At 37.3% G+C, this 576,716-nt stretch overlaps 1 protein-coding gene, 2 non-coding genes and 2 pseudogenes across 3 annotated transcripts; 4 read left to right on the top strand and 1 right to left on the bottom strand.

The window, feature by feature from the left end:
* Window positions 1-32,659: 32,659 nt before the first annotated feature.
* TMTC2 (transmembrane O-mannosyltransferase targeting cadherins 2) lies at window positions 32,660-437,660 on the top strand. Its single transcript, XM_043561689.1, has 12 exons — window positions 32,660-33,491; window positions 189,377-189,947; window positions 226,962-227,790; window positions 250,840-250,954; window positions 287,579-287,664; window positions 288,139-288,323; window positions 289,409-289,487; window positions 308,444-308,565; window positions 348,370-348,451; window positions 367,395-367,509; window positions 380,827-380,890; window positions 434,993-437,660. Exons 1-12 carry the CDS (start codon window positions 33,409-33,411, stop codon window positions 435,170-435,172), a joined length of 2,511 nt encoding a protein of 836 aa, XP_043417624.1. The 5' UTR covers window positions 32,660-33,408; the 3' UTR covers window positions 435,173-437,660.
* LOC122472291 lies at window positions 143,767-144,575 on the bottom strand (annotated as a pseudogene).
* On the top strand, window positions 246,721-246,867 carry LOC122474080. Its single transcript, XR_006294781.1, has one exon. It is a non-coding gene; the product is annotated as a U12 minor spliceosomal RNA (small nuclear RNA).
* Window positions 338,414-338,516, top strand: LOC122474131. The gene has a single exon (XR_006294822.1). It is a non-coding gene; the product is annotated as a U6 spliceosomal RNA (small nuclear RNA).
* LOC122472290 lies at window positions 422,034-427,461 on the top strand (annotated as a pseudogene).
* Window positions 437,661-576,716: the final 139,056 nt, after the last annotated feature.

The following is a 576,716-nucleotide window of genomic DNA, read 5'->3' on the forward strand; positions in this document are numbered from 1 at the left end:
TTTGAACATCTCTTTTTCATAGTAAAATAAAAGTCTCCATCTCTAATGGAGATGCTTTCTCCCCCCTCCATGGCATAAATAGAAAATATGTGCCTGTGTCCATACTCTGCCACAGATCCACTCTCTTGTCTGTCATTCACTATTGGCACAAGAGGCTGACACCTGTGACAAATCCCAGGCTTGCTTACATCTGGCTTCTAAATGGGATCAACCAATGGGAGACAAGGGCAAAAAGGGAGTGGGCATGGAGTATTTCTCCTTTACACCCTCCCTACTTTGACACTATATGGCTGAACAACATAGGTTTGAATTGCAAGGGTCCACTTGTATGCAGATTTTTTTTTTTTTGGATAAATACCGTACTATAAATAAATTTGTTCTTCCTTATGTTTTTCTCAATATTTTTTCTCTAGCTTATTATAAGAATATAGTACATAATACATATAACATACAAACTTTGTGTTAATTGGCTGTTTATGTTATCAGTGAGGTTTCAGTCAACAGCAGGGTATTAGAAGTTAAGTTTGGGGGAAGTCAAAAGTTACACATGGATTTTTGACTATGTGAGATTCAGCAGCCCTAACCCCAAATTGTTCAAGGGTCAACTATATTTACATAGGGCCAATTCCACATTTCTCCTTCACCATAACTTCCACTGGGATGTCCCTGGTCTAAAAACTCCAGCTCTCACTGAGTCTTGGTATCACTATTACCTCCCTTTTCCCCTTTGGTAGTAAGGGTAGTGATAGTTTCCCACTGATAGTGGTCTCTGGATCCTCATCATCCCTTGTATGTTCCTTTCATGGTCCCATATTTCTATAAGAAGATTTTCAATAAGTTCCTTCATTTGAAATGAATCCTGTTTTCTGCTGGAACTCTGACACAATATCCCCAAACAAATTATCCTAAAAGAACATTTGTATCTGATTTTAATGGTAAAACAAATAGATCTTCAGCTCGATGGAGCTAAACATTCTCTTTGATGATATGTGAAAATGGCCAAGAAGAAATGAAAGAAGGTAACCAGTGGTCTTCCTTCACACTCTCTCTCTTTATGTGTCTCAGGACTTAACCTCATAATGTATACTTTCCTTATAGAGATCAAAACTACCATTCATTCATTATTCAACATTTACTTGGAACAAAAGAGTGGTTTAATGACACTGATGTGAAAAAGAGACAATATTGGAGCTTATAGCAAAGGAGGGGAAGGTGGTTGGGGACAGTTCTCAAAAAATCACAAAAATATAAAATTACAAGCTGCCTTACCTGTAATAAAAGAAAAAAATAGAAAGGACCATTGAGCAAGGAAGTAGGGGAGCTAACTCACCTGGTGAGAGTGGGGGAGCTTCCTCATAAGATGATGTATATGCTGAGGTTTGAAGGAAGGGAGTGATAACTCAGAGAGGAAGTGGGGATAAGGAAAGCATGTAGTGTGGTTGTACAAAAATCTCAGATAAATCCCAGAAGGCACAAAGGCCTCGAGCAGCCATAGAACTTGACAGTTTTGCAAAATCTAGAAACCAGTGAAACTGGATTACGGAAAACAAGGCAGATGATAAAACAATACATGGGGCACAAGTCAATGGCCACCTTACTCAGAATTTTGCATCCATGTTAAACATTTTGCTTATCACCTTAAGAACTATTAGGGGCTATTTCATGGTTTTAAGCAGATGAGTGATGGCAAGACTTGTGTTTCTTAATAATAACTCTGGTTGCCACAGAGAGGACAGTTTGTAAAGAAGCAACAAGGTATAGAGCTAGGAAGATGGAATATTTATTACTCAGGCAAGTGATGAGTGTAGCCTGAACCAGGATAGAGAGACTAGAAATAGAGAAAGAGCCACCATTTTGAAAAATGTTTAAAATTGGTGAGAATTTGTAAAAAAAAAAAAAAAAAATACAGATGAGGATATGGGGAAGTGTCGAGTGGGTCCCCAAATTTCAGTTTGTGCAATTGGATGAGGCCTTTAATGAGACTGGAACCGCTGGAAGAAATCCAGATTTAGAGGGAAGAGTAGTGTATATTTAGTTTAGGACATACTGCTTTGATATTTTATTTTATTTTATTTTATTTTTTAATTGTAGTAAGAATACCGATTATGAGGTCGACATTCGATAAATTTTTAACTGTCCAATACAGCATTGCTAACTATATGCACTATGATGTACAGAAAAAAAAATCCTAAAATTCACATGGGACTACAAAACACCATGAATAGCCAAAGCAGTCCTGAGAAAGAACAGAGCTGGAAGCATGAATCTTCCTGATCTCAAGATATGTTATAGTAATCAAAAATAGTAAGGTACTGGCATAAAAACAGATATATGGATCAATGGAACAGAATACAGAGCCCAGAAATAAACCCATGTATATATACTTGATTTTCAACAAGTGAGGCAAGAATGCATGTGGGGAAAAGACAGTGTCTCTGACAAATGGTGTGGGGGAAACTGGACATCCACTTCCAGAAGAATATGACTTTCAGACTAGACACCAAACCAGATGAATTGTGAAGTAGAGATGCGCACAGTTCTTGCCTCTCTGAAGAGAGATCTGTGAGGAAGAAATATGAGGACCATTAGAAGACAGATAGTGGTGGACGTCCTGAGTAAGGAAGAGAGAGAATATAAAGAGAATGGAAGATAATTGTCAAGAAGTTTAGAAATTTTTTTTAATGTTTTTTTATTTTTATTTTTATTTTTTTAAATTTTTTACTGTTTATTTATTTTTGAAGGAGAGAGAGAGAGAGAGACAGACAGACAGATAGAATCTGAAGCAGACTCCAGGCTCTGAGCTGTCAGCTTAGAGTCCGATGTGGGGCTCCAGCTCACAAACCGTGAGATCATGACCTGAGCCAAAGTTGGACGCTTAACTGACTGAGCCATCCAGGCGCCCCAGTGGTTTTTGGGTTTTTTTTTTTTTTATGTTTATTTACTTTTGAGAAAGAGGCAGAGAGACAGAGGCGTGAGTGGGGGAGGGGCAGAGAGAGAGAGGGAGACACAGAACCCAAAACAGGCTCCAGGCTCCTAGCTGTCAGTACAGAGCCCGACTCGTGGCTCAAACTCATAGATTGTGAGATCATGACCTCAGCTGAAGTCCAACGCTCAACTGACTGAGCCACCCAAGTGCCCAAGAAGTTTAGAATTTAGGAAAAGTGGGCACTGTGATTAATCCAGGAGGGATTGGAAGAAATATGTCATATGCTTTATGAAAATTTACTGAAGGTTTAAGGATTCTTTGACTCTCTGCCTTTTATTCCTTTATCTAAATTGTAGCTATACTACCCTTTTCTAAGAAGCAATACTCTGTTTTTCTTCTTCTGTTCCTTGTTGAAAGAAAACAAGCCAAAATATAAAACCCCGGATTTTTTTCATATTCTAAAGAAAATAAATATTTAAAATTTCTAGTATTTAACTATCATTTAGTAATTAAGATCAGATTTATATTTTTATTATTTTTTAAATGTTTATTTTTATTTTTGAGAGAGAAAACGTGAGTGGGAGAGGGGCAGGGAGAGAAGGGGGGACAGAGGAGGATCCAAAGCAGGCTGCGTGCTGACAGCAGAGAGCCCAATGCAGGGCTTGAACTCAGGAACCGTGAAATCATGACCTGAGCCGAAGTCAAAACCTTAACCAACTGAGCCACCCAGGCACCCCTAAATTTTTATTTTAAAAACTTTGCTTCCTTTGCAATGGGTCTTAATTTTGAGACCCCCCGAGAATCTGTTCAAATAATGGACCCTTGTCTGGGAAGAAGATGAATAAGCCCACATTTAAAATGTTGTCATTAAATTCACGAGCCCCAAGGAACCCCTGAAGTCTGTCATCCAACCATAGACTCCCTAGAGAGGGCAGATCAAATCCTCCTGCTCTAAAGGAACACAGAAAGAGTGTTTTGCTATTTTTATCTTAATTTTAATGATATAACAGACTGCTTTGATTTGGGATACATTAGGTATTTTTTAAGGACTTGAATTCCTGATATTTTACATATGTTTTGTTTCAGGACTCGTGGCTTTTAATGATTACATATTTTGATACTTTTCATGACATTGAGCTTCTCCACACATGACAAAATGGAAGATCAAAGATGTTTTAAAGGAGAAAAAAAGCAAACCTTGATTTTACAAAAAACTATCTCTAGAGAGTAGCTTTCAACCTGATAAGTTTTCCCTTTGGCAACCAAATTATTTTTTCCTTACACACAAACATATTTATTTGATTTTTCCTTATTATCTTCTCCTGGAGGAGTATACCAAAAATAAGCTGCACACAAAGTATGAGGAATCTTTTCTAGACCTTTATCTAAAACATAACAGATTATAAACACAGTAATATAAGACATGCAAAATTAATGTCTCTGCTTTTCCCATAATATTTTAATAGCAATAATTCTTCCTTCTGACAGTCCCTTACTGAGACGGCAAAGCCACTGGTTTTTGTTGTGGGTTTTAGATTTTGGCATCCAATTTTATATGTTATAAAATTATATTATAAAATATAATGCATATATTTATTTAACGAATGTATGTTAGCTTTCTGGCTGCAATATTACTGTAGATGTAGAAGATTCTTCAAGATATGCATGTAGTCAGAATTGCTTTATTCAGAATTAGTCCTGTTCAGACCACTCATCCCAGGCCCTGACTGAGTAAAGGAGAATTCTATTACCATGACCCACGCCTGGCACACAGCAAGCCTGCAGGAAGTCATCGCTGCCCCTAACCAAGCCAGATGTGACTTAGTGATGGTAGAAAATCTAACTCAGAATCATAGCCTCAGCTCTGTTCTCACGCAGTCTGAAGGGCAGCGCTCTGAAAAGCATCAGGTTGGTGAGACTGGCGTGCGTTGTAGAAACATTTCCTCAGAGAAATAGGCTTGTATTTGAAATGAAAATGAGGACTGCAATATTTACAAGCCTCATCCTGTGCAAAGAGTAAGGCAGAGGCTATCAGAGTTGGCAAGCAGAGAGCTCGTAACAACAGCAACGGAGATAGTGATTCACACAGAGGAGAAAACACGGTAAGCTGAGTTTTGTACTCTTGGCCACATGCAAAAAATGTGCCAGATTTTAAATTTGCCATCTAAATATGATAACCCCAAAGGAGGAAAAGGTAGAAGCTTATCAAATCTCTCCATACTTTCAGTTTTCCTTAAATATATGTTTTTGGAATAATACAAGAGGAGCATAAACATTGTTTGAAACATTTTTAAAAATGTTTCATTTTTTTTTAAGCCTTTGGATTTGTCATCAAGTGCAGTATTAATGCAAATACCTGTGGCGAGAATCCAATACAGATCCAGCAATGTTTGTCAGCGTGGTTAGATCTGAGGGCTATGGCAAGGTGGTACCAAGAAGTTGAATTCTGGGGAATTTTGAGACCAACACAGGGTAGATTAAAGAATAGATATGCCAAGTCCCCGAAAAGCAGTCTCCTGCTTTGTGAGAGAGACATGGAGTGGTGGGAAAGAGGGAATGAGGGATATTTGCAGGGCATACTGACTTTTTTTTTTAGGCTTAAAACAACAGAAACTTATTTTCTCACAGTTCCAGAAGCCAGTTCAAATTCAAGGTGTTGGCAAGATTGGTTCCTTCTTGGGGGCGCAGAGGGAGACCCCATATCATACCTCGCTCCTAGCGTCTGGTGGTTGCTGGTGATCCTTGGCATTCCTTGACTTACAGCTGCATAATTCCAATGTCTTTTCCCATTGTCACATGGCCATCTTTCTTTTGTGCCTCTGTCTTCACATGGCATTCTCCTCTCCGTGTCTGTGTCTCTTCTCATAAGGCAATGACCCTATTTCCAAATAAGGTCACATTCTGAGGTTCTGGGAAGGACATGAATTTTGGTGGGGACACTATTCAGCCCAGTACACCATTACAAATTCTCAATTTAAAGTAGGCTGCATTTGTGGAGCTATACCAATAAACATACTCACACGTTATTTATTACTACCCAAATGGTGAGCCAGACACTTCATTAGATCACATTTCATGCATTGTACTCAATTCTGAATACATCATCCACAAGAGGAAATGGGATTGAACTAGGATGTGAATGGGGTTATGAGGATTTTAGAAATGGTATTCTATGGGGGCGCCTGGGTGGTTCAGTGGGTTAAGTATAAAACTTCGACTCAGTCATGATCTCATGGTTTGTGAGCTTGAGCCTCACGTTGGGCTCTGTGTTGACAGCTCAGAGCCTGGAGCCTACTTTGGATTCTGTGTCTGCCTCTCTCTCTGTCCCTCTTCCTGCTAGCACTCTGTCTCTCTCTCTCAAAAATAAATAAAACATAAAAAAAAAAAAAAGAAGAAGAAAAAAAAGAAAGAAAAAAAAAAGAAATGGTTTTCTATGGATAAGAACTGAGGTCATTCAGTTGGAGAAGATTTGGAAAGTCTGGATGGCCCTCTGCAGGAGGACTGTCCCTTCAGAGGAGAGGTAGTAAAGATGATCAGATTGTAAGTTACATAGATCACAGGTCTGTACGCCTGTAGGTAAGAAACATGGGTTTGCCTTTTTCGGGGGAGGGAGGGTCTCTTTATCTTTTCACATTATACCAGATACCAGCCTGCATCTCTCAGAAGACAGGATAGTGACTTTATTTACTTTTTTTTTTTTTTTTTTAACTTGGGAGACATTTATTTACTTTCCCACATCACCAATCATGGATACGAGTGGCTAAGTCTTATATTCCGTCAGGAAAACAGAGCGCTATCACATCCTAAAAGATCTGTGATATTTGGTCACAGCATCAAGCTCTCCTGGTTTTGGTCCCACAAGCCTTCTTTGAAATGACCTAGGGTTAGTGATTTTAAATACTAACGTGACTCCAAAAGACAGGCAGGCTATGAAGCCATTGATCAGACTCGTAAGAACAGAAAAAGACAGAAACCTATAATTTTAACACCTTAATAGCTACCACATACTGAGCACTTAGTGTATCCAGCCAGGGTACTGTGTATTCGATACATATCTATTTAAGTACCAATTATTCCTATATCATGGATGAGAAGACTGAGGCTTAAGGCAATTAAATAACTTTCCTGGGAACACAACCAGTTGGCATGGTATGAGTTCTAATCCAGACAGTGTGGCTCCAGGCCCATGCAGATACTGGCAGGGCCTCCTGAGACAAGGAGCAATGATATCTGACTGCAAGTGTTGTGTTTTTAATGCATGCCCAGTGTTAGTGTGAGAGATGCATCAGACAGTCTCACCCTGGTGCCGCCAGTATATACTCCACTCTTCATTTTTTATTCACTTCTTTGTCCAATACTATTGACTATCCATTTTATGCAAAACTGTGCAAAGCATCAGGGTACAAAATCACAAGTAAAAACAGACACCATTCTTTCTATCACAGAGCTTATAAATATAAAATAGCAGCAGTGATAAACGCTATGCTGGAGGCAAATGAGGCTATAAAACAGACCAAGGCTATTTGTCCGAGTCAATGAGGCCAGTGTGGGGTTCATTCAGGACATGCCATTTGAATCAGGATTGAAAAGATGCACAGCAGCCAACTCCATGAAGGGATGGGTATTAAAGAGTGCTAGACAGAAGGAACATCAGATGCTAAACTGCCACGGGTAGGGGATGTGCAGCAATCCTGAGAGACTGAAACACCAGTGTGGTTGGAGCTGTGGGGGCAGAGGGATGTGGAGGAAGATGAAATTGACAGGGCCACAGAGACCATGCAGAACCTGAAGAGGCATTAAAGAGATTTGTACTTATTTATCCTAATAGCAGTGGGAGGTCACTGCTAGTAAGGGCCAAGGGTAGGGGTGAATGTTTTAAATAAACCATAGTTACAATATGTAGCATAAACTGGAGAATGGAAACATGGAGATCAGTTGGAGGCTATTATAGTTGGCAAAGTGAGAGATGCGGGTAATTTGAACCCAATTTGTTGATGGTGATGGGTTGAAGTGTAGAGATTGAAGTGTAGTGAGATGTTTTTTAGAAGCCAGAATCAATAGGATTTGGAAATGTATTTGTTTTGAGAGTGGTAAGGGAGAAGGTACTATCAAGATTGACTCTAGGGATTCTGTTTTATCCAGCCAGATGAATGCTGTGCCATTCACTAGGACAGAACAGTAGGACAGGGGAGCTCATGAGTTGGTTTGGGAGATAGGCTTATTTTGAGATGCCTTTGAGACGTTCAAGTGGAAATGTCAAGTAGCAAGTTAGTTATATGGATTGGAACTCAGAGAAGAGGTTGAGACCGGGAACTAGAGATTTGTGACTCATCTGCTTCATCTCAGTGATGTCACTCTGTGTGGGCGAGAAAGCCTGGAGAAAGGATATAGAGTGAGAAGTAAAGTGCCAGGGAGGAAAGCTGGAGAAGGTTCAGCATTTATTCCAAACCCCCATCTCTATGTCCTGCCTTCAAGAAACCATCAGATTAGAAGTGATGTGACTGCAAGAAGAGTGGTCATCCTGGGGATGTCAAGTGTCCCCATTTTTGCACCTGCACTTTCACAAGATAAATTCACAGCTGTTTCTGATAATACTGTAGATTCTCATGTATAGGTGGGCACGAGGAGAGAATGTGCAGGTCATGTGAATTTTGTACTTTAATAATTGCCATTCTGCCGTCATCTCACCTCTGTGCGTTTCAGAAATGGCGAGTCAGTCTCTCAGAACCCCACAGGAGACAGTCTCAGAGCCTTTGTGACGTTCAGAGGGTACATCCAGCGAGAGTCCCTCTTACAGACCCACTTCCAGCCCCCATAGTACTTATTTTTATATCCCAACATTCAATCTCGGTGGAGCTAAAGGTAAGGTCCTGTTATGTAGAGATTCTGGAGACATCTAGACCTTAAGGAAGAGAGAAATGGTTGGGAATAAGCATTATGCGAAATTCTAGGGTATCAACATGATCTAAGTTAATAACTGCCTGGCAGTGAAGACCCCACTTAAGGGAGAGATTCCAAACTTGTAAAACACCTGGACTGCACTGTTACATGACTTTTTTTTTTTTTTTCAAAACCAAGAGGTCAAGCCTTAATTTCTTATTGTATTCTCTCGATGTTCTTTAACTGTGAACTGCTTTTCTCACAAAAACACTTCACAGGGATTCATGTTTAGAATCGGGAAGTATGACTGGCAAATCTATTGTTTTGGGGGTTTATCCTTTTATTGTCAAAGGCATTTTGCTTCAAAAGGTTCTCCCCTAATTTTGGTCTTAAGTAAATGAATGTATGTTCACATCTCTATAATTATGTTCACATTTGACACATTTTACTTTTCAGACCTTTTGTTTAGCTGTCATGTAATCAAATTATGTCTTACAAATAAAAGTATAAATAGAAGCAAATGTAGACAAATTACTTAACCTCTTTGCACCCCGATTTTCTCATCTCTCAAACAAGGACAATAATACCTGCAGAATGGGGAAAACAATTTTCATATTCTCCTCACTTTTCTACCTCAAAATAGAAACTTCTGCCTTTTAGAGACATTGAATTAAAGCTTTTCTGCTCTTTTTCTTTTCACCCTCCTCACTGGCTGTCCCCACAGGATGAGTAGCAATTTATACAACTGGTAAAATGAAGGGAGTGTCACATGTATTACTCCATGTTTCTCTACGGGGCCAAGATAATGTGTTAAAGCTTGGGGTATGCATATGACCTTTCTCTCTCTACACCTCTATTTAAGTTCGAGTAAGACTAAACACAACAACAAAGAGCCCTGAATACGTATTATGGCTCAGATATAGTAAAGATTTGTCTCTCAGGTACAGTCCAAGTCATGTATTTCCTGGTTGGTGAATGGCTTTTCTCCACCCATCATTCAGAGACTGAAATCATTTCTTCTGTGGTTCTGCTGTCTCCTAGCTTGGAGTTATCTGCATCCCACTAGAAAAAGTCAAAGACAGTATGTAGGGACAAAACCTATTTTTAAAAATCTTGTTTCCAAATGGCACTTATCAGGAGCCCCCAGGTGGCTCAGTCCGTTGACCATCCGACTCTTAATTTCGGTTCAGGTCATGATCTGTGGGATCGAGCCCCGCTTTGGGCTCCATGCTGAGCGTGGAGCCTGCTTAAGATTCTCTCTCTCCCTCTGCCCATCTCCCACATGTGCTCTCTCTCTGTCTAAAATAATAATAATAAAATGGCACATATCGAAGACTTGGGGGGAAATCTAGTAGTTTCTCTGGTTTTTGGCCTTTTGGTCTCTCTGTGCTTGACAGAGTTTGTGGCAGGCAAGAATTCCCCATATAATGTTCTGTAAGCTCAAGTTTATCAAGTTTGGATCTGGAGATTCACATTGGGGCTGTTATATTAGGAGTCCTCTCTGGGTTCCGGGCTAAGTTAAATTTTCCAGTCTAGCTGCAGAGTGAACTGGTTGCCACATTCTGACGCTGGACTTAGTTTCAAATACTGGCCTGCCACTTACTACATGTCTCTCTTCCATTATGTCTCATTACCTTTCTCTGTTCATCTCTCTCTCTCTCTCTCTCTCCCTCTCTGTTTCCTCATCCATGAAATGAGGATATTAAAAGAGCATACCTTGGGACGCCTAGGTGGTTCAGTCGGTCAAGTGTCTGACTCCTGCTCAGGTCATGATCTCTCAGTCTGTGAGTTTGAGCCCTGAGTCGGGCTCTGTGCTGACAGCTCAGAGCCTGGAGCCTACTTTCGATTCTGTGTCTCCCTCTCTCTCTGTCCTTCCTCCACTTGCACTTTGTCTCTCTCTCTCTCTCTCTCAAAAAGTAACATTAAAAAAATCTTTTTAAATAAAAAAAGAATAGCATACCTCAAAGCATTAATAGCAGATTAATTTAATTAATTCCTGTAAAGCACTTAGTAAATGCTCAATGAAAATGAACAATTCTTATTACTACTAAAAAAACCAATAAAACCTCTAACTAAACTAATAGTTTAGTCTATTTTTGGCTTCTGTCTATAATTTCTCAATTGGACTGAATGCAAAAGAACTAGAGGCACATTAATGACCATCTAACACTTACCTTCAAGTGTACTGGCACTGTGCCTGGAGCATTCTAGAAATAATAAAAATTTAAAAAAAAAAGAAAATGTTATAGGTTTTCAAGTTATTTCCTCAATTTTGGGCCTTAATTTTTTGTTTGTGTTTTGTTTTGTCTTTAGCCATAGCACACACTTCCATTCTATTCTCATTTGTAGTCTATAACTTGCTCTGTCAAGATGCTTAGGTTTCCAAATTTGAATTTAATGAACATAGGTTCTTCATAGATGCCTCTTCACTTGGTCTCTGTTTATTTATTAATTGACGTTCAGCCATGCTTAGAGACTGTCTCTTGCGTCTTTAGTAGCTGGAGATCACTAAATATCATTTTTTTAAAAAAAATTTTAATGTTCATTTATTTTTGAGAAAGAGACAGAACACAAGCAGGAGAGGGGTAGAGAGAGAGCAACGCGGAATCCAAAGCAGGCTCCAGGCTCCGCGCTGTCAGCACAGAGCCCGACATGGGGCTTGAACTCACGAACCCGTGAGATCATGACCTGAGCTAAAGTCGGATGTTTAACTGACTGAGACACCCAGTCAGAGCCACCGACTGAGCCCCTGAATATGATTTTTAATGCTCTGCGCACTTTGCTAAGAATTAGCCTCAATTTTGATCTTCCAAGGGAGCCTATTACTTCCTTCTGTGTCAACCTAGTCTCTTCCCCACTTAGCATCAGATTCCTATTCTATATAAAGATTCTCCTTTACTGATTTCCTGGATATTTCAACATCTCACGGGTTAACTAATCACCACAACCACTGATCACCTTGGATGTGGACCTTTTGGAGCCATAATGTCATAGAATGCTCTAAGTATCTTATATCTGCACTGTGTTGCCATCTGGTTGATTGTCCATCATTTCATTTACTATCCAAGTATCAAGTAGCTCAATTTCTGGATAAGAAACAAGGGATCTAAGAGGCTGAGCAACTTTGTAAAGATCGCCCACTTTGTAGACCCTTGGGTGACACTGCAGGAGTTCTAGTCCCTCAGTGGACACTTCCCTCCATTTACACAACACTTCCCTTGAAACTGGCAAGCAGCACAAACTGTAGCTCTGGTATTGCATTTATCTTTTCTCCCCTTCAGTTTCTTCAACTCTCACATGGGATTAATAATATTGACCTCTCAGCGTTTCTGTGAGGCTGGCCCCTAGCAAGCATTCAATTCTTGTGTTAAAAGAAAGAAAAAGAAACCAGAAGAAGCAGAGGGGTACGTTCTTAGAGAGAAACAAAATCATTATGAAATATTGTCTTACATGTTGTTTTGTATAATTTCCTATCCCCTCCCTAGATCTAAGAAGTTATCCAGGGCCTTTGGGCTCCCTTGCCCTAAGAGAAGCATAGTTCACCTTTCTGAAGACGACTACTCCTTATGGTCTAACTCATAGATTAAAATATGAGATTAAAAGTTCATGGGATTAGTGGGGATTCTCAGTCTTGTTCAACCCACTCGCTTGCAGTGCCTGAAGGAAGTGACAAGATCTTAAAAAAAAAAAAATGCTTGGCAGACCCTAGAAAATTGAACACTTGGCTCTGAGATTTTGGAATCAATGACATTCTTGGAGCCCCAAGCATGACAGAAAGGTTGCTGCCTTTCACGTACTTATTTGGGGTTAGGTAATGAGAATTATCTGCAGCAACCGTGATAGGCTGAGCACAAAGGAGTCCTCTTCCATTTTAGTCAACCACATAAACCACGGGATTCTCAGGAAAGCCTCAGGAAAGGGAGCGGTTGCTCACAAAAACGCCTGAGCCTGCGTCTCCAAACAACACAGGAAGATAAAACTCCAGTTAGGTATCTTGTTTAAATTAATTAAACAATGTGATGTTCCCTATTCACCTTATTTGGGGGACTAAAATTCAAATCCACTAAAACAGTGTGAGGGAGAGATGAGAGGGAAGAAAGATTTATGCCCAGTGTAATAAACTATTAGAATAGAAAAGAAGTCTGCATAGGAGAAGGGGAGAGAAGGCCAAAATATGACTAAAGAGTAAGAGGACCAAGAGGTTAAATGTCAAAGGGCAAAAGTCATGAATTTCTATTAACTTTGTTAACCCTCCGGAGGAGACTCACCGTAACTTCTGTGCCATAGTCACCTATCGTGCCTTTGTTCTTAGAAGCTTGGCTAAAGCTGTGCCATCCGTGGCAAAATACCTGAGGGGTAATGAGAGCCACCTCTTTTATGTGTTCCTGAATGGTAGGAACTCTGCTCCATCTTCCTTCTCTTTATACTCCCAGCATCTCATAAATATAGAGAACTCAACAAAACTTCCCTAAACACATGGGAGACTGAATCATCTATTTTTTTTTTAATTTTTTTTTTCAACGTTTATTTATTTTTGGGACAGAGAGAGACAGAGCATGAACGGGGGAGGGGCAGAGAGAGAGGGAGACGCAGAATTGGAAACAGGCTCCAGGCTCTGAGCCATCAGCCCAGAGCCTGACGTGGTGCTCAAACTCACGGACCGCGAGATGGTGACCTGGCTGAAGTCGGACGCTTAACCGACTGCGCCACCCAGGCGCCCCGGGAGACTGAATCATCTAAAGAATTCCACTTTATACAAAAACTTTTGGATATCTCGGACAGATACTTCACTATACACTAAGCCGTGGTCTAACTATTTCCACCAAGATTTGTGGAACAGAGCTAAATGGGTTTAATTTCTCAACATCATTTTATATTCATGATAATCATACCTTTCTTCAGGTGCACCTTACTCATTCTAAGTGATCATTGTTTAAGAATCAAAACTTAGAAAATAAAGAGTAACATTTATTTGCTTTAAAAGAGTCAGCAGGACAAGAACCACATAATTACTCTCCATCTGTTTCTTGAGGATCACATATGAAATAACAAATGTCCTCTTTGTGAGCAATACTTCCATTATATGCATCTGGTAGTAGAGAAAAAACAATGTGTTGCCCTCTGGTTTATAGTTCCATTTTAGGAACTGAAAAAATATATAAAAATAGGAACACTGTGTATAATAAGTAACTGTAGCATGTTTTTCTCTGGTGTTGGTACTCATCACTTTCTAATAGAGTTAACAATTCAACATAATATGCTATTAAGTTGGGCTTTATCATAAACCAAATTTCTTAATAAAAAAATCAGTGTTCTAACTGATATTTTATTTTAAATGGTCTCTTGCAGGGATAAATGCAGGGGGAAAAGGTGCAATAATTCAGCCCAGCAAATACTTACTATGCAACAACTGGGTGCCAGCACTATTTCAAGAATTTGCCTTTAACCATAACAAGAGGAGTAAAATTCTTTTTTTTTTTTTTTTCAGTCTCTTTGGACATTTCCAGGCTGTTTGAATTTTTAAAAATATTTGTGCTCAATGTGGAAGTAAAAGAGAAGGTCAAACAATATGCTTAGCTTAACAGTGGGGAGAAGAAAATTCTTGTTTCTTCTCTGCCTAGAAATGGGACAAATAAATAGATCATCTTGTTATTTGTTTTTTCCACTTTTAGATTTTTTTATTTTTTATTTTATTTTATTTTATATTTTATTTTATTTTATTTTATTTTATTTTATTTTATTGAGAGAGAGAGAGAGAGTCGGGGAGAAAGAGAGAGAATCCCAAGCAGACTCCACTCTGTCAGCACAGAGCTTGATGCCCAGGCTTCATCTCATTACCCTGGTATCATGATCTGAGCTGAAATGAAGAGTTGGACGCTTAACTGACTGAGCCACCCAGGCATTCCTCATCGTGTTATGTAAAGGAAAAAAGTAAAGACTGTTTCATAATCAAAATGCCTATTTGGGAGCAAGTTATTGTGTGTTCCTAAGAGCAGGAGCCATGTATTCAGTAAAAGCATCATACTGACAGAGTCCACTGGATGACTGTGGAGGTGCTGTTTTTATTTACACAATACAACTGACTTAAGCAATCAGTCTTTAGTGCAATTAAGTATAACTAGGTTTTCTTTTCTTTTCTCTTTTCTTTTTTTTTTTCTTTCCTTTCCTTTCCTTTCCTTTCCTTTCCTTTCCTTTCCTTTCCTTTCCAAGAGTTTAAGTAATCTCAAGGGGCGCCTGGGTGGCTCAGTCTGTTGGGCGGCCGGCTACAGCTCAGGTCATGATCTTGTGGTCTGTGAGTTCGAGCCCCACATCGGGCTCTGTGCTGACAGTTTGGAACCTGGAGCCTGTTTCCGATTCTGTGTCTCCCTCTCTCTCTGCCCCTTCCCTGCTTGCTCTCTGTCTCTCTGTCTCTCAAAAATAATAAACATTAAAAACAAAATTTTTTTTAAAGGTTAAAGTAATCTCTATACCCAACATGGGCTCGAATTTACAACCCTGAGATCAAGAGTCACATGCTCCACTGACTGAGGCAGATAGGTGCCCCAGTCTTTTGAAAATTAATGAACAAGTTTGGTAGGCTGTAGGAATATATTAAAATAAATGAGGGGCCATTGGGACAACTTCAAATAATGTGATTTCTTTGTGTGTGTGTTTGTTTGCTTGTTTGGTAACTCTGACTTCTACATAGGCAATGTCTAGGAAAACCTCTTTGCTCTCCTGATCACAGCTTCTCACACATCAGATGCAACAGCTGTTTTAACTGGCACGTCCACACAACCGTTCCTGACAGGAAGTGCATTAGAACAGTGAATGTAATTGAAGCTGCCTAATTTAGGGAGGCAGCATACCCTTGACCAACTGGGAATGTGGCCAGAATATTGGAGCTAACACTTCCTCTTAGAGAAAGGGACGTATCCCTGCACCCAGTCATACCATCTGCTCCACCGAAGTCCTTCTCTCCCTGTCCTTGGTCTCTCCTATAATGACTCGCCTTGGTGTAGGATTGCTCAAAAGTGCCCTGTATGATATATGAACACCATCTTCTGAAAATGTATGTTTTGCATATGCCCATTTTTGTAGTTTATAACGCCAGATTTATACAGAATATGCAGGGAAAGGTAGATAACAGGAAGGGTATAATAGTTGGGTGATATGGTGACAGGACGAAATAAGGCATTTTTATCTTACAAATTTAAATTTTAAACCAGATCACTTGAGAATTGGACAACTTACAATCCTACTGGAGTGATGTGCGTTTATGGGGCAGGTGTTATGCAAAAGACTGGAGCTCGAAAGGAATGAAGCTGTCTTTCAACGTTTTTATCTCAAGGGAAATCTTACAGAACAAACGGCATGAATGGATACTGAGCCAACAGATGACAAGAGGACTTGCTCCATTCTCTGGAAAATATGATGATAAGAAACAGATTTCAGCTGTTCCTTCAGTTTTTTCTCTACTGGACAACAAAGCTGCCAAGAAATGAGGATACACAGATTATGACACACACATAACCCCTCCACCTGCATCACATCCTGACAAGCCACAGCGTTTCTTTGCTTCAAGGGTAGGAAACCTACCCATGAAGAGAAATCGTCTTTTCCTACGAAATACTGTATTCTACAGAAAAATCAAGAAAAACAAATGAGTATTCCTGTGATATTGTTTAGAAAGCAGTTGAAAATACCTCTAACATCAATATTCAGAGGCTCACATAAACACTAGTCCAGAAAGTAGAATCCCACTTTTACCTCCCCTGACACAAACAGACAAATAACAACAACTAAAATAAAGAAAAATTAGGGTCAGTGTTCTATTGCTCTGTTTAAGTACACGTTAGCTCTTCGGCCTATCCCTGACATTCTCAGAGCACAAGGCAAGAGCATAAATGGAAACCTACATACCATCTACTTTTTAAATCACGCAAACAGTTCTTTCCTTCTATTCTGACAAATATACTTGCATAATAACAAAATCAGAAAATATGTGTATAGCTAGGTTTTTTCATAAAATTTAATTTGGCAAAAGATCAAAGCTGAATGAATTTAGTTACTATTGCACACGTTGGGTGTTCAGTTGATGGGCTAGTGATGTCCTTTTTTTTTAATGTTTGATTATTTTAAAAGAGAGAGAGAGAAAGAGCACGAGTGAGGGAAGGGCAGAGAGAGAGGAAGAGAGAAAATCCCAGCAGGCTCTGCACTGTCAGCACAGAGCCTGATGCAGGGCTCAAACTCACAAACCATGAGATCATGACCTGAGCCCAAATCAGGAGTTGGATGCTTAACTGACTGAGCCACCCAGGCACCCCAATGTCTTTATATATATATATATTTATTTATTCAGCCTTTATTTATATATATATTTATATATAAATATATATGTTATATATATATATAACATATATATATATAAATATATATGTTATATATACATATATAACATATATATATATATATATGTTTATTTATTTTTGAGAGGCAGTCAGAATACGAGTGAGGGAGGGGCAGAGAGAGAGGGAGACACAGAATCAGAAGCAGGCTCCAGGCTCTGAGCTGTCAGCACAGAGCCCGATGCACGGCTCAAACTCACAAACTGGGAGATCATGACCTGAGCTGAAGTCAGATACTTAACCAACTGAGCCACCCAGATGCCACCCCCCAATGTCTTGATAAATCATAAGAAAATCATAGTACATACATTATTATATGTTTTCTATAAAATTTATTAAAATTTGTTTTTAATATTTATTTTTGAGAGAGAGGGAGAGACAGAGCGTGAACAGAGGAGGAGCAGAGAGATAGGGAGACAGAATCAGAAGCAGGCTCTAGGCTCTGAGCTGTCAGCACAGAGCCCGACGTAGGGCTCAAACTCACAAGCCATGAGATCATGACCTGAGCCAGAGTCGGATGCTTAACTGACTGAGCCATCCAGGCACCACTATAAAATTTATTTTCTTACATTCATCTCAGTAAGCTCCTTGATTATGTTTTCAAAATCAAGATTTTTGTATAGTTTTTTGATAACATCAATGATTTAAATAATTAAGTATGTAATTATATCCAAAGTACAAAATTTGAATATATTTTCATCAAAAATATGAATTTATGTAAAAATCATGAACACAATTTATTTTGTTTTCAAACTAAATTATAATTGTTCCAAAATTTTCATTATAAGGAAAAATACAAATTATAATTTATAAATAAACACACTTTAAATAAAAATTATTTAAATAAATGTTATTAAATAATTTCCTAACATTCAAGGTCCACATAGTTGCCAATGTAAAGAATCAGCATCACGTTTTAATACCAGATCTACAAATACAAATTTAAAAGAAATAAATTGCTTAATATTCCACAATATTCTTCAGCTGCCATGTGCATCAGTTGAGAATACACACTAAATTTGTGAGTATTGATAGAATCATGAATGGGAACATATAAACAGGCAAGGTGCACTGGGACCTAAGTAGCACAAGCTTGAAGGTGGTGAAAGTGGTTACCGTGGAACAAAAAACTACCCCAGCTATTGGGCTATATCATGAGGGGACTCTGCTGTAGTCCAACCTACAGAGTCCAAAGACTTGGTCTTGATTCCAGTAGGTATGGCTATCTGAGGAGATTCAATCTGTTTGATGGGAACACAGCCAAAGGAGTCCACAGGTATCGGGCTATACTAGAAGTCAAGAGATGGATGGAACTGTAGGTTTCAAGTGATATATAGCAGAACCTTCTTGAGTAGCAGGAGGGCCCAGGTAACAGAGCTCAGGCTCCATTGACAAACCTGTCAAAACTAGGCAGGATGTCAGGGTCCCAGCCAAGTGGGCTTGGGTGCAGGGAAAAGCTCTGTATCCAGATGGGTTTTGAAATGATGGGAGAAAACCAAAGCAGATGTCTGGATATAGACATAAATTCAGCCAGCACAACAGGGGTGAGGGAGAAACATTGATTCAGTAGGCAAATGGTGGGAGAGAAACAGAAAGCATGTGGATCCCAGGTCCCTTCTATTTGCTGATGGTGCAGATGTATTTTCTGCCATGGTGAGAATAGTTTCTGTTTGGGTTGAAGTTGAATCTCAGTGAAAAGGGTATTTGTGATTATAGTTGAGTGGAGCCAAGAAGAAGACAAAGGCTGAATAATTTTATGTATTTATTTTTTAATAATTTTTTAATGTTTGTTTTTGAGAGAGAGAGAGAAAGAGAGAGAGAGAGAGAGCACAAGCAGGGGAGGGACAGAGAGAGGGAGACACAGAATCCAAAGTAAGCTCTAGGGTCTGAGCTGTCCGCACAGAGCCTGACATGGGGCTCGAACTCTTGAACTGCGAGATCACGACCTGAGCCGAAGACAGACACTTAACCAACTGAGCCACATAGGCGTCCATAAGTGATTTTAAAATAGTGCCATGGTATGGCATATTTTTAAAGTGCTTTTATGGGATTGTTGGGGAAATTGTTTATTAAGGTTTTAATATATAGGTCCAGTATATTTGTGAGGTTTAATTTAACTTTAACTATGATGACGCTTGACCTGATATTCATGGTAAATTTTGTATTAAAACATTATGCAAGTTTTCATTAACTTATGTTCAGTGGGTTTATATATAAAATAAATTTTGGAAAATCTTTATTACATCTTAAGACTCTTGATACTGGTATTCCCTGAGTCAACCTGGGGCCCTGAGACTCTGCACTTATCTTAAAATAGTTTTTGTGACAGTGCTGAATGGCTGAAATTGTGTACTGCATTTTAGTATCAAGTGTAAAAACAAGTCTCTATTAAGAGACAAAGCTGATTCATGGATCAGCTCTGTCCATGAAAATGCAAATTTCTGAATACAAGATCTTAGCAGGAAGATAAGGTATATTCTTTCCAGTCCTGAAAATCAGTTCTAGATAACTTTTGCTTTCTAAAGATGGTTTTCAATGCTGTTAGGAATACTGACGTGGTATGAAATTTCAAAGAAAAAAGTTTTGGATTTGGAACTTGAGTTTCAAGGGACTGGCAAGGATGGGGTACTGCTTGCCTGTTCTTACTTGATTTTACATTCCAGAGACTTTGCCTTTATATGATACAGGAGAGGCATAATCAAGGAGCCAAGCAGCCACTTAGATTTCAAGACACTACAAGTTAATAATAACTGGCAATCAGGAAGTGGAAATCATTTTTGTTGACTCTTTTCCTAAAAAGGTACTGTCTTTAATATTTTAGCTCCACTGACTGATCTGAACGGGGAAATGACTTCCCCTAAGAAAATGCTTTGGTGCAAAATCTATTTTGTTAATATTCAGGCAAACGTTTTGATTTTAACTATTGTTTCATATTATTTCCTGCTTATATCCATTAAAGAAATAGCCAGCAGATCAATCTTCCTCTAAATACATGCTCCTATTTTGCTGAGATTATTTCACCGATAGCTTACTGAAGTGTCTGTATTAGAGATACACTGTAGTGTGTGTTTCAAAAATATAGGTAGTAAGGTAACTTTAAAAAGACACATAAATGAATAATAATTCTTAATTTGAGTGATACCAGAAAGCCTGAAATGGCATAAGAAAGGGTATTCTGCAAATATTAATTATCACTTAAAGTTGATTTCCCAGAATCGCTTTTTTAAAAAATTATGGTAAAAAACCACATAATATGATATCACCCTCTTAACAATTTTTAAGTATACAGCAGAGTTTTGTTAACTCTATGTACATTCTTTTACAGCCAATCTCTAGAACATTTTCACCTTGTGGGACTGAAACTCTGTACTCACTGAACAGGCATTCCCTACCTACTCTTCCCCCAGCACCTGGCAATCACTCCCAGCATCACTTTTAATGAATAATCCTTTATTTAATATTATATAGTTCTAGAATTCTTCAAAAAGTATCCATACATATTATTAAGGAATTCTTGAGTTGTTTTTATTGAATAATTGTTTCCAGAATCTCTGAACGGCTTTCCAGGGTTGGATAGCCAATTTTTATTTCCTTGCTATCTGGTGTTTCTGTTATAAAACATGATTTTTAAAAGGTATTTTGAATATGATGAAGATATAGGAAATGTCATTTGTATATCTTTGTGTATACATTGTATTCTTTTATCGCTACATCTGGCCTCAAGGTAAAAGGCTAATTTTTCTCTGTCTACAAAATAGTTTTAAAAGGTATTCCTTGATGTCCATCTGTGCAGAGTGGCATCCCCTTGCTTTGCTCTCAATACTGGATTGGGGCATAAAATTTCCAACAGTGGGAATTAGTCCATTCCCCACCTGAATCGTAGCTTATTGGTGTTCTCTGCAGGAATTCACTACCATTAGTGTTTCTATCTTTCACATTCCAAATTCTTTGTATCCTGCCAAAATTCAGTAGCCTTCTGGACTTTGCCTCCATTTTTGCGTATACAGAACCTAAACATGATTTTGTTTTTATGACCCATGAGTCTATCTCTTTTGATTCCATTATCTCACAAAAATCTCACCACAGCAAAAAAACCCAAAAAACAAAAAACAAACAAAAAAAAAAACCCAAAAACAAGCAAACAAAAATGACTTTGAAATCCTCTCAAAAGCTGTTCCTTCATCATTTTACGAAGGGCTTAAAGAAGGAGAGAATCTAAAAAAGTCACTTGATTCTGAAGTAAATTCTCAATATCGTTAATGAGATGGACACTGTATAAGATTTAACATAAGAGGCTTTTGGAACAAGACAGAAATGGTATAGAATCCTGGGTCGTCAGTTACTTGTGCTATCCAGCGCAAGTTACTTAATATTGTTGACCCTTTGTTTTGTCATTTGTGAAAAGATAGTAATATTCATTTGGCCAGACTATTATGAGAATGAAATTACATAGTGTATTCAACATACCTGGCATAGTACCAGTTGGTACATAGCAAGTGCTCAACAAATATAAACACCTTTTTTTTTTTCCCCCTGTCTCTACATCAGAAACCCTACTTATTTGGCTGTGGGTAAGAGAGACAGTAAGGGGGATGGAGAGGGGATTAGCAAAAACATTGTATTCAAACAAGGTACAGGCACACATGTGGGCAGCTATCATGCATGGCTTTTAGTAGAATTACTTGGGCAAAGGACTGACTGCCACCTGTACCCAGAGCCAAGTTAAAGGGTGGGTCAGCCAGGCAGTTGCCCCGCATTCTTATTCACTGGGATTCTGAAATCATAACTGAACTAAATTGGAAATATAGTTCATATTTGGCTCCTTTCATAAATGTAAAGATGACTGATCCCTTGAATTGCAACTCAAAAGTCACTTTGGGTCAGAATCCACCTATCCCCACTGGGTATTTTTGTGGCATATTTCTGTAAGGAGGTGTCACGGTGCAGTAACCGACCAGGCCACTAACCCCGAGATTGAAGTCTGTACTTGCTGTCAGCTGAAATGTTAAAACTGACTACAGCACATGATATATGCTGTTTGCTGAGAGCCGGTGATTTACAACTAAAGTTTAAACACTGTAAGATATTTTCAAAGATGCTGTCATGTCCTGAAACATCACAAAACTAAAACTTATCATAGAACAGGAACCACAGAAGAATGAGAAATGTTTTACTGGCATGAATGCATGAAAGAGAGTGGGGATTGGGGGGGGAGAGAAGAGAAATTGAAAATATCGGAAAGGAGCTTGTAACTGTATTCATTAAAATCACTTATCTTTTGTGAATGTTAATGATTAGCGCTGTCCATGTGACAGTACAGATTTGGGTAATAATTCCAGCTAAGTTGAAGTGTTGTGTTACTTTCAACGCCTATAATTTTCTCATTTTGAACCTAAAGAGAAATCCATGTTGAACAGATATTTTAAGGGTTTTGCTTAGAAGGGATGACACCTGCATACATTAATCCTATCCTACCCATGTTACTAACTAATATCTTAGGCCATAAATGTTCACTCTACTTCTCATACAGAGAACTCACTCAAAGAACAGACACATTTTTTGGATCTAAATGCCCACACACACATAATCACATATTAAATCACATATATTAAATCACATATACATCTACCTAAGAAATAGATATATCTTAGAAATATATCCTATATATATGATATATATATATGATATATATATACGTATATATATATACGTATATATATATGATATATATATCTTAGATATATAAGAAATAGATATATCAAGAAGAGGTGAAAGAAAACAAGAGCCAAATGATAGGGGCTTATAATAGCAAGTGGAAAAAAATGTAATTAAATAGAGGTAGGGAACAACGTTGAAAAAGAAGAACCAATTTGTAAAAATTACAATACTCGACTTTAAGACTTATAAAGCTTCAGTATCAAGACAGTTTCATGTTGTCATAAAAATAGACAAAAGGATTGATGGACAGAATATATGTCCAGAAATAGATCTATGTATATATGTCAGTTGATAAAGATGCAAAGGCATTTCAGCAGAGAAAATAAACTTTTTTAGCAAATCATGGTGGAACAATTAAATATCCAAAGACAAAAAAAAGGAGAGAGGGAGAACTTTAAGCAATATTTTATCCCAAAAACAAAAACTAAATCCTCATGGGTTATATATCTAACTCTAAAATCCCAAAACTGTAACATGTGTAGAGAAAAGTAGGAGAAACTCTTTGTAACCTTGGATTAAGCAAACATGTCTTAGATACAACATCGAAAACATGATTAAAAGTAAAGATCAATTGGACTTACTCAAAATTAAGAAGATCTGCTCTTTGAAAGACACCATTAAGAGACTGAAAATACAAGCCAAATGCTGAGAGAAAATGTTTGCAAATTATATATCTAACAAAAGACTTGCATTTCAAATAAAGAACTCTCAAAATTTGATAAGAAGACAAAGAATGCAATTTTTTAAGATGTCTTTTTGACAAAGAGAGAGATAGAGAGAGAGAGAGAGGGAGAGAGAATGAGTGGGGGAGGGGCAGAGAGAAAGGGGCACAGAAGTACGTTAAGTGCTGTCATTTCCTTCATTCCCATCAAGTGAGACCTTGAGCTGCCCAGATGAGCAATGCTGGACTTCTTTTTTTTTTTTTTTTTTTAATTTTTCAAAAAGTTTAGTTTTGAGAGAGAGAGAGAGAGAGAGAGAAGCATGATTTGGGGAGAGGCAGAGAGAGAGGAGACAGAGAATACCAAGCAGGCTACGCATTGTCAGCACAGAGCCTAATGCGGGCTCGAAAGAACTGGGAGATCATGACCTAAGTCAAAGTCCGATGCTCAACTGACTGAGCCACCTAGGTGCCCCAAAGGATGCAACTTTTTAAATGGACAAAAAATAGATTTGAAGCATGGAAAGGACTTGAAGCACTGTTGCTAATTTGCAAATGGAAAGAGAACTTGTGAGAAGGAAGGCAGGCAGCCTGTAAAATCTGAGGAGAACAAATGGGGACTTTAGTCCTATACCCACAAAGAACTGAGTTCTGCCAACATTTGAATGTGTTTGGAAGTGGATTCTTCTCCAGAGCCTCCACATAAGAGCCTAACTGCTCTAAGCCCTTCATTTGCATCAAGTGAGACCTTGAGCTGAGAACCCAGATGAGCCATGATGTACTTTTTTTTTTTAAGTTTATTTATTTTTGAGAGAGAGACAGAGAGACAGAGACAGAGAGAGTGGGGGAGAGAGCACGAGTCGGGGGGAGGTAGAGAGAGGGACAGAGAATACCAAGTATGCTCCACATTGTCAGCACAGAGCCCGATAAGGGTCTCGATCTCACAAACTGTCAGATCATGACCTGAGCGGAAGTCGAGTTGGGCCCTTAGCTGACTGAGCCATTCATGCATCCCTTTTTTAATTTTAGGAGGACTTTTTAAAGTTTATCTATTTATTGAGAGAGAGAGAGAGAGAGGGAGGGAGTGTGTGTGTGTGTGTGTGTGTGTGTGTGTGTTTGTGCGGGTACACATGGAGTGTGAGTGGGGAGGGGCAGGGAGTGAGGGAGAGAGAATCCCAAGCAGGTTCTGTGATGTCAGTAAGAGCTCAGCTTGGGGCTCAACACAATCCCATGGACTGTGACATCATGACCTGAACTGAAACCAAGAGTGAAATGCTTAACTGATTGAGCCATCTAGTCACCCCCATGCTGGATTTCTGATTATAGAACTGAGAGCTATAAATTTGCTTTAAGCAGTTGTCTTTTGTCAACAAAGACATGGGGCAAATGATTTGAACAGACTTGTCACCAAAGATGTATGGGTTGAAAATAAGCATATGGAAAGATGCTCAACATCGTTAGTGTTAGGGGAATGACAAAAGTAAAATGTATTATTCTTTCACACCTGGTAGCATGTCTAAAATTAAAAAGACTGACTCTACAAGTGTTGGCAAGAATGTGGGGTAAGTGGAACTGTCATAAGCTGATTGCAGGAATGTAAAATGGTATAACCACTGTGGAAAACAGTTTGGCAGTTTCTTAAAATAGCAAACACTATGGGACTGAATGATTCAGCCATCCACTCCTAGGTATTTACCCAAGGGATATGAAAGCACATATCCATGCAATGACTTCTCATGAATGTTCATAGCAGCTTTGTTTGCACTAGCCAAAAGCTGGAAAGAATTCAAATTCTCATCAACAGATACATGGATAAAGAAATTGTAGTACAGCCATACAAATAGAATATTACTCAGAGATAAAAATAAATGAACTATTAATATACACAGACACACTGAAGAATCTCAAAATAATTATGCTGGGTGAAAGAAGCCCCCCTCATAAAAAAAAAGTAGAGTGTAATTTCCATTTATATAAAATTTTAGAAAATGCAAACTCATCTATAGTGACAGGAAGCAGATCAGTGCTTGCCTGTATCACATGTTTGCAATATAAATTATAGGTGACAATTGCCAAAAATCAGCTTGGAGGGGTGCCTAGGTGTGGGCGGCCCAGTGGGTTAAGCAGCCAACTCTTGATTTCAGCTGAGGTCATGATCTCACAGTCCTGAGGTCTAGCCCCACCCCCCACCCTGTGCTGGACATGGACCCCGCCTAGGATTCTCTCTCCCTCTCCCTTTGTCTCTTCCCCACTGGCGTGGGGGTGCTCTCTCTCTCTCTCTCTCTCAAAAAATTCAGCTTGGAATTCATGAATCTAATGTCTTCATTTATCCACTTCAATTAGGGACTGACTTTCCAACTGACTGCTAAGAAAATAAATGTCTTAGCTTCAAATCTACCATTGCAGACAACCTGTTTTCTTAATAGCTGGTCTCTGTCAGGGCAGATTTTCATATGCATAAGGGTGGCTTTGTTGTTTTGTGTATTAAGATTTAAATGCTGGAAGCAAAAACAATATAAAAAAGGGAGGAGGACAAAACACAAGAGACTCTTAAATATAGAGAACAAACTGAGGGTTGCTGGTGGGTTGTTGGGTGGGGAGACGGGTTAAATGGGCAAGAGGCATTAAGGAGGACACTTGCTGGGATGAGCACTGGGTGTTATATGTAGGGGATGAATCACTGGATTCTACCAAAATCCTTCTTGCACTATATGTTAACTAACTTGGATGTAAATTAAAAAGTAAATTAAAGATAAATAAATAAATAAGATTTAAATGTTTTCATAGGAATAAAATATGCAAAAATACAAGAGACTCAAAAGGACAAAAAAGATGAAAGAAAGAGCATTGGGGAAAAAAAGTATAGGGTGGTGGAAATCTACATGCAAAGCTGTAAATGTATCATTCATTTGTAATTATTAAATAATAGTATTACAAATTATAAGATATTTATTCATTTAAATGGACAACTTAATTAAATCTATTGCAAAAGTTTTAAATACAGTGACTTCCTGTCATTTATCATTAGATTAATAGACCAACTCTAAATATACTTTCTAGTCATTTCATAGCAATAATAAATGGATTAAATACGCTATATGAGGTACAAATTTGTAGTGGGGTTTTTAACATAATTATATTAAATCAATTATAAATGCTTTATTTGGTTTTCCAAATTGTAATTTGCATTAATACTTTCATTACTTTGTTGGAGTTTGAGTTACGTTACTTATCCTCGCTATTTTTGTAATATGTGATGTGGATTATGTTAGGAAAAATGCCTATACAGGATTTGAATACATCTATTTTAAAAAATATATGTGGGGTGTGTGTGTATTTTATAGAGGAGGGTTTCTAATATGTAATCTCTGGAGTCTTTGCAGGTTTTGATACGAGATTTGGAGGAAAAATCAGGTAAAAGTAGTTGACAAAGGAAGATAAGTATTTTATCCTTAATCATCTGAGTGAGGGGAGAGGAGGAAGAATATGAATTTAATCAAAACATCCTGGAAGTAGCCAGGAGTTCCTTCTCCTGAAGCAGATCCCAAAGGGGATGTGGTGTTTTGAATGGGAGAAGGAACAACAAGATTGGACTGAGTAGTGCTTAAAGCATAGACTTCTGGAGTTAAAAGACATAAATTCAAATGTCAGCTCCACCACCAGAAGTGGAAGACTATGAACAATTTACTGAACCTCTCCACGCCTCTGCATCCTTACCTGTAAGAGTAATGGTACCTATCTCCCAGGGCACTTGTGAGGATTAAATGAGGTCATAAACATAACATGCTCAGTGAAATGCCTAATTCCTAAAAGGTGTTCAATGGCTGGTGGCTGGTTTTTTTTTTTTTTAAGTCTAAGTTCTTTTTTAAATTTTTTTAATGTTTATTTATTTTGGAGAGAGAGAGAGAGAGAGAGAGAGAGCAAGCAGGGGAAAGGCAGAGAGAGAGGGAGACACAAACCCGAAGCAGGCTCCAGGTTCTGAGCCGTCAGCAGAGAGCCAGATGTGGGGCTCGAACCCATGTGCCTTGAGATCACAACCTGAACTGAAGCTGGTTGCTTAACAGCCCGAGCCACTCAGTGGCCCCAGCTAGTGGCTATTTTATAAAGGAGACAAGCCACATGTGGGTGTGGAGCAGTCCAATGCAAAAGGTTCAGAACTAAAGCTGTTACTGGTGGCAAGAGGAGACAATGGCTTTGATAAGTATCCTCTTGTAAGGCACAGAGACAGGGGTCAGCTGCGAGGCCCTGAGAGCTTAAGCTGTGCTGTCCAATAGAGTAGCCACTAGCCAATGTCCTAATTTAAGTTAAAATTAAAATTCAGTTCCTCAGTCACACTCGCTATATTTTAAGTGCTTAGTAGCCACATTAGCTGACGGCGACTACATTGGACAGTGCAGCTCTTCAACTACCTTTGCAGAAATGTTTGTTGGACAATGCTGGCTTAAAGGGCTCACGTTGGGCTGAATCCCAGGGCAACATTCATGAATAACTGGTTTACTTAATGTCCTCATCAAATCTCATCTTCTCTCTTCTCCTTATCTTTTATTTTACGGAATCTGAGGCTTATCAAAACTGTGACCCAAGAATCTGTGCAATTTTTCAAGCTGTAGGAATATTTTTGATCACTGTTTATATCAGTGCATGTGAATGCATTTGGAGAGATTCTGTGAAGGAGGTTGTCCTTGCTTTTCTTGATTGAGTTTGAATTCTATCATTAGCCTTAACATCTCTGCAATTACCCATATCTGGTTATTAACATGTTACTTCTACACTCCTCCTCCTCCTCCTCTCCTCCCCTACCCCCACATCCTCTGAATTGCAAGCTGGGAGACTGTGAGATTTTTAAAGTGATCATTATTTTAGTAGCAGCTGGTTCTTAACAGCCCCGGGTTTGTGACAGAGGTGACAGGATTTGTTTCTGTGGCTGTATTGTCCTAATTATATTCCTAATGGATCACAAGTTTTGGGACAAAGCGATGTTACATATTGCAGTGTCTGCAGGGCAGGATTTTATGGTGTGCTGGGAACATCTAAATGTAACATGTGTAGCCAATGCATTTACTGTCATTAGTTAACCAAGCAGCTAGTGTGCCTCTTTCAGCTCCCTGACCCACATTTCATCCACGCTCTGCTGTTTTTCTCCTGCAGGGTTATTTCCTGAGTAAAGCCCAGAGCTTATGAGTCCCCCAGCAGAGAGCTCTGTTCTGACCTCCCTAAACAGGCAGTTTCACCTGCTGGGCTAGTGTTTTTCTGCTTCCTAGTCAATCTGTTAAGATTTTAGCAGGAGATTCTTGGATACCTTTTCCACAAAACATATGGGAGATTGTAATTACTTTGGCCTGGTACAATTTTAGAATTGAGAGAGCAAGGAAGAGGTGCAAATCTTCTGTTCATAAATAACCAAATCTGTGGGCACTTTAAAAGGCATTCTGTGCAGCAGGAGAATTTATGTGCCACATTTCACCCTTGGCACACTCTCCAAATGAATTGTTCAAAGAGAAGTTATATTAGGACAAATAGAAATGAAGACCAAGTCCAGATGTGGATTTTTAGTTAATATTTATGCAACACCCAAAGGGAAGACGGTATTGCACAATAAACCAAAAATGTCTTAGGCAAATAAGGAAATCTTTACCCCCAGGACCTGGCACCACAAAGGTATGAATTATACAACAAAGGCCTGGGAATGCAGAACGAATGCAGGGTAGGTCGGGGCGACTATAAAAAAGAATTCATTGAGGAAGTGGTGAGGTAGCAGATGTGTGGAACCTACTTTGGGAAAATAAGGGCTTAGCACTTTTTTGGCCAGTCTTGTGTCTAAGGTAGAAAAGTCAAGCCAACCAGCCTAATTTCCTTCATCTGTGGAGAGCAACAGTAGCTTTAAATAGAATATGTATATCTATATATATATTCATTACCGAGGCAGCAATCTACAATGGGTGGGTATACCTTAATACACTGAAAAGCAATGTCTCCAGATTTGAAATGATCTCCAAGGATAGTGATGACATCTTTGAGACGATAACGCCCTCCCCGCGCCCCACCCCCACCCCCCAATTGGTGTTCAAGGAAGGTAGGAAATGCAGAAAGTGGCTGCTTCTCAGTCCTTGGAGAGTAGTCTGAATGCAACCAATGTTTAATGCGTTGGAAGAATGTTGAGACCTACATTAAATTAAAATAGGAAAATTTGTTAAAATCAGCACAGCTGTTTTTTCAGCCTTCCATTCATCAGGGACAGCAAAATGTGATTTCTCACCATCTCCCAGGCTCCCAATCCTCAGGAGTTGGGAGTAGGGAGAGGAGAAAAGAAGGAGGTGGAGGAGGAGTATAGAAAATATTTAGAACTATTGGAGCCTTGAAGTGGAGACAGCTCTGGAAATGCTTACAAGCTGTTTGCACGCTGGACCCAAACCTCTTTACTACTTTCATGCCTCGGAGTCCTCTTAATTATTGAAGAGAGCTGTTTGTGTGTGACTTACCATAGGCTTTCCTGAAGAACTGATGCTTTCTTCAGAATTTTTAACCTACTTCCTCCCTCTCTCCTTTGTTAATTCTTCACTGTCTCTACCATGGACAACAATTCAGTTTACCTTATTCTCTCATGATGAACATTTGTGAATTTCCAGTTGCTATATTGTTTCTGCTAAGCACATTTATTTGTTCATTGTTGTCAACATTTTGTGTTGTTTTGTTTTAGCTTCTTCTGCTTGTCCAGATGTTACAGGCTCTGGGTGTTATGTGGAAAACCGGGCTGTTAAGATCCTCGCCCTCTTGGAGCTGCTGGCATTCTAGTGGGCATTCCAGATACAACGCATGCTATCAAGAAAATCTTTCGGGTGAAAATGGGACAAAGATGGCTGGGAGTGAGGCTACGGTATAGGGTGGGTGGGGGAATTCTCTCGGGTGGATGGATGACATTTGAATTAAGATTGGCATGCTGAGAAGGAGCTAGGGAAGGTCTGAGAAGGCATCCCAGGCAGAAAGAGGAGAGAGTGGTGTCAGAGGAGAAGGATGCCCGTGTGGCTGGAACACTCGAGCACAATGTGAGGGGAGGGAAGGGATCAGGGCCAAAGGAGTGCCTAGCTGGCCATGGTAAAAATCAAGAGTTTTATTCGATGTGTATCAGGAAGTCATTAAGCATTTTAAAGTAGAGACATTGTAAGTTTTCAAAAGAATCTTCTAATGCCTGAAGTAAGACTGTGGGGAAGGGGGAACTGCAGAAGTAGAAATAAGGGTACTGCTTAAGTCCATGCAGGAAATAAGGGAGTTAGAAATAGGGTTGGGGCCATGTGGGCGCCATGATCTACATTTTGGAGGTATCTAGGTTTTAGTGAACAACTAAAAGGAAAGGAGAAAGTTGGAGATAATAATAATTATAATTATTATTAACACTTCTATTGCACTTAGGTGTTTCACACCTTAATTACTTTAATCTTCATAATAATAGTACCCACAGATATTATTTTCATCACTGCTGTATAGGTGAGACAAAAGGGGCACAAAGAGGTTGAGGGACTGGCCAAAGGTTTCTCATGTAATAATAGCACAGTGAGGACTTCAGTTCCTGGGTGCTCTTCATCCAGTGTGCTAGGATCCAATATCAACATGTAAATACAGTGGAGGGATACAGATATAGAGGAACTTGATGGGTCAATTAACAGGATTTTTTAAACTTTGCAACAGTGAGCAGAGGTTACAGAGTTAAAAAAAGAAAGTTAAAAGATCAGTGTCTGAAAAAAAAAATTAAAAGATCAGTGTCTGCCTTTAAAGATACAACTCCCTTTTTTGTATGTTTTACATACGTTTGTCTCAGGGAACAAAAATGGGTCCATCTTGCATGGCAAAATAAATATAATAAATGTTCACCAGTTCATCCGTGTCTACACAGATTTTTTTGTGAAATCAGGAAAAGACGGAGTTTTGTTTTGCTAACACCCAAACCACAGTATTTACTTCTCAGGCCATGGCCAGACATCCAGAGGATTACATTTGTTGCCCTGGATTTGAGTCCTGGAAAGCTTGCTACTTAGGCGCTTCCCTTGGACGGCGGAGGGGAGGGGGGCGGGGTCAGTCAGCCCTCTCCCGGTCTGTTTTCCAAGCACTGTGGTTGTCATGCAGCAGGGGGCGCTGCAGTAGTGTTCATCTTGGTCCACGGGAGCCCATCGCCCAGCCAGAGAGGGGCCAAGCCAGGAGGAGGTGTGGCAGGCAGCCCACCGTCCTCTATGGTCTTACAACTTTAGTACTCAGAGCTCGTCTACACAGGCCATTCTTTTACACCATCATTTATCAGGTTGGACGCCTTCCATCCAGTCCTGCATCCGGGTGGAAAGGAAAGGGCATTAGCTTCCCGCCTTCCTAGGTTTTGAGGATAGCGGTGTACCGGGCTGCAGAGGCGTCTCTTCTCTGTATTTCCAGAGTCAGCCTGAAAGTCCCCCCTGAAACCACGAAAGGCCCCCGCAGCTGCGGTGTGTGCGTATGTGTTTCTTTCCTCTCCGGGGGTCCTTTCTTTTTAACCTGACTGCGGGAACATTCTCCTTCCCATGCGTCTTTCTACTGACATTCGGGACGACGGTAGGCTCGGAGCTGAAATCTCTCCCTCCTAAGATGCCCCCCAAGCTCTCCAACACCCCCTCCCATTTCGACTCACTCGCTGTGAGCGTGTATGAGAGGTCGCGTGAATGTTTGTGGCCACCGAGCTGCAGCCCTCGCCAAACCTGTTCTTCCTCTCTCGGTCCCCAGAAGTCCCTCCAGCTGACCGGACTTACGCCTGGCAGCGCTTGGCACAGTCAGCGCTGGGGCTGACATCCAGTCGGTGCCAGGCACTGCCAGGCAGCAGCGGCGCGAGCGACCGGGTCCTCCTCGGTGTCGGTTCTCTAACAGCTCCTACTCCCAGGGCGCACTCCAGCTACCCCTCTGGGCTGTCTTCCAGCAGTCGCCCTTGGGTCCCGGGGGCTTTCCGGAGTGAAATCGAAGGTGAAGGAAACAAGAGGAGGGCGGGAGGTGGGTGGGAGGAGCCCCGGGCCGTGGGGAGGTGGGAGGAGCCTCCAGCCAGGGGGTGGTGTGGGAGGAGCCTTAGGGGAGGATCTGGGTGGAGAAAGGGGCCGGGCAAAGCCGGGATGGAGGGTTGGCCACGCAGGCGCGGGGGGCCGCGCCGAGAACCCCACGCGGGAGCTTCTGGAGTCTCCAGCCACCGCTCCTCACTTCACCGGAGAAGGGGCTGAGGCTGGGAGGGAGCTAATAAAGAGTGAATGAGCGGCAGCCGCTGTGGCAGCCGGAGTCAGCCGGAGCAGCACCGGAGCCGTGCGCCCGGGAGGCGGCGAGGGGAGGCGGTTCGCCTCGTCCCTCCCACCCGCCCCTCTTTCTCTCTCTTCCTCCAGCTGGTCTCAGAGTCCGGCTGGGTCCGGTCCCTCTGTCCCCATCCCGCATTCTTCCACCTCCTCCGAGTCCCACTCCTCACCTAGGGCGCCCCGAACTGCCATGGGTTAGGGTGGGGGCCGCGAGCCGTGCGAAGGACCAGCCCTGTACATCCGCCGGGGGGCGCGGAACCCGAAAGCCGCCAGCCGCTCGCGGGCGCCGGGCATGGGGAGCGTGGTGTGAGCCCGCACCCGAAGAGGACGCAGGGGCTGCGGAGACGGGCGCGAGGAGGAGGAGGAGGAGGAGGAGGAGAGCGGCGGATTGCAAGGACCCGAGGGAGGAAGGGAGGGACAGGAGGGTGGGGAGCTAGGAAAAAGTGAAGCTGGGAGGAGAAGGCGGCGGAAGGTGGGGATTGATGCTTCTGTTTTTTGTTGCCGCTGCTGCCCTCGCGCTGGGAGCCGAGCCGGAGGAAAGGCGGTGGAGAGATGATTGCAGAGTTGGTGAGCAGCGCTCTGGGGCTCGCCTTGTATCTCAACACCTTGAGTGCGGATTTCTGCTATGATGACAGGTAAGGGGTCGACGGGCTCCGTGGGGACTCCGCGGTGGCTCAGAAGCTTCCCGCACTTTAAGGCTTGAAGCGCGTCTTACAGGAACTGGTCCAGCACCTGAAGGTTTAGGAGAAGCGTAAACAACACCCAGAGCAAACACCGGGACGCGAGCGCGCTGGGCGGGCTGAAGGAGTTTGGGTTCCTAGTTTGCGGCAGGTTCTTTCTCTTGGTTCTTGGCTGTTGGCGAACGCTTAAGTATCCTAGCGGAAATCACAGCAATTTGGGAAACTGTTTAATCAAGGTATTAAATGGAAAAAAAAAAAGTCTTAGGTATTTCTTGGTGCACATTGAGCGATTTTAGGTCTGGGCTGGAAGGAAACCGCTCCCCTCCTCTGAATAGGTCTTCCCTGTGACGTTTCCTTTTATTGATGGGACACTTTTATTTCCCGAGGAAAAAAAAAAAAAACACACACACACACACACACACCTTTGACAGTTACCAAAATAGTGGAAGGAGAGAATCGTCCTGTGCTCCAACTTTCCCATTTGACGTGTACGGTACTTTACTTTGAGCCAAGATAATGCTGCTGATGGACACTCCGACTCCCCCCTCCTCCCTCACCAATCGATGGAGTAGCACTTTTATAAAAGCCTGCGCTTTCATTTCTGTTTGGGAGTTTTACATTAGACGTTAGCGATTCTTTTGTGCTAATTGAGGAAGAAGACGCCCCTAGAGACTGAAGTTGTCTTCTGCATTTGGGCTAGTTTGGGTGGCTAATGAGACCTGAACTGTGTTGTCAAAGAAACTGCATCGATTTCTGGAAAATGTCACAGTTGTGCTGGTGTCTCTACCTATTTTTTAAACGTTGTTAGTGTTTAGAAACTGGTGAAAAGCTCCGATAGCCATTAGGGAAAATTCCAATTTGTGCCTTTCCGGTGACTTAATCTGATTACAATTAAAACAGATGCATAATTAAAATATATTAGGGAGAACAGCACGCCTGGCTAAACTTATTAACCGTCCTGGGGTGTTTCATGCTCCATTGAAATTAAACCATCCAAAAAGTGAGCACAGATTTACTTTGACAGCTTTTCAGCAGCCTCTCTGGGCTATGGAAAGTGAATGGATCCCCAGGGTCAGGGCAAGGCAGAGAGTGAAGTTAGAGTGGCTGATCGTGAAGGCAGAATCTTTTCTGGGTGGTAATTAGCCATCTCTGGTGTGCCCACTCTACGGGGAAAAGCATGTTCATGGATGTATGCTTGAAATCTGTGAATCTTGATTTACAGCCACATGTCTGCTACGAAATCAAGCAAACTCTTCTTAATGCATTTTATGTAGTTTCTATCAGAGACTGGTTGATAAGGAAGCCACTGTTAGAGGTAAACTTTTCCTCAACTTTTAAGCAATGTATATGTTTAGCAATTATGCTACATGCTCTGAGAAATAAATATTCTTTGTGTAAGACTGGGGTGAGCTGCTTCTGTTCCTTCCAGTTTTTTGTTACCATGCACCTGCTATTTCTAGGGTATTGGAAGAAAAAACTTTTGCTTCCAAAGATGGGTGACTTTTCACTAAAATGAGCTCAGGGATGAATCTGAGCAGTTCCTGTTTCTGTTGGGGACAGTTTGAAAAGTAATCACTTAAGCCAAGAATAAAGAGCTTGGAAAAAAAGCAACTTAACTGTAATGTGCTAAGTATTGTAGAACGCTGTGATAAATCAAGCATTCTCAGTGTATGCTGTCCTTTATTCCTGTCCAGTTCTGTAAAAAATACATGTCAGAAGAACATATCCTGTAAAGATGAAGGCTTGAACTAAACTAAACTTGCACATACATTTTTCTATAGATTTAATGCTTATTTTGTGTTCTTTAATCATCGGTCAGGAGCATTAGGACTTTGTAACTTGGGGAGAATAGTGTGAAGGAGATGATAAATGAGTTGTGCTTTGATGGTGGGCAATCGTCGTAAGTTCTTTACATACTGTAGGTTGGGTGCAATGTCAAAATTCCTGACTTAGCTACGGAGATGAACATAATGTGATGAGTTGTCCATATCATCTAATTGATAGCTTGCTCAATATATGATACATAGATAGACATTATATACTGATATGATGTTGAGAGCCTGTAAATATAAATTATACTTTGCTGTGATTTGGAAGTGTATTTTTAGTCCAGTTTTCTTAGTAGCAGAACTGCATATACAGTCCTATGCTCTTAAAAGAGCATGAAGTCTTAACAGAATCAAACTTGGTTTTCATGTATCCTAGAAATTCTGATACACTTGTTAATAGGAGTGTGGAACTTACTGGATGTCTGTATGGCCTGTGCAGGTGATTCAGTGCCAGAGTGCTCTGTAAATTGTGGCTTTTTGGATATAATTTGTATCTACCTTCTCTAACTCACAGTCCATGTGGAACTGGGGGAGAGCTAAGGAGTCAAGTGGAAACTGTAGGATGATGATAATGTGTTTACTTCTAGTACTGCGTTTCAGACTACAGAGACTCAAGTTTAAAAAATTGTGTAAACTGCATGTGTGCATTCCACTACCCCCCAGGAACTTTGTGAAATACAGTTCTGGAAGGAGAGGCCAGTGCTGGGAGCTTGCGAGAAGGGAGATGGCTCTTACGCTTGACTTGCTTAACTAAATCAAGACTCTGCATTTTAGCTGAAGAATCTGGCATTTGCTAGAGGAGGGCTTTATATTGCTTCAGCTTAAACATTATTGCTGTGGTACTTCTCAAAGTTATCATTTCCTTTAAATATGGTGATCAAGTTTACTTTGTAAACTATATATGTAATTACTTTCACTGTTTGATGTAACTTGGTTGAGATTAAGTGGTAATCTGAAACTTTTTCATAGCAAAATCGATTTCCCTATGGTAAAACTTAATATTTTACAACTGTTTTAATGCTAAACTTAAGAATATGGCTGGGAAGAATAGAGTTCATCATATCTGATGAAAAAGCATATATAGTTTCAGCTTCACCGCCCCCCCCCCCAACTCCATCCCCTTGCGTTCAGTCTAGCCATGATTGTATTGAATCTTAAATTGTGGTTAGAGTACAATTGGAATTATAAATGTGCAGTCTTGGCCAAATTTGAAGTCATGATGAATGATGACTTCTTGAAGGGCTCTCTCATTTTCTGGGGAAATTTGGTGTTTAGGTCACTGGAAAAAAACTTGCTGACCCCAAATTCTGTGTCCTCTTATATGTCTTGTTGAGGATAACATTGCATCATTTTCACTATGTCCTCTTTAAAAATCCTATCTTAGGTTTTGCACAGAGATAACACTCAGAGAGGAGTCTGTGTCCTTCAAAGCAACAGAAGTATGCCAGAACTGTTGTTTTGTAGTCAGATTTCATGTTGCACGTATCATCTAATTGATAGCTAGCCCTTTATGATGTGTAACACGTAAACAAGAAGATAATGCACCTAATACGTATTTTTATTCTTGTGTGAATAAAATCATAAATTACTTAAAAAAAAGATAATTTGAGTATTTGGAAGTGGGAAGTGGGTTTGTGGTACTCTGAAATTTCTTTTCCTTGTTGTCCATTTTGCAGTTTGTTAAAACCAACCTTGATCGTCAACGTGACCGTTAGGTTTCTTAGCTATTCCATTGTGCAACAATCGTGTGAAACTTGGAAGAACAGCTCCACAACTGAAATTTCAACTTTTCAGTCAAAACTACCACAACTCTTAATAGCACTTTCCTGGTTTAGTATTCTTTCAGATGTGAATATAAATCTGTTTTTATAGAAACATGAGTTAATCTAAAGTCATAAAGATTTTGATTAACAGCATTTAAAATGAAGGAATGGAGGAATTAAGATATTACAACTTTTTTTTTTAAATCTTTTTTTTTTTCTAAGGGTATTCAACTATTCCTTCTGCTTGGCCCTTTTAAAGTTATTGTCCATTTGGGTTTTGACCTGGTATGATAAGAATCCCTTATGAAATGATCAGTCACTCTTTTAACTTCCCTCTAAAACATTCTAATAGGCTTGCAGGAGAACAGTCTGGGATTGTTACCTTAGGATTCTAGTATGTTCAACCATATTTAGTGAAAGCATGTTTAGGAAGAATTACTATATAATCAAAATATATAAGGAAGGAGTTTGCTTTGTATCAAAGTTGCCTACTCAGGTTTTTATTGGAAGAAGTCAGTGTGTACAGGGGTGTTACTGTACTCTGATTTTCTCTCCTGAGTTTATGATATACTGAAAAAAATGCAAGTGGATACAGTTTATAGTTTATGAACTATTTTAATGTATTTTATTTTCTAGCTAAGTTTAATCAAATGTATGCAGGACAGGTTCATTTTGCAGTTTGAACAAATACATCTCTTAATAGTAAATTAAAATTAGGTGAAGCCAGTATGGACTACTTTACCTTACTTCCAATGAGCCTGTCACATGCGGTTTATCCTAGCTAATGACCCAAAGACAAGCACTGAATGGCCATGTATAAAGGCGATACGGAGAATTGCCACGTGCCAGCCATGTGTCTCTTAGTTGTGTTTCTCTCTCTATATATTATAATAACAATATTATTATGTGTGTGTGTGTGTGTGTGTATGACGTGGGGGGCTATATTATTATATATTATTGTTTTACATTTTTTGTCATCTGCATTTAGTTTTTTAGTACTAATGTGCCCCTAGGGGAACCCTTAATTCTCTGATGCTATAATTCTGAAACAACTAGAACCTTTTGGATTCCAATTTGAGTTAGGAGGACAATTTGTCTTCCCAATCTCTCTGTTGCTCTTCTGCATGCTAAAAGCACTTCTTTAAAAATGCCCATGGTGTTCCAGCTGTTCATCATAGGCAAAGGGAGCATATCTTCTAAAACAGGCACCTTCATAATGTTAGGAAAGGGCATAGTTTACCCTTGTCACCCTGAAAAATGTGTGGCTGACAAACCTAATAACTTTATCATTCTCACTTACCATGCTTTTAATACAATAACATATACCTTTTAAGTTTTTTGATTATTTTCTTATAAGCTAAATATCACGTAGCTTTGGGTACCTACTTTAATGGCTTCACAAAGTGACATGTGTGGCAGCTTTGATGGAAAGGACAAATGGGTTGTTGAATGTAAACCCTCCTCTTCTGTGAATAGCTGTTCTCATTTGGAGCCTGGTTGAAAAAAAGAGGAGAGACATATGACCAGGAACTGTGTACGTTCTGTTTTTCGTGAAGGCATCATACTTTGAATAATTACAGGTGTAACTGTGCACAATGCTAGATGGTTTCTTTGAAGATTTTATTTGTATGTACTTTTGAGGTATAAATGACTGTGTTCAGCAATTCACTAATTGTGAATACTCCTACACATAGGCTTCTCATATATATGATGCATAATACAAACAGCGGCTGTTCACCCTCGTCAGCAAACATCGTTACCAGTCTGTCCTTTCCTACTGTACTATAGCTGGTATTGTAAACTCTTTGAATCTGGGAGTCTGATGATAAACTTATAAAAATGCTGATACATTGTACTTTAGCAGATTCACTTGCATTTAGTCATGTTTATTTTGATTGATACTCGTATTTTAAAACTTTTATTGGGACTCTGTTGGCTTCTTTCCCAGAACAGCTGTGCTGAGGGTCCATGGTAGGTGGTTTGAACTGGCCTTGTTGTTGGTCTGGTGCTCACTGGCACTGTATTCATACACGTAGAAGCTTTAGAATACCTCTCCCCAAATGTGTTTTTCCTGTTTGTCTGGATCAGTTGTTTTCCATGGAGGGAAACAGTGGTTGAATACTTTGAATTAACTAGATTTGCCTCGACTGGTCATGGGGATTGAAGGCTTTTGCCTCAAAGATTTTTTTTTTTTTTTTGGCTGTAGTTTCTAGGCAGATAATTCCATCAAGATGCAGCACTATCAAATTTCTATTGATCTCCTTTCCTCCTCTCTGACAGTTTAACTTTTCAATCATATTTGTCAGTTTCTCTGGTACTCAAGGTTTCTTGGAGCAAAATGTATAAATGTTTGTTTCAGTCTTTTAGAAACTCTTTGGGATTACAATTTTGGGTTCAACCATGACTTTTTTTTTTTTTTTTTTTTTTCTTACAGGTAAATGGGAAAGAACTGAGTGAGCCTAACTACTCAAAAAAAATTTTGAAAAAGGCAGGAACACTGAAGTGATTGGTTTTCAAGATGCTACATTAAAAGTTGCTATCGTGTTTTTAGAGTAGTTTGTTTTCTTTAAGGGCATTTCATAAGATGCAGTTAATTTGAATGACCAGAATGATTATTTTAAAGATGAGATGAGCAGAGAGATTTTTATTGGCTCAGGTCTAAAAAATTAATATGGAAAAGAGATTAGAATTGAAAATTCTAAATTCACCTTTAGATTTCATTTTATTGTGGAATTAAATGAAATTATATGTACACTTATTTATTCTAAAAGTTCACCTTTAGATTCCATTTTATTGTGGAATTAAATGAAATTATATGTACATTTATTGATTATAAAGGTATGCACATGCCACATTGCTTGAGGGCAGTGCTGCAGTATCTGTTTTAAGAGTACCTTAGTATTTGGCAGAGGAGATACTATTGAGCTTATGATAATTTGATGTAAGCTTTTGTTTCTTGTTTTCTTTGCTGGGGCATCTTGTGATATCAGAGTGAGGCAGGATATGAGGCGTGGCCCAGCATGTAGTTATAGTTCAGGAGATTGACTAAATTACATGATTTGTCAAATGAAACGTACATTAGTGCCCTTCCAATAGCAGCTGTGTGTTAGGTGTTGGGAAAAATGAAATGGTTCTGTCCTATCCCTTTGCCTTTGATGATTGCCCTTCATTTCTGTGGCATTTATTATAATAAATGTGTCATTATTTCACTGAGACATCATGTTTAAAAAAAAACACAAAACCCAGCAAGTTCACTAAAGGCTTGTGATTATGATTTCATTAGCAAACAGTGTATAAAAATTATTGCCATAGGGTAAAAGGAATTTACTGACATTTGAAACTGAAAAATTTCCAAGTTTTGATAACAAACATGCTTTCTTCCTAATTGTGATTCCAGATTATTGATTTCTTCAGAAGTAGAAAGTTTTGACTGTAGAATCCTAGAAATTCTCCCTTGGCATCATTTAGGAGTATTTTAACTTCAAAGGATGTGTTATTTGCTGAAGAGTGGCCACTGGGGCGCAATATGGCTCTTGACATTTTGAACAGTGTTAAATGATGATACTGAAGTATTTCAAACAGCCATGTTTCAGCATTGTTTAAAAATCCAGTGGGAAGAATGGCAATCCATATAACCCTGCATTCTTGGAATTCTTTGGTTATTAATTTTAAATGCAGTTCACAAGTTTGCATTTTATAAAATAAGTTTTTTTTAAAGATGAGTAAGTCTAGTAAAATTTTTTGCAGCTGTGTCTTATGAAATTTTGTTTTCTTTTTTGAATTGCTTGTAACTATTCTATTAAGAGACTGAAAGGATACAGACCATAGCCTTGTTTGTTTTTGCTTTAATCTCTTGGTCGGGTTCTATGTCTATGTTTAGAACATTGTTACAAAGCATATTATTATTAAATTTCTATTATAAACCCTAGATTATAAAACTAGTCTTGGAGAGAGGCAGATAAGTGAAAACACTTTGGGAAAAGTAAACATCTTGTTTTTGTTAATTTCCAATTTGTTCCACAATGAAGGCAGATCTACCCTGCTTTCTTTTCTGTTAGTGGCATCCCTTGGATTAATACTGAAAGTCAGTAGTTTAATTCATTACAATGTCGGTGCATGTTGAAGCGCTATCTCTGCAGATTGTGTCTGCAACAGGGGATAACATAGGTGGTGGCTTTACAGATTACATTGACAGGCTCGACCACTTTTAGTTTGGGGGAAGATGCTTGTCATTACAAAGCCATTTAAGGGAAGTGGTTCTTGAGGTAATGCTGGCAGCTGAAATACTCATCTGGGGACCTTTCTCATTGTTTTGTAAACTGTCTTTTGGCTACTTCTGTCTTCTTATCTTTAGGTTTTAAAAGGTATTGCACATACTGAGCCTACTGCCTTGGCTTATAAAAGATGTCTTAAGTCTTAAGGTAGAATACTTGGGTACAAATATTTTGTCAAGTGTACTTCTTTTAGAAGAGGATGTTCCCCTCCTCCTCCAAATAATTAACTATAGGACTGCTCTCTGAAAGCAATTGAGAAGAGCTCATTTTGACAAAGCAGGCTTCTAATGACAAATTTTCCAACTACAAATTTGCAGAAGAAAAGTTCTCAGATGATGAAGAAGTTTAATCAGGCAAAAAGACATTTTTATTTGCAGAAATAGGCCCTTTAGAGGGAGGCAATTATTTATAGTTGATGTGAAAAACCGGTATACCTGAATTCATTTGGTAAACCTCATTTAAAATAGGAAGGTTATTCTATTGGAAAAAAAAAAAATGGTGCTGAATTGTGTCACTGAATTTATATTAAAGAAATAAGGTTTTATACTTTAACCCATTCCCACAGGGTTATGTACTGATTTAACCAAAGAAAATGAATTTAAGATTTGAAGAAAATCTATGAAAGATACCGGTGTGTAGACTGAAATTACCAAATATACTTTGCCACAAATATCTAGTCTTTCATTTAAAATATCCCATTAGAAAGCATCTCTAGGGTTGCTTCCTTCGCCTTTATATTTAAGAGTCTGTATTTTTTCTTTTAAAAGCAGTGGTGTTTTGGGCATTTGCTTCGCGTTGAACAGAAACTGAAATTTCACTGTTGGAAACCTCCTGTATGTCATTAAGCCATTTCTATGAGAGAGTAGCTAGTAGCTCCTTTGGAACTCATGCCTGATAAGATTGAGATGCCTGTGGCAGACAAGGGGGCTTTCGACCTTGTCCTCTCTCATCATTTGCTCCCTGCCTTCATCCTTTGACATGGATGATTGCCTTTTAGGAACTCTTTTAAAATGCACTTTAAATCTCTAGTTTCTTCAAATCAGAGGGATCCCTCCGTGCTTCTCCTAAAGATACATTTTTGAACTGGGCCTGGGCCTCTTGTTGGGTGCCTCTCTCTCTCTCTCTCTCTCTCTTTTTTAAGAGAGAGAATCCCAGACAGGCTCCATGCTCAGTGCCTGACCTGAGCTGAAATCAGGAGTTGGGCACTCAGCTGACTGAGCCACCCAGGCACCCCCTGAATCTCTTTCCATCCAGGTATATATATATATATTTGTTTAAATCAGTGCTTCCTAAACTCCCTTCTACCTGCAAATCACCTGGGGTGTTACAATGTAGGTTCTGAGACAAATCAAGAAATAAACTCTTAACTATAGAGAACAAACTGATGGTTACCAGAGAGGAGGCAGGTGGGGGCATGGGTGAAACAGGTGCCAGAGATTGAGGAGGGCATGTGTCATGATGAGCACCGGGTGATGTATGGAAGTGTTGCATCACTATATTGTACACCTGAAACCGCTATAACACTATGTTAAACTATACTGGAATCAAAATAAAAACTTGAAGGAAAAAAGAAAGGAAAAATATATTTCAAAAATGCAGGTTCTGGCTGGAGTGGGGCTCAGAGTACATGTCTGTCTCTCACAGGTGCAACAGATGATGCTGGTTCATGGACCGCACCTTGAGTAATAAGGCTCTATTTCATTTAAATGTATTACATCAGCTCAGTCTGTTTCACAGACGTTTGGAAAGATTGCCTAAATTCCTGAATTGAATAAGATTGAAGATAAGGTGCCTGTTCTCTGTGTAGCAGTTTGGCCATTTTATTTCATCTTTATGTTTTGTTTTCACATTTGTTCAATCATGACATCTTTAAATTGATCAGATGGATTTGAGGTATTGTGTAGATTTTGAAAAGGTGGAGAGCCTGTTGAAATTCTAGGAGATGATCTCTACTGAAATATCTGTCACCATCTTGTATTACAATATCATCTCCTTTGTAACATTAGTGTGTAGACAGATGTTGGATTCTGATTTTGACAAACTGATCTGCAATTGCCTTAGGCTTGGACTTGAAAAACACTGATGCTTACACTGAGTCTCTGTAGTCAGTGCCGTTTTTGGTTTGTGCCTCTTTTGAACAATTCCTTGTAAGGAAACTTGACTTACATTACGTGAAGACTTTACAGACTTTAGACAGGCACCACAAAATAGGTGTTTAGGCAGCTGAGAGTAGGAAAGATTTTTATATATTAATGATGTTTAGGGTACTGGGTGATGTGGTCATGTGAAGGTACCTACACAGGATTAGAAATACTTGAACCCATGTAATTTTTTTAACCTGGCACTTATGCCTTAGCCTTTGGGCATTTTGGGGGCTTTCTGAATAGATGAATGTCCTATATATCTGAAGTTTTAACTTCCTACTAATAGACATCTTTTTTTTTTTTAAGCTTATTTATTGATTTTAAGAGAGACAGAGATAGCGTGGGTAGCAGAGAGGGAGAAAGAGAAGGGAGACAAAGAATCCCAAGAAGGCTCTGCACTGTCAGCTTGGAGCCTGATGCAGGGCTCGAACTCATGAAACCGTGAGATCATGACCTGGGCCGAAACCAAAAGTCAGACGCTTAACTGACTGAGCCACCCAGGTGCTCCCTAATAGACATCTTCTTAAAGAACTCATTCTAAAATCGGTAATGATTATTCCTTTTTTTTTTTTTTAAATACTGTGCACTAGAGGCAGTATCATGAATGAACATTGAGCCAAGATCAAAGGCTGGCATTTAAGTCTTGCAATTACTACTGCATTGAGCTACTTTGCTCTCTAAAACTTTGTCTTATAATGGATCAGGAAGTGGAAATAATAACTGCTGACCACAGAGTGAGGATGAAGTGAAATAGTATGACAAATATTCTGTGTGTGTTTTAAAAAGCTGCATGGGTATATACCCTTTGATGTAGAGGGTGTTGGACCTGAAGGTGACTCTTAGTTATCACTGCACATTAGCGTCTGAGAACAGAGCTGTGTCCCGTTCCAAGCTGTTGCTAACTTTTCCACTTCCAGTCAGTGGTTGAGCTCCTGCTGCTGCAGCTGTTGCGCCCCCCACACCCTATCTCTGCTTCTCATCTCTGTCCACCCTCTGTTGGTTAGCAGTCCTTAGTCTGACGGCAGAAGCGGTTTTTTGCTCTGCTGTATTTCTTTTCTGTTGCTTTCCCCATGCTTCTGGTCTCCGTGCACGAAGGGTTATTTTGAATAGACATTCTGGCCAATCTGAGCACTTTTTTTCCTTCTGCAGAGTAAAAGGACCAATTACAGTGCATCGGGTGTAAATAATCTTTGGTACTTTGGTTCTGCTTGGCAGGATGTATTATTACTGGGTACTCATGGTTTCCCTCTTCAATGACAGCCCTTTTTCTTTTGGGAATACATGCAGATTCAGATCAGTTCTGGAGGCTCGGTGATTAGGAAAGCTGTATGTCAGATGAGCCAAAGTTTTCCTGCGTTCAAATGTTTGTGTGAGTCAGTAATGTATTGAGACTTTGCAGTGAGTATGTTTAGTTTATGTACTGGAGAGTAGCACCTAATATCTAAACCCGGTGATTCACTTTTACAACTAATTAGAAAATATTTCCTTCTTTAAACCTTTCCAAACAACGGGGTGGCAATAAGACTATAAAAACTTCAAAGTCAGATAATCTAGGGATTTAATCCCAGAACTATTACTTGTTAGTGGTATAATTTCGATTGTTACTTAAACTCTTTTAGCCTCTGCTCCCTGTTCTATAAAATTGGAGTGGTAATACCTCCTTGATAGAGTTGTGGGGAGAATTTAATGAAATAAGCTACATAATTAGTGCCTGGCACAGTGTCTGGTCTGTCTAGGATACTTAAATATTTCTCTTGAGAAATTATTCATTAACTATTGATTGCTGGTAGTTGAAAATCACTATATAATAACATCTGGAAATATTGTAGAGCATTTAGGGGCATTTCTTTCGAAAGCAAATATTAAACATTTAAACTTGTTTTAGTAATTTTTCACTTAGAATATCAGATAGATGTAGGATAACTGAAAGGGTTCAGTGAACTATATATTATATTAACTATGAATTTTGGAATGTAATTTTCATCTCGAGTTATAAGTTTGGAAAAATGATGCTGAAACTTAACCATTTTATATGCATGGATGCACACATGTAAATTTTGCCAATACAATGTTTGTAGTGTATACTCAAAAGTGCATATGAAGAACAGAACTAGGATTTCTTCCATCTTCTTTGTAATTGATACTCTTCTTTAAATTTGATGATGCTGTGCATAGGAGTATATGCAAAATTATGATTTTTTTAAGCATCTTCTAAGAACTGTCCCACTCTATAATGTGCATCTTAGACAATGAAAAAGCTTAATGAAAATACACAATTGTTTTCGGTTTCATTGTGAAAGGTTATGTTGAGTTAAGAGTTAGCCCGAATCCCAGAAATACTTATATATCTTTTGTTTTATAGTGAGCAAAACTGGACATAAAAGCTTATTATTTTTTGAAACCTTTTCTGGGAAGCTTGTTATGCTTTCTCTTATGAACTTACTCTCTTACCAGGACCTATAACGTGCATTAATTTATTTACAGGTGGTTCTGCATTTAAGAATATTGACCTCTCTCCTGATTAAAATAGATCTTTCTTCACATTTGCTTAACATTTTTCTAGGAATCCCTATATAAAGAGAACACATAATCTTATAACTCTAACATTTCTTGCTTTCCTTTTTTTTTTTTTTTTTTGCCTAGAAAAAGATTGCCCCCCTCTTCCCTGCCCCAAACCATGAGATAAGTTAAGTATATTGAAGGTTTACCATATTGGTAACACAGCTTTCTTTTTAAAGTCAAGGTATGGCGGTAATGATTCCCCAGGTTCCCTTCCAGCTTAAAACAGGTCACAATTCTAGGGTTATGGATTTGGGTTCATTTGCCCAAGAAATATGCTTGAAATTGGCCATTTTGGGGTAATTAATAATATGTTAAGCAAAACGTTGGCCTTATTGTCACATATAGAGTGAAAAATCAGGCACATTAATAAACAGACCGTATCAACCAGAGATGTTTTTACCTCAGCCATAATCATCATTTATTTCCTATGTGTTACCTTATTCGCAGTTGGAATGTTTACTCTGTTCCTATTGATAACTAAATTCTTTTTTTTAAAAAAAAATTTTTTTTTTCAACGTTTATTTATTTTTGGGACAGAGAGAGACAGGGCATGAACAGGGGAGGGGCAGAGAGAGAGAGAGGGAGACACAGAATCGGAAACAGGCTCCAGGCTCTGAGCCATCAGCCCAGAGCCCGACGCGGGGCTCGAACCCACGGACCGCGAGATCGTGACCTGGCTGAAGTCAGACGCTCAACCGACTGCGCCACCCAGGCGCCCCGATAACTAAATTCTAACAGCAAGTGGCAAGCTCCTAAAAAGGAGAACACTTTTGGTTCTTGTTGGATGGCAGCCTAGTTTTCTCTGGTGCACATCTGTTCCTTGGAACATTTTTAGAATATTCAGGTGAAAATTCACTTAGTATTTTAATAAACCAGATTCTGTTACTGATGGGTTAAAAAGAATCAGTCATACTGTTTTAATTTATTAAAGGAAAATAACAAATGGTTTTTGCAGAGTAGCCCTCAACTCTCTGGAATTAATTTAAAATTAGTACAAGAAACCAATAATTCAAGACCTTATTAAACATGCCTCAGCTGCTGATTTTTAGGACTAAACAAAGGACTAGCATTTGGATTTCTGCAGGGTGAGGGTTGGATGGGAAGGTGTGGGTACCTATTATAAGGGAGGATATTATCCTGTTTTGAAGTATGACATCCCTATGAATGAACTTCGGTGGAACTGACAAAGTTGACTTGCAGAGGGTTTTGTCCTTTTCTTGCTTATGATACAGTGCTTTCCTTTATGGTATAGGGGCGGCGTCATTATGGGGAAGTGTGGGTGAACTTTGTTTGTTGGGGGAAAACAGAGACAAGAAAGATGGGTGGTTTTGATTCTGATCTTTGTGAATTGGAACCAGAGTGGCACATAATTGTCAGTTTCTTGAGGTGGAATCAAGACAAGTTGTTAGGAATGGAAATCCTCCAATTTAACTGTTTGTGGAAGTAACCCAATGGTGTTTTCTAAAGATTATATGATATATTTTGATTGCATGCTGAATTTTTGGTGTGTGTTATAAAATAGAAGCTTGTTTATGGTTTTAAAATGCTATTGTTATAAATGAGAAATCTTTGTAAATACCTCATCTTTGTGTATTTGGAATTTGAATTCTGAGAATTTATTATGTGGGGAGGGAGGGAATTAGGTTTATTTTTCAAATGGAAGCCTGAAGGGATTAGTAGACTTACTGTTAAATTGGACAGTTTATTTATATACCGTAAACCGTGTAGATTTAAGGTGGACCATGGATGATATTTAAAGGTTAAAATGGTTTTTAATACTAAGCATCATCTTAAGTTTAAATTTTTACTTTTATTTCTTTTTGTGTCATCATTGTTTATGAAAACTGGTTGAAAATGAAGTTCAAAGATTTCTGTACATCATAAGGTTTGACAAGAAACATTATTTATTCCAAACTTGAATATAAACTTAAACACAAACCAGAACTTAGCCTGAATGTTTTCTCTTGAAGCATCTTTGGAAGTCTATATAAAAATAGAGTAAATGCTTTGCATGCAGCTTACCTACTGCATTTGAAGAAAATCTTTTGTGTATGTCTGCAGGCTATTTGTGTGTTCAGGAAGAGTTTACCAGAACAGACTGAAATTGGTAGAAATAGGTCAGAGTAACACTGCAGCTATAATTCTATTGAAAACTGGAATGGTATTCTCTCTTAAACTCTTGAGTAAATGGAAATTGATGAATGATTTCTTTTGTGAAATATTACTGGTTTTTTTGTTCACTTAAAGAAAATTATTTGTATTTTGCTTTTGAAAATTATTTATATTTTAAGGATTGTTTTCCCCCCAGAAAATCATATTGGTTGCTAACTCCTGGCGCTCTTCACAAACTAACTTCTGTATCAGTGTTGATATCGGAAAAAGAGGGCGAGGAATGGAAATTAAGAAAGCAACAAAAAATGATAAGGAGATAATTGTCTTTGTACCGTAACAACCAAAAGACTTAAGGATGTTTAGTGATGCCTTTGTAAATTGTTTTGTTATATATTTGCTCATGAGCACTTATCTCAGAGGCCAGAAATGGCTCTTGTTACTAGAAGTGAGGGAAAGAAAAGAACGGTAAGGGTATGTTTACCATTTAAGTACTCTGATTTCTGCAAATTATAGTGTAAAATTATGAGAATTGTATTCAAAATTTGGGAGAGAGATTTGAGTGTGGTTTATTTTCAATTCAGGAAATCAGCTCAAATAGGCATTGGCCTTTGGTTTCAAAGTGTTTAGTCATTCTTATGTAGAAATGTGTTGTCTCCCAAGAAAGCATCCTTGTGGGATGCTTTCAGCTTATGTCACCACCCTATTCCTTTAGCTAGTGTTTGCAAATGCCTAGCTGTGTCAGGAACCCTGTTAAATCTTGGGGCACCTACCGAGAAGAAGATGTAATCCATAATCTCCAGTTGCTTAGAGTTTGGTGGACAGACCAGATAAGTAGTTTCTCTCAAATAGAGGCATGCTTACTCTTCTAAGTGAGCACACAAGAGAAGTACTTGACCCAGGCTGCGAGGGAGTAACATGTCAGAACTGTCTGAGGAAGAACCAATCAAATTAGCTTGATAAAGATGATAGAGGGGGAGGACTATCTGGGGAAAAAAATGCACAGGAAGAGAAAGGCACAGTGTCCAAAGAGAGGGCATAGCGCCAGAGGAGAGGGTAGGGAGAGAGAGGAATGGAAAATGAATTGGTGAGAGAGCCACGAGCTGGAACACTCGGGCCTTGAGTTCCATGATAGCATTTTGAGACTTGTCGGAAGTAGGTGAGATCCAAAGCAGAAAGACCGGAATAGTGTCCATTTATAGGATCATACAAGCTATTTAGGATTATATTAGAGGATTTCTGTTCCCAGTGATGCTGAGTGTTAAAATAAGCTGGGGACAGAGGTGAACAAGAAATGTGAGTGTATTAGAAATGGAAAGGTGAAGAGAAATTGGCCTCCCTTGGTGTGAGTAGCAGAATGGGGAGGGAGGGTGAGAGAATTTCTGTCCTGTGCAAGTGGGAAGAAAAGGAAACCCAGGTACATCAGCTTGGGGTGAAGGGAGGTGGAAAGATTAGCCTACTTTCCTCTGTGCAAAAGAGGAGACATGAGATATCAGAGCATCTCTGCTCGCAACATGTTATGGGTGTGGAGGTTTTGGAGTTTGGCAGGCCTGTATTGTGGCTTTGAACTGTTGCTAACACATTGTCACTGGGCCTTTGTTTTTGCTGGCGTATTATGTATTTCAGTAATAAGGACTTTTGGTTGTAAGTGACAAAATGTCTGATTCAGGGAAGGTAGATCCCTTTGCTTGTCTGAACCTGAGGCCTGTTGAAGTTATGAAGACTTGATTTTTTTATCTCATGGTCTGGCCATCATGGTTATCGTGGCCAGTGGCAGCCTAAAGTTCCTTCCTTAGCTCTCCCGGAAATGCTCCAGGGAGGACCTTACTTATCCTAACTTAGATTATAAGCTCATCCAGGAAACACAGTTACTAGCCAATTGGGGTGCTTTTGCCAGGTGTAGGCACCTGTCTGAACCTCTGGTCTGACATATGAGTACAGAGAAAGCTGGTTTTCCCGTCCCACACTACATGTAATAGGTTCACCACAGGAAAAGGGGCTCCATTAGAAGGAAGGGCAAGGTATTCTGGGGGCAGGGGGAGACCATAGACGTCCACTGAACCTGGGATGTCCACTTCCATTCTATCCTTACTGCCCTTTGAGTGGCACTCTTTTGTGCCAACTGGATGCTAAATGCAATCTCAGAAGTCACGTGGCTTACATAGGCATGAGATGGTCACTCTTGGGGTAGAGCATTCATGTGGCTCTACGTGGGCAGATTGGATTTGGATCACCACCTACATCAGGAGTGGGCACCAAGGCCTGTGGGCCAAACCCACCATATAGCATGTTTTTATAAAACAGCCATACCCACTTGTGCATGTATTATCTGTGGCTGGTTTCTCTTTACAGTGGCAGAGTTGAGTAGCTGTGACAGAGACCTTGGGCTTGCAAAGCGTAAAGTATTTACTATCTGGCCCTAAACTGAAAAAGTTTACCAACGCCCAATCTAAAGAGAAACACACATTTAAAATTCTTCTAGCAGTCTTCCTGATCCCCGAGAGCACAGCTGGGCACGCTCAGGGGTTCCCTGACATTAGTCAGGAAACCTAGCCCTAAGAATTGTTGGGAGTTACAGCTCAAGGTCAGACTCACAGATGTAAAATTTTGCCAACTTCTCCTCAGATGACACTAGGGTAAGCACTTTCAGGCGAGTGTTGGAGAACCGTGGCATGGACCCCACATCTCTACGATTGTTCCCGTCTTTGCCTTAACCAGTGCCCTGATCCCGAGCGTGTTGCTGAGCAGTGGGTTTCTTGCAACAGTGGGTCTTTGTGTGCGGGTGCTGTGTGCCCCCGCCACGCGGCCCTGGCAGTCATGTTTGGCCTGCAGGAAGTGCCTGCTGCTTCCTCTCTGAGTGGAGGCCTCTGGGATGCTTGTGTAGCTGTTTGGAAACCTGGCCCCCCTGCATCTGTAGCCCCAAGCCTGTGTTTGCAAGCAGTTGTTGCCCAGCTGTCTGCTGCTTTGTTACATTGTTTCAGTCTCTGCTTCAATGTGCTCTCCAAGTGTTTTTGCTTGACCTCCCCCTGGGTATCTGCCTTGCTTTAGCTCATTGCCGAGCAGCTGTTTGGTATTCTTCTGGTATCCATTTTCCCATGTGGTCTGCCCACTGGTCCTGATTTTCTGTGATTGAGGTTTTGACACCTGCAAAGTGACTCTGCATCATTGCTTGGTTGTCGACAGCCTCGTCTTGATGCTTTTTTCTTCTTTGGGCTCCCCAGGAGGCACCCTTGATAAAATGTGTTCAAGAATGCACTGCCTTGATAGGAGGTTTTTTTTTTTTTTTTTCCTTATTGGCAAAGAAAAAGGCCGTATGTTTTTTGCTTTGAACTGGATTGCCATCTTCCGCACTCTTTGAGAGTCCCCATTTGTAGGATGGTTTCAGTTTGGATATGGTTGTCCTCTGATAGAAAAATTGGTGTCAGGACCAGGATTGCCTACTACAGGATTGTGGCTGATTTCTTCTGCTTTTCAGGAGTATTGTTAACTTATGGGGTTAACTTACAGGGTTAAATGTGAGTTTTACAAAATAGTAGTCCCTGGCTTTTCAAAATTTGTACCTCAAATTCATCTTTATTGAGTGGAAAATTCTGCCTTTGGTATTATTTTTAATAATGAATTTGAAAAACAACTAATTATATATGCATATGAGATGAAGTTATAAGGCCTGATAAATAACTGGAATACGTTTTAACCAACAACTATCTGTTCTACTTAAAAACAATGCCAGAAAAGCACATCTTATTTTGATTTCCAATAAGAGCCTATTACAAATTCTTAATTCATAAACCAGGTGGTAAACATTGTAAAAGCAGACGTTTAGGTAGAAAGGTTTTGACCCAGAGGTAATGTAATTAATTTACAAAAAATGAGCTAGAGGAGACACAGTAAATCAAACATATATTATAATACTTGTTTAAAAGGTATCATGATATTCTGAGTTTGGGGAAAGTTCAATCCTAATGTTAAATTTTATGAGTAGGTATGTAATCTATATGCATTTACATGCAGTTCTTTGCTTGCCAGAAGCCAAAGAAGAAACAATCAATTTACAAATAACACAGAGGCAGTAAATTTGTTGGCGGCACTTCTGGGCCTGTTGTAATTCTGTAGTTCTTTCGATATGCAAGTTGTGAATTGCTGATGTTGCTGTGAGCCAAAGATATGGAGATATGTGAACGTGTCCAGGCAGCACTTACATTATGTAAGGCTTGGAGGTATTTTGATATCAGTGAAATAGTTTATGGGTGTAATAGGAAAATGTATACTGCTGAAATCATAGCCATAAAATCAGTGTTTATATTGAAGTTTCCATTCCAATTCACATTTTAGGTTTAAAGGTTTTGCTTGGTGCTGTGTGATCAATCGAGACACAGTTTGCCTCTGGCAGGGGTTCAGGTCTGAATCTACACATCTTATTGGCTCTGTTCTAATCACATTGATCACTTTGAACTGTCACCTAGGAAAACATGGCTTCCAACATGGATGCCCTGTTTTCTTCTACAGTGGTTCAAAGTACATGACAGTCTCCCTCTAGTAGCTCTCTTAGGTCTGGCTGTCATAGTTGATCTTTTTTGCTTAGTCCAGGATGATTGCTATAAACGAGCTGAGACCTGGGTTCTTGCTTCTGCAAGGATGCTTCTGTCTCTTCCAGGCAGCTCAGGTATTTCCATCTCAAGTCACTTCCAGGTTACCTGTTGTGGACCTAAATCTCAATCTGAATAAATTATGATTATTATGAATGTGATAAATGAGTAATGAACTTAAAACCAGGAACATTTCGAAGGCATATATTTTATTTCTCCAGGGGAAATCAAGTAAGATGGATCATTGACTAACGGATGCCCTTGAGAATATTCTTTAAGTTTTCACTCTGGCCGTATTATAATGGGCCTATCAGTGACTCGTCTGAACCAGGGTTTGCTCACCTCTGAACAAGACTGTAATTCCTGATCTCATAGTGTTGTTATGAGCATGAAATCCACTTCAGCTTCATATGCATTGTTTGCTCTAATATGCCAGGCACTATGTGAGTGGAATGGCATGCAAATGATGAATCATATGTTCTCTGGTCTCAAGGACCTCGAAAACCTGGTCAGTCATCATATATTTTGGTTTCCTACATGAATGAACACTTTGCTGAGGTATGAGAATACCCAGTGGGGGCCTGTAAGAAGAATTAGATTACCTCTGGAGAGACTGGAAAAGGATTCATGGAGGAAATGTCAGGTCGTTAGGTTGGTGGAACTCAAAACTGTGACTGCAGAGTTTTACATGTGTCCTCAGCATGGATGATGGTAGATTGAAAAAAAAAAAATCAGGCTGCTCAGGATGACGATGCTTGGCTTAGCAGATAATGAGGGCAGGAGTGCGGAGAAATAGGTTCTGCTTACATAAATGGGTTAGAAAAAAGCTTAGGGTGAAAAGCTGCCACCACACTGAGATATTGTAATAGGATCATGAGTACTTTCCATCTGATGCCAATATACTATTGTACTTTGATCACAAACTCCATTTGCACTCCAGGCCCTTCTTACACGTACAGGTTAATGATTGCTGTCTGTTTTCTCCATGTTCACGTGTGTAAGGCCTTGTTTTCTTCATGTTTACCATGTGGGTAATATCTTATGAGCTCAATAAATACAGAGACAAAACCCCTGTTTGGGGCTCTTGTCTCTTCTCCGACATTAGCCTCTCTCATATTGAATTCTGCATCTGCTCCCTTGCTGGACAAGAGAGAACCCCAGACTCCTAGTCTGTGACACAGGAGGAAGTGGTATGACTTAATGTGGTGAGGTTCAGAGATGGACTTATTAGTGAGGTTTCTGATGCAGTACTTTGAAGATGGAAGGAAGAACCAGGGAGAGGCTGCTCTGGCTCCCAGCTCAGATCTTCCTGGGCCACGAGTTCATTTGAGAATAAAGTCCGTTCTGAGGAGTTTTAGAAAATGGTAAAACTGTATGAAAATACAAATAGTATCGTGAAAAACCCCACAAAAATAATAATTAGGCATGCAGTAGATTATTGTGTCCTTTTAATAATTATGTGCAAAATACAGTGAGTTCTTTGTGTATTTATTTTCAGCTAATCCTCTCAACCCGGTAAAGCACTTACTTTGAATGAGGACGTGGGCTCTGTGAGGTTAAGTAACTTGCCTTAAGGTCATTGAGCCATTAAATGATGAATTGGATTTGAACCCACACAAGTGTGTCTCTGGAGCTCAGGCTCCTGACCCCACTCCATTAAAGTACCGGAATAGACGAGAGTTCAGGAGATCTGAGTTTGAATCCTGTGTTTTTCCTGGGAACTGTGTGAGCTTGCACCTTTACTTCAGCAAGTATTTACTTGTATTTCCCCATCTTGGTCATTGCAGCACAGACAAGAGATGAATCTGAGGCAATTTTGCTTTTAAAGCAGCTTTCTTTGGGCCATGGATCCCTTTGGCCATCTGGGAAAACCGATGGACTTCTTCCCCCCAAATTGTCTTGAATGCATAAAACAGAACATAGAAGCCAAAAAAGTTGAGATATAATTATCAAAATACTAAAACCCCAGTTAGTTGTAGTAATACACATTCTTCTTTATTAATCGATTTAATAACAATCAAGTGGCCGATCCATTAGCTGCTATAATATCAAAGTAATGATGAGTGTAAATGATTTTTTTTTTTTTTTTGAGAAATTTGTAACAACTGCACTGTGATAGAAAAGTGTCTGTGAATCTGCATGGTGTCACTGCATGGTTTGCTGCCTTTATTCATAATTAAAGGTAATCCTAAATATCTTGAGGACTAGAAAACTAAGCTGTACTTTTTTTTCCCCATCTAAGTTCATGGGCTCCTTAAATTCTTTCTGTGCATCAGGATGAGAGCCCCTGGTAGGACAAGAAGGCATTTATTAAGATGCTACGAAGAAAGAAGGCAAAAAATAAAGGTCATTGGGAGTGTAGAGGTATAATATTTTTTGGACTTTTACCTCTCTAAACTGGAGGAGTTTGGCTGGGGTGAGTAGCTGGAAGCCTAGGAAGGGGCATGGAAGTTCATAGTGAGAGTCCATCATTGACTTCTATTAATGGGGCGCCTGGGTGGCTTAGTCGGTTAAGTGTCCGACTTTGGCTCAGGTCATGATCTCATGGTTCGTGGGTTCAAGCCCCGCATCGAGCTCTGTGCTGACAGCTCAGAGCCTGGAGCCTGCTTCGGATTCTGTGTCTCCCTCCCTCTCTGTTCCTCCCCTGCTCTCACTCTGTCTCTCTCTCACTCTCTCAAAAATACATAAAGATTAAAAAAAAAATTAAAAAACAAAACAAAACCCTGGAGCTCATTCTTTTCCAGTACAGGATCATATAAGCTAACAAAATGTTGAGATTTTGTTTGTTTTGTCTTGGATTTTGATCAATAATTTTATAACCTCAAGGGCAGGACTGGGTAGTTTATGTTCAGAAAATCTGATTATTAGCTTTGACTTTTGATTAGTAAAATGGGAAAATACATTGTGAAAAGACAAAGTTAGGCATAGCAACTTTTGGAAAGCTAGGCTTGGGTTGAGAACAGTGGATACACTTAAAGCAGTGTGTGGAGAAAATGTTGGAAACTGCCGATTTGGATAATCTCTAATACCTCTTTTAGCTCTGATTCTTTCACCCAAATATCCTTGATATTTATGGCATACTGAAATAAGTCTCGTTTTCCATGGATTCTGATGAAAGAAAAGAAAAAAATGAAAACAGATGGAAAACCTGAAAAGTAACTCTTCGTTGATTGACAGTAAATGTGGAGAATGCTTTAGAAAGGAAATGAAATGTTGTCTCCAGCAGATGGAAGTGTGTAAATTTTTCCTCCACATTAGAGCTAGAATCACTGTGAGTGGTAGTGTTTCAGATAAAGAAGAATAGAAAGAAAAATTGTATGATTATCATCACAGGTAGAAGTAAAAGAAAGGGTTCACATTTTTATTAAAGGCTCATGCCCAAAAAGGAAAAGCCTTTCCTGCAAGAGGTGGGTCCTACCCTTTCTTCCTCTTTATTTTTCGTGCTTTGTCCTCAGAGAGCAGCCTTTATCTTCTTCCATTTTTTCTCTTCTCTTCCAGTCCTTTCAGATCCTGTCACTCCTTCCTCTCTGCCATTTCCACTCTCCCCTCTCTTCCCTCCCCAGTTCAGGTGATGCTGAACAGGGGCTCAAGAGGAGGCATCTCATCGAGCCTCACAGAGTTGATGGCACTTTGAGAGCTTCTTTTTGCATATTATCTCATTTAGCTCTGCATAGCAGAGGCACCTCTAAATTCTGCTACGTGGCCCAGGTAATCTGCTAAATAGAGTGATACTCAAGCTACAATTTGGGAAAGGGGAATGGCAGTCATGGAGATGCTGTGGATTGACTCGCTTGCCGGAAGCCCGAAGACTGGCTCACACATTCAGAAAACTACAGGTTGTTCAGAATGACCAGTCTCAAGGATGTATTCTGGAGACCTGCCAGAGATGGAACTTACAGAAGCAAGGAGAAAGGAGTTTGTGATGGGCCCTGGGTGACAAGCTAAGGAGCTAAGCTGAAAGCTAGCGGGGAGCCCTTGAAGGAGAGAAATGATCAGGCTTGGATTTTAAGAGCGAACCCTCTGATGGAAATGGGATGGATAGACCAGAAGAGCCAGTTGAAGGCAGAACAGGTAGGAAGCTTTCGCACTAAATAAGGGGAAACATTGAGAGTTGTAACTAAAGCTGAGGGGATTAGGAGAAGGAAGCAAATTTGACGGAGTAAAGAAGATTCTAGAACATGAAGATTGGAGAGACAATGGGTGAAGAAGTTTAGGAATTTGTTGAATTTCTGAGGATTGTGGATACTTTTAGTATTTCCTGTGTGAAGGGACATAGGAGGAAAGCAGTATTGAAGGGAAGGCTATAGAGTTTGGTTTGGGACGTGTTGAATTTGAGGGTCCACTGGCATAGGAACTGTGGAGGAGTTTCCAGAAAACAGGGGTAGGGTCTTACCTACTTTACAATTAGCGTATTGTGCACTCAATGTGTGCCAGCCAGGGTTCTAAGCACTTCACATAGATGATCTCATTTATTCCTTAGAATAGCTCTGTGAGGTGTAGGTATGATTATTGTGAGAAAAATGAGTCATAGCAAAGTTCAGTGACTTCACTAACGTTACATATTTAGAAAGTGGTGGAGTATCCTGTAATTCCGTTTATATGAAATGCCCAGAAAAGGCAGATTGGTAGAGAAAAGAGAAAGGAGAATAGTGGTTTCCTGAGAGTGGGAATGGGGGTGGATGTAAATACACGTTAGAGATCTTATTAGGGTCATGAAAATACTCTAACACTGATTATGGTGATAGTTGTACCACTCAGTAAATTTACTAAGAATCATTGAATTGTGCACTTGAAACGGGTGAATTTTATGATATAAAACTCTATAAAGTTGTAAAAAATAGTGTTCGGGGTTGGGATCATTATAAATGTTTTATTTTAGCTGTTGTTTTCACTTGGGCTATAATAGAAAAATTCTTTTAAAGATAGCAAGTCATGTTCAAGTGCTTCCTGGCACCCTGAAAATTGTGCCTGTAACTTAAAAAAAAAGTATTTGTTTTTTTATGCCAATCTTTCAGTTTTTGCTTGATTACTACTGTCCGTGAAGCATTTTTCTGTTCCTGCTTGCGCCTTGCTGGTTCGAAGCTCCTTTGGGATACAGGGCAAGATGACTAAGCTGTCTTCTGCCTGCTGCCTGCTCTCGTTTGCTCCTTCTCTTCCTTCTGCATTCAGAAACTGTGTTAGGGATGAGGAATTAAGCAACAACAACAAAAAGAAGATAATTAAAACATTCTCCTGTCACTGGCATTCTAAAATTAGATATTATAAAGAACTCAGTGGGGCTCTGAGTCTTCCCTCATAGACACAAGGGAGGTTCTGTATAGGATTGCTCCTCTGCGTATTGCCTTGGTTTTACATTTTGGTTCATGGGATCTGAATATAGGTCGGGTACAACCTTGTTTAGAAAGTTCCCATTTTGTTATAGGCCATGAAAAGGATTCCTTGTATCCATATTTGCTATGATACCTTTAGAAGCAGATAATGGCAACAGAACCCAAGTCCTTCCTCCTCTCTTCACCTCTTAGTTCTGTCACATTATCATCATTTACTTTTATATTTTTCATTATGAAGTAGTATCTCAAATCATCCAATGTTATATAAAATGTAAAAGAAGAGAGATAATGGTGTTTTGCTTCTTCTGCTTTGTTTTACAAACCTTGGTGTCTAAATCATTTTTTTTTTTCTTTTGGTCAAGTAAATCCAATTTTGAATGCAACAAAGACTTTTCTGGTTAATCTTTGGGAAATCTGGTACATGTTTGGGCAAAATGTCAACTTGATGTTTGAGTTTTCATACTGTGTTCTGAGGAGCAAGCCTTTATTTCTAATCCTCTGTTCTTATTTGTGTCATCAAAGAATGGCACTGATTGCTGGTGGCAGATTAGAAATGATAATGATGCTATTATCAGAATTAGTGGACACTTGTCAAGTATTAGTGGCGCATTCATATTTGGATGCATTGGAATATTTGTAAATTGTTTCTGTGAGTGTCAGTTAAATGTGGGGGCAGATGTGTTGTAGGTACCTGGATTTATCACCAAATCTAAGTAGAATGTCTTTAAGGCTGTGCACTATGGTACCATATGCTGAATGGTTTATTAAATAGAAAACGATAAGGTTGACACATAAAACTGAAACTTTGTGATTGAAATGCCCATATGCCTTTTCTGCTTCTCACATACAAGCATTGCTTTCTACAAGATTTGTTGAGGCAGGGTGGCAGAGGGAAGGAGATATATGTAGAGAGGAGATAGTATTTACCTGGCCCTGCAGAACAGAAATAAATATCTTCACATTTAAAGTCTCACAAATCTGAAGAGGAAGACGAGCGGGAGATTTAGACGGCTGGGCTGTTTGTGTTCATGAGGGAGAAGTGTATCACTTCCAGCCTGGAAGTTGAGGTCCTTCAAGCTGTTAGTGATGGAATTCTTCACCACATTGTGAACCTGCCTGCAAGACAAATTTATTATCTGTTTGCTGTTTTTACTTGCAAGAGTAACAAAGGATCATTTTTATATTGTGTGCTTTAAGAGGCTTATTATTTAGGCACCTAAATTGAACAAATAAAAACCAGCTCTTTAAAAAATTGGAAACAATTCGAAAATGCAAAATAAGAAATGAGCTACACAAAATACTCTGAAATCTTCAGGGGACCTCTATTAATTATTCAGAGGGCATTCATTCAGTAAATTGTTTAGTACTGTCAATGTGTCAGGCATTTCGCTAGGTTTGAAGCTGTAAATCAGGTTTTTATTTATCCCGAATTGTGTGGCAAAAAAATACAAAGCAAAGGAAAACAGAATAAAACAGAAAACAGTTAGTTAGTAGCCAACAACCTAAAAATTAGGACACTTTATTCCTAGATTCACATTTGCAGCTTTCTTAATTTAAAACAAATTAAAAAGAATTTGACAACAGCAGGCTCATATTCCTGCATGGAACCAATTAGCAGGAGCAAAAGAGTGACTGCCCCCTCATTACCAGTTTTATAGATGAGACAACTTAAGAAACACAGTTAGGCAGTGTCCCCAAGGACGCAGACTGTATATTGTGGAGTTAGATTTCAAACCTCATCTCATCCAATTAAAAAACAAAAAAGTTCTTTCTGCTCTCTCATATTGTGGAGGTTGCAAAGCAAGATATAAACTAATATTTCCTACATTTGGCGATGCTTTAAATCTGTGAAACCTGAATTATACTGGTACACTCTAACAACCAACCTGTAAATCTAGGCAGGAGTTTAATTTCCTTTCAGTAAGGGAGCTGTTAGAGGCTCAGAGCATATCTGAAATCTACTAAGTGACAGTGTCCAGATTAGAACACAGGTCCCTGGCCTCAGGTGTTGGAGATTTTGGAATGCTGTGAAGATCACAGTTTGGCTAATAATCTGAATATTAAGCTCAAATTCAGAAAACGTGTTCTTCTTAGGTGTAGGATGAACCATATAACAGTGCTGTTTTGGTCAAGAGTGGTCAGAGATCAGCAATTTCATGTGGTTTAGTGAGTATTTCTGAAGAAGTACACCCAGTCACCAGTATGCTTGCTACATTGTACTTAATGTTTATAGAGATTTAACCTTTCATAGGAAAATGGAAATTGGGAGTTTTGGAGTTTATTAAGCAATTTATTAATATCCAAATTGAAGTTGTGGATTCCAACGAGCAGATTAAGCTTATAGATCTAGGATTTAGACTTGGCAAACACTATACTTTTTGTCCATTGTGGAGAGTTTAATTCTGTTGCTTACAAATATGAAACAGCACCTTTCCATTGTAGCATATATATTCAGGATATTGAGTGCTAGTATATAGCAATTACTACACTTCTATGGCTTTTGTTGCTATGGCTTTTGTTGATTATATTATAAGTAAGTCTGAATTACAAAATATAATAACAAGGTAAATAAGCAAAGACTTAAAATGAACAAAATACTCACTGAAAAAATGTCAACAGCCATCTCTTTACTTTGCGGATTGTAGACTTTCAGGGAATCTCTGTTTAAAGAATGAGTGAAAACCTCATGCAATACAGGTGCCACGACATTGGGTGAGTGCTTTTTCCTACTGTATACCCAAATTACTCATGTGGTAATTGCCGTTGGGCATGGGCCTGGTAGAGAAAATGTGATTCTGTCTCTTTATCACGATGTCATAATGTAGGGGAAAGAGCATAGCTTAGACTTCAGGTAAGCTTGGGTACGTGTTCTGGTTCCATTGGTTTTCTGTATGACCACAAGCAAGTTATGACTTGACTCTTATTTAACTGCATAATGGAAATGGACAATATCTGAAGGCCAGGGGAGTTTGAGATTCAGTGTGCAAAGTTCATGGTAAATAGTACAGGCTAGCTAAATGGTAGTTTTTATTGCTATTTTCATTGTTTGTTGAAATGATGTTTTTAGTAACATTTTAAAGTGATTCCAATTTTAAAATACAGTGATTGATTTACTTGATGTCTAAAATTTCATCTTTTCTGCCCTTCTTGCTCCCCACTTTTTTTTCTTTCTTTCTTTCTTTTTTTTGGTAATAGCTTTACTGAGATATACGATTCATCCCTATCATACAATTCACCCATTTAAGCTTGTACAGTGTACAGCTTTTTTCCATATGTTTACAATATTTTTAATAAAGATTATATATATTTAAGTTGTACAACATGATTTGATATACAGTTGACCTTTGAACAACCCAGGAGCTGGAGGGTCAATTCCCTGCACAGTCAAAAATCCAAGTATAACTTTTGACTCCCCCAAAACTTAACTACTGAGAGCCTGCTATTGATCAGAAGAAACCTTACTGATAAACAGTCTATTAGCACGTATATTTTATGTTATATGTATCACATACTGTATTCTTATAATAAAGTAAGCTAAAGAAAAAATGTTATTTGGAATCATAAGAGAAAATCCATTTACAATACTGTACTGTTTTTAAAAAATCTGCATATAAGTGGATCTGCACAGTTCAAACCCATGTTGCTCAAGGGCCAGCTGTACATATAAAGTGAAACGATTACTGTAGTCAAGCTAATTAACATATCCTCTCCTTACAGAGTTAACACTTTTTTGTGAGCGCACTCGAAATATACTTTTAGCATGTTTCCAGTGTTCAGTACAGTATTAAGCACAGTCATCATGCCTGTATATTTAATCTCGACTTATTTGTCCTGCATAACTGCAGCTCTGGGCCCTTTGACCAACATCTCCCTATTTCCTTCCCTATCCCCTGGTCGCTGCCATTTTACTTTCTCTTTCTGTCATCTGATTTTCTTCTTATTTTAGGTCCCACAAATAAGTGAGATCATACAGTATTTGTCTTTCTCTGTCCGGCTTATTCCACTTAGAATAATATCCTCAGGGTCCATCCGCGTCTTCACAAAAAGCAGGATTTCCTGCTTTCTCATGGCGGAATAATACTCCACTGTGTATCTTCTTTATCCATTTGTCTGTCAAAGCCACTTAGTTATTCTGAATCATACTGCAATAAACATGGGAGTGCAGAGATCTCTTTGAGATCCTGATTTGACTTCCTTTGAGTATCTATACACAGTAGTAGGTTTTTAACGTATTCACAGATCTGTACAACTGTCATCACAATGCTTAGAACATTTTAATAACTTCAAAAAGGAATTCCATATTCTTTTGCTATCATTCCCTATATACTCATTCCCTTCTGTGTGGTGCAACCAGTGATCTTTCTTTTTATGTATATGTTTGCCAGTTCGGGACATATTCACATGCATGTAAATGGAATTATATGTAATGTTTTATGACTGGCTTATTTCACTTAGCAAAATGTTTTCAAGGTTCATCATATGTCATAGCATGCATTGGGACTTCATTCCTTCTTATTGCCAAATATTCCCTTGTATGAATATGCCACATTTTCTTTAGGCATTCATCAGTCGATGGATATTTGGGTTTCTATCTTTTGGCTATTGTGAATAGCGCTGCTATGAACACTCCTATACAAGTTTCTGTTTGAGTCCCTACTTTTAGTTTTTTGGGTATATTCCTAAAGGTGGACTCGCTGGTTTTGTGGTAGTAACACTATGTTTAAACAGTTGAGGGACTGCCAGACTGTTTTACAAAGTGGCTGCACCCATTTACATTCCCAGAAGCAATCTAGGAGTTTCCCATTTTCTCCACACCTCAACACTTGTTACTATCCTTTTCCTTGTCCTCCTAGTATGACAAGAAATGGTGTGTGTAATATGGTATCTCATTGTGGTTTTGATTTACATTTTCTTGACGGCTAGTACTGTCGAACATCTTTTGTATGTCTCCTTGTTATTTTATTGTGACTCTTGAATAAACCAAAAAGCTCTAACTTTTGTCTGATTTGTCTTGTCCAACTCCCAGTGGCCAGGGTTGGGGGTGGGGGGGGGGGGTAGGTGTTGAATGATGAATGTGCATCTAGAAAGCTCAGCAAAAGAAGATTTAATAAATGTTTCTTACTTCTGCTATATTTTAGCTATCAGATCAGGAAAGGAAAACAAGAGTAGAACTAATTGCTCATCAAGAGAGGAGTAACAAATATAAGTGGTTCCGATATGCATTTAAATTAGATTACATTTAATGAGAGGTTTTCTAAATGGAGTTAATTTGAAAGGACACATAAGTCATTGGGTTTAATCTGTGTACCTTTCAGTAAATAGCTACAATCCCTCCTCCCTCCTTAATTTCTGGTAAATAAAACTTACTCTTCAGAAGAGCATTTTACTTTCTTGTTCCTCATGATCTCTCTGAACAGCAGCTGCTGGGTGGGTTCACTAGTGTAATCCATCTGGTTAGAGGACAAAGTCACACTTTCCAGTTCCTTATGGACCAGAGAACATGGGCATTTTGACAAAGGAGCAGGGAAAGTAAAAAGGTTTTGTATTTGCTTTTTCTTGTAATAACTCAATTATGTTTTCATTTTGTTTTTTCTTTGCTGAAATAAATTCTACTTTGGTCACTTTCAATATTAAAATCAACAACAGCAACAACAACAACAACAGCAACAACAACAAGTAGTCATCTTTAGTTAGCTTCCTGCTGGATAGGGACTAGATCTGCAATTATGCATTGAACCTATTGTCTATAAAAAAGACCCTTGCATCCAACATTTGACTGTGAGATAATTTCTAAAAATAGTGGAGTAAGAGGATAACTGACCGATTTAGCACATGCTTTGAAAAAAATTCCAAGTTAATTTTGGTGAGAGAAGACAGAAATAGAGATTAAAATATTCAAGCTATTTAAACATTTATAGAAAAGTTAATGCCTTGCCCGGACAAAATTTCTAAGATTTCTGTAATGATATGTGTGGCCATTTGTATAAAGATGTACTATTTTTTTCAGAGTGCTTTTCCATTCAGTATCATGTTGGCTTCTCACAAGAACTATGTGGTATAAATAGGGCAACAGTAATATCCTCACTTTAGAGCTGAAGAAATTGAGATCTTAAGATGGTAATGACCTATCCAAATCTGTCTTCTGGTTATTGATAGAGTGAGGATTTGAATCTGGCTCTACTGACATCATCAGCACTTTTTCTCCTGCACTCTGTGGCTGTTTCACTTTTGCTGGATTGCTTCTGGAAGAACTCTAAGGTTTTTTTCTTTGTATATTTTGCAAAATGTTCACCAGCTCTCCCACTCCTGCCATTATAAAGACTCTCCTAATGAATTATGCATCAGCGTTTGACTTAAAAAAGAAAAATCAAAGGACTTGGATTTAAGTAGTATTCTCACATGGAAACATACTACTTCTTACATGCTTTTCTTTTCCCCTAAAATTGTTTGTGAAAGAATGATTTAAATACTAATGTGAAGCCTCATATGATGTTGCCACCTCAAGAATATGTGATTTGCTAAGCTGCGGAAAGTAGTTTTAAAGAAAAATTAGCTTCAGTGGCATTAAAAAATTCTTGTTCTTTTCCCCCCAATTTCATCGACTGTCAATAAAATCCATCTTAAGAAGCAAAGTGGATTTTGACAAGCAGTCCTCACTTTCTGCTGCAGGTTGTAATTGTCTGAATTTAACATGCTCCATCCGATTGATCTGTAAGACTGTAGAGCTTTCATGGCAGGTGTCTATTCATCGTGTCTTTGTGGTACCTGTTGTAGACTCTGACACATGGTATGCACTCATCAAATATGTTCTGAATGAATGAATTAGGACTCGGTGGTTCATTATCTGATGTGAAGGAAGATCATAGTCACAGAATTAAAGAGAAATTTATAACTAATCATTATTAGACCTTAGGCCTTATAATTTGGTGCAGGAGAGGGTTTGAGGCTGAGACTAATTGGTGCAGGTAAGTTGCTCAGAGGCAGGGGTTCTCCTTGGCAGAGGAAGGTTGGAGGAGTGGAAGTTTCCATTTGTTTCTATTTAGAAATTCCCACTGTATCCTGAAACCAATATTGCACTCTGTTAACTAACTAGAATTTAAATAAAAACTTGGAAAAAAAAATTCCCACTGTAGTTTTCTGCTTTTGGTGAGCTGTGGTTGTGCAAGGTGTTCTGAGAGATGGGATCCATATGGCCTTTTCGGCATTACCAAACCAACGTACAGGTTAGAGTATATTACAGAGCATCCCAGGATATCTGAAAACACATCTAGTCTGCTCTGTGCATTGAAAGGCAGAGTGTAGGCTTTCTCTAAGTAACCAATTGAGTGTTGTCACTTACATCTTAGAGGCCCTGGATAAGTCACTTAATTTCTCTGAGTTCCAGCTTCCTTATCAGTCAGATGATACAAAGACCTTTGGATTTGTTATAAGAGTTTGCTATTATTATAATTTGTTATGAGAGTGAGTGATAATATAAAAAAAATATTGTCCAGTTTCCTCCTGACATAACTCAGGTTTGAGTGTAGGGCATTGAGACTGTGCAAGGTAGACTGGAAATTCAGAAATAATCCTTTATTAATTTTGGAGTCTTAGAAAGTACCCTGGTGTCCTTTAAGAACCTATCATTACCTTAGGAGGACTGAAGGGAGATTGGCTGTTTAGTCAGAGCCTCTCACCTGTCAGGCTTAAATAGGAGTCACATAACAATATGCTACTTGTTAGACTTGAAGGACATAAAAATGTTGTATGGAAACTTGGAAGGAGACTGCTAATCAGTTGTCAAGGGTATATTCCGTCATAAATCTTTTAGCGATAGATTGGTATGACTCTCTAAGAACATATGGCCATTATTGTGTGATGTTATTATCTCATATTGTGTTTCTCATAGATAGTAGCATCCATTTATACTTCCCTGGGAAAAATATTCAGTAACTTCATGACCTTTGACAATATTCATGTTCAGACAATAAACACCTCTGGGCTGCTAGTGTCCAGGAGATGATACATGCAAACCATAGAGCATCACGAAGTTAGGGAAGATAAAGGCAGTTGTGAGATGATCACCTCACATTTTTGAGACCTCTTACTATTAATTATCCAGAATCTCAGAGTGTTCCTTTCCAGTAGGAGGAGAGCAGGAAGGGGAGTTACAAACTAGATGTAGAGCAAGAGGCCTCTCCTTGTTCAGAAAAAGTGTTAGTAAAGAGTTGGTTGTTATTGTTGTTGTTTTTTAAGTCATCAGTAGAGAATATTTTTGGAAGGCATCCAGATTTGGAAGTGGGGTCAGGGGAGAATATTTTTTCAAGAGATCTTGCTAATCTGGATAATCAAAATAAGTTTTCTTTTCACCACTTTTCCACTTTTTTATTTTCTGTCATCTTTGTAATACCTGGAGGTGTCTCCATTAAGTGTGAATTTATTTGTACTGGATATTAACTTTCTTTTGAACAAGTAGCATTAGAAAATGGAAATTATGATTTATGGATTTTGGGACAAGTAGTTCACAAGATTCTTATTAAGATAACATGTCAAGAAAAATTGTTCTGGATGTCTCTGCTGTTGTTGACTGGAAGTGGTTCCCAGTTGTTAAAAGTGCACACAGATTGAGATGAAAAGCATAGGGGAGGCCCTAGATGACTGAAGATGTGCAGGAAGCATGCCTACCACATGGTAATGGGATGGTAGTGACACTTGTGGTTCTTTTACCTAGCAAAAACAAACGAACAGACGAACAACATTCCTTGAGTGTTTCCTAAGTGCCAGGTATAGACCTAGGTTCTTTATATACAATGCTCCTCATTTCCCAGTGACCCTGATAGGAAAGTTCTGTTGTTACCTGTATTTTACAGATAGAGAAAGTAAAGCTCCCGGATATTATGCAATTTGCCCAGGTCACATAGTTAAAAAGTGACAAAGGCAGAGTTTGGGCTCAGTCAGTTATCCCATATGGCTGAAATGCTGTGTATCCTTGGGAAGCCTCTTTCCTTTCCTGATATGCAATTGAGTGACCTGTTAAATAACGAAAGTCTGTTTTCTTTGTGTCTCTTCTAATTCTGATCTTTTGTGTTGGCTTTCCTGACAACACTTTGTGACATTTATTTTATTTTTCATTATAGAAAATAGAAAATAAAATAGAGGAATTAAATTGTAATTCTAGGGGCGCCTGGGTGGCGCAGTCGGTTAAGCGTCCGACTTCAGCCAGGTCACGATCTCGCGGTCCGTGAGTTCGAGCCCCGCGTCGGGCTCTGGGCTGATGGCTCAGAGCCTGGAGCCTGTTTCCGATTCTGTGTCTCCCTCTCTCTCTGCCCCTCCCCCGTTCATGCTCTGTCTCTCTCTGTCCCAAAAATAAATAAACGTTAAAAAAAAAAAATTAAAAAAAAAATTGTAATTCTAGCACCTCAAGCATATAATCAGTCTTAACCCTTTGTTCTATTTTCTTCTAATCCTTTTCAATGTATGTATTGATTTGTTTCTTCTGCTGAGACTAAACTACACTATTTATTCAAAGCCTTTGCATCCAACTCTTTGGGTCTTCAGATTTTCTATGTTATTCTCTTATATTGGTGTGACATAATCTCCTCCAGAGATGCCTGGCATCTTATTCCCAAGACAGGGGATCCACAACTTAAAAAAAAAATGCTTTTTTTATTTTTAAAAATTTTTTAACATTTATTTATTTTTGAGAGACAGAGATGGAGCATGAGTGGGGGAGGGATAGAGAGAAAGGGAGACACAGAAATGTCACAGAAGAGACATTTGAAGCAAGCTTCATGCTCTGAGCTGTCAGCACAGAGCCTGATGTGGGGGTCAAACCCACAAACCACGAGATCATGACCAGAGCTGAAGTTGGACACTTAACTGACTGAGCCACCCAGGCGCCTGTTAGAAAAAAAACATGTATTTTTGGGACACCTGGGTGGCTCAGTTTGTTTAGTGTCTGACTCGTGGTTTCGGCTCAGGTCGTGATCTCACAGTTCGTGGGTTCAAGCCCCACGTCGGGCTCTGTGTTGACAGTGCAGAGCCTTCTTGGGATTCTTTCTCTCTCCCTCTCTCTCTGCCCCTCCATCCCACGTCTCTCTCACTCTCAGAATAAACAAATCTTTAAAAAAAAAATATGTGTTTTTAATTCAGGCTTCACCCAGAAACCTGAGAAGGAGGGCAAGAAATCACTCCCTAATGCAACTCCACGGTGTCAGGATAGCCAACAAATCAAAACAAACAAACAAACAAACAAAACCCAAAAAGCACCGAAGTAGAAAGTAGAGAAAGAAAGGAAGAAAATGAAATGGCAGAATACTAAGCAGCTGAACAACCTGTAGCTGAGGGTTCAAGCTACAGGCCAAGAGGTTTGCACCTTCATAGGCGCAACCTTTTAACACTCTTGAGACAGAGCTCTGAGAGCCGTGATTAAGGATCTGCTCTGGTCTTCGTCACCTCATTGGCTGTTCCTCCACCGGTCCCTGATGGTCTCTAGCATTTACAACAACACATTGGAGTAGCTGGCAATGGCAGGCCCTCCTGTGCTCCCGTGGCCCCCGGCATCACTTACCTCACTGGAGTGCCTGGTTCTCTGCTGGCCTCCTGGTTGCGCGAGCATTGCTAATAGAGATGAAGTCCTATTCGGTTTTGTCTTTTGTGTACCCCCAGAGCTTATTATACAGTAGGAACTTTATTACTTAAAACTGGCTTGAGATTATTTAACTTTCTTAATTTTTAGGAAAAGTTTGTTTTGATTAAAATAATCCTTCTAATTTGAAAAGTCAAAAGTACTACGAGGCTTTTAATAAAAAACAGACCCTCCTTCATTCACTCCCTGTTTTAGAGCTGCGTTTCCCCAAAACGGCCACTTTTCATCTCTTCGAGCTTTACTTCTGCTGTAAGTATCTGTGCACTGGAATAATAAGAGGGTGGCCCTAAGGCCACTCGTCACTTAGGTGCCTTTCAAAAAGAATTGGTGATGGGTATGCAGCTGGCAACGCTCTGTCCGCTTTGAGCAGCGCTGACTTTAGGGGAGACAGATTTTCAGGTCTCCGGGAGATGCTTGCTACTATTGACCGTTCTCTTTAACCCATGTGCACAGAAGTGAACACCCTTAGCCTACCCTGTTTTGTACAGTTGTGTAGCACATGAATATTCTTCAGTGAAGGTGCTAGTTGAAGAGTGAGGTGGTCAAGTCATCTCAGAATCAGAAGCAGAGGAATGAGAAGATAAATTTAATGGAGCCATCCTGAAAAGAAAGCTGCCTGTACATCAGTCCCCTTTGCATTACTGCAGGCAGCTTCTCTTTTAAAAGTCTAACGCGCACACTTTGCAAAGTGAGATCTACTTGGAAATTGTGGCTCATATTTTCTAGGGAGGTTAAACGAAGAAGTGAGGCATAGAGATAACTATTTTGTCTTTTCAACTATATAAGTTATTCTGATTAATGTGTTGGCACATGGAAAACTGTTGCATTCAGAGTAGCTAGCGGCTTTTTCTAGTAGCTTGTGGAGAAGCAGACATCTTCAATAAGGTAATTATTTTAAGTGCATCTGTAGCTATGTAATGTGCACATGTGTTTGTAATTACAGTTGGCGAATTTAGAATCAAGTGCCAGATTTATCGGTGTTTATATATTCAGCAAATGAAAAAATCTATTTAATATTGGCTGCTACCTTTACAAATGTGCATTGTTTCAGAGTTTGCAAAGCACGCTCCTTGATAGTTGTCACCACTTAAATTTGCTGTGTAATATGTAGCACAGAAGATTGCGTCGGGTAACCTAACAAGCTTATCGCTGAACTGAGCAAATGTTACTTTGTAGGTTGCCAACATGGGGCTCCAGAGTGTCTAGCCGTGTGGTGGTAAGACTTGGCATGTAGGAGTTCAGGGTTTTTTTCTCATCTTTTAAAGAAAGAAAATTATACGTTAGTGAGTACAGTAATATTTTCAGTAAGTAGAAATAACATGCTGTCAGGACATAATTTATGAGAAGTATTTAGTAGGCCATATACAAATTTTAGAACAGTGGGAATTTTTGGCTAGAAATTTATAGCCGTTTGCTCTTAACTAAACTCCAGGCATCAGAGGCCTGCATTTAAATACTTCATATGTACATTAATTTGTTTACTTATCAATTTGTTGAAGTTTTAGGCTTTCGTATAAATAACAGGCCCTTTTTTTGGGCAAAGTCAAGAAAAATAACATGTAGGATTTAGTGCAAGTAATGTCTTACATAAACAGTTTAGTTATGTGTGTGCGCACTGCAGTGAGATTGCTGTGTAATCAGGAACTGGTAAACCAAGGAAGTGTGTAGCTGGCGAGGTCCTGTTTTGTAAGGAGTGGTTTATGTAATAAATGACTAAATGGCTCTGCTTTAGTTCTCGGATCACGCTAATATATGCAGAAACAACATAGAGCCAATTCTTGATTAATAGGAAGTTTACCTAATTTGTAAGTCATGAGAGCTGCCCCTTTTTCTCCTTGTTCCTTGCCTCCTCTGCTTCCCCTCCTCATTTTCATAACTGCTTGGAAAAGGTTTGGGTGGGAGAATGATGAGGATTTATCTGGTCGTGATTTCGGCTGATGTTGTTGGAAACTAGGAATGGTTCAAGTGTCTTGCTGGTGTTAAACTTCAGAATTAGTCCTATATGTATTAAAAAAAAAAAAATTGTTCAGCCTTCTTTACCAAAAGCAATTTCAAATTGACTCTGGTTCTGGAAATTTAAAATTCTGTATCAGGCTTTACTATCAATTTTTATACAGATTCTTGTCAAAGTAAATGTCTCAATGGGGCTTCTCCCCCCCGCCCCCCCCCTCACCCCAGGCTACTGTTTTCTGGAAGAACAGCTATCCTCCCTGCACTTTGGTTCTCATGATCTTTTAAGGCTCAATGAACAATGAACACAGTAGTTACACACAGACAGATGAGGACTAATTCAGATTTCCAGCTGTGTGGAAGCATGGGTTAGCTGTATTTCTATAGGTCACACAATTCACTAATTTTATAGTTCTAATTTGGAATATTCCAGGACCTACGCAAAACACTGTTCGCTGGAGTTTAGAAACTGATAAAACGTAGTTTCCTCTTGGGTGCCATCTGAACAGGGTTAATTGCCCTAACAGGACCCTTTTGGAAGGAGTTCCAAAGCATGGATACTAATATCAGCATCACTGTGAGATGTCAGTGGGCTGTATTCACATAATTAAAGCAATTAAAGGCATCGATTAATATAGAAGAAAACTTTTAAGAATTTTTAAATTTTTATCATTTTTAGAAAGAATCTCTTTATTTTCTTCAAAATACTTTCCCTGTTCATTTTGCTTATATTTATACAGTTAAAGCAAGTTGAATAATGGAAAGTATGCAATTAAGAAAGGATGGATATGGGATAAGATCATTTAAGTCTGTTGAATTGTAAGGAATTCCTTGCTGTGAGGTGAGGGTAGCATGTAGGTTTAAGGATACCAAAAGTCATCACAGATTTTAGTGCTATTTCAGTTCAGTAGACATGTATTGAGTACCTACTGTGTTACTAGGTAATAAAATTCTGATTAATGGGATTCACAGATGAATAAACACACCGTGTGCGTGCCAGCTGCCTCCTTGTGCAGAGTTTAGGGTTACGAAGTCCACAGTTAGCAGCTTGTTCAGTGATTTCAGTTTTCTTCTTTTGTGTGTGTGTGTGTGTGTGTGTGTGTGTGTGTGTGTGTGCGCGCGCGCGCGTGAGGGGGGTTAATATACCTTTCTAGGAACTATTTACAGGCAGTCAATCTAAGTGATTAGTCTTACTTGATATTTTTTCTTCTGGTAAATGACATGCCTTTGAGTATACCCCTCTTAGAAGGTAGAAGTTGTTTTGAGGGAAGTTTTCTAAGAGATTATGATTTTGACTGTTACGCCAATAGCAAAGAAGAAGCTGGAAGACAGGGCAGTTGGAGTCCAGAGAAGTAAGAAACATGGTGACATGAAGGAGATTTTGTCTGTCTTCTTTGTGGAGGATATAATGCCAAAGGCATTCTGTGTGTAAACTTGTGTAGTTCTTTGTAGATTATACAGTGAGGCTGAGCATATATCCAAGGAAATATCTCAAGTTTACATAGTCATGGAACTGGTCTTTAAAACTGTGTGTTCCTTCAGTTGCATACCAGGGTATAAAATGGCAAATTTTAGCCCACGAATATTCACTGAGGCCCAGGTCAGATGCAGGTTGCTTCCTCCTCGTCATTGCTGTCACTGTCTTACAATTTTATTAAAGAACTAGCGTGTGCACTCATTCAGTTCTTCAACATCAGCTGAGTGCGTAGAATGAGTCTGGCCTTGGGCAAGTCACCCCAAGGTGTGTGGGTAAATCCCTAGTCTTTTGATAAGAAGGAGCTCAGATGAACAGATAATTGTGCTTTGTGATATTATGATGTTATGCAGTGGTTGATATGTTTTCTATTGCCATGTAAACAGTTACCATAAGTCTGAGCAGGCTTGGTTGTGTTCTCTGCTTGGGATCTAACAAGGATTAAGTCCAGGTATCAGCTAGGCTTTTACCTGAAGGCTTGGGGAGAGATGTGTTTCCAAGCACATTCAGGTTGTCAGCAGAATCCAGTTCCTTGTGGTTGTAGGTCAGAGACTCTCATTTTCTTGCTGTCAGCTGGCAGTCGGTCACTCTCTGTTCCTAGAGGTCACCCACATTCCTTCAAATGAGGCTCCCTCCATCTTTAAAGCCAGTAGTGGTGTGTCAAGTCCTCTGGTACTTTGAATCTTTCTGACATCCCTTCTATCATCAGCCAGAGAAAACTTCTTGCTTCTGAAGGGCTCATGTGATCCAGTCTACACCCTTTTGCCATAATCACAGGATTCTCCGGGGGCAGAGATCATGAGCGTCATCTTAGAATCTTGCTCACCAGAGTTGTTACTGGAAAATGAAGAGAGGTTTAAAAATGGCTTCTTGGAGTTGGTGATAACTGAGCTGGAGGGACATACAGTTGGGTTAAAGTCCAAGTCTCCACTTACTGGCTTTGTCATTATTATCCAACCAATATTTACTGGGGGCCTGTGTTAGGAGCAAGTCACTGCACTCTCAGAGACTCATTTTCCTCAGTCACAAATTGGGAGACCTATATTTACTTTGAAGGGTTCTTGAGAGAATTAGAGATAATATAATTAAATACCTGACAAAGAGGGGTGCTCATCCATGGAACTATCAAGAGGGTGTATTGCCTTGAGCACAAAATATTACGAGGTGGAGAAGGTTAGTGCCAAAAACTCAGTAGTAAGATAAATTACATGCTAGGCAATATTTTAAAAAATAAAGTTAATGCAAAAAATCCATAATGAACCAAATATCAAAATAAATAACACTCCTTGTGCTGAGCCATACTGTGGTCTAAGGCAAAAGGAAGTCAGTGATACTGATCCTATCTTTATTTAAATATTATTTTGTTCTAACTTGGATTTTTAAAAATAGTGTGTTAATTTCTCTATCTCGATGCTGAGTTTTAAATTTTGCACTCAAGATGAAAGCCATTGTCACCATACCCTAGCCCTGGCCTCGTTCACTTGGTAGAAGGTTTTTCTTTTCCCTTTTGGGACCTTGGAAATCGGCAATAGAGCGTAGAAGTTACATAGATGGTACAAAAAATTTAGTCAGAGTCACACTTCACTTTGAAGACGGTTTTTGACTACATGTAAATATTATTTTAGGTTATCATCCTGTCATTGTTCTCAGTAGTTCTTTCATTTCTTCATGTATTAAAAGAATGACCAACAATTGTCAAGGCGATTGACTTATTTTTTTTTTTTTAATATGTACTATGTGGAAAGTACAGAATTCTTTTTTTATTTTGGAGTTGCTTTAAACATCTTTGAGTATCAATAAAGTCCCATTAGAGTGTTCTAATAACGGATCTGTCAGTTTTGACTTTTTTGTTTAATTCCTCTCTAATTTCAGTGGCTTTGTAATCGTTCTTTTTAGCTCTTGAGCTTTATTATGGGTGCTTTCCAGTAATGTAAGTGGTTAGGGCAACTGACACATAATATCAGAATGACTTTTTTATTGCAAATCTGTGCTCTATTGTGTTTTCCTTCCACAGCCTTGTCAGAAAAGGCTAATATTTTCTATGGTCTGGGCATTATTCCCATGGTGGATATTTAGTCCTGTGATTGCTGTATTATTGCTAGCATTTTAACATTTCTAAGAAGTACGAACCAAGATGCCGCTTGTTATTTTGAATGTATTCCAAACAATAGACTTTACCTAAGAATAGATAGTTGGAAAAGGAAAACATTGCTTCTGACTAATACAAGCTCAAATGAAGTCTTTGACTTTAATGAAGGTTGCAGTTATACAGCTTTTATGACATGCTAGAAAAATTTATTAATCTCCCTTTTAGCTTACAAATGAACAAATGCCCCACATTTACACACTCATACACCCATGATTTCAGACATTCTTAAATCCTGTAAAATGTGAGCAACCCAAAAGCAGTTGGAATTTATGACCATAAAATAAAATGTCCATCAGGGGAGGTCATATTAATTAATCTGAGGGAAATCTGATACTTCCATTTAAAAATTGTTCTGAATGGTTATAAGCATTAAGTGACTAATGCCATGAGTGCTTTCCTTAATAAAATTTTGACTAGAATTGTAAAATTATGATGTTGTTTAATCTCCATCCTTTTGAGAAACTTAAATCACACTGATGTCATGATAAATTTAAATAGCAGTCAATATAATACAACTGAGCCAAATTTCTTTCTATATTTTTGCAACTGAACAGTCTTAACACATGCTTTTTTTTTTTTTTGAATATCACATGTCACTAGTAGGAGAGTAATGTTAATAATTAAAATTGTTATGTGCAGCTCTGTTTAGATATGAATTTGAACCTACACCCAAAACATCCACATTGTGGAACTAGAGGGTTCTGTTTACCGCTTTAAAGCAACCACTCTGTAGGGAACTTTTAAAAATAGCTACATTATTAATATATTTATTTAAAATGGCAGGCAGCTCTCTCTACCCCAGGAAGGGAGCAGGAAGTAGATGCCACTGTAAGCAACATAATAGGCTTGTTTCTTAGTTTTGTTTGTATACATATTGCAAATTGTTCAGGAAATATAAATGGATAAATAGTCGGAAGTGAAAGATGATAAACATGGAAATTTTCAACTACAGCTTTGACTGTAAAGAAATTTGACGTTGCTTTAAATCTGTGATGCTCAAGCTTGCCCATAGCAAGCCATGAACAACCTATTGAGCTATTTTGTATGCTTTTTAAAGGAATATTTTACCTTTCTAATGCCTAACTACCAGAGCCCAACAGGAGATAATTCCCTGATGTTTTTGTGAGGATCACATTCAACAGAAAGTATCTTAGGCAATGACGTAGAATAATAAATATATGTTGGGAGAAAGGAAGAAGGCCCATTGGTGTGCAAAGCAAGCTTTAAATTCTTTCTCAGCTTTGCCAGTAGTAATTTTCTAGGAGTCATCAGGTTACTGTGGTATTTTTATTTTTGCCTTTCTTAGAAATTTCTAATAGTTCCAGTTTAAACAAAGTAGTATAAATCGTTTGATCTAGTATAATTAGGTAATTTTTCTTTCTCTTCATTTTGCAAGTTTGAAAAGGACAAATGGCAGAAATTACTATGTTCTGTTAAAATAGCATCCCAAGGGACAAACCTGTATTATATCTAGTAAACAAATGAAAATGGCTTCATTATTCATAAAACCAGATGCCTTAGGGGAATTTATTTTTATCTTATGGTTTAACTACTTTATCGGAATTCTCTTCCTACCTTTCATTTAGTTTAGGAAAATATTTCTTTTGATTTTGAATAAGAAGACTGATCTGTTGCCTTTTAAATTTTGTAATCACTTACTGAGGGACAGACATTTGCGTTCCAAATGAATGCACAGAATTGTTAATAGTTACTTGTTTTTCTTCTTAAATAGACAGAAACAACAAGTTGGCTCTTATGTTTTAGTTTTATAGTGTTTTTCAAGTTTTAATGCTGTAAGATAAGTTTTAAGAACAGGGAACGTTTTCCTCTGAGTCACTTGGGATAAATTGTCTGTTGACCTAGTAGGAAAACATAATAGTTGAAAATGTGTTCATTCATATGAAGTGAGAATTCCAGATCATTTACCACCAAATATTTAAACACTCTGAGGCTCTTATGGGAAAGAAGAACCAGTTATTATTGTTAATTATTTTAATGTTGGTGGTAGCTGTTTTGATCAGTGATGAAAAAAATTAGTAAAATGATCCTTAGTAAGTCTGCTCCTTAATTAAAAATGGTACATAGAATGGTGTTTGATAAATGCTTGTCCTGTGAATGATTAAGGCAGTGATTATAAGAATCAGAGTGGCCAGTGTGCTAAACAGTGCCAGATATATGCGTTGAACACTAGAATTTGAGTAAGACATATTTCTGCCTTATAAGCGCTCAGATTCCCTAGCCTCTTGGTGGGTAGATGTGGCCATATGATTTCGTTTCGGATGTAAGTAGAAGAGATGTGTGTAACTCGATAGGCATCATTTTCTTTTCTCTTCCTGCTGGCTGGAATATGGGTGTGATGGTGGGATCAAGATGGCCCCAAAGCAGATACCATGAGTTGAATATAGCAGAGCAAGAAGATAGGAGTCTGTCTGGGTCCTAATGTCAGGGACCTGTATTTCTGGCACTAGACTCTGTATTTATGTAGATGGAATGAAATCCCATCTTGTTTATGCTACTGTTATTTTGGAATTTCTACTTATTTTTGCTGAACTTAATCCTATGTTAAGATCTAATGAGACAAATGTAATCATTGGTCAGGAAGCTAGGTAGGCTAAATGAATTGAATAATGGATATAATTATTCCATCTGTTAGGGATAGGTGGATATAATTAAGGCAAGAATCCAGGGTTATCCATCTTTATGTGGATACAAGATGCTAGATAGGAATCCAGAAAGACTGACTTCGAAAACCTTAAAGGAAAACAGTATTGGAAAGAGTACTACAGTTGGCTTTACAAAACCTGTGTCCTACAGCCAGGATTGCTGTTTACTATTTAGTGAGCCCTGGTTCCTCCAACTATGAAACATACTTTTGATGGTTAGAAAGATAAAATGGAACATGGATGGTGAATTGCTTTGTAAACCATATTCTGGGTAATTAGCACATTGAACATGTACAGCTCATAGGATGGAATCATAATGCAAACTTGAATCGTGCTTCCTGCTATCCATTTAAAATATTCAGAGGGTAAAGTTTATTCCCTGTTATTAATGAAAATCCTAGCAAGTCCTTTGACTTTTGTGGTACTAGAAAGCCTTATAATTCCTTTAAATTGCAATTATCGTCTTTTTTGGGAAATAAATCTTTGTCTCTGGTAGACATTGTAGAAGGGAATCTCCATTCTGGAAGGGTAGATGTGATGGGCTTTTCATTCATTTCATTCATTGAACACCTACTATGTAGCAGGCATAGTTCTAGGCTTTGTGGAGTATAGCAAGTGACAAGGCAGAAACTCCTGCTTCTTGGAGCATACTTCTACTGGCTACTACTTTATTCCTTGCTAATTTTTTCTCCATTTACTGGCTGCTGTCATAGACTCTTCTGTGCTATAAGAACAGTATAAAGTGTCCACAGGAAAGTTCTAACTTTAGGTTATGTATTCACACTGGCTTTGCACACTCTGGATTCAGCAGATATCCAGAGCTAACTCATTTTCTTACGGGTGTGTCTGAATCCATCAGAGCCTCCCCTGCTGGGACCCTCTGACCAAAGCTCCCCTGGACTGTTTTGTTTTTCCCCGTGGCTGACATTTTCCCATCAGCCCTTGTTTTTTGGTGACCTGAGTCATTGTCTTTCTCTGTTGGTGACCCTACCTGAGAGCCTTGTTAGAAATGGTTCAGAATGGCTCCAAGCTGGCTCTTCCTTCTGCCAGACCCACGGCTATAATCCATGTCTTTGCCCATCTTTGACCTCCTCTTAGAAAGGGGAACCAGCCAGTGCTTCCCAGATACAGCATTCTTTTGTGTTGCAGCAGGGTGATATTTCTTAGGTTGGGGACACCAGTAAATTGTGGCTTCCAACTATGGGACAATAAAATAAGCTTTCAAGGTGCCCTTGAGGTTTCTTTCTATTGAAGTGAAAGAGGTAGCACTCATTCCTATTCTCCTGTTACCTGATACTTTTGTACCCATTAAATCAGCAAGGGTGCCTACTTCAAAATTTGCATTTTAGTTTACACCTCCCTGTTTATCCGATATTTATCATCTGAGGCCTGAACTAAAACTCTTATTTTAATATCCACTTACACATACTTTTCAAATGTAAAAGTTGTTTATTTGTATTCTGTCTCAAGAGGGCTTTCCTAGGGGTAGCATTGGTGTTTTTGAATTTCAATGCTTGGCTAAATTACTTAATCTTGGCCCAGATGTACAGAGAAAATGGGAGCTTTTTTATTACTCTGTTAACTGATCAGGATTTCCTTGCTTCCTGGATAGTAGGAAAGGGACCACTACAAAGTCAAGGAGAAGAAACAGTCCAACACAATTAGATCGTATCTTTAGGTAAAATGAGGGAGGATCTGAGGTTTTTCTTCCTATCCTCTCTCCTTCAAGTGGTCATGCGAGTGGATGGGGTTGAAAGTGGGACATTGGGTAGAGGCGGAGTTGGGGTCCTTTGGTCTGCATACAGCCCTATGAATTCTCATCAGTTCCTAATGTCTCTGTTAATGTGATCAGGATGAGTGATTACTGAGATGCAAGTAGTTCTGTCTTTCTAATGAGGAGAACCTGGACTAATCCCTTTTTTTTTTTTTTTTTTTTGATCCCAGTACTCTTCTTTCAATTTGTTTGTATTTCTTAGCGTTTATATTTCCCCTCCTGGGTCACATAAAATTGTGGGTTCACTGCGTACCTTATGGAGGCCATCATGAATGTAGTATGGCCAAAGATGATTGTCATTACTCCACATTTTGGGAGGGGATCCTTCTAAAACATATGCCTTCCCCACTGAATGTAGGACCACTGTACTTGACTTTCATGAGCCCTTCTGTCTTCTGCATCCTTATGATAAAAATCCTGCAAGATAGAACCATGCTTTCATTTATTTCTTTTTGGAAACTTCTATGTTGTATTATCTTTCTTCATGTCTTCAGCTTCATGGCTAAGCCTAAATGAGACAGGAGGATCTAATCAGAAGGTCTTTGAAAAATTTTGTGACACGTACGATATTTACATTACATGCTACTGCTGTATGGTAGATTGGAACAAAGGTAACTGGGTAGGATGCAAATGAAAAGAAGTAGGAATTTAGAAATGGCTGTCTTCTACAGAAGACAACTTTCTACTATATCCTCTACATTCTTCATTCCCTTTATCCAATTTATTTTCATTACCATCCCTTCATCATTGATACCCAGACCATCCGATCTCCTTGCCTCTAGTATTCACCTACTCTGGTGCATCGTGATTGCTTCACATGTAGACAGTTACCTTTCTATAACAATTTTGACTGTAGCTACCCCTATTTGCTGTCTTTATTATGAAATTTCTCTTGTAGCTACAATAGTAGCCATGTGATTTTTGGCAGATGATTTATCTTCTGGGCTTTGGCTTACCTATTGGTAAAATAAGGATAATAATACCTGCTTCATACAATTATCGCTAGGATAATAAAAGAGCACCATGCCAGGCAAGGACTATCAGGCATTCAATGAATGGTAGTTTTTATTATTCCTTTTCTTAGTTTCCCAGCACAAGCCTTCCCTTTTAGCCAGGGTGTTGTCACTTTCCTAAATGTTTTACATTCACTTTTGATCTTGGTTCTCAAATTTGGCTTTTATGCTACAATTTTTTGTTGAGTACCCTTTCCCTCCACCTTGCCTGTTTAAGCCCTACCTATCCTTTAGGGTCCATTGCAAGTCTTATTTGTTCTATAGGTGCCTTTATGATAGCTTTATTTCCCATGAATCTGCCCTTTCTTTTAACATCCTTTACACCAATAGATAATACAATTCTCATAACACCTTACAAAACATGAAGCCCTAGGCACAATGCATTATAACTTACCTACTTCATGTATGGATTTTGTATTTTTTCTCATTGTTTCCCATTATTTTTCTGGTTTTTAAAATCATTTCCTTAGCTTCTTCCACTGGAGACTATGCTCTTGGAGAGAAAGTTTTGTCTTTTTTGACCTGTTTTTATAAGTAAACAATCATGTGCCAAGTGCTTGGTAACCAGTTATTACAAAATATAAAACTTTGACTACTGTTGACTAATAATAACTATTAAATTATGTGCATTGGACTTCCATAACCTTTTAGTTATTGAATATCCATCCAATACCTCTCAAAAGTATTTATTGTTTGTGTCTTTGAAAGAAATACTAGTGACTATTTTGGTAAGCTTCTGAAATTTGAACTCTCATCAGAGAGTAGGAGTCAAGTACTATCTCAGTTTGAAGTGTTTTTGTTTGCAAATAACAGGAAACCTGTCTCTGGAGACTTTAAACAAATGAGAGTTTCTTTTTTTCAAATAACAAGAAGTTCGCAGGCTAGGAGTCTGTTGCTGCACAACATCACAGACTAGGGCCTTTCTTTTTCCTCCTCCATCTTGGACATACTGGCCTGGACCTTCACGCATGTCGCTTCATTCTTGCCTAGTGGCTGCTACTCTTGTAAGTGTCTGGTCCATCCATGTTCTGGGCAGAGAGAGTAGGGGAGGCAAAGCATAGGAAGGGCACATCTGCCAAGGCTTTAAAATAGTTTTTATTTATAGAAGCAACATAAAATTTTGCAGAACTCCCAATGGAAAACCTACTTACATCTCCTTGCATAGAAAAGTGCCACATGGTGACCCCTCTCTGCAAGTGGCTGGGAACAGGAGGTAGAGGAAGGTCGGGGCGGACACTGATAGTACCCCACACTAATAGTAAGCAACAGTTCAAATGGCTATTTACCCACCTGAGACTCAACTCTGAAAGTGCCCTCTACTGTATATCAGCAAAAAATCATGCTTCAGGCTAATGACACTAATAATTTAACTTTTCTGAAGGGGGAAGTTTATACTTATTTGAAGTGGATCCTGCTACTCATTGGCTTTTTTTGTTGTGAAAGACTGTATACAAAAAGATAGTATGGTTTCAGGTTTGGATTGAAGAAATACTCAGACTATAAATCTCGTTTTATTTCTGGAAGAAAAAAAAAAGTCACCAGTGAGCATCTTGAAAGCCACAACAGGGATTTATTTTGCCTTCTGTTCATGTGTACGCCCTTTAATTTTTTCATTCTTCAAGCAGAGTTCAGGCAACCCCAAATTAAAGCAGTTCATGGTGTGCGGCACGTGATGATTAAATCTTATCTGGCTGTTCTGGAGATAGGCAGATAACAGTTGTCCTGGAAAACCTTTTGTAGTAGCTGAAAAGACAACTGTCACAAAGAATGCTGTAACTCCCCCGTGTTACAAGATAAAGTTAAATTAGATCAGCTGAGGTCCTTTGCAGGTAGTGATCCCTTTAATAGTATTTGAAATGTGTTGACTGAACAGAAATAGTGTCCTAAGTGAAGTTTCATTATCCATGGGAGCCTGTTGTAAATAGCACAGTGTTGTGATGTATGTTTAGTTAATTTCATGTTCTTTTGAAGCTGCTCTTCAGTAGCTTAAAATGCTTATTACCACTAAGCATTGTACATTAGCACACAAGAGCCTAGAGAAAACACCACTTACCCTTTTGGTAACGGACAAATAGATAATAGCGGAAGATGGAATTAATTATCTTTATGCAGATGTCACATCAGCCTGCAAAAGAATGGGATTATTTATGCTTCGGAAAAAAAATACCATTTTGTTTTTATGAAGATGCAGAACAGGCAAATAGCTGCTGAAGAATAAATTATTTGAATTGATATTAACTCAGTGGCTTATTCAGAGCATCTAGGAATATAGTACACATTTTTTAAGCCTCCCTTCTCCCTTTTAAATTCAAGAAGTAACTGCAAAATGCTGCAGCCTTCTGAATTAGGAACTGTGGCAGAATGATTGGTTTCTTTTGTCCTGCTCTTTACATGGGCAGTCTGTTTGCTTGTCGGCACTATTCAAGGTGCTGATCCTAAATTGTAATACTTATTGGCCCTGGCTGTAGAGAGAGCATTGTTTGCCTGTCTTACTGTGCTCCCGAAAGCATTATGGAATATATATAAGAATTCTTAAATAAGGGTTTTTCGTTTGTATTAGAAGTTTCTTCCAGTGATAAAGAAAGCTTTTGTAGCTGTTAGAAAAAGGTATGGGACGTGAGGGTTTTGAAATAACTAAGAACCATATGTGCATTTTTAAAGTTCTTTTTCCTCACTTGCTCAATTATTCAGCTGTTGATTTGGCTCTGACATTTTTGTGTGGAAACAACTAACATTATCAACATTTTATCCGTCTGTTTAATAAATGCTTTGAGGTAGGTGCATTGCATTTCTACCTCATCTTGAGTTCTAGGACTTAATTGATAGCATTTGGTGCTGTATGTGTTTTTGTCTAATGGGTAGTGTTTTGTTGAATTGAGCAGATACTAGGGGACACATAATTTTTCAGCACTTAGGTGTGTAATGGGGATAGAAAAATGACTATGGCGTCTAGCTTTCTGAAGGGGAGAGAGACACGCGCACGTGAACAGACACCGCGTGTCATAGGCAGACTTCTAAAGATGGCTTCCCTGGGTTTTCATCTCCTGGCTATTCAATCAAACATGAATGAAGGTATTATAGTGAAGGGATTTTGTAGTTGTAATTGAAGCCCCAAATCAGTTGACCTTAAGATACGGAGATTATCCAGATGGGCCAGATCCTAAAAGTTGAGCCCTTTAAAAGCAGAGAATTTTCTTTGACAGTGGCAGAAAAGGAAATTAGAGAGCTTCAAAGCCTGGCAGGGACTCTCCGCACCTGACCATTGCTGATTTGAAGATGGAAGGGACTACGTGAGAAGGATCGTGGAAGGTTCTAGAAACTGTAAGCAGCTCCTTGCTGACAGCCAGCAAGAACATGGTGACATCAATTTTACAGTAAGAAAATAGGATTATTCCAGCAACCTGAATGAGCACGGAAGTGGATTCTTGCCTAGAACCTCTAGGTAAGAGGGCAGTGCAGCCATCACCTTGATTTTGGTTTTGTGTCAGACTCTAAGCAGAGAACCTACCAGATTCATGCTGAACTTCTGACCTACAGAACTGTGAGCTAAACGTTGTCTTGTTGCAGGCCTGTACATTTGTGGTAATTTATTTTGTAACAATAGAAAACTAATACACAAATACAGATAGGGTGGTCACTCTATGCTAAGAGAGGTTAGAGACGGTTCATTAATACCAATTTAAGGACCTCCTTTCTTTCCCCCAGAAGGGGTCAGGATGACATTAACAGAATTTTAGATCACTATTTATGTCCTAATTGTATACTGACAAAATAGAAGTCCAGAAGGGTTAATATTTTTATCCAAGGTTTTGGAACTACGTAGTGGAAGACAGAGCTGGGATAGGAGCTTGTACCCTGATTCAGGTTTCAGTGTTGTTTCCATGTATCTCACGGTGGTGCATAAGGAATTCTAGCTTTAAATAGGAAACAAAGTATAAAGCCAAAAAATGGCAGTTTCTCTGTGATAACGCCAAATATCAGGGAAGAAAGGAATAGAAAAGAAAAGTAATTTCAGGAAAGCATTATGATTTTTTATCTGAAGATTCCAAAGCATGGAGTGCAGTGTGGTATATGTTGCCATGACCGTTTTGATGCCAGTATAAAACCATGGCACGCTCAGTGGAGTGTTAGTCCATTCAGAGGTGACCTATGGCCGAGTTCTGTCAGTGATTCTACTGTTATTTGGAGTATTATTAAAATGGCTTTTTTTTTTTTTAACTTTAGACATCTGGAATTTTCTTTTGAGCATCCGTAGTGATAGCAGCTATTTGACCCACTTTATTTTATTTTATTATTTTATTATTATTTTAATATTTTATTTTTAATTTATATCCAACTTAGCATATAGTGCAATAACGATTTCAGGAGTAGAATCCAGTGATTCATCCCCTACGTATAACACCCAGTGCTCATCCCAACAAGTGTGCTCCTTAATGCCCATTGCCCATTTAGCCTATCCCCCAACCTATGACCCCTCCAGCAACCCTCAGTTTGCTTGAAGAGTCTCTTATATTTTGTCCCCCTCCCTGTTTTTATATTATTTTTGCTTCCCTTCCCTTATGTTCATCTGTTTTCTATCTTAACTTCCACAGATGAGTGAAGTCATATGATATTTGTCTTTCTCTGATTGGCTAATTTCACTTAGCATAATACACTCTAGTTCCATCCATGTAGTTGCAGATGGCAAGATTTCATTCTTTTTGATTGGCGAGTAATATTCCATTGTGTGTGTGTGTGTGTGTGTGTGTGTGTGTGTGTGTGTGTGTGTGTTGTTGATAGTGCTACTATAAACATTGGGGTGCATGTGCCCCTTTGAAACAGCACACCTGTATCCCTTGGATAAATACCTAGTAGTGCAATTGCTGGGTCATAGGGTAGTTCTATTTTTAATTTTTTGAAGAATCTCCATACTGTTTTCCAGAGTGGCTGCACCAGTTTGCATTCCCACCAGCAGTGCAAAAGAGATCCTCTTTCTCCACATCCTCACCAACATCTGTTGTTGCCTGAGTTGTTAATTTTACCCATTCTGACAGGTGTGAGGTAGTATCTTGTTGTGGCTTTGATTTGTATTTCCCTGATGATGAGTGATGTTGAGCATTTTTTCATGTGTCTATTAGCCATCTGGATGTCTTCTTTGGAAAAGTGTCTATTCAAGTCTTTTGCCCATTTTTCACTGGATTATTTATATTTTGGGTGTTGAGTTTGATAAGTTCTTTATAGATTTTGGATACTAACCCTTTATCTGATACATCATTTGCAAGTATCTTCTCCCATTTGGTTGATGCCTTTTAGTTTTTTTGATTGTTTCCTTCACTGTGCAGAAGCTTTTTTATCTTGATGCAGTCCCAATAGTTCATTGTTGCTTTTGTTTCCTTGCCTCCAGAGACATGTTGAGTAAGAAGTTGCTGTGGCCAAGGTCAAAGAGGTTGTTGCCTGCTTTCTCCTCTACTGTTTTGACGGCTTCCTGTCTTATGTTTAGGTCTTTTATCCATTTTGTGTTTATTTTTGTGTATGGTTAAGAAAGTGGTCCAGGTTCATTCTTCTGCATGTCGCTGTCCAGTTTCCCCAACACCGTTTGCTGAAGAGACTGTCTTTTTTCCATTGGATATTCTTTCCTGCTTTGTCAAAGATTAGTTGGCCATTCGTTTGTGGGTCCATTACTAGGTTCTCTATTCTGTTCCATTGATCTGTGTTTCTGTTGTTGTGCCGGTACAATACTGACTTGATGATTACAGCTTGGTAGTAGAGACTGAAGTCCAGAATTGTGATGCCTCCGGCTTTGGTTTTCTTTTTCAGGATTGCTTTGGCTCTTTAGGGTCTTTTCTGGTTCCATACAAATTTTAAGATTGTTTTGGCTCTGTGAAGAATGCTGGTATTATTTTGATAGGGATTGCAAAATTTTTTTTTTGGCATATAAACATGGCATAGTTTGTTCTTAAGCATACTTTTTTTTTTTAAATGTTATTTTTAGTGGTAGTTAACTGATGTGATGAATAAGGGTAGCTTCTTGTTTTATTTGTACCCAAGAAATAGGATTACCCAGTGAATTCCACTCTTTGCTTATTTCATAGTAATTCTGTGTAGAGCCTCTGTAGTGTTGGCCTGGAGTGTGTTGGCTGCGGAGGAGGTGAAGTGAGAGGTTCTCTATTTTCATATCTTCTTTTCCTGCCCAGAGGTCTTGCGTTACCATGGAATCACTTTTGTTTTTCCTGAGTGTGCCAAACTCTTCTTCTTCCTTTTTTTAATAGAGAGATAGATGACTTACAACAATGTGTAAGTTTAAGGTATATGACATTGATTTATGTATTTATGTTGCAGTATGATTGTCACTGTAGCATTAGCTGACACCTCCATCATATCACATAATTGTCATTTCTTCTAGTGTTGGGGATAATTAAGACTGGTCAGACTCTTTCATCTTGGACTTGGCTTCAACTTTAGAAACTATCATTCGTTTGTGTTCACGTAGTGAGAAAACAAAATCCTTGTCCTTCTTGACTTACATTCTAGTAAGAGACAGACAAGCAACTTTTTTTTTTTTTTTTTTTTTTTAAAGCTTAGGACAGTCTACCTGCTTGGCTTCTCAGACATGAGACTAAAAATGTGGGTACAACTCTACCTTGTAGACTTGATGGTTTCTTTGCACAGCAGCTGAGCTCCTGAATTTGAGTCCCAGCCTCAGCACAAAGAACCCAGTATCTCCATTCCTTTTGGTCCCAGGTGGGCTCCATTTCTCTTGATCTCATTCAGCCAAACTTGCTGTGCCTCTTGGAGCAGATATAAGCAGAAGCCAGTCTAGTGCCTCAGGAAAGAAAGTTAAGATTGTGTTAACACATCGAAACTTTATTTAAAGCAGTTTTTAAAGATGGACAGGGGAATGAATAGTTCTCACAAACAAAACTATAATAAGCCAATTCAGATATTTGTGTGATAGCACAACGTGCACTTAGTTTTTTTCCCTTCCCTTCAATTGTATTTAGCTCAAATTATGAAGTGCTTTCTAAGTTTTATATCATTGAGCTCTAAAAGTGAAAACCATGTTATAAACAAAGAATGACTGATGTTCGGTACCTCCTATAATGCTGACCAGTCAGGTGGGCTAACGCTGGAAACCAGCATGCATGGTTGAGATGTAGGGGCAAGATGGGCTTTGATATCTTTTCCTCATTTTTGAGTGGTGACCCGAAACAGCATTGGGTTTACCATTTCCTAAAGGAGTTAAACTTTCTTGGCATTCTTCCCTCCGTTCTCCCCACCTACCACTACCAGTGAATAGGGATTGCATCAGAAATAGTCATAATATTAATTATCTTGTAATAATAGCTGATATATAGAGATTTTTTTAACCTAAGGCTAAATGCTTTGTAAGAATTAGCTCATTTATTTCATACAACAATCCTGTGAGATAATCATAGGTGTCCATCTTCAGTCCTGTGAGATAATAACAATAACTATTATCAATCCTGTGTCTTTGAGTGGATTCTTGTTTCCAACACCTCAGAAAGTGCTTCATAAATATTTTTTTTCTAGTTCCTCACCAGGGCCTCCTGAGGTATTACTCTACCAGCATGTAATCTGTATGAGATCAGTGACTTTATTTATTTTCTTCTTCTGGATGAAATCCTAAGACAGCAGCTATTATAGCACTTGGTAGGTGCTTAGTAAATAGTTGATAATGAATGAACAAATTCCAAGTTTTCTGATGATGAGACTGTTAAACAAAAAGAAGTTAAAATTGCTCAAGGTCAAGTGGTGAAGTTGGAATTTTCACCAATGCAAGTGTGACATAAGAGCCTTTAATCTTTCTTTCTTTCTTTCTTTCTTTCTTTTTTCTTTCTTTCTTTCTTTCATTTAAAGTTTTTATTTAAATTCTAGTTAGTTAACATACAGTGTAATATTAGTTTCAGGTGTAGAATTTAGTGATTTATCACTTAAATACAACACACAGTGCTCATCACAAGTGCCCTTCTTAGTTCCCATCACCCATTTAATCCACCCCCCTGCCCACCTCCCCTCCAGCAACCTCAGTTTGTTCTCTATAGTAAGAGTCTGTTTTCTGGTTTGTCTATCTCTGCCTCCCAGTGTTCATTTGTCTTGTTTCTTAAATTCCACATATGAGTGAAATCATATGGTATTTGCCTTTCTCTGACTTATTTCACTTAGCATATAGTACACTCTAGCTCCATCCACATCATTGCAAATGGCAAGATTTCATTCTTTTTGATGGTTGTGTGATATTCAATTGTGTGTGTGTGTGTGTGTGTGTGTGTGTGTATACATACATGCCACATGGTCTTTATCCATTCATCAGTTGATGGACATACAGGCTCTCACCATAGTTTGGCTATTGTTGATAATGCTGCTATAAACATCGGGTGCCTGGACCCCTTTGGATCAGTATTTTTGTATCCTTTGGATAAATACCTAGTAGTGCAATTGCTGGGTCATTGGGGAGTTCTATTTTTAACTTTTTGAGGAACCTTCATATTTTTTTCCAGAATAGCTGTATCAGTTTGCATTCCCACCAACATTGTAAGAGGATTCCCCTCTCTCTGCATCCTCACCAGCATCTGATATTTCCTGTGTTAATTTTAACCATTCTGACAGGTGTGAGGTGATGTCTCATTGTAGTTTTGATTTGCATTCCCCTGATGATGAGTGATGTTGAGCATCTTTTCATATGTCTGCTAGCCACAGCCTGTAATTTCTATGTGTAAGCTATGAGAGTTATTTTTGTTGTTGTTGTTATCAATTTCTGTAGTAATGTTGAATTTAGAGGCTGAATGATATATACTTGTAGGTTTCTGAAATAATAGGTATAAAGTTATTTTGGAAACTGTTCACAAAGTTATTTTGAAACTATTGTAAATCATCTCTTAGTGGAAAAGCTGTAGGTTAGAGTGCCTAGTCTTGAAGAAATCATGCATAATGTGAGCATTGCTTGTTTATGGGAAAATATGAATGTACACAAATATATATGAATATATTCATATGAGTATATATGAATACATATGAATATATAAAATTCTGTGACACATTCCATCATATTTTTAGTTTTTTTAAAGAAGAAAAAGTTGAAAGTGTAATATTTAGCACATTTGCCAGTGTTTACTATTTTATAAACTATAATACATAATTAAAATATGGATTTCCAAAATGTATTGACACTAAGCTCGTACTGTCAATATTTTGTAATGCTTTTCTCTTTCCCTTTTATAAAAAAGTATCTGGAATTATGAACATGTATGTTGTATGGAGTCTGAACTGTGTTTTTGATACTTACACATTTAGGGCGTTTCTAGTGAAAGTTTTGTGTTAAAAGGGGTGAACAGAATTTCAAGTTATTTCAAAAATGATTGCACCAATTTCCGTTATATCCAGAACATTTTGAACATGTGCTTTGTTCCAACCAATGTTATTGGCTATTAGTTTTCAAAGTTACTGTAATTTTTATAGGAGAAAAAGGGCATTCCATTTTAACTTGAAGTCTGTAGTTTTGGTAAAGTTAAACATTTTACAAGTTGGTATTAACTAAATATACTCCCCCATAAGTTATCCATTCATTTATTGGCAGTTTTTTGTTTGTTTGCTTCTTTTTATTTAGCTCTCTAGTTGGTTACAGGAATCTCATGACTGGTATTATCCTGAGTTACTAATATGCAAGCTGTTTATACTCTGAAGAGCATAAAATTGGGAGCAGCTAGGCATTCTTTGGGTATAGTGGTTTAAAGAATTCATAAAGGCTAACCACTACATCCCGCAAATTTTGAATTGGGAATATATGACTACATAATACCAACATATACCTTAGTAGACATTAGACAACATCCAGAATGTAGAACTTTAAAGAAAATTAAATGCTACAATAGGATTTGGCTTTAAATAGTAGCAATGAACTTTATGCATAATAATCTAAGACTTTCGGGGGTAGTACTAACAATATATTGAGACACATCTTCTGTATCTCCTCTTTATTCCAACTCATGGCTATGCTGTGGTGGGGAGTAACTGGATCTGAAATCTCCCACATCGGGTGTCACTGTCTTGCTGTCATTAGCCACCAGGCTCCAGTCACCCAGATCAATTGTTCCTGCTGTCCTTGAGGGCTGCTTCACTGAGAGTTTCTCTCTTTGGGTCTTTTCATCATCTTTTTGAATGAATACTGTTCTCTTAAGCCAACAAAATAGAAGCATACACCTGTTGACCTTGTGGCTTTTCTTTTCCAGTAAAGAAGCATTCAGGCAGATACCGGATATAGAATTGGTCCTATCTGCTGCTTATCTGGTCTACTCATCACTCTTGCCCTCCTATACTCAGGAGCCAAATAACTCTTCATAGATTAACTGTGTAAAGTTTATTTAAAAACAACAACAACAACAAACGTACAGGGAGGAAATCATTTGTTGCTTCAGTTTTGATATTGTCATGCCAGTTTGCTCGCTGAAAACAAAATAGCTTTTTTTTTTTTAATTTTATGAAGGAAGTTTTGTAAAAACAAAAAGTTTGACCACATGTAAACATCCTTTCAATGATTTCTCATTTGTGGCTTTACTGTGTGGAGGACTGAAGTTTAAAATAAATACAATGTTATGATAATAAGGGTTTACAATGACTTTTTCAAATTGGCCAGTGTTTTATATATTAATTATGTGGCTTAATAATTTTGACTGGAGAAACCTGACTAGGAAAACAGTTATTCATTTCTGTTTGCCAAATTGAGAAGAATTCCTAAAAAAGAAAACTCCAAAAGCTCCTTCCTTTCAGAGAAGGTAAAAAACTTTACACATAACTTCTGAAATTTAGGTCTCTTTTGTGAAATAGCCAAAGGCATAATAAATTCTCTGGGAGACCCAATTGATTAATGTGTAAAGCTGCTTAAAATTTCAAAGATCTTCTAAAATGCATTTCTAGTTTTTTGATGCAAAAGTTAATTGATTTCAAATGTCAGCCCATGTTGTATGGTGATGAAAGTGGTTGGCCCTGTTAGGAAAATACAGGTAAAAATAAATGGTACTGTGTTAATTGGAAGAGCTTGATGGAGTTAGAGCCATCATTGAGCAAATTCTCCAGAGTCTTAGTAGGTCATATTTTGCCATGTATTGGGATGTTCTGGGATCCTAGTTACATCTATCAAGGGACAAATGGAGATGTCACCAGAATCAGGAGATTGAGATTTATGCCTGGGAGTCCACCTCTTTTTCTAGAAGGTACCCCAAGGGAATGACATTTGCTCATACTTCCATTATTCTGCCTTTTGTTTATGAGAAATGAGTTGAGAGAAGATGGAGAAGTTAAGGCATTTCATAGTGAATAATAATCAAGAGTAATTACACTTTTAAATGCACTCTGTTATTAGTGGCTTCTACAAACAAATATTCCATTATTGATTTTTCTCACTCAGTAGTTTAATTCACTGAGTTAGGAAAACAACAAAAGAACTCGGGATGTTCGGCTGTAAGAAGTAGATTGCTCTTAGCTAAAATAATAGACAGGCTCTGCTAATTTATTGGTCGAACAAAACTTTGTAAGTTAAATGCTTAGATTATACTTTTGTAAAAGTTTGTTTATCTTGAGAGAGAGAGAGGGTGAGCAAGCACAAGTGGGGGAGGGTCAGAGATAGAGGGGGACAGAATGCCAAGCAGGCTCTGTGCAATCAGTGCAGAGCCCAGCGAGGGGCTCGAACCCACGAACTGTGAAATCATGACCTGAGTCGAGATCAAGAGTTGGACACTTAACTAGCTGAGCCACCTAGGCACCCCTAGATCATGTTTTTAAAAAGTACTGCAGCAGAGTCAGTTCATGCAATAGCGTTTCATTTTGAAATGTGGCCAAGCACTCCTGAATTTACATGGCCTGGAAATTGGGTTTTCTGATATAAATTTGATATAAAAATCCAGGTCAACTGCACTCATGTCTTTGTGAAAAGGAATGTTTGAGGATAGGTTAAATGAGCTACAGAAAGATTCCTAACAAAGGTGTCATGCAAGCCATAAGTATTTACCAAGTACTATTCTGTGAGCAGCTTTCACAGGTGAAAGCTTCCTTGAAATGGAGCCCACAGGGGCCACTGGGTGGCTCAGTCAGTTAAGCATCCGACTTCAGCTCAGGTCATGATCTCAAGGCTTGTGGGTTCGAGCCCCGCATTGGGCTCTGTGCTGACGGCTCGGAGCCTGGAGCCTGCTTAGGATTCTGTGTCTCCTTCTCTCTCTGCCCCTCCCCTGCTCGTGCTCTATCTCTCTCTCTCAAAAATAAATCAACATTAAAAAAAATTTGAAAACATTGAAATGGAGCCCACAGAGTTCATTGGTATACATACTATTGTATTTGGAGTGCCTGTCAACATTCCAACTTGGCCATCCCTTTGAGTGAAAAATTCTTCAGATTCATCAGTGTTGTAGGCAAATGGCATTTAACTTCTGATTGCTGGGAACCTTATTACAGAGAAGGCACTGGGCAGGTGAGCTGAACTGCTCAGTGTGTCTGTTTTCCCTTTGTTTTTTTAAGGTATTGAGCAGTAGTTGATTGTTGTAGGTGTCTTGTTGGTTGTGCTTCTCCAGTATCATCTCCCCTTTTCTTCTCCGTATAGTATCTGGAATTTCATTTGAGAAACCTTTTCTCCTGTATTCTCAGACTGTGTAGTTCAAAAGGGGCTGCTGTAATGGGCAATGGACCCATCTTCTGCCCACTCAGTAGAGGTCAAGTAACTGATACTGGTCAAATGAGACCAATTATTCAATATTTTGTTGGAATTATTGGAAAAGGAGACTAACCTCCCCCCCTCACTATCCCTTCACCGGAATTTCTTGGCTAGTAGTAAGCAAGATGGCCTGATGTTGGTGGGAGCTCTCATGATTCCTGAGACTGAAGCCAAGCTTGAACTGGAAATATAGAATCCTGACAGCCTAGTTTGAATACATCATCATTTATATGAGGCAATGAATTCTCCTTTTTTGTGTAATGCAGTTTGAGTTGGTTTCTGTCACTTGTAACTTTAACAGACCTGATTGACATACTGGTAATACTTTAATATTGGAAACACCTTCATCCTCAAAGCTAACTTTTGTGTGTGTACCATTGATTTTCTTGTCAGTTTAATTTTTCTTAAAAAATAGAGCATGTTTTTTTTTTACCCAATAAAAATGTACATACTAAATGTAAAATGGTAAAATAGAGCAGAAAGACAGACTTTTACTTTTATGCTCATAAGCGACGTTAGGCAGCCCTTGTCTAGTTTGGGAGTCAAGGTTACAATAGCTCATAAAATGAGTTGCGGGAGCATGTGACATACACTTTAAATATCTTAGAATTTTATGGTTAATTATACCCCAATAGTGCTGAAATTCTTTAAAGAAATTAGTTGAGAGCATTTCCTGGTTTTTTAATTTTTTAATTCTGTGAAAGAATTTGTGTAAGATTAGAATTATCTGTCCTTTCAATGTATGGTGACGTTATCTATAGAATGATCTAGTCAAAGACTGTTACTTCCTTATATTTTCTTTGGGCTTGTTTTGTTTTTCTCATGTCTTAGGTTAGATGCTTCAGTAACTCTAGCCCCCTAGTACTGCTCCCATATATAATGGTTTACAGTTTTCCTGAGCAGGAACGTCAGGACTCTGAGGTATATGAAACACTTCCAAGGACAGATAAGTCCTTGATTAGCAGAATGGCCAGGTTATTTGAGTCAGTGTCAGAGAATTGAGAAGAAAGCATGCATTTTCTTTATAAAAGAGAAGGTTGGGTGTGCTTGGGAGTAATCATCCTGCCAGTAAAGCTGCATGAGGATTTCACCTCACTGATGTGGCTTCGTGGCTTTGGCAGGTATTACTGCTTCCAGATTTGGTCACAGCATGGGACAAAGGAATATACAGACCTCCTTCCTGCCTTTGAATAATTAGCGTCAGCATAGTATCCTGAACAGTGATAGGATATAAACAAAGTAAGCAGATAGAGAACCTGGAGAGATTTGGCTTTGGGGAATTATTTAGCAATAATCACCAGCTCTGTTGAATGTGGAGGCATTTGTGGATTTTGACAGCATTTTCCTTCGGCTCAGCAACATTTACCTTTTTTTCTTTTTCTTTTCTTTCTTTTTTTTTTTTTTTTTAAAGGAATCTACCACATAGTAGAACTGAGTGAGGGCCCTGCTGGTTGTATACACAGATGGGCAACTACCAATCCAAATATCACACAGCTACAGGAGCATTCACCCAAATGGCTCTAACTGAGCCCTTTGCCTCGAGGGCCTTTTTCTTTCTGTGAAGAAAATTCGAATCAGTGCACTAGTGGTGATTATAAAAATACTACTATTTTAAAAGGACTTTCAACTTCTCGTCTTTTGTAGTCCAGCTTCTTTTCCTAAAACAAAAGCCTGATTTCCAGAGATAAAATTTAGAAAATACATGACAAACCCTGAATACTCTCAATGTGGGCATGGTTTATGTATGTAGTCTTAACTGTGTTTATGTTCCTGTAAAGTTGAAGTGAATCCTATTTGCAGCATAGTTGAAGAACTTGCCGTTTACGTAATCCACTGGGACTCTATTAGGAAGCGAAGAAGAGCCTGTCCCACAAAACAAGTGATCTTTGGGACATGATTGGTGAAGTATTCCTTTATTATTTGTCATGATGTGCTGTGTTCATTTGGTTCTAAGTGGAAATAAATATTGCTTCATTTGTGTAATTGCTTTCTCTTGCAATTTGCTCATGAAGAAAGTCTCTTTAAAATATTAACATTTGATTAAATGAACTTGAATGTTTACCAAGTTGTTCATACAAATGGCCTTACCTTCTGTGTGGCAACCTCCAGTGGCCAGCTGCAAATTAATGTTCTCATCGGTCAGTTCATTGAAAAGCAATCTGAGGCTCTGTGTAGGTTAGCAAATGTACCTATTTTAGGAATCCAACTTGTACAGTGCTTATTATCACAATTCATGCAGTTATGAGGTTGCTCTCAAACACAAGAGAATATTTATTACTGATTTGTCCAATCAGTCCTTATTCATGTATCCCTCTCTGCTCAGTCCTACCGGCATCTCTACCCTTTGGCATCAGTTAGATAAGTCTTTGACTGTCTTCTGGAACACATCTCCAAATCACATACAAATGCAGTGCAAAAAACAGTCAAATTGGGCATATCGCAAAGGATGCAAGATTCCACGGAGTGAGTGCAAGTGGCTCAGTAAGATCTGAGTTAACACATAAACCTGTAGTCAAATTGCATTGGATCAGGCAATTATCACCATGATAATGACAAGAGAGGCCCTTCAAAAGAGTATGATTGAAATATCAAAGGATTAGGTGAGACTCTTAGAAAGATCAAAATTTTTGACATTTTGACAGACATGGGTTGTTTTTTTTTAAAGATATTACTATAATGTGCTGGCTTGTATGATGCCATTATCACTTTAAAATACACATTTTACATTATTTTCTACCTACAAAAGAATATTTGTAAAATATAATTATGTAAGTGCTCTTAAATCCTGTATTTCTGCTTTCACTGGGAAAAAAACATTTAGAATTTTGTGTTTATTTTTCCACTGTTTTTTTTTAAAGTAGTTTCACCATGTATTTATCTATTTACATTTATCTGTTTTTGAACTTTCTTGACCTGCATAAAGATTTTTGTTCTTTACTTTACAAAAACTCAATATAATATTTAAAGGTTTCTTCTTGTGATATGTAGCTTATCTTATTATTTATACTTCCGTATACTATTCTACAACAATACTGACATTTCCAAGATTTGATATAGATCCATGGAAATTCTTGCATATTGAGAGTGTGAGTGGAACTCGGTATAAAACTTTGAAAAAGAGTTTGGCATTAACTTATAAAGCTATTTATATAGTTTCCTTCCTAGGCATAGACCCTAGATCTAGAATGATAGCTTAGAATTATAAATTTTATAAAATTGTCTATGACACAGTTTTTTAAGTGTAGTATAGAAGGTCAGATGCATGAAAGTAAATTTACCAATCTGAAAGTAAAGACATAGAATAATTATTTTCCGTTCAAACAGCAACTTAAACTCAAAGCTTGTTATCCCTTAGAGTAAGAATAGGTTTGAACAATATGAAAGCCCTGTATCAGATATCAGAAAGTAATTTGGCTTATTTTAGTATTATTTGGTGTAAGTGTATGTCCAGTAGAGCATCCCATTTCTTAAATATTTAACATGAACTTGAAAATCACTATATCAGACATCACTCGAGGAGGCAGCGTGGCCAAAAGGGAAGAGTCCTGGATTGGGTGTCAAATACTGAGATCTATACAATTAGTGCTCTGCCTCTTGAATCTTGTCTGGTCTTGACCTCTGAGTATCAGTTTCATCACTGGTAAAATAGGATTGATGGTGTTAACTTTGCTTCCATGGCGGTATGTCAATTGAGTGAAATAGAAAATGGGAACCTTCTTTGCAAGTATAAAGTACAGTATAAGCTGAATGTTCACTTTTATTGTTACCATCACTGCTGTTTGGAAGAATCCTGCTTTAATAGACAAATCCAGATCATATCTTTTAAACATTTATATCAAGAGAATATGTCTCATGCCCTGGTGTATATTAAAATAGCCTTTTAAAAGAATGCCTTGGGGACACCTGGGTAGCTCAGTTGGTTAAATGTTAGTGGTGATGCAGAGGCTGCTTGGGATTCTTTGTCTCCCCCCACCCCCCGCCCCTCCCCGCTCTATCTTTCTGTCTCAAAAATAAACTTCAAAAAAAAATAAAAAGAATGCCTTGAACCCTGCTGAATACCTCAACTTTTTATTTTGTTACATAAAATGACCAAGAACTGTTCTAAGAATTTAAAGTAACTTTTCCTCCTTCAAATGGCTTGACCAAAATTTATCATTAAAGAGAGATAAGATTCTAATTGTAAATTTTGAATACTTCTTTTGCTCTTTATGGAAAAATTCCCAAGAATGATATAAAAGCACTTTTAGGTGAAGAGGATAAACTGTAACATTGAGGTCTTGATCCTGTGTGGGTAGCTGTCTGACGTGATTACTGCGTAAGCACCAAATTCTAGCTCAAGTACTGACGAAATTCCAGTACTTGATAGATGTATGTTAAACTTTGTCAATAATTTGAAAACCTTGCTTTGTGAAAGCCTGGAAATGTAAAAAAGTTAAAAAAAAAAGTAATGGGCAATTTTTCTAAGTTCTGGTAACAAATAGAAGCCATGCCCTTTTAGAGATGACAGCCTAAAGGCTAGTTTGTAAACTGTTAATAATTTGTAAATATCATCTCAGATTAATGCTTGGATGAATTAATGCCTGGAGGTTAGACACCTGGGAGTTGATGTATAAAGTGATTTGGATAAATGCGAGTCTCTTTAAACCTTTGGAATTCTTCTAAGCTAAATGCAAAAAAAAATTATCTTAACAGACTGGGTACTTCGATAACCTAAGTTTTAGAGAAGTATATCTAAAGTAACTATGTGATGAATAGTGATGCCACTGGATTATTTTTCTGTATTTTTTTTCCTTTCCTCGTTTTAATTTCTTCATTATTTAAGTCATACTATTTATTACTTTGTACAAAGTCAGGTCTCAGGATTAGGAAAGACAAATAACCAAGTAAATTTGGGAAGTAACTAATTTATTTGAAGAAAATAACTGGGTTGTTTCCTAATTCTTATTTTAAAATATGTAGTCAGCATTTCTGAGGAGCTCCCATTTAGTTGAATCTCTACAAGATATTGGTGGCATTATCTTAGCAAGATTTCTGATACAGTTATTTGGTCATTCCTTTCTAAATCAACCAGTTTAAAACAGGAACAACAACAACCCCCCCCCCCCAAAAAAAAAAAAAAACCAAACAAGACAAAACCAAATGTGTACATATTCTCAGATTTTCACTTGATGACTATATTTTCTTAGCTTTAGGAGAATATTAAGTCATCTAGTAAACCTGTTCTTTCTGAGTGTTAGCTCGTACTTTGGCTAAGGTTTCTTTGGGGAGCCTTCAGTGGCAAACTGGGAGTTAGATGCTAAGCATTCACCTATAGAACGGGATCTCTTGGCTTGAGGATGCAGTAGAGTGATCAGTGAGGGGCATGGGTTTTGTCTCAAGCAGATGAGTTCAGTGTTTATCTTTTCCATTCAGCAGCAGTGTGATCTTAATCAGGTTTGCTAACTTCTCTGAGTCTCCATTTTCATACCTCTTACAGAATGGAACATATTTCGTTGTACTAAATGTTTTACAGAATAGAGTATATTGTCATTGTACTACATGTTAAAGAAAGGAGGTATTGATACAACATGCTTACCTTTCTGCCTGGCATGTCATGTTGCTCAGTAATGGTTAATGGTTTGTGGTTAAAATGAGGCATGAGCTTGATCAAGTAGGAAAAATTGCAGAGTGATGAGGGTTGGGATGAGTATAGTGTTGCTTGAAATGGAGATGGCTCAACAGGGAGACACATGCATTCCAGGCTGTGGCCTCAGAGATTCCAATAAGTATTAGCTTGAATTCCTGTCCCACATGGTGGAATTCTCTGTGACCTTACTGTCTTTAGGGATTCATAGAAAACTCACGTTTCCCTAGGCACTGCCAGTTCTAATTTCTGCTTTTGCCAAGTTCTGGATGAATCTCTGTTACACAATGGATGTGCTTGTGATATCTCTCTTCCACTCCCTGGGACCCTGCTTGGCTAAAGTGGCCTCTTTATTTACCAGAGCCCCACTGATGTTAGTGCTGTGTACCCAGATATTAATGGAGGTTTGATGTAAGCCAGAGGTTTGCAGCACAATACAGCAACAATGTAAAACAGACCCTTAGAAATCTCAGCCTTAAAAATCCCTTCAGTTATTATTGCTCTGGGGAGTATTCATTGATTGCTTGTTTTTGTCTCTACTCAGGTACCAGCCTGCTGCCCCACTGCTGGGTATCTTTTCTCTCTTGTTTACCTCACTCTTCCTCATTCTCCCAAATGCTTATGTAGTTCTGCAAGAGCTGTTAAAGTGTCTTGTCCTGAAGCATCCTGATCTTTACCCCATACATATCGGGGTATGTAGCCTTACCTCCAACTTCTCTTCCTGACAGGAATGCTCTGGTCACTTAACCTCTTGTCCTCTGCTCTGTTCATCAAGGCATTATTTCCTTTGATAAGACTCGAGAGATTGAATGTAAGGGTGAAGAAAAGAGAATCAGTAAGGAGTCCAGGATTGCTAGACTGGGAAACTGGAAGAAGAGGATTGCCGGCAATGCAAATGCAATGATTGGTGAAGGAAATGGACCTGGTGATATAGTGGACATTATCTGAATATTCGAGAGCTCTTTGCCATGTTTGACATTTTCATAAGACTAGTTTTAGGATAATTATCTTTTTAAGAAGTAGGTTAAAAAAATGCAACCGTGGAAGGGAAGATAGCCACAAAACTTATTCCCTGTTAATTGTGGCTCCTCTAAGAAGGAGGAAGTGAAGTACAGGAACTAAGTTGAAACAATAAAACTAGTGATCAGTCACTGGGCAGATGTTTGTCCATTCTTCTGGGCTTAGAGAAGAATCCTCACAGGGGGAGGCACTGAATCAACATCATCTTTCTTTGGGGCATTTAGTTGATGGAAAACAGGAAATTGGGAGAGAGACAGTAACTCGGTTCATTGGGATTCTTCCCAGGAGTGGGAGAGTGTAGTCTTAGATAAGGGTATACGTTTGTTAGGAGGTTCCAGGAAGCCTATAGTGGATAGCATACAGCCCAAAGGCAGAAGGAGGTAGCCAGCTAAAATTGGAAGCATACTCAGCCTTGTGATGTTGGAAATAGGGAGAAGCCTGGAACATTTTTTCAGTATCAGCACTGAAAGCCCAAGCACAGAGAAACTTCTAAGACTTTATGATCCAAAGCAGCAAGAGGCTTTGAACTCTAAAGCTGTAACAGAGTTCTAGGCTAGCAGAGTCTGGGCCAGGACCTGAAGCTGGCTTAGCTTGGCTTACAGTGCCAGTATGCATGCTAAGTAAGTCTCACCCTAAAGCATCCTTGTGCAGTGAGAGCTGAGCAATGTGGATGCACATTGAGTTTTGTTTTTTTTTTTTTCAGTTTATTTATTTTGAGAGGGGGAGTGGTGGGAGGCACAGAGAGAAGGAGAGAGAGAATCCCAGGCAGGCTCCATGCTGTCATCACAGGACCCGACTTGGGGCTCTCACAAACTAAGCTGAAATCAGGAGTTGGATATGTAAGCAACTGAGCCACCCAGGCACTCCTTGAGTTCTTGAATATTTGTATTTTCAATTAAAGATCTTGTTGAGAATCCATTCCTCTTTTTGGGTGCTCTCTTAATAAATAGATTCTTTCTTTTGTTGTCTTCTTTTCATATTTTTTGACAAATACTTTTTGACCCCAAATAATCTGACCAGGGTGATGAGATGGTGAGTATAATGACAGGGAACCTATTTTAGGGAGCTAATAATCTTTCGGGGGGAAGAAGAGAAGTTTAGAATACCTAACATACTGACACAGACTAAATTTTAATACATATTTTTTGAATGCTCAATTAAATACTGTGAAAGAGATGCTATGAGTATTTGGGCAAAGTGTGGGCTTTCAGAAAAGTGCCTTGATTGTTTACATCCCTTGAAAAAAAATATTTTCACTGATGTTTTACTGGGGTTTTGTGAGAAAGCAGAGGTAAATACATGTTTTCGCTCTGCTGCCTTTAACGGACAGCCTCCATTTAAAAAAAATCTAGTTACTCATTTGTTTTTTGCCCTCATGTATTGATGGAAAGAATTACACTAATAATTTTCCTGTAACTAAATAAATATTACACCTGAGAATAAAACCAACATAAGTACAGGGTGATATATTAATATAGTGCTAGAGTCCATTTGCAAGTAGTTTATTTTTGTACTTATTTCATGATTGGGCTGTGGTTTTTGTTTTTTTAAGCTGTATTTGTCATGATTATGCTAGCATCATAGAATCATTTGGGAAGGTTTTATGTTCTCTAAAACATTTTATATGACATGAGTATCTGTCCCTTGGGTTTGTATGACTTTATCTGTGTGACCATATTGTCCTGGCTCTCCTTAGAAGGTATTTCACTGACAGCTTTTTGTTGTGTTGTGGCTATTGATTGGTTCAGTTTTCTTTTTCTTTTTTTTTTTTTTTTTTTTTAATTTTTTTTTTCAATGTTTATTTATTTTTGGGACAGAGAGAGACAGAGCATGAACGGGGGAGGGGCAGAGAGAGAGGGAGACACAGAATCGGAAACAGGCTCCAGGCTCTGAGCCATCAGCCCAGAGCCTGACGCGGGCTCGAACTCCCGGACCGCGAGATCGTGACCTGGCTGAAGTCAGACGCTTAACCGACTGCGCCACCCAGGCGCCCCTCAGTTTTATTTTTCTTATTTATTTTTCTTTCTTTATTTATTTTTCTTATTTATTTTTCTTTCTTTCTTTCTTTCTTTCTTTCTTTCTTTCTTTCTTTCTTTCTTTCTTTCTTTCTTTCTTTCTTTCTTCCTTCCTTCCTTCCTTCCTTCCTTCCTTCCTTCCTTCCTTTCTTTCTTTCTTTCTTTTTTTTTTTTTCCTGGAAAGTAATTTGTATCTCTGAGTGTTTAAAATGTTTTAGGATAAAGTGGTGAATAGTGTTTTCTTATAACTTCAAAAATCTGTGTCATGTTTTTGTGTCCCTTTTTTCTTACTGAGTTCTTTTATCTGTCTGCCTGTCTGTCTTTAATAGACTTGAGCTTGGTATAAAACATTTTTTCAGATTTTCAAAGTGTTGTCCTCAGGCCACAGACATACAGAACCACTGGGGTGCTGGTTTAAAGAGGACAGCCCTGGACATCTTTCCCTGCAGTTGAGTCAATATGTTTTTAATAATTTCCCCAAGTAATCTGTAAGTGTAGTAAATTTTGAGAACTACTGAACCAGTGGGTTCTATTATTCATGTACTTTTATTTTGTAACACTTGGATGTGTTAATTAGTTCTATAATGTTTTTTATGTCTTATAATCAATTTCTGACTTGATCTTTATAGCTTCATTTTTTTCTTATATTTCTAACTTCTGTAGTTAAATGTTTACCTAAGTTTTTCTACTTTATAGTGCTTAGAAATGGAAGCATTTTATTATAAATTTGCCTTTCCTTACTATGCAACAAAGCATAGCTTTTAATTTTACCGTGATTCTCTAATGTTCTCTATTTCTGCTTCAACTTATTTTTGTTTGATGAGTTAATATTTAACTTGCAGATTTTTTATGTATACATTTAAAATTTATTGTTTCAGTTTGCTGTGATAAAAGAAAGGCTTCCTTTTAAAAATATGTTGAAGTTGTAAAAGCATGCTGAAGGATTCATTCTCGAAGTACTCTTTAACAATGAAAGGTGTATCTTTTATGGAGAGTAGAACTTAATATATATTCATTAAAGCAACCGTATCAGTTGTAACATTCAAATTCTCTAAATATCCATTTGTTTTGTCCATTTAAATGGAAAAAGAGTGAGAACAATATTTCCTACCCTGTTATGTTTCTACATTTCTTTTATTACATATATATATATTTAGTACCTTATTTTTTGTTACATGAAACCTCCCTGATTTGCAATTTTTCGTGTACAGTGTAGGGGTAACACCTATTTCACAGATTTTAGTAATGCTCAAATGTCATATAGAGACATTCTTTTCATAGTCCTTACCTTTGTTCATGGATTAGATTGTATATATGTGTGTCTCCCTTCCTCCTTCCTTTCTCCCTTATACTACACCCCTCACTATATTCTATCTCTGTGTGCAAGTGTATATGTATCTTTACTTGTATCTTATCTTTTCATTGTAAGACACCATCTTTAAATATTAGAGGGAGCACCTGGGTGGCTCAGTTTTGGTTAAGCATTGGGTTTTTGATTTCAGCTAAGGTCATGATCTCACAGTCATGAGATTGAGCCCCTCATCAGGCTCTGTGCTGAGTGTGGAGCCTGCTTGGGATTCTCTCACCCTCTTTCTCTGCTCCTCCCCTGCTTGTGCTTTCTCTCTCTCTCTCCTTCTCAAAAGAAATCTAAATAAACATTAAAAAAATATTTAGAGTTTAAGTCACACATACTGTGTTGACTGAAATATCACTTATATCTTTTTCTCTCAAGTTTGATGCTATTGATGGATTTTTTTTTTTTTAAGTTTTATGTATGTATGTATGTATTTTTGAGAGTGGGGGAGGAGGGTCAGAGAAAGGGAGAGAGAGAGTGTGGAGCCTAATGCAGTGCTCAAACCCACAAAACGTGAGATCATGACCTGAGCCCAAGTCAAGAGTTGGATGCTTAACCAATGTGTCACCCAGGTGCCCCTGATCAATTTGTTTTTAAGTGATTTCAAAGGAATACACCTTTTGGGTTCCAATAATATCTGACTTAAGTTTTTATAGAGCATAAACATATTTTCCTATTCCTTAATTTATTAATATAAGAAAAGATACACTGATGTCTTCTTTTAAAACTGACAATATTTACTCAGTTTTACTTCCTTTTACCATTTTTCTTCCCCTATTTCTTTTGGCATATTACTATTGTTTTTAGGTTTTTATATGTTTATATTCTTTAGAAATTACTTCTGTTCTTTGCATTCTCTTTTATGGCAGCATTTACAATAGCTGTTTTTTAATCTTTATATTGGCTCTGTATGTGTCTGAATGCTGCCTTTAGATACAAGTACAGAAGGACCCTTTCCTATCTGTCACTGGTCTCTGTTTTCAGGCACAAATGAACAATGTGTGAGACTATGTTATTCTTGTGTTGCAATATTGCATCCTTGGCTTCTGGGAAAGTTTCAAGCCAGTCTGATATTTTTCTCCTTTGTAGTTTTTACATTTTTCTGCCTTGATGCTTTTAGAATTTTTAAAAAATTCTTACACTTCAAAGATGATCTAGGCTATCATCTTTGACTTTGGTCAGTTTTCATTACTTTGCCTGGTACTGAGTGTTACCTTGTTCCTTCAGCTTTTCATCAGCCTGTGGAAGTTTCTTCTCCACAAATGTTTGGTATTTTCTTCCTTGTCATTTTTTCAGTCCTTTTTAAGGACTTTCTGTTCCTTTCTACTTCATACCATGCTTTTCCTTCTTCATCTGATTTTTTTTTTTTTCCTTTTCCTTGGGATGGAAGAAGTTTGTTTCCTGCTGATTGATTCTGCTGTTTATTTTGTCTTCTGAGGATTTAAACTCTGCTATTGAATTTTCAGCTTTAGTCAGCTGTTTTCTGAAAGAAACGCAGCTACCTTTAAATCCTGCTCCTTCCTGAGCGAGTCCTTCCCTGCTCTTTACAGAATCTCATGCTGTTCTGTCAGATCTCTTATTTCATAGAGGCCATGTTTTCTCAAGTTGTATTAAGAACACAAAGGTGAGGTTAAGTATTTGTTTCCTGAAATCATTAAAAAAATAAGTTTTCTTCATATTTTTTATGTTTTAAAGTTTGTGTGTGTGTGTGTGTGCGCGCACGCCTGCATTTATTTTTTCTGCTACGTCATTTTTTAATGTTTATTTTTTTTTTAAATTAACATTTATTTTTGAGAGAGAGAGGGAGTGTGTGATGGGGGGAGGGGCAGAGAGGGAGACACAGAATCTGAAGCAGGCTCCAGGCTCTGAGCTGTCAGCACACAGAGCCCAGTGCGGGGCTTGAACTCATGAGCTGTGAGATCATGACCTGAGCTGAAGTCGGACGCTTAACCAACTGAGCCATACAGGTGCCCCGAATGTTTGTTTATTTTTGAAAGAGTGTATGAGAGCAGGGGAGGGGCAAAGAGAGAGGGAGACAGAGGATCTGAAGTGGGCTCCACACTGACAGCAGAGATCCCCATGTGGGGCTTGAATTCACAAGCCTGGAGATCATGACCTGAAACGAAGTCGAGTGCTCAACCAGCTGAGCCACCCAGGTGCCCCCTTTGCTAAGTCATCTTTGCAAACAGAGAGGTCTGTTTAGAACTGGCATTTATCTTGCAGGCTTGCAGGATTACCTTGAGGCCTCTTCTCTCAGAACTTGTGCTGGAGAGCTGGTTGATAAAATCAACACTGTAAGTGGAAGGTTCTAGAAGTTAGATGGAGAGGAAGCTGGAGTTCTACAAACTCTGTTAGACAAATTTTGTGTCTACTGCCTTCCCTTCTGCCATTTAATGAATCTGTAAGGACAGAATTCACACTTAGTTTCTGTGTTTTTGCTTTGATCCTGGAGCCAGGTTTGCACTCTGGCTGTGTCCACCCCCTTTCTGGTACTTCAGCATTCTACAGAAGGAAAAGACCCCAGCACACTTGTTTTTTGCATGTTGTAATAGCTTTGTGACTACTCGGCCTTCTAACACAGCTGCTCTGAGTTAAGCTAAATAGTGTGTGCCCAGTATCCCATGGCCTGTCCACACTTCCAGCTCCTAACTTTGCAAATTAAGATGTGTTAGTGGAATTCTGCCAAACACGCTTTGTTTACTTCCCACAACACTGGGTAGTTTTCTGGTGGTGTGGCTGGTCCTTAAGGCCCTTAATGTCTTTTTAATTACGTTCCATATGCAACATATCCAGGATAAATTCCTCAACATTTCTGGCATCTTGAGAGGGATGCTTCCTTAGTTTATAGCGTTGATGCAGGATTTTCTACAGTTGTACGTTTATTGGTCATGAGAGTTGAGATTCTGAGAGCCTATATGTAGTTTTTTGTCTAGCATGTGAACCAGTTGAGAGAGAGTAAGGAATCAAATGGAGATCATACTGCTGAATTACCAATAAAGCTGTTTTGAATGTGGCATAGAGTGTGACAGTTGGTAGTGCTGATACTTTTTTCCAGACAGATCTTCCTCACCCAGCCACAGGCAGAATGGGCCATCAGAGACCTTCTTTTTCAAGGACAAAGAGCGCCTAGCTGTTGTGTGGCGTAGAGAGTATATGAAAACACACAGTCTCGCAGGCAGGTATGTCCCAAAGAGTGCCAAGAAGGGACTGAGACACCATGTCCAGCCTAGTCCCCAGCTCACCATTCAGCAGGTCTCTCCTTTTCTCTCAGGACCAGTTGAGGGGTGTTAGAGTCTGGCAGTGTTACTTGAACAGCAGTGTGAGATGTAGGGGTAAGTGCAGCTACCGAACAATTATTACGATCTAGAATCTGCATGTGTTCAAGCCATCACGTCTCTAGATGTTTTCTGGAGCATAAATGTGAAAAGGGATGTAAGAACACTTATTTTCATGGCCGAGTTTTGTCTTCTTTTAATATAGTTGTATGAAAATCTGAAGAACCAGGATGACTATATTCTGAGTTTTTATTGAAAACTATATGTTACTCTAAGTATAAAATTCTACTGCTAGAGTTTAATTTTGCGTGTAGATGTGAATCCCATTAGATTTTAAGTGTTTTTGAGTAATTTATTATTATACTCTTAATAAAATGCATAATTGCAAGTCAAATTGTGACTTTTACTTGAGTTTGCCTAGGAAATAATAAACCTTCCAGTCTGTGAAATTTATCCCATTTAATATAATATGACTGTAGTAAATGATTAGGCAATTAAATTCCTTAAACATATGCATTTGATGAATTGATTTGCTTCTAGTAGTTCTTGGCTCATTGTTTATAAGGGTATCTGAAAGATTTAGGGTTTCAGATTTTCAGATACATTTTGCTCTATTACAGAATGTTAGAAGAACTGAATGCTCTGTTTTAGTTCAGCAGGATATTCCATCTGTTTGAGGGTTCAGTGGTATACTTCCAGAGTATAGCCTATAAAAGGGATGTGTTAATCCTCAGATCAAGGTAAATAAACACAACCACTGACCTCTAAAATAGCCTAGCTGAGCTTTCCCTTGAGGTAATTTTATCTTTCATTTATATAAGAAAAGCCAAGGGGGAGACTCATTTGCCCGAAGTACTTACTCTGAATGAGCCCATCACTCTCTAATTACTGTGTTCTACTTTAGATATAACCTTTATGATTATCTAAAATTACCTTATTAATTTGTTTTCTTGTTTATTATCTGCCTGACTATCAAAACATAATTGTCCCAGAGCAAGTAACTTAGATGTCTTGTTCACCAAAGTATTCCCAGCTGAGTGCACAGTAAAGAGTTGTTGAATGCCAGAAAGTGAATTTGCGTAGAGCATTTTATCCTTAGGGCAGAGATCAGAAATCCATGGCCTGCCGGAACCATTTGTTTGATACAGTCAGTATCATTTTTTTTAATTGAGTAAGTTAAACATTTATAAATTGAATTGCAAATAAACACCAAAGTTTCTGACTTCCCTTGAAAACTTGAAGGAGCTGATGACACTGGCCTCACATCATTATGTGTCATCACCAGCAGGAACTGGGCAGTGTTTATCACACATCAGACATGACGCCTACCTACATCTATTTATTTGTTTGTTTATTTATTTCCTGCTTGGCCACTGAAGACTTTGAGTTTGGTACCTTTGCTTCCAAACCAGCCCTTAATTTTATTATAAATAAGAACAAATAATGGTGTCACTTAAATTCAGTGCTTTTTGCATTTGACAACAGTACAAATTATATTGACATATGGGTAAGGCAAAAATAAATAATTGAGTAGGACAGAGAGGTTATGTATAAATAACTAATGAACAATAGAAACTGGTAAGTGCTATTTTAATGGAATTCCATTGTACCTACACTTAATTTACATGAATTGAAATATCTACGATAGTTGCAAAGAGATAGGGAGGTCAGAAGTGAAATAGGTAGTTAAAGAAGGAAAGTAGGTTAGCCAGAAAGACTGGAGCAGTGGCTAAGGGAAGAGAAAGGGGTTATAACATTTGTTCTGCTTGTACCACATTCATGTTTGCACCGGAATAAGTGTTACATGGGGCCAGCGAATCTTCTGTTCCCACTGTTGGTTGCATTTACATTGTGCCTCTCTTCCTCTGCTGCTGTCTACTGGATATCTAGATGTGAATATTTCTTACATCATGGACCTTAAGTGCCAATCTACTACTACTATTGGTTGAACTGAACAAACAGGAATTTGCTTCTAACTTGGGAGACTTAATTTAGGGATTATGGTCTTCTTTATAAGGAATTCTTAAGAGTTATTTTGATTCAGTTATGTTTTTGTCTTATGTGCTGACCCAATTCCATGTAAACTTCTCTGTTTGTATTTAATTTTTTTAAAATGTTTTTGAGAGAGAGAGTGTGTGAGCAGGGGAGGGGCAGAGAGAGAGAGGAAGACACAGAATACAAAGCAGATCCAGGCTCTGAGCTGTCAGCACAGAGTCCAGCGTGGGGCTCAGACTCATGGACCATGAGATCATGACCTGAGCCGAAGTCAGACGCTTAACCAACTGAGCCACCCAGGTGCCCTCTCTGTGTGTTTAAATTGTGGTGGTATACTAGAGGGAAGAGGTCAAACCTTCCAGATTGTAGGATGTAGAAGTGTTTCATAGAGGTGATAGCATTTGACTGGAAACTCAAAAGATGGTTGAAGTGGAGCACACCCTAGACCCTTGTTATCCAACATGGTAGCCATTTGCTGCACATGACAATTAAAATTAGTGAAAATAAAATAAATTAAGGAATTCAGTTTACACTTGCGCTAGTCACATTTGTAGAGCTCAGTAAACTCTTGAACTCTTGACTAATGGCTATCAAGTGCAGAACATTTCCTTCATTGCAGAAAGTTCTACTGACAGTTCTGTCTACTGATGGTAGACATAGGAAGTAGTTTGCATCAATTACAGGAAGTAGAACAATTTTGACTTCTGTTACGGTGAACAGTAAATAGTTAACAGAACATTCCCTGTCTCCCCCACACCCAAATAAATTTAATTCTTTTCCCCTTAGAGTCAAAAGTTAAGCCAAATAATGCTAATTCTTCCCCAAGAAATTATGAAATTTTACAACTATTCTAATTCTGTCCTGGGTCCTTGTTTCTGTTATGATCTGTGGAATTATTCAACTCTTGATATAAACTTGGAAGCAATGTTGGGGCAGGCAGAGATATCTCTTTCATATGTATAAAAGAAAGGTTAATTGCTAATTGCTTAGAAAAATGTCCTCATATTTTTTTATTGACAGAGGTTTGAAAGAAATTTTTTTTTTTTTTGGTTTGTTTGCAAATGTGGTTTGGTATTTTGATGTATGTAGCTGATCGTTTTTCTTCACATAACTTACGTGCCATGTTGGTTTTTTGATGGGAAAATGGAGCCCAAGTGAAAATGTTATATGTTGTTTTGGTGCTTCTAAACTTTCTCCCACTTCTCCTCACAGTTACTCCTCAGTTAGTTATATTGGTTGTCACCAGAGACTACCAGCTTCTATGTCTTTTTGGCAGTTTTAGAGTCTTGTTTCAAATTATATACAGTCAAAAGCTTGGCAGTGATTTGTTACTGTTCAACCTAATGTTCTTTTGATTGTATTGCAGTTTGTGATAAAGTATCTGTTGATTTGTGATAAATAATTAATATTGTTCGGACTGTTGGAGTTTCCTAGGTAGTGGTTTATGTACCGAGGACTAAAGAAAATTTGTCTAGCAGGTAATTTATCCACAGCAAAATGAAGAGGGATATTTCTTTAGCCAGGATATTAATGCTTGAGCCCTAAAGTGGCCTCTTGAGGCCTTTTATTTTTTTTCCATTTTCTTAAAGCAGATGTTATTTTTTTTTTCTTGGCAGTTTCAGAGATGAGAATTGTAGGTAAGATTTTTTGTGTGTCAGAATGAAAAGAGTAATCCTTCGTTGTTTGGATGGTTTTTTAGAATTGATATTGCCCTGCCGATGGTTAGGAGGAATACCTCTTTCACCCAGGACATCTTTACCTTTTTTCTCTATTATTTTATCTAAGAGATGAAGAACAATGAAGAAATGAGAAGAAAAAAACCCTGAATAACAGTGGCTTCAGTGGGAGGGAAGTACATTTTTCTCTCAAGTAAAAATTCCCATCTAGAGCTGATAGGGCTCCTTCAATCCGTCTTAAGGTGGCCTTTCATCTCAGGTGTTAGATGGCTGCCACGGCTTCCAGTATTGAGTCTTCATTTGGGCAGTACTGGGGAGGTGGGAGGGGATGGCACCCACTTTCCTTCAAGGGCAGGACCTGGAAGTTGTTCTTGTCACTTCCACCGCATCCCATTGGCTGGAATTTGGTTACATGGCCACAGCTAGCTGCCAGGGAGGCTGAGGAACAGTCGTGGAGTGTTCCCATCCTCAGCCCAGACCGAGTGTTCTGCTCTAAAGGAATAAGGGGGAAGTCTATCAGGGAATGAGATGTTGCTTCTGCCATGAACCAACTACTTGGTATCCATTTAGCATTCAAACAAATTGTGAGCCTTGCCATTGGTAAGACAGACACCGAGTAAACGGTGTGTTATTTTAGAGTTTATTTTGCCGCTAATTAAAAATCTTAATGGCAAGGAAAAAATTAAAGCAGGGGCTGCCTATTTTCTAGGGCCTGCATGAAATGATAGAAACAGGATTGACCATCCCCAGGAGTCATGAAGGCCTATGAGAATATACCATGTGAGGGGTGTGTATAACAGGAATGTTACAAGAGGATGTTTAAAGTAATTATAGCTGATTTTAGGCCTCATGAAGTTCACGGAGTTCTTGATGACTAATAATGGTCACTGAAATTTTTTGCAATCTCAAAAAGAAAAATATTTTTACTGGAGAATAAAAATGTTCTGCTTGAGGCCAGCCTTCATCTCTAGTAGCAATAAAAGCCTGTGATATATAATGATGCTCATATTTCTTCCTTTTTCAATAGCACTGTGGTAGGGAATGTAAATGTACCAAGTTGCATCTAGTGGATGGAGACAAAATTCAGCCCTTTTATGCTTGGTTTGATTTTCCTCTGACATATTTATAATCTTTTAGTTTCTTTAGCCTGTAATTGAGGGCTTGGCAAATTTTCATTCTTTGAGAGGATTGTGTTCTTTCCTTTTGAAAGGAAATATAATTTAGGAAAAAAAAAAACTGGAGATGGGTTGTCCGAGTGTGTTCAAAAAACCCAATTTCTTATTTTTCCAAGAAAATCAAGTATGTATATGAGAGTATCCCATTGAAGTGAACTAACCTTTACTGAGTTTCCAGTGATATATACACAAATGCCAGTATTAGCTAATATATATTAAGAATGCCTTGGCTTATTCATGTTAGCATTTCCAAGAGTGTCTCTTTTAGGTTTAGATTTTTTTTGTTTCTCAAACATGCTTATGTTAAACATAACATAGGATGGAGCCAAGAGATGAAAGGGACCAATGTGGGTCTTCCTCATGGTTCCTAGGGATGCCCAGGTGATATGTTTCTGTCACTGGCCCTCAGGGAGCGTCAGCACAGCACCTTGTTTCCACTCTGGGTGTGTGTTGGCTTTGGGGTCACCTGCATATTTTATTTCTTTTCATTTCCTGATGGGAAGGGGCTTAGTTTGGACACTAAACTCTACTGGACAAATGTGTGCCATGTTAAACAAACTTGAAAAAGTCTGCACTGAAGGTAGGCGCCAGCCAACCCAGTTGATCTCAGTGGTCCCCTGTTCTGTGTTACGTAAGTCCAGGTGGTGCCATATTTTCATAGATTTCAGTGTAAACGGTGCCCCTTGACCATGAAGTCTCTGGTCACAGCTTGGATCCTGGTAGTCGTCATATGTTGTAGCTAGAATGACGTTTTCACCTCTCATTGTCCAAGCCAGAATCTTTTTGAGAGTAAAAGAGAACCTGAGTAATAACTACACCAGAGCAACACATGTGAACTCATGTTCTCCTTGCAAAAGGGACGTTTACGGTTCTCCTACTTATAGCAATCAGTATAGAACCTAGTTGGTAATTGAGGCAGGTTAAATAAGTTATTTCTCTTTAAAATAGTTTTATTGATAGCAAAGCAGTGAAACAAATGAATCAATCAAAACGAAGTACACTAAGAATGACCTCCGCTTTCTATACCATGGGTTTTCTAAGAGAAATCTTTAGAGGATGACTTTATTTTTTGTATTGAATAATCTTTACAGAGGATTCAGCATGTTCTCTCATATGTTTCTCCAACTGCTACAAACTGTTAAACTTACTTTGAATTGTGGTGAGGTTTTCCCAGTAAATGTTCTGGAGAGTATTATTTAAAAATGTCTTTGTAAAATTCTTTAAGTCTGATGTTGCCTTGCTCACAAACTGCCAGTGGCAAACTCTTATATACTATCTCCTTCCAAATGCCTTTCTGGGTTTTGCATCTCTTTACATACCAGGTCTGTTTCCCACTCCCCAGCTGACTTTTTTGCTCTTGCGGATCCATCTCTTAAAAGGCTCCCAAGTACTGTTTCCATGGTTTTTTCATCATGACTTGGCTGTTTTCTCTCCTTCTGCCTGTTCAAATCCTTCCCATTCTTCAAAGTGCGCGTCAAGGCTCCTTTCCTCTGCCTGCTTGTCTGTGGGGGTTGCACCATGTAGGAGAAAGTGATGATGAGTTACATTAGTGTCCTAGACTCATGCCCCAGATCCATCATTAGGAAGAGTATGTAACCTTGTGACTCTGTTTTCAGTAAGTTGATGCTAGTATAAATCACTTTTTCACCCAGATGTAAGGAATACACTTGATAAATATTACTTAGTTTTAAAAAGGAAGGAAACTCTGTTACATGCTACAACATGGAATAACCTTGAGGACATTATGCTAAAGAGAAATAAGCCAGACACAGACAAATACTGCATGATTCCACTTACAGAAGGTATCTAAAGTGGTCAAGTTCATAGAAACAGAAAGTAGAATGGTAGTTACCAGGAGCTGGGGGGAGGGGAGATGGGGAATTGTTAAATGAGTGGAGTTTCAGTCTTGCAAGATAAAAAAGTTCTAGAGATTTATTGCACAGTAATGTGAATAAACTTCATACTACTTGAACTGTATACTTACAAATGGCGAAGATGGTAAATTTTACGTGTTTTTTTTTTCACCATATTTAAAAATAAATTAAAAAACTGGGGGAGGGGAGAAAAGAAAATATAAGTTGTAAAATACTATGTAAATCTTCATTATTATTCCAGTCTCTTGTATTTGGTCAAATTGTATTAATGTCTACTAATTATTTTACGTACAATAGTCTTACTTCCTCACAACATTCTCCATAGCTTAAGAGCAGAGACAGTATCTTAGAATATTTCATTATTACCCAGCCATGCCTACAGAGTTGTGATGGGCACATTATTAAATATCGAGCATTGCAGGTCTGTTCAGAATTTTCTCTCTTCATCAGCTTCACCCTTCTGAAGAGGTTTGAAATAAGGCTTGCTAAGTGCTAAAATGGAGAGTTCCTTTTATTGTGGTTGTCAGTCAATTAAGAATTCTCCCACAGCCTGACACTTCCAAGGCTGAGTAGCATTATGGGCAAAACAATGTGGCAGAGAAGGACGTTCCAGACAGAGAGTGTAACATGAACAAAAGCAAAGAATCTGAACATCACGGCAGAGTAGAAAGTATAAGAAAGTTTGAAATGGTCCCAGTGCAGGAGATGGTGTTGGTAGTGATAGGATCCCTGGGGGGAAAGATTGACAAAGGTCAAATTCTGATGGGTTTTATAGTAACCATGCCCACAGGGAGATATAGAAGGATTTAGGCCAGGGGTATTAAGTATCAATTAGGATCTATTAAATAGATTATTCTACTGTGGTCTCTCATTGAAGATAGCAAATGAGAATGGTTTGTGTGATAAGCCTTTCAGTTTTAACTTACATTTATTATAATTTAGAAACTTGATATTCAAGGTGCAATTAAATGTTATAAAACCTATCAGGATAAGCATATGATTAATGTCTTGGTATTCAGAAAGTATATACTAGTAGATATATATTGAACTGGGATCAGGAATAGTAAAGACCTAAAAAAAGAATAGTAAAGATGTGATAATAGATAATAGATGGATCCTTTTGTTATTTTTTCAATAGCTGGATCTTTTAGCAATTTCGTTTAGCATAGCAGTTAAATAAATAGCCACATTCTCATGATGTTACATGTCATAGTTCTGTAGCATTAATAGAGTCTCAGTGGAGTCAGGGTTGTTCCTTTAAAGATGGATGTTTCTGGGGTGCCTGGGTGGCTCAGTTGCTTAAGCTTCTGATTCTTAATTTCACCTCAGGTCACCTCAGGTTCTGAGTTCGAGCCCTGCCTCTGGCTATGCACTGACAGCGCGGATCCTATTTGGGATTCTTTCTCTCTCTCACTCTCTGCCCCTCCTCCCCACACTCTCTCTCACTCACTCTCTCTCTCTCAAATAAATAAATAAATATTAAAAAAAAATAAAGATGGATGTTTTGTAAGTTCCTCTGTGTGTCATTTATTTGTAAATATTGCATTATGGGAAAAATTATTTTTATTGATTATCTGTTCTTCATCTTTTCTGTTTGCTTTTTAGCACATCCACACCCATTAAGATTGTTGTTAATGAATTGAGCAAAACACAATATAAGCTTTTTGCCAATATTTGCTTTTTAAACCTTTACCTAAAGTATTTAATGCCAAAACTGTTACTTCCTTGTCTGCCTGGCATAATCTTAGAGTGAATGAGAACATTTAGCTCACTTTCATTAATCAAATGGGTTTAACTGGCCATTTTAATGTCTAAGAAGAAAAGTTTTCTCCAGCTTCAAAGAGTAATAATTTATTCCTTTTTTCCCTTTTGTGAGAAATATGGAGTTAGGTGGATTTGAGATAATTTTCTGTAAAATATTGGACTCAGTGCTGATTTTTGACAACAATCACCACCTCCTTTTGGAATGTTTATATTATATAGGTATTATTGAATACATGTTATAAATTCTGTGTATTGTATAGATCCTTGTGATACGAATCTGTAAAAAGCCTCAGTAGCATCACATAAAACAACTTAAGAAGGTTAGCATACACAAATTAACCATCAAAAATGGAATGACCAAAATAATAAGGAAAGGCACTTTTAAAAAGTCTCTTAGAAACATAAACAGGAAAAATAATATTGTTGGCCCCATGAGAAATTGAATTAACACTTTCAGTTTTGTGGTAAAAATGTATTGGTATTTGCAGAGGTCAATGTTAAAAATGCATGGGACACAAAATATATTTGTGTATATAAATAAAAATGTTCTAACTTCCTTTTTTATTGATTTCTCAACATATCAGTATATTTCTTCTTTTTCTTTTTTGTTTTTTAAGTAGAATTAATGGACTTTCTGGCTGCAAACCCTTGTGTTTAAGTCACAGTCTAGTGGAAGTAAGTTTCTTAATAGGGTTATGTTTCTGATCTGTTTTTGTTACAAAGACAATTTTCTGTTTTAGAAAATGGAGCTACGATAATGAATGTGAGATTTTATTTTGAGTTTTCTGAACTTCTGTTCCCTTTTGAGTTATCCTGGAAAAGTTTTGCCTTTGCAATTATAAATATTTTCTGACCTTAAATAACTTGATTGCTGATTTAAAGTCCATTCTCATTCAGAGTAGCTGAAACTTTTCTCGAGTTGAATCTGAACAAAAGTGGGATTTAAAACAAAAACAAAACCAAATCAGAACTGGGCAGGGGATGATGGCTGATGATCAGATCACGTTAATAGGGTTAACATTCAAAATGCTGAAAATATATCTCTCCAACTTTTCCAAATCAAATTTCTGCAGTTATCTTGCAGTAATTTGAAAAAAGAAGGGTTTTCATTGCTAGGAGAATGGAAAAACCAACAGTCCTATAGTACATTTTAAGAAAGGGGTTCTTTGTCACATTTGAATAGAGTATGTGTGTCCAGTTTGCTCTTTATTATTTTTTTCAACAGAAAAAAAATCAACAAGTTGGCACTTGGTTGTACAGATTTTTCTCTTTGTGGTGGAAATACTGGGATGTTGTGGGAGAAAACCGCTGCCCATCTTAACACAGATGCTAATTGTATTCTCTAATTCTTCCTGGTTGCCATTGCGATGTTCTTAGCTGCCTTTTATTCGTTGTGTCTCTAGGACAGAAGTGATTACTAATTATGGATCATGCTGCACTGTAGAAGTGGGCCATTTGGTTTTCTTTTCTTTCGTTTTCTTTCTTTCTTGTTCCCCGTTTTCTTTTATTCTTTTAGGGAGAGGAAACTGAAAAGAGGTTTGGAGGTTTTCATGCTGCTGCTCATCCCCTACATGCCTGGGCCGCTTCCCTAATTTGCATGGGTACCTTGGGCATTGTCCTGTAGGACTGGGATAGCATGACCTCTTCTTTAGTTTAGTGACCCTTGTCATCTTGGTGTTCATTCCTGAGGCCTGTTTAATGCTAATTAGGGCTTCAACCAGTTGCTGTTTACAACTGTGTGCTTTAGAAAGCAGGGCCCTCTCCAAAGACCACACTGGTGGTCTTAAACTGAACTAGTAGTATTGAAGACCCTCGCCTGCCTCCCCAGCTCCAGAGAAAAGCCTCTTAACATTTCTGTTTATTTAGAAATATGTAGCGACCACATCGTTAACATAAACAAATAGTGGAGAACTGAATTTTTGGCCTCAATGCTTCTTAATGACAGGCCAAACACTCCTTAAGGGCTGCTCTAATCCCTAACTCCAGGGTCCCCCCAAAATAGATGTTCTCTGCCTCCCTTCTCACTGCGAACATTGGATAAAGGTATTTTGGAGGGCTGAAAAACAGAGGGCAGGTTCAATGACCCCAAGTTTAGGAATTATTTACAGTATGATTATCTATTTGATGACACTGCTTGAACCAAAAGAAACCATTTTGTGAGCCTCATGCATGATGTATGTTTGACTTTGGTAAATAAAAGTTCCAGAATTTATTACAGGTCTTATCTGATAGTCATTGTATCTGCATTTCAGCTGAGAGCTCTGCCTTCCTGGTGTTTAGCTAATGCAGATAGACTCTTTGACAAATAATGCTTTCGGACACTCTCATCTATGGAAGTTAATGGAAGCCAGTGTTAAGTCAAAGACCTCACCCTGATGATCACTTTGGAGAGCTGGTTACAAAGCCCCATTTTGAGACAGCAGCTCTGAGATCAGTGTTTGCCATAGTCACTGAACCACACTGTCCCTGAAAAGAGGACAATGGCAAGAAATCTGTGTCCTGTGGACATTTATACTCTCTGCCCTTAAACTAAGTGCAGTGTGATAGCTGTTTAAAGCATTGGGATTCAAGGCTTGTGTGATATACAATACCTTTACATTACTTCTGAGTAGCCTCTTTATTCCTAACTTTGATAATGTGGCATATTTATTGCATTGAAGTTAACAAAAATTATTGAGTGTTCCTTTTTGCACAGAAAGGGTATGTGGAGTTTATTGGGGGGAAATGCTTTCATTTGGTCTTTCATGGGCATAATAAATCTCAATCTCATGTTGATAGGCTACTTGGCTTCATAAACTTGTTTATGCAGTTTCTTTTACAATGAAAATAGGGTACAGTAGAATTTTTGATTAGAAATTTTTCAATTAAAGGCAAATGAGCTTAGATGCTAAATGGATTTGAGTAACTTCCTGGATTTGGAGAAAATTAATAGGTGATAAAAAGCAAGTAATGCAGGTCATTTAAAAAAGATAAGCCTTTTTTTCTTGTTGGTCAGGTAATTTTTAAGTAATTTTTTTTGTAGCTCTTTCTATAAAAAGGTGTATGAGTAAGTGTGTGTGTGTGTGTGTGTGTGTGTGTGTGTGTGTATGTGTGTGTGTGTTAGAGAAACAGACAGACACTCTGAGTGGTTAAGGCCAACTTAGAGATCCTCCCTTGCCTCTTGTTCCTCAGCTTTGTTTCCTTCTCAGACACAAACAAGAGGACAATGGATGGAGGCAGACCTTCTCTTTCCTTGGCATCAATTTGACAGTAGGGTATTTGTAGCCAAGGGAGGAGAACCTGTGTTTCACCTGTAGAATTCTGATTGTGTGTTTTTCCATAGTATGTCAGTGATTTTTTTTTTTTTTAATCTAGTAAATTTCATTCTTGTCAGTGGGGAACTGACACTTATGATTTCATCTAGGTTTTTAATCTGGCCAAAAGAGTAGTTATGTGGTGGTGAAAATCTGAGGGACAGGGGCTCACTACCAAATTGTCATTTCATGAAGAGTATATTTATATTGTACTGGTTTCCCAACACCTAAAGGATCCTCAAGGGGGTGATTTTTGTCTCAAGGATACAAGCCTCTGCAGCCAGTGAAGCAAAGGGGTTGAGGGAACAGGCTGGAGAGGAGGACTCAAGCAGCAGTCAACTTCAGATGGTTCTTTCCAGTTCTTGGTCTCCTCAACTGTTAAAACATTGAGATTGTACCACATTCTGCCTGCTCTATAGTAGGGTTGTGGTAGGTCAAGATGAGATGTTTGTAACAGGACTCTGCAAGTTGTAGAGTGGGATGCGCAAAGATGTGAAAATTCTGAGTACAGCCATATTTGCCATTAATTACCCTTAGCAGACATAACTATGTAGAGTAGGCCTCTCTATATGTGGGGGTAGTACAATATACTCTTCATGAAATAACAGTTTGGTAGTGAGCCCCTGTCCCTCAGATTTTCACCACCACATAACCATTCTTTTGGCCAGATTCCCCCCCCCCCCACCTTTTTTTTTCTAATTAACTCTAATCATTCCAAAAAATTTTGAGAACACATATATACTATATAAATATATTAAAAATTTTTTTTTAAATGTTTATGTTTGAGAGAGGCAGACAGACAGAGCATGAGTTGGGGAGGGGAAGAGAGAGAGGAAGACACAGAAACCAAAGCAGGCTCCTGGTTCTGAGCCATCAGCACAGAGCCTGATGCGGGGCTTGAGCCCAGGAACCACGAGATCATGACCTGAGCCAAAGCCAGACACTTACCCAACTGAGCCACCCAGGTGCCCTTCACTATATAAATATTTTAAAAACATATTAAAATATTTATGCATGTGTAATTATACACATATAATACTGTGGTAATATATTTTGTATATTACAAGCCTGTAAAACTGGGAACCAAGATGGAATATTCAGTATATTTCTTCCATACCCTGGTTGATTTTTTTTTTTTTTATATCAACTCTCCTCCAATAGAGTGTGAAAAACCCCCTTTAAGGCATTGGCTGGGAGATTGTATCCTGGAGAAGATGGACTATGTTGTCCGAAGATCTGTGTATTTAGAAAGTAGAAATGCTACATGACATTGACATAAGATGTATTGTTCAATATATGGCCTTGGTGGACGTGAGTGTTAGATCTGGTATAATAGCTATATTTGTATGGTGACAAAATTGGTGTTTTCTCCTACTCTATCAGAAATTAATAGAGGGTGACAATTTGATCCTGGGCCATGGTTTCCTGCTTTACTGGCAGGACCAGGCTGAATCTGTAGGCATTAAAACCCCCTAGCCTCTATCTTTTTCACCCAATTTAAGGCCACCTCACTTCTTTTCTCCCTCTAGCTATAGATGAAGCCTGACTTCCTTTTCACTTCCTTCTGGAAGTCCAGAAATGGTTAGGCAATGTGGAGTTAGCATTTTGTCAGGATAATTCCATGCTTCATTTTTTGGTTTTTGGTTTTTAATTTTCCTGGCATGTATTCAGCTGGAGTTAACAGCATATTAATTTCCTTAGTGGAGAACATCAGCTTTATTATAGAATTCTGCCCTAAAGCTTTCTGAGCAGCATTGATTTCTCTTCTGTGTGTGTGTGTGTGTGTGTGTGTGTGTGTGTAGCATAGATTATAATTTCTGCCTTTTTTTCTCCCCCCAGTTTCCATTTGGGAATGCTAGAAGTGAATGATTGAAGGCTTTTACCTGGCACGGAAGGGAAGGGATTTGCCATACTTTCCTTGTGGTTTTGCTTCTCTTAAAGATACAATGATGTAGGATTCATTAAGATCCAGGGCACTGGGAAATGACTCAGTTTGACTTTGCAGGCTCTCCTTAGGGCTTGAAGCCACTGCGGAATTTGGGGAGCACTCAAACATTAGATGGGAAAGACAGAGGAAACACTCCATTTTGCTTTGATTTTTATCAGAATTGGGAAATGCTACTGGAAAAGGAATTTCCTTATACTGTGCATAATGTTGAGCCCTCTAAGTCTTTTTCTTGGTATCAGCTATTTTAATTTTAATTAAAAAAAAAAAAAACAAACGAAACCAAACCAGAATATATTCTTCCTGTACTGGCATATGAGAATTTAACTTTTTCTTTTCTTTGTGAATATTATTTGGTTTACCAAGTCATTGGCTGTAGAGCTCTTTGTTTTCAGGCAGAAAAATACATTTTGCCGAAAAAGACCATTTGGCTGTGAGTTCCCTCCTCCCCCAAAATTGAATTTCCCCATACTATTGAAAAATACTGTGAATTGAAGGAATCATTTTAATATTTTGAAATGTTACTACTTATATTTTATTAATCCCATTACTAATCAAATCTATGGAGTTTGTCTTTATCAATATCATTTCCTACATGGAAATAAAATCTATTGAGTTTGTCTTTATCAATATCATTTCCTACATGGAATTTTGAAAACCAATTATTAATCTTGTCAATAAATTAGAACTGCAGAAAACTTATTAGTTATTTTTTTGATGGACAGAATTGTCAGTGGGTTTGTTCCCTCTCACTATCTCTTTCTCCCCTATCTTCTTCACTCTCTTCAGTTAGAGGGAAGTTCTCAGATTCAGAATTTAAGTTTTTATAACAGATACACTTCTTGTGATATATATGTATGTATATGCGTGTTTGTGTGTATACACATATACCTGTATCTCTGTCTATGCACTTATTGTTGGACTATGTAATTTAAGCAGACTTCACAAGAAAGAGGAGCAACTCAAGGAATGGTTTCTTACCCAATTAATCAGATGCCCTAAAGTCAATAGTGACCTTGAAGAAAAAAATGGCAGTCTCTCACCATTGAACCTGATTTGGCAGGCCTGAAGCTTGTCTTTCTTACTTTAGGATGGTGTGGTCTTCATGATTCTCGACAGTGGGACTCAGCACTGACCCCTGACCATTGGAGGATTTGGTTCATTTCTGCAGATACCAGTTAAACATCTGATAAGTAGAAGGCAGTTTGTAGGCGTTTCTGTCAGTTTAAGTACATATTAAAATTCTGAGTGAGGCTTTTTATATTACATCCTTTTGGATTTTTAGATTTCTTCCCAAGTTTTGGTCACTGCAGTGATTAGTATTTTTAAGTGATTACTTGATTTTTTTTCTTTTTTCTTTTTGCCTGTAGATCAATACAGAAACTTAAGCTACCCAATAACCTGATGGCTGTTTTGCTGATATTTTTTTCTTTTTCTGATTTCTCTATGTTCTGTTTGGTGAAGTTTTTGTTTTGTTTTGTTTTGTTTTGTTTTTTAAGAAGCAGTAATGAGGCAGTGATCAGCTCATCCAATATGTATATATATACATATGTATTTAAGATGTATATAAGATGTACAATGTATATTATACACACACATACACACATCTTTTTTTATCCATTTATCTGTTGATGGACAGGATACTTGTGCTGGTTCCATATCTTGGCTTTTGCAAACAATGCTGCAGTATACATAGGGGCACATATATCTTTTCAGTGTGGATTATTTTATTCCTTTCTTTGAAGTAATTTAACTCATGTTGATGCAGAGATCAATGGCACTGAATTACTTTCTTCCATTTTGTACTGTGAGAATTTTTTTTGCCAGTTGGTATTTCTGATAGGGAAATAGATCTCTGGTTGCATGTGGGGTGGGGGGAAATGAGCGTCTGACATTATTTTGAAATAGTGCTGATGAGTTAACCTTGAAATGTTGACTTTGCAAGCACTCATTTATTGGGAGTTTTTTGATTTAGAATATTACTTCCTACACTTCTCCCCTTTGTCTCCAGCAGTGACTTGGTCTGGCATCTTTGCGTAAAGTGTCTGAGGTCCTGAAGAGCTCTGAGAAGTTTTCCTCGGGCTTTGCGAGTACCTCAGAGTGAAAACAACCCCAATTCCAAGGGCTCTTGTAGATTTTTTTCTTTCTATAAGCATTTTTACTCTTCAGTTATGCTGTAGTTGCTTGGTGTATATAGCATTTAAAAATGAATTCTTGTTTTATTACAAACTAGAGAAAATGAAAAGTGCTCAATTTGTGTTATCTTTCTCATGCTGTGGAAGCCTGTATAACAATGTGGTTTGCATTGAGCCCCAACACTCTTTTCCATTGCTCAGTGAGCTTCATCAGGCTTTCTTTCTAACAAATGTTGTTTTAGTTGGGCAGTGGGCTTGTACATTTTAATTATCGTACCAATTGAAAACTAGTAAAAGTCTTTTGCATATTTATATTTTCACTATCATTTAGACAGAGCACTTTATCATTTTCTTTCTGTGTGTTTTACATGGGGTGAGTAAAATGACATGGCAAAGGGATATTATTGATGAAATGTCATTGGAACTTATTTTCTGAAGTAAATTTTCATTTTACATGTATTAGCTTGTTTGTATTTTAACTTGCTGAATTGGAAAGGAGATACTATTAAGGAATTGTTTATAATGATGTTTTAGATTCTTACTCTTAAAGGGTTCAAATAATACAGAACCCATCTACATGTAAATGAATTTATGCTTTTCCCTGTAGTGTTAGTATTTGCTAAATCTTCCCAGACTATTGCTTGCTAGATTTGCTTCTTAAAATCTTTATTCCTTACAATTATCTTCGACCTAATTCATTTCATCGTATCAACACAGATTTGTGTTTATATAATTCTCTTCGGTGATTAAAAACAGATAACAGAAATTAAATGTCCTTAGACCAACAGTGGGCTAAAGTTTTCTTTCCTCACTCCATCCCGATAATGTATGTCCCATTGTAAGAAAGTAATGTATGCTTTCCAGAATGGCATTTTGGCGTGAGGTAAGAATAGATTTTCCAGTGTCCCAATAGCATTTCAATGATTTCCTTACAAAAATTCTGTCATGGGTTTCCATAAAGTAAACTTATAAAAGTCAGATCTGTTTCTATAGTTTAAATATAACTTGATTTAAAAAAAAATCTATTCTTATATAACACTTTGGAAACATGCATTTTGGGTAAAGTGCTTTTTATTTTGGGGAGAGTTTATTATAGCAATAGTATTCAAGTGAAAAAGTGACATGACTGTATTTTTTCTGACCCTTTATATAGATATTTGGAATAAGGGAAATAAGTAGTTTCCCACAAATTCAATGGAAATATTCAGAATTCTTACATCATTGCAGCTACCAGTAACTACTGGCAAAATTGAGGTTGGGTGATATATATTTGTCAAGGACTCCGTTATCATGGTTACTTGATTTTTTTTTTTAAAGTTTTATTTATTTATTTTTTTTAATTTTTTTTCAACGTTTATTTATTTTTAGGACAGAGAGAGACAGAGCATGAGCGGGGGAGGGGCAGAGAGAGAGGGAGACACAGAATCGGAAACAGGCTCCAGGCTCTGAGCCATCAGCCCAGAGCCTGACGCGGGGCTCGAACTCACGGACCGAAAGATCGTGACCTGGCTGAAGTCGGACGCTTAACCGACTGCGCCACCCAGGCGCCCCTAAAGTTTTATTTTTTTTTTTTAATTTTTATTTTTTTTAATTTTTTTTTTCAACGTTTATTTATTTTTGGGACAGAGAGAGACAGAGCATGAACGGGGGGAGGGGCAGAGAGAGAAGGAGACACAGATTCGGAAACAGGCTCCAGGCTCCGAGCCATCAGCCCAGAGCCTGACGCGGGGCTCGAACTCCCGGACCGCGAGATCGTGACCTGGTTGAAGTCGGAAGCTTAACCGACTGCGCCACCCAGGCGCCCCTAAAGTTTTATTTTTGAGAGAGTGAGTGAGTACAAGTGGAGAAGGAACAGAGAGAGAGGGAGGGAGAGAATCCCAAGCAGGCTCCATGTTGCCAGTGCAGAGCCCGACGTGGGGCTAGATCTCATGAATGGTGAGATTGTGACCTGAGCCAAAATCAAGAGTTGGATGCTTAACCGACTGAGCCACACAGGAGCCCCTGCCTTTTATTTATTTATTTTTTTAAGCAACATTTGGTAGGCTAGGAACAGTAGTAATGTATGTAGCAGGGTTGTTTGGGTGGGAGGTTGTCAGTGCTGGGATTGTAAATCTGTCCCCTCTCCCTTTTGTGGCCCTCCCCCTCCCCCCATTTATCCCCCTTCTTACATGGTCCTTTGTGTTTTACATATGTGTCTTCACCATTTTATAATTTGTTTAGTTGCTATCTTCCTAGTGTGATGAGTAAAAAAAAAAAAAAAAAAAAAGAGTTACTGACTTATTTTTCTTTGCATTCTTGCTCTGCCAGACCCCTTTTCATGTTCAAGAACTAATGTCCCCATCTTTTCCAGCTGGCACTTTAATGTCCCTGGGAAATCATGTTATAATTATGTCCCTAACATCTTGTCGCACTCACCATAAGCACTTAACTGCTCTTGGGTTTTTGGCCTATTCTCTGTGTCCTTTTCCTAGTGCTCTGAAGTTCCAAACCCCTGCAGCTCTTCCCTTTCACTTTCCAAACCAGGAGTTCTGAACGGACTTTTACAGGAAAGCCTGGCCTGTATTTCTCTCACCAGATGTTCCTAAGTCACTAAGGAATGTTCCTCCCAGGTAGTAAAGAGTTTCCTTTTGCCAGATGGCTTCTAAGAGTCTCCAGGTTCATTCCTTTTGTCTTTTTGAAACCAGCCACTGAAACCTGGACTACACAAAGTAAAATGGGTGTTCAGATCCTGTGAGTGGCAGAGGTAGGAAGCGGGGCTTTGCTGAGCAATCAGGATCATCCAAAATAGTGTCAGGGAAAAAGAACTGCCACCTGTGAGCTATACTTGTGTGTATCCTGAATTCTAGAAGTTGTCAATAAAGAGGGAGAAGGAGTAGGTTTGAGTACACTTTCATGGTCAAGCTACATTTAAAATAAGTAATAAACAGGCACAAAGACTCTGTAAATACATGTATTTTTTAATGTTTATTTATTTTGAGAGAGAGAGTGTGTGTGAGCAGGGGTGATGCATAGAGAGAGAGGGAGACACAGAATCCAAAGCAGGCTCTAGGCTCTGAGCTGTCAGCATGGAGCCAGCCCTATGTGGGGCTTGAACTCATGAACTGCGAGATCATGACTTGAGCCGAAGTTGGATGCTTAACCGACTGAGCCACTCAGGTGCCCCAAGGACTCTGTTAATAAATATAACTATGATGAATAATGGCATTAGCAACATGAGCAACATACAGGTTCACTAAACAAACTTTGTCTTTCCGTCTAGGATGAACCATGTTGACTTGAAATACAATGCCATGCTTAATTTAAAATTATGTAGTGATATTGACTGAGCCAGACTCTTTATTGGGATATGCAAACAACTCACGTTCTTGATGACCTCTGGAAAAACAACAGTGACAAATGATGCCAGGGGATCTAAAGAAATTTGTGCTGTTAATACTACAAAAAGAATCCTGACTAATGGGCATTTGATTCATCTTCTATTCTTTGAATGTAACCTTGAGTCTATTCTAAGAACATGATAGGAATACAAAGAATAAGAGTTTGGGATACCTTATGCTTTCAATTTGCTCTCTACATTCTATTGTATTTGCTTTTCACATTTAACTTGTGAAGCAGGTAAGGCAAGTATTATTAATATTATCCTACATTTTATGGAGGAAGAAACTGCTTGGACAAGATGAGTAAACTTCCCAAGGCCATGATGTCAGGTCCAGAGTCCCATGCTTTCTGCTGCTGAGCCCAGGGCTTTGTCACAATTGTGGAGGGATGGGTTGGGCCAATAGGAGTTGATTTTCTCTCTGGCGGCAGTACACTGTTCCTGTCCGAGAGACTCAAGTTGTGAAATTTCTCTACTATCAGTAGTTTGTTTTGGTTTGGTTTGGAAATGCCATTTGATACCCTCCCCACCCCCACCCCCCCCTTTTTTTTTTCTCTTATGAATTCCTTTTAGAAGAAGGGGATGCTGACTTTGCTGGTGAGAGACAAATCTCTGGATTACATTTAATGTGTTTAAAAGATCCCCTCTTTTCCTTCCTTCTTTGCCTTTGCCTTTCTTTTGTAATATATTTTGAACAAAATATAGTGATTGCTAGGGTACTATCGTGCCACTTAACCCCTGTTCGGGAGAGCCAGTCGAATGAACCCATCCATACCAGTCCAATGACGTGGGTGAGATTGGGTATTATCTCTGGGTTTCTGTCTTATGGGACCAGATGCTTCTCTCTGAAGACTGTAAATTTAGCCAATAAACAAGTCATCTTGAGTATGTTATGCTTCTGTCCCGGAGATGGAAGGAAACTTACTCATATATTTTAACCTTCAGTAATATGGTAGTCTTCTTTCCCAGATTAGCATCCTTCAGTGACAGAGCTAACACATGATTAGATTTTTCTAATGAGAAAGCCCTTTCACTAGGAGACTTATGCCTCTGCTATGGACAGAGGCCATAGTCCTGGAAGTTATCCTGCATGAAGTTACTAAATCCTTCCCTTCGGAAGTTGGTGTTTATCAGGAAGAAAAGCTTTTCACCACTTTTCTTAATGGTAAGGAGCATAGCTCCCACTTGCATTAGTAGCATATCTGATTCTTATACCTGAGTGTAAGTAGCATATCTGATTCTTATACCTGAGTGTAGGTGCCTGCCTTAATTTAATCATTTGCTTTGTAAGTTAGGCTAGAAAGCATGTCATATCTTTGTTCTTTATACATGAATTGTCCATTTCAATAAGAAGTCTGTTCCCATGTTATGTAATTCCAGTTCTTGAGCTTTTGAACTTTCCATGTTGCTAGGGTATTTTATTCTTTGCTAATATAGCCATATCTCTGGAGCATCTTTACTTGTGACCACTTTCATGGTTATCCCAGTTGATGTTTTCATTATTTTTTTTCTTTGTTTCAGTAACTCTTGTCTGTTCTCTGCCAGTAATCTTACATAAAATGTTGCACATATATTTATAAAATCAAATTGCTCTCCTAATTAAAAACCTGTGATTATTCTATAGGCCAGAGGTTCTTAAATTATAGTCACTGGACCAGCAACATTGCCAGCCTTAGGGACTTGTTAGAAATGCAGATTCTCAGACCCCCACCCTAGTCCAAGTGAATCAGAAACCTGTTTTATGAAGCCTTCCAGTGATTCTCATACACCCTATGGTTTGAGAACTACTGTGTCAGCAGTGGGATAAAGTCCATCCTCCTTACCAGGCACATAGGGCCTTTGACAGGCTCATGCCTCAGTAGCTCCTGCTCCAAGCTTTGTCTTCATCACCTACCTGCCCCAACTGTCACTGTTCTAGACTTCTTGTCATTTTCACCACATGACATCTACTTCCATGTCCTGTACTTTGCTGAGCTATTCTGAGTTATCAAGAATGTTCTTTCCCTCCCCCAATCCCCATGCTTGGTGAATTCCCTCAGATGCAAAATATAGTGGAACGAATATGAACAGGCTTGATTTAAAATCTGTCTGCTGTCATTTACTAGATGTGTGTCCAATCTTAGCTTAGTTTTTCTGATCTAAAACTAGTGATAATAATATCTTAGCACAATTTTAAGACTGAATGAGATGTTCTGTATAAAGCACCTATCATAGATTCTCTCAGGGAGGTTCAGTATAATTTTGTTGAGGCAAAATTCACACTACATAAAATCAACCATTTGAAACTATTCAATTAGTGGCTTTCAGTCCCTTTCACAATGTTGAGCAATCACCACCTCTATCAGGTTCCCGAACGTTTCAACACCCCCAGAGAAGACCCTGTACCCGTTAAACAGTCTCTCCCTCTCCCCCTTCTGTCCTCAGTGTTACCTTTACATGTTCTTTTCACATGATAGGTCAGGAGATGAATATTACCGTATGCATCTTTGATTTTCTCAATATACAGAGTGCTTACCATGTAGTATGTATACAATTTGCATTTTAATTATGATAAATTGAAATGTGCTGAGTAGCTAAATCAGACTTCAAAACATGGTTAATATATGTTATACAGTCATTCTAATTCTTATGTGATTTCCTAAGTGTCTGTATTGTTATCTTTACATTAGCAGAGCTCCTCTAACAGAATGGATACACACATGCAGCCATTTCAGTGTTTAATTACATAACAGCAATATGGTTAATTATTCTGAATAGTTTTTACCGTTTCTTCATTATCTAGCTATTTATACAAACCTAACTGTTGTAATGCGATGATGGAACAGTATTACTTTCTTTTTTAGGCCCCCTCTCTTTCACCTTCCAGATCTTAGTTTCTAAACTCTCAAAATAATATTTAACCCTTGTCAAAGACTTTGCATTTTGTGTAGTTTTTGTTTATTTAATCTTTATCCCAAAATAAAACATAGTCCTTTTTTTTGGGGGGGGGTAACATTTAAACACATCTTCAGTTCTAAATTTTCCAAATTTACTTTGAAACTAATAACTTCTAAAAAGCATTATCTAATTAATGTTGCTTTCATTTTCCAGTGACATAAGTCCAATGTATCCTTAATATTTTACATGCAGAAGAACATGCTTTCATTCTAAATGACTAAATTAGTATTACCACCTCAAATGACACTGGATTTCACTTTTGAAGTATTAACTCTCATAAGGAATTAACAGCCTGAGGATTTGAGGAATTTCTACACGTCTTTTTCCTGTGCCAGTTTAGAAATGACTTAGGAGTTAGTAATATGGTGTGGGGGTGGGAATGGGAGTTTTTCAAGTTGGAACCCTGGCGCTCATTAGCATCTTTCAAACTCTAATGCTTTTTGTTTCAGATAGATTTATTACACTGTCTTTCTCCCCAATTCACTGCAGTGTGTGAAGGCTCAGTTGGAACGAACAAAAGATATATAACCCTTGAACCAATTAGCATAGCTTACAATGTTCTTAATAGGCTTATCTACTGTATATGGGACTTGGGAAAATGACTTAACTTTTATGCTTCCTTGATCTCTAGGGAAGTTTTTCAGCATCAGCTGCTTTATACCCACAATGTAAACTTCACGTATTTGATTTTCAGCTTTCTGATAGAAAACCGTCTTTACAATTTGATGGCTCCAGGGTGCCATAGTCACTTGCTTGCAGCTATTCAGTTATTTGCGCAGGGTCTGTTGATGCGTGAGAAGAGGGCACATGTGACTTGGTCCTGGGGCGACTCGTGGCCCTCAGTCCGCGTGGGGGACAGGGCACAGGACTGCAATTTGTTCAGCTAGTGCCGACTCCTGGGGCGCGCCCCTTCTTTCTGACTCCTCCCTTTAGCCTTTGTCCTCGCTCTTTTTCCTGCCTGTCATTGAGCTTTGGTCCCTCTTTTGTCTTTGAGAGGTATAAATGATGCACATTTCCCCTCTTCCACCCCATCCACCCACTCACACACAGAAAGGGCTTGTGTCAGAGGAAATAAATTGCGTATATTGTTAGTGGCTTTTATTTCAGAGAACAGGGCAAACCCTGCCACACTCACCTAGAGAATGTTGATACCACAAATGGGTGGGGGGCTGTACCTCTTGTGAATTCTGCTTTTAAGATTTCAAGGAGAAGTATCTTACAGTTTTATTTTGTCTTAGGTCGAAAGAGGTGGTACTTTCTTTTTTTTTTTTTTTTATGAAATTTATTGACAAATTGGTTTCCATACAACACCCAGTGCTCATCCCAAAAGGTGCCCTCCTTAATACCCATCACCCACCCTCTCCTCCCTCCCACCCCCCATCAACCCTCAGTTTGTTCTCAGTTTTTAACAGTCTCTTATGCTTTGGCTCTCTCCCATTCTAACCTCTTTTTTTTTTTTTTCCTTCCCCTCCCCCATGGGTTCCTGTTAAGTTTCTCAGGATCCACATAAGATTGTGAAACCATATGGTATCTGTCTTTCTCTGTATGGCTTATTTCACTTAGCATCACACTCTCCAGTTCCATCCACGTTGCTACAAAAGGCCATATTTCATTTTTTCTCATTGCCACGTAATATTCCATTGTGTATATAAACCACAATTTCTTTATCCATTCATCAGTTGATGGACATTTAGGCTCTTTCCATAATTTGGCTATTGTTGAGAGTGCTGCTATGAACATTGGGGTACAAGTGGCCCTATGCATCAGTGCTCCTGTATCCCTTGGATAAATTCCTAGCACTGCTATTGCTGGGTCATAGGGTAGGTCTATTTTTAATTTTCTGAGGAACCTCCACACTGCTTTCCAGAGCGGCTGCACCAATTTGCATTCCCACCAACAGTGCAAGAGGGTTCCCGTTTCTCCACATCCTCTCCAGCATCTATAGTCTCCTGATTTGTTCATTTTGGCCACTCTGACTGGCGTGAGGTGATACCTGAGTGTGGTTTTGATTTGTATTTCCCTGATAAGGAGCGACGCTGAACATCTTTTCATGTGCCTGTTGGCCATCCGGATGTCTTCTTTAGAGAAGTGTCTATTCATGTTTTCTGCCCATTTCTTCACTGGGTTATTTGTTTTTCGGGTGTGGAGTTTGGTGAGTTCTTTATAGATTTTGGATACTAGCCCTTTGTCCGATATGTCATTTGCGAATATCTTTTCCCATTCCGTTGGTTGCCTTTTAGTTTTGTTGGTTGTTTCCTTTGCTGTGCAGAAGCTTTTTATCTTCATAAGGTCCCAGTAATTCACTTTTGCTTTTAATTCCCTTGCCTTTGGGGATGTGTCGAGTAAGAGATTGCTACGGCTGAGGTCAGAGAGGTCTTTTCCTGCTTTCTCCTCTAAGGTTTTGATGGTTTCCTGTCTCACATTTAGGTCCTTTATCCATTTTGAGTTTATTTTTGTGAATGGTGTGAGAAAGTGGTCTAGTTTCAACCTTCTGCATGTTGCTGTCCAGTTCTCCCAGCACCATTTGTTAAAGAGGCTGTCTTTTTTCCATTGGATGTTCTTTCCTGCTTTGTCAAAGATGAGTTGGCCATACGTTTGTGGGTCTAGTTCTGGGGTTTCTATTCTTTTCCATTGGTCTATGTGTCTGTTTTTGTGCCAGAGGTGGTACTTTCGTACTTAGGTATGAAAGAGGTGTTTTAGGTGGAAAGAAATCACTGGTACTCCTTCCTTTTATAAAGGCTTTATTATCAAGACAGGAAAATGGTAATCCAATTACTGTATTATATGGTATTCCAATTTGATAAAGTAAATTTAACCACCTCTCAAAAGTATCTTTGTTAAGAGATTAGAGTGGGAAGCTGGAGAGACTTGCCTTGGTTATGGATTGTTGGACTTCAGGCATATTACTTACCTACTCCAAGTTTCAATTTCTCCATCTGCCAAAGAGACAGTAATCACAGGATCCTTGTGAATAGTCCTGCACAAGGCTACTGGTAACAGTCTCTACCTTGTAGAAAACATTCCAGACAGGGAAGGTAGCAGTGATACTGATAGAAACCTTTTAGGAGATACATAAAAGGAGCTTAGGATCCTAAGAAAGGATGCTCTTGAACCAGAAGAAATTGAGAAAATTGTATTTGGTAATTTCTTCCATACATTCCATATAGTGTAGAAAACTCTCAGTGACATCTTTGATATCCTGATGCTGTATTAGCCTCGTATTTGTGTCTGAGGGGTAGAGATTGGGTTGCCTTAAATAAATAGTGGTTTTCAGGGCACCTGGGTGGCCTGGCCAACTTCGGCTCCTGTCATGATCTCACAGTTTGTGGGTTCGAGCCCCGTGTCGGGCTCTGTGCTGACAGCTGGAGCCTGGAGCCTGCTTTAGATTCTGTGTCTCCCTCTCTGCCCCTCCCCTGCTCATGCTCTGTCTCTCAAAAACAAATAAACATTAAAAAAATAAATAAATACTGGTTTCACAGGTTTATAGTTGGAAGCATGATTAAATAATTTACCCTGTTTCCCCTTCTTATGTTGTAGATTTAGGTTTATGTATTATCAACCATTTTGGCCTTTCAGAGGTAATAAGGTGTGTTAGAATACGGGATGTGTTCTGAACACCAGAAACTTAAAATAGTGCTAACCACATAGAAGATATATGTGTGTCTATGAGGTGGATGAGAGCCTCCTTTTGAGTTGCTTGATTTTAGTGAGAGTGGAAGGGAAGTTTTGTTGGGAGGAGACTGTGTTTGTAGCCAAGGTGACTGTCCAGATTCTCTCAGCCCTGAATTTCAGTGAAGGCATTGAGAGCTATGGGGGTGGGGCGGGGGTGGGGAATAGAGCCTGTTACTAAGGTATCTTGAAACAAGGCTGAAGAATGATTTTATTTGCTGTAAAACATAAGTTTTATAATAGACTGACACCAGCTGAAGGCCCTGGTGCTAAATTGAACCCTTTGGCTTCTGGTTTTACTAGAGAAAAAATTTATAGGAAAGCTGGTAGGCTTTACCCTAACATATAATGCACATGTAATGACTAATTATTTCTGGTCCTTTACATGTATTTTAACTTACTCAACAGCCTCCTTTATCTTTTGGTGAAAAGAATTGATAAAAATAACTTCAGCCTACTCCAGCAGTTTAATTTTAGTTGGTCTAAGAATAGCTTTGTTAGGGTGGTGAGTTTAAGGGGAAAAAATACATTTGTGTGTACACACACATTCTGCATAACATATTTAATAAAGTACTATGTGGGAGATATGTTAAATTTAATGTGTTTTTCTAAAGTTAGGCATGATCCTATGTATCCAAAAAAATAATATCTTAAGAAGTTATGTTTGCAACCTTGCAACCACTGGAGAGTAGACTTTAAAAAGGTAGGTGGCAAAGACTTTTAGAAGAGTAGTATACATTTAGTTGATAAGGTAAACTTGATTTTGTGAGGAAAGGTGATGAATCTTCTATTTGTGTTTAATTTTCAGTATACATTAACCACATGATTTAGCTTTCATTCTTTCTTCTTTCTTTAAAGGACCATGTTGATGCAGATTATTGAATAATGCAGCATTGGTTGAAAAATATGCCCATTTCATGAGTTAGAGCCAAGGGGATGGGTATATTTGAAATCTCATAGTCTTCCAGAACTCTTTCTGGAAGTCCTGAAAAGTCACTGTGTTTCTATAGTATGGCCTAGTGGGGTAATGAAACCAAATAGGACTGGGTTTAGATCCTGTGCTTCTTAGTAGCCATGCAACCTTGACAAATGTGATTGACCTCTGAGAACTTCAGTGTTCTTATTTGTTAACTGTCCGTAACAGTCCCTGGCACAAAGAAATCACTGGTGAGTAAAGTTCCCTTTACTTCTCCTTTATTAGTGTATTTGAAAGCACTTTGCACAATATTTAGCATTTAGTGAGTGCTTAACAAATGTAGCTCTATAGATGTATATTGAATTTATTTAGTCTCTTACCTTTTCCTGTCAGTCCCTCCTCCCCATATATACCATTAATGTAGCCAAATACTTGCAACAGCCAAGAATATGCATTTTATTTGATTGTCAAATATTTTGTTACCCAGAAATAGAAAACAGCTCGAAGGCGTGGAATGAATCCTACTCTTGTGGTCTTCTGCCCCGTGGTAGGGGTTCTGTGGCTGACCTCAGGATGATTCCTCCACCAAAATGATGTTGGGGCTGCATCAGGGGTGCCCAAGTCATGCCCAACCTAGATGGGCCACCAGTATAAATTTCAGCATTTCCTTCAAGGGCCTCTTCTGAGGTTGTAAGCATTCTCCTCAGCAGCTTTCTTGGCTGAACCTTGGTTGAAACTTCTGGCTGGCTACCTTTCTTCCCAGGCCGGTTCTGTGAAGAAGCCGAGCAGTCTAAAGACCAAGAGCAGGTCACCTTGGGAGTCTGGGATGTAAGTGCGGGGTCTGCACCTTAGCAGCCACCAGTTATGACCTTGAGCAAGTTATTTAGCTCCTTGAAGCCTCAGTTTCTCGCCTATAAAATGGGGATATGGAGGTTTCTGCCTCATGCTTTTGTGAAATGCTATTTCAGTTATTATACGAGTAGATATGAGCAGCTCAAAATAACAGCCGTAATAATAAATATTTTTGAGGTCATGTCTCTGTAACACAAGGCTAAATGTTGGGTGGTTCATGCTATGATTTATGTCACTGGAGTACCTGAAATAGTAGTTTTTAGTCGTCTTTTGAACTTCTGCTGTTTATACTATAGTATTCATACTTTATAGAGTTCATTACTTTCCCTGCCTTGTTTTCAGCAACACTGATTGCCATTCTTATAACACCGTAGATGTTCTGCAAATGATTTTGGCTTTTTTATATCATTGGAAAATAATTTGATGAACTATTATTTTTTACATGGCCTAGTTGCTGCTGTAAGGTTATGTATTGCTAATTATAATTTCAATAAAAGGGTGGGAGGGCTATCATCTCTGTCAGTTTTTTTAATTCACGAAGGCAGTCCTTACACTTCTATGGTTTAATAAATCAGAGAGTCACTCTTATGTACTTCAGAAGAATAAGCCTTCTTGTTTAAAGTGAATAGATTGGTTGAATTTCTCATAGAAATGACCCCATGGTATCCTGATTTATGGTCTCTTAGGAAGCACTAACTATTTTCTTCAAGTGTCATATATTGGTTGCTGTATGAAATGAGGTCTAGGCAGATAAAAAAAAAAAAAAGCAAAACAGAAGTCATGTCAAAAGCATATGTAAAAACATAGTTCAGTGCCTCTATTTTCTGCATTCTATGAGTTGTATAGTAAATCAGTTCCTAAGATAATAGACTGTAGTTCATCAGCCTTTGAATTATCTGACAATGGTTGCTGGCTTATTCATATATTCATGGCATGTTTTTGAAGGGTTTTAGGTAGAACCAGGAAATATTAAGTCATTTTAGGCTCATGTGAGAAGATTGGATCATGTGATTTGTGTAAAAATGCTGTGAAGCTTATAATTCCTAGGTACCATGGATGTCTCTAAATTTTTGTCTGTAGAGCAGTTTTTTTTTAAAGTAGTTCTTTTTAATATAACTGATCTCATTTTTATTATAAAAGTTGTAAAAGCTTGCTACTTAGAGAAATTATGGCTAAGGAATAGCCAGAGGTAAAGAAAATATGCATTTGAAACAAATCCAAGCCATGACAATATTTGCAGGAAAAAAAAATTGCTTTTAAGGGCAGTTGTCGTACTTGATGCCTTCAGAAAAGCCCATGTTATATTTGTAACTCTGACCAAAAATATCATTCCTCCCTTTTACAAGGTAAGGTAAAGTCATTCCCTTCTGCCTGCCTGTGTATCACTGCAGCTGATATTCTAGTTTATAAACTATTTTCATGGGTGAATTACTACCAAAGAATTATCTGTAGTAGCTATCTACAGCTTTAAAACTTACCTAGAATTATTACACTTTCAATAACACTGATGAAACATATACTCTGTGATGGAAAATGCACTCCATCCTACAAACCAGAGGTCAGATGATTACAGACTGGTGTTGCAAACGCCTTCTTTGATTGGGAATCACTTAGCTTTTTTACTCCCAGACTCCCTATTGCAGCAAGAAAGGCTGTGCCCTGCTATTTCCCAGAGATGAGAAGTGAGCTTTATATACTAAGAAGCATTTTCTAGGGAATAATAAGTGCAGAGGTAGGATATGGTAGAATAGAAATACTTGCTGCCGTGGCCACATGTCTTTTAAGTTTTTGGAAAGAGGTGTATTAATTTGCTAGGGCTGCCATAACAAGTACCAGCAGCTTAGTGGTATAAAAAGCAGAAATGTATTGCTTCCCGTTTTGGAGGTAGATGGCTGAAGTCAAGGTATCAGCAGAGTTGATTTCGTCTGAATGCCGAGGGGAAAGGATGTGTTCATCACTCTCCCCTGGCTTCTGGTGTTTGGGCAGCAGTCTGTGGCATTACTTGGCTTTAGAAACATCACCCTGATCTCCGCCTTCATTTTCCCATGACATTCTTTTTCTGTGTGTGACGGTGTCCAATTTTCCCCTTCTTATAAGGACACCAGTCACATTGGATCAAGGCCTACCACAGTGACCTCATTTGAACTTGATTATCTCTGTAAGGATCCTGTCTTCAAACAAGGTCACATTCGAGAGTACTGGGGATTAGGATACTACATATCTTGGGTGCCTGGATGGCTCAGTCAATTGAGCATCTGACTTGGCTCAGGTCATGATCTCGCGGTCCGTGAGTTCGAGCCCCGCATCAGGCTCTGTGCTGACAGCTCAGAGGCTGGAGCCTGCTTCAGATTCTGTGTCTCCTTCTCTCTCTGCCCAACCCCCATTTGTGCTCTGTCTCTGTCTCTCAAAAATAAATAAATAAATGTAAAAAAAAAAAAAAAAGGATACTACATATCTTTTATGAGAGAACACAGTTTTACCTGAACAAGGGTTTTGCTGCTAAACCCCTGAGAGCTGCTTGCTGGGGCATTGTGCCAATGATGGATATCAAGAAGCATCATGGTGAGTTTTAACCACCACACATGCCAGCCTTAGGCTTGCAGTATTGTTAAGCGTCTTGGGCCCATAGGCATACACCTAACTATTCGACCTCATTGATGAATCTACCAATTGTGATCAGCGCCATTGCTGTGATTAATACTCAGTTCATTGTGCTCAAATGTCTTACTTTCTTGCTTTTATGAGGAAATAAGTGGAATACCTTTTTTTTTAAGTTTATTTATTTTGAGAGAGAGGGAGAGAATGCACGTGCACACGAGCAAGGGAAGGGGTGGAGAGAGAGGGAGAGAGAGAATTCCAAACAGGCTCTGTTCTGTCAGTGTGGAGCCCGACATGGGGCTCGGTCCCATGAACCATGAGGTCATGACCTGGGCCAAAATCAGGAGTCTGCCTCTCAACTGACTAAGCCACCCAGGCACCCCCTAGAATACCTTTTGAACAGTCACATGTCTGCACACAGAATCCCAGGTGAAGTCAAATGTCCTGGCCTTTTGTGAGACACAAATAGAAATAAGTAAGAAAATAATAGTGATAATAAAGCAAGTAAACAGAAATCAGTATATGTTTGTCAGCATAAAGCAGAGGGGTTAAGAATTTAACCTGGTTTCAAGGGGCACCTGGGTGGCTTAGTCAATTAAGCATCTGACTCTTGATTTTGGCTTAGATCACAATTTCATGGTTCATGCGTTTGAGCCCTGCATTGTGCTCTGTGCTGGCAGTGTGGAGCCTGCTTGGGATTCTCTCTCTGTCTCTCTCACCCCTCCCCTGCTTGTGCGCTCTTTCTCTCTTTCTCTCAAAATAAATAAGTAAACATTAAAAATATATATATATAACCTGGTTTCAAACCCTGGCTCTACCAGCTGTGTGATACTGGGTAAACTGCTTAATCTCTTTAGCCTCAACTTCTAAATCTGTAACTGAAGGTGAAATTAATACCTTTCTCATAGAGGATTGCTTGCAGCTTAAATGAGATTATACCCCGAAAACTCTGAAGTTCGTTGCCTAACCCGTCGTACCAGCACACTAGCTGAAGGGAATAAGAAAACCACCAAAAAGGCTGCTGCTCCTGCGGACATTGGGAAGCAGGCACTTCCCAGAGCTTGGGGAGACAGCTGGTTCCTTACCTGGCAGTGCTTCTCGCCTGTGTCTGCTGTGGTCCCTGACCCTGTCAGGGTTTCTACCCCTTTCAGCTTTTGTGTCTGGGTACCAGGATACTTGATCTCAGCGCTTGGCACCCAGCTGGGCATCAAGCCTCTTTCTTCTCTTTTAAGTTTCATTCATTGTTTTTTTTTCAGAGCATTTTTGTCATGAGAGCAGATTATTGGAGGAAAAGGAGGAAAAAAGTATAAACAGAATTTACTTAAGTTCCTAAGTAGTAAATGCTAGTCAATAACCACCCTGCCACCAAAATTCTAGTAGTAGTTTTAGTGTTCTCACACCATGAACTTGGAAATGTATGATTTCTTCTCACTGATGAAATAATAAAAATGTCATGTCCACGCTTTTTGCAGGCATAGGGAGAAACCAGGGTTTGTCCTTGCTGATTTTTAACTGGCAGAGTCCAATCTTCTACAGGCACATTTTTCCCGTTAACATTTACTTGGAAATATGGAAATTGTTTGTGTGTGGCTTAGAGCTGTCCCCGTTGGTTGTAGATCATTTTTAAACAACAAAGAGGGGGTTAAATCAGAAACACACGTTGGCATGCTTAGAAGGAGTGTTAATGGAAGTTCAGGGTACCAGGCTGTATTTTTGTAACTTTTATGTATTTTTTTATCGACTGTGTTTATTTTTAAACTTTTTAAAGGGGAGGCAGGGGTTTTAACAACTTCTAAAATATTTGACCATCATTTTTAAGACTCTTCTATGTATGAGGCCGTATGCATGGGGCAGAGATAAGGAAAGCTTCCAATGTAATAAAGGACATAAGACAAGTAGACAGAAGTCATTTGAATGAAAAGAACTGATTCCCAACTGGAGAACTCAAGGAAACTTTTTTAGTTTTCTTCCTTGAGGGATGAAACTGATTCTGACAAAGAAAACAGGATGAAAAGGAAGAAAATTCTGAGGAAAAGGCATGACATACACAAAGGTGAAGTGCTGGTGGGGAGGCTGGTGCTGTGGTGGGGAGGCTGGTCTGACAGTGTAGAATACCTTGAGAAGATGGTATGGTGATGGGGAGAGCCTCGAAGGAGCTCCTCTAGTATTCCTGGTTTATAGATGTGAGGCCTGAATGTCGTTAATGAAGGCTGGAACGTGGAGAGAATGACAAGGGGTGTGAAATATTGTAAAAGTGTTGTCAATGAGATTTAATGCAGGTTAGATATGAGAGGGGATCAAAGATGGCCCCAGTGGTGTGATCCAGAGTTTCTGGGAAAACTGGGTACCATTAGTAAATGTAAGGAATACAGGAAGAAGATGTTAAAATTTAGATATGTTGAATATGAGTGGGTACTATGAGATCATGACATTCAGTTGGATATAACTAACAAGGCAAGTGGAAATATGAGAGACTTAGTATTGTAGATATTGGACTCATTCTTGACAAGACAAGACAAGACAGTTGAGTTCCATGGGGTCGATGGTATTCTGAAGAAACCGTAGAGTTAAAAGCTTTCTGATGTGGAAGATGAAATGAAAACAGAAGAGAAGAGAAAATAAGCTTCGAGCAGAAAAGAGGAGTGCTGTGTCACAGAGAATGATACAGGGGAGAATTTTAAGAATGCAGGGGTGCCTGGGTGGCTCAGTCCGTTGAGTGTCTGACTCATGATTTTGGCTCAGGTCATGATCCTAGGGCCATGAGATTGAGCCCAAGTCAGGTTGAGCATGGAACCTGCTTAAGATTCTCTCTCTCCCTCTGCCCCCCTTCCTCCTTTCGTATGTGCGTGTGTGCTCTCTTTCTCTCTTTCTAAATAAATAAATAAATAAATAAATAAATAAATAAATAAATGGTGCATTAGTTGACCGTCTTAAATGTTCTTGTGAGATTAAGGAGGTTGGCCACCTTTCAGAAAGCACTTTGACCAAGAGCCATGGGTTCCAGATCAAAGTATATGGAGCTAAGGAGTCTGTAAATGTTAAAAAGTGAGAACTGCTACTTATAACGATGTTTTTCTTGAAATTTTAAAAAATTTCTTTATTTGAAACATCTTGGTAGATTATTTTTGTTGCTTGGAACTGAAGTTTCTGAAAGACAAATCTTGAATTTTATAATTAAGTAATGTTACCTTTTTGCCCCTGGAAACTTTATAAAGCAGTGATAATTAAATTTTGGTTTTAATAATAAAGACAAGCTATGCTTGTGACATAATAGCTGCTTAATTAAATATTTACTTAAATTCCTCTTTTGCCCAGCCTTATCCCTACCTGAGTATAAAAGGGCTATTTACAGAGTAAGGTCTCATTAGATGCCTATTGATCAAATAATATCAAGTTTAAGTTGTAGTTTTAATTTGTGGAAGGAGTAAGTTATTCTGTTTTCCAGAAATTTCTTTAAGTGAAACTCCATATTTTTTATTAATTTTTTTTAATGTTTATTTATTTTGGGGAGAGAGAGAGAGACAGAGCATGAGCAGGGGAGGGGCAGAGAGAGAGAGGGAGACACAGAATCTGAAGCAGGCTCCAGGCTCTGAGCCATCAGCACAGAGCCCCCCTGTGGCTTGAACTCTCACAAGCTGTGAGATCATGACCTGAGCCAAAGTCGGGCACTTAACCAACTGAGCCACCCAGGTGCCTTGATTGGAGCTCCATTTTTATGAGATATCCTGCATTTGAAGACACTGGAAATTGGCATTCTTCAGAGCCATAGATATAGGACAGGTTAACCATAGATATAGAACAGGTTAACCATACAGAACTGGTTAACGAGATCTGTAACTTGACAGGGACCCTGTGTAAACACAGCAAGTTGCCCTTTTGCATATTTGCTTTTCCACTTTTTTTTAAAGCTCTGGTCTTTCATTGCTGCCATCAGTGATGCTACATGAGATTAAAAAAAAAAAAAAGTAACTCACCAGCCCTTTACTGAGGGTCTGTATTGTGCTGCTTTGGGGACTGTAGAGATGAATGATACGGTAGTTATCCTTGAAGTATATGCAGTGTAGTAGGGGAGACAGAAGTAAACAGAGAAATTACAATTCAGCCATTATAGTGTATGAACAAAGTCTGGAGCAGGGCGTGTGGGCATGTAGAGAGAGGTGTAAAATCTAGAGAAATTGAAAGGGAGTCCTTAATTTTGTGCAGTTGAGTTAAAGATTGTCAGATAACAGCAACCTAAGCACTTCACAAATGATAAAGGTTTCAAAAGATTGTTTCCTTTACTATTTCTGCTTTTTTAAAGGAAAGAAGAAAGGACTCAATTAGTCACACAAATACAATAACACTTAAAATTATTTAAGTCAAGGAGTTAGGAGTTAGGATGATTTTTCCATGGCAGCCAAAGTTAAATTTCTCCTCAACTTCCCTACAAGGGCCAAATAAATATTCAAATGATAGTATTTGGCATTTCTATTTATTTTATACTTGGTATTTGGGATTTCTATTTCTTTTCTTTCCCAGGGGGAGAAGAATATAGAATGTGGATATACATACGCCATTCTTAAATATATGGATTGTGTACATGTCTTATCCACTCTTAGAAAATCTACCCATAAGTTTATGATACCTAGCACAGAATCTTGTTCAGTTCCTAACAGGAATTTAGTTTGTATGATTGATTGAGAGCTTGGCAAACAGGAAGGGGATGTAGATCCTCAGATTCTCAATAATTAATAGAAATATTCAGAAATATTCTAGGATACAAATGTGCTGCCTCACTCCATATATGATTTGTAAGCCTATGAAGTAGACAAATAAGGAGGTGATTGTATTCATAGCCAAATGATTTTTCTCTTTATGAAAGGATTCACCTAGGGTTCCTTTAATTAGGTAGTTTACTCAGTGCATTTAAGTGTTAGTTTCCAGACCATTAACTCTTTGACAGAAGAATGGAGGGGCAGAGAAGCTTAAACCAGAGTATTGGGAACAAGCTTCTAGATTGTATTGTTCATAATGGAGCAAAAAGAAGGATGAATGGTTTCCTTCAGTGTTGACTTCTGGGAAAATATAATTTCCTTTTCATATCATATGTGAGTACTATCTCTATAAGATACAGTTGATAGGGAAGTGTAGGTTTCATCTGAGACATAATGCATTAAATGTAGACTTAGGTGTTCCAGAATGGTAATCTTTGAGGCAAGGCATGTTTCTGTAGCTGATGTAAATAATATTCCATAAACCTGTTTTGGGATATTAGATAAATTATACATGGCCTCTGAATGTGTGGCCAAATTGAATACAGGTACATGGATGGATGAGCATCGTATGAGGCCAAATCCACCTTCACTGAAATAACTACTAAATACAAAATATCCAGGTTAATTTATTCTGGGACAGCATAATTAGATCAATAACAGAATATTGGTATAACAAGCGGTAGAGTCATCGTAACAAATACATTTATATTGAGACTTGGGCTAGAAAGCAATTGTCAGCATGTAAGTGGCTATATGAGGGAGTAAAATAAAACTATTTAAAATAAATATGGATGATAAAAAACAGAATTATCCCATTTATATTTGTAACTATCTGAAAGTTATTAGCCCTTTCTTATAATGGGCTTTAAGAAATTTCAAGTCTCACTTGAGACTTGGATAAATTTTAATTGGATGTAGAAGCTGGCATCTCTAGAATCAATCTTTAAAAAATGGTTTATGGGGATTAAATGGTCTCTGGGGATTAAAAAGCAATACAAACTATTATTAGAAATTGAGCTAAAATGTCCTTAAAATTCAACACCACAGAAATTAAGTGACCTAAAAAGTGACATGAACTGTTTTTGAAATGTTTCAGAAGAAGTGGCCGAAGATATAATTAGTGTACTCGTATCCTTTCAAAAAAGAATTTCCCAGGGGCGCCTGGGTGTCTCAGTCGGTTAAGTGTCCAACTTTGGCTCAGGTCACGATCTCGCGGTTTGTGAGTTTGAGCCCCGCATTGGGCTCTGTGCTGACAGCTCGGAGCCTAGAGGCTGCTTTGGATTTGGTGTCCCCTCTCTCTCTGCTCCTTCCCCACTTACTCTCTCTCTCTCTTTCTCTCTCTCTCTCTCTCTCAAAAATAAACATGAAAAAAAAATTTCCCTGATTTTATTATAGTGCTTGCCTGAAAAGTAGTTGCCAATGTAATTTTATTTTTATATATAAGATCATGTTAAGATCACAATAAAATGTGTTTACAATATATTAATAATCAAGCATTATGCACTCTTCTTTCACTTGTCCATTTACTTGTTCAGACATTTACTGATCACGCTCTGTATACTGCTCTAGAGGAGACCCTCTGTAGTGGAAGCAAAACTTGTAGTAGATGTTCCACTTTCCCATCCAGTGTTCTTCCTCACTGCTACTTGCCACATCTGAAATTCAGTTCAAAATTATAATTTACGTAATCTTTTCTTGTCTGTTTTGTTTAGATATTATAATAAGCCTTTTTACTAAGCCTGGTTTGGAGTTAGTGAGTTTTCAGTTTATTTTCTAACATGTATTTTTTCTTTCCTGTTGACATTTTAGTGTATGGGTTTTCCCTAATCAGCTTTTTTTTTTAAATTTTTTTTTTTAACATTTTATATATTTTTGAGACAGAGAGAGAAAGCACATGAACAGGGGAGGGTCAGAGAAAGAGGGAGACACAGAATCCGAAACAGGCTCCAGGCTCTGAGCTATCAGCACAGAGCCTGACGCGGGGCTCGAACCCACGGACCGCGAGATCATGACCTGAGCCGAAGTCAGACGCTCAACTGACTGAGCCACCCAGGCGCCCCCCTAATCAGCTTTTTTTAAAAGTGTAAATCTGTATGAGTTGAAAGTTTTGCCCATTAGTATATCAAGTTACACTTAAACTGCTACATCACCTCTCTTCTTGGTGTTAGCCACCACTTTCAAGATTTCTTACACTCTTTAATCCATTATGCACTGATTTTTTTCTAATGGAAAAAGAAAGAGCTCTCAATCGACTTTATACCCTGAGAGAAGATAATAAGACTCAGAAATTAATTATTTATAAATATACTAGTATTTAGATAGTAGATGAAAGCATCTATTGTATGAAATAATATATATTACAGCTAGTCACCAGTAGTATACATTGGCATAAGGAAGAAAATTCCAAATCCAGCTCAATAAATTGCTTCTTGAGAGTGTACTGAGTATCATGCTGGGTACTTTATAAGATAAACAGAAAGCTTCAGATCTTGCTTTTCATACCATTGTAACCTGGTTGGGAAGAGAGCCATAGTACATTACATGGCAAACATTACAAGGAGGTGGGAAATAACTGCAATAAAATTCCTTGACTGCACAGAAGGCATCATTGCTTAAAGAGAATGTTGCATTGCAAGTCATTTAAGGGGTTGAGATCTCTGAGGAGGAAATGGACATTTTGAGATAGTTCCACATGATGAAGAAAAGCACAGAAATAGTATAAAAATGTAAGATATAGAAGTGGCTAGAAATAGGTTATTATTGTTTTTTATTTTTAAATTTTTTGTTTTTAATGTTTATTTTTGAGAGAGAAAGAGAGAGACAGAGACAGAGAGAGAGAGTGGGAGACACAGAATCTGAAGCAGGCTCTAGGCTCCGAGCTGTCAGCACAGAGCCCAATGTGGGGCTTGAACTCACAAACTGTGAGATCATGACCTGAGCCGAAGTCAGAGACTTAACTGGCTGAGCCACCGAGGAGCCCCAGAAATAGATTACTTTTAAAAGAGTTTTATTGTTTTTATTTTTATTGCTTGTAGTTTTATGGTTTTACTAACACGAATAAGACATGCACAGAGGCTGTCTATTCATTTTCTTCACTGTACAGCCTGACGTTGGGATTGGTGACTCTGATGGCCACGTGGGCTGCCCTTTCCACAATACGTTGAGGTTCTTGGAGGAGACATCATGAGCAATCTCTGTACAGTGAGATTTGTTGCACGTTCACAGCACTTCAGACTCCCTGACGTTGTGGATTAGGGACTTCCGGGAGCCACTGGGCAGTACGTTCTTTGTTTTCATGTTGCTCCCGTAGCCAACGTTGGGCATCAAGAGCTGGTGCTTAAATCGTGTGCACACCCTATTGTCAGTGCCTCTGGGTTTCTGCCAGTTGCACTTAATCGTGACTTGTCGTCCACCTGGTGCCCGATGTACTTCTTAGTCCTCTTTTTAATGATCTTGGGCTTCACCAGAGGTCTGAGCGTGGCTGTGATGCCAAGTGGGGGATGGCTGCCACCTCCACAGGCAGCGCCAAGGAGAAGGGGGCAAGTTTTTTTGCTTCTAGACATTTTCACAAATAATTATTTGCATTTTTTTCTTTGTTTTGAACCTGAAGTCTCTAGGTATAGATAAGGGTTGAAGGCAGGAGTAGATTCTGTGTGTAATCAGTCCTTGACAGTTGCCTGGAGCTTAGTGGTTTTGGGACTGGAGTGTAAAGGTAAGTTGGGGATTCATGTCAGGGATGACTAACATGTAAGAAATAATCTTCTCTTTCAAATTTCCACTGAGAAGAGACATAAGACGACCATGCTAGGAATGCACAGTGTTTGCTGCAGCCATCTTTTGTATTAGATAGAAATACCTGGGGTAGGTGTTTGTATAATTTGAATATTCTCTAAATTAGGCCAGTCCTTGCCATGTATGTCTCCTTAATCTCTGTTCATTTTGGAAGACCTGAAACTCTGAGAATTTATATACAGAGCCTTTTTCTGAAGAAACTGGCAATGTTTTGTTCCTTGTAATGATACTTAGTTTTGTTTTGGATAGGAAGAGCAAATGCCACTCAGCCTAATGAGAGAGAAGACTAAGTATAATCAGTTGTTCTTACGTATTACTTCCTTTAAAAGCATAGTAAAACTGGGTGTTTTCCCCTCTGCTGTGGTCAAAGGAAGCTTAGGCTGCTTGCTGTCAAATATTAGAAGATTATGATTTTTCTGGGGCGCCTGGGTGGCTTAGTCGGTTAAGCGTCTGACTTCGGCTCAGGTCGCGATCTCATGGTTTGTGAGTTCGAGCCCTGCATCAGGCTCTGTGCTGACAGCTCAGAGCCGGGAGCCTGCTTCTGATTCTGTGTCTCCCTCTCTCTCTCTAACCCCTCCCTCGCTCATGCTCTGTCTCTGTCTCAAAAATAAACATTAAAAAAAATTAAAGAGGGGCGCTTGGGTGGCTCAGTCGGTTAAGCGGCCGACTTCAGCTCAGGTCATGATCTTGCGGTCCGTGAGGGCTGTGAGTTCGAGCCCCGCATCGGGCTCTGTGCTGACAGCTCAGAGCCTGGAGCCTGTTTCAGATTCTGTGTCTCCCTCTCTCTCTGCCCCTCCCCTGTTCATGCTCTGTCTCTCTCTGTCTCAAAAATAAATAAATGTTAAAAAAAATTAAAAAAAAATTAAAGAAAAAAGATTATCATTTTCTTTAAAGCATAGTGGATGAGATTTCAATTTGTCTTTCATATCAAAGGCAAGGGTGTCATGTTTATAGAGTTCCATATTTAAAGCTGTTTTAATTTTAAAAAACATAGAAATTAATTATAACTTACACTAATAAAATAACTATTTAGAAAACAACACAAATACTATATACACAAAATATTGAATATCAAATTGAGTCTATAAGATCCTCTTTCAAGCATGGAAAGTTATGTTTTTCAACAAGGTTTTTATGAAACAGAAATCAACTATTTTTTATTTATTTTATGCAGTAAATATTTATTGAGCACCATGTGCTAGGTTTTTCTAGACATGGGGGTGCAGAAAAACCTACTCTTGTAGAGATTACACTGTAATAAATTAACGAGGCTTTGCATTCTCTTATATTTCACAAAAATGGTATTAATTTGGTTGGTTATCATTTTATGTTACTTAAACTAATATTCTGCACAAATTATAATCAGTGTTTTGCCAAAAAAATACAAAAAAATCAGTGTAAATGTGTATGTTATATGGAATATTTTAAGAGAAATTGTTTAGGGGCACCTGGGTGGCTCAGTCGGTTAAGCATCCAACTTCAGCTTCAGGTCATGATCTCATGGTTCGTGAGTTCGAGCCCCACATCGGGCTGTGTGCTGACAGCTCGAGCCTGGAGCCTGCTTCAGATTCTGTATCTGCCTCTCTCTCTCTCTCTCTCTCTCAAAAATAAACATTAAAAAAATTAAAGGAAATTGTTTAAATTATTATTTTTAAACAAAGGACAGATAAGAAATGTCATATATTTGCAAATTTTTTTAGAAGCCCAAAATATAATTCTTCAAATTATAGTGGTAAGAGCTTATATACATCTTTCTGAACGGAACCATTTATAATATGAAAAATATTATTTCATATTAGATTCTTGCTATAGGTAAAATTAGTGCACTTTTGAGGCTTATTTGAAGTTTTCTATACCATTCTCTGCTTTCTAAGATATTTTAACATATTTGCAATTCTAGAAGAACGTTAGTGCCTTATTTTTTTCTTCTTCAGTAGCTTCTACCTCTTACTGACTGAAAGTAAGATCAGTTAGTTATCTTAGACTAGCTGCCCTTGAGTTTTATTTCAACCACATCTCTCTATAATTGTGATTGTATGGAGAAAATTGATTCATGAATCCTTATGTTCCTTGGGAATTAAAAACAAATCCCATAGGAGGTAAGGAATTACTTTAAAGTAATGGAGCAACTGGAAATCTGCATGTAGTACAACTTGTCCATTTAATGGAAACAGACTTAACTAACTCTTTTGAAATGACATGAAATCGATTTGAAATGTGGATAGAACTAAAATCAAGTGGTGTTTTATTAACTTGATCTATTGGTTGTTTTCTGTATCATATGGGACAGCTGTGTCAAAGGCAGTTAAGATAGAATTTTGGAGGCAGCCTTTTACATGTGATAAAAGGTTGTCCCTAGGCTTATTGACATCATTGGCCACATTAAATTATAAACCCTTGACTGGCTTGGTCTGTCTCCCTCTCCTTTCTCTCTTTCTTTCTTTCATTCTTCTTTTATAAATATTTTATAAATATTTCTTTTATAAATATTTTATATTTTATAAGCCACTAGAAAAATATAGAAATTAGGTTTTTCCTTTTATAAATATTTTATTTTATAAATTTTGTAATTTTTTATATTATATATTTTATATATTATATATTATTTTCATAATATTTATAAATTTTATAAATATTTTATAAGCCACTAGAAATATTTTATTTTATAAATTTTATAGATTTTATAAGTTTTTTATATAATATATTTTATATATTATATATATTTTATATATTGTAATTTTTTATAATATTATTTATAAATTTTATAAATATTTTATAAGCCACTAGAAAAATACCGAAATTAGGTTTTTTTCATATAAGAAATTTGACTGATATAAAGCGTGATTTTTTTATGATTAAAGACTGGTTTAAGAAACAGTGAAATCACTTCTAACCTCTGTCCCTAGAATATCAGTTTTCATTTTTGATTATTCGATTTAAGTAGTATATATAATTTGCTTGATTGCAATCATACCGTAGACCTAGTTGTTATCATTCTGTGGAAACTCGGTTTTTAACAAACCTATCAGACCAGTACATTCATATATTCCCTATTCACTTTAATAATGATTACAACCATCTCTTCCTTTCAATGTGTGGGAACTCAGCTACTTAGTACTTAAGACAATATGTATGTTTAAAAATTTCTTAGTATCTATCTAGTTTCTGCTTGAATGTTTATGTTTATCGAGAACTCACTACTGTGTAACAGCAGCCTGATATATTCCTGGGCATCTTTAGTAGTTGCTCTGTTACATTGAGTCAAAATACTCTTTTCTTATACTTTCCCTTATTAAGCCTTGTGAAACAACACAGAAGTCAGCTAATCTCTTTGCCCAGTGACAGCCTTTCAAATGTTTTAAGCCAATGGTTCTATCTACTCTTTAGCTTTTTTTTCTTTTAGTTTGAACATCCCATTTCCTTTGTTCAGAAGTTTATGTGGCTTTATTTCTAAGTCCCTAACTATTCTGGTCACCTTTCTCTTGACATATTCCATTTAATCAGTGTCACATTTAATATCTAGCCCTATACTGAACACTACCATGAAACCACTACCTCCCTTGACCTATCAACTGTATTTCTACAGTTTCATAAGCTTTTCTGGCAGCCAGTTTACACTACTGGGCTTGGTCAATTTTTTCCCCCACCCTTCCTCCTCTTTTAAGCTGTATTTCCTTCTGTTGTCTTTTCTATATGCAGTCATTGTTTTACCATAATTTTCAGACTTCAAGTTTTAAGTCTGCTTTATTGATTTCGTTGGTATATATTCATTCATTTATGTGTGATTTTAACAAATATTTATTGAGCTCCTATATGCCGGGTATTCTAGCGGGTGCCGATAGATCATAATGGTCAAGATGTAGTACCAAAATGTATTTCCTCTGGTGTCTTGTGACCCTGATTATGCCATTAGAGGGGAATGATAATAAAGAAGATGATGATGATGGTTATAGCCAACGATTATCAGGTGCTGCTATATCTAGCTCTAACGACAGTCCTTAAGGTGTAGGTGCTATTATTATTCCCATTGTACAGATGAAGAAACTACAGCTCATAGAGATAAAGTAACTTGTTGATGGCCAGCTGGTGATTGGCAGAGCTCGCATCACAGTCCAGATGATGGCGTGCAAAGTCTGTTGTTTTAACCATTCTGCGAAGATAGGAACAAGGTAGAAGTTTAAGTAAGGGAAAGACTTTGCTTTTCAGCATGAATGGCAAAGACTTCTTTGAAGAAATGGGATTTTGAGGGAGATGTTTCTAGCAGAGAAACTATCACTAGATGGGGGTGGGCACGAGGGTGGAAGAGTACAAAGCATTAAAGAGGAATCCCGTTTGTTCAGTTTAGCTATACTGTGAGATACATATAGGCATGCTGAAATGTAACAGGAAAAGGAATTAGAGACAGATTGTTGAGTACCCTATGTATCATGCCCATATAAGTGTGTTGTGTTGGTAAGAAGAAATCATGAATAGTTTTTGAGCGAGGGTGTTCCGTAGTCATATCATGCCTTAAAAATACGATCTTGTAACATTCAGGAAGGATTACAAAGGATGCATATAGATGATCAGACTGGGAACAAATTCAGGGCTTGAATAAGTAATCAAACTAAGAAGTAATGAGAGCCAGACTTACCAGTTATCAGTGGAGGGAACATAAAGAACAGGTATGAAAAAGACAGGACATTGCTTCAGTTGTTTTGAGTTTGAAACCAAATGACTATTGGAAGAAGCAAGAAGTAATAAATGAAAATGAAGATGCTGCTAACGGAAACAGTCAGATCTGGTTGAGGATTTTTTTTTTTAGGAAGATGAGGAGTAGTTGACCTTTAAAAAATGTTGAATTTGAAGTATTGCTGTGAAATCCGGATGGAATTATCTCACAGGCAATTTGAGAATCAGTGATATGGAAGAAAAGGTAAGAGTGGTAGATGGGAACCACTGTTAGATGTAAAGGGGTAGGTGTAAAACATGGTGCATGAGGGCAAGAGGGCACATTGCAAGTGCTACTTCTAGGCTTGGAGATGACTGAAGGGATTTTCTGAAAGTAGTCTGTGACAGATATCAGCTTGGCTGTTTTCGTAAAGACTTTGTGTATAATTTCAACTTAAGCTCTTTGTTCGTGCATTTCCTGATTTTTTTATGCTACATTCCATGAGTGGGTCAACCTCAAACACTTCATTACTAAGACCAGATGCTAATTCCACTATCTTGGCCAAAGTTTCAGATTTTCCTTTAAATTTAACAGCCAAATCCTTGCCTTATTTTCATTTCTTTCATCACTTGGCTTGAATTCTTCATGGTTCTCTCTTTGAACTCTTTCCTTTTGTAGTCTGCAAATTCTGTCTCTTCTGATTGCATGTTCTTAAGTGTTTCTTACCCGGTTGGCATCTTGTGGCCCGCCATCCTATGCATGCTTCATCACCAGGTAGGCTGCATCTTCTGATTTCATTGAGGTTTCTGTAAAGTATTGCAGTTTACCTGTGTTGCAAAATGTAGCTTGATTTATATTATTTGATAATCATTTCTTTGGGATTTCCTGTGTGGTCTTTAGAGTATTACGAAACCAATGGCCTTCCATGCCTCTGGCAACCAATCAGCTTTGTACTGTTTGTTTAGTGGTAAGATTATTACATTTGAAAATATTTAAAGTCATCCTTTAAAAAAATTTTTTTTAATGTTTTTATTTATTTTTGAGACAGAGAGAGAGCATGAGCAGGGGAGGGGCCGAGAGAGAGGGAGACACAGAATCCGAAGCGGGCTCCAGGCTCTGAGCTGTCAGCACAGAGCCTGACACGGGGCTGGAACCGATGGACTGTGAGATCATGACCTGAGCTGAAGTCAGACGCTTAATCTACTGAGCCACCCAAGCACTCCAAAATCATCCTTTTTTTTTTTTTTTTTTTTTTTTTTTTTTTTTTTTTTTTTTTTTGGAATACTATCCTTTTAATTTTACAGATTTTAAAGAAAGAAGAATTCTCTTGGGGCACATCTGACCTCATATTTAACTTTTGAAGGGAAAGTGTGGCTCCTCTGACAGTTAGGGTCAGGAATTGAATTCTCTATTATCCTTGAATTTTAAAGGGATCATAACAGTCAATCCATTATGGGAAATCTCTCCTTAAGTTTTATTGATGTTGGCAACTGTTCTGCTGAAGATAAATATATTTTTGCTTACTCTGTCCTAGGAAGAAGCAGAAGTGAAAGGTTGTAGGCTAAAGATATTGAATTAACTGCACAGTGAAGGTGTGACCCAGTAAATTTAAGGAGCCCAATATGCTTCAGTTTGACATGTTGAATTCATCTGAAAGATAATGCTGCCCATTCCCAGGAGAGAGTAATGGGCTTCATTAATTCCCATTATATAGGATGATTCTTTACAGGTGCATGGGCTGAGGTTTAGTGAGTGTGGTTTATTGGAAAAAGTCTATTTCTCCCTCTACTTCTGGAGCATTCTAATAGACCTATGTTAGCTTCACACCTCTCCCCTTTATAAGCAGACTCCTCATCTTTGCATTTCCACAACTGAATGTACAAAATTTATATAAAAGGAAGTTTGCTCACTTAAAATTTTTTGTTGAGTTAAATGTGTTAGCTATTCTTTTTCTAATTCTTCACTTTAGAAGTGAGCACTGAAATTTCCATTTAGAGAACATTTTACTTGCTATAAAATGTATGAACCTCAGGACATTAGGAAAACCTAAATCATTTCAAAGTGACCAAACAGCAGTAGCTAATTTCCTTTTAGTGAAGTTAAGCTTCACTTGTAAAGACTTCACTTAAAGTTGAAAGGCACATATGCAGTGCCTTGTTCTCTATTACCATCACCCTAGAATCAGGGGCTACTTTAATATTCGTTAATTTCTTGAGGGCTGCAGAGTTTTTAAGGGATTGCCAAAAAATTTCCAAAAAACTCATGAATAGATGGTACCTTGGTGACGATTTTAAAAGGTTGTGGTCTCTGAAACCTAGTGTGAGTATGTGATAAGATAGAAAGCAGGGCCAATAAAATAGACTTCCATTATCTTCCGGTACATGTATCGAGAATAGCTCTATTACCTCAAAGGACCACCAAAAATCTGTTTTTTTTTTACTTCAAATAACATTAGGCTGAGTTAAGGTTTGTTAAAAAGGGATTAAAGAAGACAATTGGGGTGATACAACCAAACTTTCATCCTTCATGAATGGGATAGTTAGAACTACAAAATAAAGCTGATGGCAGGTAGCTTTCATAAGATTAACAATAAAGAACAAAGGAGGAGAAAAATAGGAAATCTATGATTGGCTGGGGCCACCTAGTCAACCTTGTTTGGGGTCAGAAGGTCCAAATTGGTTTAGCTTTGGGAATTGGCTACCTTGAGAGATGGAGCTTCTACTCATGCTGGGACATTTACAGGAACACATGGGTTATCTAAATTTAAGCTTGCTAATGTGGTATCCTAGGTAGGAACAGCTCACTCTTGGGCCCAGAACTTTGTTTCAAGAGATGAGCAGACTTTTTGACTATAGTTGTTTCTCACAATAAAAAGGGCAGGTTTGTAAGTTAGTAAACTTCCAGTGACTAGAAATGTTCAGTAGAGATTGAAAAATTAGAGAAGATTCTAACTGGAATCTTTTCTGAGAAGAAAGATTGGATAAGGTTTGCTTAGGCAAATAAAATTTTTCTTCTGCTTATTCCAGCCCACACTCTAGAAATAGTTCAGGTTGAATTGTTGAAGCAGAGGTGGCACGATGTATATGAACATGGGAATAAAAGCCAGAAGAGCCAAGAATTTTCCTTCTATAAAACTCTATTTTGTACATTTACCTGGTAGCTAAGACATTTTCTACTTTTCCTAAAACCACTTTTGTGTTTATTTTACTGTTATATAATATTCTTTTAGGAATTGAGCCTATGGTTCAGTAGTTCTGTATAATGCTATTTGGCCCGTATCATGTAATAATTCTTGGATAAGAGTCTTTGTAAGTGGAATGAAAAAAGGTCCTTTGTGCTGTAAAAATCTATTGCCTTTGACAAAGGAAAAAAGAATCACTTTCTGTGTGTCAGTGTTTACTACCGGTGACTTGTTTGCATCAAATTCTTCACTGTTGTTCATCAGATCATTTGCGTCCTTAGTCATTATACTTTGTTTCACTACTCAATGAGAGTAAGCACAGGAGGCCATAAAAGAGGAAATTGACACATCATTTACTCCATAGTATGGACTTCCCTACTTCCGTAAGAACCCAAGTTGATTAGCTGACCCTGATAACTGTTATCTTCTAAAACTCTGGATCAGTTGCCTTTTGTTGTCTGCCATAGACAAGATAGAAATTAGAGTCTAAAATTTTCCATTATCCCAAAGGTCAGCCGGCACATTCGAGAACCACTGATGTGTGCCACCAAGTTTGAGCCTGCCGGTGAGAACCTGCAGAGAGGCAAAAGGCAACTGATCCGGAATTTTAAAAGATAACAGTTATCAGGGTCATCCAATCAATTCAGTTCATTTGGGAGTAGGGAAGGCCACATTATGGAGTAATTCAAGTTCCAGCTTCTTCTTTTATTCACTTGTAAGCTCAAGCTTGGCGGCACATGCTAGTTATTCTTCAGTGTGTAGGTTGACCTTTGTGATAATGGAACATTTCAGGCTCTTATTTCTATCTTCTGTGTCTTTGGTAGCATTTTCTGTATTGTGTCCAGCAACATGCTTTACTTACATTTACACCTTAGAGGAAGAAGGGAGCTGGAGTGATGATATTAAGGAGGGAGTCAAATCGCCTATTTTTCCCTGTGTCTTATCATTCAATGTTTGTATCTCCCCTTTTCTTCATGGAAATAGTTTAGCATTTCTTAGACATGGAGCTTAATTTCTGGACTTCTCGGACCTATGTTTTGTTTTTTACTTTATGCTAGTATTGCCATAGAACTGCTGACTTGCCATGTTTTGGTTTTATATTTTAAGTTAATCAATGAGAAAAATACAATTTCAAATACTTCCAGATGATGTATATTATAAAAAAGTAATTTCTTTTGTCCTTGTTCCTGTTGTGGTCTTTCCCTCAATATATGTTTTCCATAGTAAGTCTTTGCAGAATAAAAATTGTTTCTTACTTATGGGAGGTCTAAAAAAAATGATGGATGGCTTAACTTTAATGTTTCCATCTTTTCAAACAAACATAACAAAATTTTGCCTAACTCTTCCCATGTGCATGGCCACGTGCTATAGACCATGATCCAATAGAAAAGTTAATTGTGAGGTTCTCTAGGTCATTGGTAACAGTGAGCATGGTTGTAGGTGAAGTATTTGTGTTTATTTCTTGTGTAAATATATGCAGAGAATGACATCCCTTGCTTTGATTGTCAGCATTTTTAGGGCTCTGTGAATCTCTGTAATACTTAGTATGACCGTGCCTGCTAAGAGTCGTTTAACAAATACTCTGTGATGTTAAATAGTGTTCTAGCATATTCAGCCATCATTTAATTACTCTCTCATATTCAGCCTGTTAGAATTTTAGGATGGAATGGGGCTTTTCCTGAAAAGAGATCTGTTTGAACCTCATGAACTACAAGCTAATTATTATGAAAATAAAAAAAACTGCATTATTAGTGATTAAATATGCATCTATAAACTTCATCTCCAATCTAAAATAGTTGTAGTGGGTAAACTTTCTTATCACTATCATGTATTTTTATTATTTTTAATCGTGCTGTGTAAAGATAAATTCACAGTAGGCATAAAGTTAAGATCTAACCTTTTCTAAATAATTCCTAAGAATTAGTATAATGGGCACTCTACAGCGTTTCACTTAGTTTTTAGGATTATTTATATTTCTAGATGTGAGGAAAATGCTTAAATTACAGCGTTTACAGTATTGCTTAGAAATGACCATCCAGCTACTGGTGCAATGTTTTCTTTTCAAGGAAGACTGCTGCTTTAGTAGGGCGCCTAGCTAGCTCAGTCAGTGGAGTGTGCGACTCTTGATCTCGGGGTCATGAGTTCAAGGCCCATGTTGTTAAAAAATAAAATCTTAAAAAGTTTCAAAAAAAAAAAAAGACTAGTGATTAAGACACATTTTTTTCCATTCCTAAATTAACTCTAATGATTGGAAATTTTTTATTTTAATTAAAAGTTAATTTTCTTATCACTTTCAACATTAATGGCTCTTTTGTCAGACTTGACATCTCTTATTTTCTAACCATTTAGATAACATGGTTCCTAGATCCTTCATTCTTCTGGTATTCTTGTGGATATTCTCCAGTTTATCATGGTTCCTTTGGAAGTGGGGTATTCTGAACTAGACACTGCTGATGACCTCATTGCTTTCTAAGGAAACTGTATATATTTATTAACTTACCTTATGTTTGTATTAATTATTCTTGCATGCAACTTACAATATTGATTCTTAATGGCCTTATGAATAATTAAAACATTCATTTTGTCTGGTATTAAGCCACAGTTCTCTCATCCTTTACTGGTACAATTGATTTATAGACTTGGAGTCTAGGTTTTTATATTCAAGTATGCTAAATGTAATTTTTCTTGTTTCTCTCTTTTTTTTTTTTTTTTTTTTTTTGGTCTCTTGGAAATGTTTTGAATATTGACACAGTAAATGGAAGAGATGGAAGAGTGACTGTCTCCTTAAATTTTGTGCCTCACTCTAGTTCTGGCCCTGCTCTCTTCCTTCCTTACCATTTCTATTTTCTTGGAACTAAAGGATTCATAGCCTCAACTTGAAAATATTGTTTTAATTAAATAAATTCATAGTAATAGTGATGATAACAGCTCTCTTTTATTTTAATTTTATTTTTATTAAAAAAATTTTTTTTTAACGTTTATTTTTGAGACAGAGAGAGACACAGCATGAACGGGGGAGGGGCAGAGAGAGAGGGAGACACAGAATCGGAAGCAGGCTCCAGGTTCTGAGCCATCAGCCCAGAACCCTATGCGGGGCTTGAACCCGCGGACCGCAAGATCGCCACCTGAGGTGAAGTCGGACGCTTAACCAACTGAGCCACCCAGGAGCCCCAACAGCTCTCTTTTAAAAGAGGGAGAAGTAAGCCTCATTTTACAAGTGAGGGGAATTAAGCTTAGAAGGATTAAGTAACTTCATTTGCATGTTGATTTATTCAATAATATATTCATTCAACAAGTCACTTATTGGATACTTGCTATGTGATAGGAACATGGGAGTTTGTTAAAAAATAGACGTAGCTTCTGCCTTATACCTTTTACAAACTGCTTTATAATTTTCATCAAAAGTACTTTTAATACAATGGGTTATTATTCAGAACTAAAAGGAAATGAGCTGTTGGAGAGCCTCTCTGGCACAGTTGGTAGAACATGCAACTCTTGATCTTGGGTTGTGAGTTCAAGCCCTATGTTGGGGGTAGAGTTTAAACAAAAAAAAAAAAAAGAAAAAAACACACACAAAAAAACACAAAACCCGAAATGAGCTGTCAAGCCATGAAAGGACATGAGGGAATCTCCAATGCATATTACTCACTGAAAGAAACCAATCTGGAAAGGCTCCATACTGTATGATTCCAACAATATGACATTCTGGAAAAGGCAAAACTATAGAGACAATAAAAAGCCTAGTGGTTGCCAGGGGTTAAGGAAGAGGATGGGGTGAGTAGGCAGGGCACAAGGAATTTTTAGGGCACTGAAACTATTCTATATAGCATAATGGTAGATACATGTCATTTTACATTTGTCAACAACATATAATGTACACCACTAAGAGTGAACTCTAATGTAAAGCATGGATGTGGGTGATAATGATGTGTCAGTGTAGGTTTATTGATCTTAACAAATGTATCTCTGGTGTGGGATATCGATGGTGGGGGAGTTTGTAGGGGGCAGTGGGAACTGCTCAGTTTTGCTATGAACCTGAAACTGCTTTAAAAACAAGTTCTATTTTAAAAAGTATGCTTATATAGCCTATTTTTTTCTCCCCCTTTTTGGGGGGATGGGGGAGGGTTTATAATATCATGGGAGGTTTCAGAAGTACCAAACTAAAACTCACATGTGTTCCTTGGTTATACCCTGGGTATATAGGCTATCCCCTGGGTTAGAAGCCATTAATGTTGTTAGCTTATGATACCAAGTAAAATGTTTCTGGGTGATTTTGTGGTAAATTGATTTCCAGTGAGCATCTCTTCCAAATTCCCAGTAGCAAATGGAGAATTTGACAATATTATCAAACATGGGTGTATTTTTCTGAAACAGTTTTAGAGTTTTATAAAAATGCTTGTGACTATCCTGTGGTAGAGTTATTTTGTCCTTAGTTCAGCTGAGTACATTGCAGTAGGTGGTGTTTTCCATTTTCTATGTGGTGGTCTGGCCATGAGCAAATAAATTATCCTCATAATCCTTACATAGCCTGGGACAGAGCCACAGTCTGAATCCAGGTGTGGGAGAAAATGCTAAAAAAAGACGAGAAGGAGGGTGGAGGGGGCATCTTAAAATCCTTCTATGAAATGACGCTAGAAGGAAACTAGAGTGTTCTGAAGAGTTTTAACTTTAGTGTTCTTTTATGGAACTGAAATTAACCTGTGGTAATACCTCTTCTATCATTGTTTCTGGAAAATGACATGTTCTATAAATTAATTCTTATATTAGCATTTTATATTCTGAAACATTTCCCTTAAAAGTTGGTGGAAAATCTTTCTAAAATGTATTTCATATTTGCTTTCCTGAACATTCATCTTTTTACATGACTCAGTACTATCATTATGATTATTAAAATTTTTTTTTCTGTAACATGTAGACATATTCAGGAACTCATCATACATATAGGAAATGTTTTTCCCACACAAAATGGCCACAGGCTTACGGTTTTATTTTTGTATTTTAAGAAAATATCTTTAATATTTTTTCCTTCATAATTATGCTGCCAGGTGTTACTTTTGCTTTTCATGAGTACTGTAACAGGCTTTCCACATTTCCTGATTTGTTAAATCCAATTTGCTATGGAATAAAAAATAAGCGTACTTAGCTTGTTAGTATTTCTAAGTGTGAGTGGACAATTATTAGCGTAGATATTTTCCTTGGCTTAGAGAAAGATAGGTAAAAATCTACAGTTGGGGAACATACAATTGTTTTAGGATTTGGATCTTTTGGTAGTTTCATATTGACTCTCATTCTTTATTTCTATAGGGAAACCCCAAGTATTCCTGTTTCTGGAAGGAGCTAAGTAGATTTTCCTTTTTTAAATTTTTTTGCTTTTTTTTAAAAGTTTATTTATTGAGAGAGAGAGGGAGCACATGTATGTATGTGAGAGACAGAGAGAGAGAGAGAGAGAGAGAGGGAGAGAGAGAGGGAGAGAGAGAAAGTGTGTGCATGCACACGCATGGGGGAGGGGCAGAGAGAGAGGAAGGGAGAGAATCTCTAGTAGGCTCTGTATGGTCAGCACAGAGCTAGATGCAGGGCTAGATCTTACAAACCCTGAGATCGTATCTCAGTGGAAATCAAGAGTCAGACGCTTAACCAACTGAGCCACCCAGGCGCCCCTCTTTTTTTGCTCTTACGTTCTCTAGTTCTATCTCTGGTGCTGAAAGACAGGGTAGGTATTTCTTATCTTGATCTGTGTTCTAGTCCTGAATCTCTTCTTATACTTTCCTTTAATCCTTTCCAGTATTTCTCTCTTCCCCCTACCTCCCCTTACAAAAATAGAAGAAGAGTAATGTGTAAATATTAAATCCTGGTGCTAGTTGTTATTCAGTCTCTTAGACAACAGGTATTGTATCTAAACCTTATAATTTATATTGAAGGGACTGGATCTTTAAGGAGAGACTACGTAATAATTTATGCAACAGGCAGAGTCTATTAGCAGAACCCAGAGCCCTCCTTGCCTGATAAGGTTTGGTGACCAGAATGGGTCACCATGTGACTTTGATATATTAATAAAAGTGAACACTATTAATTATAATGATTTGGGTCAGGGTAGTTCTAGAATTCACTTATCAAAGTGTGTAGCACAGAGCAGGCATTCAATACAGATGTGTTGAATAAAGAGAAATAAAATGCTAGTTAGATGTTTGGATAAAAATTAATATATGTAACATGTATCAGTGTGTGCAGAGAGGAGTGATGCCAATATTTTATGTAAGGAAAAGATAGAGAATAGATTAAAATAGTAGGAATTTTATGTCTGTAAAAGTTTAGTAAAATTAAATGGCCTGGAAAGTTGTTGTTCACTAGGATGTTAGAAATGGGAGCCTCGAAAGAGCGTGCAACTCTGCATCTCAGTGTCATAAGTGTGAGCCCCATGTTGGGTGTAGATATTACTTAAATAAATAAAGCTTTAAAGAAAGAAATGAGTGCCATGATTCTGTGATTTATGATTATTGAAATTTGCATTCGAATGTTAAGCTTTCTAGTTAAATAAGGGGGAAGGTCATTATGGATGAGATTTTCAGGAAATAATCTATTAAAAATAGACATAAGTAGTTTAGAAACCACTGTATATGTTTATTATGATTTAGCTTCTCCTTTGACAGAAGAGGTAGGGAACTTAAGAGGACTTTCTTAAATTGATTGAGCATCGACAATCTCAAGTGAGTTTATTTGAAAGTTTTTTGAGCTCTCAATAGTACTGGAAACAGAAGGTATTTATAATGGGTCAAAAAGAGTTGGAGATGTGAGGAGGGATGCCCTTATTTCTTATTTTCCTGCTGACCCTGATGGGAAGGGCACACAGGGCTCCCAGATTCAGTCAGCCAGAAGAGTAGAGAGCCAGTCAGGGCTGAACCAAGAGACATGAGGTGAACGGTGCTGATGTTTTTAAAGTAACTTCAATTTCTCAATTGAAAAAATGTTTCCAGTTCTTCGCCAGTAGTTTCTGTTGTCACTTCTGCTTTCTTCTCTGCTTTTCATGCATTTTATGAAAAAGTTCCTTCCTTAGTCACTTCTCTTCCAGTTATGTTACATACACATAATTACTCAAATGATTAAATGGGATACTGTGTAGAAGATTTAACTTTAAGGAAAGGAAATTTTCCGATGAGGAGAAACTTTGCTTATGCTGTTTATATAAGGTATTATATATGTATTTTAAAGTTTATTTATTTATTTTGAGAAAGAGAGAGAGCATGAGCCTGTGCATGTATGAGTGGGGAAGGGGCAAGGAGAGAGAGAGAATCCCCAGCAGGTTCCATGCTGTCAGTACAGAGCTGGGCGAGGAGCTCTATCTCAGCAACCTTGAGATCATGACCTGACCCGAAATCAAGAGTTGGACGCTTAACCGACTGAGCCACCCAGATGCCCCAGCTTTTATATTTTTGTGACTTTTCCTTAATATGTCTTCACAATTTGTTCCTTCTGTAATAGGAAAACGCAAAACAAAACAAAAAACTCCAGGTTGGTGGAGAGTGGCTAAGTTTCTTCATATCAATAAGTGAGAAAGTCCACATAAATAATTAATAACTAATTGAAACTTTTACCACAGCTTGAACAGCACTTACTTCAGACTGCTGGCTTTGGTAAATTGAGGACAAATGGCAGATGATCCTGGATTTGGATAAATTTACGCGTATCAAGTTGATATGCAAACTTCACTTTTAAAAACAAATGTTTAAATAAATTCATTAGTCAATTCTATATTCTACTTCAATATCTTGTCATTGAGTGAAGGAAATTGGTAAATGAGCACATAATTCATCGTGGTTTGGCCTTTGATGAAAGTACTGTATATCCCGTATTCATCCTGTGTAGATTACAATAATAATAAGTATAAGAGAAGCATATGTTTGAGCACAGGGACGTGCATTCTGTTTTCATGCATTAAAACCTTAGAATACCATGCTAATGTTACCTCAATAATGGCTGCACTAAATATGTAATCTTCTGGCATTTAGCTTTGTGCTACCTTTTCATCATTTTACTCCACGCCTCTGAAGATTTTTCTTGTTCCCTGGTAAGTTTTAGAGTTTAAAGTATAATTTTAATGGTCTGCTTAAAAAAGATATTTGTAATTTTGCATTCCATTTCGAATCATTTACTCACATAAAAGGACTTGCAGAGATGGAGAGCCTCAATTATGTTCATATGTAATTATGCAGCAACATTTGCTTCAAATCACTGCACATCTTTGGTGGTAGTAGAGAGTATTTTTTAATTACTGGATGTACTGATTTTTTTCCTCTGGTTGAATGTACGTGGCCTTCCTGATGAGCTATTTGAAATTCTGACGTGGCCACAGAACATGCACTCTTGCCTACTGGGGGTTGGAATATCTTTTTGGTGACCAAATCTGTGTGATGCTTTCAAGCCTAATGCTTGGAGCTCTGTCCACATTTGCGAAGTATTAGTGTCTGCAATTTCGTTTCCCTTTCTCTGTAAACTTGCTTACATGATCAACATATTTCATCTTAAATTTTATGTATCTGTTTTAGAGCTCAAGATTTTAAGGGGCTCTAATTCCCTTGTTTTTCGGATGCCAAAGATTGGAGTGTAATAATGTTAAGTAATTTGCATAAAGTAATTCTCAATTGCTGACATTATGACATGAATCCAGCACTCTGTACTTTTATTATGCAGTGAAATTATAATCTGCTTAATATAAATACATGATGAAAAGGTATATTAGCAGTAAAATGTAAAACATCAAAAACATTGAAATTTAGCTAACCATGGTATCTTAATTCATAACTATAGTAAGCTGGTTTTGTTTGGTGAAGAGTTAAAACCTTTAAAAATGCAATACTTACTTCTTTTCTCTCTCAGATAAGGAGGAGAGCAGGAGGAAAGTGAGTCACATGACTTAAATACCTACCCCCTGACAAGCAGTTGAGGAAAACGAGGCTCAAAGATATTAAAGATATAGCCCAAGTTTACTCAATTAGTACGGGATCAAGCTGGGAGAAGTCTCTTTCAATGTATGTTGTTCTTTGCATCAAATGATTCTAGCTTTAAATACAAGAGAGAAGTATCTCGGGGTGCATGGGTGGCTCAGTCGGTTAAGCGTCCGACTTCGGCTCAGGTCATGATCTCACACTCCGCGAGTTCGAGCCCTGCGTCGGTCTCTGTGCTGACAGCTCAGAGCCTGGAGCCTGCTTCAGATTCTGTGTCTCCTTCTCTATGACCCTCCCCCATTCATGCTCTGTCTCTCTCTATCTCAAAAATAAAGAAACATTAAAAACAAACAAATAAATACAAGAGAGAAGAATCTCTGCAACTGCTGTGAATTTTGAACATAGGATGTAGTTTGAATAACCCAGGTTAAATTTTATCCTATTGTATTATGGAAGAACAGATCAGAGATCTAGAGTTTTATGAGAGGGCAAAGAAGCTTGTTATGGGGCAGGGCCAACTAGTAACCATGTCTGTGCTCAGTATAGTGCAGGGATGAACATCTGAAATGCTTCCAATTTTGTAGGGCCTTGATAAACTCTAGGGAGAAATATTCTTTGTAAAATATCAAATATTTAAGCTTTTACTATGAGTGATAGACTTTGCTAGGTAGTTTAGAGGAAAAAGGAAACATCATCAAGGATTTCTGGCTTCCTAATGTTTGTAATTTTTTGGGGGTTCACTATTAGCACCCATAAAATCCTTAGACCCTATCATAGTGTCCAAATAACTGCTAAATTGGCTAACACACAGTGCAGTGGTATGCATTTCAACTTAAGGCAAAAAAAGAAAAAAAACTAGGCATTAAGATAGAATAAGAGACTGCAAGAATTTCAGAAAGTTCTTATTTATAGGGGCAAAAATTTAAGAAGTTACGTACTATCTAATATAGTGATTCAGCTACCTGCAGAAGTATTATCATTTATTGAAAAGCAGTAGTGTTCTTAGTAATCTTCAGGAAAACTTAAAAAAAATGGTAAAAGTAATTAGATACTGTAGCAGAACCAAATTATAACGTTGTGAACACATTGACAAAGTGTGGACCAAGAGTTGTATTATTTTGACAGTGATGTTTTTTCCTATGTGGATTCAGTGTTGTCCACTTTAGGCACTAGGCTTTAAGTAATTTTAATTTCCTGACTATGCTATGGTTTTATCAACCCTCTTTAGTTTTTGTTGTTTTGTTTTGAGGAACCAGAGACATAATTGATTCAGAAAGCTTTCTGGGTACTCACATAAATCCACAGTGAGAACCAAATCTATTTGCTCCTGATTGAGTTCCTTTCATGGTAATATTGTGGAAACATGGAATGCTAGAGTTTGAAGGAGAATCAAAATCTGTTGTCCTAATCCCTCCTTTATAGATGAGAAAAGCTACTCAGCTTGTGAGTAGCAAATCAGGGATTATCTGCTAAGATTTTGTTTGTATGATTTTGGTTTTTAGAGTGGCTTTTTGTTTTCATTTAAAAGAGAATTTACACAATCCAAGTTTTTGTTTTTTGTGAGTACTTTTTAAAATATTTTACAAGTAAAGAGATCATTGACTTTAAGAGGCATGAACACAATTCTAGTTTGATGACAGAAATTAGTGTAATAAACATGTCATCAGCTAATTTTGACAAATGTCACCCCTAATTGATGATCTTACTTGAAAAAAAAGGTGTAGATAGACAACTTAATACTGTTTACATATAGTTATTTTTGCTTTTTTGGTTTAACCTCTTCAACTTTAAGAGGATTACAAGAGTTCATATTTATAAAGTTCTTAGAACAGTGCCTGGCACACGCTAAGGGCTATAAAAGTCTTTGTTAAATAAATAAGTAAAGAAATATTAAGTATATAAGAGAGAGCGATGCATGATCTATGCATTCTGGTACTTTAAGGACAGGAAATATGAGAAAAGATTTTAAATCTCAGTGTTCTGATTTGCCAACTTGAACAGTGTAATTTATAAATATTAAATGGTTGATCTTTTATAATGTGGTTACCATTAACCTTTATTCTTTATTTTAATTCAACTGATGTCATTTGAAAATAGAGTAAAAGTAAATGTCAATGGAAATACAGACTAAGCACATATCAGGACAGAATAATTATAAAGCATTCAGGTCTGTGAACGATCATATTTGTAAGAGTCATTTTATTTCATGATGACGGTCATAAAGTTATGTTCATGTTTCTGAGGAAGGAAAGACCAAAATGTGTTTTGCCGTATGTGTACTTTATAGAGGTGCCAGTCCTCCATTTGGATTTAAAACTGTCTCCTATTTGGTGTTTGGTGTTACTTGAGATTTGTTTATTCAGCCAGCATTTATGGAGAGTACTGTGTGTGAAAACCTAGGACAGTTTGCTTTGCAGCATGTTTATTGGTTTTGAGAAGTTATTTGAGCACCAAATATGTTTCAGGCACTCTTCCAGGATCTAGGAATATAGTGGTAGAAAAACAAAACATGATCTCTGCCCCTCAGTCCTTGTAATCTAGTGGAGGAGACAATCATTAAGCAAATAATTATCATGGGGGTGAGTTTTATAAAGGTAAAACAAGGAGGCTTCATTACGCAGAAATGTTAGAAGGTTTCTAAAGTCAACTTTGAGGCTGAACTTTGAGGGATGAGAGGGAGTTAGCAAGGTAGACGGGGATGAGGTCGAGACGGGAGGGAAAGCTTTAGAAGGTCTTTACAAAGATACTGAAGACATTAAGAGCTCCATAAAAGAAAGGATAAAAATCAGACGTGGCTGAAGGTTTGATATTAAATGAGAACCGGCCTCAGATGTCACTGAGAAGGTAAGCAGTGTCATCTAAGCCTGAACTCTGTAGAAAGTATTAAAGGTTTTCTTTTTGGTCCCACGAGCAATGGGATGCACTTTCAGGAATGGAGTTACAAATGAAGTTTGCACATGCGCTGATCAGTTTGGTTTCTAAACGATGAGTGCAAAATTGAAAGGTTTGAAACAGCATTTTCACAAATGAAACTGCATTGTCTCAGATTGAATTCTATTATGGTTTTATAATTATACCTTTGCGTCTCTGCTCAGCACAGTGGCCTTAAAGTGTTTATTGATCTACTCTTCCCTTGGCCAATGTAAGTGTTTCCGTGGTGTAGGTGAACTAGCTGGGTAATGCCCCACTGATGCACATTATATCTTGCCCTTTAGTGTTCAGAATAGCTTGTTTGTGATACACTGATTTACAAGTAGCCAGAGATGACATTAGTAGAACATTGGGTAACGATTCTTTCCTAAAGAACAGTGTGTCCTGGAAGCCATTTTTTCTTGCTGTGCTTTCTTACTATGCCCTAATGGTCCCCCAAATGTACTATGTGTCCTCAATTGTAATTTTTTAATATTTAGTGCCTACTTTATTTTATTTATTTTTTATTTTTTTAAGTCTATTTTGAGAGAGAGAGAGAAAGAGAGAGAGAGAGAGAGAGAGAGAGAGAGCGCAAGTCAGAGAAGGGCAGAGATACAGGGAGACAGAATCCCAAGCAGGTTCCACGCTGTCAACACAGAGCCTGAGGCAGGGGTCAAACTCACGAACCGTGAGATCATGACCTGAGCCAAAGTCAAGAGTGGGACGCTTAATCTACTGATCCACCCAGACACCCCTAGTATGTAATTTAAACACTAAGCAGTGACTTTTATTTTATGTGTTAAAAAAATACATGTCAAAAAAGAAATTGGAAATAACCTAAATGTCTATCAGTATATCCCCGAGTGGTGGAATACTGTAATACTCTGTGGTAGTTGCAAGAAAAAAGGTGTATAAATATGGACCAGTCTCAGTCACCTGTTAGATCAAAATGTAAATTGCAGAATGAGACTTAGCTTATATTGTATTTCAGTAAGTTTTAAATATACACAGAGCGATACTATATATTTTACATGGAAAAATATTTAAATAGTACAAATATAAGAACACAGGGTGAAGAATCATACTAACTTCAAGATGGTAGTAACTTCTGAAAGGAAAGGTAAGGGATAGAATTAGGGATAGGTTTAACTTTAATATTATAGCTTTTGTTTCTAAAAGAAAAACATAGTTGAAATAAATCATACAAAAATTGAATATTCGTTCTGGATGGTGAGTGTTATGTGTGAGATATCGGGTAAATAAAGTTATGGTCATTTGCTTCGATTTTGGTGGCAAGTAACAGTTGAGTAGAAGTGGCTTAAACTATAATATGTTTATATTTAGTTGATTTGATAAATTTGATTTAATAAAATTTCTGGAGGAAGGTGGTCTCAGGATTGGTTTGGTGACTTAAGCATGACACTAGGGACTTGTGGTCTGTCCAGCCCCGTTTGTCAGCAGTTTCTTCCGTCTTTGTGAGGTGGCTGTATCTCTGTGCCTCACGTTCTCATAGGAAGCCGCTGAAGTGGGATCCAGAAAGGATGAGGAGTTCTTCCCTCTCGTAATGAGAAAATATTTCACAGAAGAGTCTCATTAACCAGAGCCTGAACTAAGTCCTGTCATAGTATGGTGCCTGGCGGACTGTAGGTGGTTAATAAATGGTTGTTCGAAAGATGTATTTTCAGTAAAGGGGAATGGGATTGTCACAATTATTCTGTGAGGTTTGACTTTCTGAGTGATCTTTGCCTTCAGGCCAAACTCTTTATTGATGATGCACTTTTACTGAAATGTGAAGTGTAGAAGTTTCCACATTTTCATTTGTTTTTATTTATTACTGTTGTTTTTAATAAATCAAAAGGGAGCTGCAGATCATGGGTCTCAATCTCTTAATTTTTCCCAGATGAGGAAGCAGATATCCACACAGGTGTGGCAGTGCTGACACAGGAATTCCAAGCCCTTGATTTCTGCTCTGGTGTTCATTCTCGGTACATTCAAATTGTGTAATCAGTACTGTGAATCTCCTGAAGGATTCTCTTAAGGACTTTTGGTGAGGCTGAAAGATGCGTTAAGTTTTTGAGGGACGCCTGTGTGGCTCAGTCAGTTAAGTGTCTGACTTCAGCTCAGGTCATGATCTCATGGTTTGTTGGTTTGAGCCCCACATCGGGCTCTGTGCTGATAGCTCAGACCTGGAGCCTGCTTCAGATTCTGTGTCTCCCTCTCTCTCTCTCCGCCCCACTCCTTCTTGCCCTTGCTCTTTCTCTCTCTCTGTTTCTCTCTCTCTCTCTCTCTCTCTCTCTCTCTCTCTCTCTCTCTCTCTCTCTCCCACACACACACACACACACAAATAAATATTAAAAAAAAAAAGAAAAGTTTTTGAAACCTATAGAGAAGTCCTCTTGCATCACTATTATTATGCCAGCACTGGACTAAAATTGATGTAGCTCTATGTTGCCTTTGTAATTGATTGGAAATGGATTGTATAGAAAATTGTATCTGTGAAGTAGCCAACCGTTATCATTTTGAATTGTCTGAGTGAGGTTTTCAGGCTGGATAACCAGGCTAATAACCACTCCTTTTCCTGGAACTAAACATACTTGGGGTCTTTATTTTCTTACACAGGCCATCTAGCTGAATTCATTTGACTGTGTAGTTTACAAGAAAAAAAAATGAAAATATAACTTGGCAAGCAAGTGGTTATGTAGGAGAATTAATTTCTTGCTAACCTTGCTTCATCATTCCCCCTTCCTTACCATGACCAAACTTGATGTACATTTTATTTGAGAAGCAGTTGCTGTTTTTAATTATGTGTGCAACTCTTTTATAAGTGGAACGTGTACTACGAATTTTCAGGCTGAATAAATAATATACTACTGTGGACCGATCAGTTATTTGTATTGTAATTGTTATCTTGGTAAGAGGTATTAAAGTACCTCTCTATATTTTGTCCTGGGTGATAATGTGTCCTACATTAATACCTGGGGTGTATCTTCTATAATCCCAGCAAAATTTCTTTTGCAAAAGCACTGGTGAAATTTTATTAAACTCTGATGAATTATAAGGCTTAGCCCCCCTGCCCCACCTCCACCCGGAATCTCCTGAAAGGCCTAAGTCTTCACTACAAATAAATAGCGTGCCAGTGGCAGCTACTAATTCAAAGCAGCTTTTGAATCCAAGCAGAAAGTTTTAAAATTCTCTGGATTATAGCTTTAACTTAATTTCAGCCAAAGAAATGAGACAATTTCTTTAAAAGGAGGAATGAGGGACAGAGGACAGAAGATGTAATAGATCAGTCTTTTCCCAAGAAAAGCAAATGTTTTAGTTCCAGATTAGCAGTCCCAGTTCCTTGCTGCTCCCACCCACCATGGAAATTGAATGTAAAGCTTGGGCTGTGGTCAAGACACCCTCCAAGAGATTTAGTACTATCCAAGGACTATCCAAGATGGCTTCAGTTGAGTACAAATTCTGCCTAATTATAGCTAGACCTGGCTGCTTTCTCTTAGTGGAGGATTTTCTCCTCCTTGTGCATTTTTGTCTTCATTTCGACATGTCAATAAACTTTATGGAGTAGAACACATAATGTTGCCATATTTTCTAGAGTGTTTTTCAATGACAAATTTGTTTATGTTTTTAAGGTAGCAAATGGAAAATATTTTGTTTCACCATGGCATAATAAACCAATAAAAACAGCTGGACAAACATTTATCAACTAAAGTAGGTGCTAAAGTCCTCTGTGAAGCTCGATCATGCGTTAAGAGCCTTGTTTCAGTTTATGGCTGATGTTTTCAGAATTACTAGTGAGGCTGCAAAGCAGTGTCAACTAAAAGTCAGCTAAGAGCTTCTGTGTTTTAGAATTTCAGTAGTTTGGGCTCTGAGAAGTCTCTGCTCTTTGTTGAGATTCTTTCTTGAGGAAGTTGTGGGACAAAAGCAGAGACACATCTTTCTTTTTCCTCCAAATGCTTCTTTATTCATTCAGTTGTTTTACTCTCAAAATGTATGGTTTATTGCCAAATAAGTCTGTAAGGAAAATGGAGATCCCAAACAAATATGCCAAATATACAGCTGTTAATCTGTTAGCTAATTGGACTATTGACAAATTCAATAATGTATTCAAGATTTTTGAGCTCAACTTTAAGAAACGTTAATTTTAACCAGGGCTCTATCTTGACACTTAAGGCTGTTACCCATTATATGAATAATTGGTTTCCAAAACGTGAGGCAAATATAGCCAAGTAAGTAGGAGGCCTGCAGAATGTTGTTCTACTGTCCTCTTTCAAACAAAACAAACACAGCAGCAATACTGGCACTGTGCCAAAATAGAATAATTACCCACCAGGTCTCTTAAAGGTGATTTTCAAAGCTTACATATTTGAGGAAAAATATCTAATTAAAAAAATTTGTATACTTACTTTTGTAACTGAAAAGTTAAAACAGGGTATTTAAAGTGTGGTATGTGTGCTACTTATCTTAAAGGGTATACACATAAACATTTTAATATTTATTTTAAGGATTATTATTAAAAAAAGGTAATTAGCATGTCAGATAGTCCATGGGTCATATTATTAAAAACAAGGCAAAATGTAATAAGGAAAACAAGATTGAGGCATTTAAAATTATATATATATATAATTTTATATATTTTATATTTATATTTATATTTTATATTTATAAATATTTATATTTTATATTTATAAAATATATTTATATTATATATATATATATATATAATTTTAAATGTATATTTATTTTTGAGAGAGAGAGAGAGCATGCGTGTGCACAACCAGGAGAGGGGCAGAGAGAGGGGGAGACACAGAATCTAAAGCAGGCTCCAGGCTCTGAGCCATCAGCACGGAGCCTGACATGGAGCTCAAACCCATGAACCCCCATGAACCGTGAGATCATGACCTGAGCCAAAGTCGGATGATTAACCCAACTGAGCCATCCAGGCACCTCCAAAATTGAGGCATTTTAAAGGTAGATATTAAGTAATTAGTACAATGAGAACGTGTGTGGCAAAACTTTTGGAAGTTCTGTATGAATGACTAGTGTGTGGGAAACACTGGGTTCTTAGTATCTGTTTTAGCAGTGGTATCCCACAGAGATACAGAATGATTGAATCCCAAGATTTGGAATGCCCTTGAAATTTACCTAGTGTAGACTTCATCTAATACATATATATATTTTGAGAGAGAGAGTGAGAGAGCGAGACTGACAGTGTGAGAGTGTGCAAGCAGGGGGAGGGCAGAGAGAAAGGGAGAGAGAGAATCCCAAGCCAGCTCAGCACTGGTCTGGCTCCAAGCTGTGTGGGGCTTGAACTCACAAACCGCAAGACCATGACCTGAGCCTAAACCAAGAGTCAGACCCTCAACCGACTGAGCCACCCAGGCATCCCTTTTATCTACTATTTTATCATGATGATCTATTCTATTTTTGGACTTCCAGTGATGGAGAACCACTAACCCCTGAGGTGACATTTTCCATCATTAGATACATGTAACAGTTAAAGTTCTTCTGTATAATAGCTCATCATCCAGCTGTTACTAATTCCATGATCTCAGTCTGTCTTCATGATAAGTATAGAATAAGTCTAATCCTTCTTTCTTATGATGCAGTTTCAACAATTTGAGGAAATGTGTTATTCTTTTTCTCCTAAATCACTTTTTACTGGCTAAATAAACCTCTTTTTCTTCAGTAGTCCACAAAGTGACATGGCTCCAAGATCCCCATGTCATGTTGGTTTCTGCTTTGAATGCTTTCTGGTTTTAAGATATCTTCCCAAAGGGTTTCCTATAGTTGGGTGACTTCATATAATTTAGATAATCATTCTGAAAAGAGGGTATTAATTTAAATGAAGTGGAATCGTGCATAGAATTTTTCTATTACAGAGTTTATCATATGAACCAATAGATATGTGTCATCAGCATTTTTATTACTTGTATGTATAGTAATAGTGATAGTATATAACACACAATAATATTGAGAAAATGTTTCAAGTTTATTATATCCTTATGGTAAACACTGTAGATTTTTAATTATGTATTATGCTTGTTTGTATTGCAGTCTAATGTTACATGTTTCCACTTGATTTTTTTTTTTTGGTGGCTATATCATACTGACTCATTGAGTCTTACTTTTTTCTAAAATCTCCCCAAGTATTTTTCCATGCATATGTTGCTGATTCACATCTTCCCATCCTGCAGCCTCTGGCGTTGGACCTAATTTTCGGTCTTAGGATCTAATCCTTATCCCTATTAAACTTAACTTTGTTTACTTCAGTTGGTCATTCCATTCTGTCAAGATCTATTTGGATATTGTGCTCTGCTAATGAAAACGTTCTTCCCTGCTTAGAATGGCATCAGCACTTCTCCCCCACCCCCCAAATTAGGCATTCTTTGCAATCTAACTTTATTTCCCTGATTGGGAATGTGATGTATACCCACTGCACAGTTATTGGCCACCTGTGCTAGTTGTGTGGGGACACTAATATTTTACCAGTTTCTCACTGGTATGACCATTGCAGTTGGTAAATAGCTATCGCCTTTTCCTCTCCTGGGGCTTTCTTCTTCCTTGACCATCCTGTTCCCTTACCTGAGATCACCTGGAGCTCCCCAACGTCCAGCTACTTAAAGTTTAATGCTGAAGGTAGCATAGGTCCTATAAAACCTTGCTCCAGTAATGTGGCCAGTACCCATTCTGTATCAGTTATTAATATTTTGAATATCACCCCTGGGTATAGCATAATATGTATGAAATCCATAGCCACGGAACTGACCACTTACCTTAATTACAAGTTTTCTAGTTCTTCAGATGTATTTGAGGCCCTGGAGAGATTTTAGAGGAAGTTTTGAGTGATGAAAGCTGCACGGAGGATATCTGCTATGAAAATTGTCTCTCTTCTTCAAGTCAAGAAAAGCTTCGGGATCTTCTTTGTTCTTCTTATGAAGTTATTCTTCATTTTATTTTGTCTTATCTATGTGCTGCTCCAGTCTTTTGTGTCATGTTTTCCTTTGGTAATTTAGTAGAAAATAAGACATGATGGTAATTTTTATTCATTTGTAGGCACATATAAACTGTTAGCACTTGCTTCTACATGCCTATGGACATGAAGCACCTTGTATACTTTAGTGAGGAATTGATTGTGATAACCTTATTAATACACTTGGTGAAGCCTAGCTAAGTGCAACACTGCAGTGGGCAAAGAGGCCCAAAGATAGTCACCCCCTAATCCTCAGCACCTGCTGAATATACTATCTTTCATAGCATCAGGAACTTTGCTGGTGTGATTAAAGATTTTTGAGAGAGAGAGAGAGAGAGAGAGAGAGAGAGAGAGAGAGAGAGAGAGAAAGCATGAGTAGGAGAGGGGCAGAGAGAGAGGGAGACACAGAATCCAAAGCAGGCTCCAGGCTCTGTACTGACAGCAGAGAGCCTGATATGGGGCTCAGTCTCTGAACCATGAGACCATGAGATCCAGCTGAAGCTGGATGCTTAACCGGTTGAGCCACCCAGGTGTCCTATCTAACACTTATTCTTGAAGTCTTCCCCTTGAGATGTGATTTGGAAATATGTTGTCTGCTTGTTATAACAGCAGCTTTATATATTTTTGTAAAAGTTTATTTTATTTTGAGAGACAGAGAGGAGAGGGGCAGAGAGAGTGGGGGGGGAGAGAGAATCCCAATTAGGCGCCCCCCACTGTCAACACAGAGCCTGACTCAGGGCTCAGAAAAAAGAAAGGGAAAGAAGATCCGAAGTGGACTCTACTGACAGCAGAGAGCCTGATATGGAGCTCAAACTCTGAACCGTGAGATAATGACCTGAGCTACCCAGGTGCCCCCTTATCCCATGAACCATGAGATCAGGACCTGAGCTGAAATTAAGAGTTGGATGCTCAACTGACTGAGCCACCTACCCGCCCCACAGCTTTATTCTTAATATGAGTTATAGTGGAACTTGACTTGCCTCTGGATTAACCATCTACTGAGGTCTGCTTGATGCAAAATATGTACTAAAACTGAAGCTCAGGAAATAAGGCTGGGTTTAAAAATTAAATGACTGAAGAAATAACAATGGTGACTTCTCAGTAAAGAAAATTCAGTTTTAATCGAGTTGAATTCTGGAAGTGGAACAACTGTAAAAAAATTGGCATTATTCTAATTGTCTGTTTTTGACGTTGTTGTTTAGAGACTGTAAGGCTTTTTGGTCAATAGAAAACTCAATAAATGCAGAACACTCCTTGGTGAAATCCCTTCCGCTCCAGACAGCTTTCCAGTATGTTGTACTAATTTAGCATCATTTAGACTGTTTAGTCAGTGCTGTTAGTTGCAAACGAAATGGTGTGGCCAGAGGGAATTGACCAAAACAGTTATGCTCTTTTATTCTTATTCTGGAATAACCCAAGTCAACCCCCTCCCAAATTATAAGTGGGAGGGGGCAAAGGGCCTCTGCCATACAGAGATAACAGGGCTGGGAGCAGTGTGGTGTAGAATTAGCATTGGAACACCAGTCCAAAGATCTGTTTTTTTCTAAGTTTTCTTCTTACTCACTATATGATCTGGATGACAGTCTTTATTGTCTTCACTGAAAAGATAGGAAAAACATTTGTGACATTGCATGGTGCCTATAAAAATATTTTGAAAACTAGAAAGTTCTGTACATACATTAAGTAATCATGGTTATTATATAAACTTCCCCATCGTTCTTCTCACTTCCTTTCACCACTCTGGGAATCCAGATGGAATCACGAGATAAAATAGGCTGGTGCAACCAGTGCTGACTTTATGGTGGTGACAGCATTGGTGTCATGATGTCATCACCTTGTGACAACTGTAGCTTTGTTGTTCTTTGTTGTGTTACTCTCCTGCTATCCTTTCCCTCCCTCAAAATAACTAATGCACCATAATCAGTGTGCAAACAGTGTTAGTCCCAGAGTAGTTGTTTGTGAGCATAGTGTAGATAATGAAACTCTTGTTTTGTTTGAAAGTTAAGCTTTTGGTTGAGTGCACTTCCTACCATGATGATCATTTTCAGCATGTGGAGCCCATTAAGCAGTGTTCGAGCTGGATTCACAGTTTAATGTGCTAACACTGCATCTGTTTCTACCCTGATGATAACACCTGGATCAGTTTAGAACTTATGTAGAAGTTTAAGATGTGGTGTAGTTAATTTCTAAAACAACTGTTGATCTTTATATGTGTGAACCCCATGGTCTTTCACATTCCAGATGAATTCACTGCCATTTGAACATGCTTGTACCTGTGTGTGCTTTCAGAATGGGAAATAAAAAACACGTGCCTTCCCCTCTAGGAGGCTTATTTGCACTTAAATTCTGATGGGTGACAATGATGAGATTATTACTTTTTTTTTTTTTTTTCCTTTTGGGATGGATAGGAAGATGCTTTTATGTTGTATTTCTTCTAACCTTTATCAAATGTTCATCTAAAATGAATAGTTGATGGGTGGTTTTCCTACCTACTTTATCAAAACATATGAATACACAAAGTCCAACCCATTTAAGATGCCATGAGTAAGTCTTGGATTCCTCTTGGGAGCACTGAAATGGACAAGCATTAAAAATTAAAGAAAGGCAGTTCTGTTACTGAGACTTCACACTTTATCTCTGTGGCTGGCTAAAAGCAGAGTGCCAGTTCGCTGGAGCTTTGAGAAATGACTTTTCCCAATGACCCACTGCCTTTTAAAGACAGCAGAGCTTGGAGTTCCTTTTTAAAGTGCTAAATGCCCTTGGAGAGTTGCAGTACAGTTATATTCCCATTAGAAAGATTGAACTTCTCTCCAGGATGCCCTCAAAAAAGAAACCATTAGAAGACAGGACCAATAGAGCATTTGGGATGCCTATTCTGTTATCCTCACCAAGGCAACTTTTAATGTTCGTTTTTCAGTGTGAAAATCCATCTACTCTGAGTGGAGTGACCATGACAGAGAGTGCCCTTGCTCTTTTTCATGAGGTGATCACATTTCTGATCTTCTAGATTATAGAGTATAAACTCCTCAAGATTGTATTCCAGGCTGTCATAAATTATAGCCTGTTCGCTGCCCACCCGCATAGGATTGGCTTATATGAAGACCTATAAAGAGAACATTTTCAAGTATTACGTTCACTTTTTTCTTATTGGCAAAGATACAAGAAGTTTAATACATATTGTCCCACTTTTTAGAAGTTGCTGTCTTGGAAAGCAAGGAGTTTGTGTGTGATTGGAAATGGTGGCAGTAATTCTTTTCCTACTTTGTGCAAGAAAAAATAGGGGTAGCTTACAAAAGAATAGTTTGCAGATCACATTACAATTGTTTTGGTAGAATTAGTGATCTTCAGTCCAAAAGAAATACCAAGCCCAGCTTCTTCGGTGGTATGCAACTGTTATTCTTCCAGTGAGGCTCCTTCCCAGAATATTCTAATTAGGCTGTGCACTATGACATAAGCCCTGTGACTGTTTCTTCTTTCTGTTACGCTTGTTGATCCTGTCACTTAACTTTGCTGTTATTCATCCTCCCTGATGAATTAGACTGCTACGAACATCTTTCTTGTGTTTTTAGATGGGCTAATGGGGTTAACTTATCATTCATACAGGCAAAATTTCATATTGGGGAGGTAGAGGGGAAAGGAAGAAAGGCCTGGAGAATATGCTAAGAGAAAAGATAAACAGCACCAGTAACTGAGTGCTAGATACTGACCAACATCTTAGGAAAACAAAGTGCTCTTTTATGAAGTCCAGAAAGGCAAGAGAGGTGATTTATTATAGTAAGAGTCCTTTGTTAAGCACCTACTATATGTCAGGAATTAACCTCCTTATCTTAATTTTTATTTTCTTTTATCTTTACCAGAATCAGTAGGTTATAGATGAGAAAACTGAATCACTCAGCCATTAAGTTTAAGCAGAAGAATTTGAATCAAGATTAGGCTAACTCTGGTGTGTGTGTGTGTGTGTGTGTGTGTGTGTGTTCAACACATAACATGGATTTTATGAGTTGCCTCAGATAAAAGATGAATGCAGATTTTTAAAAAAGTTTTATAGTTTGAAGTGAAAAATTAGATCCCTTGTGCTTAGATTCCTTTGATTGAATACTGTCTTCCATTCTTTTTTTTAATAGTTCATGTCTTTATTTACTGTTTAATTTTTTTTTTTTTTTTTTTTTTTGAGAGAGAGAGAGTGTGTGAGTAGGGGAGAGGGGCAGAGGCAGAGCGAGAGAGAGAGCACTCGCGGGGCTTGATCCCACGACCTTGGGATCATGACCTGAACTGAAATCAAGAGTCAGATGCTCAATTGACTGAGCCACCCAGGCAACCCCCATCTTCCATTTTTATACCTCAGTCTGCTTGTTCATTTCCGCCTTGTGCATTTATTGGCCTGGTTACTTGCATGTTGAAAAAAAATTGTTTTATTGGAAGCAGCCAGTGTGTCAGAAATTATGTTTAGTGAAGGCAGTGATGGTCACAGTGGAATAAAAATGATCCTGTGGTCTGGTTTTGGGGTTTCGGACTTAATGGAGGCTAGCTGAGTTAGCAGTCATAGATAATGGAGTGCTAAAGAAGATGTTCCTAATATCCAGCTCTTTCACATCTGACAATTTGGGCATTGGCAAAAGGATAAAATATACCGTACTTAAGATTCTTAAAGAGACATGCTGGTGCTTCATAACACATGTTCATAACACGAGACCTGAAAGATCTGATAGCTTTCATTTAACATGCAGCAAGTGTATTTTAAGTGCCTACCATGTAATTTATTTAAAGAGCTACAGAGCAAAAAAGTGTCAGGGCTTCCAGAAAACTTCCTTAATTTATTTCTTGATTATTAAAGTTTGGTCGATGAATGACATCTATGTTAGAGAGCACTGTATATTGAATGTCCATAAATTTTAATGGTGGAGCTAATATCTCCTTCTCTCCTCATTCTTGGATGAAATATCTCGTGCCTTCCATGACAAATTAGAGAGTTACTAGAGGTTTGTGGACCAAATGTTTGGGTACTTTGTGTAGGCTCATCTGTGTTAGTTTTAAATTAGAGTGTTTTCCTCCTTGCCTATCTGTTTTTCATCAGGGATCATATATTCTTGTGTCCAAAAAGACTCTCCGATTTAGCTGTGAGGCTGATTTTATTGTAAGGATGTCTGTGTATCCTGTCATCACAGGCAACCTTGGTGAAACTTCCCATGTTGTGTGTGTATGTTGCTGCAATATGTTCAAAGTCTGATCTTTCTCAGATGTATGTGTGTGCGTAACTATTTTATAGCTGAAAAGGGGTGCAGGCTGCAAAATCTCTGACAGAATATGTTTTCTATTATATTTTGTAATATGAAATTATAGGTTAGTTTTTGGCTTTCATAAAGCTGCCTTTTTCACCCGTCACTGGAAGACAACTAACACCTTCCTTTGACTCACGTTTTCCAAGACTCCTTAGTGTTAAAAGAAGACTTTCTTTTTGAAATGCAGAAATTAAAAGAATATGGTACAAAAGCATTTTTTATAGCTTTATTGAGTCTTGAGGGCAGATATATGGATTCCAGACAAAATGCAATAATAGACTAGGATTTTACTTTCAAATCGTCTTAGAAACACTTCTCGTTGGAGATTTATTGTACATGTGGAGGAACAGAGCTGCTTTGAAGGTTAAATGGAATAGTTTGGAGAACAGTGTTCAAGGTCTTTCTCTGCCTGGTATTAAGTGTGTGTTCTTTAACTAACTTAACCCGTCCAGCTTCAGTTTCCTCCTTTCTAGCAGTCTTGTGAGGGTAAGATGGGTTAGTGTATGTGTGCTTTGTAAGCTTTGTCAATCTCAGGGTAAATATGAAATGGCGGTAGTATTTTATTATGTGTGTTTAGTTAACGTTAATGCCCCATTGGCATGATCAGGAAATGCCCCCCCCCCCCCCCCGCCCCGCGGTAGAGAGCATAGACAAATCCTGGCAGAACTAAGAATGAGATACCTCTTAAAGTCCTATTTATACTCACAAAGCAGTTCAACCCCTGTCATCAAAAACACAGCACCAGGCATAGTGTTGGAGAAATAAGACTTTTGTGTGGAATCTAGTTTCTCTGAAACTCTGCAGGATAAACAGGATAGTGTATGTAATTATATACGACGGTCTCTATGATATAGTTGGTTGTTTTCTTCTGTAAGGGCTGCTGGAACAAAATCCCACAGACAAGATGGCTTAAACAACGGAAACTTATTTTCTCTTGGTTCTAGGAGGGAAAAGTCTGAGATCAAGGTGTAGGCAGGTTTGGTTTCTCTTGAGGCTTTTTCTTGGCTTGCAGATGGCCACCTTTTTGCTGTGGTCTCATATGGTCTCACCCACCCCCCATGTGCATTTCTAATGTCTTTTTAAATGTCCTTTTCTGATAAGGGCACCAGTTAGATTGCATTAGGACCCACCATAATGGGCTCATTTTAACTTAATTACCCATTTAAAGGCTTTATCTCCAAACATACTCACATTCTGAAGTACTGAGGCTAGGGATTCAACATACGAATTTTTTGGTGTGGGGGGGCGGGGAGCACAATTTACCCCATAACGCAGGGAGAACAGTGGATGAGGAATTGAGATTTGGATTCCCTTGTGGGCAGCTCTGATCTTTACTTATGCCATTGCCCCAGGCAAGACTCTTAACTTCTCACGTCCATATCTGCCCACATCCATTTGCTTCCAGGGTGGTGACAAGGATTCAAGATCATCATGAACCTGAGTACATTTTGTGAAGTGTAAAAGCATGATACAAATGCAAGGTGATATTATTCCATGAACACCTGTGAAGGATACAGTGGCAATATGTGGAAATTTTTAGGTAGGAAAGACAAAGGATCATTGGATTTTGCTAAAAGAAGTTTCTTTTGGCTATTGTCTTTGGCTACGGGAGAAGCATGGATAAAGGAAGGTGACGTGGTTAAGACTTGATTCAGAGAAGACAGGGGTTAGGATAACAGATAGGCCAAGCATCTGGACATTGCAGCACGAAATGTCTTTCCTCCCCCAGTGCCTGTTTTCCTAGAGTCTATTAGTTTCTTGGTTTAAACTACCCCCCCCCCCCCCACTTCCATGGGCTGTCAGTACTCAGGCTGAGAGCTCTTGGTGGGTTCACAGGCAGTGAACTTTTCACTTTTCCTGTTTACCTAAATGAAGGTTATAGCTTCTCCTTAAGGATGTGATTTTTTTACACAAGGTAATACTTGAGTAGTTGGGAGAACTACCATACCCTTTAGTATGTGTTCTGAAATTTGTAATTCTTACATACAAAGGCACGTGTTTTAACTGAAGAGGTGTATTCTCAGCTTGCCATTCCTACCTATTTAGAGTGCATTTGGATAATCTAATCCTTAAACACAAAGATTACATCTTCTTTTATTCTGTAAAAGCACAGAGAATAAGGCCATGCACAAAAAAAGATGTTCTTGACATCTTCATGGTTATACTTGTATTTGTTTTTGGAATCTGGGACCCAATAGAGACCATTCATTTTCCGATGCTTTGAACTTCATTAAAAAAGTTATAATCTGACATTTATTTCTTCTCTTAAGAAATAGTGAAACATTTGTAATTTTTTGTAAATAAAAAAATTATAAGGAACCAGCCATCCTTTAAAACATCACTGATGCTCAAGACCCCATTGTAAGGAAGCAGTATGATATATTAAAAAGGAAAAAAAAATTAATCATCTTTTTATAGACCTATGGATTTATGAAAACATATGAAACCAAAATTCATAAACGATATAATGTAGTATACTTAAAGTGGTTCATATACTTGAATTAACTTTTTGGAACAAAACAGCTTCATAGTACCTCTTCTGGTACTAATTTCAAGTCTGGAAAAATAGAAATAAGGATATTTTCGTTAAGCTTTTAAGTTGAGACTCTGATTCAATTTAGTACAGTGTGAAGGAGGGGAGTTGTGACTATAATATTTTATTATGTCAGGATGGCATGATATGGACACAGTGAACAAATCATTGTATAGAAAAATATTAATATTTTCGTCATACAAATTGCAAGGCACTGAAACTATTTTGAGGTGTTAAGCTAATATTAGGTAGAGGATTCTTTTAATAAGTGAAATTAAATGCTTGGAGTGTGGTGTTCCTGGTAATTTCAGGCTGTTAGTTTTGGCTCTAATCTCACAAAGTGCTTTTCATATAAATACTTTAAAAAACATCTTTAGGCATCTGACTATTTAATTTTGAAATGAACATGTTTCTGGGGTGTCTAGGTGGCTCAGTTGATTAAGTGTCCACCTCTTGATATCTGTTCAGGTCATGCTCTCATCGTTGTGAGGTCAGGCCCCGGGTCCAGCTCCACGCTGAAGGCAGAACCTGCTTGGGATTCTCAGTCTCCCTCTGCCGCTCCCCTGATCATGCTCGCATCCTCTGTCTCTCTGTCTGTCTCTCTATCTCCCACTCTCAAAACAAACATTTTTTGGAAAAGAAATGAGCATTTTTCCTTTCAATGAATTATTAATTAGCTTTCAGGGGCAAAGTTTTTTCTTGGCTATTTCCTATAGAAATTCTGAAAATGACAACATTGATTTATTTGAGGAACTATAGATATTTGGAAAATATTTAACCAAGGTTCCTTCTCTGCATTTTCTCCCAGTAAGAGAAGGCAGGTGTCTGGGCAAACTCTAGACTTGGGTGAGGAAGAAGCTGCCTCATCTGAGGACGCTCCAGGAGACTGAATCTCTAGCAGCTCTGGGCTTAGGTTACCTTCAGCCAGGACTGCTTTTAATTAGAAACTTCTTTTTCTTTTCTTTTCTTTTTTTTTTTTCTTTTCTTTTCTTTTCTTTTCTTTTCTTTTCTTTTCTTTTCTTCCCTTTCCTTTTCTTTTCTTTTCTTTACTTTTCTTCTCTTTTCTTTTTTTTCTTTTTTCTTTTCTTTCTGGTTTGTTTTTTTTTTTTTTTTTTTTTTTTTTTTTTTTGCTGTGGAGACCATGGTGGGAAGGGCTGGGGAGCGTTGCTGTGTTAGATGAAGTTCGTAAAACTCCTTTATTGCTCGTAGGAAAAACTCCTAAAGGGATGGAAGAAGGGTCCACGAAGAATGTTCCTTTAGTAACAAGGCTGAGCATTCTTAGACTTCCTTTGCACAAAGCAAGCAATTACTGGTGGCCCTGTCCCCTGGATGTCTGACAACAGCCGTTTATTATTCCAGCAGCCTCTTTTCATTCAATGTCTACAGGGTGGCAATTAAAAAAAAAAAAAAGAAAAGAAAAAAAATTGAAGTGCCAGTTGTTTAGCACGTCACCATCTCTTCCACTGAAGGGTTTACAATCTTAGTGGGGCGGCGGCGGGGGGATGAGGTGGACACCAAGATAGAAACAAGCCACTTTAGTAATGTGTTACATGTGAAATGATAAATTCATTCTAGAGCTTAGTGCCTTCTATTTCTGCTGGGACCTAGAGACCTAAGTATGCTCTTACCAGTCCAGCACCCAACACTGAAATTTACTTGCCTACCTTAAATTTCTCAAGGAATCTGAAATACATTGCTTATCCCCAAACTAAGACGGACTGCAGATGTTATAGTATTTCTCATTCCCCCATCCTGTTAGCCAAGTATTTGCATAATAACTGGAGCTTTCTAAATATAATGGCTTATCCCTAAAGGACTCTAATGAAGGGATTATAGGTTAAGTGGCAAATGAATGCCAAAGACATTTGGGTAAGCCAATTAACCTGATGGTTTTTCACAGTTAATTATCATTGAATGAGCAGAGGTTAGTGCCCAGAGTGAGTGAACTACTTTTAGATGAAATTGATAATTTCCTATATACTTGAAACAATGAAGAATTTTTAAAAGCACTTTTCCAGAAGGTGAGTGCAGTTTATTGGTACCAGTCATTTCTAGTTAGACTTCATCAGAAATATATCGAATGCCTACTATGTGCTAGGTTCCAAAGGATAAATTAGATGCCTTTCTACTTCTTAAAAGTTGACAGTGCATTGGGGGAATAACAGTGCATTGGGAGGTTCTGACAAGACAACAGTCGAATCAAACCTGAAGACCGTTGGGAGATTGATATCCAGCTCAATTCCCCTCCATTCATGAAGGACATTAATTAGTACAAGGCAGAGTAATGCCAGTGCTTCCTGTTGCTCTATTCCTCAGACTTCGCCCTAGCAAACTAACCTATTGTCTGTTTTCAGCTCCCAAGCTCACCGCTTTCTGACCCGACTCATGGTCTGTGAGAATATTGACCATCAGCCTGGCAATGTCTTTGCAGCTCCCTTCATGTAACTCCTTCCATGCTTTTCTCTAGGAAGCTTTGGATCTTCTAACACTGTTGGGAGTCTGTTTTGTTCTCCTATAGCGGTAGGGATTTCATGGTAGTGTTTTCGTAGTACAGTGAAATTGTCTGTACACTTACTTGCCTCTTCTATTAGGCTGTTTCTCAAAGTTGATGGATCTGTTTTGCTCACCATTCTATCTGCAGTGCCCTTTATGTAAGTGTCTAGTCTATCACTGAATAAATGAATATATATATGGGTGAGCAAATAATTCTCTCTCTCTCTCTCTCTCTCTCTCTCTTTAGTAAATAATTTTCTTATGACAAAATTCCTTTTTTGGGGGGGCAGTGATTTTCAGTTGGGGATGGAAAAGGGAATATCAGAATTACTTGTGCCCCATTTTCAACACGTTGATTTCCTCCTGCTCCTTCTGAAATATCTTCCACATATCATCCCATTTAGGAACCCTGTTAATTGTATTAAGAAGTCAGAGTTGTTAATGGGAATGTGTTAGTACTCAATGTCAAAATTAAGCATATTTGCAACAATAGCTGTGAACGTTGTTGGGGGAGACTGTGGCACCACAAATGAGCATGGGGGATTGTAGCATACTTGGACGTATGTAACTGAACATACGTCCTGGCAGAGGAAGGAAAGGAATGACTTGAGCAAAGGCCTAGAGGCTGGGAAGTTAGGATGACATTGAAATGCGTATGGAGAAGTAATGGGAGATTGGCCTAGAAGGCATAATGGGGATGGCTATGAATGCTGGGCTGTGAAAGATGTTTATTATGGTAAGAAATAGGGCATGATGAGGGATTTTTATGGAGTAGAGTAGTGGTGTTAGACTTATATATCAGGAAGTTTTTCTCTCTCCATAGCATGTGTATAGTGGATCAGAGCGGGAAAGAAAGCAGTCAGGGATAACTATTTAGTTCAGTTTAACAAATATTTATTATGAGCCTAATATGCGTTGGGCACTGGGAGAAAACAATAGGGCCCGATTCCTTCCATGAGGGGACTTAACAGCCTAATGAAGGAGAGAAAAATGAACAGGCAGTTTTAGTAAGCATGTTAAGCTGTACAGGCAGGACGTAATGAAAGCCCGCATGAGACTAGAACAGAGAAGTTAAAGGTAGATTCAACAGAGACTTGCATGTTGGATTTTCTCTGAGGTTCTGAACAGTGTTAAAATATTCTTAACCAATTTAAAAATGGATGTAGGAGCAAAGAGAGAAGGAGCCCTCACGCACAACCTTGATAACAGTGTTGGAGGAATGATGGTACTTAATGAGGGACTTGTATGAAAAAGGAGGTAGATGGCGGGGAAAAGTACTGGGATTTGGTCTCACCAAGTTAAGATGCTAAAAGGGCAACTAACAATATCGGTAAGTCCAACATCCTGTTTTGTTTAGCACCCTCTTGGTTGTAGATGTCCAAATGACCATTCAAAGTGACTCATGAATAAGGAGCATTTACTGGTTTATTTAACAGTGTTATTAGCTTCAGGCATGATGGGATCCAGCTGCAGTAGGAATGGTCTCTTTGTCTCCTAGATCTGGGTTCTTTGGTGTTGGCTTCATTCCTAGGCAGACTCTGTTTTCAGGGAATTCTCTAGCAGCCCAGTATTTCATCTCATTCTCAAAAGAAGATGTTCTTTCACAGTAGACTCTTGGGGTTGTATTTGACTCTGATTGAACTGGCTGGCTGCTAAATCAGTTGTTGTGGCCAGGAATGAGGATAGGGGACTGTAGTACATTAGTTGGCCAAATCATCGATGACCTTTCATCAGGAGGTAAGGGCAGCCTCACCCTATCCATATGGACTAAAAGTCAATGTGGGTTATTCTCAAAAGAAAAGCAAAACAGGACACTGTTAACTAGAAGGGGCCCCAAACCACAGCAAGTATCCATTACACAGGCTCTGTAATTTTCAAACATTTAAAGTTAACATTGCTTTGTTTGATCTTCAACATAACAGTTTGTGGGAAGTGCTGTTATCTGACAACCATAGGTAATGACACTGAGCTTTTGAGAGACTAACTGGCCAAAGGTAGTACTCGCGGTGGTAGTAAAGGAACCAGGATGTCATCACTCTTCCTTCCATTCAGGTGTGGAGATCAAGTGGGCAGTTGGAAGTGGGTGGCTCCAGCACCCAGACTGGAGACACAGCTGGAGAAGGCAACTCTTGAGTTGGAGATGTTGGAGACGATTGACCATAGAGGTGGAAAGTGTAGAGAGAAAGGTCAGGGAACAGAACCAGGAAAGAAACATCCATATTTGGGAGAAAAATGCGAAGGAGATGCTAGTCAAGGAGAGTTAGAAAGAGGTAGCCTAAAAGGGAGGAGGAAACTCAGGAGACTAATGTGTTAAAGACCAAAGGTAAGACTTCATAGATGTGTATTATCTTGGGAGTGTCATTAAAGCTTAAAGGAATTTTAAGTGAGATAGATACTCATGACCATGATCCGGAGATTATGAAGGCTATAAACATAATGAAGGCTAGCAGCACTTGCTTGGTGTTGATGGTAATACTAATACTAATAATGATAGCAGCTAACATATAACATATATGATGTTATATATACACATTATATTACATGAAACAATGTACTTTCTGCTTACTGATTTACTCCTCACAATGACCCTGTAAGACATGTATATTTATTATCCTTATTTTATAGATGAGAAAACTGAGCACCCTGGACTCTAGTTTCATTGGCTCTGGAGTCAATTTTTTTAACTTCTGCAGTTCACTGTCTTTCCAGGGCATGGACAGGCATCCTTGGGTAGCACTGAAGTAGGGCAGGTTAACAAAGGTCATTCTTTTTCTTCTCTCTCTTCTAGAGCCAATTTCAACCCATCATTTGAATTTTTTTTTTCTTTTTTAATTAAAAGTTTGTCCTCTACTTACCTTTCAGTAGAACAATTGAAAACACTTTTGGAAGAGGCTGCCGTTTGATATTTGAAGAATGGAAGCATCATTTCTGCTCTGATGGACTCATGGTCATTTATGTGGGTGTTTGTGACTGAAAAGGTCAACAGACAGAAAAAATAGCAGTGAGAGAAACACACACAAGGACAGTTAGGATGGCAGTGTCACACCATTCATCAGTTTTACAATAGTGTTGGCCTTTGTCAACATTTCCTAAAGGAAAAATCATAAGGCAGCAAAAACAAAGAGCCACAAATGAACAAAACTGGAACAGGTTAAGACCTCCTTGAAGACTTGAGGGACTGGATGTTTTTGCTTCAAAAGACAGTCTCTCAGTCATGTGTTCTCTGGAGAATTCTGCCTGCAACTGTTTCTTTTTCACATCTGCTGCTCCGATGTTCTTCACCTTTCCCGGAGTGGAAAATTTCCTAATTCCTTAGTGTCTTTCTGAATTTTCAACACCAATTCATAGCAGTAACCTAAGAAATTGTATCAGTCTGAAATTTTGTTTTGAGTTAAGGTTTTTCATTAGCTGAGAAAGAGCAGAAGTAGTTTTGCCATTTCCATTTTGGACTCTTGTAAGAAAATGCAAATGGATGAAAATCTATTATGCTTCGTGTTGAATGATTACCTTTACTTCTCATTTTGCTGGCAGATTATTTAGATTCTATTAAAGCCCTTTTGGTTCATATTTTTCTTAATATGATGTGAGGGATGCGTAATACATCCCTTATCACTGACTTGCATGTGTGACATGACTTATATACTAAAGCCCGGGACAATTTAGTCTTATTTCATGTCTTTTGCCATAATATTCATTGGCTAACTAAAAACCTGCCTAAGCAGATAATACCCATCAGAGAATTTTATCATATTAAAGTCTCCCTTAGTATAACATGTTTTGCACATGGGTAAAGTGTTCCTTTGCCTTTCAATTTTGTTCCATTAAAACTGTCCCCTAAATTTTTTTCTACGGTATAAATTTAGGGCTGTGTCTCAGCAAAGTTTCCTCTTGTGGCAAAACTATGAGATTTGTGAATTTTGTTTTTTGTCTTGAAACCCTTGTTTTGTGAGAGTTAAATATACAGTATATCTTGTCGGCTTCCACAGATGACTAGATTTATTGCTATAAATATAAGAAATTCTGGCAACTTTGTATAGCTTTTTTAAAGAATACATGCTTCCTCCACCCACCCACCCCCCCCCCCCCGCCCCCGAGAAAGTCTTTGTTGAGTTGGTTATGGAGCTGAACTAATAGCATGTAGAAAACCTGGTTTGAAGAACCTGATTCTCTATCCTATATGGATCCGCCGTGAAAGGGTGAAGTATGGTCCTGAACAAAATGTGCTTTCCAGCTTTCCTCACTGCATTAGCAAAGCCTTCTCCCAGAATGCTTTGCCATCGAGCTTTCTACTGCCCTGACTTCAATGGCAAGAGTGTTTCTGCATTGATATTACATAAATTCACATCAATATCTAGGTTAATGTTTAGTAGAGGCCAGTTGGCTTTTCATTCTGAATTGTTTGAAATCAGCTCTGACAACGCTGTTTGGCAATTTGGCAGTTTTTCATATTTCTTTTAAATTTTAATTATAACCCATCAAGTCTTAAGCAGTTACTTCTGGGTTAGACTCTTGATGAATGTCATAGCAGGGTGTTTTAATTTAATGGATCCAGAGTAACATCTGTTTCTAATATTTTAAAAGCCAATTTATATGGAAATTCGTTTAATACACAGTCAATACACGGAGACTTGTAAAAATAAAATAAATATGGAAAATCAAACCCCTGTGATATAGTAGGTCTTCTGTTAACAAAGGATTTCACTGATGGCAAGGTTCAGCTGCTACTACCTAACACCCAAGATATCACAGCTTAAACAAGATAGCGATTTATTTCTCATACTCACAAAATGGTGAGGTAGTTAGCTTAAAGCTGGTATGGTCTACCATAATAGGGACTCAGTTTCCTTCAGTCTTATTGCTGTGCTCTGTGGAGCATGACTTCTATTCCTAAGGATTCCCTATGGCCCAAGATGGCTGCTGGAAGTCTAGCTATTACATCTGTGCTTCAGCAAGAGCAAGGAGTGGGGGAGGGAGGGTATAATGCTAAGCTTTTTGCTTTTAAGGACACTTTCCAGAAGTAGCGTGTAGCATTCTGCTTATGTTGCACTGGCCAAAAAATAGTCACATGATCGTATTTAACAGCAAGGGAAGATAGGAAATGAAATAATTTTTTCAGATGACTATCTACCCAGCTAAAAACTAAAAGATCTATGAGTACGGGCAAAGGGGAGAACAGACATTGGAGAACAACAATCTGTGCCACACTGAATATTTTTTAAGACATGATTTTAATAGACCTTCAGCCTTTTATTGAGCATCTAGAAAAGTCCAATGAGTTCTCATGAATAAATAATATATGTAGAAGGACTAGCATGGTGTTTGGCTCAAACAAGATAATCGTGACTACTATTGATAGGTTTTAATTCTAACCCCCACTTGCATCTAATTTCAGAGACTGTGAGTCAAGCTGACTTTAATAAGGGAGTTTTTGAACACCGTACCCCAGTCTTTATAGAATAGTAGCAACAGCAGCTCACAGAGCCCGGATGTCATGGCGCTAGGTCTCCAGAACACTCGTACTGGCAAAGCAGTGTTCTTTGCTTCTCTATATAGAAGATAAATACACAGTTGGGAGTGTTTGTTAGCTGTTTTCAAGGTGAAACTATTATTGTTACAGAAACTAAAGCTCAGAGAGGCTAATTGGGAAGCGAGTTAAAGAAGCAGTTGAAAATGAGCATTGCCCCATCATTTGACCCCAACTGGGGTACTAACTGTTCTTTCCTCTGGCTGTGTCACCTTGGATGGGTTTCTTAATCTGTTTGGATCTGTTACATTTTCCTGTTTTTGAAGATGCTCAGGTAAATTACGGAGCATGTTTCCCCTCAGTCCAGGGCTTTTCCAACCTCGTTTTGGTAATATTCATGTGGAGATTCCTTTGATCATGCCTGCCTCACAGTGAAAAGCTGAACCGATGGGGGCTGGAGGTTAAAGATATCAGGTGGCTTTCTGTCACATATTCTTCAGCTGTACAAATGCCCACAGCCTTCAAAAGCCCTGACATCACACCAGGCAAGAGGCTTCTAATAATGGAGGCCTCTAATAATGTCTTGACCTCTCTCTGTCCTTCTAACTCACGTGCCTCTATTGTGTTCTGTAAGTATGGAGATGGACTAGGGGTACAGACATTCAAGATGCCACCTTGATCTCTGGAAGATATAATGGCATAGAGCAGGGATCCTTCAAACTGAACCATTTACAGGCCAACATTTGTACCTTGTCTGCATATACCGGTACTGTGGGTTCCTTAATATTTGTCTTTACGTTGAGTTTTTAATTTTTAACAGCTTCATTCTGAGCAAACATCTGTGAAATCCAGCTTCGATTTGATAATTAAATTTCCTTTCAGGTACACATTAAAATAAATATATCCATTCAAATTTTTACCAGGTTTGCCTGTGTATCTTCTAAAATACTTGCAGTGGTAGGTAGATCATCACATTTTGGGAACTGCAACAGAGTGGAAAGAGCGTGAGCCATGAAACTCTACCCTGCTGATTCCAGCTGTGTGACTTTGCTACTATTATCGATTGATCATTCTTAACCATAATTTGTTCACTTGAGAGATGTAGATAATATGTACCTCATCATTCACTCTAAGGATTAAACAAGATACAGCCAAGGAGACTGTTACAATGCTTGGCGGATAGCAAGTCCTCAGTGAATTACTAGGTTATCCTTCCTTAGAGTCTGTTTGCAGATACCAGGCATGCAGGCCTGTAACTGCTAGTTCTCAGAAGCAGGACACAAGGCACTTGGTATGGATGATTGCAAGTCCTGTGAAAACTCAGAGGGAGAAAGGCTGAAGCTTTCTAGAATGAAGGAGAAAAGGGAGACATTTGGATGAGGGAAGAGGCATTCTTCCCTGCCTCTACGGCTCTCCCTTGGCTACTCAAAGTGTGGCCCAAGGACCAGTAACATCAGCATCACCCAGTAGCTTGTTAAAACTGTGGCATCTCCGGCTCCTCCCCAGACCTACTGACTCAGGACCTGCCTGTTAGCAAGATCCCCCAGTGATTTGTGTGTGTGCCTGAGAAGCAGTGCTCTGGGCACAGATATTCTGTCTAAGGATATTTCATTTCTAGTAGGGAGTTAGTCCTTGCTCTCAGCAGATCTCTGCACCAAGATCACCTGCGCGAGGATCACTAGTAACACCTGCACTGCGCTTTATAGAAGATGCAGATTCTCAGACCTCACATCAACCTGCACCCGTAATCTGCATCTTTAGCCCATACATTCCATGATTTTTTAAGGCCGCTGTTTGACAACTGCTGTAGTAAGTCTTAAACCACCTATAGAAACTGCATTTATTCTTCAAACATATTTGCATTTGAACAAACAAGAAAACTTTTGAGGAAGAGAGATACAGTCCTAATTGTAGTGTCAGTAAGCATTAAGGGGAGGATCTGAATTCAATCTATATGTAAAGGCTTCTGTAAGGCTCATTTGCATTAATCCTGCATACCTGGAATCCCATCATACACAGGATAACAGCTTCCCAGAAGGCAGTGTCTTAGCAATGTCACATACAGTTGACACTTGAACAACATAGGTTTGAATTGCATGGGTCCACTTATACATAGATTTTTTTTCAACAAATACAGCACTGTAAATGCACTTTCTATTATGATTTTTTTTAATAATGTTTTCTCTAGCTTACCTTATTGTAAGACTGCACTATATAATATGTATACAGAATAGGTGTTCATCAACTGTTCATGTTATTGGTTAGACTTCTGGTCGACAGTAGACTATTAAATTTTAGGGGAGTCAGAAGTTATGCTTGGATTTTCAACTGCATGAGGGTCGGCACCCCGACCCCCATGTAGGACAAGAGTCAACTGTATTTTCTTCTTTTCCGAAATTTTATATTTGACTTTCTGTAAACATTTTGTTTTTTAGCCGTGCTATCAAGACTAATCAAGACCTTCTCCCAGAAACTCCCTGGACACACATTTTCTACAATGATTTTTGGGGGACTCTTCTAACCCACAGTGGCAGCCACAAATCCTACCGGCCACTCTGCACTCTTTCTTTTCGCCTGAACCATGCCATCGGAGGGCTGAATCCCTGGAGCTATCACCTCGTCAATGTCCTGCTGCATGCAGCAGTCACCGGTGTCTTCACGAGCTTCTCCAAGATCCTCCTTGGGGACGGATACTGGACCTTCATGGCTGGCTTGATGTTTGCCTCTCACCCCATCCATACGGAGGCCGTGGCAGGAATCGTGGGACGGGCCGATGTTGGGGCCAGTCTCTTCTTCCTCCTCTCCTTGCTGTGCTACATCAAACACTGTTCTACCAGAGGCTCCTCGGCCAGGACTTGGGGCTGGTTCCTGGGGACAGGACTGTGCGCAGGATGCAGCATGCTGTGGAAGGAACAAGGAGTGACCGTGCTGGCTGTGTCGGCAGTTTATGATGTCTTTGTCTTTCACAGGCTGAAAATAAAACAGATCTTACCTACCATTTACAAAGTAAGTGATTGTGGGCGCTGGAGCATTGGGTTACTGAGCAGCCTCCTTGCCTGGTCCTTTTCCCCCATTTAAAAAGCAAATTTGTCCCTCTTCAAAGAGAATTTAAAGTAAGCTGTGTTTTGATCTTCAGTAAGTGGAAGTGTCCTTTTTGACCTTTCCCTACTAACATGGGTTTCATTCCTTGATTGTTTTATGTCTTGGGTTTCTTATTTTCATGATTTCAAAGGGTTCTGGTAGCTGGACAGTTTTGCCTTGTAAAAATTATGCACCTTTAGTATTTATTTTTATTCATTTTTTATTTCGGCCCCAATTCTCTGTAATCCAGTAAATTGCTTATAATGTGTATTTATAAAAGTATCAGAGCTGATAATAGAGCCAGATGCTAAACTCTGTAGAGGGGAAATCCTCTGCCATTTGTTAATAGTACTTTTCCTGATCTGACTTTGGAAAACAGCCCTTCTCTGCAGTGCACTGGGAACTCAAATTCTTAAACAATGAATCATCTTCACCTTTTCCTTGTTGTAGTGAATAAGAATAGAAAAGTCAAAACAGAAAGAGGTTATTATAAATTTTGCCCTGAGGCCAATTAAGGCCTTTGCCTCAGGGCTTAATATTTGCTCTTCTGTATTCCCTCAGTGCTTTCAAATGCACTGTGGTTTAAAGGTCACAGAAGCACTTTCAGATCTCTCCCACCTAAGAGGACCAGTTTTTGGCTAGTGTGTTAGGGGAAGGCATTGGACAGACATAGCTATCTTGAGAAACTGCCTCTTTCCCATCTCCCCATTATCTCATTCATACTAAACTTACCCTTGCTTTGCCTTTTAGTTAGAAAAGATGCACTTGGCCAGTGCTGGCAAATCTTGGTCCTGTTCTAGGCCAGTTCCCCCTTCCTTTTGGACACTTAAGTGAGGAGCTGTGATTTTGGATACTTACCTGGAGAAAGCAGTCAACTTTTCTCATTTTGGCAGTTCTTTCCCCTCACCCCGTCAATTCTCCATGTTACTTAAAATCAGATTGGGAAGAATTGAAGTGAAGGAAAAATTAAGGGAAATAGAAACATTTATTTATTTTTTAATGACTTTTTTTTTTCTTCACTTAGTAGGCAGAGTAGTTACTGCTGCTCTCTGTGCTCTGTGGGGAAGCATAACCTTTTCAGTTAGAACTCAAGTATCAAGTGCTTAATGAAGTTCTTTTGTGATTTCGATTATATGCTGAAACTTTAAAAGAAAACTCTGGTTAGGTTGAGTTTGACGCCTAAAAACAATAGTTTGAAAGTCAAATTCTTAATTTCAAATCAATTTTAATTATTCTTTCTGGGAGATTTAGGGAGAGAATTCTTTTTTTCTTTTGTTTTAAAACCACATCAACAACAAAACAAGCTTTCTTGTTTTATTGGAAAGACAGATAGAATACACATAAATCATGGTCTTTGTCCTGTGGAGACTATTTGAGGACTTTGCATCGATAGCCTGTGAAACATTGTGGTTGGACGTTTTACAGAATTTCCATTTTACCGTCTCCTGGAATACGAAATGATTTTGATATACCAGTTCAGGACTTGATTTTAGGACCTTTTAAAGTTCTAAGACATTTTCAGTTTTCTAAGCATATTTTCAAGGACAGAGTTGCTGATAGAGACCCTTATTTTAATTGTGTCCCCTACAATTATTTGGGGCATACCTATAATAAGAAATTATTCTTTATCTTAAGTTTATTTTAAAAAAAATGTTTAGTTTTGAAAGAGACAGAGCATGAGTGGGGGAGGAGCAGAGAGTGAGAGGGATGCAGAATCCGAAGCAGGCTCCAGGCTCTGAACTGTCAGCACAGAGCCCGACACAGGGCTTGAACCCAGAAACTGTGAGATCATGACCGGAGCCGAAGTCAGATGCTTAATCGACTGAGCCACCCCCAGGGACCCCGGAAGTTAAATTAAAAAAAAAAAAATTAAGTTTATTTATTTATTTTGAGCAAGAGAGGTAGCAAACTGGGGAAGGGCAGAGAGAGAGGGAAAGAGAGAATCCCAAGCAGGCTCTGCACTGTCAGCAAGAGCTGGATGTGGGGCTTGAAGTACAAACCTTGGTACGTACCACTGTGAGATCATGACCTGAGCCGAAGTGAAGAGTCGAACTCTTAACTGACTGAGCCAACCAGGCACCCCTATCTGAAGTTAAATTGCCCTGAGCATCCTGCTTAAGAAAATAAGAAATGTCGCTAGCAAAGGAACTCCTAGCAGCAGAGAGTGTGAAACACCCCTCTCCCCACCCCCCATGTCATGGGAAAGGACTTAATACTTTGAAGATTCGGTGTCCTGAGAAGTTTCCAAATGGAAAGTTGCCTAGACTCTCTGGCAGCCATTGCTTGTGGGCAAGGGAAGTAGTTGAAGCAGCAAAACAATCTGAGAGTCGCTATCTCCACTCTGCTTTTTCTTTCATTCTCACATTTTGGGCCAATGGGCTTAATGAGAACATTTCAGTAACAGATTGTATAGATATGCAAGGGACCATAGAGACCTTCTATGCCAGTCCCTTTATTTCCAGCAAAGGTATAGAACACCAGAGGTGTGAAGGTCACCTAGAAAGTGGTAGAATCACTGGAACTAGGATACATATTTGCGTGTGTTTAGCGATCATTTTACTATATTTTGAAGATGTGAAGATGAATGAACAAATGTAAATAAAGTCTGATGACTTACTTGGAAGAGAAGAAAATAAAGTGGAATCAAATATTCACTCACACTGGCTAAGTAACCTTAGGCTAGTTCAATGACCTGTTTTTTTTTATCTGGAAATGGAGACGGTTCATGTTCTGTCTTAGAGATGTTGTGAAGAGTGTAATTATGGGGTGTTCAGTGTGAGCTGAGTGCCCAATGTTTGGAAGGCACCTGATGATACTAGTTGAAGAGAAAGTGGAATCAGTGGAAATTGTAATTCTTTATTTTAAGGAAGAGAAGGCCAAAAGATGAACTTCTACTAGTCTTTAAACATACAGTGGTTTTGAAAGCATATGACTTAGGAATCAACTAAGGCTGAAGCATGAATATTTAGGCAGAAACTTTCATTTAGAATTTTATGACTATGGGGCTTGTAAACACTGGCATAGATTACATATGGAAGTTATAGAAAATTCCATATTCTGTCTTTATAATATATAGATTTCTATGCCTGGGGTGAGTTAGAAGAGACTCTGAAGGAAGTGAATTAAAAGACTTTAGAAGGTCCTTTTCAACCTTAAAAGAATAAATCATCTTAAATATCTTGCCAATTAACTCCACATCATGGTTTGCCAGATGAAATAAACTTCCCTGCCCTATTAAAACATAACTTTTATATAAACAGAAAGCTCCAGTGCACAAATGTTTAACTCTGTTATGCAAACCAGTGAACCAGCCAAGTACTCAAAACCCAAAATGGCGGACCTCTTAAAGCTGGAAATTATTAGGACCAGAGGGGCAAGGCTCTCTGTTTTGATAGTTTCATCAGTAATGTTTTTCTCATAACGGTCACACTCAACTTCTTTCTTCACAGTGTTGGTTTCAGCTCTGCACCTTTTAAAAGATTTTGGGTCTTTTAAATGTGCACCAGGGCCAGGCAGAAGGGATTGGTGGAAGCAAGATTCTGCCCACCTCTAGGACCCCTCTTCATCCAGTATTACAATAAGAAAATACAGGTTTGGGTTGGGTAGAGTTTGAGATTTTTCCCTTTGCTTTTCAAGCGAGAGAGAGAGAGAGAGAGAGAGAGAGAGAAAATGAGAGACAGTGCATGCAGGTGAGCTGGGGAGGGGCAGAGGGAATGGGAGAGAATCTTAAGCAGGCTCCTCACCCAGTGTGGAGTTTGACATGGGGCTGGATCTCATGGCTGTGAGATCATGACCTGAGTGGAAACCAAGAGTGGGACACTTAACTGACTGAGCTACCCAGGTGCCCCAAGTTTGAGATTTTTCTAAGAAGACAGACTTCTGGATTTTTCTATGACATTTCTTATTATTTAAAATCAATTACTAGTTTAAAAACAGATAAACCCTGTTTGGGCCCAACAAAATCCTTTGGATGACTGAATTTGGCCAGAATTCTTGGCTGCCAGTTTTTGGCTTCTAAGGCTCATGCAGATGATGCACATATCTATATTGTATAAAAGATGTTTGCAGTTCTGCAAAGGAAATATGAAAGTTTTCTTTCTTTGAAGTATGTGAAAAATAGTAAGGACCTGGCATATTGTAGATACTTTATTTAGCATTTAATAAATACATAATATATGTGTGCTAGGCACTATCCTGAGTGTGCTAAAACATAAACACATTTAACTTATATAATAAGTGCTTATTGAGAGAATATGACTTATGAACTAATGTGGTTGAATATGACATGAAATAATATAATCATACGGTTGTCAATAGTTAAGATTTGTTTTTTGTTTTTGTTTTTAATGTTTACTTATTTTTTGACAGACAGAGACAGAGTGGGAGTGGGGGAGGGGCAGAGAGGGCGACACAGAATCTGAAGCAGGCTCCAGGCTCTGAGCTGTCAGCACAGAGTCCAACCTGGGGCTGGGACTCATGAACTGTGAGACCACGCTCTGAGCCGAAGTTGGACGCCGACTGAGCCACCCAGGTGCCCCTTGTGTTTGTTTTTAATAGTTAGCAAGATTTGTAAGAAGACACCAAATATAAAATCTTCAGAAGTGTGTTTGAACAAAATGTGTGTTCATAAACATCTTAAGTTTTTTTTTGAATGATCCTCTTCTTCGCTTCAGCATTCTATTTATGGTGTTTCCCACATTGTCCTTGGCATCTGGTGCACCATCTGACACATAGTAGGTACTCAGTAAATTATTGAATTCACACTTGTTTCAGTTTGCCTTTAAAAAATGTGTGCCTGAAATGTTACAGTGAAATCCAATCCTCTTCCCTTTATACAAATGAGGATTTCATTCCTGGTTAGTGGGGTCCAGAAGGTACAATTGGAAGAAATGCATGTCAGAAAAATGTTGAAAAGTAAGTTTTCTTGACTTCTCATCAAATGATTATTTTAGCCTTTCTTAGATGACTTTCACCTACTTTAGTTTTATGTGGTCAAAAAGTAAAAGTGGGGGAGGTGGCCCTTGAAACACACTTAAACTAGCCTTGCAAATAAATGTTTCACTTTTATCTGCCCACAAAATTTTTTACAAGTCTCCCATGACCCCAGGAGGTACATGGGTAATAAAATCAGCAAAAGCAACATTTTTCTTACTTACCAAACATCAGTCATTGCTTGCCTAGTGGCCATTTTCTGTGCTTATTTAACATCTGTTAACTGTTTTAATGTGGAAACATCTTTTTTCCCTTTATTAGCCTCATAATCACTTATTCAGTTACAGGTGGAAAAAAAAATTAAAGTAAAGGAAATCTGAAAACCAGTGTAACAATTCTAATAATAGCCCAAATTGATTTGGAAAAATAGCCCTTTTAGTTTGCTCTTTTAAGAATTTCTGTAAAGATGACTATCTTCGCTTTGCTATAGTTGCTTCCAAGATGTACCCTATCTGGACAACTTCCTTTTCTTAAAATTAAATTTTGTAGCTCTATTTCATGTAAATAAAATGATGAGACTACATTATGAGAGAGGAAATGGGGAGGCAGTGCCGCTTTTGGGAAAGGAGGCATCTCTGTCTAGAAATAACTTTTTCATTTTAATGCTGAGCAGGATGTGAATGGTGTAGGTTGCCTATGGTGAAAAAGTTTATCTTGGATGTTAGGTAAGCTTGGTTCTACATCAAGATGCAGTGATCAGACACAAAGTAACAAATAATCATCTGTTTTCAAACTATTTACAGGGTTTACTTTGAGAATGTTTTCTGAGGGCAGGGGCTTCCGTTCTGTTGAAGGTTTGGGGTTTGTCACTATTGGAACACTGAGGATCTTAAATGTGGTGCTTCTGTACATCTATTTTGTGTGACTCCCCCTGTATAGAAGAGCATGGAAAGAGAGGTGCATCGCCTACAGGTATTTGCACATTGAATCCACATGTGCTTTTTTATTTGATTAGCTGCTGGGGATGGCATTGGCCCAACATGTTATCGTTTACAGCTTTGTCCCTTTGCTTTCTAGACTAGGTTGTGGTTTTACTCAAGATGTGACTCTCATATCGATTGCGCTGAATGAAATATATATTTGCTGTTTCTGATTTTCTTCAGTCCACATCTGTGCCATTCTACTTCAAGTAGTGTTCCCACTTTCTTATGATTTTCTTTCCCTTCATTTGCCTTACACTTGACTTTGTGAGAATCCAGATATAGCAAGACACTCCGATTCTGATCACAGTATTTCCTAGCATTATTGAAACTGGAGGGCTGACTATTTGTCATGTACTTACAAATGAATTTGGATTTCATCCCAGTAAACTTGTTGTAGCATTTAATATTCATGACCTATAGAACTTTGAAACTTTGAATAGATGCCAGCAGTGCTAACCAGATAATACCACAAATAAAGGTGAGGTTCAAAAATATTTTACAACTCGGAAAGTCAAAGATTAATATTAATAAGGTATTTTATTTCTGTGGGTTGCCTTCATTGCTCAGCTGATTTAAGATGATTCTGTATTCTGGTTACAGTTTAAGTGCAAGTTGAGTAATTGAAATTTGGAAGCTGACTACCCTTGCCAGTTCATGTAATGCTTGTGTTAGAGTGTTAATACCTGGAAGGGTGATCTATTTGCAGATTATCTTTTTTTTTTTTTTTTTTTTAAAGATTCACCTTTGTGCAAGACGCTGTATTAGGGCTTGTGGGGATTCAAAGATGAGTGCACAAAATTCTACCCCTAAGGACATTTTAGAGTAGGCTAGAAAGTTGTGAATAGCACATGCAAATGTAGAACTGAAATTCAAGCTGGAAAGTGGGGAGGCTGTAAGGGAGGCACTGGAGTGCAGGACAGCTTCGAGGAAGGGGGGTGTACTTTCTGCGGAGGGGATCAGGAAGCACTTTCAGGAGCAGAGACATTTGAGCAGGGCCCCGAATGGTGGTTCAGATATAGACATTTATAATTGGAGAGGTGAGGGAGAGTGGAAGGTGGAGCCTGAGAACTGCACAGAGGGAAACTCCTAGGAAGTTCCGGGGGACCACTGGGCAGTGGTTTTGGCAGATACAGTGCATGAAATGAAACAGGAAAATGAATGAGGAAAGGTAGATTGAGGCAGCTAGTATGTATAATGATGTAGGGACCTTTTAAGGTATGTTGTGGCCCCAGCAATGTTGGGAGACAATGCATAATTTTTAAATGTGCTTGTTCTTCGACTGGTCCATGGGAGAAGCTTGGGAATGTCCAGGCTAGCGCCATTTTGCCACTTGGGAGGCTTTCTTCTGTGTCCTTACTTGGGGACAGACCTGAGAGAGGATCCCTTTGATGATGAGACAGATTCAGGAGGTTTATCTCATTCAGTGAGTGTGTTTCCTGCCATCTCATCATTTAGCATCAAAAAAAAAAAAAGGCAGTTATTTTTCGAAGTTAGATTATTTTACTTTTTACTCTATAGTATCTAGCATATTATTATATACTCCTAATGAGAAAAACAGGGAGTCCTTCAGGGCTTTCTCCTGTGTCCGTTCTTCCAGCATTGCTGAACGGTGTTCAAATGTTACAGTGAGTGGCCACAAGTACAAAATCCCTCTTTGTTTTGTACTCCTTACAGGAAGACAGAAACATTTTTCAAAATGGTCCTTTTTACAATACAGAATAAAATATTCTATCAGCACTGAATTTCAACCAGTTAACTCCGTATACCATCAGTGAAAATGACACGCAAATTGGACCTTGTGATGAATAAATAATGAGTCTCATTGAAATCATCTCTGCTGTTCTCATAATACTGTCTGGGATACGTATTACATCACTCGGCTCAATTTTCGATAACCTGCTGTCTCAGAGGAATCAGATCGACTGAAGGGGATCTCATGATTATCTGGTTACTCATATTCAACTGGGTACCTTCAGTTTCACAGAAAAAAGAAAAAATACCCAATGTGGTTTGCACAAATTTCAGATCATTGTCATTGCCTGTCTTAAATGCTGGGAACGGTGGAAATGCTAATTTAGTGTTGACCTCTCAAGTGAAATTTAAGCTATAGAAAGGCACATTCCAGGAGTGCATTAGAGATTCCTGAAAAGGCATGATCAGGTAGCAGGTGGGGTGGATAAAACTGAGTATTAAATCAAATTTATTGATAGTTAAAATAGTTATGAAATGTGATAGGGCAGTAAGGTTGCATGGTGTGGCATGTTTTAATGTTCACACCAGGTTCTTACCTACTGACCACAGTGTTCCTTTTTTCAAAAAGAATGGTAAGAAACCAAAAGGGGAAGAGAGGCAGCCAAAGTGTGCAATGATTTGGTGCTAGGAAGGTCAATGTGCCCTTGCTCCCTGGGTTTGTCTTTACAACTCTGCAGCACCCAGATGGCTCCTGCATGCTCTGTTGGTCTGATTATAACTCTTGCATCAAGTGAAATAGCATGAATTCAGAATTTAATACATGTTTCCTCAGTAATTATGGCCTTGATTAGTGAAGTCAGTGTTTCAGTTCCAAAGGACACTTTCTTTCTCTCTCCACATGTTTACTCATTTAATTTCAGGAGATGAAATAAACTGCAAAGATTTTTTTCGATATGATAAGAGAATCTACAGTGCCTGTACCTGGTATGTGGTTGTCATTTTGCTAATAATTCATGTAAGATTCAAAGCAAACAGCAGGGACAACATGAGAAAAATGAAGGACATTTAAAAACAAGTAAATGACTTGGTTTTTAGTAAGAGAAGAAATGGAAAATATATTTAGAATTTCCATTAAAATATTGCTTAACGTAACTAAGTACCAAGTACATTTAATAGAGTTCTTGATGATATGCAATATCAGTTGTATTTAAAAATAGTTTACGTATTTAAAAACTGACAAAAAGAAAAATTAATATTTTAATTTTGTGCATTTTGTGCATCTTAAACTCTTAGTTTTCAATGTGTTAACTCTGTCCCCTCCCCTTTAAAAGGGTTTATGTGTGTGTGTTGTGTTATGGGTCCTATTAGAATAAATTGCATAAAGACATGCTTCTATACTAGAGTCAGATTATACCAAAGTGATACATGAATGATTTGAGTGTATTTCCATAACTTCTATGAAATGGAAAACTCCAAATTGCATAGAATTAATCTTCTAACTTGAAGTTGGGCAAAAATTTGCCAGTTTCGGTGTTCCACGGAATGTAGCTTCTTTCTTCTTAAGATCTTGTGACATGTGATGAAAAGTTAAATCTATCTAATAGTATAAAAACCACCGCTGTTTACTTCGAATAACCGTTGGGCGTTTGGCTGCTCTCCTCTTGCACAGGTGCTAGTAAGGCTATTGTGGAAAAGCCATAGGATTGGAGCATCTAGATTTAGATGCAAATTGCTGTGACCTTGGATAAATTACTGACCGGCTTGCACATCCGTTATGTGGTCTGTAAAATAGGAATACAATATTTGCCTTGCAGGGTTGTTAGGTATGAATATCGTCAATGTACACTTTTCCGCCAAGTTCCTTTCCTGTAGAAATATCATGGCCATCAGCGTTTCACAGTGTTTCCACATTTCAATAGTAACGAACTTTTTACCTGTCATTTTGTAGAGCACTCAGTGTAGTTGTTGCTTTTCTCACAGGGATGCAGGGTGAAGCATCAATCAGAAAAAAATGGAGTTTTTGCTATCCTGTTCACCGGTGCTGACAATGTAAAGAATATTGAGAAAACAAACAAACCTTTTGCAAGGATAATTCTTCTGAACCACACAATTTGATCATTTCTCTTTTTGTTTAATCTATTGGAAACAAATATATTTAAGTCATTCCTTAATTTTTCGTCACTGTTTATATCAAAGCATCAACTAGAAATTTTGTAGCCTGATTTTTTTCCCCTTCTGGCTCAGGATGGTGCTGTTGCTTATACATCTGAAAATGGAGTCCCCTCCTGTTCCCCCAGCACCCTGTTGCCTGTATATCCCCTTTAGCCAGGTTTAGAGTAAGGAGGATTAGTTCAGTAGCTGCAATAGCTTGCAGCATTCAAGTCTCATTCTTTGAAGAAAGGGGAAGCATTGTTATCACCTAAAGGTGAATGTTAATCTCTTTCTTTCCCCTATTCTTTCCCAAACCTGGCAGGCAATATTGTTACAGCTGATTCCAGAATCTGTTATGAGAAACCTTTTCAGGGAAACATTGAGGCTGCTTTTTATTGGTGGTGGTGATGCTCAGCCGTTTATTTCCCCACCTCCTAGGGAGATAATAAAGAGCGAAAAGTTTTATTTTTAAAGGAATACTGCATCTGGCTGCCAAAATTTTTATGAAATATTTTGGATGCCTTAATAATATTCAGACCAAATTATTTTTACAGCAGCCTAAATCCTGGTAACGGTGGCTTGTTGAGACAAGTCTATAATAGGTAAGATTGGTTTTGATTTTAGAAAATCCAGTACTTTAAAAGTCTGATCTAATCTTCAGATGGTACAGACGGTAGGTGGGGGTTGGTGACTGCTTCAAGATTTTAGGATTCATTTCATCATGTGTTTCCTTCGAATAGTCCAAACTGGGATGATCATCAGCGTCTCACGGGGAGACTTTTAAACCAGAGATTGCAGCCCAAGACTGGAAGCTACTGAATAAGAATCTTTCTGTCTGCTTACATTTTGTTTTTGAGGCATTGACAGGGAGCTGGTGGAGAGGCAGCAGGAGAGAAACTACTTTTTAAAAGCTCTCCCTCTGATTTTGATGATAAGCTAGGTTTGGGACCCGCTCATGTGCATTGATATACCTCCATACAGTATCATGAAAGGTCAAAAATGTTTTGTGGCTAGAGAGAGGTATTAGAAACTATGTATCTACATGCCTCCCCTTCTCTCTCCACAAATGTGAGGTCTGCAGAAATTAGGCACAGGCTTGGTTGAGAGCAGAGCCTCCTCCCCGGGTTCTACTGCTGTCACTTTCCCTCCCTGACTTCAGTTTGTAGAAACCTGTTACTGTGGAATTAATTTTCTATTTGTCAGTTAGGACTGCCTGGTGTTAATGGACCTGTGTACCCATCCCTCAAGTTCATCATTAATTAAGATTCAATCCTTCTTATTTTACCCTGGGTTCTCTTTGCAATGTTACTAATTCTAGAATACTTTTTGAAAATGAGTTGTTTTGTTTTTGTTTCCATCCTCCCAGGCCCCTCCTTTTCCTGTCCCCCCCCCCCCCCCACCTCATTCAGTTAAGTGCTTAAGTTTTTGCACGTTGTCTTCCTAGTCCAGCTTGATTTAAGTCTGCATTCAAACGGAATATTTACTTTTGTAGCTACCAGAAACTTAACACAAAGACACTAAAACCACAGTGTGTTTTTCTTCCTAATTTGGTTAATTGCCTTTACTAACAGTGTATAACTGTTTGAAGTAGGTTACTCTTCAGTGGAAGGATTTTCTCTTTGATGATGTAGAGCCTGAGATTGGTCTAGAAGAGCATTAAAAAAAATATTGGGGCAGCTCTTTGTGGCTACCTGCTTCCAACTCACCAAGGCACCATGCACTAACTCAGAAGCAGGGGAAATTTTTGGCATTAGCAGTTGACCCATCAGCTGGGTAAATGCCACCAGGGGTGCCTGCATGGCTCAGTTGGTTTAAGCCTTGGACTGAGTCTTTGATTTCTGTTCAGGTCATGATCTCAGGGTTTGTGAGATGGAGCCCTGCCTGTGTGCAGAGCCTGCTTGGGATTCTCTTTCCCTCTCCTTCTGTGCCTCCCCTGCTTCTCTGTGTGCCTTCCCCCTGCTCCCCCCCCCCCAAATAAATAAATAAACATTAAAAAAATGCCACCAATAGTATCTTAAAGATGTTCAGAGTTTCTTTTGACTACAATGTGAGTTTAGTGTCTCACTGTTGGGTGAATATTTGAATCAGTGACAACCTTAATGTCAAAAATGAGGATAACTCCAAAATGAACGTATTTCAGAGATGAAATAACAAGAATGGAGAAAATGTAGAGGTGCCAATTGAAAAATGGGCTGGCTGAGTGAGAAAAGGACTGAATTTAAGTTGTCAAAGCAGCAGCCTAAAGTTTCTGGTTTTGGGACAGGATAATTTGTAGTCTTTGATTCTCCTGCATTCTGCAGTATAATCTTCTCCAGGGCTGTGCCGACTTCCATATTGTTCAAAGAGGAAGAGAAATCACTCATTTGAATCCATTAGCTTTCATTTGCATATACACAGAGCTGGCAGTAATAATGATAACAACCATTTATCATGCCTTACTGTGTGCTTGGTAGAGTGTCTTCTGTACATTATTTTGTTCACTCTATGTGAGTGGGTATTATTAATCTCATTTACAGTTAAGGAAACTGAGGTTTATGGAGGTGAAGTAATTTTGCCCAAGGATTCACAGATAGCATACAGTGAAGGGGTCTCATTCCAAGTATCTGACTCCAAGGTGCATGGTCTTCCCATAATACTGTTTTTATACAAGCTTAGCTAAAGTGGAAGATCCAAATAGTATTTTTAAAAATATTTATATATTTATTTTGAAAGAAAGAGTGGGGGGAGGGGTAGTGAGCGATGAAGAGAGAGAAATCCCAAGCAGGCTTCACGCTGTCAGTGCAGAGCCCCATATGGCGCTCGATCTCACCAACTGAGACATCAAAATGGAGAGTCAGACGCTTAAGGGACTGAGCCACCCAGGCATGCCCCACCCCCTCCCCAGATAGTATTATGAAGGAAATAGCCATTCTTACATTACTTGGCCTTGGGACAGATGCTACTTACTTACAATGGCTTTAAATACAAATTATCTGCTCTTCCATATGCAACAGTTTTATGGTTGCTAAAAAATACGTAGATGGATAATATATTATCCCAGCCCCTAGGAAGTACAAAACACGTATACAATAATTACATCACTCTGCACTAAGTGCTAATAGAATTCCATAGAAAGTGCCAGAGAAGCACATGTGTCTGACAAACTAATTCAGCCTTGTTGAGGAAGAGTCTGAGACAGTGGCAGAGAAGTAGTGACATCTAAATAGCCCGGTTTATCCAGGATTTTGTTTTGTTTTATATTTTTTAAAAATAATTTAAAATCATTTCATGCTTGTGCATTTCATTTAGGTTCAGAGTCAACTTCCTTATATCCCCCCCTCATGCCTGTCATGTGACAAGAAATTTGCTAGATGCTTTTTAATTTTTTTCCATTTTTTTGATAAATAGGTACTAAGTGCCATTTAGGTATGAGCACTATTCTAGATGTTAAGGATAAAGTAAGGAAGAAAACAGACGAAATTCCTATTCTTTTGGAATTTACAGTCTCTAATTTAGCAGCTGCAGTTACCCTGTGAGGTCACTCTGTACTTTTTACAAGAGGTTGTTGAGTGAACTCCCCTGAATTGATCAGCTTGCAGTGAGACAGGGATTCAAAGGTAATGCTAATTCTGAATCCAGATCCTTTCCAGTGCAGGTCATTGTCTCTCAATAGAGTTTCCTCAACTAACGAATGGCCTAATTATTTATGGTATTAGATAAGTAGTAATGATTGTGTGTGTATGTGTGTGTGTAATTGGTTTAGAACCTCCTTGAGACCGAGGACTGGATCCTTTTTTTTTTTTTTTTTTCCTTTGGCATCCCTTTTCCCAGAGATCTTGACATTGTGATCTTGGTATTTGGAACTTGATCCTCAAAATCACATTGGCCTGCAAGGGCATATCCTGTCTGCCATGGATCTGCCCTACATTGAGCAGATTTAAAGGAGGTACATTGTACATGTATATCCTTTGAGGTTGGATTTGCATCCGAAACTCCTGTCAGCTTCTGCTACCTGCTCTGAAATGCATGGTGTTTCTCAGAACCGTGCAAAAAAAAGAATTATTTGGAGCCAGTTCACATTGAAATATTTGGTTTGGCTCTGAATTTCATATTGTATCATTGCTAATCAACCATATTAACTTATTTATGTGTCCTTGACAGGCAGTACATTTCTAACGGCTTTATAAGGGAAAAGATGAGTCTGTGCCACAGAGGTTGCTTTATAATTCAGATAAAAACACTTTTTCCCGCATTTCATTAAAAATATAAAACAGCTTAGATTAGCTAACAATGTGATGCCACCGGTTCCCATGTGTCTTAGTGGGTCCTAAATTGCACAGGATGTCATGTCTCCTTTGATGTGCATCATAAAGACTTTTTTCAGAATTTGAGCTTTCCTCTCTCTCTCTCTCTCTCTCTCTCTCTCTCTCTCTCTAGGCTATATCTATCTATCTATATCTATCTATATCTATCTATCTATCTATCTATCTATCTATCTATCTATCTATACACATATAGGCTACAAGTTCCCTGATTGAGTGCCTAAAATGCTTGAGGCGTGATATAATTCAGATTTGTTTTAATTATTCAAAAGTGATAGGGTGCGTAAATTCTGTATTATGTACCGAGGTAGCATTTTGAAGTCAGAAACATTTAGTATTTCTGAAGGGAAATATGTGAATATTTACAATAAATGGAAGAGATAAAGACTACAACTATCCTCCTGTCAGTTTAAATCAGGGGCTTTTATTTCTTTTTAACATTTTTACTGAGATATAGTTCACATATCATAAAATTGAGCCACTTAAAGTCTATAGTTTATTGTTTTTGAGTGTGTTCACCGAGCTTTTGCAATTCTCATCCTAATCTGAATTATGTATTTTGAAATTAAGGATAAGGGGCTTTGGACCTGTAGTTACTGTTTTGTTTTGTTTTATTTTGTTTTGCTTCTTTAAAGATGTAGATGTTATTTTTTACTTTTTTTTTTTTAATTTTTTTTTTTTTCAACGTTTATTTATTTTTGGGACAGAGAGAGACAGAGCATGAACAGGGGAGGGGCAGAGAGAGAGGGAGACACAGAATCGGAAACTGGCTCCAGGCTCTGAACCATCAGCCCAGAGCCTGACGCGGGGCTCGAACTCCCGGACTGCGAGATCGTGACCTGGCTGAAGTCGGACGCTTAACCGACTGCGCCACCCAGGCGCCCCATTTTTTACTTTTTAAGTTTAACAAGATCTTTAGAAAGAAGTTATGACATGAATCCATGTATATCAATAAACTGGTTAAGGTCTTACTGAGACCCTTGAATGTTTTTGCTGTGTGTTTAATATTGTTTGCCTGTCTTATTTGCTGTTTAACAAATTGGTAATAAGTTTGGGTAATCAAGGTATCTTCTTTGGGGTTATGTTTGGGTCAGAATGCTTGGATCCTTATTTTGTTTTTTTAAACTATGATAAATCATGGACCCCTACATAAATGCAATTTTCCGGAGTAAGAATCTGATGTCAGAATACTTGGATCCTTGTTTTGATTTTTTTTTAAACTATGATAAATCATGGATCCCTGGATAAATGCAGTCTTCTGGAGTAAGAATCTGACGTCAATATTTGAGTGCTTGTGGGCTGTGTATTTGGTGCATGCAATATTTGATTCTCGAATGAGGAACAGTGGTTTATGGTATAAACAGGAACCTGGATACTTCTTATTCTTTCCCATGTATTTGCCTCTCAGTGTGGTTACCCATGTCTGACACATGCAGCCATTGTTTTTAAAAACATAGAATTGACTTGTTTTTAGCTTTGACCAGGAATTTTATCAAAGTGTAAAGGTGCTTGTCAAATCTAGAATAAACCCAATTTCCATTTCCTTACTTTTTTGGGGAAAAAAAAAGGAAGGAGAGAAAAGAAAACATATTTTTAGACAAACTGAACATATTTAAAGATGGAAGTGAATTGAGAGGTTTTTTTGTTTTTTTTTTTTCACCCCTTTGAAGTAATGGCCATCCTAAAATGTGTCCCAGCTTGCTTCCTAGAGGCAAATTTGCTTCTGAGCAATTTTAAAAGAGCAATAACATAAACTTAATTATGGGAGAACGATTCTATAAAAATTTAATACGCCATTAAGACATTTGCTGATTTACATCAGATTTATATAAAGGTTGTTTGAACCTACACCTTTGCATCCAGCTGGTAGCCTTTTTCTAAGTTAATTACACGAAAGGCTCTGAAAAATGTTAGACATTTGAGAGAAGTTGTGATTCCAGAGATAAAGGGAGCACGCTGTGAAAAGTATGGCCATATGGCATAATGACATAAATCCTGCAGTTCTAATCAGGAGGCCTGGGTTCTCACGCCGTTTCTGCCACTAGCTAGTTGTGTAATTGTGGACAAGTCATTTAGTCTTTCCAGCGGTTATTTTCCTAATATGGGAGATCTTGGGGATGCTTCAAGAACCAAATTACATTGTACTATGTTTGATCATAATTAAAAAAAAAAATTTTAGTGCTATTTTTTTTTTTTTAATTTTAGCCTTGTCTTTGAAATAATCTGACTGGAAAGATGGATTAATTGTGCAAATACTAAGTTCTTCATTTATTCCCAGGAACAAAAGATTAGATCCCAAAGTACTTATAATAATGTTTTTTTTGAAGGCCAGGTATTTACTGCAAACTGAGTGGGCTGTGTGTTGTATTTCACTTTTCAGAGGAATCTGTCTGTGTTAAAATACCTCCGTATCTCCCTTATATCACAAGGGTATGAGTTGATCTTTTTCATTATCTTGTAAACTTAAATACAGTTAACTGAATTTCTGAAATGGATTTATCTCAGCAGTAAATCATACTGTCTAATTCTTAATTCCTTGCTCTAGTCTACATAATTATTTCCTTATATCATTTTTTATTAGCTGTGCTATCATTTTATGCATAAATTAAAAATGGACTCTGATCCTATTTTCTATGCAAGAAAAACAGCATGTTTTCCTTAAATACCACAATGAATTTGCCATTCTCTATAGGGAAATTAAAAAAAAAAATAAAAACTACAGAAATAATGTTATAAAGTATCAAACAGTGATCGGAACTGAGAACTCATCATACTTTATGCCCAATCTCAAAGATTGGCAAACAATGAGTGTAAAAGGCAAGATAGTTAATTTTTTTTCTGCTTTTGAAGGCCATAGGGACTCCGTGACAACTATTCAGCTCTGCTGGCCTACTGCAAACAAATGGGTGTAGCTGTGTTCTAATAAAACTTTATCTAAAATCAGTCAGGCACCAGATTTGGCCTACAGGCTGTAGGTTTGCTGAATCTGTCTGGTAGCTTAGTTGATAAACCCATGTACGTTAAGTCATATAGGATCTCCAAAGAGATTAGGAGAATATATTTATATTAGTTTGAATCATTAAATTTCATACAACTTGCATTCATTTTACAAAGCCTTTTATATTCATTTTTATTTTTACCTAGATCTTTAATACTTCTCTCAAGAGGATATTAACCTTTCTTTTTTTACAGTTGAGGAAGCCTAGAGTTGTACAATTTCCTGAGGTGACCCTAAGAGTGCAAGATTTTTACTGTATTTCCCTGCTTTATATTTTATCAGAGTATTAGTGAACTCATCAAGCAGATATCTCCAATCTTGCTTTGTGTTACTCGGATATCATTTACTCTAGAATTTTGAAAGTAAATTCAAGTTCAAGTTTAACACCATGACTATTCTCAGGATACCGAATTCATTCAAAATAATCATACAAAGTAAACTTTGGTAACAATTCCCCCTAAAGGAAGCCCAAGTAAGCAGAAGGTGGTTTCCAAGAATAACCAGCTCTAGAAGTTCACAGCAGCTGTCAAAATATATGTTCAGTTGAAATTTAGCTTGTGATATGAGGGTTCTTGAAATTTGCTTTGTCCTCATCTTCCTTGATTTTTTTTTTTTTTTTGCAAGTGACTTAAATCTAGTAAAGGTACCTGTTGAGTACTCTCCATAAAAAGCTGAGCACTTTTATCATGAAGAAGGGCTGTCACTGGAAAAAAGTTGAAAAGTAAATAATACTATAGAATTATTATTCTATAGTATTAATTAATTAATTAATTAATTAAATTTGTTTTGGCCAGGGTTGTTGGTGCTGGAATGATGGTATGTTTCTTTTTCTTTTTTTTTTTCTTTTTTTTTCCCCTGTGGGTCCTGGACACAACGAAGGTATGTTTCTTACTGTGTTTACCTCCTGAGTAGATAATGAAGTAGTGTTGGCTTTGGCAGTGATTTTTTTTTTTTTTTTTTTTTTTTTTTATATCTTGGTGATCAGTGTATTGGTGGTTGTGGCATAGTTCAGTTGGGTAGGAGCAGAAAGTTTGACAATGTTATACTATTTACTATGTTGTAGCTCTTTAAAATCAGCTGTTTTGCTTTCTCTGAATGAGGAGCAGTTCAGGTAGTCACAGAATAATCATTAGAATTATTGGTTCAGAATGATAAAAGCCAAGATAAAAAATCTGCAAGTCAGTGTGGATTTTGCATATATTTTCCATTTTCCCTTAAACTCATCAAGCCAAAATCTCAAATCTCAAATTTTTAAAAAAATATATTCTGTAATATTGTTTAATTTAAGTATTGTTTAATTATTCCTTTTCAGTGTGACTTTCATTTGGCCCTTTTCAAAGTTATTTCATTCTTTTTTTATGATCATTCATAGTATTTTCTTTCCTTTCTTAATTAGGCAGCTGATTGCATGAGGAAATATGCCTGCTGCTTTAGTAGCAACATGGCCTGGGAATCCTGATATTACCTCTTTAAACTTAACTCCATACATCTCAAATCTAGGATTTTTGAAGATTAAATGAATGTGAATACATGGAAATCTCTGAGTGCCTAGCACATACTAATTGCTCAATTAGTGTGGGCCATTTATTTTTTTACCTATTTTAAGATGGCAGTTTTCTCTGCAAGTGGGCTAATTTTAAAATATGTACCATAAGGGCACCTGGGTAGCTCAGTTAAGCCTCAGACTCTTGATTTTGGCTTGGATCATGATCTCACAGTTGTGAGATCGAGCCCCACGTTCCTGCTTTGGACTCTGTGCTCAGTATGGAGCCTGCTTAAGATTCTCTCTCTCCCTCTCTCTGCCCCTCCCCCGCTAGCACATGTAACTGTGTATGTGCTCTTCCTCTAAAAAAACAAAACAAACAAACAAACAACCCCCCCCCAAAACCATAAAGATCATCTAGTGCAGGTTTAGATATTTCTTCTAGAAGAGTCCATTAGAGGAATTAGAGTAAATGTGAATACTCAGATACTATTTTGAAATATCGCAAGGATATTAATTCATTTGTATATTCATCAATCATTATGTTTTTTTCTTCACTGCAACACTAAACTAGGAAGTGGCTGTATTTTTAACTGGGTTATTTAGGAATGAGATAAAGATAGCTTCCTCTCTGGGACCACATTCTCCATTCACTGGAAGTATGCAATTATGTACAAGTTTCTCAGATCCTACAATAGCATCCTTTTGAAGGAACTGACATTGTAGGTTCAAGTATATCCTATCTCTCATATCCTCATCTCTTACATTTGTCTAGTGGTGCATTGTTTAGAAATCTTTCCAATGCCTCATATGACCTCTTAAACACCTCAGGAAGTATTTTAAGAGTCTTCAGTAAGGGCTGAGAATGCCCAGAGGTATTACATAATTTGATTACTGTCCTCTTGTTACGGAGAACTTGCAAGTCTAATCATTACAAGTCTTGTCTTCCTGATTCCTTTTCTTCCTTCCTCCTCTTTGTGTCTTCATCCTTTTCTTTTCTTCTCTTCCTTAAGACACTGTATTCTTCTCCTATTTTTTATTAGTTAAAAATAGCCCTAAGGATTAGGAACTTGACTGGGCTTCCTAGTGCAGGTATATTTAGTTTATTTATTTATCTGTTTCTTTATTGAGAGAGAGAGAGAGAGAGAGTGCACGCATGCATGAGTGGGGAAGGAGCAGAGAGAGAGGTAGAGAGAGAATTTCAAGCAGACTCTGTGCTGTCAGTGCAGAACCCGATTTGGGGCTTGAACTCATGAAATGCAAAATCATGATCTGAGATGAAATAAAGAGTCAGACGCTTCACCATCTGAGACACCCAGGCGTCCCTTTAGTGCAGGTATATTTAAAACACACATGAAACTTTTTTCCAGTATAGAAGAGTTTTGTTTTTTTGTTTTTTGTTTTTTTTTTTTTTTTTTTTTTTGCCGTAGGGGCTTTAAATGCTTTACCATTGTTTTAACTCCCAAATCAGTGAAGTGCCCACCAAGAAAAAAAAAAAAAAAGAAAGAAAACTGTTGAAGAAATTATGGACACCAGCACAAATCTGTATGTCAAAGAACTGAGCTTCTGGTATCACCTAGCCATGTAGACTTCAAAAAGTCCCAGGAAAAGGAACCCTCTCTGTGTATTGTCTTATGTAGGTACATGGACTAGAGAGATCAGATTGGACTAGTGATCACTGTATCAAGATTCTGGTGTATCTATCTAGAACTACCCTCATATACTGCTCTCCAGCTTCCTTCTGGACTACTGTCTTGGTTCATCGTTCTTTTGCTCATTCAGTCATCTACTCAGTCATTCATGTACTCATTTCCCCATCTAGTACTGAGTGCCTGTTCTGTGGCAGGTGCTGGTACAGTTGCTGTGGATAATATACTTCGTGATCAAAATAAATTCCTGCCATCTAGGAGCTTGTGTTTGTGCAGGAGAGCAGTGAAACTCATTTCTGAAGAGTGTGATCATTATTAAAGATTATTAATGCTTAGGGTCACTTTGGGCCTTAACAACTTCAGACTTGACCTTTACAATATATGATTTCTTTCATATGGTATAAGATTGGACAACTTTGAGAAGGCAGGTATTGGTGTAGCCTGGAGGAATCAGAGAAGACGTGTGGAAGAACTGGAATTTAAGCTGGAGGTGAGGAAGAACATTTGGTTGTTGGATGTGACATTAGGTTGATGGATATGAATTTGGTTTATATCTAGAATCATAATGAGACCAATACCACTGAGGGGATTTTGAGGTTTCAAGCAATAAAGGTATCAGTATCACTAGGGGATTTTGAAATGTAGATAGTAAAGATGGGCCAGATTTTGGACAGCTTTGAATACTAGGCCGAGGATATTGAATCTAATTCTTGTTTTACATTGTCAGTTATTGAGAATTATTGTAGATATTTGATGAAGAGTAGTGATTAAAAGGACAAACAGAAGGGTAAGATACTATTCCATGAGCACAGAGGAAGATGAAATTTGTGTTTCTGAATGCCACAAAATAGCTCTGTGTTTTGAGGGAATATGTTGAAGCTTTAAGGACATCAGTTTCCTCATTGCAGAATAAACATTGAGGAGATGCTCTCCAAAGTTCTGGGATTTTACATATAGAAATTTCTGATCTAGATCTCTTTAGCACTTACTCATCTGTGGCTTTGTGAGCTTTTCTTTTAGAAGTTCATGGTCTTTCATGGTAGATGCCACCTTAAGGTTGGAGAGGGTTAGATCAAGTTGAGGAAGCTGGTTGGTGAAGAACTACAGGTGGTGGTTACAAAGTGGGTACTTATGTGGTTTTGGGTGGGTTAGGGGAATGGAACCTTGAACTGAGAATCAAAAAGGTAGCTTTGAGTCCTGGTCCTTCTCATTAGCTGTGAGATTCCGAGCAACATTCTTCACATCTCTCTGTCTCACTGTCCTTTTATAAAATCCTAACTTACAAAGTTTGCAAACATCATAGGGTTTTAGAAAGAATTACTTGAGAATACACACACACACACACACACACACACACACACACACATTCTGTAAAATGTTTAATAAACATTCCTAATTAGTGTTACTACTGCTATTACATGACTTCCCCCATAGTTGAATATAATGACAGAATAGAATGTTTTCTAGGCACTGCTGTCCTCACTAGATGCCAGGACCCCATCTGGGAGGTTTAAAATGACTTAACAGGTGTTGGAATTCATTAGGCAATTATACATGATTCTCTCTTTCCTTGTAATATCTGGTCTCTCATGGAAAAAGACAATGGACCTTAATTTGTTCTCACTTTAGTGTATCATTCGGGTGACCTGCACTTGTTTAGATTGTTGAAACAGCAAGACATGTGTGTTGATTGGAGATATAGTGCAGAATAGAAAAAAGTAGATTTATAACGAAATATGATTCGCACTGTAAAATTTCTGGAGTTTAGTTTAAGAGTTATTATGGAACCTTCTCAAGAATGCAATGTCCTGTTGTTACTTAAAAGGGAATATCTGAGCTACAGAGGCTAAATGAAGACTAACACATCCTATAATTGTTAGTGTTATTGAAATGTATATTGCAGTGTTGAACTATTTCATCTTTTTGTTTGATTAATGTTTGACTTGCCCACGGTATGGGCTGCATGAGTTTTCTGCACTGTGAGTGTTGCTGGTGGTCACTGCTAAATTGAGGTGGGGAACAGGGTACAGCACGAGGGGACAAGGATTACCAGTGCATTTCAACAAGGGTGCAGTAAGTCGGGAGCAAGAAACCAGAGCCTTCTAGTCAGGTATGTTAACCAATCCACTCCACTTCCCCTTTGCTTAGTCCAAGCTTACTGAATGCCAGTCATGTACCTGGAAAAAACTTCTTGCTTGTCTCCCAGCAGGGATGTCAGGGCCAGGAGCCAGTCAAAGAAAATGATTGACAGTTTAGTCAGAGAGCATACACTAAATCACAACTGTTAAAGCAGACAGAATTCCCATTAGACGAATGCCTTTTTGGACCTAATCCAATGATAATAATCTATTAAAACAAGTTGTCTAATCTTATGAGTCAACTTGAAAAGAGAAGGGGATGCAGGGTGATTTGCAAAATGTTTGCACGTGTAAGTTCAATTTATTTAATTTTAAATAATTAGGGCATGGCAATGATTAGTGCTAATTGGAGCTATGTCGGGCTGAAAGAATTATCCAGATATGTTTTGAAGAATCATGAGAGATCTTTGCAGTAAATCGTACTTAAAACTCTGTGTGTGTGTGTGTGTGTGTGTGTGTGTGTGTGTGTGTGTGTGTGTTAATGCTAAAAATCAAAGATACACATCTTAATGAAAAAAAAAATACCAGATTTTAACCCGGTCTGAAATGATTTGAAAACCAGTACTTTAATGATAACTACAAAGGGTGGATGTGCTTAAAAAGGAAGATTAATGGGGAGAGTTTTAATGGCCCTCCAAATAGGGATTTAATAAATGCAGAATTCTTTTTCTAACCAATTTGAAGCAAGATCAAACTTTTGGGTTGTATTGAAGTCTTAATTCAAGTGGAGGACAAATACTGCTGTGGATTTCACAATTTTCAAATTCCTTCTTGTTTCAGAATCTTCTTCTGAAGTTGCCTATGACCTTATTGAATACCTCCATTCCCATATGTATCTTTAAAAAGTTAGTATATAATTGAATTTCAAAACTCATAATAAAAGAGGAAAAGAAAAAAATGTGGTAGGTTACATTTACACAACGATTTCATCTGTTTAGGTTGGTAGCCACCTCCAGTAGGTTCCAAAAATTGCTTTTGCCAAGTTGCTTCTGGCAGGAAGAGATTCTTGGAGAGGCTATCAGAACAGTTCTGAACTGAAAAACTTTAGTATTTTTGTTTGTTCCCAAACATCTGGCTTATGGCCACTTGGCAGCTATATCAATCATTTCTCTGTCTGCATAACATGAAACATGCAACTAGTTTATTATTCCTAAAGTAGGTATAATTTAAAGGTTGTTCTTGATGATTAATTCCAGCTAATAAAGGTATGCATTTAAAAATGCTTATTTGGTGATACAAACATTAATTGATGCTCTTAGAAAAATTGTCCCATTTATAATAAATATTGCCATCTATGTTACTATTTTATTTTTAAAAAAGAAATTCACTTTCAGAGTAATAAGATGTATAGGTGTGAAAGATGGCTCTTCTTTTCATGAAAACTAAAATTATACTTTTTGTTTCCCATGTCACTCTTGTCTAGACTCAATTTTTGTTTTTAAAGTATTTTCAGACTCACCTGGGTGGCTCAGTCAGTTAAACTGATTTTGATTTCGGCTCAGCTCATGATCTCATGGTTCCTGAGATTGAGTCCTGGGTTCCTGAGATTGAGCACTGTCAGTGCAGAGCATACTTGGGATTCTCATTCTCTCTCTCTCCTCCTCTCCCTCTCCCTCTCCCTCTCCTCCCTCTCCCTCTCCCTCTCCCTCTCCCTCTCCCTCTCTCTGCCCCTACCCCCAGTGTGTGTGGGGGCTCTCTCTCTCTCTCTCTCTCTCCCTCTCTCTGCCCTTACCCCCAGTGTGTGTGTGTGTGGGGACTCTCTCTCTCTCTCTGTAAAAATAAACAAACAAACAAACATTAAAGTAATTTCAAATCACTGGCTCTAGGTTACTGCTATTAGCTCCAATTTGCTGCTTTTTACATCTCTTCCTATATTAAAGGGAATTAACCAAATAGTCCACTCAACAAAGATTTGGATGTGGAGTTATTTTTTTCTGTAACAGATTCTAATAACTGTAACTCCCTTTACTGCTCTGATGTACATGAAAATTTGGCATGGTTGTTTATTTACACTTTTATCTTTTAGGAGAAGCAAGGGGGGAGAATAGGTAATGACCCCTTTGCTTGCTTAGTAAACCCAGAATTTGCTACTCAGCTGATCTTGTGAGGATTCCAGTTCTGTTTGATTCTGCTCTGAATGACTAATAATTATAATGCCTGAATGCGTGGCACAGTGTTGTCTGGGAATTTCTGAATAGTTGTAATTACCAGATATTGAATTACAAAATTCAGTTACAGAATTACAAAATTGATGGATGTTTTCTCAAGTGAACAATTTTCTTTCAAAACACCAATTACTCTGCCTCAGTTTCCCAATAAAAGAAACAAGTGTTATTTCATAAATCAGTGTGGTGTTTTGAGAATAAGGACAAAATCGACATGAAAAATGTTTAGATAAAGGGCTACATTTTTATCTGTGAGTAAAAGAAAATAATCATGTGTCTACTTTGACATTGAATTTACTCTATATTTAGCAGAAGACACAAATAATTATAGAGGGAGAGCATATTTCCATTTCAAAATAATAAGCATTGAAATGATGTTTATTAACAGATACCTACCCATATGATGTATATATTGTTTTATTTGTCTGCGTGAAGTCTTCCTTTTTTTATTGGTGTCTATTGTATCTTCATAGGAAAGTCCCACACTCATTAAATAGCTGGCTATTATGATATCTTTGAGAGAAGAAGGCTATGTCTAGGCCTTCCCACTGAGTGAAGTCTCATTATAATTTGTCTCTTTAGGTTTCCAAAATGCTGGGCTCACATGCTTAACTCATTAATGAGACTGGAACACATCTCATAATGGCTGGTTTGTCGCACTAAAGCCACACAGAGTTAAAAGAATGTTACAGTTTAATCCATTGGCGCAGGAAATGCATTTGCAATGCAGTTGCCCACTTGAGGAAAGATGGATAGAAAGGAGTTCCTTTCCCAAATTCAATTAATGTTGCGCTCTTTTATTTTGATTCCCCCCATTAGGTGTATTCTTAAAGCGCAAGGAAAGGAATCTAATAAAAACCAAAAGTAGTTTGATAGTCAAAAAGAGGTGTCTTCTTTTGTTTCAAGTATTTTTTGTTTCTTAGGTGACAAAAGGATATTTTCTTCACATATTTTCTTCATAAAGGCTGGATTGTTTCGTGGCTAACCCGATTTGACCATAGTGCACTGCCTGGTGGGAAGTGTTAAACCTCTTATTTTAAGCTAAACAAGATTACTCTGAAGGCTGGCATTCAGGGGCTTGCTTTTAGTGTAATGGGTTAGGGGCTGTGGCACACCCCTTACAGTTCCAGTAATTGAACTCTTTGGGTACTTCAGTTCCTAATAGTTAGCTCTAGAAGGAGCCTGCCATGGGTATGCAAGAAATTGCTAACTGCTTGATTTCCCCATGTTAGCTTAATGAGGAAGAATGGGTCACCATGCCAACAAACACACCATAGTAATGGGCTTAGAAACATCCTTCCCTTGATGTTTGTTTCTCATTTGGGTATTTATAGTATCCTACAATTAATGTAGAGTGTCCGACAAAAACCAAACAGGATTTGAAATTAATGTTATCTCTCATACAATACGTGTAAGTTACTGTGCTCATTTAACCTGAGTTCTAGTTCCTTCTGTTGTTCCGTCTTATTAGATCAACTTTGAAAGCAGTTAAAATGTTAATATGCACTTAATGTTCATTTTTTTTTTTTTTTACTTTTTGCTGGTTTTTTTTTTAATATTTTTGAGAGAGAGAGGACAGAGACAGAGTGTGAGTGGGGGAGGGTGAAAGAGAGAGGGAGACACAGAATCTGAAGCAGGCTCCAGGCTCTGAGCTGTTGGCACAGAGCCCAACATGGGGCTCGAACTCACCAACGAGGAGATCATGCCCTGAGTCAAAATTGGACGCTTAACCCACCGAGCCACTGGGGCGCACCCCTGATGTTCATTTTCAATTGATATTTCTTCATTCACAGCTTTTAGATATTGATCTATCAAAGCCCATCTAATTTCATTTGGTTTCTAAAGGCTTTTATTCTAGTTACAACCATTCTTTAAATAGTCTTTGTTGTTTAGAACAGTTTTAGGGTTACAGAAAAATTGGATAGAACAAAGTCCCCATGTAGGTCACACTCAGTTCCACCTATTTACTGATATCACACGCAAGTATAATATATATGTTACAATTAATTAACCAGTGCTGATACATTATTATCAACTAATGTTCATACTTAGATTTCCTTCATTTTTACCTAATGTCCTTTTTCTGTTCCAGAATGCCATCTAGGATAGCACATTACATTTATTTGTCATGAGTCCTAGGCTTCTCCTGGTTGTGATTTTTCTCAGACTTTGTTTTTGATAACCTTGACAGTTTTGAGGATTCCTTCCTAGTCAGATATTTTGTATAACGTTCTCCCCTGGAATTTGCCTGATGGTTTTCTCATGATTCAACTGGGTTTATGGATTTAGACAGGAAGAACACCAGTAAAGTGACATTTTCATCACATATCATCGAGGGATTAAGGGTACATGCTGTCAACATGACTTAGCACTATTAAGGGTGACCTTAATCACCTGGCAGAGATAGTGTTTTTCAGGTTTATCCACTGCAAAGTTATTCTCTCCCGATTCCCTCCTTTCTCTTTGGAAGAAGGCACTATGCACAACCTGTATTTATGGGGTGAGGATTATGCTCTCTCTCCTTGGATGTGGACTCTGTGTGTGTGTGTGTGTGTGTGTGTGTGTGTGTGTGTGTGTGTGTAATATTATTTGACATTCATCTGCAAGGGAGATTTGTCTTATTCTCCTTTATCTATCTATCTATCTATCTATCTATCTATCTATCTATCTATCTATCTATTTATCTTTTACTTATCAGTATGGATTCATGGATATTTATGTTTAAGTGAAAGAATAGATGGTAATCTTAGGTTTCTTCTCTTCATGTTACATTTTAAAAATGTTCTAAAATGCCCATTTTTAACCAATGTTAGCTAGTGTCATATGGAGGAATAAAGATTATGAGGAATTTAAAACAGGCTAATAGTTGTGATTATAATTAAAATTTAAAAAACCCTATTTTCTTTGGTGACCTTTTACTACAAAATCAACCCAATGATATTTGGTCTTGAATTTTGGATAAGTATCTTGTCATTCATTAAATCAAATTACATGAAATAGGCTTTGATACTCTTTAGATTTTTTTTTTTTTTTCAACATTTATTTATTTTTGGGACAGAGAGAGACAGAGCATGAACGGGGGAGGGGCAGAGAGAGAGGGAGACAGAATCGGAAACAGGCTCCAGGCTCTGAGCCATCAGCCCAGAGCCTGACGTGGGGCTCGAACTCACGGGCCGCGAGATCGTGACCTGGCTGAAGTCGGACGCTTAACCGACTGCGCCACCCAGGCGCCCCTCTTTAGATTTTTATATAAGCGTAGTCTCCCTGATGACAACCTTGTTTGGTAAATTATAATTTGGTCTAAAAGATGTCTAAGTTTTCATCAGTGGATTTCAATCTGTAACTGATATATTAAGCTACTATATGTTTATCTGGATAGGTACAACTAAATACTTTTTGAGGGATGTTTGAAGTCAGTGGAAAGTATTATGCTCTAGTATAAAGTTAGCTTGAATAAACAAAAGAACTCCTTATAATCTAAAGTGCTGAATATCTCACTAACATATTTTTTTATGCCCTTAATCTTCAAATTCTTTCTCCACAAAGACTGGATATACCCATCTGTTGAACCTCATCATATCTTTTAAAATGCTAACCTTTTTTTTTTTTTAATTTTTTTTAACGTTTATTTATTTTTGAGACAGAGAGAGACAGAGCATGAATGGGGGAGGGTCAGAGAGAGGGAGACACAGAATCTGAAACAGGCTCCAGGCTCTGAGCTGTCATAAAATGCTAACCTTTAAAATTCTTTTATTTTGTCTGTTAGTTGGTACAGGAAAAAAAAAAGTTTGTCTTGTATCTAGGGTAATTTTTAATAAGGAAGCCCATTTTTTTTTCTTTTAGGGGAAACACATACCCTGACAACTTGGTGATGGCAGAAATTTGATAAATCATATGAATATGTTCTAGAAACAATTTCTAATTATACCTTTAACCATGCATCCCTTCTTGTCACATTTTCAGAAAAGTATGCTTTTATATTCATGTTTTGGGGTGAGTCTCCAATGAGAACTATTTTAGAAGGAGGGAAGCTAGGAGAAATCCTATATTATTGATATAAGGAAAGTTTATGACTTCAATGATGAATAGTGGATGCAAAGTAAAGGATGCTAAATTTTTGTTATGTCTGGATAGCCTTTTCTCTCAGTTATTCTTATAACTTTCAGATACTGATTTTTATCTGCTTTATTATTACAACTCTACTATCATTGCCAAGGGCTTAATTTGGAATTAAATGAGCCTTATGCTTAAGTAATTTGTTTTCATTAGTTTGCCAAAAATGAGTCTCATGATGGTTTTAATACTCTAAGGCAGAATGTTTACATTTTTCTTTCATTGAGTATAAAATATTCCTTTTCAGTTTCCTTTATGTCCCACAGAATCTGAGATCAGAAGGCAATATTGAAGCTGCCACTGTGAACGGCAGTTTTCCTTGAATAGTAGAGAGGGGAGCTGTTCTAGTTGATTTTTGCCCTTCTCTTGTGCTATTTCTTTAGGCAAAGACTCTCATAGAAGAAAATAACGCACTACAGAGCTTGTATAAAGGCATCACCACTAGTTAATATGACAGGTTCTTCTGATCAGCTTTGCCTTCATATTTCAGGTGATGTGTGAGAAAGATTTTGATGTTTTATGATAAGTTTCACATTATTTGCTCATTATAGCTTTTATTCTATTAGTGTTTCCAAAGACTAGAGATAAAAATGTCAACCATGAACTTGATATCCTTATTTGATTTTCATTCTACAATTTTCTATATCTGACAGTTCACAAAAATCCCTCTAAAATTTTGAAATTAGAAATATATATCTATTTTTTTAATAAAATGGAGACTCATGCTGATTTCCCTTTTAATGTTAAAGAACTTTTTAAGAGGTTAACTTAAAAAAAGCTGACTTACTTAATTTTATAAATGAATAGTGATTTAAAACATGAAGGGTGGCTCACACAGTTAAGCGTCCCTCCCACTCTCGGTTTGGGCTCAGGTCATGATCTCAAAACTCATGAGTTTAAGCCCAGCATCAGATTGTGTACTGACAGCATAGAGCCTGTTTGGGATTCTCTCTCTCTCTCTCTCTCTCTCTCTCTCTCTCTCCCTCCCTCCCTCCCTCCCTCCCTCCCTCCCTCTCTCTCTGTCCCTCTCCTGCTCTCTCTCTCTCTCAAAAATAAGCAAACATTTAAAAAATAAAAGTAAGACATGAAGGAATCCTGTCCATTCAGTAATTGACATAGAATGTATCTGATAACGATTCTTCTTAGGGATGTAATCATTTTCCCATTTCCAATTCATGAAGTTGTACTCAGGAACATGGCTCTCCAGAACATGTCATTGCTTTTATGTGTATTTTCCATGGAGAGATATGGAGTCAAGCAGAAAAGTTGTGATATGAAGGTGCAAGGCCAGGTTTCTCTGTATGATGACAACCGAGTTGGCTTTGGAGTTGTGCATTATTATTTCATTTAATTCTTTGTGTGGGGGATTGGGAGAGAGGATTTACCATAACAGGATTTAAAATGTGTGAGATAATGACAAAAAACGGACTTTTGGTTTGAGGGTCAGTGTTTTTAAGAATCATTTATTTGAATGCCTACAAATGTTAGGCTCTGTATTGATCTCTGGGGATTCAAAGATGTGCCAATTGTTATATCCTAGATCTAAAAGAACATTTTTAGGTAATAGTTTTATAATTTTCTATCTCAATTTGGATTCATTGTATTTTTATCTAATTTTCTTGGGTAATTAAGAAGTGTTCTATCAAAATTAAGGTAAGGATTACAAAATAATTGTAGATAGACTGAATTAGGATATAGAAAAGTATTTTTTAAGGTTGAGAAACTTATTATAAAATAATAGCTGCAGTAAATACTCAACATGCAAAGTATATGAACTAACACATAGACACTTATGTGTCCATAACCAGAGTTTAGATTTATTAATATTATTTGTTTGTATTTGTGTTTCAAAAAATTGTTTTAACCCAAGAAATGTCAGTTTAGATCTATCAGATTGTCAAAACTTTTTTTTTCTGCTACATTTTTTGGGGGGCCGTGAATAAATGGCAACTACTCACAAATTTGAAGCCATCTTTGTCTTTTCATCCATCCATCCATCTTCCTTCCATGCCCTGCCCTAGAGATTGCATCATCTCATGTTTGGTTCAATTATTTCTATGCGTGAGGGGGGCGGGGGAAGACTCTACATATATATTGTATGCATTTCTGAAAAATAAGAGATTTTTTTTCCTGAATGGCCTATATAATTTTATAATATACATTTTTTGCAACCTGAGTTTTCATGAATCATGTTACTATCTAATGATTTGGTTCATTTACTTAATTGCTCTACAGTATTTTTCATGTTGGTATATATGCATACATATGTAAATATATGTGTCTATATACTATATGTTGTTGATATGTGTAGTTTATTCGTTTTGAGAGAGAGAGAGAGAGAGAGAGAGAACATGAGTGCACATGTGCAAGTGGGAGAGGGAGAGAGAGAATATTAATCAGGCTGTGCACCCAGTGCGGAGCCCAGTGCAGGTTATGATCCAGCAAACCATGAGATCATGACCTGAGCCTAACTCAAGAGGTGGATGCTTAACCAACTGAGCCACCCAGGCGCCCTTGGTCTATTCCTTTTAGTTGCCTTATAGAGTCAGAGCCATGTTGATATCCCATGATGTATTTCCATACTTTTGAAATTTTTAGCTATTTCCTTATTTTTGCTTTTATAATCAATGCTGCATTAGAAACCTTTGTATTTAGATCTAAGAGGTTTTGTTAGAGAGTAACTAAATCTAGGTTACCAAATACTAGTGCCCGAACGGCTCAGTCAGTTAAGTTTCCAACTTTGGCTCAGGTCATGATCTCATGGCTCAGGAGTTTGAGACCAGCATTGGGCTCTGTGCTGACAGCTCAGAGCCTGGATCCTGCTTCAGATTCTGTGTCTCCTTCTCTCCCGACCCCTACCCCGCTCCCACTCTATCTAGCTCTCTCTCTCTCTCTCTCTCTCTCTCTCTCTCAAAAATAAAAAATAAACATTAAAAAAATTAGGTTACCAAATAATAGATTACAAAAATTATTAATTATCTTAATACTTCCAAATTTCTTACCAAACTAATTTATATTTTCCCAATTTGTAGTGATTCTTATTTCAACACAATTTTAGTGACTTTTATACTTTTATAGCCAATTCTTTTTTTCCAATATTTTTTTTCACTTAGATTCTTTGAAATATGGTCTTTTTACTTTATTTTTCATTTTTATTGGAAATGAGTTATAATTGTTTATTATAATAATTGTATTTTCTCTGAATTTCCTGTCTGTATTTTTTAATCTATTTTTTTTCTGTTGTATTATTTGCCTTTTGTGATTCACATTTAGGAGCCTGTTCCCCCCCAACCCCCACCCCCTGGGGCAAAAAAAAATTTTTTGTCTTCTGTATATTGCAACAAGACTCGAATATTTCAGCTCTGAATTATACTTATTACAGAGATCTCAATTCCTTTGTAACCTGACCTTCATGATACTCATTTATTATACTAAGAATCCAATTTGTCCCAGAGCCTGGGAGAAAGCATTATTTATGTTTCATTATGATTTATTCACTTAGAATGAGAAAAATATGCCTTAAAACTTTGTGAAATGAAAGCCAGAATCCCACAGTATTTTCAGTGTCAGTGCTAAGATTTAGACTTGTACAAATAGGTAACAATTCTCAACTTTGGCTGCATTAGGATCTCCTATGGAGTTATTAGTCAGACAAAGGCATCAGTATTTTTAGAAGTTCACAATTAATATTGATGGTTCTTTAGATTTGAAAGCTTTCCTTTAAGGCACTGTGATTCTTCTCCTCAAGTGTTTTTCTAGACAGAATAGAACTTGTAAACTCTATAAGCTTAGGGTCTATGTCTGTCTTCTCACGGGTATGTATCCAGTGTGCAGTAGGATAGTGCCTGCCCCAGCCAGCAGTCTTAATGGTATGCTCAAGAATTCATTATGTTTTCACTGTTGAACTGCAGTCACTTCCCAATGCCACCATCAAAGATTATACTCAGATCACGTTCCCTTTCCTGGACTTAGACTTCTCATCTTCGGAGTGTGGATTTTTAGTAGTTTCAACTTTCAAGTCGGTGGTGGCAATTCATAAGAACTCTCATACCTTATCTTACAAATAACTGAGTTGAATCGATTTGATAAACTAAGCCAAGAATAACAATAACAACAACAAAATGCTGAGGCTCATTGTCTGTCTTAATTCCTAATTGTAGCTCAATAAAAAGGGACTTTTTCTGGGTTTGTGAAAGGTATTTTTAGATGGTAATGAGTCTGAACCTTTTTATTTTTCCAGAATGACCTGAAAGTGAAATATTGGTGATGACTGAACATATTACTCCCCTTACCATTAAAAATTCCATAAATCATTATATGAAATACTGGTTTTTAAGTTTTTTTTATTTTGAGAGAGAGAGAGAGAAAGCAAGAGCGAGCAAGCATGCATGAACAGGGAAGGGGGGAGAGAGAGAGAGAGAGAGAGAGAGAGAGAGAGAGAGAGAGAGAGAATCCCAAGCAGGCACTGTGCTCTCATAGTGCAGTGTGGGGCAGGAATTCATGAACTGTGAGGTCATGACTTGAGCTGAAATCAAGAGTCAGATGCTTAACTGACTGAGCCACCCAGGCACCCCAAATACTTTTGAACTGAAGTTTTCCACAGATGTTTTAAAACACTGAGGCAGTTAATTCTGTGAATTTATCATTACTGTGATCTGATATTTAACAATACCATCTCTTAAAATTCTCATAATTTCCAACTGTTTGCTGTTTCTCATTTTCCTTGTTTTGAATTTTTAACTTCTAACCTCCTCATTTCTTTTATACCTAGAAGTACCCCTTCTTTAAAATAGTTTTCAAAATAATTTTCACACTTAAAAGTAATACATCTGTCTCTCTCTCATTCTCTGTCTCTGTCTTTGTCTCTGTCTCTCTCTCTCTCTCTCTCACACACACACACATGCACACACAACTCAATGAATTAGAAACTTTTTTTTGGAAGTGATAATTTCCAAGGTCTTAGAGGAAGATCCCTTTCATGATTTTAAAAGTTGGGAACAATGTAATCTATGTAAAAAAGTGCTGGGTCACCAGTTACAAAGAGACTATCGTGCTAATTCAAGAGAGGGCATTTGAGAATCAAATGATGACAGAAGGGATGGTGAGAAATGGACAGATTTGGCATGTATTCTGAAGTGTCAGACTACTTGGTAATGGATCGAATGTGGAGGGAAGGAGAAAGGCTGGAAAGAAGAAACTGGTTACATAGTTTTACCACCTTCTGTGGTGGTGATTGGAGGAGGAACTATTTAGTGTTGGGAAGGTACAAAGTTCTATGTTGGGCATTTTGAATCCACACAAGTGGATCCACATTTTGATTCACACAAGTGAATGTGCCCAACAGGCAATTGAATAAATGACTGTGGAGATGAAGGAAGGTTAAGGTGGAATCATTAGCATATATTAATATTTTTTTTAAAATTACGGACCTTTGCTAAGATCATTAGGTTAACAACAGAGATGGAGCGGATGGTCCATGACCAATTCTGTGGCTTCCAGCAATTGAAGGTGGGGTGAACGAGAAAGAGTCTGAGGAAGAGAATCCAATGGCAGTTGCATATAATACACAGAGACTGTTTTAATAGAGGTTGTACATGCGTAAGATATATTGCTCTTGGTGGACTTTTTAAAATGGAGGTATAATTGACGTTTAACATTGTATCAGTTTTAGATGTACAACATATGATTTGGTGTATGTATATAATGCACATGATCACCACAGTAAGTTAGTATCTGTTACCACACACACATTTTTTTCTTGTGATAACAACTTTTAAGATCTGCTCTCTTAGCACCTTTCAAATATGCAATACAGTTTTGTTAACTGTAGACATCATGATGTACATGACATCTCCAGAACTTATTTCTCTTATAACTAGAAGTTTGTACCTTTGACCACCTTCACCCCTTCATCCATTTTGACAAGCCTTTCATCCCTGTCTCTGGCAACCACCAATCTGTTTTCTTTCTCTGTGACTTTGGGGTTTTTGTTTTTTAAGGTTAAGTGTTTGTCTTTCTCCAGCTGACTTATTTCACTTAGCATAATGTCCTCAGTATCCATCCAGGTTGTTGCAAATGGCAAGATTTCCTCCTCTGTCGTCGTCTTCTTCTTCTTCTTCTTCTTCTTCTTCTTCTTCTTCTTCTTCTTCTTTTTAATCTTATTTATTTATTTTGGGAGAAAGAGAGAGAGCAAGTGAGTGAGCGTGACCTGGGGAAGGGCAGAGAGAGGGAGAGAGAGAGAATCCCAAACAGGTTCACTGCTCTCAGCTCAGAGCCTGATGCAGGGCTTGATCACATGAACGGAGAGATCATGACCTGAGCTGAAATCAAGAGTCAGACACTCAGTGACTAAACACCCAGGCTCCCCTCCTTCTTTTTTTGTGGTCAAATAATACTCCATCGAATGTATATAGCATGCGTGTTATTTTTCATCTGTCTATTGACACCTATGTTGTTTCCATGTCTTGGCTCTTATAAATAATGCTGCAATAAACATAGGGGAACAGATATATATATTTTTTAAGATAGTGATGTTGTTTTCTTTGTAAAAATACCTGAAGTGGAATTTCTGGATCATATGGTAGTTCTATTTTCAATTTTTGAGGAACCTCCATACCGTTTTCCATAGTTGCTGCACTAATTTACATTCCTACCAGCTCTGCAAAAGTGTTTTTTTTTTTTTTTCCTTTCTCTACATCCTTGCCAACACTTACTATTTCTTGTCATTTTGAGAATAGCCATTCTAACAGGTGTGAGGTGATATCACACTGTAGTTTTGGTTTAAATTTCCCTGGTGATCAGTGAATGTTAAGTACCTTTTCATGTATCTGTTGACTATCTCTTTGTCTTCCCTGGAAAAATGTCCATTTCGATCCTATGTCAACTTTTAATCAGATTAATTTTTTTTTCTTTTGAGTTGTATGAGTTATTTGTATGTTTTGGATATTAACCCCTTATCAGACATGATTTGAAAATATTTAGATTGCCTTTTTGTTGTGTTGATGGTTTCCTTTGCTCTACAGAAGTGGTTTTTTTGGGTTGTTGTTGTTGTTGTTGTTGTTGTGTGTGTGTGTTTTGGTTTGATGTAGTCCCATTTATATTTGTGCTATTGTTGCCTTTTTGTGGGTTGTTCACAATTTTTTTTAATGTTTATTTATTTTTGAGAGAAAGAGAGAGAGAGTGAGTGGGGGATGGGCAGAGAAAGAGGGAGACACAGAATCCTAAGCAGGCTCCAGGCTCTGAGCTATCAGCACAGACCCTGACACAGAGCTCAAACTCATGACCTGAGTTGAAGATAAGATGCTTAACCGACTGAGCCACCCAGGGGCCCCTGTGGGTTGTTTTTTAAACTAAATATTTGTCATATCCTTAAGTTTCCAAGCACCATTCTGGTTGTCATTAATGTATAATTATATACAGTGTCAATGTGAGCAGTAAGATATTGCATTACCAAGGAATCATTAAAATTGGGATATACTGTCCATCCCTCCCCCTTTCCATTGCCTCTTCAGGACTTAGATTGTTTGAGGTCACTAAATTCTCACTCAGGTTGAAAGACTTTGCCAGAAAATTCTCATTAGCAAGAATGCCCTTTGGTCTTCCTCTTGTAATCTTCCATCTTTCTCTTGAAATAAGGAAGTACATTACTGAAGTCGTTTTATTTTTAGAAAGTTGTCATCGGTGTGGGAAATTTGGGATTCATGAAGAGTGTTATTAAATGTTTGATGTCACTGATGTCAGTGACAGCATGGGGTAGCAGATGAAAGCCTGGTTTATAAATTCTGCAAGAAAATTCAAGACAGTGAAATGAGGACTGGCATAGACAGAGCTAAATGCTGTTATTCCCTTGAGCCAAGCAGAATCTTGTCATACTCCATATTTTGGGGCATGCCTGCTCTTGGTTTTCCCTAGAATCTAAACCCCAAGGTGAAAGAAGATCGTTATCAGATGTCTTCTATATCCCATGCACAGTACTAAGTACTTTTACACTGTGGTCTCCATTTAACCTGACACAGTTCTGAGAGGGAAATACGTTCAATCCATTTTATAGAGGTCAAGAAAGTGAAGTTTCGGTTATTGGTATTTTAGAACAAGAAGAAAAAATAAAAAATGCTCGTCAAAAGTCACGTACAAAGTAGGCTTCCAGAGCCCATTGTTTTTCAGGTTAAATTTCCCCCTAAACTTGTTTAAAAGGAGATGGAAATAAAGTCATGTATTTAAAACCGAGTGTGGTTTGAACTGTCCACTTCAGAATGTCTTTTTGTCTCTAAATGTCGTGGTCCCATGCTGTATTGCCGATGGTCTTAATTTTTTCCCCTTCTCTTTTGGTTTCAGAGGAAGAACTTGTCTCTTTTCCTCAGCATTAGTTTGTTAACTTTCTGGGGGACTTCGCTTTTGGGTGCCCGATTATACTGGATGGGAAACAAGCCACCAAGCTTTTCCAACTCTGACAACCCAGCTGCTGATTCGGATAGCCTTTTGGCTCGGACACTCACTTTCTTCTACTTGCCAACCAAGAACCTTTGGCTGTTGCTATGCCCAGATACACTCAGTTTTGATTGGTCAATGGATGCTGTGCCTCTGCTGAAAACAATTTGTGATTGGAGAAACCTACACACTGTGGCCTTCTATGTCGGACTCCTCCTCCTTGCCTACTATGGCTTGAAGAGCCCAGGCGTGGAAAGAGAATGCAATGGGAAATTTGTAACAAATGGCAAGCAGAATGCAAATGGACATAGCTGCCATTCAGATGTGGAGTACCGGAACTCAGAGATTAAGCCCAGCTTTGCATCCAAAGTAGAAAATGGCATTAAAAATAATGTATCACAGAGAACACAACTTCCTTCTACCGAGAACATTGTTGTTCTTTCTTTATCTTTGTTAATAATACCATTTGTTCCTGCCACGAACCTGTTTTTCTATGTGGGCTTTGTAATTGCAGAGCGAGTATTGTATATTCCTAGTATGGGCTTCTGCCTCCTTGTTACAGTGGGTGCCAGAGCCCTTTATGTCAAAGTCCAAAAGCGGTTTCTCAAGAGCTTGATTTTTTATGCTACAGCTACATTAATTGTTTTCTATGGACTCAAGACTGCAATCAGGAATGGAGACTGGCAGAATGAGGAAATGCTGTATAGGTCAGGGATAAAAGTAAACCCAGCTAAAGGTAATATTTTATTTTATACTTTTGCCTGGACAGTTTACTCACTGTGCCTTTTTATGTCCTTGCTTCTTGCCTAAAAACACAGTATTAAGGAGGAAAAGGTCCTTTTACACAATACCTCTATCTCCCTTTCATTTCATTTTTTGGAGAGATGAGCAGTGCAGCCAATTAAAGACGTATCCAGAATTCCGTATTTGGAATAGGCAGGTATTTTCTTACGTTCTGGACTGCATTTGTCCAGAGGAATTAGAATGCGTGTGTGAAAGTATTGACTGTCGTAAGAATTGAGAAAAATGCTTGGTTTCTATATTTTAAATACTTAAATAGACATCATCTCTTTCATCATGTAATGAAAGTCAGGCTGTCCCTCTTGAGTATATGTTAGCTTTCCTGTTTTCCAAACATTGCCTGAGGAAATAGCATACGACTTGCATCGACATCTTTAAAAGATTTGGAGGTAAGGCTACCTCTGAATCTTGGAATTGTGTCTCTAGGTGTCAGTGTGTGCGCATACAAGTGTGAGTCACCCTTAGCTTTGCCGAGAGGCTAAATAACCTGGATGTTGCCAGGCAGCTAGCACATTCTTACTTAAGAGTTCTTAAGTCACTTAGGGAAATAAAGTTCACTATACGATAAGATTGATCATATATTTCATTATTGTTTTTGATTTAGAAAACTATTTTAGCAAATCACAGACTCTTTAGCCAGAATAGAAAGTCTCCCTTAAAGCATAAATGAGTAGTCAAAGCTGTTACAGTGATTTCTCTGGTTTAGGCAATGAAATAATGATAGAAGCCAGAGAGCAGTTAAATGAAAACAAGTGCACCTCTAAGTGCAGAAATATATCATGGTAAATAGTGCTAACTAGTTCTGTTCCTCATAAACCATTTTTAAAGTTATTTATCTTTTACATTATGGTAGCTGAATAGCATTTGAGCTGGACTTTTTCTACTTTTTCTAACACAGTTCTGAACGAGTATTCAAATACAAAAAGTGTAAAACTGTTCCAAATGTATGGAGTGACATACTGATGGGTCTTGGAATATATATGCAAAGATCTAGATACCCCAGAAGCAACTCTGTTATCCTTATCTGATTGCCAATTAAGAGTTCAGCGAGCAGCTACTCATTTCTTTAAGCCAAGGAGGTAATTGTTGGTACTTGCAATACTTAATAGATTGCAGGGATTTTAATGGGAGTAGAAACATTAAAATTGAGCTAGTGCATAGCAGAGAATTCCTCAGTTGTGTGGAAACAAATCTTTACCATGTGGCTTTTGTAGGTAGTGAATGCTGCACAGTTTAGTGAATGCATAAACCCAATTCTTGCTGTAAAAAATGTTGCAATCAGTTCTCAACAGAATGCTTTTCAGCTGGTTTTTCTTCACTGGTAGATGAAAGTATATAAAGCAAGGCTATGTTGCCAGTTTATTTTCCTGCTGTTTAAAACCAGATACATTGTAAGGAATGAAAAATAAAAAAGCCAGCGTGTTAATTTCATCACAGGGTCTTCTGCAGATTTATTAAATTCATTGGTTAAGTTTCAGGTTAACCTACTGTAACAAGGAGCCAAGATAACAGTGGCTTAACTAAGATAGAAGCTTTATTCTTTCATGTAACAATCTAAGTATATGCAGCCCAGAGCTGATAAGATGGCGCCATGGGTTTTCAGGATTCGGGCTCCTTCTCTTTTGTTCCCTTGCCATCTCGGTAGTGTCACCCTGTCCACATGGTCCAAGATGGGTCATTATCACATCAGCACTTCAGCTAACAGGAAGAGAGAAAAAAGTGCAAGTGGTGGGTGTACCCATTCTCTTTAAGAGTGTATCACGGAAATTGCACACACCATGTGTGCTCACTGACTATTGGCCACACCTAGCTGCAAGGAAGGCTGGAAAATGTTATCTTATTTCTGAGAAGCCAAGTATCCAGCCAAATTTCATTACTCTTGAAGAAGTGTGTGGTGGGGGGGTGGGGGGGAGGGGGAGGGAGGAGCAGATATTCAGATGCTATCCCTGTCCCAGCATAGGTGGAAAAGCATTTTGTAAACTCCTAGGTACTTTCCAGATACATTTCTAGATATATTTGGCTAATATACTTTTAACAGTTATAATTCCAATTTTGATTAAGTTATTTTGGTGACATGGTTAAAATGCTTGATTCTTCATCCATTCACTCAGTAAAACAATTATTAAGCATTTCCTTGGTTTCCAATATATTTTCCTGTCTCCTTCCTAGTACTTGAGAAGTACTAAGGTAATATTTAGGTGCTCTAAGTATTATTAGTTAAGTGAATATATCACTGACTAGTATTATGAGTCCTTTGAAACCTCAAAAATTGAATTCCTGGGGAGTGCCTGGGTGGCTTAGTTGGTTAAGCATCTGACTCTTGATTTCAGCTCAGGTCATGATCTCACCATGGTGAGATTGAGCCCTGTGTCTGGCTTTGTGCTGGGCGTGAAGCCTGCTTAAGATTCTCTCCCTACCTCTGCCCCTTTCCCCCACTTGCTCTCTCTCTCGCAAAAAAAATTGAATTCCTGAACCCTGTACCCCTCCCCTCTTCCCGCCCTGCAACCCCATCACCATCACCTGTACCCCTGTTTTACTTACAGCTTTGACCATCTCAGTTGATGGTAACTTCATTTTCCCAGCAACTCTGACCACTATTTTAGAGTCATCCATACCTCTTCTTTTTCTTTAACACTGACATCCGCTTCATCAGCAACTCCTCTTGGCTCTGTCTTTAAAAATATATCCAGAACTTGGCTACTTTTTATCACCTCCACTACTACCACTATGGCCCAAGCCACCATCATCTTTCATGGGATTACTACTAAAAGCCTCTCACTTGACCTCCCTGCTTCTGTTTTCTTGCCTGTTAGAGAAGAGAAGGCATTCTGTAATGAATATATTGAATAATAAATGTGAAAGTCATAGTCTTTCTCCCTGAAGAATTTATAATCAGTTTTAGAGATACAATGTATATGCATTGAAGAAGATGAAAGTGTTAAATATTATGCTGTTGATAGATAAGGAACTGAGATATACTTCATAATAAGAGGGATAGAATAGGAAATGGAGGTAGTTTGGGATTCCATGAGTCCCTTCTGTGCCATATGCTTCCATTTTGACACAGGGCAAAACTAGGTTCTTTATTTTTTTCTATTTATAACATGCTAATAATAATGCTGGCTATGATTACTTCCTTAGGAATTATGAGACTGGTAGTGATCTTCCTTTAGGTAATTTTTTTTTTTTTTTTAGTCTCCTGTTATTTGAGTCTAGCAAAAGATTAGAAACCCTTTAAAGCCAGTCCTTTTTAAGGTTGTCAGAGATTACAGTTATTTCATTGAGTTATTTTTTCCCCCTCCTTTGAAAGCTTTTGCAAATTTTAGAGCACTTCAGTCTACCATGTGCTTTAACAGAATATGATTTGAAGCCTCATGAAGCATTATACATTAAAGCTGTTGCCTTCAGTAATGGGTCCTGTAGACAGCTGCCAGTCATTAACTGATTGGATGCAAATGATGATGGGTGAAGCCTGTCGTAGTGACTGTGCTGCTAATTTATGGTTTAAATCTGGATGGTGGAGAAATGATAGCTGATTTGGACTATGTAAACCACAAGTCCTGTCTCATTATGTGGTTGATAATGTCAGGAAAATACTAGACATAGTTGATTACTGTAGTTTGCTGATTTCACAATGACTCTTTGCATTTTTGTGCTTAGGAAAGAGGAAATTTTCTCTGATGACTGCTTTAAGGAGCAACACACATAATATTTGAAAGTGTTTGTATGCGGGCGTGTGTGTGTGTGTTTAAAACAACATATTTTGGAAACCATATTGATTAGTATCTGCTTGAAAAAAACCGTTTTTTAATTCATTAAAAGTGGTTACATGTATGATCACACTTCGTGGCCTCTGGCTTTCTCTGAATCCCCATATGTTTGGCTCTCTGGAGAATTGGGTACCATCGATCTGCTACTGTGGCTTTTTTGAAGGCACTACCCAATTTTCATTTTCTTTCTCTCATTTTCCACAGCTCTTTCTTCTATAGGATGGCCTCTTTCCTAAATTGATTCATTCTCAAGGTTCTGTCCAAAGATTGCCTTTATTTTCCTTTTTGTATAGATTCTAGAACACTTCCTGGTATATATAGTAGGGGGTTGGTAAATGTGTAATTGAATTTCTAAATTATTTTCCTCATGACCTCTTATCCACGTGGAACTTTTCCACTTGGATGTTTTGCCAGTACCTCAAACTCATCACCATCTTCCTTAAAACCAACTATTTGCCCACTTCCTTATTCATTAAGGTCATAAGCACAGACTAACAAAGTTATTATCCAGAAACAGATCAGTGAACACATAAACTTAACAAAGAATGATAGCATATAGGTGGCATATCTGGTATCCCAAAGGCATTTAAATTTTTTTAAGTTATAGATTAGAAAAATCAAGTAATTTCCTTAGAAGAGTTTGTTTATTAACTATCAATTTGCTTTAAACAACATGACTATGATTTTTAATTGTTTGAAAATAATTTCTTGAAAAATAGGAGCAATTAAACAGGGTTAATCCAAGGAAAACTTGTCCAAAAGGTAAAGTTTATTTTAATGTCTGTTTCTAATGTAAATATGTGAAATGATATAAGTGATGTATATTTAATGACACACGTATTTAAAACTCTAAAGGTGATTACCCAAGGGTTCTATATTCAGTTCCTCTTTATGCACATGACAAACACTGCCCATTTTGATATTGAAAAGGATAGAAAATAGTTGTTGCAGCCATATGGAGTTTGACGATTTTTCTTTCTTCCTGGAATTATGTAAAACTGATAGTGCTGTTTCAACCCCATGTAGTTTCTGATTTCAAGCAGCAAGTGTGTTGAGGGAATAGCATTTTACTTAGGAAACAACTCATAATTTAAGTGAAATCTAAACCTTCAAGTCATGTGAAACTTGACTAATTCATTGTAGATTTTATGGTATGAGTTTTTGTTTACCTCTAGTTGAGTGTCTTCTTTAATTGTGGTGAACTGCTAGCATTTAAACAGCTAACACTGAAATTGTATAGTAAATGTTCCCGTATTTCTTCGGTAATTTATTTTGTTATTTCTGAAGTAAGATGAAAATATTTTAAAAGGGGTTTAAATTTTTATAAAAAAATAAAATTTAGCAGTAAAGTCAGGAAGGGCAATGAGTGTAGCATTTTACTTAAGACCAGCTGGCCTGGGTTAAAAAGCTGTAAAATACAGATTTTCACTTTTAACAGAGAGATGTGATAGGAGAGAGCTAGCAAAAAGCACCAGGAAAGGCTGATTGCGAGAAAAATACTACAAAGTTAATTCAGGCTTCCACAGAGTAGAGAAATTCTATGTGGCTTCACCTCAATCCATCTCTTCTCTCTTGAGTAGAAAATTAAAATATAAAATAATGGGAGTGGCAAGAATAAAAGGAAAATGTCTCATTAGCTCAACCAAAGTATTTTAAAAAATAAATATGTTAAATTGTTAAAAAATAAGGCCAGTTTAAAACATTTGAGTTTTGAAGGAATCAGTGGTTGCTTTTTAGTTGGGATGGGGTAGCTACAGACGTTCCAAAGCATCAGGTTTCCTTGCCTCTAAGAATGGAAGTGACATATAAATCTTTTCTTTAGTTCCAGCTCTCATGACCCCAAGTACAGTTGTATGGGGGAAAAAAAAAATACTGGACCACAATATGAAGCAGGTGACACACTACTTACCCTGTCTTTAAAATTGTCCATAACAAAACTTTTCGAATCTTTATGGGCTTTCGAAAACTCTAAAACCTAAAATTAACATTGCCTTAGATTGAATACATTTTACCAGTGGTTATATTTCAAAGGAATTCAAACCAGCGTGTTATTAAAACAAATATGAAGTTAAATTATTCTGATTTCCATACTAGTTTTTGTGATTGATACTTAGAATGCAAACATTTTTGCTCTTCCTAAATATATCTGAAAAGATGAGAAATGTGTATACATACTGTTTAAAGAATACTACCAAAACAAGTAGCCATTTCACAGCTTAAGAACACATTAGACCAGTATCTTTGAAGACCTTCCCCCATTCGTCTTTTTTCAGTTTTGTTTCTTTTGATTAACTTCTTTTATTTTATGCTAGAACCTCCATTACAATGTTAAACAGAAGTGACGACAGCAAATTTTTTGTCTCATTCTTGTTCACAAAAGGATGTTTTTAGTATTTCACCATTAATTACGGGCATTTTGTAGGTTTTTCTGTAGATGCTTTTATCTGTAGAGTTTTCTTCTTATTTCTAGTTTAAGATTTGTTTTTAGGAATTAATGTTGATAATGTCACAGATTTCCCCCCACTCAATCTGTTAATTTGATGATTTATATTAATAGATTTTCTAATGAATGTACTTTGCATTCGTGGAGTAAACCCAAGAATTATAATGTGTTATCATTTTTATATTCTTCTAAATTTGTTTTTTACCCATGTTCCTGAATGAGATTGGCAATTCGGATCTTGTGCTTATCGTATTCTGGTTTTAGAATCAATTAATCTTTCAGAATCAGTTTGGGAGTATTACTTCTTTTGTGTTTGCTGAAAGATTTTGAGTAAAACTAGAGTTCCTTTTTCTTTGTAATTGGCAGAATGTACCTGCAAACCTGGCTGAGCCTGAGGTTTTGTTTATAGGTGGACATAATTTATTCTACTTTCTTCATTTCTTCCATGATTTTGAAAACATTTAAGATTGACTTTTGGATTGATTTCAGGATTTTTTTTTCTTCCTGGATCTTGTTCAGTTTAACTAGTTTCAAATTTATTTGCACAAAGCTATACATAATGTTCTCACACTATCTTTTTGGAAATCTCTGTTGCAAGATTAGTTTAAAACATATTTTTACTTTGAGAGGATTTGAACAACAGATGTTGTGTTGTCCCAAACTTTGTGAAGGTGAATTTATGTATAGGAATTCCCAGGGAATTTTTTTATTCTTTTTTTTCTGTTTGTCCAGATATTTTTGACAGAGAATGCATTTGCCTTCTCCTCTGAGGTTTTTTTTTTTTTTTTTTTTTTTTTTTTTTGCTCGTTTGTTTGATTTTGTCTAGTTCATCTCTTTAGGCTGTTTGCTTTCAGGGGCTTGAGTTTATGTGGTTTCTGCAATCTGAACTCTCACTTAAAGCTGATTAAAGCCCAAGGCCTCGTTCATCATAACGTCACATATGCAGAGTGAATGACATCCTCAGAGCTGTTTACCCTTATGGATTCCTGCTTGCAAGCAGTTTCTAGACCTAGGGATTCCCCTTAACTTTCCTACCAACTAATACATCCCTTAACAAATATTTTTATTTTTTGATCTAGCATTTTTATGCATTCTGTACAAGGAGGGGATGTCTGGACTTTGCGTTCCACCTGCTGCCAGGATGGGGAGGCTGAGAAAGGATTTCAAATCTGGCATCTATTAAGAAATGATTAGTTGTATTACAAGTTATTTTTGAGCATAGAGTCATTTGTTTAGTCTTAAACTAGTATTTTTGAAATTTTAAATTCTCTTTCAACGAAAGAGAACCAAGTTACTAAAGTAAGCTGACAAGTATATCAGAGCACTATCTAATACAAAATGAAATTAGAGGTATTTAACTGTTATAAATCACAGAGGGGTAAAATATATTTGTTTCCTGGCGTAATAAGAAGTTACAGATAATGTCGCAGATACTGCAGGCTTTTAAGAAAACAAACAGAACATGTTTTTTAGTTAGCCTTTATTACGCGTATACCCCTATCCACCCATCACTGGTGATCATGGATTTAAAAGATTTCAGGTAAGTCTCACGGGATTATGGAAAAATCTGAGATGTTCCAACTCTTATAATAATTTTTGAAAAAGGGTTAGTTGTAGGAGAATGTTTATATATCATTCTATTGGGAAGATGGCCAAGACAAAGTGTGAGCCCTATTTTTACATACAGGTATTAAATTAGAAATCTCATCTTTTTAGCTTTGCATATTAGTATTAAACTTGTATGTTATTTTGGAATATGAATATTACCAGCCAGGGGGATCTAGCAGGAATATACATATTAACTAGTGTACTAAAAATTAAATAAGGATAAAACATATTAAAAGTTTTGATTTAAAAGATAATAATATTGTTTTCCAAGTAAGAAACCATAATCCAATTTGATTAAATAGTAGAGAGAAATTAAAAAAAAAAAAGACCATCTGGAAGGCAGAGCTATATTAGAGGCTTTATTGTGTCATACATTTAGGAGTTTAGGATTCTAATTCCCAATAATACTAGCTGCCACTCTGAACATTCATTCAGTCATCTTAAACAGCGTAATTCAATTCTTTTATGTAAAACGCCGCAGGATATTATATTAAAATATCAACATTAATATCTTTTTTGGAAGGAGTGTAGACATACATGTTAATTAGGAAACTTTCTAGGGATTTTAAATTTAGAGAGAAGGAACTGGATGAGATATTTAGTAAAACAGCTGAGAGTCACATTTTGACAAAAACAGGGATTACTGAGATGTCAATGCACTGTTTCTGTGAGTGCAGTTCTTCTGGATGGGAGAGGAAGCTCACAGTTTTATAATGTTTGGGGCTCTGTGTATTGCAACTGGGAGCTTCTAAAATAAATGCGAGAAATCGTTTTTCTTCTTTCTTCTCTTCTCTTGGGGAAAGGGAGTAAATTTCTTCAATTATATATCATGAGACAACCAGCAAAGACCAGAAGGTCTCTGATATGTTGATAGATTATCTGTTTTTACTTCATCAGTTGGCTTACTCTCTGAGTCTCACAAATACACTTTGGTGGTGTGCAATACTGATATACAATACCTCATTTCTCTACTTAACTCTGTTTTTAATAATCTGAATATTTTCCAAGGCTGGCTTCAAGTCATGTTCACCCTAGTGGTTAAGATTGAATAGTGTTGTCTGTATTTGTATGAGTGTTGAAACAGTTTTAAAGTAGAAGTGAGTTTCTGGGCTTATGTAATGAAAATATGAGCATATTAATTAATGATATTGTACAAATCTTTGTATTCTGTATTTTCTTATCTTCAGTCTAAATGATATATTTGAGGGGCGCATGGGTGGCTCAGTCGGTTAAGCTTCCGATTTCGGCTCAGGTCTTGATCTCATAGTTTGTGGGTCCGAGCCCTGCGTTGGGCTCTGTGCTGACAGCTCGGATTCTGTGTCTCCCTCTTTCTCTGCAACTCCACCACTTGTGCGCTTGTTTGCTCTCTCTCTCTCTTTCAAATATAAATAAACATTAAAAAATAAAAAAAAATAAATGATATATTTGAGACTACTTTTGCTTTTGAAACTCTATTATTTGGAAGCAGTGATATGGGATTTTAAAGTATCTTTTGTTGTTCCACATTAGGATAATGATTTTTAGATCATTTTTGAGGGCAGGCGATACCATCCCTAAAGTCCTTCCTGTGCCATGCCTCTTTGCTCTAGGATGTGATTCTAGAAGTAAGAGGTTATGTGGTGCTTTGCTCTGAGGCCTATCATGCTTTGGTTGTGGCTACTGGTTCTCATTCCCAAATTGAACCTAGAGTAGATACTTACTTTTGAGGTTTTAACTTAAAAGGTTGGATTTAAAAAAGTGTATCCTAACCTCAATTCTGATTATTTGATAGGAAAATACAGCTTCTCTGGGCACTCGTGTCTCAATTGGTTAAGTGTCTGGCTCTTGATCTCAGCTCAGGTCATGCTCTCACAGTTCATGAGTTCGAGCCCCACATGCTGCAGAGCCTGCTTGGGATTCTGTCTCTCCTTCTCACTGCTCCTCCCCCACTTGTACACGTGCATGCTTTCTCTCTCCTCTCAAAATAAACTTAAAAAAATATTTAAAAATTTTAAAAAATATAGCTTCTCTATGGGTTTTAATCAACTTGACATGTAATTAGTTTGCATGTCAATATTACTTTAAGACTCATGGATAAAATAATACAGATTTATGTCCCCCAAACCACATAATCTAATCATCAGGGCGTAATGTTCATTAATCACTCATATGTGCCCAGTGGATGTGTTTGTTGCAAAAGGTCCTGTAATAGCCTCTGAGAATGCCCTGCTGTGATGCCAGCTAGTTAAGATTAGAACTTCCGGAGACTAAACCAGCCCTTCTCTTTCTTATATACCTCACTTGATGTGATAATGTCATTTAGTGCATTGACCCTTCGCTTTCTTCGTATTTATTTTACCCTTGTGTATAATAGATTGCTTTCACTGTTTGGAAGTACAGTGTTCTGGATTGTACATTTAAGTCTGTTAAACAAGAAATAGCATTCTTCGTTTCAATATCATGTTTTTCAAGTGATGCAAAAGTGCCTGAAGTATTTGCTGTGTAGCCTTTTTTTTCTTTTAATTTTTTTTTTAATGTTTATTTATTTTTGAGACAGAGAGAGACAGAGCATGAACGGGGGAGGGGCAGAGAGAGAGGGAGACACAGACTCAGAAGCAGATTCCAGGCGCTGAGCCATCAGCCCAGAGCCCGATGCGGGGCTCGAACTCACGGACCGCAAGATCGTGACCTGAGTTGAAGTCAAGTCGGACGCTTAACCGACTGCGCCACCCAGGCGCCCCGCTGTGTAGCCTTTTTAAAGAACCTTTATCTCGGGGCGCCTGGGTGGCGCAGTTGGTTAAGCGTCCGATTTCAGCCAGGTCACGATCTGGCAGTCCTTGAGTTTGAGCCCCGCGGTCCGTGAGTTTGAGCCCCGCGTCAGGCTCTGGGCTGATGGCTCAGAGCCTGGAGCTTGTTTCCGATTCTGTGTCTTCCTCTCTCTCTGCCCCTCCCCTGTTCATGCTCTGTCTCTCTCTGTCCCAAAAATGAATAAACATTGAAAAAAAAAATTAAAAAAAAAAAGAACCTTTATCTCATGAACTGTACAGAAAAAAAGGCAAAGACAATTAACCTCCCTCTATTCTGTTGTTATAGTCAGCTGAAAGTACAGGAAAATACTTTAAAATGATAGTTGCCCAAGATTTGTGCATATAGCAAAGGTAATTAGTGTTTTTAGAGATTTCATATTCAATAGATAATTGTTCTTTTTTTCTTATTAGCATGCATAAATATTTTTTACTCACATGGGTTATTGAAATTTGTATTTTTACTAATTATATTTTTAAAGCCCCTTTTCCCTAGTATTAACTCTACTTTTGCAATGTTCAGTACTAGCTGCTGAGTTGATAAAAGTGACTGTCAAAAATTAATATAGAGAGGCTAATGTAAGGTATGAAATAGTGTCCTGATACACTATATTTGAGATGTACTATGTTTTTATTTAGAAGCAGATTTTTTTGGATAACATATGAACTTGATGATTTTCAAAACTTTGAGTTTTGTTTTTGTTGGCCTGGATTTACTTGGCAATATAGTTCTCAATGGCACACTCAGAGATCCTGAATATAGGAGACGTCCTATAAAAGTGTATATCTAATTGGTTATGTTTCTAATAGATGATAATGAAATACCATTCCTTTTCCATAATAATGTACTTTTCAGAATATATATCTCTTATCTTATTTCATCATCTCAGTCATGCTGGAGTTTAACTTGGGCAAGCATCTTTACACCTGTTTCACAGATGAAACATTGAGAGGCAGAATGCTTAAGGAGAAATAGCATGGCAAAAAGTGCAGATTTTGCAGTAAGGTAGGTGTGCGACCTAATCTTAACACAGGCTCTTAATAGCTGTTTTCATTATTCTTATAGTGTTATCACAACCCCTCTGAAACTCAAGTTGCTGATCTGTATAGTGAGTGTGCAGTACCACACAGGGTATGTGTAGCATATCCAGGCCAGGGTGTGGCCCACAATTCAAGCTTGCTAAATTACAGCTTTTGCTATTGCTAATAAGAAATGGAAGATTCGAGTAATTTACTTGTGTATACCCAGATCTAATTGGTAACAGGACTCTACTAAAACTTTGGTTTCGGGTATTTTGTTTTACATTTCCACATCAAAATTCCTTTTAGTGACCATTAGTAGGAAACTAACCTGGGCCATTTGATGGCATCATCATTCAATGATGACAGGATTCACTATGAGATAAAGCAGATTATGAGATTCGATTTTAAGAGAACAAAAGAGGGATGCGTTTGTGGCTCAGTTGGTTAAGCAACTGACTTCAATTCAGGTCATGATCTCAAGGCTCTTGGATTCCAACCCACCTTGGGCTCTGTGCTGACAGCTCCAAGCCTGGATGGAACCTGCTTTGGAGTCTGTGTCTCCTTGTCTCTCTGCCCCACCCCCACTACTGTTCTTTCTCACTCTCAAAAATAAATGAACATTTAAAAAAAATTTTAAAAAGGAGAACAAAAGATCCTCTTGTAAATAAATAAAAGGATTCTCTTTCTCCCCCCTGGAGTTGTTTAGGATTCTTGATATTGTTGTTTAAAAACTCTTGGCTTTCCTAAGCATTTTTCATCTTTCAGACCTGAGCCAGACTCAGACAATGGCACCCATGTGAAGCAAGGGATTCTTTGGGACATTTCTCTTTCTGATACAAAATCAGAAGCAACTCAGCCACTCTTTATAATCAATCTAAAGGTGCCCATTGAACAACTTCACAGTCTCAGTCTGACTTCATGAGAGATCAGTCTGATTTGAGGAATTTCTAAAAAGCCTGCACTGAATCAGTAGCCTGTTATGTAAACAGGGTCACTGCATGTGGTGTGCCGGATTATATATTCACCAAGTGTTTTTGTTGTCTACTTTTAACAGTGTGACAGGCTCAAAAGGGTCTGTTTTTAAGATCTGAGGAGAAACTCAAGGTTTAGGTGCTTCCAAATTCATTACACTTCTAAATGCAGTTGTATTTACTATGCTATTATATAGTACTGTGGGTTAGTTATTCTGAAACTTTGCAGACAGCACGTTGCCATTAGAAAGGGATATAGAGCAGATTTTTTGTTTTGTTTTAATGGAGAGTCCATGGGAAAACTTCTGACCACAGATGAGAGAAGTTCATGAATAAAGGCAGGCACAGGGGAGACCCAGCAGTGCAGATCACGAGTGGAACTGGTAACAGACACTGGGCTATAGATATGGGGGTGACCCATCATCAGTGTCAGGAATGTGGTAGAGATGACAGATGCTAAGATGCTAAGGAACAACTCTAAATGTGTTGAAACGCAAACACCTGCTCTGAATTTTATATGTGGATATTGTACTATGCACATAGATATTCTAGTGACTAACAATGTTTTCAGGACAGTGTTAACATGTTATTGGGCTACTAAATTTTACCATGTCACTTTTAATACTTGTTTTTTTCTTTATAGGAATAAATTTAGTTTCAGGTTCATCCAAAGTAACTAAAGATACAGAACTACGAGGAAATAATTGCATATTATAAAATTGCTATAATTAGAATTACATAAAAGTATATGGTATGAATTCTGGTATCCTATGAATCATAGTCTTTACATTATGTCTGCTTTTTCACTTTACATCTTAACTAGACAGTTTCTTTTCTTTTACCCACTTAATATGTTCTTTCTTGTAATAATTCAAGGTTTCATTACTATAGGAAAAATAAGTTCTTGTCGTCTTATAAGGACTTTTATTTCCCTGGAGTGACTATCAATAATTAGTAAAAAGCCCAGGCTACAAATGTTGACTCCCTTATGGTCTTTACTAATGGAAGGAGTGTAGTTTAAAATATATATACATATAATATATATAATATATATATATATTATATGTATATATGTATATTATATATATATTGCATTTATATATATACACATTGCTATATATATATATATATATATGCACATATAATATTATATATATATTGCATTTATTGCAAGTTCCATGCAGTTACGTGGCTCTTTGTAATTCTCCTTTGGCAGTTTTCTTTCCCCTCTTTAAAGTGAGAAAGTTTAACATAATTAACCTTTATAACTTAAAATGATACTTAAGTTATATCTTTGGTAATCCCATTTTGGGGAATTTACCTAAAGTCCTGTGTTCCATAGTGATTATAAGCAAGGGCTTTGGAATGAGGCAGACATAACTTTTACCTTTATTAGTTTATACAGGTCACTTGACTTCCCTGAGACTCAGTTTCCTCCTCTAGGATTAACTGATGATAATCTTCTTTATTATATGGATTAAGAGTTAATGTATACACAACATTTAGGCCTGTCATCTGAATGGACATAATTCTTACCAGACACATTAGGCATTACTGTATTTATTTTATTTTGCACCTGGTCCGGCTTTGATAACTGGCAAGATTTCAATTTTTTAACCCTTTTTGGTGGTTAGCATTCTGATTTCAAACAGGTAACTCATATTGGAGGAAACAAAATTGAGGATTTATTACCTTATTTTTTGTAGTTAAATGTTTCAGTTCTGCCAGATCTTTACATAGAACTCAAGTTTTGAGATAGAGTCTAAAGACCTATGTTAAAGTTCTAAGGTAAAAATAAGTTAGAGCTGAGGGCAGAAGTCCAAAGTGAGTGTCCTTAATGATTTTGGTGACCCTGATCATTGCACCAGTGAAATGAAAATGCTGATATGATCACTCTCAGGCATGATTGCTTCTGTAGACCTGAATGGTAAGTAACTTAAATTTAAATCATAATATTAAGGGAGTTGTTCATCTTAGCTAATTTTTTGAAGAGTGCTGTATGCCAAAGTCGTAAGAAAATTATTTTAACCTTTATGATAAGTAAGTATACATGTCTTCAGACTTTTAGTATAAAGTGAAAATATCCTTGAAAAAATTGCTCAAATCTTCCTCCATGGATTTTGTGAAATCTGTCAAGAGATAGGAAATTGCAATAGTGTAAGTTTGAAGTTAGTCTGTGAACTTAGAAATACCATGTATTTGAATGAGGGTTTTGAAAAAAAAATTGGAGGTATTTATTGCTGTAGATCACTTAGCATTTCTAGAGGGAGCTCACATTTGATTTTCTCTTTAGAACAACTTTAGCAAGATGGGAATATTTAATTGTTCTTCTGCCTTTCAAGGAACATAAAATAAACTGTGGCAGATTGTGGACTAAGTACAAGAGGAGCTTTCATTGTGAATTAAGGTCAAGTTTCTTCGTAAGTGGATACCTTTTAGATGCAGTTGAATATCAATGTGAAGGGCCCTTGAGATGTTAAGAGTTATTCTAACTACTTCACTTCCTGATATTTCAACAGAAAAATTTTGTTTTCTTTTCGAAAATAAGATAACTTCATAGGTCAGATTTTCTAAAGCTGATTCTCTTATACTGAGAAGTAGCTGTTTGCTTTCCCTTCATGTAATCATCCTGTATGCTTAGTCCTGGGGAATAAATCATGTGCTTGTTAAACAATGCTTTTTAAATGTCTGTTCCGTGCAAGGCATCTTCAGGGCACTTACAAGATCTTGATAAATGTACCCGAGTCCCCAGCATCTTTGAGCAACAACCTTTTGTTTACAGAGTATGTTCTATTGCCAATAAGTTAACTGGAAAATGTGACATTTAAAATTATATTCCCAAAGAAATGTAAAACACTTAATATATTGTTTGGCATTAATTTTTCTGTGGTATGAAAAATACATTATGAAATATGGGTACAGGATAGCTTTATTTTGTTGTTCCTGGAGGATTTTTTTTTGCTCCTAGTGGTTCTGAGGGCTGATGACTCATTTGAATAATTTATTTTGTTTTCATATTATACTCCAGTCCCTCAATTAAATATGTAAAAATATTGAGTATTATAATAGGTTATTCTACTTTATATTCAAACTCAATATTGATAGTGTGAGACAGCTTTATCTCTAAGTAGATTCTGATGCATGGAAATATCTGGATCTGCCTTGTCAATAACTTTTTGCTACTTAGGGAGTTAAACTCCTGTTTTCTCATCAATGAAATGGGTGTAGTAATATACCTCAGAGGTTTTTATTGGGTTAAGTTCTGGACACTGTCAAAGCATATAGTAAGCTTTAAATAATGGAAGTACTCTTGTTATCTTTATTATCATAATCTATTTTAAAATTTCTTCTCTCCTTCCTCTTCCCTCCACTTTTTCCTCTGCATAGGCTCAGAGTACTACAGGGTAAGGCCATGAGATGAGACAGCAGTTCTCTCAAATTAAAGCAGTTTCTTATAACACTCATTTTGTAAAATAACAAAAATAAGATGAATACTCTGAATATTTTGAGATGCTATTGGGAAGAACTTTTAAAAACTACATAGAGATTTTAGAAATAACTAATTAACATTTTTTGAACTTCAAAGAAGAGCTTTATTATATTATCTTCAGAGTTTAAAGTGTGAATTAGATTTCATGTGTGTACCCTGTCTATTAAAGTATGGACTTTAAAAGCAATGAGATATTTTTTTAGGCTTCATCATAATTTCTTGGATGAATTTCAGAGATTTTATTTCAATAAAACTGTACTTAAAAAAATACATTTATGAAATGAGTGCATCACTAAAATATATGGGCCTAAAAATGTAAAAAAAATGTAAGTGACATTAAATATTAATGAAAATGTAAGATCTTTTAGTTCTGTTGGGCCAAAGTGTAATTACCAAGTGAAAATTTGAAGATAATCCCAGACATCTGTTTCTGATTGTCTTACTACAAGAAAAAGTTTAGTGAATGTTAAAACTCTTTATTCCTTAAGTAGGATATAGGATAACCCTGTCTCTATTTTAAAAGAATGTGGGACCTTAATTTTTCTTCTCTCTCTTCCTTCCTTTCCTTCCCTCCCCTCCATTTCCCCTGTGTCCCCTCTCCACCTAACCCAGTTGTAGACAGTTAGATTAATTATATTCCTAGGTTCATGGCCAGTTTGATCATGACCAGGATAATCCCTTCAGGTTTCCTCTCTTTTATTCATGTGTTTATTCCCATTAACTCTTCCTAACTTCATCTTCCCTTTGCACCATAGACAACTGCTCTAATGTACTTGATTTTCATCCTTAGATTTGTAGTATGCCTTTGCAAAATGTGTAGTGATATTTTGGGTGAAATGAACTTTTAACATTTATAGCTAGTGTTGTGACACAGAATGCACCTGATATTTTGATTCTTTGTTGGCTTTTTAAGGTCCATTCATGTGTCAGTGTTTATATGGTGTTTGTTGGTCCTCACCTGTGCATAGTAATACATGAAGTTTATTTCCCACGTGGTACTCCCATGATGGACATGTTGATTGCTTTCCACTACCAGCCAACACTAAGAGGCTTGCATTAAACACCCTTTTACGTGTTCTCTTCGATGAACATTTCTTTGGCCATGGGATTGCTGGTTAGGGCTTATCCTGGATTTGGTGAATCTTGTTGATTTGACTGAGTTCTGTCAAATGGCCCAACAGGATGGCTGTCTCAGGCTTACACTGCCACCAGATAGTACACTGGGCCTTCCCCCACAATCCCACTAGTACTTGGTTTTATCCGGTTTTCTAAATATTGCCAGTCTCAAATCTCATTGTTCTCATTTGTGTTTCTCTGGATTGCTAAGGAATTTGGATATTAGTTAAAATGCTTTAACTTACTTATTTTGTTTTAATTTAGGTTCATTTCCTTTGCCCATCTTTTTCCCCTCTCTGTTGGATTTATCTTTTTCTGGTTGCTTTGTTAGGAGTTTTTTCTTCTTTTTATTTAAATGTTTGAAATATCTTATCCTAATGTATTAATGCATATTTAACTTTGTCCCTGTTATCCCTCAATAATTAGAAGTCTTTAATTTTGAGATACTCAAATTCATCATTTTGTAAACCTTTTGAGTTATATTTGAAGGTCTTTCTAAGAAATCTCTTCTCCTTCCACAAGATATTCTCTTACATAGCCTTGTTAGCTTTATCTTTTCACATTTAACTTTTAAAGCTATCTGGAATTTACCTTTGCATATGATAAATATGGTATAAAACTCAAGTTTTATATTTCTCCTAGATTGTGGTTAGAATACATTTTCTTAGTATACTAATAAACAATGCAAAAATATTGATTGAAGTTACTTAGAATTTATAGATAAATTTTGGGAAAATTAATGTTAATTAATTGTTATATTAATCTTGTTAAATTGTCCTGCCCATGAGCCTTAGAATATTTCTCCATATTTTTCAAGTTTGGATAGTTTGGGTAGTTTCAATTACTCAGACTAGCTACATTTAAAAATTGATCTGATATAAAAAAAAGTTGACTTGGTTGATATGATCAAATTTAAGTAAAAAAAAAAAAATAACAAGAAAACCATGGCTACTCTGATTAAGTCTTTAGGATAATTCTATAGCTGTGAAATCATGACGTTAGCCCTCCTAAAATATACTTTTTATAGTTCACTTCAATGTGTTTTCTTCTAAACCATATCTGTGATAGCTAAATTTTAAATGTTTTTTTTAATTCATTGATTTTTAAAATTTTTTTATTGAAATACGATAAATGATCAGTTTATGAAAAGAATTACTATTTAGTTGACCCCAGTGGAATTTTTAAATTTTAGGTCATATTCTATAAGATAGTTTTATATATTTAGAAGTGATCTTTATGTTAGCATTGAGGGTTTTTTTCTTTAATTTTTTTTTTAACGGTTGTTTTTGAGAGACAGAGATGGAGTGTGAGCAGGGGAGGGGCAGAGAGAGATAGGGAGACACGGAATCCGAAGCAGGCTCCAGGCTCCCAGCTGTCAGCACAGAAACCAATGCAGGACTCAAACTCACAAACCATGAGATCACGACCTAAGCCGAAATTGGACACTCAACCGACTGAGCTGCCCAGGAGCCCCAGCATTGAGTTTTTGTAGCAGTGATGCAATAATTAATCATATTTAAATTTGAATGTGTGGAAATAGTGACAGCAGTTTTTGCACCAAAAAACAAACAAACAAACAAACAAACAAACACCCAAAACCTAAAATGTATTTTGGTAAACACAGTACTGAAGAACTGTTATTTAAGAAAAAAGGGATTTTGATGCCTTAAACTTATGACTAAGGAAAATAATGATTTGGGGGGACACCCGAATGCTCACTGCTAATTTGAGACAAATATTTGAGCTGGTAGTTTGCCCTAAGGTGACCTGCCCACTTTGCAGGAAGCCAGGTAGTGGTGATCTGTCCATTCTTCTTTAACACTGAAAGAGGAGACTGGTATGCAGGTAATAAATGAGCTTGAGGGGGGAAAAAAGGGGGGGGGATTTTGAAAAGGAATTGTTTTCATATTTGAGTGTGATGCCTTTCAGCCTAAGACCATCAGGAACACAGTGATAGTGAGGAATTTGGCTTAATTACTACTTGCACTGAGGGAACACCACATCATGGGCATCCTGAGGTTGTGTCATAGAATTTGAATATTGGTTGGGTGATTTGGGAGAGCGTCTAAAGAAGCAGGGTGTTCTCTAGATTGGATGCTGAATCAATTGTGTGACTGGATAAAGAGGCCATTCATTTAGGAAGAGAGAGGGATGTTTTTGGTGTTTCTTGGGTTGTACACTGGCCTTTTTCTTTTTTCTGTTTAGTAAAATTATGAAGTAATCTTGCTTTGTCTCATTTATCATGGATTGAAAGTAATCTTGTCTCAAGTTGGTATTCTGTAAGAATGTGTAATATATAATAGAAAAATATAGCCTGGTGGTGAGAGTCTGATGAGTTCAGGACATCAAAGTCTACCCTCCCCCTCCCCCACTTTTTTCCTTCCTTCCTCTTTGTTCCACAAGTAGGTAAAATTGTTTTAAAAGTATATGCTTGGGGCGCCTGGGTGGCTTGGTCGGTTAAGCGTCCGACTTCGGCTCAGGTCATGATCTCATGGTCCGTGAGTTCGAGCCCCGCGTCGGGCCCTGTGCTGACAGCTCAGAGCCTGGAGCCTGTTTCAGATTCTGTGTCTCCCTCTCTCTCTGCCCCTCCCCTGTTCATGCTCTGTCTCTCTCTGTCTCAAAAATAAATAAACGTTAAAAAATAAAAAAAAATACAAGTATATGCTTGATTTGGGAATTTTCTTTTTCTTGTCCCAGTCACCTAGGCAATGACTGAATCATAAAGATGTGAGAGGCTTCCATCTGGACAAAGAACAAGAATCATGGTATTACATTGTGGCTTTGCCACAGATAACCTTGCTGGTGGTTTTTGATTCTGAGTTGTATTCTCACTTTGAAATAACCATCTCTTTTGCTGCCTGTCCCAGTGGAAGCCACCCTGGATCCTTTGCTTTTACTGTTCCCCTTATCTGGCATCACCAATCTTTGTAAGGCTGAGCTCCTTATCTTTTAGTCCTTAGATATCACATACATTTCCCTGTGTCTAAGATTATCTGTATAAATTGGCCTCATTCAGTCTACCTAGCTTTGTTTTATTTTGTTTGTAGCACTTAGCATTATCTGAAGTTAACCCATTTATTCTCTGGTGTGGTCCTCCTTCCCCACTCCTCTTCACATAAGCTTCTTCACATAAGCCACTTCAAACATAAGCTCCACGTGGGTGAGAACTTGTATGTATGTATGGGTCTGTGCACCCAGCCCCTAATAAAGTTCCGGGCACCGACTAGGTGCTAGCAAATATTTGTTTAATAATTAGATACGTACATAAATGAATAAATGACCAACTCAGTAAACATATTCTGAGCATAACTCTATGTCTGTTGACTATTAAAAAGAGAAACACTTGTTAGTTTATTATTTAATTGAGATGTAAGTTCCTGAAAAAAAATGCCTTAAAATATTCAAATCAGTGCTTTGCTATTGGTTTTTTGTTCAGCGTCTGTGTTCCAAGAGTATGGGTTGGATGAGATAGTATTATGATGGTGCTTTCCTGATGCTTAAATTAATACTTGGAGGCATTTCTGTGGAGTGATTCCAAGGTAAATATACTTTCATTCACTAATGCCACAATCAAAGCAGAACTTTGAGAGAAGTGAAGTGGGTTGAAAACAACCTGGCTATTAGGAGTTTCCGTAGATCCATACTTTATTAATTTGGTAATGGTGATGGTGGGAGAAGCAGGACTGGATATAAAATACATGTGACATTATACCTATTAAGTTTGAAGATAATTATAACTTACTTTGCTGTATGCTTTTCCTGCTATGTTTCCTGTTACTGAACTTAATATTGGGATTTTATTCCAATATTATATTATTGGATATTATAAAGTAATTTGACAATTATTATAAACTTATAAACTAATTCAGTATTATAAACTGTCAATATTATAAACTAATTCGACAATATTTTAAAACTAAGTTTTATCTTTCAGCTTAAGGATTTAATTTTTCATGGATTCATAATGCCAAGGTCTGATTTGTAGTGTGTGAAAGTTGGTTTGCCGTGAAAGATGAAATGTGGTATGAAAATCTTAGGTGAATGGTGGAAAAAGTTTGGAAGCCACCACTCTTGGATTGGAATTCCTGCTCTAATGCTTTTGTTTTAACTCTGCAACTTCTTTAGTGTCTCTGAGTCTGTTTCCTCACTCACAGAGTAGATGGGGTATTTATGTACAGGTCGGTGTTGAGAGCTCAGTGAGACGATCCATTTCAAGGGTGTGGTGTGGTATGTGACATTATTAAGTGATGAGTAATTGTAAGTGCAGTGCTTTCACTCTGTTTTCCATCAGAGGAAAAAGGAGTTATATGACTTTCCAAATATAGAAGATTATTATTCTCTGTAGATAACATAATGGCATATAATGCATTATATTTGACATTGTTTCTATAAGCAATGCTTGACATGGTAAATTGCAAAAGAGCACCAATCACAATAATATTAATGATAATAGCAAATATTTGTTAAGTGTTTGCCACATGTCTTAACACCTTTAATCCTTATCACAAGACCCATGAAATACTAATTATTTTTCCTGTTTTACAGACGAGTAAATTAAGGCACAGTGTTAAATTAGCAGGGCACACAGGCAACTTCATTACTGAAAGATTCTACACTTTTTTATTCATTAAAAATTGATACCGCCAAACCCCTTTCATTCTTCAGATAAAGTCAGTAATTATCCAAATAAGTATATTCTCGATACACAAAAGCCTTCTCATCCCTGCCCTCTGCCTGGGAAGGACTCTGGTTTTAGGACTCAATACCGCCTCTCCTTTCGGTAAAGAAGAAAGGCAGCAGAAGCATCCAGGCTTGAGTCCTAAGTCTGCAGACTGTACGGACAGTTGTTAATAGTGTAGGTTTGGTCTTTTGAATGTTGAAACATCATGATTACTTGGGGTGAAAAAGAGCATACAGAAAACACATATTTTTTTATTTTTTTTATTTTTTTAAAGTGTACTTCTTTATTTTGAGACAGAGACAGCATGAGCAGGACAGAGGCAGAGAGAGAGAAAAAAAAATCCCAAGCAGGGCTCCGTGCTGCCAGCACAGAGCCTGATGTGGGGCTCATACTCACAAAACTGTGAGATCATGACCTGAGCCGGAACCAGAAGTCAGACGCTTAACCAACTGAACCACCCAGGCACCCCAAAACACAGATTTTTTTAAAAGTATTATGTGTGAAAATACTGAGACACTGGCTTTCCTACAAATAAATTTATTAACAAGGAGCATATAAAAGAACATTATATCTGAATAAACCATATATGTTTAACTGTTTTAAGAAGTGTCATGTTTCTGATGATTAAGCCTCTTTATAGCTTTGATCTTAGTTATCTTGCTTTATATGCTGTTCTCTTATGTCATTTTTCAGTTTTATCGTATTTGAATGGAAATCTTTATTTATTTTAAGATGATTTCTTACAGTTCTGGTTCAGTAAGTTTACAATAATTTCAGGCCATGCAGACCCCTACTGAAATTTGAAAGAGCCTGAAGTCTTTGTAGATGATCTTAAGATAACATTGTTCTTGGCCTTATGATGAACTGCATATGTATATCAGCTTTGAGACATAATAATTACTTTAATTTTTTTAAGACTTCGATTGTATTTAATCTCCTGGTTTGATGAAATGTTGGATTATAAAGGAAATAAATTTTTCCTTCTTAAGAATGCTTTATGGAGGTTTTCTCTCCCTGTGGTACTTCCTGACGCCCTGATATTATGTCATGTATAATTGGATTGACGCTCAGCCTGAATACTTCTTTCTCTTCTTGGCAGCATGGGGTAACCTTGGAAATGTTCTGAAGAGTCAGAGCAAAATTTCTGAAGCTGAAAGCGCCTATAGAAATGCTTTGTACTACCGTAGCAACATGGCTGACATGCTTTATAATTTGTGAGTATGCATTACTTTCTCTGGTTTGCTTCATCTTTGAAACCTGTGGTGAGAGACTATTGATTTAACTGCTGGAAATGGAAATGATGATAGCTGTTTTTCTGAAACGGTCTTTTCATTAATCATGCCTGTGAGACTAGTAGGTGCTTAGTATTTGTGATTTCTTTGTTTTGGGCCTATGCACTGGCCCAAATATTCGTGTCTATTGATGTAGTATGGTTGAATTTTCTTGAAGTACTATGGTACTTCATATATAACCTAAAAATTGGTTTAAATGCTTTCAGTTTTGTTTGTTTGTTTGAAGTTTGTTCCATTAACACTTAGTTGGGATCAGGAAATAAGGTTGCTATGTATGATACTTCATATAATCAATATTTTCATTATTATCAAAGAATTGTTTGTATCAAAGTATGTATAGAATGTGTAGCAAATCTGGGGAGTTGTCAAATAAGAAAATGTGGTTTAACAGCCCTCCCCCTGCAAAGGTACTGGTAATTAAGTCAGAGTATCTGTCTATGTCAGGTTAGAAAAATCCCTTGGGGAAAAATTTGCTGTTTTTCCCTGGAAAGAGGATGCAGTAAGATATTAATGGATACATGCAAAACCCAAATACCTTCTTTGTCTCTTACATTTATGACACGTTTTTGTTTGCAAGTAATAGAAACTTGGTCTAAATTTGCTTAAACACAAAAGAGAATTTATTAATTCCTATAATTGAAAATTTCTGGAGTTGATTAAACGTAGGCACAATTAGATCCAGGTGCTTTACCTTTCAGAAATTTGTCTCCATTTTCTGTATCCAGTTTCCTTTGGGTTCATTCCTCTCCCTGTGGGGCTCTGTCAGTTGCAAAGACAACTTGTACACCTTTATAGACATAATGTCATGACCCTTTTCAATCTCAGAAGGGGTTGCCTTGGTGTCTCTGTTAATCCTGGTAGAGATCTTTGAGTGACCCTTCTGGGGTCGTGTGTCCTCTCTTGAGTGAACCATGGGGCAGAGTGGCAGGGGCAGTAGGACACCTCCTTTGGCAGGGCCTCCATGCTTAGAATGGTTGGGAGGAGGACCAAGTCCCTGTAGGAAGGGACCAGACATAGTAAGATGTCTACTGCTTATCTTTAATGGATGAAGTAATACTGATAGCATCAAACTAACTTGGCAACTTAATTTTTAGTATGTGTTTATATTTTGGTTATATCTAAATCTTTCGTACTGGCTAAATCTAAGTGGACAGAAAAAATAGAAAATGAATAAAAATAAACAAAAAAAAATCTAGAGTTTTAAGAAAAAGTAGACAAGGTGAGCTAGGTTTAACTTCCTGTTCCTACATTTACCTTGTATTCAAACTCCCAGACTTTAACACCAGGATCTCAGCCTCCTGGCCTATGGTCTAAATTAGGCCAGCATGTGTTTTTTGTTGACGTGAATAGTGTTCAGTTTTCTGTTTTTACCTGGAATGCATTTAGATGGGACACACCCTCTCTAGTTTGTACTCTCCCTGATACTTACTTTCTACTGTTTCTTGCTTCACCCTGTATATTACTGTAATTTTTCATGAAATACGTATTTCCATCTTTTTTTTTTTTTACTTGAATGAGTATACCTAGATACGCCTACAAAGGCTTTCCCCATGTCCACCTCATCTAAATTATGTGATGTTACTTTATTAGTGATTAGCAGTATTTTTATTTCATGAAAAAAGAACCTTATCAGTTTAATACATGTATACCAATGTTTTTTGGGTTGTTTTTTTTTTTTTTTTTGCATCTGAAAGTAACTTTGTCACAGGGACCCCTTGTCTTGTAATAAGGGATCCAGTTTTCTTCTGGTGCCCATTCCCCACAGATTTTCAGAGGACAGAGTAAACTGAACAACCAGAACCTCTTCACTGAGCTTGTCTTTCTTTTTCTTAAAGAACCTACAGCCAGTAGTTTCAGGTTACCTACCTCCTGGTGGTATCTGGCATGGCTTGAAAGAAGAAGGAAATGTATCTATCTAGGCTTACTCTTTGCTGAGAAGAGAAATTTATTCAATTAGACAAATACCCTTTACATGTAATTTAAAACCTGCATCTTGTAACTTCCTCTGTGGCTGTATATTTGAACTATTACAGAATGGATGGACCTCCCAAATCCAAATGAAAAATCCTTGCTGGAAAAGTGGTTATTAACAAAACGTTTTTTTCCCCCCTTATTTATAAGTGAGTTGTAGCATAAATGCCATATATAGTTCCAAAATATTTTTTATTAACATGGCAGGTTTTTTAAACTACACTTAACTGTTAGGTCAAATGGGGAGGCTTAAATTCCATAAGAAATGTTACCAATCATTTTAAAGTATTGGATTATAAAGCCCACGTGTTTGATAGAATTCTGATACTAAATAACTATATTTCAAAAGAAGTGAATTCTTCATTGATTTATTTTTATTTTTTTATTTAAAAAAACTTATAAATTTATTTTGAGAGAGAGTGCAAGTGGGGGAGGGGCAGAGAGAGAGGGAAAGAGAGAATCCCAATCAGGCTCCACGATGTCAGCTCAGAGCCTGATGTGGGGCTTAATCTCACAAATCGTGAGATCATGACCTGAGCCAAAACCACGAGTAGGACACTTAACTGACTGAGCTACCCATTGATTTTTGATCAATCATTAATAAAATGCACCAAGATAAATATCTTACCACCTATAATATTATAAATGTGTCTGGTATTATATGTCCTTACGAGCAAACTTTTGTTTCTGGTTTTGTTTTTTCTGTTTATTTACATAGTTTGGAAAAAAAGCCAAGTTTTCTCATTGACCATTTAGAGACTATTTGACAATACAGTTTTTCTTTTAAGGTATATATGCTATTCCGTAATTTTCTCTGATATACAGAAATTTCTTCTTGTTCTGTTTCAGTTTTGAAAGAAAAGAAATGTGCTTTGCTCAGTTTTATCAGTTAACGTAACCTATATCACTCCTTCGTGGTAGTAGCAGTTATTAATCACATTTCATATCCTCAGTTACAGTTATATCTCTTAAAGATGTATATGACCAAAGCCTGAAATAATGAACCTAGTATATCGTTGGCATGAAATGCCCATTTTTATTAATTAATTTTAGAAGCTTTTGAGAATCATGTAAGCTCCTGTTAGGTCCTGTACTTAACTTTTAATCAGTAACCTAGATTTATTTATTTTTTTTCTTTCTTTTTTTTTTCTTTTCTTCTTTCTTTCTTTCTTTCTTTCTTTCTTTCTTTCTTTTTCTTTCTTTCTTCTTTTTAACACCTTCAATGTTTATAAATCTACCTGCTTTGGAAACTACTGAAAAAACTGCATGGTGTTAGGAATTTTTATTAGGAAAATGATCTGTAGACATACATTATTATGTAACTTCAGAACACTGATTACCAAAGTGAGGTCCACCACCACTGGCCAGATACAAGATGATTCTAGGAGGTCAGAGATAATCTTTAATCCCTATAATTTTATTTTTCTGTTTATAGTTTAAAGATATAACTAGCTCATCTAAATGTTCTAGGTGGGGATAGAAGGAAGAAAAGATGATTTGGAAAAACATCAAGTAAGTAATGATACAAATGATAGGTGGTTATAGCTGAAGTTTAGGGAACATTGCATTAAAAGATTTTAAAACTTTGAGGATGTTTTTCTGTAGCATTAATATCAAGTTATATCTGAGAGGTGCATGTGTAAAGTTCAATTGCCTATTTATAAAATGATGGAATAATTTTAATTTTTTTCTCTGTTAATAATTACCTGAATTACTTCTATGTGCCAAGCACTCTTAGTTCTTTACATATGTTATAACAGCTTGTCTTCAAATGAGGCCTACAAAATGAAGAAAATGAAACTCAGATAATTTGTGTTGGTTACACAAATAAAAGAAAAGCCAGTATTTGAACTCAAGATGTTCTGACTCTATACCCATGCAGTCATAGTATTTCTTCTCAAGCTGGCAGAGATAAACCAAGGATGTGGGAAAAAAAAAAATAACCTCAGTATATTTCTCATAAACCTAGAAGAAAAAACTTAATTCTAACTACTTTTACATATATAAATAAAATACTTGTAATTACGTCTTTAAAAAAAATTTTTTTTAACGTTTAAGAGAGAGAGACAGAGAGACAGAGACAGAGCGCAAGCAGGGGAGGGGCAGAGATTCAGGGAGACACAGAATCCAAAGCAGGCTCCAGGCTCTGAGCTGTCAGCACAGAACCCAACGTGGGCTCGAACCCACAAATCATAAGATCATGACCTGAGCTGAAGTCGGACGCCTAACCAACTGAGCCACCCAGGCACCCCTACACAACTGTAATTACATCTAATAGAGAGTATCAGTTATTATTATTTTTTAATGACAGTTACTAAGTTTACTGAACTTTTACTGTAGAATTTTGTTAGAAGGATCGTGAGTTCGCACAACTGAGCTAAAAGTTGCTTTCAAGAAGAAACTACTGCAGAAATTGTTTTAAATTGCCTAAATCCATTAATTGTAAGGTTTTGATATCACTTCAGTCCATGCTTACAGATAATAAGCATGTAATGTGAAATTTGAAACAGTACATAATTCTACTTTAAAAAATTGAGATGTAATTTAAATATAACATTAGTTTCAGGTGTACCTCATGATTCAATATGTGTATGTATTGAACCAACTAACAATAAGACTAGTTAGCTGTCACTAAACATGTTCACAATTTTTTTTTTGTTTGTGACGAGAGCTTCTACTTAGCAAATAAGACTAGTTAGCTGTCACTAAACATGTTCACAATTTTTTTTTGTCTTGTGATGAGAGCTTCTACTTAGCAAATAAGACTAGTTAGCTGTCACTAAACATAGTTACACTTTTTTTTTCTTGTGATGTGAGCTTCTACTTAGAAAATTTCTCTTTGCAACTTTCAAATATGTAACACATTGTTATTAGCTATAGTGACCATGCTGTACAATGGATCCCCATGACAAATATATTTTATAAGCAGAAGTTTGTACCTTTTGACCCCCTTCACCCATTTCACCAGACCCCCATTCTACTCTTAAGAGTGACAGATGTGGTGCATTGAAAGCATAGCCTTATATTCAGCCTTTTATTCATATTGCTCTATTTATTAAAATCCATTACTTCACACAAGTAATTTTAAGACCAGTGTAACAGATCTGTATTATGATGTTGGTTTCTCTTTTCATGTCTAATAAATTTCAGGGATAAAGCAGATAGACCATTGCTCAATGATTTATACTGTCAAATTTTATAAATATATAGTCGACTTTCAACCTTCTAGCAGCACTACTCACTGTCTCTGAAATATAATTGATTTCTAGCCTGAAAAATACTCATTGTTCTTTCATTGTTGTTATAGATTTGCCCTAGCAGTCTGTTCCAAATGATATTTAAACAAGCAATTCAATAGAACATTGAATATTTCATTAGGTATTAAATTTCAGGGTGCAGATAATAAATTTAATGTGATTTAATCAATTCTTGATTATCTTACATAACAGAGGGGATCATTTCTGTGGATAATAGATTTTGCCACCATAAGTTAGTTGCCAGTTTTATTCTATGTTGTAAGAACCTAAGTAATCATCTAATATGAGAAGCCAGGAGAGGAGCAATAAAATAATTTAAGGAAATAAAAAGAAAATGTTAATGAAGGAGACTATGGTGAAACATTGGGAAGTAATGAGTAAGTGTAAGAGAATGTTCTTTAAAAGATCAACAGTTTGGGGCAAGCATAGTATATGACCAAATAGAAAATCTCAAGTATATAAAAGAGAATGAGAAAGAGGCTACAACCAGATGTATGGAAGCTTAAAATAACAAAACATTCGTTATATATATATGAAAATATTAGTGACATGAATGCTTTTTTGCAAAAATACAAATGATCGATATTAACCCAAGAAGTAGGCAGTTGGAATCAAAAACCTTAAAAAAATTTAAAAGCCATATGAAAGAGTTTTCTCCAAAGGAACAAAGTTAAGGCATTTGACAAATGTGTACTATCAAATCGTCAATCAATGAAGTTATTTCTTGTACCAGTTACACTTCTCATTTATTTTTGTGAAGCTATATAAACTGATGGCAAAAGGTCTGACTATATTTAACACCAAAAAACAAAGGAGAATAATGAAAATAATAACAACAGCAAACATCAAAACCCCCCAAAAAACAAAAAACAAACCCACACACCAAAAGCAAACAAACAACAAAATAACAGGACTACCAGTTATACTTATGAATATAAATGTAGACATACCCTAAGATTAATAGAGTGAATGTAGTAGCATATTAAAGATTAAAACATCACTATCAGGTGGGGTTTATTCTAAGATTTATAATGGCATGTTCCATATTACAATTCAATTATTATACTCTTTCAATTTAAAAATTCAGAAGAGGAAAAAATTATGATCATCTCTAGAAATTCCAGGAAGGTTTTTGGTCAACATGTGTTTCATAAATAATAAACAAACTTAGTCAGACTTATAATAAACTAGGAATAAAGACATACTTCTGTTATATAAAGAATATTGGTCTAAAGTTAATAGCAACACCATATTTAATATTAAAGTACAGCAGTCATTTCCATTTACATTCAGTTTCTTGAAATAGTGGCAATTTCTTATTGATCATTGTATCTCTTCTTACACAGTTCTAATTGTACTTGTTGATTTTAATTTTTTTTTTAATGTTTATTTATTTTTGAGACAGAGAGAGACAGAGCATGAACAGGGGAGGGGCAGAGAGAGGGAGACACAGAATCTGAAATGGGCTCCAGGCTCTGAGCTGTCAGCACAGAGCCCGACGCAGGGCTTGAACCCACAGACCGTGAGATCATGACCTGAGCGAAGTCGGATGCTTAACCGACTGAGCCACCCAGGCGCCCCTGTACTTGTTGATTTTATAAATGAATTATGAAATCAATATCAGAGCAAGGAAGATCCCGTTTATCAATATGTGATAAGATTAGTAATGGGTATTAGATAAATCACATTCTTGGAATTGTATAAGTGTTTTTTAATCATTATCATGAAATGATTCCAGGTTACAAGGAACCTTCTTGAATTAGATGTCTGGAGTTGCATTTTCTTGCAATTTCAGAAGCAAACACATTTACATTCAATTGGTTTCTGTATTAGTTTCTTTTTTTATTTAAAACAAATTTTTAAACATTTATTTATTATATTATTGAAAGAGAGAGAGAGACAGAGACAGAGACAGAGCATGAGTGCAGGAGGCACAGAGAAAGAGGGAGGGAGACACAGAATCTGAAGCAGGCTCCAGGCTCTGAGCTGTCAGCACAGAGCCCGACATGGGCTCAAACTCACAAACTCACAAACTCGACATGGGGCTCAAACTCACAAACTCACAAACTCACAAACCGGGATATCATGACCTGAGCCAAAGTCAGATGCTCAACCGACTGAGCCACCCAGGTGTCCCATTGTGTATTAGTTTCTTAGGGCTGCTATAACAAAGCACCACAAACTGGGTAGCTAAAAACAATAGAAATTGATTTTATCACAGTTCTGGAGGCTAGCAGTCTGAAATCAAGGTATCCACAGGACGATTTCCCCCTGAAACCTGTAGGGGAGTCCTTCCTTACTTCTCTCTTATGGCTTGCTGGCATGCTTGGGAGTTTCTTGGCTTGCATCTGCAGACCTCTAGTCTCTGTGTTTGTCATCACATGACCTTCTCCCTGTGTACTCTCTAGTAAGGTTACCAGTCATATTGGATTCGGGGCCCAAACTTGTTAAATTAACAAGTTACCTCTGCAGTGTCCCTGTCTCCAAATAAGGTCATATTCTGAGGTGTTGGAGGTTAGGACTTCAACATATTTTTTGGGGGGGGAGAGACATAATTCAACCAATAACAACTGCCTATTGAAAGCTTCAGTTTGAGAGAGACCAGACAGTAGTTTTTCATGGAGGAGCAGATCAAGTGAAAGACTTCTTGATGAAGCCAAATCTTTGCATAGAATTTAAGTGGGTTTATGTATCTCACACTGTAAAGAACCTTTAGGAGGAAGTAATTTAAGAGGCTATAGCAGTGAGAGAAATGTGGGTACAGAGTTGTCACAGGTCTGCTTCTAGTGAGATGTTCATTTGTTCATTTAGGGGCAGGTTTTGAGGACCCTTGAGAGGTAAGAAAAATCAGAGATTATAGAATAGAAGTGATGTGACTATCTGACATGGAGCTGAGCCATTCTTAAGCTCCATGGCCCAACAAGGTATGAGAAGCCCAGGGAAGAATGAAGACTGGTGGAAATAAGGGGAAAGGAAGCTTTGGCCAAATGGCTAGAGTTCAGGACAGGGTTTCCTGCCAAGTTCCATGGATGTGTGTGGGTGTGTGTGTGTTAAGGATGGAGGGAGGTGTCCTGGGGATACTAGGTAAGCAGGCTGGTCTCCTAAAATAGAGAATTCAGGAGACACTATCAATCAGGAGTGCCTGGAGGTGCTTGTCGTGTGTGAAGTAAACGTAATTGAGAGATTTTTGGTAAAATTCCATTGGCTTGAGGACACTAGGACTCTGGATACACAATTCATTTGGCTCTTGACTGATTCCTGCAATGAGGTGGGACAGACTACCAGTACCTACTTGTTCTTATGGCAAAAGCAAGGCCTACCACTTATTACATACTTTGTTTTAATTGATAATTTTCACCAATCAATACACAAATATAATCTTGTTGTAAAACACTGAAATAGTACTGAAGAAAATAGAGTAAAACATAAAAGTTTCTAATTATTGCATTTCTTTTTTTTTTAAGTTTATTTATTTTTGAGAGATGGAGAAAGAGCACGTGAGTGGGGGAGGGGCAGAGAGAAAGTATAGAGAGAGAATCCCAAGCAGACTCCCCACTGCCAGCATGCAGCCTGATGCAGGGCCTGAATGCACGAACTGTGAGACCATGACCTGAGTCAAAAACAAGAGTTGGAAGCCTAACCGACTGAGCCACGCAGGCACCCCTAATTATTGCATTTCTTAACCCCCTTTTGCCTACCCTACGATATATCTCCTCAGATTTTCACAAGTATGTATACGTGCATTTATACATGCAGTTATGCATACATATTTTAATACTTTTCTCCTGCATATATGTGTCACCACTGATTTTTAAATCTGTGTGTGTGCAGATATGTCAAAACGTGCACGACCCTCTCCATTTTGGTTTACACTGAATAGTTTTTACTGGCATATCCAATAGGATGGTTTAAAAACTATGCTGCTTCATTCTTCATCTCTCTAATTAACAGATGGAGGTAAACAATTTTTTTTTTGGTTCTTTGTAATTTTACTAGGAGCTAATTGTTCATATTTCTTGCCTAGTTTTATAAGTGACATTTTTTTCTTGTTTTGCGGGGTTTAAAATAACATGCCCCCATGCACTTATATGCGTATACACAAAAATCAGTTTTGCAAATTATTTTCTCCTAGTTTTTACTTGTCTTTTAACTTTTCTTATAGTGTTTATTGTACATAACTTGAATTTATACACATATGCATATATACACATAGATATGTACATATATACATATGTCTCTATGAAGACCATTCACAGGCTAATATTCAAACAATTGTATATTTTTAAAATATATTTAGAATTATTTTTGGGGGGTGGGTCCTTAGTCTACCCAGGACATACTATTTTTGTATTAAGGCATAATTTTTTTCTAATGAATATTAATATCACCCTAATAACTTAGGAGTTTTCACGTAGACTAAATTCCTGTGACAACCTAGAATCATTGTTGTGGACTTTATTCGGGTCTTGTGGCAACCCACAGCAAAAACAAACTTTTATTTGCTATAACTTATACTAAATTTCATATTTAAGAGGCAGATGTTCCATTCTTGTTTTTCATATTCTAACACTTCTTGATTATTCTTGTGTATTTTCTGTTTAATGTGGATGTGATCATAGCCTTGTTAAATTGCATTAGAAGTTGAGTAGCGGGGTGGTTGTGTAGCTCAGTTGGTTGAGCATCTGACTCTTGAGCTCAGATCATGGTCTCAGGGTCATAAGATCTAGCCCCACATCTAGCTCAGGGAGTCTCCTTGGAATTCTCTCTCCCTTGGTCCCTCCTCTGTGTGCACTCTCTCTCTCTTAAATAAATAAATGAATAAATAAATAATAAGTAAATAAAGTAAGTCTAGTTGGGCTTTGACTGGTTATGCACTAACTATATATCAAAGTGAGGAGGACTAATATTGTCACACTTTAAAGTTTCCCTTCCAGATGCATATGTTGCTACACTTACTACAATTTAAAATTTTCCCTTTATTAACATTTTATATTTTTTTCACAAAGGTCTCCGTTATTTGAAGTTGATTTTTTCTTGATTTTTTTCTTAATACTGCAAATGTGTTTACTTCTTTTTTTTTTTTTATTATTCAAGTATAGTTAACATACAGTGTTATATTAGTTTCAGGAGTACAATATAATGATTCAACAATTCTGTTAATCAATTAACATTAATTAATTCAACATTAATTAATCAATTGAACATTAATCAGTGCCCCTCAAATCAAGTGTACTCTTTTTGTTTTGTTTTGTTTTATATTTTACTTTTTATTTTTCTATTTTTTAAAATTTATACCCAAATTAGTTAGCCTATAGTGCAACAATGATTTCAGGAGTAGATTCCTTAGTGGTCCTTACCCATTTAGCCCATCCCCCCTCCAACACCCCCTCCTGTAACCCTCAGTTTGTTCTCCATATTTATGAGTCTCTTTTGTTTTGTCCCCCTCCCTGTTATTATATTATTTTTGTTTCCCTTCCCTTATATTCATCTGTTTTGTCTCTTAAAGTCCTCATATGAGTGAAGTCTTATGATATTTGTCTTTCTCTGACTGACTGATTTCACTTAGCATAATACCCTCCAGTTCCATCCACGTAGTTGCAGATGGCAAGATTTCATTCTTTTTGATTGCCGAGTAATACTCCATTGTGTATATATACCACATCTTCTTTATCCATTCATCCATCGATGGACATTTGGACTCTCCATACTTTGGCTATGGTTGATATTGCTGCTATAAACAAGGGGGTGCATGTGTCCCTTCGAAACAGCACACCTGTATCCCTTGGATAAATGCCTAGTAGTGCAATTGCTGGGTCGTAGAGTAGTTCTATTTTTAGTTTTATGAGGAACCTCCATACTGTTTTCCAGAGTGGCCGCACCAGCTTGCATTGCCACCAACAATGCAAAAGAGATCCTCTTTCTCCACATCCTCGCCAACATTTGTTGCCTGAGTTGTTAATGTTAGCCATTCTGACAAGTGTAAGGTGGTATCTCATTGTGGTTTTGATTTGTATTTCCCAGATTATGAGTGATGTTAAGCATTTTTTCATGTGCTGGTTGGTAATCTGGATGTCTTCTTTGGGGAAGTGTCTATTCATGTCTTTTGCCCATTTCTTCACTGGATTATTTGTTTTTTGGGTGTTGAGTTTGATAAGTTCTTTATAGACTTTGGATACTAACCCTTTATCTGATATGTCATTTGCAAATATCTTCTCCCATTCTGTCAGTTGCCTTTTAGTTTTTCTGATTGTTTCCTTCACTGTGCAGAAGCTTTTTATTTTGATGAGGTCCCAGTAGTTTATTTTGGCTTTTGTTTCCCTTGCCTCTGGAGATGTGTTGAGTAAGAAGTTGCTGCAGACAAGATCAAAGAGGTTTTTGCCTGCTTTCTCCTTGCTGATTTTGATGGCTTCCTGTCTTACATTGAGGTCATTCATCCATTTTGAGTTTATTTTTGTGTATGGTGTAAGAAAGTGGTCCAGGTTCATTCTTCTGCATATCACTGTCCAGTTTTCCCAGCACCACTTGCTGAAGAGACTGTCTTTATTCCATTGGATATTCTTTTCTGCTTTGTCAAAGATTAGTTGGCCATACGTTTGTGGGTCCATTTCTGGGTTCTCTATTCTGTTCCATTGATCTGAGTGTCTGTTCTTGTGCCAGTACCATACCGTCTTGATGATTACAGTTTTGTAGTATAGCTTGAAGTCTGGGATTGTGATGCTTTCTGCTTTGGTTTTCTTTTTCAAGATCGCTTTGGCTATTTGGGGTATTTTCTGGTTCCATACAAATTTTAGGATTATATGTTCTAGCTCTGTGAAGAATGCTGGTGTTATTTTGATAGGGATTGCTCTGAATATGTTGATTACTTTGGGTAGTATTGACATTTTAACAATATTTGTTCTTCCTATCCAGGAGCATGGAATCTTTTTCCATTTTTTTGTGTCTTCTTCAATTTCTTTCATAAGCTTTCTATAGTTTTCAGTGTATAGATTTTTTTCACCTCTTTGGTTAGATTTATTCGTAGGTATTTTATGGTTTTTTGTGCAATTGTAAATGGGATTGATTCTTTGATTTCTCTTTCTGTTGCTTCATTGTTGCTGTGTAGGAATGCAACTGATTTCTGTGCATTGATTTTATATCCTGCAACTTTGCTGAATTCATGAATCAATTCTAGCAGTGTTTTGGTGGAATGTTTTGGTTTTCCATATAGAGTATCATGTCATCTGTGCAGAGTGAAAGTTTGACCTCCTCCTGGCTGATTTGGATGCCTTTCATTTCTTTGTGTTGTCTGATTGAGATAAGTGTACTCTTAATCTCCTTCATTTCACCCATTCTGTACTTTATTTCGCTCCTTTATTTTACCATACCCACCTCCTCTCTGGCAACAATCTGTTCCTTGTCTGTATTTAAGAGCCTTTTGGTTTTTTCAATTCTTTTTTGTTTTTTTGTTTGTTTGTTTTTGTCTCCTTTAAAAAAAAAACTTTTCCTTTGTTTTGTTCTTGAATTCCATGCATTAGTGAAATCATATGGGATTTGTGTTTCCCTGAATTATTTTATTTAACAGGTCCATCCATGTTGTTGCAAATGGCAAGATTTCATTCTTTTTTATGGCTGAGTCATATTCCATTGTATCTATGTACTACATCTTCTTTATCTGTTCATCTGTTAGTGACACTTGGGTTGAACCCATATCTTGGCTATAATGTCTCAGTAAACATAAGAGTGCATATATCTTTTTGAATTAGTGTTTTCATTTTCTTTGGGTAGATACCCAATAATGGAATTACTGCATCATATGGTAATTCTATTTTTAATTTTTTGAGAAATGTCCATACTGTTTCCCACAGTGGCCGCTCCGATTTGCATTCCCATCAACAGTATACAAGGACCCCTTTTTCTCCACATGCTCACCAACACTTGTTATTTCTTGTGTTGTTGATTTTTATACATCTGACAGGTGTAAGGGAATATCTCATTGTGGTTTTGAGTGATGTTGACCATCTTTTCGTGTGTCTGTTGGCCATTTGCATGTCTTTGGAACAATGTCTATTCAGATCCTCTCCCTGTTTTTTACTTGGAATATTTGTGGATTTTTGTTGTTGAATTGTATAAGTTCTTTATCTCTTTTGGATATTAGCCCCATATCAGATATTTCATTTGTAAGTATCTTCTCCCATTAAGTCAGTTACCTTTTTGTTTTGTTCATGGTTTCCTTTTCTGTGCAAAAGCTTTTTATTTTGGTATGGTCTCAATAGTTTAAAATACTTTTGTTTGCCTTGCCATAGGAGATGTAGCTAGAAAAATGTTTCTCCAGTTGATGTCAAAAGAAATTGCTGCCTGTGTTTTCTTCTAGGACTTTTATGGTTTCAGGTCTCATATTTAGGTCCTTAATCCATTTTGAGTTTATTTTTGTGTATGGCATTAGAAAGTGCTCCAGTTTCATTCTTCCACATGTAGCTGTCCAGTTTTCCCAACATCATTTGTGGAAGAGACTTTTTCCCGTTAGATAGTCTTGACTTCTTTGTTGTAGATTGATTGGCCTTCATGGCAGTGTGGATTTACTTCTGGACTCCATTCTGTTCCCCTGAGCTGTGCGTCCATTTTTGTCTAGTACCATACTGGTTTGATTACTGTAACTTTTAATATATCTTGAAATCTGGGGTTATGATACCTCCAGCTTCTTCTTTTTCAATATTGATCCAGAGTCTTTTGTGGCTCCATACAAATTTTAGGATTATCTGTTCTAGTTCTATGAAAAATGTTGTTGGCATTTTGATAGCAATTGCATTAAATGTGTAAGTTGCTTTGGGTTGTATGGACATTTTTGACAGTATTGATTCTTCCAACCCATGAACATGGAATATCTTTCCATTTGTTGGTGTCACCTTTGCTTTCTTTCATTAATGTTTTCTAGTTTTTGGAGTACAGATCTTTCACCTACTTTGTTAAGTTTATTTCTAGATATCTTACCTTTTGAGTGCAATTATAAATGGTATTCTGCTACTCATTGTTGTATAGAAATGCAACAGATATATGTATATTAATTGTGTGTCCTACAACTTTATTGGATTCATTTATCAGATCTAATAGTTTCTTGGTGGAGTCTTTATGATTTTCTATATATAGTATCATGTCATCTGCAAATAATAAAAGTTTTACTTCTGCCTTCCCAATTTATATTTCTATATATATATATACATATTTATAATATATATTCCTTAATATTATTAAAACTTATTTTTGTTAATGTGAATTAAATTTTTCCCCTTCATTACATTTTAAATTGATTGTTCTGATTATTTACATTTTATTTTTTTCTAAATATGCCTGATTCCAAGTTTTTCTTATTTTAGCTTAATCATATATCTTAATTTTAGTTGAAGGTTCTTTCTTGCATTTTCCCAAATATGTGATTGATTGATATATATATCAATTGATATATATATGTGTTTTTGTTTGTTTGTTTGTTTGTTTGTTTTTGTTGCTAAGAGCCTTCTTGCATACTATTTCTTTTTCCATATAACATTTTTACCGTTTCTCCCCTTCTGACTTCTTTACCTCCTACTTTCCATTCTTTTTACCTGGCTGATAAACTATATATTATTTCTGTCTCAGCATAAGTGACACTACCTGGGAAAATTTCTTGATACCTTTTGTATTTTCAGAGTTGGAAAATAAGTACCCTTCCCAAATCTCACCATGGCAACTAATACATGGCTCTTTTTAGTGTGGACCGTATTTACATTTGTGATGTGTTACCCGTAATTACAGTGTAATTTCTTTAAGGGTCAGGGGTTACTTAGATACCATTCTATCCCTGATACCAAGTATAGTGACAGGCATATGGGCTTTAAATTATGTATATGTTGCATTAATAAGCTAATAAATGAGTTAAACTATTGATATGTTAGTTAATAAGCCAACGAATGAATGCATACAGTAATAAGCAAGTTGATTAATGAATATACTGCTGAATGAAAATAAATCAGCTAAGTTCAGTTTTGTTGGACAACACTCCTGTGTCATGCTCATTGTACCTAGCTGATCCACTTTCCCAGCTAGTTTTACTAGTGCCCCTATCACTTATCTGACTCTTCATATTGATGTATTCCACAACTTTTTTTTTTTTTTTTTTTTTTTTTTTTAATTTTTTTTTCAACGTTTATTTATTTTGGGGACAGAGAGAGCCAGAGCATGAACGGGGGAGGGGTAGAGAGAGAGGGAGACACAGAATTGGAAACAGGCTCCAGGCTCTGAGCCATCAGCCCAGAGCCCGACGCGGGGCTCGAACTCACGGACCGCGAGATTGTGACCTGGCTGAAGTCGGACGCTTAACCGACTGCGCCACCCAGGCGCCCCTCCACAACTTTTAAAATTTATATTTATCTATGTATCTATATATCTATTTCTGTGAAAAGAGTCACTGTCCAAAAAGCATGAGAGTAGTAAAACTCCCTCACAGAGACCATTGTTACTGCATACAGTATATGTACATACTCATGTGGGATAGAGATCTGGAATATATCGTCTAATGTCAAGATTTGAGTTTTCTTTCCTTTTCTCCCACAGAACTCTGAAAATATTTTCTTTATTACAGACATGTTGAAAATAAACTATTTTTCAAAATCAGTAAGAGAAAATATGATACTATCTTACTTAACTGAATAACCAGCAAATTCTGCTATTTCAACAAAAGAAATCCTGATATTTTCATTTGCTAATTAGAAAAAAAAAAAAGCAAATCAAGTGTGTACTTACATTCTGATTTGTTTAAAATGCAGTGATGTTTCATGGTGCTGAAAATATTAAGAGTCATTTTAAAATTCTACTTGAGAGGGGCCACTGGGTGGCTCTGTCACTTAAGCATTGGATTCTTGATTTCAGCTCGGGTCATGATCTCAGTGTTGTGAGATCGAGTCCTGAGTCAGGGTCCATGATGGGCATGCAGCCTGCTTAAGATCTTCACTCTCTCCCTCTCCCTACACATCTGCTCTCTCTATGTCTTAAAAAATAATAATAAAATAAAATAAAATAAAATCCTATTTGAGATATAAGCACCTTTACCAACTGGCTTTTGTTAATAGGAATGCAGTATTTAAATTTGTCTTTTAGTAATTTCAGTCCTAATGTGTAGGCTTACTGTAATATTAACCATTTCTGCAAGACAAATAGATCATCTAGGAATATAATCGTAGCCTTTATTGGAATATTTTTGAAAGTGAAAATTAGTGATTATTTGGTACAAGGGCAAATTGACCATGCTCAGTGATTTCACCAACCCTGTATGCATTTTTGTATGCAAATTCTTGACAATATTTTAGCATTAAACTATCCATTCTTGAGTTTTGGTCATGATATACTGTAATGAAGGACTTTGGCTACATCTGTCTTATCAGATGCCAGTATAGATTAAGACAAGAGAATTACTATATAAAGACCTAAACATCTGCAGGATAGTAAAAGAGGAAGTCAGGAATGATTTTATGGCATAGCTATAATTAAAACACATCAAGTCAATGAAAAAAAGAAAAAAAAGATGAAACATTTTGTTTGTAGGTTTTATGGTAAAGCATCATATGTGATTATTAGTTAAAGTTATAAATTGTATATAACCTGAAAACTCATATTACAGCATTCAGTAGTACTCAGTAAATTTCGCTAAGTGGTCTGAGGAAGAAACTGGATCATCTGTTCAAGCGCCTGGTGCAGTCCCAGTGAGCCCTACTTATCTAACCAAAACTCACAAAAAGGATGAGGAAAGTTCCCGTGTGCTAGTGTTTTCATGGGATTTCCTCCACCATATTGTTACAGATACTAGAAGGCTCAGAGTCCAGTTAAATTTGTATGGGATTCATAAATTAGTTTGGTGAGCATATCTATCCACAGGTTGGAAACATTCAGTTTATAAAAGCATTCGGCTGAGGAATATTAGATGAATTCATGTATTAATTCTTAGACATTAGTCTAAGATAGCCTATGTTATGAAACTCTAGCTGAAGTTCCTCCTTCCTGGAAAGCGCCAGAATAGGTGTCATTGACATTTACCTGCACATTTATACATGAGCACATTTGCAAATTCATGTGTTGGAAATAAGGATTCATTAATTGATTTGACAAATATTGAGTGACCTCAGAGTGACACACGTTGTATTAAATGGTGAGGATAAACTGACAGAGTGTGTAGTTTCTGCTGTCAAGGAGCTTATAGTTTGGACTTAAAAATAAGTAATAAAGTAGCATCTTTTCTGAGAGATAAGCTGATATTATTATGAGAAGACAGAGAGAGACCTCACTCAGCCTGGACAAAAAGAAAAAAATAATAAAGACAAGACAAGAAAAGAAGAGTCATACTAGGAAGAGAAATTAATAAGATGTTTGGGGTGAAAAATCATTCAGTTGTGACTAAGTAAGTTTCAGATGACTATCAGGCATCCCCTAGGAGCTAGAATGTGCTTTTACATCTCATGAGAGAATTCTGAGTTAGAGCCTGTAGGTTTTAGAGTTGTAATTATGTAAGTATGTAAGTTGAAACTTTAACTTGTGTGTGTGTGATATGTATAAGGATAAACGAAAAGAAAGACTGTGGATGAAATCTTGAGGAATACCAGTATTTGAAGAGCTTGGTAGAGAAAGAGGAACCATAAACTGTGTCGAAGATGAAGGAAGGAAGACTGGGGTTGTTTGATGTCATTGATGCTGATGAATAGTACAGCAAGAAGGGAGAAAAGGCCAAAGAGCATGAAGTATTAAGAAGTTATGTATTTGTATGGGGTTTTGATGTCCCCACAGGGGGAAAAAATAGTGACATCTATCATGGGTCTAGAAATTTGGATATATTATTCACTTCTTTTAATGTAGTAGTGCATTTTGTCATCGTGAAGCTACAGGATATCCCAGAGAATAATTTTATCCTATGAATTGCAGGGACACAATGACCAAAGAACCATACTTCACGAGAGAAGCCCCTTGGTTGCTGGGGGTGTAAATCACTTATGTTGTTGTTTCTAGCGCAGAGTGAAGTCCCAACACCTCCTTGGTACTCAACGCATGCTTTTGAATAGATTTATTCAAACCACTTACTATTTCACACTCATTTCTTTTATAGCAATGGAAACTACACATTGTAGTATTGGTGTCTAGGATTGCCTGTGGGAACAAACTGTTAAGCCTTGCCCTCCCCACCATAATCCAAAGTAAAATTGGGGGAAATCAGAATCCTTTAAGAAATTGGAGTCTGGCAAGAAAAAGAAGGAGATTGAATCATTCCTATACCCATTTGTATTACAGGTTTTCTATTACAAGTGTAATTTTAAAATGGCATTGTGTGGGTCATGCTTTTCCATGTAGAAATCTATATTCAAGAGTAATTGTGTAGAGAGAGTTAAACTATTTTCCATGTTGGAAAAATGATGAAAGGCATTTTTCTGAAATCTCATTAAAATGGCCTTTAATTTTATAATCATTTTCATCCAGGGTTCTGTAGTAAATTTGAGGACATGTATTAGTCCATAAAATAGGTTTATAAAGAAGTTCATAATCACATCCTGTTTGAATGCCTTTTGTTTGGTTTAACTTTAAAACTGATTGAAAGTTGTTTAAATGGCCAGAAGATTTTTTTTTTGCGTGTCTTGTTTGTGCTAAAATTATGCTCATGTGAAAAGTGGAGGCTGATATGCAGCAGAATTTCAGGTAAATTAATTTGTTTTCTCAGAGTGAGGTTTTGCATTATGAAAAAAAAAAAGTATCTTTTTCCCCCTGTTCCTGAAGAAAAATGAACAGATGTACATTTGTTATGTGTGTAGTTCTAGTCAGTCCTCTGCAGATTTCCAATTACTATGACTTCGGAATTATTTCCTAGACACACTAGGACATATAGTAATATTATCTTCTATTTAATTTATTTTTTCTCTTACACAACACCTAACTGTGGTTTTGCCTAAATGATACAGAAGTTGCTTAAAGTATAATTGAAGTTTGAGGCCATCTGGATATTAAGATGTTAATGAATTTTAAAAATTAGTATCTTGTCATCTGCTGTTTATTTTTCTCTTATGTTATTCATATAAATAATATTATTTGTATGGCCAAATTTTATCTCCTGTCACTCACTTCTTTCAATTATTTGTTTCAGAGACTTGCAGGAGGCCTCCTCGCTGAGCCTATGTAAACTGTAGGCTGTCTGCCACTCACACTAGTTCCCCTTTCCTTCATTCCTTTTTATTTTAACATTAGACTTATGACCTTGTAGTGAACTATATAATTTCCTGTTTAATTACATACAGTGAGATGAAAATAAATAAAATATAGAATTTATTTTGTGTATTGCTAACATGTAAAGCCACAAAGGCATTATTTTTGTACATATCCTAAGTGCCTAGCATAGTACTTAGCTCACAGTACAAGCCCAATAAATATTTGCTGAATGTACGTTTATACAATGTGCCCATGATTTACGCACATTTTCCTTAGACTTCATATGTGCAGGGTGCATTAAATAACAAAAAACTCAACTGAGAAAATTTATTTTTTTATTGAAAAATTTTTTTAATGTTCTTACTTTTGAGAGAGAGACAGAGCGAGTAGGAGAGGGGCAGAGAGAGAGAGAGAGAGAGAGAGAGAGAGGGAGAGAGAGAGAGAGAGACAGAATCCGAAGCAGGCTCCAGGCTCTGAGGTGTCAGCCCAGAGCCTGACATGGTCTCAAACTCACGAGCTGTGAGATCATGATCTGAGCTGAAGTCGGATGCTCAACCGACTGAGCCACCCAGGCGTCTCTCAACTAAGTAAATTAAAGAAAAATCTTATTGGCTTTATTAGAAGATTGATAAATTGGGGAGAGCATCTCATCTAGCCAATAGAGGAGTGTTCTGTGGAGCTACATGAAAGGGAGGCTTCATAGAAGGAGGATGGGGCAAGAAGGTTATTAGCAAAAGAAAAAGATTGTTTTAGGCCAGGTGGTTTTCCTTTGGGGGAAAAAAGAAAGGGATCTTATCATATAGATTACCTCATCTGTCTTTGGGGATGGAGAAGGCCTGTGTGGCTGACTCATTGGTGCTGATTAAAAAATTTCCGATTGACTGCATTTCTGGGGAAGGCTGAAACTGCAATTACATTAGGTATCAACCTCCAGTTTGGGAATCTGGTCTAAACGACACCATTTGGGTCTATGGTTTTCTTTTGAATAGGTGCATCATGGATTATTTAAAAAACTTTCCTTCCTGCTTTTTCTTTCTTCCTTTGTCCCTGCTTACCTCTGCAGAATCAAAAAGCACCTAAGGATGCCCTTTTTGCTTTACTCTTCTATTGCTTTTAATTATACCGCCCCCAAATTGACTTGGTCCCTAAGGACTCTTAATGTTGGAGATGACTAGATTGGGGGTGGCTGAAAGGCAAGAGGAAGGAGTGATCTCATCTTACTGTTCTGACTATGAGAACAGTGTGAGAAAATGCTCATCAGTCATCTAGAAAAGGAAAACCAATTCCAGCCTGGTCAGTATAATCACATCTTACTCAGAAAATAACAGGCAGGTACTTTCTTAGAGAATAGAAATTACAGGTTAGGAGAATAATCTGAATTGTCTTGAATTCTGAAGGTAGACTAACTTTTAACACCATTTATATTTTATGAATATCCTTTTGATGTTTTAATGAGTGTGTGTGTGTGTGTGTGTGTGTGTGCGTGTGCACGTGTGTGTGTTTTCTGTAAATTTGCCTGTTTGAAGTAAAAATCTTTAAAAAAATTCTCTAAATCTTCAAAGACCAGATTCAGGGGTGGGTACAAATCTGGGGTGCAAAATGTATACTCTAGTCTCCAAAAATTTGGGTTTAGAAAAGATAATGCAACTTTAATCAAAAGCAATAAGCACTGATAGCAAGGAAAAACAAATGCAGTTTGGCCAATTTCTAGGTACTGGTCTTAAAAAAATGTAATGGGAAGCATTCAGAGATGAGAAATTTCTCTGGGCCAACGCCATTATCTTTATAAAGCATGAGGGTAGAAGAGTAGAGTGAATAGAAAAGACAAGAAAGGAGAAGCAAGTGCTGCTGAAAGTATTCACCAATTTTCTCTTCATTTAGCACTTTAGTCCCAATCTAACATCATTCCATTGTTGTCTGGCTCCCTGCCAGTTCTTTTTCCGTGTCCAGCCTTAGACACCAGCGTGCCTTCTGCTCCCATACTGGGGCCTGAAATGATGGGTACTGCCATGAAGAGATCTTTCTTCTCTTTGACCCCTGATTGGGGGGAAAGGATATCCCTTTTTGGCACCAAAAGTAAACCTGCAAAGGCAGTTTTAGGAACATTGTTATACCTGGTGCTTTCTTTCAAACTTTTTGAGTACTGCAGGATAAGCTTGTGAGTTGTTTTTATGTTGCAAAATCTATTCCGAGCAAAAAAAGAAAAAAAAAGATAAACTCAGACTTTTATTTTTGGAACTCATCTTGCTTGTTCTTAAGTTAGAAATTGCTTGTATGACCTAACACCTATTCCTGCTGGTCTGTGAGATACATGATACCTTTTCCCCTTTCATAATTTATTGCTTCAACAGCAGACTTTTGTTAGAGCACTGCTGTTAAGGGACAAAGAAAACACCCACTTTGTTGAACATTTATGTTTAAAGTGAGTACATTGTGCTAAATCACTGTGTGCCCATGGGAACATCTCTAACCCAAATTATAACCATATCTATAGAAGGAATCAGGCACTGATGCTTCCTTTCTTTCTTTCTTTCTTTCTTTCTTTCTTTCTTTCTTTTCTTTCTTTCTTTCTTTCTTTTCTTTCTTTTTTTTTTTGTTTGCTGATATTTTTTTGAGTGTGGTGATGCCTGTGGAATTCATAATTGTTCATTTTTCTTTCCTCCACTGCCTGAACAAACTAGTTTCAATTAAGTTTTCTTGCTGTGGACTTCCATAGCATATCACACAATATCATAGTACCCTACAGACAATTTTGTTACTGCTTTTTAAATTATCTCTTTTCTACCAGTCATTAAATCTCTCTAATGGCCCTATGGGATACATTTTCAATGAATGCATGAATGAACGGATCAACAGTCTACATACTTTGACTTTTACGGAGTACAGCCCATGCCCGTAACCCAGCTTACAGGTTCCCCCAACAGTAATTGCATACCATCCAACTGATAAATTTTTCTTTTTTAAGAAATTACATAATAATTAATCATCCATGTTGTATAGCTCCTGTAAATAGTAAAGAATAAATAGCAAACCTGTACATAGGTTTAAAGTTAAATCATTGCTAGTTAGTGCTTTAATTTGTGTTAGGTGCCTTTTAGTTCTTAATTTTGTTTGTTTTCAATCACAGAATTCTCTGGGAGGATGAGAGAATCTTTGAAAGATATTTGACTGTGATCCCAGAATATATAGATAGAATATATAGAATAGTAGGAATGGAGTGGGAAAACGGAAAAGTTTCCATTTTAAAAAATTTAACTCTGTGCCACCTTTGCACCATGCAGTCAGGTTCGTGAAATAGTTACTAGCATGAACTTTGGCATTAAGCAGACTTAGATTCAAATTTCTCATTTATTGGTCCCATGGTTGCCTTAGTCAAATTGCATGATCCTTATTCCTCGTCAGCAAAATTGGGTTATGGCATCTCCTTGTACTGAAGTAAGGAATAAATAAAATGCCTGGAAACTTGATACAATTATATAATAATTAAAGCTAAAGAATTTGTTAGCTGTTAATTGATTTTGCTTCTAACTGTTCATGGCTATGCCTCTGTGGGGGTATACCTGTATTTACTGATGAACATGTCTACGAAGAGGAGTGGACCCTCAGCATAAGAATAACTCAAGCAAACCTCTTTATAAGTTGTATTAGGCAGGGATCTCCAGAGAAACAAAACCAATAGTATATGTATATAATAAATAAGTTTATTATAAGGTGCTGGCTCATGCAATCATGAAGGTTAGAAGTCCCAGGATTGGCTCTTTGCGAGCTGGAGATCCAAGGAGACAGTGGTGTAGTTCAGAGCCTTGAGAGCCTTTGTAAATACCAGTCTGAATTTGAAGGCTTGAGAACCAGGAGGTCTGAAGACAGAAGGTCAATGCCCCAGTTCAGGCAGAGAGACAGCAAATCTTCCCATTTTCTTTTTTTGTTCTGTTCAGGCCTTAACAGATCAGATGATGCCCGCCCACACTGGGAAAGGTAATCTGTTTTTTATACAGTCTGTGAATAAAATGTTGATCTCTTCTGGAAACATTCTCACAGATGTACTCAGAAATAGCATTTAACCAGATATCTGGGCACCCTATGATCCAATGAAGCTGACACATGAAATTAGCTATCATACAAGCATGTTTGTTCTTAGTAAGGCTGATAGGCATAGGAGGCTTTAGTTTATCCACATTTGAAGCAAATTAAAAAATATGTTTCCACTGGTATGGACATACATAAACACAGAAAGAGGGGAAAGAAATATGTTGATACAGACAGTGAAGAAGCACTGGATATATGAGCCAGCAGATGGTAATTATTAATGCTTATACTGAGAACAGGCACTTCTTCCCAATGGACCAATGTAGGGTAATGGGATTTGAAGCCGAGCAGCTCTGAATGAGTCTTATTCAGAACCTTTCTTGTTGTGTTATCTTGGGTAAGTTATTTAACTTCTCTCCCTGATGTTTTCCCATGTCTAAAGTGAAAAGAGTAATATCTTATATTACTAATTTTAAGGATGAAAAGAAGTAATATGTAAAACATTATCATAAAACCATCCAGTATGAATTCTCTTTCTTGATTCCTATTAAACACTGTTTTTTAACTAGGGATGTATATTCATACCTATTATTATTTTATGACATGTAGAGGAAAATGTAGCCTTAATTATATATTCAGAAGACAGTTATAAAGCAAAGTAGGCATATATTAATAGTTATGTGAATCCCAGATCCAACAATAAATTAGCTACATGGATTTTTTTAAGTTGGGTACCCATTCTGATTTGGGGGCTCCTCTTTGTAAAATGGGGACTATGTCTCTATGGGCTTATTGAAAGAATTATGAAAGGTAATAATCATGAGGCATCTTTTTCAGGACCTGTCACAGATACAAATGGGCTTTCATAGGACATAAAAACTTGTTAAGATGCCATCGTCTCAGTTCTTGCTCAGGAGAAGTACCTTTTTTTTTTTTTTTTTTAATTTTTTTTTCAACGTTTATTTATTTTTGGGACACAGAGAGACAGAGCATGAACGGGGGAGGGGCAGAGAGAGAGGGAGACAAAGAATCGGAAACAGGCTCCAGGCTCCGAGCCATCAGCCCAGAGCCCGTCGCGGGGCTCAAACTCACGGACCGCGAGATCGTGACCTGGCTGAAGTTGGACGCTTAAACGACTGCGCCACCCAGGCGCCCCAGGAGAAGTACCTTTTTAATGAATGCTCCATTTAATTGAGACCTCACATTTTTAAGACATAGTGAACATATGTTTCTCCTTCTTTAGACCCTAAGCAAAAACTAATTTTAAAAGGAAAAAAGGAAAAAAAAAGCTACAACTTCTTCATTTCTCCCCTAATATTTATTGATAAGGTTTTTGGTAATGCATTTGATACATAACAACAACAAAATTAATTTGATTGGATGCCTACTGTTCCACATTTGACAGGTTAGAATGGAAAAAAATCTTCTTTATGAAATAAGATGTCAGTATGGTACTTTATTTGTCAAAGTTAAACAAAATTCAATTTAGAACAAATAAACAGGTCTGTGTCAAAAGAAAGATGCCAGAGAGGAAGCTTAACTGTATTTTCTGAAATCTAGTTGGCAGTTATGTGACACTTGGAAGTGACATCCGATGAAATAGGATTTAGCTTGGGGAGCTATGTAATAGAATCAGGTGTGCACATCTGTCTAATTCATGTCACATGGCTGGTGTCTTTTTCTCCATCTCTGTTTCCATTCTTTTTCATGCATTTTAAGTACAGAGTCAGGAAACAACTTGCTCATTACCCTTTCCAGTGGAATTTAACCTTTTCAAGAAGGGACATCTTTTCTGTTTTGCCCATAGTACATAATGGTATATAATAATCATGTATAATAACTTAGCAATAGTTTAAAATAAGTATCCAATTAAGTCATGCTTTTTGTAGCATACATATTATATTTTCACAAGCTGAGTTTATGTGTTTTAGGTAAAAATGTGAACAATTTATATCCACTTCCTTATTAGTGCTTTTATACCCAAAGTCATCTTTGTAAAAATGCCATTTTTACTTCTTAAATTGAAATAGTTTAATTAAAATAGAATGGGAGAAAGAGAGAGTTGAGTATATGATTTGAGAAAAAAAGATAAGAGTAGAGAGAATTAATATGTTTGGTCCTCAGATACAAGGTTTATTATCCTACGGCGACCTGAAAGCTATTGACGTGCAGTGTGAGACCAGAAAATATAACTTTATGGTATCTCCTTTGGAGCTCAAATTCAATCAATTATATCTCACTGAATCTTTTTTTTTTTTATGAGATGAAAATCCTACCTATTTCATTTCAGTTGATAATTCCTGTGAGTTTCCTTCTTTCTAGTTATTTGGGGATTGAGAAGATTAATTAAAATGCTTTCATTAAAAAAATGTTACTAATGTCATTACTCTTTTTGAGTGAAGAGTGATAACTCTGACCACTCTGATGTCTAGGAGCTTAATTTAAGCGTTCCAATTTCATGCACCCATTACGCTCTTAAGTTATATAACTTTAATTAAATATAAATTGCTATTTTTATACTTGGCAATTGCCTAGTCTGGTTATCACTAAAAACCAGACAACTCATTTTTTGTATTCATTCAAATACAATTAGAAGTTTTCCTTAAAATACTCTACCAGAGCCATACTTGATATTACACATTTTATTACATAACATATATATATTACATATATTACATATTTTATTACATATTACACTCTACATGGTTTAAAAACAAGCAAAACAAAACAAATAGAAAACAAAATGATGCATGTGGCGTTTTATCAGTTGGGAAGAGGTTGGTTTGCAAATAGTAAGAAACCCAAATTAACATTAGCTTCAATGAGTTAAAATTGTATTTGCTATCTTACAAAAAGAAGTCCAGAGATGTGTAGCCCCAAGAGGTCATGAAGAGTTTCATGAAGGGCTGTTTCCTGGGCTCCTTTAAGTTTTTTCTAACAGTGTTCAGAAGAGGACTTGAACCTTAAAGTCAGCAGGACAGAGGAAAGATAAGGAAGAACATGGTTTCTCTTTTTTCAGGGACCTTTCCTAAGAGGTACACAGACTGCTGTGCTTTCATCAGATTGAACAGCACCTACTCACATGACCAAGCCTGGCTTTCTGGTTGGTCATGGTTCTTTTTATATGTTCAGTGGCTAGTACCTATTAGATACCTAATTTCCAAGCTCTGTGTCAGTCTAACCCTTAGAATTACTGCCATTGATTCAAGTAGTAATTACTCATTTTATTTACCAGGTTTGTTTTTGCAGTCTATCATTTCTATTGATTATTATCTTAAAGACAAAAGTGCAATGGAATTTCCTAAAAATTAAAAAAGAGAAAGCTTGCCTGCCCCACTTTTGTCATTACATCTGAGCAAGTTGTCAGTAGCTCTTATAATAATAGATTCCATTTATTGCTGGTATAGTCACTTGAAATTTTTGCCTGGTATCTATTTTATCAAGCAAGATTCAGAAGCATTTGTGTGTATGAGTGTGATATGCTATTGTCACTTCTGTTTGATATTAGAAAGATTTATTTTTCCAAGTGTCCTATTATAAACATAGCCTAAAACTAAGCATAAATCTTGGAAAAAAAAACAGAACAAGTTCAACTGTAATGCCATTTCACAGTTAAATTATATGAAATGTCATTATTACAGTCATTAGTTAAATTAGTCAATTTTATTAGGAAATTTGGATGTATGCAAAGTTTAAATATGTCTCCAAACCAGTGCTAATTAATTTCATTTGGGAAATTTCCAATGCATAAATACCTCAGAATAAAATTGAACATCTAAACTTTATAATATTTTATCTAAAGAAAAGCATCCTTAGTTTCAAAGTGCCATGTGTTAAAAGACACTCGAATGCAATAAAATTCAGATAAATATCTCAATTTAAAATGAACATATTTTATTATTATAATAGACCCAGTGGGGGACTTATCTGTGAGGGATATGTTCCGAGACCCCCAGTGGGATGCCTGAAGCTATGGGTAGTACCAGACCCTATTTCTTATTTCTGTATTTTTTCTGATATATACATCCCTATGTAAAGTTTAATTTATAAGTTAGGCACAGTAAGAAATTAACAACAACAATAATACAATACAATAATTATAACAAGATACTGTAACAAAAGGTATGTGAATGTGGTCTCTCTTTTTCTCTCGAAATATCTTACGGTGCCATCCTCACTCTCCTTGTGATGACGTGAGATGATGAAATAGCTACCTGATGAAATGAGGCGAATGATATAGGCATTGTGAGGTAGTGCTATGGACCGTCTGATGATTCATCAGAAGGAAGATTGTCTTTCAACCACAGATGACCATGGATGACTGATACTATGGAAAGCAAACTCGCGGATAAGGGAGGACTACTGTACTTGGGCTGTAGGGATTACAATTATTTTGTGAGCCATTGCCTGTGAACAGTAAGTTATCCGATTTATTCTGATTGCTAAGTATGTTTACCCAGGGAATAGCCAAACTATTGACTGTGAAATATTCCTCATAATATAATCTTAATTTAAGTTGTCTTAGTGCATGACTCTGTGTAAACTGCATCCTGTTTCACCCACATTCTTGTGTGTAAACATCAGCTTACTCACTGTCCCATATATTCTTCAAAAGTATATGTTTTTCTGCTGATGTGCTTCATTAATAACAACTTTGGGGGCACCTGGGTGGCTCAGTCTGTTAAGTATCTGATTTAGGCTCGGGTCATGATCTCACTGTTCCTGGGTTCAAGCCCCACTTTGGGCTTTGTGCTGACAGCTCAGAGGCTGGAGTCTGGAGTCTGCTTTGATTCTGTGTACTCCCTTTCTCTCTGCCCCTCTCTCACTCACACTTTCTCTCTCTCTCTCTCAAAAATAAATAAACTTAAAAAAAATCCAACTATTTCAACTATTTTGAAAGACCTCTGTTAAAACCTGAAGCAAAAGAAAACTTTGCTTGAAGACCTGTATGTTTCTATAGTTATGTATAGAGGGTAATCTTATCACAAAGAGCCACTGACTATTTGCTTAGATGTACTGCTAGAGGTAGGACAGGCATGGTTTTTCTTTTTAATTTTTAGAAAATCCCATTTCTAATTCCTTTTTTTAATGAAAAAAGTAGAAATGATAGATTAGATTTTTATTGAAAAATAATGTAATCCCCATAGTTTGATTTCTTATTTTCCATATTCTTTGCATAGTTCATGTATGTGAATGAGGGGACATGGAGGCCTAATAAAGTCTTCTTCAGAAAATATTCTGAAGAAATGTGTTGCAGTTAGTATATATGAAGTGCAAAATGTGATATCTTAATTTCAGCATTATTTGTATTTGGGGCCAGATAATTCTTTGATGTCTTGTGTTAACATATTTACATATTTAGTGGCATCCCTGGCCTCTACCCACTAGATGCCAGTAGAATCCACCCAGACATGACGGTATAAATGTCTATTGCCCGCTGTTCCCTGGGGGACAGACCAGATGGGGGGATATGACAAAAGTCATCCCTGGTTGAGAAACACTGTGCTAAATAAATGTTCCCCTTCTGTCTCTGTCAATGTTTGGAGTCAGCTAGGGATTTGTATGCCTATTTACATTTAATGTTTGCATTTAATTCTGTCCAATCCACTGTTATCATGGGTCTGATTGGTTTTCATTTATCAAGTGTCTAGATTATTGTGATTCTTTAAAAATGGGATTTTAGACAAAGACAGGGTTGTTAGGGAGATTGGCATAAAGCTAGACAAAACTTTCACAGGGGAAAGAATATTTTGCATGCTCAGTGGTAATTCCTAAACCATATGGTCAAAACAAGATTAAAAATAGCCGAGGGGCGCCTGGGTGGCTCAGTTGGTTAAGCGTCCGACTTTAGCTCAGGTCATGATTTCATAGTCCATGGGTTTGAGCCCCGCGTTGGGCTTTGTGCTGACAGCTCAGAGCCTGGAGCCTGCTTTGGATTCTGCCTGTGTGTGTGTGTGTCTCTCTCTGCACCCCCCCTCCCCACTCACTCTCTCTCTCTCTCTCTCTCTCTCAAAAATAAACAAACATTAAAAAAATTGTTTTAAAGAATAGCCAATAAGATTTAAGGGAGGTCATTTTGTTGTTTTGTGGGTTTTTGTTTGTTTGTGTTTGTTAAATAAAGTGTTTTTCTAAAATTTAATTGTTAGAGTGAACATTATAGATCCAGATGTGCTTTCTTTCTTTGACTAAAACAATATTTATTTTCTCTGTTTCCCCAGTTTGTATTCTTCTTCCCTCAGTGCTTAATTTCATTGTTTTTCTGAAAGATAAATCACTGGGGGAGAAATATGAGAAGTAAAATATTTTCTTCTATTAGAAAATACTATAGCGGTTCCTGGCGGGGGGGGGGGGGGCTCCATCGGTTAAGCCTCAACTTCAGCTCAAGACATGATCTCACGGATCATGGGTTTGAGCCCTGCGTTGGGCTCTGTGCTGATAGCTCAGAGTCTGGAGCCTGCTCCAGATTCTGTGTCTCCCTCTCTCTCTGCCCCTCCCCTACTCTAGCTCTGTCTCTCAAAAATAAATAAACAATAAATTTTTTTAAAATTAAAAAAAGAAAATAACATATCCACCTACACCCATACATGTGTAAAAGTGACCCAACCACTTATCATTCAGAGATCAGTAACTTTTTTTTCAATTTCTTTCTCAAAAGACTTTAACTTTACATTAATGTATAGCATGAACTATTTCCTTGATTGTAAAGCACCTTCATGTAATATGAATAAATTTATTTCTCATTAGATTCTGGCTTGGTGGTATATTAAAATGTGTTTTTATTTTTAATATATAGGGCATCCAGAATATTTTGTTGACATCAGTGTGTAAACAAACCATGTCATCAATTTTAAACAATTCTGGAAAAGCCTTTGGTATAAATGTTTTATGACAATACAGATCCTTCTTTATTATCAGATTGCTGGGCTTCAACTATAGCATCCTTCTTAGTAGTTGTGTGACCTTTGGTGTGTGTTGCTTAACTTTTTCTTGTCTGAAGTTCATGTTCTGTAAAATGGGGCTAGTAATAATAGCTTACCTCGTAAGATTATTGTTGAAAATAAATGTGAATTTTATGTCAAGTGCTTGACACACTGTAAGTGTCAAATGAGTTTAGTTATTATTATTACCATAATTATTACTATGTGAAGCGTTTCTATTCCTCTGTCATCTCTTCAGTAAATAAAAAACAGGTTTGGTAAATGTGGAGAACAGCAGTAATAGAAGCTTGGTTGTTACAGTGCTACAACTAACCCAAATTCATCCTGAACCGCCAAAACTGTCAGATTCCTTTTCAGAGCATTGATGCAAGTTAGTGTTTTACCAAATCTGGAGGGTGCTCGAACAAAAGGCGACCTAAGCTAGTATGCAGGCACTTCGAATTGAAATATTTTTCGCTTTCCTCTTCTTTTCTTCTAGAAAGAACGTGGGATTTATTATCAGAGAAACTGTGTTCCAGATCCTGGCTTTGCCTCTTCTTAATCATAAAACCTAGAGTTAGTTGGTAAATTTTCTGAACCTCTTTTCTTCCTGTGCAACATGGAGCTCATAACATTTTTTACTGTTGGCTAAGTGCTGCCTATTACACACCTCTGCCAGTGTCCCTTTGACTCTGAACCTTCACCTGTCCACTCCTGAGCTGGACCAGTGTTGGTCCTCCATGCACTAGCAGAGTAGTTTCCCACACCATTTATTTTATTTATCTCCCTCAGTAGATTGTTCATCCACAGGCGAGTGGATCTCTGTCTTGTTCACATTTACAGCATGTACACTATGGCATAGTTGATTCTTAGTTAAAATCTTTAGCCACGAGAAATCAGTCACAATAGCCACCTCACGCCATTGGACTCACTTCTCTGCTACCTTTATTCAGATAAAGTAGGGAATGATACTTCACATATTCATTATATGTATTCCTGGACATTTGCCTGCTGTAGCACCCCACGGGACTATGTTCCTCCAAAGAATAGAGCAGGCTGGACAGGGTTGTCTAGGTGTGGTGATCATGATATGTGTCATTTTCTCCTCTGTACGTTTTTTGAAGTGGGAAATGATTGGAATTTAATACATCAGTGTTGGGGAGGCTGAATTCATCAGATTGCAAGGTTTATGGCCTTTAGGCACATTGTGCCTCGCCCCCTCATGTTAATTCTGTCTGTCCCCTCATGTTAATTCTGTTCGCCCTTCAGAAATGTAATTATGTGGGGGCGCCTGGGTGGCTCAGTTGGTTAAGCGGCCGACTTCGGCTCAGGTCATGATCTCGCGGTCCGTGAGTTCGAGCCCTGCATCGGGCTCTGTGCTGGCAGCTCAGAGCCTGGAGCCTGTTTCCGATTCTGTGTCTCCCTCTCTCTCTGACCCTCCCCCGTTCATGCTCTGTCTCTCTCTGTCTCAAAAATAAATAAACGTTAAAAAAAAAATTAAAAAAAAAAAAAGAAATGTAATTATGTGGAGACTAATTAATGGGCTGTTGCAGTTATTTAGGTGGCAGTGAAGATACAGAGGGCTTTAACAGAGCCATGAAGATAAACCTTGAGAGACAGAGTAAAGAGTTAGAAAATAAGAGTTTGTGGGTTTTGGAGACTTTATAAAATATGGAATTGTGAGTATGAGTAAAAAGTCAAGAATGATAACCAGGTTTCTGATTTTGTAAATGTAGTGAATGACAGTGCTGATTGCCAAGGAGATATTTTTCTTCTTTTATTTATTTCATGTGTTTATCTTTTTAGTTATTCTTTTTCTTAACGTTTATTTATTTTTGAGAGAGAGAGACAGAGACAGTGACAGAGAGACAAAGTGTGAATGGGAAAGGGGCAGAGAGAGAGAGGGAGACACAGAATCCAAAGCCGGCTCCAGGCTCTGAGCTATCGACACAGAACCAGACGTGGGGCTCTAACTCATGAATTGTGAGATCATGACCTGAGCTGAAGTCGACGCTTAACCAACTGAGCCACCCAGGCGCCCATCTTTTTATGATTGTTGAGCAGGAGATGCTGTTCTCAAGTTTTGGATGTGTTGATTTTGAAATTCCAGCGAGCACCTAGATTGATGTAGTTTAGTAAGCTGTCAAAAATAAACCTGGATGTCAGGAGACCAATCACTACTTCAGAATTGAGAACAGTCAGTATATACATGAGCTACATGTAAGCATGATGTCATGTGGAGACAGTATTTATGAAGAAAAGAGAAGAAAGACAAAGTCTTTTAAAGTACCAGTCGTTCAAAGTAATGTAGGAATGTTCTTCAAGAGACACTTTTCTTTATTCTCTGTAGGATGGTGCCAGGTCAAGAGAACTAGGGGAGCCTGGTCTCCAGGAAACAGGGGAAATAGTTTCAGGAAGGAAGAGGAGTTTCACAGTCACAAATACTACAGTTGTGTGGGCAATTCATATAAGTACACTATTTGGAGGGGATTGGGGGTTGATAATTAGAACCTAAACTGGATTTAGGGTTAAATGGGATTTGAGTCATTCGACATTTACACTATAGACCATTCTGAAAGGAGGAGGAGGAGGAGAGCAATAAGAGGTACAGGAGGATGCAGGAATGACTAAAGGTTGTAGGAGTTTTTCTTCCTCTCTGCTAAGAGACACAAACTTTTTTTTTTTTTTTTTTTTTTGTAATTTTAAAGCAAAGGAAACTGTAGTGGACCAAAATATTGAAGATTTTAGATAAAGAGGGGCTCTTGGAAGCATTTTGATTCCTAACGAAGGTAGAAAAAATAGAATTGAATATCTGAAAGTCATTTATCCTCTGGTGCCATCAGCCTTGTGTCAGAGGTGTAGGACCTTGTTATCTGAGTCTCAAAGGAAAGTGATAAAGGTAATTAAGGTTGTAGATAAGTTTCTGAAATGAGATTATGTATATGAGCTTAATTAACTGGAAATCCAGCATTTTGTCAATAAAATTATAGTTAGAAAGAAAATTATTCCTTTTGTGAAAAGTATGTGAATGTTCTTTCTCTTTAACAGTTTTATCCTTTTTATTTATTTATTTATTTTAAAGAGAATCGGGTCTTTACAAAGTATTTCATCCCTTTGTTAAAATTATTATTTATTTTAATTGAAGTGTAGTTGATGTACCATGTTATATTAGTTTTAGGTATATACCTACTTTTAAAGACCATTGAACAGGGGTGCCTGGGTGGCTCAGTTGGTTAAGTGTCTGACTGTCGATTTAGACTCAGGTCATGATCTCACTGTTATGAGATCAAGCCCCTCATCCTGCTCAGCATTGAGCATGGAGCCTGCTTAAGATTCTCTCCCTCCTTCTCCCTCTGCCGCTCCCCAACTTGTACTTGCTCTCTCTCTCTCTCTCTCTCTCTCAAAATAAATAAATAAATAAATAAATAAATAAATAAATAAAAGCATTTGAACATTGTCTCAAGCTCTTGGATACTTCAGGAAACTTTTTTCTAGCAACTGAAAAGTATACTCAACTGCAAAGCATATCAATTTCCTGATCAAATTAATTGTTGCTCAGTGACCCCTGGTGGCTCAAGTCGGTTGAGCGTTGACTTCAGCTCAGGTCATGATCTTATGGTTGGTGGGTTCAAGCCCCATGTAGGGCTTTCTACTGTCAGCTCAGAGCCTGGAGCCTGCTTCGGATTCTGTCTCCCTGTCTCTCTGTCCCTCCCCTGCTCACACACTCTCTCTCCCTCTGTCTCAAAAATAAACATTAAAAAATTAATAGTTGCTCAAACCTTTTTATTTATTTTTATTTTTAATATACTTTATTGTCACATTGGCTTCCATACAACACCCAGTGCTCATCCCAACAAGTGCCCTCCTCAGTGCCCATCACCCACTTTCTCCTTTCCCCCACCCCCCTATCAACCCTCAGTTTGTTCTCTGTATTTAAGAGTCTCCCTCCCTTGCTGTTTATAACTTTTATCCCCCCCTTCCCCTCTCCTATGAAGTCTTCTGTTAAGTTTCTCAAGGTCGACATATGAGTGAAAACATATGGTATCTGTCTCTGACTGACTTATTTCACTTAGCATAATACCCTCCATTTCCATCCACATTGCTGCACATGGCCCGATTTCATTCTTTATTGTTGCCAAGTAGTATTCCATTGTATATATAAACCACATCTTCTTTAACCATTCATCAGTTGATGGGCACTTAGGCTCTTTCCATAATTTGGCTGTTGTTAAAAGTGCTGCTATAAACATTGGGGTACATGTGCCCCTGTGCATCAGCACTCCTGTATTCCCTGGGTAAATTCCTAGCAGTGCTATTTCTGGGTCCTAGGGTAGTTCTATTTTTAATTTTTTGAGGAACCTCCACACTGTTTTCCAGAGTAGCTGCACCAGTTTGCGTTCCTACCAGCAGTGCAAGAGGGTTCCCGTTTCTCCACATCCTCTCCAGCATCTATAGTCTCCTGATTTTCAAACCTTTTTATAGAAATGTGCATTTATGGAGGCACCTGCGTGGCTCAGTCAGTTGAGTGTCCAACTTCCGCTCACGTCATGATCTCATAGCTCGTGAGTTTGAGCCCTGCGTCGGGCTCTGTGCTGACAGCTCAGAGCCTGGAGCCTGCTTTGGATTTTGTGTCTTCCTCTCTCTCTGCCCCTAACCCACTCGCATTCTGTCTCTGTCTCTCTCAAAAATAAAAAAGATAAAAAAGAAATAAAAGAAATGTGCATTTATGTATCTATGTACGTGATGTTAACGTGCTTTGGAATGGTTTGATCTATTCAGATGACTTTTACACAAATATTAGAAATAGTAAGGTTAATCTTTGCTAATGATACAAGTGAGCAGACTTTAAGTTCGAAATGATCTTCTTCAGATATTTTTTCAGTGATTCCCATTACATAGTAAGCTGAACATTTTAAAAATATTCTACAAAATGATGTGTTTTTATCGGTAGCCTTCTCATTTTGCAAAGGCCTTAGCAGCTGCAAGAGGTCTCTGCAGTTTGCGGTGGATAACAGTAGTACTCGGGGCCGATAAAGGTGCCAAATGTCTGTAAGATACTCGCTGATTACAAGAGAATAAGGCATAGGCCAAGAAGCTTCTGAGAGACCTTTTTGTACTTAGTCCAATTCCCTGACATTGTATTTTAATTTTTTAAAACTGTTTATTCATTTTGACAGAAAGAGAGAGAGAGAGAGAGAGAGAGAGAGAGAGAGATCCCAAGTGGAGAAGGAGCAGAGGGAGAGGGAGACATAGAATCCAATGCAGGCTCCAGGCTCTGAGCTGTCAGCACAGAGCCTGACGCGGGGCTTGAACCCATGAACCATGAGATCATGACCTGAGCTGAAGTCAGACACTCAACTGACTGAGCCACCCAGACGCCCCCTGACACTGTATTTTTATAGATATGATTATAATTGATTCTCATTTAGGTCATGAGGGTGGAATCTGGAATGACATATAATCCATGTGGCCACTGCCTTAGAAGCTTCCGCAGGAGACCCATGGGGTTTAGGGGTCTGTAGACAAAAGCATGTCAGTCATGTCTCACAACAGCGAAGTGAAATTTTCCCAGTGTTCTGAAATTCAGACTTATTTAACCAAATCCAGAAAATAAGGAAATAACAATGTGGGTAACCTTCAGTCTTTTTCTCTGTTCCTGTATAGTATCTGATTAAATTCTCTCTTTTTCCTGTTGACCCATATTACCTTTTGTTTCTCAGGCAGTCACGGACCAATATTTCCCCAGTAATATGGCTAGTCAGAGAGGCATCTTATGTTCTTGTGTGTGTGTGTGTGTGTGTGTGTGTGTGTGTGTGTGTGTGTTGCCTTAGACAAGTTTCCTTTCTGAAGTGATGAAAAATTGTGCACGCTCCAAGAAGAAATCCAGGTGGTGGGTCATTCCAATGGGAGAGGAAAACTGCTGGAAAGGGAAAAGTTCACTGGGAGTAAAGGGCTTTTTGAAAATACTTCTTAATACTTTCTAATGCAACATAAATGTAGCTGATACCTCTCCAGTAGTTTCTCTCCTGAGGAATCATTTCCTTCTACTTAGAATTTATTTTTATACTACCAGGTCAGCATTTGTATAGCCCCTCTAACCATTTTTATTTTTGAAATATAAAATACAGATTTGTGTTTTTATGTATAGTAATGCAGTCCTCCAAATTTCTATTTTCCTCCTGCAGAGGGTTACTTCTACAGGAGAACAGCAGGTTTGCGGAAGCATTGCATTATTACAAATTGGCGATCGGAAGCAGGCCTACGCTGGCTTGTAAGTAACATTCAAGTTGTTTTAAAACACCTCTTTCTTTCCTTCTTTATCCATGAAAATTATCTTGATGAGTTACAGCCTCAGAGAGAAAAAAGCATGCTATTTCCATTTCTGAATATTTACCAGTTGGATTATAAGCCTCTCACAAATAGATCTCTCTCAATTGAATCATGTTTGATATCCATTTATCATTTTTAGTGTATTAAGATAAATACAACTTTTAGTCCTCTAGCGTTTAAGCTCGAAATATTTTGAGCTCTATGAGGGCAATGACTATTCATAGTTTCTTCACTGACACCTGCACTCCTGCATTATTTTTACGTATATGTTTGTTCCCTAAGTATTTATCTTGGTTTTCTTATAAAATCAGAAATAATCCATAGAAACTGGGTGGCAGTAAAGATAACTTTATTGTAGTCACAGAGTGCATCATCTTCTCACGTTTGTATTTCCCTTTTTTTTTTTTTCCCTCAGCTGCATATTTAAACACCGGTATTATTCTAATGAACCAAGGAAAGACAGAAGAAGCCCGACGCACGTTCCTAAAGTGCTCCGAGATCCCTGATGAAAATCTAAAGGACCCTCATGCACATAAGAGCTCAGTTACCAGCTGTCTGTACAACCTGGGAAAACTCTATCATGAACAGGGACATTATGAGGTCAGGCCAATACCTCTGCCTTTTTCCTTCCCCCTTGTGCTTGATCTAGTCTCCATGTTTTCTACCGTAAGATCTCATTGCAGGGACACTATGATCATTTAAGAAGTTAATATGAGTTTTTATTAAAAGAATTGTGAAATTCAGTTGGAAAAGAATGTCTGCTACACAACACTTAAGATTGCTTTACTGTGAATTTCTCAGAGCAATTGTGACTCCTCTAGAAAGAGAAATAACATAGTTTCTTAAGCTTATTTGCCTGTCTTCTCTTTGATTTTATGCTCCAAGACACATTGTTATTATTATCTCCGCTGTTTGATGTTAAAAAAAAAAAAAATACATTGCTTGTGCTCTGAGTATTAAGGAAGGGATTTGATGTTAATCCTACCCACTTATTTCTTTTTATAATAGGACTAAGATGAAAATTAATTTTATATTTTTAATTGGGATGAGAGGAAAAGCAATGGAGACAGGACATTGTACAGGAAGCTGGGAGGTGTGTGTACCCTTAATTTTCCATGAAGCATGCCTGTCTGGGTTTCTTCTCTCACATTTACTATCACTCCTCCTTCCCTTTCGCTCTCTCAAATCCATACTCTTATACCATGTATTAAGACTGCAGTATAAGGATGAAGATACAACTTTTTAAATAAATGCATTTTATAAACTCAGTGGATCTCAGTAGCCAGAAGATTTGTTAGTCAGTATTTTGTTTAGATCCTACCTGGTTGCTTGACTTGAAGTAACTACAAATTTTCGATGATTATGGGTAATTTCCAAATGTGAATTTTACTATTTTTTAACTGAATAATCTACGTGAACTGGAGAACCTACCTTAAGATGAAAGAGCATTGATAACATTGACTTCTCATTAAATTACATTTTTATATGGCCTATCTCTACTAACTGGGTTGAATATTTTCATTCATGGAATTAAGGTAGTTATGCTACCAAAAGACAGCTCAATCATTTTCCTCTAATGAAACATTTAGAAATAGCAGTGGAAGGTTTTGATTTTGGAAGGATGTTATTATTTTATTTGTAGTGCATATCACTGTACTTTGTCTCTTTTTTGTTTCCTAAATTAGGATGCCCTTAGTGTATACAAGGAAGCAATTCAGAAAATGCCAAGGCAGTTTGCCCCACAGAGCTTGTACAACATGATGGGTAAGTAAAATGTTAATATTGTAACTGATATTTCAGGGACCTGTGGAGAAATGAAAATTTGTGCTTCTATTAAACAGATGTCTAGTAAATTAGATTATTACTCCTTACACACAAAAAACTTATTCACAGCCATGTGATACATTCAAATTTTCACAAAACACCCTTCTTCTTCTTCTTTTTTCTTTTTTCTTTTTCTTTTTAAGTAAAGTCTACCCCCAATGTGGGGCTCGAACTCATGACCTAGAGATCAAGAGTCGCATGCTCTTATTGACTGAGCCAGCCAGACATCCTGACAAAGCACACTTATTCTAACAAGAGCGAATAAATACATTGACATAGTGATTCTTAACAAATTGGCCAGATACCATAGTTGTTGCAAGAGACTCACAAACCCATTGGATGTGAGTATTAGCTAGACTCTAGAGATTGAAATGGTGAATAAAGATTTATATTTTAATGATTTATCAAATTCATGCTAATTTTTGATCATGTTACTTTCTTAATCAGAAAATTCCTACAAATAAACATGGTATGGAAGAGAGAGTAATGGTTTTAATGCTTATAAAAAATGAGAATAACTGAACCAACTTTATAGTTTTCACTGATAAGGTTTTGGATCAAAATAGGTTTTTTTCAGAGTATTATTTTAGAGTAAAGTGCAAGAGGTCAAGCACTAGAATTTCTAATAAAATAATCTAGCTATCGTCTGCGATTGATCTGTGACTGCCTTAAATTGTTACCATACCTATTTGATAGTAGACACAACTGAAAACTACGTATTCAGTATGTGTTTCTTGGAAAAAAAAATCCCTACAGTTTAAGATACTCTGCCGATTAACTTTGCTATTTCCAGATAAAGGAGGGAAGAAAAAAGGTTACTTTTTTCTTTAAATTGCATATTTTTCTCCAAAGCACAAATCATAAACTCAGATTTTCCTTTCTCATTAAACTTGGTTAAATTGTTTAATATTTCTAGGCATATAAAATAAACGAGCATAATCTTTAGGATTATTTATTATTTATTATTTATTATTTATTATTTATGCTTCTGTAGTCTTTGATTTGAGAAATTTGATACTGGCTGTATGGCTTGAGCACACACAACAAATCCCAAACCTTCCCAAACTAGAAAATATATAGCTAGCAAAGACACTCACTTCTTCTAATTTCTAAATGAGAAAAAAAAAATTAGAAATAGTTTAGAGCTAGAATGAGGCACAGGTCAGTAAATAGAAAAATAGTAATTTGGAAGGGGTCCATGTTTTCATCCCATGTCTCTGGAAATCCCACCCCGAGTTGGCCTGTGTAGCAGCGGAGAGATTGCATGATTAGGTGAAAAAGGACACTGGGATATTTTTAGTTGTGGTTTCTTTTTCACTTTGGTATAATTACTGAAAGCTAAAAATCTAGCTTCATTAAATGTACTTTGGGTACATTTAGTACATTAGAACAGTGCCTTTTACTACCCAGCATGTTATCACCAATCTGTCTACCTAGCACATGTATCTAACCTGTATATGTGTCCATAAAGGGTGTGCCTTAGTATGTATAGATTTGTCAGTTGAATTAACTTTTCTGTATTAATGCTGGATGGTTATTCATGTCAAAATCAATATTAAAAGGATTGTTTTCTCTAGCTTTCTCAAGAAGGCACGGTGGTTTTAGTTCATGATTTTATTTTTTTATTTAAAAAAAGTTTTTTAATGTTTATTCATTTTGAGGGAGGAGAGGCAAAGAGTGGGAAAGAGAGAGAGAGAGAGAGCAGGGGAGGGTCAGAGAGAGAGAATTCCAAGCAGGCTCCACACTGTCTGCACAGAGCCTGATGTGGGGCTCAAACTCGCGAACTGCAAGATCATGACCCGAGCTGAAACCAAGAGTGAGATGCTTCACTGACTGAGCCACCCAGCCCCCCTTAGTTTATGATTTCATTTTTAACACTAATGCTCGGGAACCCTTGTTCCCATTTTTCCTGAATTTTCACATATGATGTCTTTCTTTAAATGGGGAAAGGACTCAGCACCTTGGCAACAGACTGCATATGGCATCTTTATTGCTAATAGGAAGTGTGGTATTCACTATAGTGATTTCAGAAAATTCATTCAATTATTTTATGCAAATAAATTTGATTGAAAAGTCAGCTGCTACCTTGGGATCTGTCTCTCATATGGTTACACAGATGCTGAGCACACACAGGCAGCAAACGATAAGTGTGTCCCTGGGGTTATTGCTTGGTCCTTTGTCTTATTTTTCATTATAGAAAGAGGTCATTTTGCTCAAACTCTGAGAAGGCTTTGTGATGGGAGAATCCCAATATGATTTAACATTCCATATTTCTTCCATAATTATGGTGGCTGCCTTCTGTGTAATTTTAGGTGAGGGTCTTTCAGCTGAGCGGGTTTTGTAGTTTCAATTGTTCACGAAACTATAATTTTCTCAGGGTGAGTTCACTTCCTAATCAAATGGGTGAAATCCTCCGAGTATTTGCTTTAACTCCTAATACATTTTGATTAGCCTCCATTTGACAAGAGAAAAAATGGCCCAGGAGATAAGCTGCCCTATCAGTTCATCAGTTTCATTAGTCTGTCAGCATGTGCTGATTATCCTATCAAGTTTATCAACAGCCTTGAATGTGTTTTCTAATTCACACATTTACATATTATTAGTGCCCTTTAGGGATCAGTGATGGATTATAATGTCTGGCCACATTTAGCCTGTAAGTATTCATTTTTTCTCAGGGCTCATTCATTGACACTCTCACAACCACTACCCCCAAGCACTTGTGTTTATACATACAAACATTATCTTTTTTTCCATCTTATTTTGTCATTTATTTGGAGCTTAAAATAAAGGAGTATGTAAAAACAAATACAACTATATTTGAATGTTATTTTTAGTTTAATAACTCAACCCATTGCAGTTGATTTTCAAAACAAAACTCTCTAATTCTTTTAATTTTCCCCTTGCTTTGAACATTTTATGAGAAATTTCTATTCTGTACGCTACATGCCAATAGTTTACTTATCCTGAAAACTAAGTGAGCATATTTTCCCTCTTGTGTATTAACAGAAAATACTTTAGATTAATTTGCTTCTCCACTTAATTTGTTCTGTATTTTATCCTGACTGTTAATTTATTTTTTGCAACAGTTCATAAGGTAACTTAAAAAAAAACTATTTAAAATATACTTTCATTATTCTCTTGGATTTCATAGGACCAAGATGATTGAATAACAAACTGTTGAGTAACAAGCTATCCAAAATTACGTGAATAGCCAACATCCAATGATATAAAGCAGATACTAAATATTAGTTGATAAATAAGTAAACTTTCACCTAGCTGGCTTTTGTATTTAGCAAGGTGTTTGAATGTATGAAATATAAAGAGACCGTATCACAAAATAACTGTTAAAACTGCTCCTGGCCAGTTTTATGATTCTATTTCTGTGGGCCTCAATTTCCTCTTGAAAGGAAGTATGACTATAGTCATATATACAGTATTCATAGTATGAAGTCACATAACCCCCGCTCAAACTATGGCTTTGACACTTACTAAGTGACTTTGAGCAAAATACTTACTTGAATCTTGTTTTCCCATCAATAAGATGTCTGTAATAGTAGCATCAGTTTGAGGATTGACTGAGATCATGAAGGTAAAGCCTATTGGACCAAATGCCGAGCCTAGCAAATGTTTCATAATATTACCTTCTATTGTAATCACTGTCCTCTCTGAGGGACTGTAGCTCCAATAGTCTTTGGTTGTATTCTGTCAGTTCTTTTGTTTTAATTCATTTGTAGTAGGATTTTTCTTATAGATAATAAGATTTCGTCCTATTTAGTTCTGTCTTGTCTACAATTTCTGTTTTTTCTCTTGAAGGCAACCACACTCAGAATCCTTCTTTTATCATCAATTGTGTTAACCAAAAGAGAAACAGCATACTAAGTTACTGCCCAATTAACTTAATTCTGTTAATAGAGTACACCCTCTAAATTAAAATTGTCATATTTAGGTTAGATTTTCTTCTCCCTTTCCTGTCATATCATATTTTCCCCCTAGACTTAGTCACAATTTTTCTTTATTCTGACATCTATTGTAGGCCTTTACTGAATCTCAGTTTCTCCCCAAATATAGTGGTATTTTAGGATCATAGAATGTTAGAGATGGAAGATGCCTATCTTAAAAATCCCTCCTAATATATAATCTCTTTTATTTTGCAAAGTAGAAATTAATACCCAAAGAGTTGAGTTGGTCTTTTCAGAATTACAGTTTGTGTTAGAACCAGAAAGATAGTTTCCTGATTTAGATTCAAATCCTTTGTCTGTGTAGCCTTTGTCTGTTACTGGAACTGGTACGTTCTACATTATGTCAAGATAGCTTTTATATACCTATTTAAAAACCAGCAAAATATCTGTAGATATAGATGTAGATATAGATGTGTGTATCTCATTCCTTGTCCAAAGATGTATTAAAAACTTCTTTATTTTACTAAAAGTTATAAAACACCTGCAAAAATGAAATGTGCAGGATATTAAAAAACTTTAATGTAGGATAATTTTTAACCACCTTCAATTTTTCCCTTTTTCCTCTATAATTGTTTGTTTCCTTTATTATGTATCCTGAAGGGTGGCTTTTGAATATTCCTAAGAGATTATGGAAAACTATATTAGGCTGTAACTTTCAATTACTTTTATCAGTTTGAGCCCTTCTAATCCCAAAGGTCATTTTAAGCCTATTTACTATTTAAAATAAAATCACTCGGCTTTCTCCATGCAAAGTAATTGTTGGGTTAATTATTTAAGCAATTTCAGCCATTTCATGTTGGTAATATATCTTGAGAACAAAAGGGCATAATGTGTTGCCTGGAGTAAGAGGGAATCTGGAGTTACTGCCTTGTCATTGCAGTGTATAATCACTGTGTTTAGAATAACCTCTGTGTGCCAAAAAAAAAATTTTTTTTTTTAAGTCACAAGTGCTGGGTAGGGGGTACAAAGGTGGTGGTGGTAGTATGAAATGAAAATAGCCCCTATGATTCCTGCTGTCATGGAACTTTCTAGGTGATTTCATAGTTAGCCTGGAGCTCCTCAGTACTTTTCCTTAATATGTAAATGTCTATAAATAAGATGGAAAATTGTATTACTCTAGCCTCAAAAATATTTTGTCTATAACTGTGTCAGCTGTGCTGTGTTGTCTGGACCAAAGAAATCAAACCAACCAAACAGGAAAAATCTCTTTTTTATTTCTAATGTGACAGTAGTTGTCACAATTTGCATACATATTCGTATTTTCCTGTTCTTTAAAAAAATATGTGTTTACAATGGGTAACATGCCTTTTATGTGAGGCAGAGATTGTATTTTTCTTCCAGGGGGAATTGCATGATAATGATCCGTTGCTGTTTATTGCCTTATTTGCCTTTATTTTGTTCTTACCATCTTGATTCTCTTATTCCTGATAATTTCTAGGTTTTCTTTTTTTTTAGGTTTATTTATTTTTAGAGAGAGAGAATGTGTGGACACAAGTGCTGGAAGGGCAGAGATAGGGAGAGAGAGAATCCCAAGCAGGCTCCAAGCCCTCAGCAGAGAGCCCAAAGTGAGGCTTGATCCTAGGTACCTGAGATCATGACCTGAGCCAAAATCAAGAGTCAGCTGCTTAACCAACTGAGCCACCCAGGTGCCCCATAGGGTTTTATTGTTGTTGTTTGATTTTTTATTTACTTATATTTTTTAACATTTATCTTTGAGAGAGAGAGATAGAGTCAGAATGCGAGTGGGGAGGGGCAGAGAGAGAGGGAGACACAGAATCTGAAGCAGGCTCCAGGCTCTGAGCTGTCAGCACAGGGCCTGACATGGGGCTTGAACCCGTGGATGGTGAGATCAGGACCTGAGCTGAAGTTGGATGCTCAACTGACTAAGGCACCCAGGTGCCCCAAGAATCTTTTCATTTAATTTTCAGTTTTGTTTTTAAAACCTCAGCTTTTAATTATGAGAGATTTCCTCAAATTCATTGAGCTAGTCAGAGAGAATGGAGAAAGAAACAATGAATAGGAAACACAGTGAATTCATTAGAGTAATTTTTGGAGTAAAAACCTTGTCCTAATTTTGGAATTGTATTTTTAAGAAAGACTTGTGGGGCTGCCTGGGTGGCTCAGTTAAGTGTCTCACTCACTCTTGGTTTCAGCTCAGGTCACGATATCACAGTTTGTGGGTTCCAGCCCCACATCGGGCTCTACGCTGACAGTGCAGAGCCTGTCTGGGATTCTCTCTCTCTCTCTTCCTTTCTCTCTGCCCTTCCTCTGCTCATGCTGTCTCTCACTCTCTCTCTCTCTCTCTCAAAATAAATAAATAAACTTAAAAAAAAAAAAGAAGCTTGTGGAATAAAAGAGTCAAGGGTCATAAATGGCTACCAGTGGTCTTTATATTCCTTACTCTTATTTAGGTAAAAACTGACACACAAGATGTCAATTACACCTCCTGAAAACAAAATGCAAAAATTCTTTCTTGTACATTTATCCTAACTCTTCTTGAAGTAATGTACATGATATGCTGAAATCAGTTAGTAAAATGGCTCTAAGTAGTCTGTTTTTCTTTCAGCCTTCTGTATGGCTGGGGTCTTTTTGGCCGAATCATTTATTTTTGCTGGATTTTTCTAGCGTGTGTGTGTGTACACCTCACCTTCTTTTAGAATACATTGAGAATCAAGATATTCAGAATACATTTTTGACATGATCGTTCACATGCTTAATGTTCTCTTCTATGACTGGCTGTTCTTAAGTGGATTGCTCAAGGCATTTAGCATGCCGACTGTGAAAGAGATGGTTTTCAACTGTGTGTGATTTGAACTTCACATCCTTCAAGTGTGGAAGCATTAACACTCTGGTAGTGTTAAGCTTTTTATACCATCTGCTTCCTCTGTTTTGAGTTCTGGTGATTTTCCAATGATTGCTTCCCCTGCACTCTTGAAAATTAGTGAGTCAGCCCTACAAATATGGGTATGACCATGTAATTGGATTAACCATTGATCTATATACCTCCAAAAAGATTATTGAGTTCTAATTTTTAAGATAAATTATTTATTGCATTTTGATTTTTTTTTCAAAAAGGACAAGACCAGGAGACCATGTTAGGTGTATAGTCTACCAATCCGGAAAAGTGACATGTAAATTTGAGGGATTTTCAAAGTTCACTTTGTAAGATATGGAGCCAACAAGATAAGGAAATCAAGAAATTTTGGCTGTATATCAAAAAGAGTAAATATATAAATTGATGTAGAAAATCTATAAATTTTTTTCCTCCAGGTTCATTTTACATTATAAAACTGCAGTGCTTTAATTTTCTTCTTTTTTACCGTTCACTCTTGGTACAAATTCCACTTTATGTACTATAGTTACAGACATTCATTTGCCAGGCGTTAGTCTATACACTACAGAGGCCAGCATCTAGTTCAGCTGCATTAAATAGGTAATATATTTTGTTTAAAGTTTCAATTAAACCCCGGACCAGAAGATATATGGTCCCTATGGGGAGTTTGAATACTTTCATGCCAATAGTAGGGTTGCTAAGAATCATGCTTGGTCTAGATGTCACTTGCTTTCCTGGAAATACGATATGAGACAGTTGATTATATTTCATTGCTATTAAAACCACATGAGCCCACCTGTTACATTAATTCATACTTTTGCCAGGGTAGTGGTAAAGGAAAAGATTGAAGTACAAAAAGTTTATTTTTGAATTGAGTTATAAGGAAATGAATATACTCAAATTAATACCTAATTATATCCTTGTTCTCTGATTTCCAGAGTTTCACTCTTTCTGCTTGAAAAAAATCATGTTTTACCCTTTTATTGGGCAATATTCAGGAAGTGAATCTTTTACTCAGTAGTAAATATGGATTGGATTATTCTTGAAAAAATTGAGGTAATGTTATGTGATACTGCGAAATTAACAAGATTTCAAAATTTGCTTTCTTAACAGATGTCAATTTTGGTAACATTGAGATGAAATGAATATAATCATGAGTAAGAAGAAAATATTGTTCTAATGGATAAAACTTCAAAAATCAATGTCAAGGAAACTATACATTGCATACATTTATAATAGTTCAGTAATATAGATAAAGGTAAAAATGAAACACATTACTTGGGGTGCTTGACTGGCTCAGTCATAAGAGTGCATGACCGCATGTCAGGGTCATGAATTTGAGCCCCACATTGGGTGTAGAGATTACTTAAGAAAGAAATAAACAGGGTGCCCAAGTGGCTCAGTTGGTTGAGCATCTGACTCTTGGTTTTGTCTCATTCAGGTCCTGATCCCAGGGTCATGGGATCGAGCCAGGGTCAGCGTTGGGGTCTGCTAGGGATTCTCTCTCTCTCTGTCTCTCTCTCTCCCGCTCCCTCTGCCCTTCACCCCACCCCCCCGCCAACACACGCTCTGTTACTCTCTCTCCAAAATAAATAAAATTAAAAAAACAAATAAAAGAATATGTTACTAATTGTATATACTTTGCTGTGTATGTATTTGTATCTGTTTTTCCTAATAAGTAGGAAAAGAGTTTTCTACATAAAAATCTCATTTAACTTCCAAAATGAGTTGTTTTTTGGTTTTAATTTTATCTACACCGATAGAAGCTATTGTAATACTCAAACTGAATAAGGGATTAAAAAAGAACATGCAAAGTTTTCTTCCAGAATGCAAGTCATTTTTGCCAAAATGTTAATTATGGGCATGGAGTGTTTGAACTGTTGTAGAATCTTATTTTCAAGTATTCATTAAAAACAGGATTAATTTTTAAATACCTGGTCTGTCTTAGCAAGTAATAGTCATATAAGAATTATAGTATAAATTAAATTATTCATTACATGTTATAGAAACATATTACATGATCCAGGAATACATATTAAATATATCCCCAAGAAGATATGTATAAAACTGAAAATTCTTTCATTATACTTTCTGACATCTTCCTGCAATATTCAAGTCTTATTTCTTCGAATACTATTATTTTCATTAATTCTTTAAAGGTTAGTATAACATTTATTCTTTTTTCTTTTCTCTGGTGTAAAGTTTGGTTTTTAAAACCCAATTTAGTACTTATTTTCATATATCTAGTGTTCCCTAATTATTTTAGTTATATTAAGCCATTTTATTTACTTCATTGTAATTCTCTTGAGGACAGTATTTACGTTGGGGGAGAGAATCATCACCTCGTCCCACATACACATGAACATACACACAGTCTCAATTTCTGTTTTTTTTTTTTTGGAAAATTCTGAGCATTTAAAAGGGCTGGCTCCAATATTTATTAATTATTTTTAGTGATTTATTTCCTTGAAAACATAAAAGGAATTGATTAGCCTGAACAACTCCAGGATACTAGTTGCATGTAGAGAAATATTGACACAGGTTCCTGGCTTTTTTCCAAGTTAAATTTTGATGGCACATCAGATGTTTCCTGTATATAACCTTACACTAGAAATTAGGAGCCTTTTGAATTTGCTCTGAGGTTTAAACTCTTTCTTGATGATTAGTTTTTTACTTAATGAGATACATATTCAGTTTTTTTTCCCCGTGCATTTCTTCCTTTTGTTTTAAAACTACCCTTTCAGGCTTACGGGTTTCTTCTTAAGTTTGATGCTATAGGACTTGGTGAAACGTTAACATATTGAACATTTTCATAACCCTCCTTAATTTAAGACTTGTATTTCATTTTACTTCTAAACCCTCCACACCAAGGAAACTTTTTAACAGCAAGAATTGTTAAAAAGTCTGTTGTGAGATACAAAATAGCTTCTAATTTCTGTAATCATTTTACTTTTTTTTCTTTATCTTTTCCTGCTCTGTATAGTAGCTACCGAGCATTTCCAATCAGAACTAATGTATCTAGGTCAACTAGACTGTGTTATTTTACAAGGATAAGATCGGGCTGAGGAAAAGATTAGGATGGAAATATAAGAGATTCACAGCCTACAGATACAGCAAGTTTAGGATATAAATAAATGTAAAAAGCCAGACCCCCTAAGGTTTCTATGTTAATGCCAACAGAGTGAAGTAAAAAGAGAGAATTAAAATCACAGCAAGTTAAATTAAACTCTTGATATAATAGGCTCCTGATATCATATGGTTGTGTCAGAATGTAGATTCTAGAAAAATAAATTACTTGAAAATTTCAGTGACATACGTGGTAAAAATAGAACATCTAAATCTATGTTGATACGTACTGTGATCAAATAGTTATCAGATATGTATCAAGACTCTTCGGAGCTAGAGGCTTCTGAACTTGGGTTAGAGGACAGAAAAATACAGGGTTTTGTGCCTGGCTCCACACATCTCACAGTCCATTTTGAGATCAGGAGTATTATATTGGTGAGATAAGTACATAAAAAAGAGGAAAGGGGCTTGAGTACATGAAGAACTGAGTACTAATCTTGAATAGGGGAACTCAGTTTTCTAAAAATTTCCCTGTTAAATTGAATCATAAATTATATTTCAATAGCAATAAACATGTCAGAAAGAATTTTATAAAAAAATTGACAAAATGACTTTAAAATTTATCTGGAAAATAGAGCCAAGAAGGTTTAGAGAAAAACAATGGGTGAGGCATGCCGTACTCAAATATTAAATATTAGAAAAGCCTACAGTAGTTAGAGCAGTGTTGTTTTGGTATAAGAACTGAAAAACAGATCAGTAGGACTGAATGGAAAGAGCCTATACATACATCAGAATTTGTAATGTCTTTATGCAGATAATAAATGTGAAATTAAATACTGGTGAGGAAAGGGAGTTCTTATAAAAGGTAAATCAGGAAAAATTGATTAAATGATGTTTGGAAAAAATAAAATTAGACATGTGTCTCACATCATATAGTAGATGTATTTCATATGGAATAAGTAGCTCATTTTAATGATGAAACTATATAATTAGAAGAGAATGTATGTCCCTATGATAAGGAATTTTTGTATGCATAAAAGACAGTGACAAAGCTACAAAGGAAAAGTCAACTTAATTTGCATATATAAAAGTTAAAGTAGTCTGACAAGAAAAAACAGTTTGACCATCTTTTGCATATTATAAAGGAAAGATAAATATCTTAATTGAAAAATGGCTTAAAACCATCAAGCAATGACCTGCAACTAAAAAATATTCACGGTTAAAAATTTGTGCAAAAATTTTGTAGGAATCTGTGAATTTTCATTAAGAATTAAAGTAGGAAAATTGAAATAATAGCATTTTTTTCAAATGTACGTTTAAAAAATGTATTTGAATCTGAGTTTGATGAGGGGTTAGAAAAGTTGCTCTCCTTATATAGTACTTGTGGAAGTGAAATTGGTACAGTATTTTGGTAGGCTAATTTGGTTCTCCGTATCCTCAACATTAAATTTGCTAATGCCTTTCAGTTCAGGAATTCCACTGCTATGTATGTAGTCTAATTAGCAGATATATGAAAATAAATAAGATAATTACAAAACAAGATGATAATTGCTGAAGTAGGTGCAGTGCCTGCATAAAAAGTTGGGAAAGAAATTTGAATAAACAGAAAGCTGAATATTGATCTTAAATGAGAAAATTTAGTTTTAGAAAAAATAGTATTTTTGCTTAATATAGTAAAACACTAGAAGGAACTCAAATACTTAAAAGTAACAAGAAAATTTACTTATTATATAACTGATTTATTTTCAGTATGTATTTATTTTTAACTTTTTTTTAATGTTTATTTATTTTTGAGAGAGAGACAGAGTCAGAGCACAAGCAGGGGAGGGACAGAGAGAGAGGGAGACCCAGAATCTGAAGCAGGCTCCAGGCTCTGAGCTGTCAGCATAGAGACCGATGAAGGGCTCGAACCCACGAGGTTTTGAGTCATGAGATCATGATCTGAGCCACCCAGGTGCCCCTGTTTTCAGTATTTAAAATAAATTATGGAAAAACAGCAAAATGTTACCACTATCCATGAGTGATGGAATTTACTTGATCTAATAAAATTATGATCTTTAAGACTTTATAATAAGCAGATATACTGTTTATCATTAGATAATATATAAATGTTAAACATTTTAAAAAGGAATAATCAGATTTGTCTTGATGTAGTTAGTCTTAAATAGATCATCTAGAAAATCCATGAATATGGTAGTTCCTATATAACTAGGATATTGTCACAGGTTTATGAAATGACTGTGTATAAAATACTAGACATTGGTGAATCCACAAATGATTATCTGTATCATTTTGGAAATTATGGAATTATTTATTTTTAGCCCCTCATTTTGTAGGTGATAAATCTCAGTCCCTGTCAAAAAACTTACTTGTCCACAACCATGCAACTATATAATGGCAAAGTAATAATTAGAAACACAGCTATCTAGCTACTGTTTTGGTATATATATAACTCGTCATAATTCAGTGCTACATCATAAATGTAAGTAAGTTCAACAGGTAAATGAAACAACCAAATTAATCAGTTAATTAATTAAAATGCATTTATTTTATTTTAAAATTATGTGGCAAAATTATTCCTCGAGGCATTAATTAAAGAACATAAAAAGGAAATCATCATAATAAATGTGAACATTGGTAAAATGCCCCTTGAAGGAAAAGTGACCAGCACATAACACTAAGTATCAAAAACACCCCAAAAAATCTAATGTCTTACATGGAGAATAATAATTTCCTAAAATGGAATCATCACCTTGGTGACCAGCCAAGTCCTCAAACTTGGAAAGCTTAGAAATTAGTGTGGAATTAAATGCCTGGTCTTCAGGCAAAGTATTCCAAAATTCGGAGTATTGGCAATGACATGATTTCACTGGATTGGCAGCAGGAAGCCTGCTAGAAAGACCGTGCGGCCGATACGAGTGTTCCCATTCTTTAAAGCTGTGAGCCTTTTACAAAACTAGATTTTCTCCCCCGTGTGCTGGTGGAGCAGTTTTTGTTTTACAAAGAACTCTAAAACTTTTTCCTCAAATGATAGCTGGGTTTGCATAATTCTGTGTGCTCTGCACTTCATTTGTATTCCTCTGTTGTGATTTTGCTCACAGCCACTGTCTGTATTATTATTTATTTGGTATTTTTCTACCTTCTATACCGTGATATCTATGAAATGACACTTTTTTTTTTAATGTTTATCTATTTTGAGAGAGAGATACAGGGCGAGCAGGGCAGGGGGTAAAAGGAGAGAGGGAAACAGAGAATCCCAAACAGACTCCGTGCTGTCAACACAGAGACCAGTGTGGGGCTTGAACCCACAAACTGTGAGATCATGACCTGAGGTGAAATCAAGAGTCAGATGCTTAACCTACTGAGCCACCCAGGAGCCCATATGAAATTACATTTTTATTTATTTATTTATTTATTTATTTATTTATTTATTTATTTTCTTTTTTTTCAACGTTTTTATTTATTTTTGGGACAGAGAGAGACAGAGCATTTACGGGGGAGGGGCAGAGAGAGAGGGAGACACAGAATCGGAAACAGGCTCCAGGCTCCGAGCCATCAGCCCAGAGCCTGACGCGGGGCTCGAACTCACGGACCGCGAGATCGTGACCTGGCTGAAGTCGGACGCTTAACCGACTGCGCCACCCAGGCGCCCCTGAAATTACATTTTTAAACACAGATTAAATAAAGGATAAGTATTAAAAAGTTTTGTGTCATGTGCACCTAAATATCAAACTTTGGAAAATACTCATAAATATATTTGTCACTTGACTATAAGTTCCATGAAGGTAAAAATGAAGAATATCTCATTAACCTTTATGTTTACCGTCATTATATTATCCTGTTGCTTAACCTAAGTTGGTATGAAAGAGAGTATTCGAGAATAAAAAAAGGAAACATTTGACAATTCAATTATTATAAAAGTTGAGTAAGGGGTGATCACTTTTGTTAAAGCTGGTCACAAAGTTGTTGGTTTTTTGTTTTGTTTTGTTTTAGTTTTTAAAATAGGGAATTCAGAGATGTGAGAATTGGATGAAGGCAGTCAAAAGGTGCGGACTTTCAGTATGAGATACATAAATTCTGGGAATATGATGTACAACGTGATGACTATAGTTAATGCATCTGTATGGCATATTTGAAAGTTGCTAAGCAAGCAGATCCTAAAAGTTCTTATCACAGGGAAAAAAAAAAAAACATTGTTTTTCTTTATAAAATTTATGTATCTATGTCAGATGATGAATGTTAACTGAACTCGTGGCCATCATTTCACAGTATATGTAATCAAGTCATTATGCTGTACACCTTAAACTTACACAGGGTTATATGTTAATTATATCTCAGTAAAATGGAAAGAAAACGTAAGGAAGCTTTGAATCTTCACATAGCTATATACGTTGAGCAAGGGCGGGAGAAACAAAAGGTAACTCTAGCAAGTATGGGTAGTGTGTCCCATTACGTATTCTATTCTTTATCTGCAAGCCAGAGCTGTCCAGTAACTTGAAACATGAGAATCAGTGAGATCTGGGCTATTACATCATCAATAATCCGGCATTCTTTCCTTTAAGGAGTTAGCCTTTGCCTGCGTTATTTAGACCCAGGGCTTTTTAGGGAGGAAGAGTGACACTATTTGTTCTACATCTGAAACTGGTTTATATCTGCTTGAAGCCAGCCTGGAGACATCCAAATCCCTTTTGTCTGTGAGTGAATCGGAAATAAATCTGGGTGATGAACCTGACCACTACATCATCACAGCAAATCTTCTCATTCTTATGAAAGTGGCTCCATTTTATTTATTCATTTTTTTTTTTTTTTGCAAGATGAGAAGGAAACATAGTCATCATTGCTTCTTTCCTCCTGGGTGCTATAAACATTTTTTTCTATTATTGTAAGTTAAGAAGAATTACAGTACCAGAGAAGATGGCTTAACTTAACCCTCCCCTCTCCACCCTATCCTGAACAAGTATTTTCATTTCCTTCCTCATTGAATGTAAAATTTTCTTGTCTTGTAGCCATTTCCTTCATGGAATTTTTATGATTTTAATATTTTAATGAAGCTTAAAGGATTACATATATCTCATTCTCCCCCAAAACTGAATCCACTGATGGCACTTTTTTTGCGGTTATTTTATCCCCTCTCTAATTACTTTTTTATAGTGTTTGAACAGAATGGTATGGTGAAAGAGCCAGAGAGAATTCTAATCTGAATCCTGAATCTGGGATTTGCTCAATTTTAAACATTGAACAAGATGCCTAATCTCAGTGAGCCACAGTCTCTTCATTTGTACAATGAGACTGATGTTAATTACAATGTAGGCATAATGTACAAGTATAAAGATAATATATTAAGACATTAGGAAGTATTTGATAAATAATAAACTTTATATGGTAGGCATTTCGATGCAGTAGAGAAAAGCATGAGCTTTACAGCCATTCGAACTTTAGAATAGGATTATTAACTGTACTTGTGCAAGTCACTTTCCATTCCTGAGCCTTCCTCCTCATCCATAAAATGAGTATTCTAATTCCTAGTATGAATTAAGCATGAGAAATGTGAAGTTCCTATGTTGTCAGTGCCAGGGGTATATCCAGTACTTGCCTGTATATTGTTTGTTGCCCACATCTTTACTGAGTCACTTTTTAAATACATTTAAATTCATCCATTATCTTTTTCTTGCATTTTAGGTTTTACATCTTGATTTTATTACCATTTTTATAGGCTGTTTTTGTGTTAAGATTAACCATAGTACTGAAGTGCATCTTGTATGATACATATTCCCCTCTTAAGAGCTGAATAACATATGCAGCAGAAGCATTTTTAAAGGTCAACTATAGGTTATTATTGTTCTTCCTTATTCCCTTAATTCGGTAGATAAGCCCCAGGCAAAGTGAAATGATCTTGATGGCCAATGTATCATAAAGCTAGAAAACAATTTTCCAGGAGTGAGAAAGAGTATAATTTTCACCTGAGCTGGAGAGTTGAAAAGTTTGTGATTATTCACTACCAGTAGGTCAAAGCGGTGTGCTTTGAGGTCAAGTTGTCCTGGGTTTGAAATGCAGCCTTACCACTTTCCTCATTTATGGTTTTGTGTGTTTTATTTACTGCTCTGCTTCTCAGTGTTCTCATCTGTGAAATCTAGGTAAAGATATTCCTTAATAAAAAAAAAAATGAGATGCATATATAAACAACTAATACAGCGATTGAAAATCTTCTGTTTCATCTTGCAAACCTAACCTGAACAGTTAGTTGGTAGCAGTTGAAGGAGGGTAATGTGTGAAGGCTCATCGTGGGGCTAAGGGAGAAAACATTCTACATGCCCAGCGATATGGAATAAGAGGAGTAAGTGTACATAAGTCAAACATGTGCCCTCTATGGCTTGCTACTCTAATTCATAATAAATATTCAATACAAATGGTTGCCAGTGTTATTATTGAGATACAGTGAAAGGTTGCATGAAGTTTTTCTGAGTGGTAATGAGTAGTACCTAAGTAGGCTGGTCATTTACATTTTTCATATACTTGCCAAGATGCATTATTACATTATATTTCTTGTAGCCCTTTTGTATTTCTCCATCTCACAGGTTTTCAAATTATTAAATTACTTGTGAGTTATTGAAGAAAATGGGCCAGCCACTAATTATTTAGCAAGTTAATATTTCATTGCAAAATAACTTTTAGTAATAGATTTATGACTTGAAAAAATAGAACACTTTGTGCAATGATTTTCAGACAACTTAAATGCAATACAGATCTCCATCTCAAAATTGCTATGGAATTGGGGTTCTCTCACATTCTTTTTATTTTGAACATAAAACCCACTGTTTACTATTCTACAAATTAGCTGAATTTTTTATTTTAGTTACTTTTTTATTTTTTTAATTTTATTTATTTTGAGAAAGACAGCACGAGTGGGGGAGGGGCAGAGAGAGGGAGAGAGACAGAATCCCGAGCAGGCTTGCACTGTCAGCCTGGAGCCTGACGCAGGGCTCAAACTCACGATACTGCAAGACCATGACCTGAGACTATACCAAGAGTTGGACGTTTGACCGACTGAGCCACCCAGATGCCCCATTAGTTAATTTTTTTTTTATATAAATGAAAAGTAGAAGTTATATTAAAGGCAATGATGGTTCAGTTTCTGAAAGCTGACCTATGAGGCCTTGAAGACCCAAAGAAGTGCAGGTTGTTTCCAAACAGATACTGGCCCATCTTTTTCTTCCAACTCTGAAGTTAGTGTATGTTTTCTACTGTGTTTGGAATCCACTTTAGATATAGATATTTGGATGTAATTTGCCATTAATTGCTTTAAACTTAGCAATATTTAGATATCGTCACATTCTTTCTATTACATAAATCATATCTAGTATCATTTTAGTATGAAGAAATGGTTCACTTGCCCTAGAAAAACTTACTGTTTGCTTTCCTGGGAAACATTTGTTAGCTCAACATGACAAAAAGAAAAATAAATCTGTCTGACAATGTTTCATGTTTATAGAGATATTATAACAATACAATATTATAGAAATGTGAAATTAAAAAATTATGCTTAATCCTCCTGCTAATAACGGTGAGCATTTTGTTTATTTAATTTCAGTCTTTGGTCTTTGCTTCAGTATTTCTTGCATTCCCCCTGAGCATTCTATTTAATCTAACTAAATTCTTCTTAAATGCAAACACATTTTAAGTTTTAGATTAAAAGAAAAAATTTTCCACTATCATTTTTATGACAGTATAGTTTAAGAACTATTCTGAGAACCAGAAACACATAGACGTGTGTGAGTGGTATATACATTTTTGTTCATATTACATATTTGTCACTAGTATTTTTTTACTAACCAGCTGAGCAAAGGAAACTCAAAAGGTGAGGAGACTTAATTCAATTCTTCAAACATATTTGTATTGACAGCACTGGGCTAATATAAAGGGAATATGATTAAAGTAAAAGGAAGCTAGTTCTTCCTTTGAAGCAAAGAGGTATAGCCAGTGTGGAAGGAAAAGCCTCTGATTATGCCTTGAAATGGAAAAAGCTATCGTAGTTCTGATTAGTTAAGCTCCAATGGTCTGCCTGAAAAATAATTCCAGTTACCAGTCTATTACCTGGTCTTAGAAATTGAATAGCTTCTATATTTGCAGTGCTTATTAAAACTATAATACTTAAATATACAGATCAGCTTAAAATATAATATTCCCATCAGGTAAAAATTCTTCCATACTGTAAACAAATAAAGGAGGGGGATGGTAATAAGTAAGGAACTGATACACGTTTGGTTTTACTTCCAGTTTTCGGGGTTTTTGTTTTTGTTTTCATTCTCTTGCTTGGCTGTTAGTGAAATGCTCTTTGGCAGGTAAAATTTGCTTAACTTGAAAGTAATAACTGATGGCTGAAACTCTTTACACTAGTTCTGTACATGGTACTGGGTGTGCTAAATAATTATCATATATTCATGGAATTTTGCAAGTGATACTCATAAATTTTATTTATTTATTAAAATATAAAATGCAAATAATTTGTGAAAAAAATCTAGCACCACTACTTAATCCAAAATATTTTTGACTCCTTCTACTGATCTTATTTTCTCAACAATGTTGTAAATCTTGGAAGGACCTTAAACTTCTTTGTCCAAGTCCTCATGATTCTCTCTACTTAGTAGTTATTCTATAAATGCTTGAATTTCTAAAGGAATAAATGAATGTGAATAAAACAGAACAATTGACTGTACATAAGAAAGAACAAACTTATCTTTAAGAAAAAGAAAAAGACAAAGGGTGTATGCTTATGGGTTCGAGGTTATTAGGTTAAAAAATCAAAGCTTTATTAGTTACTAAAGTTTTGAATTTAACCGTTTCACTTAATTTCTCCATATACAAGTTTTCATATATGTGAAATGGAAATTATGGTGACTTTGGGGGAATCTAATGAGATAATGGGTGAATGTACTTGCCACAGCATCTGAAGTTTCATAGAGTATAAATACGATGATGTGCTACTATTGCATTGTTGGAAAGCTGTGCCCTCAGGTTGATCTTTATGACTTTCTTCCCAGGTGAAGCATACATGCGATTAAGCAAACTCCCTGAAGCAGAGCATTGGTATATGGAATCATTGAGATCCAAGACTGACCACATCCCTGCTCATCTGACCTATGGGAAACTGCTGGCTCTAACAGTAAGTAACATCTTCCTTCCTCACCCTTTAGAAGCTGGTTTTCTCCATGCAGACTGAGGTAGAGTTTAAGGTATTGGTTCTTAGCTGATTGACTCATACTGTTAGGAGGTAGTGATGGTAACACTGAGTTAGAACTCTGTATGGAACCTATAGACAAATGTATTTGCTTGGCTGTAGAGTTTGCCATAGCTAAAATGTGGTATGTCGTGATCTTTGATGTAACTTAATGGAAAAATATAGATGGTGAATCCCATATATGGATTACATAATGGATTTCTCATAATAACAATATTTGTATGAAGATTATGTTCTACAAACCACTGTTAGCCCCCCATTGGCTACACTGTAGAACTCAGTCTGATTCTTTCCAAATAGCTAGCATTATGTAATGTTTTGCATGTGTGTGAATTAGTGTCACCTGGAATTTCTACTAATTGGAAATCATTCCAGAAGAGAAGTGGAGCCATCGTTTGGCCACCCACTATGTGACAAGCAGTCTCGGAGGCCACATTCTCATGAAAGTGGTGTTAGTTTGAAGCATAAGAAATTGCTGGAATTCTACCATTGTGATTTATAAAAATCATAATTTCATGTGTTTCAAAGTAATGTTGACATCTTATTGTACACTGTAGAGGATTGTTCAAGGTAAGTAAATGTTCTGAGCTTATCCAGTTAAGAATAAGCAGTCGGACCAACCTTTGATCCCTATCCCAACCTATTGTCTGTGTTGTTTTAGTTATATCACCTACTCTCTCTTCAATATTAATAAAAATAAATGACTCCTAGAAAAGCATAGGACAGATGGTCAGGAAAGTAATTTCTAAGTGAATTCATAGAAAGGTAGCTTATAATTATTTAAAAGTAATAACATTTTATTTTCTACAGAAGATGGTAGACTAAACACTCAAATGGTACAGGCAGACTAAGTACCAGAAAATACCCCACTAAAATATATCTAGGTGTCCTTAATAAAGCAGATAACTCTCAATGCGCAGCTGAGTTCAAAAAGTAGTGAGAGAATTTCCTAAGGGCAGGAAGTGAGGGGTAACCGAATGCCAGAACAGTAAAACCGTTGGCTGATCTGGTAGCTAATCTGGTATAGTTTACCAGTTGTGGCAACTGGAGGGAAAGGGCTTTTTGTTTGTTTTCATTCTTGCTGGAGTAAGAGACAAAGCTTTGGACCAGTGAATGGCCAGGGATTAGATACCTAAATGAAGCAGGAAAATTCATACCCTCTGTGAAAGGATAATCTGGAGTAAATTTGCATACTGCTATAAGAAGCAGCATGAAGGTTTGCCTATCTCAGCATGGGATTTAGATGGAGAAGGAATGAATTTTTACTACTGTCCTCCTTTTGTCTGGCTTTGAGTTTTGAATTTGCTTTACTTGCATGGTCATGAAATTCCTAGGCCAAGAAATTAAATTAAAACCAGGCCACTAGAAACTCTTGCTGAAGAAATTACTGAAGATGTCCTTCAAAAGAACACAATTAAATCTAGAAGGAGTTGCTGATTACGTTGCGAAAAGAATGTGAACAAAGAAATGTGATCATGTGGGTAAACAAAGAATAATAATTCTAAATATTATACTAAATATTTGTAATACTGAATAAAATATTGAGAAGGAATAACCTCACAGGAACAATCAAAATGGGGAGATGAAATTTAAGATGATTTTTGGAAGTCAGAAAGTAGAAAGAGGTATTACAACTGATTTGTCAGAACAGAATCCACCAGGGGCGGCTGGGTGTCTCAGTGAGTTAGGCATCCAACTTCAATTCAGGTCACGATCTCACCGTTTGTGAGTTTGAACCCTATGTCGGGCTCTGTGCTGACAGCCCAAGCCTGGAGCCTGTTTCAGATTCTGTGTCTCCCTCTCTCTCTGCCCTTCCCCTGCTCACACTCTGTCTCTCTCAAAAATAAATAAACATAAAAAAAAATTGGAAGGAAAGAAAGGAAGAAAGAGAGAGAGAGACAGAAAGAAAGAGAACAGAGCCCAACATCTGAAGAGGCTTTGGGATGGGGTAACAATGAAAAGAAATCTTACATACTCAAAAAGAAACCCAGAGAGACTCAATACTTGGAGGGCTCTGGCATAGAAGAGAGTGTTAAGGAGCCTTTATTAAATGGGGTAATCAGTTGTAAACTGTGTCTGAAACCATCAGGTCTCTCCCCCAGTGCGCAATGCCAGCATCCAGGCAGTCACTTCCAAGGCAGGGAAAAGAAGGTTTATAGTGGAGCAGCTGAGTAAGACAGGTTCATGAAGCAGGAATAGCTTGCACAGTTGAAGGTGAAATGCAGAGAGAACTGAAAACATTGACTCAGTATCTTCCATTGAAGTACGCAGATTGTTAGTACCCCTCCCCAACCACATGCATAATACCAGCAACACAGAGTTATACTTGTCCAGCACCGCAATGCATACATGTGCACACACACACACACACACACACACACACACCTGTCCCACCCCTGAGAAATTGTAGAATTCTTACCTGGAGAAAGTGGCACACTGTAGGGAACAGAAATCAACATACCTACATTTGGAGGTCACCCATAAATGACTAGCTCCCAAACCAGATACACAAAAGTGAATCTTCTCGGTCTATGAAGCACACTGATGCCTAAGGAACTCCATTCAGCTTTTATTAAGTAACTTTTGAATAACAGTGGGCAACCAAAAACCATCACTCATATTTAGGAAGCCTTGAATGTAAGCGATTGGTACTGAAGCAAATTATTAGGAGAAGGAAGATGGAGGAAACAGAAGAAATTTTTTTAAAAAAATCCTTAGAGATAGTAACATAGCATTTTATAAAAGCAAGATGCTATAAAAACATAAATAATGAAGAAAAAAATAAAACAACAAGAGCTTTTAGAAATTAAAGATATGAGGACAAACAACTTTCATTTAAAGGATAGGAGACTACAGGCACCTGGCTGGCTCAGTCAGTAGAACATGGGAATTGATTTCGGGGTCATAAGTTCGAACCCCACATGGGCGTAGAGATTGCAAAAAGAAGGAAGGAAGGAAGGAAGGAAGGAAGGAAGGAAGGAAGGAAGGAAGGAAAGGAGGGAAGGAGGGAGAAGAAAAGGAAGCAAAGAAGGAAGGAAGGAATGGAGAATAAAGATAAGGAAATCTTTTCATATACAAAAAAAGATGAAGAAATAAAAAAACGTGGAAGAAGAAATTATGAAAGAAATAGTAAGGCCCAATGGAGAAAGGACAGAGAAAGGAAAAGGAGAACATATCTCAGAGTTGGAGAGTATAATTTGCTATTTCTGATGTTTACAGGATCATAACATGTCGAGTTTAATCATTTGGTAATTTTTTTTAACCTTGTAAAAACCTTTTTATTTCCTATTCTTAAGGGTGGTAATTCACACAGTTCCTCATGAGAACAAATCATGTATACCTCTTGCCACAACTACTGTCTTTGAGATGTTCTTATGGAATTCAGATGGAAACATCTTTAATTAAATTGATAAAGGATTACCTTCAAAAAATACCTAAAAAGTTTAAGATGCCCGATTTTTTAAAAAAGTCATTTAGTAAAGAGAAAAAAGATGAAAGCTCAAATGTACTTAATTCTGAATATACCTAGACCGTAACACTGCTTTGGATATAGAAACCATGTGTTCTTTTTTTCTTCTTCTTTTCAAGCATGAGTATATTTTAAGTTTCCTGTACCAAAAATATGATTTTACAGGCTGCTTTATTTTTTAGAAGGCATTTTTTTTATAAAAACAAGATTTAGAAGTTTTAATTTACTGAAACATATGGAAGGGAAGGAAAGACTCGTGTATTACAATCCAAATTTTAATTCCCCCCCACCAACAAAATTTTTATAGTTTCCGACTAGCTGATTAGATGAAATACAAGCCTTATTATGGAAAGGCTTAAAATCACAGTGCCAAAAATCCCACAACCATCTTTAACAGCTTCTTTTTGAATTATGAGATTTGGCAAATTTCTTATCCCAATGGATGGTCTTTGTCTAATTTAGGGTTTTTTGAGCCTGGTTATATGCCATTGACTTAACATGGAGTTTGCAAAGTGGAAAATGCCACACATTTTGACTTCTGAATGCTTTAAATATAAGATATTATAAAATGGAATTGGCTATTAGTCTCAAGAGAAGAGAAAAAAATAAGGTGGGTGGTGTTTTTACTGTTTGGTCAAAACTGACCACAAGCAAAATATGTAAAAATGACACACAGCTAAATCAGACTTAGACCATACAGTGAGATTTTATATAAGATTTATATTTTTATAAGAGAAATCAGAAAAAAATTATTTACAGTGGTTTTATTACCACCAGTATGTTTTTTCATACAAACGTTTAAGCATTTGTAGTATTTGTGGTATTTAGGAAAGTTCAAAGTGATTTTGAGTTTCCCAGAATGCTTTGACAAATTCCATAGATCAAATCCTTTTTTGTTCCCCTGGAAAATGTCCTTTGTCTCTCCTCTCCACTTAAATATTACTTCTTATATGAAGTCTTTCCTGAGTCTTTCAAGCAGTTAATTTTTTTCTTTCTTCGTATTTTCATAGCACTGGTTTCAGTATCTCTTATAGTAGCATCTCCCAGATTGAAGAGCAGACATATATCTTGGTCTTTTGACCTTACACATGGAGGAGGAACTAAGTTTTCACTTACCTTCTTGATCTCTTCAGTAGGTGGCATTTCATATCTTGGTAACTATCCTTGTACATTTCAGTTTTTAAGTTATTTAAGGGCTGGGTGCATGACTTTTTTTTTTTTTAATGTTTTTATTTAGTTTTGAGAGAGAGAGAGACAAAGTGAGTGGGAGAGGAGCAGAGAGAGAGAGGGAGATACAGAATGCTAAGCAAGCTCCAGGCTCTGAGCTGTCAGCACAGAGCCCGACGTGGGGCTCAAACTCATGAGCCGTGAGATCATGACCTGAGACAAAGTCGGATGCTCAATCCACTGAGCCACCCAGGCACCCCTGGGTGCATGACTTTTTAATATTTTTGCTTTCCTGCTCTGATCCTTGATTCCTCATTAATCCCTTCATTTATTCAGCAAATGTATCGAAACTTACTACTCCATGCTAGGCATCACTATGACTCCAATGATATGTACTGAATAAATGAATGAGCAATAGCATGATTATACGGTGGACACAATGTAATCTTTCAAGAGCCCAGAAGGGGAGGTGGGCACAAGAGGGGTGTATATCTCTTGAGTGCCTGTGATTGGCGTGTTATTTTGTGAAGCTTTATAATGATTATTATCTTCTTTTTATAAATGAGATAACTGAGCTTCAAAGAATTAAGCAACATCTTCAAGAAAAACTTAGCTACTAAATAGTAGAATTGGGTACAACCTTAAGGTTTTCTGAATTAAACATCACTAATTTTCACTTTGTATTAAATAATTTTAAAAGTGGAAGTTTTGTTTAATTTAGCTTGTTATACCTGATTGGATATTCTAAAAGTCAGTCAGTACTTTATCTCTCCCACTTTTTATAACTTATTCTTACACATCACCTTAAATACATTTTTATTACTAGGCATCATAAGTCATGAACTTAAGACTTCTGTTTTTGGCTATTGGCACTTTTAGGTCCTACGTGAAAACTAGAATACAAATTTTCCAGCATACCCTATGGAATAGCTCTGCCTTAGGTCACTGGTACCCTCTGTGTTTAAATATAGTTGGGCCCGGGTGACATTCTCTTTAAAATATATGGAACTTTCATACCAATGTCATGTCCAATTAAAATACTAAACACGAGCTCTCTTTAAAATTTTGATTTATTCCTTGTTTGAACTTTGTTACCTAGGGCTAATGCCATGAATTTAAAATTGGGCATGCATTAAGAGAGGAAAGGAAGGAAGAACATTTCCATTATTTGGGTATTTCAGATGATTTTATAGTTGTTTCTAAAGCTGTGTGTTCTCTATTTGTGTGCACATCCTCACTTTAATGTTTCTTGGGTCTTCCTCTCTTTTTGTCCTGTTCAATTTATTTAAGGCAAATATTTTGCGGTTTTTGTGAGCCAGTAAAATTAATATTGACTTAAATTGTAGTAAAAGTTCCTTGGCTGTTAGCTTATTTTCCAGGTTTGGGTAAGTAAGAGAGAAGGAAGGATATGGGAGACTGACAGTAATTCTTGATACAGAAAACCTTTATTTTGGCTACTGCATGGAAGCCCTGAGCCAGACTTCTGTGTCTAGCCAGAGTTAATTGGGCTACATAAAACTCCAGTTGTGAAAGTACTTGAGGTTCCATTGTAAAGTTCCAACCCCAGGCTAAGGTGGTGTCGATGTAGTCTGTGTGGAAGTACAGTGCTGTATGTTTCCCTGGGTCTTTTGTAATAATTATTGCTGTTTAGACCCAAGATTATTCTTTTTCATTTGGTCCTCTTTGCAAAGTTCTTCCCATTTTGTATATTAACTAGCATTCGGGTGCTTCATTACGGTCACTGCACGGCCATGTTTAGACTGGAGGGAGAGGGGGACAAAAATTCCCTGTAACTCTGACCGAATAATTATTATGGGTATGTTCAAGTTGCAAAATTTATCCTATGAAAAGAGAAGGCATGATATCACATGTACCATGCATCCGAGATATTGAATGAAATGTAGAAGAAAGTTTAATTCAGTACAGGGTTCGGCTAAGTATTTTATATGAAGTTACTTCACTGAAACGTGCTTTAGATTTCTGGAAATAATACAGGTATTGTATTATTTTTACTCTGAAGCATAATGAATCTGGTTGTTTTTTTAGAAACCACCCACTCACTTCAAGATACACATTTTGTTATCTACAATCAATCTTATAATTACTTATTGTGACTGACACAGGAATCCAGGGCATCTCCAGATATTCTAGGCTTTTATTTTGCTCTTGTATGTCAGTTAGTAGAAGTCATTGTTAGATTTTCATTGGCCACATTGTCTTAGGAATCTTAAAAATTAAAATGATCAAGTCCTCAGGCATTATAGGTCACATGAAATAAGTCCAGCTGCTTTATATTTACATATACATGCTGCTGTGTTTGAAAAAAAAAAACAGCTTTTTATTTAGGGGTAAGTAAGGTTATATTGCTTTTAAACCAACTTACATTTCGTTGTGATTTTGTTGATTTGGTTTCTGTGTTTGGTCTATAGTTATCATCTAGTGCAATTTCAATAACCCAGCAGGCATAGACCTCATAATCCCCCGGTACTCTGGTATGCCACATTATTGGAGTGATGGAGATGTGGAAGTGGTATTTCCCTTAAATATAGCTTGGCTTTCTTGCAGGAGTCTAAAAAAATCCTTTATAAAAACCTGCATTTAACACTCATTTTCTGAGGCTGAACTTCATTTCATGCTATATAGTAAACATTGGGGATACAGCGACCAGCAGGGTACTTCCTTCACCTCAGGAAGGTCTCAGTGAGAATTCTTTCATTGAATTCTCAAGAAATTCATAATAATGCCACTGACAGGTACTTTAGCTATGGGCTACCATGCTTATGGCTTTTGTCATGGCTTTTGTTTCAGAAGGGACAGTGAGGTAGGTACCTTAATTTTACTCGCTTACTCCTTCATTTTTATTATAGGAATGGGATTCCACACAACTTGGTAGGTATTATTCTTCCATTTTACAGTTCTTTAGTTTTTTAAATGAGCCCCATTGATGTATTATACTACACATATTCTACTTAATGACTATCAACTTGTTATTCTTTGACGCTCTCTTCCCTTATGTAATAAGGCATGAAAACATTTTAATGTGAGTTAAACCCTTTCTGTTTTATGTTTCACATTTTCATCACTTGATTTCTTTTTCTAACAGAAAATTTGAGTATCTTTCTTTGTTAAAAAACATATCTTGGTGTAAGCCTATATTTACCTTTAGGAAAGGTGGTCCACACAACATGTATTTTTCAAAAGCAAGTGTCTTTTTTCCTAAGTAGTTGAATCAATACTTTTATAAAAGGAGATTGCCTTTTTCTTTTCTCTATGGCATCTGGATATGGAGGTATATATTCACACACATACACACATATAAAGGAGGCCACATCTGTTCTCAAATGTGAAAGTTTTCATTTTTGCAGCCTCCTAAGCAGGTTCAAACCAGCCTCACTAGGAACATGTTCACAAATCTGTATCGTTTTTGTCATTTTCCCTTATATTTACCCATATTACACTCAAGGAATTTGTCCTGCAATTATTGATATTTATTGATACTCGTTATCATGCAATGAACTAGACATTTTGTATATGCTATTCCAATACTTCCTCATGCAATCCCATATCTAGATACCCACTATGTAGAATGAGGAAGCTGACATTCACAGAGGCTAAATCAAGATCGGTGTCCAAACTCTATTGGATTATACCACCCCTAGGTTTTTCTGAAGGCTGTTCTATTTAAATTGCTCTTGAGCCTTTGTTTATTATGATAAAACTTGCATATTACAGTGCCTCAAGTGCATAAATGTCTAACTTCCAAATGCACAAAAGATTATTCTTAAAACAAACCTCCACTCAGTTTTTAGGTTTTCTTGTAATGCTGCTCTGAAGTAAAAAGGTAATCTCTCTGTATATTGTTAAAAAAAAAAAAGAGTTTTAACAGGGGTAATTGTGAAATGGATTTAGGTATCTATGTAAAGTAAAAGGGAAACAGTGGTAGTGAGGTTTAACATTTTAATTTGAATAGGGTATATATGATGTATGGCATGCCATACATGGTATATAGTTTCATGTTTTAGGTTGTGAACAAGGAAACACTGCATGGCCAACTGAAAGGGAGGACAGTGTGGGACACTTGGGTATAGTAGACTGCTGACCTTTACCTGGTAGAACATTGAGCTGGAGCCAGAACACCTGAGATTTACCTACCTAGGAATTTATTTCTTCTCTTAGTGGAAAGCATAATTCTTTCCAAAGGCTTAACATTGCAGGACTCTCATTTCTGAGGTATAATTGAGGCTCTTGGTCAAAAGTGACAAGGTACATTCTTGAGGGCTCACTGTAATTCATGTTCATTGTAATAATGATACCATAGGTGGAAGACCTCAACATGCAGGATTCGTGCATAAATAGGACCCTTTGGTAAGTTGGATATTAACCATGTGGCAGTGGATTTAAGATGGGCACGGACCGTGCATTATATGTATTATGATGTCAGGTAATGGATAAATAGGTAGTGTAGTTGTCAGATATAATGGTCTGCCCGGGAAATTTATCCCTGGGAAATAGAACCTGAAGACATTATATAGTACATAGTTTGTTCTAGTTTATGTCTTGAGATGAAACAGCAATAGTTAGTGGGAAAGTTCCAGAAATCAGGATGGAGGTGCCACCAAGGTCAGCATTTGGGAAGTAAAAGTTTATTCATACTGGGGCTAGGACTACTCTAAAAATAGCCCTTTGTCTAAATTAATTTAAATCCATAGTAAGTTGAACTACAGTTGATAATGTTATAATGTGATGAGGATGTGTATGGCTTCTCCAGAATACAGGTAGAACAAAATAACTTTGTTTTTATGCTCACTAAATTTCAGCTATTATTTTGAAAGAGGAAATTCACTTTATTAATTTGCAACTAGATATAAATTACTTTTAATTGTTTTTATTTCTGACATAGAAATAGCAATTGATCATGACAGTTTTTAAGGTCTTTTCTTGTAATACCTGTACTAAAAGCTTATACTTATATCCTCTAAAGAGTAGTCCATCAGAGGCAATAGTTACGATTTTGCTTGAGTTTTTTCTTTGCCTGGAATATTCTCATCCTATCCTCTTATTTAGCAGTTTGAATCATAACAAGTATTTTAAAAGATTTTTATCTTATGAATTTGCTGTTGTTACAAACTGTTCAGAGCATATAGGAAAAGAGAATGTTTTAACAAATACCTATGTATTTTCAAGTCAAATAAACCAAAGGCTAAAATTTTGTAGCTTTTACATAGATTTTTTAAGAAATTAATTTTTAAGTAAACACTTTTAGAATAGTTTTAGATTACAGAATTATTGTGAGGTTAGTACAGAGAGTTCCAATATGCGCTTGAACCAACTTTCTCTGTTAACATTGTGTATTAGTATGACACATTTATCATGATTAATGAGCCAGTATTCATATGTGATTATTAAATAAAGTTTATATTTTTTTCAGGTATGTTCACTTTTTCTTTGCTGTTCTTTTGATATTCCAAGATCCCACATTTCATTTCGTTGCCTTGTCTCCTTAGCTCCATCTGACCAAGTTTCTCAGTGTTAACTTGTTTTTGAGGAGTAATGGTCATACATTTTGTAGAATGTTCCTCAGTGGGTCTTTGGCAGATGTTTTGTTATTAGACTGGAGTTACTGGTTTTGAGGAGGAAGACCACAGAGATAGTGTCCTTCTCATCATATCAAGTCAAGGTTATTTATGTATTATCAGTAAGACTTATCACTGTTTATATTAACTTTGATAACCTGGCTTGAGGTATTTTTATCATATCGCTCCAGTGTCAAGATATTTCCCCCTTCTCTTTCAATATTGTAGTCTTTGAAAGGAAGTCACTGTGTGTGATCTGTATTTAAGGAGAGGGGAGCTATGCTCCCTGTCCTTGAGGACAGATTCTCTGCATAAATTATTTGGAATTCTTCTGCTTGGGAGATTTGTCTCCTCTCCCCAATTATCCATTCAAAATTTTATGTATATTAGAGTGGACTCAGAAATATTTAGTTTATGCATTTGGATTATAACACAATACTACTTTATTTATTTTGTTGCTCAGATTAGTTCTGTTGCCCAGCTTTGACCAATGGGAGCTCTTTCATAGGCTGATATATCCCCTTGACATACCTCCATCATTGTGTGGGTATGGGTGTGTGTGTCTCTTTACCTTTGGGAACTTTCTTATTTTCTGTCACTAAAACATGCTCCGGGTTCATCTTCTATATTTACTGTTGAAGTCTGAGAGTCAGACATTTTTCCAAGGAGCCCTTGGAAGGAGCGTTCTCTTTATTGGAGAATGGTTTAGAAACCATGAACTAGATTCTTAGGTGTACTTATTGCTTGCTACTGGGGTGCTGTTACATGTGGGCTCTCTCAGGGGTGGAACAAAGGTTTCTCTTTGTTGGAATAGGAAGTTACAAATAAAGAAGAGGAGGAGACTAGAGTTGTGATTAGAGGTGAAGGCATAAGTGTGGACTTGCATTTATTTTAATACAGATACAGTTATTATAGAATATGTATTATAGATATGTGTAACTTCACATTCCAACAAAGAGAAATCTGGCTTCCACCATGCACCGTACATTTTCTTAATTGTTCATACTCTGCTATTCATGTATAGTTGTTTTAGAATTGTTCACCTGTACTGCCATGGGAAAAAGCTTTAACAGCTAGAGGACTGTCTTATGTATAATTTCTTTCGCCTTCTGTTGTATACACTTAAATAATTTCCAAACTTAATATAGATTAGCACTTTGGTTCCTTACCCTATTCAATGAGCTTATTTCATGTACTTTTCATATATTATCATTCTTCTGTCACATTCTGTATTCCATCCTGGTATCCCCTGACCTCCTAATTAGGCCCCTCTTTACGTGTAATAATTTTCCTTGTTCTGAGGTCTTCTTTGTCTGAAAGTAATATTCGAACTTTATTTGATTAGTGTTAGTATGTTTTTTCTTTATTTGTCCCTTTGCTTTACTTATCAGTCTTTATATTTAAAGTGGGTTTTTTATAGACAATGTATAGTTGGGCTCTTATTATTATTATTATTATTATTATTATTTACTTTCAGTCTCTATTTTTAATTGGTATATCTAGACCATTCACACTTTGAGTGATTATTGATATATTTGAATTAATGTTAGCCATGTTTGTTACAGTTTTTTATTTGTTGTCAGAGGCTTCTTTTTCTTCCTTTTCTACTTTTTTTCCACCGTGCGTTTTTGGTTTGTTTCTGTGGTTTAAAAATCCCCATACCAGGGACTCCTGAGTGGCTCAGTTGGTTGAGTGTCCAACTTTGGCTCAGGTTATGATCTTATGGTTCGTGAGTTTGAGCCTAGCATCAGGCTTCCTGCTGACAGCACAGAGCCTGCTTCAGATCCTCTGTCCCCCTCTCTCTGCCCCTCCTCTGCTCATGCTCCCCCTCACACTAAATGAATAAATAAACAAACAAGGAAAAAAATCTTAAAAAAACACATAACATAAAATTACCATCATAAACATTAAACGTTAAAAAAAAGTTAAAAAAAAACACAAACATAATTGTCCCCAACAGTCAACCATTTTGTAGCATATGACAGGATTTCCTTCCTTTTTAAGGCTGGATACTGTTGCATTGTGTGTATATACCACGTTTTCTGTGGTTTCTATTCATCTTCCAGTAGTCACTCAGGTTACTTCCGCCATGTAGCTGCTGCGAGTAATGCTGCAATGAACATGGGTGTGGACATAGCATTTCAAGATCCTGTTTCTGGGGCACCTGATTGGCTGGCTCTATTGGTTGAGTGTCCAGCTTCAGTTCAGGTCATGATCTCCTGGTTCCTGAGTTCAAGCCTCACATTGGGCTCACTGCTATCAGCACAGAGCCTGCTTTGGATCCTCTGTCCTCCTCTTTCTGCCCCTCTACTGCTTGCTCTCTTTCTCTCAAAAATAAACAAACATTAAAAAAAGAGATCCTATTTTCAATGTTTTTGGATATAAAGCCACAAGTGAGATTGCTGGATCATGTGACAATTCTATTTTTGAGGAACCTCTGTAACTGTTTTCCATAGCAGCTGTACCATTTTGCATTCCCACTAAGAGTATACAAGGCTTCCAGCTTCTCTACATTCTCATTAACACTTGTTATTTTCTGTTTTGTTTTGTTTTGTTTTGTTTCCATAGTGGCCAACCTAATAGGTGTGAAGTAACATCTTACTGAGGTTATGATTGGCATTTCTGTAATGATTAGTGATGTTGGCCGTCTTTTTATATGCTTGTTGGATATTTGTTTACCTTCCTTAGAGCAATGTCTATCCAAGTCCTTTGCCCATTTTTAATCAGATTGTTTTTGGCTGTTGGTGTTGATGACTTAGAGGAGTTATTTATATATTCTTGATATTATCCCCTTATCAGATACATGGTTTGCAGATATTTTATCCCATTTCATAGGATGCCTTTTCATTTTGTTAATTTTTTCTTTAGCCACACAGAAGTTGTTTAAATTTGATATGGTCCCGTTTGTCTATTTTTACTTTTGTTGCCTGTCCTTTTGGTGTCATATCCAAGAAATTATTGCCAAATCCACTGTCATAAAGCTTTTCTCTGAGAAGTTTTATTCTACAAATTTTATGGTTTCAAGTCTTATGTTTAGGTTTTTAATCCATTTTGAGTTAATTTTTGTATATGGTGGAAGGTAAGAATCTAAATTCTTTGTTTTGCACATGGATATCCAGTTCCCCCCACCCCCACCATTTGTTGAAGAGAATATCCTTTCTTCAATTGCATAGCTTTGGCCATATACATCAGGGTTTATTTCTGGGCTCTCATTTTTGTTCCACTGTCTATAGGCCTATCTTTATGCCCATGCCCACAGTTTTTATTATTGTAGCTTTTTAATATATTTTAAAATCAGGAAGTCTGAGGTCTGTAGCTTTGTTTGTCTATGTCAAGATTGTTTTGCCTATTTGGGGATCTTTGAGATTTCAAATAAATTTTAGGAAGTTTTTTTTTTCTCCCTGCCCTCCCCCCCCCCCCCGAAAAAATGCCATTTGGGTTTTGATCGGGGTTGCATTGAATCTGAAGATTGTGTTGGGTAGTATGGACATTTTAATAAGATCAACAGTATTAAGTGTTCTAAGCCATGGACGCAAAATGGCTTTCCTTTATTTCTGTTTTCTTTAATTAATTTCACCAGTATTTTGTAGTGTTTAGTGTCCAAGGCTTTTCCTTCCTAGGTGAAGTTTATTCCTAAGTGTTCTTTTAGATGCTGTTGTAAATGGGATTGTGTTCTTAGTTTTATTTTGGGGTTATTTATCATTAGCATATAAAAAGACACCTGGGGCACCAGGGTCGCTCAGTCAGAGATCCAGCCTTACCTTGGGCTCTGTGCCAAGCGTGGAGCCTGCTTAAGATTCTCCTGCCCCCTCTCCCTCTGACCTTCCCCTGCTTGTGCTCACACATGCTCTCTCTCTCTCAAAATAAAATGAAAAAGCAATAAAAAAATTAAAAAAATAAAAGACACCTGATTTTTGCATGTTAATTTTGTATCCTGCAACTTACCTGAATGTGTTAGTTCTCACAGTTTTCGTTGGAGTCTAGTGTTTCCTGCATATAAAATCATGTAATTTGCTAACACAGATAGTTTACCTTTTTCTTTCCATTTTGGATCCCTGTTTTTGTTTTTTGTTTTTGTTGTTGTTGCTTTGTTTTTAATTTTTCTTACCTAATTGTTCTGGCAAAGGCTTCCAATTCAACTACTATGTTGAATAAAAATGGTCAGAGTGGGCATCCTTGTCTTTTCCCTGTTCTTAGAGGAAAGGCTCTGTTTTTCACTGTTGAGGGGGACGTTAGCTATGAATGTTTCACATATGACCATTATCTTGATGTATTTTTTTCATACTAGTTTTTTGAGTATTTTTATCATGAAAGGGTATTGAATTTTGTGAAATGCTTTTCCTATATCAATTTAGATGAGCATGTGAATTCCTTTGGGTTTTGCCTAGAAAGTATTTCTACTTCACTTTATAAGGATAATTTTACGGAATATAAAATTCTAGGTTTGTGGTTTCTTTTTCTCTCAACATTTTGAATATTTTACTCTATTCTTACTTGATGGTTTCTGATGAGAAGGCCAATGTAATTCTTACTTTAGTTTCTCCATATGTAAAGTGTTTATGTGTGTGTTTTCTTCCCTGACTTCTTTCAAGATTTTCTCTTTGTCTTCGGTTTTCCACAGTTTGGATATAATGTACCAACACTTACTAATTTTGGAATTCATCTTGCTCAGTATTCTCTGAGTTTTCTGAATCTGTGGTTTGGTGTCTGTCATTAATTTTGGAAAGTTCTCCATCATTATTATTTTAAATATTTCTTCAGCTCTGTTCTCTTTCTTCCCCTTTTGATATTGCTGTTACTCATATGTTACATATTTTGAAGTTTCCCCACAGTCCTTGTATACTTTTCATCCATTTTCATGTGGTGATGCATTTCAGATTCAGAGGTTTATGTTGACCTATCCTCAAACTAATTGATTCTTTCCTTGGCTGTGCTGACTGATCTCAAATGTATTCTCCATTTCTGTTATGATTTCTAGCATCTCCTTTTAATTCTTTCTTAGAATTTCTTTCTCTTTGCTTACGTTATGCATCTGTTCTTGCATGTTGTCTACTTTTTCCATCAGAGTTGTTAACATATTAATCATAGTTATTTTAAGTTCCCTTTCTGACAATTCCATCTGTTTCATATTCTAACATCTGAGTCTGGTTCTGATGCTTGCTTTGTCTTTTCGGACTGTGTTTTTCTTTCCTTTTGGCATGCCTTGTCATTTTTTTTTGTTGTTGTTGAATGCCAGACATGTTGAATTTGTAATGGGAATTCAAATTAATAGGCCTCTAATGTGAGGATTTATGTTAATCTAGCTGGTAGTTCAGCATAGTTTAGTATTTTCTTAGCTGTTGGAACTGGAGGCTTTAAATTTTTCTCAGGTCCTTGCTTTTTTTATCTTTTCTATTGGTGTTAGGCTATCTTTAGTACCATTTCTATGACAGACTCTGTGCCTTGCAGCATTTCACACATAATCCAGTATTATTGTACTAGAGCCCTTTTGTGATGGTGGTAAGGTAAGATGTGGGGACGGTGTTATGTAATCATTCAATTAAATCTCAGTCTTTCATTTGGCCCATGTCTCTGTCCCATGACCTTCACAAGTTTCTCTGCTTATGTAGCTACTCCCCTTTCATCACTTCCCATGAAACAAAAAATGGGGAAGAATATGAATAAGAAGAGTGCCCTTCCTCCACAGCTCTTGGAAAAGGCTCTGGTAAAATCTCTCACTCTGGACAGGAAGGCTTTTGTTAATGAGAAGGCTCTGGGTATATTTCACAAGGATTACTCTCCTTCCCCTGCCCTCACAGGAGAGGATCTTTTTTGGTTCTTCAGTATGCAAACCGCATCGGGTTCCTGGAGTTAAAGACCATGAAAGGTTGGGAGCCCATCAAGGACTGTGACCTTTGGGAATCTCTCACTTGCAAGCTAGTTCGCACTCAGCCTCCAGTAAGTCTTCAAAATTAAGTGTGCCTACCAGTTTATGGTTCCAGGGGCTTCTGTGTCTGATAAGCAGATCTCAGCTAAGACTCTTTCTGTGTCTGTTCTGTTTCTTTATCTCATTCTGAGTCCATATCTATATCTATGTGTGAGTATATTGGGAATCACAGGTTGTTATGGGATGTGTTATATATTTTTGTTTTCCTATGGTATATTGTATGTAGCAAATACTCAGTAGATATTTTCTTAATATTTCAAAATTATAGAAACAGATATTTAGAAAAATTTATTTGAAGATGAACCTTGCCTCTCTTCTCTGTTACCACTCCATCACATTAGAGCAGATGCACTTCTATGAATACTGACTCTGGATCACGTGGAGTATTCTACCACTTACTAGTTCTGTGATCTTGGTCAAGTTATTTAACTTCTTGGTATCTCATTCTACTTATATGTATAATGAAAGCAAAAAGATTTCCTTGTTGAGAGGTTGGTCAGAAGTTAAATGAGTCTATGGGGCGCCTGGGTGGCTCAGTCAGTTAAGCGTCCAACTTCAGCTCAGCCCATGATCTCACGGTTTGTGAGTTCGAGCCCCGCGTCGGGCTCTGTGCTGACAGCTCAGAGCCTGGAGCCTGCTTCGGATTCTGTGTCTCCCTCTCTCTCTGCCCCTCCCCAGCTCATGCTCTGTCTCTCTCTGTCTGTCAAAAATAAATAAACAAAAAAAAAAATTTTTTTTAAGTTAAATGAGTCTGTATGAATATATAAAAGCATTTAGAACACTGACTCTCATGCATATTATAAGGACTCAGTAAATGGTAACCATTAGCAGAAAGAACAATAGAATGACTCTTATTCAGTAAAATCTTTATGTCTTTGTGTGACATAGAACATTGTTTATTATTTGGCTGCTGCCTTTCTTGTTGGGCCTCATCAGCCATTACCCCTACAATATTAAACTTCTGATAACTCCTTAAGTGTGTTACATCTGTTCATTCTTGGTCTTTCCCAAATACGCTGCTGCTGTAGCCTGGGATATCTTTTTCCTGTCTCCAGTTGGCAAAGTCCTACCCATCCATCCAGTCTTGACTTTAACACTGCCTTTCATAAAATAGAATCTTCCAGACAGCCTTAGTGGTTCTCTTCCAGAGTTTTTATTGCATGAGTACATGAATATCTAATAAATACTGATATATTACTATTATTTGTTTTGTTTGTTTTTTAGGCAGTCAGAGTAGGGACTCTGTCTCTTCATTACTCTAACTGGCTTGGTGTTTAGCATATGGTTATTCAATAAATACTTATTGAATGAATGTAAATAAAATGACTCTGAAACAGGGTTCAGACACACGTTCTGTCAGGGCAAAGCACTGACTGCACATTACAACCCTTTCCTATCAACTCAATTCTTCCGTTAGCTGTGCTCCCATGATAGTAGGTCCATCACCTTCTATTCTTGTTAACTACTTTCCTGTCTGTCTTCCCCACTAGAATGACAGCTACATTAGGGCATCAGTTCAGGCTTTCTTATTTTTTAAGATGCTAAGGGAGGATTTTGTACAGCAATAACTGTTGAATAAATAAGTTTTTTCAGTGTTGCATGGTGGAAGAAAAGGCAAAAGAAGGAAGAATAAAAATTTGAAAGGATAAATGGCAACAGTGTGGTTTATATAAGTAATTATAAAGGAAAAACTTGATGGTTGAAGTAGGTTAAAGTAAGTAAAAAGTATGAGAATTTATATTTTTTGTTTCATTCTGTTGCTTAAAAATGTCAAAGATCCTCAACATTAAAAAGGGATTAAAGAGTGAATTTAAAGGGTCAAATAGATGGAAAACAATCTTTTGTCATATAAAATAATTTTTCTTCCTTTTGTCTCAGTAAAAACACTACAGTATTCCTATGAATATAGATCTTGATCATTATTGAAAGATGGGAATGAAAAAATGCAAAATTTAATATATTCTTTTTGTTCCATTTGATAACATAGTGGAATGTGATCTTCTGGATACATATTTTGCTCTAGCCTTAAAATCTAATCTCAGCTAAGTGCTTATATATCACTCATTTCAGAGGGAACTTGTAGAATTTCGTGAACAGTGTAGTGATGATAATGAATATGTGTTCTTCTGACAGGTGTAACAGAATACAGATAATCCTCTGTTCTTTTTTTTTTTTTTAAGTACAATGTATGGCAGCCAGGAATAGTATTATCTTTTATAGAAATTATCATAATATTTATATATTTTACTTGAAGAATCAGCTTGACATATCAGTTTGATAGGATGGTGAGCAATATGAACAATTCCCTACTGAAAGTGATTAAATTGAATTTACACTAATGGCGATTATAGGAGAAGCAAGCTTTTCTTTTTATCCTTTGCTATAGTTTTGCTGAAGTTCATTTTTTTCCTGTTTTTTTTTAATTTTATTTTTTATTTTTTTAAATATACATCCAAATTAGTTAGTATGTAGTGCAACAGTGATTTCAGGGGTAGATCCCTTAGTGCTCCTTACCCATTTAGCCCATCCCCCCTCCTACAACCCCTCCAGTAACCCTCAGTTTGTTCATTTATTTAAAAAAAAATTTTTTTTTAATGTTTATTACTGAGAGAGACAGAGAGACAGAACAAGTGCTGAGGAGGGGCAGAGTGAGGGGGAGACACAGAATCCGAAGCAGGCTCCAGGCTCTGAGCTGTCAGCACAGAGCCTGACATGAGGCTCGAACTCACAAACTGGGAGATCATGACCTGAGCTGAAGTCCGAGGCTTAACCGACTGAGCCACCCAGGCGCCTCATGAAGTTCATTTGTGATCTCAGAAAGTAATAACTTCCAATTAACATAACCTCACTCAATTTGGAACAAATATTAAAATAACTACTGTATTAAATGTCTTATTTGAGAAATCTTTATTTAAGGGACTCCTAGGTGAGCATCCAACTTTGGCTCAGGTCATGATCTCATGGTTTGAGGGTTCGAGTGTCAGGCTCTCTGCTGTTTGCGGTGTAAAACCTCCCCCTCCCTCTCTCTCAGCCCCTCATCTTCTCATGTGCACACGTGCTCTCTCTCAAAAATAATTACACATTTAAAAACTTTTAAAAGTTAATCTTTATTTAGAACTCTAAGGGCTTTTTTTTTTTTTAATGTTTGCTTATTTTTGAGAGAGAGAGAGAGAGGAGGGAGAGAGGGAAAGTGAGCAGGCAAGGGGCAAAGAGAGAAGCTGACATAGAATCTGAAGCAGGCTCCACACTGTCAGCGCAAAGCCCAATGTAGGACTTGAACTCATGAGCCATGCAATAGATCATGACCTGACCTGAACTTAGAAGTTCAACCAGCTAAGCCACCCAGGTGCCTCATGAGGAATTTTTAAAAATGTTATTGTAGGTATCCAAATATCTGTAAAATGAATGGATTTTTATTATTCTTATAAGCCACCAACATTGAAAATAGTCACTATCCCGGAAAAACAATATGTCCTGTCATATAAAACATTAAAGATAATGTGATTTATTGTAAGTGCCCCTTGTATAGGCACATAGTTTATAGTTTTTCTGCTCCTCTAACTTCGTTTGATCATTAATCTCGTTAGTCTAACAACAACCCGAACTACCTTTTCTACTCTGTTCTTTGCTTATCCTTCAGGACCAAAGCTATCTGCTGAAAATAATGTCTTCTATGGGTATTTTCTGTACTTCCTATTACTTTCCTATCCATTGCCTATCCAGGACGTCTTATTTCATTGCTTGTTTAATTTTTTTTAATGTTTATTTATTTTTGAGAGAGAGAGAGAGAGAGAGAGAGAGAGAGAGAGAGAGAATGAATAGGGGAGTGGCAGAATGAGAGGGACACACAGAATCTGAAGCAGGCTCCAGGCTCCAAGCTGTCAGCACAGAGCCCAACGTGGGACTTGAACTCACAAACCACAAAATCATGACCTGAGCCGAAGTCGGACGCTCAACCGACTGAGCCACCCAGGTTCCCCTCATTGCTTGTTTTTAAAGACAAAGAAATATTGGGGTGCCTGGGTGGCTCAGTCAGTTGAGTGTCTGACTTGGGCTCAGATAATGATCTCCCAGTTCATAGGTTCGAGCCCCATGTCGGGTTCTGTGCTGACAGCTCAGAGCCTGGAGCCTGCTTTGGATTCTGTGTCTCCCTCTCTCTGCTTCTCCCCTGCTCATGCTCTGTCTCAAAAATAAATAAACATAAAAAAAATAAAATACTAACATGGAAATCTATAGCCATTTACTTTGAAAAAGTAGTGTGAAATAATAGGACAGGTATGAATAGAATTGTATTTTGATCAACTAAAATTTTGCTTCCATCAGATACCAGGTATCTGAATATTGAAATCATAAGATTCAATTATAATTCTCCTACTATCTTATTATTATTCTAACATTGGTAGCAGATTGAACCATGCCAAATACCAACCTGAGCTTGTCAAGTCATGCCAGGATTTCAAAGAGAAAGTGGACCTTCTGGAAAATACTTATTTCTGGATGAGGAGAAATGTAGTCTTAAACTGTCACCAGTATTTATATGGGTTTCCCAGTTTTATCAAAAGTGGTCATAACTTATTTTTACTTCAGTTTTGAGCTTTGGTATTCTCCCTGTTTTGTCTTTTCTTCAAATTCTCTGAACTCAAAAGGTAAATTTTGCCTATGACATTCTAAGACATTTCAGAACAAGGAACAATTTGGTTGATAACAGTATTTTGAATCATAGAGTTCTTCATGGGGGTGTGTTACCAGAATACTATTTAAAATACTTGGAAAAGAATCATCTACTTCCATGACTTACCTTTGAACCAAAAAAAGTTCTAGTTAAGAAGAGAACCAAGTTTTTCTTTGCATGCTTATGATGTGTTGCTGTGCTATCCTTTTTAAAATAGATTTTAGTTCACTTAATCCTTTTAAGATACTGAACAGTAGCTACTGCTGTTTCTATTACACAAACATCATAATAGCTAACATGTGTTGATCACTTACTATGTACCACGTGCTGTTGTAAGAGCTTTGCGTGATCTGTCTCAGTTATAGACCTTATCAGGAGGTATCATTGTTAATCCTGTGAGGTACTGAATTTCTGGACACTTTAAACAACTTGTCCAAATAGCCCAGTTACTCAGGGATTACTCTTGAGGTGTTCACACTCAGATCTATGTGATTTCCAAGCCTGTATCCTTCTTTCTATGCCAGAGCTTCTCTCTCTCTCTCTCTCTCTCTCTCTCTCTCTCTCTCTTTTTAATTTTTTTAACGTTTATTTATTTTTGAGACAGAGAGAGACAGAGCATGAATGGGGGAGGGTCAGAGAGAGGGAGACATGGAATCCGAAACAGGCTGCAGGCTCCGAGCTGTCAGCACAGAGCCTGACGCGGGGCTCGAACTCACGGACCGCGAGATCGTGACCTGAGCCGAAGTCGGCCGCTCAACTGACTGAGCCACCCAGGCGCCCCACTCTCTCTCTCTTTTTAAGTAAGCTCCATGCCCAGTGTGGGGCTTGAACTCATCACCCCAAGGTCAGGAGTCACATGCTCTACCAACTGAGCCAGCCAGGCACCATTATATAACACATCTATGCTTCTTTTAAAATAAAAATAGCTTATGTTTTTCCCCAACTCTTCAAAGTACCATGTTTGTGTTTTCGTGACAAGGCACTCATACCCCCAAAGTGCACATGTATTCCATTTTGAACATTTGAGCAGGTCGGTGTGTTTCTTCCAAAGCCACCTCTGTGTGTGTGGCAGTTGTACAAGGAATGGTGTCAAGCTGAATACACTGCCCTCATGTATACCTTTGCGTTGCTTTGTCAAAAATGCCCTTAGGATGGGGTGTGTCAAATCAGTCCCTCTTGGGTCTCGCAGATAAACTTGCCAACTCAAATGTTAACTTTCAGAACGTGATGAAGACAATTCAGGAGGTTGATGCTTAATGAGCTCTGTGCGGCCTTCATCACACATTTTTCCTACCCAAGTCAAGAGGGTCTGAGATGTTAACAGTGATAATTGAGCCTCGAGCTGAACTATTAAATTGTCTATCCGGAGGCAAAGAAATTCATACGTTCTGTTCTCCATCTCCGTGTCACCTCTGTAGTCAAGTTTTCCTATTAGTGGCCCATATTTTCTTGTGATTTTACACATTTTCTCTGACTGTAAGAGAGAAAGAGAATTTTATTTTGTAATAATGCCAAAACCCATGTGTGTATGTGTCAGCACACTGGACTGCTAGGACTTGGGAACGAGCCAGTTCGGCGATATGCTTGTCATGCGCATTTATACATACAAACTCGTTCTGCTGGTAATGTGCCAGCCTCTGACCATTTGCTGCGTGTGTGTGTGTGTGCGCGCGCGCACGTGTATTTTCCCCTTTCCATCTAGTTTAAAGATTCCTGTAATCTTATATGTACTACCTCTGGCTACTTCACACTCTAGAAGTTCAAGTGAATGAGTGTTGCTTACTAAATGATGCTGTTTTCGTGATGTCATTTTTTTGTAAGTCACAGAAAATTATTACTCAGGAGTTGGCTCAAGAATCATTAGGCTGCCAGAAAGTAGATATTTGCTAAGTTTTGTTGTTGAATAACCTTATTTTACCATACAGATGTGTTCTGAGTTGGTTGATATCAACTTAACCTTTGTAAGTTGCAGGTCCTTTGATGGTAGAGTAAGGAGAAAATTCTCCATTAGGCTGACTTTCTAAATAATTTTCTTAATTTGGATCTTGTAAAGAGAACTTTTAAGCCACCAACACTTGGACTGAGCAGATAGTTGTCTTGGTGCCTGGCCAGCCTTCCCTCCATCTGTGAGCCAGCTGAAGTATGCCACCTCCATTCTGAGACCTCCCCTGACTCACGCGGGCAGAATAGATGTCTTGGTTTCTGTTTTCTCCTTATGTACCGAGCATATGTCTAACAAGAGCCCTTTTAAGTATTATCTTGCAATTGATGAGGACCTGCTTCCAAAGTCACCACGGTATTACTCAGTTTCTAAAAGCAGGAGTGATCATTTATCTTCACATTTCCAGTGCCTGGCACAATGCCAGGGATATGGTAGGCACTCTGTAAATACGTGATGAGGAAGGGATGGATGGGTGGACGGCTACTCTGTAGAGCTCATCTTTAAGCAGCATCATGATTCTTGGTAGTAAACTTCGGGACCAAGATTATAATATAATGACACAAACTTTGCAGCCAGATTGTCTCTGTTTGAACCCCAGCCCTGACAAACGTAGCTTTGCACCTTGGGCAAGGTACTTAGCCTCTCTGTGCCTCAGTTTCCTATTTTATAAAACAGATAATAATTGTATCTCATATGTAGTTTGGCAATACACAGAAAGTGCTTGGCATGGTGCCTGGCACATAGTGAGCCGCTCTGTAATGTTTCTGTTCTTATTGTATAACCTCTAAGAGTAGAATTGTTATGTGCTGAGACAACTGACTACTTGAAAAATGTGTTTTGGGAAGCAGAGATGAATGGAAACTTAATTATGCTTGACAAATAGCCCATGGTCTTGTGCTGTGGAAGGATATCTTTATTAATGCCCTCTTTGTTAGGAGTGCGTTGAGGGATGGAAAGCTGAGGTCACAGTGAGACCTCACTGATGCTGCTAATGGAGCCTGGAAGTTTCATCTGGTGGGTCATGGCAGTGGTAGAAAAGCCATAGTTTGACTCTTCTAATTTAGGTGAACACTTGTGAGAGGTAACCAAGAATGAGTTTAACTGCAGAATATTTCTCCAAACCAGGAAGGGGGGTGCTTTTATTTTTATTCTGGAACAGTGGGCATAGACAGGGTAGTTTCGGGCAAACCAGAGTTCTTTACTCATACAGCATACACTTCCAATATACATGTGGCCTGGATGGTGTAGGAATCTTTCTAGTATATTCTACCTTTGAGAGGCATCTTTACCTTGAAAGTACTCTCAGATGAAGATAAATGGATCGTCTATCCCAACTCCATTGATTTTCATTGATTTAGTGTGTAAAATAAACTACAGTTGATTTAAGGTCTCAGCTGCTATCAACAATCTCAGTGTCAGCTCACTGGCTCTGGGGGAGAACGGTCTATAATACCTCTTCTCTGTCATAGATTGAAAAGTGGTGGAAGCAAAAGAGGATGGCTTGAATTAAGAATTTGGTGGTTCTTGGGGCACCTGGGTGGCTCAGTCGGTTAAGTGTCCAGCTCTTGGTTTTGGCTCAGGTCATGATCTCATGGTTCATGACAGCACAAATCCTGCTTGGGCTTCTCTCTCTCCCTCTCCCTCTTCTTCTTCCTGTCCCCCTCCCCCTTCCCCCCTCCCCGTCCCCCTCTCCCTCCCCCTCCCACCCTCCTTCCCTCCCTTCCTCTCTCTGCCCCTTCCTGTGCTCTCTCTCAAAATGAATAAATAAACTAAAAAAAAAAAAAATAGCTGTCCTTTAATCTGAATTTTTAAGCAATGATTACATTCCTGTGTCAAATTTCATTTTTTAAGTGGGGAACTGTAACCAATAGAGCTCTGTTAACCCAGGTGCTTTGACTGACTGACAACAGAGGGAAATGAACCTGTTTTGGTCAGCATCCCACTTAAATCATCCAAGAATTTTGCCTCTAAATAAATTAAATAACTCTGTATATCTTTTACTGCTGGAGCTTTATACAAAAAAAAAAAAAAGTATAAAATTAGGGAGTTATTTACATCTGGCTTTATCCTCTTGTGAGAGCATGTGGATTTGAGAGCCAGTGGCACCCTGCCAGTGACAAATGGAGGCACAGAGATTGCCTTCCCATCATCCGCTACCTTTTATGGTGTCGAGGGATTTCTTGCTCTCCTTTGTGACCCAGCTGCAAAGCAGCTGTTGTTGAGGCTCCTGCCTTTCCACTCTCACAGCGCAGCGTTCCTAACCATCCCCATGGGATTTAAGCTTCTGCAGCAAGTGTGTCTACTCAGCTGTGTGAGCCAAGGCCTGCTGGGGGGGTGGGGGGAGACCATCCGCAGAGCCGCTTCTCATGCTGTTGCTCAATAGTTTGGGATGGAGTGATCCGGCCAACTCATGAAACTGGTCATGACAAACAAGAAGCACTCACTGCACAAAGAGCGCAGCTGACTGGTTGGACTGGTTGAGAATAGCTAACATTCAGGGGCTTTCCAGTTGCACGAATTCCCTAAATGGAGATCAAATCACATTGACCACTTTATCCATCCTAGTAGTTTCCTGCTGGAAACCATTTTTTTATGAACTTTTGGTGCCATCTTATGGACCACAGAATGCTAATAAAAATTGTGATTTCCCCCCTCTGGTATAATGGAGGTGTTGACAATAATGACAGTAGGGGTGACGTTTTGGGTATCACTCATGCCTCACCATATGATCAGATTTACCCCCTGGAGTCTGCGCCTTTGTGTGACTAAAGCAACAATCTCAATGAGAGTATGCATTTGAGAAATGGGTTTTTAGGGGCACCTGGGTGGATCAGTTGGTTAAGCATCCAACTTTGGCTCAGGTCATGGTCTCACAGTTCAGGAGTTCGAGTTCTGCATCGGGTGAGCCCAAGCCTCACATCAGAATTCTCTTTCTCTCTCTGCCCTTCTCTCTCTCTCTCTCTTTCTCTCACTCTCAAAAGAAAATGTTTTTATTGTTTGCTTTTCCAAGACATTTAACATTTTTACGCATTTATGACCACCTACTATGTATCTGGCCCTTTGCTAAATGTTGATCAAACGATTCTCCTAAAGTGGTTTACAAGCAGAAGAGATGATAATTAGAATATTTAAGTTGAGTGTCACAACAAAGGTAGGAATCGATCATTGTTAGAGCACCTGAAGGAAAAGACTCAGTTTAAAGAATTCTGGACAGATTTAATTTGACCAAGACCATAATGGGAAAGTTATCTAAGACATCTAAAAATTAATTGGGGTTATTTTCCCTTCTAATTTTCACTTGGAAACCAAGGGGAAAAAACTTAGGCCTTAATTTTTACGCCTCATTGTAACTTATGTTTTGATTTCTATGCTCTTTTTCAGAGCACTCAGCGTGTCTCCTCCCCTTCTGCTGACATTGTCCCTTCCCCTCTCCTTCACAGCCAGCCATTGACGGAGTTGTCTGTAATTGTGGTATCCACTTCCTTACCCCCACCCCTCACACTTCCCCCAATTCCTTCTGGCTTCAAGACCTATTGTTTCATAGAAACACACCTTACTGAGGTTACCAGTAATCTCTGTGTCACTAAATCCAGTGGATGATTTTTCAGCATTTGACATAATTGACTATTTCTATTTTCTTGAATTACTGTTTTACCTTACCTTCAATCAGCCCTTTAGGTTCAGCCTTATTAACCAACTGCATTCAAAACTAATCTTATTTCCTTATCCTAATGTTCTTCCATTATTTACAAGTTATTGTTATTTTGTTTTTTGGTTTTTTTGTTTTGTTTTTGTTTTGATTTCACAATCAGGATCCTAGAGGTCATCTTGTTATTACCTCCATCTCCCTCCATCGCCCTCTCTCTCCTATTCATCATGTAATTTTGTCTGTACTATCTAAATATCCCTCATGTCAGTCCAATAATCTTTATCTCCATTAGCAACCCCATCACTCTTTTTTAAAAGCCTGGACTAATCTGCCTCCATACCTTCTGTTCCCATTCCAACCCAGTAATCATGCTGCCCTCAGAGTGATATTTACAAAACAGATAATGACACATTGCTTCTTGGAACCTATCCAGTCAGGTGTGCTCTACTTTTCACATGACCCGCCTTTTATCCTTGTCTCCCTCATCCAGGCTCTGCACAGTGGTTTTGTATTCCTGCCGCAGAGATTTTACCTCTGCTGTGTCTCTACTTTTTCTCCCCTTCAGCTAGTTAATCATATACCTCTTTCACGTTTTTAGAGCAAAGAGCAATAAAGGAGCAGTGTTCCTTTGAACACCTTTTCTGAGTATTTGGCTAGGTCAAATCACCTGTTCTCAATGATATTCCACACCCCTTGTTTTTTGTCGTGCTTGTAACAACTGTTGTTTTGGAAGATTCACAAGGGCAAAGGTTATGTTTTTTCACTATTTACATCACAATTGTTAACACAGTGATAGGTACATGATAGGTACCCAATACATATTTGTTGAATTAAGAAAATCAATGAATAAATTTAAGGAATTACTAAAAGTTCATTATTTTAATTGAAAACAGATATTTTTGGAAGTGCCTGAGTGGCTCAGTCGTTTAAGCATACGACTTCAACTCAGGTCATGCTCCCATTGTTTGGGGGTTCAAGCCCTGCACTGGGCTCTGTGCTGATAGCTCAGAGCCTGGAACCTACTTCAGATTCTGTGTCTCCCTCTCTGTCTCTCGCCCCTCCCCTGCTTGTGCTCCCTCTCTCTTTGTCTCTTTCAAGAATGAATAAACATTAAAAAAAATTTTGGGAGTGCCTGGGTGGCTCAGTCGGTTAAGCGTCCGACTTTGGCTTAGGTCACAATGTCACAGCTTGTGAGTTCCAGCCCAGCATCGGGCTCTGTGCTGACAGCTCAGAGCCTGCAGCCCCTTCAGATTCTGTGTCTTTCTCTCTCTCTCTGCCCCTGCCCCGCTCACACTCTGTCTCTCTCTGTCGCTCAAAAATAAATAACCTTAAAAAAAAATTTACAAAAAAATTTAAAAAGAAATACTTTCTAAAAAAATTTTTAAACACATTTTTTCTATTTTTGTGATTTAAAGGTAACCTACACACATTACTCTAAAGTCTAAAAATAGCCAGTTTTAATATTTAAAATGGTTCATATCATTTTATTTTTTATTTATTTATTTTTTCAACGTTTATTTATTTTTGGGACAGAGAGAGACAGAGCATGAACGGGGGAGGGGCAGAGAGAGAGGGAGACACAGAATCGGAAACAGGCTCCAGGCTCTGAGCCATCAGCCCAGAGCCTGACACAGGGCTCGAACTCCCGGATCGCGAGATCGTGACCTGGCTGAAGTCGGACGCTTAACCGACTGCGCCACCCAGGCGCCCTGGTTCACATCATTTTAAAGTAAATTGGGAGTGCATGGGTGGCTCAGTCTGTTGCACATCCAACTTCGGCTGGGATCATGATCTGTCAGTTCGTGGGTTTGAGCCCCACATCGGGCTCTGTGCTGACAGCTTGGAGCCTGGAGCCTGGAGCCTACTTTGGATCCTGTGTCTCCCTCTCTCTCTGCTCTGCCCCCCTCATGCTCTGTCACTCTCTCCTTCAAAAATAAATAGACATTAAAATTTTTTAAAAATAAAGTAAATTGTTTGGATATATTTATCTGTAATGTAGTTATAAATTTGATTCAAACAAAATTTTTACTTCACCACAACTTCATCAGACATTTTAATAAAATACCTGAATATTATTTTCATCAACCAATACTATAGATAGAGAACAAATTATGGTAATATGTGGGTTTTAACTTGACATTGAGCTTAGTATAACAAGGCAGTGTAACAGACTAAGGAATTTGCCCAGATGGAGTTTAAGATGTGGCTGTATCCTATCAAATTAATTATCTCACACTGAAATGTTACTTCAGTGAGTGTGGATGACCTCTTTAAGCTTGAAGGGAAAATATGCAAGAGAACAGATGTAAAAAGGAAATGAAAACTTGCAACAGGAAATCTGAGTAAGCTAAACACCTTCAGTTATATAATATTTCAGAAATTAGCTATTTGTATTTGAACCTTAAAATCTAACTTTTTACTCATAATGTCAATGCTGTCAACAAATAGTTTAAATTTTTAAAATTATTTTAAGTATCTATGAAAAGCAAGTTAAAGTTATTTTAAAATATATACTTTTTCTTTTGTTGAAAGCATTGAAATCTAAAAGTTATTTTTCATTTTTGTCTTTTTTCTTTTCTTCCTCCTTCCTTCCTCCCTCCCTCCCTCCCTCCCTTCTTGGCATTCTTGCAGGTTTTCTTCCTTTATTTATCATGCAGGGTACCAGATATCTGGTGTGTGTGTGTGTGTTTTTTTTTTTCCCCTCCTTGCCAATGCTTGGTCTGTGGCCTCCTATCTGCCCAGTCTTACCTAAATTAGTTCTCCATACTCTTGCCCTAACACCTCAATCTAGTAGAACTTGATTACTCCACAGTGCATTCACTTTCCTAACAGCACCTACCCTTTTCCATGTGAATAAGTCAACATGCATTCACTTAGGTGCCAGAAGTCACACATGTGGAATAATCTTTGACTTCTGTTTTTAGGTTATACCCATACCCAATCTATCTTCTACGGATTCCAGAGCTAACCACATCTTATCACTTCCACTACTTTCACCCTAGTCTTTTTTTTTAATGTTTATTAATTTTTGTGAGAGAGAGAGCACATGCTCACATGTGAGTGGGGGAGGGGCAGAGAGTGAGGGAGACAGGGGATCTGAAGTGGATTCTGTGTTGACCACAGACAGCCCAAAGTGAGCTCAGACTCGTGAACTGAGAGATCATGACCTGTGCCAAAGTCTGACTCTTAACCGACCCTAATCTTTTTCACGGAGTATTAACCATCTAAGAAGTCTCCCAGTTTTCTCTTCTGTGCCTCCTACACTTTTCCACCCAAAATGTAAAGTGATTTTGTAAAAAGGTAAGTTGGATCACATTGTATCTTTACGTAAATTCGTCCATGGTTTTCCTTCCTAATCAAAAGAAATTCTGGCACTTGTTTTAGCATCACATACACTAAAATTGAACTGATACAGAAAGGAATAGCATGGATTCTGTGTAAGGATTACACACAAATTCGTAAAGGGTTGCATATTTTTTGAAGTTCTCAGAGTCTGATCGACTCTTTGCTGATTAACACCAAGGAAATGATATGAATCAAAGCAACATGTGGTATCCAGTATTGAAGCTGTGATTTTCACTACCAAAAAGAAAAATTAATTCCAAACGACTCCTAGGCCCTACACAATCTGGTCCTTTGTGCCTCTCACACTCATTTCCTGTGATTCTTGGTGGAAATTACCCCATTACTGCCATATTGGTTTTCTTTTTAAGTCCTAACTCTAAACATCCTAAATCTTTGCATGGTTCGCTTACTCCTTTACTTAGGTCACCTCTCAAATGTCACAAAGGTCTTTCTGGAACAGTTTATCAAATATCATTCTACCCTTCTCCCATTTGTATATTGTTCTCTTCCCTTAGTATGTATTAATTTTCACCAAAGTACTTAAGAGTCACAGACAGTGTCACCTCCGGATGTGTAAAACTATCCATTCCATCACTAGAATATGAACTGCAGGAGGGCAGAAACTTTGTCTTGATTACCAAGACCTGGAACAGAACCTGTTTCATGGCAGTTCTATGAAGTGATATGTCACATCTCTGAATCTCTTACCCTTTTTTAGTAGGCTTATTTCTACTGTGTTCTCAAGACAATTGAGTTGGACAGGAACACATCACTACCTTTTAACATTCTGCTCTAGATATGTACTTCTCTCCCCCTCATTCTTGAAATACCAAGGGATGGGGTGCCTGGGTAGCTTAGTCAGTTAAGCATCCAACTCTTGATCTCAGCTCAAGTCGTGATCTCAGGGTCATGAGTTCAAGCCCCACATTGGGCTCTGCACTGGGCATGAAGACTACTTTTAAAAAAATGTAATTAAGACATAAAGTACAATTTCTAACCTGCTTATTTCATTTAGCAATGGGTCATGGAGATCTATTATAGTTTACATAAGTTTTTGCAAAATTATTTTAATAGTTACATAGTATTTAATTGACCTTTGCTTAACCAAGTCCATGCTGATGGACATTGAGTTTGTATAAACTGTACTGCAATGAAAATGAATAGCTGCTTCTTGGCATTTATATTTTCTTAGAACCAATGCCTAGAAATAGAATTGTTTGGCCAAAGGTGCCGGGTGGCTCAGTCTGTTGAGTGTCTGACTCTTGATTTCAGTTCACATCATGACCTTCTCAGTTTGTGGGATCAAGTCCCGTCTTGGGTGCTGGGCTGACAGCATGGAGCCTGACTGGGATTCTCTCCCTCCCTTTCTTTCTCTCTGCCCTCTCCAACTCATGTGCATTCATCCCCTCTCTTACTCTCTCTCTCAAAATAAATAAACATTAAAAAAAAAAAGAATTGTTTGGCCAAAGTATATCTATGATTTAAAAGCTTTTGATACATATCAAATTGCTCCCAAGGAAGGTATTACCACATTTTTATTATTTTTTTTCTATGTGTTAAATGAGTACCTGTTTTTTATGAATCCACAGCAGTATTGAATTCTGTTGTTTTGTGGAAACTTCATTGATAGATGAATAATGACATCTCAGTGCATTAATTTATATTTTTAGGCAAATTGAATATTGAGCAAGTTGACCATGTTTTTATAGGGATTTTAGCAATTATTTTTTGGTATTTGCAAACTGCTTATTTGTGCTTATTATTCCTATAATATATATGACTTTCAGTCTAGAGACTCAGCTGTATTTGGACAATCCACTTCTTTATCTTACTTGAATGAAATTCAGTCCATTACAGTCTTTCATCCCACTTGGTCAGCCATTTAATTTCAGCTAGTTCCTGTGCCCTCTTCCCCTTCCAAAGGTTCATGTAAATCTGAGAGGCTCAATGCTGTTCAAAAAAGCTGGGAAAGAGACTGCCCTGTTCGAGTTGGCCTAAGCTGATACCTTTAACGTGAAGTCTGATGGCTCAGCAGTAGAACTTGGGATTTGGTTTCAGGGAAGTTTGCTCAGTTTGGGAGTTTTTGTTCTGGGATCCAGCCTTGCCTAGGCAAACCACAGATCATCCTTCCCTGTGGAGTTCTTGCCATACACTCCATGTGTTGTCCCTGATCATTGTGGGGCACTCCCTGTCACTGCTAGCTTCCCTCAGTGTCATTTGACATAATTTTTCGATGAGCTTAGGCCTTATACAAAATATTCCAAGTGTATTCACGCAACTTCTGCTTTGGGATGTTTAGGAAAAGAGGTCACTAAAGGCCTGGCATTTATAGAAAGGGGGACTTGGAGGACAATTTAGGCAGGGAAAACATAAACTAGTATCAGTAAGCTACTCAGCCACATTCATTTTTCTGTCTTATTCTATTGTATTTTAAAGCTTTTTAGAAGAAATATTATTCCATCCCTAAAAAAAATGTCATGCTCAAATTTTAGGTGTCTGATATTTTGATGGGGGAAATATAGTAGTATGGAGATGAAATATTTCTTCATGAAAGTTACCACGTCCCCTGTCCTGTTACTTTGCTTCTAACTAGAGTTAGCTCTGGTTGATAATATATAATGACCTGGAGGGATATGAGAATTAAATGGTTTGATATAAATCATCTTCATTTGTAAAAGTTATTTGAAGTGCTAGTCATTTTTAAATGATTTTTTTTGTATTTTGAGAAGGAAACACTTTTATTTCCTAAAGACACTTCATATATAAACACTGTGGTGTTAAGATAGAACATCAGGGGCGCCTGGGTGGCGCAGTTGGTTAAGCGTCCGACTTCAGCCAGGTCACGATCTCGCGGTCCGGGAGTTCGAGCCCCGCGTCAGGCTCTGGGCTGATGGCTCTGAGCCTGGAGCCTGTTTCCGATTCTGTCTCCCTCTCTCTCTGCCCCTCCCCCGTTCATGCTCTGTCTCTCTCTGTCCCAAAAATAAATAAATGTTTTTAAAAAAAAAAAAAAAAAAGATAGAACATCAAATAATTCTCTTTCCATTTGTAAATGATGGTCTTCACAAATTAACCCTTCAAGAGTATCTTTTTAATTACTTTTTGCACTCATCAAACCACCATCCATGTTTAAACAACACTTTTACCAAGCTACACAAGCTTTTGGGCCTGTTTTAGCTACTTCCCTTTCTTAGGTATTGTCCATATAGGTTGACAATTGAATGTGAAATGAAGATGTGAATTTCATTGGTTGTGAAAAATGACCAGCATTCACAATTATCAAACATCTTCAAAGAGTAAACACTAAAATGTATGCAAATGGCTGCTAGATACACAACTGCAGGAAGCTTCCATACTGAACTTACAGCAGCCTTTCAAGAAGAAACAGGGACACTAGAGGGAAATTGTCTGGTTTGTTTTTTTGTGTTATTCCAACTGGTATTCTTATGAACACTGAAGACACAGATAGTCCCTGGTTACAATATAAATATTTGGGTGAAATTGGGCTTGTTCTAAGGAACTGTTTTTTATGGTTTCATAGACAATAGTTCATGTTAAGTTTCCAGATGTGAAATGGAAAAATTACTGGTTTGTGCACAACTCTGTACTTTAGTGACAATGTGTGAACATGTGAACTAAATAACTAAGGGGTAACTATAAGCCGTTAAGTTACATAAAGACAATAGTGAAAGCCTGTTAATTTATTGACTGGTTATTATATTTATCATATATTTGGATGACTATTGAAGGACAGGTGAAGTCTTATGGGAATAATTTGTTCATAGAACAAGGTTAATAACACTGATTATATTCATATATAAATATATTTCTATATATATTTAAATATATTTTTATATTAAATATAAAATAATATATTTTATAAAACTATTTTATATATTAAATAGATTTTATATTAAATATATATTTATGTTTATAATGTGATGCAATAATGCCAAGTCTTGATGTTTTCTGGTATCATTCAGTAAAATAGTTCTGAGCTAGGGATCAGGACACACTTTATGGGGAGTGGTTAATATTGATATAATGGCTAATTTATTACTAAAAATATATATACAAAATTTGTGGCACGGTTTCCTTTTAAACTAAAATAATTCAAGCTAAAGCCATGATAGTATAATTCTCTCTTATACTAGTATTCCTGCATGCTCTAAGTGGGAGTTAAGAATGTTCAGGGTAGGGTATGTATGTATATAAAAATATTTATGTATTTTCATATTTGTATGTTTTGTAGTTGGGAAAAGTATTAATCAGCCATCAGAAGAGGTGCTGCTTGCCTTGTACACCCTCTTGGGTGGGCACCTGCTTCTAAACAGTGGTGGTAGCATCCAGTTTAATTAGAAAACAAAATAAGGTGAAAATGAATGCCATACTGTATATAATCCCACAAAGGCTATATAAACTTTACTAAATATTTATCTAACATGTATACATTTTATTGCTGCCAGTCAGAAGAGGACCTGACAAGGCCTAGTCCTAACTGAGAATGATTTTTCCATGAGTATAGATAATATTATCTGTGTGTATGTTGTTAATACTCAGTATAATGTTACAAATAATATACTAATGTAAATATAATGTAAGTATACTGACAGTCCAAAGCCCTAATTCCGGGATACAGGTGCAGCCCTTGTCCAGGAAAATATCTGTTCTCTCTTTTTATCCTGCTTGCGCTCTCCTGGTCCCATAGCCTTCGTGCTGCTCAAGGTCCAACTGGTTACTTCTCAGCACCGGCACTAACTGCAAAGTGCCTATCCTAATCTAGGACTATTCCAAGTGCTGATGTTAAAATAAGAAAGAATATTTACCAAGAATTCTGTTAGCTCTGCTTTATGTCCTTGACTTCCTAATCTTCTGCATTGTCAGTTGCTCTTTTTTTTCAATATACTGGGTTTTTGCTGTTTTAACTGACTTGTATGTATGACTGAGTGGTCATGTCCGAACTCTAAATACTTACCTAGAATTACAATTTTGCAAAAATTAAATGTCCACTTTCCAGCCACTTTATATATGATAGGACTTGGTCCAGTATCCCAGGGTTTAAGTTATATAACTAGCACAGTAGTAATAACTCTTTTAAAAATAATCATATCATCATAATTAAAAGAAGAGCAAATTACTGGCCATTGGAGCCATCACAGAAAGCTTTATAGAAAAGTGAGGCTTCAGTCAAGTCTTGAAGCATAAAATGCATATGAGCAAGCAAAAAAATAAGCAACATTATAGACTGGAAGAAATAATTGAGGGAAGACGTGAGGAAATTGGCCTGATAAGGTATAAGAATTTATCTAGGAAGACTTGAGCTACATTATGGAAGATTTCGGACATTAAACTGATTAGTAAATAGAATGAATGGAAAGTAGGAGCTATTAACATATTTTTGAGCAGGAGCTCCTGGGTGGCTCAGTCAGTTGAGCATCCAACTTGTGATTTCAGCTCAGGTCATAATCCCAGGGCCATGGGATCAAGCCCAGTGTTGGGCTTTGTGCTGAGCGTGGAGCCTGCTTATTAAGGTTCTTTCTATCTCTCTGCCCCTCACCCACACTCTTGCTGTGTCTCTCTAAAATTAAATAAAATAAAGTGTTTTTGAGCAAAGACAGCTTAATTTAAGGAATATTAATCTGGTGAAATGAAGCTCATTGAGTCAGGACATCTGAAATCTGTATCATGGTAGATGTGAGGTGAGAGGGGCTTTTATTTGAGGTAGGGAGAGTGTTAGGGATGAGAAGCATTTTATAGAAAAATTGTGAAATTTAGTTTCTATCATGACATGAAATTCTGAAAAGCATTTTTGAATTTTGGTAATTAGGAACAAGATAATGGCAGTGAAACTGGAAGGAAGAATTCTTTTGAAACGATAGAAGGACGAAAAATCAAAGAATGTCAGAGCTTTATATGTCAGATCTGAAGCTAGTTATTTCCATATGACCTATGATTATTTTTTTTTAGCAACCCTCCAAAATTGATTGGTATTACATTTACTTTCCCAAATGAGGAAGAAGAGATGTTACAAAAGATACTCAAAGTCACACAGTTAAATAAGTAGAACCAGCAAGATTCAAACCCAGGCTTGTTGTCTCTGGGCCAGCTCTCAATGAGAATTGGAGAAATTGTTTGCCCACAGTGCTCTGTGACTAATCCGCCTGCTGATGGGGTTATGTGTTCAGTGTGTGTCTCTTGCAACTAAGACTTGAGGCCAAGCACTCTGTTGTTCACAGTTATACCCCCGTTACTTAGAACTGTGCAAAGCAAACAGTAGGCCTTCCGTAAATCATTTTTAACCAACAAAAACAAAGGAACAAGCACATAAATAAGTCACAGAGATGGTGGTAGAAACTGAGCCTCTCAACTCACATTTCCCTTATTTGTCACAGCTGACCACAGTCCCTTTTACTTGGTTTTCAGAACCACCACACGTGTTCAAACATCGGCCAATATACAAAATGAGTAATGGTGCTTGATGTGAGGAGTTTGTACAACCAGTGGCTACTCCACAATGCTTGCTTATAGAAAATGCTGACAAAATCTAAAAGCACCAAGAAAAACCTGCTGAGAAATAACTTTTTCTTCTTATCCACTTTCTTAACTGCCACCCTTCCAAAACAATAATAGTTGAAAGAAATAAATTGGATTCGACATAATATTCCCTCCAAGGCACCATGATTTCTTCCCAAGACCTAGTAATGTATGTGTATGGCTGACTTTTGCATTTGCTTGACTCTTGATTTTATATACTCTCATGAGGATTTAACTTTCTTCCTCATTATTTGGCACTTGACTAAATAAATAGTGATCAAAGCAGAAAGATAGGTTTTTGCATGATGGTTTGGTACTCCCCCTAGAAAGAATGTTTTGGCCTTCAGTGTGTTTATTTTGCATCTAGGAGATGTTGGGACTCATTGCCTTTAATAACTTAGTCCACTGAGCAACTAGAGATCATTGTCTTTTGAGATCTGATGCATGTGTTTAACGCTATATAATATTTTTTTGCCAATGGACTACATACAAGGATTTTATAACCCCATTTACTGTGACATTGATAAATGAGCCAGTTTCGTCTCTATCCTGAAAAACTTAAGTGGAAGAAAGTTCACAGATCCTTTGTATCTTTGCATATAACATTTGTACAGACCCTTTACTGATGATAGTTTTTATTTTGTGTCTTTTATTATCTTTTTGAAATTCTTAGTACATCATTTTCTAATGGTTTAAAGGCTGACCTTGTGTTTCTGAGACTGTGTATATAATAAACATATTCTTTGACATTCAGAACTCTGCTATCTATTGCATACTATATGTTCATGTATATATGTATATTTAAAAAATAGTTAACATTTATTACAAACTTATACCTAAGTACTATAACAACTTTATATATATCGTCTCAGATAACTCACTAATCATATGAAACAGATTGGACTGTTATCTTCTTTTTTAAAACAGTATACTTTATTTTTAGAGCAGTTTTAAGTTGATAAAAAAAAATTGAGGGGTACCTGGGTGGCTCAGTCAGTTAAGCATCTGGCTCTTCATATCAGCTCATCATGATCTCACTGTCCGTGGGATTGAGCCTGCTTGGGATTCTCTGTCTCTGTCCTCTCCTCTCTCTCTCTCTCTCTCTCTCTCTCTCTCTCTGCCACTCCCCTCTTCTCTCTCTCTCAAAATAACTAAATAAACATAAAAAAAAATGGAGCCAAACATGCAGAGTTCCCATACACACCCTTACCCTCCTACCACCCTACAATTACCAAGTTGCATTAGTGTTGCACATTTGTTACTATTGACGAGCAAATACTGGTGCATTATCATTAAAGTCACAGCTTACATTCGGGTTCACTCTTCATGTTATATATTCTGTGGGTTTTGCCAAATATATAATGACATGTATCCACTGTTACTGTGTCTTACAGAATAGCCTCATGGCCCTAAAAATTCCCTGTGCTCCACCTATCTTCGTATAATAGAGAACATTACAGCTAAGAGATGAAATAATTTACTCAGGGTCACATGGCTACACACATGGGGGAGCTGTTCTCCCTGCCTAGAATCTATGATCTGAACTAATACGTTATACTGCCTGATTCACTGGAGTTATGTGATTATTTTAAGGAATCCTAGCTTTGTAAGATTCTTGCCAAGTCTTGCTTACTTCATGGAAGTATGCTGTGTGTGGGGAGCATTTGCCTATACCTTCCTTTTTTTCCTTTGAAGTTAAAATGTCGTGAGAAATATTGCAGGGAATAAACTTTTCAATTATTAGATATTTGGTGAGAGTTGTGAGTTAAAGAGAAGTTATGACTGGAGTAGCAATGGAGATGTCAGATGTCTGTTGTCTATAGCAGAAGCTGTATGTAGGCTGCATCCTCCTGGCTAGGGCAATGGGTGAATAAAGGATGTAGCGACAGTGAATTTAAAAAAAAAAAATTTAATATTTATTTATTTCTGAGACAGAGAGAGACAGAGCATGAGTGGGGGAGGGGCAGAGAGAGAGGGAGACAGAATCCAAAGCAGGCTCCAGGCTCCGAACTGTCAGCACAGAGCCTGAGGTGGGGCTCGAACTCACAAACCATGCGATCATGACCTGAGCCGAAGTCGGTTGCTCAACCTACTGAGCCACCCAGGCGCCCCACGACAGTGAATTTTTTAAGTGAGTGAAATGAACAATTTTTTTTTTAATGGGTGAATGAGCAAAGTTGAATGGAATGGAGGGTATTAGATTAATTACATACCTTTACCTTCAGATGACGTATCTCTCTAATGGTGGTTTAAAAAATATATCTGAAGAAAGAAAACAACATTATCTGAAGTTCATGTGGTAGATAGTGTGTGTATAAGTTAGAAGGAACAGGGAGATAAGATCATTTCTCTTTACTCTCAGTGCCTGTTGCCATTCTCAGTCAGCATGGATCTTCATTCCAACCTTGCAGGACAAAACAGACTTGCTCCAGGAAAATTTTTCTCGGGGCTCTTCTCCTACCTCGAGCCACCCCTTTGTATTACTCTGTAGGCAATTTTGGTTCAGAGGCTATAAGAAGGTAAAGAATAGGGGCGCCTAGGTGGCGCAGTCGGTTAGGCGTCCGACTTCAGCCAGGTCACGATCTCGCGGTCTGGGAGTTCGAGCCCCGCGTCAGGCTCTGGGCTGATGGCTCGGAGCCTGGAGCCTGATTCTGTGTCTTCCTCTCTCTGCCCCTCCCCTGTTCATGCTCTGTCTCTCTCTGTCCCAAAAATAAATAAACGTTGAAAAAAAAAAAAAGAATATATAGTTTAGGATCTGGCGGGATGGATATTGTTTCATGAAAAGTTGGTTGATTGCTTATAAGCTTTCCCCCCTGTTTTTTTGCTTATTTTCTTCTAGGCATGATGGTTATGTTTACTAAAATTAAAACTATAGCTAAGAAGAAGAGTTGGCCTTAGATTAAATCCTGGTGTAGGAGTATTTTAGTGCTGAATGACATCAGCAAAGATAAGCAGTAGTTGCTTGAGAGGCAACAAACTGTGACCTAGTTTCTTTATATGTAAAGTAAGCCATTAGGATAAAATCATCTCAAAAGCTAAAATGCCCAAGATTCTTTACAAGGAAGAAGAACTGAAGAGGAAACAAATGGAAAGAAAATAAAATAGAAAATGAAAATGATGTTTTCCACCATTCCTTAAAATTATCTCATCCTTTTGGTTTTCATGAAACCATTTTTTCACTTTTTTCTCTTGCCTTCCTGGCCTCTTCTCTGATCTCTTTGATCAACTCTCTCACTATCTTTTCTTCTCATCTTGGTGTTTCCCAAGATTCTGACTTCAGTCTTCTCTCTTGGCATATTCTCCTTATCATCCTTGTTTAGATAAAAACAAAACACCTTTTTTGTGTGTGTGGTGATTACCAAGTAGACATCAGTCTACTTACTTCATTTGGGCCCAGGAGGTAAAGAATCCTTCATGATCTACTGCTGAATCATCCATTTTCTCTGTTTTTCAAGGGTCGTAAGAGTGAGGCTGAAAAGTTCTTCTTGAAGGCTATTGAGCTGGATCCCACCAAAGGAAACTGTTACATGCATTATGGTGAGTGGTTGATAGTTTTTTTCCATGTCCTCCCCCCCTCCCCATTTACCGTTAATGTTGATATGAGATTTAGGATTTGCTGGCAAAGAACATTTTGAGAGGGCATAGACTTCATTGTTACAGATTGAGCCTCATAGTGTAGTCCTAGTTTTTCATTCAAAGCAGGCATGTTATAGAGGGCTATGCATTATATTTTCCATTAATAATTTTCGTAGGACTTCAATGGGGAGAGGCATTTTCACAGTTGTTTCTTTCAAGTCCAGTGTGAAAGGTAAAGAAGGTCTCATTAGGAAAGCATCTTGCTCCTTGCCTGATGCATGGTATATAACCAGAATATTAGCTCTCTTATATTTGTGAATGATAATATATTGTTCCTTGAGTATATCATTTTGAAGTTTCAGAGGTTTAAATTTTGACCACAAAATCTTGCTTTCTTGCTTTCTGGAAAATATAAATGTACCCCAGCCTCTAGATACCTGAGATTTGGGTCAAGGATAAACCATAAATGGTATAAAAGATGTCTTTCTCATGCAGTTCAGTCTTTGCCTTAATCAGTACAGAATGGACTTATATAACAACTCTGTCACACTCCACTCTATCATTAGGAGTGAGTCATGTGTTAAGTGAGGTGAAGTATATAGCTGGTTTGGTGTTGGGTAAGATGTACTTATTTCTACCAGATTTGTAGTTGGAATGGCTTTCAAGGAACCGAAAGACATTCACTTTTGCTGATCCTTTGGGGGAAAAAATGATTTTTTAACCACTCTTGGCTTTGATGTGTTATTATCAAGTAGTAAGCTGAAAGATGGGTGGTGATTAAATCTTGAGGAAAAAAACCCTAATATCCTTCTTCTTAAAGTTAATTCTTTCTTTCATTTTACAAATAGTAAAAATAAATCAGTGACAGGCTCTGAGTGTAGAAAAATGGAAATAATAGAATAGAGGATACACTTAACCAACCACAAGTCCATTTGCTTATTTACATTTTGCATATATGTTTATAAACTTAGGGTCATGATGCTTTATCTTACCAGCATAACACAGCATGTAATTCCACATGGGTTATTGCATAACCACTCCTGATTTTGTTTCACGATGCAGTGTTATTGCCATGTTAAGTTGGCAGTCAACTAATTTAAGTTTGCTGCAGAATATATTTTATTTTTACAGGATTTCTCATATGAAGTATTTTAAATTAGACTTTCTCATGCATACTATTTTGGGTACCCCTACTGTGCATTAAAGTAGGTCCATGATTATTTTCCCTGAGTGCTAAAGAATCTCTTCTTATTGCAACTTTTGAAGTAGAATTTTTCCCCCTATCTTGCTTTCTGCATTTCCTTTACCTCAAACTAATTCTACTTAACCTTCTAATCTTATTTCTATAATTTTGTTACATGCTTTAGATATTTCACAATCAATTCCTTTAAATTTCATATTGGCTTCATTTGAATTGCAAGGGGAAAAAAATCACTGTTGTGTTCATTTTAAGAGTTTGCCCCCTTATTATTCTGACTTGTCTGTCTTTACCTATTCCTCTTTTTAATTTATTATTGTTTTTATATTACATCCTCCTGAATTTTTTTTTTTTGTTTGTTTGTTTTCAGTGTTGGTGGTAGGGAGTAGTTCTCCCATGAGAAGATTTTGGATATAGTTTTAACAGAAAATGCAACAAATTCCTTATTGTCTAGGTTACATGAAAGACAGTGATGATAACACACATCTGTAAATTATGTATTAAAACTGATTCCTCTTAGCACTCCTGGATTATTTAAAAAATTTTAGCACACATACATTGTTAGAAGTACATGTATTTTCTATGGGAGGAATGACTGCATAATTCAATATAATTTGATGAAATCGTTTCAGTACTTTTCCCCACGCTGGAATGGGAAATAAAAAGGACTCAGGCTGAAGCATCAAAAAGTGGTAGTTAAGGCAAAATAATCTACAAACGGACAGAAAGCCCATACGGAGTGCTTGATACGCCTGTCTCACTGTGCTCATGTTATAAAAAATGTACATTTCATTTGAGGGAAATCTACTTCAAATGACTGAAGTTTAAAACTGGAAAGTTGTTTTCAATGGTTTAATATAATGTGTTTAACATAATCTGTTGTACAAATAAGTTGACTGAAGCCTAGAGAAATGGCGTTGGCTTGCCTAAGTTAGTTGAAGTAAACTAACTTTTGGGTGCCTTGATAACCACCAGTGCCTTTTCTTCTCTTATGTATGCTCCATTTCTTTCACAACATTGGGAGACATACAGCCAGATGTGCGGGTGGGTAAGTAGGCCGATATTTTTGATTAGTAGGTCATTCTATGCAATTTTAGAGTGCCAAATTCATATAAATCATAACTTAGCTTAAAATGTTTAGGGAAGGATTTTTATTAATTTTAATGTGTATAAGATGTGTCTAATGGTAGAAGGTACTGTTTCTTTTTCAGAAAGTGAGTAGGGCTATGTAAGAAAGAAATAGGGTGATGTCATTTTTAGAAGGTGATGTGGTGGGACGTGGGGTGCTTCTTGAAAGCAAGCAGGCAAGTAAAACATTTGTGAAGAGGTGATATTTGAAATCTGTAAGTGTGAACCAGCTCTTTGAAGAGCCAGGTAACAGCATTTCAGACAAGTAACAAAGTTCAAAGTCGTAGGCAAGAGCAAGCTTGTGTTCACAGTAGAGAAGGAAGGCTAATGTGACTGGATTATATTAAACCAGATGGGAAGGTGGGAGGACAAGGCTTAGCTCTGTCGACCAAGCTAAGGAGTTTGCATTTTCTTCCTAGGGAAAAAGAAGGGACTCTGAGGAGAAGACAGGATTAGGGGAAGGTGGAGGGGAACTCTATTGCTATGTTTTAGGCAAAGAAGATAGTTTGGACTTGGCAGTAGTTGTGGGAATGTTAATATTTATATTGAAATTATACACTTACCTTCTTTAGAAAATTCTAAGATAATTGAGAATGGAGAGTCCCTGTTTTCCATTTTTGCGCCATCAATATCTAGCATATTGCCCTACTCACAGTAATGTGTAATAAATGTCAGTTGAGCTCAGTTAGAGGTAGTCTCCATTTTAATTGGATATGGATTCCAAAACGGACTGAAAGTTTGTTCCATTAGCATTTTTATTACTTCTTGTACTGAGAACGTACGTACTATGATTTCTCCGTCAACTTACTGGTTATAGATACTCTTAGGATATTTATACCCACAGATTGAATGAATAATACTTTCTCAGCTTAAAAATAAATGTTTAAATGAAATATACATGTTATTTTGTGTCTTTTTATAAAATGCTTTTGCAAACGCCCATGAAAATGCCAGCATGGGTGAATTTTGTTCTATTGGAGATTCACTCTCCTGGGTGATTATGTGCTTGTGATTTGCTTGTTAATGATACAAGTGACTTTGAAAATACTATGCAGTTGGGACTCCACAGAGTGAAGTACAGGAATTTGTATCGGCTGCAATGGCCATTAGAAGGCAGTGTTTAAAAGTATTCTCAGTTATTTGCATTTTTAATCCACTAGTTTTGTTTTGGGGAAGGGATTGCATTTGCAGACTGTCTTTTCTGCTTCAGGTTGGCTTGCCACAAAAAAAGCTAGACAGGTTTGTAAAACTGGTTCAGTAAGTTTGTCAAATGTAGGGCCCTCTAAGGGGCACCTGAGTCATTCAGTCAATTAAGCATTTGACTTTTGATTTCAGCTCAGGTTATGATCTCTCAAACCATGAGATCAAGCCCTGTGATGGGCTCTGTGCTGACAGCGTGGAGCCTGCTTCTGATTCTCTCTCTGCCTCTCTGTCTGCGCCTCCCCCTACTCGTGGGCGTGTATGTGAATGCCTGTGCATGTGCACACGTGCTCTCCAAATAAATAAAAATAAGTTTAAAAAAAATGTAGAGCTCTCTGGTCCCTGTAGTCTCTGGGATGAAGATTCCTTATCTGTAAAGTGTGAACGAGTTGATGTGGGCTTTCAAAATGTGTTTCAGTGCTAGGATTTCATGTTGTTGCTAATATATACTCAATTTCTCACTAATCGTTCATCAAAACTTTTAAGGAATGTATAGAAAACATGTTTCAAACTATGGTGTCAGTAATAGTATAATGTTACATTCATAATGTCATCAAGCTTACAGTGTACCCCATGTCCATATGAAAGAAATCATCTGAAGGCTTTATGGAAGGTAGTTTATAAATGTCAAAGATGAGGATTTGGTGGCTTACTGTCTCATGTGGGCCTGTAATTCATGGAATTCTCCATGGATTTCCCTATGGCTCCAATGGAAAGTTTCTGCCAAAAAAATAAAAGTTAAGACAAGAGGTCTCTGTCTCTGTCTCTGTCTCTGTCTTTTTTTTACAAATTACTAGAAAAACCATTTTGTCAAAAAGATATATTGTAATTTTTCTTTATGTGCTTAGTAGTAAATTTTATGTAGATCGAAACAAATTAAATCAAAATGCATTTATTATGAGATACCTACTATGTATACATCTGGGTAGATGGAAATTCATTAAATATTAAGGACAAAAGCATAAAAAGTGAAAAGGAAGCAGAGTATGATAAATGCTATTAGAAGTACTCTTTTATGTTGACCTTGGATGGTTTCTTCTTTTCTCAGCAACCTCTTGACCGTAACCTTTCCCCTCATTTTCTTCATTTCGGTTACTCTCTCTGGGTGAAGGTGTTCATTCCAAGAGTTCAACTATGTAGTGATGAGTCCTGAACCTCTTAATCCAACTTAGTATTTACTAAGTTAGATGTAAGGAGACAACAGGGAGCTTGCAAACCGATGAGGGAGGCACACGTTGTAAAAATAATAATTTAATTATAATTACAATTGGTTTTATAAAGGAGATATAGTATAATAAAGGGGCCTCGATTTGGGAGGCTGGGGTGCAGGAGAACTGTGCCTGATGAGCTGACACATAGGCTATATTTGAATGAATAGTAGTTCACCAGAAAAAAAAAAAATGGAGAAACAAGTGGATACTTTGGAGAATAATAAAGCAGAGAAAATATTTGAGGCAGAAGGCACAGCGTATGTCTGGAGAATAGGTCAAGGACAGAACTAGGACCATAGCTAGAAACTCTGCGAAGATACATTCTGGTTCCATAGAAGGAAGAACATTCAACTTAAGAGAGCTTCCAGGTTAGGAAATGAGTGCCCATTGAAGATTTTTCAACTGTAGATTTTTAAGGATGTTAGAGAGAATTCAAGCAATGGGAATGGAAAAGGACTGGTCCAGACAACTGTGAAATCATTTCTAATGTGGAGAAACAGTCATTTTGTTATTCTTCCTCTTGAACCCAAAGAGAAGTGTAGAATTTTTAAAACTGTAATTATCTAGGTTATTATTTGGCTCTACTATCAATTTTAGAATCCTGAAAATGTCTTATTGCATTTATTCTGTTTTTTTTTTTTTATTTTGTCTTAACTCCTATGAGTTAGGAATAGATCTCAATGCCATTTGATTGAAATAACGGAAGTTCAGAATTTCCAAGTGACTCTCTGGATCCTAAATTTTCAACATACATAGTGGGAGAAGAACTTGAAAAGTCCAGAACTTTCTACAATTAAAGTTCTAGTCTGTTTGTCTCTAGGATACTTTATATGCCCTTAAATTGCATTTTAAAAAGTAGATCCTTGTGGAAATTGTTAAAAAATTATATTTGATATTTCATCAGTGAACACTATAAGAGAGGAAGTTGAAAATATGTGATAAGTCGAATTGGTAAGAGGTGTGTAGTTACTTTTTATTATCATAATTAAAGCTAGTCAGTAGGTGGCAGTTAGCTGAGGTTGAATGTGTTGTAACATTTTATTTTTAATCACTTCAGAAACTCCAAGAGTAGTTTTAAAAATTAAATAATGAACGAAATAATGGCGTTTCCTTGATTTAAAATGAAAATACATTTTTGGTGAGTCTGTGCAAAATTACATTGAGATAACGGTTATGTTTAATGCTTAAGACCAAAATATTTTGTTAAAATATCAGTATTTGTGTCTCTTTATTGCTCCAAGGACATCACAGGCAGTTCACAGGTATATAATTAGAATATGATGTTTCTTTTTTTTTTTTTAATTTTTTTTTTCAACGTTTATTTATTTTTGGGACAGAGAGAGACAGAGCATGAACGGGGGAGGGGCAGAGAGAGAGGGAAACACAGAATCAGAAACAGGCTCCAGGCTCTGAGCCATCAGCCCAGAGCCCGACGCGGGGCTCGAACTCACGGACCGCGAGATCGTGACCTGGCTGAAGTCGGACGCTTAACCGACTGCGCCACCCAGGCGCCCCTAGAATATGATGTTTCTAAATGTCATTCCAAACTACTTCGTTTCTTACCTCTGAATTTTTATTTTTAAATTTGTTATTACTACAATGTGTCTAATAGGTTAATATTATTTAATCTTCATACCTGGTGTGTATTTTATGTGAGGTATTTTTGAAAGCCTTTTGAAATTAAAACTAACCATGACTAAAATGGGAAAAACAGGGAAGGGATTCTCTAAGCTAATAAGCAAAGAATAAAGGAAAAATTAAAGGATTAATGTAAAAAGAAATACAGTAAAAGGACAAGCAGGTAAGGGATAAGAAATAATTTCCATAAAAGCATAAGCTAAAACATCTGTCTACTTAAAACATGAGAAACTATAAAACTACAAGGGAAACAGAATATAAAGACCAAGGGATATGAACAAATAATTCCCCAAAGAGGAAATATAACAGATTTTAAAAGATAGGTTAACATAGAATTTCCTTAGAAATAAAGAAATTCAAATTCAAATAGCAATAAATTCCCTTGTTACTCTAGCATTTATTCTCAATAATTCTCTTGATAATATATGTTAAGAAAATATTTTTTCTATGTTTATTAACAAAAGGTAGTAATTGGGCCATACCATTGCTATTTATTAGAGGCAAAAATAGGAAGGTATCTAAATGCCTGAAAGGGGGAAATGATTAAATAAGTTATTGCTATTCCCATTTGATGAAATATTTAATATCCTAAGTTAAACTTATAAAGAATATGTAACACAGACAACTGCCTATGTTACTGTACATGAAGAGTGATTAAATTTTGAAAAATAACCACATCATTGGAAAAGCAAAGCAAACAAAACCAAAGAAGCAATTTTAATAGTAGATGTTTTAGCATTTTGGACTCTTGCAGCCATTTTTTTTTTGCAGGCTTAATATTTTCTGTTTATATTTTCTTTAATGAGTACATTTATTATGAAGGAATATATATACTTGATAAAATGTGAAAGAACAAGTGTCTTAAACTATTATTCAGGTAGTTGGTAGAAAAGATAGCAGGAAAATTATTATAGTAAACAAATAATTTTCCAAAACTTATTTGACAGAACTCAACATGTAGAATTTCAGATGTAAAAATTAAATGAGATAGGAATAAAAAGAGAAAGGCATCTTGCCTGAAATCTCTACTAAGTACCACATTTCTGTGATGAATTCATCAAATATAATAATAACACAAGCATTTACTTAGGGCTTTTGTGTCCTGAGAAATTCTTGTGGAATTCTCATTTAATCCCCACAAAAGCCAGGTGGGGAGATTGCTTGACTGTCTCCATTTTACAGAAGAGGAAAGTGAAGTCATGAAGCTGTAAGATAAATTACCCAAGACTTCAGTGCCAGTTAATAGTAGAGGCAGCATTTGAACCAAGGGACCCTGACTACACTGTCTATGTCAACAGAGGACATGAACAGGTATATTTTCCATCCACAGATGCTCTATTGGTAGTTTTATTGATACATGAAATATATACCAAATACACTGAAAGTTGGGACTCACTCCCCCCCCCCCCTTTTTTTTTCCCATCCCCTTGGGTGTTAGGTTTTCAAAATATAGATTTGGGGAGGGCACAAACATTTGGACCATTGCACCCACCACATTTCCTTATTAATTCTAAAAACAAAAAGAATACCATTGTTATAAAACATAGGAGGATTAAGACGTTTCACAGTATTAAAACGATTAAATCAATTCAAGTAATATGGTATGACCTGACACCAGGGTTTTGAGAATTTCCACGAAGAAAAGTATTTGGTGTCATGCTGGGCACATCTGTGCTCATTAATGCTAGTGCTATTATTGAAGCTCAGTGTTCAACAGTTATGTCTTTGCACCAATGCTGGGTGTTTCTATGTACCTTTTGTTTCAGCAATCTAACACTATGCAGAAATCATATCCTCTCTATTTTACATCTGTGGGATTTAAGGTATCAGGAGTATACGTGGCAGCATTTAAAGGCCCTATGCCTAGCTGGTTGGCAGAGCAAGGATTTGAACCTCCTTTCACTCTGAAGCCTAGGATATGTTTATGGTTTGCCTTGTGCTTTCAACTGTATGCACTAAGTGTGAGCCTGGTGAGTCCTCAATGGTGACAAAGACCCAGAATGCTGAGATTTTGGAGCACTGCTTGGGGGAGAAACACAGGCATGGAGCTCTCATAAGCATGTACTTCAAGGCTGTAGGAAGGAAGGGCAGCTTGAAGTCATCAAGGCAGGGACAGAGCCTGAAAGGTACAGAGAGAGAAAAGAGCTCATGGAAAGAGGAAAGAAAAGGAAAGATAGGAGGCAGGGCACCAGATGTCACCCCACACAGTGGTACTGACATGATCTCATTTACTCTTCCTGATAACACAGCAAGGATATTCCTGTTTGTGCAGTGAGGAAACTGTGGCTGAAAATCAAAGACTCATGAAAGTGACCCGAGTGGCCTTGCTCCAGAGGTTCCCGTACTGGCTGCAGTGCCTCACATAACAAAGATGGTCAGTCAGTATTTTTGCAGTAAAAGGATGACTGCCGAAGGACGGATTGGCCTTTAGTTAGTTTTGCTCTTTCCTTTTCTCATCTCTGCTTCCATTTTTTGCATGGGAATAGAGTCCACTTTGCTTTAAATTGTAACTAGGTGATGCTTTGTTAAGAAAAAGGTACAGTTAAGTTCTGCCTCTGTTCATTGGGGCTGCTGTAACAGCACAACATAAACTGGGTGGTTTATGAACAAGAGAAATTTGTTTCTCACAGTTCTGGAGGCTGCAAGTCCAAGATCATGATGTATGCAGATTCAGTGTCTGGGGAGGCCCTACTTCCTCATTGACAGGCTTCTCACTGTGCCCTCACATGATGGAAGGGGCAAGGTAACTCTCCGGGGTCTCTTTTATGAAGAGACTAGTCCCATTCATGAAGGCTCCAGGATTTCAACATATCAACTTGTGGGTGGAAAGAGTAGAGGTACAAACACTCAGACCACAGCAACAATTTATATATGCATATTATTTTGAATCTGTCTTTGTATGGGACTCAAGAAGCCACAAAAGCAAGGTGATAAGAACTGAGTTAAGCTTTAGATTAGGGATAGGGGGGTGTAATGGATTTTGGAATGTGGCTCTCCCAGCCCCTCTGTTAATTGCTCCTTCAACATGGTCTACCTTTTGCTAGCTTCTCTGTTCCTCAATTTCTTAATCTAGAGATGATTGCTACTGCCTCAGCTTGTGAGGATTTATTGACAGTTCTGTAAAATAACTAGCCTGTCATATGTGCTCAGTTGTCACAATGACCATTTATTATTTTAAAATGGAATAGGACCCATACCGATACCTTGGAGAATGAATGAATCCTATAGAAAAAACTTTGGATAAGGTATATAAAAAAGAGACAGAGATCATGGGGAAAGGGGACAATAAAAATCTAGATACGAAGAAAAAGAGGACTCTGTATCCATCAACATGAAGACAGAAAGAGAGAACAGAAAAGACACAATTGCTTGCAAGAAGAATGAGTATTATAGGTAACAAGTAATTGGGAACAGAGTGAGAGAACGAGCAAGGAAGGCAGAGAGGGAAAAAGAGAGATACTGGTTTTCCAGCCTTAGCTATTTGGATTTGGTGATGGAATGCACTTTGAGATTCTTGTTTATGTTCTGCCTTTCACTTAATTGAAGACAGTTGTTCCCGAAGTTTGCTACCCTGCCATTAACTCTTCTGTGCCTCAGTGACACATCTGTGAAGGAACCCCTCAGAAGAGTCCATTGAGATGGTGTTGGAGGGCAATGAGGAGACTCAGAGCTCTTCCTAGGAAAAGGGTATAAGCATTTGGCTCTGGGAGCCACCCCTCTCCATTCTCATTGCCATCGTAAATTAGTCTCAGAGGCACACTCCCTTCCTTACTGACTTCCCCTGTGTTTGAGACCTTATGTCTACCTCATTTCTTTCCTTACAACTCCCTTGTCTAGCAAATGACACTACTCACCTGTATACTTTGATTAGGTCACACTCTTCATCTAGTTATATCTTTACCTTCGTCTTTAGGTGGTAAAACTCCTCAGATTGTTTAAAGCCCAGTGTGAGCTTGTTTTCCTTCATACAGTGCATTGGTTTATATAAAATATATATATATATATATATATATATATATATATATATATATATATTATTTACACTTATAGTGGGTTGTGAGGTTTCTTCCTCCCTGTCCCTCCTCCCACTCCTTCTTTCTCTGACATCTTTTTACTTTCTCCCCAGTCTCCCTTCTTCTCTTCCTCGCCTCCTTCTACTTCTCACTCTTTATCTGACAGTCTCCATAACTTCCTCAATATTTCTCTGGCATTTCATAACCCTTCTGGAAAGAGGCAGGGGAGAAATAAATGTAATAAAGCATCCCGAGCCTTCCTGACCTCCTTTCTACTTGAGCACAGAGCCTTGGCCTGCTGTTCCTCTAATCTCCTTTGCACCAGACACCTTCTTTGCCACCTGTCCAATTCAGGGCAAATTTTTGGTCTCGTGTTCATACAGGGACAAATAGGGGACCTCCCAACCTCAAAGTGACCACTCCAGATTGATCTCCTGGGTATCCCTTTCCTCACTCACCTGGTCCACCTGTTTTCTCGGCTGGTAACCACCACACATTTATCACGTTGGGTTTGTCTCAATAAACCAGAGCTGTTATTAAATCAGGCTTCCAAGAGCGCAAAAACACAAAGCAACAAAACTAATAGAAGGGAAGGGGAGAGAGACTGGTTTTAAAGATTAAGAGCAGGGACACTTGGCTGGCTTAGTTGATAGAGCATGTGACTCTCTTGATCTCAGGGTCATGAGTTCAAGCCTCACATTGGGCATAGAGATTACTTAAAAAAAAAAAAAAAGTAAAAGCATACCTGAAATGCAAGGGATGCTCAGAAAGAGAGACACTCAGCAACCCTTCCTTCAGAGAAGCAAAAGGGAAGGTTCCCCTCCATATTTTTAATCCTTCCAAGTCTAATTAGCATACATTAAAACCTCTCGTTAGCAGCATCTTCTTTGGACAGCCAGTCTAACTCCTGAGCATCGCATTACCCCCTACCCTATCTTATCAGGTGTTTGTTACTCACCTTCCTGAATAGAAACATTTCGGACTTGCTACAGTTCCACTTTACCTGCCTGGCTTATTGCCATAAGATATCAACAAAATCAGTCCAAATATATCTACCATCTTCCAGGGTTTTCCCCTGCTTCAGTCTGCTGAATCTTTAAAAAAGATTAGATGCTTCTGGATATTGGTAATGTTCTTTTTCATCATCTGGCTAATAATTATATGACCATAGCCACTTTGTGAAAATTCCAAGTGATACCCTTACTTGTCCCCTTTGTGTATATTCAACTTTGATTATAAGTTGAACAAAAACCAAGTGTTTACACCATCCAGACACAATGCACTTAGCTTGTGATACCTTACATCTCCTCAAATTTACATCTCTTTTGCACTTAAAATATCTCCATAATCTCCTCTTTCCTCTACTAATTTGGAACTGTTTCAAGGATAAATGTTGCATTTATCTTCCCCCTTCTCCACTGCCAGTATCACCATATCTTATGTGTATTAGGCACAATATATGTTTCTTGGATTGGATACATTAACCCATTGTTTCTTCTTCTTTTCCCAGACTACTGAATTTATTCCAAAGTACAATGGGGTATAATAGATTTTAGTCAAATTGCATTAGTTTGAACTGTTGTGGAATTAGTATATCTTTGAAGGTATAATTGACATCTGGGTTATTTGCCATGTTCTAAGAGAAATTTGGAGATCTAAAACCAGGGCTGCCATGTTGCTTATACTCATAGAGACCTCACTGTGAATAGCAACCTTGGAAATTTTGCAGTGCACAGCATGTATGGCCATTTAGTGCAGCCCTGCCTAAAATCACTCTTAAGGTGACAGGATATGAATAGACAAGTGCCTGGTGACCTATGCTGGCTGGACTCTAGCTTACACTTGCAGATGACAAAAAGTAGCCACATAGCGACATAGGTAATTCATTCCTGTTATTGAATGTGTATTTATTAAATCCCCACAGTGTGCCACGAAGTAAGAGAGTGAGTCACTCTGATATCTGGAGAAAGAGCTCTCTAGGTGGAGGGAATGGCAAATAAAGACTCTGAAGCAGGAGTCTTTGTTTCTCCAATGTGTTAGACAAACAGCAAGAGGCCAGTGTACGTTGAATAAGTGACCAAGAGGGAGAGTAGGAGACAAAGGAGATGAGGTCAGAGAATGGGTGGAGGAACTCCCTCCTGACTGTATCAGGCAGTGTAGTCCAAGATAAGGGACATTACGTTTCCCTGAGTCACCTGTAGAATGATGGTCTTTGACTCCCGTTTTAATAGGATCATTCTGACTGCTGTGTACCCTTTAGGGTCAAGGGCAGCAGTATGGAGACTGGTCAGGAGGTAATTGCTGCAATCCAGAGTGACATGATGGCTTGAGACAAGGTGGTAGTGGTAGAAGTCAAACAATTCTGGATCTATTTAGATATCTGATGTCCTCTGCCAAGGGGAACTATTTAATGAGAATGTTAAGTTCACGGTGTTATTTTATAAATAAGATTTTCATTTGCCTTTGAACATTTTTTAAAGCTACATACGAATGATTTTTCCCAAAGAGAATTGTATTAGCATGACACCTATTACAGATTGTTTTAGCTCTTTAATTTAGTTACATTGATCAGAAGAGTGACTTTTTCATATATTTTAGTGAAAAATGCCAATCCCAACTAATCTAGGGAGTTTATTTGCAGAATTTTTACAAAGCAGTATTTGAGCCTTGGGCTTAAGGCCAACTTATATTGTGGATTTCTACCTTTCAGGCAGTTTTCTAAAGCCAGGAATTAATGAAGGCTTGATCTTCACCAGTTTGTCTTATTGAAACATTGGTAAAAAATCTACCAAGTTGTTTAAAGGGGTCAGTTAGAGAATTATCCAGAAAGGAAATGGTATAACTGTAATGCAGAAGCACTTGAATCTAGAACTGTCAACTGCTTTTTCCCTCTGCCTTTTTTAGCCTCTGGGGAGACTTCAACTTTTTGTATCTGGACCTCTAGAGAATGCTTTCTCTTTAAATACCCTTTTCTGTATTTCCCTATTCAGATTACTTTCTTTCATTGTAATTTCTCATCTTGTTTTTGCCTTTGTTATTCCTTTGATTGAAGACAAATAAGATGATGATAATTAACTTGGGTAAGACAAATTATAAACCAAAGAAATAATGATAAAGCATGGTAGTACAATACATACATAAGAACAAAATATATTTTACTTAAGATTTTCATAGTTTATTTGAAATTCAGCTCAATTATCAAACACAAAGGATGTGCTTGTTTACTATATGTGAAAGAGAAGTGATTTCTCATAACTATTCTACATATGAAGGATAAAATTCTTAAATCTCCTTATTTTAAGAGTTTGAAAGAGTAAACTTGTATTTACTGCATATATCTTATTGATATAGATGTATCTTTCTATCTACACGTGTATGTGTAACCTGGCCATTATTTTTTGTAATATAGGGAAGAATACATGTAGTTGATTGACCAAAAAAACCTCAATCTAACTGGTGACTAATCCAGACAGAGCATCTAGATTATGGTACAAAATGTTTATTTTGTTGTTCCTATCAGACACTGGTTCTCAAACTATGGACAGTGGAATAGCAGCATCAATAGGTACTAGTAAAAAATTAAAGTCATATTTATTACTCCCTTGTTGAATGAATTTGTTAGAGGAATGAATATACAATGGGGAAAAGTCTCTTCAACAAATGGCATTGGGAAAACTGGACGGCTACATGCAAAAGAATGAAACTGGACCACTTTCTTTCACCATACACAAAATAAACTCAAAGTGGTAAAAGATCTAAGACCTTCAAGTAAAAGACCTGAAACCATCAAAATCCTAGAAAAGCCCATGGGCAGTAATTTCTCTGACATCAGTGATTCAGAGAACACTCTAGAAAAAACAATGTTTTTCTAGATATGTCTCCTGAGGCAAGGGAAATAAAAGCAAAAATAAGCTATTGGAACTACATCAAAAAAAAAAAAAACTTATGCACAGCAAAGGAAACAGTCAACAAAACTAAAAGGCAACCTACTGAACATGAGAAGATATTTGCAAATGACATATTCAATAAAGGGTTAGTGTCCAAAATATATAAAAAATTGATACAACTCAAAGACCAAAAACGAAATAGTCCAATTAAAAATGGACAGAAGACATGAATAGACATTTCTCCAAGGAAGATACCCAGATGGCCAAGAAACAAACGAAAAGATGCTCAACATCACTTATTATTATCATGGAAATGAAAATCAAAACTTCAATGGGATACCACCTCACACCTTAGAATGGCTAAAATCAACAACCCAAGAGACAACAGGTGTTGGCAAGTGTCTGGTGGGAACAATAATATATAAAGCTGCTGGAAGAGTAAGTTGAGGCAAAGTCTTCCAGAAGGAGTAAGAGCAAATTTTGTTCCTCATTTCCCCCAATGACTTATCAATATAGGCTTTTTGGATAGTTATTAAAAAGAAAGCTAGGGGCACCTGGGTGGTTCAGTCAGCTAAGCGGCTGACTCTTGATTTCAGCTTGATCTCATGGTTTGTGGGATCGAGTCTCTTTCTGCCGCATCCCTGTTCACACACTGTTTCTCTCAAAATTAAATAAATAAACTTTAAAATTTTAAAAAAGAAGAAGAAACCTAGTGTGTCTTTATTTCCCTATTTATGTTGGTTCTCTGTATTTAAAATGCTTATTGCTCTTTTCCCCGTTAATTTTGGGCTATATGTCAAACAAACAAACAAACAATCATTGTATAAGATAACAGAATAATAATTCACTTTCAACCTCGATTCTCATTTTCAAGTTCAGTTTAAAAACAGACACCAAATGGTCCACACTGCATAATATTTTATGCCTTTATCATAGCAGAACACTAATGCTGGGATATTGAGATATATGGTCCGTCGAGAACAGAAAGGGGGGAATTATGCAAATATCTAATATGCTGCGGTATTGTTTTTCTGAATGTTAATATGATGAATGAATTCTGCTGTTAAAAATGATCATATGGGGATTTTTTCTGTTACTGTTGAGTAAAAATTACATGTTTCATGTGGTTTGGGGACCTTGCAAAGTGTGTAAATGCATTTTGCATGGCAAAGCTGACATAAAGCAAAAGAAATGTTTTAAAATTATGATAAAAATTGTGTATTTAATTTTATACAGCTAGTTAATGTTGTTATCCTTTTTTGTTGTTGTTGAACATTAAAGATATGTTTGGCTCCCTCCCTCTCCAACTTTTTTTTTCCTTCCCCTCCCCCATAGTCTTCTGTTAAGTTTCTCAGGATCCACATAAAACTGAGAGCAAACTGAGGGTTGATGGGGGGTAGGAGGGAGGGGAGGGTGGGTGATGGGTATTGAGGAGGGCACCTGTTGGGATGAGCACTGGGTGTTGTATGGAAACCAATTTGACAATAAATTTCATATTAAAAAATAAAAATAAAAAAATAAATCTGTGAAAGAAAGAAAGAAAGAAAGAAAGAAGGAAAGAAAGAAAGAAAGAAAGAAAAAAAGAAAGAAAGAAAAAAAAAAAAAAGAAAGAAAGAAAGAAAAAGAAAGAGAGATAGATGTGTTTGGCACTGACAGAGCTTGAAAGGCTTTGCCCTTGGGGCTTTGCATCTAAACTGACCTCTTAAACCACCAGTATCATTATCTGTATCACACAAGCTTCTTGCCATTGTCCTCTGTTTCTGTGTGGATAGTGTAGGTATCATGTCCCTCTTTTCTCTCTTTTTCTCTTCGTTTTCCTTTGTATAGTTTTTTCTTTTTTTTTTTTTTTTTTAATTTTTTTTTTTCAACGTTTATTTATTTTTGGGACAGAGAGAGACAGAGCATGAACAGGGGAGGGGCAGAGAGAGAGGGAGACACAGAATCGGAAACAGGCTCCAGGCTCTGAGCCATCAGCCCAGAGCCTGACGCGGGGCTCGAACTCACAGACCGCGAGATCGTGACCTGGCTGAAGTCGGACGCTTAACCGACTGCGCCACCCAGGCGCCCCTAGTTTTTTCTTTTTGGACCAGAGCTAGTGTATCTTATCTTCTTTACCCTGTATAGTCTGGAGTAATGAATTTTACTAAATAACCTTCATTATTCAGTTAATTGTTGTTGTATTTTCCTAACTATTAATACAGAATACATTTCAGAGTTAATAGCTGTCTGGAAAGGGAAAAGAACAATTAATAAATCCCTACATTATCCTTTGTTTAAATATCACATAGTAATTAACATATTTGTTAATGCATTTACTTGGGTGAACATTACTTTTTTGAAGGCAGGTGGCAATTAATATTATGTGTTAATTTGAAAAGCCTATAATAAGGGGTGCCTGGGTGGCTCAGTTAGTTAAGCATCTGACTCTTGATCTTGCTCAGGTTGTGATCTCAGGGTGTGTAGGATCCAGCCCTGTGTCAGGCTCTGTGCTGACAGCAAGGAGCCTGCTTGGGATTTTCTCTCTCTCCCTCTCTGCCCCTTCCCACTCATGTTTCTCTTTCTCTCTGTCTTTGTCTCTGTGTCTGTCTCTCTCTCTCTCAAATAAATAAATATTTTTTAAAAACATTGAAAAAGGAAAAAAATACACACTTATAATAAGAGTAACTGAAGAATGGGTTTAGCCTGGTATCCTATACTAAGACATAAATGATGAGATATTAATAATTTTCAGGATGCCATAGAGTATCTTATTCTTATTTTGCTGTTTTTAAACAGCATATACTTTCAGTTGAACCTCATATCAACACATTTATAGTTAGTATACACACAAATTTCATAAGTATTGTGTTCTTCTATTTATAAATGTAACTGCAATTGGCCTTTGAACAGCATGGGGGTTAGGGGCACTGATCACTGCACAGTTGCAAATCTGTGTATAACTATTGACTCCCCCAAAACTTAACTACTAATAGCCTACTGTTGACTAGAAGCCTTACTGATAACACAGACTGTTAACACCTATTTTGTATGTTATGTATATTATATACCGTATTTTTAGAATAGAGTAATTAAGCTAGAGAAAAAAAGTTGAAATCATAAGGAAGGGAAAATACATTTCTAGTAGTGTACTGTATTTGTCAAAAAACAAAGCAAAAACACAACTACGTATAAGTGGACCCATGTAATTCAAACCTGTGTATTCAAGGGTCAAATGCATTTATAAATCTGTGTCCTTAATAATCTTCTGACCTAACAATTATGTTTATTTTGAGGCATGAGAAAGGCATAGTATTAGGTGACAAACTAAAAGAGTAATGTACAACTTTTAGTAGAAATACCTGAGAGATGTCTAAGTTCTGGTCTTAAAACTTTGTCACTGCATTTTAATAAGTAGGCTTGAAACCATAGGTTTATCTTTACTTACCATTTCTTACCAATTTAAGTTTAGAAATGCTTAAATACAAGCAATATCTGTAGCTTATTATAAATTCTTAAAACAGAAAATGTCCTCTTGTATCTTAAGACCAGTCCTTTTGGGTTAGAAGACTGTTATGCATTGCTTTGGTTTTCTTTTGAAAGGGCCAAACTTTGTCAGATAGGGCCAAACTTCATTACTTGTGCTGTTAATAAATCTCCAGCTATAAAGGAAAAAATCAAAAAGTCAGCCTATTCTCTCTGCTTGCCTATTTACATCCTTAAAATTGGACCCGATTCTTCTTCTTTTTTTTTTTTGTCCTTAGAATATGTTTCTGGGATAGTACCCTATATCAATTCTTGAGGTATAGTTTCAAAGAATAGTATGGCTCTATCTGCAATAATTCTAACCTTGCAGGGGCGCCTGGGTGGCGCAGTCGGTTAAGCGTCCGACTTCAGCCAGGTCACGATCTCGTGGTCCGTGAGTTCGAGCCCCGCGTCAGGCTCTGGGCTGATGGCTCAGAGCCTGGAGCCTGCTTCCAATTCTGTGTCTCCCTCTCTCTCTGCCCCTCCCCCGTTCATGCTCTGTCTCTCTCTGTCCCAAAAATAAATAAACGTTGAAAAAAAAAATTAAAAAAAAATAATTCTAACCTTGCAAAGCAGACTTGAAAGTAATCTCAAAAATGTGAACTTGTTAATATTTATTCCATGTTTAGTAATCAATCTAATTAATAGTGAGTAAATGCTAAATGGACCTTTGTGTGTTCCTTCAATAATTGTAGTGCTGCTTGAATATAAGAAATGAATATATCTCAATATAGATAGCCTTGTTTGCACATATACATAAGAGACAGTAGCTGTTTTAAAGGACTAATAATTAAAATAAATTTAATTCTTTTTTGTAATATATCTTTAAATGTATTCATTTTATTTCTTGGTTCGATAGTCTATACACGATTTTTTTTTTTTTAAGGACAAGAAAAGACCCAACTCTATTAATGTACCAGACGGGTACATTGGGATGTCCTGCAATGAAGGGAAAGGCATATAAAATATAACCAAGTGAAGAGATATAGATGTACAGCATACATAAACCTTAGCTTCAGATCATGTTTACCGCTATTTTTATATTTTCCTCTGTAGCAGCTTTAATGGCTTCACAGGATTAGATTTGTATTTTCCAAGTTGAAGCTCACTTGCTTTTATACTTTACAGGTCAGTTTCTTCTGGAAGAAGCTCGCCTCATAGAAGCAGCTGAGATGGCAAAAAAAGCAGCTGAATTGGACAGCACAGAGTTCGATGTGGTCTTCAGTGCTGCCCACATGCTCAGGTTTGTTTTGCTACTATAGCTTAGAAGACCAACTTTGTGGCTTTGGGAAGGCAATTAGGTATACTGATTCACCTGTCATACCGCCTTATTCCACATTCTTGAAGTGAATTGTGCTTTTTACCATGCTAAAATCAGTCAGGTGTATTGTATTCATTCAAGTCCATGTGCACAGTATATGTAGGGCATATAAGCATTCAGAACTCTGAAAAATATTGAGACCCCTTTTCCCATGAAAAGGGAAATTCACGTTCCCTTGTGATTCCCTTCACACTCCCTTCCACATCCCCATGAATGTGGCATATGAATTTATTTTATTATGTTTGGTGGTGGAGAGGATTGTCAAATACAAATATACCTAAGGCTTATCAAAGTCTCAAAATGGCCCTGAAACAATATATCTTTGTAGACCTTTTAATACTTCTATTTTCAGAAAGATATCATAAAGGATAATTATAATATTAGCAAAGCAATTAAAAGGCAGATCAACAATTTTTGTTGTGAATATAAAAAGAATGTTTAATGCATCCATAAGTGGTGTTTTAGGTTAAAGGAAAATGTTTTTAAGAAACTCAAATGATTTATACAGTTTTTTAAAAAGCAGTATTTGTTCTATTAGCAATATGAATACCCCTTCTCCCACAATTTCACTTAATTAAATACTACCTGAATTTCACTTAATTAAATCTCTATCTAAATGCTTCATTAGCTGACATTCACACTATGGGCTCTGTGCTTGATTCTAAGGATAGGTTTATAATCATGTAGATTACTCTCTTACAAGGGAAGAAAAATACCAAAGGAATTCCTTCACATTTGGATGGCTTTAAAACATGGCATTTCAAGAAAAGTAGTTTTGCTTAGTTTTTATTTTGAGATCATTATAGATTTATATACAGTTGTAAGAAATAATATAGAGATCCCCTGTACCATTTATCCAGTTTCCCCAAGGGTAATATCATAAAATGATAGTATAATATCAAATGCAGGAAATTGACATTGATACACTCCACTGATCTTACTGAGTTTCTCTAGTTATACTTGTATCCCTGTGTGTATGTGTATGTATGTATGTATGTGTGTGTGTATGTGTGTGTGTATTTATTTATTTCTGTGCCTTTTTTTTATCACATGTGTACAGGCTTGTGTATCCATCATCATAGTCAAAGTACAGACTATTTCCAATACCTCAAGTATCCCTTGCATTGTCCTTTGAGAACCACTTGGCTTCCTACTTAGCTTTTTGTAAGTTTTAAATAAATTCAAAGTCTGAGAGTAAAGAGTGCACTGTGAGGTCTCAGTTGAATGTACTCACTCCACATTTAACATTTAGCATTCATAAAGCTGGTATCTACAAAGAGAAACCAATATTCAGTCAACTGTTGGTATATTTATAAAATAAACTATAGCCAGTCTGCAAGAACCTTCAATGCAAGGATACTTTTTAAAGGACACTTCCATTTGCATGACAAGCTTAGGGCTGTTATAGGGAAGGAACTTGTTCTTCATGAATAAAACACCATGCTTTTAGTCACAATAAACCATTTGCAAGGATGGATATGCACAACTTTCTACAGGCTAATTCATCTTAATCATAATAGATACTTTCATCAGTAAAGCATTTTGCTACATATTAAGTTAGTACCTGAAATTCAAAGTCTACCAATTGAAACCCATTATAAGAACATTACAAAAATAACGTCCTTGTTAAATATATCACTCATAACTTTTCCTTAGTTACCATAGTGCCAGAAACCAGTGGAAAATTTTTGTTATACCTTGGTGATGTAGAAATCTTTAGGATTTATTTTTCAGAACCTTCCTTCTAGCTTTCTGCAGTCTGCATTTCTCATTAAGTTGCAGTCAACACCTTCCTAATATTGATTGCAATTATGGACACAGCAACCTGGCTATAGCCTACCCAAATTGGTGGCAGTCCCCATGAATGTTTTTACTCCATTTTTCTGTTTTTCCCCTTTATCAAATTCAACTATTTCTTGAGTACTTACTGTGCAAACTGAATAGCAACCTTTTCCCTTATTAATCAAGAGCACTTAGGACTTTGCTGAAAGGAGTAAGAAAGGCTACTGGTTTTGCCTTGAGCAGCATTATCAAAATCCTTAGCTATCAAGATCTTGCTTATTTAATGTTACCTGTAACATTTCCTCTGGTAATGCCAAATTATTGTATATTGAGTTTGGTATTAATTCTCTCCTCAGAGCTCTGTTGTTTTGCTAGGTACTTAGGAGACAAAATTGGCAGGGTTTGGTGAAGGAAAAGAGTATAAGGCAGGATATGAGGGAAAGAGCTGATGTCTCCCTGGTTTGTCTTGGTTGACTGGATTAATGGCTACCGTCCTATCCAAAATCAGCAATTTAGGAAATGTTGTAGTTCAAGGAATGGTTTGAACACATTAATTTAACTTACCTTTCCTTGGCTAATTCCAGTGAAATTGCCCAAAGAGTCTATTAATGAGGAAAAAATGGCTTATCACAAATCCAAAAAAAAAAAAAAAAAAGTTATTCCACCTGGATGAGACTAGATTGGGAGAGGGAACGTCCTGGGGCCAACCATCAAGGGACAAATCTTCATCGTATTGGGACCTTCCAGAGGCTTGAAATTTGAGAAATTTCAAACAGACCGATTTCAACTCTCAGTAGTGGATAGTGATCTGTCTGTGTAGAATTAGCACATAGAAAGTTTGAAATATAGGATTTCAAATTGTCAGTTCAGATAAGAGTGACAAATCAGATGTATCCAAGTAAAGAGCCCTCAGGAAAGCAGTGAGATTTACATTAAACCCAAGAGCCACTTAGGCTATCTATAAATTCCTGCTATTTAGGTGATTCACGAGAACATTATGTGGTATGAAAGAATTAATGCTGTTTACCAAATGTGTAGGCCTTCCACCTTCAATAAACATAATAGGATTATACTTTTCTGCTTCTTCCAAGTTGAAGACCTTTATGGATCTTATTTGGGTTGTTGAATGTGTGTGGATATGAATATGTCACTTTTGAGCCAAAGCTGTAAGAGTCCAGGTCCTTCCCTTTTCTGACTTGGAAATTGTGGAAATTGATCCTGAAATGACCAGAGGCGGACAGACCTCCCTACTCATGTGCACTGAATGAGTGAGTGAAAAATAAACTTTGTTGTCTTACTTTACTGAGATTTAAGGTGTGTTTATATTACCACAGTGTCACCTAACCTAGCCTAACTGACACAGAAAATATCTTTGAAAATGAAATAGGTGGTTTGAAAGAGGAACAGTGTGACATTAGAAAAGATTACTGAGAGATTAATAGGATCTCTGAGGTTATAACTGCAGTGGAGGTAATGGATAATTGTTAGACTGATAATTTATTTAATTATTATTTTCTAAGTGTTTTTTTTATTTTTGAGAGAGAATGAGAGAATGAGAGTGCACAGGAATGTGAGGAGGGGAGGAGCAGAGAGAGAGGCAGAGAGAGAGAGAATCCCAAGCAGGCTGCATACTACATACTGCATAACAGCAAAGAGCCTGATGCAGGGCTTGAACTCACTAATTGTAAGATCATGACCTGATCTGAGATCAGGAGTCAGATGCTTAGCCAACTGAGCCACCCCAGCATCTGATAGGCTGATAATTTAAATAGAAGTTATAGGTATCTTTTCAGAACTTAAATCATAAGTACTAAAGACATCAAAATGGTGACTGAAAGGATAAAAGATTGGAGGGTGGATTGAGGACATTATATACATACTCATAATTACACGTATGTTAGTATAATTATATGTAGGGTACAGGTATGTATATATACCATATATAGTGTATATGTGGCATGTATATAGATGTGATACATAGTCTTATTTGTGTATATATAAAGATTATGTATAGTTAATATGCCATATGTGTGTGTGTGTGTGTGTAGTCATGTTTAGCATTTATACATATATGTAGTTTTATTTGGTTTTGTATATATAAATGTTAACATAAATAGAAAATTTCTGAAGGTGAGCATAGAACACATTAGGCATTATCAACAAACAGAAAATTTCCAAGCTAGGATGAAGGCCTCTGTCATCGTATTGAAAGCAAAACTGCCGAAAATAGACCTCCTCCTAAGCTTGTCTTCATGTCTGGGTCACACTTTTTAGTTGCATACTGAAGAATTCTCTCTTGCCAGTTTAAGCAGAAGCAGAATTTATTAGGAGAGTATTCTGTAGCCCACAGGCTCTCTCTTGGGCTTGAGATCACTCTACACAGTCAGAAGTAATGCCCAACCAACTAGCTTTCTCTGGGACTCAGCAACTTTTGCAGTCCCAAGCTCTACCACCATCACCCACAAGGAACCAAGCAGAGCAAGCCCCACGTTCATTAGATGGTCCTCCTGGGTGCAGCCGCCACCCCGTTAGGCTTATTGCTGACCTTGTTTCTCTTGCAGCTGCATCTGATTGGTGATACCTGAGTCATGGGTTGGACTCTTGGCTACTAGAGAGTTGGAAGACGAGGCAGTTGGCTTCTGCCTTCTTGGGAAGGTGGGGTCCACATCGTGGCTGATTACCAAATACATTTATAGGGAGGGTGATCACAGATGTCGAGTGGCCTCACATAATGAATATTAACCATATGTGTTGACATTTTTAGTACTTCAAATAAAATGGGAGAAGTACTGGATGCTTCCAGATGAGAGCATTATTAAAAAGGAGATTGGTTATCATCAAAGGAAAATAATCAGAGGAATTTAAAATGCTAGAACTCAGTAGAGTTATATCTAGAGAGTTGTAAGAAGAAAGTATTGAATCAGTTATTCTATTAGGAGCATTTTGTGTGAATGAATTTACTCAGTGTTCTCCTAGAACTAGAAGCTAGAGATGGCACAAAGATACTTGGGAGATACTGGGAGGAAGTCCAGAGGCACTAAAAACAAACTTTACCTGATTCACAGCATTCATGGACTCTGGCGGAATTTTTTTGTTTTTTCATCCACTTAACAGGGTAAGGGAAGAACAAAGGTAGCATTTATTTAAGTATGTTCTGTCTGCCTGGTGCTGTATTTTGTGTTTTATATCTCTCACTCTCTTAGTTATAATTGCACATATGTGAAGTAGACAACAATATTCCCATTTGACTTATGAAGACACTGAGGCTTTAAAAGAGCCCATATCTCCCACAGTTGGTAAAGTAAAGCTGGGATTTAAATTTAGTGTATTCTGGCCAAGTATAACTGTTTTTACTGTGTCACATTAGCTCCCTCATGTCTTTATGACTGGGTGACTATGTAGAGGCTGCGATTCTTGAATTTATTGTTGGAGAAAGGATTTATAGAGGAACAGGTTATCAAATGTGTAAGTCCTAAACAGTAAGACCCTTCCAATATTACTAAATTATCTCTTTATGATAAATTTTAGAAAAGTAGAGTTATAGTCATAGGAGGGAGAACTCCACCTTTGTACTCTCAAAGAGATACTAACTTTTTAGACTGGTACAGTGTCTGACAAAGGACACACTTAAAGCTGCACGAAGCGTGAACTTCTCTTTTTTCCAGGACTAAGGGCCAGGTTGTCGCTGCTCCCTAAGGTAGTAAGGACCTGCACTGTACCAGCTGGTTCCCATTCCTTCCCTGATTTTTAATGAGCAGAAGGAGTATTTGAAAAAGAATTGTTGTCTTTAAATTTCTGTACTGGACACAATCTTATATAATTAAATATGTTAAAATTAGAGACTTTAAGTATACTAATTTCTTTATAAATTCCACTAGAAGTGACATAAAATTGAAAAAAAATATTTATTAATTTATCTTGAGAGAGAAAGAGAGTATGATCAGGGCAAGGGCAGAGAGAGGGGGAGAGAGAGAATCTCAGGAAGGCTCTATGCTGTCAGCACAGTGCTAGACACGGGGCTCCATCCCACCAACTGTGATATCAGGACCTGAGCTGAAATCAAGAGCCAGCCACTCAACTGACTGAACCATCTAGGCACCCTTAAAGTGAAATTCTTAAGAAAGAAAGGAACAAAATCAAACTATTTCTCAAAGTGGATTGGAAATGTGTACGCACACACACACACACACACACACACACACACGTTGGAAATATATTTTTTTCAAAGCTCTCTTAGGCCTTTTGTCTTTAATACTTCCAAAATTACCAAAGACCCCTTGAAAAGTCATTGGATTCTTCAATTATAAATTGTACTTTACTGCCAACTTTTGGTCCAGAGGGGGTTTATTTCAACTAGGTTGTAATGGGTTGTAAGGTCTTTAAAGCAAAGGGCAGTGGCAGATGAGGTTGAAGGTTGCATCTTCCAACCGAGTGCCTCTCCAACATGAATGTGCATGTGAATCACCTGGGGATCTTGTTAAAATGCACGTTCTGATTTAGTATGTTTGGATGGTGCCTGAGGTTTTACACTTCTAACAAGTCCCAGGTGATACTTAACGATGTTGGTTCTCAGATCACCCCTGCAAGCAAGTTCTATCTTGCCTGTCTTCTTTCCACCCCTCCCAACTCCTTCTCCCCACCCAAGCTTTATGAATTGAACATAAGTAGTTATTTACTATATATGCATATTATAACTGACATTGCCAATAAACATTTCCTCCCTTTTAATATCTCCAGTACATTTTGTTATATAATCTTTTCAGACATAGGCTTAACCTGTCCTTCGCAGCCCTGAAAGATCTGAGGTCATGAAAGAATAAACTCAGACTCTCAAGGGGCATCAAGAAGTTTCTAATTCAGAATCTTTTGTGAAATTACACCATCAGCCTCGCCTTTTCCTTGATTATTGCTACATGTCTGCTTTACCTCACCATCTTTTATGTTTAGAACCAAGATGGATGTCAACAGATCATGTAGCCTATTTTTGATGTCTTGACAGAGAACTTTTCATTTAAGGTGATTTGATGGTTATAAGCAATATCTTCTAGGAGTTCTATTAGAAGGATCTTTTCTGCTTCATTGTTTGTATATATGTGTGACTCTGGTTTTTCCCTTTTAAGATTTTCCACACACTTTTATGTCTTTGTTTATTTCAGTTCTACTTCTATTCCTATTATACAACTTATCAATTACAATTAAAATTTAGTGCTGCTTTGGGTAACTTAAGTCACACTTCAGTTTATCTGTTGGCAAGAACCCAGGAAAACTCAGCTACTGTTTCATTTTACTTTGATGATGTGAGAACAAACAGTTCTCTAGTTTAGAAGGAGAAAGAGTGAGGGGCTTGGGTAGCTTAGTCAGTTAAGGGCCCAACTCTTGGTTTTGGCTCAGGTCATGATCTAACGGTTTGTGGTTTTGAGCCTGCCATCGGACTCTGTGCTGACAGTGTGAAGCCTGCTTGGGATTTCTCTCTCTCTCTCTTCTCTCTCTCTCTCTCACCCTCTGCCCCTCCCTGGCTTTCTCTCTCTCTCAAAAAATAAATAAAAATAAAGATAAGAAAAGAAGATGGAGGAGATGATTCCTCCTCAAATTATCCTTGAGAATAATCACCAAGACTTTAATAAAATATTATCTTTTGTATGAGTCAAAGTGGTTATTATCCATGTTAAGTAATTTTTAATTTAAAATTGACAGTTCACAGCTACTAATAATCATAGTCTCCTAAATGTTATTAAAGTTTTTTTATAATTTAAAGGAAGTAATTTGAATTTAGCAACCTTTAATTTTATAATTCTCACAGAATACATACAAATGTAGGCAGTTATAAATGATTCTCTTAATCAGATTCCTTTTAAACATTTCACAGAGTATATTAAGTTGTTATTTCATAACGTAATTGACTCCCAAATTTTTTTATATATCTTTTCTTTTAAGAATATTGGGCCATAGGGGCACCTGGGTGGCTCAGTCATTTGAGCATCTGACTTGATTTCAGCTCAGGTCATGATCTCAGGGTCATGGGATCGAGTCCCGTGTACGGCTCTGTGCTGAACGTGGAACATGCTTAAGTTTCTTTTTCTCTCTTCCTCTCTCTCTCCCCACCCCTACTGCAGCCCCTCTGCCCGGCTTACATGCTCGCTCTCTCTCTCTCTAAAAAAAAAAAAATAAAAATAATAAAAATAATAATATTGGGCCATAAACCTGTGTTCCAAAAGATACTTTTCTATTATAACACTAGGGAGGGGAGTCAGATACATGAAATATATTTCTATATTGTTTTACAGATACAGGTTTCATAGTCCCATGTACAAAATGGAATTCTTTAGTAATCAAATAATGACATTTGTTTCTGACTTTCATTACTTTTTGTGTTCACTCTGAACCCACCTTTTCACAGATGGCAAAAAAATAAATTTTAAAAGATAGCTCAATCCAGTGAGTTTTGGGAATTCAAGGTTTACTTCACAGTCCAGTTTACAAATACCATCTAGGTTTTTTTTGTTTGTTTGTTTGGTTTGTTTTTTTTTTTTTTACTTCCTTACCTTTCCTGGCCCTGAGGGACCACAGATAATATTGAAGAGGGGAAGGGCTCTACATATATGATTGTCAGGAGTTGGCAATGAGATAGGAGCCAACTGATCAGCTGAATCTCCAGCTGATAAATCTATTATTGGCATAGATGATAAGGGACATAACTTTTCTTATGTTAATGTTAATTCTTAGGGGTGTCATGTTAGATGGGGGTAGTCACCCACTTGGACCCAGTGTAGCTTCCTGGTATGAATGATTTTTATTACTCCTCATCTCATTTCTGGCTTTATAAAGTCTGTTGTGGTTAAAAACTCAAGGATGTGTACATCTGGCCTGGGAGATTCCTTGGGAGAGCCACTGCTTTTCCTCTTTACCTACCTTCTGAGTCTTCTACTTGGACACGTGGGGAACTTATGATTGCCCTCCATATGTAGTTGTGACCCTTCTCTAAAAATGGGAGATTGTGGGGGTAGGGAAGTGAATATCCAACACAGTTCTCACTTTCCCTCATTCCCCCTTTCTTCGCCTTTCCCCTGAGTTCCTCCTCTTCCCCCTTCTTGAGGTATATGAAGCAAAACAGAACGTTGCATTTCATTCTGTTCTTACAACTATCATGTGCTCCATTTGGTCTGGTGAAGTTCACTTCTATCAGTATGGAAGACGGAGATGGAAGGAAGTAAACCTATAATTGCAAATGTCGTCCGTATTCTCCCCTTTTCAAATCTCATCTCTTACACTTAAATCATGTCTTTTAAACAGTATAATCAAAAAGCATAGGGGCGCCTGGGTGACGCAGTCGGTTAAGCGTCCGACTTCAGCCAGGTCACGATCTCGCGGTCCGTGAGTTCGAGCCCCGCGTCGGGCTCTGGGCTGATGGCTCAGAGCCTGGAGCCTGTTTCCGATTCTGTGTCTCCCTCTCTCTCTGCCCCTCCCCCGTTCATGCTTTGTCTCCTTCTGTCCCAAAAAATAAATAAACGTTGAAAAAAAAAAAATTAAAAAAAAAAAAAGCATATCTTCTTCCTTTCTTCGTATTTGGTGTAGAAAATTTTTGTAGTCACCTGCCACAGAACAATATATCACATATCATTCTGCTACATATCGGTGTATACAAAGATATCGGCATGATCCCGTGGTTCACATACTTAGCTATAGAATCTATGACTCCCAGATCAGTCACTTACCAGCCATATAACTTTGGGGAAGTTATCAGCTTCTCTAAGCTTCATTTTACACATGTGTAAAATGGGGATTGTAATAGCAGTTACTTCATGGTGGTGTTGGAACTTGGAATAATCAATTCCTGGTATTTTATAAGTGATGCATAGAGGATTTAGAAATTTCCTGTCCTAGAGACAAAACAGTGAAGAAAGAAAGGGTATAGGTATTCAGGAAAAGTTATTCATCAGCTTCTTTAAAGAGTTCTATCCTAGCAGTCTTGGCAACCTGGGTTCTGCAGTTAGTCCTAACAATTCAGAGGTTGAGGTTCTTTACAATTCAAGAATCCCCTGAGCAACTAGCAGAAGATTGCTAATTTCCTCAGTTTCAAATGTTGAATAATGATTCAGTAATTTTTGCGATTAAGATTTATTAAGCAGTCCCATGATGTTTCTTGTAGAGGTGAGTAAGAAATACAACATATACTGTAGAGTGGACACTGGACAGTTCCTCATGAGTTTTGTCTCTCGTCTAGAGAATAAAACAAGAATATAAGTGAACACACGGTGGGTAGAATTGGCATACTCTTTCCCCTATAGTCCTAGAGTGAAAATTAATTTTCACAGTTATGTGACAAATCTAATAAACTCTATTTTTTTTTCTATTTCATTAGAATATCATCAATTTTACTTATAGCTTAAGAAACTAAGACTCCTAGGGGCGCCTGGGTGGCGCAGTCGGTTAAGCGTCCGACTTCAGCCAGGTCACGATCTCGCGGTCCGTGAGTTCGAGCCGCGCGTCAGGCTCTGGGCTGATGGCTCGGAGCCTGGAGCCTGTTTCCGATTCTGTGTCTCCCTCTCTCTCTGCCCCTCCCCCGTTCATGCTCTGTCTCTCTCTGTCCCAAAAATAAATTAAAAAAAAAAAAAAAAAGTTGGAAAAAAAGAAACTAAGACTCCTAAACTAGATATTTCCTTTGGGAATTAAACTACTAAAGACAATGAAGACTTTAAAAACTAACAACTACTTTTGGGGAAAAAACCTTTTTTTTTCCAGTTGTGTTCATTGTTATTTTAAAGGCACATTGTATAGTGAATTCCTCAGTTTCTCCTTATCTACCTGATGAATTTAAATGTCCATAAAGATGAATATTAATGGTTGCTGTACTTCCCATGTTAGACATGTATTGGTCGATTTTGCTTCAAAGTAACTTACTTCTTTGTAGTATTAAGTTACACTAATTTCCTACCTCCCTGCCTTTTATTTTCCTCTGGAGAAAACCCTTCCAGGGCATGACCTAATGAATTCTGGTTCAGATTTCCAAATGAATTTGAACCAAAGTGATTCTATAATTTGGTGGAGCGAACCTTCATTAAATACCCTAGCAAGGAAATTTTTACTATTTCATACCAGACTAAAGTACATTTCTTGACATATTGAAATTGAACTTCAACATTTATGAGAATATAAATTGCAACAGCACATTGTAACTGTCATGAGTCCAGTAGAGCCTTAGGTCAAGGGTTTTTACTTTCTCTGTAACCTCATTAAAAATAGCAATGTTTCTAATTATTTTTCCTTTAAAAATTAGAAAAATATGTCCTGGTCTCCAGAGAGATGTTATCTTCAGTTATTCGTATAATTTATATGGTTGCATGGGGTATGTCTTTATAGTTTTTATTTGCACTTGACCAAAGTGCAAATTCAATTTTATAGGCTAATTGAGCCTTCTCTTTTAAAATCTGAATGTAATTTTCTAATTGAGACCTTAATTTTTGTTTCTGCTCTTTATTCCTGACCTCTTTGCCATCTTCGCACCCCAAAAGCTTCCCAACCCCCAGTCCCACCAGTTTGGGTATTTCTTTATTTTGTATTCAGTGTAATTAACATACAGTGTTAATTACTTTCAAGTGTAGGATACAATGATTAAACATTTCTATATATTACTCAGTGTTCTTCAGGGTAAGTGTGCTCTTAATCCCCTTATCTATTTCACCCAACCCCCACCCAGCTTCCCTCTGGCAACCACCAGTTTATTGTTCTCTGTATTTAAGAGTCTGTGGTGGTGGGGGCCTGGGTGGCTCAGTTGTTTAAGTGTCCCGCTCTCTTGGTTTCGGCTCAGGTCATGATCTCATGTTTCGTGAGTTTGAGCTCCATATCCAGTTCTCCACTGACAGTGTGGAATATGCTTGGGATTCTGTCTCTCCTTCTCTCTCTGCCCCTCCCCCTGCTGGTACTCTTTCTCTCTCTCTCTCTCTCTCTCTCTCTCTCTCTCTCTCTCTCAATGTAAATAAATAAGCATTTTTAAAAAATGGTCTGTGAGGGGTTGTTTTGCCTTTTTTTCTTTGTTTCTAAATTCCATGTATGAGTGAAATCATATGGTATTTATATTTCTTTCTCTGACTTATTTCATTTGGCATTATACCCTCTAGGTCCATCCATGTTATTGCAAATGGCAAGATCTCGTTGTTTGTTTTATAGCTGAGTAATATTCCATTGTACTCCATCAGAAGCTTTTGAACAATTTCAAAAGAGACTACTCCAGTTTTACTTCAGACCCCAAGCCATTGATTACTACTGTTTACATTGTAGGTGTGCTATATGCATCATCTGATGTTGAATTTGACATTTGTCTATAGCATCTCTATACTCTTCAAATACAGTCACTGGATTACCACATACCAGCAAGAGCTTGTAGCTCTTATTACTTATCATCTTTGAAGGTTTTCTGAAGCACCATTGCATGATTGAAAAACATGCTACGTTGGTGGCTAATTGACTGAGCTTCCTCAGGACTCTGACACTTGATTTCTCCTCGTAACCCGTTGGCTGAGTCTAGGGGTCTGTTTTGAATTGCAAGAATAGACAATGCATAAACTTATCAGTAAAATTCAGTGTATCTTATTGTATAAGTCAACTGCACCACTCCTGGCATTCAGTGTTAGTCAAGATGAACTGGCTATTTGAAGGATGTGGGAACTACAGAACTCTCTATAGGCTGGAGAACATAGCTTGAATCAGCAGGAGACAAGGTAGCCCCAGAAATGTGAAGAAGTAGGACATGCGACAGCGACTGTTTACGGGGGGGGGGTCTGACCAAGAGATAACTTACTGCTTCCACGATTGTCAGTGAATTCCAGCCATTCTTTCATCTTCTCTCATTCAGAAATGAAAGTCCCAAGCAAGAACATGCAGTTGGCTGAGACTATGTCATGTGCCCACCCTGGTACAGAGAGTCAGCAGAGGAAGAATCTGAACTTTTTTTTTTTTTTTTTTCCCCTGTAGGCTACACACAATAGATGGTTCCCCTCCTAAACTGGAAACAAAATGTATTTCTGGATAGATACAGACATTTTATTTTAAAAACTTAAGATTTTTCTGGGATATCATGTTGAAAATGGAGACTCCCAACCCTATAACATTATCTGTGTTAGATTAGAAAAGAAGAATAACATTTCTAATCCCTAATAGGTAAATTTAAACTAATAATGCCTACTGAGTACATTATGTTGAAATACTATTTATAATGCCTTAAACACAATAAGTACATTGCCTACAATCAATTTAATGTATTGAATTGCTAAAGCAATTTTTTTTGCTAAAGCAACTTAAGGTTTGATTGGTATGATTGTAATATTTTAAAAAATTAATATTGGTATGACTGTAATATTATAAAAAGTTAATATTTTAAAAAGGTAATGATTCTGTTCACCTCTCTGCAATTTTAAAATAAATGATATAGTTTGATTTTTTTTTTTTTCTAATCTTTAACAGGCAGGCTAGCCTCAACGAAGCAGCCGAGAAGTACTATGATCTGGCGGCCAGACTGAGACCTAATGTAAGTACTTCGCTAATGAGAAACGTTACTCAAAGGGATAGATTGACAGCATGTGATAGCTTTAGATAAAGAAGTCTCCTGATGCTGGGCTTTTTCCTCTCTGGTCCCTTATTCCGAATACCCACTAAATGGCTAATTCAACAATCAAATCTGCCGGTCTCAAGCCTCTTTCTTTTTGCAGAGGTACAAATTGCTGTTTTCTATCTTGTATAAACCGCCATACAGTTTTATCATTTGAATACACGTCTTAGTGTTATTAAATACTTGGCATCTGATTGGCTTTTAAAATTAGTTCCTTGAAAGTATTTTTGCTGTGGCGTTTAATACCTAAGGACTTGCTAACATCAGAAGCTTTTTTTGATCTTTACATACACTCGAACCTTGAGTCATGCCTCTTTCCTCTTCCACGGTCCTCATTTCTAATAACTGTGCTTGTCAACTTTATCAAGTATGTTTTTATTAGAATTTTTCCCTGAGTAGTCACACTTCCATAAAGTGAGATGGATATAAATTAGATCATTACTATTGAAATAGAGTAACCATCTATGAGAAAATAAGAACTGGTTTTATATCTGTCTTCTAAGCCGTTTTTTATTCGCCGCACATCACTGACCTCTGGCGCGTTGCTTTTATTCTCATACACCCTGCTCTGCATCACCCTCCAACACTAAAACCTTCTCCCCTTACTCTCCAGATCTAGACTGTCTATTGAGAAATTAATTTTGAAACAGTAATGAAAATGCATGTGTGATGTGACTACAAATAATGGGATAAGTCTCATTTTTATACAGTAACTCATCCGTTGGGCAAACGACTATAGAGTGCCTGCTTTGTGATAGGATACAGAGATTTGATTTCATTCCCTAAAAGACTACATAATGTAGCAGAGAAGACCGAACATAATCAACTAGTTGAAACACAGTGTGGCAATTCTTAAGCAGAGGTATATACAGTCCTGTGGGAGCACAAAAGAGGAGGATTAATGTTCCCTGAACGCTACCCACAGGGGGAGTAGCTTTTTTTTTTTTTAAGCAGATATAACCACATGCAATCTTAGCCCTCAATGTCCATGCCCCCAGTTTCATTAATTATGAGGTACTTCAAGAATCAGTGAACTGTTTGCAACAGAAGAAAATAATTCAATAGTGGTAATGGTAAGAACAATAATAGCTGAAATTTATTAAACACTGATTATGTGTCAGGCATCATGTTAAGTACTTCATTGATTTCTCACAACAACCCACAGGTACTTCTATGGTCCCCGTTCTGCTGAATCTTGGAGAAATTAGTAACTCACTCAGTATCATAACTGGAGAGTGGGATCCCAAGATAACCCAGGCCTCTCTGTGCCTAAGAGAATGCTTGCTGGAAAAAATGCAGTTATATCTTAGGAAATGCAAACCAAAAGTCTAGGAAGCAAAAAAGAAAAATGATTCCCTCATTTATGTATTTGGTAAAAATTTACTGAGTACCTGTTAGTGCCAAGCACTGAATACACAGCAATGCATAAAACTGACCTGAGTTCCTATCTGTTAGGAGCTTACAATTTAGTCTGAGGAGATGAAGCAGAAAAATAAGTAAAGTATATATGGCGTCAGACAATGATTAAGTGCTTTAGGAAAAAACGGAGCAAGAAAAGGGGAGTTTGGAGGTACAGGGAGAGATAGGCAGGGGGCATAGCTTTGTGAATGCCTGAGATGGGCCTCTTTTTATAGCATTATTTTTTAAAAAAATTTTTTATCGTGTATTTATTTTTGAGACATAGAGTGTGAGCAGAGAAGGGGCAGAGAAAGAGAGGGAGACACAGAATCCAAAGGTGGCTCCAGGCTCTGAGCTGTCAGCACAGAGCGCTCCATAGGGCTCAAACTCCTGGAACCTTGAAATCATGACTGAGCCGAAGTTGGCTGCTTAGCCAACTGAGTCACCCAGGTGCCCTTGTATAGCATTTCTAAGGGTTGAATATGAAATCTTTAATTATTATAACTTCAACTGAAGATGAGAATCAAGGGTTTTTTTTTTCTTACCTTTTTTTTTTGTTCCCTTCACAATGGTTAATATAAGGCCCACAATATACATAAAAATGGTGATGTTAAGTTCAACTTTTACTCACTGAGTATCAGTCACTTGAGTATCACTTTTATTTTTGCTAAGTAGTTGATCAAATGGTCTTCTTCAGCACATTATAATGGATTAATGAGAAAAGAGCTATCTGAGCTATTTGACCTGACCTAAAAAAATGAAAAAGATGCTGAGGCATTCCAGATTTAAGCCAGACTCATGAGCTTGTTTATTTTAAATGGCCAGCCAAATCATAAAATCAATATTTAATCTCCCAACATAAAGCCATTTTTTTTCTGAAACCCCAAAAAGTTTCTTCATAAACATGCCTCGGAAAAAAATGCATTTATTCAAATTCTACTTCCTTTATCTGGTAGCAATAAATTAAGTATTTTATGGATTCGGATAGAATAGGAAGTTCAAATTTAACAATAAGTAAATGATGTTACAGTTGTGGGTCAACAGATGTGGTCTTTCCCTAATCTGTTTTATGAATTGTGTTTTGGTTTTCCGTATGTAATCTAGGTAAGTAAGTTGCCACCATGGCAAGACTGATAAAATAAAGACATTGGCAGTAATATATAAGTTTGTGTTCTGAACCAAGGAGACCTATTTAAAACAATAGACCATATAGTGATTTATTAGTGGTTAGCATCTGATCCAAATTAAAGCATCCATCGAACATTTATCTTGATCATAGCTGTTATTCTCTTTGTCCTGAAAACATTCTATGTTATTTCTGTGCTTTAACTTAATAAATTTCAGTTCCCTGCTTGGAAGAGGACACAGTCAACAGACCTCCATTCCCCTTCTCTCTAAGTAGTTTCACTGACTTTTCTATTTTTCTTGTCTACACAGTAATCTAATCTTATTTTTCAAAGGGCATTTTCTTCTGTTGTTAGAACGTCCAACTGTAACAATCAGTAGCTGTATGTGGGGGACCGTTGGCAATGCTCATGTCAGATCATGATTGTACACAGTAAAATATGTGGCTGGAACCTTGTGTCCTGCCACTTACTATCACCATATTAACAATATTGTTATTTGTGGCATGTATTTCTCTCTTAATTAAATACCTGTTCCATTTTTTCAGTATGTCCCACGATGAATTTCTGTATTCCTTTCTATTCTACAAAAGCCATATGTTTTTTCATACAATTTGCTTTAAAACTGTCAACTGACTTCTTGGGATATTTTATGTACAAAGAATTCCAGTGAACAAATGCTAAACTAATGAAAGTCTAAATTAGTGGGCACACATAATTTTAAGTGTTAGATTATGATATTGTCTCTTTACAGGGGTATTCAGTATATTGTCATTTACTGAAGTATACAGTTACATTTTATTACCAAAATGGGACCATTAAATTTTTTAATTCTATTTATTTGATTTTTTGGGGAGGTAGGAGGGAATACTCTAATCTTAAATGTCATACTACATTAAAACATTTTTATAATGGGAAAAGTCTTTACCAAAATTGCCATTTTAAGTTTTTCCACTCTTAGTTTTTCATTTGTGTAAATAAAACTGATCTCTCTGTCGAGGTTACTTTAAAAAGACAACACTCTTTATCTTCTCTCACTTATGCACATTAAAAAATGCTGACTCTTGAGGACTAGAGGGAACATTTAAATGAAATAGTTTTGTTCCTCCTATGGGAATTAAGCCAAATTCTGCATTAACTTATGGATTTTTAATTTTTTTTCTAATGTGAAGAATGGGGAATTTGCATAATACAAAGTCACCTACTTGTACTTGGCTTTTAGCAAACTCTAGAAGCTAGAAAGAGGTAACTATTAATGATCCTGTCTAAAAATCTTGTATTTTTCTGGATGTAATTGTTTGCAATCTGAATTCATTTAATTTATTTTTTTTTTTATCAAGTGCCAGATTTGTGAAAGACTCTATGCCAAGTGCAGTGGGATTTCAGTTATGAAAAATTAACCCTGACCTGGAGAAATGTACTATCTCATGTGAGGAGGCAATGGAGGAGAGAATACTTAGATTCATATCCCCACAATTCAGGGCAGTAAATAATGCTGCATAATACGTACTTTGTGAATGCTGTAAGGTAGTGCTAGAAAGTATTCAGGAGAGAGAAATCACTTTCAGCTGAACCCTAGAAGGCACTGAGTCCGAGTAGGAAACTTAGATAATCATGAAATGATAGGATGTTTATAGGCAAAGATTTTAGAAGGAGGAGGAGAAAAGAGAATTCTGGCAGGTAGGGACATATACATGAATAAGGACATGGAGCTGAGAAAATGAATGAAACACAAGGAATAGTAAGCAGATATAGTTTATATATTGGCCAGGGTTGGGGGCAGAGAGGAAGAATAGGGGAAGATAGAACTGGAAATGAAAATAAAACCAGATGAAAGGCATCGAATGCCATACCAAGAATTAGGAGTTTGTTTTCCAGAAGTATGTTGAACAGGATGACATAATGAAAGTGATAAGTTAGGATGGCCATTTATATGATGTAATGAAGAATGTGGGTTGCATTTGGAAAAGTAGAGTTGAAAGATGCCACCTTGGGCAAACCAATAAAAAAAAGTCATTGTAATAGTTTAAGCAGAAGGTATAATCCAAAAGTACAGAAACATAGTGGAATGGAAAAGCGTATGCAGGGGAAATAAGTAGATTATTTGATGGGATGTGAGTAGGAAAATTAGTTGGCCCAGTGAGTGTTCCAAAATTTTGAATATAGGTAACTTGGAAGAAGGAAAAAGAAATACCCTGAACAGAATTGAGGCAGTTGGAAGAGTATGTTTATTTCAAGACAAAAGACCCAGCAGATTCTGAGTAAGAAGTAGGATATTATATTTGTCCAGGGGACATTCCTTTCAAGTAGGCTGTTGGAGGAAAGGCGCCAGTTAGGATTAGAGACGTGGGAGTTGTTTGCAGAAAGGAGATAGTGCCACAGCAGTAGTTAAGATCACTGAGGGAAAGCTGTACAAAGGTAGAGAAGAGAGACAATTTCAAATCCCTGGGAATGTCTACATTTGGAATGTAGGATAAGGAAGACATGAGACAGTGACAGAACATAGAAATCAGTATTAATGAGCAATTTTCAGTGCTGCTAAAGGTAAAGGAAAACAGAGACTAAAAATGTCCACTGATAATCAGAGAATAAGATGCCATTGGCCGCCTGGTACAGTTTTGTGCCGGTGATGTGGGCAGAAGTTTGTAATGTGTTAAGGAAATGGAGAATTGGAAACAGAGAGTGTAAAATTATTCTGTAAGTTTGCAGGTAAATCAAAGAGACAGGGAAATACGAAAAATTGTCAAGTATATATTTATTAAATATTAAAGGCAGGTGTTGAGATGTGTGTGTGTTTAAATATTAGAGATTAAAAATGTGTCCAAGTACAGGATAGAGAAAAGGAAATACCAAAGATCCTCAAAGATCATTTTCTCCCCAGGGACTGAAGAACAGAAAGTAGACTGAAGATATAAAAGGGGGAAAAAATTAGAAAAAGAGGAAGCATAAGCTTAGGTGGTAAATTCCTTATATCAGTTATTTGCTTGTCTGCTGATCCTGTGGAAAGAGAATTTGAGGTCAAAGACCTGTGGATGGCTGGTGTGCTGAGATGGTCAGTAGGTAGTAATTGATATAGGTCTGGCATATCTATATGTGATAAATGCCAATAGAATAATAGTTTTGCAAGATATGTCATTAAGCCATTTATCATTTTGTGATAATTTTAAATAAAGTTCTCAAATCACTGGGAGATTACTTCTCATTTTGATTCAACCTCTCCAACTTTTATGCTAGATGTTGTATTCATTCTTTATCTAACATGTATAATATTTTATAAATGTTCTATCATGTGCAGTTATTATATATGAATTAAAGGGGAATCTGTTCCAAGGATCAGATTATCCAGTAGAAAATTACATACGTACATTATGCTTTTCCTAGGCATCTAGAACATAAATTATTTCAAGGCATTATTATAAAATCAAAGCCAATGTTATCTATTTGGGCTCTTTAGCAATGATTATATGTCAAGAGATAAAATGAGAAATATGAAATTCAAATAAATGAGCTTCCTACATAAGAAAGTTGCAGTTGTGTTATAAGATGGCCAACATATTCTACAATGTATTACTTTCAATTTGGACTACCCTTTTTATGGTAAACGTGGTGGGGCGGGAGGGGAGGGTAAGAGGAGATGGCTATTCAGTAAAAATAACTACTAAGGCTGGGATTGGGGGGGCAGGTTAAGAATTAATTGTTTGGACTGTACTGATGGAAGAGATAGAAAATATTTCAAGTTACAGTTATTTATTGATGGAAAAGATATTCTTCCACCCTAATTAGAACAAAAGACCATGAAATTAAGTTAAACAGGACAGATTCAGATTTGACCATATAAGGGATTTTGGGGGGAGGAAATTACTGAGATTGTCATTTTGTTGGGGGGAAAAGGGGTGGGGGGTTTAATAATAATTTGTCTGCAAAGCAGTTAAACCACATTTCTGCTTGTAAATGGAGGAAGAACCATATGGCCTCTTCCAAAAGTTTCCACAAGCTTCTGTGATGTGGTAAAATTATATACCATGTGTCTCTTGACTTCCAGACATTAATAATATGTGGATCCCAGAATCACCAGATTGACTTCATGAGTAAAATGTGTTTTTATATTGCACATATATTTCCCACTCTCACTAGTTATTTCAGCTTCAACTGCATCTCTATATTTATAGTTAGAAAATGGAATGAGGTAAGTTAACAAATCCAAAATAAACTGGTTTCAATCAAGAGAGAAATTGCCATTAGTTTCCCCCCACATTTTACCTGGTTTTATTAAATGGGCCCAGAGATATCACCGAAATGAGACTGTTGTTTATTCACAGGTACGCAATTAAGTCAACAAACACTTACTCTGCTTCAGTTCATAAACAGGCTTCATCACATTGATATGTATATTTATGCACACATTGGGAGAAAAAAGATATCTAAATCTTGTCTAATTTCAGCAAGATAGATGCTCACTTTCCCTGATAGCTTCAGTTACACCAGGATCAATTTTAGTCTTGTCCCACCCATATCTGTCTTCAGACTCCTTTCCACTGTAGATCTTCTTCCCAAATTATTTAGACAGTGCAGCTCTTTTCACTTCACAAGTTACAAAGTCTAGTTTTTGGTGCATTTACCTCTCTCTGCTTACATTGTAGTTTGTTTTTTATACTTCTATTTTGAGTATATTAGATAAACCAGAAAGAAATGTATTTCTGAAGTTGTTGCTATTTTTTTTCTGTTTATTATCTTATATAAATCTTCATGCTTAGAAGACAAAGATGGTTGGTTACAATCCACTTGTTTATTAACTGTTGGTATGGGGTAGTTTTCACCTGGGTCACGTAGTTGGGCTAACGTAAGATGTATTTACAGGTTTTCCATACTTGGGCATTGTTATTCATCACAATCATTGCTTTTTGAATGTGTGTATATGCACTATGTGTGTGTTTCAGAATCACAACCAGAAAAGGACGGGCTGGGGAGGAAGTGTGAGGCATGGGCAGGAACTTAAGTGGCTCTTGGCTATGAAGAAAATCATCTGAGTACTTTAGGTTGAGGAACATCAAAACCTTTGGGAAATTCCACTTAATTAAGTTCTCTGATTCCAAGCATGTTTATTTTTACTCACATTTCTTTGTGGGGGTCTCCTTTGCATGGATTTATAACTATAATTATTTGAATTGTGGGACCACACACTAAAATTGAATTTAGTTCGTTCTCCTCCAGAGTAACTGGATTCCTGGGGTTTTGGGAGAAAACTCAGCTAATCTAACCACACTGGCCCATATTCCTACCTGGGAGTATCAGCTAGGTGGGCTAGGAGGTACCACCATCAGAAGGATGTGCCCTTCCCCCACCCCACTCACCACATTCTTCATATCCCCTTTGGTTATTTCAACAGCTCGTTTCCCCCATTTGTATTATCCTTTTAGGCATTTATGTTTCTGATCCTTGGCTGGTCCTATGGGGCTAAGTTTTTCTAAATATAAACTGAAACATTAACCAAAAGATATGTGTATGAATCTTTATTACCTCCCTCTTCTAATGTTCCTGTAACATTTCACCTCTTTTTTTGTTTGTTTGTTTCCTTATTTTCCCCCTACTCCTAACTCCTTGATATCTGTCGGAACCCTCTCTTATATATCTGCAGGTAAAATTATATTATACTTTACTTTAAAGATAAGTAAAAGTTGGGCAGATCCTGAAAAATTAGTGAATTGGTAGATTGATTTCTCCTAAAAGTCCTGTGTCCTTGTTCAAGAAAAAAAATTACTGATACTTTTTAAAAAGGTAAACAAGACTAGGACTCTTGTGATTCGTGCCAAGACTATCACAATGAGGGCAGGGAGAGATCACGTTCTACCTCAAATACAGTAAAGACACAGGATTTATAGCCAACAAACATGGGTGATAAAGAACTTGATCAGGTATCAAGGGTGGGAAGATTCTCACTACATGAATTTAGGAGGACTTGTGCTATGGCTGGGCTAGGCAAGCCTCAGACAAGGCCCAAGGATGAGGCCTAGTCAAAAAGAGGGCTCAGAGGAGCCTGTCTGTTTTGGTCAAGGAGAGATGTTTTCATCGTGGATAACATTATTCTCCCAGACTGAGCTGTATAAATGTTAAATTTCCTATCATTGGATAATATCAGAATCAAGATTTTCTCTTTGTCACTTGAGTAGAATTTATTTAAACATCTTGCTGTAACATAATCTTTGCTAAGAAGCGCTGCAATAGAGCTGAAAAGATTGACATCTTTAAGAGGAGGGAAAATGTGTATGCTACACAGTTTTTCAGTCTTTGTCTAATAATCAACTGTTATTTCCTTGAATATCAAGTGCCAACAAATGGTTACTGTGATACTCAAGAGTTTTAGAAGCTATCCTGAACCTGCATTGTGGTTACATCAAAAATTAAAATTGTAGAGAATAGGAATTTATATTTGACCAACTCTCATTGTTCCTGTCTGGTTTTCATCTCCACTTTTGTTTTCACTTTCTTAAATGATCTCCACTGAAATAACACCCAGAAATGCAACTTTGCAGCGTATGCACATTTTCTCTTTGAAGAGGAAAGGGCAAGTTAAAGAGGGCAAATGTGATGTCATTGGAGATCTCGTGACACGAAGGAGTTTGAAATGGTCACTCAGTGATTAAATTGGTTTCATCTGAAAAGTAACTTGCTCAGTTTAGGAATGCTGAATTTTAAAGAGAAACAATTTTGAAAATATTTGTTAGAATGATTTACCAAATAATACATATGAGCTACTTCTAATAATTCATAACTAAAAAAAAAACAAAACAAATTCAGTGATTAAATTACAGGCAGAAATAATCAACTGTGGTTTTGAAAGTGTGGTATGACAGATGTCAACAAGTTCTAGAATGGATGTGAAACATTATTACTACTACTGTTCTTTTTTTTTTTTTTTTTCTTATTGCTCAATTAAAGCACTGTATCCTTATCTACTTAAGTATTTGATCAAAAAAGAGACAGCTGAGGGGTGCCTGGGTAGGTTAAGCATCTGGCTCTTGATTTCAGCTCAGGTCATGATCTCACAGTCATGAGATCGAGCCCACTTTGGGCTCTGCACTGAGAGAGGAGCCTTCTTGGGATTCTCTTTCTCCCTCTCTCCTTCAGCCCCTTTTCTGCTCATGCTCGCTCATTCTCCCTCTCTCTCTCAAAATAAACATTAGAAAAAGAGAGATAGCTGAATCTTCTCTATGGAATCTATTCTTGTGCTAGGTTATTTCTTGATTCCATGTATAATTTTCATTGGTTGTTTATATAAGAATACTAACAAACCCACTAAAACACCTGAGAATCCTCAACATAGATTATAACTTAGTTTCCTGTGAGACAAATTATTTCTCTTAAATATATATAGTGCATTTTCCACTATAATTCCATAAACCAATGATTTTTTTTCTCTTTTTCTTAACAAGATTCAGCTACCTGATAGCAAGATATCAGCACTGGCTGTGCTTTCACTTGTAACCACAACTGTGCCATCAAACTATCAGCAAATCAGACCTGCAGTAGTAACCGAATCCATAGTATGCATTGATACATCTTCATCCATGATTAGTTGCATTATTAAAATGATACCAGATGTTACAAAAAAAAACTACTTGGAAAAATAACAGTATGAAACTAATAAAAGGCCATAGGATTTTTAACATATATTTCTGTAGGTCACTCTACTTAAATTCTAAATACATGGAAATCTATTTTAATTTAATTTTCTGATGGAAAAAGAGATTTATATTAAGAATTTATAACTTCTTGGGGCACCTGGGTGGCTTAGTCAGTTAATCATCAGATTCTTGATTTTGGCTGAGGTCATGATCTCCCTGTCAGCATGGAGCCTGCTAGGGATTCTCTCTCTCCCCCTCTCTCCCTGCCCCTCCCCCGCTCACATGCACACATGTGTACCCACTCTCTCTCTCTCTCTCTCTCTCTCTCTCTCTCTCAAATATACTTAAATAATTTATAACTTCTCACCTATAATTAGTTACTTGTCGCCACTTTAATATCTCATGTTTTTAAATAGAATTGATTGTCAAATTGGCTAACATACAGTGTGTAAAGTGTGCTCTTGGTTTTTGGGGTAGATTCCCGTGGTTCATTGCTTACATACAACACCCAGTGCTCATCGCAACAAGTGCCCTCCTCAATGCACATCAGCCATTTTCCCCTCTCCCCTACCCCCCATCAACCCTCAGTTTGTTCTCTGTGTTTAAGAGTCTCTTATGGTTTGCCTCCCTCCCTCTCTGTTTGTAGCTATTTTTTTCTCTTCCCGTCTCCCATGGTGTTCTATTAAGTTTCTTAAGATCCACATATGAGTGAAAACATACGATATCTGTCCTTCTCTGACTGACTTATTTCACTCAGCATAATACAACATTATTAGGCTTGTATTGAGAGCAATAGATTCCACAGGTCTTGAGGATGGAATTATTTTGCTACCCAAGGAGAATTGAGCACTTTAGTTAGTCTTGGAAATCTTGACTGTAGACATGTGTGTACGCTGAGTTTTCTCTTCATTAAATAATATGACACTATCATTTTATTTTACGGTATGCTGATTGACACAGTAGCTCCCAAATATTTCTTGCTTCTAGGGAACTTTTGTGGACAGCAGATGATGGATTATACCCTAAGCACTATACTATCCTATCATTGCTTTAAACCTATTATTTACATTTGAATGTGTATAAACTGCCTCTCTGTGTTTGGAAATTAAGAACTTTTTTAATTCACACCTAATAATGTAAAAAAAATAGCATTCACCTGAGGGGAATAATAATATTGACAAGTTTAAAAGTTGATAAACAGCTTTTATAGGTCCATATTTCCAAGTGTATATCTATTATGAATTAGTTGAAAATTTGTCTGTATAACTTGTAGAAGAATAAACATGATAATATTGGACACCAGAAAATTTTTTTTTCAAAAATAGGAAATATAAGCCTTACAACATTCAAAGTTAAGTTCTACTGCATTTTTACAGATGGGGATCCAAGGCAGGGTAACTTGTCCAGTATGTCACGGCTAGTCATAGAGCCAGAATACAAAGCCAGACAGTCTGGCTTCAGAATCTGTGTTCTTAACTTTCTGCTTCTTGTATAAGATTGCCTACCAAAAATTCAATAATGATCATAAATAAAATCCTAGACACTGAAATCAGAGGACACTTCTTATTTAAAAGGTGGTGATTCAAATTGTCTAGAATATTTGTATGTTAATCATTTTGAGGAGAAATGCTGTTTGGCAAATTGGCAAATTCTTAAGGTTAATTCACAGACCCTTGAACATATGCTTATATCCACCACACTTCACAGTCTCTATAGATCCCAGTTGGAGAATCACTGGAGAAGTGACATGGTAGAGATTTTAAATGTAGAGAAGCAGAGTGCCTGTTATAAGTCAGTTTCTAAAATAGGCTCCAGGAGTATAATGAGAAACAAAGATGTTGTGATCCCTGCCCTCTCAGAGATAATAACAGATGTAGGCTTAACATTTTATTGTTCCTTAATTTTTTCATGAGAGGTTTATCTAGGTTATGAGGCTTGAAAGTTTGCACATTCTACAGATTATACAACAGTACCTACAAACACATGGACTCAATCACCTTGTCATGTTGTGTGTTCAGAGCCCATTTAGGGACTTCAAGAAACACAGCAAACAAATTACTATTTTGTATTGCTTGAAATGTATTGATCACTTTGCCCTTGACTGCCTTGACTCATACAATCACAGTAAATATGCTTCTCATTTTCTCGTAAAGAAAATTTACTTCCTTTTCTTAATAAGCCCTGAGAAAAACTGAAGCAAGCAGAATGATTTCATGAAATGTTGCTTTAAGATTTGGAAGGCCAGACACTTTGGATAATAGGTTCTTACTTACCTGGCAGTTTCTTGGGAAGTTTTGCTATTACTGAATTTGATTTTGAAATGAGAGTGGTAGTAGAATAACAGAGATGCCTCCTATCAGATTTGATTTTATTTCTACTACTATATGTTTATTATGATCTGTAGATATATTTGAGAAAAAGTTTATATATTAAGGTTATTGTGATTTCATGTCTAGTACAGAATGTTTGAATACAGTACAAAATGTTTAAATGCATAGGAATCTAAAATTTCCCTACACATCAATAAAGCAATATATAGAATTTTTTTAAATAGTCCTTGCAAAGAAAAAAAATAACATACCTAGAAATATGCTAAATCAATTGTAGGTTTGTAATCTGTCTGATAAAGTTGTATTAATAGACTATTACAGCAAAAAAGCTTTTATTAAGTCATTCAGAATCGATCTTTTCATCCTTAATGTTAATTTAACTAATTTTAGTATTTCTCTCATATATCTAAACTGAAGTTGCTGGATATGGTGAAGATGTTTGCGTAGTAGGAAGTGCAGCATGAAGATATTTTATGACTCAATTCTTTTTTCTTAATGTTTATTTATTTATTTTGAGAGAGAAAGAGAGAGAGAGCATGTGCAGGGGAGGGGCTTAGAGACAGGGAGAGAGAATCCCAAGCAGGCTCCATGCTGTCAGCACAGAGCCTGACACGGGGCTGGATCTCACAAACTGAGATCATCAGCTGAGCCCAAATCGAGAGTCGGATGCTTAACCTACTGAGCCACCCAGACACCCATGACTCATTGTTTTTAAAACTTCGCTTGAATTTTCAACTCTGCTTTAATGGAAATTTACTGCCTCTTCAAACATGTCATGCTTTAGCACCACATGTGCATACTGGAAAATGCTAGGACTAAGCAAAGCTCAGGAGGATGGGTGCCATCAGTCGCCGCAGAACAAGTCAGGGTCACTTGGTGAAAGCAGGGATACTAACAAAACACTATGATACATACCATCACTGAAGTTTGACAATCAAAGGACAATTTGTTATTGCAAGTTTTGAAGGCCTATATTGAACTAAAAGTTTTGAAAACATAATGGTGCATAATGCTAACTGATCCTTGATCCTTGGTATAATGAAACATGTGTCGGTTTTCAGAATTTTAATATGTTGTTAGGAATAGCTATGGTTTAGCCTTTATGTATTGCCTTTCAAAAGTATAAATCTTAATAATGATATATATTTCATGTGTATTAAGAGCACCAACATTTACTAACTGTTTAGACATCAACTGTAGTCTGCCCATGATAAGGCAGCAGAAAGAAAGAAAGAAAGAAAGAAAGAAAGAAAGAAAGAAAGAAAGAAAGTTGTATATTCTCAGCATGGTATTTCACAAAGAAAGTTTGGTTTTTGCCTTCCTGTATGTATAAAGACATGTATAGCACATGGGATTTGTCTGTTTACTAAGTGTTGCTATAAATAGTATTCCTCAATGACCTCACTGGTTTCCAAAGAGTAGTCTATGGCAGGGAACGCCTAGTGGAATCATGTCTTATTCACATGCCCTAGTAGGCAATATAGCTTTAGTCGTTTGGTCTCTGGAATCAAATGGTATGCATACTAAATCAGGCTTCACCTCCTCTGGCTCTGGGATCTAGGATCTAGGATCTAGCTTACATCCCTAACCTCATATACTCACTCTGTAAATGGAGGTAATAATAACCACCTCAGGGATTTATTTTTGGAATTTAACAATACATATAAAGCACTTAGAATGCTGCCTTGTCCATAGGAAATTATTTACATTACAGGAATCTATGTATTCCTTACATAGAATAATTTTAAATAAAGCAGTCAGTTCCACTTGCCAGGCTATGTAGACAAAGAGCAGATTGGCGTTGCCCATCTCAGGCTCAAGCATCCTCCTTCCTCAGGACATTTATACTCACTTTTTCCTCCAGCTGTCATTTTTTTCCTCCAGATAGTAGCATGGCTTATTCAGGCACCAACTCTAAAACTTGCTCGGATAGTACCTTATATCAGTGAGCCTTCCCTTCCTGCCCAATATGAAACACTTCTGCACCCCAAATGTGCCCTGCCTCTTTTATCTTGCTGTACTTTTTATTTTCCCTTGACGCTTATCATCATCTGTAGTGTATATGTTTCCTTCTATGTTTGCATTATCTGTCTCCACTCCCTAGAACATGAGCTCTGCGATGGCAGGGATTTTATTCTCTGTACTGTGCTTTCCCCAGTACATAGAGTGGTGCCTGGAACACAGTCACTGTTCAGTCAGTATCATGAAGGAATTCACATGAGGCTTTAGTCCTCTCAGCCTGTGCTGGCTTCCTGTCCTTTCATACTGTGGACGTCTTGCGGCACTGAGTGTGGTTCTGGTGGTTTAAATATGTTGTGTGCATCCTCCTCTCCCCCAATAAAACTTGGCCTCTAAATGTAAGACAACCACAGCATGGGCTACTCAGCACAAAACACAGTGAAATTTTACAATGCTGGAAATAAAACCAAAACACAACAAGACTGACTGCCAAGAGCACATTGAGAGGCTGTATGGTAGCTTAAGAGCCATTGTAGTGATTCTTAAGAGGTTTTCAAGGATGATGTTGATTTTTAACTGTCAATGAATGTGGAACCTTGAAATCTTCCGTCCCTGTCCCTGACATGCATTCCCCTGCATCTCTTGGTTCTCACAGCCTCTACTGGAGAATCAGGGGACAGTGATCACAGTGAACTGGGAGCTCTAATATTAAAATGAACTCATACTCTCATGAAATTCATAATCACTCAGGTATCTTATTAAGGTCTCTTATTAAGTGTTCATACATTCAGATTGTAAGACTCAGCCCATGGTGGAAGTGACAATAAACCTGATAGAATAAACATATATAAACCTTTGGGATAGCTGCTACAGAGCTCTGTATTTCTAAATAAAATACATTTGTTATTTATTATGTAGAAGAACAGCATAACTCTTAAATTTCTTTGCTTGGCCTGGTGGCATGCATACTTCACAGGCCTCCTATTACTCTGAAAAACACAAACAAAATAATAAGGTAGAAGCTGATTTATAATTTGACAAAATCTTGACCATGGTTTTCAAAACATTTACCCCTAAAAGGGCATATCTCTCTCCCAGCAGGTAATTTACCCTATAAAAGACTTCTTGTTAAAAAATGACAGAAAGATTGCAGTGCAGAACATAAGAGTACATGAAAAAAAAGAAATAAGAGATGAATAATGAGCTAAAAAGTTTTCCTCCCCATTAGTCAATTTTATGGAGGGGGGGCAGGAACCTTCATTTTATAATTTAGTTCCCTGTGCTGTTGTCTGTGGGTGACTGTTTCGATGTTTGTAGCCACAATAGGACAAAAGCACCAGTGAAAAAGAAAATGGCAGAAACAACAGGGGAGGTGCCCATATTGAAAGGGAAAGTGTGCCAGAGCCCTAATATGACCAGCCACAGCCCTGTGAATCAATGATTTTGTGTCAACCATAAGAAGAGAGAAAACCCATAGTCTCTAAAAGAGAGGTAGCCTGTACCTTAAAAAACCTGACTGTGGTCAAGAAATAATTTGAAAGATGAAAATAACAAATTATCTAAACTAGTATGCATGCTTTCCAGGAAGGGTATCTTTTCCCAGACTCTTTAGAATGGCTAGCCTGGTGGGGAGTCTGTTGGGTCAGGAAGCAAGAACCAGAGCGTTGCCTGCACCTCCTATGTGGGGTTTGGTTATAATGTTTTTATTTTAATGGAGTCATTGAATTAACACCCCATCCCTAGAGAAGAGCACACAGTCTTAGCCCCCTCCACAATTTACATTTGCTATTTGTTCCCCCATGAGTTCCACTGACTGAAGAAAACTAAAATAAGGGGGTGGGGATCAGGAATATGATTACATTTTTTAAAACTATGCCTTTGAGAAAATGCCTTAATGGAGTTAGTATTTGACCTCATTTCCCCCAACAGGTAAGGTTTGCCAAGCATTAGCCTTTATCTGCCTAATCATTTTCTCATAGCCTTTTTACTTGCCACTGAAAGAGCATAGCTTTTAGTTATGGTCACAGTTTCCATCACGCTACAAACAATTTGACATCCTAGACTTCTCTTTGGAACTTCATTTGTTTGAAATCCTATTCATAAAACAGTGGGAAAATAGCGGTGTGTATTTACTTGAATTGAGAAGAATGTTTTGTATGTATGCCTTGAAAATATTTCTATGTCTATCAAAAATAATGTGGCATGGTATAGAATTGTTGAATCACTATATTGTACACCTGAAACTTATATGACACTATACGTTAACTGTACTGGAGTTAAAATTAAGAACTTAAAGAAAAAAGATACAGTGGCAGGAAAATATAGAATCCACAGAAAGAAATTAACATTTTAGAAATTAACCATCTGTTTGAGTTCAATTAACAAAAGATACTGCAAGGCCTCCCTTAACATGGTATTCCTGAACTGTTCTGGAAACAATAGTGTGAATTTACTATCCAATTAAAACTGATAAGAAAGTTGGCTTTGACATTCATTAAATAAACCCAAGATTCTACATCCACTCTGGGACTCTTTGTTTTAAGTTATCTATTATTCTCTTGCTTCCAATCAATGCTAATAAATTTTCTACCACAGCAAAGGCAATAGTGGTATAGTTCTTTTATTTACTGTTGTGTGTGTTTTTTAAGTCTACCTCCTGTCATTGACCTTGAGCCCAAATGTTATTTGTTGAAAATAAAAAATGCTGGTCCTGCCTTTGTGTAATATAGCGTCTCTCAGCCCTAGCTGCATTAGAATCACCAAGAGGATTTTTGTAAAAACTGAAACCTGGGTCTTACCAGATACTCTGATTTTAATCGGTCAAAGATAGAGCTTGTCATCCTAGTTTTTAAAGTTCCCCAGGTGATTCTAATGTGTAGTAAGATTGTGGACCACTTGGGGCGCCTGGGTTGGCTCAGTAGGTTAAGCATCTGACTTCTGCTCAGGTCATGATCTCACAGTTCAGTTGGTGAGTTTGAGCCCTGCTTCAGGCTCTGTGCTGACAGCTCAGAGCTTGAAGCCTGCTTCAATTCTGTATTTCCCTCTCTTTCTGCTCCCCACCCCTACCCCCCATTCATGCTTGCTCTCTCTCTCTCTCTCTCTCTCTCTCTCTCTCAAAAATAAATAAACTTAAAAAAAAAGATTGTGGACCTACTAGTTTAAAAGCCATTCTGTTCTGGATTGGCTTTGGTTCCATCAGCCAGTTGCATCTAAGCCACTTACTATGCAATCTTGGGTTTGTAGTTTAACCTCTCTTTCAATTTCCTTTTCTGTAGCACAGGGCACTAATAGTACTGAAATCATAAAATCATTTTGAGAATCCAATGAGTTATTGAATTTTAAGCCTTTAAAATGGTGCCTGAAACATAACGTGTACAATACAGGTTAGGTGTCATCAGCATTATCATCTCAATTTTTAAAAATCCAAGTGATAATAATCAGGCTTTGGATTGCTTCCTTATGTATACTTCCTAACTTGTACTCTTCTGAAACATCTGCTCATTTGTGCTTTCACTATACAAGCATACTCATTGTATTGCCCTTGACTTACTTGCACTCCACCGGTTTTTACACATGGAAAGTCTGTGTCAACACTGCATGTACCAAGTCTGTTGGTGCCATTTTTCCAACAGCATTTGCTCAGTTCATGTCTCTGTCACATTTTGGAGATTGTCACAATATTTCAGACTTTTTCTTTATCGCTTTTTTTTTTTTTAATTTTTTGTTTTTCAATGTTTATTTATTTTTGGGACAGAGAGAGACAGAGCATAAACGGGGGAGGGGCAGAGAGAGAGGGAGACACAGAATCGGAAACAGGCTCCAGGCTCTGAGCCATCAGCCCAGAGCCCGACGCGGGGCTCGAACTCCCGGACCGCGAGATCGTGACCTGGCTGAAGTCGGACGCTTAACCGACTGCGCCACCCAGGCGCCCCTCTTTATCGCTTTTTTTAATGGTGATCTGTGTCAGTGATCTTTGATTTTACTATTGAAGCTATTTTGGGACTCCACGAACTCTGCCCATATCAGATGGTGAATTTAATCAATAAATGTATGTGTTCTGACTGCTCCACTGACCATTCTTCCATGTCTTTCCCTCTCCTTAAGTCTATTTCCCGAGATACAACAATATTGAAATTGGGCTAATGTATAACCCCACAGTGGTCTTTAATGTTCAGGTGAAAGGAAGAGCCCTACATCTCTCCCTTTAAATCAAAAGCGAAAATTAAGTTTAGGGTGTGTGTGGTGTGGTGTGTGTCTCGTTATATGTATATTTCTATTATATATACCGGGAAGCTTGTTGAAAGCCTCTGAGATAGGCTGAAAGCTAGGTTTCTTGGTGAGTTAGCCAAGTTGTAAATGCAAAGGAAAAGTCATTGAAAAATATTAAAGGTGGGGCGCCTGGGTGGCGCAGTCGGTTAAGCGTCCGACTTCAGCCAGGTCACGATCTCGCGGTCCGGGAGTTCGAGCCCCGCGTCAGGCTCTGGGCTGATGGCTCGGAGCCTGGAGCCTGTTTCCGATTCTGTGTCTCCCTCTCTCTCTGCCCCTCCCCCGTTCATGCTCTGTCTCTCTCTGTCCCAAAAATAAATAAATGTTGAAAAACAAATTAAAAAAAAAAAAAGAAAAATATTAAAGGTGCTACTCCAGTGAACACAAATAATAAGAAAGTAAAGCAGCTTTATTGTTGGTATGGAGAAAGTTCTAGTGGTCTGGAGAGAATATCAAACCAGCCACAACATTCCCTTAGGCCAAAACCAGGGTAAGACCCTAACTCTCTTCAATTCTGTGAAGGCTGAGAGAGGTGAAGAAGCTGCAGAAGAAAAGTTTGATGTTGGCAGAGGTTAGCTTCTGAGGTTTGAGGAAAGAAGCCATCTTCTGGTCACAAAATTGTAAGGTGAAATAGCAAGCGCTGATGTAGAAGTTGCAACAAGCTTTTCAGAAAATCTAGCTAAGATAGTTGATGAAGGTGACTGCACTAAGTAACAAACTTGCTGTGTAGATGAAATATCCATGCCATGTAGAGCTTTCATAAGTGGAGAGGAGAAGGCAATACCTGGTTAAAGCTTCAAAGGACAGGCTGACTCTCTCATCAAGGGCTAATGCAGTTGATGACTTTCGGTATCAACCAATGTTTGACCATTATGCAAATCCTGAGGCCATTAAGAATTGTGCTAAATCTGGGGTGCCTGGGTAACTCAATCATTTGAGCACCCAACTCTTAATTTTGGCTCAGGTCATGATCGTACACTTCCTGAGTTCGAGCCCCAGGTCAGGCTCTGTGCTGACAGTGCAGAACCTGCTTGGGATTCTCCTGTCTCTCTGCCTCTCCCCTGCTTACTCTCACTCTCTCTGTCTCTGAAAATAAATAAATAAACATTAAAGTTTAAAAAGAATTCTACTAAATCTACTTTGCCTGTGCTGTATAAATGGACCAAGCCTGAATGACAGCACATCTGTTTGCAGCATGGTTTACTGAATATTTTAGACCCACTGTTGATCTGCTTTGGAAAAAAAAATTCTTTTAAAATATTACTGCTTATTGATAATGCACTTGGTCACCCAAAAGCTCTGATGGAGATGTGCAATGAGATTAATGTTGTTTTTATGCCTCCTAACACAACGTCCATTCCATAGCCTACAGATCAAGGATTAATTTCAACCTTCAAGTCTTATTTAGGAAACACATTTCATAAGGCTATATAGTTGCCTTCATCTGAAATGGAAGTGATTCCTCTGATGGATCTGGGTAGTACATTAAAAACTTTCTGGAGAGGATTCGCAATTCTAAATACCATTCAGAACATTGTGATTCGTGGGAAGAGGTCAAAATGTCAACATTAATAGAAGTTTGGAAAAAGTTGATTGCAACCCTCCTAGTTGACTTTGAGAGGTTCGAGACTCATAGCGGAAGTAACTGCAGATGTGTTGGACATAAAGCAAGAGAACTAGAATTAGAAGGGGAGCCTGAAGACCTAACTGAATTGCTGCAATCTCATGATAAAACTTGAACAGATGAGGAGTTGCTTCTTAGATGAACAAAGAAAGTAGTTTCTTGAGATGGAATCTATTCCTGAAGAAGATGCTGTAGAGATTGTTGAAATGGAAACAAAGGATTTAGGATATTAAATAAACTTAATTAATAAAACAGTGGCACAGTATGAGAGGACTGACTCAAATATTCCAAGAAGTTGCATGCGGGTAAAATGCTATCAAACAGCATCACACACTATGGAGAAATCATTTGTTAAAGAGTCAATTGATATGGCAAACTTCATTGTTGCCTTCTTTTAAGAAATTGCCAGTCATTACAGCCTTTGGCAACCACCACCCTCATCAGTCAGCAAAAAGATTATGATTCCTGAAAGCTCAGGCATTTTTTAGCAATAAAGTATTTTTTAATTAAGCTATATACATTATTGTGTGTGTGTGTGTGTGTGTGTGTGTTGTTTTTAGACGTAATGCTGTTGCACACTTAATAGACTGCAGTATAGTATAAACAGAACTTTACATGCTCTGGGAAACCAAACAATTCATTTGACTCATTTTACTGTGATACTCACTTTATTGCACTGGTCTGGAACCGAACCCACAATATCTTTGAGGTATGCCTATATTGTAAAACTTAATGAAACTCTTGCTTTTATTCTGGTTCAGCCATTTAAATGTTGCATTACCTTCACAAATTAACTTGATTTTTCTCACTATATCTATTGCATAGAGTTTGTATGAAAATTAATTTTAAAAATTGAATGATACATAGTAAGCGCTCAATGAATGTCACTATAATTATTGCTTTTATTAGCTTTATGGTACTATTACTAATAGCTGTGGTGTTTCAGAAGACAACTAATTCACAATACAGCAGATATATTTTTGTGCTTTTACCCAAACTAAGTAATCACTTAGGTACAATAAGCACTCTGAAACAAAATCAAACAAGTTGTAATCGCCTGTTCTTTAGCCAGCATGATGCCTCTGTGGGAAGTATAAGAACAAAAACATAAGCCATAAAACCTTTTAAATTTTAAATCCTTACAATCTTTAGTCTCATCCCAAAAATCACTTTGAAGTATCACATGGTGGTAAGCCCAAGAAGCTCCTCGAAATTCTAAATTCTGACCTCTTATAAATCATGACCTTTCAGTAGGCAGTGCTAACTCTTGGGGTTTTCAGTCATGTATTTTCACTTGATAAAAGCAAAACAAGGAGTTGACTTGATAGTGTAAAAAAAAAAAGGACAGAGTTATGTCTTGTGCTTCTTTTCATATTCTTTCTACCCCCTACGTTTTCTAGAATTCAATGCATATACACTAGGATTATAGTCAGCATGGGCTCCTGAGTTGTGATAGAAGACATGGAGATTAAAGGCATATTTAGCATTTTTATGGCTTCATTTTCACACCAAATACTTAATAATTTGGTTTAAAAGTCTATGCACAGTCCTACTATACTATGAGATTTTTACCATGGTTTAGGTGTTTTAAGTGTGGCCTTAAGATATCTTAATTTTCAGGGGTGCTTGGGTAACTCAGTTGGTTGAGTCTCTGACTCTTTATTTCAGCTCAGGTCATGATCTTGCGGTTCACTTCATGGGATCAAGCCCTGCATCGAGCTCTATGTTGACAGTGTAGAGCCTACTTGGGATTCTTTCTCTCTCTGCCCCTCCCCTGCTCATTCTCTCTCTCTCTCTCTCTCTCTCTCTCTCTCTCTCTCTCTCTCTCACTCTGTCTCTGTCTCTCTCTCTCTCAAAAATAAACATTAAAAAAAGATAACTAATTTTCAGAAGCATTAGAAGGGGAAGGTTAGATATAGATATACTTTCCTAGATTCAGTCTGTGTCTTGAAGAAATTATTTTAATCCATGTGCTGAGTGAAGGAGAAAAGAAAAAAACGAATGACAGTTGGAGAAATCAGATGAAATATATTCTAACTAAAGTGCTTTATTCTAACATATCTTGTGAAAGAGTGTCATATTCACGCCTTTTAGAAAACTCATTTGCTGTAATTTAATACCGAAGGTTTTGTTTCCATTGTTATGAACTAAGAGTCATACAGCTGACACATCACAAATGTCTGAAAAAAGTTAACCTGTTTCACTAAGATGGTTCTTTAAGATCAACGCGCTCTTCTGACTTCCCAGAGTTTATGAGTGGTTCCATCATCTACCCAGGCTCTGAAGCAAGAGACAAAGCAGCCCCAAGTCTGCCATTTTGCTAGGCATTTCCGTCTTTCATTTCTCAAATCTGCCTCCCCTTTCTCTATCTCTGCCAACACTGCCCTCATACACATCCTCAGTATGATTCTACCATTGCATGAGTTGTCTGCTTCCTTCTTAGACCCATTTCCAAGATTCTGACAGAGTGACATTTCTAACATGTAAATCTGATCATATTACTTTCCTGAATGAAGGGCACACTTGTCAGATTCCTTTTACACCCAGCACTCCAAGACTTCCTTTTGTATTATGAGACTCCATGAAAATGCTTGTTAGATCAGCAAAAACATTCAGTCATTTTGGATATAACCCTAGACCTCAACATACCACAATCACCAACTAAACTTACATTTTCTTTAATATATGACTGAATTTAACCTTTCACATAATTTCAGGGTTTCCCCCCAAAGAATGGTCATGTGTTCACAGAAGTGTCTGGGTGGTTTCTTAGGCACCGTAGTAAGCCTTTTTCTGTCCAAACCCTCCCTGATCTAAAGCCCAGCACCTCCCTTCACTGCTCTTCTCCCATCATGCTTTGCCTCAAATTGCCTTCCATAACTACCCTATGTATAGGGTACTGTTCTTTGGCTTGTAAGTAAACTTATTAAAAGGTACTAGAATATGACCAAAGGTCATTTTACAGAAGAGAAAAATTTACTCCATGGTGTTACCATCATTTTGTCAAATTGTATCCTGTTGATGAACATTACATATTTCTTTTTTTTCTTCCTAACTGCTGTTATAAACAGTGGTGCAGTGCTACTTTTTTAAAAAGTATTTTATTATTTGGGGCACCTGGGTGGCTAAGTCGGTTGAGTCTCCAACTTCGGCTCAGGTCATGATCTCACGGTCTGTGAGTTCGAGCCCTGCGTCGGGCTGTGTGCCTACAGCTCAGAGCATGGAGCCTGCTTCAGCTTCTGTGTCTCCCTCTGTCTGTGACCCTCCCCCATTCATGCTCTGTCTGTCTCTGTCTCAAAAATAAATAAACATTAAAAACATTTTTTAAAATAAATTTTAAAAAGTATTTGATTAAAAGTTATTATCATCTACATTCCCACCAGTACAATTGCTAGATATGAATAATATCCACCTTTTATATTATCATCAACCTGAAAAATAAAAATTACTATCTGTTATTTCAAATCGCATCCTTCTGACTACTACTATGATAACATATCTTAAATATTTATAAATTAATCCTTTATGAGATTTATATGAGACTTTCAATTATATATCTTTTGCCCTTTTTCTTTACTCGGTTTTCTTATCAAGATGTCTATGTTTTCCACCATGACATGTGAGTTTCCTGTCTTGCTTAAGAGGACCTCTCTCACACTAAGATTTTGTTTTCTTTTTTTAATTTTCAGTTTAGATTTTTACTTCATGTGGAATCTACTTTTTTTAAGGTTTTAGGGTAGAGTTCATATAGAGATGTTGCACAACTATTAAGAACACACCCTGTTTATATCGTCTGGAAATGCGGTTAATGAAAATACATGGTGTAGATTTGTCACTATATTTTAACACCACCGATTTATACACATGGAGGAAGGGGGATGAAAGGATTAATAAATAAGAGACAATAAGAAAATAAATAAGAAAGGACAAGTAAGAGAGAAAAAGTATTAACATGTATGTATTGGTTTGGATAGGAAGGAAAAATGGAAATCATGAACCTTCTTTGGAAAAATACATTTGTGTTCCTTCAAGAGCCATGCTTCTTCTCTCAGTGCATCTCTAACCTCTGTCTTTATGGTTGCCATTATGCTATAGAGATAACCCTGCCTTCTCCCAGAAGGCATATTTTTGCAGAATTTCTCCCACACAAAAGTCAGGCCTACCTGTTCCCAACCTCAAATCACGTCTAAGACCCTCCATCTTCCGTTCTGTTCATCTACCATTCCTTGGAGCATGAGCCTCTTTTCCATGGTCACAGCTGACTGCACACACCCCTGTCCTAATGTACGGAGAGCAAAAGAAAGTACGTTCAGGGTAAGGACACCCTTTTATGCAAGTTACACACATCCTTTCCACTCACATTTCGTTGGTGAGAACTTAATTACATGACCAAACCTAGCCGCAAGCAACAGTGAGAAATACTGCATGTAGCTGGCAACTATGTACCCAGAAAGAAGGAAAAACCAGATTGTAGTAGGGGAACAATCAGCAGTCTTCACCATATTACTTATATTATTTTCATTGTTTACTCTTACCTTTCCATTCTGTCTTACAAGTTTCTATTTATAATAGGTTATTTTGCTTAGTTCAATTAAGTAAAAAAAATATCCATGTTCTTGATATTAAAAAATGAAACTTTTTATCATGGGTCCCTTATTAGGCATCTCTGAACTAGCATCACATTGTATTTACTACAACTGTAAAGAGACAAGAAAAAATTGGGATTCCGTGGTCTCAAAAAATAAACAAGGGGCAAAGTTAAGTAAAAGCATAAGGTATTCTTTCTCTATGATTTTGCAAATGGATATTTGAAAACTGACTTGAAATTTAATGGTGGTAATGTGGCAACATTTTAAAGATGTGATGTGTTCAGTATTGAAGCTTCAGGGATCCCCACATTGTCTCCTGGGAGGCATGTAAGTAACTAGTGCTAATTCACTGTGTGTGTGTGTACACAGTCATCTATTGAAGTCTATTTTACCTTAGAAACATGTGAAATAGCACAAGATAATGAATAATAAAACATTACAGAAGATAATCCTTGTAAATAGAAAATGCACAGCTAAATTTATTGTCATCAAGTCTGTAAGTAGTATTTTATGTATTATATTTTTATATTTTCTACTGTGGCAGAACTCAACCATAAAAGAAGAAAAGGGAAAGAGAAAGTAAAACACAACCCTTCAGACATCTCCAGACATTTCCATTTCCTTTGTGCCGGAGAGTTGAAACTGCCAAGTTCAGTGAATGAAACAGTACCTCCAGTGAATTCCCAAATGTATCATATAAAACAGGGAAGAAAAGGCACTAAAATATTTTTATAACTCTTGCTTCAAACTTTTTCTGTGTATTAAATAAGTTGTCAGCTTATTGTTGGGTTTGTTTCTGTGAGAGTCTAGAAAAGTAGCAAGGGATTGTGATCGATGGGTTTACGCTAAGCTTTTACCCACTAAATCTCTGCAGAGGAAACTCCTCTCCTGCTCCTCTTGCTCCTCCTTGAACAAAGGAGGAGGTAAATTAAGGTCTAGGAAATGAGGAGAAATTTAATAAGTTCCTTAAAACTAGGGCAGTTGTAAACAGGGGAGGGAGAAGAGGCATATTTGAGGAATATGTAGGAGATCAAATGGGCAGCATTTAATGATTCCTTAACAGGGCCATGAGAATAAGGAAGAGGGAGGCACTTGTAGGTTGGGTGACCAAGTAGATTCCAGCACTTGTTTAAATAAGGAGTCTTGTTTTTTATTTCTTCTTCTTCTTATTTTTTTAAATAATTTATTGTCAAGTTAGCTAACATATGTGTATACAGTGTAGTCTTGGCTTTGGGACTACATCCCTTACATACAATACCCAGTGCTCATCCCAGTAGGCACCCTCCTCAATGCCTATCTCCCATGAAAATGAATGAGTGAATGAATGAATGGATGGATGGATGAATGAATGAATGAATGATAAATATTAAAAGCAAAAATAACTTAAAAGAAGAGCATTTGTTGTGAGCCTCTGCTCCAATAAATGAGTTGGTATATAAAGCACCACAAGTGAGAACTATAGGCACACAGGGCCTGTTTCATTAACAAGGACTTTTCTGTTTAGCAAAGGGCGTCAAGAGAACCCCAGAGGTCTGAGTGGCTCTGATAAGACTACCCCACAACACACACCCTTTCTTCTCATCCTTAGGATGAGACCCTGGTCCCTGCATGTTCCTGGCAAGCTCCACATTATTCCTCACTGATACCCATAGCTCACCACCATCTCTGAGTTCTGATACAACTGCAATTAATCCTGTGTGCTGATGGACATTAACTAGACTTATTGTGGTGATCATTTCATCATATATACAATATCGATCATTATTTTGTACACCTAAAACTAAGATAATGTTATGTGTCAATTGTATCTCAATAAAAAATAATAAATACTAAATAAATAAATAAATAAATAAATAAATAAATAAATAGTAGGGGCACCTAGGTGGCTCAATCAGTTAAGTGTCTGACTTCGGCTCAGGTCACAATCTCACGGTTTGTGAGTTTGAGCCCGCATTGGGGCTGACAGTTCAGAGCCTGGAACCTGCTTCGGATTCTGTGTCTCCCTCTCTCTCTGCCCCTCCCCTGCTCTCACTCTGTTTCTCTCTCTCTCTCAAAAATAAACATTAAAAAATAATAATAAAATAAATAAATAAATAAAATAGGGAATAATGAAGGACGAGCATATCTGATATGCAAGATAATGCATTTAAGTTGACTATTGGCTGTCCTGGATTCCTATAGGCAACTAAATATAATCTTAGGGGAGACTCAGGACTGGAGATCCAGATTTGGAAGTCATTGAAAAACCGAGAGAGAACACATAGAATATATCTTCTAATGCAGAAAGAACACATAGGATAGATGTTTTAAACGCAGAGTCCTTGGGACGATATCACTTTTTGTGATTCCCAAACTCGACATATTAGTGTCAGTTAGAAGATAAGTTTACAAGTGTGACTACAAGAAATTCTCCAACAGGTGGGATGATTGTGTGTGTGTGTGTGTGGTGGTGTGTGTGTGTGTTTGTATGTCCGTGTATACATGTGTGTTTAAGCTAAAGCCTACAGTATTGGCTGATGGATTTGATGTAGGGTGTTAGAGACAGAAGTCAAGAAGACACCATGTTTTTTTGGCCTGAACAACTTTCAGAAGGATGAAATTGCTGTGTCCTGAGCTGGGAATGACTCCCCAAGGAACCAGTTTATTCAGTACGTGAATGAGTGAAAGAAATAAGGAATGAATGATTTTTAATAGAGTTGTAGCTTTAAAACTTTATCATAGTGACTTAACCGATGATAATGTGTTTGTAAGCCTTACTAAACCATTGTAATGAACAAGCTAATTTATATTTAGTAGCTTCCCATTTGCATGTAAGTCATGCATTCTAAAGTAGTTGGCCTTGCAAGTAGGTTAAATATGCCTCCAGGAAACCCACTTCACAATATTAATTTGCTTAACAAGCTCTTTCTCCTTAGATATTAGAAATGGAATTTTAAACTCAGATGAGGAAGACTGCCTCTAGATCTGAAGTTAGAACTAATGACTTCTTACTATTATAAAAATTTGACATCATGGGCACGTGTGTGAGTGAGATAAAAACCTTGCAAATGTCACAGATGCACCCCTTTGAACCCACACAGATACCAGTTGCTTTTATTCAATTCACTTTATAGGTACTTCCCAGATTTTTCAAATATGCATTTTACATATTCTGAAAGGGTTTGCAGTTTATAGTTTTTAAAGAAACAGTTTGTTAGGAAGCTCCTCGTTGGCATACACCAAAGTACAACGGTCTTTCCGGTGTGAGAGATAACAGGCTACCAGTGAAAGACCCCATGTAGTGACTCCTTCATTGACTAAAGTCCTTAAGAAGCCCCGAGGACCTGCACAATCTGGTTTCGAGGGATGTTTGCTGTCACAACTGACCTTTCTTTTTTCTTTGCTCTCTGAGCACTCATCAGCCTGGTTTTCTGTCAAGGTCTTGAACATGCCATGCTTAGTCCCAACTCACATCTTCGAATTTCTGCTTCTGAATGAAGGTCCCACTGATGAAGATCTGTTAATTTCTCTCATCCCTCTGATCCCATTTGCTCTGAAGCACATTTGCTCCCTACACTTTGCTTTGTATTTATAGTGCTTATTGTACTTGATACTTATTCACTTGTGTGATTATTCGATTGTTCATTTCCCTCACAAAGTATAGGCTCCATGAGGACAGAAGTTATGATTGTTTTGTTCAACATTGAACCATTACATCAGCACGGTGTCTGTCCATGGTGAGTGCTTAAGAAATAGTTACTGAATAAATATATATGTGCCCAAAGTCACATACCTAACTAGTTTCATTCAAGGTACTCGTCGTCTAAAGAGAAATTAGGGACAGATGAGTTTCAGTTTGCTTATGTGTCCTGGAAAGATATAATGAAGTTATTTATAACTAACTATTATGGGAAAATTGTCCTTCTCAAACACACACACGCTCACACACACATACACACACACACACACACACACACACACACTCACCACATGGAAACACGAATGGTAGCTGAGCCTATAAGATATCAGTTGTAGTACAACTGTACCTTATTCCTCTGTTTCCCTCGACTTTATGTTTCCCCACAGCTCAAAACTACTTTCTACCCATCTGTACATGTTTGTACATGGTTGTACTGTGTACTGTGGGGCACTTCAGGCACAGCATGCATTCTTTCATTTACCAACTGTTTATTGAGTACCTGTTCATTATCAGCACTGCTGTAGGTATTAAGAACTAACAGTAAACAAGGTAAATAAAGTCTCCTCTATTTACAAAAAGGATTTGTTTTTCCTGGTAGTGAAAGGATTTAAAAATATAAAATACTGGAGCATCCGAGTTTAGCTCAGATCATGATCTCATGGTTCATGAGTTCAAGTCCCTGTTTCAGGATCACTGCTGTCAGTTCAGAGCCTGCTTCAGATCCTCTGTACCCCTCTCTCTTTGCCCTTCCCCCACTGGTATTCTCTCTCTCTCTCTCTCTCTCTCTCTCTCTCTCTCTCTCACTCTCTCTCTCTCTGTCTTTCAAAAATAAATAAACATTAAACATTTTTAAAAATATGAAATATTATTGAATGATGCTCACTATAAGGAAAATAAGGCAGAAGCTGTAAGAAAATAAGACACATGTTTTAGATTGGATAATCACTTTTTAGTTTCTCTAAAAAATGAGATAGAAATTGGGACTGAGATAGCAAGGAGCCAGCCATGTAAAAATGTAGGGAGAAGCCGCTTGTGTAAAGGCCTGAAAGCAGGTTGGAAATGAGGTTGGAGCAGAAGGAAGACCAAAGTGGAGGGACCATATGAGTGAGAAGAAAGGGCAAGAGCTGAGGTTGGAGAGCTAAATAGTGATAGACAGGGATGACTTTGAATTCTAGTTTAAGTACAGAAGGAAACCTCTTGGGTGACTTAAGTGTGAGAACAAAATAATTTTATTTAAATTTTACAAAGCTGTCTGGGACTACTGTGTGGAGAATAAATTATAGGGACAAGCTGGAAGCACAGATTTAATTAGCCTTTGAAGTAGTCCATGCTGTAGAGGGTGATGATTTAGTCCTAGGTAGAGATGGAAAAGAATGGAACATTCAGAATAACTGACTCCATCCATCCATCCATCCATCCATCCATCCATCCATCCATCCCAGAACATCACTTTCTCATGGATTCTTACATTAATTATCATATTTACTCTCCACTCAAGTTGGCCAAGCTAATAATTTCAGTTTTACCTTCACCTTTCCTTTTCTTCACCCTCAACCAACAGATCACTATATCCTGCCAGATAATGACCAAAAATGGCTTGCTATCATAGTTCTTCCTCATCTCTCTTTTCACTCCCTGATTTTAGGTTCCATAATTATTTGCCTGAAAAAATGTAACAGGTTTCTAACTACTTTCTCTGCCTCAGATCTCAAGTCCTTCAAATCCACTTTTCAGACCTGCCTCAAGAACTGCATCTTTCTAAATGCAGTGCTTTCAATAAATACGCCTTGACTTCTCATTGCGGGTAATCTTTTCCTACAATTTTTTTCTATCAACAAAACCACTTTTCTAACAAAAGTTTTAGTAGAAACCAAATATGTAAAAGATGAGCTCTTATCAAGGGTACCCCATCCCCTGTCTCCATGCATAAAACCACGGTACTACAAGGCACTGGCTGTTACTACCTCCCAACCTCCAGCACTACTCACCATCCAGGAACTCAATGTACTCTGAAATTACATGTACTTTAGCCTTTGTTCCTTTGAAATTCATCTTCCATCAATACGTCCTGCCCTGTTCTTCTCCCTGGCCCCATGAATTAATCTTTGAAAATCTATATCAAATATATATGTGTGTGTGTGTGTGTGTGTGTGTGTGTGTGTGTGTGTGTGTTTGTGTGTGTATATATATGTGTGTGTGTGTGTGTGTGTATTGTAATATTTTCTTGAATAGCAAGGAAAGTAGAAACAACCTAAATGCCCACTGAGAAAACTTGTTAGAGTATGTCATATCTTTTTAGTGAATTTAGAGTAAATTAGAGGATGTCATATCTTTTAAATGACATTTTTAATGAATATGCTATACTGAAAGAAGGATCCATTTCTGTTGCTGAGAGATAGTGATTTTTCTTCATAATCACCAGATTCTCATGCCAATATCCTTTTATAAGGGTCCAATATTTTTTTCAGACTTTTTTACTGTGCAAAAGAATGAAATATGACATACTCTCCTCTCCCAACTATTTCCCAGGGAGCTCCTAATTTCTTGATTAAAAGCTTAATTTCATTCTCTTTTCTTACACAGTAGGTGTTATTTTCTGGCATTTATGGTAAAGATTTATAACAGTAATGAAATTTTCCAAACTAAATAGAAACAACCCCATAGGCAAACAAATGAGTGCAATTTAATTTTTTTTCTATAATGAAATTCTTACTGTGTACAATATCCATGCAGTCTACTCACTTTGGATTTTAAGTGTATACTTGTGATTTAGAGCCAACATTTATACACACGCTGTTTGGAATTTCCTTGTGCTACTATTAATATATTTTACATTTTCCTAGAGTCCAAATTCCTCCAGCATTAGGAAGGAGAAAGAAATATATTTGTATATATGCTTAAAGCACAGATATTTATGTTTCCTCAGATGCCTCTTGAGAGTAAGCCAGATTAAGAGATTCTCCAAAGCCTAATACTGTTCTTTTTCAACTGAAGAATTCACAAAATAGAACTTATATTCCAAAATTAAAAGAAAAAAAATACCATTGACTTTCTTACAGTTTTAGCTTACCTTACCTTTGTAAATAATGTATTTTTTGTCCTGGATTTATTTTTTTTCTGCTAAAGAAGTACCATCTCAAAGCTTGCACATTACCACTGGAATCTTACATCTTTTGGTAACATGCTGCAAAAGAATAGCTAACATTTCTGTAGAGTTTTACAAATTTACAGATGGTTTGTATACCTACTGTATTATTCCTCATAATACCCAGTAAGGAAAATGACAGCTGTTTCCCCTGGGGTTTGTGTTTTGTTTTGTTTGGTTTGGTTTTGGTTTTAGTTTTGGTTTTGGTTTTGGTTTTCATGTAGGAAACTGACTTGGCAATATTGGCTGATTTTTCCAAAATCATACAGGCAGCAAATGCAAAGTAGGGATTAAAGACCAGGTCTTCCCACTGCTAATCCAGAACTGTTCCCACTTGCTGACTATATATTTGGTTTTTGATACCTTTGTCCTAAAACATTTCATTTGGAAATAAATTTATCAACACCTTTATAATCTAAGGTCTTTCTGTTATTGTCAGCAAGAATGATCTGTTTGAACAGAATGTAATTATGTAGATAAAACAGCTTGGAGAAAAACCCTATTGTAATGTTTCCTAAACTAAATAACTTATGTGGGAGCTATTCTATATTATACGTATTTAGAAAATGATTTGTTAGCATTTGCTAACAAATGCTAGCAAGAATGGGCTGCAATTAAGATAATCTTTTCATTTCTAACACCTAATAAACCCTGAAATAGCTCTTATGAAACCTCTGGAACCTTCTCCCAGAAAGTAAGCATGTCACTACCAGCACACTCGAGATGCTTCTAATTGATTAGCCAATTATTTTGTTATTGGATTGCTTTAGCAGCATTGTTGTTCAGACTTAATAATCTTAGTTTCCCTCATACTTTAGTGGCTATCTAAAAATAATATTGATCAGGGCACCTGGGTGGCTCAGTCACTTGAGCATCTGACTCTTGATATCGGCTCAGCTCATGATCTTGTGATTATGGGATCAAGCCCCATATTGGGCTCAACACTGAGCATGGAGCCTGCTTAGGATTCTCTCTCCCTCCCTCTCTGCCCCTCCCCTGCTCTCTCTCGCTCTCACTCTCTCTCTCTCTCTCTCTCTTTCTCTCAAAATAAATAAACATTTTTAAAAATAAATAAATAAAAATAATATTCATCACATTTTAATCACTATTCACTGACTTGATAGTCAATAGGACTATCAAATCAATAGGACTTGATAAATGAAAAGCAGATTTATAAATCAAGCCCATTAAAATAACAGGCATTTAGCATGATTGCTAGTGACATTATTTTACATTCAAAGATAAAACTTCAATAGAATATTTGGTGTGATTAAGTAATCTTGGACAGCAGTGTTTTTGTTTTTTTGTTTTGTTTTTTAATGCCTAAGCAGTATAGTTTTAACCCTACTGTTTGTGAGCAGTGGGCCAATTGTAAAGATATAAATTTTATGTTTCTTCAAGTAGATATTTATTTTTATTCTCAGAGCACATGAAGCAAAAAACAAAAGCTAACTCAAGAATAATTTTATGACCCGGGGCACCTGGGTGCCTCAGTTGGTTACACATCAGACTTTGGCTCAGGTCATGATCTCATGGTTCATGAGTTTGAGCCCCACGTTGGGCTCTGTGCTGACAGCTCGGAGCCTGGAACCTGCTTCAGATATTCTGTTTCCCTCTCTCTCTGCCCCTCCCTCTCTCTCTCTCTCCCTCAAAAAACCCAAACAAAAAAATAAAACAAAACAAAAACCTTAAAAACAATTTTTTTAAAGAAAAAGAGAATAATTTTATGATCCATATACTTTTTAGTGTGTTTCAGAAAAAGCATACAAAATTTATGTTGGTGAAAATAGATTTTCTGTATCTGTCAATACTTCTATCTGTCATTCTTTTCATCTTTCAGTTACCCTTATGCCTTTAAACTACAGTTATATTGTCAACCAGGTCAACCCAAATGCTTATGACAAATATTATGAACTACTACCCATGTTTACCAAAATGAAAACAATCACCATCATAATAAATTGCAATAGTAGAGTGGAAAGGGAAGGGAAAATGAAGTGGAGAGAATTGGGGTTTGGGCCCAGCAGTACTGAATACTTGCTGTGTTACCTTGAACAACTTACTTTATCCTTCAAGATCCACATTTCTCTGGTCAATGGCAAGGATCAAATGAAACTGTGTAAACAATGTACTTTGAACAATTTAAAAGTAGCAAACAAATGTAAAGTACCTGTGGTATAAATAATGAGAGATGATGATGATGATGATGATGATGATGATAGACTCTCTGACCCATTAAGACACTAAGACTAAAGAAGATGTAGAGGCTTTGTACATAATACATATTTAACAAATAATTGCATTGAGAATGAAAATGATTTGCCATGTTCAAGTTAACCATCAGCTAATGCTGATTTCCCTTGGGAAATTACATATAGAAAGCAGGTAACCAGTTAATATTGTAAGGATAATTCCAAATTCCTGCAGTTGACAGCGATTCCTAAGTGACTAGCATGTATACTGACATTTGCTCCTTGCAGCTGGGTAGACCTTTGCCACTTGCAGGTCCTTAGAGTGTGATGCCTGTAGGTGCATTTGTGCCCACATGAGAAAAAGTTTGATTGAGGTAGACAACAAGAAAAGTAGGGCAAGAATCCCTTATCCATCCTGTGAACCTCAGTCCTGGCAGCATGGAAGTAGGCCATTTTTTTACTCTTTCTGTAAGTAAAGAAAGGAACAAATATATGTGTTCTGTGCAGAAGCAATTTTCACCCCTCTGATTTGTTGCTTAATGATAGAGAGAATAGATGAAGGAAAGCAAATTCGTTCTCATTTTGTTGAAGTGAAATTAGATTTTATCTTGGCAAGACGTAGAATTGCTCTGCTGACAACATAATATCAAACTGAAATTTCCTTGAAATATAAGAAAGGGATTGTGTCAAAACACAAAGTGGTCATGCATGTGATAAGTGTTCTTTTTAAAAAAATGTTTTTATTTCAGTATCATTGACACATTAGTTCAGGTGTAAAACATAGAAATTAAACTTCTCTATATACTGTGCTGTGCTTACTACAAGTGTAGCGACCATCTGTCACCATAAAATGCTATTACAATACCATTGGCTATATTCCCTATGTTGTGCCTTTTATTCCCATGATGATATGTTCTTTATAGGAAAAGCACTACATACTTTTTTTTCTTTTAAAGCACTACATACTTTTGAGAAACTGTGCATTGTGTAGTGGTTCTCAATTGTAAGCTAAACAAAGTAGAGTCCTGCCCAAAGTGGTAACATTCCAGGAGGATGTCAAGTGTAGCTCTCTGTATGCTTTTACTTGTGTTGTTTATCTGAATTTGCCACTTCCTCCCTTCCCTTGAATTTGAAAACATCCTAAGAGCAAGATCCACTTTCCTTCTCCTATTATTTAGAATGGAGTTATATACCAGATGGAGGCTACATAATTGTTATTGACCAGCTCTTCATTAATATGCTCTCGAATTTTGAAGCCAACTCCTAAAACTGTCAAAATTTCAATGACTTTTATAATTATAAAGACTTCTACTTCTTATCAGCACAGAAGACCACAGAAATTCTCTCCTCAGGCAGAGCATGGAATAGTATTTTTCCACATGAAGTGGTATTGGGCTTTCAAGACCAAGATAAGAACCACTCTTCCAAGGAGGGAATAGTGGTGAGGAAAAGAAAGAAGAAAAGAAAAGAAAAGAAAAGAAAAGAAAAGAAAAGAAAAGAAAAGAAAAGAAAAGAAAAGAAAAGAAAAGAAGAAAAGAAAAGAAAAGAAAAGAAAAGAAAAGAAAAGAAAAGAAAAGAAAAGAAAAAGAGAGAAAGGGAAACTTTGAACTGGACTTTGGGAGTCTGAGTAGTGAGTCACCTGTAGACGCAGGGTTATCCTGAGCATGGAGTTCAATAACGACCCTGCCTTCTAGCTAATGAATCTTGTGCCTGCACTGATGTGGTGAAATAGAGCTTGTAAATAAGTCAGAACCCTCAAGGGTGAATGTGGTGGTTTTAGGTTGGTAAAATTCTCTGGCTATTTGTAGATGCAAATCCTCTCTGGAGAAGAGCATCCCCAATTCAGGCCTTCTGGATTCCCCAGACTAAGATCAAACAATTAATGAATTGAAGAAAACTCAAAAATCACTAGGACCCCAGGGAACTAACCACCATGAGTGAGAGTCAGCAGAAAGCAAATACTGAGACCTCTAAAAGCTACAGGTATTGAAATATCAGGAACAGAATATAGATTAGTTTTGTATGAAATATATAAGAAATAGACACTAGAGTGGTCTTGAATGCTTGAATTCAAAGCTCAAGGGTTAGATTAAATATCAGATTAGTCACAACTGAGAATATTAGTGAAATTGAAGGAACATGGGAGCAAATTACCTAGGATGCCACATACAAAAGGAAAATAAGGAACTTGAAAAGGAAGTTAAGAAACTGGAGAGTATACAGTGAGAATATCTAATATCTATTCAGAGCCCCAGACATTGAGGACAGAATAGTGAATATACCAAATTTCCTTGGTTGACACAGCACAATATACCCCAAATTGAATAAATAAATCGAAGTCTATACATAGACTCATCATGGTATATTATAGGAAACCAGAGGCAAGATGATAACCTGAGCCAAAAAGAAAATGTACCTTTGAAGGAATGCTAATTTGACCAAGAGCACATAAAATTAACATAACCCTGAAAGACACAAGATAATGAAATAATCTCTTTAAGATGTTAAAAGAAAATTTCTGTAATACTCTCAGCAGCTAGGAATATTTTTCAACAATGGTGGTGAAATAAAGACACATTATGTAATCAAAAATTGAAAAAATATTACCATCAGTAATCTTTTACTAAAGAAACCTCTGAAGCATCTACTTTAGGCAGAATGGAAATTCCAAAAGGAGAAGTTAAGATGCAAGAAAGAGTGATAAGCAAATAAAACAGCAAACATGAATATAAATCTAAATAAACATGGTATAAGCTAATGACAGTGATGATTTTTGTGTGTTTAATGTTGGAGCATAAGATGATGTGGCATCTTATTCACCTGTGCCCGCTTGATTTCAGCCAAAGATATATGGCGGAAGGGAACTTTTTCGTAGGGTGTGTGGGACTTTTTTTGACTCATGCCAATGGGGAAGCCCAGCGGAGTCTTGATGTTATAATATATTTTTTAAATGTCAAGTATAATATCTAAACACATAGATTATATTAACATATTATGTAAGTGAAAATGCATAATAATGAACAATGAAATGTATGCTTGTAAACCCAATATAAAACTCTAAAACTAACCATTGCCAATAACTTCCATCTGCCTCTGTGCTTCTTCCCTATCCCATCCCCCTGTCTCTCCCCACATGAGATAATCACTACTTGAATCACCACATTGAATCTCGAAGTTTAGATTTCATGATTTCATTCAACCATCTCACTACCTGACTACCATCTCCATCTCTGGCACCAACACCATCAAATTCTTCAGCTACACCCGGGACCTACAGTCCATGGAAATCACCAGTGTTTCAGTGTCCTTGCCCACATTATACCTCATATCCCTCCTTATTTAAATAAGTTCCAAGACCAGTCATTGATAATCACTCCATTGCACATAATCTTGACTCCTTTGCTTAGTTTTGTCTTATCAACACCCGGCTACATCCATCTCTGCCTGTTCCATGTCTGTATCTTGAAGCTAAACATAGCTAGAGCAAAACACAACTTGTTTTAAAGTTCAGGATCACTAGCCTCAAGTTAGCCCTCAGTGCCAGGTGGCAGTCATACTATCATTTTCTAGTCCATTCTCTCTGATATTTTTCTAGATAACCATACTTAACTCACTTATCAAAAACTTCCAGCATCTCTTTCCCCATCATCACACTCAACTAGACAACCGTGTATCCTTTTTCATTGAGAATATAGAAGTAATCAGAACTTTCATAAGCTTCCATCACTACATCTAACCATCTATTAGCATCTGTGCCTTTAAAGGACACCCTTTTCCCTATTATTATAAATTGTCTATACTTCTTGCTCAAACAAGTTTCTTCATTTCTTCCCTAGATGCTTGTGTTCTTAACTATTTAAGGACATTAGTCCTACAGTCGCTTCCCTCCTCCCTCTTTTTCACTGTCTTTCTTATATTAACAGATTTTTCCTTTCTCCCAAAATATTCCACCAACATTCAAACATGTTATTTCTCCCCAAATTGGAAAACAAAAAACCTTTCAAGCCTGTTTATGCCTCTAGCTACCATTCCATTTTCCTCCTTCTCTTTATGGCATAACTTTCTATTTTCATTTGGAACTACTCCAAACAGGCTTTTTCTCCAATGATGTCACCAAGACTGCTCTTGTCAAAGTTACAAGAACAACACTCAACAACATTAAATCCATTTGTTCTCAGTTCTAATTTTACTTGTCCTATCAGTAGCATTTGACACAGATGATTACTCATTCCTCCTGGAAACACTTTCTTCCCTCGGTTTCCAGGATTCTTAGCTCTGGTTCCTCTTAACCTTCATCCCCCTGGCCTGTTCCTTCCCATCCATCCAATCTCTTGACCTTGAAATTTTTCCTTTTTCTTGACCCGCTTTTCTCTGTATCTTCACTCTCTCTGAGATCACATTCTCTCTCATGACTTTAAATGGCATTGATATACTGATGACTCCCAAATTTAAATCTCCAGCTGAGATCTCTTCTTTGAACTCTAGACTAATCTATCTGGTGTTTACTTAGTATTTGCACTTACACAGACTCTTCAAGCTACTAGTTCAGAATTGAACTCCTGATCTTCTTCCCACACCTTTTCCTCCACCTTCTTTCCCATTGCAGCAAATCACTTCATTTTCCTAGTTGCATAAGCCAACTCCATTGCCACTATCCTTGTCAAAGACATCAACATCACTGCTAATCTGTAATACAGCAGTTGACTCCTCCTTCATTGGTCTGCTTTCAAAACAACATTCAAAACATGTCAGATCATGTCATTCCTTGTGCAGTTTGCTCCCTCACCTCCAGTTCTTCACTCAGATGCTATTTTAAGACCTTTACAAATCCTCTTATTTAATGTCGTATGTGAGGGTTCAGCATATTTTTGTTGTAGCGGACCAGGCAGTAAATATTTTAGGTTTTGCACCCCTAAAGTCTCTGTCACAACTATTGAGTTATGCTGTTGCAGCATGAAGGTGGCCATAGACAAAATATACCTGATTAGGTGTGACTATTTTCCAATAAAACTTTATTTATGGACATTGGCATTTGAATTTTATGTAATTTTCATGTGCTATGATGTATTTCTTTCCTTTTGAGTATCTTCAACCATCTAAAAATCTACATTTTTAAATGGTCTAACTCTGGGCTGGATATGATTCCCAGGCTGTAGTTTATTGGCCACCCTCCTCACATACATTCCTTAAATGGTTTCTTTGCTGTAGTTTTTATCTTTTCATGCATCACAGTATAATATATTACATGTTTTGTTCATATTTTCGTGTTTATTATCTATGTCTTACAAATAAGATATAAGCACCATGAAGCCCAGGATTTTTAACTTGTTCTGTGTACTGCTGAATTCCCAGTATAGGTGCTCAAAAATTATACGTTGAATGAATGCATAAAATGAATGAAAAAGTTATATTTTCAAAAGAAATAAAATTGGCTATAATGGATGAGATAATTGAAGAACTTAATTTTATTTTAGAAATTATAGTTTTGAAGATTATAGAGAGATATCATTTTAACCATTCACAGACTGCAAAAGGCTCCATCGTTGACTTTCTTATTAAAAATTCATTATTATTTCATTGTTATAAATATTTTTTTTCATCTTCCCTAAACCTCATTTCTTTAGTTAAGAGATACCTGTCTATATCAGTTCCCCTTTTCTTGGGATGGCCTTGCTTCCTAGTCTCTCATTGTTCTCCAGGTTTTGTAGATAAATAGAGCTACAAGATTAACCACATGGCCTCCTGCTTCTCAGCTGGAGGCTGCTTTTTCCATGGCCATTATAAGTGATCATGCTTCATAGCATCGTGGACTTAATATTCTAAGAATATTGACTTCATAGTTACCATTTCATTCCTACTTTGTTTTGATGAACCAAAGAAGTGAACAAAGTTCTTGAAATTCTGTCGCTGACTGAAGTAAATAATAGTGTTAAATTATAGGCATTAGAGCATAGCTGCATTTCTCTAAGCCATTTCAAGATACTAAAATGGGATTTAATTATTATATGTAATGGACATTAAACATTTATGAGATAAATGGCCTACAATTTAACTAGTCAAGTATTAATAAGATAATTTGTTTTAAGAATAATTAATGTGTAGGGGCGCCTGGGTGGCACAGTCGGTTAAGCGTCCGACTTCAGCCAGGTCACGATCTCGCGGTCCGTGGGTTCGAGCCCCGCGTCAGGCTCTGGGCTGATGGCTCAGAGCCTGGAGCCTGTTTCTGATTCTGTGTCTCCCTCTCTCTCTGCCCCTCCCCCGTTCATGCTCTGTCTCTCTCTGTCCCAAAAATAAATAAAAGTTGAAAAAAAAAATGTAAAAAAAAAAATAAAAAAAGAATAATTAATGTGTAATAGCAGAAAAAGATCTCGCTTCTGGTTTCTTACACAAAGGAATTAAAAAGATGTGCCTTCTACTAAAGACCTTTTTGTTTTACTTGTTCAATGTGAATCACAGGTAGAGGTGATATGTAGTCAAGTTTTTCTGTAGCTAAGTATCAGATCACTATTCAAGGTTGTTGCATTGCCAATAATTGGTTTTTGGGGAGGTAAAAATGTACTACTGTGTGACTTTATAAACATATTCGATATATATTACATAATCATTATGGTTCCCTAACTCATTATTGAAGATGAGTCTAAAAGAAATCAGAGTTGGTGTCTGAGTATTAATCACTGGGTTTAAAATAATCTGTTTTATCCCTTCTTCCTTTTTAAGTCGCATTTGGGTTGTTATTTGTGGCATATGAGTGAATAAGTATCCAATGTATCTGCCTCAGGCCAAGTATTTGGACTCTGGGTCTGTGTTATTGCCTTATTGATTGCTTGTTATCTGCTTGCTTGCTTGTTTTATATTAACTGGATGGACCAAAGAAGGGAGGTAAGAAAGTAAGGGTGTAGCATTTTCAAAAATGAAGTTACTCAGAGAAGAGGTAATAACATTGGTAGAGTAGGTAAGGCAATACAAAATCTCTATCCTATACAATTTTGGAAGCTGTTGTGCAGAAAAATGTCATCAAGCCAGTCTTTAAAACCTTCTTAAAAGTATGGAAATATGCTAACTGTTCAGGCTTTACATTAGATGATGGATGCTATCTGGATGTGGCAATCTCAGGTATGAACACCTCAAAAATAAAGTCAAAGTGTGCAATTGAATGTAGAGATCCTGAGGGTAATACATGAGCGTATACTGTGTGAGCAACAGCGGTTCTGCCATTAAACCTCCCTTGATTTGCTGTAAGTTTAGATACACACAAGCAGTGTTTATTTTTACATTTTCAGCAGGTGTGACACTTTGGCAAGTGTATTGGCTTGGAGTACAGCATGGCTTCCCCGTGATTGGTGGGTCCTGATGGAATGTTTTCTGAAATGATGGGTGAAGACCTTGCATCATTATTTTTCCAAGCGTGTGTCAACAAAGCGTTCATCCTATAAAAGTGCAAATAGAATGTTATGCACCAGGCACCATATTTACATTTTATTTTTAGTTCCTGGAAAGATTTCTAGTTTCTGGAGGAATTGCTTGCTCCTTCTTGTTATGTTTGATCGGGTCATCCTAACTCAGAGTGTTAGCAAAACTTTCCACTTGCGGTGTGCATGAAGCCTGTGGTGAATTCTCTTTATGAAACACGTTTCTTCATGTTCGTTCTGCGGGTGGACAATTGCTGCCTTCTAATATCATGTTGAAATGTGATTGATCCAAATGATAGTGTCACCCTTGAATGAATCATGCTTCTTCACTCCATCTGTTTCATGAGAGGAAAAAAAAATGTCTTACCCATCCTTAGAGTGTGTATGCCTAACCTAAATTTCATTTAATCCACTGTTTTGAGGTCTGTGACATGCTCATTTCCATGTTTTTTTAAAAAAAGGATTATTTTCAATAAGTCCTATTCAAGAACAAGTCTGTCATTTCACCAGTATGCAAACTAGAATCTCTCAGTTGACCTCCCTCCGATCACACCCTATTTATTGGCAAACATAGAGGTCAGTTGGAGAAGTGATATATACACAGATTAAAAAAATTTTCCTGGCACCTGTCAAATCTTTACTTCAGTTGAAACTTTGATTCTGTCAACTTAGTATATCTGTAGCTCTTGCTACACTGTTTTTTTTAAGTTTATTTATTTATTTTGAGAGAGACAGAGACATCACAAGCTGGGGAGGGACAGAGAGAGAGAATCCCAAGCAGCCTCCACACCGCCAGCACAGGGTCTGATGCCTAACCGACTGAGCCACCCAGGTGCCCCTTGCAGCATTGTGTTTTTGAAAATTCAGACAAGCCCCACATGTGTGCACCTAATCTTAGCTGGTCCACACGGGACCCCCTGAGTGCCAGCCCTAGTCCCCCATGGGGTCCCATTTCCACTCTGACAAGATGAAAGAAACTATCATGAACCAGGAGAAATTCATCAAACTGCAAGCACAAGTGTGCTTTGGTGGGAAAGGAACTGCTCGCCCAAAGAAGGTGGTTCATAGGACAGCTACCACAGAAGATAAAAGCCTTAGGTTCTCTTTAGAGAAGTTAAGGGTAAACAGTATCTCTGGTATTGAAGAAGTGAGTATGTTCATAAACCAAGGAACAGTGATGCACTTTAACAAACCTCAAGTCCAGGTATCCCTGGCAGTGAACGCTTTCACTGAGACAAGGCAGCCAGCTGACCGAAACGCCACCCAGTATCTTAAACCAACTTGGTGCAGCCTGTCTGAGTAGTTTAGGAAAACCTTGTGAATTTCTGCCCAATCTGTGGACGGAAAAGCACCACTCACTACCAGAGAGGAGGAGGAGGATGAAGTTCCAGACCTTGTGGAGAATTTTGATGAAACTTCTAAGAATGAAGCAAACTGAATTGGGTCAACTTCTGAAGAGGATAAAACTTGAAGAAGTTACTGGGAACTGCTATTTTAATTTGTTCATAGATCTGATAAAATCTAAATCTCTAATAGTTTTAAGCCCAAGCCCCTTGGACAGTGCAGCTCTTTTCAGTTTTTGCTTATACACAAAACATTCTTTGCAGCTGATTAAGCTGAAGAAGCCCAGGAATAAAGTTTGAAACAAGGTTAATGAAGGTCATTACCTAGTAAAAATTAATTAATTAATTAATCAATTAAGTTAAATTAATTAATAATTTAAAAAATCAAAACAAAAACTCAGGTGATCATTTTACAGAACAAAAAGGGCCAGCCCCTCAAAAAGAAAAAAAATATATTAAAAAGAAAAAAAAAATCTCTCTCTCCTTCTGTCTCCCATGACAATGAAGTTCTAAAATGTTATAAACTCAAATCTCAACTTCCAGCATACTCTGAAATACACTTTATTGGATATAAAATACCTGATATGTAATATTAGATATATAATAAAGCATCACTTTATTAGATATATTCAAACTCACGCTTCACACATACACATGTGGATGGCCCATACAGCTGGAAATCCTTCTGTGCAACACAATTATGATGGAGAAAGCATGAGCGTGTTCTTCCCTCCCCTTCTTACCAAAGAGAAATGAATAAAGTGTAGAGTGAATTATGTTGCTTAGGGTACATTTGGACTAGAAACAGACAAGGAATTTGGTTCAAGGAAAAGTAAAAGAAAATGCTGTAGATTTTGTGTCAGCTGTCTACATTAGTAAGGGAAGACAGCTCTTGGTGTTTTAGAGATAGAGATGATTTTGCCTGTGTGCAGATTCTTTCCTAAATTTCATTACTTTAGTGTTTTAATGTTTTTAACTTTCAGTAAGTTCTACTTATTTTTATTCTTCTAATCTTGCATGCACTTTAAGTCCTATATTTTCTCACTTATGTAGAACTTTTATTTGTAGTTTTACTTTAAATAATGAGCTATGTGCTTATCGCAGATCAAGAAAAACAGAGCATTGATTGCATTTTATAACAGCTCTGAGTGAAACTGAGGTGACCAGGGATCTAGCTTTTCCATTCAGATCCTATGAGAGATGTTGTGATGAAATTAAGGGTATCAGGAAAACCTGTCTTTGAAATAGGATCTTCTTTAGTACGCAGTAATTTCTGAGTTCATATTCTTAATTTAGTATGTGCACTTTAAAATCTGTTAGAAATAACTACCACCTTTGAAAGGACTCTGTTACGATCACTGTTTGCTATCCCCCTAACCACAGATTTTGGCATTTTGATTGCCATCGAAATGAATAGCACTCCACATTGTGTCAGTCACACCCTCATAAAAGTTAAATGAACATTCTTGCAACATCCGCTGGGATGGGACAGATGTAGGAGAGAAGGACTGAGCACACAGGATAAAATGTGTCACCGAGAAATTGAAACTACTCCCTTAACACAGCGTTGTGTCTTGCTTGTCACCTATACCTCTTTTGTTTTATTCAAAGCTATTTCAAAAACACAAATAGCGTGTTGAAATGGAGAATCACTGTAAATCATTTCTATTGTCTGTCAGGCTGTGCCTTGCCATTGCTAGATTCCCTATGTTGTTTTTCCTTGTCGTATGTACACTTGGTAAATCATTTTAGCAGAGATACTTTATTCAAAATACAACTATAGTCAAAATATGACTACAAAGAACTATCATTTCTAAACTGAGACCATCGCATTGCATGTGGATTTCTGTTTTATCATAGACCTTTGTAACAGATATTTTAAGTTTATTGTATCAATATTTAATTTTTTAGTACAATCTTTTTTTATCCATTTTGAGTTGGTCTCAAAGGTTCAACAGCACAGATATCACTAGTGACATCTTATTCTCCAAACTAATTGAAATTCAGACTCTTCTATGTTAGGGCTCTCTCCAATGTTGGCTCTACTCTCAGTTTGCCAAAAAATACTTTTAAAAAGTAACAAGTTGATTTTGATGTGACACCAATTTCAAAAGTTTGTATGGCATTCTCCCTTTGGAAGAATTAAAGTCTTGAAGCAACCTGACAATTCATCTTGTGTAATAAATAGCCTAATAGCCTTAAGGAAGTAATCTCCCCTCTCCTCTATAGCTCACCCTTACAGACATGTCTGATTCTTCTCTGTAGCAGAAAGATTTGTATTCACACGCTGGACTATAAACACCCTGAGGGCAGTGAATCCCTTGGTGAAGTGTCTCCTATTAGTGTTTAGAGCAATGCTTAGAACAGTGCATGGGTAAGAGTTACACTGACCTCATTGGACATCAATGAAATAATGAATGTACACCTTTTAGTGGTTTGTGAGAAGTGCCAAATGTGCAATTAAAGTTGGCTAAAACCCCATACAGACTAAAAAAAATACTGTTCTTGTTCACCACTTATCTAGAGTACCTGACAGCAACCTTGACTTATAGTGGGTGCCTACTCAGTGTTTATTAAGTTACATTGAGATCAAGTTAGAATTTACCTCTTTTAGGTCAGCTCTTTCTGCTAAATCATATATTTTTTTCTTCTTTCAGCAAGGATTCATTGAGAATTTCTTTCATATGCCAGAGCCTGGCACTAGCACTATAAAGACAGTTAAAATAAATTCACTGTCGGTCTCACTCTCCAGCAAAGACAGATGCTTATAACAAGTAGATATAATTCATTGTGGTAAGTGTTGCAATTAATGTATGTAGACAGTACTATGGGAACATACAGCAGCAAGCTATGATTAAGGGATTGTTAAACTCCCTTTTTAAAATGAGCAGAAGTTTGTTGAAAAGAAAATGGAAGAAGGGCTTTGTCAGAGAAACAGTCTGATAAAAAAAAATAAATGCTCAAAATTGCACATGGCAGAAGTAGAAGTTTCACATGGCTCATGCAGAATGTATATTGAGGGCTTATTTGGGGTGCCATGTCGTAATCTGTGTCTTAGCACCAGGCTGAAGAGTCTGGATTCTTTTCTGTAGGCACCTGTAGGTTCTGGAGGTTGACCCTTCAAAACCCCATTTATATTTTAAAAAAGACAGATGGCCAAGTGGGAGATAGATAGGGGTGAGCAGGAATCAAAGGTGGGAGAACAAGAGGTGGACAGTATTTAGGAACGGGTGAGATGCCACGCCAGACGGTGCCAATAGAAATGGAGGGTAACAAAGAGAGGGAGAATATGACACATATTGTTCACTTTAATTTCTCTTGTTTTCTCTGAGTCGAATAGCTAAGAAGGGAGCCAGAAAGCAGATAAAGAAGAGAAGCAGGCCATAAAGAAAGATCAGTTCTGTGTGGGGCTAAATAGGAGCTGCCAGCCTCTCCCACATCCAGTTGTCCAAGATTCCCGTCATTGCTGTGCGACACTTTTGTGGACCTGGTGCGCTTCTCTACTGCCCAGATTTGTGCCATCCTCTCACCCACGTTGAAGGTGCACCTATATCAGAGACTTGCCATTTTGTGCATAACAGATTGTCCATCTTGGAAACAGTGCTCATCTGGTTGTTCGTCTTGGGAAAGTGACTCTGACCAGGAAAACACTAGGCCAGACAGTCCTATTTAGGAGCTGTTTTGAGGTAGTAGGAGCTCTGTGGAATTCCCGTTCAAACACCACCATGTGCGTGACAGCCCTTACAAAACTGATTCTGTCTAAATGTTAAGGAACAGGTGGATCACTAAAAAGAAAAAGGAGAAAGCTAATAAATTTATGAAAATGGGGGCGCCTGGGTGGCGCAGTCGGTTAAGCGTCCGACTTCAGCCAGGTCACGATCTCGCGGTCCGTGAGTTCGAGCCCCGCGTCGGGCTCTGGGCTGATGGCTCAGAGCCTGGAGCCTGTTTCCGATTCTGTGTCTCCCTCTCTCTCTGCCCCTCCCCGGTTCATGCTCTGTCTCTCTCTGTCCCAAAAATAAATAAACGTTGAAAAAAAAATTTTTTTTTAAAAGAAAATGGTATTGGCCTCTGTAGTAATCAGGAAAAAGAAATCAAACACAGAATAAACTATTGTCTTACAACTTTCAATTTGCAAAAACTGAAGGTCAGACAATGTCAGTTGTCGTTAAGAATATGGAATAAAGGGGCCCCTGTTACATGTTGAGGCTAATGCATTTGATACAACCACACTGAAGAAAAATTTGATAATGTCTAGCAAACTTGCAGATCATCTGCTCCAACAATTCCAATCCTCAAAACTCTCCCAATAAATATGTGTAGAGATATTCACAAGAATATGGATGACAACCCTCCTCTAAAGCAGAGTTCATCCTTAAGAGAGTGGGTTTTCATTCAATGGAATTGATATAAAAGAACTAAACTTTATATCCATCAACATGGATAAGTCTGCAAAACAAAATGTTGAGCAAAAAATCTAAGTTTCATGTGCGTGCTTGGCAGGATGACATCTCATGATGGGTGGTTTTAAAATCAAAACTTGTAGGGGCGCCTGGGTGGCGCAGTCGGTTAAGCGTCCGACTTCAGCCAGGTCACGATCTCGCGGTCCGGGAGTTCGAGCCCCGCGTCAGGCTCTGGGCTGATGGCTCAGAGCCTGGAGCCTGTTTCCAATTCTGTGTCTCCCTCTCTCTCTCTGCCCCCCCCCCCCCCCGTTCATGCTCTGTCTCTCTCTGTCCCCAAAAAATAAATAAACTTTGAAAAAAAAGTTTTTTTTTAAAAATAAAATCAAAACTTATAAACATATAAGATTATACATTTATTATGGGTACACAAAAAATAAAAGTGAAAATAGACATTGGAATGGTGAATACCAACTTCAGAATAGTGGTTTTCTTGAGAGAATGGGGGGTGAGTTCAGGAATAGGACAGTGAGATATTTGGGGGTTTCAGTTGTCTTTATAAAGTTTCACTTGTTAGGCAAGTACATAGTTCTATTGTATCCTCTCAAAGTTTTGTTTGTATACCTATAATATTTAGAGTAAAAACCCTGCATATGGCTTTCCTCACATATTCATTCATTCATTCTTTTAATCTATCACCTGTTAATCTATTCAGCTACCCATTCACATATTCTTTCTCAAAGTAATTTTATTTAAATAATCTAAGAAAGGGTGATTAGGGCTTAAACCAAGTAGAGAGAAAAGGACAGAGTATAATTAGAAGGCAAATTTAAGGGAGATTATTGGGTAAAGTTGTCAACACTTAACAACTAGATGTAAGTAGGTGTGTGTGTATGGAGTAAGGCAAGGAATCAAGGATAATTTATTCAGATCTCTAGCTTGGCATTGACCATGAAGCATGCCAAGAAGACAAAGGAAGAGGGGTAACGTTGATATAGAGGGGGGATGTGGTATCAAACTTTGTTTGGGTTCATGGTACACTTTTTTCCATAATCCTGACAGATAATCTTTAATTCAGTAATTATTTATTGAATATCTGCCATGTACAAGGCACAATAAATAGAGATCCCTTAAGTTTATGCATAAATACTCTTTTTCATGAATATGTTTTTTTTAAGTCCAAACCATTATTTTTTAGGCATCATGGTGCAGTTACTGCTCCGCTAAATTCAATTGGGTAAGCAATTTCAACTGAATACAGTTGAATGGCAGTGTGCAGCCTTCGTTAAGTTATTCTGTAACTACTTGAAAGAGAGTGAGAATCCATTAAAAACTTCAGACTGGGTAAACTCATTTAAGTTTGCAAATTACATTCAGAAGAGAAGTTAAATGTGGTTATCTTGAAAACATCCCCCCAAATTGTAGTGTAGTAAATAATAATTGGATAAGGCTAACCTCAGAAATTCTTCCTCAAAAGTTATTTAGTTCATACAACAGTAAATATTCAGCTATATGGATACATTGAGCAATTCTTTGGATGGAAATAAACATATTTGTAAAATTAGAAGTATTGGAAATATTTGTAAAATTTGTAAATTTAGAAGTTTGTAATTTGTAAAATTTGTAAAATTAATTTGTAAAATTAGAAGTTCAGATATTTCTGTCTTCATCTTTTTCAAAACTTCTCTTGCCTATTGATTTACCCTCACAAAAAGGAAATGGTCACAGGGAATAATGGGATAAGAAAGCCCAATTACTGTGTGGATTTCCAGCTCCCACCTAAGCAGACCATTTCAACCAAACCCTTTTCCTTTTTCTAGGCTCTACCCTAAAATCTAGATTTTAGTCCTGTTCTCAATAGAAACATGAATGTCCAATCCTGAATCCTCATATGGCTTTACTATTCTTCCTCCGTAGATATCTTTCTCTTTCCAAGACTGCATAATAGGCAAAGACCAGGTGTCTTCTAATCCTGTGTGCTGAGGATACCCTGTGAGCTCAGCTGAGTTCTTTGGGAGCCTCAAAGGTGTTAGTCTAGAATCAGACCCGTGCAATCTTGCCTTTGCTCTACCCCACCCCACCCTATTATTTGAGTTTGCTTACTTCTTCCAGTGTTGGAGAAATAAACCAAAGGCCACAGTCAAGTAACAATAAAGTCGTAATTCCCTGGAGACTTGAAAAAAGATGTCACTTGTTGCCTCAGCATGGCGACCAATTAGCCCCTTTGATGTAAAGCGTCTGTCCTCTTCGAGGAAACAAGAAAGGTCTGGTTCTCCTTTCTAGTCTGTCATTTGTTGTACAGAGCCATAAGCCCCATTTTACTGGTTTGCAAGCTACTGCCTTTGTTAACGTGCTGAAAACTTCATCAGCTGTCTTTAATCAGAGAAGATGTGCGTGAGGGACGACACCAGCAGTTGTGGTTGGGTTTCTGTTCCCCAGCCCATGAGTCACAGCTGGCAGAGAGCAAGGACACCAGTGTATCATCAGACAGCCAGTCACCTGAGCTTCTTTGATTTCAGTTATATAGCTAGGTAGTCCTTAATTCTGTTTAAAAACCTTTACATGCTTCTGTTTGGCTATTAAAAGGTTTTTCCTCTCCTGTCTAATAATATTTGGTCATTTATGGCTTCTGTTTATAATAAAGTTTCATTTGCACATTTCCTACTCTAAATAATTGCCTGGCCAAAAGAATTCACTTTATGAGAGGACAGACATTTGATCTGACATTCTTTGTTCTGTATGGGACTTCATCCTCCTCTAGGAAACTTCGTCTCAAAAGATGTAAAATAATATGACTTAGATCAGGAAATGACCTCTAGAACACTGCTTCTCAAATTGTAATGAGAGTGCAAAACACCTGGGGATCTCGTTAAAATTCAGATTCTGATTCGCTGGTTGGTACCTGAAATTCTGCATTTCTACCAAGCTCCCAGGTGATGTTGATGCTACTTCCTAGACTAGAGGCAAGGTTAGAAGACCCATAGGCACTCAGTCCCTTGGGCATCCAGTCAGCTACCCCTGGTCGCGCTGTGAAGGCTTGTCTTTGAAGAGAGAAAACAACCATGTAACAGAAAGTGGTCTATATTGAGTTTTATTCATAAATTTTTATCAAACACATGAAATTGTTTATGTCAAAGTAACTGTTGACAGTTTTAAGCAGTTACCTAAGGCTTGTACCTAAGTACTTGTTGATTAGGTCACTTTTGAGCATACATGCAAATTTCCTCAGTCTCCACTCAACTCAAGTAAGAGGCTATAGTGATGTTTTAAAAGCATTGCATAATGATGTAAGTTTGTAGGTTTGTAAAATAAAAACTCTTTTTTACTCTGGTGAGATAGACATATTCAGAAAAATACGTTACATCTAAACACAGAAATCTATTAGCTGCCTAAAAATAGTATGTTCTTAAACATATACATTTTTAGTTTACTTGGATTTTTACTGTTTATAGGGTTGGGCACCTGGGTGGCTCAGTGGGGTGTGTCCAACTTTGGCTCAGGTCATGATCTCACGGTTCGTGGGTTCAAGCCCACGTCAGACTCTATGCTGACAGCTCAGAACCTGGAGCCTGCTTCAGATTCTGTGTCTCCCTCTCTCTCTGCCCCTCCATTGCTCACTCTCTGTCTCTCTCTCTCTCTCTAAAAAACAAATAAACATTAAAAAAAAAAGCACAATTAAAGAGTATATGTGAACTTCTATTGGATCTGTTATCCCATTTTAACCCCATAATGTCAATTTTTGATTATTTCTGCTGAATGAGTAACATGCTAGGGTAGCATGCTAATGTAAACATGCTAGTAACATGCTAATGTAAAATTAAAGTTATTCCATGTGGCACCTGGGTGGCTCAGTCAGTGAAGTGTCCGACTTTGGCTTAGGTCACGATTTCCCTACTTGTGGGTTCAAGCCCCACATCAGGCTCTGTGCTGACAGCTCAGAGCCTGGAGCCTGCTACAGATTCTGTGTCTCCTTCTGTCTGTCCCTTCTCCAGCTCGCTCGCTCTCTCTCTCTCTCTCTCTCTCTCTCAAAAATAAGTAAACATTAAATTTTTTTTTAGAAAAGCAAAATTAAAGTTATTCCAAAAACACTATGATAACTAGCACTCAGAACTCATTTTGATGACAGATGTCACTTCCTAATTGTGTTATTTTAGATTAATATTAACTTTTCTTTTTAAAGAAAGAAGTGACTTGAAGTACTCTGAGGACAGAAGAATCTGGGCTGCAGTTCAGTAGCAATAGTAAAGCCTATTTATGTGGCTTGGTTTACTTCACCACCTGTCTTCACCTCTGTCTCTTCTGGTTTAACCTAAGAAAGTCTATAAAGCTAGTAAAGGTAGAGCCAGGTCACAAATCCACAGGGTTTGGATTCAGTAGTTACTCAGGCACACTCACAGGAAATTCTGCTTTCTGTTTCTGAGATGATAGGGAGACAGAAAAGAAGAGGAAAAAGACAATAATGTTGTATTCTCATGTAACCTTAGCAGCAATTCTATGCAGCAAGTAGTGTTATCATTCATTTCTATAAGAAATTGAAGTCTCGAGTGTTCCGTCAACTTGTCCGAGTATACACATCTCTGGGGCAGAGCTGGCCTGGCACTCAGGCATTGTGACTCTGTAACTTTTGAGTATTTTTAATAATCCCCTTGAGTTGCGATTATAGTTAGGCACAGATACTTTAATAATAAAGTGATTCAAGAAATAACGACTATCCCACTGAGCCATCTGGTTTCTCTCAGCCCCTGTCGCTGGGCCTCTTCTATTTCTGGTTAGCCAGGAATGGTCCCAACCGTGATTCTCCGTCTCCATTTCCTCTCTTCCCACTCAGGATAGCGGAAGTCTGAACATTTTATCTACTTAGCATCTCTAGTAATTCAGGCTGTGAACACACTTTGCCGTCACTGTAGTAGCTGTTTATTGATAGTTGTGCTGAGCTCCGTGAGGGAATAGAATTGAGAAATGCATCCATGCATCGAACGACTCAAGATAATGGGTGGAATGATAACAAAGTTCTGTTAGGAAGACAGAGTAGGTGGTGTTTTAGGTTTCCAGTGTGGACCTTCATTGCACATGTAATTTAGAGCTATGTTTATTTGGCTTGGGGTTTAAAATTAGAAATTGACCATCTGTATTTTTCTTGATAAGTATGGCGTCATCCTGACCAAAAGGTTTTTGAAGGTCAGGAATAGCTTATATTTGCAACATTATTTTTGGAAGAGAAAAGAGGATGTAGACAAGTTTGAAAATAATGCCCTATAGTTGAGGACTTAAGAGAATTTTGCTGTACATCCACAGACATATAGTGTAGCCATTGGAATAAAAATTGTAAAGTATGTATAAAAACATAAAAATGTTTTTATAAAAACATGCATGTGCTATATACCTCAAGCAGATGAAAAGAAGGAAAAGTGAACTTGACGTTTGCAAGTCTATTACATACATGTACTGTACCACATTGTTAAATGTCTCATTTTATCTTTCTGACAACATGAAAAAAAGTTGATGTTATTTTGGTATTTCATAAATGAAAGAATTGGGCACAGATATGTTAGGGGACCTCAGCAAGGTCACAGTCAGTGGTTGAGCAAGAATTCAAACCCAGACCTCTTAAAGTCCAAATCTGATCATCTCTTTCCAGTTGGTTTATTCTGAGCTATTCAGCCCTGCCCCTAGCACTCTTTTTGGTTCAGAAATAATTGTTTTTACAGTAAAGAGTGGAGTCACATGAATTCAGCTGAAAAAATGCATGCATTTTGTGAAAATACTAAATTGTAAAAATTATTGTGAATTATTTTACACTGCATCACAGAGTTGCCAGGACAATTACTCTGTTGACACCATCTGTAAAATGAAAACACAATCTTAGCATAAACACATTTAGTTTTATCTGATATTTGAAATATGCATTTGTGTAACTGCCAAAATATTAGCTGCTGTATGTTCGCCAGAAAGTTCGAGCAACAAGACAAGAACAGAACTGCCTTTATTTGTAGATAGCAAGCAAAAAAAAAAATTTTTCCCTTTGGGAAGGACTTTTGTTGTTGTCAACCAATATCTCAGAATTTGGGGATGGAGACCCTTGTCTGAAACTAGTGGTACATAGTTTTGTTTGTTTTGTTTTTTAACTTTGCCTTTCATATGATAACTTTGTATTGCAAATATCACATACTATAAAAATTTTTGTGTTTGAGACTCACAACTACCTTCAAAGAAATAATAAAAAACTTTTCTGACAAAGGTTCCATTTTTCTGCACCACATTTTATCTGTTTTGGTATGTTTTTACTTTGCTGTGTTTACAATAAACATTCACCAGGAGAAGTTTAAAAATTTGACTTAAAAATAAGAACTTTGTCTCATTAAACTACTTGGGTTAGATTTGGAAATGACATTAGTGGTTACATTTGAAATTTTTTTTCAGAGCGTTTACCCTGAAAACATCAGTAAAATTGTACAATTTTTTAACTTATTTACTTAATGTTTGTATAAATGGCCTGGAAGATTGCTAAGGAGAGGAAACAGAGTGGGTGGACGTAAATTTGTCAACTTTTCCAACTTAATTTTTTTTATTTCTTGACATTGAGTTGAAAAAAGAAGATCAATTCTATCTGAAATTGTATGACTTTTAACTGTTTCCTTAGAAAAGTACAGTCTGACTAGGCGACGAGGTTTTCATATGTAACCTATGCCTTCTCATTAAAGAAGAATATTTTCGTAGCTGCCTGCACTATTTAAAGCACAGAGTAAACCAGCTGTTTGAAAACTTTTTGTTGTTGTTGTTATTCCTAGTTATCTTGATCTATTTGTATAAATTGCTAAATTGCTTCCATAAAATGCCTCCAGACATAAGGGAATCATTTGCATAAGTGGATGAAGACTTTTGTCTTCCATGAAGGAAAGCTTGAAACAAGCCTCTTAATCATTTCCCTCCCTCTCTGGTTCCAGTATCCGGCTGCTTTGATGAACCTGGGGGCTATCCTCCATCTCAATGGCCGTCTCCAAAAGGCCGAGGCCAACTACCTGCGGGCACTGCAGCTCAAGCCAGATGATGTCATCACGCAGTCCAATCTCCGCAAACTGTGGAACATTATGGAAAAGCAAGGCTTAAAGACATCCAAGACCTGACACAGGAGGGCAGTACCTCCTCCTCCTCCATATTTTAAAGCTGGCTTCGTTAGTGAACAGAACTTCCCAGCAGTGCTATGACAAGAGCTAGTATGGACTTCCAAGATGGGGGCAGAGGTCACTGGGGTCACTGCCACGTCTGGGAGTATTCACTCTGCTGTTGGCACAGCCGTTAACACCAAAAAGGGGAACATTGGAAACCTCTTGAAGGACGTAATTGTTACCCATAGAACTATTATTAAACCAGAGCACTTAAAACAGGATCTTACGGCATTGGGGTGGGAGGTGGGCAGGGAGTCTAAGTTACAAATTTTGTTCATTTTTGAAAGCTAATTTAGAAATTATACTGTTCCTTAAACACTGTGAGAGGAAGTCAGAGTGTCCATTCAGCCCTGCTAAACTATTAAGATCAAGTGTTAATAGGGAATAATTAAAGTGTCGTGTGAATCCCAGCGTGCCGGCCGGTTGTCCTGACGCTGCTGTCTTCCCTCTTTGGGACAGCCTGCTTACCAATTTGTGAAACTTAGGGGAAAAAAAAATTTTTTAAAGTATGTGAAGATCTGTCAGAATCTATAGTTGTTTCCCGACTAGGGCACATAACATTTTATTATTTGGATGTCACAGTCTTCATTTCTTTTAGACAGCATTTGCTTTTCAATGTTCTGAGCTGAGGTAACCATGTTTCACACTGGCGTTGCTGGAGAGGTTGGGGAGACCTTTTACATGTCCGGCAGGCAATTTTTATTTTTAACGTCACCAGCATTTCCCCCCAGACTGCCTAGGAGAATTCACTGTATTAATTCTTAGGCTTTTGAAGTAGCTATACCTGGTTAATGCACATGCTTATATAAGGATTAAATCTAAAAGAGCTTAAATGTGTTCTAATTCCAATAACTAGCCAGCAGCTATTAGACAAAAGGGAAGTTGCTGTGTGCTTCCCAGATGTGGTTAATGGTTAAAAAATCAAGTCTGAACAAAGGAGTGTATAATAATGGTTGCCAGTGATGTTATATTTTGGAAAGAATTGGTATAAAATGCTAATCACTTCCTGATAGGTTCCTAGACAGCAATGCTAATAAGTTTTTAAGGAATTATTTTTTTTATATTTTGCTCGTCCCAAAACACATAAAAAATGAGCTACAGTATAGCATCAGCCTGTGTGTTTTTAGGTCTTCTGCCTTGCTCTTTTCACAGTTAAACTATTTTTTCACTAGCAAACTGGTATTTTATTCCTTTACCTATTAGTAACCACTTCAGTGATCATTACACAAGTAAAAATGAAGTAGAGAAAAACATTTATTGAACATTGTTTTGACTTGCAAACTTTGCTACTAAAAATTAACTTTGCAAAAAAAACAAAACAAAACAGTTCACTATCAACTTCATAGAGAAAGTAGCTATACAATACCCTACATATTTATTTATTTATTATTCTACCATAGCAAAATAACAAAACTTGATTCATTAAGTCAGTTCTTTGCAACTGAAAATTAGCTTTTTTCTCCTTTCCTTCAACTTTCATGTATATATATTGGGCAGCAGCCCCACTAAAAGGAAGCTGGACATGCAAATACATCATATTTTGTTTTCTCCATATTTTATATGTTTTACTCTGTATCTGAATAAAGCGGGATAAAGAATTTAAAGTAGTGTTCCTACGGAATTAGTGTTTTCGTAAAAAGGGCAGATGTAGTGAGAGAGGTTTGTTGATGGCATTAGTAAGAAGGCCCTCCTAATAGGTATATTATTTTGTAAACATTTCATCGAAGGGCCAAAAAGTTAAATTATAACTAGATCACTGTGTCTTCAGAATGATATTTAACGTTTAACAACAGCAAACCCGTGGTCAAACCAAAAGTGTGGGTTGAAGTGTATTTTTCATCTTTTAACGCATTGGCAATTGCAAAAAAAAAAAATAAGTAAATAAATAAGGAATTTAATATAAGGATATAGAGATAAATTCAATGTCTAACAGTTTTATTTATTTAAATAGTTATTGACCTATGATGACTTCCTAGTCTTAACATTTTATGTCTTTTTGTTGTTAATGTTCTTCCTTTCAGATACTTGGTTCTTAATAGGTTCGCTGATTGCACAGTAGAGGCACTTCGAGTTGACCCAGTCCCCAAGTAGCATTAATAATTGGGCCTGTGTCATAAAATGCATGGATGTTTAATAGCAAAATGTCCCTGACACCTTTCACTACAGGGCTGGGCTTAGTAACTGACCAACTTGGGGGGAGGGTGGGACGGGGGGCTATAGAACATGGTCAAAAAATGTCTCCGCTCAGGGATTTATGGTGGATTATTGCAGACAGTGCTAAAAATATAGAGCACAAGACAAGTTTACTAAATTAAAGTTTTATTTTTTGAGAAACTGTTATTTGTATAAATTATCAAGATTTGTAGGCTTTCCTTTTGTAGAAATAATTGTTTTATGTGCCAGAGAATTTCAATTTTGTTTTCAACAATAAAGCATTGATAACAAATATGTTGTATAAGCCTTTTTTTAAATCTTCTACAGCAACAGCACTTAACGTTCTCATGGATTTTAACAGAAATTGAAAAAAGTTTTAAAAAGTAGACATAGAAAGTCAAACAGACATATCATGGCTAATGTATAATCAATAATAATTAATCATTAATTTTTAATCGTTATAATAATATTAAGGGTTCCCTATAACACCAGATTTGCCACCTTCCAAAAACAGATGGCACAATTTTTGTTTTATTGATGAGCTATAGAAACGGAAATATCCCAAGCATGACTCATTCATAGGTCATTTGGTTAAAATGGCCATATTAGAAGACCTGATACTCGAGTCCTGATCCTAGAGGAAAGCACAACACTATTTTGTTGAGAGACAGGAGTACGACACATTCAAGGTGTCAGTTACAAGAAAGCATTGGGTTCTAGACAAAATTTGATAGTCTTGTTAAAGTTGTCATTGTATAATAACATAATTATATATTGCCTAATCCCTTTATTAGGGATAAAAGTTAGCTACAAAGATTTTACTTTATGTTAAACATCATATGGATGTACAAGGTTGTATTCCAGCTTTACAAAAAAAAGCCAGAGCTCAGAAGTATGAAATTAACTTGTCCAGGTCACAAAGCTAGCAAGCAGCAAGCCTGTCCCCGGTAGTGTCCTGTGCTCACATGTCCTGTGTCATGTGAGCCCTCAGGCTGTGAACCCAAGTCTGGAGACGAGGTTTCTCGTCCCCTTTGGCATTTTCTAGCTATTCCATCTTCCACAAATCACATTCCCTACCCCTCACACTTAAGATGATCATGAAGATTAAAGGCAATTCCTGTGGTCTAAATGTTGATGTCCCCCCAAAATTCGTATGTTCATAGATTATGTTATTAGGAGGTGGGGGGAGCAGGCAAGTGACTAGTTCATGAGGGCTGATCCCTCAAGAGTGGGATTCATACCCTGACAAAAGAAGCCCCAAAGAAGTCTCTCGCCCCTTTCACCATGGGAATACAGTGAGCAGCATGCAACCCAGAAGTGGGACCTCAGGTGACCAAGCTGGCACCTTAATATCAGACTTCCAGCCTCTGGAAGAAAGAAGTTTCTGTTGCTTATAAGCTTTAGTCTTTGGTATTTTGCTACAGAAACCCAAACAAACACAGAGGGAGCACATGAAAAAAAAAAATGTGAACATTTAGACTGTGAGAACCAGAGAGGATTTCAGTGAACATGTAGTTAGACCTATTTACTTTCAACCTAAAGAACATAAGGTGCCCCCATACCAGGTGGCTTAACTAAGCTCCCCAAACTAGTGGTAGTTACATGACAGGCTATTGAAATCTCAATTATTAAGTGGTCTTGCCACATGCAGTAATTGCATAATTCTGTTTTTAATGTTTTTTTTAATGTTTATTTATTTTTGAGAGAGGGAGAGAGACAGAGCATGAGCAGGGGAGGAACAGAGAGGGAGAATCTGAAGCAGGCTCCTGGCTCCGAGCTGTCAGCACAGAGCCCAACACGGGGCTCGAACCCACGAGCTGTGAGATCATGACCTGAGCCAAAGTTGGATGCTTAACTGACTGAGCCACCCAGGTGCCCCCAGTCTCTTTTTAAATCAAGGTACAGCTTTATCTTAGATTGAAAGCACTCTGCTTTGAAACCAGTAAGGGCAGGGGCCATGTCTTTCTTTTTTGGCACGGTTCCTTCAGCCTTGCACACTGTTGAGTAGAACATAAAATACACTATAAATTAGAATTCCATCTATTATTTGCTCCTTATCAACTAGATATTTTTGAAAGTCCACTTTCTAAAAAGTTGAGACTGGGAATTCAATAACTCTTTTCGCTTGATGTTCTCACCTTAGGGCTGCGTTTTCACATAGTAATCATTTCTAGTACAAAGAAAGGAAATGCATCTCAGTCTCCGTTATGTTTGCTATTACAAGGGAGGAAACTGGGCTTCTGGGGACAGTTTAATTATTACAGTAATTCCAATTCATTCACATGTACCTTTGGAATATGAGTTTACACTTAATTTAAATATTTTCAATATTATAGAATTTGCTTCCTACTATTCACAACTCATGGGTGTTGCTAGAAAACGGCGTAAGCATTGAAACTGCCATGCACTGTGAGGAAAGAAGAAGTTGAAGTAGCAATGCAATTGCACTTACTCTGCTCTGCTTAGCTTTGCAGTAAAGATGCATGTGGACCAGGACTTTAACCTTCTTGCCATATCATTTTGGGTGGTCTTCCTGCACGATGTAATCACAGAGGCCTTTGAGTTGCCTTTCATTCCATTGGCCACGTCACCACATATTGGCCTTCTGCTGTTGCTGTTCTGTAGACTTTGAGATGTATTTTTCCCCCCTGATGTACTGCTGGGATTTAAATTTCCGTTCACTTGAAATTTCTGTGACAGTTTTCTTCCAAGTTTTCAAAACATTTCCTCAAGTTTTTATAACTGCTCCCTGGTATTATAGTGTTATTTGTCTGCTTCCGAAGAGTGGACAGAAGAGCTTTTGTTTAGCAAGAAAATTGTTAGGTCGAATAAACAGTTAACGAATATGTGAGACGACTTGATGGGGTCACTATTAAATACCTATAGGGATCTAAGAAGTTGATATATCTGAAATGGTGTTCAGGAAAAGTGTCTAGAGATCCTAAAAGGAGCAAGAGAATGGATAGACACATGGGGAATTGACTAATAATTGCTGCTAGAAATAATTAAATTTTTGTCATAGAAGTGGAGGATTGGATTAGAACACTTTTGAGACTGTGTCCTTTTGGGCTGCCCAGTAATCTGCCAAAATTGAGCCACTGTGTTATAGGGAAAACAGTGTTACAAATAAGAGATTGGTTTACAATATAACCACTGAAAAAATGTTCAACCAATTGAAGTCTAGGTTAGAACTGGCTATTTATTCCAATCTAAAATGTATTTAATTTTTCTCCTACCTCCTTTGGATTTGACAGGAATTGACTCATTCAAGACAAAGCTGTCAAACATTCTCCAGACAGACGGAGAGAATAGAGTTCCATGTTCCAAGTAATAGCTCAAGACTTCTAGAGACCCTTTTTCTAATAATTTCTATCATGTGTCTTCCTTTTCCATCCTAAAGGACGCAAAATGAATAACTCCTCTGAGAACTTTCTCTTGGTAATATCACTGAGCAGCTAGATACTATAATGAAGTTGTCGAAAATGTATTGCGAAGTCAAGCAATTTGTTTTCAAAAATACCAAAAATATTGACAAAGTGTTAAAATGCCTCTTTCATCTGGATCCTTCTCTTGTATCATGTAAAAGGCCATTTGTGACCAGAAAGTCAGAATCGGTAAGGAAGGAGAAGGGTATGTATTCATGGAGACAGGAAACAAGTGACTACCTTTAATTTTAATGTAGGACCTTGTTATAATCTCTTTTAGCAAACAATGGCCATATTGACTCTAACAATAATAATTAACTTTTTAACTCTGCAGACATCAACTTATTAAATTACATTAAGACAATTAATAATCTCAATAGGTTTTCATTTTTTAATTCTTTTTATTTTAAATATGTTGTTTTGCTTACTGTTTGGCTATTTTATGTTTCCTTTACAATCGACTACTCTTTTATAAATGTGCCTTTGCCTGTATACTTTGTGATAATGAAAATTTGGGAAATTCCACCGGAATTATGGTGTTTCAAAATATATCTTTAGAAATCTGTCCTACACAACCAAGTATTGAGATGTTACTACATTCTATTAAAATTTAATTGAATAATTTTGTATTATATGAGATGGAAAAGTACATCAATATTATGTTTTATTATATCCCATCAGGTATCACTCTCCCAATTATCCTGTCAATGATATTTATAGAATGTGAATATACCAGCAAAGCCTATCTCTTTCTACAAAGTAAGTCAAGGAATTTTTTGGTTAATTTGTTGTCACTTCTGTTTCTAGAACTAATGGTTGTTTGGAATTATATTTGTTCCAGAAGTCTGCTCTGTGAATGATGTTGAAGATGAGTCAGTCTGCTGCTATTTCTCAAGTGGTCACAAAGTGATATTCGTAGAAATGCTAGTAGTGACATCAGAGAGCAAGAGAAAACATTAGATTTGACTTGACCTCTGCACTTGACAAATGAGGAAGCTGTTGTTTGGGGCAGTCAAATGACATAGCTACACTTACACATTCACAATGGATCCAATGTAGCAGGGAACATGTTGAAGTACGAACTATATGTTGAACTATATGTTACATGTTTCGTGGCCCAATACCAACCATCCAGAGTTTGTAAAAACATCTCTTCTTTGGAGTGGAGGGTAGACACAAAGCTTGCCAGGAAAGATTTGATCATGGATTCTTTATGGGTTGCATACATGGAAGATATTACTGCCTGAAACTCCTATATCACTAAAATTCAGTTTGGGTCCCTCATTTAAGACATGAACTCCATTTCAGAATAAATTTATGAAGCATACCTAACCAAACACAGCTGGTCTAAGTAAAAGTGGTACACAGAAGTATTAGGGTAGATTAACCCATTTCAAAGGTCCATTCCTGTCATCTGATGACAGTGCTCAGTTATTTTTTCTGACCTGACCATGGTGCATCAGGTCCAAATGATTCAAAGTTCATTTGCCTATTGCAGCAGGTACAATGTGTACGATTCCAGGACACATAGACGTATTAGATGGTGATCCTTCATGAAGAAATTGGCAAGTTTTTTTTTCCTCTCTATTTTACCTGAGTCCTTCTATGTGCCATTAAAGATTTTTGGAGCATACTAGCTACCTGAAAGTTCTTTATAGGTCAGAGAGAATCATTGTAAAGTATGGATAGCATGTATTTTTCTATTGCAATATAACAGCAGTAAATATATTTGCTACAAGTCTTTATGATTATTGGCTGATCTATTTGATTCTCTTTCAACCTTGTCCACCTTCTTTCTGTCATATGTGTGTGTGTGCATGGGCACACACACACACACACACACTCACTGGGTAGCTGAGAAGTCTGCAATTAAACCTAAGTCCAAACATTTGATCCTCCAAAGAGGAAATCATTATGGGGAATGTGACATAATTTGAGGTGTTTTGATTAACAGAGGAAATAAAGTGAGAGCAAAGCTTTTGTCCTTGGGTGAGTGATTTAAATCCAGACAAGCAGGAATCAAAAGGAGATGAAGGAAGGCATTTCTTAAGATACTGTTATAAACACCTTAGCAAATCTCTTTTCACACTCTCCTATGCCTGTCACAATCAAGCAGCTGCTGTGATTCATCAAATCACTCTTTTATATAGGGCACTTTCCTGTCCTTCTGCAAATGGAATGCCACTCAGATAAAGAGAAGATATGACAAATGTAGATTTGTTACCCTCCATTTTCAGGGTAATTACCAAATTATCAAAAGAATTACCACACTGATCTTTAGATATTTTATTTTTAAATGTGCTTCCTCTTGGTGATATTAAAATGATCAAACAACGTAGATTTTGTACAGAGAACAACACACTCCAATTCTGAGCACTGATGAAAATAAGGTGACCACAGTAACACTCCAGTTGTATCGCCTTTCTTTGGCTTTTGCTCCCCAGATGACATTTTGTCTCAACGTGGCGACTCCATTCAACTCGCTTCTTGAAATGTCAGGGCAGTGGGGCCTTTCTCATAGCTATAAATCTGAATGAACAGAGTTTCGTCATCCTTTCACTCTGAATGTCTTATTTCCATTGTAATTATATTTTCTGTATGCAGAGCATTTTTGAGTTTTCAAAAGGCCTCATATTTTTTATATTTAGCTTTTGAAAACAATCTGACAAAGTAGGCAAGAGAAACATAATTATCCTCCAATCCAAACTCCAGATGAGGAAGAAAAGCTCAGGAAAGCCATATGACTTGCCCAAGGTCACATTCAGAAGGAAAACTGGTCTTTCTCCAAATCTTATGACTTTGGTTTAAACCCTGGACAGGCATTGATGGATATGGACATAATCAATACACTAAGGGTGTCCCACTCCCCTTTCTTATTCTTAGTCTTTGGGGATCAGATAGGATGAAGGAGTGTTTCCATATGAAGTGCCTTCACTCAAAACTAGAGATGGATTCCAACTATATCCCTACATGGGGAAAGGATTGGGGAACAAGAAGAGGTCATTCAATTATAAGAATACGTGGGCTCACAACAATTTCATATTTTCCCAGCCACCTTATCTTTGTTTGTCAGTGCTGGGAACTTGGTATTAATTTTTTCTGTTACAATCTTGGGCCTCTTGAAGCTTGTTCTTGCAATCCAGCTGTCAGTTGAGCTCAACCTGATGAGCCATCCCATCTTCCATGGGGTGTTTGGTGCTGTTCCCCAGGTTTTGTGAATACCTACCTCTCTTGTTCTGAGACTCTGAGCCCCCTGCTTGTACTTTTCTCTCATGGCCTTTTACATTCCCACCAGTAATGTATGCAAATTCCAGTTTCCCTATATCCTTACCGGCACTTGATATTTTCTGCTTTTTTGATTACAGCCATCCTAGTGGATGTATAGTGGCATCTCATTGTGGTATTTATTTGCATTCCCCTGATGACTAACATCACATAATTTAAAAATTTAAAATTTTAATAACAAAAAGTTCTCAAGTGAATTGGGGAAATGAGAGACAATATTATAAAATATTGAATAAAGAGAATGTTTTTCTCTTTTCTCTAAGTAGCTTTAATATTATTAACTAATTCAGATAATGCCTGGCTTATAAAACTTAACTCTTTATTGGTGTTTGACTAAGGGACTTTTGCAATTCATCATGCTAGAACAAAGAAAAAAGTCCCCCCACCTTATTATACACCATATTGCCTCAGAACAGAGTTATTTTTCATATCCCTTATCTTACAAACTTACCCCATTCAGCTACACTTATACAAATAATTGTAAATGCCTCCTACTGCAGAATTTAATTTTGATTGATGGAAACCCAGTCTTGAACCTACAAAGAGCATGCTGCTGAGGGAACCAAAAAATGAGACAGATGTTTAAGAACATGTGTATTCTATTTCACCTTTTAACTTTAACTGGAGATAATAAATGAACACCAACAAAATAGTCCGTATGCCAAAGTTTTGGTTTTGAATTTGGTGCACTCAGTAAGATTCTTTTTCAATTAATAATAAACAGTAAACTTAGAATCCATAAATACCTGATATACATAATTTGTAAGGCGGTTAAAGTTAGTCACTTTCTGTGCAGACGTCTATGCCAAACCCTATTACAAGTTTCATCAGGTTAGGAATTTCTTATCTAAAGGGTCTATGTGCCCTTGCTCTCCCCATAATTGTCTTCAGTAGAGTGAACTTGATTAATGGACTGTTTCATTTTTCAGGATAAAGCTAACATTTTCCTTTTCCCAGCAATGCTAGCAAATTACTTGATTAATATCAAAAAGCTCTCATTCACACATAACCTTTGAATAAACAAGTTGTGATACTGTTGGCAACATGTTAAGAGGGATTCCTGTAAGTAGGCTATAAAGGAAATTGCCTTTGTAATTCAACGTATAAAGAGGAAGCCTGTTTTTTGCTTGCTACAAATCTCCCTCCCTCCCTCCCTCTCTCTCTCTTTCTCTCTCTCTAAGTGGAGAATGTATAATGAAATGTAGCCAAAGCAGAATATGCTTTCTCAATGCTGGGGTTCCATTTGCATTGCCTTCACCACTGGAAGCCCAGGAAGAAAACTGTGAAACACTTATGGAACTTGAACAGAGTTTCTAATTCATAATTTTACAGTTCTCCAGCTTACCCTTAAAGGGTGGCAACAGAGAGTAATCCACACCATATTGATTGAAAGATAACCCTCCAAAAGACTTTTCTAATATTAATTATTTAAAAACCCAGGGTCTGGATACCAGCTACTCTAATGGAGCAGAGAAAAGCTCTTTATGAATAAGAAAAAAAAATGTAGATTAAAGTGGAAGAAAGAGAAAGGAATTAAAATATTATAGCTGTATACCAAATACTTTATACGAAAGCTTATGCATGTAGAAAATAAAACCTACTCTTAGTTGCAGCATTGTTAGCTGCCTATCCCGTGTTCATTTCTTCTTTAGAGATAACTATGAGAACACCACTATTAGAACTTTGTCGTAGCTTCTTGCCCAGATCCAGTTGATGGGTTGTCCTCGGTCCCAGCCAGGGATTGGCAAACTCTGGGCTCGGGGGCCAAATCAGGCCTACCATCTGTTTTTATGTGGCCTGGGAACTGAGATTAGTTTGTACATTTTTGAGTGGTTGAAACAAATCAAAAGAAGAATAGTGTTTCATAATATGTGAGAGTTATATCAAATTTCAGTGTCCATAAATAAAGTGTTATTGGAATAGAGCAACACTCAATCATTTATGGATTATCTATGGCGGCTTTCATGCTAGAACGGCAGAAGTGAGTGATTACAACAGAGACCGTATGGCCTGCAAAGCCTAAAATATTTACTATCTGGCCTGTTACAGAAAAAGTTTGCCGACCCTTGGTCTAAGCCAATTGTGATAGTCCTGTCTCTTGCTTTTCCAGGCTCCAATCCAGCTGGCAGTGCCCATGTGACAATGAAATGCAAGCAGAGGTCTGCTGGGGAAAACTCTGGAAAGTCTTTGCTCTCTTCATAAAAGACTGGCATCTTAACACCCCTCAGGTTTTGAAAATAAAAGTGAAATCTGGATGTGACAGCAACCATCTTGCAACCATGGGGTGATGAATATAAAAGTAAAAGCTAGCACCCTAGCAAAAAAGGAAAGGACCCTGAGTACCCGATAAAGTTTGTAAGCAGCTGAATCAAGGCCAGTACCTGCTTTACTGCCAGACTTCCCATTATGTGAGAAAAATTACCCTTGTCTGTAAGGCAGTCCTCATTGGGCATTCAGTCACCTGCAAGCAAATGCCTTTCTTACCGACATGCCCTCCTCTTTCTTTCCTTAGGTGTAGAATCTCGTCAGTCTTGATTGCATAGGAAGACTTGTGGCAGCTGGAGAACACTTCCCGGTATTTTTATAAAATGCCCAAGTGAGTAGCCATCCAATCTCTCCACAGGTAAAGTCACTTGACGTTGCTCATCCTACCAAACTAGTCTCCCCAGTGGCATTATCTTGATACCTGGGAAAGTGATTATGAGAACAGTCTATTTTCCTTTGTCATTACAGTTCACAGCAGAAGTTCGTTATACAGATGTTGATAGTGGCACCCTTCTCCCTGTACCCACCTCCCCTCCACCTAAATTACACATTCTACCTTTTGTTTCCCTGGATTGTTTAGGTTAGAATGCCTTTCCCCACTTATATATATGTATTATGTTAGTGTATGTACTCAGCTCTGGGCTTCTTAAGGACAACACCATGTCTCATTGACCTCTGTCGTTCTAGCATCTAGCAGAGTGTCTCAGATAGGTGATGAAAAAATGAATAGAAGGAAAGTAGGCAGCACAGTTGTTAGATGAAAGAATACAATGTGGAACACAACAAATAATCCTTTTTTAAAATTATTTAATGTTTATTGGTTTTTTGTTTTTTGTTTTTTTTTAATTTTTTTTTCAACGTTTTTTTTTATTTATTTTTGGGACAGAGAGAGACAGAGCATGAACAGGGGAGGGGCAGAGAGAGAGGGAGACACAGAATTGGAAACAGGCTCCAGGCTCCGAGCCATCAGCCCAGAGCCCGACGCGGGGCTCGAACTCACGGACCGCGAGATCGTGACCTGGCTGAAGTCGGAAGCTTAACCGACTGCGCCACCCAGGCGCCCCATGTTTATTGGTTTTTTGAGAGAGAGAGAGAGAGACAGAGTGCGAGTGGGGGAGGGGCAGACAGAGAGGGAGACCAAATTTGAATCAGGCTCTAGGCCCTGAGGCATCAGCACAGAGCCCGACATGGGGCTCAGACTCACAAACTACGAGATCATGACCTGACCTGACCTGAAGTTGGATGCCACCCAGGTGCCCCAAATAATTCTTTAATTTAGCAGATATTTACTGAGTGCCTAATTTGTGCCCTTTTCTGGGTGATGGGGATAAAGTGATGAGTAAAACTAACATCATCACAAAAGCTAGCATTTATTGAGTACTTTCTAAATACTAGATACTATTCTAAGCACTTTACAAGTATTGGCTTATTTAATCCTGACAATAATCCTGTTTTGGGAGCACCTGAGCATCCAACTTCAGCTCAGGTCATGACCTTGAGGTCCGTGAGCTTGAGCCCCACATGGGGTTCTCTGCTGACAGCTTGGAGACTGGAGCCTGCTTCAGATTCTCTGTCTCTCTCTCTCTCTCTCTCTCTGCCCTACCCCACTTGCACTCTGTCTCTCTCTCTCTCTGTGTCTCAAAAATAAACATTTAAAAAATTTTTTTCAAAATCCTGTTGTCATTCCCATTTCACAGATGAAAAACCTGAGACACAGAGATGTTAAGTACCTTGACTCAAATCACATAGTTATGTGCTTGAGTTAGAACTGGAATTTATCTGCAGTAGATCTAGTTCCAGGATACTACTTATTGTCTTACACCATATTTCTAAGCTGCTTCTCTGATACACTACATGCAGGGAATATGGTGTGAAGAAAACAAATGTCCTCCATTATGGGATTCCAAACCATAATAACGTAAGATGCAGTTTGTACAGTGGAGGTTTAGATCCAGCATGCTGGGTTTTAAGTCCTGGCTATTGCATGTACTATATAACTTTGAGTATATTAACTAACTTCTCTGTACCTCAGTTTCCTTATTAGTAAATTGGGATCATAATATTTTCTAACTTAAAGTGTTATTGTATGGATTGCATGAATTAATGCATGTAAAGTACTTAAAGAAATGCCTGGAATATTTTAACTGTAAAACAGAGTTTGGATATGATTACTGTTATTGTTGTGGGTGGTTTTATAATTATTACATTGCAATAATAGTTACATAGCTATTATTACTATCCCTATGCTCAAAGAACATGTAATCAGACCATAAATTAAATTATCTCACAAATGATTGTATAGTAACAAATAGTGATTAGACAAGAAGCAGGTAGATCAGTCAGGACTCTCCAGAGGACTAGAACCAAAACCAAAGCCAATGGCATAGATGATTAGATGATAGATAAGATAGATGATAGATAGGACTATTATAAGGAATTGGCTCACAAAATTATGGAGCCTGAGAAGTCCCAACAGTCCCAAGATTTGCTGGAGAGCCAGGAAAGCCAATGATATAAATTGTGGGCTAAGTGAGACTGACTTTTGCCCCAGGTCAAAGATAGGCAGAGAGAGAAAATTCTCCTTTACTCAGTCTTTTGTTTTATTCAGTCCTTCAGTGGATTGGATGAAGCCTGATTGCATGGGAGCACACTCTGTTTACCAATTTAAATGTTAATTTCATCCAGAAACACCCTCATAGACACATTCAGAATGATATTTCACCAGATGTCTGGGCACCTGTGACCCAGTCAAGTTGACACATAAAATTGATCATCACAATCGCTTCTCGGCCTTTTGGCTAAGATCAAGTGTAAAATTGATCATCATAAGTCCACCTTTTGTTAACTTGGCACTGATATGCATCTCCTTAAACTATACTTAATCTCCAAATACAGATCATAATTCCACTGAACATGACAACTATTCTGCAAATAACCACAAATACAGTAACCTCTTCCCTAAAAGAGAAGGTAAAATCCTTGAGTGATGTCTATTCCTTTCCTTGATATCCCATAATTTAAGTACTATGATGTAAATTAACAATATTTATATTCTGGGATATGAAGTCAATGCATCTTATGTTACATAAGCATATAAGAGAAGGAAGAAAGCAATATTTGCTTAGTCTGTAGGTATACATATATGTCACATACACACACAAACATATTCAAAATAAAATAAGGAGTAAATAGTCATGACAATTACAGTCTTTGTTTCTGTAACTAGTCACATGATCATAGCTGGTATTTATAGCTACCTTTCCCAACTACCCATTCTGCATTCCCTTGGCCTTTATTAAGTACCTCAGCTGGTCTTGGTTCTTTACCTAGTGGGATGACCTAAACCTCCATTCCTGAAGGGTATGGATCATTAGTAGTCCTGTCTGGATTGGGTTGTTATACTTTTCCATTGACCTTAATCACAGGGCATGGTAATACTAAGAGATACCCTGAGGAATCTCTTCTATTCCAGATATACTCTTTCTCACCTCCATTGTGGAGTAGTAGTCCAATTTCCCCTTGGTGGTCAGTATCAGTCACTTGAGCCAGTCTTTACTTGTTGATTCAGAAGCACGAGGAGTTTAAAGTGGATGGGCACCATTCCTAACTTCCAGTTCAATGGAGTCATTGTTGTATCCCCTAGTGAAGGCATTCCTTCTCTGGAACTAAAAGTCCCAGGCCAGTAGAGCATAAGGTGACAATAATAGGAAGAAAAATTTTTCTTGTGGGTTACAGGCATAGCTTGGAGATATTATGGGTTTGGTTCCAGACCACCACAGTAAAGCCAATGTCGCAATAAAGTGAATGTCGCAATAAAGCGAGTCAAATGAATTTTTTGGTTTCTTAGTGCATATAAAAGTTATTTTTACACTATACTGTAGTCCATTAAGTATGCAATAGCATTTATGTCTAAGAAGGTTGTATGTAATGAAAGGAAATGATACATTGGAAACTGAAGTGGAGAATTATGAAAAAGAAAACATGAATACAAATGGAAAATTGAGACAAAATAAAAAGATTGCAAACCAATCTTTTTGTTTAATTCCTCAATATTGAGTGAGAACCCTTAGGAAAAAAAAATATAACAGAAGCCCTTCTCAGAAGATTTTAAGGGGCATTAAAGTCAAAATGAAGACTGACGGGGTTTTCAGGAGCCCCGACATCTCATTCTAGCTCTGGCACCCTCTTCAAACCAGTTAGGAGCCCTTGGTCTCAGTTTTTTCTCATATGAAAGGACACAAAATTGTTAAGAGAAAAGACTCAAAGTTAAGAACCAGCAATCCTTAAGTCTTTCTCTGTCACTTGACCTTGGAAAATTAAACCTTTCAAATCCTCAGTTTTTTAATCTGTTAAATGGAGATAATGTGGAAGTGCAACGATACATGTGATGTGTTTCACAGAACACTCCATGATATTTGAAAATGTTCTATAATGGGAGCTGTTTAAAAACAAGTTATCGAAGTAAGTCATCTTTAACGTCTCCTATGGTTCTAAATACTGATTCTTTGAATGGACTCATTTATCATGTGACATGTTAAGAACTGTGACTCTTTTATGTGTTTGCTAGAAGAATTTCTCTCTGAATCACACAACTGATTGCATTCTTGGTTTAACCACTAGGGGACTAAAGTGAAATAACTACAAACCCACAGCAAAATGGACTGTAAAAGTGTAAATCCTTGTAAAAGAATGGGCTACAGATGAAAAGCTTTGCCTTATTTTCAAATGAAACTAAATTTGAGACAAAAACTTAAGCCAAACTACTACAGTGTAAAAGGAAAGCACGTAAGAGCTCTCTAGCTCTTTCTCCCATTTTCTGCTTTGCAAAACATGATAATAATTCTAATAAAGAATTAATTAGGAGTTGCGGCAAGATGGCGGCTTAGGAGGACGCTGGGCTCACCGCACGTCCTGCTGATCACTTAGATTCCATCTACACCTGCCTAAATAACCCAGAAAACCGCCAGAGGATTAGCAGAACGGAGTCGCCGGAGCCAAACGCAGACGAGAGGCCCACGGAAGAGGGTAGGAAGGGCGGCGAGGCGGTGCGCGCTCCACGGACTGGCAGGAGGGAGCCGGGGCGGAGGGGCGGCTCGCCGGCCAAGCAGAGCCCCCGAGTCGGGCTTGCAAAAGCGGAGGGGCCGGGCGGACTGTGTTCCGACAGCAAGCGCGACTTAGCGTCTGGGAGGTCAGAAATTAACAGCTCTGCTCAGAAAGCGGGAAGGCTGGAGGACAAAGGGAGGGAGAGCTGCTGAGCCCCCTGACAACAGAGCTCAGTTTGGTGGGGAACAAAGGCGCTCGCCAGCGCCATTTCCCCCGCCCATCCCACAGCCGAAATCCCAAAGGGAACCGGTTCCTGCCAGGGAACTTGCTCGCTCCGCGCAAACACCCAACTCTGCGCTTCTGCGGAGCCAAACCTCCGGCAGGGGATCTGACTCCCTCCCGCTGCCACAGGGCCCCTCCTGAAGTGGATCACCTAAGGAGAAGCGATCTAAGCCTGCCCCTCCTGCCCCCGAGCACCTTGCCTACCCACCCCAGCTAATACGCCAGATCCCCAGCATCACAAGCCTGGCAGGGTGCAAGTAGCCCAGACGAGCCACACCACCCCACAGTGAATCCCGCCCCTAGGAGAGGGGAAGAGAAGGCACACACCAGTCTGACTGTGGCCCCAGCGGTGGGCTGGGGGCAGACATCAGGTCTGACTGCGGCCCCGCCCACCAACTCCAGGTATACACCACAGCACAGGGGAAGTGCCCTGCAGGTCCTCACCACGCCAGGGACTATCCAAAATGACCAAGCGGAAGAACTCCCCTCAGAAGAATCTCCAGGAAATAACAACAGCTAATGAGCTGATCAAAAAGGATTTAAATAATATAACAGAAAGTGAATTTAGAATAATAGTCATAAAATTAATCGCTGGGCTTGAAAACAGTATACAGGACAGCAGAGAATCTCTTGCTACAGAGATCAAGGGACTAAGGAACAGTCACGAGGAGCTGAAAAACGCTTTAAACGAACTGCATAACAAAATGGAAACCACCACAGCTCGGCTTGAAGAGGCAGAGGAGAGAATAGGTGAACTAGAAGATAAAGTTATGGAAAAAGAGGAAGCTGAGAAAAAGAGAGATAAAAAAATCCAGGAGTATGAGGGGAAAATTAGAGAATTAAGTGATACACTAAAAAGAAATAATATACGCATAATTGGTATCCCAGAGGAGGAAGAGAGAGGGAAAGGTGCTGAAGGGGTACTTGAAGAAATCATAGCTGAGAACTTCCCTGAACTGGGGAAGGAAAAAGGCATTGAAATCCAAGAGGCACAGAGAACTCCCTTCAGACGTAACTTGAATCGATCTTCTGCACGACATATCATAGTGAAACTGGCAAAATACAAGGATAAAGAGAAAATTCTGAAAGCAGCAAGGGGTAAACGCGCCCTCACATATAAAGGGAGACCTATAAGACTCGTGACTGATCTCTCTTTTGAAACTTGGCAGGCCAGAAAGAATTGGCAAGAGATTTTCAGGGTGCTAGACAGAAAAAATATGCAGCCAAGAATCCTCTATCCAGCAAGTCTGTCATTTAGAATAGAAGGAGAGATAAAGGTCTTCCCAAACAAACAAAAACTGAAGGAATTTGTCACCACTAAACCAGCCCTACAAGAGATCCTAAGGGGGACCCTGTGAGACAAAGTCCCAGAGACATCACTACAAGCATAAAACATACAGACATCACAATGACTCTAAACCCGTATCTTTCTATAATAACACTGAATGTAAATGGATTAAATGCGCCAACCAAAAGACATAGGGTATCAGAATGGATAAAAAAACAAGACCCATCTATTTGCTGTCTACAAGAGACTCATTTTAGACCTGAGGACACCTTTAGATTGAGAGTGAGGGGATGGAGAACTATTTATCATGCGACTGGAAGCCAAAAGAAAGCTGGAGTAGCCATACTTATATCAGACAAACTAGACTTTAAATTAAAGGCTGTAACAAGAGATGAAGAAGGACATTATATAATAGTTACAGGGTCTATCCATCAGGAAGAGCTAACAATTATAAATGTCTATGCACCGAATACCGGAGCCCCCAAATATATAAAACAATTACTCATAAACATAAGCCACCTTATTGATAAGAATGTGGTAATTGCAGGGGACTTTAATACACCACTTACAGAAATGGATAGATCATCTAGACACACGGTCAATAAAGAAACAAGGGCCCTGAATGAGACATTGGATGAGATGGACTTGACAGATATATTTAGGACTCTGCATCCCAAAGCAACAGAATATACTTTCTTCTCGAGTGCACATGGAACATTCTCCAAGATAGATCATATACTGGGTCACAAAACAGCCCTTCATAAGTTTACAAGAATTGAAATTATACCATGCTTACTTTCAGACCACAATGCCATGAAGCTTGAAATCAACCACAGGAAAAAGTCTGGAAAACCTCCAAAAGCATGGAGGTTAAAGAACACCCTACTAACGAATGAGTGGGTCAACCAGGCAATTAGAGAAGAAATTAAAAAATATATGGAAACAAACGAAAATGAAAATACAACAATCCAAACGCTTTGGGACGCAGCAAAGGCAGTCCTGAGAGGAAAATACATTGCAATCCAGGCCTATCTCAAGAAACAAGAAAAATCCCAAATACAAAATCTAACAGCACACCTAAAGGAACTAGAAGCAGAACAGCAAAGGCAGCCTAAGCCCAGCAGAAGAAGAGAAATAATAAAGATCAGAGCAGAAATAAACAATATAGAAACTAAAAAAACTGTAGAGCAGATCAACGAAACCAAGAGTTGGTTTTTTGAAAAAATAAACAAAATTGACAAACCTCTAGCCAGGCTTCTCAAAAAGAAAAGGGAGATGACCCAAATAGATAAAATCATGAATGAAAATGGAATTATTACAACCAATCCCTCAGAGATACAAACAATTATCAGGGAATACTATGAAAACTTATATGCCAACAAATTGGACAACCTGGAAGAAATGGACGAATTCCTGAACACCCACACGCTTCCAAAACTCAATCAGGAGGAAATAGAAAGCTTGAACAGACCCATAACCAGCGAAGAAATTGAATCGGTTATCAAAAATCTCCCAACAAATAAGAGTCCAGGACCAGATGGCTTCCCAGGGGAGTTCTACCAGACGTTTAAAGCAGAGATAATACCTATCCTTCTCAAGCTATTCCAAGAAATAGAAAGGGAAGGAAAACTGCCAGACTCATTCTATGAAGCCAGTATTACTTTGATTCCTAAACCAGACAGAGACCCAGTAAAAAAAGAGAACTACAGGCCAATATCCCTGATGAATATGGATGCAAAAATTCTCAATAAGATACTAGCAAATCGAATTCAACGGCATATAAAAAGAATTATTCACCATGATCAAGTGGGATTCATTCCTGGGATGCAGGGCTGGTTCAACATTCGCAAATCAATCAACGTGATACATCACATTAACAAAAAAAGAGAGAAGAACCATATGATCCTGTCATCGATGCAGAAAAGGCCTTCGACAAAATCCAGCACCCTTTCTTAATAAAAACCCTTGAGAAAGTCGGGATAGAAGGAACATACTTAAAGATCATAAAAGCCATTTATGAAAAGCCCACAGCTAACATCATCCTCAACGGGGAAAAACTGAAAGCTTTTTCCCTGAGATCAGGAACACGACAAGGATGCCCACTCTCACCGCTGCTGTTTAACATAGTGCTGGAAGTTCTAGCATCAGCAATCAGACAACAAAAGGAAATCAAAGGCATCAAAATTGGCAAAGATGAAGTCAAGCTTTCGCTTTTTGCAGATGACATGATATTATATATGGAAAATCCGATAGACTCCACCAAAAGTCTGCTAGAACTGATACAGGAATTCAGCAAAGTTGCAGGATACAAAATCAATGTACAGAAATCAGTTGCATTCTTATACACTAACAATGAAGCAACAGAAAGACAAATAAAGAAACTGATCCCATTCACAATTGCACCAAGAAGCATCAAATACCTAGGAATAAATCTAACCAAAGATGTAAAGGATCTGTATGCTGAAAACTATAGAAAGCTTCTGAAGGAAATTGAAGAAGATTTAAAGAAATGGAAAGACATTCCCTGCTCATGGATTGGAAAAATAAATATTGTCAAAATGTCAATACTACCCAAAGCTATCTACACATTCAATGCAATCCCAATCAAAATTGCACCAGCATTCTTCTCGAAACTAGAACAAGCAATCCTAAAATTCATATGGAACCACAAAAGGCCCCGAATAGCCAAAGGAATTTTGAAGAAGAAGACCAAAGCAGGAGGCATCACAATCCCAGACTTTAGCCTCTACTACAAAGCTGTCATCATCAAGACAGCATGGTATTGGCACCAAAACAGACACATAGACCAATGGAATAGAATAGAAACCCCAGAACTAGACCCACAAACGTATGGCCAACTCATCTTTGACAAAGCAGGAAAGAACATCCAATGGAAAAAAGACAGCCTCTTTAACAAATGGTGCTGGGAGAACTGGACAGCAACATGCAGAAGGTTGAAACTAGACCACTTTCTCACACCATTCACAAAAATAAACTCAAAATGGATAAAGGACCTAAATGTGAGACAGGAAACCATCAAAACCTTAGAGGAGAAAGCAGGAAAAGACCTCTCTGACCTCAGCCGTAGCAATCTCTTACTCGACATATCCCCAAAGGCAAGGGAATTAAAAGCAAAAGTGAATTACTGGGACCTTATGAAGATAAAAAGCTTCTGCACAGCAAAGGAAACAACCAACAAAACTAAAAGGCAACCAACGGAATGGGAAAAGATATTCGCAAATGACATATCGGACAAAGGGCTAGTATCCAAAATCTATAAAGAGCTCACCAAACTCCACACCCGAAAAACAAATAACCCAGTGAAGAAATGGGCAGAAAACATGAATAGACACTTCTCTAAAGAAGACATCCGGATGGCCAACAGGCACATGAAAAGATGTTCAGCGTCGCTCCTTATCAGGGAAATACAAATCAAAACCACACTCAGGTATCACCTCACGCCAGTCAGAGTGGCCAAAATGAACAAATCAGGAGACTATAGATGCTGGAGAGGATGTGGAGAAACGGGAACCCTCTTGCACTGTTGGTGGGAATGCAAATTGGTGCAGCCGCTCTGGAAAGCAGTGTGGAGGTTCCTCAGAAAATTAAAAATAGACCTACCCTATGACCCAGCAATAGCACTGCTAGGAATTTATCCAAGGGATACAGGAGCACTGATGCATAGGGCCACTTGTACCCCAATGTTCATAGCAGCACTCTCAACAATAGCCAAATTATGGAAAGAGCCTAAATGTCCATCAACTGATGAATGGATAAAGAAATTGTGGTTTATATACACAATGGAATATTACGTGGCAATGAGAAAAAATGAAATATGGCCTTTTGTAGCAACGTGGATGGAACTGGAGAGTGTGATGCTAAGTGAAATAAGCCATACAGAGAAAGACAGATACCATATGGTCTCACTCTTATGTGGATCCTGAGAAACTTAACAGGAACCCATGGGGGAGGGGAAGGAAAAAAAAAAAAAAAGAGGTTAGAATGGGAGAGAGCCAAAGCATAAGAGACTGTTAAAAACTGAGAACAAACTGAGGGTTGATGGGGGGTGGGAGGGAGGAGAGGGTGGGTGATGGGTATTGAGGAGGGCACCTTTTGGGATGAGCACTGGGTGTTGTATGGAAACCAATTTGTCAATAAATTTCAGAAAAAAAAAAAGAATTAATTAGAAAGCTACTTTATATCCCAAAAAATTATGATGAAAGGATAACTCTTCCAATGAACATCACTGAAGTTTATAGGAAGAAAAACAATATTTTTCTAGGGCATATGATGGTTTGCTGGATGGGGTACTAGTGCGGAGAGATGGGGTCTGTAGTAATTGGCCCCGAAAGCGTCTTAGATGCTGCCAAAAGAATAGAAGAATTGGGGATGGGATAGAGACAAGATACGCCATTTATTGAAGACCTACTAAGTGACTAAAACTGTGTCAGTGGCTTCCCTTTGTTTTCTCGCTTGACTCTTCCATCATTCTGCCAAGTAGTTCAACTCTTTCTAACTTAGCAGGAGGGAACAAGGATTACAAGAATTACAAGGATTGAGAAACTGTCCAGGATTCAAACTGCTGATAGATAAGTAGATATACTGTGAGTAGAAAATGAGTTTGTCTGACTCTAAAACTTATACTGTTTCTCCTCTGCCAGGCTGAGAGGGTGTTTCTCTTGGGGAGCCAGCTGCAAACCTATTACAGCCAGGCTTGCTGCCATTTATCACCGCTGCAGTACTTGCCATCCTTGTGATTGGGACACAAGGTGTTTAGCTGACCAGGCATGGCAAGGAGTTTACATCTCTTCCTTGATTTCTTCAGTGGGGTGCCAATGTGGGGAGCAGCAGTAGTGAAAACAATCTAGGCAGGTCCCAAGGATGCCCGCAGATGGCCTCTTATCACACCTTCTCAAGTTCTCTGCAGAGAGGGGAGAGGTTACTGCCAACAATAATGTTAAAAGCCACTTGTCTGAAAGCAGTACTTTTATCCTTCATTGAGAACTTCTGTACATATACACTTTGCACACATATATATTTTGCACACACACAATTCCATTAATTCTCATGGCCATAATTTGTGGTTGTGAGGGGGATACTAAAGCAGAGAGATCGACAGTGCTAGCAAGTGCAGACTCACAGACACAAACCAAGGTCTCCTAACTACTTTCTATTACAATCCCAAAACTCTCTAGATGTCTGTCTGTTTTAATATAATTTGCCAGTTTCATTGGGGAATTGCAAAGCTTACTTCCTGTTTGAAAGTAAGATCCTTTACTTCCTCAGAAGAAAGCTTCTATATACAAAACATAATGGCATAGTAATGAGCTCCCTTGACTGAATCAACCGTCTATGCATACCCTCAAGTATTACCCTCCCTTGGCTTCCTACGGTGTCCACAGTAAAGATCAACAGGAACAGTAGGAGGCTGGGAGAGCATAGAAATTGAAAGTTCAAGAAGGTTGAATTACATATAAGAATAAGCCCTTATGAATAGTGAAATCTTGGTTCAGAAAAACCACCTTTTTTTGGAAGAGCCCCAGGGTGGGAAGAAATGACCCTGTTACTTAGATACAGATCTGAAACTATGAGCGATCTCTCCCTTTTTAGTTTCTTGTCTTTCAAAATGTGTGATCCTGCTAAAACAGTCCTTGGCCAATTGAACATCCATGGAACAAAAACATAGATGGCATTTGAGTAGGTAGGAGATTCTGAGAATTTTTTTAGATGAAGCTTCTCTGTTTTCATGCTAATTGTATTTGATCACTGATACCTTGAGAGCAGTGCAAAGTATTCATGGGAGTTGGAACTAATGTGTATCAACAGTTTGATGTAAAAAATAATTTCTACCCACCTTATATTTGCTGACAAGAGATGAGAAACATTGTTGTGCAAATATAATAGGAAAATCCCTTTTGGGGCTCATGATGAATCATGTAGTAAAACATGAGATTTGGGTACGTGATTGATTCATTTTTATTTTGTTATTGAAAAACATCAAGAGCTAAAAACCGATGGAAGACCAACCGAGTTCATCACAGATATTCAAAATTATAGACGTGGAGAAAAGAAAACATCTATGGCAATGATTCTGAACTAATACGGAAAATGAAACATTACTTGATCTCAGATTACTTCTTTTAAATCAGCTTGGGAAATGACATAACCATATTTAATTCCTCTGAGAAGAATTGTTCAGTTCCAACCATCTGCTAAATTAAGCAGCAGTGATTATAATGAACATTTACAACAGACCCAATTCAAAAGAGGATAATAACTTTATACATAAAACAAAGTCCTGGGAGGCTGTTGCAATCTCGAAGATGAAGATCAAAATTCGGAGACCAGATTTTTCAGGGTACTGGAACACTAAGGGTGGTGAAGGTCAAAGTGCACCTCACATTTCCTTAAATTCTTTACTTCCTTTTAGGAGAATTAGCCACCAAGTTCCATCAAACTACCACTTGTCCAGATTCTTTCCTTTACCATGTTTCAAAAGACTACTAGTTTTTCTTTTTCCAGGTGGTAATGTAGATTTTGTTTCTTAACTCTTTATTTTCTCCCTCTCTGTACAGGTGAATGAATCTCTGTCATAACTTCTGACAAATTTTAGGAAGACCCAACAAATTAAAATAGCCAATCTGCCAAGTACCAGTAACCCTGAGAGATGTATTATTAATTACTCTGACATTCTCCTCTTTGGTCCTTAAATGGATGTTCAATGTTTCTGCAGTTTTCTGGCAGTGTTTATATATATGTGCAGGTCCACACACATTTTCCATGGAACCAGTTGCCTTACAATAGTATTACTAAGGTGACATAATAATAATAATAATAATAATAAAATAATGAGGAGGAGGAGGAGAAGGAAGGGGAGGAGGAGGAGGAAAAGTAGTTTTTTGGCCTCACCTGCTTGGGAATGCTGCCTATGTGCATTCTTCAACCAGGGAACTTATTTTCATAGCACAGGGTCACATTTTAAGTATTGACAGGACTCCTCATCAAAAAAATGAAAAAAAAATGTGTTTATGCGTAGCCTCAGATTCACAGAAAATAAAGTGCCTTAGAATTTCTTTTCCCTCTAAATGCCAACAAAGCTAATGCAGCAGCGGCACTAAGGCATCTGAGAGAGAACTAATTTATGCTTTAGATTTTCAAAGACATAGTTCTAATTATGTTGCTGCCCCACTGACAGAATATGAAAGCCCGATAAAAGACTGACCTCCCTCTCTTTCCTTATGCACACACCCACCACTGTGAAAGATATTGAGTCTTTGCAAGAGTCTCACTTATGAAACTCCTTAACTGCACTTTACGGTCTATGGAACAAAGAGGTCTGGAAATTGATTAAAAGCACTAATTATTGTAATTGTATTTAGAGATGTGATTGGCAGGGATGATGCCAGTAAAACTCTAAGGGTTCTCCATCTCTAGTAACATGCTTACATATTAATTTGGTAGAATTAAAAATGTTAAGATTACATAATGAAAACAATATTCAGATTAGGAGTCCTAGTGAGTTTAATAAACACAGAGCTCCTAAATGTTCTTCCTTCCTTTTATATCATCAACTGTACCTAGTGGAGTCAAAGGGAAGTTTAACAAGACTTTCTTCCTCTTTCTGGGACTGATATCCTTAATGCCATATTGGGATGATTCATTTCAAATGATATTGAACTTTGTGAGACCCTAAGATCTGTGAGAAAGTATCTACCTAATATCCATCCATCCATCCATCCACAAAACACTTATTCATTCAACAAATACTTCTTAAATCACTACCATATTCCAGACACATAATGAGTAAGAAAGATATAGTTCCTTCTCTCATGTGGCTTATATTCAAAATAGAAAAGACAGAATACTGAAAAAGAATGATTGATTAGATACTTTCGACAGGCACTGTGTCAGCATCAACAACGAGTCAAGATTTTCACTCGAGTGCCTGTCCTAGTGACATTGTAACCCGGGCAAATGGAATCCTAGTCTTTCTAAAGGTTCCCACGCTACATCAGTGACTCTGAGGCAGAAGTCTCCAGACCCAGGAGACCACATTGCTGGTGTAGCATATATCTCTGTGGTTACCAGGGAGGATAAATGCCATAGCTTAGATGATGAACAGGAGTGTCAAGAAGAGGTAAGCAAGCGCTCGGTGAAAAAGCTGGAAGTGTACCACAGCCACACAAATGGCCATTGTTTTTGCTGAAAGACGTGGTGTTCCTCTCATGACAAATGTTAAATTGAATATCATTTTGCTTGTTTAAATGACAGGCGGTAGGGATTGTTGCTTTGACTTTCAGCAAAAAAAGTGAATGCACATCAGACGGAGAGAAGGGAATAGATGAAATACTGATCCTGCATCTATCTCCCTTTCCTCTCTAGAAGCAACGGTTATCTGAGGTTTTGCTTCTTCCCCGGGGCACTGACAGTAACTGCTTAGAGGGTCCACAAACTTTAATGCCCTCCCCGGTCTGAAGATTTTTTCCTTTGCCAACCTGCTCTGTTGCTGCAGATGCTGCTCTGGCAGACAGCAATAAATTTGCAGGTAAACAGGAATTTACAATCTACTTCAATGTTTGTATACTAAAAATTGTCTTTCTGCTTTAGCTTTCCCAATAGTTGGCCTATGCTGAACTAGCTCTTCAATTCTGAGGCAATATTTGCTCTGTCTTGAAGAAGAACCAGGTTCATAGCTGAGTGGATCTTCTGCAAATGAATGCATTCAATGAATTATTTATCGAAACTCTTGGGAATATAACCACTGCCTTGACAATAACATAGCTTTGGAGTGAATTATGGGGTCTAGGATACGGGCCCCAAGGAATTTCTGAGGAGGAAAGGAAAGTAATATGTTTCATAACAACACTGGGATAAGAGCAAGAAAAGTGAGAAAGATGATAGTTTTAAAGAGCTGCCTCTTTAGACTGCTTATGTTTTAATGATCCATGCCAGGTTTATATTCAAAAAGGATATTCTGGCAATGAAATAATTAACGGAATAACTAGAACAACTAGCCAAAATTTGGGAATTCAGTCAATTCAGGGACTTAGGATCATGTTGACAAAATAACTCATTTTATCAAAATCAAATTTTGGGGGGAAAGATATTTCCAGACATGTTTATTCAGCTCTGCACATTTACATAGCATAAATAAGTAATTTTCTTAAGATGTAGAACATTTGTAGCTACTGCTAAGGTATAGGCAAAGTTGAACCCAGATGTTTTTACAGAAAGTCATAGATTGTTTACAAAGCTTGATCTCTTTTTGCCTTATTGGAAGATCCCTTATTTGCCTCTGCCCTTACTTGTATATCAAACACAACTTGCATGTCTGCACTCTAGATGCAACTAATAGCATGTACTTATGATTTCCAGCTTTGCCACCTCACATGGAATTGTGACAATATTTTACTCATCAAGTCTTCATTTTGTGATCTAGTGACCAAACACTCAAGTGTTTGCATGATAGGGCAGCCATATGAGTAATGGTACTTTATTTTTATGACTCTGCCCTACCCACTCTGTGATAAATTGACACTTTTTCACAAGAGCTTGTAAACGTAGAGCTCCTGACTAAGACATGGCATTCTGCCTTTGGGGTCACTTCTCTGATTGTTCCAGTGATGTCTCCTGCCCCCTCAAAAGCCTAGTGTTTGATTCCAAATCTGGTTGGCCCTGCTTCTGGCTTAGACCATTGTGTGACCTGTCCCTGTTCCATTCTACACCAACTATGACTCCAGATGTATAAAGCTGACTTAATATCATCTCAGACCACATGTGCTTCCATGGGTCACAAGGCCTTGCTGCTCTATGCTCTCAGTCTTTTAGAGATCTGTGGTAATGGGACTCTCATTTTATCATTATTTTTTAAATTTTCATGCCTTTTGCCATAGATCTCCAATGGTCTATTAGGAGTTGGGAGCTGGACTGCAGGATCCAGCACCCCCTACCTAGCATTACTTACAAATGTTTCTCTGACCCTTTCATTCTTCGGTGACTCTTCATTGAACATCTACATACTAGGCATTGTACTAGGCACTGGAAATAGAGTTTTGGACAAGACAGGCATCGTTTTTGCCCTAAGGGGGCTCAGGGAATGATAGATGCAAATAAATAAGCCACTCAGTAAATTATTATTTAAAAGTAGATGTTGAAGAAATAATCACAAATGTAAGAGTTGTTTCAAAATGGGAAGTAGAGATTGCCATGAGAAGGTATAATGAGGGAAAACTAACCTCAGAAGGTCAAGGAAGGATTCCTGAGGAAGTAATATCTAGGCTAAGATCTGAGAGATGAGAAGGAATAAAATAAGTAAGTGGCTGTGGGAGAAATTGGGGAAAAATAATGGTGCCTCAAATAGAAGGAAGGTGTGTGAGGATCCTACACTCCCAGAGAGTGAAACCCACCTGAGGAGGTCAGACGAGAGTGGTATACTCTCTTCAGTGAGACTGGAAAGGCCAATGAAAACCAGATAGAAGGGCCTTGTAAATCACAGTAAAAGGCTTGCACATTGTTCCCAGATAATGAGAAACCATTGAAAGCCTTATTAAAAATATTTCAAAATATGAAATATTCTAAAGGTCCAAAATAATGTAAAAACAATCCATTAGATGACTCTTAGTCACTGCTGAGCCTGTTATTTTGCATGTACTTCACTTTGTTTTTTTAGAAAGAAAATGTTTCATTTCAGCTAAAATCTCAAATCCATATCCTTTCTCCTCTTTCCCTCCCTTTCTTTCCAGATAACCACAATCCTAAAGTTGGAGTATATCATTCTTGTGCAATGATGAGGTATCTCGTGAAACTCAAGATATATAATCCCCATGACCCTGCAATTTGTCTTCTTGCTATCTGTTTTAGAGAAACTCTCATGCAAAAACACAAGAGGCATTTTCAAGAAACTTAATCACAGCAGTGTTCACCACAATAAAAAAATAAAAGTGGTACCAACATAGCAGCCCTCAGTAGAGGGATGAATAAAGAAACCCTGGTTTAGTCACACAATGGCATCCTATTCATCAGTTGAAAAAAATGTCTTAGAGCTTATGAATTGATGAGGATAACGTTAAAAAATGAGATGCTTCGTTAAGAAGGCAAGTTTCAGAAGAATATATAGTATATATTTCATGTATGAAAAACTTAAAAACATAAATAAAATAGTATCTATTATTTATGGAAACAGGTATATATAGTAAAAATATAAAACCATTAAAGACTTCTAATCAGGGAGATACATAGTAGAAATTTCATTTTAAAAGTTCAGTCTGGTTATAGTTTTGAGACTGCAATCAAGAGGGTAGACTAGTTAGGAAGATATTACATCTTAACTATAGAAAACAACCTGAGGGTTGCTGAAGGAAAACGAAAAAAAGGAATCTACTATAGTAGGATAGTTGAACAATGAATGTAGCTGTGATTAGGGAGAAAAGTAGACCAGTTCTAGAGCTATGTATTTATTTGTTGTTTGTTTTTATTTTAGAGAAAGAGTGTGTGACCAGGGGAGAGGGGCAGAGGGAGAGAAAGAGAATCTTGAGCAGGCTCTATGTTTAGCATGTAGCCCATTGTGGGGCTCGATTACACGAACCTGGGATCATGATCTGAGCTGAAATCAAGAGTTGGACACTCAACTGACTGAGCCACTCAGGTGCCCCATCTAGAGCTACTTAAAAGGTAGAATTTTTAGGATATGGTTTTGGGCTATGACAGTGTGAGGGATGGGAAGGAATTGAGTGACTTTCAAGTTCCTAGCTTAAATAATTTGGTCACTCGTGCTTCTATTTACTGATACAGATGACAAGGACTGAGGTGACAGCTTTGGGAATGGCTGGAGATGATAACCAGTTTTTTTGAAAAATAAGTTTGTGTTGCTTTCTCCAAGCAGATATGTCAGGAATGTATGAAAATAGGTCTAAATGTCTATTGAGAATTTGGAAATTAAGATGGTTTGTGAATCATCGGCATATACCGTGGGAGGTAATTAATTTTGTAAGAGTAGCTGAAGTTGATTAAATAGAGTACATGGGATGAGAAAAATGTATGGCCTAGGACTAAGCCCTGTGGACAGTATGATGTCATGCTTGCCACGGAAGCTGGGAAGGAGAGGTCATAGACATAGGGGGAAAATAAAGAGGGACTATGGAGTGAGGAAGGCCAAGGGAACAAATTATTTCCAGAAAAAAGTTGTAGCTCTCAGTTTTGAATGCTGTTAATATTTCGAGCAAGAGAAGGAATGACAATTATCTGTTGGATTTTGCTATAGTATCATTGGTAATCCAAAATTGAGCATTTTCAATGTTAATTATACTTCAAATGCATACATACATACATCATATATACATAAGTGAGCATTTTCAGAAGAATGTTTGAGCCAAAAGCCATGTAGGGTGCGTTGACAATTAAATGGAGGAGTGGAAATGGAGACAAACAAGATGTACAGACATCTTGGGTAGTTTGGGAAGGAAAGGACGATAATAGGTAGGTGCTAGGGGCCTAGGAGGGGGTAGGGAGAAAGAATAAGTGTTTTGTTTTTATATATTTGTTTCTTTAAGATCAGGCAAATTTGAACATGTTAAATTGCTGCTGTGAAGAATTCAGTGAGAAGGGAGAGGCTGAAGATGGACAAAAAGATAACCAGTGGGTGAATTTCCCCCCAAACTTCAGAAGATGAAATCCAAATCATTCAAAAATGATTTTTTTGTCGAATTAATTGCTAAATGAATTGGAAGAAGGATTGCATTTCTCCTGAAGTAGTGGGAGAGGAAGAGAGATGTATGTGGATGTCAATAGGCTTACTGATTTGGGTAGTGGGAAGTTGAGAGTTTTCATTTCTGATTGTGTCTAACATCTCTCTGAGGTGGGAGGTGAAAACATCTGAAGAAAAGGAGAGGGGAGGGTTTTAGAGGTTTTAGGAGAGCAGAGTGTGCAATATTTGTTGGGAAGAATTGGAATAAAGGCTGGATAGGGAAACAACATAGAATTTCTGTCACTGTTTAGTTCCAAGTTGAGGTTGGAGATTTTGAATTTATGGTGGTGCTAATCTCCTTGGACCACACTGTGTATCTACACTCTATTCCCTTTGGATTAATTCTTTCACAAGAGTCTTCTCATTTCCTCCCACAGACAGACTACCCCTCCAGATGTGCCACACATGGCTGAATTTACAGTCCATATAAAGCTTTGGTCAGCTTCTGGGAACCTACATTATTTTTTTTTAACTATCTCCAGCATCATCGAAAAACCCTATATGATGGTGCTATTCTAAAGCTTAGCCATCTCTAAGTGTTTTGTAGGCATTCATGAGCTTCCAAATTTGTTGTGTTTTTAAGCCCCTGAAGAAAGAATTCAGTATTTCAAAGCTCTCTATGAATGGCAATGTGAGACTAAAGAGTTCCATTTTTTTAGGAACGATTATACACTCTGTGACAAAGGTTTCACCAACTCTGTGCTGGAAATAAGGGACCTGCAATGTGCCTCTAGAGTGTGGCAATGTTTATGTTGTACACATTTTTATTGTTGTCATTTAGGCATATTTTTAATATGGGAAAATGTAATAGGTATTCAGAAGTCTGAGAACACTGAAGAGTATTCTAGTATGGTTACTGTGGTCTGATTGACTCAGCCGCATATTGTCACACATTTGCTTTTCCATATATTCAAAAGAACCAATGTTTTCTTTTTAAAAGTGACTTCATCTTCCATCATAAATGTCTCTACTCTAAGGCCTGGTGAGAGAATTCCTTGGAAACCAAAGAACATTTAGTCATTTAGTGTGTATGTGGGTGTTTTTCTCTTTAATTTATGAAGCCCTTTGAACGAGTAAATTAAAAAGTGGTGTGTTAGTATTCCACATTTGAGAATTTGTTTCATAAGCAAGTTTATAATTTACGGTGTTTGTGATCTTCTGTGAAAGTTATGTCTATGCATTGTGAATACTTGAACCATTTTTGCTGGATTTTGATCAGAAGGATATAGAATGATCTTCAGTTGTGGAGTGAGAAAACTTGAGTTCTAGTTTTAACTCTGATACTAACAACCATAACCTTGAGTAAGTCTTTGTCTGAGCCCCAGTTTCCTGACCTGTGAAAAGAGGAGTTTTATTAGGTGACTTTTAAAATATATTCCAGATCTTAATGTCAATTTTAGGAGTTGATACAGCTGTTTGGCAGCATTAAAAAAAAAGCCTAATATTGTTAAGGTTATTAATTCTTATATGGTACAATTAAAAACATGCATGCTCAAGCCTGGGGTTTAATGTCTCAGTATTCATTCACTCACACATATTTTTATTCAATAGTGAATATCAGAAATTTGGGGAGCAATGATGAACAAAGAATTTATCAGTCCTCAGGCAGTTCTCATTGTAGCTGGGAAGACAGACATGTCAGCCAATTATTGGAATAAGTACAGATGATCCTGCAATAATATTTACATCTCAATCTTCTCTTCTTAGTATATCCAACTTACTATGTGAAATCTTCATTTGGTTATCTTATAGCACTTCAAACTTCACACAATTGACTACTCTGCTCTCAAAACCAATCCCTCTGATTTTTTGAGGGGGCGAGGGGAATAACAGCACCATTCAAGTAGAAATCTCAAAGTAGAAATGATCAAGTAGACCTCTAGGAGTCTTGCCTGATTTCTTCCTCTTCTTCATTATTTGCATCTAATCCATCAGCAAACTGATCAAATTATGTTCAGAGCTTTCAACTCCCACGGCTACCACCCTAGTCCACCATCATACCTTTCCTGGACCCCTGTAAGGACCTCCTTGCTGCTCTCCCTATGGCTAATTTTGTCCCATTCCAACCTATTCCCCAAATGGAAATTAGAGCATTGTGTTAAAATATGAATTCAATCATGGTGCATGTATTCCTGGAACCTCTATTGACTTCCTGTTGTATCTCACGTGAAACCCAAGTACTGGCATGATCTGCCCGTTCCTACATCTCCAGTATCATCATGACACTTTCCCGCTTGAACATAAAGCTTCAGCCTAGGTCAAGTTATTATTCTTCAGGTTTCCATTCTGATATCGTTTTCTCATAGATGATTTACTCTCTAAATAGATTGTACTTCCTCACCTCTTTGTGTATTTCATTAGCACCTGCTCTTTTTCCTTCAGATCAGTTACCATAACTTTGAACTTGACCGTATTTTTATTCCCTTATTTATTGTTTGACTTACCCACTAGAATGGCATCTGTGTTAGAGCAAGAGATTTGTTAGTTTCATCTACTTAGCTTCTATCATGGTTCTTATTGCATAAATTATTAGATATCACTTGCAAAAAAATCATCCCAGTTATTATGACATTTTTATATTTTGCAACCTGAAAATATTGAGGAAATTAAAGCAACAGGTATTTCTTGACATTTCTTTTTAATAATGTCTCTAAGGCTGTTACTAATTATGCAAAGATTGGCATGATTAAAATAACAATTTGCAATTTGTTTATTATTACATTCTTCATTCTTTAAAACCATGCATCTATGAAGAACCATAAAAAGAGAAATTATTAATTGTACCAAGTCCAATTCCATTTTAGTAGTTATTCATATAGCAAGTTGTGGAAGAGTTTTAATTAGTAATGCACTTAATGACTGTCTAACAAATTTTCATACCATTCAACTTTTACTCCTGTACTCAAAAAAATAAACAATGACCTTCCTTCTGATTAACTTTTTACTCATAAAAACCTAAGTACTAATATGCTGGTAAATTGCCATCAGTTTTGGTGTGAAGTAATTTACTTATTTTTGGTCTTTTTTATTACATTGTGATCTTATTTATTTTTACATAAGATCTAGCATCACATCATGATGCTAAATCTTACATTTATAAATAATTATTAAACAGAAGGGGAGATATCAAGATAATAATTTTTTTCATTTATATAGCCATTTGGTGTTAATGAAAATTTGTGGGTGATGCAAATTACAAGCCTTAAGAAATTTGCCTATGGATAGCTCACATTTTATAATAATAAAATATAGCATACTTTCAATAGTAGATATACAGAGGACTACTTAGACTCTGTTAATATAGAGCTATCTCTCTCTTGTGGTATTCTCATTTCCTGGAATATTCATAGCTTTCCTATAAAGATACACCACATCTCCAACAATCTTCGTATGTAAGAGTCTATCACATACTAGGTGCCTAATACAATTTTGTTGACCCGAAGTGAAATAGTTCTCCAAGTTATTCTTCAGTCTTGCAATGCTTATACTCTATGCCATAGGAATTGTCAAAACAGATCAGAATTCTTTTTTTTTTGTATTATAAAAATAGAATAATCACTAACATCTTAGGATTATTTAGATTTGAGTGCACATATTATGAAGTCAAAATTACAGAAGCATATACAGTGAAAAAGAAATTTCTGTCTCACCTCTCTTCCCCACTGCTCCATAATTCTCCAGGGATTTCTGGTATCACCAGTTTCTTGCATATCTTTAGAGGTATTCTACAGAATCCAGATGAGTATACATGTTCATTATATTTATACAAGTTAGAGATTTGGCTTTCATAATTTTTCACTATATGTTATACCTCTAATAATGTAGAGTTCCTTGTTCTTTATATGACTGCATAGGATCCTATGGAAGGAGGCTGCAATATTGTATTAACAATCCTGTATTGATATTGAGTGGTTTTCGATCTTTTATTATAAAACTGCTTGTTTTCGTTCACTTGGGTGGCTATCACAAAATGCCACAGATGGGGTGGCTTATAAATGACAGAAATTTATTTCTCACAGTTCAGGAGGCTGGAGGTCCAAGATTGGGATGCCAGCATGGTTGGGTGAGGGCCCTCTTCTGGGTTGTAGAATTATCCTTGTGTTCTCACATAGCAGAAGGGACAAGAGAGCTCTTTGAGGTCTCTTTTGTAAGGGGTATCTTGCATTAGTGGGGACAGATTATAGCACTGCTGTACTGAATATTCATGGATGTTTCTGTGTGTGTATAATTTCACACATGCACATATATCTTTACCCAAAATATTTAGAAATAGCATTACTATGTTAAAAGCTATGTCCATTTTAAGTTGAATAGTTAATGCCACAGAGATTTAATGCCATTAATTTACATTTGGACTTGCAACATACAAGGATTCTTTTTCTCCATCTCATCAAGAAATTGCGGATCAAAATTTTGATATTTGTTACATCAGTATTATTATTATTATTTTTTAGACATTGATCTAGGACTCTAGCCTAAGCAGTAAGATATGAATCAGAAACAAGAGGAAACAATTTTTATATTTCTTCTGAATTCCTCTTTTAATCTATCATTACTACTTAAAATATTGGTTGCTTCAAACTCTAAATTGTTTTCCAGTGGTAAGAATGATGCAGTGCAGACCTATCATATATTTTTACCTAGTTCTTGTGCCTAATGGCATATGTTTGTTAGTGTATGAACTAAGTCTGTGGTGATGGAACAAAGAAAGTCTAACTGACCTATAGAGGATTTTAATGCATTTTTCCCTGATCCATTTATTTCTTTTCTGTGTATTTATTTTTGATGGGGGGGCATGCTTTGGAATGACATGCTTATCAACTAAAAGAATGTAGCACATGTTGGTCACTATTACCATTTTAATATGAAAATTCATATCCTGAATGGTGCCAATCTCTTTAAAAATTGCAGTTCATTTCAAATGTTATTTTTCTTCACTTACTTATTTTGCTTCACTGTGTAATGTGACACTGACAGAAAAGTTCAACAATAAGTTTCTGTTTTAAACAGCCATTTAGAAGCTCAACATCTGAAGAAGTTCATTATCTGTGTGCAACATTCGGTGTTGAACTAATTTGTAAATCTCACAAAAACCTTAGAAAATATTTTTATTTATTTATTTTTTATTTTTTATTTTTTTAATATATGAAATTTATTGTCAAATTGGTTTCCATACAACACCCAGTGCTCATCCCAAAAGGTGCCCTCCTCAATACCCATCACCCACCCTCTCCTCCCTCCCACCCCCCATCAACCCTCAGTTTGTTCTCAGTTTTTAAGAGTCTCTTATGCTTTGGCTCTCTCCCACTCTAACCTCTTTTTTTTTTTTCCCTTCCCCTCCCCCATGGGTTTCTGTTAAGTTTCTCAGGATCCACATAAGAGTGAAACCATATGGTATCTGTCTTTGTATGGCTTATTTCACTTAGCATCACACTCTCCAGTTCCATCCACGTTGTTACAAAGGCCATATTTCATTTTTTCTCATTGCCACGTAGTATTCCATTGTGTATATAAACCACAATTTCTTTATCCATTCATCAGTTGATGGACATTTAGGCTCTTTCCATAATTTGGCTATTGTTGAGAGTGCTGCTATAAACATTGGGGTACAAGTGCCCCTATGCATCAGTACTCCTATATCCCTTGGATAAATTCCTAGCAGTGCTATTGCTGGGTCATAGGGTAGGTCTATTTTTAATTTTCTGAGGAACCTCCACACTGCTTTCCAGAGCGGCTGCACCAATTTGCATTCCCATCAACAGTGCAGGAGGGTTCCCGTTTCTCCACATCCTCTCCAGCATCTATAGTCTCCTGATTTGTTCATTTTGGCCACTCTGACTGGCGTGAGGTGATACCTGAGTGTGGTTTTGATTTGTATTTCCCTGATAAGGAGCGACGCTGAACATCTTTTCATGTGCCTGTTGGCCATCCGGATGTCTTCTTTTTTTTTTAAAAAATTTTTTTTTCAACGTTTATTTATTTTTGGGACAGAGAGAGACAGAGAATGAACGGGGGAGGGGCAGAGAGAGAGGGAGACACAGAATGGGAAACAGGCTCCAGGCTCCGAGCCATCAGCCCAGAGCCCGACGCGGGGCTCGAACTCACGGACCGCGAGATCCTGACCTGGCTGAAGTCGGACGCTTAACCGACTGCGCCACCCAGGCGCCCCCGGATGTCTTCTTTAGAGAAGTGTCTATTCATGTTTTCTGCCCATTTCTTCACTGGGTTATTTGTTTTTCGGGTGTGGAGTTTTGTGAGCTCTTTATAGATTTTGGATACTAGCCCTTTGTCCGATATGTCATTTGAAAATATCTTTTCCCATTCCGTTGGTTGCCTTTTACTTTTGTTGGTTGTTTCCTTTGCTGTGCAGAAGCTTTTTGTCTTCATAAGGTCCCAGTAATTCACTTTTGCTTTTAATTCCCTTGCCTTTGGGGATGTGTCGAGTAAGAGATTGCTATGGCTGAGGTCAGAGAGGTCTTTTCCTGCTTTCTCCTCTAAGGTTTTGATGGTTTCCTGTCTCACATTCAGGTCCTTTACCCATTTCGAGTTTATTTTTGTGAATGGTGTGAGAAAGTGGTCTAGTTTCAATCTTCTGCATGTTGCTGTCCAGTTCTCCCAGCACCATTTGTTAAAGAGACTGTCTTTTTTCCATTGGATGTTCTTTCCTGCTTTGTCAAAGATGAGTTGGCCATACGTTTGTGGGTCTAGTTCTGGGGTTTCTATTCTATTCCATTGGTCTATGTGTCTGTTTTTGTGCCATCTTAGAAAATATTTCAATTTGATTTCTATTAGAGCATAATTTCTATCATGCCTGCACCATCTATCCTTTTTTTTAAACATGCCCTTTTGCATTAATGTGCCGTCTCAGGCAAGCTCGAAGAATCCTTTACAATAGTGCTTTATCAGATCTATACCACAAATACTTGCTTATTTGTATGGTCATACTTATATTCATATATTCAATCACTTACTAACAAGCACTCAATATGTTCACTGAGCTTATTCCTATGGGATTTAAACAAGATTATTAAACATATATTGCTTGTCTTTGGAGAGCTCATATTTTCAGATGTTGAAATAGAAACCATGTCAATACTTTCACTGGGAATTTTGTTTGTACCTCTCAGTTTCCTTTTAGACCTGAGATTAGATAGATAAGTAAATATATCTGTATCTGTATGCATTCTATATCTACATATATATAGGAGGAGAGAAAGAGTACAGTCATAAACATCTTTTAAACATTTTAAAATTACAGAAGTTTATGCTCACTGTATACATATTGAAGAGTAGAGAAGACATAAAAAATAGAAAAAAATCCCATCCATTAACTTTTAGAGAAAGGCAACCACAACTCGTATCTTGGCATACTCTATATCCTTTTTGTCTTTTCTCTAAGTATGTTCTATTTTGTTAAGATCATACTATAATATTAACTTTTGTTGTTTCATTCAATGTGTAATAAATATTATTACAGTACTTTTTATTTATCTTTTTCTTTTTTTAATGTTTATTTATTTTGAGGGGTGGGGGAAGGGGAGAGAGAGAGAAAGGGAGTGAGAGAATTCCAAGCAGGCTCCACGCTCAGCACAGGGCTCAGGCTCACACATGGTGAGATCATGACCTGAGCCAAAATCCAGAGTCGGATGCTTACCTGACTGAGCCAACCAGGCGCTCTCTACAGTGCATTTTAAAAACTACAAAATATTCTATCTATAATTATACCATAATTTACTATGACTCTACTTCTCATTTTTTTAAATGTTTACTTATTTCAGAGACAGAGGGAGACAGAGCATGAGAGGGGGAGGGGCAGAGAGAGAGGGAGACACAGAATCTGAAGCAGGCTCCAGGCTCTGAGCTGTCAGCACAGAGCCCGACGCAGGGCTCTAACTCACGGACCTCAAGATCATGACCTGAGCCGAAGTCCGTCGCTCAACAACTGATGCACTCAGGTGCTCCACTGTGACTCTATTTTTAAATACCTGGATTATTTCTACTCTATGTTAATATATAACACACTGTGATCACTATCTTGTGGTATGCATCTTTGTCTGCATTTTTTTCTACTGGGTAAGTTCATTGGACCTTATGATAGAGATATTTTAATTCATTTGAGATGTGTTGTAGCATTCAGAAAGTTTAATAATTTTTAATAATAACTAAATTTACTGTGAGTATTTCAGGCATGTTTTCTCATGACTCCTTTTTAGTAGGCATTATTATTATTGACCCTTTAAAACTCAAGGTATTAGCTTAAGTAACATGGCCAATTTTACAAACCTTGTTTTTGCTGGGACCAGTTTTCAAGCCTAGATTTTTCTGGCCATAAGGATATACTTAAATAATAGGTATGTAATTTCTCACAGTTCTGGATGCTGGAAGTCCAAGATCAGGGTGTTGGCTTCTTCTGAGACTTCTGTTCTTGGCTTGCAGATGGTTGCCTTTTCGCTGTGTCCTCACACGGTCTTTCCTGTCTGTATACATGCCTGTGTTCTAATCTCTTCTTATAAGGACACCAGTCATATTGGGTTAGACCTTATTTCACCTTAATTACTTATTTAAAGACTTAGTTATTATTATCTGTAGATGATATGACCATATAGCTAGAACTGTACCCCAGCTTGAATTAGCTGAAAATCTCTTCAAATTTTGAGGTATTTTTTACGATACCTCATTTACATTGATTTGTTCTTGCTCCTTTATCTTTGGGTATCTCTAATCTTTTATCACATAGAAATATTTAGCCTTAGGATCAATTGACCATGAAACAGGAGGTTTTATATAATACAGTTTCAAAAATGTAGGTATTCACCCATTAATGGATCCTGGGATCAATGTGGGGGTAAGGCGAGTGTTTTGCACAAAATAGAATAGATCAGAAATTAAATAAGTTTTGTTTTGTAAAAGTTTTGTTACCATTCTGTGTGTGTTAAGTTGCAATAAAATGTATTTTTAATTGTAGGTATGTAACAAAATTTTTTTCCATCATTTTTTTTTTTTTAGTGAAAAAAACTTCTTAAACCTCCTTCAGCTGGGGTATACTATTTATTCTGACAAATGGCCGAACTACTCCCTACCTTAACACTGAGACCTCTAAAGATTTTATTATATGGCATAGACTGACCTTGGGATTCAGGCAAATCCATCAGTATTAGAATTTCAATGGCACTGTGTGTAATAACTGCCCACATTGGCTCTTAGCTTCAGCTATATCTTCAATGGGGATCAGATGGTATTTCTCAGAGTTACTTTCGGGCAATGAAATCTGGGAGAGCTTCCATCTCCCAAAGGTTGAGCAATATTGGGTTACTTCTTGAACTTTTTCCTGTCAGCCTTGTGGTCTGGTTCTAGGTGAACAGTGCCTGGGTGATCATGATGATCTGGTTGCATCATACTTTATCACATTTAATGCAGATTTGAGAGCCCAAACTGGCTCTGAGGACCCCTTGGCTTGGGTTGGAAACTGATCCCTGATGCTGGGGACCTCAGTGGTCAAAAGGCCAACCTTTGGTCATCAAAACAGGCCTACATCAGCCCACTATTCTGGTGCTTTGCATAATTTTCTTCTTCCCTCAGTGTAAACACCTTTTGATTTTCTCCCTCTTCTTTTTGGTTCAGCTTCACTAATCTGTTAGAGCTATGTAGGCTCTGGGGAATCCTAAGCTTTTTGCAGTCAATCATGCCAATGTGCTTATACTTCATTTATTCTGACTTGTTCTAGTAATTTCCAATTCTTCAAACTGCACCCCACATAACCTTCCAAATCTTGATACAAAAATCTTTTGATTCTGTATAAATATTCAGAGCAAATCTCTTTCTAGTGTTTATATATGCTTATAAATAGAAAAAACCACACATCTCTCCATCTTAAGCTCTTTTAAATGAAGTGCAATTTTCTTCTATAGACATAGAGATTTGGGGGCATTCAGGTCCCATATAATTATAGTACTCAAATCCTATAAACTCCTAAGTCATCTCTGTTACCCATCTACTTGTGAGGCTTGATGTACTGATACAGTACTCAGATTTATAGTATAATGATGACTCTGAAGTGTTTTAGGTGTATAACATGCTAAGTATAAATGTTATACACCAAAAGAAGTATTTCCCCACACCCTAAGTTTTGTCGTTAGTCTGAGCCAGATCAGAGATTTCAATGATAAAAGTAGCTAAATCATTCTACAAAATAGATAAGAGACCAAAAGGGAAAGATTTTGAGATAACAAGGAGGCTGGTGGATCAAAACTTCCTTGATAATATACTTCATGACCTCCAGATGTTTCTCGCTCCAAGGGATCGTTTTTTGAATGATAAACAGACCAAGGCTCTGAACCAGTTCACACATTTCTGCTTCATACTCAGTGGTGTGTGGGAGCTTGCACCTGTTGACTCAGGAGAGCCATTTGTGATCAACTATTCCCAGCCTGGCCTTTAGTGACATCATGCTAGTGAAAACATCAATGTCGAAACTGGCCATAGTAGGAGTATTTATACCACAGAAATCGGGAAATGTATGCAAATCAGTGCTTTTTGTTTTGTTCATTTGCCTTTAGAAAACATTTACCAGCACAAATCTGTTTATGTTTGATTTTTTTTTTTTTTTTTACTTTTCCTTGACTGGAAAATTACATAATTTATTAAGATACATCATGTGTGGAGAGATTGGATAAAAATGCAGTTTCTCATCTAGGTTTACACACAGATTCTCTTGGATTATTTCATTAGAGTAACATTTGCCAGCACTGTGTGCATCCGTATTTTCAATAGGAATGGCCAGTCTTGAACTCTACCTTAACTCTCTCACCTGTGAAAAATGAAAAAGTGATTGAGGGGGGTTTTCTGTGATCTTATTCTAAATTTGATGTGGTCTGTCATCACACCTCTTGTCAGCTCAATGTCCACTGACTTGCCCCTCTCAATCATTACAGGGATGTAATTTCGACTCAGTTCTAAGCTGATAATTCAACTTGCCGCTCTATTTACAGCAGACCTGCATTTAGAGCACATATTCCAGACAGAAGCCCTCAAGGATTAATCTGAATATAGCTGGACTCACTTGGAAACCTCTGCTCTTGCTTTAGGTTGCACTGAGACCAATCTGCACATTCAAGGAAACAAACAAATAAGAACACCAATGTAAATTAAAATACCACACACATAATACCTACTTAACTCAAGAGCACAGACAACTAATGTAGACCTTTATCAAAAGTTTTGCGATTAGATCTGAGGTTCTCAAGTGAGGTTGGTTTTGCCCTCTGGGAGACAATTGGCAATGTCACAATTTGCGGGCAGGGATGCTATTTCTAGTGGCTAACACCTGCTGCTAAACTCATCAAATGCATTGGAACGTCCCACAGTAAAGAGCTATCTAGGCCCCAGTGTCAATGTGCTCAGGTTGAGAAACCCCAGACTGGCTGGAAATGGGGCTTACAAGACTATCACCTTGTCAAACTTTCTTAAAATTCATCTTAATTACCTCTACTCTCTGTCTTTGGCAGCTGTCACGTCTGTTTCCACAACTCCAATCTTCAGGCTGCCCCACCCTTCCTCTCAGAGGCCGCGCTTCCTTTTCTCATTTGGAACAATCTAGCAATGACTTATGTCTTTTCTTGACTCCCAATTCCCCTGCATTCTCCAAAATTATCTTAACTTGCCACTCTACTCAGCAGAGATGAGTTTCCTTGAAATCTATTTTCCTTAGGAAGTGATGGAAAAGGGGTAAGGGGCATTGTAAATAATAAACGTGGTTCTCTTCTTATATACATGGGAGAGTTAAGTGGATCTTACAATGCATGAGTAATATCTTTATGAATTTTATATTCATTTTTTTTCTATTCAAGTTTGTCATGCTTTCTACTTTGTTCTTTATTTGGGTAATTAAAAGGTAATAACTCAGCAGGTGGATTTTCCCCCAGCTGTCAGAATTCCTGCTAAAGTATGATTTAGAACACCTTGACTCAAAAGGGACCTGACAATTAAAGTGGTTTTTTAAAGAATTGCACGACGAATGTTCTTCTTTAGAAAGTTTATTTTCTATCCATTACCATACTTTGAAATAGAATTACTAATTGTTATTCAACTATATTTCATTACAGTTAATTGGCTTCTAACATTTGAAAATGATTTACTCCCACCACTTCAGAAACGCTTAATAGCAGCCCCTACATCATAATCTTGACAGAACAGCTTCATGTTCTTTCCTGATTACATTGTCTTTGCAATTCCAAATTTAACAAGGGGATTGCATTCTTGAATTTTTGTGCTTTGTGAATTTTTTTTTTTAGGAAGAATAATATGGTCATGCTAAAAGAACGCTGTAAATTAGAATCTTAAATCTTTCTCCTTCCTAAATGATATTTCCAAATTTTATCATTCAGAGAGCAACAGGTACAACTGGCCTCTGGGAAAATGCAGGCAGGCTTTTACAAGAGCAGTTATACATGAGTGGGTATAGAAGCACTTCAGAGATAACTGATTCCTCCTAGACAATGTCATCTGCAACTCGTGGAAATCAAATGTGGAGCGACATACATCAAAATCACTGGAAACCTCATGTGTCTTCAAGAGGAAAAATAGGTAAGCAGAGAATGGGGAATGGAGCAGTTACTATCCCTCATTAATAAGAATCTAAACAATCAGATCAGACCATGCTTCTGCTACTGGGTATTCATAGGCAGATCACTTTACTTTTTGAAGCTTCTGTAAAATGGGAACAATAGTGCCTACTGTGAATCCCTCGCAGTCCTGGGTACATGATTCAGTGAGTTCATTATTATCTTCATCACTGTTTATTGAAAATCACGCATGTAGGGGCACCTGGGTGGCGCAGTCGGTTAAGCGTCCGACTTCAGCCAGGTCACGATCTCGCGGTCTGGGAGTTCGAGCCCCGCGTCAGGCTCTGGGCTGATGGCTCAGAGCCTGGAGCCTGTTTCCGATTCTGTGTCTCCCTCTCTCTGCCCCTCTCCCGTTCATGCTCTGTCTCTCTCTGTCGCAAAAATAAATAAACGTTGAAAAAAAGTTAAAAAAAAAAAAAGAAAATCACGCATGTATTAGACACTATAGTAGATAAAACAGATGTAGGGGTGAACCAGGTAGGCAAGGTCTTTTCTCTTTTGTAGCTTATTATCTTGTACTCTGCCATTCAAAGAGCAGTGCGTGCTCATAACATCCACACCCCCTGGGAGCTTGTTAAAAATACAGAATCTCAGGCCCTCCTCAGACCTCCTGAATCAGAATGTGTATATTAACAAGATCCCCAGGTGATTCGTATGTACATTAAAGTTTGATAAGCACTGGTCTAGCAGGTATTATGAACACTAATTCTGAATTTAGGAAAGTGCTACACAAATATTTTTAGAAGGCCAGTTACAAAATAAGAAAAGGAAAATACACAATGTATTTAAAATTTCAAAGAAATATATGCATATGTTCTTCTTAAATCAGATAATTTCTGTTAAAATTATGGGGAAAAGATACATTGTAATTATTATTTATATTATTATTAGACATTCATCTTAATACTAAAGGAGTTAAGAATAACGTCAGGAAAATATATGAGATTTCCAGAGGAAACTATCCATGGAAACCTCACATAAAAGAAGACAAGAGAGATGAAATTACCTGATTCAAATCAGTTTAGGTCATTCTTGGAAAATATTATCTTAGAGGACTTGCTCTTTGTGGAATTGCAAACAAAAAAAAACAGAGGAAAACGTCTTCCCTTGTGTAGGAGAAAGTATAGTTAAGACAGATAAGAAGAAACAAAGAGATGAGAAAGGAAATAACAGATCGCTTGAGACAAGAAAAGGGTCTGAAAGGGAAAGAATAATTCAGAAAGTGTATACTTTGTGTCCTGTGGGTGCTCCAGACATCAAAAATAAGAGTATAATCTATTTCAGGGCTTTATATTCCTGAACAGCCAGAACAGCCACAAACTACTGCCAGTAATTTAGCAGAGATGCTGTGTCAAGGACAAAATCCACACCCACAACCTCATACTTAACCAAATTGCATGCAATTGCCTATGACAAGTCCTTGTTGGAATCCTCTTATCATGGCAAACATCCCTGGTATTCTAAACAGTGTCATGAAGGGGGAAAAATAAAAATATCATGAGCCCGGGGCACAAATTTTCTGTGGAAACAAGAAAAAAATTGAACAGCTCTACGAGAAACTGTTGTTCATATGCAAAGACAGTTGTAAACCTTACAGACACTCTACATGTAAAATACACACTCTCAAGCATTGTTTTCTAAAAGTAAATAAATACACAAAGGTGACTTTTGTCATTACAGTGTAGTCAGTTTCAGTTTCAGTACTGAGAAAATTCCAGAATTAACCCTCCTATTATTGATTTTAAGTTTGCTGGAAGAACACAAGTACTGGAACACAGCCAAAGTATTGTGCCAACAGTGTAGGATTAAACACTCTAAATTCTGCTACTTGGACAGCACACTATCATTCATTGAAGGAGTGCTTAATAATAGAAGAGAACCCAATCCACTTCACCTGTCCTCGGGTGGTATTTACAGTGTGATACCAACAGAGCATCGATACAGCTATTTAACAAATATTCATTAGGCCATTAATATGTTTCAGTTGTAGTAAGGTGCACAAGTTTTCAATCAAATTAAAGATCTGAAAACCATGGTAGGAACCAAATCTTTTGTGTGGAAACCAACCCCGCACTTATCATAGTTCCTGTAACTGGACTGTGTAACATCCCCATCAGCAATGTTATTGCCTAGATGTCACCAATAGTGAGAACCATTAATTGTAAGTCTATTGTGTGTCTGGAGTCTTGTATATATAACAGTGACATGGGGTATGGAGGTGAGAGCATTCTCAAATCAGAGAGGCAGTGGATGAGTTAATAATGTTGAAGTGGTAAACAGGAGATAGATCTGAAGAAATTAGAGAAATGCAACGAAGACATTTAATGGAGAGACATTCCACCCTAAAATGAATTGAAGTTTTAGGAGACGATCAGAGAGGCCATGGGAGGAGCTGTAATTAAAGAGATAAATGGCTGAAATTTAAAAATAAAAAATGATGAAAGACACCTACTTCCAGGTTCAAGAAGCAAGCACTGTCCTACCTCAAAATCTAGTAGGATAAATAAAAGAAATCCACATCTAGAACCAACATGGTGCAAATATCAAATTCCAGAGACAAAGAACAGATCTCAAAAATAGGGGGAAGAGAGATTACTTATAAGGGAACTACAATTAGATGGACAGGCAATTTCTCAATAACAACGAAGAATTTCTCAATAACATAACTGAGACATCTGGGAAAATTATCAAAATGTTACAACTGTCATTCTCGAATTATATTCTCAGTGATTTTTTTCTTTTTAAAAAAATTTTTTTTTGTTAACATTTATTTATTTTTGAGACAGAGAGACAAAGCATGAATGGGGGAGGGGCAGAGAGAGAGGGAGACACAGAATCGGAAGCAGGCTCCAGGCTCTGAGCCATCAGCCCAGAGCCTGACGCGGGGCTCGAACTCACGGACCGCGAGATCGTGACCTGAGCTGAAGTCAGACGCCCAACCGACTGAACCACCCAGGCGCCCCTCAGTGATTTTTTTTCAAGAAAAAAAAAAAGATGAAATGTAGGTGTTTTCAAGGAGTAGAATCTTTATTGATAAGAGATCTTTAGTAGTGGAATGTCTATGGCATGTATTTCAAGATTAAGGAACACACTGGGAGGAACACTGACCTTCAGAAAGGAATGGTGAACAAAGAAAGTGATAAAGCATATAAGAAAACCTAAACAAACGTTTTACAGAACAATAATTATGATACTTTATATTAGAGATTTTTTTTAAGTTTATTTATTTTGAGAGAGAGAGTGTGCGTGAGCAGGTTGGGGAGGGACAGAGAGAGAGAAAGAATTCCAAGTAAGCATCATTCTGCGGAACCTGACGCAGGGCTCAATCTCAGGACTGTGAGATCATGACCTGAGTGGAAACCAAGAGTCCGACGCTCAACCAACTAAGCCACCCAGGCGCCCCTATATTAGAGATTCTTAACCAGAGAAACTTGTGAACGTGTGGACTGACAGACTGTTACAAAAATGCTCAGAATAGCCTTTTGAATAATAAAGGCTACATACTGATTGCTTTGAAAAAAAACAAGTAGGAGGAAAAGGGTACAGTAATTTGCGGGGGTTTGTTATTGAGGGGAGAGCTGCTTAAGAGAAAAATGAAACTCCCTCTGAGAGGTGACCCCTGAATGATCTAAAAGCCCTATTTAAATCTGAAAATCAAGGGCAGGACCCCAAACTTGTGGTGACTTTATGTAAGTATGAGCAACTGGCCGGTATTTCTCTTTCTCTAGTAACTTAAGTATGATAGTGATAGCAAGATTAAAAAAAAAAGAAAAAGAAAAAAGATCAGTCTAAATTGCAGATGTGGATAATTGGACTGATATTTGAGAATCCTGCATTCTAGGCTGGACAAGGTATGCAATTTTCTCTGCCTTCGATTTTATCGATTATAAAAGATAGAGTTGAATTAGATGATGTCTAATGTTCTTTCTAGCTCTAAAAGTATAGGATAAAATAAAGGCCAATTCGGGGTAATTTTTCTTGAAGAGGTGATCAGAGTAAGTGAAATACATATATGTATGTGTAAAATTTTAAAAACTAGCTTGTTGCCACTTAATTGTTAATACCATTAGTAAATAGCAATATGCCTGTTCAAATATAAAGCAAGTTTTTCTTTAAAACAGTGGAATTTTCATTGAAGTATTTTGTATATTCATATCCCTGGTTCAGCTGTTCGGGTTTTCATATGCATAAAGATCAATGTCCATTAATCAAATGGATTTTAATATTCACAGTGAAGTGGTCATTTGAAGTAGCCACATACTAATTTTCTATTAAATGAGAATCTTCTCAGGGATGAAGCAAAGGTTGTTTATGTTCCTCTGAACTGGGCAATAATTTCTCAGATTCTCATGAACCCATGATTTTAGTAACTGAATTCTGACACGAGAGAAAAATGGAAGACAATATGTTTTTATTTGTAGCATGATTGCAATGCCTGATTTTTAGATATAAAGTAAGGAACTGGGCTTTCTCCATAATTTCATACCCTAGCTTATCTCATGCAGTCAATAAAAGGCAGCCAGAGTTAAATTTCAGTTTACTAACTAGAAGAATTATGCAGTATTCTTTGCTTCCGATCCTCTTTGAACATTTTAGTGGCATTAAACCTAACTTGTCAAAGGCATTGCCTCTAATGATTGACAACATATCACAGTTCAGATAGAAAATGTACCAAAGCATCCGCAATACCAATTTTCCTTTCTTCTCTCTTGCATTGGCCAAAAAAAATGAAACCATTTTTTTCCTATTATCATTTCATTGTATTGAAAAAAAAATTTTTTTGAAGTTGGATTTTTCAAAGAAGTTACTTGAAACAAACATGTTCTATCAAATCTGATTCAGGTGTGGCTTTAAAGAAGGAGTTTCTTGGGGTGCCTGGATGGCTCAGTTGGTTAAGTGGCTGACTCTTGATCTTGGCTCAGGTCATAATCTCATGGTTGGTGAGATCGAGCCCTCCATCGGGCTCTGTGCTGACAGAACAGAACTTGCTTGGGATTTTCTCTCTCTCTTTCTCTGCTCCTCCCCTGCTGGCTCTCAATCTTTCTCTCTCTAAATAAATAAGTAAATAAAGAAGAAAGAAAGAAAGAGCAAGCAAGCCTCTGTGGCAAGGAACAGCTTCAAGGCTAAAAATCAACATGCTACATTTTATAATTTTACATTTCAAAATTCTCTTTATCCCTCATTTTAATATCTACTTCCTGTTTATCTCTGTCTGAATTAAATATATACTTTATTTAAATATAGAGGTGGAACTATGAGTGTGACTTTAATTATGAGAGTTAAAAAGAAAAGACTACATCGTGGCTGCAAGTAATTAATACTCTTTGTATTTTTGAGAAATGAAAAATGATGAGCAGGTTTCAGGGTAATTTATGTATAAGAGGAAAGGTGAGGAGCTAATCTATTAGCATATTAATTAAGTAGAGTAAGATTAATATTTCATATAATCATTTGTTTTAATAAATGTATTCAAGCCTATTCTACCTGTCAGTGAGAGATGATGTGTTTCAGGTTTTAAAATGTTGTGGGACCCTATAGTATTTTTTAAATGTGTTTCACTGGATATTGGTCCTGCATATAAAATTCCACATTTGTCCACATTTGTCATATGTAAAAAAATATTTCAGCATAACTACTGGTACCATTTGTGCACTGCTTTTCATTTAAAATAACAAAAAATATATATTTCACATGAAACTACACTTAAGTTTCATGTGAAATAATTATTTGACTTTTTTTGACCTTTTCTTATTTATTTATTTATGCTTATCTAAGGCTGTTTTGTATTCATTTTACATATTTAGACAAATACACACAACATTATTTTCAGATTAAATTTGTTTACAGTTTATTTTGAAAGAGATAGTTCTGCATAAGACACTTAAGTTTTCCTCCACTTCTGAGATTCTGTGATTAATTAAGCTGATATTGGAATCTAGTCTGGCTTTAGAGACTCACCATGAACAGATTAAGGGTAACTAGGCTACATTGTGGAAAATATAACATTTACTCTTCAAATTATCTTAGAAACAAAATAAATGAAAATTGTAGCCATCTTTTATTAAGCATCTATTAAGTACCATGCACTATACTGGATTTATAAGTCACAATAGTCCTTTGAATAAGTAACAATATTTATAAGAATAAATATTAATAAGAAATTTAGAAGATGCCTGAAAGGGTCAGTCAGTTAAGTCTCCCACTGTTGATTTTGGCTCAGGTCATGATCTCATGGTTCATGGGAAAGAGCCCTGTGTCGGGCTCTCAGCTGACAGCACAGAGCCTACTTAGGATTCTCTATCTCCCTCTCTTTATGCCCCACCCCCACTCACGGGCATATGCTGTCTCCCTCCCTCCCTCCTTCTCTCCCTCTTTCTCAAAATAAATAAATATTAAAGAAATAAGAAACTTAGGTTCAGGGAAATTAAGTAAATTGCTCAAGGTTTTAGAATTATTAAGTAACAAAGCCAGGATTCAATCCCAGAATTTTTTGATTCCCAATCCTAGACTCTTCCCAGTTTACCACTTCTAATGTCACCAAATGCTTCAAGATCATTAAACATTACTTTAATCAAAACCATAAGGGATTAAATAATAAATATCTGTTATATATATATATATATTTATATTTCATACAGTCAGAATATTATATTGTTATGTAAAGAGTTAGTTATAAATAGTTTTGAAGCAAGTAATAATTGTCATCTTTTAAAATATTTTCTGTAAAATGCAACATAGAGTTCTATGAAAGGAGGTTGCTTGCCTGGTATTATCCACCCTGGGCACCAAAAACGATTGCAGCAGCCAAGTAAAGTCTACCTCATAAAATATCTAGAGAGAAATTTATAACAGAAATTCTTGTGGATAATGATTTAGCTTTAGGTCAATGAAATAAATGAAATTTAGAAATATATCACTAGAAGGTTTACCTAAGAATAGGAATATACCATAATTATAAATGACATATAGAATGTGATATTTTTATAAACATCTTATTATGCTATACTGAGAAAATGAGGAGACTCTTAGGTCACCGTGACTAAAAAAACTAAGGTCCACACTGTTTTCTTTCATGACTTCACTCACTATCTCTAATCAACGACTTCCATCCAGGTTTATAGCTCCCATTAATTTTTCCCTTTATGAATCTCCTTTGTAAGTGTATTCAACTTGATATTAGTTACTTAGCATTTCCCCTTGAATCTTTAAAAAGATTGTTAAATTCAACATATTCAACAGTGTCTAACATCTCCCATAGCCACTCTTCCTTCTGGATTCCCTAACCTAGCATACTGTAATCTCTCTATAGCTGCAGTCAGAAATCAGGCATCATGCCTGATTCTTCATTCTCCCCAGTGCTCTATATCTGATCCATTTCCAGTGCTTTTCTTTCTATCCTCTAAATAGCCTTCAAGTCAGCCTATTTCTCTCTATCCCTATTCCTACTTCCTGAGTCTAAGCTAACAAAGCCTTTTCATGGGCGACATCAATGGCTTCCTAACTAGGCTCATTACACCCCGCCACCCACGCAATCCTTTCTTAGCATGGTCACTAGAGAAATTATTTTCAAACATGATTTTTTTATCCTTTCCCTCCTGTTCTTAAAACTCTTCAATGTCTTTACATTGCTCCTAGAGTCATAGCTATATTTTTAAACATGGTCTACAGGTCTTTATATACATGGTACACCTACCTCATCTTGAAACTCTTTCCAGTCTCCTGCCTATTTTACACCAGCTATATTAGTCTCCTTTTAGTTCCTGCTGTATGCCATATTCTTCTCTTCCTTAAGTCATTTCTTATTAAATTAGTTGGAATTAAGGTCTGCTGTGTGATGGAAAGCCCAATAACACCGGATTAAATAAGAGAGTTTATTTCTCTTTTACATAAAAGCTTAGGATTCTAGGGATATGTTTGCTGAGACCCATGATTCTTCCACCTTGATGCTCCACCATGTGTATCCTCAACCTCACTGTCTAAGTGGCATCTCTGATTTAGGGGCAGGATGGAAAAAAAGACAAAGCAGAAGAGGCAAAGGGTCCATGTACTCTCTTAATATTCCTAGAAGCACCATATAGCATTTCTGTATCCATACCATGTGTCAGTTTTACATGGATAGCCATACCTGGATGCAAAGAAAGCTGGGAAATGTAATCTTTATTTTAGGTGCACATGTCCAGCTAAAAATATTTGGGCTAGACAATTTTCTTTAAATGTCTTCACTTCTTCCTCTCCAAGTTGTTGTGTCTGAATCAGTACCCTGGAATATAGACAATCATCCTACTACTTGAGAAGAAAGAGAAGATGGATGTAGATAGACAACATAAGCATAAGCCAGGGATACACGAGTTCTCTGTATCCCTGTCACCCCATGTTACCCACCGCCCTTAGCCTGGCAATTCTTAAGCGCCTTATATCTCAGTCTGAAGCCATTTCCTTAAGGAATACTTCTCTGACTGTCCCCCCATCCCCACATCCAACATTCTTATCCCAGCACTTAATTAGGTTTCCTAATTAGTATTTTTACTAGACTTTATTTTTTAAAGCAGTTTTAAGTTCACAAAAAAATTAAATGGTGAGTATAGAGGTCCTGTATACTCCCTGCCCCAACATATGCACAGCCTCTCCAACTTTCAACACCTCCAACAACAGTGGTACATTTATAACAATATATGAAGTTGTATTGACACATCATAATCACCCAAAGTTCATGGTTTACATTAGGGCTTGCTTTTGGTGTTGTGCATAGTTTATGTTTTGATAAACTTATAATGATGTGTATCCATCACAGTATTATACAGAAACAATAGTTTTGCTGCCCTGGAAATCTCTGCTCTTACTACTCATCCCTTTCTTCCCCCTAATCCCTTAAACTACTAATATTTTTTACTATGCCCATGGTTTTACCTTTTCCAGAATGTCATATAGTTGAAATCATATAGCATACAGCCTCTCAAGGTTGGCGTCTTTCACTTAGAATTATGCACGTAAAGCTTCTCCATGTATTTTCATGGCTTGATAGCTCATTTCTTTTTAGTGTGAATAATATTCCACTGTCCAGATGCATTGCAGTTTATTTATCTATTCACCTACTGAAGGACATCTCGGTTGCTTCCAAGTATTGGCAATTATTAATAAAGCTGCCATAAACATCTGTGTGCCAGTTTTGGTGTGGACATAGTTTTCAACTCATTTGGCTAAATACCAAGGAGCATGATTGCTGGATCATATGGTAGGATGTCTGGTTTTGTAAGAAATTGCCAAACTGTCTTCTAAAATGGCATTTTGCATTCCATTTCCTATTGTTCCACATCCTTACCAGTTTTTAGTGTTGTCAATGTTTTGGATTTTGGCCATTTTACTAGGTGTGCAGTGGCATCTCGTTGTTTTAATTTGAATTTCCCTGATGACTTATGATGTGAAGCACCCTTTAAAATGCTTATTTGCCATCTGTATATCTTCTTTGGTGAGACTAAAGTCTTTGGCCAATTTTTTAGAGAGAATGTTGGTTTCCTTATTGTTGAATTTTAAGAATTTATTCATACATTTTGGATAACAGACCTTTATCAGATACGTCTTTTGCAAATATTTTTTCCCCTGTCTGTGGCATGTTTTTTATTCTCTTAACAGTGTCTTTTGGAGTGTAGAAGTTTTAAATTTTCATAAAGTCTAGCTTAGCAATTATTTTTTTCACGGATTATGCCTTTGGTGTTTTTTCTAAAAGTCATAGCTATATATAAGGTCATGTAGATTTTCTCCTACATTACCTTTTACAAGTTTCTCCTACATTATATTTTAGAAGTTTTATGTTTTGTGTTTAGGTCTATGATCCATTTGGAGTTAATTGTGAAGGATTAAGGTTTGTGTCTCAATTATTTTTTTCTTTTTTTTTTTCTTTCTTCCTTTTTTTTTTTTTTTTTTTTTGCATATGTCCAATTGTTCGACCATTGTTGAAGACACTATCTTGGCTCCATTGTATTGCCTTTGCTCATTTTTCAAAGATGAGTTGACTATCTGTGGACCTATTTTTGGGATTTCTATTCTGTCCCATTACTCTATTCTTTCAACAGAACTACACTATATTGATTACTATAGATTTATAGTAAGTCTTGAAGTCATGCAGTGTCAGTCTCTTCTCTGTTCATATTTTCTTCTGCTCTGTACATATTGTGTTGGCTATTCTTAGTCTTTTACTTCTCCATATAAACTTTAGAATCAGCTTGTCCATATCTACAGAAAAACCCGCTGGGATTTTGACTGCTATTGCATGGAATGTGTAGATCAAAATCAGAAGAACTGACATTCTGACAATAATGACTCTTTTATACATGGACATGGAGTAACTCTTCAGTTTTTAGTTTTTTTTTTTAATTTCTTTTATCAGGGTTTTATAGTTTTCTTCATATGGTAGGCACATATTTTGCTAGGTATAATATTATTTTTTCTTATTTATTTATTTATTTATTTATTTTAAATACAATTTATTGTCAAGTGGCTAACATAGTGTATACATTGCGCTCTTAGTTTTGGGGGTAGATTCCCATGATTCATTACTTACCTACAACACCCAGTGCTCATCCCAACAAGTGCTCTCTCAATGCCCATCACCCATTTTCCCCTCTCCTCCACCCCCTCACCCCCACCAACCCTCAGTTTGTTCTATGTATTTAAAAGTCTCTTAAGGTTTGTCTCCCTCCCTCTCTGTTTGTAACTATTTTTTCTCCTTCCCTCCCCCCATGGTATTCTGTTAAGTTTCTCAAGTTCCACATATGAGTGAAAACATATGTCTTTCTCTGATTAACTTGTTTCACTTAGCATAATACCCTCCAGTTCCATCCATGTTGCTGTAAATGGCAGGATTTCATTCTTTCTCATTGCCAAGTAGTATTCCATTGTATATATAAACCACATCTTCTTTATCCACTTGTCAGTTGATGGACATTTAGGCTGTTTCCATAATTTGGCAATTGTTGAAAGCACTGCAATCAGACAATAAAATGAAATAAAAGGCATCAAAATTGGCAAAGGAGAAGTCAAACTTTCACTTTTCACAGATGATAGGATACTCTACATGGAACCTGAAAGACTCCACCCAAAAGCTGCTAGAACTCATCCATGAATTCAGCAAAGTCGCAGGATATAAAATCAATGTACAGAAATCAGTTACATTTCTATACACCAATAATGAAGCAACAGAAAGGGAAATCAAGACATTGATCCCATTTACAACTGCACCAAGAACTGTAAAATACCTAGGAATAAACCTAACCAAGATGAAAAAATATCTGTATGCTGAAAACTATAGAAAACTTATGAAGGAAATTGAAGAAGACACAAAGAAATGGAAAAATGTTCTGTGCTCATGGATTGGAAGAATAAATATTGTTAAAATGTCAATATTATCCAAATAAATATACACATTCAATGCAATCCCTATCAAAATTGCACTGGCATTCTTCTCAAAGCTAGAAAAATCTTAAAATTTGTATGGAACCACAAAAAACCCTGAACAGCAAAAGTATGTTGAAAAATAAAACCAAAGCGGAAGGCATCACAATCCCAGATTTTAGTCTCTACTATAAAGCTGTAATCATCAAGACAGTATGGTATTGGCACAAAAACAGACACATAGACCAATGGAACAGAACAGAGAACCCAGAATTGGACTCACAAATGTATGGCTAACTAATCTTTGACAAAGCAGGGAAGAGTATCCAATGGAGAAAAGACAGTTTCTTTAGCAAATGGTGCTGGGAGAACTGGACATACAACACTGTTGTTTTTTTTTTAAATGTAGTTATTCAGGGGCACCTGGATGGCTCAGTTGGTTAAGCATCTGACTTCAGCTCAGGTCATGATCTTGTGGTCTGTGAGTTTGAACCCCACGTCAGGCTCTGTCCTGACAGCTCAGAGCCTGGAGCCTGTTTCAGATTCTTTGTCTCCCTCTCTCTTTTTGCCCCTCCCCCACTTGCACTCATTTTCTTTCTCTCAAAAATAAACATTAAAAAAATTAAAAAATAATATTTAGTTATTCAATTATTTCCAAAAAATTAAAACCATCTACCTTTCCAGCTAGACTGTTAGTTACATGAGATCTAAGCCAATGACTTCATTGTTTACTATTGTATCTCTTTTGATACATAATGGACACCTAAGAAATACATATTAAATAAATAGAATACTGAATGTTATATGTGCTGAGCAATATCACATAGTGAATGCTGGAGTTATCTTTCTAACATCTGTCTATCCCAGATGGATGGTTCAGCCACATGGTATTAAATTACCCCTTGTCAGTGAATTGTCCCAAAAACAGCATTCTGTCCTATGAAATGTTAGAAGTGCTGGGGGATTTGGAAGAAAATAGTCTCATTCTTAAAAGAGCCGCTGGAAGAGGTGCCTTCATAGGCATGTTGCTGGATCTGGATCCAAAGCCTGGAAGTTGTGCAGCTCTTCTACCAGCAGCACCAGCATGAAGATAACACCAAGGATGGATGTGTGGAAAGACTGAGGGAAAATAAAGCCCAAACTGATCCTTGAATAGTGTAATTGTGTTCCTGCATCAACCAATCCAGAGTCTGCTTTTCTCTGGATGTCATCTTCTGTGAAATAACCCATGTTCCGGTTGTTTAAGCTAATCTTAGCCTCTACATTAGGAGAGCAGTTGGGTATTTTAAAAGTATTTAAGTTCAAAAACTTCCTGTGTGAGGTCTACCTAAACTAAATACAAATACCCTCAATTGGATAGAAGCGTAAAGATCATGATACTTCTTTGTTGACCCTATTTGATATATCCACCTTCTTCTCACACCCACTTCCAAGAGTACACTATGTGCTTTAGTTCTGCCCTAGGTCATCTTTCAACATATATATTAACTAGATTCTGCTAGATATTAAGTATTTTTATTTTTCTATGTGTTATGTATATTTTCTTTAAAAAATCCAGGATATAATGCATATCACCACTTTAAATTATTGGGGTACAAAAATAATCACCTCAAATTTGACCACCATAAAAAATATAGTCTTATAGAAGGGTGTTCTTAGGGGCACCTGGGTGGCTCAGACAGTTAAGCGTCCAGTGTGGCTCATGTCATGATCTCGGGGTTCATGCATGGGCTCTGCACTGACAGTATGGAGCCTGCTTGGGATTCTCTCTCTCTCCCTCTCTCTCTCTCTCCCCTCCCTGACTTGCACTTTCTCTCTTTATTAAAATAAAGAAATAAACTTTAAAAAAAGAGTGCTTTAAAATCTCCTCATATAGTCTTTGCCTTTTTAACTTTTTATTATCAAATTCCTCTATTTTTTTTTAAGTTTACTATTTATTTTGAGGAGGGAAGGGGCATAGAGAGAGGAAGAGAGAGAATCCCAAGCAGGCTCGTGCTTAGCACGGAATCTAACATGGGGCTCAGTCTCACCACTGTGAGATCATGAACTGCGCGGAAACCAAGAGTTGGACACTTAACTGACTGAGTCACCCAGGCACCCCTAAAATTCCTCTATATTATACGCATATATGCACACACATACACGTACACAGACACCATCACAGTTCCTCTCACATTCTTTTAAACTTCAACAATTATCTTTGTGCTGCCTGTGTAACTTTGAAATGAAGGGAATTAGAATGTTAAGTGGATTAAAAGGTTAATTGCCTAATTTTAGTTTCTTTCCTGAAAGGACTATTGTGGCCTATTCAAGTTTCCTGTCTGGAAGCTAGGAATCTTTTGAAATATAGTTAAATGAATTAGTCTTTACCTCTAAGGTTAACTACTTTTACATAATAGTTCTAATGTTAGTTTCTTGGTAACTGATATTTTTCTTTTTCTTCTATTGTTTTTGGAAAATTATGATCTCTAAACTTTGTTTCTATTAACAATTATATTGAAACAATATTTTGGAAAATGCCATAAATATTTGAATAAACCTATTATATGTCCTATTTTTTTAAGATGCTTACAGTCTGGAAATAAATAAAAATATCTGAAAAATTAGAACTATTTCAGAAAATGTTCCATTTTCTGTTTTTAACTCAATACTTATGGTGACAAAGTGGACCTTCAAAGGTGTTAGAAAAATACTTAATTTGCAATATCTTGCATAGAAAAAACCTTTGATATGTCCCAGTATAATTCTCTAAAGTACTGGTGAAAAATTGCAATTATTCTCAGCATACCATTAACATTTAAGCATCTCACATTCAGTAATGGGAACTTGAAATGTTTTATGTCTTAAATGTCCCCAAAGTAGTATTTGCTTGAATTTTCAGTCTTTGCTTACATGATAAAAATAAAACTAGTATTGATTTGATTGGGCTCAGTTCCTTGAGTTTCATCCTGGCGGATCATACTTTCATATCTACACATTTTAATATCTTTGATTTGAATTCAGGGATATTTAAGACATGCTGTTTCTATGGGATATTAAAGCACTACTCTGAAGAGATGACATTTAAAAGCTTGACTATTGATTCCACTCCTGTATAATTTTTAGTAATTTATAAAAGTAGAGAAAAACCTGTGGTCAGGCTTTCAGAGTTAATATCTCCATTTCATGAAGTTTTTTTTCTTTTCTTTTTCTTTTACCAATTGAGAAGACAAGGTCTTTAGATAATGAGTTTTAACTCTTCTTTTCTTTCTAAATAATCACCTTCATTGGGAATGTTTAGACATTTCCATGAAGGAAAGGTAGTGGAAAGAAAAGTACCCAATGTCATTGTCAGGAAAGAAAGAAAGAAGAAAGCCAAAGTGATAGAGCCTGATGGAGTAAAGACGGGGGAAACGCAACAAGAAGAGAGAAAAGAGAAATACAAACAGAGAATAAACAGCACAATGAAAAATGCCCATATTGCTGATGCAGTAAGTTTGCTAGGCCAGGGTGGAAGTCATCTTTGGATGAGGTGGTAAGTAAAGAGAAAGGGCAAACAGAGTTGACTGAGTTGGGCTGGGAACAGTCATTACCTCATGAGAACATTTATATGGTTTCTCTCTAAAGGCCAATAAATTCACACATGACCTGGCTGACGTGAAGCACTGAGCAAAATGGGTCAATACATCAGAGCAAGTCTGGTAGAGAATTGGTTCATTTCCTGCTTCTGTGGTTGTTTACAAAATTATGAAATACAAAATATGCACAGAAGAGTATGTTAAGGTTGCAAAGCGATGTTTCTCAAACCTAGCTCTTACGAATATTGATGCCCAGCACCTGAAGATAATTAAATTGATGCTGGGGCATCATGTTTTTTTTTTTTTTTTTAAGCTCTTTAGATAGCATAATGTGCAGCCCAGATTGAGAGCCACTAGGAAAAAGAATGGTAGTGAGATTAATGCTCCTATCCCCATCACAAGTTCAAGAAATATAACATTACCAGCTCCTTAGAAGCCCTCTATGTTTCTCTGATGGAATTACCAGCCACTCCCCTCCCCATCCCAAATATGCAAAGGTATCCATAGTCCAGGATTTTATATTAATCATTCCTTACTTTTCTATCATGTTTCTCTACATATTTTAATTTTTAGTTTCTGCTCTTAGATCTTTTTATAAAGGAAGCCAAGGCTAAATACAGTCTTCTGTAATATAATATTTCACTGAATTAACTTTTGGAGGTGAATCTATTTGATGCATATAGGTTCCCCCCTCCCCCCAGTTTTATTGAGACATAATTGACATACAACACTGTATAAGTTTAAGGCATACAACATAATAGTTCTCTGGCCAAACAGATCCAGTGATTGTGCTCTGCAAACTATTGGCCCTTCCTGCCCTTCTCTCAGCTCCAGCTCCTCTGGGCCACACAGCTTCCAGATGTTCTTGCCAGCCCTTCTGGTCAGATGGGGCTGGGACCCACAGGGGATGGGTGGAGCTGTCTCAGCTCCCTTGCCTGGGTGGGAAGGGGAGTGAGCACTCCAGGCAACTCTAACAGACTCCAGTTAGAAGGAGTCAGGGTCTACCCATAACCTTGGCTATGAATTAATCCGCAGTCTGTGTGTAGCACGGGAACCCTTCATGCCAGCAAAACCTCCTGGCTTTGCTCTGGGGGCCATCAGCCCTGCCTACCCATCTCTTGGTTTGGGCATTGCTCGGCTACATAGCTTCCAGGAATTCCTGCCAGTTCCTCTGGTCAGATGTGTCTGGGAGGCACTCCCCACAGTAGGTGGGGTAGTGACTCAGCTTCTTGCCTGGGCGTGGGCAAACCACTCTCTTGGGATGGCAGAACTCCTCGTTACAGTATGTGAATCAAGCAGGCCTTCACTCTGTGGAGTTCCCTGGTCAGAGGCCACCACTAACTTGGTTCTGCAGATGAGTAAAACCACTGGTTGGGATTTCTGCCGAACTTCGTGTGCTGTTTGTTGCTAACCTCTCCCCCGTTCTCCATCACAGTCAGTTTCCCAATGATGGAGCCTGGCAGATTCCCCTGCAGTCCTATGGGGCAAGGTGAAAGTAGTGACACGCACAGAGCCAGAGTGAAACACAGTGCTGGGGATGTGGGTGCTGGTGGTCCCTACTGGGTTCTCTTTTCCTGCAGGAGTAGCTGAAGGCTCAGGGGAGTCCTCTTCATCATGTGGTGTCGTGCTGGCCTGAGAGAGGGGTGATACAGCCAACATCTCTTTCACATTGGATGGAGTCTGTCTTGGTATCTGTGGTGCAGCGGGAGGCGCTTCAGCCTTATCCCCACATTCTAGGATTTGCTCAGCGGATTTGCTTGTTCTTGAATATCTGTTAGTTTTTCTTCCAATGTGAGGAAGTGAAATAAGAAATGACCTATGTCATCATCTTGCTGATGTCTCTTGAGTATAGTTATTGTTCTTTCATTTTTTATTGTTGAATAGTATTCTGTTATATGAATATAAACCATTACTGTAATATCTTGTAGTACCTTCTGAACACTAGGCCTCTGTATTTTTGCCATGGCCAATTGATTGTAAGAAAATCTTATAAGATTGTAACTATGGACTAAGGGAGCAGGGACAATGCAGCAGCATTATCTGAACTGTTAATTCCTTCTGCCTTGAAGACTTACTTTAGGCTGATATCTTTTATATCCTTTCCAGTTAGTTGTGAATTGCTGTTCAGCCCCTTTAGAGCAAAAGGATTGCTATGCACATGACTTGGGATCTGCTGGTTCTCTCACCTACCACACCATGCAGAAACTGCTGCCCTGATAGAACAATGAAATGGATTTAAAAAAAAAATTAATGAAACATTTTTTTAAATTTTTATTTATTTTTTGAAGGAAAGAGAGACAGAGCATGAGCGGGGGAAGAGCAGAGAGAGAAGGAGACAGAATCTGAAGCAGACTCCAGGCCCTGAGCTGTCAGCACAGAGCCCGATGCAGGGTTGGAACTCACAAACTGTGAGATCCTGACCTGAGCTGAAGTCGGATGCTTAACTGATTGAACCACCCAGGCACCCCTGAAATAGGCTTTTAAAGATGCAGCCAAAGTGCCTGCTTGGAGATGATTTCCTGCAAAGAAAGGGCACCATCCTCTAGAACACAGCATATATCTTAATTAGAAACATGAAAACGTGCTCTGTCTCAGTTAGAATGCAAAGAACCAGAGGCAATGGCTGGAAATAGGAGTAGCTTCATTTACCATCTCTCTTGGTTATCCACTTGGGGATTTGATATTTCCTGAACCTGGGACTGTAAATGTATGCAGAGCCTAGTTCCCAGAGAAGGAATGCTTCCATCAGGGAACAAAGTCAGATTCTTGTGGAGTTTTATTCCATGGTTGCCATCTGATCACGGATGTGATTCTCATTCTAAGAGTCTAGCTGGCAAGAGAAAGAGTCGCTATATTGGCAAGGGTAACTGACTCTATTCCTTAGGAGAAGACAGAAATTCTGTTAAACAGTAAAGATAGAGAAGAGTGAGTTTAGAACCCAAATTATCCAGTTCTGTGTCCTTTGACAATTCTTTGCCCAATTTTTATGGTAAGTTGATAAAGGGAGCAGCCATGGCCACAGAAAGACCAGGGACCAGAGGCTCAGAATTGGTTCCAGTGTCACCCTACCACAATACATCCCTTAACTCAGCAGAGGAGCTAGTCAAGGGTGAATCTGGAATGACAAGCAGAGGAGAGAGACAATGAACATCAGAACTTTGTCCTTGTAAAGTTACATAGAAAAAGAGGCCAGAATCCTGGAGGAGTTTTTTCCCAGATGAGTGAACTTATGTAAAACAGGTAGATTTAAACACACCAAGTGTGGGCTTTAGTGGAGGCTGCGGTGAACCAGCCTGTGGTGAACCCAGATGCCCCACCTATTTCCCCAGCTGCTAGGAATGTTGACGGCTGACAACTCACAGCTGAGTTCTTGCTTGGTTGTTGGCCAGATAGAGCTGCTTTCCCCAAGTTTATGTTTGTTCCCAAAGGCAACTGCATTCAATGACAGGTCAGCATGGAGGTAAAAATGCCCAGCTCCTTTGCCTCAGTTTGGGACGTCTCTGAAGGCCAGTTCCAACTCCACGGCTCCTACAGGATTGACTAAGTCCTCTCTTGCAAGCATGTCAGTTCTATTCCCACTGCTCAGTCCTGCTTCCCTCCCTAACAGTGACTTTCTGAGAGCTCCCACTAACAAATCGGACTGCAGATCTTTTCATCAAAATCTGTTTGCCTGGAGACCTGAACAAAGACAATGTCCTGCCATCTTTTTCATTTTTATATGGGTGTGCTTTCTCACTGTGTTTCTTTTTGCTTCAGTTTTTAAAAACCTATTTACTAGTTCACGGAAAAAAACTAGAGCCTAGCCTGGCTCACTGTTGTCAGTTGGACCCAGTCTGCTGTTCAGCTCCTCTTTTAATTTATTAATTTCAGATACTTTCTTTTTTATTGACAGAATGCTGATTTGATTTTCTTTTATGGATTTTAATTCTCTCTCCACTGTTTGCCCTGTTTGGTCTCTCTTTTTCTCTATTGTTTTTAACATATTAACCATAGGTGTTTGAAAGTCCTTGTTTGTTACTTCTACTCCCTGGTCATCTCCCCTCTGCTTTTTTTGTGAGGGTTGGTCATTTTTCCTCATCCCTTCATTTCTAGAAATTTCATAATGCATGTTGGACATTGTATATAATTCTAGAGGCTTTAGATGATATCATCTTCCTTTGTTGGTAAATAGAATGAAAGTTGGAGCACCTGAGTCCAATCAGACATCAATCAAGATTGGGGCTGGGTTTCAGTTTTAGTAAAGTCTGTTCATTTCTGCTTGCCCTTGCTCGTGTTTGCTGTGCCTCCCTTCTCCCTGCATGGGGTTTGATTCTGTGTCAGTGGATCTATGTGTCAGATTTGGAAGACTGAAGAAAACTCAGCTCTGTGTTTCAGAGATCGGAGCCCAGCTCTCCAGTTTCCAACTTGCTTCAACATACGGCAACTTTCCTGAAGGCGAGACAGTATGTTTGAGGTAGGCCACTTCTACAAGACTTTCTGGAGATTTCACTTCGGCTTCTGGCAGCTTTTGGCTTAGTTTCCCAGCTTCCTGTGTAAGCACCAAGGGGTAACAAATACTCGGTGAAGAAGAGGAGTTGTGCATTTCCCTCTGGTTTCCAGTTTGTCACGTTAGTCCCGCAGACCCACTCACTGTTTTTGTAGGTTCTCTTTTCCAAAGCTGGGGCTCTGACTGATCAAGCCAGTTCTTCAGCAAGCACCCAGAATCAGAAAGTACCCATAGGGGAAAGAAAGATAAAAATCCTTGCTCACATAAAAGGGTTTTTCTTTTTTGCTGGAGTTTTAGTGTGTTGCTTCTGAAGTTCTCTGATGCTTTATAAAAATATATTTATAATTTATCTGGCTCTGTCCAGTTTGCAACAACAGTACTTTCCTGTCCTGACCTATTCTGTTCTAGAACAGAAGTTCCCTTGTCATCAGCTTTTAATTCCATCAATTATACATTGTTAATATTATTGTTTGGTAAAGTCAAACTTTCAATGATTTGTTGTTTGCCATTTCCTGTCCTCACAAGTCATTTTTCATCTTAGCTTTTTAAAACTGATTTCTTAAAGTACATTCCTTGGAGGTTTCTCTAATGAGCATTTGTTGGTGGTAATATTCTTACTAAATGTTTGCATAACAGTATCTTTAATTCATCCCAATTCCCAAAATATGGTTTAATTGGGTATACACTTCAAGTTATTTTTTCTCTCTGCCTTGAAGACTTAATCCAAACCTCTCTTGCCTTCCATTTCTGAGAAATATGTTGTTGGTCTAAATGTAAGTCCTTTCTAAATGTTCTGTTGGATTTTTAATATTTGCTTTTGTATTTGGTATTTCTTAAGTTTCTCTGGATGGGGCTGATTGTAGATTATTTGTTTATTTGACTTATTAATTTTTATTGTGTTTGGGATGTATTCAGCTTCTGGAATCTAGAATAAGAGTCTTTTATCAATTCTGGAAATCTCTGTCATTATGTACAACATTCTGTATGTCTTTTTCTTCAGCTCTCTTTCTAGAAGTCCAGTTAAATGTTTATTATATTGTTTCACTGTATCTTCTAAATCTTTCACTCTCTTGTAAAAAGCTACGGCTTTTTTCCCAAGTTTTATTCGGGATAGTTTCTTCTGATCTACCCACCATCTTACTAGTTCTCTGTTTAGTTATATGTAACTAGTTCTCCTGTCGATTCCATTCAAAGAGTTTTAAATTTCAAGCATTTCTGTTTGGTTCTATTTCGAATTACCAACTTTCATAAGTATACTTTGGAACATCTGAATCCAGCTTATAAATTTCTTAACTTTTATATTTTCCATATTTGTTTTATGTCTTTGCTACATTCTAAATATTTCATTTCCTTCAGTTCATTTGTTCTTCAGAGTTTACTTCCTGTCTAATCTGGAGTTTCTAAATTCAGTTGTTACATTTTAATTTCTAGAAGTTATATTTGGTTCTTTCCAAATCTGCATGGGAAATTTAGAGATCATGGTAATGCTTAATTACAATTCTACTATAATGTTTTATTAACATGAACATTTATAATCTCTCTGATAATTCTAGTGTTTGTAGCTTTTGTATTTCTGCTTCTTCAGTTTACTGCTTCTGCTCTCTCATGCATGTGGCTTTTTTCCTTCTGTGGTTTGATATTTTTATTTGTAATATAATCCTAAAATTGTATCTTTAAGACAATGTGATCTTAGATTTAAATTTTGTTTCCAGGGGGAAATTTTGCGTTTCACCTGCAGTGTACCTGGGAGCTCTAACAATTTGGGGACGCTCTAATTTTTTGCTTGAACTTTTCTTCCCGCACCATACCTATTGGTATTAATTCCAGCATTATTGTATTCCCCCACCATACCTATTGAGGGCAGGTGTTTCTATTATTTTTCTCTGTGGAGCAAGATGTTTTTAGGTTTCTTTTTTTCCCCTCTTGGTACAATGATTGTAATAATCAAAATTATTAGACTAAAGGTATTTAAAAGTAAGCCCCCAAATTTCAGTGACTTAAGAAAATGATGGCTGTTTTCCTCATGCCAAGTCTGATGTGGAGTGGGCTGACTTCCCACGTTTTTTAACTTGAGTATGTGGAACACATTACCTCTAGAGAGCCAGGTCTGGAAATGGAGTACATTATTTCCACCACATCCTACTGGCCAGACTGCTGACACACAGACCCAAACAAACTGCAGGAGAGGCTGGGAGAGTCTTCCTCCGTGTCCACAAAGAGGAAGCGTTACGATGAACGTATGATATATTCTCAGTCACATCCACTCAGGTTGAAAGGCTTTCAGGTGTCCAGCGTTACGTGGAGGTCTCCATTCTGATTTCCTAACTTTCAGGAGATTTAGAATTTTTTTTTTCTTAATGCTTCCCTAAATCAGTGCTGGGGTCAGTTAAAATCAAACTGTGGATGCCAGTTTGAGTACTTCAGGGCTTGCTGGATTTGTACTTTGTTGACAGTTCTGGCCTCTGAGAATTTCCCTTATTTTTCTGCCAGCTTATCATGAATTTTTTAGAAGTTTTTTTTTTTTTTTTTTTTTTTTTTTTTTTTTTTAATGTACATTTTGCGCGCTATTCTTAGGTATTGTGTACCAGCAAGATTTCTGAGGGCAGGGGCGTCTGGGTGGTGCAGTCGGTTAAGCGTCCGACTTCAGCCAGGTCACGATCTCGCGGTCCGTGAGTTCCAGCCCCGTGTCAGGCTCTGGGCTGATGGCTCGGAGCCTGGAGCCTGTTTCTGATTCTGTGTCTCCCTCTCTCTCTGCCCCTCCCCCGTTCATGCTTTGTCTCTCTCTGTCCCAAAAATAAATAAAAAACGTTGGGAAAAAAAAAAAAAACTTTCAAGATTTCTGAGGGCAACTAATCTGACATATTGCAGAAAATGGAAATCAACTTCAGCTTTTGAGAGATTATTGACCCTAATTGATAGCCCTACACTGTGCTTCTTCATGTTGAGGAAGAAACTGGGTGATTTGCTCATTTCAAAAGAGTCTGAAATGTTAGGCCTACCAGATAGCTGCTCCTGCTCCCTAGTAGCTTGCTCAGTTTTATATTTTATATGAGAAAGCCAAGTTATTCCCAGACCAAGTTGTTTGAATCAAGTTTCCAAGGGTTGCTTTTATCCAGCTTTCAATTAGACCATGACTGGTATCACTTCTTTGGTTTTTTTTTCTTTTTAAGATCTACTTCAGGAAGTTATAGGGGTGTTCAGTCCGAGGATAAGAAGAACTGATTACATAACACAACATAAATTCATCATCACTTACATTCCAATTAAAATGAGGTAATATGGAGGCGCTTGGGTGTCTCAGTGGGTTATGTGTCTGACACTTGATCTTGGCTGAGGCCATGATCTCACGGTTTGTGGGTTTGGGCCCCACATCGGACTCTGAACTGATGGCATACAGCCTGCTTTGGATTCTGTCTCTCCTCTCGGCCCCTCCCCCGCTCCTTTTCTCTCTCTCTCTCTCAAATAAACTTAAAAAAATTTTTAAATGAGGTAATATAAAGGACATCAAATATTGAAATATAGAGTATTAGTATCTCATTATTTTAAAAAAAATTCAGTAAAGCTCCCTTGTTAGGAAAAAAAAAAACCTGAAGACTTAAGAATTAAGATAAGTGGGGGCTCCTGGGTGGCTCACTTGGTCAAGCGGCCTACTTTGGCTCAGGTCATCATCTCCAATTTACCAGTTCAGTGCTGACAGAGCCTGGAGCCTGCTTCAGATTCTGTTTCTCCATCTCTGTCTGCCCCTCCCTTGCTCAGGCTCTGTCTGTCTCTCTCTCTCTCTCTGTCTGTCTCAAACCTTAAAAAAATTTTAAGAAAAAAATTCAGATAAATGGTCCAATTCAAGATTGTTCATTGTGAGTTGTCATAGTGGTAGATCACAGACTAATCTAAATGCAATGTTTAATTACTTGTAAAAATTGTTTCGTATTTTCCTCAGGAAAATGATTCCGATGACATAGTTGATTTTGCTTAAGCTCAATGGGTATTAACCAGGGCTATATATTCTCATATAGTGTCAAATGAATTTCTGTTGTAAAAACATGGATTAAAATTACTTTTGCCAATTTTTGCAAACCTTGAGGCAACATCAGATTGAGTTCCATTTAGAATTTTAAGTCTAAATTAGTTGTAATTAATTCAGTGATTGATAGTCTCTTGTGTTTTTGTTATAACATTTCTAAAAGAGTCTCAATTTGGAGAAAGTACTTTAGCCAAAATTTTCTGTTTTCATGAACTGATTTCACAGACTTCACCATAGGCATCTTTTGTAGAGTAGAAACAGTACCGTGTAAGGCAGACCTAAAATTGTGCCACTCTTTTATTGTAATCTTGTCTTTTATCCCTTCAAATCAACAAATTGATACTTCCCAATTGTTAAAACCTATTTTTCTATATTGCCTCCTTTAAATACTTCACTTTTCTTCCAATTACCAAGAAAATTTGATGTTATAAGCTTTGTTAATTTAAGCTTACCTTATTGTAGCCTCAAATCGTCAAATTCATGACATGTACACCAATATGGTTGCCAGTGTGGTTCTAGAAGGTAATTATTGCTTTTTAAATAGGACCATTCTTGAATCATTTTCCTGTCTCATAGATTTGAGAGATAACATTCCCTCATTTCACTCATGTCTTTCCATGACAGTTGCATGGATAAGACACAGCAGTTTATAAATAGTACTTGTAAGTCCAATTAAAAAATAACATGTATTAGTGTTTGTGTTAAAAAGGAAATCCTGTTCTATGGCCATTGTGCTGATTTTCTCTTAACAGCTGTTTTTATTTTATTCACAATTTCAGCCTGGTTTCCATTCTCCATCACATAAGTCATAGTTATGACAAAGGGAAAAGAATGTCTGCGAAACAAAGATAAATTGGAGATAGCTAGGTACAGAGTATCAGCACCAATGGGCAGCACAGACAGGAAGGCAGAGGATTTCAGAACAGGATGACAATGCTTGCACTGAAGAGGTCAGGAAGGATCCAAGGAAGTGGTAGGACTTGAAATAGTCTATTATAGTTACTCTACTTTTTTTCTTTTCCATGTTAAGACCCAAGCTTCTAAACATTTTACAGACGACTTCTTTTCTTTTCTTTTCTTTTCTTTTCTTTTCTTTTCTTTTCTTTTCTTTTCTTTTCTTTTCTTTTCTTTTTTTTAGTAGGGTTATTTTACTAGGTTAAGTTGGCAAAAGAAACTTTTATTTATACATTAAGCACTTGGAAAAACACATCCTATAATTCAAGCTGGTAGATTTTTATACCTTAAGGCAAATATTATCAGTGGATCCCACTGAGATTCTTTCACTAGAGAAATTTTTCTGTGGCCAAAATTTTGTCAAAAAACATTTGGAGGTTCTTAGAATTTATACATCGATCCCAGGTTAAGAAACTCTGCTTAATATATTATAATAGCCCAATACCAAATGAATCAAGTTTGAGAGTCTTAAGAAAAAGTAGACTACAAGGAGAGTAAATGATTCATTTGAGTAGTTTCTACCACCTTCACTGTGTCTTTCTGTAGCTTTGTGTTGTTATTTTGATTAAAAGTATTAAAATATTGGGCGCCATGTATTCCAAGATGAAATAAAGTGTTCAGGGAGCCAGCTAGGTTAATGAGTTCATTAAAAATAGTAAGGCTGGTCCAAGTTGGTAATTTGTCAAAGAGAGAGAAGTGATGAAAAGGAGGCCAAAGAGGGTTTCCAGAGATCCAGAATAACTAACTTCTGATGAGAGTTGTGTATATTAATCTGTTTGGGCTACCATCACAAAGTTCAACAAATTAAAAAACAAATTTATTTTCTCACAGTCCTGGAGGCAAGAAATCCAACATTAAGTTTCCAGCTGAGTTGGTTTTTGGTGAGGACATTCCTTCTGGCTTGCAGATGGCTGCTTTCTTGCTATATCCCAACATGGCCTTTTTTCAGTGTGTACATGGAGAGAGAGCTCCCTTTAAGGTGTCTCTTCTTATAAAAACATTAACCCTATTGGAGCAGGACCCTACACATGTGACCTCATTTAACCTTAATTATTTCCTTAGAAGCCCCATTTTCAAAACACAACGACACTGAGGGTTAGGACTTCAACATAAAATTTGGGGGGGGGGGGTAGGCTGGGGAAGGGGAACACAATTCACTTCATAATACTGTGTGTCTCATAGTAAGCTTATAAGCCAATAAGGAGTAGCCAAGAGTGTTTATCAATTCTAATTTCCGAGCCACCTCTGTTCAGCTCATCTGACCAAATGAATGTTCAAGAGTTTCACTCACATATTACTGAAACAGAATTTCTAGGATTTGGGCAAAAATCTCTATTTTAATAAGACCAGTTGATTGATTTGTACACCAAGTATTGAAAATCAGTAATTAGAATACTCAGTAAGAGTTGCTGCTAAAGAAAAATCAGTAGTTTCCATCAGAAAAAGCATTTTACTGAGCACTTACTAAACTCTTATGTATAAATGCAAGCTTCATAAGTACCCTTGCTGATACTTTTGTTGCACTCAAACTGTGAAAATGGTATTCCTATCCTCCCCCAGTTTGCTAAGAAGTTTAGCAGTGCAGATTAATTTGATCAAAGGCTTTTGATCATTTGGGCCCATTTGAAAAAGAAAAAGAAAAAAAAAAAGAGGGGGTTGTCTGTGTGGCTCAGTTGGTTAAGCATCTGACTTCAGCTCAGGTCATGATCTTATGGTTCATAGGTTTGAGCTTCGAGTTGGGCTCTGTGCTGACAGCTCAGAGCCTGGATCCTACTTCAGATTCTGGTTCTCCCTATCTTTATGTCCCGTCCCTGCTCATTCATTTTCTCTCTCTCTCTCTCTCTCTCTCTCTCTCTCTCTCTCTCACACACACACACACACACAAATACAATGAGCATTAAAAAAAATTAAACAGAAAACAAAAGAACTTGTTCTTTGCTATTGCAGTTGGCATAAATTCCAAGGAGTAATTAGAATTTAGTGAAAAATTTTGAGAAAGGTAACAGATTTCTTATTGTGTAAGAGAATCCCAATGCATGATTAAGAAAAACAAAACTTTCCTTTGAATTTTAAATATTCCTCTCAAATTGCCAAATTTACATGTGAGGAGGATGAAAGGGAAGCCTGTCTTTTATTTGGTGGATCGAATATTTCTCTATCGGACATCCAGGGGCAAAAATCAAGCAGGAGAAATAAGCTGCTATTTGCAAAGTGTTAAAACAACAGCCAGATTGTTTCTTCTTCACTTACTGTGCACAGTATGGGCTGGCACCACTGTGGTAGCTTAGAAATCTCAAATGCTGTCAGGAAAAACAAACCAAACCCTCTAGATAGAATAAAAGGGTGAAAAAAACAAGCAAGGAAGAGACCAAGAATTTATCTGCAGTTAACAAAAGAATGATATATTTGCTAACAGAGTGGTGGAAACTGCTGTGTGAGGAGGGAGAAAGCTCAGGAAATGTCTTTCTTCCATTCTGCTGTCTTTGTTCCTGATTGCAGCATAAATGTTTGTTTAATTAGCAGTGAATTCTTTTAAGATGTAAAATTTCCTTAAATACCCCAAAGCCTGTATAGCCTACAAGATGGTGTGGGCTTGAAGAGTTCATGTATTTGTTAGATGTTTCGTCAAAGAAGTGGCTTATAAAGTTTTTCAGTGAAAACTGAGTGAATGAAAAGAGAGAGAGAAGGGAAATTATCTTTTGTTACCCTAAACCAAAGCTATTTACCTGGAGTATACTATAGGGCAAATATTTCTTGTGGTAAACGATCTCTCTACCACTCTTTCTGTCGCTCTTTCCCCTGTAAAAAATAGACCTTTGGAAATTTCCTTGTGGAGTAGTTGTAGTATCAATTGCCCCCATTGCATGGACAATTTCAGCATAAAACACAAGTTTAAGTGCTTGAAGACATTCTGGTCACAGTGACTGGAAAGGTCAACTTCCTCCCCAACCCCACCCCATGAATCAATTAGCTGAAAATCTAAGTTGCTTGACTGAAATGATCAAATAATCTATTTTATTTCTTCTATTGTTTGACTGGTTGTCTGCATTTCTTTTTCTTTTTTTTTACTTAGTGTAGGACTGATTTTATCCTGATCATTTTGATAGCATTTTCAGGGAGGTAGCTTGGTGGTAAGGATCTGTCTTTTCCTCTCAATTAAGAGTGCAAATGGGCTTTCACCTTTAGAGGTTCAACACATTATGTGGGTTTAATTTAAAAACTAGAGACGAGAAAAGAGTTGGTACTACTAAGACGTATTAAGTGTGAATACTTTGATAGAAATTTCTTGATAATAGACTTAATAAATTATTCATCTCAAAAAACAAAATTCAAATGAGTAAATTTCAAAGATCTTATTGGCTTTTTTCAATGATAAAAAGGAGCTCCAAGGAGCTGTACGAAATGAAAACCTTTCATAGGCAGACGGGAGTCAGACCAAGGAGGCAACAAGTAGATTGATTCTGTCAAAGTCACTTTCCTTTAGAGGATGACAGGGTCTACCAGGCAGGTTACTTAACTAGTGCTCACCATTATAATTAATTCTGGTTTGGTGATATGGGGCTTAGCATAAGTGACTCCATTTTGGGTCCATTGTCTTGTTTTTAATACTCAGGAAATAGAACGTGTCACATTAAAAAGCTTTGCCACTGGATGACTAATCTGGACTGTGGGGCAATCATTTATATTTTTGTACCATTGAGACACTTAGAAAAGGCTCTCATAACTTCTAAAAGATGACAGAGGAAAAATAATGGAAAAATGGATTTAGAGTTAATATACTGGTTAACAAAACAAGTTCACATACCAATCCTGGGATATTACCATAAGCATAAGCTTCTAATCTTAAGGATTTAGTAAAAGTTGTATAGTTATATTTCTGTGAATAAATGTGGGCACTTCAATCCTTTCAGCCACTAAATCAATCAGCTAGCAATAAAGGGAACTGAGTTGGAATAGGGAAGTAACTCAAATGATTTCATTTTTTTGGCATGAATGCATACTTCATTGTTTTAGCAAAGTTGTTTTGTAATCTGAGGTTGTCAAATGTTTCTGTGCGTTTGTGTTCGACAGACTGCTCCTGGTTATGCTTTTGACTGGTAGGTAGATGCTCCAAAAATAGTTTTGAAATAATGAGTGAATGAATAAATGAAGCCTTCTTAAACATCCTAAGAAAAAAAAAATTCAATTGACCCTTAAACAATGTGGGAATTAAGGATACTGACCCCCCAGGCAGTTGAAAATCTTAGTATAACTTTTTTACTCCCCTAAAACCTAACTACTAATAGCCTGCTGTTTGGCTAGAAGACTTATTGATAACAAAATCAGTGGATTAACACATATTTTGTATGTTTTATGTATTATATACTATAATCTTACAATAAAGTAGCTAGAGAAAAGAAAATGTTATCAGGAAAATCCTAAGGAAGGGAAAATAAATTTACAGTACTGTACTGTGGATAAGAGGAAATTTGTAGTTCAAACCTGTGTTATTCAAGGGTCGACTACATATATATGTATATATAAAACATTACATATGCCTAATATGTTTTACATTATATATCATATAACTATATAACTGTGTTTACTAGTATCTGGTGATTTGAATTGATTACCCGATTCTCTCTTTTGGTTTTTTAAGTACATTTAGTTTTTAGCAATCTCTACACCCAATGTGGTTCTCAAACTCATGACCCCAAGATCGAGAGTCACATGCTCTTCCAACTGAGCCATCCAGGCACCCCCACACTATTCCCTTAAAAAATTTAATCCTCATTTTGTTCTGTGCTTTCCTTTGTCCCAAGATTCACTCTTCCATTGCTAACCTTTGGCTTAGCTTTTGTGATTGCTCCCATGAATGTTTTATTTCTTCATAGAATGTTTCTGACATACTTTCTCCTCCTGACTTAATTTCCTTTGTCTACTGAGGACACTTGGTCCATGAAGTTGTTAAACTAAATACTGCTCATTCTCTGATAGGCCCAAGTTTTTTTTTTTTGTTTGTTTTTTTGTTTTTTTTCTTTTTAGATGTACTGTATTTTCAGATCAATTAGGCATTCTTGAAGTATTTTTTGAGTGATTTTAATGAGATTATTATTCTTCCTTCTCTCAGTAAAATCCATTCATTATTCCAGGCTAATAGTGTCGAACTATGCTTTCCTACTTTTTGTGGCTCTCTTCTCAGGTCATTACTCACTCATATTTATCAAGAATTTTGCTTCTTCTCTTAATCTTTCTCTTTATCCCTCTCCCAAGTTCAATATCCCTGTTGCTGCCCTGCCTGATTAGTGCCTTTGCATTAGAATTTGTTGTTCCATTCCAAAAGGTGTAAGCTATGCTCTACCCATTACATGGTCAGACCATAGATCTGTGTATCATCTGGAACTGTGAGACAACTGAAATTCCAAACTTCTTCAATCTTTTTCATAACTAAAACTTCCAAACACCTCATCAGATTCCTACCTTTATCATGTTATTGAAAATGCCTTACTGTACTATTACAACCATTCTAACTCCTGAAACCTTCCTATATTTTTCCTTAGAATACTCATCACTATTAAGAATTATATTATTGATTTGTTTGATTTATAAACTTTACTTCTCTCTCTAGAATGGGAACTCTTGAAGGATAAGAGTTTGTCTTGTTAACTAATAAATTCCTAAAGCTTACAACAGTGCACAGTGTAGAGTGGAGATTATCTTTCAAAATAATGAGTGAATAAAGTAATTCCAGTGAATCAGGGTTTTGTTTTGTTTTGTTTTGTTTTTTAAACGATTGTATATCAGGTTAACTCTATCTTTCAATTATATGTACATCTGCTTTTGCCGGGTAGAACTGGCTTCAGACTCAGTCTCCATGGTGGGAATGATTTCAACATGTGACTAAAAGATTATTTTCCCAAGACTGCCTCAGAGGTGTGCACATTTTAGGGTGAATGTTCCTTTAGAGTATGTTTACAAATACAAACTATAGTAAATTAGGTACATGTATTTTATTATTGAGTGACACTTTATAGTCCTGTCCACTCTTTGATCACCCTCAGTAGAAAGACTGCAAACATTATAGAGCCAAAAGAACTGCACACTTAGTTCTTTGTAACCAGAGGTATAATTTAGAAGATGATGTGTATGTTACAGAAATTTTGGAACAGAGTCTAGATAAATGATGCAGGAAACTCGTTTTACATTTCACCCAGAAGCAAGAACATCCTCTAATGCATTTTCGTTTTGGTCATCTAAGTAGGTTACTTTATTTCCTTCCCTTTGCATTTGAGGATGTAACTCTACTAAAGAAATTTAATAAACAAATAAATGTAAAATGAGAAGTAATGATAGGAGCTTTCAACCAGTGCTGGCGTTATTTATTTATCAAGTATTATGTAGCGTGTAATTGAGAGCTCTGTGACATCAGGAACATTACATTCTTCCTCCGGTCCCTCCAAAAGCAAAACACTGTGCCTAGCATTTGGCAGACAACATGCTTGTAAAATGATCCATCAGATTTTCACTCGAGATCTGGTATCTGATGTACATTTGCATTCATTTTCTCAAAATTAGTTTTTGCTTTTCTGATTGTCTTTTGTTGTTGTTAAAGGCACTCATTCTATGAAGAGTTATTTCATTATGGTTAAAAACTATGTAGCTGTAAATACACAGTCTCACAGGAAGTACATCTTAGAACCAGAATTTTAGGACTGGAGGGGTCATTAGAGAACAGTCAGTCCAAACATTTTATTTTACAGATGGGCAAAAATGTCCCAGAGAGGTAAGTTGACTTGCCTGGGGTTTTACAGCTTTTAAAATTGGCCTAGAATCTGGGTCACTTAGTGCTGGGCTATTTCCGTTATATTAGATGATTGTGCACCATAGAGCACATTCAGAAAGTAGTAAACCTATGTTATGCAATGTTCTCTAAGGCAGGGACTCCCAAACTTTTTTGATGATACACCCTAAAAAGTAAACCACTTGAGAATACTCTCAGCATATCTAAAATTATCTGTTAATAAATGACTAAAGTGTTGTGTATAATTTTCATAATAGAAATTTAAAAGAATAATAGAGTAATAATACTCAAATAATTTGTTATTTTTATGAAGCGTACTAACATCCTTTTCTGCTTTCACCAAAAATAATTATTAATAGAATTTCTAAGAATTTGAATTTGAATATACATTTGAATATGCTTTGTTGTTTTTGAAAATCTTGGTTTAAATACAATTTGATAAAGTGACTTAAAAGTCAGGCTCAGAGTTCAGTTTCACTCTTAGCTTTAATGGCTTTCCTACTGGAAGAATATAGGGTATAAACTTCCAGTTGTGAGTAAGTGCTGGAGATCTAATGCACAGCATGATTAGTTGACAATACTGTATTATCCACTTAAAAGTTGCTAAGAGAGGGGGCACCTGGGTGGCCCCATCGGTTAGGTATCTGACTTCGGCTCAGGTCATGATCTCGCAGTTCGTGAGTTCGGCCCGAGCCCTGCATCAGGCTCTGTGCTGACAGTGTGGAGCTTGGAGCCTGCTTCAAATTCTGTGTCTCCCTCTCTGCCCCTTCTCCCTCCCTCCCTCTCTTTCTCCCTCTCTCCCTCTCTCTCAAAAGTAAATAGTCAAAAAAAAAAGTTGCTAAGAGTAGAATTTAAATGTTCTCACCACACACACATATACACAATATATGTGAGATGTTAAATGAATCATTAATTGACCTTATGGTAATCATTTCACAATATATTCATGTATCAAAATATCACACTGTACACCTTAAACTTACAGAATGTTATATGCCAGTTATATCCCAACAAAGCTGCAAAAAATACATGTAAAATGTAAAAAAAATTTCACTGGCTACAGCTAGTACAACATGATAATAACTTTTAAATTGCATTCACCAATTATGTAAAAATTTGTAGCTGGAATTCATCTTCTTCCCATCTCCTCTGGGATTCAATAATTTATTCTTATAAACAAAATCTAGATGTCAAACAAATGTAACTATTGAAAAACTTTCCTTTGGATAAAAGTGCACAGACATACGCTTCTATTTTTAAATGTTGATATGCATAAATTTTAGTAACTGCACGCACAAATATTTCCAATTTTTTTCTCTCTCAGCATAGTTTATTTGGAAAACAATTATTGTTTCATTTATTATTAAAATTGTTCTCTATACACATGTTCATTGTAACTCATATAAAAATTCACACTTCAAAAGCTTTCTAAATAATTTTAAGATTTTGAGCAACTGACTATCAAATCTGATAAGATTACCATTGTTGATCTTCCAATATGGTTGATGGAACTTGTATTTGAGAATAGGGAAAGAATCTGTTCTGCAATTTTTGTATTCAGTTTTACCCCCTTCCCGTATCGTCAACCCACAGTTTTTAGAGAAATATTCTGTAGTTATTTGCCAATTTAATGAGAATTAGTCTAGTTAAAACTGGGTAATATATAAATCTCCTCCTTGGTTATCTGTCCATTGAGATACCCTCTGTGTTGAAAGCAAATGAATGCGTGAGACCCACTGTGACAAACCCTGTAGGGTCAAATCTTCCACCCTTCTTTTGGGATAGCAATCCTTCAGGACATAAAACTATCTGAATTGTGTTTTTGGACATAGACTGAACAAGATCATCAGTGTGAAATCATATTGACAGTTAAGTACCAGCAAATATTGACTTTTACCATTCTTTTAATTAAAAATATAAGTAGAAATTTTAATATTTTTTCCGTCACCCTAATAAATCATTTTGCATACACGAATGGGTGCCTTTACTCCTCTTTACAGATTCTGTCTTTGTGGTGCTGCTTTGCTTATCTCGTTTGTATAATCTTAAAACCAGAATCAAGATTTTTCTATTCTAGAGAGAGATTATTCAAACTACATATATATCCAGGTACAACTAAGATAATTATCTCTTTTTTGGTTCAGTCATGGCTTCTCTTTGGGAGTTGTCGAAATTTTGCTGATGCTTTGAGTGTCTTACTTTGATTTATTCTGGGAGACTATTTTTCTTGTATTGGGGATTTAAAAATTTTTTGATTCGAATTTGAGTTAGCTAACATACACTCCAATATTGGTTTCAGGAGCAGAATTCAGTGATTCATCACTTACATACAATACTCAGTGTGTGTTGGGGATTTAATTACTATTTGCAACAAAACAAAACAAAACCCCAATTCTATCATCTGTAATTGTTCAGAGTTTAAGTTTCATTGATACTTGTGATGCACTTTATACAATATGGCTAACAAAATACCCAGTTTGGATTGTTTTCTTTATTTTGATTATTTTAGAGTGATTTTCATTTTGCTCTGTAAACTGTTCAAGATTATGTGATTGGAAAGGTGATAAGTTCAGATTGGATGAAATGCTAATGGCATGACTCTCAGTGTAGCTCTACTATGTACATGTCATATGTGACTGTCATTTAGGATTTTTTTAACATTCAATTATAATTCTTGAAAAAATTGGGGTTCTACATATTTTTCATTTTCCTTTATATAAAATTGAAAGCTATTATACTAGGCCTTTGAAAAGAGGATCTTAAATGTGATGATATAAATATAATTTAGGTAAATGAATACATAGGTATTCAACTATGTTATAATATAGATTCCTACCTTGCACCATGGAGACAAACTCAGAGCAAAGATTTAAATGTAAGTCTTAAAACTATAAAACTTTTAGAAAAAAAACATAGGAGTGAATCTTCATAACCTGGATTGGATAAAGTTTTTTAAGTATGACAGCTAAAGTAGAAGCAATTGAAAAAATGGACTTCATAAAATTTAAAAACTTTTGTGCCTCAAAGGACTCCATCATGAAAGTGAAAAGACAACCCACAGAGTTGGAGATAATGTTTTCAAATCATATATCTGATAAGGGTCTAGTATCCAGAATATATGAAGAATTTTTACTATTAACCAAAAGAAAAACCTTAACAAATGGGCAACAGATCTGAATAGACATTTTTTTTCCCCAAAGAAGATATGCAAATAGCCAATAAGAACATCAAACAATGCTCTACATCATTAGTCATCAGGGACATGCATATCAAAACCACAATGAAGTATCATTTCATACCCACTGAAATGATTATAATTTAAAAATATGTAAAAGGAAATAAGTATTGGTGAAGATGTAGACAAATTGGGGCTCTAATACATCGCTGGTGGAAATGTAAAATAGTGTAGTGCTTTTCGAAAGTAGGCAAATCCTCAGAAAGGTAAACATAAGGTATTTGACTCAGCAGTTCTACTTTTTGGTATTTAAAAGAGCACTGCAAACAAATGTTCGCAGAATACCAAGACGAAAATATTCATATTAATATTATGATAGCCAAAAAGTAGGTACAACCTAAATGTTCATCAACTGATGAATAAACAAAATGTGCTATATCCATATAATATAATTTGGCGAGAAAAAGGAATGAAGTACTAATACTTTCTACAGCATGGGTGTACCTTGAAAATTGATGAAAATTATTTCTCTCCCCAGAACAAAAAAATTCTGAACATACAGTCACACAAATTTTGCCACAAATTTCTGGGCATTTGCAAACCTCCTAAAAAAATGTTCCCAAAATTCTAATTCTCATGACCCCAAGATAAAAATCCTTGGTGTAGGGGTGTGTGGGTGACTCAGTCGGTTAAGGGGCCAACTTTAGCTCAGGTCATGATCTCACGGTTCGTGGGTTTGAGTCCAATGACGGGTTCTGTGCTGAGAGCTCAGAGCCTAGAGCCTGCTTCAGATTTTGTGTCTTCCTCTCTCTCTGCCCCTCCCTGGCTCATGCTCTGTCTCGCAAAAATGAATAAATGTTAAAAAATTTAAAAAATTCCTGGTCAAAAGATGCTGGATGAAATAATATGATCACAAATAATCCCAAAGGATTTTCAAATATTTCATATTTTCATAATAGTTACAACATTGAATGTTAATAACAGCCAACACAACTACAACAATGGCAACAACAAAATGACATTTACTGATACTTTATTCTAAGCTGAGCACCATACTTTAAAACCTTTTTCTCATTTAATTTTATCTGCATTACAGATGAATCAAAGCTCCCAACTTTCCTGTTTCTTTTTGTCCTATCTGCAAAATGATGATAATAAAAACCACTCTGCCTACCCCACAAGTTGAGTGAAGTGTGTAATGTGGACAAGGCACTGGAGTAGAAAGTGAGGAATTCTTGGTATTACTTCAAGCTAATTCTGAAATTAGCTTATACGATTTTGAATATTTATTTCAAGCTTCTGAACATTAGTTACTTTATAAAGTGAGAGTGTGGCTAAGGTAGATTATGCTTTTAATTTCCTTATAAGCTATTATGTTATTTTAATTTAACTTAAATTTGTGTTTATGCATAGTGTACACCTACACATATATTTAAAGTAAGGGATAATTATTTTTAAAATACATTTAACAAATGTATTTCCAAACCAGATGATATTTTGGGGAGGGAGACTGAAAATATCCAGTGTGTATGGGCTCCAGGGACAGGACCTTATGGGGATTAGAGACCGTAGGAGTCCAAGATAAGAAAGGAAGTGGCTGCTTTGGCGATCTGGTTAATTCTCCCACAGCAAATGTTTTTTGTTTTTGTTTTTCCAAGGTGGAAAACAATTAGTGCTAACCATTTGCTTAAGCACCAGAGGGACTCTGCAAAAGGATTAGCTAGAAGCTTTTAAAAGAAGATCAAGTGACTTTTGAATGTATTTATAGAATAAAAGCAAAGTCCAAGCTGAGCTGTTCCCATGAAGTCTTATTTTCTGGGTGAAAATTTGCCTTAGCTATGACTTTGGTGTCTTCCTTCTGTCTGAGTGTTTCCTGAGTCACATGTTGAGGCAGAGAGAAAATATCCAGCTGGAAAATTGGTTCCTCTCTAAGAACCTTCTAGAGGAAAAATGGCAAGTGGAATTAATGCCTAAAGAATAAGTCTCTCCAAACTGAATTTATTTCTTCTGACAACCGGGCAAAAGTGCTCTGGAGATCAAGTTGTACCCAATCAGGCATTTTGCTACTGAACTATCAGTTATGTGGTTAGAAATGGAGAAAGATGTCTCTGGATAATTGAAGAGTAGTAGTCAAGAAAGGGTCTCGAGAAAATAAGCAATTGGGGAAAGGGGGAAGAATATAAAGAGCAGAAGGAAAAAGCGGAAGAAAGATCAGAGACACTGGTAGTTTTTACTTAGGGAGTAAATTGTATCTTACACAGAGATTGAGGGAATGGGATAGCGTTACAGAAACATTTAAATAGAAGACGTTATGAGCCTAGCCTTTTTCTCTTTTGTTTGCAAAGAAAAGGGCTTTCCAGTTTTAATGTATTCTTGTTTGAAATAAGAAAGTTTAAATGGAATGAATGCCTCTTTCCTTTGTTTGATAAACTACCACTTTAACGATTTTGAGACCCAATTTCAGTTTCCCTTCCTCTCAACCTTCTCCACTTCTGAGGCATTGGTCTCTGTTTCTTTATGCTTCTGTTATGCTGTATATATTTCTCTATCTGTGAGCCACATGCCACGTTGAATTAGCAATCCTTTGCTTATCTAAAGGTTTCCTGTAACACAATGAGAGCCTCTTGACAGAGGATCCTGTTTATTAGCCACAAGCTAGGTCCTGGCACATTGAAGTCAGTCAATTTATGAAATGATTTAATGAAAATTTATAACCCGGGGTCTTTAAATTTCAGGAATGACCATACTGATGGTGACTGTGTTGTGATTTTGTCATCTATTCAAAAGGATACTTTTATTTTGATTCTGAGGCTAGTGATACTTCAGGCCTTCTGAATTAAGCCTCTAGAATTTCATCCTCTTTGCAGGTTGAGGTAGCCCCTCTACTCTTCTAGGGCACTTATATAGTCCAGAGGACAGGATGACAAAAGAAAAATGTATTTCAGGATTTTGCAAAAATATGATCCACACAAAGTAAAGAGACTTAATAAAGTCTCAGCAGGAGTAAGATGAACATAGGTTGTAGGGAAGAAAGGGTAACACACAGATGCTAACCTAGAAATAGCATAATGATGCTCAATGAGCGTGAGTATTAAAAATGGGTCACCAACTGTCCTTACTATTCCCACTGCTCTTTCCCTGCCTTATGTATCAAGGCAAGTGGACATGGAAGACACCTCGTGGACAATCAGAGAAAGATTGTTGTTGACCTAGGTCCCAGTGGTTCCTGTGGGTCTGAAATAACAAAATCAAACCATAGAAGGAAGAAGGAAAGAGCTAATCAAAAGAAAGTGAAAAGGCATTCCACTTGAAAACTGTAGTGAAAGGGAGAGAAATGTAAGCGAGCAGAACAGTTGGGTCAAGAAAATGATTTTCCTATTCAGAACTGAGAAAATGCCTTTTTTTTAATGTTTATTTATTTTTGAGACAGAGAGAGACAGAGCATGAATGGGGGAGGAGCAGAGAGAGAGAGGGAGACACAGAATCCGAAGCAGGCTCCAGGCTCTGAGCTGTCAGCACAGAGCCCGACGCGGGGCTCAAACTCACAGACCATGAGATCGTGACCTGAGCCAAAGCTGGACGCTTAACCGACTGAGCCACCCAGGCACCCTGGGAAAATGCTTTTAAGTTTGAAAGTCTCATACAAAGACCCCTAAGTTCAGTAAGATGTGAACAGGAAGACAGATAACCAAACCACAAGTTACAAGCTGCTTTGTGAAACTATCATGAAATTCAAGATAGAAGAAAGGAAGAAATTTAGAAATTAACTTTTTCAGAAAAATGCTAATCTTTCATGTAAGATTAAATATTTTTTTGTACTAACTAAAGCCTGTGTCATTGGTTATCAACCTTATCAGCAGTGAGTTTGGCTTTCATTTCTCCAGTCCTCCACTGACCTTACATTTTTGAAAAAATATTGCTAGCTCAATTACATTTATTAATAATGACACATTTCTCATTAAATAAATATTATAATAAAAGAAAACTGCCAATCAGAATTTCTCATGAGCATCAAATAAGAAGTGACACCACACATTTCAGTTGAATTAAGAATTCAACTGAAAACAAAGATAATTTAAGTTCTGGTTAGTCTGTGCATGGTGATCTTAGTTAAGTACATACTTTATTAGGCTTCTAAATGTTATTAAAAATAGCTTAAGATGTCCCTTGCTTCCTTGCGTGGTTTCTCAATAGTGGCACTGTTGACATTTGTGGCCAGGCAATTCTTTGTTGCAGGGGGCTGTCCTGCACATTGTAGGATGACATTTGTGGTCAATTTGTTGCAGGGGGCTGTCCTGAGCATTGTGGGATGTTAAGGAGCACCCTGGGTTTTCCCCACTAGATGACAGTAGCACCCCCTACTCATGATTATCAAAAAGGCTTTGCAAATATCCCCTAGGGAGCAAAACTAACTCCAGTTTTGTTACAAAAAAGATCTGGGGTCCTGACTTGAGAGCCACTCACCTCAAGGGATCAAGCAGCCAGAGAAGTGAATAATGCCTAGAGCCAAATAATGCATCTAAAAGGAGGAATAGAGGAGATGGTAAAATGGAATGGTTCACCTTTCCCAGGAAGCAAATGCTGCCTTAAGAAGCATTGCAAAGCCAGGCTGTCATTTTTGTAGTCTCTGATCAGGACTGTGTTCTGCAGAGCATCAAATGACTTAAAGTCAAAGTCAGACCACACAAATTGAAAAGTAGGGGGGAAGCCTCTTTGAGGTCCTTCAAACTGATTGTTTAATTCAGAAAGAAAGAAGCAATTATAAAGAAAAAAGGAGGAGGCTATGGATTCATCAGTTCACACTGTTTCTAATTCAGTGGGAAGCACTGCCCATCACAGGTTTGCAAAAGCAGAGGACCGATAAGAGTTTACAAGCTTTTCAGTCTTGTTAGGAACAAACCTTAAATTACCTGATGTGCTGTCCAACTGTTAAAAATGCCCTCTGCAAGTAATGTGTATTGGCCATTTTCTTTCTATCACTTTCTGAATTTGAGGGTAGAATTCTAAGCAAAACCTTTCCTCCCACATGGCTCCATTGTATGGTATACATATCGTTTCCCAGTTCTCAAGACTTTAGTGGTTATTAAAGTGATTGGGGAGATTTAATAGTGTTCACCAATGTTCTATTTTTATATTTTGCCACAATTTTCTGCAGATTTAAAGATTAAGTCATGTTAAGAGAAGCTAAGAATTAAAATTCAATTTGAAATTTTGCTCATCATCACTATAGTTCTGTTAGCTGAAGAGTGAATTGCTGGGGAGTGTGCCCCTACATGGGTTTGAACATGTAGCAGGCCATATGTCACTAGTAGAACTGGTTTGAGCCACATATCCCTTGGGGCAGAGTAACTAGAAGTGATCTCAGATTCTGTGATCAAGTCACTAGTTGTAAGCTACACAGAGGGAATCGGTATTGTCTGAGAAGAATAAACTCAAGGTTCTGACATCATCATTTTCACATATAGGAATGAGGAAGAGCCAGAACATGTTTAGGTTAGCTCCACTGAAGTCTCTTTTTACATAATAAAGGGACAGTGCATTCTAATGTTACTGGTTAAGTGGTTTACTGTTAATGCTACTATTAATTACTATGATTGCCTCCACTATTATCACTGCTAATCACAAAAAATAGCAGTAGCTTCCATCAATTTAGGAGGGTCTACTCTATGCCGATTCTTGACATTTATTAAAAACATGATTTCAGATCCCACCCCACCCACCCCACCCCCGCCATTGCCTGTGACTAGTACTAGCTCCAATCCGGAGATGAAGAAATCACATTTTGGAGAAATTACTTTCTGCAGGTCAAATTCTATTAAGTGGTAAAGCCTGAATTGAGCAGAATTGCCTATCTCCAAACTCCAAGCTTTTTGTTTTTGTTGTTTTGTTTTTTAATATATCGCACAGAATCCGTAACAGTTCCCATGAAGAAGACAAAGAAAGAGGCAAGAAGAATGCCAAAGAGCTAGCCTGTGCACCTGTTATTTCACAGAGGATCAAGAATATTCTAATTTTCCACCCTCCCGCTCAGTTGAATATTTGGGTAGAGAAGTCATTTTCTTTCCTTCTACTTGTTGTTAACCTTTTGTTAGCCTGTTTGTTCCCAGAGATGAGATCATACATATAATCCAACTTTAGTGGTATATTTTTAAATGTAGTTTTTGCCGCATTGAGGCACGGTGAGGGAATGTTCAGTTTTGATGAGAACGAGAATCATGAGTACCCTTTTACTAATAAATGTGTTCCTGTCTAAAGCAGAAAGATAATCTAAATGACAAATCCAACCAGTGCATAATTTTGGTGATATTAACCAAGAATAAAACCTCCTGAGGTAATTAGCAACGTCTTTATTCTCCTTGCTGCTTTGCATATTTATACAAGATCCTTCTCTGACAATTTCAATTTTTTTTTAATTTTTTACATTTATTTATTTTTGATAGGCAGAGAGAGACAGAGCACAAGTGGGGAGGGGCAGAGAGAGAAGGAGACACAGAATCCAAAGCAGGCCCCAGTCTCCGAGCTGTTAGCACAGAGCCCGACGCGGGGCTCGAACTCACAAACCGCAAGATCATGGCCTGAGCTGAAGTCAGACACTTAACCAACTGAGCCACCCTGGTGCCCCTTCTTTTTTGACAATTTCAAAGCCAAGGCAAATAAATATTTGTTTAAAAATACCCAGGCTCATATTTTCTTATATCTACTTTTGTAATGTTCAACATTTCTTATTGTGATAAATGTATGACCCTGCATACACATATAAACCTTTCTATTCATTTTAATTGTTGATTTTTGTCTATGATAAACATAAAAGTCACCCTTAAAATGTGGAAAGAAGAATGTTCTTGTGAAGTATCATCTATTTAACAATGTCTAGGAAGTGGCTACAATGTCCCCAGCTAGGTACCATGGGTAGCAAATGTAACTGGGTTCCTGCCCTCGTTGGACACAGGTTGGGGGAGCAATATATATGCATATTTCTTTTGCTTTGCTTCCCTACTACCCTACCTCTCCTGGTCTATTTATGCTTATGGAATATCAGGGGCAGAGGATTCAGAGTCAAACTGAATTGTATTAAATCTAGTTCTGAGCTGACCCTGAACCTCAACTTCCCATTTGTAAAATAGGACAATCATACCTACTCTAAGGGATCCGTGAGATGTCAGGTTGCGTGAAATACTGTATGTAAAGACACCACCATGGTGCCTGAGGGAGAGACACTTAATATTAATTTTATTACCACCATTTCTGTTTCTTTATAGCATCTGCATCCCTGCCATCACATAGTATCCTCTGTGGAACTCTTGTTTATGATGTCTTGAGGGATGAGTATCTATGGATTCTTAATTCTGAGATGCAAGTATATTGGATAAGGAAAATGAGAGGCTTGAAGGCCAGAAACATGGGTATCAGGGGATCACATTTCTGAGGATTGAGGGTCCTCACCCTATGAGGCACTTTGTTTTACCACTTCATGGAGGTAGAGTTTTCCACCTATGTTTTAAAGATACTAGTAAATTGAAGTCCCCATTAAGTAAAAGCATAGCTAAGTGGTAAAAGAAGGAAACCATTAATTTGGAGAACAGAAAAAAAAAGCATCATGGGACTAAATACCTAGCTCTCGTAGAAACAAGAGCAGTTTTTCCTCCCCAAGTAGTTTTCTGGGTATTGTGGCAGATATCAGAAAACCATATGTGTTTGGCACATAGTTGATGTTCGATATATATTTTCTGAACAAACACAAATTAATAAAAAAAAATTCTTCCTTTGATTAAATAAGATTTTGAAAGACTCCAAGAAATAAGGCAAGTTAGTTAATAGGTAATTGTTTTGTATTTTATTGGTATTGGTGACTATTAGAAACCTATACTAATTCTACTTGTATTAAAACTTTGGATGATACATGTTGGTTTCAGAGCTGTCAACCCAAGAATACATAGGCAGCTACTTTCTTTTTTTTCTTCCAAAACTTTATTTAAATTCTAGTTAACACACACTGTAATATTGGTTTCAGAAGTAGACCTTAGTAATTCATTACTTACATATAACACCCAATGCTCAGCATAAAAATGACCCCCCTTAATACCCATCACCCATTTAGCCCATCCTCAGTTTGTTCTCTATCATTAAAAGTCTCTTATGGCTTACTTCCCTCTCTCTTTTTTCACCCTTCCCATGTGTTCTTCTATTTTGTTTCCTAAATTCCACATGAGTGAACTTATATGGTATTTGTTTTTCTCTGACTGACTTATTTCACTTAGCATAATACAATGGCAAGATTTCATTCTTTTTTAAAAATTTTTTGTTAATGTTTATTTATTTTTAAGAGAGACACAGAGTGCAAGTGAGGGAAGGGCAGAGAGGGAGAGAGAGGAAGACACAGAATCTGGAGCAGGCTTCAGGATCTGAGCTGTCAGCACAGAGCCCGGCATGGGGCTCGAAGCCACAAACTGTGAGATCATGACCTGAGCCAAAGCCGGACACTTAACAGACTGAGCCACCCAGGCACCCCTAGATTTCATTATTTTTGATGGCTGAGTAATATTCCTTTGCATTTATATACCACATCTTCTTTATCCATTCATCAGTAGATAGACACTTGGACTCTTTCCATAATTTAACTATTGTTGATAGTGCTGCTATGAACATTGGGGTGCATGTGTCCCTTTGAAACAGCACACCTGTATTCCTTGGATAAATGCCTAGTAGTGCAATTGCTGGGTCGTAGGGTACTTCTATTTTTAACTTTTTGAGGAATTTTCATATTGTCTTGCAGATTGGCTGCTCCACGTTGCATTCCCATTAACAGTGTAAGAGGGTTCTTCTTTCTCTGCATCCTTGCCAACATCTGTTGTTTCCCGAGTTGTTAATTCTAGCCATTCTGACAAGTGTGAGGTGGTATCTCATAATGGTTTTGATTTGTATTTCCCTGACGATGAGTGATGTTGAGGATTTTTTCATGTGTCTGTTAGCCATCTGGATGTCTTCTTTGGAAAAGTGTCTATTCATATTTTCTGCCTATTTCTTAACTGGATTATTTGGTTTTGGGTGCAGAGTTTGATAAGTTCCTTATAGGTTTCAGATACTAACAGTTTATTAGATATGTCCTTTGTAAATATCTTCTCCCCTACCATAAGCTGCCTTTTAGTTTTGTTGATTGTTTCATTTGTTGTGCAGTAGATTTTTATCTTGATGAAGTCCCAATAGTTCAGTTTTGTTTTTGGTTCCCTTGCCTCTGGTGACATGTCAAGTAAGAAGTTCCTCTGGCTGAGGTCAAAGAGGTTACTGCCAGTGTTCTCTTCTATGATTTTGATGGTTCCTGTCTCACATTTAGGTCTTTCATACATTTTGAAATTATTTTTGTATATGGTGTGAGAAAGTGGTCCAGTTTCATTCTTGTTCATGTTGCCATTTAGTTTTCCCAATACCACTTGTTGAAAAGACCATTTTCCATTGGATATTCTTTCCTGCTTTGTTGAAGATTAGTTGACCATACAATTGTGGGTCCATTTCTGTGTTTTCTATTTTGTTCCATCGATCTATGTGTCTGTGTTTGTGCCAGTACCATACTGCCTTGATGACTATAGCTTTGTAATATAGTTTGATCTTTGGAAAGATGAGGCCTCAAGCTTTGCTTTTCTTTTTCAGGATTGCTTTGGCTATATGGGGGCTTTTGTGGTTCCATACAAATTTTAGGATTGTTGATTCTTGCTCTATGAAAGATGCTGATGGTATTTTGGTAGATATAGCATTAAATGTGTAGATTGTTTTGGGTAGTATAGACATTTTAACAATATTTGTTCTTCCAGTCCATGACCATGGAGTGTTTTTCAATTTTTTTTGTGTTCTCTTCAATTTCTTTCATAAATGTCCTATAGTTTTCAGAGTATAGACATCTTTGGTTAAGTTTATTCCTAGGTATCTTAATGGTTTTGGTACAGTTGTAAATGGGCTCAACCTCATTTTTTTTTTCCTTGCTGCTTCATTGGTGTATAGAAATGCAACAGATTTCTGTACATTGCTTTTATATCCTGTCACTTTGCTGAATTCATGTATTTCTTCTGGCAATGTTTTGGCAGAATCTTTCAGGTTTTCTTTATAGAGTATCATGTCATCTGCAAATAGTGAACATTTGATTTATTTCTTGCCTATTTGGATGCCTTTTATTTCTTTTTGTTGTGTGATTGCTGAGGCTAAGACTTCCAGTACTATGATAAATAGTAATGGTGAGAGTGGACATCACTGTCTTGTTCCAACATAACTTTTCCACAGAGGGGAAACTTAACTACCTGACTCAGTTAAAAATTTTCAGACATCTTCTATCACAAATTTAGCATTCTAATCTATAATGGCAATGTAATACCTTATTGAACTGACAGGATTTCATTCTATTATTATGAAGTCATATTCTGGCAACATTAGTCAGAAAATTGTGTTACCTTATAAAAAGAAGCATTATCCATTGGCTTAGGAACTTCTCCAAACATGATTAATTTATTCATAGCTTCTAAAATGTGTGACATGGTACCTTCCATTTGAATGCTCTTGGCTTCAGTTTCCTCAACTGTAAAATTAATGACTTGATATTTGCATATTCTTAATTATTTAGATAACTTGGATATTCTTAAGGTTACTTCCAGTTGTAAAAGTCAGATTCTATTGTTTAGTTATGTCAAAGGAAACTGTTCCTCATTGTTGAAATACATATATTGTATGTGTTCAAAAGTCCTATCCATAGTATACTAAATTATTCCTTCAAATTTTAGCTTGACTGATGATTCCATGCACGGGTGTAGATCAAGGATACGCAAATCATGGTCCTCAGGCTAAATGTGGCTTGCTACCTATTTTCATGAGTAAAGATTTTTATAACCTTGCCATACAATTTTGGGTGCCTGTGTATGGCTGCTTTCACACCACAATGAAGAATTAACTAGTTGTGAGAAAGTATATTGCCCACAAAACCTCAAATATTTACTATTTAGTCTTTTACAGAAAAAGGTTGCAAAACAAAAATATACTTTTATGTATGTATTCATTTTATTGAGTCTTTTACAGATTTTTATTGCTTGCCCTATAATAAGAATTTTTGTTGTAGGTATTCTTGGGTGTGTGTATATGTGTATTCGGTCTTTTTGGCAGTAAATTGCACCTTTGTTTCATTCAGTTTTCAATCTATTTTTCTGTTCCACACTAATATTTCAATTGATTTTACATTATGTAGACAATTGGTAACTAGTCATTGAACTTAAAAGCCAGTAATATATGGATAAACAGTTCTGCTGCTATTTAAAGAGGACTGTGAATTAGCTTAAATAAAATTTGTACTTTTGTCCACGAAAACCCTGTCAATGGATTGAAGAGCTCTATCTAGTTCTATATATCTTTAGGCACTTGTACTAGAATATTTCCTTTTTTTGCTAACATCAGAAGAGAATAAACAAGTTATAATTGGTCATAGATTATTTTTACATTGATCTTTATAGTACTTCTGTAGACTGAAAAGTAAATCCTGTTTGATAAAATAGAGGATATTTACGCTGCTCTTTTCTCTCAAAAATGGCTTTTTCATTTAAGGGCCATTACCGGTTTTCTCCTTGCTTTCGTTCTTCCATTTGGTGTGGTGGAGGGAGGGGAAACTGGAGAAATAAGAGAATGGCAGAAGCTATCACCGTCTGAAGTGCAGGAGGAAAGGGCTCTGCTTTAGTTAACATTTAGGTCTGATTGTTACTTAAACTCCACAGTTCCCCTCATCTCCTCAGGAAATTAGACTTAATACAATTTTTACAGTTGAGTCTATTATATGAGAGGATGATTAATGAAGATGACATTTACCCTGATTGTTGTGCTCTTTAAAAAGACACTCTCCATGAAGAGCTTGCATTTCTAGGCTCCAGATGGAGATGACATTCTTTGGGGAAGAAATTGAGTTGAACTCCATTTCACTAACCACATTTCCAGGTACAGATTGCTATCATGGTGTTTCTAGTCAGGCTCATCAGAAGAGATGTTTTCTTTGAAACACAGCACGCATCAGTGTCTGAGCACTAAAATTATATGACCTCTTTCTCTCTCTCTCTCTCTTTTAAAGTTCACTGAAGACACTAGAATTCTGCCTTAAATTAAACTGAATTGTTTGAAAAATTCCAGGAAACTTATGTTGGAGAAGCTTCAAAGGGTTCAATTGGATCTTAAATTGGAGATTCAAGACATGAACATCTAAAAGCAGACAGGGTTTATATTCCACAAAGTTACCTTTCAGGTCAGGCAAGCAGAAGGACTAACCGACTGCTCTAGTCTTTAAGGGATTATGATGCCCTTGTCCCTTGGAAGTGGCATTCAGCTATTTTGTTAATCACCATGAGGTATCAAAAACCTTAAATCTGTTTTGGAGTTGCACGAAGCTAAGCAGGCCAGAAATCATGCTAATCTAATTGCAGTGTGGTTTTGTAGATACAGAAATCAATGTTGAATTTGTACCAGGGGAACAAATTCAACAAAGGGGGAACTTGTCTGAGTTTCCTTCCTGGACAAGCAGATACCCTGGTTGTCGGGCCCATAGAGGATTTATTTGTTAATTAGTTGTTTATTAATTGAGTTTTTCACACACATCAACCACTGTGTGTATTCTCATGGAGCTCACAGTCTAAGTGAGCCCTAGAGGCCTGGTCTGAGCTCCTTTGTAGGTAGGACAGATCCACAGGACTGACTTGAGGACCCCAGATTATGACATCCAGTGAGATCTAAAAAAATATTTTTGAGGGGACAAATCTGAAAAAGAAAATTGAGGCAGATAGTACAAATGAGGTAAGACTGAGAGGCAGGATTTAGGTATAGGTCACAAGACTATAGTAGAATTATTGGCAGATATGAAAGTCTTTGGGTTGGACACTAGGATAGAGAGATGGGATAGGGGCTGGGGCCAGTGGAGTGTGTGTGTGTGTGTGTGTGTGTGTGTGTGTGTATGTGTGTATGTATGTATGTATGTATGTGGAGAAATCTTTCAGAGCATTGAGTTGTCCAGGAAGAACTTATCTTTTATTTTATTTTATTTTATTTTATTTTATTTTATTTTATTTTATTTTATTTTATTTTATTTTATTATTTTATTTTATTTTTGAGAGAGAGAGAGAGAGAGAGCGAGCACAAGATGGGGAGAGGAGCAGAGGGAGAGAACAAGAATCTTAAGCAGGCTCCACACTCAGCAAAGAGCCTGATGTGGGGCTCTGTCCCCACTGGGGTCATGACCTGAGCTGAAATCAAGAGTTGGATGCTCAACTGACTGAGCCACCTAGGTGCCCCAGAACTCACCTTCTTATTAATGCACAGTAGTCCAGGGGAAGAGCCTCTGAAATAAAATGCAGACTCAATCACAGAAAACTGTAAGGAAATGGTTTTATTACTTTTAAGTCTTTGTTTTACTATCTCAGTTTAGGATATCAAAGTTATTACCCAACAGTGACCCCTTATGAATAGTCTTAAGAATACATGTCATGGATTTGTAATTAGAGCATAAATGTTTTCATATTCATTATTGCACTTAATGTACTTTGAAATAGTTTGTGCCCACTCAGGTAAAATGCTTTCCTTGCAATTACATTTAGAGTATTGCTTAGTCAAGCTTTTCCCTGTGGGTTGTGAAAAACATCAACTTTCTTTTAATGTCATAAGTACATGATCACAAATCTCAAGTGACTAGAGTTCAAACTGAACCTTCCTTAGAAACATTTGTTTGCCACTCTAAAATAGGAGAAATGACATCTCTTTTCCATTCTATTTATTGTTAGTTACCACCAGGACATTGTCTCATTGGAATGAAAACTTATGGATCAGAAAGAACTTATGTATCAAAACCAATTTAGGAAGATACTACTCAGCATTAGGATATGCCGAGAATATAAAGAGACTCAAAGAGAAGACCTGTCTTCTTAAAGAGACGATGCATTTCCTCAAATATATTTTCATATTTCTATAACCTAGATGAATCTGATTATAAAGTAATTTCACCAGACACAATCATAATTTCTTTTATTCCTAAAGCTGTCATTTAATTAATGAGGGGCTTTGCAATTGAGGGTGTTTGGGACCTAAGAAAACATGGCTCTTAAGATTCTTTGATGTTTTCATGTTTCAGAATTATCTGCTCTTTTGGATCTATCTCATTTCAAACCATAAGTCTGCAAAGCCTTCTAACCCTGGCAAAGCAATCTGGTAAAATCCATTTTAAAAACACTTTTGCTTGGCTACTTTATTCCTGTGCAGTTCCTTTTCCTGTTTCTTACAGGAACCATTATAGTTTTTCTTAAGTTCTTCAATCCATCCTTGGACCTTCACTGTCAAAAGATGACCTTTGATCTTTTGGGATAAAATGGTCTTGCTCAGATTTTCTCCCAGTCTCCACCAAACAAAACTGCCTTTACCAATTATTACTTTTATTACTCCCCTGTAAGAAAATGATCTTTTCATCCATTCCCATCTCATTTGTGGCTTTGTCCCATTACTGACTCTCTCTTTCTATAACATCTTCCATTTCTCTGGATTGATTCCTTCTCTTCAAACTAAATTTAAAAGAAAAATTACATAAACTACATTTAAAAGAAGAAAAAAGATCCCCTTCCCCTACATTTATTTGTTTACAGGTTCCCTTTCATTTTATTTATCATGAACCTTATAAAAAAGATTAAATTCACTCTCACTGCTGCCTACCCCTGTCTCTTAGACATTTGTCACAGTACAGAAGTCTGAATTTACCTTATTTTGAAATTGCTCTCAGTGGTCAAGAATACTGCCCTGGTTACAATGTCTAATGATTTTTTTTTCAACATTTATACTTTTTTTTTTTAACGTTTATTTATTTTTGAGACAGAGAGAGAGACAGAGCATGAACGGGGGAGGAGCAGAGAGAGAGGGAGACACAGAATGGGAAGCAGGCTCCAGGCTCTGAGCCATCAGCCCAGAGCCCGACCTGGGGCTCGAACTCAGGGACCGCAAGATGGTGAGATCGTGACCTGAGCTGAAGTCGGACGCTTAACCGACTGAGCCACCCAGGAGCCCCTCAACATTTATACTTTTGACACATACATAACTTATGCTGGTGACTTCCCCCAGGTAACTGCTACTCCTGTTTCTCATAGGAGTTTATTCTCAGCATCCTTAACACACTATTTTGAAGCATTTTTAGTTGTTGGTGACTGTCAAGTTTCCATATCATTCTTCATTTCTTTTGGCTTTGAAATTTCACTCACTTTATCATCTTCACTTAATCTCTGACATGTTAGCATGGCAAAAACATATCTCTCTCTGCATTCTGGATATTGTCACATAGAGGGGTACTTCCAACTCAAAGTGTCCCAGCTTACTTTTAAAACACAGCCATACAGGAGACTGCTAGTCACCATTGATTCTTCCAAGCCCATTACTAACTCAATACATTAAATCAACAGCAAGCCCTCCTTAGTTTACTTTAGAAATGTCTTTTCCCGATCTCTCCTCTTTTTTCCATTTGTATTACAAAATCGTTAGCCCAGTTTCTCATTGTCATTAAAAAACATATTTAATTTCCTTAGCCTGTCTCAAAGCTGTTCAAATCCTATTTCTAAACTGAAACTTTCAGTGTATTCTCCTGATGCTTCTCCCTCATTCTTGCCACTGTGGGTCATATATCATCTCCTGGATAATAATTTAAAGAATAAAATGTTGAACAGCTTACTACTTGTATGCTTTTGATCATTTTCTTTTTTCTGTCTGCAGTGCTTGTGTTTTCATGGCCTTGTAAAATTCTACCCGTTTATAAATTCCAATACAAGTATCCTCTTCTTTGTGAAAAACTTTTTGTGTGCTTAGGCAGAAATAACTCCTTTCTCTGTTTCTCAGCTATGGCTCTTTTGTTCTTAAGTAATAGAAACTCAGTCACATTAGATTAAATGGAGAGAGATTCAGGAGAAAGAAAATGTGCTTTACATACATTAACCATTTGTATGAGCTGTCTATTGCTGTGCAACAAATTAGTCTGAAACTTAGTGGCTTAAAACAATACATATTTATTATGTCATATTTAATATGACATATTATTATGTCATACTTTATAAGGGGCAGAAACCTGATCATGCCTAGCTGGGTCTTCTTTATGGTCTCTCAAAAGACTGCAACAAAATGTCAGTCCAAGGCTTATACTTTTATTTGAAGCCTTGAATAGAAAATGATTGACTTCTGAACAGTCTGAGTAACAATACTATTGTCTGTGACAACATCTACAAATAAACAACAGGCATGATCTTTTAGGGTCTTTCATCAAAGTTTGGGGCTGTTGTCTTTGATACACATTTGTGTTATTGTGCCTTAACACAAAGAGTTTGGTCTCATTCTGTGACATTGACAAGTGCTCAAAATGAGAGATATTGGTAATGGCCTCTCACACTATTTCTCCATTTTGGAATATTGTCCCTTAGGCACCTTTATATTTGGAATATTTGCATAGACTACAAACCTACCTCCTCCTTGAAGTTTGGAGTGATCAGTGATCATTCAACATACGTTTATAAAATGTGTGTTATATATGAGTCAAAGGGATGGATATTAATGATACTATGAATATGATGCTTTCTGCTCCTCAGGGATTCTGTCCACTGGGGAAGACATCTTGGTAAACAGATATAAAACCATTGAAAAATGTATTGGATATTTATAGGGAGAATGAAAAGTAATCTCCCTTTCCTTGAAGGTCTAAAGTATTTGTATTATAGAAATACTTACCTTAAATTACTTGTTTTAGAAGTTTCTATATTTGCCTCATGTCTTATATTAGCAGTAAATTCTTGAAGAGCATGCAACTGAATATTGTTTCCTTCAAATATCAGCTAAAGTATCTATTTCTAGTAAACTTTCTCTCACTTCCGCCTTCGTATGCCTCATTTTTCCAAAGCATATGGCTATATCTCCACCTGCTTCTCTAGACAATAAATTTTTTTTTAATTGAGGTATAATTGACATATGACATTATGTTAGTTTCAGGTATATAACATAATGATTTGTTTTGTATATATTGCAAAATGATCACCACAGTAAGTCTAGTGAACATCCGTCACCCTACATAGTTTCCACTTTTTTTCCTGTGATGATAACTTTTAAGATTTAATCTTCCAGCAAGTTTCAAATATGCATTACACTGTATTTAACTATAGTCATCTTGTTGTACGTTACATCCCACAACTTACTTATTTTATAAATGGAAGTGTCTAACTTTTGACCTCCTTTAGCGATTTCACCCAGCCCTGCCCCTTCCCTGGCAACCACCAATCTGTTTTTTTTTTTTTTTTTTATCCATGAGCTTAGTTTTTTTTAAAAACTTTATTCTATATAAAAGTGAGATCATAAAGTTTTTGCCTTTCTTTGTCTGACTTATTTCACTTAGTATAATGCCCTCAAGAACCATCCATGGTATGCAAGTAGCAAGATTTCATTCTTTTTTATGGCTGAATAATATTCCATTGTATATATACATTGTATCATCTTTATCCATTCATCCATTGGTGGACACTTAAATTGTTTCCATATTTCGGCTATTGTAAATAATACTGCCTAGAACATCTCAGTGTATATATCTTTTTGAGTTAATGTTTTCTTTTTCTTCAGATAAATACCCAGAAGTGGAATTACTAGATCATGTATTCTATTTTTGATTGTTTGAGGAACCACCATAATGCTTTCCATAGTAGCTGCACAAATTTACATTTCTACCAATAGTGCATAAGGGTTCTGTTTTTTCCACATCCTTGCCAACACTTGGTATTACTTGTCTTTTTGATAATAGCCATTTGACAAGTGTGAGGTGATACCTCATTGTAGTTTTGATTTGCATTTCTTTGATGATTAGTAATATTGAGCATCTTTTCATGTTTCTGTGGGCTATCTGTATGTCTTTGGAAAAATGTCTTTGGAAAAAGGTCCTCTGCTCATTTTTAAATCAGATTTTTTTCACTATTGAGTTGCATGAATACTTCATATATTTTAAATATTAACCTATTTTCAGATATATGACATGCAAATATTTTCTTCCATAAAGTACGTTGCCTTTTCATTATGTTGATGGAGACTATAAAATTTTTTTATGGGAAAGAGTTAGAGTTCCTATTTTAATCCTAAATTTTCTGGTACTGTACTAGGTCTTGGCTACTGAAAATAAGATTCTTGAACTGGCCACATTGGTATCACCTCTAAGTTTGTTAGAAATGTTGGCTCTTAGGGCCCACGTTAGAACTATAGAATTAGAATATGCATGTTTACGTATCTCCAAATGAGTATGTGCATATGAAATTTAATTAACACAGTGGTGGAGGATACAGAGTATCACAGCACAGGGTTTTTCAAATGTGTTTGAAGAGTCATTAATATCAGAATCTGAATCATTGAATTTTGGTTAGCGTAATGGTTTAGTGATGGACAATGGTGGTGGTAGTGATGGTGGTTTATGAGTTTGTAAAAATTCATGGCCCTTGACCTCACATCAGAATCTATGAAAAAAATGTAACATTCATGTTTTTGTTTAACATGTTCTGCAAGTTAATTTTATTCTTGTAGAAGTTTGAGTAGAGTCTAGGTGAAGTGTTCAACCTCTGGAGTCAGTTCCCTGTTTTCTCCTTTATAATATGGGATAATGATACTTCCCATCTCTTTGACTTACAGAGTTGTTAGAAAGATTACGTGAGTTACTATACACACTGCTTGCTGCTTAGTAATCGTATGGTAATGTTAGCTGCTAATAGCTGTAACACATACTTGGTATTCATCAAATGCACGTCTGCCTTATAAAGTTACTGGCAGTGGTAGCTACTCAGTAAATATTGTTTTTACTTACTTTAATTTCTTCTTGTTTACTCCTTTGCCCAAACTATATTTTGTATTTTTTTTTCCTTTCCTTGTTTCTTTCCTGCGACTCTCCTTTTCTTTGTACCTCTTGCAATATCCTTCATAGTGTTTAGTGCAAAGAAATTCCTTGATAAATTTGGTTACATGAAACATTTGCTGATTTCAGTAGTAAGAGATAAGAAGGAACAGCAGGGCAAAGAAAGATAATACCATGACCCTTAGAGAAGAAGTGGGAGGAAGACAGTATCTAGATAATAAAGGTGCATGACTTTATAGCCAGTCTAGGAGATAGCCACAATTCAACAGGCCCTTAAAGTCAGCCACGGAAAATGAATTTTCACAGCCACCTAGTCATGGCAACTAACCGTCTGGATTGTTCTTAAAATCTTCTGATATCAGTGTACCTCTAAATCAATTTTTCCTAAATTATTTTTAAAGCCAAGGCATATTCAGTCCTCAAACTTCCATATTACTAAATGATTCATTGTTAAAAATCAGAATTTCCAAATGGAAATAATCTGTGAGCCCAGAGAAAGGAAATTTCAAGGTATGTTTTGGTAGGTAGAGCTTGTAAAGCAGCTTTACTAAATCAGAGGAGGTTCAAATTTAAAAGAGTACATTTATTTAAAATACGTCATTTTGTATCACTTCCTTCTTTAAAAGACTTGAATAGGGGTGCCTGAGTGGCTCAGTTGGTTAAGTGTCCAACTCTTGATTTCAGCTCAGGTCAGGATCTCATAGTTTGTGGGATTGAGCCCCACGTTGGGCTCTGTGCTGCCAGCCCTGTGCTTGGGATTCTCTCTCTCCCTTTCTCTCTGCCCCTCCCCCTTGCATGTGTGAACATACATGCATGCTCTCTCTCTCAAAATAAATAAATACATGTTAAAAAATCCATTTGAATAGGTTAGCCTTGCGTTCGTAAGAAAATATGAACTCTGCTCTACACCAACAAGGCCTTTTGGATATGCCTTTGCCTATATCTCTCATGTCTTAGCACCAACTACCTAGTTCACTGCTCCAGCCAGGTCTCTTTACCATTTCTTGAACACTGTATGGAAGTAACTCAGTAAATACTTATTAAATTGGATGGGTGGATAAATGAATGATAAATTGTTGAATGAATAGTGTGAAAATGAAATAATCTTGATTTTTTTTAATTTTGAGAGAGAGAGAGAGAGAGTGCACAAACTGGGGAGAAAGGCAGAGGAATGGAGGGAGGGAGGGAAATAGGGAAAGATTGAGAGAAAGAGAGAGAGAATCTCAAGTAGGCTCCATTTTCATGCGGAGTATGGGGCTCAATCTGTATTCATGTGGATATGGGGCTCAATCTCATGACCCTGGAATTATGACCCAAGCCAAAATCAAGAGTCAGACACTCAACCAATGGAGCCAGCTAGGCATCCTGATTTATTTTTTTCTTTAAGGCTTTGCCTATGGAACCAAATTTGAATAAAATATAAACAAAAGTGTTTGCTAGTATAAGCAGCAAGCTTGATAGAGTTGGGTTACTTTGTCTATGGGACTATATCATTTTTCCTATAGATTTAGGTTCCTTTTCTATGAAGCTGGGTCACAATTTCTCATTCTATAAAATAAATCTACTTCATTTTCATTTGCCTTCCAAAAGAAATGTTTGCTTAAATCAGTTATTCCTTAATGTTTTAGACTGAAACTTTAGCTTAATTTTCAAGAGTGGCTAAATGTATACCTAAATGCATTTCAATTGGAATTCTTTTTATTAATTTGGGAAAAAAGGCAAAGATACTTTTTTATTGACTAAATCTATGGAAAGTTTGAATTGATAACCGAAAAGTTATTTTAGTGTTCTTTGGATAGTTTTTAAATTAATAGCCTCTACCCTGACAACTTTAAATATGCTTAAACATAGAGATTTAAGTTGCAAAAAAGGTCTCAGTTTAGCTTTGAATGAATCCAGAAATACCTTTGAAATATTTATTTCTACCACAAGAAGATCCTTTTTAATAGCCAATTTTATTTGACTGTCTTTTCTTCCTAATTTATAATTAATCCTTCTAGTAGAAGACTTGGTTTAGAAACAGGGTAAATAAAAATAATCTTTCTGCTTGTTGGGCCAGTTATTTGTCAACAGATGGTTGTATAAACACACAGGGTCAACATTGCTGAAGTTCAAGGTAACTATGATGAGCCTTTAAAACTTCCCTAACACCACAGGGAGCTGGCCATGGCAAGGCATTTATCCACAGAATACCATACCTACAGAAAATGTTCACATATCACTGAAAACCTTTTTTGTGCTACTGTCCTATAGTGACACCACAGATACAAATTAGTCTCTGTAAACCAGATGTTCTTACTCTGTGGTAACATTTAAGTGGCCTGTGGGTGAATGTTTGACGGTCCTGGAAACCTCTGAAATTGTATACGAAATTTTGGCATAATTAGAATGTGCATTTTCTTGAAAGGGAGTCTGTAATTATTATCAGATTCTCCAATATCTCCAATATCTCTATAATTGCTTCTGCGTCAGATGTGGTTTACTTGACTATATTTCTCACTAGAGTTTAATTACGACCAAATATGAGGTTTACTCACTGTTGAGACCCTGGTACTGAGTTCACTACTTAATAAAGAAAAGGCTGAGTAAGTGAATAAATGAATGTATGGTTGAGAAGGATGTACAAATGGACTATATCATCTGTTTCTGGCATCAACCATCTTGTTATGATGGTATGGCCCTTCCATTCAACTTTTTACTTGGCTTGGGGGAGGGATTAGCCCCAGATTGTTTGCTCTAAGTGTTTCATGTTTGAGTCCATTTAATGGAGTGTTTATGCTCTTAAAATTTCTATAACAGATTTAAGAATAACTTTTAGCATATTGCATAGTAAAACCATTTAAATTCTTATTCTTGTGAGAATTAATGAAGCTAACAAAGTATTCCAAAGATGTCTTCTCTCCGAAATTGTTCTATTTTTACATGCTTCCTTTGTAAAAGAATCATGTTCTTTTACACTTTTACCATTTTCATCCATCATTAAATTGACATTATATTTAATATAATAAACAAAACACGAGGAAAACATGTATAGTATAATATTGTAAAATATTCTCAACATTCCTTCTTTCCTGAATTTAATGACGATTTGATAAGGGGACCAACTGGGAACCAAAGTGCTTTCTTATGGTTTTCTGTATATTGCAATTCAGTAAAAATTTGTAAAACAACATTTGATATTGAACTGTTTTACCAGTTCTGCAGAAACTTTGTGCTTCTGAAGAGGGAAGGATGTGTGTATACAGGGGAAGGGAAGCTTTAGAGCAAATACTTCTGATTAGACCCGGGCTTATATCCAGACTTGGAGGCATTTTGATGACACATTCATTTCTTCATGGTGAAGTAGTAACACCAATATTTGGTTTGCCCCATTCTACTCAGTTAAGGAGCTGAACCAGTTCTAACAGAGTTCCTTCTATTGTAGTATACAGACACTGAATGGGGAATCGGGTATACAAAATTTCTGAGCCTAACAATATACTAAGATTCACAAATAAGTTCACATTTTAGGGTTAAACTACGTGCCATGTATCCTGCAACTGATGTACTTGGCGTGGAAAAAAAAATAGAAACACAGATATGCACCGTTCACATAGAAAGGAGTAGGGTGTGTGCTAAAGGATTAGTATTTTTCTCTTAAGCTATTTTTGAATCAAACTAAATTATTACCTTCAGCTATAGAAGATAACCTTTTTCTTCTTTCAAAACCATTGGTATAAGACATTTTAGTAAAATAATTCAGTTGTGTTTTCATTTATCCAAAATAACACAAAAAGATCTACCAACCAAGATTGTAAAAATATGTTAAAGCATCTGTTGTGAGTAGATTATGCTATCCCCCCACTTTGTTTCTATTATCTGTTTCATTAAGAGGCAACACAACTGAATGTCTAAATTTTTGTTTTTAGACAAAATGAATGCTTTGAATATAGAAACCACGTTCGTAAGATTTAGAGAGTACATTAGTGGATTTTTAGAACTATTTTTGAAAGTAATTGTGGCAAGGCATGCTGGTTCTTTGTCAAAATTTGTTGGTTTGAAATTTCAATGTGAATATAAAAACTAAGCAAAAAGAAGAAGATGAGAAGACACACAAAAGCTGCTATGCTGCAGTGTATAGAGTTAGAGAGTTGGCCCAGCACCCATGACAAAAGAATCCAAATCAAAAGAAAATTATACTGAACCAGAATACACAACCAGCTTTGCGAGTATGAATCAGGACGACTTTTAAATTTTCATATGAGTGGGAACTTTTATCTCAAGGAGGAATGTTAGGTGTTAACTAATTCTTCCCTTCAGTTTATGAAAGAGCAAAGTCAGATCAGGCTATGTATGGGCAATAATTATTTGTCCGTCCAAGGTCATATGCTGGTTTCCTGTCTGAGCTAGAACTAGAATCCTGAATTCTTTACTCCACGTCTTTACCACAACGCACTACTTTCCTGTGAAAGTTTATATCTGCTGAAATATGTATATTAATATCTATGGTAAAATACATGTATTTTTATTGTAAATATTTATTATCTCCAAGTTACTGTGGTTAGAAATCAAGGTGCAACCCAGCTGGGTCCTCCTGCTCCCAGGATACCACAAGGCTGTGATCTAGGTGTGGGTCAAGCCTGTAGTCATCTCTAGGCTCAGCTGGGGTTAGGATCTGCTTCTAAGAAAGCTCACATGGTTTCTGCGGGATTCAGTCCTTCACACTGAGCACCTGTTGCTGTTACTCAGCGGTTGCCCTCTGTTCCTTGTCACAGGGCTGCTCATAACATGGCAGCTTGCTTCACCGAAGTAAGAAAGCAAATGAGCCAGACAAAGCACAAGAGAAAGAGAAGGCACAGTCTTTTAAACTTAATTTTGATGTTTCTCTTTATTAGATGCAAGTCCTTAGATCCAGCTCACACATCAGGGCATGAACACCGAAAGGTAGGCATCACTACGGGCCATTTTAGATGCTGCCTACAACGCTGACCAAATCCCATGCTTTGTGCTCTTATAGATCACTACAACTCCCTCTGCAGAATTTCCATGAGATGCTATTATGTGAATGGAAAAGTAGATTGAGGAAAAGGCAATGGGTGGTGGTAAAGGCTATTGTCCTCATGTGTACGATTTTTCATTAATGGCTGTCATCTCCCTTGACTGCGAGTTCCATGAAGGCAGATGTTTTGTACTGCTAATCCTTGTCACTGTCCCCTTCCCCCAACCCACACACTATTATATATCCATGATCTTTTAGAGTTAACAGCACTAATAGGAATATAACAAATATTTTATAAATAAATTATTGGATTGTTCCCAGGGAATATTAGCCTTTCACACAGGTCCCTGTTGGGGGGGGGGGCAGAAATTTGTGTATAAAGTCAAAAGCCAAAAGAAGTAAAGGCAGTTTCATAACCTTTAAGAATTCTTCGGTGCCTTGTTTCTTCATACACCAGACATGCCATATAGTATATATTCACCTACCAAACATCATTATGAGCATGAAATTTATGAGAACACACAACCTCTTGGGAGCAAGGATAGAGTGTTATTTAATCACTCACCCACTGATCAATTAGTGCAGAGATCTTGAAGACCTGTGTGTGTTTCAGGTTCAGTCAATGCTTTAGGTGGTCTACAGTTAAACGTGCAAAATGTTCCTTGATGTGAAAGAGTGAAAGAAGTTATTATCTAATTGGTGGATTAGGATGAAATATGAAAAGGCAATGACTGTTATATTTATATTTTAGGTGTGAAATGAATGGAAAGGATGAAAGTTTAAAGAGGGAAGAAAATTTTCAGTGGAACTGATCAAGGAAGTCTTTCCAACATTTCTGATAGTTCATTTGGATCTTCAAAGATGGCAGGATTTAGGTGGCTAAGGAGGGCTGGGGTACAAGAGAAATTTTTGATGAAAATACTGTGGACATGGACACTCGGGTGGCTCAGTCAGTTGAGCATCTGTCTGTTGATTTTGGCTCAGGTTGTGATCTCATGGTTTGTGGGATCGAGCCCCGCATTGGGCTCTGCTCTGGTAGCACAGTGCCTGCTTGGGATTCTCTCTCTCTCTCTCTCTCTCTCTCTCTCTCTCTTTCCCACTCGTCAACTGCCATGCTCTCTCTCTCAAAGGAAATAAGCATTAAAGAAATACTGTGGACAGCAAAGAGGCTGCCATCAAGAAGTTCAATACACTAGAGGGATAATGAGGAAAAAAAAAAACAATGCTTAAAGGAGTTGCAGTAGCATTGAGGTTCTTATTGGTTTTATTTCAAAAGGCAGAAATGTAAGGGTCAGAACAACTTGTTTTTCTGAAGCCCTTTAACTCTGGCCTGTCTCTAAGATGCAAAAGATACTAAGGCCAACCTTGGTAAATTTTGGAAGAAGTGGCTAGAATCCCTAGTTTGTTTCTGAATTCTGATTACATGAAATTATCCTCTGAATCACCCCACTAATCCTTTGATTCAGATTTTTTTCTTCCTCTTACTCATTAGATTTCAGTTATTTGAGAAAGCAGATAAAACAAATTTAGACTGCGGAGTGAATGACTGATATTTATGGAACTCTCCTGAGGTGTTTACATTTAAAAAATAAAAGCATTTTCAGAAGGGGTTAGTGCCATTTATTTCTCTGAGAAAATGAAAGCTTACCTGGTATCTGCAGGTTTGGGGAAGGAAGTTAATCGTGTGCGTCCACCTCTTTTAAACATTTAGTTTCCTCACAGGGACCTCACAGCAGTTTGTGTTCAGTCCACACATCATATCTTCTCTATTCAGGTGAAACCAACTGTACTTTGTTCACCGCACTTATATAGGCCCCTACTTCTAGGGCACAGTGTATCAGAGGGTGTGTTAGCCTGCTCGGGCTGCCACAACAAAATATCAGATTCTGGGTAGCTTCAACAACCAAAATTTATCTTCTCACAGTTCTGGAGGCTACAAGTTCAAGATCAAGGTGTTGGCAGGTTTTCTCCTGAGAGGCTCTTATCTTTGGTTTGCAGAGGGCTGAGTTCTCACTTGCCCTTATGTGTCCTGTTCTCTGTGTGCATGCATCATTGATGTCTCCCATCTGTCTTCTCATGAGGACAGCCATTAGATTAGATTAGAACTATACCTTTAGGAACTCATTCAAACTTTATTTCCTCTCTAAGGCCCCATCTCCAAATACAGTCATATTAGGTTTTGACATGTGAATTTTGGGGACACAATTCAGGCCATAAGCGATGGTTACCTTTCACTAAGTAACTGCACAAAGAAGAATCCTAAGGTTTTTTCTGTGCAGTAGCCTTAAAATGTATGAAGTCAAGACCCAATGTATTTCAGTGTAATAAACATTTATTGAGCACTTATTGGGGACCAAGAACGGGTACTTAAACACTCCAAGGCAGCAAAGTCACTCTTACACCCCTGGCTTCCTCAATGTAACAGATGAAACAAAAGAGTATATACAAAATTACAAGGTGTGATGATTAATTTCATTTGTCAGATTGGCTGAACCACAGTGCCCAAATATCAATTCTGGATGGTTTTGTGAAGTATTTTGTAGATGAGATTAACATCAAAATCAGTGAACTTTGAGTAAAGCAGATTGCTTTCCATAATGTGGGTGGGCCTCGTCTGTTTAGATGATGGTCTTTAAAAACATTTTTTTAACGTTTATTTATTATCGAGAGACAGAGCATGAGCAGGGGAGGGGTATCTGAAGCAGGCTCCAGGCTCTGAGCTGTCAGCAGAGAGCGCTATGCAGGGCTTGAACTCACAAACCACGAGATCATGATCTGAGTCGAAGTTGGACGCTTAACCAACTGAGCCACCCAAGCTCCCCTAGATGATGCTCTTAATAGAAGAGAAGATTGACCTCTCATGAGTGAGAAGGAATTCTGCCACTGACAGCCTTAGGACTTGAACTAGAGCACTGGCTCCCAACCAGGTCTCCAGCCTGCTGGCTCACCTTGCATATTTTGTACTTGAAGCCTTTACCAATCAAGTAAGACAAATTCGTTAAAATAAATCTCTCTGTGTACATATAAACACATCCTCCTGGTTCTCTTTCTCTGGAAATCCCTGACTAATACACCAGGTAAATTTTAATAACAGAGTGTACTCTGTTCCTTCAGTCGGCTGACCTCCCTTCTGTGGGCTTCACCTGTTCAGAGGTGAAGGTATGTCTCCTTCAGGAGGTAAGGACAGATGCAAGGAGCCAGAATGTCAGTTTAATTGAACTCTGTTCAAACCACTAACCAGAATCGGCTTAGGTGGTGAGTTTTCATACCATATGATTTGATGTTCAGGTCAGCAATTTACAACTCTACAAAAATCAGAATAGATAGATGATCAAACTCTTCTTTTTTTTTTTTTTTTCTGATTTAGTTGAGCCAGCTGTACTGCATGAACTCTTTGAGAGTCCAATGAGAATTGTGCATGGACATTGTATGTCACTACTAGGAGGGGGCATACATGTGATACAGTATGGGGTGGCCAGAAATATGTGCTAAGTTCTGTGTGATTTTATTTCTAAGAGTAGTATGAGGCTCTGTATCTCCAGAGCGTATTTTTGATAGCTCACTAGATTAACTTTTCTAGTTAGCCTTCTAACCTTGTCTGAAGGGGATCAGTGATAAGCATTATTAACTCCTTATTGGCATCTAGGGACTCTAAAATGCCAGGAAGAAGGTGACCTGCCATATATCATGTTGCGGGCCTTGGAGAGGATACCACTGCACAGAGCTATCTTCTCATGTGTTCATTCTCTGAAGCCACTGCTGGGGTCTGAAAGGTCTTTTTTTTTTTTCTGTGGGAAATCTCATTGTTGTAATTTGCAGTATATAGAGAAAATAAAAACTTTCTAAGGAGTATAGAAATGGATGTTATATTTTTCATTCCTTAAATGACAAAGTCAACCAGTGGAGGACTATGTTGACCTGAAACAAAATAAAAGAAGAGAGCTTTGGAGTTCACATTATTCTGTACTCCCCTCTGTTTGCATATAGTACCACAGGCTCCAAGAGAGCTGAGGAAATGAGAAGCTCTACTTAGAGAGTGTCTATAGGACATAAGATACAAGAACCCATATTTTTAATACTTTTTTAAAAAAAGATTTTATTTTTAAGTAACTTCTACACCCCATGTGGGGCTTGAACTTACAACCCCAAGATCAAGAGTTATATGCTCTACCAACTGAGCCAGGCAGGTGCCCCTATTTTTACTCCTTTAAATGAAATATGTAATTATTACTCATCAAAGTGTTTCATTTCACCTCACCAAAAGCATGACAAACACATTGCATTTTAGTATTTCAGCTTTTCACCATCTCCTCTGGCAGGGTTTCCCTTCAAGGACATTGGGAAATGTTTTGTTTTGTTTTATTCTTGTATTCCAGAAGCCTAGCTTTAGAGACAATTCTGCCAAATCCTCATTTTGCTTATGAGAAAACAGACATTCAGGGAGGTTAAGTGACTTGCCATTTATCACACAGCTGTTTTTATTTTATTTTGTGTTGCGTATGTGTGCATTTGTGACTAAGGTAAGGCTGTTTGTTTCCAGCACAGTGAGAAGATTCCAGATACAAAAGCGCAATGCTGTTTTCTACCCTTTGTACTACTTTCACTCGAGCTTTGTCTGCTACAAATCTGGTAAATTAAATAAAAAGTAATTGGTAGGGTCCAGTGTTGGAGTTGACTACTGTTCTAACTGAACTGATGGTGCAGTTGAATCAAAGCCAGTGGCTGAAATGGGCATTAGGGAATATAAAGACTGGAGTGTACTTTTCTTTAATAGAGTTCTTTCATTATTGAGAGAGTAGGAATGGCTCCCAGTCCTCTATCCTGTCTTAAACTACTGTACAAGGGATCAGAACAAGGATTTTGTTGTCAGACCTACGTTTTAGAGCTCTCTCTCTCTCTCTTCTGTTTTCTTTCTATGTAGTTTTGAGGAATGCATTAACTTTAGATAGAATGGCAACTAGCTTACAGAGACCAAATGGTGGAACAATGCCTATAAATTTCTTCTAAGGTAGCTTCTACTGTCTTGTGATTAGTACTGCTAATATTTGTTATTATTGGTCTTTCTCCTCTGATTTTTCTTCATATAATTTTTCATCCTCTGTCTTTTTTGTAAAACCTCAAATGTATACTAGAGCAGGAATTGTTATGGTCAATGAAAAAGACAGGGAATGGGGTATGTGCCAGCATAGATGGAAGGCTCTGAAACCATGTTCATGAAAAATAAAAGATCCCTGCATACTTTTCTCCAGATGCATAAGAACAATGGCAGCTACCAATTATTAAGCACTTATTCTGTGAAATATTTACTAAGTGTTTTGCATGTATTAGCTCATTTAGTCCTCATTATAAATACTATAAAATTGCTATTACTTCAACTTTTGGACAAGGGCATTGAGGGTTATGGAATTATGTAATATGTTTAACATGAATTAACTAATTTCAGAATTTATATTTAAATCCAGATATGTCTGATTTTAGGCATAAATATCCTTGATAATTATCCCTAAGCATTATCATGTAGAATTCTAGACTAGAAAGATAAGAGTGGAAGTTTATAAAGGTTAAATCATGACATGCTCAGCTATATGAAAACCACAACTTTCTATGAGTCTTGGCCATACAATTTCTGCCATTGGCTCTACTGTTGAGCTCAGGAAAAATTGCAATAATTTGTTAGAAAAACAAAGGATATTTCAAGAAGTGATGTGGGAACCATTGCTTGTTTATATGAGAAAACAATTTCTCACTCTAGAACAAAGATAAAGTTAGATTAAAAGCCTGAATTAGGGAAAAGAGATAGCTGACTTTTTTTGTAATTGAGGAAATCTTTATGATAATAGAAAGGGGAGGGTTTCTTAATATGATCAAACCTTGAAGGGACTGATGAATTTAACTGATTAAAATGATTGTTGTATAAAAAGATACTCTAAGTAAAATGAAAATAAAAGGCAAAGGAGAAGATTTTTGTAATACACATATAGGCAACAAAGTTTTGTGTGCAAAACATAAAAAAACTGTTACAAACAAATAAGAAAACAACCTGAGAACAACGTGAAAAATAGACAACGGTTATTTTATCAGTTAGGATTACTTTTGGCTACAAGTGCCAGAACGTCTCAAAATAGTAAACAGAAATTATTATTATTTTTCCCTCACATAAAGGAGTGACACAATAATCAGTCAAGGTCATCAGTAAATAATTCAGTTTGGGAGTCCATGGTCCTTTTACTGGATTGCTCTATCATCCTCCACATGTGACTTCCTATGTCCAAACTGGTGAGTACTGCTCCAGGGATCATATCCATATTTAAGTCCCTGGGAAGGGAAAAGAAGAGATGGGTATATTCCCTTACTTTGTGGGCATTTGCTATGTGGTATTACATACCACATTTATGCTTACATCTCTTTGGCCGGGAACCTGACACATGACTACACTAAATTTCTCTTGAGACTTGGAAATAAAATCTTTATTTTGGGTAGCCACAGGCCTGTCTACAAATAGCTCTGTTGCCAGGGAAGTCAGGTATTGGCTGCCACCTAATAGGCTCTGCTAAAGACACAAATAACTTCACCAAAGAGGAAATGCAAAAGGGTTGTACATATTTAAAAAAAATACTCAACCTCTTAAAAATCAGGAATTGTAAATGAAAGGAAATTGACCTATCATTTCACACATATTAGGTTGGAAAAAAACTTAGAAGCCTGAAGTGGTTATGTAGATAGAGAGTGATACAAATTCTTATTACACTATTTATGGAAGTGTCTAAATTGGTAAAAACCAATTGGCAAGCAATTTGGAAATATTTATCATAGCTAAAGATGTATATACTTTTCAAACAAGCATTTCCATTTTTACATATATAATGTCAAGATATCCTGGTGTGTGCTCAGGAAAAACATACTCAAGAATGCCATTGTAATATGTAATATAAATATGCGGAATAGGGAAGGAGAGGGAGAGAGAGAGAGATAAGGCCCACTAGTACAGTCTGCTTATGTAGAGACTAAGTAGAAATAAGTAGAGATAATTTATTTCATCATCAGGAGGATGAGTATATCTATTGTGGCATATCCGTAAAATACAATACAGTGTAATTGAAAATAAAATAGTAGAGCTAAATATATCAATAAATTTCTCTCTCAAACAATGTTGAGTGGGAAAAGGAGTTGTAATAGGATACATATATTGTGATACAATTTTTATGAGGCTATTGATTATAGATCCACACAGGCATAATAAAAGTTTTTAAAAATACATGAGAATGAAAATAAATCATGAGAACGACAAATACCAAAGGGAAGCAAGTGGTTACCACTTTCTAAAGCAGGAGGCATGTGTTGATGAAGAGGACATAGTGCCTTCCATTTTATCTGTAATGTTTCTTTTTCGAAGCTGGGTAGTGGGTATGTGAGAATTCACTATATTTTCCTTACACTTTTGTGTGACTGAACTATCTCCTGGCAATAAAAAAAATCAAAGAGGAGGTAACTTCAGGCAATCATTAGAGAGGTAATAGATCTAGGAAGAAGAGGAAAAGAATGATCCAACTCTCTAACTCCCAGTTCGTCTTCTCAAGTCAGAAGAAATCAGAGGATTAGTGAAGAGGTGAGCTCAAGGAAAGCATAAATCTCTCTCTCTCTCTCTCTCTCTTTTCCTGTTTGAGTGCCACAGATCCTTGTTTCTGCTTGTCCTTAAAGTGCTCAGCCAAGTGGCTATTATCGCAACAGCTAACACCATTTAAGAAGTTCCCAACACACTGTCTTCCTCAAGGCAGTGTCTGAGAGTAAACGAGTTGGTTGCTATGTGTGATATTTGCTCTACCTCTTTGGGGAGAGGGGTTGTTTGTACATGTGTAGGATTGTTTGCTTGTCACTACCGAGAGGTGAGTGATACCACTGTTTAATGTGTAGGGACCAGAGAAGCTTAATGTAGTACAGTTCAGTGATGCACAAAATGTTGGAGAGCTCCTCTGCCAGTGGCGGGGTGAAGTAAAGATCCTGGTCAAACTATCCTTCAATCATACAAGAAGTGCGTGTGTGTGCACGTGTGCATATGTTTGTGAATCATAATAAATTTATCACCTTAGAGCTTTGTTTACTATCAGGATGGCAGGGACATAAAGGAATAAAGAAAAAAATACTTCATAAATTGAAGGAAATTATTCCATTCCCTCCTACACTTGAGATGTGTGACTACTCCAGTTTATAGACTAATTTCGCATAGAGTGTGTTCACCCTGCCTTGTCGTCCTATCCCTGTAAGCTTATGGTTTCTAGAGAGCTAGTTTTCACTCTTTCATATTCAAAAGAAAAGATAAAAACAAACAAACAGAAATCCAGAAGGAATATTCCAATAAGCCACAGATTTTTTGAAACCGTACAGATCTGATTTTATGTTTACTAGCCCTTCAATGGTCCCTTACATTTGCTGCCTGCCACTCTAGCTTTTTCTATAACAAATGATCTCATGATATGAACATTTAGACCAAGTGTTTAAAAACCACTCTTTGAGGGACGCCTGGGTGGCTCAGTTGGTTGGGGGACCGACTTCAGCTCAGGTCACGATCTCGCAGTCTGTGGGTTCGAGCCCCGCGTCGGGCTCTGTGCTGACAGCTCAGAGCCTGGAGCCTGTTTCGGATTCTGTGTCTCCCTCTCTCTCTGACCTTCCCCCATTCATGCTCTGTCTCTCTCTGTGTCTAAAATGAATAAACGTTAAAAAATAAAAATAAAAATAAATAAAAAAATAAAAACCGCTCTTTGAGAGAAGCAAGAGATAGTTGATTTGGAAACGTTATTTCCTAAGCGTTGCCTGGAAGTGATCTGTATGGTCGAAAAGTCTATTATTGATGCCAGGGAACTTTAAATCTGCAGATGGGGCAATTTACATTCACTGTGGCTGCTACCATAGCGGCTGATTCTTAAATTATTTATGCAAAGAAGCGAACTGTTCTGTTCTTTATCTGAAATTATGCCAATTGCATGCTTAACAAGGCTAAACTTTTCTGTGAAAATTCAGCTTCTTTTTCAAGCTCGTATTTTTTATCTTGTCACTAACTGTTCACACCAAGGAAGATGAATCATGATCACACAGTACAATGCTTTGCCAGACTCTTGAGAGGGTAATAAGTAGAAGCTGTGATAACAGATTCCATAAGTAAAACCTAACAGGTTTATACTTTAGTCGGTAGGCTATTAAAGCTTCTTGAAGTTATATTGCTGAATAAACAAGTTTGGGGCATTATTATTTTTGTTCAGCAGAATATATTCTCAGTCAAAAATTGGGGGGTTATAAGACTGTCATCCATAATCTGTTTGCTATAAAACTAATGAACTTCATGTGCCAAAAAAAATTCAGACGTATCAGAGTTGAGATTTGTTTTACTAAGGAAATTGAAAGTAATATAGTCCAATTCATTTATAAGAAACATCAAATTTTAGAAAATCAGGATTACTTTGGACGTTAGTCACCATGCCCAAAGCAAACCAACACACTGAACGTTCATATTCGCCAGGTACTGTTCTCAGTGCTTTTTTACATGTTATCTCATTTATTGTTAGCAACTCTCAGTAGCAGGCATGATTGTCCAGCCTCAGATGTTTAAAATGGCTCAGTCACAGCCAATAATAATTGGTCACAAAAACAGAACTAGATATCTAAGTGTATTTAAAAAAATTTTTTTAATGTTTATTTATTTTTGAGACAGAGAGAGACAGAGCATCAACCGGGGGAGGGTCAGAGAGAGAGGGAGACACAGAATCCAAGCAGGCACCAGGCTCCGAGCTGTCAGCACAGAGCCTGACGTGGGGCTTGAACTCACAAACCAAGAAATCATGACCTGAAGTCCAACGCTCAACTGACTGAGCCACCAAGGTGCCCCTAAGTATATATATTTTTTGATACAATGGACTTCTGGCACAAAACTTGAGAATTTTTCATTTCCAGGGTTTTCTGTAGTACAGGAAGGAAGTTTGATTTCTTTCTTTCTTTCTTTCTTTCTTTCTTTCTTTCTTTCTTTCTTTCTTTGCATTTCTTTTTATTAACAAGCTATTAATTGGAACAGGTTTTCTTCCTTGGTTAGTGTGTGTGGAAGTGTGGTTAGCTCTTTGCCGTAAACTGCATGATCTTTCAACAGCATCACTCTGTCTAAGTTCCCATCAGGAAGCAAAATTCTCTGGAGAGGAAATAAACCAGAATTATGGGTATGACTGAGCAAGCATATCTTCATTTTTTTTCTCTTGTTCTCTTCCTATGTCAGTACCAACCTATTTTTACTAAGTGTTTACTAAGTGTACTAAGTTTACTAAGTGTCCTGTAAAGCTACTTAATTTCATCCTTCTATTTTCTTTTTCTCCCTCCTGAATATCCTAGCCATTTTTGCTCAATTTATTCTGCTATGTTAAATTGAATATTTTTCTAGTTCTAAAAACAAGCAAGTAAACAAATATACCTTTGGTGTATAGCTGATATTGCTTAACAAAAGAAAAAAGCTATGCATGGTTTAAATAAGAAAACATGTTTGGAATTTTGGGGTAGTTTGGAATATTGTTCACAAAATATAGTCATAGTGGATGCATGTCACATTTTCTTGTAGAAAGGGTTTTGATTTGTAGTGATTAACTTCAGAAGATGTACAATATATTTTGGCCAGTGAAAACATATGTTTACGTGTGTAGAACTCAACACAACATCATAATACAACAGTGTATGGGCATTAAGTAGGAGGTGCCTGTAGATCAACTTTTCTTCCTCTAGGGATCCCTCCCCCCACCATTGATGGTGTCCAAATCCTGCGGGAGGATACCCCAGCCCTACTGAACACAGGAGTGGTCATGTGATTTTCTCCAGCCAGAGAAATATGGGTGGAAATGACCTGTCTGAGTTCCAGGCAGAAACTTTAAGGGCCTGTGTGTGGTTTTCCACATTGTTGTTGTTTTTTCTCTCTGCCAAAGATCATCAATATTCCAGATAGAGAACTGTATCCCAGAAAAAGTCAACATGCAGCTGAGCCTTAACAATCCTTGGCAAATACAAAGCTTGAATGAAAATTAATCCTTGTTGTCATAACTCACAAGATTTGGGGTCGCTTGTCATCTATCTAACTTACTCTAGCTGATTCTGACTAATAGTCATAATTTTTTGATGTTACTGTTTTACATTAAAATGATTTTTTATGTCATTGCTCAGAATATTTTTGAGATAACTCTAATGTAACTGACCCAGTTTCTGAGTGTATTTGAGTTTTTGCTCAGACCATTAAACAGGTTTTAAACCCACAACCAGTGTTGTCAAGATGATGAAATATCCTGAAGGGACATGTTTATATTGTTTTTCATTTCTAGTGTCTTATATTCTTATTTTGCCAAAGAAACTTCAGATTGATCTACTCCATTTCCACATTTGTTTCTGGTGTGAGATGAAATTCAGGGTTGGTAAAATTTTCTATAAAAATATAAGTGGATTTACACATTGTATTTTATTCTCTATCTCAATAACACAATTTGTCTCACTTTATACCCAGAAGCAAAAAAAAAAAAAAATTGGTGAAGATTAAACTAGAACCAGTGTGTTTAGACATGAAATCTATATAATTTCTGGGAAATTAGTAAACATTTGATTACCAGCTTTCTCCCCATTATTTACAGGGATCGGCATTAACTGTTTGTACAAAATCTTGTTGCTATTAACTTTTGAGCAGCAACCAGGAATTCCCACATGAGAAAGATTTTGATAGCATATTATTCCCAATTTCAGATGTCTGCCTTTGTAATCTTGACTTGATTCACAAAATTGAAACTATCTTGTTTTCTCTGACTTAGAATGTGTGAGAGGTTTATTTTGATTGGTAGTTCATATGTACTGCCTTTGATATACCAAAGTGCCCTGAAGATCTGTCTACGTTTTGGGGATGTCTAACATGGACATCCCAAGAGAATTTTGTATATGCTAAACAGAGAACATTTCAGAGCTCAAAAATCCAATTTGGGTAAAATATCTGCCTAGGTTTGTTGTTGTTGTTGTTGTTGTTGTTGTTGTTGTTGTTGTATAGTAAAAGAACAGTCAAGGCATAATTTTCATTTATTAATGATGTGGATATAGAGAATGATAGATGATAGGTAGATAGGTAGGTAGATAGATAGTAGGCATCTGATGTTTATTTCAAATGGAAATAAGGATCTATATTGCTTTGTTAAAAATTTTCAGTTAGGGTCATCAGTTTAGAACTACTTAGGATATTTGTCTTGATTTATATTCTAGATTAGATAAAATGGTGATGACAACTTGTAATTGATAAATGGAGTAGCAGAAACAGACTTTCAATCTGAGGATCATATTTTTGTTAATGACACCCTGCTTTTTACTAATACGGTCTCTATGCTGTCTATTCTTATTTTTACATATTAGAAGTAAATAACACTTGTATTCTATAAGCAATTACTTTTCATTTGGAACAATCACAATATGTTAGAGCTAGAACTGTTAGTGTTTATCTGGAGGAATCCCCTCTGAAACTGAGACACTAAGTGACTTGCCAAGTATCTCATAGCTAATTAGGGGTCAGACTAGGAGGCCTGGCTCTTGGTTCAGTGCTCTTTCTCCTCTGCTATTAACCTGTGCCTCTGTATGGGTTAAGAAATTTAAAACTAATGAATTATTGTTTGCATTTGGGTGGGCCTGGGAGGAGTGTTTTGGGGAGAAAATAAAATATATAGGGAAATGGTGTGGAAATTTGTTGTTGCATGTGACTTTCAAAGAGAAAAGCAGCTTGGCAGTAAGAAATGTAAGACATAAGAAATCTTATTATAGTATGCATTATGACATATAAGGGATAGAAGGGTCAGGGGCAGGAAGGGACAGAGTAGTCTCTTGGCTACAAAGCTGCAGTGACTCTTTCAAAGAAAATCTAAACTGGCATATATATATATATATACACATATATGTGTGTGTGTGTATATATATATATATACATATATATATAAGTATATATGTATACATGCATGTATATACATATATGCATATATACATATATGTATATATATACATATGTGTGTGTGTGTGTATATATATATATATATACACATATACATACATACATACATACTGGTGTTTAGGGATGCCTGTCTGAAATATTAGGAGGTACACAGAATAAAAAGAAGCAATCTGAGCCAGATATGTCAATCTGGCCAGAAATAGAAAAATACTAGAATTTTTAAAAAGTAACTATAGACCCTTAAGGTAAAGTATATTTTTAAAAATTCAGAATACAAAATCATAGGAATCCTTGCTTTTAGAATGAATCTAGATGTACAGTGAAGTGTTATTTTTCTTACCCAAACACTTGACTAAATGGCCCCATATAGAGAGTGATAAGGTGGTTTGTTTCCTAACCTTTAACACTGGAATAAAAATATTCACTTTATGTACTTTCCAGGACCCTTGAGAGGTCAGGATGAGCTAATATCTGAGGTGGTTAGGGAAAAGGTAAAAATACATGTAAATTTTAAGTCCTCCTTTTGTAAATAGCTGAGCATGGAGTAGTTTATTGCTTATAATTCACAGTAGCTGTACCAGGAGTAGAAAGTGACACTGGCAGGTTATTTATAATTATCTCGATAAAGGAAAATTTTGTATGCTTCATAGCCCTTGACAAGAAGGCAGAAGTTACTTACCTCTCACAAATACGGTTTTTTATTGATATGTTGTATAAATTTATAAATATTTTTAGAATATATATATTTCAATATGGTGAAACTGCAACCTAAAGTCCCATTAGTTAAATTTAATAAAGAAACATGTTTTGTTAATTTGTAGCCTCATTGTTATCCTCTGCCAACAGAAAAGGAGATGGTCTCAAGTAGCGACTGGTGCCCATTGTGGGTAACATTTGTGGCTACTTTTTATATACTTAGGGTGATTGTTTCGCTGTTGGATGTGGCCTTTCTGGGTTCAATTTCTGCTTTAATAATTTGTCATTAGTTGTTTTTTTCTTTGATTATTAATAATCTGAATCATTTGGGAATGTATTTTATAATACAGTGTGTCAATACAATCTATAACATTAAATTAAGGAAATGTTCACATAAGATCCTATAAGCTTTTATGCTTCTCTTTTGAGATATGTTCATGAGAGAAAAACTATTTGATAGCAAGCCTACTGATGATATAAAATGTATGAATTCTTCTAGTTGTCTTGTGGCTATAAAACAATCAACACATTTTTCTATTTTGATGAGATAGTAATTCATATGATTAGAAACTTCCATATATTCTGGTCATAATATTTAAACAGGCATTAAAAATTAAAATTCATATTTTGTGTATAGGACAGTCACAAAGATGAGACATTTTCAACTGTGAAAAAAGTTACTTATTAAACTGTGATAGTTTTAATAAAGTAGACGAACATGTACTATAGATGAAGAGTATGTATGTCATTGTGCACACTATTTTATTAGGACATTTCCAGTAATTTTTTTTGCAATTAGAGCTACCAATAAAATATGCATTATGTATATCCTCTACTTTCACCACACATACATACATATATATAATATTGTAAGAAAAAATTCTTTAATTTTTAATTTTTTTGTGTTTATTCATTGAGAGAGAGAGAGAGAGAGAGAGGGAGGGGCAGAGACAGAGGGAGAAAGAGAATCTAAGCAGGCCCTGCACCATCAGTTTGGAGTCTGATGTGGGACTTGAACCCACGAAGCATGAGATCACGACCTGAGCTGAAACCAAGTGTCAGAGGCTTAACCAACTGAGCCACCCAGGTGCCCCTATTTCATTTTCTATTCAATGTCTTTTTACAGGTTTTCATTTGAAATTTGATGTTTGTAGTTAGAGCTTTTACTGACAAATTAGTCTGCTACCAGGGTCATTTACTGTAGTCAACTCCCCCCTGCCCTTTTTGCAGGCCTGTTATACATTACTCATTATACAATTAATGCTTATTGAATGGGTTCTTCTTTCAATAGGCAGTAAATTCCAGACACATTTCTACTCTGAGAATAGTAGGCAGGATTATTGAGATGACTGTGAAAATATCCATGAGAAATTCAGCTTTTAAGCATTATTGAGGTATCTCAAATTTTCTAGGAGACAGGACAAGAAAGGACTAAGAATCATGGAATTTAACAGGTATGATTAATTGAAATTCTAGTAAGAGTCAGCAGGGCTGAGTGTCATTCATCACACTGATTTGATATGAGGGATGTGTGACTTCAAGGTTAGCCAAGGTGAGCTGGGAATTTCAGGGGAGGGAAGGCTTTTCTTTATTCTCTTCTGAATGGAGACTATCAACCCATAATAGAACAAAAGAAAGCAAGTATTTAAGGAGGCTACCCTCTACGATACCAAATCCTATCTTTGGTTCATCTTCTAAATTCATTATTACTTTATTTAAATACTTTTGAACTTTCTGGCAAGAAAAAGTAGATTAGAAAATGAAAATTACTTAAATATTTTAAAGTCTTGGTAGTTCAATGTAAGGATCCATGCAAATATTTTTAAATCAAACTGCCATACCACTTATCAAATTGAAAGGAAAAATTGATGGTGTTGTTAGTATCTTCATAGGTCAAGGCATAGTACAACGTTCTCTGTGCTTGTATTGAAAGCCCCTAAGAAACAGACATAAGAATTGCTTCTGGAAATCATATTTGGAAAAATATGGCTTTGCCTGTAGCAAAGAATGCCTGTTATTACTTCATGTGTGAATTTAACCTACCTACAAAGGCATAGGCATTATTAAAAAGCAACTGACCTCCCATCTGGGCACCTGACTGTAAAATTTAGGACAAGGTGGGGGGGACATAGATTATGTGCTTTCTGTAGACAGTTGCCCCTCACAAAGATGAGGGAAATATGGAGGATCACATTGGACTCCTTTTTCCAAACTCACTAAGCAGATGAATGAGTGATTTTTCCACCATGCAGAAAAGTAGGTAAAGTGTAAGGATAAAGGCCAGGAATTTTACTCCAGCAAAGTCTTTGCACCTGGAGATCTGAGGGGTAAAGAATGCATGTATGCCTTTAATATTTTAAAGTCTTGGAGATCTGAAATGAATTCGAAATCGTTAGCAATTAAATAGTGTGTTATATTGTGTTAGGTAATTAGAGTCACAAGAAAGATTATTAATTTAATTTCTGTCACAAGAGATCTAGAATTAACTTCCTTTGGTTAATATAAAAGGTACAGCAAAGTTTCAAAAAGGTGGAATTTATGAGCTGATTTTTCTTTGCTTTATTTTTGGGGGGAGAATAAAATACTTATTTTAATAACTCTTAATGTGGAGGGAAATTTTATCAAAAGAAAAAAATCCAAACATTTTAGATGCTATATTTTCACAAAACACTAGTTTTTTTTTTTAATTCTTACCCAAAAAACTGGACTGACTTTTCAAGTATATGTTTGTTATGAGGATGTGTATAAGACAAAATGTTTGATGCATTCCTTTTTAAAAAATCATTCCATACCAGAAAAAGTCTGCCTTCAAGTACGTTACATTTTAGTAAGAAGGGCACAAATAAACATAAATGCATGCATCAAGTAGTGACAAGTATGAATAAAGTTAAGTAGTAACAAATGTTGTGAGGACCACAAGATAGCTATTATAGGTAGTTGGACTGACAGGTCCTTCCCAAGATAGAGCGTTAGAGCAAAGACCTGGGCGACGGCATGTGAATACCACTGTGGAGGAGCATTCTAGCTAAGAGAAGAAGGGCAAAGGCACTGAAAGGGTATCAAATACGCTGGACATGCTCAAAAGGCAGCAAAAACCTCATGTGGTTGGCATGGAAAAGGAAAAAGGGAAAGCAGAAGGTAATTATGTTAGTGGCTAAGGGCCAGATCATGCATCATAAGGACTTTAGACTTTATTTCAAACGCAAGAAGAAATTAGAAGGTTTTGAGTTCTAATAACCTGATTTAAATTGTCATTCTGGTTGCTGTATAGACTAGACTTTTGGAAGGTATGGGAGGAAGTGGGAGAAAATTCATTCAAAACATTTATTTACTGTCTATTATATGGCTACTGTAGGAATGGAAGTAAATTCGTATTAGTGAATAAAAAGAGTCCCTGTTCTCCTGAAGCTCACGTAAAAATAAATATATGCTCTATTAAGCATAAGAATGTAAAAAACTAACATAAGGTTTAGGGATAGAAAGTGGTGGTGGAGGTGTATGGGCATATACATATGACATATAAAGGTCAAGGAGAATATTACAAATAAGGTTAACATTAAAGCAAAGACCAGAAGAGAATGCAGATATCTTGGGAAAGAAGCTTGAGAAGGAAGAAGCAGCAGGTGCAAAGGCCCTGGTGGAGCATATCCCTGAGAGGGAGCTGAGTTGGAGTGAATGAAAGAGAAGTGGTTAAATGAAGTCAGAGGATGAGGGTAGAGGTGGCAAAGAGTTTTCTAGTATTTTATGGAATTTATGTTGAGTGACATGAGAGATTATTGGAGGCTTCTGAACAGAGGAATGGCATGCTCTGACTCATATTTTATTTTTTTTTTAACTTTTAAAAAATATGGGGCACCTGGGTGGCTCAGTTGGTTGTGCATCTGACTCTTGATTTTGGCTTGGATCACGATCTTATAGTTCATGAATTCAAGCCCAGGGTCAGGCTCTGCACTGACAGTGGGGAACCTGCTTGGGATTTCTCTCTCTCTTTCTTTCTTTCTTTCTTTCTTTCTTTCTTTCTTTCTTTCTTTCTCTCTCTCTCTCTCTCTCTCTCTCTCTCTCCTTCTCTCACTGCCCCTCCCCTGCTCTCTCTCTCTCTAAAATATTAGATCTCTCTAAATATTTGAGAGAGAGAGAGAGAGAGAGAGAGAGAGAGAGAGAGAGAGAGAGAACAAGCAAGTGCCCATGAGCAGTTGATGAGCAGAGAGAGTAAGAGAGAGAGAATCCCAGGCAGGCTCAGCACTGGCAGTGCAGAGCCCACATAGGGCTCAATCCCAGGAACTGTGAGACCATGACTGAGCTGAAATCAAGAGCCAGACCCGATGTCCCTCTTACTCACATTTTGAAAGTAACACTCTGGATGCTCTGTGTAGAATACATCATGGAGGAGCAAGACCAGATGGTAAGAAGCTAGGATGTTCTGGAAGATGGAGATTTATGCCACTCTGGTCCCCTTCAAGAAGGGACTCACTGTCCAGTGAGGAAGAATGTGGTTGGCTGACAACGTCTGATTGTTACCTTCATCATGGGTTGCCTCACTTTCTTAGAATGGCCTCAACCAATCACTGAGCAAGGTGATCGTACAGCCATTTCTACCTGGTGTGGGACCCCTGTAATGGGTAACCTTTTCTTCAGAGCCCTTTGGTGGGCTGGCAGACTCTGTCACGTTGGCATCACTGTCCACCAGCAGTCTCTGCCCGGTCCTGCTTCCTTGCTTTTCCTTTCACAGGTGGTACTTCTCCCCACCACCCCCACCCTTGCCCCAGTACACTGTTTGCACTCCTAATTCCATCTCTGTGTCTGCTTCCTGAAGAACCCAAACTTCAACAGATGGAAAAAGTTACATGAATTAAGAAGCTGTGGTGATAATTCAGGCAAAAGATGATGGGGATTTGGGGTAGATTAGTGGCAGTGGAAATCTCAAGAAAAATGTTGTGGCCATACTTCACAGATGGAATGAACAAAATTTATGAGAGGGTTGAATATGGGTTGTGATAGGATGATCCAGTCAAGGTTGACTTCAAGTTTTTGACTTGAAAAACTGGAAACATGGGATCGCTTCTCTTTGACAAAATAGAGAAAATGGTAAAAAAAAAAAAAAAAGCAGGGTAGGGAGCTTAGAGAAAATTAAGAGTTCAATTGTAGCATATTAATTTCACCATTTTAAGTTGGGTTTACAAGTCTGGATTTTAGTGCATGACCAGTGAAGAAGCTATGCATTTGGAAGTTATCAGTCTATTATGGTATTTTAGCTACAAGAGTGGATGGGCACACCTAGAAAATGAGGGCAGACAGAGAAGTCTGTTTTATAGGGTACTACAAAGTTTACAGATCAAAAAAAAACAAAAAAAAAAGAGGAAAAGCCAGTTAAGAAGTCTGAGAAGATACAACCACTGAGTTAGCAAGAAGCAAGAGAGCATATATCAGGGGCTAACTGAAGAAAGTATTTCAAAAAAGAAGGAGAGATCATTTGATTCAAATGTTGCTAATAGTTACAGTATAATGAAGACAGAAATCACCACTAGATTTGGAAACAGGGAGGAGTTGATGGCCTTGATAAGGATGGTGTTGGTGAGGTGGTGAACACTAAAGCCTGAGGGCTGGGAGTTCAAGAGCACATGCTGTGTGTGAAAGGGAGGACAATGCAAGCAGAGCACAGTGCTTTAGACAAGTTGAGAAATAGCTGGAGCCAGTGTACTGCCAGCAGGATTTATTACATGATTACTGTTATTTTAATAAATACATTTATCAGTACAATATGCCAGACAGTTTCCTACATGCTCGATAAACACCTAATTTAACACTCATAACAATTCTAGTTGGAGACACTATTGTTATTTCTGTTGTAGTGGAAATTTGAGGACAGAGATATTACACTTACTAAGATCACACAGCTAGTAAGGTGTGCAGGTGGTGATTCAACTCAGGTCATCAGAATCAATAGCATTCTTTGGAGTAAGTTGTTCCAACCCTGTTGCTGTCTGTAGTGCAGGATGTCTGTCTGTTGGAGTTTATATACTGATGGGAATGTTAGTATAAAGAAAATCTGATGAAAGAAGAGGGAGAAGGATAATTATAGGAGCAAATTCCTTGAATATGCAGGAAGGGATCTAAATGCAGTGCATAAACAGAGAGTTTGGCCTTAGATGGATAGGAGCAGGGATTATTCATCCATTGATAAAGGACAGAAGCCCAAATATAAGCATGCAGGGGCGCCTGGGTGGCTGAGTCAGTTAAGTGTCCGACTTCAGCTCAGGTCATGATCTGATTCTTGGTTTGTGAGTTTGAGCCCCGTTTTTGGCTCTGTGCTGACAGCTAAGAGCCTGGAGCCTGCTTCTGATTCACTGTCTCCTCCTCTCTCTGCCCCCCTTCCCCCACTCTCTCAAAAATAAATAAACATTAAAAAATGTAATAAAAATAAAAAATAAATATTAGCATGCAAATGCAGGTAAGATTTTAGGTTTGGTGCTAAGACAGTAAGAAAGTTATCTTCTGACTGCTTCTATTTTCTTGTGAAACATGAGGCCAGGCCTTCATTTGAGAGTGAGAAAAGGGGTAAAAGTGGTGGAGGATTTAAGGGAAAACAGAAGGCACAAAATAGTGGGTTAGTTGTTGTTTTGTGGATCAAATTTAAACATTTAAAGAATAATAACAACTGTAATGATTATTTGTAATATTGAGCACTTACTATATGCAAGTACTGTAATAAGGCCTTAAATGTATTAATTCATCAACTCCTCTCAGCAATAATATTACTGCTATTATATCAATTTTGCAGATAAGAAAATGAAGACATAGAAAGCCATGGAACAATTTATTGGTTAGGACTCTGTTAGCAAGGGACAAAAACCAAACTCACTCAGAAGCTCACTGGTCCATAGAATAGGAGAGTCCGGGGATGTCTAGTAGCTAAGTTCAGGCACTTCAATGAAGTCATATAATCATTAACTTCTTCTCTTTGCTTCCCTCTGTGTTGGATTTATTCTCAATGTAGCTCTTTCTCAACACTCCGATCTCCCAAACCTTTTCCATGGGGATAGCTTCCGATAGCCTTAGATTCATATCCTTAGAGCTTATTAACCTCAGCGGAAAGAGACATTCTTTTTCCCAGTAGTTGCTACACAAATTTTAGTCTGACTTGAGATAGATGTTGTCTTGAACTGATTGCTGGAACCATTGGGGTAGAATTCACTGATTGGCCTGATTGGCCAAACCTCCATCAAGGAGAGGGTAGTATTGGTCCCACCTGAACTTCATGTACTAAAAGTTGAGGAGGGATTGTTTCTTAAAGAAGATTTAAGATGTTATTACTAGAAGGGGCACTGGGTGCAAGGCAAGACAAAAATTCAAGTCTGTTATTATTACTAATTACCTTCAGTAAACTCACGAGGTTCTAAGGTCATCATAAACCAGTTTAATGAAAGATCATTCATTGAAGGTTTGTCAAAATTATATATATATATATATATATATATATAGTAGGTTGAGCTTGTAGGTGCTAGTTGAGCAAAATTATCAGAATTTTGATTTATTCTTCCTAATACCTTTTAGTCATCTCCTGAACATGTGCCAAATTGCAAGGTTTTGCTCAGATTGCTTTACCAAATTGTGTTTCACTTTTGTTTTATTTAACTACAACTTGCACTTGTATAATGATGCCACTGGGGGAAGAATTTTCAATGGTGTTTGGAATAAATAAGAACTATAATTTGATGCATGGGAGACTGTTCCCAAAAGTTACATAATTCATTTCAAGGCTCACATGGACTGAGATAAAATGGAAACTCTGTTTTGACTTATGATTTTGCTTGTTCTTCCCTATTCTTATTTTCCCTTCAGTGATTAATTTTTCTCCAGGGAAAAGTTGAAATTTTATTTACTAATATGAATGACCAGGATGCCATTAGAAATCTAAATGGGGATACAAAATACCTGTTTCTGTTTGACTCTTTGAAAAGGTTTTAACATGAATATATATCTGAGAAACTGTCTGTAATATGAAATTGTTACTATCTCATCCCATAGTGGTAAGGATGTTTTGGAATTACTTTTTTGGAAAATTTCATATATGCAAGTCCTGATTATTTTATAATGAACTCTGATTTATATATTACTCAGCTTCAAAAATTGTTAGCTCATGACCATTTCTTCCTTCTGTGTTATGACTGAGTTTGCACTTTATAAAAGTAACATTTTTTTTTTTTTTTAGTGATAGTGACACTGGCAGAACCAGTGTGAAATATAGTGAAGCAGCTGTCAGAAAACTATTTAGGTAGCTATTGTGCTTATCTAGATGAGAACCTGAATTTAAGCAAATGAGAGATTGGATTTTAAAAATATATATGTAAAAGATACAATATCTACATAATCTGGCCATGGGTCGAATAACAAGATAGTCTGATAAGGGAAATATTGGTATAATTTTATTTTTGTGTTCTTCAGTTTAAACATCACCAATATGCTACCAAAGTATTTTGAGTGTTCACTAGAGCTATAACTCCTTTGTAGTTAAGACCTAAACCATGATAATATATTTACATAACTTTCTGATTAGAATTTATAACCGGATGAAAATTTGTTATGAAGTTTCTTGGAATGAGAAAATAAAAATAAATTTTGTTTGATTTCCTGGTTTTTGGGAGAGGAAGCAGAACACATAGGAATATACCTGACACAAAATAGAAGCTTAATAAATGTGTTTGTGGAAATAAGTAAATACATTGTTCAAAAAGTAGTTTAGAAACACTTTGTAAAATCTCACTACTTCTAGAAATTGCTTGGGTATGTTTGTAGTAGGAATCCAATAGAATATTTTGTCAATTGTACCTCAATAAAGCTTTAAAAAAAAGAATAAAAAAGTACATTTGTAAAAGTACAAAGGGAATAAACAGGGGCGCCTGGGTGGTGCAGTCGGTTAAGCGTCCGACTTCAGCCAGGTCACGATCTCGCGGTCCGGGAGTTCGAGCCCCGCGTCAGGCTCTGGGTTGATGGCTCGGAGCCTGGAGCCTGTTTCCGATTCTGTGTCTCCCTCTCTCTCTGCCCCTCCCCCGTTCATGCTCTGTCTCTCTCTGTCCCAAAAATAAATAAACGTTGAAAAAAAAATTAAAAAAAAAATAAAGAGGGAATAAACAATAAAAAGAAAAGGAAGCAAGTAGACAACCATCTGCCATTGTTGGTTTAGTTCTGCACCTGTGACGAGTTTGGGCTGGTCTGGTTCCACGATCCTTGTGAGGAAAAGAAATCATTTTTATTAAATGTATTACACACACACACACACACACACACACACACACAGTACACACAATCAGTATTCAGTGACTCAAGAGGTTAACTTACAGAATTACTTAGTTTAACACGTAGATATCACAAATGGAAAAGATAACATGACTTTGATTTCTAAAATTTGCATTGGAGTTTATACTGGCATTTTAAGTACAACAAACCATGAAAAGTGACTCCCCTCCTACTCGAACTTCACCACTTGTAACAACATCAGGGAGGAAGGCAGAAATCCTGTGCTTTGATCATCAAAATATAGTGTCTACATAAATTGAGCCCTTACAGGATGGAATTATGGGGGTTGATACTTACAAAAACACATTGGAATAGATAAAGTGCAACTTTATCTCTTCACCTTGGACATTTATAATTCCCACTGGAAGAAAAGCTTCCTCTACCCATCCCCTCTTGCCCCCACCCCAACACTTCCAAGGAACTTATAGTACTTCCAGTAACATGTTTGGTCACTAAACTGCCAGAAATTGGAGTGCAACACTGTTTATATACAAATCTGATTAGTATTCTTTGGAAACTATCCACTTCATTGGTTCTACTCTGTCTGAGATCAGATGGAGCCCTAAAGTGAGACCATTCTTATTTTTCAAAACCATAACCTCTTCTGGAAGCTGTTCTCTTTTTAATGAAGTGAACTATCAGGATAGAAAAAAGTCTTTTACTTGTCTTATGACTAATATACATGGAGAATTGATTTCCTGATATGAAACACATAATCTACTTTTGAAATAATGTTTCTCTTTAAACTAGGCAATAATTTATTTTAGGCTTTAAAATATCATCAGTTATTGTCTCCTTTTTTTAAGTTTATTTATTTTGAGAGAGAGAGAGAGAGAGAGAGAGTGAGCAAGGGAGGGGCAGAGAGGGAGAGAAAGAATCCCAAGCAGGCTCCAGCTGTCAGTGTGGCGCTTGAACCCATGAACTGTGTGATCATGACCTGAGCTGAAATCAAGGGTTGGGTGTTTAACTGACTGAGCCACCAAGGTGCCCCTGTCTCCTTTTTAACTTAAATTTTGTTAAGATTTTATGACTCCTTTAATTCTGGACACTCTGCTCCCTCTGGGTTGATTGTTTTGTGTGGTTTTTGGCATCAAAAGAAAGGAATGAAAAAAAATTAAAAAGTCAACTTGGGTAAATCATGGGAAGAATCTTTTAAAATTAGTGGCCCCATCCAGTGACAAATCCCTTTTAATTCCAAGTAAATTAGTAACACTTTGAGATTTCCTGTATCCTTAAAAATGTCTCAAAAGTCACAAGAATAGCAGCCACATAGCAATGTGATTCCTCACTTATATGTGCAAATGTTAACAAAAATAGCCATATGATGACAGCTTTTCAGTTTGGTTAAATATACTAGTCTAATTAAGAAATTAGAGTTCTTGGAGAGACACAGAATCTATTTGTTCATTCCTTCATTACTTAATTCAATAAATATTAGCGGGGCACCTGGATGGCTTGGTTGGTTGAGCATCTGACTTTGGCTCAGGTCATGATTTCACAGTTCCTGAGTTTGGACCTGTGTTGGGCTCTGTGCTGACAGCTTGGAGCCTGGAACCTGCTTTGGATTCTGTGTCTCCCTCTCTCTCCCTCCCACTTGTGCTCTGTCTCTGTCTTAAAAAAATGAATAAAAGAATAAAAAAATAAGTATTATCAATAATCTGTTAAGCTTTGTGTCAGATACTTGAACTTAAAGTATGAATATGCTACATCCATACTTTATGCCATATACACCATTACTAAGTCCAAATTTGACTGTAATGATAAGCAAGGATTTATTTTTGTGCTTAAAATAGAATCCCCCCCCAAATGGAGCTCAACTGACTTAATGAAACACTGCGTTAATAAGGTTTCTGCAATAAGTTTGATAAAAGTGAGTGCTATAAGCATGGTGGACCCCAAAAGACCCTGTAATAGTAGCATATTCAGCTGCTTTATCACATTCTGTTTCTGTATGTACTTTTTTTTGCAATAGTTTCATTACCTAAAACCGTGACTGACACTCAATAAATATTTGTTAGATGAATGAATGAAGCAGTAAATTACCATCGTCAATCATACTCATCAGAAAAATTTTCATTAAGCAGCATTTGTATTTTGGATAAATGGCCTCTCTTGCCCCAAATTAAAGAATCAAGTTGACAGGCAACCAATTAAACTCATAAATACACCTTTCTATTTTAAAATTCAAAATTGGTGATATAGTGTCAGGAATATAACATGATCTATGACACTAAACGATGTTATTAACTGAATTTTAATGGTTATGCAGTCTTTTCCATGCTTAATTTATAAGTTTGTTTTGGTTTTGCAGTTATATAAGAGTTAGCATAAAGCATTTATAAGTTGCTATGATTGCTAGATATTGTTCTCCGTGAAGAAATAAGAAAACTAACCTGTCTAGACTCACTCTTGGAGGCCACTGTGGATTGTAAAGGGCAAAGAGTGACATTTATTGAGTACATGAATGGATTGGCACAGTCTTTAGAAGTGGGAATGAGGATGGAGAAGACTCAATAATCCATTTTGCTGTTTACACGATCTACTTCTGCTTCCTGTAAAACACTGGAATTTTTTTTTTCTTTTTTTTTTTTTTTTTTTTTTTTAGTTTTCAGAGGTTGCTTGGACTGAGAGCAGCAGAGCATTTCTCTTTATTGTTTGAGTATAATCAGAAATACCAATTTTGAAATGAAAGTTGAAGCATGAAGAGTATAACTGAAAGACAAAATACTCCCTGATGCAGTAGTTCTGTACCGTATGATGCAATTCCGTAAACCAACGTGTAGTTTTGAGCCCCAAATAGAAACCTGCCACAAGTGTAGGCACTTAGACCCAGCAGGGTAGAAAACAAAGCCCCTGAGCATATGAGTTGATTTTATTTTTTCTATTTGAGGGCAGAAGGAAGAGTGGAAAAAATACTGGAATGGTAATTTGGATTTGCAGTGCGTAAGCAGATGCTATATGGCTTTTTGACGTGGGCAGGCATTTCCCCTTTGCGACTTCCTTGTGTGCAAAATGTGAAGTTGGAGCCTCTTCTTTTGGAAATTATTTTAAACTTACAGAAAACTTCTAAGAATAGTACAGAAAACTCCCAAAAATGTTTATTCATAAAGCAGTTTCACTACCTGTTACAATAGTGTCTTTAGTTTGATATGTTAAATGTGGTTGTCATGTCTCTTTAGTCCTCTTATATTTGGAATTTTCCTCAGCCTTTCTTTGACCTTCATGACCATAAGTCATTTATTTATTTATTTGACCATAAGTCATTTAAAATTACAGGTCAACTCTTTTGGAGGAGTTAGCATTGTCTCGTGTTTCCTTTTTAGATTCAGTCTATTAATGTCATAGTAGGAATTTTGTGCCCTTTTCACTGTATTCCATCAAATGGCACTTTGGGTTGTTTTTGCCCCTTCATTGGTAGTGTTTGATCACTTAAATACGATGATATCTTCCAGATTTCTTCACTGTAAAGCTGTTCTTTTCTCTTTTATAATTAATGTGTATTCTGCGAGGGGATACTTTACACAACGTAAATTTCCCATTCTTCATTCCACTTTCACTCGCTAGTTTTGTTGATGTTTCTTGCCTGAATTAATTACTATGATTGCAGTTGACAAATGGTAATGTTCAAATTCTATCATTTCTTCTACGTTTATAAGTTGTCGTTTTTATTATATGGAACACTTTGCTAATTGTTTTAATGCATATGTGTAGGTTTCATTATATTCTATAGGATATATCATTAAGTCTCCTGACACTGACTTGTCTCAATTTTGGCCACTGGGGACCCCCTTCAAGCAAACTTCTGTGTATGTCCAACATGGTTACATCATTTTTTGTGCATTTCCTTAATTTATGGATTAACACATTTTAGGCTTATTCTGTAATGTTCATGCCCTAATCCTAGAACTAGCTTTTAATGCAAGGAGCCCTGGTAAATCTCACTGATGCATATGCTGATTGCTAGTGGGGTATCACTGCTCCCAGAGCTTCTTAATGTCCAGAGGTAGTGCATATGTATCTATATTATCTAGGTTTTCCCCTTTTCCTATATATAACTTCTTTCTTTTTCTGTGAAAATCTCTGTTTGCTTCTTTGTTCAATTTCCCAATCCCAGTGGCCTGTTATCCCACTTGGAAGCCTCCCTGACCTCAACCCCCGTCAGGCCTTTCTCCTTCCTTGATCGGGGCTATCTAGTGGCTCTTCAAATCGTTAAGGAAGGAAGGAAATAATGAGGGAAGAGAGGAGAGTAATAATTTTGAGTGAGTAAAATAGTAGCTATGCAGTTTATTTTAAAACCAGGATGAATGCATGATAATTTATTAGGGTATTATAGCAGTTGGATTGGATTAATTTTGTGGTGTCTTATTAATAAAGTAAAATACAGAATATATTTTTAGTTTTCATATCTGCTGCCTTGTCCCTTAAAATCTAACATTCTTCTCTCATGGCAATAGTAGCATCTTTGCACTCTACATTTGCTGTTTACACTGTTTTACAGTCTTCACTGGGGAAAGGAATGAATCATGGATTTCTTGATTTCATCTGGCTAACTACTAAGAGATACACTGTCCAATTTTTTTTTAAAAAGTGTAAGCATTTTTAATTGAAACAATATGTGCAAATTAAAAATAAACTCACTAAAGGAGAAAAGAATCCAAAACTCCCAATAGTTTGTGAGCCTTGAAAGAAGTTAAAAGTGGAAATGTCCTGACATTCTTCTTTTGAAAGGTTGAGCTTAAAAATAAAAGTGACCTGACAAACACAAACCTTGATTAGACATTGAACCATAACATTGCAAAAAACAAATAGGCTGAGAACAAATAAGTCTGAAAAAGATAGAGCACTGCTAAGGGGCAGGCAATATCTTCCGTGGTAAAAAATAACAAATGATGGCTAAATGTATTTCTGCAGGAATTTCTGATTAGATAATACTCTGGGGAGGTAGATGGCATAGGTAGCGGGTGTTCTAACTAATGAAAGAACCACAACTTGAAAAGCTTGCTTCTTTGATTGTCTCAGTTATTATTCATTCCTGTAATCTTTCTAACACCTGGAAATACACCACTTTTTACTTACAGGGGCATTACATTTTCAGTTTTTCCATGGCCATTTCTAAGTCTTCAAATTCTAGTTCTTATTTTAAAAGAAGCTAGGTTTTAAATACATAATGAGTTTCTCCGGCTGTTTTCCAGCATCTCTGCTCCTGATTTTCCCTCCTGCCATGACGAAGATGTTTCACAGACCTGTTCCTGCACTGGCTGGTGAGTATCAAGTTTCCTGAATGAGAAAATTGATTTAGTCACCAAAAAGCTGCTTTTAGAGCACCTACTATGTGCAGAGACCCCCTTTGACATCACTGCCTCATAAAACATACTTGCAGTCAAAGGGAAAAGATTAGATAATGCATAATAAGTATAGTGTTAAGAATTCTCCTTGTTGATTTGGCTATCTTAATAAGAGTCTTAGTTGCAAGTGACAAAAATTAATTCAGCTTCACTTAGAAAAGGAAGAACCATGGGCAGAATCTTTACAAGTTTCAAAAATGCAGCTGAAGAAATCAGAAAACAAATGTGGGGGCACCTGGGTAGCTCAGTCAGTTAAGTGTCCGACTTTGGCTCAGGTCATGATCTTGCAGTTGGTGAGTTCCAGCCCCACCGTGGGCTCTGTGCTGACAGCCCAGAGCCTGGAGCCTGCTTCAGATTCTGTGTCTCCCTCTTTCTCTGCCCCTCACCCCTGCTTGTGCTCTCTCTCTCTCTCTCTCTCTCTCTCAAAAATAAACATTAAAAAATAAAATAAAATAAAATAAAATAAAATAATAAAAAAGAAAACATGTGTGGCTCAGCTGTAGGATACATAGCCAGGATCTGGATGGAGCTGATCTGGATAATGGGTACTTTATATAGAAAAAACTGGATTAAGATAAGGAGACAGTAGTGTGATTATAAGCATCTAGAGTACCAACAATCCCAGTTTGCCTGGGATAATTGTGGTTTTAGCACTGGAAGTCCTCTGTTTTAGGAAACCTTTTAGTCCCAGGGAAACTGGGATGGCTGGTCACCCTTCCGGTAACATTTAGCCAAAATTCTATCCTTATACAAGAGTGAAATTTAAATATTTTGGTTAAAATCATGGAAAAATATGCTTCATAGTCAATATAGAAAGCCTTGACATTGAGAGGTAAATTCTGTTAAAATAGAATTATAGTCACTATAGTTAGCCCATTGATCAATCTATTTAGACACAGCTACAGTTAAACTGATTTATATAAAATTTCGCCACATACTTTGTGATCCATACTAAGCTTCCCATTCACCCAACAGTCATCACTGGAATCTTCCTTCTACTACATCTGTTTCTTACCTCACAGTATAGACATTACACCATCTCTAATTTGCTGGCTAATGCCTTCTGATGGGTGCTTTGCTGAGTCTACCTGCATTATCTCATTTAATTCTTCCAACACCTCTATACAATTAACTCTCAGAAATTAAGTTACTTGCTCTTGGTTACATATCTAGTAAGCAGGAGAGCCAAAATTGAATGCATATTTCTTTTGACTCCAGAGTTCATGTTTCAACAAATTCATCCAGATTATTTCTCAGTGATAACTGACATTTTCTTTTTTTAATGTTTATTTTGAGAGAGAGAGAGAGAGAGCGAGAGTGAGCAAGAGGGAGCGCAGGGGGTGGGTGGGCATAGAGAGAGAGAGAGAAAATCCCAAGCAGGTTCCACACTGTCAGTACAGAGCTTCACCCAGGGCTCAATCTGACCAACTGTGAGCTCATGACCTGAGCCCAAATCAAGAGTTGGACACTTAACCCACTGAGCCACCCAGGTGTCCCATGGACATTTTTTCAAAACTGTTTTCAGAGAGACAACTCCGTTGAGGGTATGTCATATATGCTGCAAGAGCTGTCTATTGGGTAGAGTACCAGTTGTCAAACCCAGGGAGCTTTTAAAAGTATCAGTAGCTATATTTTTCCCACAGAAATTCTGATTTAGCTGATTTGATGTAGGTTCTAACATTTTGACAATTTTTAAGAAACCTTACCAGGTGACTCTTGTACAGCTAGACTTGAGAAACCACTGGTGTAGTATATTGACTACTATCTCTGTAACCATTGAGGCATGAACAATTGGGAACAAGAAGATGATCTGAGAGAAGTTGAATGATTAGGTAGGAATATTATGGAATATTTAACTACTATTGAATAAACAGCAATTGATTATATCACTTATATGAAGAATGATAATCTTTCTTTTCATGTCAACACTAGTATAATTAATTCAGCCATTTTATTACATTTATTATACCCATCCTGTTGGTCATCTACTCTTTTTTTTTTCCCCCCTGGAGTATTGTTTTTATTTTTTTTTAATTTTTTTTTCCTGAAATTTATTGACAAATTGGTTTCCATACAACACCCAGTGCTCATCCCAAAAGGTGCCCTCCTCAATACCCATCACCCACCCTCTCCTCCCTCCCACCCCCCATCAACCCTCAGTTTGTTCTCAGTTTTTAACAGTCTCTTATGCTTTGGCTCTCTCCCATTCTAACCTCTTTTTTTTTTTTTTCCTTCCCCTCCCCCATGGGTTCCTGTTCAGTTTCTCAGGATCCACATAAGAGTGAAACCATATGGTATCTGTCTTTCTCTGTATGGCTTATTTCACTTAGCATCACACTCTCCAGTTCCATCCACGTTGCTACAAAAGGCCATATTTCATTTTTTCTCATTGCCACGTAATATTCCATTGTGTATATAAACCACAATTTCTTTATCCATTCATCAGTTGATGGACATTTAGGCTCTTTCCATAATTTGGCTATTGTTGAGAGTGCTGCTATGAACATTGGGGTACAAGTGGCCCTATGCATCAGTGCTCCTGTATCCCTTGGATAAATTCCTAGCAGTGCTATTGCTGGGTCATAGGGTAGGTCTATTTTTAATTTTTTGAGGAACCTCCACACTGCTTTGCAGAGCAGCTGCACCAATTTGCATTCCCACCAACAGTGCAAGAGGGTTCCCGTTTCTCCACATCCTCTCCAGCATCTATAGTCTCCTGATTTGTTCATTTTGGCCACTCTGACTGGCGTGAGGTGATACCTGAGTGTGGTTTTGATTTGTATTTCCCTGATAAGGAGCGACGCTGAACATCTTTTCATGTGCCTGTTGGCCATCCGGATGTCTTCTTTAGAGAAGTGTCTATTCATGTTTTCTGCCCATTTCTTCACTGGGTTATTTGTTTTTCGGGTGTGGAGTTTGGTGAGCTCTTTATAGATTTTGGATACTAGCCCTTTGTCCGATATGTCATTTGCGAATATCTTTTCCCATTCCGTTGGTTGCCTTTTAGTTTTGTTGGTTGTTTCCTTTGCTGTGCAGAAGCTTTTTATCTTCATAAGGTCCCAGGAATTCACTTTTGCTTTTAATTCCCTTGCCTTTGGGGATGTGTCGAGTAAGAGATTGCTACGGCTGAGGTCAGAGAGGTCTTTTCCTGCTTTCTCCTCTAAGGTTTTGATGGTTTCCTGTCTCACATTTAGGTCCTTTATCCATTTTGAGTTTATTTTTGTGAATGGTGTGAGAAAGTGGTCTAGTTTCAACCTTCTGCATGTTGCTGTCCAGTTCTCCCAGCACCATTTGTTAAAGAGGCTGTCTTTTTTCCATTGGATGTTCTTTCCTGCTTTGTCAAAGATGAGTTGGCCATACGTTTGTGGGTCTAGTTCTGGGGTTTCTATTCTATTCCATTGGTCTATGTGTCTGTTTTGGTGCCAATACCATGCTGTCTTGATGATGACAGCTTTGTAGTAGAGGCTAAAGTCTGGGATTGTGATGCCTCCTGCTTTGGTCTTCTTCTTCAAAATTCCTTTGGCTATTCGGGGCCTTTTGTGGTTCCATATGAATTTTAGGATTGCTTGTTCTAGTTTCGAGAAGAATGCTGGTGCAATTTTGATTGGGATTGCATTGAATGTGTAGATAGCTTTGGGTAGTATTGACATTTTGACAATATTTATTTTTCCAATCCATGAGCAGGGAATGTCTTTCCATTTCTTTAAATCTTCTTCAATTTCCTTCATAAGCTTTCTATAGTTTTCAGCATACAGATCCTTTACATCTTTGGTTAGATTTATTCCTAGGTATTTTATGCTTCTTGGTGCAATTGTGAATGGGATCAGTTTCTTTATTTGTCTTTCTGTTGCTTCATTGTTAGTGTATAAGAATGCAACTGATTTCTGTACATTGATTTTGTATCCTGCAACTTTGCTGAATTCCTGTATCAGTTCTAGCAGACTTTTGGTGGAGTCTATCGGATTTTCCATGTATAATATCATGTCATCTGCAAAAAGCGAAAGCTTGACTTCATCTTTGCCAATTTTGATGCCTTTGATTTCCTTTTGTTGTCTGATTGCTGATGCTAGAACTTCCAGCACTATGTTAAACAGCAGCGGTGAGAGTGGGCATCCTTGTCGTGTTCCTGATCTCAGGGAAAAAGCTCTCAGTTTTTCCCCGTTGAGGATGATGTTAGCTGTGGGCTTTTCATAAATGGCTTTTATGATCTTTAAGTATGTTCCTTCTATCCCAACTTTCTCAAGGGTTTTTATTAAGAAAGGGTGCTGGATTTTGTCGAAGGCCTTTTCTGCATCGATTGACAGGATCATATGGTTCTTCTCTTTTTTTTGTTAATGTGATGTATCACGTTGATTGATTTGCGAATGTTGAACCAGCCCTGCATCCCAGGAATGAATCCCACTTGATCATGGTGAATAATTCTTTTTATATGCTGTTGAATTCGATTTGCTAGTATCTTATTGAGAATTTTTGCATCCATATTCATCAGGGATATTGGCCTGTAGTTCTCTTTTTTTACTGGGTCTCTGTCTGGTTTAGGAATCAAAGTAATACTGGCTTCATAGAATGAGTCTGGAAGTTTTCCTTCCCTTTCTATTTCTTGGAATAGCTTGAGAAGGATAGGTATTATCTCTGCTTTAAACGTCTGGTAGAACTCCCCTGGGAAGCCATCTGGTCCTGGACTCTTATTTGTTGGGAGATTTTTGATAACCGATTCAATTTCTTCGCTGGTTATGGGTCTGTTCAAGCTTTCTATTTCCTCCTGATTGAGTTTTGGAAGAGTGTGGGTGTTCAGGAATTTGTCCATTTCTTCCAGGTTGTCCAATTTGTTGGCATATAAGTTTTTCATAGTATTCCCTGATAATTGTTTGTATCTCTGAGGGATTGGTTGTAATAATTCCATTTTCATTCATGATTTTATCTATTTGGGTCATCTCCCTTTTCTTTTTGAGAAGCCTGGCTAGAGGTTTGTCAATTTTGTTTATTTTTTCAAAAAACCAACTCTTGGTTTCGTTGATCTGCTCTACAGTTTTTTTAGTTTCTATATTGTTTATTTCTGCTCTGATCTTTATTATTTCTCTTCTTCTGCTGGGCTTAGGCTGCCTTTGCTGTTCTGCTTCTAGTTCCTTTAGGTGTGCTGTTAGATTTTGTATTTGGGATTTTTCTTGTTTCTTGAGATAGGCCTGGATTGCAATGTATTTTCCTCTCAGGACTGCCTTTGCTGCGTCCCAAAGCGTTTGGATTGTTGTATTTTCATTTTCGTTTGTTTCCATATATTTTTTAATTTCTTCTCTAATTGCCTGGTTGACCCACTCATTCGTTAGTAGGGTGTTCTTTAACCTCCATGCTTTTGGAGGTTTTCCAGACTTTTTTCTGTGGTTGATTTCAAGCTTCATAGCATTGTGGTCTGAAAGTAAGCATGGTATAATTTCAATTCTTGTAAACTTATGAAGGGCTGTTTTGTGACCCAGTATATGATCTATCTTGGAGAATGTTCCATGTGCACTCGAGAAGAAAGTATATTCTGTTGCTTTGGGATGCAGAGTTCTAAATATATCTGTCAAGTCCATCTGATCCAATGTCTCATTCAGGGCCCTTGTTTCTTTATTGACCGTGTGTCTAGATGATCTATCCATTTCTGTAAGTGGTGTATTAAAGTCCCCTGCAATTACCACATTCTTATCAATAAGGTTGCTTATGTTTATGAGTAATTGTTTTATATATTTGGGGGCTCCGGTATTCGGTGCATAGACATTTATAATTGTTAGCTCTTCCTGATGGATAGACCCTGTAACTATTATATAATGTCCTTCTTCATCTCTTGTTACAGCCTTTAATTTAAAGTCTAGTTTGTCTGATATAAGTATGGCTACTCCAGCTTTCTTTTGGCTTCCAGTCGCATGATAAATAGTTCTCCATCCCCTCACTCTCAATCTAAAGGTGTCCTCAGGTCTAAAATGAGTCTCTTGTAGACAGCAAATAGATGGGTCTTGTTTTTTTATCCATTCTGATACCCTATGTCTTTTGGTTGGCGCATTTAATCCATTTACATTCAGTGTTATTATAGAAAGATACGGGTTTAGAGTCATTGTGATGTCTGTATGTTTTATGCTTATAGTGATGTCTCTGGGACTTTGTCTCACAGGGTCCCCCTTAGGATCTCTTGTAGGGCTGGTTTAGTGGTGACAAATTCCTTCAGTTTTTGTTTGTTTGGGAAGACCTTTATCTCTCCTTCTATTCTAAATGACAGACTTGCTGGATAAAGGATTCTTGGCTGCATATTTTTTCTGTCTAGCACCCTGAAAATCTCGTGCCAATTCTTTCTGGCCTGCCAAGTTTCAAAAGAGAGATCAGTCACGAGTCTTATAGGTCTCCCTTTATATGTGAGGGCACGTTTACCCCTTGCTGCTTTCAGAATTTTCTCTTTATCCTTGTATTTTGCCAGTTTCACTATGATATGTCGTGCAGAAGATCGATTCAAGTTACGTCTGAAGGGAGTTCTCTGTGCCTCTTGGATTTCAATGCCTTTTTCCTTCCCCAGTTCAGGGAAGTTCTCAGCTATTATTTCTTCAAGTACCCCTTCAGCACCTTTCCCTCTCTCTTCCTCCTCTGGGATACCAATTATGCGTATATTATTTCTTTTTAGTGTATCACTTAGTTCTCTAATTTTCCCCTCATACTCCTGGATTTTTTTATCTCTCTTTTTCTCAGCTTCCTCTTTTTCCATAACTTTATCTTCTAGTTCACCTATTCTCTCCTCTGCCTCTTCAAGCCGAGCTGTGGTGGTTTCCATTTTGTTATGCATTTCGTTTAAAGCGTTTTTCAGCTCCTCGTGACTGTTCCTTAGTCCCTTGATCTCTGTAGCAAGAGATTCTCTGCTGTCCTGTATACTGTTTTCAAGCCCAGCGATTAATTTTATGACTATTATTCTAAATTCACTTTCTGTTATATTATTTAAATCCTTTTTGATCAGCTCATTAGCTGTTGTTATTTCCTGGAGATTCTTCTGAGGGGAATTCTTCCGCTTGGTCATTTTGGATAGTCCCTGGCGTGGTGAGGACCTGCAGGGCACTTCCCCTGTGCTGTGGTGTATAGCTGGAGTTGGTGGGCGGGGCCGCAGTCAGACCTGATGTCTGCCCCCAGCCCACCGCTGGGGCCACAGTCAGACTGGTGTGTGCCTTCTCTTCCCCTCTCCTAGGGGCGGGATTCACTGTGGGGTGGTGTGGCTCGTCTGGGCTACTTGCACCCTGCCAGGCTTGTGATGCTGGGGATCTGGCGTATTAGCTGGGGTGGGTAGGCAAGGTGCTAGGGGGCAGGAGGGGCAGGCTTAGATCGCTTCTCCTTAGGTGATCCACTTCAGGAGGGGCCCTGTGGCAGCGGGAGGGAGTCAGATCCGCTGCCGGAGGTTTGGCTCCGCAGAAGCGCAGAGTTGGGTGTTTGCGCGGAGCGAGCAAGTTCCCTGGCAGGAACCGGTTCCCTTTGGGATTTCGGCTGGGGGATGGGCGGGGGAGATGGCGCTGGCGAGCGCCTTTGTTCCCCACCAAACTGAGCTCTGTTGTCAGGGGGCTCAGCAGCTCTCCCTCCCTTTGTCCTCCAGCCTTCCCGCTTTCCGAGCAGAGCTGTTAACTTATGACCTCCCAGACGCTAAGTCGCGCTTGTTGTGGGAACACAGTCCGTCAGGCCCCTCCGCTTTTGCAAGCCAGACTCGGGGGCTCTGCTTGGCCAGCGAGCCGCCCCTCCTCCCCGGCTCCCTCCCGCCAGTCCGTGGAGCGCGCACCGCCTCGCCGCCCTTCCTACCCTCTTCCGTGGGCCTCTCGTCTGCGTTTGGCTCCGGCGACTCCGTTCTGCTAATCCTCTGGCGGTTTTCTGGGTTATTTAGGCAGGTGTAGATGGAATCTAAGTGATCAGTAGGACGTGCGGTGAGCCCAGCGTCCTCCTAAGCCGCCATCTTGCCGCAACCTCGGTCATCTACTCTTAACATGCACGGAAACAAATAAACAACTGAAAAAAAAAAAAACTTAATACCAAGCCATCTTGTTGCTCCCTTAAATTAGATACCTTCCCTCAATGAAACTGTGCTATATCTGATAATGAGTGAGAATGGTGCAAATCATATCCTTAACTTTGATTTCTAAAAATACAATTCCAGTTTTGAACTCTTCCCAGGTAAGAGAGAAGTGACTATCAACAAATAGAATAAGGAGAGGATTCTAAGTCTAGACAGCTAGGAAGTGGAAGAGAAATCACAATTCCAGACAGATACGAGTGACGTGCAGGTGCTGAGGTATAAAGCAAGATAAATAGCCGTAAAGACAGCAACAATAACCTGAAGATTTTTCATAACCAGAATCCTCTGTCCTAGGGCAATAACATTTCTGGAATCCTGTTAAGGCAGGACCTGATTCTTGGTTTAGCTAGTTTGATTGTCAGATTGAATACTTGAGTGCTGTGGTCTGAGAGACAGTAGGAGAGGAGTGATTTATGACAGCATAACAGATGACCTTAAATCTTTTTGATTGAATTCTGTCATAGTTAAAGATAGGACCATTATATTCTCTTGAAACAATTAACCAACTTACACTAAATTATCTGCATGACTGTTGATACATAGCAGTTTTTAGGAGTGAAAGAGGGCACACTGAATTCTTCTAATGTTTTCCTTCCCGATTTGCAATGACCACATTGAAATCTGAGTTGAAAATACTTTCTAGTATAAGACTATATATATCACTTATAGGAAAAACACAAACTGTATGAAAGCAGATGTGGTACTTCGGAATAACACCAACAGGGTAATACAGTTGTTAAATTGGCCCCAAATACCAGCACATACACTTTTTTAAAAAAGGTTGACAGGGAAAACATATCTCTTGGGAGTGTAGGCTAGACTATCTGTCAAAGGGAGAATTGAAACCATATTTCCATTAGAGGTGGTCATTGATCATTTGGTGAAGATTTCTGTAGACAAATTGCATAGACTATGTCATCTTCCACTATCTTATCTTACATATACAGACCTCAGACATTCTTCAAGGAAAGGCAATTTGGCACTCAGAATTCGGGCAGGATTGTTAAAAATGTGATTTCAAGGAAGGAGCTCTATACACATCAATTGGAGAAAAAGTAGTTGGAGAAAACAGAGGTTGTGTATTGGATCTGAGCGTCAGTAAATCAGCAATAGTATACTCTAAGGTTTAAGCCCAGAAGTAGCTCCAATTAAAAAAAAAATTAAGAATTTTTTGTGTATTTGGTAGATAAGGGGGGAAAAGAAAAACCTGTAAATGAATTAACTGGAAAATTAAAGAAAGATCTCTCTCTTGTTTTTTTTTTTTTTTTTAATTTTTACTGGGAATCCCTCAAGTAAATATTACTACATTAAGAGAAATACCTTCGGGGTCCTGGGTGACTTGGTCAGTTAAGCATCCTACTCTTGATCTCAGGTCAGGTCTTGAACTCAGGTTCGTGAGTTCAAGCCCAGGCTGGGCTCCATGCTGGATGTGAAAAACAAAACAAAACAAAACAAAAACCCCTCAAACCCATAAATACTTTGAGTCATCTAATGGCCTTTTCAGATATAAATATTCATATATGTAGTATATTAATAACATTATAATCCTTGAACAATAGTAAGAGACAGAAAATGTGTACATCCCTTCTCAGAAAATTGAGTTACCTGTTAAATTTTATAATTTGTTTGGAACAAATGACATAAGTCCTCACATTTTTATTTTACATTTTAAATCTCCTATGTGTATAATGTTTTTTTCCCTCTGTGTATAATGTTAATATCTATTATAGTATCTACATAGTATTAATGTTTCATATTTGTATACAGGTAAGGTAAGAAATAATGTTTATATTCATCATTATCAATATATAATTACTATTTTACTTTCCCCATGGACGTATTTTGTTTCCCTAAGAAGATGAAAACTTACAGGTGTGGAATGTATGATCTACTTCCCTGTGTTCTATGTTGTGTTTAATATAGTGCTATGCCTTTAGTTGATGCACACATTTATTTGTTAATAATCCATAATATGTACCTGGATAACATGCAGGAAATAGCCTAAAGAAATTTGGGGTGTCTGGGTGGCTCAGTCAGTTGAGCATCCAACTCTTGATTTCAGTTCAGGTCATGATCCCAGTGCCATGGGATCAAGCCCTGAGTTGGGCTCCTCAGTGAGTGTGGAGCCTGCTTAAGATTCTCTCTCTCTCTCTCTCTCTGTCTCTGTCTCTGTCTCTGTCTCTCTCCCTCTCCCTCCCTCCTTCCCTCTCTCTTTCCCTCTCCGCCATTCACTCTCTCAATCTCTCTCTCTAAAATAACAAAATTTAAAAAAAAATTAAAGAAAATTTAAGTATTTAAATAGTATTAAATATTAATGTAATTATTAGTTAATTCCACTAATTCACCTCCTCTGCTAGAGCCAATACCTGAGTTATTAGCAAACTAAAGACAATATGGTATTGTTTGGGAGTGGTATGCATTTTTTTCCCTTTCACTACCAATGTTCAAAGATAACATAAAACACTTAATAAGTGTTAAGTTTTTATTTGTCCTGACTGGTTATCTCAAAAAAAATTTTTTTGCAAAGCATTTAATGCCTATATCTCATTGCCAGTGGACTTGAATCACAAGTCCACATATGAAAACACATATGAAAAAAGCATTGTTTTTTTTTTTTTTTACCTGAAAACAACACAACTTGCTAACTTCTGATCCTTGTGGAGAGTGGACGCAAGTATGTTGTTTCGTGGGTCTTTAGTCTGAGCGATTTACATTAACCCATGCCTGCATGTACAAGAGCAAGTAGGGTTCTATGTATCGAATGAGGCAGGAACTAAGGATGGGGGCAGGTGGGATGAAAAGAGGAACAGAACAGGATGAAAAGGGAACATTACAGCATCTTCCTGTGATTGCTGGCGAGGTGCCCTCTTCCTCTTTCTACCTCTCTGGTTGTGACTGACAGGGTTTTAACTGTGTCACAAATGTTTTTAATCTTGGCCATATTAAAGAATCCTGAAGATAAATGTTTCCTGGTTGGCTCTCAGGGATCAGTCTTGCTTGTGTATATTCATCATGTCTCTAAGCCTTGGTAAGTCACAGTGTGTTAGCTTAGGAAAGAAGATCAGGAAAATACATTTGGGGTCAAATACAATGGTAATTTGGAAACACTTGCCTGATCATAGCTTTGACCTGGAGTGTCAGTATAGGAGGTTTCAAATTATTCACAGTCAAATATTTTAACTCATGTGATTATTTTAACAAATCCTACAATATCGACTGATTCCTCATTCTAGTTGACATAACTTTTTAGCCATTTGCATACACTTGAAAAACATGAGTTTTCAAAATGTTCATATTTTTTGGACTATGAAAGTCTGGACAATTGCAGTGTTGAGTACTCATATCACTGTCATTGCCTATTCAATTATCAAGTAGGTCTTTTTACTTCATATTGGAGCATTTATTCAATGGGCATTTCCTACATCTACATTCAGCACAGAATTTAATGCTAAAAAACTTTTGACAATGTGATTATTTCCACTGTTCCAAAATTTTAAAATTAATAATAGACCTTAGTGATTCATTGTAGTATTTTTAAAGTTTGTTATGATTATCAGATTATCTCTTTCTGTGAAATAAACTCAAATATCATTAATATTCCTCCTGAAAGTGCTTATTTTTTCCATCTTCTGAAAAAAGCACTTTAAATTATCTTTAAGAGTTCCTTTTAGTTTATTAACTCCTATTTTCTCTACCATTGGCTTTTATTTTATTAAAAAAATTTATGTTTATTTATTTTTGAGGAAAAGAGAGGGAGAGAGAGCGAGCG

This window comes from Prionailurus bengalensis, chromosome B4, assembly GCF_016509475.1.
Source record: "Prionailurus bengalensis isolate Pbe53 chromosome B4, Fcat_Pben_1.1_paternal_pri, whole genome shotgun sequence".
Lineage (NCBI taxonomy): Eukaryota > Metazoa > Chordata > Mammalia > Carnivora > Felidae > Prionailurus > Prionailurus bengalensis.

Bases quoted from the DNA above. Each gene is read 5' to 3' on its own strand.
- TMTC2 (XM_043561689.1), top strand. From the start codon at position 33,409: ATGATTGCAGAGTTGGTGAGCAGCGCTCTGGGGCTCGCCTTGTATCTC. The intron at 227,791-250,839 runs GTAATATTTTAT...TCTTCTTGGCAG, and splicing joins AAAAGTAAACCCAGCTAAAG to CATGGGGTAACCTTGGAAAT. The intron at 380,891-434,992 runs GTAAGTACTTCG...CTCTGGTTCCAG, and splicing joins CGGCCAGACTGAGACCTAAT to TATCCGGCTGCTTTGATGAA.